Source organism: Neovison vison, chromosome 2 (genome assembly GCF_020171115.1).
Source record: "Neovison vison isolate M4711 chromosome 2, ASM_NN_V1, whole genome shotgun sequence".
NCBI classification, from domain to species: Eukaryota; Metazoa; Chordata; class Mammalia; order Carnivora; family Mustelidae; genus Neogale; species Neogale vison.
The window spans coordinates 91,611,520-92,139,092 of NC_058092.1; the positions used below are offsets into that span (position 1 = coordinate 91,611,520).

The 527,573-nt window shown below is 38.8% G+C and overlaps 2 protein-coding genes, 1 long non-coding RNA gene and 2 pseudogenes across 8 annotated transcripts; 3 read left to right on the top strand and 2 right to left on the bottom strand.

The window, feature by feature from the left end:
- Positions 1 to 52,265: 52,265 nt before the first annotated feature.
- PRMT6 (protein arginine methyltransferase 6) lies at positions 52,266 to 54,636 on the top strand. The gene has a single exon (XM_044238791.1). It carries the CDS (start codon positions 52,296 to 52,298, stop codon positions 53,421 to 53,423), a length of 1,128 nt encoding a protein of 375 aa, XP_044094726.1. The 5' UTR covers positions 52,266 to 52,295; the 3' UTR covers positions 53,424 to 54,636.
- A 79,314-nt stretch (positions 54,637 to 133,950) lies between these two features.
- Positions 133,951 to 480,642, top strand: NTNG1 (netrin G1). 6 transcript variants are annotated; one of them, XM_044238798.1, is made up of 10 exons: positions 135,586 to 135,996; positions 142,986 to 143,745; positions 331,474 to 332,114; positions 395,933 to 396,105; positions 409,173 to 409,199; positions 421,285 to 421,350; positions 423,674 to 423,733; positions 431,904 to 432,071; positions 437,509 to 437,643; positions 479,368 to 480,642. In XM_044238798.1, exons 2-10 carry the CDS (start codon positions 143,500 to 143,502, stop codon positions 479,595 to 479,597), a joined length of 1,746 nt encoding a protein of 581 aa, XP_044094733.1. In that variant the 5' UTR covers positions 135,586 to 135,996; positions 142,986 to 143,499; the 3' UTR covers positions 479,598 to 480,642. The 6 variants fall into 6 exon arrangements, with proteins under 6 accessions (XP_044094728.1, XP_044094730.1, XP_044094733.1 ...); XM_044238793.1 differs by lacking the exons at positions 135,586 to 135,996; positions 421,285 to 421,350; positions 423,674 to 423,733 and adding an exon at positions 133,951 to 134,332; XM_044238795.1 differs by lacking the exons at positions 135,586 to 135,996; positions 421,285 to 421,350; positions 423,674 to 423,733 and adding an exon at positions 134,375 to 134,563.
- LOC122901455 lies at positions 164,051 to 164,226 on the top strand (annotated as a pseudogene).
- LOC122898521 lies at positions 167,836 to 168,219 on the bottom strand (annotated as a pseudogene).
- Positions 400,973 to 406,973, bottom strand: LOC122900261. The gene is made up of 4 exons (XR_006383204.1): positions 406,874 to 406,973; positions 406,558 to 406,675; positions 403,427 to 403,485; positions 400,973 to 400,990 (listed from the first exon to the last, which is right to left on the bottom strand). It is a non-coding gene; the product is annotated as an uncharacterized LOC122900261 (long non-coding RNA).
- Positions 480,643 to 527,573: the final 46,931 nt, after the last annotated feature.

Sequence of the window (527,573 nt, forward strand, 5' to 3'; positions counted from 1 at the left end):
GCCTTCGGCTCAGGTCATGATCCCAGCGTCCTGGGATCGAGTCCCACATCGGGCTCCTTGCTCAGCAGGGAGCCTGCTTCTCCCTCTGCCTCTGCCTGCCATTCTGTCTGCCTGTGCTTGCTCTCTCCCCCTCTCTCTCTCTGATAAATAAATAAAATCTTTAAAAAAAAAAAAAAAATCCTCCTCCCCAAATATAAAAGCATGCTGATTGATTTTTGTGTCTTTATAGCACAGGTTCTGAGTTAATTTTAACATACGATGAAATGTACAAGTTTGCAAACCTTCTTATTTTAATTTATACTACAGTTCAAATTACAGTTATACTTGGGATCCCACTGAATTTCAATAATGTATACCCTATGCAATCAGAATAGACATCATCCATAAAAGAAACAAACAGGTAAGATTCAGCTTAGCCATTAAAACTATTGTCATGCTTAAATGTTCTATAGCCATAGTACCCATTGCCTAAAATATTCCAGGATTGGTATGGGCACTCTTGCCCAACAAGTAATAAATTTAAATAAAATTTATTTAAATAAAGTTTAGCACTTACAACCACCTTGATAAAATGGGATTCCATGCACACCCTGGTCAAAAATAATTACTATGGGTCAATGTAAATGAAAACAGGGCATTTGAGGATTGGAATTTCTTATACAAGACCTATTTAGAAAAGAAAGAAAAAAAGCACTCATTTCACTTGTCAGAATATACAATATAGGGTTCTTGAATAAAGCATTCAATAAAAGTTTCACCTCCCTTACCAGCCTCAGGTTTCAGGCATCATAAATGCCATGCTGGATTAAATAAATTCAAATTAAATTAAATCAAATATGGCATATTTCACTTGTCAGTCAAATATCGAAGGTGAATTATAGTAAAGAGCTTGATGCTATTCTTTTATTTCTGGTTATTGACAGCTTTCAAGTCCTACTTATCCCCCACACACATACTTTCCCCTATTGTCCCATTTCTGGGCAAACACAGGTGCTCCTTCCTGCAATGCTTAAACCAGGCAAGCCCCAGCTCTTTGCAGAAGCCCTCACTCCAGCCCCACATCTAAAGCCATTTTCAGACCTGCTTGAGAGCTTGCTCTGCTCTCCTCAGAAAGACCATGTGAATAACAAATCTCTTCATACCCTCTTGACACCTTGGTGGCATTATCAGTCTCAACATTAAATCAAATTATGAGTAAGGAGTTGAGCCCATTTCCTATGGGACGACCATAACATGCACTAAGCCTTAAGATCAACAAAGAAAAAGAATCAAGCATGCTGCCTTCTCTATATCAATTGTATTCCAGAATAAAAAAATGCAGAAGAAATGAAAGGAAAATAAACATAAGATTGCAACTCTAACAGAATACTGGGCTTAGACAACAATCATCTATGAAAACCATCAGATAAAAGGTTGATGGGAAACTCTGTAATTGATAGATGGGCTGGAACCATCTGAACTGAACTGATAACCTTAATAGCCCTGAAAGAGAGAGAACCCACTATTATATGTATCCTGATAAATGTAATAGGAAGTCCACAGCAAAATCTGTTCAGTATTCTTACTAAAATTATAAGAATCTAATCAAGCTCTTAGATTTAATATTAGCTAATAGAAAATGTGGTAGGTAGAAGAATTCGTTAAATTTCACCATGAGACTAAAATTACTGAAATATAGTATATGAAAATCCCATCAGAAAAATCAGTGGGTTTCTTCCTGGGTGGCTCAGTGGGTTGAGCCGCTGCCTTCGGCTCGGGTCGTGATCTCAGAGTCCTGGGATCGAGTCCCGCATCGGGCTCTCTGCTCAGCGGGGAGCCTGCTTCCCCCTCTCTCTCTCTGCCTGCCTCTCTGCCTACTTGTGATTTCTCTCTGTCAAATAAATAAATAAAATCTTTAAAAAAAAAATAAAAAGATGGTATTAAAAATAAGAAAGGGAACAGTTATTGATAAGATATACTAACATATTACAATGTGTGGACCTTGTTTGGTCCTGATTCAAGCATATCAACTGTACACTGTTTTGAGTTCATTAAGGAAATCTGTACACAGACCAGACATTAGATGATATTGAGAAATACTTATTAAATATGGTGGATGTGCCCATGGCATGATGATTGTTTTTTTTTTTAAAGGATTATCTGTTATAATACAGCCTGTAAAAAGAGAATGTAATGTGAGGAAGGAGGAGAATGTCAGGGATACACGTTACTAAAAATTATTAATGTCTGACCTGAGACCTAATAAGTGGCTAGGAAGAGAAAGGAAGGGTATTCCACATGAATCAAATAGCACATGGGAAGCTGAATATCGGAAAGACCACAGTGTCCAAGAAACTAAAAGACACAATATGATTGTGTAGAGAGTTTGAAAGGAAAGGAGTAAGTGAGAACCCTGAAAGGTAATCGGAAGCTATGTCATGAAGGCCTTAAATATCATATGGTTTCACTTATTTGTGGAGCATAACAAATAGCATGGAGGACAAGGGGCATTAGAGAGGAGTAGGGAATTTGGGTAAATTGGAAGGGGAGGTGAACCATGAGAGACTATGGACTCTGAAAAACAATCTGAGGGGTTTGAAGTGGCGGGGGTGGTGGGAGGTTGGGGTACCAGGTGGTGGGTATTATAGAGGGCACGGCTTGCATGGAGCACTGGGTGTGGTGAAAAAATAATGAATAATGTTTTTCTGAAAATAAATAAATTGGAAAAAAATATTATGATTAGGAGCAATAAGAAACTACGGAGGATTTTAAGCAAGGAGATGTCATAATGATGTTTTTGCTTTAGCAATGTCACTTTAACTGTATTATGTAGAATGGGTAGGTAGTGTAAGATTTAAGGCAAGCGGACAATGAGTTAGAAGGCTTTTCAAGAGTACATATGTGTAGAAGGTGACTGTACAGTTGATGAGAAAAATTTTAACTATATGAAGTAGAAGGAATTGACAAGACTCAGTGATTGTATGTGAAAAGACATGAAGTTAAGGAAACAATATAGGCAAGGATAATCCCAGGTTTCTAGTTTCTGGAAATAAAGAGTAGCATTTTCTTTAAACTGAGATAGGGAACACAGAATAAAGAGTTGATTTTGGAACAAAGATCATTTTCAGCCTCACTGAATTTGAAATGTCTTCAACACACATAGAAGAGAGTTATCCATCAGTCTGTTGGACATATGAGTTGGAAGCCCAGAGATACATCTTTGACAATCATCAACACATACAATGTGCTTAAAACCATACGAGTTTGTGAGAAGGCCTGAAAGAGTGTGCTTGGAAAGAAGAAAGCTAGTAAACAAACCTCAAGAATATTATATACTAAGAACTACGTGAGAGAAAACTCACTTTTAATCATCTGGTTCTGAAGTCTTACACTTAAAAACGTCTACTGTTTTGTACAGCTAATCAAAGGTGGATATTATATCTTGTGTATTTGTGTTTGATCATTATTTTTATTATAAAATATGCAAGAGATTACATGATTATACTATTTTTATCCATTTCATTGTCAAGTATATTTTGCAATTATAAACCATGCTATTATGAACATTCTTCCACATGTCTCCTTGGGCACATACACAGTATTTTTCTTATCCAGAAGTTGGGTACAGATACAAGAATTTCCTTAGGGTATATATGTAGATGTGGAATTCATAGGTTGAAGATGTATTGGTCACTGTTCAACTGTAGGAAACAGAAACAACTTCAATTATTTTAAGAAGTATGTGATATAGAGTATTAAGTGATTGCAAAATCACTGAAGGGGCTGAAAGAGTGGGCTCTAGACAGGAATAATGCAGAATGATGCCACCAAATGAGCACATCCATAGAATTTCACCGTGGCTACAACCAGGAAAATAGGAAGTCAGTAAGCTACTACTGGAACCATTAAATTAAAAAATGAACCACTATCACTGAGATCCCAGAATCAAGAAATCACAATCTCCGAACCACAACTATTTCTTAACTGTAATGAAACTGGACATTCACTGCTGTAACAAAACAAAAGAAAACAAAACAGAACCAGAACCAATGTTTGCGTGCCTTTGCTTGCCAACTAAAGTAATACTTGAGGAATTGCCCCCATATCATTTCTACTCTCTAAATATTGCTCAACAATATCAGTTGACAAAACCAAATGTGTTTCTGGAGCTTTAACTTCATGGAAATCTGAGAAACGTTGATTTTAGCTCTCAAGCTTTAATGGAACAAAATGGCACAGTACACCAACATGGAAATGAATATTGTGGCACCTTTATTATTATATCCACCACATGGCATCTGGGCATCTTAAATATGACCACACATCGTGAAAAAAATCTCTTAGTAAATGTGAGCTATCATAAGAAAGGAAAATAGATGGTGATTTAAATGGGTGATTTAAACAATAGAAATTTACTTCTCTCAAAGTTCTAGAGGCTGGCAAGTCAGATGAAGGTGCCAGACTACTTAGTTCTTGGTGAGGGTTCTCTTCCTGTCTTGCAGATGGCCACCTTCTTGTGACCTCATACAGGCATAGAGCTTATATCTCTTCCTCTTCTTACTAGGATTCTAATCCCATGGTGTGGGAGTGGAGACAGCATTCTCAGCATCTCATCTAACCTAATTACTTCCCAAAGGGCCCACCTCCAAATCCTATCACACTGAGGGGTTGAACCCACAACATATGAATTTAGAGGAAAAGTGTCAGTCCTTAACAATCTCCTACATGGTTTGTCAATAAGTATTCCCACTATTAGTGTATGATTGTTCCTAATGTTCAACCTCCTCTCCAACACAAGGTATCTTCAAGGATTTTGTTTGTTTTTATCTATCTATTAGGTGCAAAATTGTATTCCATTCTGGTTTTAATTTGCATTTTTTGATTGCTTATTAGGCTGAACATATTTTTACATGTTTGTTAGACATTCTAATTTCTTCTTAAGTTTAGATATCTTGTCATGTTTTCCTACTGATTTGTTAATCTTTTTGTAATGATTTATAGGCAATCTTTTAAAATTCTGCTTCCTAATTCTCTTCTGATTATATGTATTGAAATCATCTCCTAGTATATAGCTTATGCCTTTACTTTTCTGTTATTATTGCCATATTTTCATGATATACTTTTAAAATTTTAATTTATGTGTAATAAATTAATAAATGTAATTTAAAACCTTAATTTTTTCTTTATAGAATCTTTTGGATTCTATTTCTTATATTCTGCTCCTAGATTTATTAGATGATATTTTCTACCAGGGAAGTTCTTCATAACTTCTAAAAGATCTAAAGATTTAATTTGTACAGTAGATTTTACTAATCTCATACTAATTCTTGGGTATGATGGGAGATATGAATTCAATATATATTTTATTCCTTATGAGTGAACCATCGATTGAGCACCATTTTTTCTAACTAAATCAACCTTTCCCTACTGATAGGAAATGTCTCCTCTGTTATATGTCAAGTTTCTGAGTCTGATTCTGAGATCTCTATTCCTTCTATTTGTCTATTCCAGCATCACACATAAATGTCTTAATAGCTTGCTAACTTTTTACCTTAAAATCAATTGTGTCTGAGTTTAACACACCATCCTCATTTTGCTTAGTATTTGTCTATTGTGCATTTTATTATTATTTCACTTTCAATTTTTCAGTGTCTGTTTAAATATGTTGTTGGGATTTTTTAATAACATATAATTTTTTCTTTCCAAATTGAGTTTGACCATTTCTTTTTTAACTGGCAGATTGATCTAGCCATATTTATTGTGCTTACAGATATATTTCCGGATAGATTTCTCATTTTGTTCTTCCTATTAGCCTTATTTTTATACTTTGGTATTTGTCATTTCCTGCCTTCTTTTGGAAGTTATTATTATTCCATTTCTCTCCCCCCACACGTTTGAGAATTATTACCTCTACTTTTATTATTTTAGTGTTTAAAAGCTCCTTTGAGCAGTTTGACATGTGTAACCAATGGTTAAAATGGGACCTTTCTCTCTTTAGAGTTTCAGCTTTAAAAACCCCAAGACCACAGCCAATAGGTGCACGTACTTCCATAATAAATTCTGTACATTTCTAAGTGCTCATCAAAATAAGAATCTTAATCTTCTTTACCCATTTCACCCATACTCCCATTCACCTCCCCACTGGCAACCATCAGTTCATTCTTTATAGTCTCTAAGAGTCTGGTTTTTTTTCTTTGTTTTGTTTTGTTTTGTCTCTTTTATCTTTTGTTCATTTGTTTTGTTTCTTAAATTCCATACATAAGTATAATCATGTTTTATTTGTCTTTCTTCAACTATTCCAATTAGTACTATGTCTTCTAGGCCCATTCATGTTGTTGCAAATGGCAAGATTTCATTCTTTTTCATGGATAAGTAATATTCCACATATACCACATCTTCTTTAACCATCCATCTATCGACAGACACTTGGGTTGCTTCCATATCTTGGTTATTGTAACTAACATTGAAATAAACATAGGGATGCATGTATCTTTCTCAATTAGTGTTTTCATTTTTCTTAGGTGAATACCCAGAAGTTGAATTACTGGATCATATATGTTAATTCTATTTTTAATTTTTTTGAGGAGGTTCCATACTGTTTTCCACAGTTGCTGCACCATTTTGCATTCCCACCAACAGTGTAAAAGTGAAATAGATGCAAGTACCTCCATATTTTAAAACAAATATGTTAGATCATTTATGAAGAATTTGCAAACCTGTTCTGTTACCTCTATAGGCTACCTCCAAGCCATAGGAGAGAAGGCTGGGAACTCATTAGCAGTAGATTATAATTAGAAATTTCATTGGAAGATTTTGTCTTTGCAGTGCTGTTCACTTTCCCTTTGCCCCATCTCCACTAAGCCAAGAGAGATGGAACTAGGGAGGGTCGCTTACAGAAATACTTGGAAAACCAAGTTGTACTATTTGGAGTTTGGGGATCATAAAGCTGCTGAAAACTGACTCCTTCTTTGAGAAGTCTGAAGGTGGGTGCTACATGGAGCTACACTGATACTAGGGCATATAGACTGGGCTATGGTGCAATAAGCCATCACTTGGCCTAATGAATCTGTGGAGAGCCAAACCCCTCTTAACCTTGAGGTCCAAGAGGGGCAAAGTAACTCAACAGAGGAAAGTCTTTGTGTAGGATGAACTAACAGAAGACAGAGCCTCATGAGAAATACACCTCTCTGGTGCTGGAGGGTGCATTTCCCATGTTAAGGCATGAGGAAAAGGAGTTCTGACATATGGAAGAGTCTCGGAAAACCCAAAGAACGGCTACATGAGAGAAATGGCCAATATTTATGTGTCTGCTAAATATATGACTAAACATTGGAACATAAAAAACACTGGAACTCAAACCTAAAATGTGATATTAAATGTCTATTACATTGAAGAGCAGCAACTCACTCTAGTCAACATGAAAAATGTGGAACATCCATTGGAATCTAATACTCCAATCATTTCTTACTTTTTCCCCTCTGTCCTAGTCACCTTCTTAGGGATGTACCTCATAAGCTACAAACATCAAATTTTACAGATGATAAACAGGATATTATCTGTTTTTAATAAGCCCTTAAATGGCCAATTTACCCTATTACAATAAAGCTGTTGTAGGGAAAGATTATTATAGTTGATGGCCAAGAGCTGAATGAATCTTTAATTATTTATGTGATTGTGAATTGCAAGATATTTGAACAAAATAAATGGAGAGCTACACAGATGCTCTTTAAAAAAAACTAAATAGCTGGTTTTTTAAAAGCCCTCAATTTCTTCTATATTTCTCAAATTGTTAATGGGGTCTTTGATTTTCAACATGAAGAACATCCAAAGAGCTCAGAACATATGATGCTCTCTAGCACTACAAACTTTCACAAAGTAAACATGTATCCTGCATCATTAGATTGACTCAATGATGGAGGAAGGATAATGCAATCTGAGTGGCCATCACTTAGCAGCTGCCATTACCAGCTAGTTACCATCATTGCCAATGCTCTGTTTCTTCTTTTAGGCTCTTTTCTGAAATCTGAAACTCAATTGACATTTGCTAAAGTGTAAAGCTTCCAATAAGTGCTGGCTCATTTTGGTGTGAAATTAAACTCTTCAAACTGTGTGTGGATCTAGGCTAGATTCCAGCTTCTTACAGTCCGTATCTCTATCCATCCTCAAGAATCCTCCTCACTACCACTGTCTCCTTATGGGGAAATCCCTTTGGCTTGACTTATTCCTTCTTGCCTAATGTACAAAAGCCAGGTGGCCTTCTTCCCAGACTTAATTCATTTGCCAACTCTTTCTGTCAACTTCTAAGGAGGACAAAATGGGGGAATCCTTTCCTCTTGTAATTTTGGATATGTTGTAAGATTTTGTTTTAAAGAACATCAAAGTGAACATATCTGGGATCGCTAAGTTTTCTGTCAATTTTCTGATTATCTCTATAATTAGTTGAAATAAAGTGCTACAATAGCAGCAAATCTTCTGAAAAAAACTTTAAAAAACTAACAGTGTAGCTTGTCTTTGAGGTTTCATGTATGTGTAAGATATAATAATAAAGTTGAAAAGAGTGAGCCCCAACCAGGTAAAAACTAACTAACCAACCAACTAAATAAATAAATAAATAAACAAACAATTTTTTTCCTGGCTATGCAATTTTTAATAACAGTGATGATTGATTTGAATTTTAAAAGAGTAAGAAAATCATTGCTTTAAGTTCCTAGCACATAGGAACAGGATCTATAACAAATAGACACAAGAGGTCATCATTGATTATGAGACTGTAATTGTTTAGGGGCTCTTCCACACAGATATGTTAACCAAAAAAATTTTTAATTAAAGAAATTTAAACAGAAGCATTAAATACCAACACAGTGAGGTTCTTCTCCCAGAAATTTGCTGGAAAAACTGATTTTCATCCAGAAACCAAAGGTTCAGACAAAATCTGTCTTTCTGCTTTCAAGGAAACAATTTTTGCCTAAAATATCTCTGTAATTCTCAGGGTGCCTGGATGGTTCAGACCATTTAGCTTGCAACTCTTGGTTTTAACTCGGGTCATGATCTCATAGGTCATGAAATCAAGCCCCCTGCAGGGCTTCACACTCAGTAGGAGTCTGCCCTCCCTCCTCAAATAAACAATTAAAAAATTAATGTTTCTGTAAATCTCAAACTGAACGAATTGCTGCTCCACTCTACATCACTTACTTGGCTTGAGGAAAAGGAGTTCTGACATATGGAAGAGTCTCAAAAAACCCAAAGAACGGCTACATGAGAGAAATGGCCAATATTTATGTCTCTGCTAAGTACTTCCTCTTTTTCATTTTCCAAACCCTTTAAGGTCGACTGATATCTTACGCTAGGCAGTTACAAATAATTTCTTACTCTGGTATAAGATCAGGATTGGCACAGTTCTCTTCTATGTGGTAACTCAGGGATCTAGGTTGCTCCCATTTTATAGCCATGTAATCCAGAACATGCAGGCTCTAAGGCCACCTCAGCAAGAAAACATAAGGATGAGGAGGCTTGCTGGCTCTTCATCCTGTGAGGGGTAGGTACACTCACCTTTCATCGGCCAGAATCATACAAGCAAGAAAGGCTGGGAAGAATAGAGGAGTGCGTGCTTACCAGTTGAAAGTTCATCATTTCCAACACAAGACTGACCTTCTGGAGATATGGCCATGCTTTCTCTCTTTACCTGAGATTTCTTAATGTACAGTTTTACTCACCATGAAAGAGCATTGTGTGTGTGTGTGGTTTTATTCCAGTCTTAGCAGCTCTTATATTGAATTTCTCAGTAACTTGGTAACACAGTTTTTAGTAAAGTTTACTCTTTCCAGATAATTTGAGTTAGGCTGAAGGCAGGTGGAGGTGAGTAGCTTGTCGACAGAAACCTAGCTATCTCTTTTTTCATGGACAAAGAAAATGAAGTGTGGGGCTTTGGCATGGAGGGGTTCTTCTATTTATCTAAAGAGTTTTTCATGTAAGTCTAGTTCTATGGATACAAGAGAGTTAAAAAAGACAAAGTCCTGATGTATCCATTTAGAATGCACCACGGTAAACCTACTGCATGTTATTACTTGCCAACATATATTTTTCATGTTTTAATAAATCACAAGACAGCATTCACAGTCTGACTCACTTGGAAAAAGTAGAAAATAGTTATCATGCTCTTTCAGAGAATGAATTCTCATCAACCAGCCTAGCAACCAGCTTAAGCAAAAATGAATATGAAATTGTCAATACGATATAGGAGGAAATGTGTGCTGGTATTTTAAAAACATCTTCATTTCATGTGGGCTACACACAGAACTGACCAATAGATGATACTCAGCCTGAGTTAAAATGGATGTCAGCCCAGAATGGAGAGAATTTGGCGAGAAAAAGAAGATACTTAAGTATCAGACTCTTGATCTCAGCTCAAACCTCGATCTCAGGATCATAAGCTTCAACCCTGCCTTGGGCTCCAAGCTGGGCACAGAGCCTACTTTAAAAAAAGAAAAAGAGACATGAGCTTTGGAGCACCTGGGTGGCTCAGTGAGTTAAGCGTCCAACTCTTGATTTCAGCTCAGGTCATAATCTCAGGGTCAGGGATTGAGCCACACACCAGGCTCCACACTCAGCACAGAGTCCGCTTGTCTCTCTCCCTCTGCTCCCCACCCCAAATAAATACATAAAATCTTTTAAAAACATAAAAATAAAAACAATAGCAGTACAACAACTAAATGACTATAGTGTGAGACCATGATGTTTCCACAGCAGGTTAGGTCAGGTTTCCCCAGCAGGTTACCTATGCAGATCATCATCCTTGCAGACTTTGCTTCACATTTAAAGATAAGCAAATTGATAAAGAATAAACCATAGTAAGGCCTTCCTGCCACCTATATAGAACAATGCATGTAATTCACCAGGCCCCAAGGGTCCTATTGAGTCATAACCCTGAAAAGTTTCAAAATATCCTATGGCGTCTAACTAGTCAGTTTAGTTTGGTTAAACATTGGAATTCCCGATGCCATCTGCACATACACATATCCATATACACAGAGCAACACAATCATACACACATAGAAAAGATGATACATCTAAACTAGCACTTCTCAACTGGGGGTGATTTTCTCCCCCAGGGGACACTTGGCAATTTTTGGAAAAATATTTGTTTTTCAAAACTATATGGATCCTCCTGAAATCGAGTGAGTAGAGGCCAGGAGTGCTGCTAAGCATCCTATAATGCACAGAACAGCCCTTTATAACAAATAATTATCCAATTCAAAATTCAGTAGTGCTGGGGCACCTGGGTGGCTCAGTGGGTTAAGCTTCTGCCTTCGGCTCAGGTCATGATCTCAGGGTGCTGGGATCGAGCCCCACATGGTGCTCTCTGTTCAGTGGGGAGACTGCTTCCCTTTCTCTCTCTCTGCCTGCCTCTCTGCCTACTTGTGATCTCTCTTTCTGCCAAATAAATAAATAAAATCTTTAAAAAAAATTTTTCACTAGTACTACCGTGGAGAAATCCTAATCTATATGTTAACAATAATGTCTCTGAGTAATAAAATTAATAGTTATTATTGTTTCTTCTTTTGGCTTTTCTGCATTCTGTATTATTTATAAAAACTAAGTGCTTGGCTTTGTTAATCAGGGTAAAGGCAATTCCATTTGGGGAAAAAAAAAATTGTTTCATTTTAATCAATTTAAACCAAAGATGTTTTACTCAGAAAACCTTGGGGATAGATAGGATGATAGATGATACAAATAGATAGATAGACAGATAGGTTTCTATTATGTGACTTTCCAATTCCAATAAATTTGTATGGCTCTCCACTATAATAGCTATTCTCCAAATTCTTGGAATTCCATTGTTATAATTCTAAAAGTAAATTTTCTATTTTCCCAACATGAGGTATCAAAGACTGCCTTTTCCCCATTGTACATTCTTGCCTCCTTTGCTGTAGATTAATTGATCATATAGGTATGGGTTTATTTCTGAACTCTCTATTCTGTTCCATTGATCTATGTTTCTATTTTTGTTCAGGTACCCTACTGTTTTGATTGTTAGGGCTTCACAGTAGATCTAAATATCTGGGATTCTGACACCTCCAGCTTTATTCTTCTTTCTCAAGATTGCTTCCACTATATGATGATGCATTTATCACAGTGAGCATTGAGTAATATACAGAGTAGCCAAATCAATGCATTTTAAACATGAAACTAATGGAATATTCTATGTTAATTATGTTTCAATAATCATTTTTTTTAAACCCTGAATTCCTATTTATCTTTCTTACAGTATGCCCACAATGTGGGAAGAATTCAAGCACCAGATGGTAACTGGCCTAATCAGAAATTGGGAAAGGCAATTCTTCATTACCTTGAAATATCCCAAACATTGTAGGATTCCTATCATCTGTTCCCCACTTACTAAATGCTGGTAGGGCCCCTTCCATTCAGTCATATTAACAATAAAAAATACTCAAATACATTTTCAGATAACTCTGTCTGAGAACCATTTGACGAGGTGGTTTCTGGTAGTTTATTCCAATATTTTGATTCTTTGATCTCCCTCATACCAAATGAAAAAACGAAAACAAGCAAACAAAAAACTTTCTGATTCTTCCATTTTACAAAGACATGTTCCTTAAGTAGAACTGTTGATATTCCCAGACTTCTCTGTTGAAAATATCATTTCATAGATGTACTTGGGTTTTTATCAATTAAACCAAATTAAATTAAAGAGAAAAACAATAGACCATAACTAAAGCTCTATGTGCAACCAGTGGAACTGAATATTTGTTAATAAATGTTGACATAGTGTAACTGGTAACAGCACTTTCATAAATTTGACATTACTCTCTACTGTATTTATCTTGAATTTCTGCCTGATTGCCACTAATTTCCAATCCTAAAGTAGTTGCTATAAATAGCCAAATTTTCCTAATCTCCATGACATATTTTCCTACATTTGGTCAGGTGCATTATTGTCTAAAAAGAGTTACTTTTAGCAATATTGCTACAGGATATCATTACATTTTTGCACTATTCTGAATAAAATACTGCATCTAAAACATTCCATATTTTAAGAATTCAAATTTTATAAAAATAGTAAAATAAAGTTTTATTCCATGAGGAGGATATATCTTTCTTAGGCAAACCATAATTACATAGATTATTCATGACCTTGAAGTTATTTTATTAAGTACAATAAAATCCTTTCAAAGCTCATCTTGTTGGTTGCCATGGAAAAAAAACAGTGAATGGCAAAAAAAAAAAAAAAAAAAGAAAAGAAAAGAAAAAATTGAGCACCAAACTGGGGTACTAGAAGTATATTAAGCTGAGATGAAGAAAAAACTATCTTAAGTTAGACTTACAAGCAGAAGAGAAAGAAAAGAAACAGACTTTTAAAAATCTTTATGGCTTTTAAAAAGGTAAACTGTAAGCAACTAAGTATCTACTTAAGTCAATAGCAGTGGCACACTAAATTAATAGGAAGTTAATTTGATCTTTTTTTTTTAAGATTTTTTATTTACTCATTTGACACAGAGAGAGAGAGATCACAAGCTGGAAGAGAGGCAAGCAGAGAGAGAGAGGAAAAGCAGGCTCCCTGCTGAGCAGAGCCAATGCAGGGCTCTATCCCAGGACCCTGAGACCATGACCTGAGCCGAAGGCAGAGGCTTTAACCCACTGAGCCACCCAGGCGCCCCGGAAGTCAATTTGATTTTAATTCAAAAAGACTTGGGATGTTTTGATTGGCACATATTTAAATTCTTTTGAATATATAACATATATGACAGGTAAAATTTAAGGAAGAAATACTTGATTCTTAGACTGAAGACTATATGATAGCCTTTCTTTAACCCTTTATTATGGGAAATTTCAAATAGATACAATAGTAAAGAGTATGTCTGGTGAACCCACATGTATGTGTTATCCAATGTCAACCATTGCCATCACAAAACCAATCCTGGTTTTTGTATATGCTTTAATTTTGTGTAATCCCTATCTGACTGGATGGATTAGGAACATCTTCCCCAGAAAGCCTGAACATAGCCTAGATAATCTCTGGACTTCCATCTTCAGTCTCTAAAGAATAGCTTCAGAAAGATTAAGATCCCAGATAAAACATCAAATTGCACACACCCATCTACTTATTATTCCTTCAAAAATTCCACCAAAACGCAGTAACTAGATTTTGCCCCCCAAATTTTTCTCATAGTAACTAGGAGTACAGGAAAGAGACAATAGCAATAAGGTTTAAAAGCTAGAAACAGATGGAAAAGTAGTATGTAACTGAATCCTAAATGGGAACTGGGCAAAGCTGAAAGCCCATTCCATTTATATCTCTGAATCTCCGAAGAATTTAGGAAAGGAAAGTTCCAAATCCTAGAATGCTAACAGTCACCTTTCACCTCCACACACATGAATAGAAGATCATTCTTTTTTTTTTTTTAAATCTGGTTTTTTTTTTTTTCAGTGTTCCAAGAGTCATTGTTTATGCACCAAAATCTGACCAATCTCAAGTAAAAGTTTTAAAGATGGAGATATTATGGTCTTCACAACTAAACCAGCCAGCCAGATAATTCCACAGCAAAACTCATAATGGTGAACTCCCTTCATAGTCTCAAAGTTCCCAGAGTTTTGAGTACCCTAATTTTGAATATGAAACAACTGGCTATAGTAGGCACCTGAGTAAAATGTCTCACATGAGAAATTGAGATCAAAATAACCAAACAGGAAAAGCAATTTGAAGGGAAAATGGACTACAGAGTAATGAGAACTTAAAAATTAAAAAAATTTAAAAAATAATAATAATAAATAAAATAATCTATTATCAATACCCTAAGAGAGACAAAAGAAGGTGTTACAACCATGAAACAAGAGTAGAATGTCATTTTTTAAAAAGGCACTCAGAGCAAAAAATGAGTCCTTTGAAATGAACATATATATATATATATATATATGTTATATATATATTCTAATATATATATATTAGAATATATGAATGAATATATATAATTATATATGAATGATAGATGATGTGCAAAACTCAATAGCTAACACTGAGTATATATGCCAAAATGGAAGTAAAGAAGGAAGGGGGATGCCTGAGTGGCTCAGTTGATTAAGCATCTGACTCTTGATTTCAGCTCAGGTCATGATCGCAGGGTCATGAGATTGAGCCCCACATTGGGCTTTGTGCTGGATGTGGAGCCTGCTTAAGATTCTCTCTCTCCCTCTCCCTGCCATCCACCCAATGCTCACTTGCATGTGCTCTCTCTCTCTCTCTCTCAAATAAATTAATAGAAGGAAGGAAAGAGAGGTGTGTGTGTGTGTGTGTGTGTGTGTGTGTGTGAGATGGGAGCAAGGGAAAACAGAACCAAACACCTGTTTACCATAGCAAGAAGTCAGTATATAATGCCTAAGACTAAAAAATCAAAAAGTAACAATATAAACATGTCATTTAGAAATGTGAGGTAAATACCTCACAAATACACATATAAACTCCCCCAAGACAGACAGGATACGTGATAGAGAAAGATAGACAGATAGATAGATATTTATAAGATGTGAAAATGATTTCTCTGAAAAGGGGGAAACAGACAAGAGAAAAAAGAAGACTAAGTCTTTCCATGTCAAATCTTATTTATTGAATTAAGTTGACTCTTAGAATGATTTCATTAGATTAACATTTGAAACACTTATAATTTTGCTTACAATTTTAAAACTTCAACATTGACTTAAAAAAAAAAAACCTTGTTTGATGTTTTTGTGTTACTTGTAAACTGATATTTGTGTTACTTTCATTTGACCCACCTCCTCATATAATCCAACCCTCCATTTTCTAACACTGCTGAGCAACCAGCAGTTCTCTGTATATATGAGAAAGTTGCTACAAGGCCGATTTGAGAATGAGCTTTGACAAAAGTTATGAAAGTGAAACAGAAAGCAGCTGACCCACATAGTGTTTAATATGTCCACTGGGCACACAACATTTAATTAGCTGAAATGTGTTGACAAAGTAAGATCTTCCTGTTGGCTCAACAATTCTACATCAAAAGATGATCCTACAAAACAATGACTGAGATAATAAATTGCTGGGTTGCTTACAACCAGGTTCTATCTACATATACTCTGTCTTGGGAGGAGCTTGAAGAGCAATATGGAGCTCTAGCTGGTATTCATGAGACGATGATTTCCAGCCACTAGAGACTTAACATGAAAGGACGAGACCCAGTTGGCTGAGTTAGCTGCAGCCCTACTCTGAGTTATGTGTTGATGAGAAGCAGATCTCTGTACCCTTTGTGGCTAAATTGTTAATTTCCTCTACCTCATTTTTTTAAACTACCGACATATTACTGATGGCCCTAACCAGCTCCATCTGCATCTTTCATTCCTTCCTACCTCCACCATCACCAGAAAATACAAAAATACAGGTACCTAAAAGAAAAGAAAAAGAAAAATATAGACATTCAGAGATCAGTAAACTGTGATTTAAGTCACAGGGAAACAATGTAGCAACATGAAGCATAGCTGTTTATACTCCTTGAATCCCATATTTTGGAATATGTCTGACAAGATGTGAGAACAGTGTGTTCTTTTAAGTAGATTAATATTTAATATGTATAGAGGGCTCATACTAAGTTATAAATATGCACACAGAAGCTTCCTTCCAAGCAGTTCAAAAGAAATGCAAAGATGTCTAACCAGATGAACTAAAAATCAGGGCACAGAAGTAACAGGAGAATACCATTACTTATGATTTCTGCGCCAGACATTCCAATCACTAATGTTATACTGGAATTAATAATCATCCTAAATTGTAGGATGTACTAATATTTAGTTATTGTAGTAACTGTACTATTATTTAAGTTAATACAATGAGAATCACTTCAAATAATTTTATAATCAGTATAGTTCTTTTACTGCTGGCTTAATTTATTTCCTTTGGTCTGTTAGGGTATAGCAAGCTCTGAGCAATCAACAAGAGAGAAATGAAATAAAGTTTCAAAATGCAGAATTTCAGAATTCCTTTTAATTCTTTTCAGGGTTGTGTTTTTAAAAGGTAAGTTATTGGGGCAGCTGAGTTCTGCTCAGGTCATGATCCTAGGGTCCTGGGATAGAGCCCCCCATCAGGCTCCCTGCACAGTGGGAAGCCTGTCTCTCCCTCTTCCTCTGCCTGAGGCTCTGTCCACTTGTGTGTGCGCTCTCTTGCTCTCTCTCTCACTGTCAAATAAATAAGTAGAAATCTTAAAATAAATAAATAAAAGATAAGTTACTTATGTCCATCTAAGTAAGACTCTTTATACCACCATTTTTCTGTGAGGTAGAAGTCATGTCTGTGGTTTAATATACATTTCTAATTTTCTCATCATTTAAAGACTGCAACAGGGTGATAATTGGTGTTACCACTGTCTGACATGGGGGTGGGAAGAGTTCTGGGTCCTTTTACTCCGTGTAGGTAAAATAGGAATTGCCAAATAAGCGACGTAGGCTCCAAATGATTATAGGTCCATTTGACACATGCTCACAGACTATTCTTTTCATGACTTTAGAGGCCTGTCCAGAGGCAGTAGGGGAAATATAGCTGATCAATATATTTACACTTATTGAAACTATAGATTATATCTATTTTTACATATTTTTCATGATTCTTCTAAGATTTCTGACAGAGTTTCAGCAATATCATCTTCAAGTTTCCTGTTTCATATATTACTTTGTCTGGATTTAGACTGCTGAAGCCCTCAGAGACTGCATGGAGGCCATTTCAGATGTACAAGGAAGCTGTGCCATTATGCACAAACTGTTGTCCATTAGTTGAAGGCTTTCCCCAAAGAAATGAATTCAAATATGTCTGGAATGCCCTTCCAGACTGAAAAGTATCTACCTCTCCAAGGAATTTGGTTTTCAACCCCTTTCATTGATATTTGTTCTACACTTTTTACTAAAAATAAAGATAATTTTTCTTAGAAGATAAAAGCAATATTAGTTATTTCTTTGACATTGGAACTTATATTTCTCAGATCTTTATCATTCTGCCTTTAGTTCCTAAGACAGCCATTTAGTTGTCTACAGCAATTTTCCTAAGCCTTAGTTTATTCTAGATTTTACAGTTTTTTGTTTTATTCATATTCATTCTTTCCTGGCTATCCCTCATTTCTTGCTTTGCCATGTTCTTTTCAAATCCGACCCAATCTTAGAACACCCATCTTAGGTCAGGTTCTGTCAGAAGACCTTAAGATTGGTCGTGAGTACAAGGTCATCCTAGGAAGCAACCATAGAACACAGAGGAAATGAGGGAGAGAAAGGATGTAATTCAATGTAAGGTATACTAAAAAGCAGGATATTACTGTGGGTGGACAACAGAGGTTCTGTTTTGCCAAGCTTGGGACACTCCATAGAGACTACCTCAGGGGCCAAGGAAGCTGGCATATTACCCACACTCTAGTCAACTATCAGTGTGGGATTCTCCAAAGAAATTAATTGTAAAAACATGTCTAGGCTGCCTCAGGCAGGCTGAGAACTCTCCAGATTCCCAAGAAAAGCCTCAAGTAAAGAGTTGCAAAAGTTTACAGTAGAAAGTTGACCCAAGGGTCAGCTCTGCAAGCACAGGAATTATATGTGTCCTGTGGATGGATGACATCATAGCAGATGATGTCATAGCAGATGACAGCATCTGCTATAACACACTAAGATGGATTAATATGTCTCTTTAGAAAAGAGCCAGTTTTTTGTTAAGATTTATTTTATTTCATTTATTTTAGAGAGAGAGGAGGAGGAGGAGCAAAGGGAGAGGGAGAGAGATTCTTTTTTTTTTTTTTTTTTTTAACCTTATTTGATGTATTGGGTCAACACATAAGATTATTATAGACTAAACTGAACTTGTTTTTTCTAACTTTGTTTTTTCAGTGTTCTAAGACTCATTGTTTATGCACCACACCCAGTGCTCCATGCAATACGTTCCCTCCTTGAGAGAGATTCTTAAGCAGACTCCATGTTCAGCCACTGCTGATCACGACCTGAGCTGAAACCAACAGTGAGCCTGCTTACCCAACTGTACCACCCAGGTTCTCCTGAAAAGAGCCATTTTTTTATTCTGATGAGATCATTTTCTATATCATTGTTAGAATGTGTTTTCTGAGACTCCAAATCCTAAGATATCTCCTGTTACAGCCTCAGGTCAGAGTCCCATTATCATTCTTTCAATTTTTTTGAGAGTTGTGTCTCTAGTGGCTAGGGTAAAGATTCAGGTGACTCAAGTGTGCTTTTCTCCCATGACTCTAGCATGGTGATGCCACCACTTCCTAGGGTCAGCTAGTGGGCAAGGATCTCAGTGTTATCATCCATAAAGTGAGGATAGTAAAAATATTTATTTACTAGGTTGCAAAGATTAAAGAGGATAATATAAGTAAAATATATATCATAGTTCTTATAAAATAGTAAATACAGTAGTGTTAGGTATTATAATATAATTACTATTATGAATTACTGCTTTCTCTAAAGACTTTTAAACTTCTACTTTTCTCTGGGGTGCCTGGGTGGCTCAGTCAGTTGAGCTTCCAACTCTGAATTTTTTTTTTAAGATTTTATTTATTTGATAGACAAGTCTGCCTACACAAGTAGGCAGAGAGGCAGGCAAAGAGAGATGGGAAGCAGACTCCCTGCTGAGTAGAGACGCCGATGTGGGGCTGGATCCCAGGACCCTGAGATCATGACCTAAGCCGAAGGCAGAGGCTTAACCCACTGAGCCACCCAGGTGCCTCCCAACTCTGGATTTTGACTCAGGTCATGATCTCAGCATCCTGGATCAGGACTGTGATGGGCTCTGCACTCAGCACGGAGTCTTCTTGGAACTCTCTCTCTCTCCCTCTTCCTCTGCCCCTCTCCCACATTACTCTCACGCACTCTCTTTCTCTCAAATAAATAAATCTTTAAAAATAAATAGATAATAATAAACTTCCATTTTTTTCCTTCTTAGTCAAAATTATGCCTGAAAAAGTCATTCCTTTTATCTCTAAAACATTCTAGGACAGGGCTTCTCAACTTGAACATTATTAACACTTGGGATTGGATCCATTTCTGTGGTGGGGAACCATTCCTATACATTGCAGGACATTTATCAATATACTTACTGTATTCCAGTAGCATCCTTTCCCCAAATTATGACAGTTAGAAAATGTCTTCAGACATAGTCAAATGTCCACTGGGGTTGGGGCTCAAAAATGTGAGAGCAGGGGCACCTGGGTGGCTCAGTGGGTTAAGCCTCTGCCTTCAGCTCAGGTCATGATCTCAGGGTCCTGGGATTGAGCCCCGCATCTTGCTCTCTGCTCAGCGGGGAGCCTGTTTCTTCTCCCCACTCTCTGCCTGCCTCTCTGCTTACTTGGGATCTCTGTCTGTCAAAGAAATAAATAAAGTCTTTTTTAAAAATGTGAGAGCAAAAATAATATATAACACAGAAATAAGTAGTCTATAAGTAATTATTGAAAGAAAAGAAATAAAGGGAAGTAAGAAAAAGGGTGAAAAATGAGGGAAGGGAGAGAAGAAGGAGAGCGAAGAGTAAAAATGGGAGAAAAGGAAGAAAGAGAGAGGCAGAAACAGAGAGATTCCTTGTGAATGGCAAGAATTTATCCTGTGTGTGCATTTAGCTAAATGTATCAGTAGATGTTCTGATGGCTATAGTCCCCCAGTGCTGCTCCCCTAAACTGCCTTTATGCCAGTTTCATGCTCAGATTTAGGGATATCCAATCTATGTTCTTGACCTGGGAATGCAGTCCTCTGTAACTTACATTCTATTTTCCTTTTAATCTTTACCCAAATATTCTCCAATCTACCTCAACATTCAGGTTCATGAGTTTTTATGGTAGCTAAATGTCATCTTAACAAATGACCATACTCAAGCTCTTTTGCTTAAAGCTCTATTATTTTGAGCAATTTGTAAATGCCTTGTCCAACATGATAGCTAGTAGACAATAGACTTAGCATTATATATATACTGATCAGTAATTTTTATTTGATTACCTATTAAAATGGTAATATTTTGGACATATTAACCTCTTTTTACTTTTTACTTAATTAGTATATACATATAATTAGCAAACTATGAAGTTGAAGGCACAATTCTCCAGCCTATCAAATCTACCCAAGACTTCTGACACCAATTCCAAGGAGTTACAGTCCAACTAAATGTTAGAGAGAAAACAGCCCTCATTTCAGGCATCAACTATAAGTTTGTAGGGATTTCCAAAACCACTCCCTGTTTTGGTAATTCACTGAAAGAGTTTGAAGAACTCACTGAAAGCTAGCATACTCACAGTTATGGTTTATTACATGGAAAAGATACAAAATAAAATCAAAGAGAAGAGACTCATAGGGCAGAATCTGGGAAGTTCCACCGGTGTCAGAATATATGACCATCTCCTGCCATCACTGTATAACAATACACACAGAATATTGCCAACCAGGAGAGCTCACCCAAGCCTTGGTATCCACAGTTTTTATTGAGACTTCATTACAAAAGCAAGATTGATTGACTGATGGCCTACATGGTTGAACTAAGCCTCCAGGTAAACTGATACCATATGATCCAAAGCCCCCACCTTAAATCATCTGGCTGGTCTTTCTGGACTGGCCAGCCCTGACTCTCAGACCACTGAGTATGGCTGGTCTCACCTATATATCTTCTGTTGCTGGCCCCCACTCTGAACAAAAACAATACCATCAGGTAAGACATAATATTAGTCTTAGAAGCAAACACAAAAGCATCTCTTGATCAAGGCCAAATTCTTTACTACACAATATGGCTACTAGAAAATGTTAAATTGGATATGTGCTTCATATTATAGTTCTATTAAATAATACTTATCTTTACCTTTTGATATCCAAAATTCTTGTAGTCAATCCTATCAACTAAATCTCAGTATCTTTGATTCATATAACCAAACTATGCCATTTTTTTTTCAATTTTTTTTTTCAGAAAAACATTGTTCATTATTTTTTCACCACACCCAGTGCTCCATGCAAGCTGTGCCCTCTATAATACCCACCACCTGGTACCCCAACCTCCCACCCCCCCCAACTTCAAACCCTTCAGATTGTTTTTCAGAGTCCATAGTCTCTCATGGTTCACCTCCCCTTCCAATCTACCCAAATTCCCTACGCCTCTCTAACGCCCCTTGTCCTCCATGCTATTTGTTATGCTCCACAAATAAGTGAAACCATATGATAATTGACTCTCTCTGCTTGACTTATTTCACTCAGCATAATCTCTTCCAGTCCCGTCCATGTTGCTACAAAAGTTTCTGTCACCGTTAAGTATTTCTTCCCCCCCCTCATTTCCAATATGACCTATGGGAAGTTTCTCCATGTTATTCCACTTTCTAGGTCAGTTTAAGGTTTAGAATCCCTGTCTGTTTTCAGCTGATCCAGCTGAAAGATCCCTTAGCAAATAAATTTTCTCCATCCTTGAAGCTCCACTTTTCTGTTATGATCTCATAATTTTGATAATCTTAAACCAGTCCCTAGGTATGACATCATCTAGCAACAAAGTTCTTAATAAAGCATATTCTCCTTTCTCTTTTATAGTCTATACCTTTTATTGGAAAAGAAGACCTCAAAGCTTCATGGACCCTAGGCAAGGTTTCTAGGTCTTTTTCAGAAGTTTTATTAATCAGAATAAACTTCTACAACTTTCACCATGTTCCCTGTGTAAATACTTCAAAGACATGGTCCTCCTCCCAGTTAGCTGGCTCAGGACTATAGACAGCCCTGTCTTGTTCAATACTTTAACTATCATTCAGTCTGATATACAGTTGTTTGGCTCAAAGATGGGATCAGGAGGGAGACAAACCATTAGAGACTCTTAATCTCAGGAAACAAACTGAGGCTTGCTGGGGGATGGAGGTTAGGAATAGGGTGGCTGGGTGATGGACACTGGGGAGGGTATGTGCTATGGTGAGTAGTGTGAATTGTGGAAGACTGATGATTCACAAACCTGTACCCCTGGGGTAAATAATACATTATATGTTAATTTTTTAAAAAAATAAAAAGGTTGTTTGTTTCATGCACCATTTCTTCAATATCTGTAGCGTATAGTAAGCAAAGGTTTTAAAAAGTTGAAATAGGACATTTCTACTTGCAGTGAATGCTCAGCCTATAGTGGAAATTTAGCCAAAAAAAGCCTTACAAGGTCAGTGCATTTTAAGATTATGAACTCTATGGGACAGGCAGTTTGAAGACAGACCAAGAGCTGACCTGTTCAGTCCACAGACCATGGACTCCTTGAGGAATTTATTTTATACTATCATTAATCTGTACCTTGTCAGAAGAATAAAAAAAATTGTTAGGTTTAATAAGACCTCAATTAAGAAATTTACATTCTTAAGGCAAGTGTGCTGCAGCAACTGGATAAAAGCAATTCAGTTAGCTGTGTCTGCAATTGGGATTCCTAAGTCCTGGATCTTATGAGGTTAAAACAGTCCATTAATTATGGTTAGTCTATGTTCATCTTCCTTTGCCACTTTCTTCTGTCATGGGGCATATACCAATTAAAATGTCTATACATTGTTTTTACACACATTAAATGGAAATGACAATCACTAATGCAAAACCAAAACCACTAAGTTGCTCTGCCGTGATTAGCTGTGGAGGTGGGCATTGTATGTGATTCTGCAGCCCCATGCAGATCTGTTGATGGCTTCCATTCCCTGGCAAAACCAGAGGAGGATTCTAATAGATACTACATCTGCACATATGCTGTTGGTTGTCCTTCCTTCACGCTTATTCTGCCCTCACTGACTTTGCACATCTGTTGTAATTTGGTGAATAATAATAAATACCCTTCTGTAATATGTGATGCTTCGAGGCACAAACAAATAAAAAAATCATTTAGGCACTGAGACGGGGGAAATAACCACATGGTATCAGGGACCATCTCATTTTAGCCATCTTGTGCCAAATTAGGACTAGCCAAGTCTTGATCCAATATGTCTCTTCCCTTACTGAAAGCTCCTGGGAAGGCTATCTCTTAACTTTTCTGTCTCAATCATTCATCTGAAGAGTGGGGGATAGTGATGTCCCCTGTCTCATAGCTTCAGAGTGGTTATAAACATTAACTGAGATTCTCTCTCTCTTTTTTTTAAGTACTTTAAAAGTCTCTCACAAGTCTGTAGGGACAACATTTCCTTTAAGGTTTTATTGAGCACAGACTTGTTTTTATATCCCTTAAATCATATGGTTTTCCATAGCACCACACAATTATTAGTGCTTTTCAAAGAACAAGTTTAAAATCCTTATTACTAGTTCATAAGCCTGAAGTTGTCTTCTGAAACAGAAATCATAATGTTTTGATCACCCATCAAAAGCTATTAAGCAGGAGCTAAGAATCTTCTGAAATATGCATGCTAGTCAGGGAAACCTCAGAGCTTTGGCTGCAAATAAAGACCACAGTTTCCGGAAACTCTTCGGATTTCTTCTTTCTTGTCAACAGGTGGCTGTAGTTTTCCTTCCCTTCATTACTAAAGCATTGCCTGACAAATAGCTGTACTACCACTGAGTGGTAAACAACCACCTTCCACCATTATTCTATGTCCATAGAAATGTCTTCTGCTGTTGACTCATTGCAAATTAACTCAATGGTGCTGAAATTAATCACCCACACTTTTTTATCTCTATTTAGGAAAAATAGGGACTCCATGGCTTTTTGTCATTGGTACACTGAGGAGCCCAACATAACTTTTGCATCATTTATAGTGCTCTGTAATTGCCTTAATAGGTCTAATTAGTATACTGGATTTTGTTTTCCAAGAGCTTGCATATTTTTAATGGGTTTACTCTCTTGTTAAATGGTCTAAATGACTTTGCATGAAGACCAGCTCCCAGCAGAGGCAGACTGCCTATCAATTAAAAAGACAACTAATCTCAGAATGTTTTTCCCCATGATTTTAAAGTTCAAATATTTAGAATAATCACCAATAACAAGCAAATAAACTATAAACATGAGATTTCAAATCTCTTAAGAACATGCTTTGCCTGATTTTAAGTTTAAATAGTTAGAAGTGAGCTTTTAGGGGCACCTGGGTGGCTCAGTGGGTTAAGCCGCTGCCTTCGACTCAGGTCATGATCTCAGGGTCCTGGGATCGAGCCCCACATCGGGCTCTCTGCTCAGCAGGGAGCCTGCTTCCTCCTCTCTCTCTGCCTGCCTCTCTGCCTGCTTGTGATCTCTGTCTGTCAAATAAATAAATAAAATCTTTAAAAAAAAAAAAAAGAAGTGAGCTTTTAGCAGTATAAGTAAAAGTGCTTTGTTAAAAATAGAGCTAAAATGCTAATATTGGTTCAAAAGATATTTTCTAAATTACTACAGTCAAAATGTTAAATCCAATAATATTTTATAACTGAAAAGAACTCCTGACTGCTTTCATAAGCATTATCCATACTAACAAGTCTCAAATGTTTCAATAAATGGTGGAATATAGATGCTTTAAAGATTCTTATTTTTTTTTTATGTTTTAAAGATTCTTATGCAGAGATAAATATTCTTTGTTTCTTTTCAATGAACATTTTTACAATTCTTTACAAATTGGGTAGAGTATAAAGACTGGTAGAAATTCTGACAATTTACTTCAGGAAATCACTTGACTCCATATGTTACTACTGAAGCACCAGCTAAGGAAGAGACGACATATGAGTACTTTGTTTCAAAGAAAGAGAAAAGAAATCAAAAGTTGATCTCCATAGATTAGATGTTTGTAACATGTAAAAGTAAAGGAAGAGAACCCACAAGTGTTCATAAATTAAAATCTTAACACAATTAACAACTGTTTTTGGGAGTGTCCATTAGGTGCCAGACACTGGCTTAGGGGCTATTGATGCATTTTGTGAACAAAAATAATCTGTGATAGAATTTAATTTATATTCAAGTGGAGAGGACATCAATAAACAAATAAATATGCAATCTACAGTCTGAGATAGTCCTATGTTCACAAAGAAGAGCAAGATCCAGGGCTGCAGAATGAAAGAGACATTCTTAGAAAGTCCAGTGAGGGGCACCAGGGTGACTCAGAAGCGTTGCCTTCAACTCAGGTCATGATACGAGAGTCCTGGGATGGAGCCCACTTTGGGCTGCCTGCTTGGCAGGGAGTCTGCTTCTCCTTCTCCCTCTGCCTGCCTCTCTGCCTGCTTGTGCTCTCTCTTTGTCAAATACATAAATAAAATCTTAAAAAACAAAAACAACAACAACAAAAAACAGTCTAGTGAAAAAGACCCCAGATAGTAAGAGATGAGAGAAATCCTGAGTAAGAGACATGGCTGTCTGGGGTCCATGCATTCTTTGACAGGGAAACTAACACAGAGGTCCTAGAGCAGGAGAGTAATCAGCATATTCAAGGAACTGATCTGAGGTACTTGTGGCTGGAACACAATGGGAAATCCATCTTTTTTATTTGACTTCTTGTACTGTGACATTAGATTGCCCCACACAGGGTTAAAAGGCCTACTGCCCAACATAGTGCAAAAAGAGAAAAACCTTTGAACAAAAATGCATAAGCATACTGAGTAAAAATCAATAACCCAGATAATATGCAGAACACATTTATGTCAAAAGGAAAAACACGATTGTGATTTATAAAACACAAACAAAGACACTGACTTTTTTTTTCTGTTTCTGATACCTTAGAAAATTAATTACATTTTCTCTGAAAAATTAAAACCCAAATTATGTTTAATGTGACAATGAAAAAAGTGCTTAAAAATCTCATTACCTGTGGGAAATCAGAATACAAACCTCACAATTTGACAAAACTGAACTTTCATTTTTAAATTATCTTAAGTGTGGGGTGCCTGGGTGGCTCAGTGGGTTAAGCCACTGCCTTCAGCTCAGGTCATGATCTCAGAGTCCTGGGATCAAGTCCCGCATCGGGCTCTCTGCTCAGCAGGGAGCCTGCTTCCTCCTCTCTCTCTCTGCCTGCCTCTCTGCCTGCTTGTGATCTCCGTCTGTCAAATAAATAAATAAACAAAATCTTTAAAAAAAAATTATCTTAAGTGTTATTAATAAAGGTGCTGTCTCTTGAGGTGTGTGTTTTATAAACACCAAGTAAAAAGCACTGGATTATATATTTTTGTCATTGGGTTTTCCATAATCCTGGATTTTATAAGGCTATAAGGTTTAAACAAAACTTTAAAAAATATTTCTTAATATATTTTACTTTAATGTTTGCCATTTTTATAATAATTTATACAAATTTATTCTATCACAGGTGATGGCTGGCTGGATGGATGGATGGATAAACAGAGAGACAGATGATAGATAAATAGACAATAGATACATTAAAGTATGTGTGCATTGATTTCATGAACACCTTAAATGGTCATGATAATTACTTATGCAAACTAAAATAAGGTGTTCTTGTGTTATTTGCTTGGAAAGATCATCTTTTATGAGATTTCCTCTATCATTTATCTAATTTAAACAATATTTAGTATTAAAATGAGAAGAGAGAAAAAATTCTTCAGAGCAGACTAGACACGATGTTGCCCTGAATCTCCCATTTACCAGCAATGTGACCTCAGCAAGTTATTGTACTTCCCTGAGCTTTCATGAACAATAATCTCTTATTGTTTTAAATATACACTATCAATATCTATGGCACAATGCCAAACATCTAATAAGGCACTCAAAATTAGACAACTTTTTAATTATTATTATTCGTATTAGTATTTTGTTTTTACTATCACCATCACTATTACCAATCAACTGTAAGTCTCATTTTATTGATGGTAGTGCAAAAAGACTCTGGTCCAGGTGAAATTGTAATACTGGACCTTGCCATCATCTACTTCAGAGAAAGACTGGCTCAACATTGCATTATTGATTTACCTTACAGCAGATGGCAATTTGTGATAAGATTCTAGGAGTTATGTTGTGTTGCTGTATCACTGTTTGATGGTGAAGGCCATGCTAGCTCAGAAGCAAACAGTGACCAACATCTGCAGGATTATAAACTCAGTGAAGGAAAACAGTGAAGAATGTTGTTCTCAAAACATTTTGGTAGGAGTTCTTTTAGAACAAAGACATTTTAATACCTTAACATGCTTCTCCAGCAAATAATAGTTGCATATTTTTATGACCTCCTTTTTGAGAAAATCACATTAAGAAAAGGGTTCTATAAATTATATAATGTTTCTTAAAGGACACTTACTTTATTAATCACAACTGTAGGTACAGCAATACATATATGCATAAAATCCAATATACATATGGGAATTTATATATTACAGTGCAGTCTCAAATCAATGAGGGAAAGATAGATTATCCAAGAAAAGCTTTTATTTTTTAATTTTCATTTTTTTTTTTTTTAAGATTTTACTTATTCATTTTAGAGAGAGAGAGGGCACAAATCGGGGAGGGGCAGAGGGAGGGAGAAGCAGACTCCCCTCTGAGCAGGGAACCTGACATGAAGTTTCCTCCCAGGATCCTAGGATCATGACCTGAGCTGAGGGCAGACTCTTAACCGAGCCACCCAGGCACCCATAAATTACTTCATTTTAAATTACAACTTATACCCACCACTTGGTATTCCAGTTCCCCTTAAAAGATACTACTTAAAATGCTTCTTAAAAGTAGCATTCATTATTTTCTGATATACTGTATAATTTACTTATTTTGTTATTGATGCTGTTGTTGTTAATCTACCTCTTTCTATTGCAATGCAAACTCTGCAAAGGCAAGGATATTTGTCTGTCTTGATCACTGATACATCCCAAGTACTTAGAATAGATCTCAGTACATGAGAGACACTCAGTACTTACTTGTTCAATGAATGTAGCAAATGATCTAACAAAAATTTAAATGTTAAAAAAAACTGAAATTATAAAATGCTAGGAGAAAACTGCATTAAGAAGGAGACTAAAGGACAGGGTTTGTATAGGAAAGAACTTTCTGGGTGGCTCAATGAGTTAAAGCCTCTGCCTTTGGCTCAGGTCTTGATCCCAGGGTCCTGGGATCCAGCCACATAGGGCTCTCTGCTCAGCGGGGAGCCTGCATTGGGCTCTCTGCTTGGTGGGGAGACTGCTTCCCTCTCTCCCTTGATACCTGCCTCTCTGCCTACTAGTGATCTCTGTCTGTCAAATAAATAAATAAAGTCTTAAAAAAAAAAAAAAAAAGGAAAGAACTTTCTATTGTATCTCAAGACCCTAAATCCATAAGAAGACAAATGCCTTGAATAAATTAAAATGTAAAAAATGAAAAAAAATAAATAAAATGTAAAAAAATGAACAAACAAAAAAACCTTTTACATAGCAAAACAACATAAACAGAGAAAAAAAATCTCAAATCACTAAAAATAATTTTACTTTTATATTACAGATAAATGTTAATTCTTGTCTCACAAAGCTGACAACCCAAAAGAAAAAATATGTAAAGACTATGAACATACAGTTCATACATAAATGGAAATAATCATGGCTTTAAACTCAGGAGGAAAAGATGTCCAACTGCTCTCCTAAAGCAAATAAACTGTTCTGGGATAACTATATTTACCCAACAGACTGATAAAATCCAAAAGCTGGATAAAGGTTTCTATAGGTGAACATTATAATAGCATTCTCACACATTGCTGCTAAAAGCATAAATTGGTACAACTCCTGTGGAAGGCAATTGACCGATACCTGACAAAATCACAAATGCATAGACATTTGGACCTAGTTATTACCACTTCTGGGAATTTATCCTATACAAATCTATTTGCATACATGTGACATGAGGTTTATAAGAGGATTTTTTGTTGTAATATGGCATGGCCTAGTAAAATACTAGAAACAAACAAATGATCTTCAGTTAAGACCTTACTTAAGTAAATGACGGCTCCTCCATCAACTGAAATACTCTTCAATTGTATAAAACAACATGGTAGTCTATATTTCAATATGACAAAAGCTCTAAGATATAATGTTAAGTGAAATGTGGAAGAAGTAGAACAATGGTATCTTGCATTTAAGAAACGGAGAAATGAGACTATTTATATTGGTATTTGTTTACATGTATACAAAGAGAACTGGAAGGATACATGAAAAATTAATAAAAGTAGTTACCCATGGAGCTGGGAGATGGGAATTGGGCAAAGTAAAGGACAAGGTGGGAGTAAAACTTTTCACTGTGTATTTTTGCATTTTTATGTTCTTTTTGAACAATGAAAATATATTATCTATCCTAAAAATCAAATGATGAAAAATAGTTGTAGAAAAATAGCTCATAAGAAAATCATATCAGTACTACATCATTGAAATGCCAACTAACTTCATTTTGTAAACACCTTGATTGAACACTTTAGAGATATCAAATATAAAACCAGAAAGGAAAAATCATTTCTCCATTTGATTCCAGGAAGACTGTGGTAAGGAAGGAACAGGAACAGGTAAAGAATTCATTATTGTTATTTATTAGCTACTGTAGGCCTGCAAACATGTCAGGACTCCAAATAAAACAAGGCAAGAAGCAGTATTAGCATCAAAAACAGCCACTGACAGTGAGCAATACCACTCGCAGAATGAATAAACAGGTGTATAGCCACTTAAAGCTTAATTTCTCCATAATAGGAACAAATAGATAAATAAAAGAGAAGCCTTCCCACTGAGAGCAAGAGAAATTGGACCACAGAGCAGTAACAGAACAGTACTGTTGAAATATCAATCAAGATAGTGGGTGATGAAAATAGAAGGAAAATGTAGAATTGGGGGGGAGCCCTCCTTATATCTAGCATCTGTTGATTCCATCATGTAAAAACAGACTTCCATGCCAATGCTCCCACCTTCGGGTCAAAAAGTTTATGGTTAAAAAGTGATAAGTATGGACAGTCAGGTTTCATCCACTATGGCTCCTAACAGAAGTTCACCAATATCTGAGAAATCAAAGGAGAATTAATTAAATAAAATAAATAAATAATTAATTAAAGAATAGAGAAATTAATGTAATGGGAATGTTTTACCTGAAGAAGAGAGAGATCAGAGAAAGAGCAAGTAGATTCAGCATCAGTAATAATACATATTATTTGATTACCAATCCTTTAAACTTTGGGAACCAGAAAATAAAAATATTACAGACATACCCTTCAACGAGTTCAGGAGATATGACATACACATTGAAACATAATTTGTAAACTTGCTGTTTGTGGGTAACTGGCATAGAAATACATTGCATTACAGAATGTGTCAATATTAAATACATTACAGAATGTTGTGTCAATATTAAAAATACTAGGGAATTTAAAAAAAAAAAAGTACCAGACAACTTCACATAAAAATCTGGATTTTCAATTTTTCTTTGAAATTTGGGACATAGAGGGTTACCAAGTATTAAAAGGAGGAATTTTTTCAGGTTCCATGGGGTGCATTTTATACTGAGAACAGAGGAGGCTTGGAACAAGACAGAAAACAATGTTGAGGGGTCTATTGGTCAGCCTAGGCTGTCCTAACAGAATACCATGGACTGAATGACTTAAATATAGTCACTTATTTTTTTCATAGTCCCAGAGGCTGAAAGTCCAAGATCAGGGTAACCAGCATGGTCAGGTTCTGGTAAGAGCTCTCTTCTTCCCTAGTAAGCCACCACCTTCTGACTGTAAACTCACATGAGGGAGAGATAGCAATCTGTCTCTGTTTCTGCCTCTCTCCCTTCTTATGAGGCCACTAAGCCCCTCATGAGACCTTCACCACCTTCATTAATTAATATAACCCTCATTACCTTTCAAAGGCCCCATCTCCGAATACCATTGGAGATACATCCTAATCAGGGGTTAGGGCTTCCACAGGTGAATTTAGGAGGAAGATGGAAACATTCTGTATATACAAGGCAAGGTAAACTGCTTGCTGGCTGAGAAATTTGCATGGAAATTATGGAAACCTTGGTAGGAAGAGATGTGATTTTTCAGTGATCTCATTTTACTCTTTTATATTTTCAGTTTGGTGTTGAGATCTTCCTCGACTTACAAAGCAGTTGCATCCTGATGAACTCCTCCTACGTTGAAAACATCATAGGTCAAAAATGCATTTAATACCCCTAGCCTACCAAACATCATGGCTTAGCCTGGCCTACCTTAAGTGTGCTCAGAACGCATCAGCCTACAGTTGGGCAAACAAGACCTATTTTATAATAAAGTAGTGAATATCTCATGTAATTTATTGAATACTGTACTGAAAGTGAAAAATACACATGGCTGTCAGTGCATCGGTTGTTTCCCCTCATGATCACGTGGCTGGCTGGGAGCTGTGGCTGCTGCTGGCTAGAGTCACATAAGTATTGTACGGCAAGCTGTTGCCTGGGAAAATATCAAAATTCAAAATCTGAAGTGCAGTTTCTACTGAGTGCCTATCACTTTCGCACCATTGTAAAGTGGAAAAATTAGGAGTCCAACCATCGTAAGTTGGAGAACATCTGGGCATAAAAATCTTTCTCTACTCCAAACTTCTACCTCTAATGTACAAATATAATATCCTCCAAAATCTCATCTTATAACACTTCATATACCTAGTCATCACTTACAGAAAAAGTAATACATATCCCATTTCATACCAGTTATATACATAAAACTATGTCACTTCACAAACTACAAAAGAAAATTGGTCTTGTTGGGATGCCTGGGTGGCTCAGTTGGTTAAACATCTGAAGCTTGATTTCATGATCTCAGGGTCATGGGATCAAGCCCACAGTAGGGCTCTCCACTCAGCAGGGAGCCTGCTTGAATTTCTCTCCATCTGCCCCTCCCTGCTCACATATGCTCTCTTTCAAATATAAATAGTTTTTTAAAAAAGAAAATTGGTCTCGTTAATTTATATTTACCTTTCATTAAAAAAAAACAGTGTTTTTAGTGAGCAGAGGCTTAGAATCTAGTCAATAATTTGACAGATAAAATTAGTTTATTAATTAATTTAGTGATGGTAATACAGTCAAATGAGGCCACAAGTTTTACTTCAAAATTAATTACCTGTGCATATTCTTTAGCAATATGGAAGCATTTCATTTATTTTGCAAAACAGCTGTTAAATTTCTAATTTTTTTAAAACATGCTGCTAAAAAATCTGCTTTTGCCCATAAAAGGCACCATATTTACATCTCTATTATTCTCCATTCCAGTGCCTTCTTTTGAAAGCAGGTGGCCTGCATTTCATAATTAGCAAAATACTAAAATAGATCATCAAAATGCAACTTTGTCAAGTTCCTAAAAGAAAGAATTTATGTCAGAAAACAGTCCGATCCACAGTATGACAGAGTTGATAAAAGTCTGCTCTCTACAGAACAAGGCTTCTCTGATGGAATTCCATGTTCAACCTTCCCTTCACCAGTCCTCACTGTCATAGTCCCCAAAGCCAGGTTTGGGTTCAGGGTGAACCCTGATAAGTGGCAGGAGAAGGAGTTTATTTGTTACAGCAGTGCTAGCCCCAAAGCCACTTTATAATCTGTGTGAACCACTCCACAGATTGAAGAGATCCTTCCTAGCCACAGCTCTACCATTTGCTAGTTCATTTGCCACTTAATCTCTCTGAAATTACTTCCCTCATCTGCAAAAGTAATACAAGAATAATGCCAGTTACTTAGAATTATTACTAATTAAATTCTAAGCACAGGATCCTATAAAAACAAGGCACTTAGTGCAGGTCAAAGGGCAGACAGAATACATGAATTCACTTTCTCCCCTTCCTGAAACCCTATCTTAATAGTGGTATTTTATTTGTTTGGTTTTAAGACATAAGGTTACAAAGACAAAGAGAACAGGAGAGTTAGAGAAAAGTAACAAACATTTTGAAGTCAGAAAGTAAATACTTGACTCCTGGTAACTGACAGCAGACCCAGGAAGACAAAGTATAAAGCAGGTAATGGGGGGGAGTGAGAACCCTATTGTACCCTAGAACCGCAACCCTGTCACCCTTGCCTGAGGTATGGGAGATAATAAAGCCAAGATGTGAAAATCGGTGAAAAATCTTTTTAAGGACCAGTTATCCCACCATCATCCAAACACATGAGCTGGACAACCGTTTCTCTCCAGTGAATATAGTGACTGCTGCGGCCCCAGCGTTCTTACCCCTGCACTTTCCAGCAGTGGCGTCCAGCAGGAGATTGCAGGATCAGAACAATCTGATCTCTACCTTTAAAGATAGGCACCAAAACAAACAATAAAAAGGCTTCTCAGAAGAAACAGAAAGTATGCAGGGAAAAGAAATATTCCAAATATTACTAAAACCCTGGAAAAACAAAGATAATGTATCTATGAAAAAGAGAGTAAAATACTACCCCAGAAGAAAGGAACATCAGAGAACAAGAAGAGCTTCTTGATCTCCACTCTAGGCAATAAATACAGTATGTAAAGATAGCTATAGGGATGGATGCCTAGGTGTTTCAGTCCATAGAGCATCTGCCTTCAGTTTGGGTCATGATCCCAGCGTCCTGGTATCAAGTCCTGCATCGCGCTCCCTACTCCATGGGCAGCCCGTTTCTCCCTTTACCTGCTATTCCCCCTGCTTGTGAGTGCTCGCTCTCTCTCTCTCTCTCTCACAAATGAATAGGTAAAATCTTAAAAAAAAAAAAAAAAAAAAAAAGACATCTATACCCCCTGATAAAGATTTCCAAAATCAGCAAATGGCTATATATAAGTGTCTTCCAGTGCTGACACCCTACTTTCATATCCCTTCTTTATATTCATCCTCCCTGATTCTCTAATTTGACCTACATATCCCCTGTCTGTGCACTAAACACATCCTGTACATACATCTCTCATAGCACATAAACAATATGCCATAGTATTTGTCTGTTTTGTTTTTCTATATCCCATACTAGAGTGTGAAGTTTCTCCAGGGAGGGATTGAATACCAACAACACCAGCATAGTGTCTGGCATGTTAATAGGTACTCAACAAATGTTTGTTGGATAGATAAATGAACAGATGAATACACTGCCATCACCAGTTTGGTATGTCCCCAGAACTGATCATTCCAAAAGTCCATGATTAGCTTTTGCTAATCTCATATATGCCAATTCCTTGAGAGAAAATAAAAGAAGAGAAGAGAAAAGAAAAGAAAAATATTTGGGTAGAGGACGAAAGGATGGAAGAGCTCTCCCTTCAGTAAAGAATACCGTTTGACAAATACCCAATACACAAGAAAAACAACTCTACTGAGTACCTTTGGATTTCTGCTTCAGTTGCAAAGGCAAATGCCCTATTACTAGAGTTAAGCAATCAATGCCTCTTTGTATGTTTTAGAATATTAACAATAGTCATATTTGAAGTTATTTTGTTCTTTTTGCTTTTGTATTTTCTTATATAGCACACAGTTATACCTGGATAATAAAAATTAATTTTATATACATACTATATAAAATAATGTAAATTCAAATCAATGTTTAAATATACTTAATTTTTAAAAAAATTCTCACCTCTTTAGAAAATGTACTTTGAACCAACAATGGTAAGGATTCTCAATCCTGTTCATCTATCATAAACTATGTATGTCCTGGTTCCTCCCAGATATATAGAATCAAAATTTATGGGAGAGAGACAAAGGCACGTGTATTTCTAACAAGCTATAGGCAGGTCTGAGAATCACCATTTATAGAACATGAAGGCTCATTAGAGATCCATGATCTTAATCCAAGAACTCTACCCAATAATTGCATTCAGTGACTTCATTCATAAACCGTAGGTGGGAAAGTAGTCATTAGTTCAATAAGAAGAGGGGAGGAAGGAAAATGTATAAAGAATAGGATTTCTCAGAGTGACTACTGAGAGCACAGTTTAATCCAGATGCAAAGTACCTATTAAGTGAAGACAATGAGTGAGATAGGATTTATCAGGCTTATTTCAAGTTTATCTTGCTTTTCTGTATTTCTAACTGCTAAGGACTAATTTCTTAGAGGATTACCTCCATTAAAACCCACACTCTTATCCTTTCTGCTAGCAATTCTTTCCAAAGTATATAAAAGCTTATTTCAGTTTGTAAGAAGCTAGTAAATCAAATGGATATTCAAGTTCATTTGCCTGGTGTCCTTGCTAAAAGTTGACATTGAAATAAGAGCTTATAGCATATGCACTTGAGCTATTAACCAGGCCTGCTAACCATTTATCTTTTTTTTTTCTATATTCAAAAACTGAAATTCTGTTAGCCTGCCACTTTATTTTTTTTCACCATATTGCATTCGAATAGCATCACTATTATATTAACGTAATAGATCATCTCTGTAATTGAGTATGAATAGTATCACTTTGCACCCTTCTAGAGTTATTAATTTCAGTGTACTCATTGTATTTTTGAATGTAGCTGCACAGTAAATAATGCAACAAAAAGGCTTTAACCTATTCCCATAGCCTACAACAAGGATATAAAGCCAGTGGTGTATTAGCTTAAAAAATAGATCAATCTTATCTTGTAAAAAGAAGATAAAAGGTAGTTCTGTCAGAAAGGACAACCATGCTTGGGGCTGTAAACCATACTTGAGACTATAAAGAGAAGCTTAGAAGCACGCATTAAATTTTGCTTCCTGTCCTTGGAAAAAGTCTTCAAGTCAATGGACATTTCAAGAATGGATTCAATCATCCAGGTATTTCCTTATGTTGACTATGCAGAGAAACAATCAGCTCAATAATAACAACAGTAACAAGTATATTGTCATTTCATAACACTTTAGAAAGGCCTTTAATATATATGAACCTGAAAATTAATTGAATTCTTAAGAATGGTCATTATACTATCCAACAGTATCCTAAGGCATATAATACTAAGCAGAGAACATAGCAATATTCATCACAAGAGTAACAAAATAGTTCCTCAAAACAGCAACAAAGTTCTGAGCAAATTAAATATTTGCAGAGCCAGGTAGGAAAGATATTTGGACAATGCAAGAATTATCCTCTCAAATTTTTGAGAACGGCACACAGCATTATTTAAAAGCCATAGATAAGCCTGGGTGAAAGGACTTCAAAATGGATTATGAGTTCTTTGTATTGTTGTTGGTTTGTACCCCTGAGAGGTTTTGGGGCGAAATCTGAAACAGGCTGTCATTTGTTGAAGGCAAGGAGAGACCGAAGAAATAGGCCAGCCATTCCAGATAGGTAGGTGGCAGGTGTAATAAGCAAGGGAACTTCCAAGGCCTGCCTTGGGCAGTGGTGAAATGAATAGATCTGCTCACCTGCCAGCCAGAATCTTGGAAGTTTATATAGAGGCCTTACCTGGGTTCCCTCATTGCCAAGGTCCAGTTCCCTGGTCAATCAGCAGTCATGTCCTCTCAATGACCTCTTCCAATACTCCACTCCTCTAGACCAGCTCTTATCATCTCATGTCCCTCGGTCCTCAGCAGCATGCCCTGAGCATTCAGCAAGGGGGTTCCTTGACATGGAGGCTATGGAGGCTATGGAGGCAGATACCACAGCAGCAATACAGTCATATGCAAGAGAAAACACATATTTAGAAAACAAAAATCCCCCAATCAGGGACAACTTTTACTACCAAGAGCTCCATGATCTGAACTACTGATTTACTAAGTCCCCTAGGCTTGGGGTTGGATCACTCAGGGTGTTCACTGTGTCCTCTTATGTTTTAAGAAAGATGACACATTAGCAGACTTATCCAGGTATGAACATACAACCTTCTTTTTGGATCATGACACAGGTGCCTCTTTGCAAGGCAGTAGTAATGTCCAAAGCTGTCCTATTTTGGAAGACAGCTTTTCTCATTCAAGACATTTCAGTGTTTGGAGCACTGGTATATCTCAGTCAGTTAAGCATCTGTCTTTCGTTCGGGTCATGATCTCATGGGTCTTGGGATTCAGCCCCAATGTTGGGCTCGCTACTCAGCAGGGAGGCTGCTTGTCCCTCTTCCTCTGGCACCCTGCTCATGCTCTCTCTCTTTCTCTCACCCACTCATTCTCTCTCTCTCTCTCTCTCTAATAAATTAATAAAATCTTAAAAAAAAAAAAGGACATTTCAGTATTCAGTAAAGACAGGCTTTGTTGGATGAATGTGTCAAGGGCTTTTGTGTATTGGTCTTCCAGGTCACTGGAGGGGACAAAGATAACAGCCAAATGATTATACTAGTGGAAAATAGAATATGCGCATCTGGCCTTGAGAAGAGGAAAGTTGGCAATTTTCACTACCAGGAGGGCAGATTCTCCCCTGTGCCCAGGAAAAACCTAGGTTGCAGTGACCCAACCAGCCAGGTGGAAACCACAGCCAAGGATTTGTGTCATACTTCCATGTGGTCACATTCAAGTCTACCAATAAATACCCAGACAGTGTGACCAATCAGTGCCAAACTTGTCACTATTCTTTAAGTGACAGGATGACTACAAAGTTCCAGTGATATCCAACCCATATTCCTGGTAAAACTGGGCTCCTTATATCTAGAGTGACTCTTCTATTTCCTACATAGAGATGGTGCTCAAATGTCCATGATCCAAGGTAACCTACATGAACCCATCCTAAATGTGACTAGCCGCCCACGGCTTTATTGGTGGTATTTTTAGGACTCTTCTGGTTAACAATTCAATGTTATAAGTGGGCCCACTGCAGAAAGTTACTTCCGGGGCGCCTGGGTGGCTCAGTGGGTTAAAGCCTCTGCCTTCAGCTCAGGTCACAATCCCAGGTTCCTGGGATCGAGCCCCACATCGGGCTCTCTGCTCCGCAGGGAGCCTGCTTCCCCTCTCTCTCTCTGCCTGCCTCTCTGACTACTTGTGACCTCTGTCTGTCAAGTAAATAAACAAAATCTTTAAAAAAAAAAAAAAAGTTACTTCCATTTGATACCCAGTCCATGACCAGACACCACAGGAGCAGCAGAAATCTAAGGTCAAAAAGACAGATATTTAGTAGGAAATTGCATGTAACATCTTCCCCTTTTTTAAGAATCGTATCTGTGGCCTGATCCTTACATGTTATTATAGCTGCAGCTTTAGGAATTTGACCTAGTTGTGCATGGGGAAGTGTTGGCTGGGGAAGGCAGCACTGTCAGGCATGAGAAAACAGACTGAGGGTGGGATCTGCCAGACCAGAACCCCTTCCCCCTTTTTCAGTGATGTGTGTCCCACCTAGCTTGCAGCCAGACAACAGGATTAGAAATTGAATAGTTTCCCTTTGCCCAGGGATGCAAAGTAAGTCACCTATCCTGGTGGGACATCCCATTGCAAATTCCAGTAGACCGTGGTTTTCCCAGGCATCATAGGGCTTGGTATTCTCAGCAGCACAGCATGTTGATCCTTGATGAAGGTATGCACAATGGATGTTTCCTGAGACTTCCATACCTTTGCGTTGTTGGGTGTCTTGGGAGGGGTTGACAGTCTGGCATATGAAGCATCAGGCCCTTTTGGTTGAGCATTAAAATGTATTATAGCTTGGGGCAGTACGTTAATCCAACCCAGTTAATGTGAGGTTTTTACCTATTAATAATTTAATCTGCTGCTCTAATATTCCATTTTTCCTTTCTACCCTCCCTGCTGCTTACAGGTTATAGGGTAAATGGAACTTCCATTCAATGTCTTTTGCTCAATTTTGCATACTATGACCTCTGAACTGTGACCCCCAATCACTGTCTGTTTGATGAGGGTATCCACATATGGGACTCAGGTTGTCTAATCCCCTAATAATAGCAGCCTGGTTGGGATACGGGGAGAGGAAAACTTGGTCTAGACATAGTATCCACACAAACCAAAGCATGTTGAGAACACTCAGTGTGAGGACTACCAGTACAAACAACTTGCCAGTCTCTCACCAGTTGGGAACTTCAGTAGATGGCCCCAGGCTCCTTTGGCAGTTGCCTTGAGCATTGTTTAGAGCACACAGGACATGCTGTTATTGCATTTATCAAGTCACTATATTTCAAGGGCAATTCAGCATCCCTAGCAATACATCATTTCTCCCAAGCACTGCAGTAGCCATTCTTTCTATGCACCCATTATGCTGTCTCCTGAAGGATCAGTTGCTAGGACTTGACTAACCTAGGTCGTCAGCTCTCTGATTGCCAGGGGAAGTCAGCACTTTAGGAGTCAGAATATAGAAGATAGTGAGGATTACCTCAGACTCTTGCAGGCAAACTCAAATGTCTTTCCACATATCCTGACTCCACAAGGGCCTAATCATGGCCTGTCACTTAGATACCCACTATCAAAGCCATAGAGTTAGAACAGCTCAACTGTCCATGCAAAAGATTAATGATCACCAGCTAAATGGCTCTGAGTTTAGCCCATTGGCTGCTGTGGTTTGTTCCTGTTTCTATCCAGATACCTGACTAGATCCATGCATTCTAGGCACCAGTGGGAATTTCCCCTAATTCTCTGCACAGGTACCAGAGGAAATTGGTGGGACATTTGGAGGACCTACATATTCTACAGGACCCAGTAGAATCTGAGTTTCTAGAGACAGTGGTGCACAAAGTGCTCCTCTTCTGCAATGTGGAACTTTGAGCCATGCTAGAGATGGGCTGATGGAACATATTCTCAACCCACCCCTTGATAGGAAGGGTAGTTCTTATTATGATATGCTGTTCCTTTGTGAAGGGGTCTACATGTAGGAACACTGAGTACATCACAAGGAGCTGGTGCTCTAAGGGATTTTATTGGTTTTCTGCCCTCTTTCAAACCTCGGACCAAATCCTAAGAGCATGCTCTCCTTCTGTTGTCTCTGCTGTGGTGCCCAACCCATGTCTTACAGAGTCACAGACATACCTAACTCAAATGGCCCTACTTGAGAGATGTTCAGAGCTTTAATCTGTTTCATTAGTTTTTTTGCTTTCCAAAGGCTGCTTGCTGCTCTGATCACCAGCTTCACATGTACTTCCTACCAAGTGGTATAAGGGATGATGATATGATGCCATGTGGAGAATAAAAGTCCTCCAAAACCCCCAAATCCCTTCAAAGGCTTGCATCTCTTTTGTGCTCTTAGGGGTTGGACAGGCCTGCATGTCATCAAACATAGCTTCTGGGAGAGCACACATCTTACCCAAACATATAACTCCTAAAAACTTCATGGTGGTATCTCAGTCTTGAACTTTTTATGATTTCATAAAAAATCTCTTTCACAGATGTTCCAGCGAAATCTGCACAATGTGCTATGGCAAAGGTAAGTCTTCACACGTGAACGTTATATCATCAATGTAATGGACCTGTTTTACTGATGTGGGGAAGGAGAACAGGGATAGGTCTCATGATATATTGTGGGGTTGTACCAGTTGACCTGAGAAAACATTTAAAAGGTCCACTGCTGGGGCTCCTGGGTGGCACAGTGGGTTAAGCATCAGACTCTTGGTTTTGGCTCAGGTGCTGATCCCAGTGCCATGGGGCTCCATGCTCAGCACAGAGTCTGCTTGTGTTTTCCTCTCTCCTTCTCCCTCTGCCCTTCCTCTTCATGCTCTCTCCCTCCCCCAAAATAAATAAATAAATAAATAAATCTTTAAGAAAAGAATAGAAACTTTGCAGCAACATAGATGGAACTAGAAGGTATTATGCTAAGTGAAATAGAGAAAGAAAATTATCATATGATTTCACTCATATGGAGAATTTAACAAACAAAACAGAAGAGTGTAGAGGAAGGGAGAGAAAAATAAAACAAGACAAAATCAGAAAAGGAGACAAACCAAAAAAGACTCTTAACCACAGGAAACAAACAGGGTTGCTGGAGGGGAAGGGGATGAAGGTATGGGGTAACTGGGTGATGCTACCTCTGAAACTAATAATATACTATATGTTAACTGAATGTAAATAAAATTTAATTAAATTTAAAAAATAGTAAGAAAGGTCCGTTGTTGTCCCTCCCATGTGAAGGCAAATTGATCTTGTGATTCATCAGCCAAGGGTATACTGAAAATAGTTTTTGCTCGGTCTGGTATAACATGGTACACTCGTAGGATCACAGCCAAGCATCTAAGATGGTGGCAATGCGGGGCACAGCTGCGTGGATGGGGCACTACCTTGTTCAGTTCTCAGCAGTTCACAGTCATCCTCCATGAGTCATCAGACTTTTCACTGGCCATATTGGGTTACTGAAAGTGCTATACACAGAGTGCAGAATAACCACTTGGGGTGCAGTTTGGGAATAGTTTTTCCTATTTCCTTAGGCCCTGAGGCAATTTATATTGTTTGTCAGTTACCATTTTTCACATGGGCAGTAGACTTACTGGTTCCCAGTTGGAGTTTTCCTTCACCACTGGCTTGATTACTCCAACCCTGAGGCAGAATTCACCCACAGACGTTTGTAAATCTTGTAGGATATTCTAGCTTGAAATGCTCTCTGGTATTGGATTAAAACCTCATATTTTTGTGGGGGAAAATGCCTGACTTACAATGTTAAAGGGAACTTCCTGACCATAACCATTAATCTTCTGTAACCACAGATGGTGAGGATCAGGCCATGAAATGTCAAAGAGTTACCAGGTATTAGCATACATTTGACCCTAGTGTCAACCAGAGCCATCACCTTTTGTTTATTTCTGGGAATCAATGAATAGTCAACTCAATATGAGTTCTCAGATCATCCCCACTGGCTCTCCCCTAGAGGCAATATTTGCCTGCATCATATACTTGGGGTTGGGATGCACCCTCCCCAAATAAGACTATATCCCTAAGGCCTCTCCTGGAGCAGATGGGGGCATGAGGGATGGGAGGGGCAGATAGGACAGGTTTGAACTATTTTTTAGGTTTTAAGGTTTTCTACAGGCTGACCAAAACAGCATTGAGTTGTCAGTCTACCTTTCCAGTTGGAGTCCGAGTAGCCGGGTCAAGCCACATTTCCTTCCAGGTTACTTTTACAGGATCTTTTACAGCTGATTAAGATAACCTTTGGTTTTTCAAGTTCCATCTCTGTCTCAGGTCTTTCCCCCAGCTGGTACTTTCCTGGGATTTGTCAGTGTCCCCCAGATCAGAAATGGATTGCCCACCATCACAAATGTTCTGTCTCATGACAAGGCTCAGCATGGATATCAGCATCCCATACCACAACCTGGGTTTAGACTGGAGAATATAGGTTTCCATTCCTGCAGTGCATGTGGCCCAATCAGGGACTTCAAAGACAGATGACCTATCTCATTCCCAATTTCTTAAAATTTTGTTGTACTTCCTTTATAGATTTCTAACATTTCATTTGCCCAGAGAGATCCTCCTGGATGGGCCAGGCCTCCTGCAGGCTAGAACAATCTGATCCATGACCGACAGAGTACCTTGAACACCAGAGCACCATGCAGGTCCTGCCAGAGGGCAGGGTGTGTGGTGTTGTTGCTCATTTTCTGTGCCTCCTACTTGATCAGAAAAATGTCATCATCACCCCCCCAAACTCCTGCCCCACATCCCATAGCCACACTAACTATGCTGGAATACTTTCCCTGGCCTTTGCAGGAACTTGGCAGCTAAATCAATAAGCTCAGTGGGAGTATATTCTTTCATCATGATTGCATCCTAAATTGGGGGCTGCCCTGCTGGCTGGGGTTGTTTGGGCTATGCTGTGCTATTGTGCTTGCATTAGGGGTCAGACCGCATGGTACATTTTGTCTGTTTTACTGTCAGTCATGTCCTCCTCTTCCTTCTCCCTACTTTCTCAGGGTTCCACCCCTTAGTGTCCCAATCAGGCTTTGTCACAAGAGCTTAGACTTAATCCACAGCAGACTATACCCTCCTAGTTCTGCAAAACAGCGCACTAACTTCTCCACCTGATTATCCTGCTCTCCCACCTGATCTGCCAGCCCTGAAGCTGAGGAATGGACACCCATATGTCCTTTTTTAACCTCAGCTTTTCTTGCATCTTTCTAAGTTGGCTTCAGTCTCTAGTTTGTCATTGCTAGCCGAACAGCCCACCATAGAGTCCAGCCCACTGCAGCAACCACTCGTTTCCCTTCTTTGCCCCAGTGCACTATCTGTGGTTCCTCAAACAAGCACCTCAAACCAGCAGGCATTTTGAAGGCATCCCTGTACTCATATGGAGGTCCACAAGTGTCTTACATGCTACTTCTCCCCACATAGAGATTAATGACCAACTTGGGCATTCTGTCCCCATACCTCTTTCCCAAAATTCATTTATCTGGTCTCCTGGCTGGCTTACCAATTGTTTGTTCACAAATTTGGAAGCTTCTTGGGTGAAATCTGAAACTGACCCCCACTCCCACAGGGCAAGGAGATTGGAGAAAAAGGCAAACTTCTCCAGACTAATAGTTGACAGCTTTGATAAGCAAGGGAACTTACATGCAAGGCTTGTGGGCAATCAAAAGGCTGGTATATCTCTGCACGCACATGCCAGGATCTTAAAAGTTTATAGAAATCTTAACTGGGTTCAGTTGCATATATTCCAGATGGTCTCAACTACACATTACATTCTCAAGACCGCATTCTTGAAGTGGCTCCAGTTACAGAGATAGTGGGAAGAATACATATTCTAAGGACAAGAGGGGTAAGGAGCCTCTGATTACCCTAATGCAGATCAAGGGTCAAACAGTGCTCATGTTCTCTCTATGACCTCCTCCAACAATTGGGAGCTCCGTAGGGTGGAAACTGAGACTACTTCCTCCTCACTTTCCCAGAGCCCAGTACAGTGCTGTATGTGGAAGAAGCTCAGTAATACTAAGTGAATAAACCAACTAAGATTCTTAAATACAGTCAGTCTACTAGAGCATAACTAATAATTCCCACATCACAACTCTTCTAAGTAAAACACATGTAGAGATTAGATGAAAACTCAATGTCTACCATGCTTTCTTCTTTTGGTGTATAGAAATAGAGTAGCTGCAGAACACAAATGGAAGAAATGAGAAACTCAGTTCCTTTTGCTATGCAAAGTCATTCATAAAAAGAGCATAGCCTATACCATAGTGGCTTTAGAGGTAACAGAGGACCAAATTCTCTACAGTAATCTAAACGAAGAAATGACAGTTAAGCAAACCCCATGGATTCATTTCAACACACATAAGGTGGAGCAAAAGAATCTAGACCCAAAACAAGTCATGTAGCCTCTTTTTTGATTTCTAAATGGGGTTAATGATAATAGCAACTGCATAGATTTTGTGAAGACTCAGTTGTCTCCGGTATACAAAGTATGAAATAAATGTTAATCATCATCAAATAATTAATATTATGATTATATGCATGCTGCTCGACAAGACACTGTGGGGATATACAGGGAACTGGTTCCTGCCTACAAGGAATTTACAATCCAGTAGAAAAGATAAACAAGAAATGAATATAGCAGCTATGTGCTTTGGTTTCCCAAATTGTGAAAGTAGGGATAATAATATACACCTCATAGATTTTTGAGAATTAGAGATTATTCCCTAAAATATAAACACTATAGAAACAGGGATTTTTATCTGTCTTATTTACCTCTACACTTTTGGTACAGAGTATCAGGTGGTCTGTAAATATTTGTTGAATGAATAAATGAATGCATGAATGAATGAATAATGCACATAAAACATTTAGGAAATGCTTAGCACATGCTAAACACAATACGTTTTAACTATTAATATGCACTTAATATAAAATGAGAAAATAAAAATAAATTGTTTATATAAAGTAGGAAATATTAAGAGTCAAGAGAACTGTACAGGAAAAAAGGACACTACAAAATTCCTGGTAGGAATGATTATCTCCTTCTCAGAGGATCTGTAAAACAGGAGAAACTTGGCTAAACAAATTATGGTATATTTGTACAATGGAATATTCTAAAGTAAAGCAGTAGAAGTAAAAAAAATAAAATACTACCACACATAGTCACATGGATGAATCTTGCAACCACAATGGTAAGCAAAAGAAATCAGACATGTGGGAACACATACTGTGTGATCAGATGTGTATGAAGCTACAAACCAGGTCACTGAACCTTTTTATGGTATTATCAGGACACATACCTTCAGGAAAGAGGAGGAGTACAGGATTGTAGGGATGCGTGGACACTTCTGGCACTGGTAGTGTTCTATGTCTTGACCTAGGTAGTAGTCCTAGAATGAGAAATCATTCTGTATGTATATTTGTACATATCAGCTTCATTTTTGCTGCATCAACAACCCCAATGTCTCAGTAGCTCACCACAGTAAAAGTTTCCTGTTCCTGGCTTCCATGACATGGGAGTTGCAATCTAGTAGTTTCTGCTGGGTTCCCTCAGACTCAGCTTGGCTTCATTGTAGGAGTATTCTCTTCTTGGAACCAGACTAGCAAAACAGCAACTATTTGGAGTGTGGGGCTTCACATAGAGGGCTCAGAAACTCAAAAGTCACAGGCAATCTGTGCAACTAGCTCCATTAAAATTTTCTGCTACAATAGGATCATAGCTGGTTCAGAACTTTATTTCTGGTCTATCAGATGCAATCATCTCCACATGCCATGAGCCACACCCATAGTTCTCTGAGACATAGACTTACTGAAGACATGTCACAGTAATTATGAAGCTTCAGCAGGAACACACCCTCTGTTTCTTTACCCTAAACCATTTTCTCCAGCTGAAAGTATTCCTTTCCAAATGTAATTGAAGTGCTCGCTTCGGCAGCACATATACCAAATGTAATTGAAGTCCCCAATTGGTTGATTTTTAGTTAGTCAAAAGGGGGTAGAGGGTGGGAACAAGAGAATGATTTGGCCTAGGGCCCTCCCCAAGGCCAGAAAGCTTCCTTGCTGGCCTGGAGGAGGAAAACTCTCAGGTTATAAGAGAGTCAGGGCCTGAAGGCAGGAATTGCCAGATGCCTCTAAAAGCCGAAAGTAACCCAATTTGTCAATCAGGAAGAGGAGGGATAATTCAGTCCTGCTTCAGAAAGAAACTGAATTCTGTCAACCACAGAATTCAACCAAAAAGGAACATGGCCAGGCTGACAGCTTGATTCCAGCTTGCAGAGTGAACACTAACTTCACCCAATGAATCAGTGCCTGAACTCCTGACCTATGGACACTAGGAGTTAACAAAATGTTTATTTTTTGAGCTGCTAAGCTGGTAGTAATTTGTTACAGAGCAATAGGAAAAAACCAACCAAACAAAGAATAATAGGTCTTCCATTCCATAAACTCCACCTGGCCTCACTGGTTCTGATATGCTTCTGATTGACTGGTGTGGTCCTTCTCAAATCTCACCATGCATCAGAATTACCTGAAGGGCTGTTAAAACAAAGAATGAAGAACCCTAACCTCAGATATTCTAATTCATTAGCTATAGAGTGGGGTTCATTATTGCATGATTCTAACATTTTCCCCAGTGTTGGTAACTCTGTTGATCTAGAAACCAAGCTTTGGGAATCACAGGCCTCCCGCAACTACACTAACTTCAATGCACTTGAAATGTCCTTAGTCACAAAATGCTACGAGATCATAAGTATCTGGTTGAAGCAACTACTTGATTTTCTTTCATATTAAAGGTTTTCATGAAAGAAACAAGAGAGAGGAAGATCTTATTAAATAATATTCATTAAGCTTAATACTTAATTTTCATTAAGCTACCTGATTCTCATTATTCCTGTGGCAGATGAGCAAATGCTAATTTCAGAAATACACTGATATGTTACTGCCCCCATATTATAGTTTACATTCCTGGGACTTTTTGTACTATTTCCATTATAATGGCATGATTTAGAGCAGAATTTGTTAAAATGTCATAACCAATATTTGTACTTGAAATTTTTAAAGCACCACATTCAATATTTTAAGAGGGCTCAATAAGTTTAAACCAAGTTGATAATTATGGATCAAGTTCATAATATCTTTGTTGTAACTATCTAAATAGCTCAATACAAACATTTTTAAAAAGAATTACAACTACCCATAATAATATCATCAGGGAGTTATGAATTTTCTATTCATCTGTTTTAGTATTAGGTTTTAATAGCTGGGCCAATACCTCATGGAAAGACACTATATACATCAAGAGAATAACGTATACATAGGCTTTTTATGTTTGATGTTCCAATTTGTCTAAATACAAAAACCACCATCTTTTGCCTTCATTTTCTACAAAGGATTTTTTTTTTAAGGTAAAAGTACCTCTTTCTATGCTGATGCCTTATAAGTAACTACAGAATGATAAGAACCACATCATTTAATGAATATTCATATCAAAGAGATATTTATAACATTTTTCATGTCATTGCTCCTTTACCCTTCCCCAACATACACTTTGAGAATTACAATGACTTCTTGAAATCCTGAAGGAACTATCTTCAATTCTAATACAAGGCTTTAAAATACATTTTTAAACAGGCCTTCATATTAAAGAGGAGAAGAATTAGAAAGAAGTATTTGTGGGAGGAAATCACATCAGCAAATTCAAGAGAAAATAATAAAGGAAGGAAAGTTGAGAATTAAAAGTGGTCTAATAATTTGCTTAAGTAAGGCAAAGTAAGAATAATAAATAACATCAGATTAACACAAAAATATAAGCTCCAGGGAGGTAGAGATTTCTGTCTTTTTGTTGGTTGATATGTTCTCTGTTTCTGGAATATTTAGTGTAGAATAGAAGCCCAAAATATTTATTGAACAAATAGATAAATACATAAATGTGCATGATGCAGAAAATCAATCATGGTTCTCCCACTTGTACAAAACATATCTATGATCCCATGTTCATCAGGACCAACAATCAGGAATGTGGGAATGGTGCAGACTCCAGGACAATGCACTAGACTCTCAATAGAAAAGTAAAAAATACAATACCCTGGTGTTCAAATATCCACCATCTGGCATGGAAAAGCCAGATATGTAAGGGGCTGTGGTACAACAGGATAAGTGAAAAAAAGAATTATATATATACAGATTGGTTGAAAAAGTTACAAATAAATGGTAACATTTGAGCATTTTCTAAAAAGATGAGTGAGGGGCGCCTGAGTGGCTCAGTGGGTTAAGCTACTGCCTTTGGCTCAGGTCATGATCTCAGGGTCCTGGGATGGAGTCCCATTAGCTGGCTCTCTGCTCAGCAGGGAGCCTGCTTCCCTCTCTCTCTCTCTCTCTGCCTGCCTCTCTACCTACTTGTGATCTCGCTCTGTCAAATAAATAAATAAAAACCTTTTAAAAAAATAATTAAAAAAATAAAAAGATGAGTGAGAGGACAAACCCAAAGCAAAGGTACAGACATGTAAAAATTCACAGTGCTTTTGTGGATTTATATATATATATATATATATATAACATAAATGAAACCAGTGAGTATTGGAATAATACTCACCTTTACTCATTTTATGTATTTGATATATTCTATTCTACTTCCTTTTTTAATGCTATTGAAAATATATTAAATCAATTTCAAGATCCATTTGTTTGAAAAACATTAGGTTTGAGCATTAAATGAAGTGGTGAGTAGACCACTGAAATGGAAACACAAAGAATGCTCTGCCAGCTGAGCTCCAACTCTTCTCCCATATAGGTGGTTTGCTAGAGCTACATTACTTAGAGGGAGACTATGATCTAGGTCCCTTTCCTATTTAAAACAACTCAGTGTGGTAGAAAACATGAGTAAAGAAATTCCTCTCTATAGCAAGCCAATATACAGGAAGGAAAAGTACCACAGGCCATTTTTACCCTATTCTGGACAGAATTTTTAGGGCTTTCTATTATTCTGGCTAGAGGGTTAAAGGTGTTTGAAAATAAATAACTCTCACATCTGGAAGCATCCTAAATTCAATTTATATCTAGATTTATCTCGGAGTTTCCGAGAGTCAAATTGTTATACTGAACTACAAAAAAACAAAACTCTTTTCCCTCTCCTATGAATAACTATTTAACTGTATCCACAACAGTCTTTGTTGAAGACTATTTACTGAGCATTCCATGTACCAGGATCTGCTGTAGTGCTAGGAACTACAATAGTGGGGAAACAAAAGTTCAAGCCTCTTGGAGTTTATATTTTACAAAACAAAAAAAAACAAAAAACAAAAAATGCAAGTAAACTAAATACATACAAATTGTAAAAGCTATGAAAGAAATAAACAGTATTAGAAAATAATATTTAAGGTAGCCAAGGAAAGCCTTTCTCAGAAGATAATATTTACATTGAGATCTAATGGGTGAGAGGGAGCCACTGAAGTCAAGTACCAAGAAGAAAAACAATGTCACAGGTCCTAGAAGAGCATTATGTGAAGACCTGAGCCAGGGAAGAGGTTGTTGTTAAAGGCAGCATAGTTTAAGCCCTATACGTTGGTAAGAGTAGCATGAGATGAGATGGGAAGTTATTTGAAGATACCGGTTTCAGCACCTAGAATGGGAAGTTACTGGAGAATGAGATGGTCTAAGTTGGGTTTTTTAAAGCTTATTCTTTTTTTTTTTTTTTTTTTTTGAGACAGAGGGAGAGAGAGCAAGTGAGCACAGGTAGAGACGCAGGCAGAGGCAGAGGGAGAAGCAGGCTCCCTGCCAAGCAAGTAGCCCGATGTGGAACTCCATCCCAGGACGCTGGGATCATGACCTGAGCCGAAGGCAGCCGCTTAACCAACTGAGCCACCCAGGCGTCCCTAAAACTCATTCTAATAGCTATACGGACAACAGGCTAGATAGCGATATGATTAGAAGCTGGGCCATCTCTTCCAAGACTGATTTCCAGGCAAGCAAAGATGGAAGATTAGACTAGGGTGTTGGCAGTGGAGGAGGAGAAAAGATGGACTGAAGAGGTATTTTGGAGGTAGAACCAACAAAACTTATAATCAGAATATACTTAAAAGAGAACAAAAGTGAGTTGAAAATTGGTTAGAGGAGTGAGTGCATCTAAAAGGGGAAGTAAAAGATTTTGAGGAAGGAAAGAATGGGAGAGGTATGCATTAACAGCCTACAAATAATGTATTAAAGTGGTCACATTTACAACTAATTCCATGGCCTGCTCTGTGCTTTTGTTTCCCCACTATTGTAGTTCCTAGCACTACAACAGATCCTGGCACGTAGAATGCTATTTTTCTAAAACAAGTTATCAAACTGGGCTGAAAGAGAAACTGCTTTGAGGACTTTTAGCCTTAAATGGTTGAGCCCAGAACACTGGAAAAACGATAATTTACCCAGTGAAAATAATGAAGCAAGATTTAACTAAGATTATTTTAGTGAGAAACAGTAGTTCTGGCTGCACAAATTCCCCAGGGAGCTTTTAAAACTACATGCCCAGGCTCCATGAAGTCGTTCTGATTTAATTAGTTTGAGGTGAGACAGAAGCATAGGTATTTTTAAAAAGCAGCTCTACTGAGCAGCAAGAATTGAGAGTCCTGAGTTAGAGGTACAGAGGATGCCAGGTCAATAAACCTATTCCATTAAATGAAGGATTAATAAAACGGGGTGAAGAAACTTTTTCCCCCAGATAAGAAACACAGGCCCAATGGCTAAATAGACACAGTTCAAAAGTCAATTTTCCTCGACGTATGTTTTTGGAGTCTGGGAGAAACTTTTATTCTCACAGTGTTAGGAACACAGACCCTCACAGAGACATCACACATATTTCAAAGTCCATTTTATTTCTATTATGAACAACACAGAGGGGGAGAAATGAACACCTGACAGTTGACTGAAAGAGAAACAGAAGAGGAAGAGCTTGTATCTACCCCGGACAAACAATCACACAGGAGAAAAAAGAGTTGCCGTGGAAAAGCTATCACAAGGGGGGAAAGATTCCGTTACTTCTGAATTTAAAAATTATAACTGGTTACCAAAATACAGCCGGCAATGAGTCTCACTGTATCACGTCACCCTTGCTTTTCACCTGTTCCTTAGTCTGAACCCTTCCAAGATTTAACTCTTGAATGAGCCACTCAATTACCACAGCAGGACTAAGACCCAAGTGTTCTCCTGAAATAGAGACCAGAAACAAAATTTGGCTGCAATGAAGATTCCTTGTTGCTGGTGCGTGAAGGCAAGAGTAGTCATCTGATGGTGGTGTCACTGAAATCAAAACCAAAGTCTCACACCAGTCAGGGGTTTTCTTTGTTGTATTTACACCTTCTTGGCACTCCACGAAAACAGACAAAGAAAACGTGCAGTGCAACTTCTAAATCTCCACCTGGAGAGCTCTGAGAGCAGTAACGGTCCAGGTGAGGTGGCACCGTGGGAAGGGGGTCGCCCAGACAGTTCGGTGTAGTAACGTCAGGGAGTGGAGCACACACGACAAGCGTGGACTTTCAGTCACGCGAGTGAGAGGACTTCAGTGAAAGCAAAAGAGAATTGAGGAGCTAAGGGTCAGAGGCGGAACGTACCAGTAAACAGAATTTGGGTGTGGTGGGTGCGAAAGGGATTCCAAAACCTTAGAGAAGCAGAGCTGTGCAGAGCTCGGAGGCTTCCGGCAGGCACCCGCCCGGCGACCTCCCAGGAAGTGGGAGGTACGAGCAGGCACTACAAGTCCCAGAAGCCCCCGCCCCCTGGAGCCCGCGCGGAGCCGCGCAAAGGCCGCTGGGAGCCGGTCGGAGCCGCCAAGATGTCGCTGCCCAAGAAAAGAAAGCTTGAGTCGGGGGGCGGCGGCGAAGGAGGGGAGGGAACTGAAGAGGAAGATGGCGGAGAGCAGGAGGCGGCTCTGCCGCGACCCCGGAGGGCTAGGAGGGAGCGGGACCAGCTGTACTATGAGTGCTATTCAGACATATCGGTCCACGAGGAGATGATTGCGGACCGTGTCCGGACTGATGCCTACCGCTTGGGCATCCTGCGGAACTGGGCAGGACTGAGGGGCAAGACTGTGCTGGACGTGGGCGCGGGCACCGGCATTCTTAGCATCTTCTGTGTACAGGCCGGGGCCCGGCGCGTGTACGCGGTGGAGGCCAGCGCCATCTGGCAACAGGCCCGGGAGGTGGTGCGGCTCAACGGGCTGGAGGACCGGGTGCACGTCCTGCCGGGGCCGGTGGAGACGGTGGAGCTGCCGGAGCAGGTGGATGCCATCGTGAGCGAATGGATGGGCTACGGACTCTTGCACGAGTCTATGCTGAGCTCTGTGCTCTACGCGCGGACCAAGTGGCTGAAGGAGGGCGGTCTTCTCCTGCCGGCTTCCGCCGAGCTCTTCGTGGCGCCCATCAGCGACCAGATGCTTGAGTTGCGCCTGGGCTTCTGGAGCCAGGTGAAGCAGCTCTACGGTGTGGACATGAGCTGCTTGGAGAGCTTCGCCACGCGCTGCCTTATGGGCCACTCGGAGATCGTGGTGCAGGGTTTGTCCGGCGAGGACGTGCTGGCCCGTCCGCAGTGCTTTGCTCAGCTGGAGCTGGCCCGCACCGGCCTGGAGCAGGAGCTGGAGGCTGGGGTGGGCGGGCGCTTCCGCTTCAGTTGCTATGGCTCAGCGCCCATGCATGGCTTTGCCATCTGGTTCCAGGTGACCTTCCCCGGAGGGGACTCGGAGAAACCCCTGGTGCTGTCCACCTCGCCTTTTCACCCGGTCACGCACTGGAAGCAGGCACTCCTCTACCTGAACGAGCCTGTGCAAGTGGAACAAGATACGGACATTTCCGGAGAGATCACGCTGCTGCCCTCCCGGGATAACCACCGTCTCCTGCGCGTGCTGCTGCGCTACAAAGTGGGAGACCAGGAGGAAAAGACCAAAGACTTTGCCATGGAGGACTGAGGGTTGCCTTTTCTCCCAGCTACCTTCCGAGGCGGCCAGACCTGCGTGGTAGAGGCGGAGGGGGTTGGAGGAGAAAGGGAGATTCCACGTGCAAGTAGGGGGCAATGTCTTCTGTCTCCCTTTTTCCTCATGGCTCCTGGAGAGGTAGAATGACTTCAGTCTCCCTTCGAGGAGATTCTCCTGGCGAAATTTATTTAGAAAGTGAATCCCGATGCCCCCAAGGATGGAAACGGCTTGTTTATTAATGGGCTTCTTTAAGTCTCAAAAGCATGTGGTACCAAGCACTTGTATTTCTATTTCTTTTATTCCCCGGGTAGAAAGCAAACACACTTTAGAAGAAAATTTCAGTTTATGAAGGCTCATGCACATCCCTGACACCTCACACCTAAATCTGAAGCCAGGGAGAGGGTAAAGGGGTTTATAGTTAGATTCCATAAATTTCCAGTAGAACTTAAGTATCTCTCCAGAGCCATATTCTATTATTCTCTAAATTCCCTCCTTCCCTAGGTGCCTCTAGACTTCAGTCTTCCTCGTTGTTTTTTAAATAAACTTCTCATCTGGTAATGAGAGGGAGAAAAGTGAGGAAGCAGTTTGAATAACCCTGTTCTTACACTTACTATCATAGGGTGCTAAAGTTGAACACGTTTCTCCACTGAATAAAATAGGCTATATATAATTGTGCAGCATACCCCCCAAATGTAAAAGGTACATTTAGGAGAAAAACATCTGAAAGTGAAGTAGTATGTTTTTTTTGTTTGTTTTTTTGTTTTTTTTTTTTTTTATTCTTGTCTTTACTATTAAGATTTAACCAAGGAACTTTTTATGTTACATAATAGTTTTGTGTGATTTTTATTAAACCAGCTGATAGAAGGTGTTCTGAACCCAACCCAAGAGTTTGTTCATCATATTGGGTAAATTGTTTAGGCACTCTAAATTAAAGTATTTTCACAGCTAGAGAAGTGCACTCATTTAAACTCATTTAGAGAGATCATGTGATCTGGCCTACTTACATCAAGTGAAATTTCCTTTTTTAGTGGTTTTTTTTTTTCTTCTTCTTCCTTTTAGCTCAGCCAAATGTGAAAGTTGTGAATTTCGGAAAATCATTTGTAATGAAGTGTGAGTCATGTTATCAAATTTATTTCATGGATGTTTCCCTCCTTATCCCTGTGGCAAATAAAACATTGGCATTCTATTTTTATAGATGAAGTAAGAAGTCTTGTGTACTGTGACTTATAATGCTTTTGCCTTTTGAATATTGCCAGTTCTTAAGAAAAGTGTTACAACCCTTCAGAATATAGGTTCAGGGTAATTTATGCTTAATGTATGTTTTCTCTTCATACTGGTAGCTTTTGTATCCTAATAGAAAACAGGTGTGAAAAATTGGTATTTGAAGTGATCCAACTTCGTTTTGTTTACTTTAATGAGTTTTCTCCTTTATTCATTGCATATTAAAAATACCAAAGTATTATAACCAATTTGCTAAAGTTTAGTGTTAACACGAGATCTTCCATTATGAAGGGAAACAAAAAATCAATGACTTTACAAGATCCAAGCAATAACAGTGACTGTTGTCACCATTTTGATAGTTAACAGTCTATATAAATGGTGCAGTCATAGCGAGGTAGCCCTGATTTAAGCTGGAGGTATAAAATAGGTCCTCTTTTTTTTTAGGGTCAACTATATAAGATGAACATTTATTTATTTAGAATTTTAGTGTATGGTTTTGGGTAGATTTCTGATATTTTTTAACTTCCTATAAGAATCCCTTTGCTGTGTGGGCAGACAAAAGCATTCCCCTCAATCACATATTTTTAAAAAATATCTTTTATAACAATGTGCGTATTACAGAGCTCTTGTTATCAGTATAAGCATGCAAAGATAGCACCAGTTAAAACTTAGAGGAACTATAGAAGCAAAAAGTATTTCATATTAGGCAAAGTGAGCTTTAATATTCTTGTTACTATTTCCCAAAAAAAAATGAGTTATAAAAATATAGCTGCTAAAGCAGTGAGTCAAGAGACAGCATAGCATATAGCTAAAAGCTGGACTTAAGCCAGACAGATCCTGATGGAATCTAGGCTCCACCACTAAAACTGTGTGACCTTGGGCAAAATACTTAATCTCTGCGTTTCTCCAGTGCTCTCATGCAAACAGTATAACAATCATACCTGCTCCATAGATATGTAATACATGTAATGCCGGAAATATAGTTAATATGTGTAGTTAATACTGTGAACACATAGTGCCTGGTACACAATAAAATCTCAGTGATTCCTAACTATGGTAATTACAGAAAACTACTATGCAAACCTGAAGCATTTGGCCACGTGTAAAATGTGCTACAGAATAAATATTCAACATTCTGATTTTCTTGCAGGTTTGTTTGGCAGTATCAGCACAGCTGCATATGACTGGACACCAGATGATCCAAACCCTTTGGAGTGACAACACTTCCAGAAGGATGAGAGCATGACATGCTCTAATAAGTGGGCACTGTCCATTATCTGTGTGAGCTGGTACTGATTGCCTGGGTCATTTGGACCACAGGATGAACTGTCAGCCCTAAGGAGGGAAAAACAAAATGAAGTACTACCTGCTTTCTTCAAACATCTTACATTTACTTAGCATTGTGAAACTTTCCAAATATTTACATTAATTCACTGGACCAGTGGACATTTTATTAAGTATACCAGAAAACAGTCATTGTGATAAGCACTTAGGATACAAACCAATAAAACATGCTTTTTGCTTCCAAGTAGGTATGTTCATAGGATAAACCAAAAAGGAAAATACATCAACAATAATGGGCTGCTTGGGATGCTTGGGATGTAGGTGTTAAGAACAGCAGGTAATTTACCTTCACTTTACATACTGGAAAGAAGACTGACACAGATATTGAAGGATTTCCCTAAGGTTATGTAACTAATTCTTGACAGCTGAACACAAGTATCTTAATTCCTATCCCCAACCTCTTAGTTTAAAAAAATTTCAAAGGAATTATATCTCATAGGTCTCAAAGAGCCACCCTTCAAGATCTCAAAATTGACATTACTAGGTACTCATAAAATACACCATGTACCCATTTCCCCAACAGGGATAATCAAGTGTGGCATTCTTTCTGAAGCCCCCAGAACACAATGCTCACTGCAGTAGCAAAGAGAAGTAGATGAACTCTGCCATTTTGGCTATAGGTAGTAGCATTAATAAAACAAGTTTTCACTCATTTAATTTAATAAACAACTATCTAACAATTAAGTCCTATGATAAGCAAATGCTACCCTCAATTGTGATACAATAGGGGAATAAAATTATCTGCATCAGTAGTTTGCATACATTCTTTAGCCTAGAAAGACATTCAACTAAATCTCACCTCTGCTGGAGCAAGGGTGAGAATCTAACCTTAAAATTCCTCCAAAGTGCGAAATTGTTAACTTATCATCACAAAGATTATGAGATCCTCAGAGAAAAATGTGATGGTAAGGAGGAAGATAATTAATGAGACTATATCTCAAAATATTCTATATGCCTGTAGGATAAGACATTTGAAACAAAAAATCTGGACTTCATTAAAAACAAAATTTTAATAAAAAGATATGTCCAGTAACACTGGAATTGTGCTTCTTTGGCAGCTTTGATGATTACTCAACATTATTTCTTAATAATAACTTGGAATAAAGACTGATGAAGATTTCAGTTGATCAAGTAGCTACCTTTTTAACTCTAAAAACAATCACTTATATGGGGTATCTGGATGACTTAGCAGGTTAAGCATCTTTCAGTTGAGGTCATGATCCCAGGGTCCTGGGGTTGAGAGCCCCATGTCAGGCTCCCTGCTCCTCCCTGCTCCGGAAGAAGTCTGCTTCTCCCTCTCTCTCTTCCCTTCCTCCTGCTTGCGCTCTTTTTCTCTTTCTCTCGGTCAAATAGAATCTTTTTAAAAATAAATAAATAAAAATAACTTATAACAGACATTTTAAAATAGAGAGCTGTGAGGAAGGAAAACATTCCTTCTTTCTCCAGGCTGTGCCCTGCATGAAAAAGAAGGTGGGATGGAAGTTAATCCTCCCCATGCTTTTTCAAGTGCTTAACAAGCATTCTTGGGATCACACGATGTACACATTTGTGAAAGTCATATCACATTCTGCAATATTGTGCACAAAAAGTAACAGAAAATTCGTTGGGTGGACAACCAAAACTTTAACCAGGAGTAGGATGAATACCAATAAAAAATAGTGGGAATTTTAAAAAAGATGTTAATTCTAATAAACACTGCAGTAAATAAGACAGCTTGACAAAAGAGCAAAAGGAAGAGTTCCTGAGACAAGGCAAAATGTACAAAAATGGAGTGGAGGTTTAATAAACATTCAAGACCTAGAGGATGTGGCCAATAGTTCCAAGACAAAGAACATAGGGTGTGATACATTTCTTTTTGACTAGTTCCATTCAAGTGGGTCAGTGTACTTTCTGTTCAGTGGCTGTTGCCTGGTAGTATGCATAAACCAACCAATATCCATGTTATGTTCTGAAATTGTTCCTTTATTTATCAATACCATTTGAATTTATTTGTTTACAGAAACATGCATGACACCAGAATGTGCTGTCCTTTTTTCAACTTCCAGAAATTAAAGGAATTCAAAGCTCCACAGCTTTGATTTACAGCTTTGATTTACAGCTTTGATTTACAGCTCTTTCTCTTTAATGCAAATTTTCTTAAAAGGAAAATGGAATGGATATGGGGAGGTTTACAGGTGGCCATAACCATCCTTCAGTATGAATCTACTTATTGTATTATTTTGGTCACCAGAAAAGATCAACAGGAAAGGAGAATAGAAATCCTGACGTGTATAGAGTGAAAGGAAAATAGTTGAGTGTTCAGAAGATGGTTAGATAGTGGAATTGGGGATGGGGGTGTTTCTCCAGAGTCCAAGGGCAACCTAAAAGATATCTTAGGGTCAGCCAAAGAGATACGAAGTTAGTGAGAGAAAACATTAAGTGAAGATTAAAATCCCCATACACACATTTTGCCCACATTTCCAAATCCTTAGGGTAAAATTTTTTCTGAAGTAATGGGCTCAGAACATAACTAAGAGTATTTTGATTGGTTACAAACTACTGCTTATTTTGATATTTGTCCTTAACCTCTCATTTCAGCTTAATTTCTAAACTGTTGTATTTCAGAACTGTTCAGACTGTTCTATTTCAGAACTCCTTAATTCTTTCAAATTTGTGAACAAAGCCTCCAAACTCCATTATCTCAAGCTATGTGCAGTTTAATAATGGGTAGCATGGAATGGGATGACAGTAGATCTTTAAAAACAAACAAACAAACAAGAAACCTCTTGCAGTTTTGCTCTGGATAAAATTATCATATTTAGGAACAAAGTGTAGAATTCTAACTTTAAATTATAAATGGTGGTGGAGAATGGATTAAGATCCACAAATGGTTAAAACATTCATTTTATGCATCCATTGGAATTACATTCTTTACCAGGAATTTCTATAAAAATAACAAACTGCTTATTGTAATGTGAACTTCTCACTCTATTATCATTTATCATCTCGTTAGTTATAAGAATAGGAAACATTTAAATTGTTAAGAATGTACAGTAAAAGACAATTAAAAAGAGAGGATTTGGAAAATCTACAGATTGCACCATCCCTGAATAACTGAGAGTTTACTTTAGTCAGAATAATTAAGGAAAAACATAAAGAGAATGACAGCAATTACAAGGGGGTTTTAATACAAAATAAAATTTGAAACTAACAGGAAATGTGTCGCTTGCAATAAATACAATTTAGTATTAGCTAGCTTTGCTTGAACCCCAGGGGGATTTTATAGAGCCCAGACATTATTATAAAATTGGTTCATATATAAAGTAATTCCATGGTACTAGGCCCAAGAAAAATTGGCTTCAGCATAGCAAGTTCTTAAATAGATAAGAGAAGAGCTGAATTATTCTAAGCAATCAGTTAAGGTTCTTAAAAGTAAAACTAGACCAATAAACGATGTGGTCATTGCACCATTCCCATAATGATGTTACTGAAGACATCAAAATGATACATTGTTCAATGCTAAAATATGTGATATAGTTGTCAGGGAGATACCATTTTTCTTTTTTTGATTCATTATCTGATTTATTTTATACCAGATAATAATGCATGCATAGAGACATACAGTGAAAACAGCATATGCTGAAACTTTATACCAAATGATAATCAAATGCACCAGCTACTACTTCTCAGCATGTAGAATGTTTTCATGCAATAATGGTATATTAATCAAACTGTGCAAAGTCTCATTAAAATCAATGATGTATTAACTTTGTTTACCTCACATCAGTTATACATAATAAAATAATGTTCTTTCATCTAAGGAAAGCTCCATATCTATTATAATTTCACTTAAAGTAAACCCCTCCTTTTGTTAGACATGCCTCAGCATACATAGAGTCCTGATACTTATGTAAAGCATTCTCGTTAATTTTTAAACCATTATTGAGTGCCTAATGTGCTATATGCATTTTAAGTACTTTATCTTACTTACTCTTTGAAATAGCTTTCTGAAGTAGTTCTGTTATCAATCCCATCATACAGATGAGGAAACAAAGGCATGGAGTTTGGTGAATTGCCTAAGACCACATGGAGAAAAAGCGACAGAGCTTGGGACTCATCTCCTAAATTCCCAACATCTAACCTAGTACACTATCCCATCTATGATGCCTGGGCTCTCAGGAGTTAAGATTTTATCTACAGTCACTTAAAATATGTAGGTCATTGTCTTAGGCCAAGATCCCCATAAGCAGACCTTGAGACAAGAATACATAGTAAAGTGTTTATCAAAAAGTGTTCCCAGAAGAAGCCAGAAGGGCAGCTGGGAAGCAGAGTTAGTAAGAGAAGGAGATGAGTCTAGAGTGTGTTATTAAACCAAATCCTAAGAAAGGGAACTTTGGCTCAGTCCTACAGAGATGCTCTGGAGACGGGGCAAATCACATCCCAGAATGTCCCCAGTGATGGAGCAAGATATCTGGGACATTCATACCTTCTCACCTCTCAGACATTGGTTAATGCCTGCCTCTAGGGACATGTAAATTTCTAGGCATGTCCCAGCTCTTCTGGGTGGGCATGGCAGTTTTCACAGCCTAAGGACAGTCCCCCAGCTCAGGATTACCAGTGAAGAAAAGTTAAAAGTACGGGGAGAACAGATATACAAGAAGGATGAAAAGTAATACACAAGGAATAATGGAGCACTAGTAGGATGTGGCTACTATCATAAATATCCTTCCGGAGATTCTTTTACATTCTAAGTAGTTAAGTAGTTACAGACACTCGCTTTTGTTTATGTCCCTTTTTCCTTAGTCTTCTAAAAGCTTCATGAGTAAAAGTATAAATATAATAAATGTGTAGAAAGAAGAAGTTAATCTCCTATTCCCCACAGTTTAGAATGTATCTTTCTATTACATCTTCTTATATACCCATTTATGTAAGTTTTTCTTAAATATGTAGACAATCTCTGTCAAATAAATAAAATCTTTAAAAAATAAAATAAAAAAATAAATATGTAGACATATTATACATGTTACTCTGAAAACTGTTTTGTGGGGGTTAAAATACATACACTAAATGTCCCCTGAAGTCAGTGTATGTATCTATAACTTATTAACAGCAATATGAAAATGTATGGTATACATAATCCATAATTAATCAAATGAATTTTCTATTGATAAACAGTGGTTTGCAATTCTTTACTACTACAAATTTTATTTACCTTTCTCTTTTTCTATTCTCTCACTAGGTAAGCTCAGCTTATCCAGTCCATTACTATAAATTGTATACCATTCATATGCTGATGATTCCTGACATCTCTCCTGCATTTCAGATTCATATGTACAACTTCTTAATTGTCATCAATACTTAGATATAACAGGCATCTCAAACCTAGCATAATCAAACTGGTTTATATAAATAATGTTATGTATATTTAATTATATGCATATTTTTACCATATATGTATATAACCCTAAACAGCATATTTTTAGGTTTTGCTTGTTTTTTCAAAACCAATATATATTTATTAAATATATTTTTTAAATAGCCAGAACTTCAATCCTCTACACAACTCTATCTGTAGTAAAGAGTTTAGATGTTTCTTGAAGACTTGACAATAGCACAAATTATTACATCAGATTCTGATCATGGGTCTATATTGATTGGTTGTTGCATGAGACTACTATGTTTGGTATTGGCATATCAAGAAACACAGGACAAAGTCCTGGGCTGACTGAGTCTTTTTTTTAATTTCTTTTCGGTGTAACAGAATTCGTTGTTTATGCACCACACCCAATGCTCCATGCAATACGTGTCCTCCATAAAACCCACCACCTGGCTCCCCGAACCTCCCACCCTTCACCCTTCAAAATCCTCACGTTGTTTTTCAGTGTCCATAGTCTCTCATGGTTCATCTCCCCTTCCAATTTCCCTCAACTCCCTTCTTCTCTCCATCTCCCCATGTCCTCCATGTTATTTGTTATGCTCCACAAATAAGTGAAACCATAGGATACTTGACTCTCTCTGCTTGACTTATTTCACTCAGCATAATCTCTTCCAGTCCCGCTCATGTTGATACAAAAGTTGGGTATTCATCCTTTCTGATGGAGGCATAACACTCCGTAGTGAATATGGACCACATCTTCCTTATCCATTCGTCCGTTGAAGGGCATCTTGGTTCTTTCCACAGTTTGGCGACTGTGGCCAATGCTGCTATAAACACTGGGGTACAGATGGTTCTTCTTTTCACGACATCTGTATCTTTGGGGTAAATACTCAGTAGTGCAATTGCAGGGTCATAGGGAAGCTCTATTTTTAATTTCTTAAGGAATCTCCACCCTGTTCTCCAAAGTGGCTGCACCAACTTGCATTCCCACTAACAGTGTAAGAGGATTCCCCTTTCTCCACATCCTCTCCAATACACGTTGTTTCCTGTCTTGCTAATTTTGGCCATTCTAACTGGTGTAAGGTTGTATCTCAATTTGGTTTTAATTTGAATCTCCATGATGGCTAGTGATGATGATCATTTTTTCATGTGTCTGATAGCCATTTGCATCATGGAGAAGTGTCTGTTCATGTCTTCTGCTCACTTTTTGACATGATTATCTGTTTTGTTTGTGTTGAGTTTGAGAAGTTCTTTATAGATCCTGGATAGCTGACTGAGTCTTAAGAGGAGAGCAAGCATCTCAATTTTTCAAAGACAAAGAGTATTGTAACACATTATAGGTTCAGTGTGGAATGAATCACACAGACAAGTATGATAATAACAGTTTGGTCATTGCAAGATTGGGAAATCAGAGCTTCTCATTGAAAATGGAGGCATGGAACTGGATCTTTCTGATTCTCATGCATGTCAAGATTCCAGCTGACGTACTCTCCATTTGGAACATCCTTTCCTTAGACTATATATTTCACTCTTTCTCCCCTTCTTTCAGTTCTCTGCTTAAATGTCACATCAGACTGACATTTCCTTGACTACCATAATGAAAATAGTCCTCTTCACCACAGGTAGCATTTTCCTTTTGTGATTTAAAATTCAGTTATTTACTTCTTTAGTGTCCTTCTCATAATGTAAGATTTGTGCATATAGGAATCTTGTCTCCATCATTCACAGCTATCTATCCATTGCCTAAAACATTATCTGGCACAAATTAGGTATTCAATATATTTGTTAAGTAAATGGGTCTTGTGAACCAAATGGAATTTCTATAATTTCCTTTGTCTAAAGGAGGTATTCTAGGCAAGGACAAAGATTTGAAAAACAAGTGCTTAGTTTTTTTCAATCAAAGTCTATAGATGGAAATTTCAGTGATACCTGACATGCTGAAAATATCACAGATGGACAGTGCAAATGACTGGGCTTGCCAACACTAGAATAATCCTAGTGAGTTTACAGCCAGTGAGCCTAGGGTGTCTACCAATATCCCTGGAGCACACAGTAAATCTTATCAAAGATGATTGAGTTAGATCTTTAGAAATAAAATTTTGAAAGGCATAAAAAAACAAAAGTGCTGATAAAATTTTCAAAATGATTGGTTTCTTTTTGGGGATTTCTATGAACAAAAGAGGAAGACCAAAAACTATAACAAAGGATAAAAATGAAACCAAGTATAATTTATTAAGGTCTATGAAATCTTTTTTTCAAAGTTATATTTTGACAACTAGTTTACTCAGATTTCTCTCCAGTTATCCTCTGACAAGTAGGTGTCTGTCCGTCTTCTCTTCCCCACGAGGCCTGAATGGATGAGATCCCACAAAATTTCTCAAAAGCCACTGAAGGAATCATAGACCTGTGTGTTCTTCATTCATTGTCAGCCACAGTGCTTAATTTATCTTTAAATGCTATGGACAAAGACATCATAGGGACTTTATTTCTGCACCAATGAGATTATAACCAAGCAAGAAATTCTCCAGACAAAATGGGACAAATAGGTTGCCTGGGTGGCTCAGTTGGTTAAATGTTTACCTCTGGCTCAGTTCATAATCACAGGGTCTTGGGATAGAGCCCCACATTGAGCTCCTTGCTCAGTGGCAAGCCTGCTTCTCCCTATCCCTACCTCTGCCCCTGCTTGTGCATACTCTCTCTCTTCTCAAAAATAAATAAATAATTTTTTTTTTAAAAGTAAGGTAAATATTTTTTATGTACTGAGTCATTTGGGTTATGTCTACAATGCCATTTAAAAAATATTATTAACATGAGGCACCTGGATGGCTTAGTTGGTTAAGCATCCTACTCTTGATTTCAGCCCAGGTATGATCTCAGGGTCCTGAGGTCAAGCCCCAAGCTGGACTCCATTATGAATGTGTTGCCTGCTTAAGATTCTGTCTCTCTCCTTCTTCCCTCTCCCTTTGCCCCTCCCCTCTCACAGGTTTGCACTCTTTCTCTTAAAAAAAAAAAAAAAATATATATATATATATATATATATATATATAGAGAGAGAGAGAGAGAGAGAGACTATATAGACCCATCTTAAATATGAGCGATTTTGCCCTAAACGATAAACTGTTTAAAAATATTAAAAAATTGTATTTTTATGGTATCAGTGTTCTTCATATTAGATTGAAATATTTCTGTCACAACAAGAAAGAATCCATGAGCAAACTTCCCCTAAAAGTGAAAGTTTCTCTCTCAGATTGAATTTGCTCGTCAAGGAACTTACTTTGTGGAGTCCATTTTGCCTTGTTCTGATTTACCCTGTTAGTTAACTATGCAAATAGACACACACATTTATGCACATACATGTACATACACACACACTTTTTAGAAATGCTTGAAACAGACCAAAAGGCAGCATCTACTGGGAAAATGTGATTCAATTCCTGAGAAACACGGTGTTATTATCCCAATAAACATCATCCAATTCTCTAGCTCCTTTCCTTCATGTGTGCGGCCACATTTGCCTGTATAGAACACGCATCTTCTCCCTTTTCCTTCCCTGTCCAGCCTTTAAGAACTGCTTAAACTCTACCCTCCTGCTATTTCCTCATCTCCCAATGGAAAGAATCTCTTCACAATCTCACATTATATTTTACTTGCTTTACTGTTTGGGGCTGGAGCGGGTCAACTCTAGATTAGTTTTATTGTCCTGTAAGGGCAGGGCACATTTCTGATTGCTCTTTACATGCTCTACCTTTCCCAGCATATAGTATTTGATAGTTTTTATTCTGTAACACTCAGTGTGTTTCTTCCTGTTCCTCAGGAAACAGAGTGTTTTGTAGTTTAAGGCAGAATTCCTGGTTTAACTGATTTTACAAAAGGTCTTAGATGAACTCGGCATCCATATATTAGAAAATTCTATTACTAAAAGAATTCTATTACTAAAAGAATATCAAAATACTGCATCCCAAACAAAAGACGGTATATTTTTAATTGAACAATAACTCTGAGACTAAGTTCTGTCTGGCAAAATAATAAAGCATCTATTTATAGAATAAAATTGAACATGTTCTTAAAAAAACTTAACCAATCTGCAAGTTTTAGTGGAAAGAAAGTCATCCAAAACACTGCATATACCAGATTCTGCTATAATTAGAAAAAATTATAATTAAATAATTATCATTAAAATTGCTTCAGTATAATGTTTACAGTTCATCTGTATCTATTCTATACATACGAAATGTGACGTCACTATAAAGTGTAATTATTTCCAGAAACTTTAAAGTGTCTTTAATTAAACATTTTTCACAATATATTCACTGTAAGTCACTTTATCTCATAAAAAATAGGCAATATTTTAACTAGATCTTGACAAAAATGCATTAAATCTGTTTTTTAAAATGTTTTATTACTTGCAAGTTTCAGCCTGATGTGATTTTAAAATAGCCAAGTTATAAACCACTGAAAATTGGAGTTTATAATGGAAATACTGACAGACCCTTAACTTTCAGAAGGAAGAAAACCCTGCTGTAATAACCTGGACCGACGTCGCTTCAGTCAGCACGGTCACGTGACCAGGCTGGGATGGGATTTCAGACGCGAAAGTGGTTGAACACTTGCCGAACGATTTTCCTGTTTCTAAAATTTTAGCAAAATCGTTTCTTGTTTTGGAAACTCCTTTCCTCTACAAAGTTATTGTAACAAACAAGTATGAAGCCCCCCCCCCTTTTCCTTTTTTTCAACGATGTCTTCTATTCTCTTCTCCCATTGCTGGTTTCCACCAAGATTTTCCATTTCCGTGTAAAGCATCTCCACCCACCAGTTAGTTATTTAAGCCACACAAATGAGAGGTCAGTTGTTACTCATGTTACTTCTTCATCACATCTGATTGGTTGCAAATATGGAGGCTTTTACTGCCAAAATATATTTTGAAACCAGTTATTCCTATCATCCCTGCCATCACCTTCGTCCAAGGCAATGAAAACGCAGGCCGAGCGCCTCACAGTAGCCTTCTTATTTGCATTTCAGGATAAACAGTCGATGATGGAAAGTTATTTACAGAATCCCAGCAAATAAAGTGGTAGGAATAATAGCACGAGAATATCACCATTTCACAACCCACAATGAAATAATGGATCTTCGGAATGATCACCCATAGTTGCTAAAACCAGGAGGGGAGTGGTGAGTGGAGAATTTCTTTTTCTTTCCTTCCTTCCTTCTTTCCTACCTTCCGTCCTTCCCCCTCTCCCCCCCTCCCTCAGGCCTCAAGATTTATGGGAAATACAGGGAATGAAGGAATAAGTAAGTTAAACAACACCACTAAGAAGCAAGTAGCCAAATCCAAAATGTGAGAATTCTACAGAAAAACAACAGCCTAATTTCTCCCACAAATCAATGGTGTATATAAGGTGGAGATGGTTTGTTATAGAATAAGAGTCTTAAGAGATGTAACAACTAAGTGCAATACGAGGACCTAATTGGGTCTGATACAAAGAAATCATTTGTAATACTCATATTTGAGGCAATGAGGGAAATTCAAATATGGACATACCAAAAATGAAGAAATTATCATTAATTCTTTAGGTATGAAAATGGTAATGAAATTTTTAAAAATGTTTGTACCAGAGATACATAATAAAAATAGTTGTGGATGAGATTATGTGATCTATGGGATTTGCTTTTAAAAGTCCAGGGGGAAAAAAAAAAAAAAAAAAAGGAGCGGTAAAGAAGGAAGAAGAACAACACATGCTGGTAACTGTTAGAGCAGACTATTACAGTAGTTCTTTAAACTATTTTCTTTATTTTACATATATGAGAAATTTGCCGAGAGAAATCATTTTTAGAAGATCATTTAAGTCCTATAGAAAAGAAATAATAATGACTTAGCAAAGGCGGTCACGGTGGAGAGGGAGAGAAATATACATAATTGAGATATATTTTAAATTAATAGGAATTGTTAACAATTGAAGAAGAAGGTGAAGGAAAAAGAGGTATCAAGGGTGATTTCTTGGTTGCTAGTTTGAGCAACTGCTTAGATAATGGTTCAATTTCCTGAATACATTAGGCTACAGAAGCATAGGTTGGGGATGGATTAGAAACCCAATTTCAGATATTGAGACCTGTTTTCTACTGATGCTGCAGGTAATAAACACATACTCAGTAGCATAAAGCAACTCACATTTATTATAATTCTGAAGGTCAGAACTCCAAAATCAGTCTCACTGAGCTAAAGTCAAAACATCAGCAGGGCTGGTTCCCTCTGGAGTCGCCAAGGAACAATCTGTCTCCTTGCCTTCTCCAGTTTCAAGAGGCTGTTCTCATTCCTTGGCTTGTGACCTCACATCCCATCCTCTTTCCCCACTCTTCTTCCCTGGTTACTTTGCCTTCTCTGACTTTGACCATCTTGATTCTCTCTTGCCCTTTTGATTACAGTGGGCCTATCAGGATACTAATCCAGGACAAGTTTCTTAATTTAGCAATACTTGCAAAGTCTCTTTTGCCATGTAAGTTAACATATTCACAGTTCTGAAGAGTAGGGCATAGACATCTTTGCGGGGCCATCATTCACCTTGCCTCAAGGTCTAATACATTTGAAGTACCTCTTAGGTATACTAGGGAGGATGTCAGATGGAGAGTTAGAATGTCGAGGTCAGAAGAGAGAGAGAACTGAGATGAAATTTGAGAGTCATCAGCATGCAGATAGGACCTAAAACCAAGCAACTGTTCCTTCTGAGGACATCCAAATTTAGAGGATGGGGCATCCCAGCTGACTTGAGAATGAAGAGTCCAGAAAGCTAGGCAAGTACTGCTCCCAGAAAGCCAAGAAGACATAAAGAATAAACTGTGGTGAATGCAGCAAAGGGGTCAAGCAAGAGAAAAAAGTATGCTTTGCATTTGGCCTAAAAAACAAAGTTAGTGAGGCACCTGGGTGTCTCAGTTGTTTAAGCTTCTGACTCGTGATTTGGGCTTGAGTCATGATCTCAGAGTCCTGGGATCAAGCTCCCTTTGGGGCTCCAGATTCAGTGGGGAATCTGCTTGAGATTCTCTCCCTCTCCTTATACCTCTGCCCCTCCCCCAGCTTGCACTTGCTCTCTGTCTCAAATAAATAAATCCTTAAAAAATATATAGTTAGTAATTCTTATTTTTAATCTTATTTATTTATTTGAGAGAGAGAAAGAGAGAGCATGGAGGGGAGGGGGAGGGGGAGAGGGAGAGAGAAACCCAAGCCAGCTCACACTGAACATGGAGCCTACCTTGGGCTTGATTTCATGACCCCGAGATCAGACCTCAGCAGAAACCAAGAGTTGTTGCTCAACTGACTTTGCCACCCAGGTACCCCAAAGTTATACAAGAGCATTTCCAACCTAACTGCAGTGGCTTGAGGAATGAAATGGATCCAGTGAAGGAAGGCAACGCATTTGTAAGACTTCGCTGTGAAGAAGAGTGAAGATGTGTGAAAACTAGAGGACACCATGGGTCAAGGAAGAGATGTTTTCCTTTTCTCAGGACAGGAGATAAGAGAATAGGCTTGATTATTGTTAGAAATGATCTGGTAGAAAGGGAAGGGTTAATAATGAAAGAGAAAGAAGGGGTAAAGAATGGAAGGATATCTTGGGCAAAATAACGGAGAGCTTCTACAGTAAAAGAGGAGGACTTTCCTGGCAGCAGAGCACTTTTCTGGGCGTAAAAAAGGGAAAGCAGGAAAGATGGGCACTACAGAGGCTGGCAGGTCAGTCTGCAGAGCTGGCGTGAAGCATATCTGCTTTGAAAGCTCTATTTCCGCAGTTCTGAGAGCTACAAGTGGAGTTAGGGACTAGGCTGGCGAGGGAAGTTTGGAGAACTGTTCCACCAAGGGAGATACTGTGAAATTCCTTTTAATTTTAACTTTTTTTATTTTTATTATTATTATTATTATTATTTTAGCAAGGGGAGGGACAGAGGAAAAGAGTCTTAAACAGGATCCACTCTGGGGAACACGAGGCTTGGTCTCACCATCCTGAGATCATGACCTGAGCCTAAACCAAGAGTCAGTTGCTTAACCAGTGAAGCCACCCAGGTATTCCAATGAGAAATTCCTTTTAAAGAACCAATGTGCCTGCTACCAAAAAATGGAGTTGGAGGTAAAAAGATCATCCCCTTGTGATGAGACTGATTGGGAGGTCAGTGCCATATATCTGATATTTATAAACACATTATTTTGGAGTGATAATTCACTTATAGTCAAACATAATAAACAAATTGATTAGAAGAAAAGGTTTCTTTTGCGGTGATGCACTGGGAGTTATGCTAGCTGCTTGAAATTCATTGTGCAGTAAGGATTTAAATGTTCAACATCTTTTAATGAGTTGTGAAGGAGTAGACTTCAAAGTATGTAAAAATGACAAACTCCTTCTGTTGCCTTAGATGAGCATTTGTCCCTAAGTAGTGACATCAGTTAACACCCCAGAGCCCCATAAAAGTAGCTGCTTTATCCCAATTAAAATAGAACAGTCATTTCAACAGTCTTGCTTTCCAGACAAAATAATATTTTGCCCATCATCTCTCAAGCCATAAGCACAGGATATAATGGCTGAAACCTCAAGACTGCTTAGATTCAAATTCTCAAACAAACATCAGAAGAGCAGAAGTATATTGTGCCTGGACTAAAATCCTCCACCCCTGTCCTGAGATTTAAGACTTAAGATTGTAAGTAGCAGCAATGAAGAGTTAGTGTGCTTGAATTTTGTTTTGAGAGGTATAAACCTTTGGAAGTATCTTTCAATGCAAAACCACAGTTTTACCATAGACGTGGATATGGGTCTCGGTCTATTCCCTTTGAAAGGAAGGAGAGGTATGAAATAGTTATCTGGTGGGGGGGGGCGGTGACTTTACTGGGAAAGCATAATAGGATTGTTTATTAAAATATTATCAATTAAGTTGCATTTTTCAAGAAACATTTTGGGGATTTTGATTGGATTCACAGAAGCAATCTAGATTTTTTTTTACTTGATCCAGAAAATAACTTGATTCAAGACTATCCCCTAAGTGATAGGGAGGATTATTTCTAGAAGTACTTAATATCAACTACATGTTGATCTTCTTTACCAATTTTCTTTTAATAACACCTGATTATATCTGAATTCTGGATGTGGTCTACCGTAGTTGCCTGTGCACCACAAACAACAACATTAATATTTTGCCTCTGAATAATGCAAAGCCCATAGATTTTTAAAAATTTATCCTTAAAATTTTCCTTTAGGAGAGACAGTTTACTATTCTCATTTTTCTGAAAAAGTAAAGCACAGATATGAAAAAGTACTATCCCCAGATCTATCAGGTTTCTTTGACTTTCAGTTTAATTCTTAGGCCACAAAATCTATATGGGTAAGCGTAAAAAAAAAAAGCTAAATGGAACATTTAGGAGATCCATCACCTTCCACTCTGTCTTCTGAATTCACTTCCAGCAAGGCTCACTACAATTGAACAAACACGAATTAAAGACCTACCATGTTTAAGGTGTCTGGAACTTTGTTAGAAGGCAGAAGTATCTATCACTGATCAACTGAAATAGAAACCTGGGCCCCAAAACCGTAAGGTTCATTCAGTAGGTCTTATTTTTAAAATAAAAAATGACAGATACTATTGAACTTAAGAGTTTTGTTCCTGTTGTTTTGCTAGTGATGATCATGAATTTCTTTTTTTTTTTAATTTTTTTATTAGCATATAATGTATTATTAGCCCCAGGTGAACAGGTCTGTGAATCGCCAGGTTTACACACTTCATAGCCCTCCCCATAGCACATACCCTCCCCAATGTCCATAACCCCACCACCCTCTCCCTACCCCCTCACCCCAGCAACCCTTTGTTTTGTAAGATTAAGAATCTCTTATGGTTTGTCTTGATCATGAATTTCTAACTCACTGATTTTTCAGTGCAACAGACAGAACTGTTCAACTTCTTTCCATCCAAGGAAAACAAAACGAAACTGTAACTACATGTTTCATACTTAACTCTAAACTGGATAATCAGCAGTCATCCCTTCCCAGTGGAAGCTTCCCTCCTATACTTCTTGATATAGCTAGTTCCATACTGATCCATGCAACTACACAGTTCCTAACTGAAGTTTGATGCTTATTCTGATTTTATTTTGGTATGTCCCTCATTAGTTAATAGTTTCTCAAATGTACTAGGTACTCAATAAATACTGATTAATTTTAAATTATCTAACATTTCTGAATTCTAGGACTATTATATAAGAGTCTATATAATGTCTGTATATTATAATGTTATATATTATGCTGTATATGAGTTTACATGTTTGAGTAGGGAATTAAGCCAGTTAAGGACCCAAGGGAGATTGGCAGTGATTTTTTGAACAAGACAGTTAAAGGGATAAAAAAGAAAAGAAAAGAAACTGGTCGTTTTAATACAAACAATTGGACTACAGATCCTCTGACTTTATCAGAGAGGGTTGTGCCTTTGGCAAAAAATAGGTTTACGGTGCTTTTCAGAAGTCCAAAATATCAAGGTCACTGACTGAGTAAACAGAAAGGTAGGGGTACTAACCCTGGAGAGGAAACTATTTGTATCTCTCTCTCTCTGTCTGACTATCTACCTACCTATCTGTCAGTCTGTCTATCTATGGAGAGATGGGGAGAGAGTGTGACTTATTTTAAGGAGTTGGGTCATTATGGAGAGTCCAAAATCTGATGAGGTAAAGCTGGCAGGTTGGAGACTCATGGAAGGGTTGGAGACTCTTGGAAGTGTTGCAGCTCAAGTCCAAACAGTCAGTTCACTGGTAGAATTCCTTCTTGCTGGTGGTAGATCAGTTTTTGTTCTAGTAAGGCCTTCATCTGATTGAATGAGGCCCACCTACATATGGAAGGTAATCTCATCAAAACAACACCTTCACCAAAAGCCCCTAAAATAATATTTAACCAAATATCAGGCCACTATGGCCCAGCCAGGTTCACACACAAAAATAACCATCAAAAAAGCTAATTTTTATAGGTGTTCATACTTATAAAAGTAGGCTATGTGATAAATTTGGGTTATTGAAAAAGAAAATCCATATTTTGGTGAGCCGTCTGTTTGTTTACTGTTAATGTGAACTGACTGGAATCATAGCTATTTTAAACCAGCATTATTACAACAAATTACAGGAACTGCATATGCTGGAAAAAAACCTGGCCAGTAAAACATATTGATGAATAGTTATTGACAACTTTTACACACACGTGCGTTTGCAGAAGCGAGTCCATATTTTTGTAACAGGCATTCTTACCACAAAACTGCAAAGACCATAGTGTGCATGTAGGCTTATCTTAGGAAAAACATGAACTGAATATGCAAGAATTGCTCCAATGTTCACAAATAACATCTGGAAAATTAAATCCATATTTTGATATAAATACGTAGTTCAGAAAGAGGGATGCACACTTTTGTGGAAAGCATTTGCTTGGGGTACTATGATGGTATTTGTTGAAATGCTTAATTTATATAACTGTTGTTTCCCCCTGCAAAGGAATAAACAATGTTTTTCTTCTAGAAATATTTAATTGCTTCATATTCCTGCTTTTATTATTAATTTTTTTGTTTTATTTTCAGTTTGGGGGTAACTCCACAGATAAAGAACATTTGCTAAGCACATAAAGCTCTGCAGTTAGCAATGCTATGACGTGTCCTAAAGTTATTTCATCTGTTGGCACTCAGGGGCATCTGAGGCCAAAATCTTATTTCCTCTCCATGTAAGATAAGTAATTCTTTTTTTTTTTTTTTAAAGATTTTATTTATCTATTTGACAGAGAGAGATCACAAGTAGGCAGAGAGGCAGGCAGAGAGAGAGAGAGAGAGGAGGAAGCAGGCTCCCTGCTGAGCAGAGAGCCCGATGCGGGGCTCCATCCCAGGACCCTGAGATCATGACCTGAGCCGAAGGCAGCGGCTTAACCCACTGAGCCACCCAGGCACCCCTAAGATAAGTAATTCTTAATTGACTGAAATAATTTTCTAGTTACTGCCAATAGAATCACTACGAGTTCTGATTTATTCACCATTTTTTGCAAAATAACCACCATTTAAAAGAAAAATCAGTATTTGTGTTCATGCCACTTTTTGTCCCAGAAGTGTTTGTTTCTGTTTCAAGTCCTGTTTAAAATATCCCTTCCAAAAAAAAAAAAAAAAAAAATCGTGACTTGACTTTGCCTTCAAGAATCCAGCTCAGGACCTGTGTCTTTGGGTTCCCAGATGTCCTCTAACGTGTGTGTGTGCAGAGGGCGGCAAGACCAGATAAATATTTGTGTCATGGGTGACCATTACTCTCGCTGGGAACTCAAAGGGAAAGTGGATGTGCCAAAAAAGATTTTCTTTAGAGCTTCAGGAGATTCAACCCACGGAGTCCTTGGGGGCGTGGGGCTATCCCCAAGATGCTCTTCTTGATTAAAGATAAGCACATGATGAACTGAAACCAAGCCCCTGTCAACATCTTGTTCAGTGGTTCTCCGTTACATCCACCCATCCAATTCTTCCCTTCTCACTCTGAAAATTTTACTGGACGTGCTTTCTAAGCTTTAGGCACCTCATCTATAAACTACTTAATTTCCAGAAACACAAACCCGTTTCTCATCTCCAAAGTTCTTCCTGTGTTCATGCCCTGTGTATTCTGCTCCCACCACCAGAATTGCCATTCAAAGAATCCTCTCCTTTAGTAACAGACATTGGTGGTCCACTAAAATATGACCTCCAGCATGATAAAATAAAACCTGAAATCATTGGAAATGTAAATACAAATTATCTGAAACAGTCCCAGGATAGCAAAGAAAGGAGGAAGAATAAAAGTGGTAATTTCCCACATTAAAACAGATTGAATGTTTTTATTCTGCTATATCTATGCAAAATCAAAAGACTCAATAAATGGCATTTTCTCTGGAACCCTCATAAATAAACATTTCTTTTCAAATAGTTTCTCAGGATGTGCCCTGCAGTACCTTTTTGTTATCTGCTTCCTCTGTGTCCTTTCTAGCAGGAGCAATTTATCTTCCCATCTCCATCTATTACAATGCGGCCAGGTTATGATATTCTGGCAAGAGTGCCTGAGCTCTGGATGGGACACTTGAGCTCTGAGAAGACTAGAGCAAGGCAAAAGGATGGCATTGTTCCCTGCAGGGTTGAAGGAGAGAGAGATGTAGTTGGCTTTCAATTCCTGCTGGACTTTTTTGCCATTATGAAAGAAAGAGAGGTATTGAAGAGAGGAAGGGGGCAGGGAGGAATGAAAAAGGAAGAAAAGAGAAGGAAAGGAAAGAAGGAAGGAAGGAAGGAAGGAAGGAAGGAAGGAAGAAGGAAAGAAGAAGGAAGGAAGGAAGGAAAGAAGAAAGGGAGGGAGGAAGGAAGAAGGAAGGGAGGGAGGAAAGGAGGGGGAAAGGATGGAGGAAAATCAGAAGGAGGCAAGAGGGAAGGTTTCTCAGGCTTGTCACTATCCACATATCCTTGGCTGGATAACTCTTTGTTGTGGGGGCTGTCCTATGTATTGTAGGGTATTTAGCATCATTTCTGGCTCTACCTTTAGGTCCCAGAAGTACACCCTCAATACAATTTTAACACACAAAATTGTCTCCACACATTACCAATGTCCTCTGGGGTCAAAAATGTCCCCAGTTTGAGACTCACTGATTAAGAGCTTCTGCTTTAGACGTTTTAGTTCTCTAAACGGAATTCAGAGTGAAGGTTATATACACATTTCTCTAAAACTGATTTTTAAGAATTACTAGAAAAAATGCAATTTCAGACAAAAAAATCATGCACTCTACTACAAATAGAATAAGATGGTCCACAAACATACACATTAATGAACACGAAATTTACTACATAGAACAAAACCAGGGAAGAGTATGAGACTCCAAAAACTGTGCCAGTGGTAAACCACCTGACCCATATTAACCATATGATGGTCTTTCTGGAGCCCATAGAAGAGATTTATACCTCCTCCCATTTTATAGAATAATCTAGCTATGTATCTAGAGTGTTGAGGCTTTTTTATTTAGAAGATCGCTTTCTTAGCTATTAAAATTCTTATGGCATTTTTATTACTGTAGTCAATGTTTGTTTATTGTAATGCTAATGAATGCTTTTGAGTTTGGTTGAGCTTTTCCAGTAGGATGGTTCAAGAATGATTTTAACAATGGAAGTTTGCAAACGGATTGTCATCACATTGACTAATATTTCTGGGTATTTTGAATAAACGTCTTTAAAATTGCTGAGATATTATGCTCTAGAAAATGACTTGAGTGGTCTGCAGTAACAGCTTTTCATTTGGGTTATGAGCCTTAATATTCACTTACAGCATCAACTCTAGTAGTTTCAGAAATGCTATTATGAGCCATTTGGAATTTTAAAAGCATTCATAAATAAAAGCATACTAGAATAGTTCCAATTGGCTGGATAAGTAATGTACATTTTAAAAATTAAAATAAAATAATATCAAAATGCATACACACGTTGGTTAAATAGAGTAAGTGTCCGAGTCATTCATATACATTCTTCCTCATATTGAGTGAGCCTTTCAAATAAGTTGCTTTTGCATTTTATAGTAAATAGTACACTAGAATTAGCAAATGCCAGGAATAGGAGTAAAGATTTCAAATAAAAAGAGAAAACTACTTGACTATTTTCATGAAGAGTAAAAATCCAACACCTATTGCCAGTTTTTAAGAAGATTTATATATGAAGGACACTGAAGTGAAAAATATACAAAGGAATCAGAGACTTTATTATTTTGTATTCAGCATAGTAGTGTTTGGAAAGAATTGAATTAGATTACATAGACTGAAACTTAATTGAGAAATTGGTATTTCTTTTAGTGTCTCATATATTTAGAAACTTAGTAATAGAAGAAATAACAAATATCCTTATTTTCTAAAATGAAAAATTCTCAATCCATATCCCCTCCCCCCATGATTCAAGAATTCTGAAGTCTGTGAGACCCACTCTGTCTATCCTTGTCCAGATCTCTGTGGTCCTTTTCACCATGAATATGTTTTACTTCTGTGCCAGGTGGGACCATGGGAATCTGTGTTAAAAGTCCTTATTTCCATTGGTACACAGCTGCCATCACTATTTGAGGTTCTCCCTGGCCCTAGTGTGTTGGTACAAATGGAAAACAAAACTCCTTTTCTGGCCCAGCAATATCTGTGTCCTCTTAGGCTCAGAATCTGGCCACCTCTATCCTTTCAAATGCTCACTTCTATCCCTCCCCTTCCTGAGCAGCCTCATCTCCTTCCCAAATGAACATTTCAAGATGGCATCAGGTAGATCTTTAAAATAGCTTTAGGGGCGCCTGGGTGGCTCAGTGGGTTAAGCCGCTGCCTTCGGCTCAGGTCATGATCTCGGGGTCCTGGGATCGAGTCCCGCATCGGGCTCTCTGCTCAGCAGGGAGCCTGCTTCCCTCTCTCTCTGCCTGCCTCTCTGTCTACTGTGATCTCTGTCTGTCAAATAAATAAATAAAAATCTTAAAAAATAAAAAATAAAATAAAATAAAATAGCTTTAAATTACCACTGGGGGAAGCAAAGCAAGGATCGAGAGGTTTAGCTTCTCTTTCATTCTTTCTATTCTCTCCTAACAGTAAGAATAAATCAATATTTTAATGGGTCTATAAATTATATATATTTCTTCAACTCATATTTCTTTATTTCTCACAAAACTCTTGCAACACACATTGCTATTCTGAAGACTCAAGAATGACACTGAGAAAGTCTAGTTGTCTTGCCCAAGGTCACAAAACTAGAAGATACAGCAGAGCTGGGATTGAAATCCAACTCTGTGACTCAAGCCTCTCTGATTTGGTAAAAAAGGTTTCAGATTGAATGGATGAGCCAATGAAGGACAAGGTGCTATTACTGAATTTAACCTTTAATGACTACAGAACAAGAATTTCAATCCCAGTATTTAGTATCTGTAGTAAGTAGAATAATGGCACTGCTAAGATACCCACATCCTAATCCCTTGAACCTGTCAATATGTCAGGTGACAAGGTAAAAATGAATTAAGGTTGCAGATGGAATTAAGGTTGCTAATCAGCTGACACTGAGGTGGGAAAACTATCCCAGGTTACCCAGGCAGGCCCACGTGATCACATGAGACCTTAAACGTGGATGAAGAGGGCAGAAAAGTATCAGTGTGACATGATATGAGAAGGACCCAGTCAGCCATTGCTGGCTGTGAAGATAGAAGGAAGTGGCAAAAAAAGGATGCAGGCAGCCTTTAGGAGCTTACAAAGGCAAGAAAATGGAGGCTCCCCTAGAGTTTCTGGAAAGACATGACCCTCTGCTGACACCTTTATTTCAGCCCAGTGAAACCTGTTCTACACTTCAGAATCCCAGAACTGTAAGATACCTTTGTGTTGTTTTTAACCCCTAAGCTGACGGTAATTTGTTATAGTAGCCATAAGAAACTACTACAGAGTCTCTATCGATTCAGTGGTTTTAAAATATTACAAGCGAAATTAGCAAATAATGCACCAAAAAAAAAAAAAATCAAAGAGGTTAGTATTCTGCTATCATTAAGAAATCCTTGGGACACCTGGGTGGCTCAGCTGGTTAAGCCGATGCCTTTGGCTCAGGTCATGATCCTAGGGTCCTGGGATCAAGTCCCACATCAGACTCCTTGATCAATGGGGAGCCTGCTTCTCTCTCTGCCTCTGCCTGAAGCTCTGCTTGCTTGTGCTCTCTCTCTCTCTCTCTGACAAATAAATAAATAAATAAATAAATAAATAAATAAATAAATAACATCTTTAAAAAACAAAACCAAATTCTCAACCTAGGGGCACCTGGGTGGCACAGTCCATAAATTAAGCATTTGCCTTTGGCTCAGGTCAGCTCAGGTCGTAGTGATCCCTGATCCTGGTGATGAGGGAGTAGGAGGCTGGCTGAGAATGGAGCAGGGGCTGGCGCCTTGCACCCCCTCTCCACCCATTCCCCTTGGTAGTATGTGTGACATTTCACAGGCACCCCTGACTGCCCTAAGGAAGAGCAAATGGTTATCTTGCAGAGATCACAGTCCTGCAAGGCAGGAGTCTCTCTTGGTTTACAAATGTCCTTGAGATTTACAACAAAGAAGTTACCTTATCAATAGCCTAATTTCCAAAGACACATAACTCAGTTCCTCAAGCCCTAATGTCACCCTCCCCTCCATAAAAAACCGAAGGAGACGGAGGTAGAAGGAAAAGTAAATAAAGTTAAATTTCTTTTAAAACCTAAATCTCACTAACAAGGACGCTTGATAGCAGGAATGTAACATTCCACCAGGAGACTCCCAATTGTCTTTATGATAGTGCCTCATTAGAGGGAAAGTGGCCTTGGTTTGATAGTAACCAGGCCTTCAATATCCTGAGTCTTCTTTATCCCAATAGCCCTTCTGAACACCCCTTTGTCCTCACCTACCCAACTGTGTATATAACCAGACACTCCTCACAGGCCCAGGGCAGCCGCATCTCTGCCTGCCCACGGGTCCTGTCGCCGTGCTCTAATAAACCACCTTTTTGCACAGAGACGTCTTAAGAATTCTTTCTTTAGCCGTTGGCTCCGAACCTCACCCCACTGAACCTCACCTAGGTTCGAGAACTTCATCACTGGAGAACTTGGATCACGCCCCATAGGGATGCCTGCTTGGTGGAGAGTCTGCTTCTTCCTTTGCCCCTCCACCCCACCGCTCTTGCTCTCTGTCTGAAATAAATAAAATCTTAAAAAAAAAAAAATTCTCAGCCCAAAGCTATACTAAAAATACACAAAATTTCCAAAGCTTTTCTTTTTTACATTATTCTGGCCATATAATTACTCAATCAGCAATTATTTATGGAACACCTATTATTAACTTAGTATTGAGGAGATTGATGGGGGGCAAAATAGACAAAGTTTCTGTTCTTCATAGATTTCTGATCAGAAAAATCTCAAAATTTATTTCATTAAGTGTTATTTTATATGAAAATTGGTCAAGTAGAATGAGAGTTCTAAAAGAAATTCAGTCCAGTGAACTCTGGATCAAATGAGGAGGTGCTGGAGAAACAGAAACGGGGTCAGCCCCGAGCCTTTCTTCTGGTTTACCCTTTCAGCTGAGGATCTCATTAATGCTTCTGTTTTCTGTTTTCCAGAATCTCTGTGCAATCTCCTCCTTGTTCCTCAAGATGAGTCCTAAAGTGGATTTGGTCTTGACAGGCTTTCCTCTTTCTTGCTGCTTCAGTATCTTTTAATATTTTCACTGCTAACCACTGAATGACAATAACTTTAACAACAAAGCCAAGAGGTAAAATTTAAAAGCCTACAATGTTCTTACAACTGTTGGCTTTGACTCCTTTTCTATAACTTAAGGCATTCCCCTGCTAACTCAGAGAGGGGTTCAGATAGTAACTGCGATATAATTAAGAACTAAGTGAAGATTCAAGGTAGAACAAAAGCTACCCCTTTGACCTGAAATGGGCAATTGTGTTTCTGAGGTTCTCCCAAAAGATGGCATTGAAATTCACTAGGGGGCTCAATAATTATGTCCTTTGGGCACTTCCTTTGTAGGACATCAATTAAAGGGCAATTCTAGGAGGCTTAAGTCAAGAAGGCCGTTTTCAAACTTATTTTGACTATAACCCAGAGGAAAAGGTAGATTTTAATTTGTGATCTATTATGCATTCATAACTGAAACAAAAGTTTCATAAACAACACTTATTCCTCATAACAAACAATGTATTTTAATTTTTAAATTCTATTTTATTGTAATGATGCTGGCTGGTCACAACCTGTAATTTTCAAAACACTGCAATGAGCTATCATAGGGACTGGTTACACAATGGGAAAACACAGTCCCCGCCATCAGTAACTTTGGGAATGAGTCCTGGCTTCAATACTTCTTAGCTGTGCAAGTTACATCAAGTTATTTAATGTTTCTGATTGTGCTTCCTGTTATCTAATTTGTGAATATTTCTATTTCAGAGGGGCAGGGCAGGGTCCGAAGATACCATAGTGTAATGTTACAATGTTAGCTCCCACATGGCACGAGTTTCATGTCTTCTGTTCACTGTTGTATTCAGTGCTATGCTGAAGTCCCCTCTCACAAGCTCACAAGACTGGATTCTGTACATCTTCTCCCAGCTCTTCATTCAGGGACATTCTGTTGATAACTTGAAATCAGCTGTCATGAGAGCATTTACACCAGAGAAAACAGCAAGTGCTACAAAGCCAGCCCCACCCCCCACATTTACTAGCACACTCCTGCCTGTATCCCAAGCACCTGTGACAGTGTTCGACCTGGTGGCTCTAATAGACAGTCACCAAATGAAGACATGGAAAAATGAATATAAAACAGTTAATAACAACAAATGATATCACCATCAGGAAATCTGCATTAATAGAAATGGCCTTTGGGACCGCTTTGTTGAAAAAGAGTGACCGAAGAAATTGCCTTAAAGGAAGTCTTTCTAATAAAATATATGGTGTCAAATGACCTCATTTCCTGTTCTGTCACTTGTAGAACCAGTGAGTTAAATGGTGATTAGGAAAAAAAAAAAAACATTATGTTTTTTTAATAGCTTCCCCCTCCATTCCTACCTTTGTCTCAGCTGCAAGGGACTGACTTCTAAAATGTCAAAAATCAACTATGTTGTGCAGCAGACAAACCCCAAATATAATTTGTACACATTTTCTTCCAATGGTGTTGAGAAGATGGGAAGTTTACAGGCTTGTACTAGGTGAGAATAATGGAGAAATAAAGACCACTTCCATTCAGCAATACACACTATCCAAATAAAAATAAATAGAATATCACATCAAAATATATTCTGATCCTTCCTTTTATCTCCTAAGACTTCTTCTCCTAAGACTTCCTTCCCATATTACCATCTTCTCCAAAAAGACTTTTTCACAGAGAAAGAATGTGTATCCCTCTCTTATGGGCTTCCATGGTTTAATATCTGTGCTTGGGTGTATCTACTATATATTTATCATATAAAGCCCAATATAATTGCCTGTAATTACCTGTCTGCCCCCATTTGGGCAAGTGAAGTTTAATGACTTTCTTTTCTTTGTAATTTGACACTCAGAGTAATGATTCTACCTTCCAGAGTACCTGGCACATAATGGGAGTTCAGTAATGTTCACTGAATTCATGATCAAATTATATATTCATCAGTTAATGAATAGTGCTTTTGTTATGGAACCTGGACTGGATCCTGATGGAAGAACCAAGTGGCACTTAGAGACTTTGGAGGATTGGAGGTTTATTTGGCACCGGTGGGCTTAGAAGAGCCTGGTCTCCAAAGGTCTGAGCCTGAGCACAAGCAGGGAGGGTACTTTATACTCTTCTACTTCTGCATATTTGGCACTTTTGGAGCGCATGAGAAATGGGGTAGAAAAGAAGAACCTGGAAGGGCTTTGAGACAGGGACTGGAATTCCCTTGCTGGTTTGGTCGGCTATCTTAGAGTATAGTTTTTCCCTTATCATTCCCCACTTTGATACCCCTTTAAATACCTAGTTTAGAGAACATCAGTCATCTACTATGGGCCAATAGCCCTGCAGGGCTGGTATCTGGGCAGTTGCTTGTTTGTAACTGTGCAGTGTTTTCTATGAACTTAAATCTATTCTAGGGTTTCTGAGCTTGCCCAACAACCAATAACAAGTTTCTAGAAGTAAGTCCAATCAGAAAGGGCAGCAGCATAAAGTCCAACTCCTGAGGTGATGGATATCACTCCAAAGATAGCCAGGGACCACAGAAAACAGATGTCTATCAGTCAGTGGGGTCTTGCTAAAGGTGGAGGTGGAATAAGTCCATAGGGTCTGATTGGGCTTTCCACAGATGTGATTTGTCCAACTGGTGAGCCTTCTTTACTCTAAAGTGGTAGACCTTTGAGTGACGCCTGAGACCTTGAGGGCAGTAGGGATGGTCAGAGCAATAGTGTAGGGCCCTGCCCACTGTGGACTGAGGGGGTCATTTTAAAGATTTTCAGGAGATGCAACTTAGAGTTTTTCCCAGGGCTTGGAGGTGTTAGAATACCTTTTGTTGTTGTTGTTGTTAGAATACTTTGAAGTTTCCGATCTGTTCAAGATCTCATCTAAGCCTGCTTATTATAGGGGGGTGGCCTGCCATAGAGCCTTTGAGATGAATTATAGCTTCGGGAATATTTTAAAACCAGTTGACTAGAATAAACAATATCAGTGACCTCTGACAGTTAATGATCTGTAGAAGTATGGTGTTCAGGTCCAGGCATAAGTGTAGATGCATTTAAAGTCCAACAGGTTTTAGGTATTATTTCAGGCATATATGTAAGTATAGCCTGGTTTTTCATAAGTCAGCCTCCATCATCCATTTATGGCCTTTGGTCTTCAAGACACTCTGGACCTGATGTGAAGTCATTATAGTCAGTGACTGTCCCACAGTGAGTTTTCAGGATTTTTTTTTTACCAGGAGCACTGTTGTATGCTTAGCTAAAGCCTTTGTTTGCAATTGTACCTCAGCAGAGGTGGCTTCTAAGATAAATATGACTGTGAGACACGAGACAAGAAAGACTTCTTTGAGGTAAAGTGTTAATATCCTTACTGCAAGGAATCACTGGCAAGTGGGGGAAAATTTATCAAGAGTTTAAGGGCATTCCCAAGTACATTATCCAATGCAATCATAAAGAAAGTGGGGTCATCCATTATCTCCACAAATCCATAGTTAACCCTATGGAGTGAGGTATGCTCTGGCTATTAGGGAATGATTTCATTATCCCAACCACAAAGAAGTGGTCAAGGGGATAAGTTACACAATTGTTGGGGAATTTATCTTATTTTCCAGTTGTTTAATCATGTGCCAGGGGGTCCTGTTATTATCATTCCTATAGAATAAATAGCAAGAAGGTTGTCTAGACCGAGTTATTGTGCAATTTCTCTGTTGTTTACCTCCAGCTGTCTAGCTTAGGTAAACAACAAACATTTAAAGACAATCAAATCTAGAATTTAACATCCACAAAGGTGGGTTATTTTTTTCTTAAATATTTTATTTATTTATTTGACAAGCAGAGATCACAAGTAGGCAGAGAAGCAGGCAGAGAGAGAGGAGGAAGCAGGGTCCCTGCTGAGCAGAGATCCTGATGCAGGGTTTGATTCCAGGACCCTGGGATCATGAACTGAGCTGAAGGCAGAGGCTTTAACACACTGAGCCACCCAGGTGCCCCCAAGGTGGGATATTTAAATGTAACTTTTCTCTCTAAAATAACCCTCATTTTCAGAGATAACCAAATCAAGACTAATTTATTTGAAAAACATGTGCAGGCTTAACAAACTTGCCCTAACTATTTATATAAGCTCAGCAAGAACAGTGCGTGATCATATAGATCTTTTAGAATTTGCTTTGCTGGAACTTTTTTTTTTATATAGATTTTTATTTATTTATTTGACAGAGAGAGATCACAAGTAGGCAGAGAGGCAGGCAGAGAGAGAGAGGAAGGGAAGCAGGCTCCCTGCTGAGCAGAGAGCCCGATGAGGGGCTCGATCCCAGGACCCCGGGATCATGACCTGAGCCAAAGGCAGAGGCTTAACCCACTGAGCCACCCAGGTGCCCTGAACTTTTTTTTTCCCTAAGATTTTATTTATTTATTTGACAAAGGGAGAGATCACAAGTAGGCAGAGAGGCAGGCAGAGAGAGAGGGGGAAGCAGGCTCATTGCTGAGCAAAAAGCCCAATGTGGGCTCAATCCCAGGACCCAAGATCATGACCTGAGCTGAAAGCAGAGGCCTAACCCACTGAGCCACCCAGGCACCCTGCTTTACTGGAACTTTATAAGGAATTACTGGGTTGAACTTTTAGTAGCCTCTCCAGGCCAGAAGTCAAGTCAAGACCTTGCCGTCAGACATGACTGCAATACCTGTAAGGTTTGGGCAAACTCCTCTTTCTGAGATCCCCAAAGTATCCTGAGGTTCCTGCATCTGCCAGGAAGCGGCATTCTTTACTCACCTGGTGAGGCTGCTGGGAACTCTGTAAGCAAGGTATCAGGCCAACAGTTCCAAGGGGCTTTATGGCTACAGATTTCATAAAGCCAACCTCCATTCCTTAAAGCTATTTGATCATATCTGAGTCTCTGCATGTTTTTCTTACATATGACATTCCAGTCACAGCCTTGGTAAAATAATCAATGTTTCCAATGGTGTCTTGTTATAAGAAAAACAGATTCTTATTGAACTTATGCAAATGACTGGGACTGCCATGGAAGAAGGTATACTTACTGAGACCTTTTGAGTTTCAGATAGAAAAGATGAATGCTTTAATTTGCCTACAAATGATTATTTTATCAAATTTCTGTAAGTCATAGAAATCTTAAGTTTCCTTAATCAGGAAGAGGGAATATCAAGGAACCAGCAATGTTTCTCAAACAAGGATCACAAGGGGTCCCTGGGTGGCTCTGTCGGTTAAAGCCTCTGCCTTCAGCTCAGGTCATGAGCCCAGGGTCCTGGGATGGAGCCACACATTGGGCTCTCTGCTCAGCGGGGAGCCTCCTTCCTCCTCTCTCTCTCTCTGCCTGCCTCTCTGCCTACTTGTGATCTCTCTGTCAAATTGAGGGGAAAAAAATTAAGGATCACAAAACTATAATTGTCTTTTTAGTTCATTTAGTCCCATGTTACTGATTCTTCAGTTTGAATGCAGCTTTTACTGAGTTCTGAAAGTTCTTACTCATTTCATTTCTTATCTTAAAGATACTGAATACCTGTATGGTCCTAAAAGGCCTTTACACAAACCTCCTTGAAGATGAAACTCATTTTGCAAGACAATAAGAACAATTATAAATGACAAAAATAACTCAAAAAAGGACATTGTTAATAATCTGATAGGAGAGTTCACTATGATACAATTGACAAGGAAACTCAGTTATTATGTGATACATAACATTTCAATAGCCCAAACCAGAATGTTACCTACTGAACAAGCAAGCTTAATTAGTCAATAAAACTTTGTTCTTGATCTAAATCTTGGGGAAGTTTGTTAAAACCTTAGTAAAGTTTTTAAAGCACAGGCCTAAATAGGATTAGGGACGTTAAAGACCTGATAAAGGCAAGATAAAGACAAACTGGTTTTTCTACACCCATGGAGAGAAAACAACTATTTTCATTTTCTATCAACAGCAGACCAATAATTGGAGAATACTTTGTCTTTTTGAAAAGATAGAAAGCAGACTTTCAATCTTATACCAATGTCCTTTAAAATCCATTCATTTCAATCTTGGTCTGTCCTGATCACAGCAAAAATTCCATTCCAAGGTTTTCCCTCCATAAACCTTCTAAAACTTTCCTTTGCATTCAGATTATCCCAAGCCATTTCTTTCCAAACAATCATCCTATTTAGGACAAAATTACCTTCTTTTAACTTCAACAAAAATGCATTCCCATTCCTTATCTTTCTTACATACTTCCTACTTTTTCCACATGTGGAGTTGTTTCCCTTATTTCTGTCAGACTTAGTTACAGTTAGCATAATTTTGCACTCTTTAAAAACTTTAATCTCCAATTAAAGACTAAGTAGTAACCAATCATAAACTGTTACACCAGAATTCTTTAGATGGCAAATTTGTGAATCAGTTAAGCACAAAATATGTTTACCAACAGATTTAAATATCCTTAGTTTCTTTGCAGTAAGAAGTCAAAAGCACAAACCTATGTCCAGTAATTAATGACTTAACACTTTATCCTCTTTGGAAAAGACCTAGATGTCAACGAATTTAATTCCATTTATCATCCAAGAAAAACTTAAAAGTTTCAGGTTACCAAAGACTTTGAAAGCTATTTTAACAATTACCCATGAAAACTTTGAGACAATTAGCCATCAGTGTAGTCATCTATTTGCTAACAAATTGGAACAGAGATAACACAAGGTTATTTGACCTTCAGTAAACCTTGACAGAATAAGTTTCACAGTTTACTGCTGATAACTTAAAGACATTTCTGTCTTTTTTTTTTTTAAAGGCTCCCTGCTGAGCAAGGAGCCCGATGTGGGACTCGATCCCAGGACCCTGGGATCATGACCTGAGCCGAAGGCAGCTGCTTAACCAACTGAGCCACCCAGGCGTTCCAAGACATGTCTGTCTTAATTAAACCAACAAACTTAGTTTAAATACTGAATTATGTTCCACCTGGATCCTCCCCATTGTCAGTTTTTACTTGAGACAAGTGTGGAAATCTGGAGTGGGTTGTGTTAGGTTCAAGGAGTATTCTTCTTGCTCCTTGACAGTAAAGGGAGGAGTCATGGTGCCTGAGGTGCAGAGGGCAGTCTAGAAGCCAGTAATGCAGGCCACACCCAAGGTGGTACAGAAAGGGGAGAAGGGGGATGGTGAAGCAGAGGAGACAAAGTGCTGCCAGAGGGCAGAGAAAGGGTTCTGGGTTCAGGAGCTCATCAGCTCCAGAGGAGCAGATACCATGTTTTCCCACCAACAAGGAGGGGTAGGCAGTCCATGTTGGGCCAGGAAAACAGGGAATCTCCCAAAACAAAGGGAGGTTCAGCAGCTGCTTGGGAATATTCTTTAACATCCCTGACCTGAAAGACAGTTGGGATTGTGACCTGAGCAGAAGGCAGACGTTTAACCAACTGAGCCACCCAGATTCCCCTCCCCTCTTAAATGTAAATATGAGAGCTCCTGTTATTTTACTACCAGTTTATGTCTGGATCAAGTTTCCTATGGGCTGTCAGAGCTACTAAATCAGGTATCTCCCCACACATGTCACTTAGAAGAAGCAGGAGCACTGTCTTCCTGCAGCTCACCTTTAGGCCCCAGGTCAGAGGAGGATTACAGTCCCTGTACTTCCTGACCAGCTCATCCTTGCCCAAAGCTCATCCCTGTTACTGCCCCTGATGCCCCTAGGCAAGGTCCCCCTGATTGGCTTTGCTTCCTTACAGCCTTTGGGCTCTTTTTCTTGGGTTACAAATATCCTACTTTCGTCCTTCCTATTAGCACAGAATCAGACTCATGGGGGCAGAGTGTGGGCTATCTGAAGCCAAGAATCAATGTATGGGAAGTGGTCAGGGTGTCTGGGAGTCCTGACCGTAATTTTGTAAATGACCTGGACAGTGGGTAGGTTTTAGGGCACCCTCATAGGGCCAGTCGACCCCAAAGGTGACCCATTCCAATTCACATAATGTGCCTAATTTTCCAGGAGATATTTTGATCCCACAGTCTCCTGAGAGTCTCTTCTTAAAATTTTTTTGCATACAGTCTAAGACAGTAGGCTTTGAAGAGCTTCCACCCATGATGAGCAGGGGCTCTCCTGGCTACCCTGTGTGTTCCCTCTCTGTATTGCTGGTGTAAAGACAAAGGGTGGGTGCCTGTCCAGGAGAGACCTTTCAGATACCTACCTCTCCACCCTCCTGGAGGAGACGTGGGTGCCTCTTGGCCATAGCGAGTCCCTATAAACCCCGGACTGGCATCCCAAGGGGGTTCGCCTTAGACCTTATGAGGCATCACGGAAACATGTTAGGTCCCACTCAGACTCTGTAAGCTTCTGGGGACCCTATGGGTGCCCGCCCGTAAAGCCACAGAATCAGTCTGCCCCACAAGCCAGGTCAAACCTCACATTCACATTCATTCATACAATCTCTCCAGAAGTTATTACAGTTCCTCACCCCTGGGAAGTCCTGAGCTGTGGAATTCCTTCTGTAAATTCCTTCCTGTCCCCTCTTTCAGGGAGTTCCTGACCTGAGGGATCTACCCTTCTGGAAGGCCCTACCTGTGAGACCCCTAAGAGGTCTCTGGGAAGTGATCAGTTTCCCCCTCCATGCTGAGGGGTGGGCCTGACTGGTCCTGGGGCCCCGGCCTTACCAGAATCCAATGTGGGAACCAGGTCCTCAACTGCCAAATATCCTTTGAGTCGGTGGTGGTGGGGGTGGAACAGAGGGACAGGGCTGGTCGGAGGTAACTGGCAGGAGACTGCCAAAAATTAGGCAGGGCATGCATTCTCTGTTAGGATCCCTCATTATGTCACCCACCACCATTGCCCCAAACCAGTGGCAACAATGGGCCAGCGCAGTTGGGTTTCTTGGTCAGGGAACCAAATGTTGTGGAACCTGGGCTGGATCCTGACAGAAGAACCAAGCAGCACTTAGAGACTTTGGAGAATTGGAGGTTTGTTTAACACTGGTGGGCTCAGAAGAGGTTGCTCTCCAAAGGTCTGAGCCCGGAGCACAAGCAGGGAGGGTAATTTATACTCTTCTACTTCTGCATATTTGGTACTTTTGGAGCACATGGGAAATAGGAAAGAAGAACCCTGAAGGGCTTTGAGACAGGGACTGGAATTCCCTTGCTGGTTTGGTTGGCTGTCTTAGAGTACAGATAAGGGTTTTCCCTTTATCCCTTTAAACCTTAAAGATAAGCTCAAGACTTAGGAAAAACTAAACAAGGAACAAAAGTAGGCAGGAAGGGACGGAGGGAGAGAGAGAGAGAAAGAGGGAGCAAGGAAGGAAGGACAGACAAGGAAAGGAGATTATCTCCTTGAGTCCAAAACATGCCCATTTCTCTTCAAACTTAATGATGAGATAGATTTATGATGGCCACAAGCTGTTTGGTGTTTTTTCCAAGGTGTGAGGGAGGACAGGATTCCATGCATAAACTAACCCTGGGGGAGAGTTCAATGACAAATGAGCAGAAATAGGTACGCCTCCAGCATTCATTGCATAGTCAAATAGTTCTACTGAACAGATACCTGGTTGAGTTTCTTTAGAATCTCTGCTGAAAAGTTTTATCTACTTACTTAAATCTCAAGGACTCAGTAATGTTCCACTAAATCTCACTGAGAAACTAGTTACATCCATTTTCATTGTTTGAATACATTCATTCAGGGATTGTTTATACTCATTTATATTTAAACACAATTAGATACAATGAATAAGAAGGCCAAACAAATGTGTTTTCACCAATATTTAGTTTAAATGATAAATGCAGAGATTAAATGGCAAAACAAGTAACTAAGCAAATCACATCATTAAATTTCACACAGCTGAACTGGTTTGCTTTCCTTTGTATTTGCGTGAGTTTATGTTAAAGAAGTATAATTTTCTGTGCCCCTTAGATTCTGCCAAATCATAGCAGCCAATAGTCACATTAAATCAATGCATATTCCTCGTCTAAGTCCCTTAGGTGCTGTTGAATTGTAATAAATGCAACTCTCTGCTTCAGTGAGCTGGGCTGTGGTCCAGGAGAAAGGAAAATCTTGAATTTAGAGTCTTGGCTTATCCACTGCTCAGTAAGAATTCCAAGTTTTAAAGAAGATGCAACTAACCAGTGCATGTAAATAATGAAACTGGAGCTTGTTTTCACTGGGCATGAGACAGCATACTCAATTTGGGAAATAATTCTTTTTTGTCTTGTTACATTTCAGGTTGTTGTGCCATTACTTGGACATGTGTTTTATCATGTACTATGCATCTTTGAATCAGTATTTTCTATTGATGCTGCTGTGATTTAAAAAAAAAAAAAACTTTAAATTTTCATTTTTGCTTTTGTTTCCTCTGTCTTTGGAGACATATCTTGAAAGAACTTGCTGTGGCCAGTGTTGAAGAGGTTATTGCCTATGTTCTCCTCTAGGATTCTGATGGATTCCTGCCTCACGTTTAGGTCTTTTCACAGCAACTTCTCTCAAGATGTGTCTCCAAGGGCAAAGGAAACAAAAGCAAAAATGAAATTTTGGGACTTCATCAAGATCAAAAGCTCCTGCACAGCAAAGGAAACAGTCAGCAAATCAAAGAGGCAACCCATGGAATGGGAGAAGATATTTGCAAATGACAGTACAGACAAAGGGCTAATATCTAAGATATATAAAGAATTCCTCAAACTTAACACCCACAAAACAGATAATCATGTCAAAAAATGGGCAGAAGACATGAACAGACACTTCTCCAATGAAGACATACAAATGGCTATCAGACACATGAAAAAATGTTCATCATGATTAGCCATCAAGGAGATTCAAATCAAACTACACTGAGATACCACCTTACACGTTAGAATGGCCAAAATTAGCAAGACAGGAAACAACGTGTGTTGGAGAGGATGTGGAGAAAGGGTACCCTCTTCCACTGTTGGTGGGAATGCAAGTTGGTGCAGCCACTTTGGAAAACAGGGTGGAAATTCCTTAAGAAATTAAAAATAGGGCGCCTGGGTGGCTCAGTGGGTTAAGCCGCTGCCTTCGGCTCAGGTCATGATCTCAGGGTCCTGGGATCGAGTCCCACGTTGGGCTCTCTGCTCAGCGGGGAGCCTGCTTCCTCCTCTCTCTCTCTGCCTGTCTCTCTGCCTGCTTGTGATCTCTCTCTGTCAAATAAATAAATAAAACCTTTAAAAAAAAAAGAAATTAAAAATAGAGCTTCTCTATGACCCTGCAATTGCACTACTGAGTATTTACCCCAAAGATATAGATTAGTGAAAAGAACGGCCATCCGTACCCCAATGTTCATAGCAGCAATAGCCACAGTCACCAAACTGTGGGAAGAACCAAGATGCCCTTCAATGGACAAATGCATAAAGAATATGTGGTCCATATATACTATGTAGTATTATGCCTCCATCAGAAAGGATGAATACCCAACTTTTGTATCAACATGGATGGGAATGGAGGAGTTATGCTGAGTGAAATAAGTCAAGAAGAGAGAGTGAATTATCATATGATTTTGCTTATTTGTAGAGCATAAGGGATAACACAGAGGACATGGGGAGATGGAGAGGAGAAGGGAGTTGGGGGGAATTAGAGGGGGAAAGGAACCATGAGAGACTGTGGACTCTGAAAAACAATCTGAGGGTTTTGGAGGGGCAGGGGTGGAAGGTTGGGTGAGCCTGATGGTAGGTATTATGGATGGCACGTATTGAATGGAGCACTGGGTGTGGTGCACAAACAATGAATTCTGGAACACTGAAAGGAAATTTTAAAAAATAAATAAAAAATTTTTAAAAAGCCTTTCAAGCAATTACTCTTTTGTATGATATCTATGGGCTTAAAAAAATAAAATATACTCTCTGGTAGTGTAATTATTAGGTGTATTCCTATCAGAGAGTTGAGCCTAAAAAAGCTCCCTTTGGGCACATGGGTAGGGGAATTCCATGAATGGACACAGAATTTTTTTGCTCTAAGCATTCTTGCTTTGCACCAAGAATTTGATCAGAGACTTCTAGATCGATGATTCTTAGTTCTCACTCATTTAAAAATATAATTTTGAACTTCTGAAACATTTTATGATACAAGTTTAATTAGCTATTATCTTAAAATTATAGTTCACATCCACAGTGATAATTAAATAGTAAATGTTTTATCATAAAATTTCCTATAATTTTCCCTGTTAAAGAAAAAGACTATCTGTTTCTGCTGAACTAGTAAGAAAACTGATATGAAAATTAATTAAATTTGAAAACATGGTAGACATGGAAGAAGAGGGTGAACAGTAGATGTTAGTCTATGAAAAAAAGTTCGGTTTCATTTCCAGTTTCAAAACATTATGCACTGAGATTTATTTTGAAGCAAAACAGAAAAAGAAGAATGAAGTCCATTTCTTCATTTTCACACAGACCCAGACCGTGATCATCTCTTCTCAGCAGCTAGGGAAGACAGAGTTAAAATACCCTAAAGAGCAAGGATTGTCTTCTACTTTTTTTTTTCTTCTCCTAAAATCTCTTATTTATTTATTCTTCAAATACTTACTGAGTGTCTGGCTCTCTGCTAACCACTGAAAATACTGTGGTGAACTGCAGCTTCCAAAAATGGCAGCAGCACTATCTTCCTCCAGCATGGTTTTCTACAATGTGACCCAGCTACTGCTCTGTCAGAAGTTGGAGTCTGATTCTTCTGCTCTTCCACTGGGCTTGTCTTAGAACTTGTTCCTAACTAAGAGAAGGCAGTAGAAAGGAAAGTGCATGCATTTTGAGGCCAGTCCTGGGTGACAGGGCATCTTCTCCCCTGGTTCTCTTAAAAACTTTTGCTCCTGGGGAAGCCAGGCAACATGTTCAGAAGTCCAGCTACCCTAAGGCTGCCTAATGTAGAGACCACATGTAGACACTCCCAGCTGACTGTTTTGCTGAGCACAGTCTTCCTGCCATCATCACCCAATCATCAGATGTTGAATGAAGCTATCTAGGTCCTGCAGATAGCTGGTCTTAGTCAATGCTACAAGGAATGGGAAGTTGTCCAGATCCTGCTTAGATTTCTGATCTACATAACCATGGCACAATAAAATGATTGTTGGTGTAAACTACTAGGATTTGCGATTGCTGTGCTCCAAGAGGTAACCCTAAAAACTGCTATTAATAATAGCTAGCCTCTATTAGCTCTTTTTATGTCTTAACCACTTACTCATTTTCAGGTAAGTACTTAACATTACCCCCATTTTCTAGAGAGGTCAAAGTAAACTTGCTTGAGATCATAGAGCCTGGAAGAAATGAAGCTAGAATTAAAATGCGAGGCTTACGTTCTGAAACTGCTATGCTCGGCACAACATGGGCTTCGTAAGATGTCATGAAAATTTGGAAGAGAGAGAACATAATTCTCTGTTAAGCGGGAAGGAGATGGGACAGAAGAGAAAAGACTCAGGAAGACTTTTAAAAGGAAGGAGAATTTGATCATGTAGAGATCAGGTGCTTGAGTGAGAAAATATTGACTTTCCTTTTTCTTTTTCTTTCTCTCTTTCTCTCTCCCCCACCCTCTCTCCCTTCCCCCTTAATGACAGATAAATATGGCTGAAGCAAGAGAGACTAACAGGATGGAAAAAAAAATGGGGGGAGGAAAATGAGGAAAGGTTAGCATGGACCATTTCATTCCATGCTAAAACTTTTGTATTTGTTTTATAAGTGCGAAGGAATTGCAGGAGAAATTTTGATAAAGGAAGTAAGGAACAAAAAGCTTGCATTTTCACAATATAATCCTGGTGGCAGTGTAGAAGATGAATTGGGCTGAATTTAGAAATAGGTACTCAAATACATATTTTATATAAAAGAATAAATGGATCAATTTAAATTGTAATTTGGTTTCTCTCTCTCTTTTCACTGCCTTGAGCAATTCGCCTTATCATTGATAGCAAAACAATACAGAATATACAAAGTAATACCCAAAGTTAGTAATAATGGTGACTAACTTATTGAATAGTTATTAAGTGTATTGTCTTTCAGTTCTAACAACAAACACAATGTAAGAATTATCTCTATCTCTATTCTATGGAGGGGGAAACTGAGGTAGAGTTTATCCAAGATAAGAGATATTTGGTAGCAGAACTGGCACTCAAGCCAAGACAGTTTGGTTCTAATAGATACTTCAGATACTGGGTCAGAGTTTAGTAGTTGCAGACCCCAAAGCAGATGTTTTCACCCTAATTTTGGAATGGTTGATATAGAGTCATGGATAGGGTTATGCTACTCTAATGGGAAGAGGCACACATGAAACCAAAAGTTAGGGAAAGCTTTCTTGAGGCGATAATACATGAGTGAATTTCAAAGGCTGCAGTTTGTCCTTCAAATATTCATTCATTAACTCATCAAGTATTTTTGAGCGCCTTTGGTTTTGGGCACCCTATCGGGAGAATAAGAGAATTAGTTTTACTTACTTGGTGTACATGGAGTTGATGAGCAAATAATTACAGGCTGAAGCATGTAATGAAGGAGAAGTGCATGTACAGTATAAGCCCCTCAAAAAGGAATCCTTGCTGATCTGAAAAGGCAAAGTTTAAACATGTGCTAAAAGGTGAGTAAGAGTTATTTGGGTAAAGTGGGAGAATGTGATATAGGAAGTCATAAGGAAAGTCATAATGGCAAGCAGAGAGATGGAAAAGTGCACAGAACTGCATTATATCAAGTCTAATGACAGCAAAGAGAGCACTGAGCAGAATTCTCTCTGACCCCCAGGACCTATTCCATGAAGAGTTTCATGATTATCAATGGACTATGGAATCATATGAAAGTATTTTAAAATTTGGTTCAGTGTTTATGAAATTCACTCTGGCCACTGTGCGGAGAGGACACAAGAACGTCGTATCACATTGACTGATTTGCGGATGTTGAACCAACCTTGCAGCCCTGGAATAAATCCCACTTGGTTGTGGTGAATAATCCTTTTAATGTACTGTTGAATCCTATTGGCTAGTATTTTGGTGAGAATTTTTGCATCTGTGTTCATCAAGGATATTGGTCTATAGCTCTCTTTTTTGATGGGATCCTTGTCTGGTTTTGGGATCAAGTGATGTTGGCCTCATAAAATGAGTTTGGAAGTTTTCCTTCCATTTCTATTTTTTGGAACAGTTTCAGGAGAATAGGAATTAGTTCTTCTTTAAATGTTTGGTAGAATTCCTCTGGGAAGCCGTCTGGCCCTGGGCTTTTGTTTGTTTGGAGATTTTTAATGACTGTTTCAATCTCCTTACTGGTTATGGGTCTGTTCAGGCTTTCTATTTCTTCCTGGTTCAGTTGTGGTAGTTTATATGTTTCTAGGAATGCATCCATTTCTTCCAGATTGTCAAATTTGTTGGCGTAGAGTTGCTCATAGTATGTTCTTATAATAGTTTGTATTTCTTTGGTGTTAGTTGTGATCTCTCCTCTTTCATTCATGATTTTATTTATTTGGGTCCTTTCTCTTTTCTTTTTGATAAGTCTGGCTAGGGGTTTATCAATTTTATTAATTCTTTCAAAGAACCAGCTCCTAGTTTCGTTGATTTGTTGTATTGTTTTTTTGGTTTCTATTTCATTGATTTCTGCTCTGATCTTTATGATTTCTCTTCTCCTGCTGGGCTTAGGGTTTCTTTCTTGTTCTTTCTCCAGCTCCTTTAGGTGTAGGGTTAGGTTATGAACCTGAGACCTTTCTTGTTTCTTGAGAAAGGCTTGTACCGCTATATATTTTCCTCTCAGGACTGCCTTTCATGTGTCCCACAGATTTTGAACTGTTGTATTTTCATTATCATTTGTTTCCATGATTTTTTTCAATTCTTCTTTAATTTCCTGGTTGACCCATTCATTCTTTAGAAGGATGCTGTTTAGTCTCCATGTATTTGGGTTCTTTCCAAACTTCCTCTTGTGGTTGAGTTCTAGCTTCAGAGCATTGTGGTCTGAAAATATGCAGGGTATGATCCCAATCTTTTGATACCGGTTGAGTCCTGATTTAGGACTGAGGATGTGATCTATTCTGGAGAATGTTCCATGTGCACTAGAGAAGAATGTATATTCTGTTGCTTTGGGATGAAATGTTCTGAATATATCTGTGATGTACATCTGGTCCAGTGTGTCATTTAAGGCCTTTATTTCCCGGTTGATCTTTTGCTTGGATGATCTGTCCATTTCAGTGAGGGGAGTGTTAAAGTCCCCTACTATTATTGTAATATTGTTGATGTGTTTCTTTGATTTTGTTGTTAACTGGTTTATATAGTTGGCTGCTCCCATGTTGGGGGCATAGACATTGAAAATTGTTAGATCTTCTTGTTGGAAAGACCCTTTGAGTATGATATAGTGTCCTTCCTCATCTCTTATTATAGTCTTTGGCTTAAACTCTAATTGATCTGATATAAGGATTGCCACTCCTGCTTTCTTCTGATGTCCATTAGCATGGTAAATTCTACTCTGAAAAACAGCATGGAGGTTCCTCAAAATGTTGAAAATAGAACTGCCCTATGACCCAGCAATTGCACTACTGGGTATTTACCCTAAAGATACAAACGTAGTGATCCAAAGGGGCATGTGCACCCGAATGTTTATAGCAGCAATGTCCACAATAGCCAAACTATGGAAAGAATCTAGATGTCCATCAAGAGATGAATGGATAAAGAAGATGTGGTATATATACACAATGGAATACTATGCATCCATCAAAAGAAATGAAATCTTGCCATTTGAGACAACATGGATGGAACTAGAGTGTATCATGCTTAGTGAAATAAGTCAAGCAGAGAAAGACAACTATCATATGATCTCCCTGATATGAGGAAGTGGTGATGCAACATGGGGACTTAAGTGGGTAGGAGAAGAATAAATGAAACAAGATGGGATTGGGAGGGAGATAAACCATAAGTGACTCTTAATCTCACAAAACAAACTGAGAGTTGCTGGGGGGAGGGGGGTTGGGAGAAGGGGGATGGGGTTATGGACATTGGGGAGGGTATGTGCTTTGGTGAGTGCTGTGAAATGTGTAAATCTGGCAATTCACAGACCTGTACCCCTGGGAATAAAAATATATGTTTATAAAAAATAAAAAAATTATTAAAAAAAAAGAATGGAAATGAGGCAACAGTGGGAAGAGGTGGGTGTATTTTAAATATATTTTGGAAATATAATTGATGAGATTTGGTGATTGATTCCATTATCAAGACTGAAAAAAGAAAGGACAGCTCATCCATTTATATAGATTGTATGACTGAAGAGATGGTTGTACCAAACAGGGAACATCAGAAAACTAGACAAGGAACAGGGAGGCTGTGGGGGAGGACTGGAGGACATGAGTGGGAGAATAGAGAGATCCTGAGTTTCAGTTTGAACAAGCTTAACTTCAGGTGCCTATGCTATGAATTACCTAAGGTAAGAGTTAACATGGACATGTGGAGTTAGGAATGATGTCTGGATTGAACATAGAGATTTGAAAATTCCTGAAAAATAGACATATGGTAAATGAGGTTATGAAATTCCCCAGTGAGGGAGAGTAGAATAACAACAGGCACTCCTTGGACAGCAAGCTGAAGAACATTTCTGAGGTGGAGGTGTAAGGAGACAAAGCAAACAGGAATTTTCTAGAGAGCAATTAAAACTGAACAAGAGGGTGTTTTAGAGAAAGTTTTGAGGTGGAAGAAGGGGTTCATAACGTCAGTTAGCTGATATGGGAAAATGGAGAGCAAAGAATCAAGTATTGAACAACCCCCTAGGGTGATATTCGTTTTAGTGGAGTGTTAAGGACGGGTAACACAAGGAAGGGAAAACAACTCTGAAGAAATCTGGCTGTGAAGAATATAAGACAGTAACAAGGGTGAGATATGTGATCAAGCAAGGTATTTTATTGTTTATTGTTTGTTTTTCTTTTTCTTTTCCTTTTTCTTTCTTTTTTCTTTTCTTTTCCTTTTTTTCCTGTGGAAAACCCTAGGCAGTGTTGGAATGCTCTAGTCAGAGTTCACCAAGCAGAGAAAGGTGAGTGCTTGTATCGAGTCCTGTTCCTTCCACCAAGAAAAAGCTGTTTCAAAGTATAAGATCAAAGACATAAGAGATCACAAAGATCAAAATTTGCTTGGAAGGTGAGAACATGACCAGAAAATATATTGCTGAAATAATTTTGAGACATCTTTCCCAGAGTCATTTTTTTTTTCTTTCATTACTTCAAATAAATTTGTGGTCCTTTCTATAGCCATTCATTCTTTCCTGGGAGGATTGTGGTTCTTAATGTGGTTAATAATGCCACTATTTATTTAGAATAGATATACATGTTAAATGTGCCCAGTGCAAGTACATTTTCAAGTCTGTATCTCCCAAATGTTCAAAACCATCCCTACATTATAAACAAGAATTTGTCTTCTAAAAATATTGATGGATTTCTGAGAAACACTAAGAATAGGCTATAGTTTCCTTTACTGAAATCCAACATTTGATATGCCACAAAAGTAAGATGAAATTTCTCACTGAAAAACTAACAACAATAAAGAATCTTTAGGTAGATCATTCTTGGCCCCTTCCTTACTGTGAAACAGGGAAAACATCTCTGGCCAGCACCAGGGATAACAATGGCAAAACAGAGTGGCATTCAAAGCCACATATGGTATAGAGGACCTGACAAGGGGTACAGACTGTCTAGGTCCTGGGGTTTTTTCTACCCATGATTCTTTCCTACCTCCACCCATCAAACCCCCCCACCCCCCACCCCCCACCCCCTGCCAGGGGTCATGGTGAATTTGGTACAAACATAAGACAACCTGATGGTCATTGCTGGAAGAATGCCTAATTAAATATGGTGGGCACATGCTATGAAATACCACACCACAGTTAGAAGAAATGAATTAAATGTGCATTCACAGACATAGATGGCTGTTAATAGATGCCTGAGTTTTCAACAACGTAAAAAACAGAAAGAGAACTCTCATCTATACTACAATACCATCTACATATTTTTTTAAAAGATTCATCTACAAGGATGGGATATACAAATGAACAATATCTTAAATAAAATAGTGTCTTTGTGTGAGGAGGGGGAAGGAAAGGAAGGAGATTAGTGGCTGCTGAAGGAAGGGATAGTTAATAAAATTTTTTTTAAAAATGAGCACTGATGATTGCGTGCCATGAACCTAGACCTGTGATTAAAAGAAGTCTCTGTACAGCCATCCAAAAAAGCTAAAAGCTATTTAACCAAAAACAAATCTAAAACACTGTATAACGAACAGGCAAGTAGGTGTATAGTTAGTATGATTTGCAGAGGGTTACAATCTGCCCAAACGTAAATGGAGAAGAGGATAGGTTTTCTGTTACTGAGCCATTTCAGGTGAAGAAGAAATCCAGCATCCATTCCTTCAGGCCCCTACTAATTCATCAAACTCTCCCTACAGTTAGAACTGGGCACATAGTGAAAAGGGTCATAGAGGGTACAAAATAAGATTTTGAATGAAGTGACTATCTGGAGAAAGAACAGGAAATGTGGGAGAAGGGTTAAAAAAAAAATCTCAGTAGGCTACTAAAAACCTCAAGAGATTGTTGAATTTTGTTAAGCTAGTTTTGAGATTGCTTTCATATATTATAAAATATTTTTGAGAGACAAAGACCTAAAGGCATTGCCAATTAATAAATACAGAAAATCTATGCACTGGAAAATTTTATTAAATTAATATTTTATACTTGTGTTGAATGTCAGTCTTGACCCAAATGATGCCATGACTTTGAGTAGAACAAAAGAAGGTTAAAAACGTCCTTCACATGAAAGTTTTATATTCTGACAGCACAAAGGAATGAAATACTTTCTCATCTGAAATCGCAGTTGTCTGGGAGGTTCTTTTATTCTTTCATTGGCACATAGTAAATTGAGTCTTTTCAACAGTAATGCAATTGGGAACTTTAAAGATAATTAAGAAACATAAAATATGTCAGTCTTCTCAAACATAGTTGGAATATGAGTTTTAATCTCTCTCCTTCAAGAACATTAGTATAAATTGAAGTCTATACTCTCATAATTTTTAAATGTATCATTTTAAATATATACCAGGAAAAAATGTCTAATAACCATGTCCAAAAAACCAAAAATGTGTTTTTATAAATATTTAATACAAGCTGTACTTGAAATATATTGTTTATACATGAACAAAACCTTTCTTAAATGTGTTGATATAATGTAGCAAAAAATACAAAAGAAGAGAAAGGAAATCTTATAATAAAAATTAGGTTTGACGACTGACTTTGATATATATGTAGGGATTCAGTTCTCTCCTTAATATCTTGGAGGGCACAGACCACATGAAAGGATAACCGTGGCTCTCTATCTCCTTCTTATAATCTCAGCAGCTCCACGGATGAAAGTACTGTGTGACTGGTGCCAAGCTTTACACCTAACCATTGTAGTATTTGTGGTCCCCATAAGGTTTCCAAGGGTCCTATGCAATTTATGGGATTTAAGAAAGAATTTTGTATTTCACAAACAACATGGGAATAGATTATGCATATCTCAATTACACTTCAAAAGAATAAATTCTTTTTTTTTAAATTTTTTATTTTTTATAAACATATATTTTTATCCCCAGGGGTACAGGTCTGTGAATCGCCAGGTTTACACATTTCACAGCACCCACCAAAGCACATACCCTCCCCAATGTCCATAACCCCACCCCCTTCTCTCAACCCCCTCCCCCCAGCAACCCTCAGTTTGTTTTGTGAGATTAAGAGTCACTTATGGTTTGTCTACCTCCCAATTCCATCTTGTTTCATTTTAAAAGAATAAATTCTTGAAGGTAGTCTGTATGTGTTATAATCTCATTTATAAACCATTCTCAGATTAGACTTTTCTTATTTCCTCTGTGATCTGCAGCCACATAGTATATTTGAGTGTGTAATCAGGGGGAACTGTGACTCCCAATTCAGGGGTGTTGATCATCATAAGTACATTTATTTCTCCTTTAAAGCTTCTTGATGCATTAAGGATATAGACTTTCAAGCAATCAACAGTTGACAATCTCCACTTGGGCTAATGTGCCGTCAACCTCTTATTATCAGATTTTCTGTTCAATGCCATAGTGTTCTCCCCAGGATCCATCATCATTACAAAAGTTGAATACCAAGATTACATGGGTCCTACACAGAACACATGGAAATGAAGAGTACACATATTGTGGGGTGTCTGACTGGCCCAGTAGGTTAAGTGTCTGACTCTTGGTTTTGGCTCAGGTCATGATCTCAGGCGGGGTCACAATATGGAGCCCCACATCTGGCTCTGCAATCAGTGGGGAGTCTGTTTGACATTCTTTCCCTCTCTTTCTGCCCCCCCAACCCCCGCTCACACTCTCTCTCAAAAAAATAAGTAAATCTTTTTTTTAAAGAGTACACTTATTGTGATAAGTATCTTATTTTTAAACATTTCCAACATAGAGAAATTTTTTTGTATGCCAATTTAAATATTTCAAACACAAAATAGAGAATATGCCACTATATGTCACATGCTCAGAATACTATTCATCCTTCAGGGTTATAAGCCAGGCAGATATTTCGCCAAACAACATATTAAGAGGGGCAATGAGTCTTATTTTGTAGAACTCTCTGGAGAATGAGGAGGTCCATGCTTCTCGGGTATTTGAGCTCTCTCTTCTCTCAAACCAGGAATGTATCCCACAAGGTTTAATTTGAGAAAACACCTCCTTGGAGCTACAGCCTGGCATAGCTGAAGGGAGAGCTGTGTTTTAATTCTAACTTTGCTAAAATTAGTAATGTGAAGTTGGAAGAAAAGCTTCAACTCTGTAGGACTCAGTTTGCAAATTTATAAACTAAAAAGTCTATATTAGGTGACTTCTAAGATTCTTCATATCTCTCATTTTATCTGTGTATCTTCATATCTCTCATTTTTATCCATATCTCATTCCTTGTCCTAAATTAAATTTTTTTCAAAGATTTTATTTACTTGACAGAGAACACAAGTAGCAGAGAGGCAGGCAGAGAGAGAGAGAGAGAGAGAGAGAAGCAGGCTCTGCACTGAGCAGAGAGCCCGATGCGGGGCTCGATCCCAGGGTCCCGGGACCATGACCTGGGCCGAAGGCAGAGGCTTTAACCCGCTGAGCCACCCAGGCGCCCCCTAAATTAAATTTAATAATTATTTTAATTTTATGTAATAAGTGTATCTTAAATATCTAGAGAATGTTAGGTATATGATAAATATTAAAATACAAAGCCAAAATCTGGCAACATACATTGTATAAATCTATCCAAATACCATATAATATGAGAGATACTAAACTGGCAGCATAGAAAAAATATTTTAAAGATAAGAGGAAGAGTGAATTCAATCTTTGTGGGAAATGGAGAAAATAATCTCAGGGAAAGTGTTGAATTAGACCTTGAAAGATGAGTTATTTTTTACAGATTTGGGTAGTCAAAGATGCTCTCTCCAAGTCCCTTCACATACTATGATTCAAAAAAAACAAATCACTGAGATCTTGACCACCAAGTATACAGAACAAAACAATATTAACCTTTCTAGAAATAATGAAACATTTTCTAGAAATAATGAAACATGTACCTCAATGTTAAAAGTTACAGATTGAAGCCCCTGGGTGGCTCAGTGGGTTAAAGCCTCTGCCTTCAGCTCAGGTTGTGGTTCCAGGGTTCTGGGATCGAACCCTGCTTCAGGCTCTCTGCTCAGCGGGGAGCCTGCTTCCGCCTCTCTGCCTACTTGTGATCTCTCTCTGTCAAATAAATAAATAAAATATTTTTTTAAAAAGTTATAAAATTGAAACTCTGAAGTTACTGCATCACCACAACTATAGTCAAAGATGAGGAATTTAACATTTAAGCTCCTTTTTTTTCCATTTGCATTTGTTCAGTACTTTTGATGGCAAGTGACAGAAACCCAACTTGAACTATATTATATAATAGTGGGAATATAGCTAGACCTCAGGGACAGTGGAAGCCCAAGGCTAGAACAACAGAATCTTCCTTCATTCTCTAAATCACTAATCTTGGTTTCATTCTTTGAGTCTGTCTTCTTCCATTTGATGGAATACATGGCTGCCAGGAGCTCTTACAACTCTCAACTACCCTCCTCCTTCTCCTTGCTCTCTTTGCCCTTCTCGTCCCCCAGCCCCACCCCGCCCATCTTAGTTCCAGTTTGGAAAAGACAAATTCCTGAGTTTGGTGATGTGCACTCCTTTTGAAGTCAGTTGAGGTTTGGGGAAAGATAATATCATGGGGCCAGTTTGGTGCTGGTAATAAGCACTACCACCAGGAAGGGATGGTGATTTAACAACATGTCTGGGCCCCACAGTTTACTAACTGTGTGATGTCCGCAAAGTTACTTAACTTCTCCACATCTCCATTTCCTCATCTGTAACATGGAAGACACGCTAGCTCCCAACTCACAGAGTTCTTGTGAGTGTTAAATGAGTTAATGTACCCAAAGCAATTAGCACAGTATCTGGGATATACCAAATGCTCAGTAAAATAGTAAATAATTTTTTAAAAAATTATCACCTCCATCATCATCATCATCATCATCATCATCACTAAAGTTCCCATTAGAATTACATCATTGGAAAGGGAAAAGTACGCTCCTCAGAAAAATAGAAAGTATTGAATGAGCCAGATACTATTTGGTATTTGCACTGAGGCTAAAACATCTCATTCTGAAAATCATTTTGGAACGAGAACATAAAAATAATTAAATGGAAAAATAAAAGTACTAACCTATGTGTAAGGAAGGAAAGAAAAGCATAGGCCATTAGAACAGGCTTACAGAGAACTAAGAAGAAAACACTTGAATCTTTTTCATACCATAGCAGTTGAAGAAACATCTATCCCTGTATTTTTTCCTTGATAATTTAAATGCATTAGAACTGTACATTTACTCACAGTACAATTCAAATGTCTTCCTCTGGGGTCACAGACTCTGATGTGGGAGAGGTGAAGGATGGAGGAAAATAAACCAAATAAACTAAATGTGCACATCAGTTTAAAGTTGTGTCCAATTATAGAATCTATATGTAATTTGTATATTATAAGTTACAAAATCTGGTATACTGTAATGTTTAGGTAGGGTCCAGCTTCTCTTGGATAAAAATAATCAGTGATCCAGAACCCTCTCCTTGCTTCTCTCCTTTAAATATCGTGTGGGTCCGTGGTTGAATTTGGAGGACAGAGGAGAGTCAATAGTCTTTATGTGCTGGTGGAATTGGCAGGGGAGGTAGGGCGTAGTGCCTGTATGCAGGTGTAGCTCCAGACCTGCCAACAAGGGATATGCGGCCTCCTGACATTTTGGGATTTGGTTTCTGACTGTCTTGTCCATAATTTAGTCTCTCTGATTTGGTCATCACCTGGGAGCCCTGCCTGACTTTTCTTTTTTTTTTTTTTTTTTTTTTTTTTTTTTTTTTTACTTTACTCTGCATGTTTTATTTTTTTTTTCCAATTTATTTATTTTCAGAAAAACAGTATTCATTATTTTTTCACCACACCCAGTGCTCCATGCAAGCTGTGCCCTCTATAATACCCACCACCTGGTACCCCAACCTCCCACCCCCCCCCGCCACTTCAAACCCCTCAGACTGTTTTTCAGAGTCCATAGTCTCTCATGGTTCACCTCCCCTTCCAATTTACCCAAATTCCCTACTACTCTCTAACGCCCCTTGTCCTCCATGCTATTGGTTATGCTCCACAAATGAGTGAAACCATATGATAATTGACTCTCTCTGCTTGACTGATTTCACTCAGCATAATCTCTTCCAGTCCCGTCCATGTTGCTACAAAAGTTGGATATTCGTCCTTTCTGATGGAGGCATAATACTCCATAGTGTATATGGACCACATCTTCCTTATCCATTCATCCGTTGAAGGGCATCTTGGTTCTTTCCATAGTTTGGCGACTGTGGCCATTGCTGCTATAAACATTGGGGTACAGATGGCCCTTCTTTTCACGACATCTGTCTGACTTTTCAATCTCAGTGTAGCTTCCACCAACTGTGGACACTTTGATATCCACCGAAACTTTTACCTAGCCGGGAGTGCTGGTTCTCCTGCAGCCCCTGATATAGTGGGTCTCATAGCAAGCCAGCCGGCTCTCAAATCAGCATTCACATCCTCCAGAATGCTCCCTTTCAGATATCCACGTGGGCGCCCTCATATCCTTTGGTTATTACTCAAATGTCCCCTTTCAAAAAGGTCTATGTAAAATCGCATCCCCACAACACTTCCTTTTCTCCTTTCTGCCTAGCCCTAGTGTCATCTCACATGGTAATATATTTTATTTTGTTAAATGTCTGTCTTCCTCCCACTAGAATATAATTTCCATGGGGGTAGAGACTTTTATCTCTGTTGAATACTCTATAGCCAGTGTCTAGAACATAGCCTAGCACAAAATCAGTGGGCAATAAAATTTGTAGAGTGAATAAATGAATAAATAGAAATTGAGAAATGCTTCAGGGTTCCAACGCTCACTCTCTCTGCAAATATACTATTTCATTCTCCTAGTTTGTTCAGCTCCTGGTATACAGCAGGTGAATGAATAGAATAGATTTACCATCCATTTGTCCCTTAATCCTCGCTATGGCTCAACCAATGCTGTTGTCAGTTAGTCCTTTGGTTCATTTCTATGGTTTGCTTTTATTCGTCATCTATTGCTAGATGATTTGTCTTCCAGGCCCTTGATTACAATTTAATTGTCTGTGATCTGATATATCATCCTTCCTTATAATATGTCCTTGAAGATTCTGTATCTTTTACCTCTGCAATCTGTCTAATCCTGTGTCTGTTCATAAGAGGAATTCCTGCCTCGACAGCTCTTCACTACCCTTACCCACCTTCAGGCTGTTAGATATCAGCTGATTAACATTAATGCTTAATTCTGGATGTCCCTATTCATCTCACTTGGACCATCAGGGAGCAATGAACTCATTTGACCCAATCTAAAGTTTCTTTATGTCGTCATATTCTATCTAAAATTGTGGGTCCTTGCTCCATTAAAAGACCAATGTATTATGGATCTACATTCTATAAGCATACCTCGTATATTGCAAGGTTATATAAGCTTGCAACTTTAAAAATAGCAAACATTTATTGAGCTTTTATTATGTGCCAGACTCTGTGCTAAGCATTTTCTGTATCTTACTGCTCTTATTTTCACATGACTTTATGAATAGAGACTATTGTTTTAGCTCCATTTTATAGACAAAGAAATGTAAGATTCAGACAGCCTAAGAAATTTGTCTAAGATTACACATTTAGTAAGTAGCAAAGTTGAAGTGCATAGCCAGTTGCATTTGTCATCAAGGCTTATGTTCTGAAGAACCACACCAAATAGCCTTTATTATTCATGGATACCAAAGAGGAATTTTACCACAATTCATTTATCAAATAAGTGAACTGTGTAAGTTCAGAACCAAGCATTCTTTTAATTTACAAGAAAGAATAGAAAAGAGCAATTTTTTTTGTCACTCAGAAATATCTTATGATTTGGTGAATTCCCAGATGAATACTGAGATCATAAACAAACAAAATGGATTTCAATGAGGCAGAAATATATTTCCCCCCCTTTATACCAATATCATCTTCCTTTTACTCATTTTTCATGCTGTATTGCATTCATAGTCCACTGATTAGAAAGACAACCCAAAACTCTTTCTCTGACACTCCTTCTCATAGCCCTTTACATAATGACTTTGGCTTTTAAGCCAGGGGGCTCTATGTGTTTTATTTGGCAATGGTTACAATTCTAATTAGTAGCTTAAATAAATGCAATGGCAACTGACACATTAGAGCCTGCAACTCACATGTTTTTTACTAGTCTTATAGTGCTCTAATTACCAATATAGTTAGGGACAAATGCCATTTAGTTGTGTTTTTCCTCCCCCTTTCTAGATGGCTCAGCATGGGTAAGCTGAGAAATGTATTAGAAAACAATGTTTCTAATGATTTTATTTCAAAATATGTTTCAGATTTTTCATGCTGAGAAAGTTTCCCTCTGAATTCTTAACTGCTGAGATGAACTGAATGCTTAGAATTCTCCTGTAATCATGTCTGAAAGCTCTAAAATGAGGAAGATCTTCAGAACAAAAATGGCTTTATGACACCAGCCCCTCCTACACTTTGTATTTACACGGGGCTTAATTTCTGTGGCCTTGTACAGAAATATTTTATTCCTAAAATACGACGAGGCAGAGAAAGCGGTCAGTAGAAGATAAAAGTTAGAGGAATAGCTTGTGGCCACCCTAGGGACCACAGCCACTGTCATTTACAGCTAAATTTCCTCCGTATCAAATCACTCAAGCATTGTTACAAAGTCTATACACACTCTTGCTTTCTCTTTCAGCAAATAGGGTCTTTCATGCCTCTTTCAGAGCAGCAACTACTTTTGTCAACAACCAAAGCAGCTCACCGCTGTGAAAATAACTTGGAGTGAAAACCAACCAACCAAATAAAAAAACATATTTGTTCCTCAAAATTGAAGTGGGACAGAAAATACCTGAGGATATTCTACTCGAAGAAATATGGTAAGGAGGCTTGCAACATAATGCTAGGGAACCTTGTTGGAAATACTGTTCTAGAGTTAGAAATTCCTACAGGATGGAGGCCATTCTGGCATCCTCTGACAATGAATACTTGGAGGAATCTTCCAGAAGCTGTTGTGCTTTGGCGATTTGGTTGATTCGAGAAGAGAGTGAGGAGAAGGGGCCAGCTACCCGTTTCCTGGTGCCCAGAGTACAACTGTTAATTCGTTACACTATTTTAATCAGAGGCTATGATTGATTGAAGCGATTAAAAGAGGCTATTGTGGAAAGGGGAGGCAAAACACGGAACACATCTGCTCCTGGTTTGAGGAGAAAGTCCTAGAAACCGTTACAAGCAGATGTCTGCTGTTTGAACATGAAAGACTTAAGTGAAAAAAATAAGTTGTTTACATAAATTCTAAGGCAGAATTAGGATATTGGTGGTGAAGCTGAGGTCACATTGGGAGGCCTCCTTTACTTACCATAATCACAGATAAAGTCCTAAAACAAGGGCCATGAGGCACGTTCAAAGCCTATTTCATCCTGAGTTCTTAGTGCCTGCACATGGCCTTTGCTGGACTAACTCAGCATGTTTCAGACTTATCGACACTGAAAAATGTAGCTGAATATTCATTATATTAGTGAAGTTTTGATCTCACTCTCTCATTATAGTAATTACATGATAGCACAAAGTAAGTCACATTTTGTTTATTGTTTACACATCTAACAATTCAGTCTTAAGTGAATTTGAAGAAAATTGTCCATCTCTTCAGGCCAAGGGAGAGTACAAAATGTGTTCTTATCAGAAAGAAGTGTTCTCAAAGAAATTCCATTTTGATTTTTTCCTTTCTATTGAATGATCAGCTTTTTTGGTTCCTTCCATCAAATGCTTAGCATAGAAAATCCCCAATATAAAATAGATTGTCCTAGAGGTCCTATTGCAGCCATTTATTAGAAACACAAAAAACATTTTCCTAAGAGTTGGTGCTGGTAGACTAATTAGATTCACCCAAGCTACAGTGACAATTTAGCAAATAAAGTAGCAGGCCTATTTAGGTTAACATACATTGTTTCAGTGAAAAACACGTACTGGATCCTACTGGGAAAATATCTTTTCTGACCTTAGTGGTAATCTGACCTTAATGGCAATTAGTCCAAAAGCTCTTTTCCAAAAGTACTTCTCTTTTCCAGTGGCTTAAGGGTATGATTCTTATTAGAAAGTAATACTTTAACTTCATTGTAATCATTTGTACTTACACTTTTATTAGGATCCAATAAAAAACAGAATTATCAAGAAACCACTGATGATAGAGATAGATATATGTGCAGATAAACAAATAGACATGGAGTTTTGTTGTAAGGATTTGACCCTATACACTGTGGAAGCTTGAGTTGGTTAAGTAGCCTCTGGAAGTCTGTTGCCTTTGCATCTGATACAAGAATGTTTTATAGTAGCCGTCTAGGTCCCCTTAAGAGTCAAGGTCACACACACCAGCTGATAGAATAACTCTCTTCTTTGCCTGTTGATTCAAAGGACTAAAGAAACCAATGACCAAGCAGCCACTAGAGTGGAATCCCTTTTGTGCCCCCAACAGATCTTGGACATGGGAAACAGGACCTTTTTGGTAATAGATCACTTCGGGTATAGTGAAAGGATCACATCAACCTCTGCCCTTTAGACTCCTGGATGCATGGATCCTGGTGATAGGAAAACAACATCATTGGATGGCAATTTAGAGCATATACCAATACCAATTCAAAAAGCCATTATACTAGTCCCTCAAGATGTTGCTACCCCACTAGCACAAGTTTTCAAATCCTGACCAATCAAAGCCAGCTACTTTGAGATAATGGGGAACAGGTTTAGACCCATGAATTCCATGAGCACAAACCCATGTCATTTTCTGTGAAATGATTTCCTGGGTCAGAAGTGGTGCTGTGTAGACTACCATTAAGGCTTTTTTCCAAAACTCTAAGGGTAGTCACTGTGATAAAGTGGATCTGCTGGGCCATTTGGCCTAAGTGGCAGAGCAGCTCTCATGGCGGTCTGGACTTATTCCAGAACGCTCTCTTGTACTGTGCTTCACCCAACACTGGCAGCTTTTTGCATCACTCAATACAGGGGTCAGAGTAGAATGCCCAAGTGGGGCTATATGTTGCTGCAAAATCCAAAGTGGCTTACTACCCACTTTCTTGGTGGCCAGATACAGCAACTTTTCCTTCACCTTGCAAGGGATAACTTAGTATGTCCCAAGACATCACACCTTTAGAAATTTCACCAAGGTAACAGTCCCCTGGATTTTTTTTTTTTTAGAAGATTTTATTTATTTATTTATTTATTTATTTAACAGAGAGAGATCACAAGCAGGCAGAGAGGCAGGCAGAGAGAGAGAGGGGAAAGCAGGCTCCCTGCTGAACAGAGAGCCCAATGCGGGGCTCGATCCCAGGACCCTGGGATCATGACCTGAACCGAAGGCAGAGGCTTTAACCCACTGAGCCACCCAGGCTCACCAATCCCCTGGATTTTTATAGGTTTCATTCCCTACCCTTTCATACAAGGATCTTAGCAACTTGTCTAGATGGTCACTACTTTCTGCTTACCAGGTCCAACAAATATAACTTTTTCAATGTAATGGACCAGCTCAAGGCCCTTTGAAGAGAACTGTGATTATGACATAGGGCTGGAGTATTGGTACACCACTTAGATAGGACAACAAAGGTATGTTGCTGGCCTTGTCAGTTGCAAGAAAACTGCTTCTTTACTATCAAGAATAGAAAAAAAAAAAAAAGGAATATTCACCTTATCAATAGTTGCATACTAGGTGCAGGGAATGTGTTGGTTTGGTCCAGATAAAAAGAAAAAAAGATCTGCAACAGCAGTTGCAATTGGAGTCATCGCTGATTAAGTTTATAGTAATCCACTGGCATTGTCCAAAATCCATCTGTCTTCTTCATTGGCCAAATAGGCAAGTTGAATGGGAAAAACCATCCCTGTGGTTCTGAAGTCCTCAACTGTGGCACTAATTTCCACAATATCTCCAGCAATGCAGTATTACTTTGGTTTTCCATTTTCATAAGTAGAGGCAATTATAATGGCTTCTATTTGGACTTTCCTATCATAATAGCTTTAACTCCATGGGTCAGGGAACCATTGTGTGTATCCTTCCTATCGTTAAATATGCATGTTCCAATTACGTATTCTAGACCAAAGAAAATAATCACAGAGTTGATTTGGAGACCCCCAAGTTTCACTGTGAGAGAGCTCCTGAGTCAAAGGACCTACTTCATTCTCTATAACGCTCAGTGCTAACTGGTATGCTATAGTAATGGTTTAAGTCTATGGGAGTTAGTATTAGTTCTAAGCCAGTTTCCATTAATATTCATAAAGTCTGATTATTTTCCCCTCACAATTTATAGTCATGCTACAAAAATGGCCTCAGATCCCCTTGGGGGAACTCTGGGAAAAAGAGTAATGGTATAAATTATTGGCAGTGTAATAGGATATTTTCTCAAAGAATTCTTATCATGCGAACTAGTTCTAGTCTGGGAATCGATGGAGGAGTTATGACTCTGTTTTGGTAATTCAGTTAGATTTCTATTCACTATAACTTTTCTAGTTATAAAGGTTAGGTAAGCCTTTATTATGCTACACATCATTTTCAGTTCTAGGGATACCATGAAAACCTGGCACACCTGCAAGTTAGTCCCTTCTAATGATTGCATTGGCTCCAGTGTCCATTACAGTAACCATGCTACCTGCTTGTTTTGGGAGATTAAGTGCTGCTACTTGGTCCTAGTGATGCCATCAACCCCATTGCACTTCGGCATTCCAATATTATGGGAGCAGTTCTAACTGTAATTTCGGACCCAAGAAGAAGAGCTACCCCAAGACTCTTCAAAGATACTAGGGTCCCCTCACAAATTTATTTCTCATAACTTCATGAAAAAGATGTTCCCTGAACCCTCCAGAGGTGAGTGTGCAGGTCTTAGATAAGAAAACCACTTTAATATTCTAATCACCCTACAGTACCTTCCTCTACAGTATTCCAAGAAAGTTATGGCATTTTAACTTATTTGGCATAGGATATTTCAGAGCCATATTTCAACCAGCCTACAAAAAAAAAAAAAAAAAAGTTGGGGCCATTTCCAGCTTCTCTGCTTAAAACATTAAATCTAGAATCTTACCTTAATGGACCTATAGCAATATTTTAGGCCTGATGCAACTTTATATTCCTTCTGCCTTGCTTCCACACCTGTAATGTGTATTCTTACACATATCCTTCAAGTTTTTGTAGCAAATCATACAATTCTCCTAGTGAATATTGTGCCTTATCACAGGTCATGATTTGTACCTTACCCTTTGGGCCTGCTGGGGCTTGAGTCTGGCTATAGATCTGGAAGGGTGGCAAGGGTAGATCAGGAGGATGATCAGCAGGGCATTGCAAGGCAACTATATTGGGGGTTAGGAGAACATTACAGGTTCCTCAGAAAAAGAAAGACTAACCTACATAGGAAGGGACAGGAAGGCTACTTCCACCGGCAAAGCAGACTCAAAAGATTTTAAGAGATTGGGTCATCAGAATCTGCCTCTATGTCCCATTCCCATTTTCAGGATCTCATTCCTTCCCAATCAGTCAATTACCTTCAGAAAACAGAGTCTTCGAGGTTAATAACTCAATTTATGTTATAGTTTAGCCACCTACAGAATTAGGTTTTGTGTTTGTTTTCAGAAATCTTAGTCCTACTGTTACAGGAAATAGGAGTTTTCCTTGGAGTAGTCATACAATGTCCTCTATGCAGACCTTGAGATGAGAATTTAAAGCACCATGAATTCATTATTTCTTGCTTCAAATTCTCCAGCAGTTAGAAGCAATCAACAAACCCCTTTATACTCTGGATTTATACTATAATATTTTAAGGTTGCAAATATTTGATCACTCAGAACATTGCCTTCTAAAGACACTTGATTACAGGTATCTAAAGATCATAAATTGAGTCACTGTGTTGCCTATGTTGTCTGTGCATGCCACAGATTACCAGTGCCCCCTTTATCATGGCATACAAGATAATTAATGTATTTAAATTTAATCACATCGGGGAATCAATTCCAGAAAATCCAGAACCAATACGAAGAATTCATCTTTAAGATTTTATTTGAAGCCATTTCATTTCCAGTACCAAATTCTGTATCAAGTCAGGATATCATCAGAGAAATAGAACTGCTAGAAGATAGATGATTGATAGATAGATGATAGATAGATGGATAGGAAGATAGAGATTTGTCACAGGGAACTGATCTCATGCAATTGTGGGAGCTGGAGTTGTTTAAGCAATCTCTCTTCACATTTGCTGGTAGAACCTTAAGTCTACAGGACAAGTAGAGTCAGGAAAGGAAGATAGATGTAAAGTGGGGAAGAAGAAGAAGAAGATGGAACACATAAACATTAGCTAAACTCATGAGGATAAGTTTTATCTTTGGTTCACATGCTTATCCCAGGAGTCTGGGAAGCAGAAGGAAGAAGATCCAGGAACAGCTGGAACAGTTGCACACCCAGTGGTACCCTTAAGCTGATATGTACATCAGCCGAACCCAGAGCGTGTGAACTACAAAATGGCTGCTCTTTCATTTATGTCCTCCAAATCTTGCAGAGGAATCTCTCTTGGGTATATTGTAACTGGAAATATGTAGGAAAAAGAATTCTGGGAAATGTAGTTCATCCTAACCAATCTGACACATTATAAAGTTTCCATATACCCTGGGGAGAAGTGTTTTATCAGAAATGTCCTGAAGCAATTTTTGACAGTTGATAGGATATAAAGAATGGAAAGCAGGGCTAAGTGACTAAGGAGTTATAATTGTAAATAGCAAATATCTTTAATGGAGAAAGAAACAGCATAAAAATCTTCTGTTTACTGTAATGGAAATTTATCCATCTTTTAATACTGTATGGGCTTCTGATTTCCTCAACTGATATTTTATGCAAAACGATGGTATTTGTTTATTTCTCATGGATTGTGGTAAAGATTTCTCTTTCTCATGAGAAGTAGATGTAGGTGGGATATGTGATTCCTATGGTTAAAAATTCAGACTTTGACTTCTGCCTTTTTCACTCTTTTGCACCAATCCTATGTAACTATTCTTCATTTGCAAAAACAATAATAGGCTTACCTATATATCATAAAATTGCTGAGTTTATTAAGCATATAATGGTTGCAAAATGTTACATCAATACTTAAAAATTGAATTAATCATTAATATAACTAAATAATAATTGAAAAGAAAATTAACAATAATTATGGCCAGATTATTATGTTCCTGCAGTATTATTTATGGTTTTCATTTCCATGGTAAATTATAAAATTGCAATGTTTTTATGTTACTAATATCTTTACTAACGGCATTAGGGTAAAAAAGTTTGTTTAAAAAGATTAAACTTTCTAAATCATTTGCATTTTTTAATTTATTTTTTATTTATTTTCAGCTTAACAGTATTCATTATTTTTGCACCACACCCAGTGCTCCATGCAATCCGTGCCCTCTATAATACCCACCACGTGGTACTCCAACCTCCCACCACCCCCGCCACTTCAAACCCCTCAGATTGTTTTCCAGAATCCATAGTCTCTCATTGTTTGCATTTTTGATAGAGAAAATAACCATGTTTTGCTTTCCTAGGAAGTCACCTGGCCATTGCTGCTACCAGGAGTGGCCAGAAAGTGTAGAGAGTAAGATGGGATATTGGAGCTTTACCACCTGCCAGTCCCCTGGCAATGAGGACCCTATTACTAATGGTAGATGGAGCTCTTGGCAAAAGGTTGCTGTGAAATTATTAAATTGCTCCCTGTTGGTGAATGTGGTTGGTATAACAGAAGTAAATGCACTAATGGGTGCAATGTTTTAAAAGTCTTAATTACTGTAATTTTAAGGATAATGGAATTACTTGGTTATTGATAGAAACAACTGATGCTTTGAAAAAGGTAATAAAATTCTGAGCAATTAAGGAGTAGCTATGAAAGTCTGATGTCCTCTCTGACATCATATAAAAAGATTCTCATCTCTTTTTACTAGCTGGTAAAAAAGAAAAAAAGAAAAGAAAAGAAAAAGTGCTACAAACTAGACCCCAAACTGAATTTAAATTGTAGCAGATCTCCAAAGAAGACTGAATTTTTAACCTAAGCAAATCTGTTATGTCAAGGTTAGGACCTTAACTAGGAAGGAATGAGATCCTGATCTATAAGATGTACTTGAAATTCTTAACTTCCTAGTTTCCAGTGAATCCTCTGGATCTGCAGAAGTTGCTGATATATCCCTCTCTGAAGATAGCACATTGCTCGGTGGCGACACAGAAGGCAATGTATTATGGAGCACCGAGACATCTTTGCTCCCTCCAGATTTATCCTGGCCTCCGGAACAATAATTAAGGTTGAAATCGCATACAGTCAAACATAACCTGGCCAGGGAAGTACTGGATTTCAGCACTAAGGGAAGAAAAGGAATATCAAAGAAGATGCAGGACCTGGTCAACATGTACCAGAAGAAACAGGAAGATTATTGCTGGAAACAGATGATAAGGACCTGGATCAAGAAAGGCAGAAAATAAAGTTAAATAAAGAAGAATGTGGTTGTTGTGAGATCATTCTCCTGGAATCCAGGCTTTAGCATCTGGCAAGAACTATCAGGACAAATGCTAACATGCTTGAAGGATGCAATGGCCTATGTTAAGGAGAAAGTTGTATTGCCATGGCAGTCAGTAAAAGAAGGAAAGAAGTGCTTGGAGAAGTGAGCGTATAGAAGTGGATATATTACATAAAGTCTAAAAATCCACAAACCACCTATATTCTGAGATACTCTATTTACCAAAGCAATAAAGAATGCACTTATTCATTAGCAGCATGGGACATTTCGTGTGGGCTCTCCTTTGTAAGCCAGGGCTGGTATAATTCTAGAACTAGGCTTTCCAATAGTAAAACAAAGACAGGAGCTTAAAATGGTAAATGCAAAGTGGTGGGTTTCCTAGGCTGCATATTCCTAGTTGATCTCACATTGAGATCTGAGCCTTCATAAACCAGGGTCTTGGTTCACAACTTCCTCTGGAGCTTCCCAGGTGAAATCTGAAACTGATCCCATACACAAGAGTCAGGGAGAGACAGAAGAAAGACACCTGCCGCTCTAGGTTGGCTCGGTGGCAGGTTTAGTAAACAAGGGACCTTACATATGAGGTTTGTCTCAGGTGACTGCAGGATGATAGATCTCTCCACCCACTCACCAGATCTTCATAAAAGTTTATATAGAGGCCTTAAAAGGGTTTGGTCATGTGTATTGTCCAATCACGTGTACTATCCAGATGGTCACAACACCATATCACTATCCCAGGGCCTGACTTGGGCAGTTTCTGTGAGCTGGGAAGGTGAGCCAAATGCAATTCCAAGGACAGGGGAGGAGACAGGAAGCCTCTGATTTCTGGGATCCAGCTCACAGGTCACTGGAGGTCATGTCCTCTTGATGTCCTCCCCCAACAAATAATGCAGCACTATAGACAATTGAGTCAGTTAAAATATTGAAATATTTCTGCGCCTCCTTGGTAAACAGCCATTATACTGAGCATTCTGCAGCTCCCAACTCCCAGTATCCTTTCCCTCCACAACTAAAGGTTTATAATTGTTGGCACAGCGTTAAATGGGAGCCCAAGTTGGCTCTGTTTAGTAAGGACCTGAGCTATCCTGGTTGTTTAGCATTTTTATAGTTCGAAGGGTCTCTGTCTATTAAGCCCCTGATGATTTGAAAAAAAAAAAACACAATGCTTAAATATTCCTTTTATTATGTCCATTATGCATGTTTATATGTACTGAGTCTTTTAAAAATCACATTGCACCTTTTTTTTTTTGTATTATGATATAGTTACAATATTTATTTGAGAAATGTGCACCCGGATGCTGTGGGGGCCATGGTGTTGGAAAAAGTGGGGCAGAGGATGGAAGGAAAAAATAGATCACATGTTCCCTGGTTACAGACCATGCTGAGAATATCAAATACATAAGCTATGTTTAATTATTCACCTCTGACATTAATTCACATCTAAGAAACAGTTTTCTGTACGCAAAACATTAGAGTGTTACTTTAGAGCATCCCTTTAAATCCAAAGTATTTTTAAACTTTCAATAAAACATGTATTTAAATCCCTTCATTTGCTGACCTATTATTGAAAATCATTGTAGGCAATGAAAACGCTTTTTAATAATCCTCCCAAATCAAACAGTCCCCAGCCAAATATTCCCCAAAGTGTGAAACAACAAAGTCAATAGATGAAAATGAATCAGCGATGTTGTCTGGAATTTTAGCTTAATTTTTTTGCAGTTGCTCAAATATTAATAACTTGAGATCTGATTTTTTTAAACCTGCAGAATCTACTTAAGCTTTTAAAAAATAAAAATCTAAACAGAGACTTAGCCCCATACAGTAGGGAGCCATCCCAATTTGGGAGAAGAACGAACTAGACAATTTTAAGATATGGAGGCTTGTTATATCCGTGCATTCCTAAAGGATATGTCCTGCATGGGGTCATTGTAAGAAATTGACTCTGCATTCTATAGGTACTGGACTGTGTGTGCACTGTTTTATTACCTAGTTAGACATGAACATAAATTGTTAAAGGAGTGGATCACAATGGTTGGTATCTTGCCCCAGGTTTGAGTAGACAGAAACAAAGTGTAAATCAACGAAAAGCAGGAACTATTTTATTGTCATAGTGATGAGAGCATTTTCAAAGGCTGAGAAACAAGCATTGAATTCTTAATTAGGAGATTATTGTAATATTATTTTTTTGCTTTTCAAATTATGACATAAAGAGCAAAAAAAAAATCTTCAGAACTATGCGTGGTTAACGAAACTTAAACTGCTGTCCCACTAATGTTAGAAGTACAAATGGGAGGCAGATGAATATGATTTTTCTTATTAAATTTATGGTGTAGTTTGCTACCTTTTGAATTTCTCTTCTTGGTTGGAATTTGCTAGATGCCTAATTTTCTTTATCTGTGTGATGGGAATTATAATGGTAACTACATTATAAATTTGGGGGGAGTTCATATATACAGAATAGGGACAATATCACCTGGTATGTTTTAAAGTACTAACTAAATATTAGTTTTCATTATTTTGTCAAATATTGTTACTTTGTCAAAGGAGAAGCTGAGGTACTTTCAGTACAATAGTTTGCTACCTTGTAGGCAAAATAGGGATCTTGGTTCTTGGAAGGTAACTAATTTTTTATAACACTGACTCTGTGGAAACTTGCACTCTCCATCCAAGATTGAGGCATATAGGCACATATTAGTTGGAGACAGTCTGAATGAGGCATTTATGATGAGTGCCCAAGGACAGTTGATTATGCCAAGCATTTTGCATAGTGGGCCTTGTCCTTGGAAAACAGTTCTGATGACAAGCTGCCCACTTTTCTTACCTTTCCTCATTTAATAAGGAGAGCAAGAGGCAACATGTTTTGAGATCAGTTTGGCTAGGCAGGCACCTGTAGGTGAATCTTTCCATACAGGTCATGTTAAGGATTTAGTTTTCATCCTAGGGAAAATGGAACATTACCAAGGGTGTAAAGCAGAACATGACATACGATTAGCTATGTTTATACCAGATTAGATATCGGATGAGATATGTTTATACCATATATAATTAGATATACTTTAACATACTGGTTGCCATGGAGAGAATGCATTGGTGGGAGGTTAGGAATTAGGGCAAATGTGAATGCCAAGCTAGGTTGTTCCTGCAGTGGTCTGGTGAAAAAAATTGTTTGAACCGGTTGTGCTTGGAGTAGTCGGGAAGAGCAGACGGCAGTACATGAGATTTTTCTTTCATAGAATCCTATTCAAACGCAGAGTATTGTACTAACATTTTTTACTCTATTGCCACATTTGCAAGGCAGGGAAATGGTAGTTACAACACCCACAGTCGTTGTGAAGATTATGAGAAACTCTGACACAGAGAGGCACTAAGGCCACACAGCTAGGGGCCAAGATGAAACTGAAGCTATATGATCCTTCAGTCTTCTCCCTGCATGGGCTGCCAGAAGAATTAAATGAAAAGATGCTCATAAAATGCTGAGAATCACACCTGGCCTGGTGTAAGGTCCCACTAAGTGTTACCTACTGTTGTGACCGTTAAAGAAAAATCCTTTTGTAAATTTTCAAGCACCATGCTGACCAAGTTACAATGGGATCCATCCAACAAATCATATGCCTGGGTGTCAGTCACACTTATTACAGGCTCGTTGAGCAGTTCAGTGGCAACTATTTGACCATGGTTTTAAAAAGAAAGGTCACAGAGACAACAGCCTGTATGGTAGAGATTTTCCTGAATTCTGCCTATATTCCCCCTTGCTGGTTGCTATGGTGGTTTTGACAGGGGTTGTCAAGAAGGATGAAATTGGGTCTCAAAGCCCTTGTCTGAACAAACAAGACGTGGAGGCCAGCAGCTCCCTTCGTGGCTGGGATCCATTCCTGGATAAGAATCCTCCATCCTCATTGATTCACTGAGACGGAAAAGGTCCCCGAAATGTGAACCCACTACTTTGCAATATTCTTGTTAAGGGATTTTCCTAAATAAAACAGCTCTTATGCCATGGAGAACTGAGCCCCGGTCCATATTGGGGCCTCTGGAGGGCCCATTTATCTGGGTCAGACCATACTTTGAGACCCAAGTGTAACCTCTCTTGACTCCATCATAGAAAACCAAACAAAGCAAATGAATTTGGAAGGCCAGCACCTGTGTGAAATCTCAGGGAGATCATTGATATTGCAGTTTGTGGTCTCTATACCACCCACCCCCAACCCTCCACCCCACCCCACCCCCCAGACATCCAACTGCCTGGAGTGAGAGCCTTCCATATGGGAAGCAGAAGTGACAGGTTAGGGGAAGAGAAGTGGTGTCTTTTCTACCCCTACCTTTTTGCTCGCATACTCTTTAAATGCAACTTCCTTTTTTAAGTACCAGGTGTTAAAGAGTGTTTAATTAGGTCAAAACGTGGGGGTAGGTGAGGGAAAATTGAAGTAGGCTGCTGGTGAATCAAATAACCCCAGAAGCCAGTCTGTAGTATTTATACCCTTGCACACGGTACACACCCAAAACGTATTTGTGGGGCTGATTAATTGCAACATTTGGAAGGGGCCCTGCAATCCCATTTCCAGGAGAGAGTTGAGTCATTTGTCCTTGCCCAAGTTTCACATTGCACATGACACCAGTGGAAACCTCATGTGCATGAAAATCGTGCATTGTGCCACGGAGGTTCCGGTGGCAATAAAACCTGGAATGCAAAATCAAAATGGTGAATTTTAAATCTGCAAAAAAATGGTCCATAAAGCGAGTCAGCTAGAGTATCTCGTAAATAGTACAGTTAAAGAAACTGCAGTGAAATGGGCCAGGTTACATCTCCATAGAGCTTCTGCCTCAAGCCGTAACCTCCGCACCTCTGTCACTTTACCTAAATGCCCATTTCATCAGGAATTTGCCTTCTACAGCTTATTGAATAATTGGGAAAATGAGCTCTGTCCCTCTTTTAAATACCTTTAATTCTGAGGAGCTTGCAATATGACTATATTATGAACTAGAGCAAAATGCAAATTCAAATATGGTTCACAAAAGTGCAGACTTGACGATAATAAAAGGAAAGAAAAGATTATCCTCCCCCTATTGTTCCAAGAGGTACACAAAGAGCAATGAATAGAAATAATAAGTCCCAACCAAACGCAACATTTCTTGGTGACCCGGGAGGAGGCTTACCGATTATGACTAAGGCAGATATATCCATTAAATATAAAACTGAATTTGCCACTCGAAGGGTATTAGAGTAGGGCTTTAGCAGAGCCCTGCAAAATCTCCCCAGAACTGGCCTTGCTATTCCAGAGAAAAGAAATAAAGTATTATGATACCAAAGAAGGTAAGTTCTTTATTTTTTCCTATAAATCAGTGTGAGACTGACATCTTCACATTTAAAATGTGTGTGACAAATGAAGGAAGCTAAGTGTTAGATATTGTTACATTGACGGCCCAGCCAACCCAAGAAGACTAAAATGGAGTTAAGCTAATAATGTAGGGGCTTTTCGACATAATCTTTTGTAGCCCAGTTCCTTCAGCTGTAACATGTTTGTAACTGCGTCTCCTGATGGGCTCAATTGTACCTATGGAAACCCCTTCTTTGAACACAGCATGGAGTCTGGATTGTTTCATTTGTGTTCTGTTGTATAATCAGAATTTTAAAAAATAAGGGCATTTAGATTTTAAATAGCAATCTGTTGAAAAATGAGGTCTACAACAAGTGATAAGTACCTAATTCTTTACTCCTTATCTCCCGTTATATGAATTTACTCATTCTTTGTGCTCTGCATTGAAAAAGGACTACCATACTGAGGCGAATATAGTGTGAACATTTATTGCATGAGACTTCTTAAGTCTTTAAAAAGCTTAGTAAGTTTCATATTCCTGCATTCAAAGTAAAGAGGATGAAGCCCTAGGATTTGAGCATATAAGGAACTTTAGAGAGCATCCAGGCCCGAGGATTTTATGGAGGAAAGAAAGACAAGACGCTCCGTTAGGTAGAAGAGGCAGCATTCAGTGGCAAAGAGGCAGGGCCTCAAGGCCAGATGGTGCTGGGTTCAGTTCAAGACTTCATCATTATGTGTAGGTTATTTAGGGTTTGGTTTCTTCACCTGGAATGGATGTAAGAGTGCCTACCAAGCACTCACTGTATATTCTTTGCCCCTCTTCTCTGGCCTTGGGACACACCCCCAGCCAGGGGCAGAATGGAAATGCAAATACACATCCGTGGCCTCCCACTTACACACATCCCATCTTCCATTAGCTGGCCCAAGCTGTGGCTGAGCTCCTCACAGACACCTTTTGTCACAGACACTCAAGCAGCTGGACAAATTTGTCTCAAATCTACTAAGAGGTAGCAAGATAGGGATGGGGAGAGCAGCAGAGCCCGTCTGCAGCAAATCTGAGAATGCAGAGCTGCTCTTTCTCCATTCCCAATGGATTTGCTTCCAATTCAGCTCCAACCAACTTTCAAAGCAGGTGAGGGTTCCAGCTACGGGAGAGGCTGCTGAACAAAGCCAGTGATATTCCTCCAAACCAGCAATAGGCAAATAAATGAGGTCCTAAGAAACAAGGGTCAAAACGATCATGCTCATGTACGGTCATTATGTCCGAACATTCTAGTAGGGGAAAAGGGTTAAGATTTACTGAACACCTCCAGGAATGAAGCCCTGTTTTCAACCGGACTGTGAAATCGGTGTTATTACCCCCATTTACAGACGTAGGCTCAAGAAGCCAAGGAAATAACCCAGGGAAATAGGGTAGTAAGTGTCCATGTCAGGATTTACAGCTGGAGCTGGTTTCATGGCATTCTCGGCCTCCCAGAGCTGTTGACTTTAACACGTATTGGCTAAGCCTGCTCAGATGAAGCTTTCAGTATGAGTAGTTGGGATATAATAATCTGATAGTAAATCAAGAAGACTGGCCACTGCATTTGAAGATGTGCTGGTCAGACTCTTTTCCATAACCCATGCAGGTACAGTACTAACCAGAATTTACCCTTAACTTCAGAAGGTCAAAATAGCAAGCTGGTAAGTGAGACTATATCATAGGAAGCATTTAGTAGTTAGTGATATTTTATAAGAAAACATGTTTTTTAAACCCACTGGTCAAACAGTCTAGAATATGTTCCCTACGGAAAGATATGCAAGTTTCCCCTTAATTCTTCAGCATATATGAAACTAAATATGTAGCTATTGAAAAAGTGAGACAGGACAGAAAAAAAAATTCTTGAGTATTTGGAAAGAAAAATAACAAATCAAATTAGTGTAGGTTAGATGATCCGAATTATGGAATAAGTATAAAATATTAAAGGAACTGTTATTTATTTTTTAAAAAGTAGTTTTGTTGTTAGAATGCTTGAAATATGATTTGGTATAGTCCAGATAAGTGGTGATTGTCCTGTTGTGAATTATACATGTTCTGTGTTGATGTCTAAGAAGCTCTATTCCTTCATACAGTTTAGCCATTGCAAGGAGACCCCACTTAATCTCATCTAGTCACTGGAGCCTAGCAGTCCGGGACTCATATGGCGGAATGTTATGTCCAGAAGCCAGGACCATTCATCTCTTGTTCTGTAGCTCTCGACACCTGGCCTCTATGTCATGCTTCGGGACAGTTGTTCCAGCTTTGACCTTCACACCTGCATTCAAAAAAGAAAAGGGAAAAGGAAGATTACTACTGCCCAGTAAGGGTATTTCCTGAAAGTTTTACATGCCATTTAAGTAAGGCTGGAAAATGTCCTCAGCTACAATTTCAGTACAAGGACAAAAAGAAAGACTATGTAATGGGGACAACTGCTACGTTGTTTCAACCTCTTATCCATAGGGACAGATCTTCATGGGGCAATTTGAAAATTACTCTGCCGGAGACCATTTCAAGTTGTGAAAATTTCGCAAATTTTATAGGACATGCTCATTGACTACTGAGCAGGACATACTCTGGATGTGCACACTGTAAGAAAAATGTGATAAGGCTAGGCAGACCTAGAGCCAACTGATGATGGCGGTGGGTCCTTTCAAGCGAGCTGTGCCAGTAGACTCAGCTTTGTTTCCCTGGAACCCGTTACAACGAATAATTTATAAGGATCAACAAAGATTTCCCAATAAATAAGATTGTTATTTACTTTTAAAAATTATTACATGATGCTTTTTAAGAAGAAAACAAATACCACAAATGACATGATAATTTATAAGTACATGCAATAATTATTTTTCAATAGTAAATATTTAAGGTTTAGTGTCTTGTTACACTAAATAAATGTTCCATCATAAGTGTAAATATTACACTTACAAATGTACCATGTCTTTAAACCACCTAAAGCAATGAAAGCTAAATAATATATTGTCTATTTGATTTGCCTCTATATTTCTGTTAAAAAACAACATTATAACCTGCATCAACCATTTCACTTACTATTTTTTGTAACAGTTATGAGTTTTGAATTATCCCCTTTTTATCCATAAAAAACAGTGTCAGAGAGGATGAAGACTCTTTTGAGGATCACACAGGTAGGTCTTCAGTAGAAGAGTTGGAGATCACAACAAAGGAGTCTGCCTCCCAAGACTAGAATGTCTCCTATAAGAAAGCACAAACGCTAGACATAATCCATAATGGCTGTCCTGGAATTTTTAAAGCCATAGGAATCCTCACATCATGCTTAGAACCAGTGAAAAAATTAAAGTGAGATGTGGCTCCAAGTGTGAAGCTGTCACCTCCACTCCCTCCCCCTCCAAATTCATTTTAATCACTTAGGATTAACACCTTCCCTCCCCCCACCTTTTAACATATTGTGGTGACAAATTAATTAAATCATAAAGCCCTGGCAAAGTGCAAAATTTGTTGCAAGATTGTTTTTCCTTTTCTTGTACACTTTATTAATCTGTGGCTAAAGAATGTGAGTTCAAGTCATGATCTGAATTGATATCTGAAAATAAACCTATTGAATATAGAACTATATCAACTGATGTTTCATTGAATGTGATTACTCTTTTATTTTCGATTTCAGATCAATACAGTTTTTGGATGCTTATGCTATTTGATAATATGCTTCTGCAAAGCAGACGCGAGGGTGAGTAAATATTTCGTTTGTTAGGTGCTCCCAGCCTAGCTTGCAGAAATATTTTCCATTTCTACTTCTTCCCCTCTGAGTCCTGTAAGAACAAACTGATTGTGAAAGGACAAATGGTCGAGTTAATTACACATTCTGTTCTGGGTTAAGATTATATTGTTTAAAGCTAGCCTATCAGAACTATTAGCATAATAAAATTAATTTGCAGTAAATACCTTTACATATAACAAAGTCAGTCTTTTATGTGTAACTTGAAATAACAATTAAGCGTCATCATTTAGTGTTACAAAACAGTTGGCTGTTGCTGCCCTTTGCTGGTTTGTAGTGGTACCACAAATCACAACTCATGGTAGTTGTCAAAGGTGTGAAGATCTCCATATGCTATGCGTTATTTCAGATAACTCATCCTTGTGAAGATCAGCCAGGGAGCCATCTGAGATAACTGACGTTCACCTTAGGGCTCACGGAAGCTGTGCATTATGTGCCGCTGTCCCCCCCACCCCCTTGAAATCAAGTTCATCAGAATTTCCCACTTGTTCGTTCTGTATCACCTCACATACCCAAGTGGTCATCTGTGTCCTTATCATGGTCAGCAAGCAGAGATTTTCACAGAAATCTAACACATGAATTATAATTAAGAGATGAGAGTGGGGCAAACATTAGAAATCATGACAAATATGTAAGTAATGTAATACCACAGACAAGATTTTCCACTGCCTCAAAACAACTTTTGAGAGCTTATCAGTGGGTAGGACATCTTAATTTGTGATTTATTTATTTATTTATTTATTTTACCTTAGGGCTGCTTTACAACAGGTCAATAGCTACTGATAATCATTTTCTGATTATTCTGAAGTGTTAATGTGTGTTCCTTCGGGGCCACACACAGAAATGGTACTTAGTATTCCCCACAACCCCAAATTTAACTCATTCGGAAAAACCGGACTGAGACAAGCAAGCTTTCCAATTTGCCCTCAGTTGTGATGTGCTTCTAGCGTCTGTGGTGCTCAGGTTCAGAAACCAGCATCAGACAAAATGTCCCGGGCTCTTATTCTTCAACATTCTTATAAAGATTGGCAAAACCCCTAGAAATCCCATCCCAGTTTCCCTGGTTTGACTTCAGGATCTTAATATGGAACAAGGGATGGCAACGTAATTTGTAGAGTTTGTAAACATGTGGTTACGTGACATCCTAAGTGAGAAAATGAGATTGTTTTTTTGCTAAAACAAGTATTATTTCATGCGCTTTCCCCACCTTTCCCAGTGGTGCTCAACATAATCAACTGAATTCTTGAATTAAACTGCCTTTCCTGTGAAACATTTTTTCCTGTCTATTCATATCTTCGGGAAGGATGTTGTTTATAATATTATTTCATCATACCTACTCTCTTTTGAGGACCTCCAAGAAAAATGCAAGACTAATCCTATTAAAAAGAAGTTGTGTTTTTCTATGGTATAATCTAGTGTTTTATTTTTTTTCTCTCATAGATAAGATCAATTAAATTATATGGCTTTTCTGACTTGTTGTTGCCTTTGTTGTTTTAAGTAGGAGCCCAAACTCAGAACACTGAGATCAAGACCCAAGCTAAAATCAATAGTCAGATGCTTAATCGACAGGGGCACCCAGGCGCCCCTAAGATTTTTCTGGTTTTTGTTGCCCACTAGACAGCTTAAGGAAAACCTCAGGTGTTACAGACATTATGCTGCACATTTTAAGCCTTATTTCTTATTCCTTTGTTTCTGCTCCTCTTTGGGGTCATGTTTTATATACTTGCGTTAAGTGGCCTAGAATCCTTTCTGAAATACAGTGGTAGCACAAATTTAGAAATGGGTAAAGGAGTTTCAAAACAACTTCTCAGAAAACTACAGAAATGAAATATCCATACAGACATCAATGATATTAATAAAAAATAATAATGGTCGCTGACATCAAGTGTGAAAAGGATTGTTCTCCATGCTTTATATATATATAATTCTCCATAAAGCCTCAAAATTGCTGTATCAAGGGCTGTGGGGCACATTAAAAACAGGACAAATATGGTTAAGTCTCAAAGAATTGCAAAAACATGCATCATCATGATTGGCTGTAAATTTGTCAAAGACTTTAAAAACAAAATCCCAGGGGCGCCTGGGTGGCTCAGTGGGTTAAAACCTCTGCCTTCGGCTTGGGTCATGATCCCAGGGTCCTGGGATCGAGCCCCACGTCGGGCTCTCTGCTCAGTGGGGAGCCTGCTTCCTCCTCTCTCTCTCTCTGCCTGCCTCTCTGCTTGCTTGTGATCTCTCTCTGTCAAATAAATAAAATTCTTAAAAACAAACAAACAAACAAAAATCCCAGATGGCTAGTCATGCTGGCCTCTTCAACAAGCCAGGGAGACCAAGGGCCTTTAAACGGGTTGCTTCCTCTTCCTGAAACATTCTCCCTCCAACTATCTGTAGCACTCATTCTCTTTCCTCCTTAAATGTTTTTGTTCAGTGCCTCCTCTGTGAGGTCTCTACTGACCACTTGATTTCACCCTGTAACTCACACTCAACATATTGCTCTCATATCCTGTTCTCCTTTTCTTGTATCCATATATGTTTCTCTTTCAAAGATGGTAGATAATCTACTTAATATGTTTGGTTTTATATCCCTTGTCCCCCAAACAAAAACATAAGGCTTATGAGTCTAATCTTTATGTGGCTCAGCGTTGAATCCCAAACTCTTAAAACAAAGCCGTGTTACCCATTCAATACGGATCTGGTTGAATGAAGGAAAGGCAGATGCATTCTGAACTTTTGAAGAAAAATGAAAACTCCGGTGTTGAAGGATTCACCAATACATCCTCCTACATTTCAGAATCATTCTGAATCAAATACACAGAAAATATATGCCTATATATAATGTATACACATATTTATATACAGTTTGACAAGTTTTTAATCTAAGATGTTTTAAATGTTCTGACCTTTATGGAAGCCTGATTGTAAAAATTCACTAGGGCATTTTGCATATATTTATTAGTTGCTGATGATAAAAAATAGTCCAATAATCACTGACTGAGGTTGAAGAAACTCAGCCATAATAAAATGTTTAAAAAAAAAAAAAAAGCTTTTAACACTTCATGACTGGATCTTCTGGTAGGTTTCAAAGAACTGGTGTTTATAAGTCGAGTAATATACTTTTAGCAGAGATTTATGGCAGCTTATATCTAATACATATGTTCCAGAAATTGGGCCTCCGTGAGCATGGTTACAGATGAACTGTATTAGGTAGCAAATGCTTGATTTCTTCCTTCCTTAAAAATATGTTTTCAAAGTCCTTGGCCTTCATTCTTTCAAATCTTTCAGGGAATCACTTAATTCTAATACATAGAAATTTATATCGAAACATAAAAATTATAGAAATCAAAGTTCTTATTCTATTATCCAAGAACATGAAGGATGCATTTATTTTTGTCTCAGCTTTCATTTAAATTAATCCCAACCTCAAAGCAAGACTCAAAAGGCAAAAACTGGAAGAAACCTTAGGCTAGCACTCTTCAAAATTTAATATGCTTAAATAAAAATCACCTTTGGAGGTGCTGATTCAGGAACCTGCTTTATAGCAAGCCCCAAGGCTATTGTAAGGCAGGAAGTCCATGAACCCCACTTTTATAACTACTCCCTCAGATTCATCTAAATCAACGTCCTCATTTTACAGGTTAGCTAGTTAAGACCCAGAGAAGTGAAGTGACTTATGCCAATTCACACAGCAAGAAAGTATCTTAACAAGGTTTTGGTCTCTTGGCTCCTAGTCCAATGCTACTCATACAATATCTCGGTGGAGTTTCTGAAAAAATTCACTTGGAGGATCCATACATGTAATAGTTTAAAGCTGAACACACATTTAGGTCATTCTCAGATTTTCAGTGGCTAAAGTCTGGGTCTCTGTTTCTCAATGACTAAATGAACTATGGGCGTTCAGCTCTCATTGTCTGTCAATCAATTCTTAATATGAGGATAATTGCAACATCTTAACAGTGACATGTATTCCATGATACACAGAAACTGACAGTCTAGCTGTCTTCCTTCATTGCAAACTCAACGTTCAGACTACCAGTAGGGACAGATATCATTTCAGGAAAGTGGCTGAGAAGAGGGGTAGTTTTCCTAAGTCTCATTTTACATAAATATCAAGAAAACTAAGACTTATAAATGCAGAAGGCAGCTGGGAATATGTGGGGTGGGCAGGTAAAAAACAAAGATAGATTGTTCATTTTTTTCCTCCTCATCAATACATCTCCTGACTTTCTAATTATAAATAGTAAAAAGCTTGATTAACTGTCCCATCTTCACCAAAAAAGAAAAAAATCTAAATTCTGCTGTGATTTAAAGAAGTACTAGTTCATGTAACAGCAGTTTGTTGCTCTTTCCTTCCATTATGCATAGAAATCACTATCCTTTTCTAGCTTGTTTTATTTTCTTCCCTTTTCTTTTTGAAAATAGTTACTCTCCCACAGGAATTTGAAACACACTGATTTAGGATTGCAAAATGTAAACTGTGGTAGAATGATTGGGGGCTGGTTCTTTCATCTAAGGCTTGAATGGTATCTATAATTCTAATTATTCAACTCTCCATTATTCATGTGTGGCTTATCCCTGGCTGAATGGTTGAACTTTGGGTTTCCTGGTCACCAGTCTTCTCTACAACCTCGTTCTCCTGCTGTCAGTGCTTAATCAGGGAAATCCAACTAATTTTATTAACCAATCTAAACACAAAACCTCATTAGGAAAGTGTATCTCTTGCCAAAAGAAGGCATATAATACACTCAAAAAGTAAATATAGGGGCGCCTGGGTGGCTCAGTGGGTTAAGCCGCTGCCTTCGGCTCAGGTCATGATCTCAGGGTCCTGGGATTGAGTCCCGCATCGGGCTCTCTGCTCAGCAGGGAGCCTGCTTCCTCCTCTCTCTCTCTGCCTGCCTCTCTGCCTACTTGTAATCTCTCTCTGTCAAATAAATAAATCTTTAAAAAAAAAAAGTAAATATTGAGGTTTTAAAAACTATTTTCTGTTTTAGATTACTCTCTTCTCTTCACTGGGATTACTGAGAACTCAGTGGGCAGTGCTTGATCCTATTAGGCTGAGACATAAAGTTGCCATTTCTGTAGTCAGTAATGGTAAATTATTGGCATGTTCATATGTCTCAACCTAAATAACATAGGATACTTCCTTTCATTTGCTTTTCTCTGTTGTTCTCAATTCTTGTTACAGATTTTCAGTGTAAAAAGCTTGTAAGCATTCACCTCAAAGGCTATCTGTATGGAGCTATGAACTTCAACCACACCAAACTACTGCCCAAATTTATGCCTTATTCGATTAGGGCTCCTGACTTTGCCCCACCCCTGCTTCCGGGTCAGAAGGCTTTCTGTTTCTTTGCTGGGTGAACACTACTCATCTTTTGAGGTGTATTGTAGGTCATTTACCACATCATCTACCCAACTTTCTCCAGGATTCTCCAAGGAGAATCATACATTGTTTCTTCTGGGGATTTACTTGCTCCCTGTTTGAATCTCAGCTCCTATAACAATATTACATTGGTTATTTACAAATTTGTTTTCTCTAATAGATTGTAAACTATGACAGAGACTGCTGCATTGATCTTATTATTTCTTTTTTAAAGAGATTTGATTTACTTATTTGACAGAAAGAGAATGAGCATGAGGGGGGAGGGGCAGAAGGGAGAAGTAGAATCCTTGCTGAGCAGGGATCCTGATATCCAGGCTCAATCCCAGGACCCCGAGATCATGACCTCAGCCAAAGGCAGATGCTTAACTGACTGAGCTACCAAGCGCCCCTCAACTTATTATTTCTAATGTAGTCCCTAGCACATGTGAGGTATTAAATTCATGTTTGAGAATAAGGAAAAGGTAGCAAGAGGGGAACAAGAAATAATTTCTGTGATATCATAGCAATCTTATAATTGTAGGATTTTCTGTGGGATTTCACAGTGTGGGAAACTGATTATTGAGTTCCTTCCTGGCTCACTGGAGTAAGAAGAGAATCCACAACACCTCTATTTCATTCTTCTACATTAAAAATTGAGACAGAATTTAAGAGAATTAGTCATTTTCTGTAGGAGCGGGAGCCTTCTTGCCAAAGGAGATAGCAGCCCACTGGGTAGTAAAGGCCACTTGGCAGGAATCCATCTTACTCACTCGAAGCCAACACCAGCTTATATCCACTGCCTCCCTTCAGCCTAGAAGCTAAAGGATGAGAGCCACAGACAGCGCTGATAGAAATAGCCATCAAGGTAATCATTTCAGAACAATAAACCTCAAACTAAACCCAGAAGGAGAGTCCAAAAAAGCAGGGAGAAACGTCTGGATAGACTATAACTCAAGCCAATGGTACTCTGGGATCTTAGATTTCTCTTCTATTTCTACTATTTTTCTATTCTTGGAATTTCTTTCATTGTGAATAGTTTCACTGCAGTGGCTCACGAAATATTGGTTCAGCCGTTGCTGCGTTCTACCCCACATCGGTAGGATAGTAGAAGAACCTCTTGCAGAGGCTACAAAAGCACAGAGTGGACACTCTATTACAGTTTGCGCCAATAGCCTGATAGAGATTGCTGAAGTCACTGGCTGAATTGCGTGCCCCTCTGTCCCATCTTGGGTACAAAAAGAATCTCCAGATTGACTATTACATTTCCCCTGAACACTCTCTAGGATAACATTAAAAATGTACATTACAGTTAGCCCAACTCTCTTTCCCAACATGATCGTGTACATTCTGACCTGAGCACTTTGCATTGCCTCCAGCTCCTAATACAGCTCCTGGCAGGTGGTGTGGGTTCCATCGATAATTATTGAATTGGAGAGAAGAACCATTGGGATGGAATTGATGGAAAGATCTCTAAATTAGGCAAAGGGTGTGACTCAATCTTCCTCCATATTTTTTCCTCTTCAATTGGAAAAGGATGCCGATTTTGTTGTTAAAGAATAACTGAAAATATGAAAATTACATTTGAAGAAATCTACACAGCTGTTGATTTTAAGATGAATTTTTCCAGCCAACACATGAGATTAACTGAAAAATCTCCTTTTTTCAAGAAATAAGTTTATGATCTTGGATAGACAAACTAAATCCAATGAAATATAGGTTCATGGACCCTGATTTTGTTCAAGACTGTAGCATTACCCAAACCTGCTAGTGGGATGCCTCTTTTTGTAGCCTCAGATAAAAAACAAACTGCTAAACAAATATTGACTATGTGTTCTGAGTTTAAAAAATACTGAAATAGTTTTTTTTAAAAAAGCTCAGGGTGTCATGATTTTGACAGATTTTACTGGTTGGATAAAAACATCTAATGTTATATGCTCTGAAAACATAAAAATTAAGAAGTGGTTTCCGCTGATTTCTTATGGGTGAGATAAAGTAAACAAAAATAAGAAAACTTTCTCCCTCAAACACAACTAGCGCCGTGAAGTTGGAATAGAAAAAAAGACAGAAAATATCGGACTAAAAAAAGGTCATTGTTTAGGTTAGAATGCTTTCTCCTAAAAAACTACCAAAATCTGCATTTTGTTTAATTTTTTATAGTATTTTAACCAAGCAGTTTGTTTTAGCATTTCCAAACTCTTTGACACAGTGCCATATATTAGAAATCACACGGATACCAAAGGTCATGTTCCCTGCATCAGTCATTAACTATCAATAGCTTATACCATCTGCTATTCTTCACATTCTAGAATCAGTAGCACAGTAAATATATACGTTTTCTTCTATTAACCGATACGTTCTTTGGTCTATCATCAGTCCTCAGAAAAACTAAATGAGATTGCTGATATACCTATGTTGGGCATGTTTGATACTGGATATTTTGGGCTTGTAAATTTAAAGTTTGAAGGTAAGTGTGCTTGGAACACCTAACAACAGCAGGAAAATGCCAATATAGTCTAGTGATAGAGCCCAGACCAGATGGTTAGGGCTTGTAAGAGGTTTAAATGTCAAAATATTTAAGCATTAAAAAATCCTGTTAGGTAAGGAACTTCAAAACCTGTCAAAACTACACGGCTAATAGCTCTGTAATAAAACATGTCCCTGAGCACAGAGTGGAGGCAAGAAAGAGCTAAAGGTTTTACAACTGCTAGGAAGGATGTTTCTACTGGGACACACGCAGCAGTTACAAAAAAATCATCTCTCATGGGGTCGTGTGGGTGGCTCAGTGGGTTCAAGCCTCTGCCTTTGGCTCAGGTCATAGTCTCAGGGTCCTGGGATGAAGCCCTGCATCAGGGTCTCTGCTCAGCAGGCAGCCTGCTTCCCCTTCTCTCTACCTGCCTCTCTGCCTACTTGTGATCTCTGTCTCTCAAATAAATAAAATAAAATCTTAAAAAAAAATCTATCACATAGTATACAGCTGGACAAACAGAACTTGTGCCTGATTTGGATATTTCAGACATGGAAATCTTAATTGAATATAGTGGGAGTTTGTTCTTGTTACCAAGGAGAGTACAACTGAACCCTGGAAGGGGACAAACATTATTCACACCTGTAATGAACACTGATCTTACAGCTACTTTATGTAAAGCATTTTACAGTATTACTTTTTGGGTTTTTTTTTTTTTTTAGGATTTCATTTATTTATTTGACAGAGAGAGAGAGAGAGACATCACAAGCAGGCAGAAAGGCAGGCAGAGAGAGAGAGGGAAGCAGGTTTCCTGCTGAGCAGAGAGCCTGACATGGGGCTCAATCCCAGGACCCTAAGATCATAACCTGAGTTGAAGGCAGAGGCTTAACCCATGGAGCCACCCAGGCACCTCGTACTTTACAGTATTTCTAAAAAGACACATAACTTTTTGGACCAGATATATTGCAAATATGCCCCCACTACCAGTTTAGCATACTGACATTACAAGTATTTGAACAGCCTGGCCAAATCTCTAAAAAGAAGGTTCCCAAGCAGCTAATAACCTAGGAAAATGAACAATAGTTAGAGACCTAACAGGATTACAAATAAATGAACATCTGAGTTGAAGAAGAATGAGGAATGCATGGAAACCTGCCAGAGATCTGAAGCTGGAGAACTGAAAGATCAAACAACTTTTTTCTGAAAGGAGAGAGAGAAAAAAGTAGAGTCGAAAGGTTAAATAAAAACAGAAAAATCATTCTTTCCAAAGGAAGTTAAATATATATATATATATGGCAAAGGAAAATAGATAAAGTAAGCATGCCCTAACTTACTTAACTCTGATGCCAAGAAAATATCTAAAATAAATTTCTGATTGCTTTGTGTTATATAAACAAATGCCCAAAGATACAATCAGGAAAGCTGATTTAATATATAAACGTAGGGCTTCTCTGTTTGAGGGAGTATATCAGATCCACCCAAAGTGCTTTTTTGGAGTTAAGTTTCTTCCCACCACAGCCCCACCAGAGGAGGGATCATGATCTGGAGAGGAAGGGATTTTAACGTTGAAAAATCTCCTCTGGTGATTCTGATTTCCTGGCCAAAGTTTAGATCCACATGTTTATTGGTGATTTACTGAGGCTGTGAAAAGATCAGAGCAGATATTTGGGGGGGAGGGTATCAACCTCTGGAAGACTCTCTCACTCCTGGAGCGGGAGAAGCTACTTAACTGAAAAGGGTCCCCTTCACCTGTCAGACTTGTTTGGTACCGGTGGCTGCCTCATAGTCAAAAGAGCGCTGGCAATGAGGAAGGGTCAGAGTAAAGGAAGAGGGGAAGGAGGTTAATTCCACAACTTTTGACAGCTGGAAGCAACATTTCTCCAGGGTGGGAGCCAATATCATAAAGATCTTGATATATCCCAGGAGGGAATTTCTTAATCTCTGCATAGATACTTTTTTCTTTACTTTTTCCCAGAAAAGGACCTAAAAAGATCAGACAAAGCTGAGAATGAAAACTCAGAAGGGGTTTTCTTGGCTTGAGCCAAAAAGAACTAGAGGAAGAGAAGGCTGAGAGCCCTTGTATTCAGCATCAGAAAGGAGGTGGGGTGCCATTGAGAAGTGAGGCTACCACCCAGGTGTGGTTTCTTAAGTCCTACAGGGTCCCCTGAAAGTTCTAGGCTCTGGGAGGCTGTGAGGGAAGATGAGGTGATGAGAGGCATCTCCATACAATCAGTATATTTCAACCCTAGAGGAGCATAGACAAACTGAATGAAAAATATCTAAGCATGACTTTAGAGAGTTTCACCCTTCAGGTAACTCTTTTTGCAAGGTCAGTGCTTAAGCAAGGAGGTGGGGGAACAGGGAGGAGATAAGCCAGGAAATCACAGATTCCTGTTCTGGAGAAAGTCAAGGGAAGGAGGATTCACGGGGGTCTCTCTCTGTGTTGTGGTGTCTAGGGACTGGATGCCTGGAATCCCTGCCTCCTTCTGGTTGCTTGGGAGCCAAAGAGGGTCTGGATATAGGCTCAGTTCAACAACCTTCTCCCCCAAATACCCTTCTGACACCACTCCCCACTCCCAGCCATTGGAGAAAAGTGACCCCTTGCTCTTACTCTGTGCCTTAATTGTGGGGTGTGCAGTTGGTGACTAAGTGATCACAATGGCCCATTTTTTACCCTCTGCTTTGCCTTGACTAAAGTTGAGTCAGGCTTCTCTCCTCCCCACCCAATTCTGAACGTCAGCTTCCCTGAAAATCCGAGCAAGTACTAAAATGCAGAACATGTTTCCTTGTCAGCTTATTCCCCAAATCCGGGACCACAGAGACGCATTTCTTGTCAAACCCCGCAGGTCAGTCATGCCTTCTGTCTACTTCCTTTCATCTGCCCAACTTTCCCTCACTGCGTATTCGCTTACCATATAAAAGCTTTTTTGTTTGGTTTGAAATGCTTACGATTTCCGAGATCAGAGCTCTCTCTGTATTGCAATAGTCTTTCTTTTTAATTAAAGTCTCTCCCTATCTAAGTCTGGATTTTTTTTTTTTTTTTTTTGACGTTAGTATGTAGTTAAGAGTGATGTCAGGTAAGTCTGAGCCCCCCACTGGTGGGGAATGAGGTCTTGGGGGTCGGGGTTTTTGTGTTTTTCTTGGGAAAAGCAAAAAGACATGACAGGCACGGCTCTCTTTTGAACTTCAACTTTCCAAAGGAGAATGGATTTATAAATGAGGAGGTTCAAGGCTTTGCGCTCTAGGGGCCGCTGGCAGGGCCAGGGAATTGTTGGCTGAAAAACACTGTTAGGATCACTGCTAGGGGCCAGAGGGTGTGCTTCGGCACCGTTTGGGGGAGGAGAACAAGGAGTGAGGGATGGGACGGGCGGGGGCACGAGTGGATGGTACGTGAAGAGTTACTGGAAACAGCGCTTCCGTGGGCGAGCTGGGGTTGGGGAGGTGAAAGGTGGTCTCAACCTCAGCGCGGGGAGGTCGTGGAGCGGCGGCGCGAGCGGCCGGAGCAGCAGCAGCAGCGAGCGGGACGGAGTTAGGACCGCTCGGAGCGCCCAGGTCTCGAGGTAGTGTAAGGTTTGCAATCCTTCCACTTGCTGGCAGTTGCAGAAGAAGATCTGCTTTTAAGTGAAACGTTCAGGCCACCCTTCCGAGGGCTGCGGCTTCCCGGGCTCGCTTCTTTCTCTCTCCCTCCTCCGGCCTCGCGCTCACTCTTTAATTTGCACGCGCCCCTAAGTTTGCCGAAAGCTCGCGGCCACTCGGAGCCGGTCCGGCCAGGCGCTGCGGGCGGGGGCGGGGAGCCCGGGAACCGCAATCCAGAAGCATCGTGGGCCATGTATATTTCATCAAATGGACTTTGGGTGCGTCGCGTCTCACAGCCATCAACGCTATGTGCAGTGACATTTCTGACTTGAGTGGAGGAATGCGCGAAGGAAGCCCGGGCGAAATCGTTACTAGAGGATCTTCTTGGCGCCAATGCTAATTGTCCTGATTTATGTCCCTTCTGACTAAGCTCAGCGTCTTCATCTGAAATAAAATGAAAGCTGTGCCAAGCGAGGTAGAACCGCCCGGCCGCTGGTTCTGATCCCCGGGAATCAGGAAATCGTCCTGCAGCTTAAAAAAAAGAAAAAAGAAAAAAAATTAAGAGAGAGAGAGAGAGAAATAGAAATAGGAAAAAAAAAAAAATCCCCAGTAAAAGTTTAAGGCGAGAAGTGGCAGAGGCAGTGGCGCGAGGAGGCGCGGAGAAGAGCCGGCAAGCGGAGGACTGGGCTGGCAAGACCTCCCGAAGGCTGCGATTTCATTATTAATATCACTATATTTTTGGAGGGAGAGGCACCTTTCTCATCCTCTCTTCCTCTCCGCCCACCCCTGTTCCCTCCCCCTCATCTACCTGTCAAAGTCACTGATCTTTTGCATTTCGGAAGAGGACGTCAACGGGAAGGAATTCCCCCTCTCGGCGAGGGCTCCGAGAGGGGGCGACGCGCAGGAGGCTCCCCCTCAGGGGCCCGCGACGAAGGTAATTAAGCGGCGGGGAGTGGCGGGCCGGCGCGGGGCTCCGGGCGCGCGGAGTCTTCTCCCACCGCGGGCCGAGCGCGAGCGGGACCCCGGGGCTGCGGCGGCGGCGGCGGCGGCGGCGGCGGCTCGGGTCCACACCCCACCCCTCCCGCTCCTCCCGCGCCCCGGAGGACGCTCGGCGGGAGCTGCCGCCGCCCGCCGGTGCGCTGCTCGCGGGCTCTGCTGCCGCGGCCGCCGCCCGAGGCGCACCCGGCTGGGCAGGGCCGCCGCCCCGCGCCGTCGGTCGGCTCCCGGCCGGCGCAAGGGCAAACGGGCCACACGGTAAGTGCAGCCGGCGTCCCCCTCCTCCCGCGACCCGCGCTTCTAGTCTTTGCCCCTCTCCCCCGGGCTCCCTCCCTCCGTCCCTCCCTCCGTCCCCCTCCCCCCCTGCGATCCACAGGCGGGAGGGAGGCTCCGGGTGGGCGAGGAACTTTGTGAAGCGCCTTGAGGAGGCAGCGCGCGGAGCCGCGGCGCGCACACAACCCGCACACTCTGACACCCACACACGAGTCTTCCTGGGTGTGCGCCCCGAGCGGGTTAGGGAGGGGTGTGTGTGTGTGTGTGTGTGTGTGTGTGTGTGTGTCTGTGTGTGTGTGTGTGGCATCCGGAGCCTGGGCGCTGGGTGGGTGCCTCGGTGGACGGACTCACAGGCATCCGGCGCGCTCCCCCTCTCGCACACACACCTGGCCACACACAAGGCACCGGAGGGTTCTTTTTTCCCTTTTTGCCAGTTGTCTCTGCTTTGGGGAAAAACTTGCCCTCTTGCTGGCCCTGCGGAGCTGGTGGCCACACTGAGAGCTTTTGAAGTCCCCTTCTTTTAATCTCCGTTATTGGTGCAAGATTAAAGCATTACTATCCCATGATGTGCAGCTGGGGAGAAGGGAGAATTGAAAGAGGACCTGACTTGGTGTAGGAATGCTTTGGAATATTTTCTCAGATTCTTTACTGGCATTACTTTAATCGGTTGATGGATTTGGCTAGAGACATTGAATTCCTATCCTCTATGGGTCTGTGGATATCTATATATAATACGAATAATCCCGAATATTATTGGGCCCAAAATAACCAATTAAGTGATTCATACCCGGGAAAAGTTAGATAAAAAAAGAAACTGCGCCCTCTGCTGTTTATTGTAGTAACCTCACCCGGGTACCTCCACCCCCCACCCCATCCATTTAGGAGGTTGTCATCTTGCAGGGCTTGCCTGAAAATTCCTAGCGGGGATTTTAAAGCAACTTTATTTGGAAAAGTCGGAGGTTGCGTTCCCATCATTGCATCAGGTATAGATTTCCAGAGAGTAGAGGCTTTTGTTACCCCACTCCTCTTCCATTCTTCTCTCTACTCGGAATGGTAATGGAGCCACTCGTTATCATAACAGTTTGTCAATCTTTGGAATGGAAAATTCTGAGTAAGATTCAGAATTCCACTAAACATATGGTGTATCTGGCAGTAGATTTGCTCTAGAAATAAGGGCCTGTTTTATGATTGAAAATACTAAAAGTTGTCTTACAGAAACGAGGGGAAATTCACCAGAAAGATCTCCAACAAAATCATTTATTCAAATTTACTTAATGGTTAAGCTCCTTAGAAAAAGTTTCCCAGAAATTCACTTTTTCAGAGAAGGAGCAAGGCTTTTGTAATTTGTCTAGCCCTTGAGAGCATCTCTAAACTGTGGGGAATTAGCAACCTCAGATTTCATTAAGTATATTGTGTCACTTTGAATGTCTTACCCACCCACCCCCCTTTCTCTTTGGCAAAGAAAAGGCAGCTCAATAACTGTTCAAGATTCTTTTGGAAGAAAAGCAGCTTTCAGTTTTTCATTAAGATAAAATTTGGGTATTTGCATGTGGATCAGGACACAAAGGAAAAAAAATGCATCAAGTGTTTTGCATTTACTGTTGTTCCAGCTTATGTATGTAGGGGATATATTTCCTTTTCTCTTCCGGATACCATGAAATGACATCTGTTTCACCACTAAAGATCAACATGAGGGCATTCAGAATTCCATCTGTGGCTATTAATGTTGTTATATTTCCTATTGTGAAATTTAAGAACGATTGTCTTAAATTTTTGTAAGACAACAGTTTATTTTATTTGCACACAAAGCTTTTTTTTTTCTTTTCTGTTGATATTTTTGTTTTGTCAGCTTTCACAAGGCATGTGTGTTGAAGTGATTCAGGTTAGCTTTTTTAGGATGACGTTAATGTATTTTGCAGTTTCCTTTTGTATATTTGCAATTGGCGTAACTACTTGTCTGCTTCTATTACTATTCCAAAAAAATAAGGTAATATGTCAAAAAAATTTAAACAATTATGCTTTTATTTGATGTTTTCTAAGTATTGTAATGATTTGGAGAGTTTTAGAGTTACAAGAGCATAAAGTTGCTTGGAAAGAAATAAGATTTCATGCAAATCAGAAAGCCAGTTATTATGTTAACAAAACAAGTGTGTGTGTGTGTGTGTGTGTGTGTAGATATTATAGGTCAGTAAGAGATATAGTGTACTTTAAAAAAGAATGTTATCTTCAGAATCCAGAGTTTTGTTTCAAAACTTCAGGTGGGTGTAGATTTTCTTAAATGTGCGTTTGAAACCTTGGATGTCTGAACTTGTCTACATAAGAAGGAAAGATTTGTTGTTCTATGGTAATGAAACACCAGATTTCTTCCAGACTTAACTGGTTCTGAAATAATTTTATGTATTATCCCATCCCCTAACATCCTGCCAAGTATATGCTATCTGATTTCTCTAATCATTCTTCTCTCATGAGAAAACCGAGATCTTTCAAATACTAAGGTGTGCTATTTGGTTTTATTAAGAATCTCATGATAGGCAGTTGCTCATAATACCCAATCAAGGATGAGTAAAATATGTCAATGATGTTTTAGTACTTGTTAAATTCCTTATATTTTGAGAGACAGCTAACAAAAGGGTAGAAGCAAATGTTTCCCATTTAAGATGACTAGAAAATGCTCTCTTCACAACAATAAATAAATGCAAAAAGCATTCAGTATATCTTAAATATCTCGTCTAGTCAATCTTACTACAACAGTGTTGGAATCTGCTAATTTTGGTAGGTGATAGCATTTGGGGATATCTTAATCTCTTTATACTTTTCATTCAATGAAATGTGATTATAGTTAGTGTTCTTTTTGTTCCTTCCCATTCAGAAACATGCCTATTTATAAAATTCTTAATGTCTATGAGGAATGAGTCAATAGCTGTCTATTTCAGGTGCCCCTGTGTTTATGGAATAAATAGCCTACTACTACCACCCCCACCTCCTAGTGAGATTATATAATAAAACGAATGAGCTAGAGTCAACGGATTTACTGTCAATATTTTCCTCTCAGTTGATGAAATTGGCAATTTTTTTTTTTTTTTTTAAAGAATGTAATTGTCTATACCATTGACCACTACTACTCCCATGTACTATTTTGGAAGGCTTCTCTTCTGATGAGAAAAGGCCTGTGAAATTCCTTCTCCAAAGTTATTTCCAGGTGGAAGGGAATTAGCTTCAGAATCCTGGAAAAAGATGTCCTGTGGATGCAAAGCCATGTTATAGCCCCTTTTAGTCCAGATCAATAACATCTGTCAACTTGAGGATATGACATAATCTTATATTTTCATATTCGCTCTGCAAATTTATATATCAGTGAGAGTCTATGGAGTTCTCATAGCATATTAATGGGTATTTTGATTAAAGAGGACTTCTCAGCGCTTTAGTGCACAGGTAGAGATGACGGCATTATTTGAAAACAGTTCGTTCCCAAGGTTTGCAAAGCAAAGAACTGGTACCTGGGGCTGCACGGAGCTCTTCTGAAGCTGCTCACATTTAGGTGATGTGGATACCTGAGGCAGTTTCAAAGCCCCCATTACTTGACAATTAGGTCAGTTATGGGCCAGAAGGGGTTGGTATGGTACACTAAATCCCCAAATATGTCATTGACTGTCCTTCTCATTATCCGTTTGCCAAACTATTTGCTGTGATGACCTAGCTTTTAAGAAGCTGTTGATGATTTTAACCTGGTTGAATGCATAGCCTGATGGGAACTGGTACTATCAGGCAATAGAGTTTGGGGGTAAATAGTATTGTATTTTCATATCATTTTATTGTCTTCGAAAACTCCATAATTATACTGAGTAGCAAATTCCCCATTTTGACAGAGGCTTCTTTTCCACTGCGTGTCCTGGAAATTCATAGTTTTAATTTTTTCTTAATTTTAAACTAAGAGGATTTTCTTTGAAGTGTAAGTGGCACTAAAAAAAAGTAAGGAGACCCGACATGAAGAATACATTCTAGATTACATGCTACAAATACAAAAATTAGAATGATATTATGCAATTATGTTAAAGAACAGTTTAGTGACCCTCTGCTCCTGATGTGTAATATGCCGTGGTCAATATCTTTTTCTGTGTCAATGGGAGCTCATTAAATGTAAATTCTGCAGACTAACTGAACCATGCCATATTAGTGCTTGCCAAAGCTTGACATTTTTAATACATTAATAATATGTCTGTAATGTAATGGAAAACTATTAATCACAACTGGTTATGTGCCAGAAATTTAAGCTATAATTGGCTGCTTCTTGTCAAGAATGTCTGTCGCACAGTCCTGCAACTGCCTAATATTCAAATATCTTGCACTCCTCTGCATTTTTCCTTGTCAGTTCTCTAAATTCGATCAATGGTATAGTCCATAATTCTGTGTAATGACCATCATTATAATTCTGCTCTTCTTTAATGAGAATTCGTTATATTGGGATTGCTGTTGTGTCAAGAAACAGTAACAGGTTCACATACACTTCCTTAGTGCCCAAATTTTCCATGTACATCTATGGGGTCATCCTTTACTCAGTGGTTGCAATAAGGCAAAATGTGGATAAAGACAGAGTTACAAAGAATAAATAAATTAGGGGGTAACATTTATTGGTTAAAAAAAAAGTGAAGGTTAATCTCAGAGCATTCCAATGTATACTTAAGGTCACATTTTAAAAACAGTATTAAAAACTAACTCATAATTTTCATTCAATTCAAACTCAGAACAGTCCATTCCCAGTCTTTCAAGATTATATTGTTCTTGATAAAGAAGTTGCTATGTATTTGAACCTAAGAATTGAAGTTAATAATTTCTAGTCTAATAAATTTTACACTCCTTCTGTTGTAATGCCCAGGCCCAGCTCCCCAACAGCCCATGAAAGTGTTTGTTCTTGTTATAATGAAGTAGTATACACAGTTGAAAAATGAATCTAGAAAATGTGCATTTGTATTATTTTAACACCTTTACAGATTATTAATTGTCAAATTGTTGGACGTTTCTGAAAATATCAACTTAAGATGACCTCTGAGTCTGAAAAAGCAGAGGGCTGCAGTAGCCAAAGCACATGCTTCTCTGTGATTTCTTTCCCTTTAGTTTAAGATATCAAAATGTGCCCAACACACCTATGTGTTATAAGGAGCAGGCAGATTCAAATCTGCAGTTTATACATGTTTAGACAAACTGCTAATTATTGCTTCATAGGACCTCAAATATTCAACACTTTTCCTAATAGAAAATACCACAAATTACAGCTGTATGATAACATTTTATGAATTGAATATAATGAAAATTGCACTTGCATCCATAAAGCAATTATTATAAATTACTTTGCTATGGAAACACTATTCAGCCATCCAGTGGCATTTCATAGTTTCTGTGGCTGAGTTCATTTCAAGATGGTGCATTATTTAAATATATTGACTTCCTTTTATAAGATTGTTTGAAGATAGCAAACTTCCCTATTTAAAGCGCCTAATGTGAATTAAAGGGTCCGTAATGATATTTTCTAAACCGCAGGCTTTTTTTTGTCCTTTTCCAGTTGTTTAAAAAACAGTTACTGGGACTCTGACAATATGAACGAACTAATTACACAAATACCTATTTTTTACACCTGGTTTCCAAATATTGTTGTTTGGTTTGACTTGGACAGTGATTTCTATAGAGCAAAGTTGCCAGTTCACATCTCTAATGACTAGGACCCGTGCTTGTGGAGGGTGCGTTATCAGCTAACCCAAAGTACTGTTAAACAGTAATTTTTATTTTCTCTTAGAATTAGTGCCATATTATTCTGCTTCATGGCCTGTTAACTCACCCTCAGCTATTTTTATGTGTGCATTTTAAATTGTGCGTTTTACTACAGAGCTTTTAGTTTTAAAGCAGCATATAATACTCGCCTTTGGGACAAATTCTCTTCTTCTGTTACAGAAAGTAAGTGCAAATGCAGATGTAATGGCTATAAAAAGATGTAAGAAAATAGAAGATTCTTGTGAAAAGAAAATTTGCTCCTTTGGTTTTATTTTTGAGTATTTTTTTTTTCTAGAGAGCCAAGTTATCTTTATCACTAACTGCAACTAAACAAAAGAGGCTGAATTCTTCCAATATAATGAGCAAATCCAAGGGGACAGCCTTGTGCCAACAATGCTGGTTTTCACTCCAGCTAACAAAAGCTAAGAAATGTACAAGGAATTTAGAGATTTTTAGGGTCTCTTTGCCAATAGACAAAAGGCATACAAGTAGTTGTCACTTTTTTGTCATTGTTATAAAAGCATTCATTTCGCCCATTGTTCTCCTGGAAGATTTTCTAGCACTGCAATTCATGAGAAATGTTTAAATCTAGCTGCTTGCTCTCAGTTTTGTCAAGGTGGAAATATAATTTTTGAAGTGAGGACGTGTAACTCACCTGGGACCTGCACATCTGTCTTTGTTATGGAAGAGTTAAATCCTTCATATCAAGATTCTCCCCACTGTGAGTGATTTCTGTGGTTTGCTCATTCTAGCAAAGCAACGGAGTAAAGGTTATCCATATTACACCAATTTGCTTTATATTGCATCAAACCTCCCAAATGTCAACATATCATACAGTTTGTAATGCATTGATTCTGGGGCAATAACTCTTACTCTTATTGTTTCTTAAAGGGTGTTGGTGCCAGAAGGAAAGAATGATTGATGAGAAACAAACACCCGGCTATAGACACTCATCCTTTTGCTTCAGATACTGATATCCTGGTGCATCTGAGCATCCCTCGTGAGCCGTGGGCACCGAGGATCACCCAGGGTTATCGGATGTACGGCAGGAGAGCCATCACTTTGCTAAATCATTCTCTGCCACTGGACATCTTTTACAAACACCAAACCAGACGCGAGTCTAATAGATATGTTCTAGGACAACAAAAAAGCGGCAAGTTATTGTCAACGCCTAACGTCCAAGTATGTTAGGCTTCCACCAAAGTCCTCAATATACCTGAATGCGCACAATATCGACCCTTCGCTTTTAGATTTGGAATCTACACTGAGGTTTCATCCTCTTTTTTTTTTTTTTTAAATATACAGACCTACCTACATATAGACATATATGTATATGTAAAATAGACACAGCTCACAGATAATCAAACCCTGCTTTATTACTGCAAAGATTGCCAAGAATTTAGAGATGTATTTGTCAAGATTCCTGTCAATTCATGCCCTTTGGGTTACAGTGTCCTCGGTGATGCAGCCCTACCCTTTGGTATGGGGACATTATGACGTGTGTAAGACTCAGATTTACACAGAAGAAGGGAAAGTTTGGGATTACATGGCGTGTCAGCCGGAATCCACGGACATGACCAAATATCTGAAAGTAAAACTAGATCCTCCGGACATTACCTGTGGAGACCCTCCTGAGACGTTCTGTGCAATGGTGAGGCAACCCTTTTGCATAACTATTTCCTATGAAGTGGGAGCGTGTCGTATATGTGTGCAAATGCGGTGAGGGTAAAGACTCGACTCATGCAATGAGCCGAATCTGCGGGGGGCAGATCTGTGCTAACAGATCCTTCCTTCTCAATGGAGGCTGGCTTGCAGGACCTGGAATCACACATTGCAGTGTGATTGATGCACTGAAATGTACCTTCTGTCTTCCTGCAAACCAAAGCTTCCACTGAGACTGGTGTACTGTATATAAATTATAAAAGAAAAAATTCAACTGAAGGTTAAATTTCAGATTGGAGTCTGGGAATATGATTAGGTCATATGCATCATGGTAAAGGATAAACTCCATTGGTAAACTGAGTTTAAAAACACAAAGGTTTCTTCGCATACCTGTATGAGGCCAGCCCCAAATTGTGTAGTTCAAGGCTAGATTAGAGTTCACCTAGAGTTATCCTCATCTGGACACTGCTGGGATGTGGAAGTCTTCATTTAGGAGATCAGTGAGAAGAGAAGCAAGGAGAGAGGAGCTAGTGCCTCCAGAAAAGTCTTATTTGTCAACTCGTGCACCCCTTAATTTCAAGGATCATAGTTTTCTATGGGTATTTTAAATATGATTGTTGGAATGTTGAAAATGCATTTGCTGAAAAGTAATGACCTGGGCATACAAATTCAGATACCGTCCTTTGATAAGCAGAATTACAGAATTCATTGTTTTTGTGGTGTACATAAGTCTTTTCCTGGGCAGAGAGTTAAATCCTAGGTGAGAAGGTAACATTGGAGTGATGCATTGGATTTTCACTTAGGATGTGGTTGAAAGTTTACCTATAAGGTAAGGAGTTTGATGATTAACATGATGTTAAGTCAAAGTGCTAAAGAATTCAGACAGTATATTCATTTGGTTTATGTCCGTGTTTTTCTTTATTATAGGTGGTCTTTATTTGACACTGGAATTGTGATCCCATTTCTCTCCACAGAACAGATATAATCATATGGCAGATTTTAATAGTATTCTTACCTGACTTTATTATCTTGAACCTGGCCTGGCATTTTCAGGATAGTGAAACTATTAATCAAAGTAGCATCTGTTCACAGTCCCCAGTGAGTTAAATTAGCATAAGATCATCTTAGACCTAGCACTGTAGGAAAGGTTTTGTAACAGGAAACAATTTTGAGCAATAAAGAGTGTTTTTACCTAAAAGCTAACGGCTTGCCATTTTTCAGAACTGCCTTTGGGGACTGGTTTGAATTATAGTCTAAACCCGATTTTGTGGAGAGTGAGAAAAAGAGCTTGGCTATTAGGTGTCACTATGCCTAAAGTGGCCTGAAAGACTAAATATTTCAAAGAGAGGACCCGTCTTTCTGGGAAACAGGTATGCGGTTTTGAAAAAAAAGGGGAAAAAAGCTACGTTTTAGAAACCAGAAACTTCCAAAAGAGGAGTTTATTCCAACACATTAGCAAAACTATCTGTAAAAGAGCAGGGACATTTGTTGGCTTTATAGAAAGGTGTTTGATAATCTCTCATAAAAGGTCAAATTTAGGGTCTCACTGCAAATCTGTGATGCAGTTGCTGGGTAGGTAATAGGTCATGTAGTCTTCCACTCCTCACAGCAAGAGAATGAGTTCTGGGCCAGCTCTTCATGTTACGAAGGTTACTGTAGCTCTGTTTATTGGCTTACATGACACTTGTAGTGATATGCCTATTCTGGAATTGTTTAATAATTTACAAATCTAAGTAATATAGAAGATCTGCTTCTTAGGGTGCCCTTTCCACTTACATCGGCCCTGTATGGTGTGTTCAACCTGTGCTTTAAAAGCACAGCTTTCCTGATCTCCATGCCTTGCAAGAGAACAGTGACTGAGCCCTGCTCCTGTCCTCACGTGGAAGGGTTTACTTGGGGTCTTCAGTGTGCCTCTGTTTCCTACCATGAGTAAAAAAGGGCACATTAAAGAACTTTGCATGGCTGCCTTTCATGGGGACACGATCTAAAGTCTTTAAACAAGTCCGTTCCCTCCCAGTTCACTAGCTGTGTGATGTTAGAAACCAAAAGAGAAAAAAGAATTAAAATGATATACCCCAGCTTTCTCAAGAGCAGTAATGTAGATACTTAATATGTTTACCCCCAAATGCACAAGGTAGTCTTTTAAAAGGCCACATCTTAGTCAGATGCAGATACTTAGAGGCCTTGGTGCATTTAAGTTTGTCAATGGGCAGAATTGCTTTCCAAGGGAGAGCACAAGATTTGCAGGATGCTACCTATCAATGCTTTATTTGAACTCCTTAATATGCATATGACTGGCATAGCAGATTTAATAACCTATCCTTTAAACACAGACTTTGGGACTATTTCTAAGCATATTATATGCCCAGTCAACAACAATGGCCTAATACAGCAACACTTCTCTGTAGCTTTGGATTTTCCATAAAACTCTTTAGCGTAAGGGTTCCTGACACAAGGCTGTAAAGCTATCTTGGGATGCTGTCGTATCAGACCTGTGTAGGTGCTCCTTAGCCCAAGGTCTAATGGGAATCCATAAAGTCACTTGTGTTATGACTTTCCCGTTCTTTCCTCCTTGACGCATGCATCCACACCTGCTCCCTCAGAGTCGTTAGTGCCCATTACATCAGGGGAGCTGCCACGGAAGCACAGTCACTACTTAGCCCTTATATGTAAATGTTTGCTTGCAAAATGGTTTCAGAAATCACCCGCTCTGTTAGTGACACCCTTATTAGCTATGAGTATAACAATTCTGAGCACCAAGGGGCCATTTGGTGAGAGAAAGACCCTGAAGTCCCCATAGCTGATTTGTTTTGTATAAAGTTGAAGTTCATTGGCAATGCGTTAATAGCCACTCTTGCTGCCTTTCCCTAATGCCCCGTCCTCATATGGCAGTGACCATTCAGGGAGGGAGCATATAGTTTATTGTAAAACTTCAGGGGAAAAGGGCCACATGATTCCATTTGAAAATAGATCTCTACTTCCTAACCTGGATGACCTATTTAATAATTCTTCAGTGTCTAGTGATTTTAAATGGTTGTCTATTAATACTACCAGCATTTGGGAATGTTAATTTTATGGGAGCACTCTGACATTTCTATTTATGCAAATAGAATAGGGGAAACAAATACCCACACGCATATGAATTGGTGTCAGACCGTACGTTTTCTTTTTAATTTAATATATTCCTTTTAAGGATCTGAGAGGTAGAAGAGGGTTAGCCTTTTTTGCTTTTTGTTGTTGTTGTTGTTGTTAGGCTGGTTTAGTATGTTCCTATAGATCATGTCCTTCTCCCAGCCACAAAAAAACCTTTCCATAGCCCAGCTTTGTCAGAAAACACAGATCATCTAGTGACTGCAATTTGTTTCAATTTGCATAAAGAGCAAATAGGATGATCTGAACCTGCATGTAAAGCTGAAGTGAAAACACAGAGCTCTGACTTGTTCTTTGTGTTTAGACAAACTTTGCTGTCATATCTCCACGCAACACCCCAGTGGCTTAAAAATGGCAAAATTATCTGCAATTATCTCCAGCCTGCAGCTAATTTTCTGGATAAGTTAAACAGAAGCTTTGAAAGGGAGCCTGCAGACGGGAGAAGTCATGTGCGTTTGTACAATGGCTGGTGCGGAAGTGCTGATGGCTATGGAAATGTGAACCCTGGAGAGCTGCTGCGGATTTCAGAGCCAATCAAAACTAAATTAGGAAACAAAGATTATTAAAAAGTCTTCTGTGCATGTAATTTTGGCATAATATTATGAGGTGGACATTAAGTGTTTCCCTTGGAGACCCCAGCATCATTAATGCAGTGTGCCTTTAATTACAAGTAGACTCATATTACTAAAAAATGGAGAAAATAAAGTACTCAGAGGGGTCGTTAGCAATACCCTCATTATGTTTACTGAAATAATTAAAAGAAAGGGTGTAATTTTTCTAAATAAAATGTCAGAATTTGAAATGAAAATGGATTTTCTTTAGGAAATTTACTAATGGCTGCCCGCACTCTTGATAGGCATTTATTCAAGCACCATAACAGGTCTATTAACGATCATTCCATATTGTGCTATTTCTAGGTAGACTCCTATTAAGAAAAAAAGAAAGACTTTAATTATTGCAAGCATTGTGGATAGAACATATTTCTTTGTGTTCAAATGGAATTTAGAAAGTAGTAGAAAGCCTTTGTGTTTTATGATATTAAAGGAACCCAGTGGGATAAGCGAGCAGTAATACATAGTCACAGGGCTATCTATAACTTAAATTTCAAATCTGACATCAGCACAGGTTGCCATCTGGTGGCTATCAGGTGGCCTCTGAGAAATTAATTTGATAAACTCAGTTACATTTTCAGTGACAGGGCATTAATATCAATTTTCCAAAAACTGGAAATGACATTGTCTTATATAATAATCAAATAATCTTAAAATATACTCTGTTCACATGAAACATAATTCAATCAATGAATGAAGTTTTAATAACAGTGACATCTTTCATTTGAACTGATTTATCCCTTAATTAGCCCAGAATGGAATTTTTAAAAAACCTTCGATTCCGTCTTTATTAACACTTCCTTGTTATTTAGTACATTATTTGGACTTATTTCTTAGAAAAGCTTAATTCATGTTTGCAATGAATTAAGTTTCACGAAGATCAATCTTTTTGATGTATCCCTGTACCAAGTATTTCCTTATTGAGGAGCCTACAAGAGCTCCTTATTATCTGTTGCATCAAGTTTTTAAATCTGGTTATATTCAATTTTATTTCTCACTATTTCCCACTGGGACCCTATGGCACATCCAGGGGACTTAGGGATAGTGATCTGATGGGCAGAGGACTGCTGCATTTGGGTTGAGTCTCACTGGCACAGCATGCACCATATATCGGTGGGGGAGTGTTGGAAGGATGCTGGGAAAGATTACTGTGGGTCTAACAGAACTTAAAACTGTATTATGTCACTAGATATTCTCAGACAGTGTTCTCTAAGGGCCGAAGTGCCTCAGTCTCTAATGGGCTGATGCTTCACAAATATTATTCCAGGCTACTGAATGCAGTGATGTGAACTGAGCGTAGAACGCATGCAAAACCAAGAGGTGATGGTGAAAATCCAAGTTAAATAGCATGTGTTCCCTGCCTCCAGAGGAAGTAGAGAAGAGTCCTAAGCAAGATGAATTATGAAGTAGTGTGTACTCAGAGGATGGGGGAGCAGATAAGCATAGCCAGCACTCAGAATTTAAAGGTGAAATATTATTTTGCTATCTATCAGAGGGCCACTTGGAGAATACTCTCTGGTAGTCAAGTGCCTAAAGTTAAACAGTGTCTGAGAAAGATACAAAAAGCCTGGGTGGGGCAGATTCAAGCACAGTGTTTAAATGACAACCTAGTAGCCTGGTTAATGGTAGAATGACCTTACATCTAGCAGTATGGAGAAGGAGCAAAAAATCATAGAACCTGATGGGTTAGATAGACCTCTATATGTGTGCATATATGTTATATATATAATGTATGTGTGTATATATATATTTTTAACTTAGTGGATGGTGGAGTATGCTGAGTAAGATTAGCATGGCTCATCTGCCTGGAGCTCCAATATTACACAAAGATTAGGGGGAGCATTTAACTGAATCTACAAATGCAAGATTTTTAAAGGTGGAACATGAGAAAATAGTAAGTGCCTTATAGTGGATCAATTTGAAGTACCTCCTCTGTCCCCTAAGAATTAATCTTGTTTACTCTCAATCTAAGGGAATATCACTTGAAAAGTGTGAGAAGCAATCTCCTAAAAATACCATAGCCCTTCCAGATTGTTTTGGAGTCTCAGGCATATTCTCCAGATTTTGTGTGTGTATGTGTGGCAGGGGGTGGGTTCTCTTCTAGCTTTGGGACTGTACATAGGATGGGTCTTGGGCTGGCATCTTGATCCTCTGACCTTAAGGACTAGGGTCATCCCATAGGAAGTCCCTCATCTCGTGAGTTTTCTCTATGAGGACAAGCAGAGGACATTTCTCTTGCTTGGAATAGTCTGTGCTTCTCTCCACTTTTCTCAAGTCCATCCATCCTTCAAGGTCTATGTCAGGTTGGCTTCTCTATACACACTTTCTGCGCATTTCAGCTCCTATCATTTTCTTCACTGTATATCTGTATTATCCCTGCCTATGTACTGCTATTACTGTATGGCACCATTTAGCACTTGTTACATCTTATTGATTAATACACCCACATGCACATGTGTTTCATGTGTTTATGCTGCCTCTTTATCTGAATCACTACTCTTTTTTTTTTTTAATGATTTTATTTATTTATTTTGAGAGAATGAGAAAGCATGGGGTAGAGCAGAGGAGGGGGGAGTAGGGAGAGGGAAGGAATCCCAAGCAGATTCCTTGCTGAGCAGGAGGTCCAGCGCTGGACTGGATCTCACAACCGTGAGATCATGACACGAGCTGAAACAAGAGTTGGATGCTCAATGGGCTGCGTCACCCCGGCACCCCTGGATCACTACTCTTCAAATGAGATGATGCATAGGCGAGAGCCTACTGTACTTTGTGATGCCCAGTAGGAACTCAACAGAGACTACACATTTTATTGCTTTTCTACCTCATAACATTTACTATTTTCCTAGGCAACAAATAAGTAATGTCTTTAATGTATTAATTGATCAATTGATTGAATATAGTACTTGATTTTCTAGATTGTTTTCTATTTCTTGAGAACTTTTTATCATGTATCTGTTTTTTTTCCTCTTCAAATTAAGAGACAACTAGAAAAATTTAACTACCGTACTTGGGAAGCTTATGAGGATGTTCTCAAGAGAGTTGGGAGAAGCAAAATCTACTCAGCGTTCCAACACTGAAAGTGATATATGAGGGATTTTCAAATTCCATTTCTAATTGAATCTTTTAAATGTATTTTTCCAAATAGAAAATTTTGAAACAATAGAAGAGCTTAACAGACAACATTGAAATCATTTTGCCATATTTCTTACAAGTCTTTTTCTCTCTCCATATGTATATTTTGTTTCACAAAATTGGAATCATATCAAGTACATTTTTTCCTCTTTTTTTCATTTACTACTACAGTTTTAGCATTTTCTTGTATCGTTATGTATTCTTAGAACCTATGATTTTGATAGCTATAGATATCCCATTATGTGGGTATATAGTATTTCATTACCCTCTCACCTCAACAACTTATTGTTCTTTGCTTTTCTTTTTCTATTGGTTACGTGCAGTGATGAACATATATAGTATAGTCTTTCTTATTGAACGTATCCTTCTCTCACATCTGAAACCTTCCACATGTTTTTAGACTGTCAAGCTCATTGTATCATATTTAGCTGATGCTAAAGTATAGGGCTGTATTCTTGTGTTCTCAAGGATGGAATCATTACTGAACTAAATAGCATTCTATACGTCAGTCATGGGGACTGAAATCAGTATGTGACTTAGGCACTTCTTTCTGGGCCTTGCTTTTGTGTGGACTTGGAGAGTGTCTAGAGATAGGAGGAAGACAGCTTCTGCTACATAATAGAGAGCAAAGTCAGGGGACCTCTTTAGGAGCAACAAGCTAAGGATGAGCAAATTACACCTTATAAACTGTACTTGTGGCTTTAAAACTTGCTTTAAATTGATCCACAGTGAGAAACACATTTTATATTACAACTCATTAAATACACACTATCCCACATACACAATGCATTCAAAAGCTTTACAAAAAAAGCATTTACCCTTCCTATGTGCTCTGCCCTCTGATACATATTTCTTCCTTTATATTTCTTTTTCATTTTAATAGGTAATTGAAAATTATATATTGATTATGATCCATAGATTGTAAGTAGGATTGTTTTTTGAAACTTTGAATAAATGGGAAAATACCATGCTCATCATTGTAGAACTTCCTTTTTTAATTCAACATTATATGTTTGAGATATACTGCTGTGTAGTATTCTACTGTATGGTTATTTCTTTCATTTATTCATTTATTTATTTATTTATTTATTTATTTATTTATTTATGGGTATTTCTTTAACCAATGTTCTGTTTCTAGACTTTTGGGTTGTTTGGTTTTCATGCTTTAAGGCTCTTAACTGGAGTCAAATTGTCCTCCAGAAAGTTGATTAGTATACTCTGTTTTTAAGCATTTTACAAAAATGTGGTAGGCATGAGAGATTCTCATCAGTACTGGAATGTATATTCTTAAAATTTCTTCTAACATAGGGCTTTAGCAGATAAGTGAAAATACATACTTTACCAAAAATAATAATGATAAACTTATATTTATTGTTACCCCCTTTTCTACTAAGATAAAGACCTCTAACATTTTGCATAGGTAAACGAGATATCAGAAGGTGAAATGACATTTAGTTTTTCAAAGATGTATTTTTTGCTTATTGACTAGGTAGGTTTTCGATATGTTTCTTGACCATTTACATTTTTGTATTCCTAGTTGTAGTAGTTTTTGCACTTTTTGCCTTTTTTCCTAATTTTTCTGTTGAAAAATTTATATAAAATATGTAAATTTGGGCCTTTTAAACAGACACCATTTTTTGGTCAGTTGATTAATTTAAAAATATGAGTATTTTTCCTCCAGAAGAACATGTCTTGTTTCAGAGACTTTTGTACACCCTTCATTTTGTGGAAATTTTATATTCTTGAACAGGGTTTTGGTGGCAGAGAGTTATCATCTCAGGGCTGAAAAAAATTTCTTGGGGCTGAGAAAAATTCATCTAAGTACCTGCTCATATCTTTGGTCTAATGTAAGAACTTGGAAAAGTTGACATTTACCCTAAGTAAAGCCCCCCTTTTCACTGACAATCAGTCCTTTGGAAACAGTTACATACTGAAACATATTAATTCTATAAAGTGGCTGGTGTGAAATCTGCTTTGGTTTTAATTCACCAGGCCAATGGGCAGACTAGTTTTTCATGTGCCATGTTTAGATTTCAGAATTTCTTTTCCCACAAAAGGGGAAAGTGATGAAAGTTGTTTCACACGCTTAATATTGGAAAAGAACTTACTGAGATTGGCAGGTTGTAAGTTCCTTCTCATCTTTCTGGGAATAGATAGATTCGCATAGTATCAGTTCCATGAAAATTAAAGATGTGAGCTAAGGAAGAAGCCAGAATTGGTTTTCCTTCTTTGACCTACTTTGAAACTGACTTCTAAAATATTAAATGAAGAATTGAGCTGGATATTGCTTCAGTACAGAGATATAGTCCTTTTTCGTTCCAGAGGGTTGGTGTCCACTGAGAGGTCTTGCGGCTCATATTATAATCAGGTCATGTCTGAACAATGATTTTTCGCTGTTCCATGTAACTTTCTGTTTCTTTCCTGTGGCTCTCTTTCCTTCCTGGAAATGACAAAATGAAGAAATCAAATATACTTCCGAGCAATTCTCTCTCAAGGGAGAGGAGAATTCAACATAGATGGTCAACACAAGTTACAGACGAGGATGTGTGCAGGATAGAGTGAGCTGGTGGGCCATCTGAAGTTGGCTGTGATGCCTGGACCACTCCATTAGAAATATGATTTCAAAGTTTAGAAGACTAAACTTGTACAGGGTGTTAAGGAGCATCAGTGTGTCTACTGTCTGACTCAGAATCACATTCTCTTTAGCTATCACTGGAGTCAGCGCTGTAATAGTGCTTAGCAGAGAGTGAAGCCTACAGTAGAACTTAATACATGCTTGTTGAACTGAACTCATGCTGTATTTTTACAAGTTATGTTTGTAGTTGATCTTTGTCAAGAACTTACATGGTGTCATGCACCGGACTAAACGCAACCTTTGTTTGTTCATGTCTGTAGTCCCGTCATTGTCCTTATTTATCAGGTGGAGTGATTGAGGCATGAGGTTAAATAACTTTTCCAACCAAGTAGTGGGATCAGGATATAAACCCAGGCAGGCTGACATGCATGTCCAACTCTTAAACCATACCATAAATCCCTCCCTAATTTTATTTGTCATATGTGGGATACAACCATCATGAAAACCTTTTTAAAAATAACATTTATGATTTGGACTATGAGCACAATACTCTGATTTTGTTATTTAAAAAGACTTTTATCTGAAATAACCTCAGAAAATTGGTTTCTGTAAACAGAGTGTGGGGAATGTTGGAAATACACATTATGTGATGAGTGTCTTCATTCAGGGATAAGAGAACCAATCAGCAGTGTTTGTTTCCATTCCTGCTTTCTTTTCCATTAACGTGTTCATATAAATGGAAATAAGCTGTTAGAAATCATACAGAGCAGAGTACATATTGTGTTCACCATCTAAAACCAGAATAATAAGTCAGCAACTGTTGGCTAGTTAACAAAATCATATTCTTGTGGGGGAGGTGTTGAGAAAAGTAGTTAGCGTGATGCTTTTGATTTTTTTTAACAGTATCAATAACAACTGTTACATGCTGTCTCCACTCAGTTGTCTAGTAGGCATTTTAAACTTAACACATTTATTATAGAACTCTTGATTTCTTCTCCCCAAATGGATTTTGCCTGTAGTCTTTCCCATATCTATAAACAGCAGCTTATATTTATCTAGTTGCTCAAGACGAAAAATCTAGGAATCCTCTTTAACTCCTTTATGTCCCTCACAACACATATCAGCAAATCCTATGGGCTAAACCTTCAGAAATCTATCCCAAATCAGATTGCTTTTTACCCTCTCTACTTCTAACAACTAGGTCCCAACCAGCTTTCTATCCAGGCTAGACCCCTACAGTATTTCCTAACTGATCTCCTTGCTTGCAAACTCTTGCCCTGTTACCAAATTCATGTTCTATAGTATCATAATATATCATATATCATAATATAACATATGATATAAATATAGTATAGAAATATACACATATAGTATAAATATAATATACAAATAAAGTATATAATATAAATATTATGTAATTAGGGAATATAATTATATAATATACATATGGATAAAATTTTAAACACCTGAATCAATCAGGTCCTGTCCTTGTTCAATTTCCTCCCTAGCTGTGTCCCATTAAGAATTAAATCTAAGGGGTGCCTGGGTGGCTCAGTGGGTTAAGCCTCTGCCTTCAGCTCAGGTCATGTTCTCAGCATCCTGGGATTGAGCCCCACATCGGGCTCTCTGCACAGCAGGGAACCTGCTTACCCCTCTCTCTCTGGCCTGCCTCTCTGCCTACTTGTGATCTCTGTCTGTCAAATAAATAAATAAAATCTTTAAAAAAAGAAAAAAAGAATTAAATCTAAACCCTTACTACTGCCTGAAAGGTCTTATGTAATCTGGTCCTTAAAAACCTCTTTGAAGTCCTCCCTGATCACTCCCTACCTTGCTCAGTCCAGTCTGCCTGCAACTTCTTGGTGTTCCACATAAAACTATGTTTATTCTTGCCTGTTGTTTGGACCTGCATTCTCAAAATCTTCCCAAAGCTCCCTCCCACCTTTTATTCAAGTCTCTGCTAAAAAACCTTTTATAAGGAAGCCTATCTGATCACCTTATTTAAATAGCATCTCTTTCCTGCTCTATCCATTCCTTGAGCCTGCTTAATATTTTCTTTATTAAATTTATTATAGAGGGTGATATTCAACTATTTAACTGGGACAGCATCAACACAGAACAATCAGAAAAGACATCTATGGATATGCCTTACTTGATACCATGTGACTGATGGTATATCAGTCAGACAGATGGAATATCAGTTCCAATGACTAGACATTTATTATGTTATATACTGCTCATATACTTATGTCCCTTTTCTCTTCCACAATATAAAATCCAGAGGACGGGAACTTTGTCTTATGTCTGTCCATGGTAGGGCTCAACAAATACTTGTTGAATGAATAAATGGGCTGCTAACACAGAAATATGTTAATTTGATGATAGCATTCATATCAGAGATTATTGCTCTAATACATACATGGTCTTTAAAGTATTTAAGCTATGTTGGAGGTCCTTAATCTTGAGGGTATCATAAACATTTTCTTCTTTTTTTTTAGTTTTTAAAATTTAAAGTATAGAACCAATATAACAAATATATGTACACCCAGCACTTAAAATTAACAATGATGAAGTTACATTGTTTTCAATAGGATTTTAAAACATACATAAACATTACCTATTGAGTCAAAGCCATCTTGTTTCCTTCCCCTGGTCTGTTCCTTGCCTCCCTTTTCCAGAGGAAACCAGTATCATAAATGTAGGGTAGTTCCCTGTAGTCCATGTTTTTGCATTTTTTAACATGAAGCTTATATGTTCATAAACAAGGTATAGTTTTGACTTTGGGTTTTTTAATATTACCATCCTGAAAAACTAGTCTAACTTTTTCATTCAATGTTATTTTCATAAATCATATTTTTTGGTCCGTATGATCTATTTCCTTCATATTAAAATGCTATCTATCTATTCCATTGGATACATATATTCTTCAATTGTGGGAATTTAGCAAGTTTTATTTGTTTGTTTGTTTTTAGTTTTTTGTAATTACAATCCACTCAACAAGAAACATCTTTATACTTAGATCTTGGTGAATGTGAGCAAGAGTTATTTTGTCTTGTTCTGTTTATCTTAAGATGGGCACATGAAACTAATCTGTGGGCTATAGCATACTGATTTTCATCAAATCTAGTTGCACCACTTTGCATTCCTACTGACAGATTATGAGGGTTCTTTTAAGTCTTGTTTTGCATTGTTTACTGATGTATTTCCTCCTATTATGTAATGAAAAATATTTAAGAAACTGTGTTTCTTTTTTTTAAGATTTATTCTTTTAAAGATTTTATTTATTTATTTGACAGAGATCACAAGTAGGCAGAGAGGCAGGCAGGGAAAAAGGAGGAAGCAGGCTCCCTGTGGAGCAGAGAGCCCTATGTGGGGCTCGATCGCAGGACTCTGGGATCATGACCTGAGCTGAAGGCAGAGGCTTTAACCCACTGAGCCACCCAGGCGCCCCAAGATTTATTTTTTTGAGAGGAAGCAGGAGCAGGGGAGTGAGGGGGTGAGTATGAGCAGAGGGGCCAATGGATAGGGAGAAAGAGAATATCAAGCAGATTCCATACCCAGCACAGAGCTCTATACAGGGCTCAGTTTCACCACCCTGATATCATGAGCTGACTGAAACCAAGAGTAGGTCACTCAACCAACTGAACCACCCGGATGCCCCCTAGAAATCGTGTTTTTTTAATTGCCTTAGTTTTCAGGAAACTCATAGTTGGATTTTATGATCTATCCTAGCAACCGTAATTAACTCAGGATTTTTGATAAAACTATATGTATCATGGCTCTTAATCTCTCATCTTTGTTTTAATTATTTAATAGTAAATTACTTGGAAGTTGTATGAACATCACGAATGAATAGTCATAATGTCAAATCGACAGGAGGAAGCATGAAATTTGCAGGACTAAATATTGAGTTAAACAATAAACAAACTTCCTTGACTAGATCTTTTTTACAGAGGGCAACAAATTTTAAGAGTAATCTTTTGCGCCTGGCTACCTGAATTGAAAGGTATACTTTGACCTGTAAAATTTACACAAAAATCACAGCTTAAAAATTATTTTGAGTATTTATATGTATGTAATCTTTTTTCCAAAATCACTTTTTCATTACTAGACTATAACGATAGCCAATAGTGCTTTTAAAGTGGAAGTCTCCTTGCTTACTTTGCAAGATGATGTATAAATATTGCCTCATCCATCACCAGAATGACTTGTCTCCTGGATGAAAACCTGAGGGTGATGTGTAACTGTAATAAATTTGGACAGTAAGGGAAGGGTTCCATTTCCAATTAAAACCACAGCCAGGAAGTTTCCATTTATACTGACAATATAGGTACACTATCAGTACATATTTTGCACATTTGCTTCTTTGTTTGGGGAAAATTGGCATTGTTTTAGGAGGAGTAGCAGTAAAGGAGTAGCTTTACATTTATTTATACCCTCCCAAGAAAGAGTCCATTGCCCCTTCCAGACAGGAAGTTTCTAGGATCCCTGGGTCTTAGACATTTAGAGCCAAGCATTCAGAAGATGAGTTGTCTACCTTGGGAGAGTGCACGCCTTTAGGGATATTTTATTGGATTCAAACAGTCTCCATTCCAGTTCCAACTTAATTAAGTTATTTCATTTTTTTTGTTGTTGTTTTTGTTTTGAGGGACAGTAAGATAATGATGCACTTAGCACAATGCCTGGCACATAGGAGATGCCCAATAAATATTAATGTCTTTGTCATTGTGATGATCATTTCTATTGATAAAAGTTTAAAGCATTCTGATTCTCATTTTCTAGTTTGAAGGGATCCTCTGAATGCTTTCCCTTTAGTTCCCCTTTCTGTGAACTATCTGGCCTTTCCTGATGTTACAAATGGCATCTAATAACTAACTGCTTATGAAGTTCTGGCTCCAAGCCAGGTATTTAAAATCAAAATAATTTCACAACTGTGGTTTTAAAATAAATGATATGTATTCTAAATAACACAGTATTAAAATAATCATTCATGGTTGCAATGGCATTTGCATTTGAGATTGTAATGGATCACTGTTTTAACAAATGCCCTAGACATGTCTAATGACAGCATAATGACTGTCTAAAAACAAAAGAAAATGTTAACAAAATAAATAACTATGTGAATATAAATTAAATTAAACTAATTTTACTTAATTTATTATTATTATTATTTTTTTTTAGAGAGAGAGGGTGTGTGTGCATGAGCAGGGGGGAAGGGCAGTGGGAGAGGAAGAGAAAGAATCTTAAAGAAGTTCCACACGCAGTACAGAGCCTGACATGGGGCTTGAGCTCATGACCCTGAGATCATGACCTGAGCTTAAACCAAAAGTCAGATGCCCTACTGACTGAGCCACTCAGGTGCCCCTAAATGCTCATTTTATTAATCAGCTATTGGAATGGCTCAATGCATTGGATGTCATGGATGCTTTGAAATTAAAGAGAGAAATTCACTATGAGAAATGGAAATGCTGAATCCCAAACCAATTTTCTTGGCTACTGTATTATCCACATTATCCCCTTCCTCAAACACATCTAGTGGATTTCCATCTCCATCACAGTCCTGATCAGCAAAATGAAACATGGTTCATTGCAGCATTATTTACAGTAGCTAAGATATGGAAGCAACCCAAATATCTAATACTGGGTAGATACAGAAAACATGAGGTATATAATGGAACATTATTTGGCAATAAAAAAAGAATGAAATCTTGTTAATTTGTGACAGCCTGGATGGCCCTTGGGGACCTTATACTAATAAAATAAGTCAAAGAGAGAAAGACAGTGCCATATCATGTTTCTTACATGCAGAATCTAAAAGAGAAAAAGAAAAGAAAAGAAAAAAAGTTTGTAGTTACAAAGAGCAAATTGGTGGTTACCAGAGGCTGAGAATGGGGGGGCGGGTGAAATAGATGGAAGTTGTCAAAGGGTACAGACTTCCTGTTACATATAAATAAGTCATGAGGATGTAATGTACAGTATGGCAACTATAATTAATAATACTGTATTGCATATATGAAAGTTGCTAAGAGAGTAGGTCTTAAAAGTTCTCACCACAAAAAAAGTTCTGTAATTGTGTATGGTGACAGATGTTAACTGGAGTTATTGTGGTGATCCTTTTGCAGTATATATAAATAGTGACTTATTATGTTATATACCTGAAACAACATAATGTTGTTTGTCAATTATACCTCTACTAGAAATAACACGGTTAAGTGAAACCTAGATCCATAATTCTTCCTTGCTCCCAATATTTTAGTACATGTTGTATTTGGATACAGTTAGGGCAACCAACAAATTATATTATCAAGACTATAGATTGTGAATTAGGAAGAGGTCCTGTTTCCAAGAAATGCATCCTTGCACCATGGCTTAGAAAGGAGAAAATAGGTCAGATCTCAGCCCCACCTACTAGCTGACATAGCTTCTTTGTGATGGGCACAACCTTCCCAACCGTGTTTGCTGGTTTTGTGCAATATGCAGATTTCACAGTTATAATTTGATCTTGTTCTGGACTCACACTACATTTGGAATGAACATCACACTTTGGGAAAAAAGCTGTTGCAAGCCATAGAGAAATTTTATTTTATGGTATTGGATGACAAAACTAACAAATGTTAGTAATTTAACCAATTCATCAAGCACTTATTGAGCACCTAGTATGTGCACGGTACTGAGCTAGCGTTGTAAAGATAGATGAGCACATTTCCCTACCTTGGAGAGCTCATGATCAAAGGGAGGGAGAAATACATGAAACAAGTATACCAATAATTCCTACTATTATAGATATTTCAAAGAAGAAATTGAAGTCCCTATGAGAGTATGTAATCATAATGCTGGTGGTGATGGGGCAGTAAAAATGGTTCTTGAAGAAAGTCTGGATGTTGTCAAATGCTAGATTTGCTCAATGACTTTATAAGTTTAACATATATATTAGAGCTAGTTAACATAGAACTTTATTATTGAAACTCCTATAGTAAAACAACTTTGTCGTCACAAGATTAGAAATCTAATTCCAACCTTATTTCCTTGTATTTTTAATACAATTTAAAGGCAAGAGTTTTTTTTTAGACTTGCAGCTGCCATGTTGTAGTAGGTAGTTATCTTTAGCAATTAATTTATCCCTTTGTTTTGTAATTATTGTTTACTTGACTGCCTTCCGCACTAGATTTAAAACTCCTTGAAGAATAGGGACAGAGCCTCATTCTCTTTTATATCCCGAGCAATTAGTTTAGTGCCTGATATATAGTGAGCCCCTGTATATAACCATGGAATGAAGTGTCTTTCTAACATTCTGCTTTCCTAAATCTCTGCTCTGTCCTTTTTTTAAGATTTTATTTATTTATTTGACAGACAGACAGAGAGATCACAAGTGGGCAGAGAGGCGGCAGAGAGAGAAGGGGGAAGAAGGCTCCCTGCCAAGCAGGGAGCCCGATGTGGAGCTCGATCCCAGGACCGTGAGATCATGACCTGAGCTGAAGGCAGAGGCTTAACCCACTGAGCCACCCAGGCGCCCCTGCTCTGTCCATTTTCATATTTTATTTTATTTTTATTGTCCCTCAATAATCTCTTCTTCCCTTGCTGTCTTTTACAAATCTGGCAGGAGATGACCCTTGGGAATATTTGGTGGGAGTCTTTAGTATTTTAAATAGTGGTGTTCCTCCTAGTTCATTCAATACCACCAGAGCCCTGTTGTGGGCAAAATGGGAGCTAATAAGGACCAGCTAGTCTCTGCCTTGAAGAAGCTTTATAAAGCAAACAGTTATTTACAAAAAAGAAGAAAATAAATGCTCTGCAAGAGCTGCATGTCAAGAGCTGTGGGCACACAGAGGGATGCAATTCCTTGCAAATTCAGAGGGCTCAGTGGTAGCGTCATAGAGGAGATGGCCTTTGAGCTGAGCTTTGAAGGAAGAGTAAACTGCTCTGAGAAGGAAGAGGAAAGAGAAGGGCATTACAATTTAAGGAGACAAGCAAAGCCTTGTCTTTAGCTTTCTTTTAAAATAATTTCCTTTGTGGCTCTATCTCAACAGTAATAAATGTTATGACTGTGTCACCCATGAATTAATCTAAATCCTGCTCAGCTGTCCTTATGTTTCTCACTACATAATACTGTAACATCATTTCTTACACTTAGCATATTCTCTCACTCTCTAAGATATCAATCATTAAACACAATTATGTAGGTGAAGGCACTTTGTAAAATACAAAGTACTATACAAAACAGGGGAACGTGCCATACAAGGCACCGCAATTCTTATAAAGCATTTGCAAGCTCAGTGATCACAAATCATAGGTCCTTAACATGATGCAGAGATTCAATTCAATAAATACTTATTGAAGCCTAACCAAGTAATTTTGGACAAGTTACCTATTTAAACTTTCAGAGTTCCTGGTTCTTTTGCATGGTTTTTATGAAGGTTGACTGAAATAATTAGCTTTGATATCTGTAAAACATGGTGTTAAGAAAAGTCACTCTTAATACACACCAGACCCTTGGTTTGACTCAAGGCCTTTGCCTACCAAAATCTTTGCTGGAGAGATGAGACTTACATAATTGAGCTATATAAAACATAGCAATAGATGATTACATATCAAAGGCATGGGTACGGTCATTCCGTATCTTGGGTTTGTGTCCTTGTTCCAAGCTGAGAATAGTAAAAGGTCAAAATGAACATAGAATTCAAATACAAGCAACGTAACCTAGTTTATGTCCATATGCTCTGATACACAGAGGGTCTTCCACAATCCTACCCCAAATCTCAGTGTTCCTTCTTCTCCCAAAATACTCATTTAGGACTATATGACATTTTCACTGGCACCCTGGGCTATTAGTTTTACCATTGTTTTCCAGTTAGAAACATTTATAAAACTGCTTGAATGCCTTTTTAAAATTTGCTTCGCAATGCTCCAGAACAAGTCTTCATAACTTCATGAGCCTGCCTACAGTCATCCTTACAGTGCCATGAATTTATGCATGATCGCCAAGAACTTTATTCTGAAGGAATCTATCCAGAAACGGCAGAATATCAGTGTTAACGTTTTTCCCAGCTTAATATTATTACATATAATTCATTATTATCAGTGTTAAATTTCTAAAGTGTCTGATGTTCAAGTCCCAGGTTTATTATACCAAAAATTAATATTTGTATGAGAAATAACTTAAAAATGGTCTCATGCATCTTGAGTAATGTTAATCCTCATATACAGGTAGAAAAGCCCCATTTTATAAAATTTGAAAAGGTTAATGACTTGCTCTAAGTCACAATAACTAATACATAATAGATGTTGAATTATAACATATTTATAAAATTAAAGTAATTAATTTTTATTGCGTATACTTTACCAGGCACTGTATCAGTATGTAATATGTGTAAATTTAATCTTTGAATGAAAGCTTGAGTAGATTTAAGAAGGATGTAAATACATTGCCCTTGAGTTTTCACAGTTTTTCAAAGCCATACTTTCTTCTTATTTATTTATTTATTTATTTGCCAGAGAGAGAGAGAGACAGTGAGAGAGGGAACAAAGGCAGGGGAGTGGAAGAGGGAGAAGCAGGTTCCCCACTGAGCAGAGAGCCCGACACGGGACTTGATCCCAGGACCCTGGAATCATGACTGGAGCCAAAGGCAGCCGCTTAATCTTAACCAACTGAGCCACCCAGGCATCCCCATACATTTTTCTTCTAGTGGAGATATCTTTTGTTAGTTAATAAGCACTTGGCAAAAGAACTTTGCAGTCATTATTGATGCTCTCCATAGGTTGGGTTGTTATAAAGCCTATGAAAGGCTTTCACAGAAATAATGCTCGAACAGATTCCTCTGGACTCCATAGAATCAGAGGCATTGGGCTACTGACAAATTGATACCAGAAAAGAACTTTGAGATCTCTGGAGAAAAGGTAGTCTGCAATTTCACAGTATAAATAAAGGGAGCTTTACTGTGAAAATAGAAGATTATTCATATAGTTGTAGTCTAAAATGAGGAAGGCAGTTCTCAAATGTTGCTTCTGATGGCTTTTCTTTCCTTCTTTTCTTGAATGCAAGTCCGCAATTATCATAGGAAATCATGGGTAAAGTTCTCATTTCCATTTTAGAATCATGTCAAGGAAAAAAAAATGACCTTAATACTAGATTCTAATATAAGTAATTTCAGGAAGCTCTAAATTCATGGCTATAATGAAGTAGTTACTAATCTATAAAAAAAAGACGCTATGTTCAGGAGATAGGCAAATCGTATTCCTTGTTAATATTCTGGACAGCTTAAAATGTTTCTCTCTCTGTGCTTTAACTTGACCATGTGCTTCTACCTTCACCTGCTCATGAGCAGCTCTTCTCCCTTGAGGAAAAATAGAAGTGGAACAACATTGAGGTGACATTTGTCAAGGTCAACAAAATAAACCCAGTAGTAAATCTATTTTAAAATTGTTCTCTTTTGAATTGCATCCTGGGTGAGCATAAGAACAAGCACATAGTATAATTATTTCCATATCTCTAGCAATATCTGTGACCTCTATACCGTTTATCATAGAAACAACCAGCAGCAAAATCTAAAAAATCGATCAAATTAACCAACTTTTTTTTTTAAAGATTTTATTTATTTATTTGACACACAGAGATTACAGGTAGGCAGAGAGGCAGGCAGAAAGGAGGAAGCAGGCTCCCCGCGGAGCAGAGAGCCGGATGTGGGGCTCGACCCCAGGACACTGGGATCATGACCTGAGCTGAAGGCAGAGGCTTTAACCCACTGAGCCACCCAGGCGCCCGAAATTAACCAACTTTAAATATGCGTCATGTTTTGCCAGTCTGAAATTTGCCAAAACATTGTGAAGTTCTCAGCTTTGCGCAGTGGCAGTATCGTAGCCAATGAGGTTTATTCGAGGTGCGATTATTGCTAATTGAAACATTGTGAAGTTCTCCATATATGCAGGCTGACCTTTTTTCCTCCCAAACCCGTACCCTCATTTATTGGTATAGCAAAAATAGAACTAGCCAGTTGAGAGAGGTTAATCTAGACATATATTCTTTGACTCAGTCATTTATGTGTCACACTCTGTTTTCTTGAGTGGGTGGATCTTATAGAGTATTTTACAGCTTTTTAAATTGAAGTATAATTAATATACAATGTTATATTAGTTTCAGGTATACAGTATGATTCAACAGTTTTATATGTTTCTCAGTACTCATCAAGATAAGTATGCTCTTAATCCCCCTTTATCTATTTCACCCATCCCCCCACTCACTCCCCTCTGGCAACCACAGTTTGTCCTCTGTATTTGAGTCTGGCTTTTGTTTGTTATTTTTCCTTTGTTCATCTGTTTCTTAAATTCCATATAGATGTTAAATCATATGGTATCTGTCTTGGTCTGACGTATCTCAATTAGCATTATACCCTCCAGCTTTGTCCATGTCGTTGCAAATGGCAAGATTTATTCTTTTTTATGGCTGAGTAATAGTCCATTATATATATATATAATTTATAGTCCATCATATATATATATATATACATATATATGTATATATATATATGTGTGTAACATCTTTATTCATAGATCAGTGGATGACCTCGTTGCTTCCCTAGCTTGGCTATTGTAAATAATGGTGCAGTAAACGTAGGAGAGCATATATCTTTTTGAATTAGTGTCTTCACTGTTGTTTTTTTTTTTTTTTTTGCTTGGGGGAGGTGGGTAAATACCCAGTGGTAGAATTACTGGATGGTACAATAATTCTATCTTTAATTTTTTTGAGGAACCCCCAAACAGCTTTTCACATTGGCTACACTAATTTGCTTTCCCACCAACAATGCATGAGGTTTCCTTTTTCTCTATATCCTCACTAACACTTGTTATTTCTTGTGTTTTTGATTTTAGCCATTCTGACAGGTATAAAGTGATATATCATTTTGGTTTTAATTTGCATTTTCCTGATGATTAGTGATGTTGAGCATCTTTTTATGTGTCTGATGGCCATCTATATATCTTGTTTGGAAAAATGTCTATTCGGGTCCTCTGCCATTTTTAATTGGATTTTTTTTTTTTTTTTTTTTTTTGGTGTTGAGTTGTGTAAGTTCTTTAGCTATTTTATATTAACCCCTTATTGGATATATCATTTGTAAATATATTCTCTGATTCAGTAGGTAGCCTTTTTGTTTTGTTGTTGGTTTCCTTTGCTGTGCAAAAGCTTTTTATTTTAGCGTAATCCCAGTCCTTCAATTTTTCTTTTGTTTCACTTGCCTGAGGAGACATACCTAGAAAAATGTTTCTGTGGACAATGTCAAAGAAACCACTACCTGTTTTCTTCTAGGATGTTATTGGTTTCAGGCCTCACATTTAGGTCTTCAGTGCATTATCAGTTTATTTTTGTGTATATAAGAAAGTATGTTTAGTTTCATTCTTTTGCATATAGCTGTCCAGTTTTCCCAGTCACATATGACACTGTCTTTTTTCCATTGTATACTCTTGCTTCCTTTTTTCTTAGATTAATTGGCTATATAAGTGTGGGTTTATTTCTGGATTATCTGTTCTGTTCCATAGATCTGTGTGTCTGTTTTTGTGCCATTACCTTAGTGTTGTGATTACTACAGATTCGTAGTGTATGTTGATATCTGGGATTGTGATATCTCTAGCTTTGTTCTTTCCCAATATTGCTTTGGCTATCATGGTCTTTTGTGGTACCATATAAATTTTAGGATTATTTGTTCTAGTTCTATGAAAAATGTTGTTATGTTGATAGGGATTGCATTAAGTCTGTAGATTGCTTTAGGTAGCATGTGCATTTTAATATTTATTCTCCCACCCATGAGTATGGAATATATTGCCATTTGTTTGTATCATCTACAGTTTATTTCATCAGTGTTTCATAGTTCTCAGAATACAGTTCTTTTTCACCTTTTTGGTTAAGTTTCTTCCTAGGATTTATTCTTTTTCGTGTAACTGCAAATGAGATTGTTTTCTTAATTTCTTTTTCTGCTTCTTCATTTAAAAATGAAACAGATTTCTCTGTATTAATTTCAATCCTGCAACTTTACTGACTTCATTTATCGGTTATAGCATTTTGGTGGAGTCTTTTGGGTTTTCTACATAGATTATCATGTCATCTGCAAATAGTGGAAGTTTTATTTCTTTCTGAACAATTTGGATGTCTTTGACTATTTTTACTTATCTGATTGCTGTGGTTAGGACTTGCAATACTGTGGTGAATAAAAGTGGTCAGAGTGGAACTGTTACTGATTTTGGAGGAAAAACTCAGCCACAGATGTTGGTTGTGGGTTTTTCATATATGGTTTTTATCATGTTGAGGTATGTTTCCTCTAAACCTAGTTCGTTGAGAGTTCTTATCATGAATGGATGTTACATTGTGTCAAATGTTTTTTCTGAATCTATTAAGGTGATCATATGGCTTTTATCCATATGATCATATGGTTTTTATCCTTCTTGTTAATGTGATGTAGCATATTGATTGATTTGGAAGTACTGAACCATACTGTATCCCTGGAATGAATCCCATTCAATTGTGGTGAATGCTTTTTTAAATGTATTGTTGGATTTGGCTTGCAAATATTTTGTTTAGGATTATTGTACCTGTGTTCATCAGCGATATTGGTCTTTATTTTTCTTTTATTTCAGTGTCTTTATCTGGTTTTGATACCAAAGTAATGACTTCATAGAATAAATTTGGAAGCTTTCCTTCCTCTTCTATTTTTTGAATAGTTGAATAAAAATAAGTATTAACTCTTAAAATGTTAGCACAATGCATCTATGAAGCCACCGGGTCTTTGTTATTTTTTTATTACCAGTTCAATTTCATTGCTAGTGCTCAATCTGTTCTATTTGTTCCTGTTTCAGTTTTGGAAGATTATATGTTTCTAGGCATTTATCCATTTCTTCTAGATTTTCTGATTTGTTGACATACAATTTTTCATAATATTTTATTATCATTTGTATTTATGTGGTGTCAGTTGTTATTTTTCCTCCATTTCTGATTTTATTTATTTGAGTTCTCTCTCTCTCTCTTTCTCCCCCCCCCCCCCCCCGTTATGAGTGTGGCTAAAGGTTTATCAATTTTTTTATCTTTTCAAAGAACCAGATTCAGGTTTCATTATTTTAGTAGTTTCTATTTCATTTATTTCTGCTCTCATCCTTATTATTTTCTTTATTCTACTAGCTCACGGCTTTTTTTGTTCTTCTTTTTCTAGCTCCTTTAGGTGTAAGGTTAGATTGTTCATTTGATCTTTTGTCTTGCTTCTTGAGAAAGGCCTGTAATGCTATAATCTTTCCTCTTAGAACAGCTTTTGCTGTGTCCCAAAGATTTTTGACCATTGTGTTTTCATTTTCATTTGTCTCCATGTATTTTTTGGGGGGGGGTGGGGGGAAAAAGTTCTGTTTAATGTCAATGAAGAAACACAGTGTGTAGGTGCTCTGTGCTAGTGGTGATGAGATGCAAAGAGGGGTGGGGTGGAGAGGAGATGAAATAATACACAGCATTATTCTCAGTGAGCTCTAGCTCTTCATTTTAGCACTTGAACCAAGGAGAGAGAGACAACCATCATTTTTCACTAAGGCTGTAGAAGAATAGAAACCCAACTCAGTTTTTCAGCTCATACAGGGCAGGCAGAGAAAGAGGCTATTTTAAACTGATGTAAGAGGCCACTTGTGGTCTATTGGCAGCCCCCAACCCCGGAGCAGAATGAATGCTGAAGGTGGTCCACAGCTGCAGTGGTGGCTGGTCCCAGCTCCCTGAAGTCTCCCTTGTTTTCTCAATGATAAGCTTGTCAGTCAAATACAGTTGGCTGAAGTAGACCTGTCAATGAATTGTTCCAATGTCTCCTTTGACTTTGTTCACTAGGGTTTGAATTTCTATAGGATCCTTTACATTCTTAACTTCTCTGAAGCCATGTCTTACTGTCCTGACAATATAAGTTCCCTAACTGTAGGTGCTGAAATGCTTGCTCTCTCTCTGCATCACCTAGTATAGAACTAACACTTGTGTACAATTGGAGGCTTCCATTTTGGGGGAAAAAAATGGGTTCTCTTTGAGGAGGTCCAGAGTTTAACCTAATCCATAAAACTTAAGTCTCTGCAAAACCATGAAAAAATAAATAAAATGCAGTGGGGCTAAGTCTTGCCAGCAGGTGGAGCCTCAGCCTCTGTGAGCACTAGCCCTCCATGAATTGTTTTATTTCCCCTTTGATTTCTTGGTTGATCCATTCATTATTTAGTAATATGTTATTTAGTCCTCATGTATATGTATACTTTCAGATTTTCTGCAGAGCTTCTTGAAACATGGTATGATTGTCCTTTTAATAATGTAATCCTATAAGGTGTACATTTCTCTAAGGTCTTGCATGCCTGGAAGAAGGCAAGTTTATAACTGAGTGGGGATATAATGAATGGAGCAATACTGGTTTTGACAGGACTGGCCCTTGGCCAAGCTATGAGGTAGCAACACTTCCATTTGCTTTGTACTCTACACCTTGTCATTACAACTGTTCTTCATGAGTTTCACCCTCTTAGTGTCTTAACTGGGAATTGGGAACCTCTAAGGAGGGAGGGGTCTTAATAGGAATAGTTTATGATGTTACCCCTCCTAGAAATATCTACATTTTTATAGGCTCACACAAGGAAGTGAATGACTTTCTACTAATAAAATTTTAAATGGTGAGGTATCCATTTTAGGTCAAGGAGTACTTTCTACTCTCTCATCTTTCTGATACAATACCTAAGCCACTTTGTAACAGCCTGCTGTATTAGAGTCCAACCAGGGAAGCAGAACTATTAGGAGATATATACTAAGAAAAGTATTACAAAGAATTGGTTTATGTGATTATGGAGGATGGGTAGGCAAGTCAGAAGTTATAAGGCATGTTGTCAGAAAGGGTAGGCTTGAACTCTCAGGCATGTTCTGAAGTTGCTCTCCTCCGTAGACACACTTTCTTCTTCTTCAGGAAATCATGGACTGTGCTCTTAGAGTTTTCCTGTTTGGATTAGGCCCACCTTGACTATCTAGGATAATCTTCTTTACTTAAAAGCCAACTGATTGGGGCGCCTGGGTGGCTCAGTGGGTTAAAGCCTCTGCCTTCAGCTCAGGTCATGATCCCAAGGTCTTGGGATTGAGCCCTACATCGGGCTCTCTGCTCAGCAGAGAGCCTGCTTCCTCCTCTCTCTGCCTGCTTCTCTGCCTACTTGTGATCTCTGTCTGTCAAATAAATAAATAAAATCTTAAAAAAAAAAAGCCAACTGATTGTGGACTTTTTTTTTTAAAGATTTTATTTATTTATTTGACAGAGAGAAATCACAAGTAGATGGAGAGGCAGGCAGAGAGAGAGAGAGAGGGAAGCAGGCTCCCTGCTGAGCAGAGAGCCTGATGCGGGACCCGATCCCAGGACCCTGAGATCATGACCCGAGCCAAAGGCAGCGGCTTAACACACTGAGCCACCCAGGCGCCCCTGATTGTGGACTTTTTAATAACATCTATAAAATACCTTCACAGCAACACCTAAATTAGTACTTGAGTAACCAGTGGCTGGTAGCTTAGTGAGTTGACACTTGAAAAAGACCATCACATCTGCTTTTTAAGAAAATTAAGAAAACTGTTTTCAAAGCGTTTAGCTATTTAGATTTCTTACATAAAAATATAATTTAAGACCTAAAGGAAGTGAAGTTAAAGGGGTATTAGAGCCTAAAGAAGATAAATAAATCATTTCTCTTTTTGAGGGGGAAGGAGACATGTCTGTGTCATCCTTCAAAATTCAAGTGAGTGACAAATTTCAGTACCCATGCAATATTTCATTTATCTTTATGATCATCTTGTAGATGATGATTTAATAGGATAATTTAGCAGTCTTAATGAATGACAAATCAACTAATTATAAGCAAAAATTATTGTTACTGATGATGCTGATAAAAAAGTAATTACTTAAATGGCAGATAGAGTATCATTAAGGTTAATAACCAGATACAAACTGAACATAATTATCGATTCTGATAATCAAAGCCAGTTGGAACTAAATTAATTGGATTTACCATTTGGTATTATTTATGTTTTGTTTTAAAAACAGAGATTATAGGTCATGTTTAGAAAACACATTATAATTTATCAAGTGACCTTGCTGAACCCAAAATAAAATAATAGGCAACTGTTTTTCACATTATAAACTATATCTAGAAAAAAAAATAAACTATATCTAGGCTCCCATTTCTTCTTTATTGGAACTTTTTAATAAGAGTAGGCAATTAATAATGGAGCCATTACTACTTTTGCACCATACAAATATTGAGTGTCCTAACCCACATTTTAAAAAGGCAAAATTTCATTATGTTGAACTGTGTAGCCCTTAGTATGTGAATAAAATCAGACTGACTGGTCTTATTTTGTCAGTTCAAAACCAGATACATTTTTTAGCATGACATTTCTGTATTTTCAAATCAATACCGTACTCTGTGCCCTTTTTAATATTTAAAAATATAAATGGCTGAGTTATTGATGTTTGAAAATGCTCAGCAAATATTTAATTTTTTTTTCTCATTAGGTACACATTTAACTACAATACTTCCTAATTTTCTCTATCCATTCTGTACCAGCTCTGAGTTTCTATTGCCTAGCAAACATCCCTTTTCCTCCCCAATGGCCTTTCACAGTCTTCTCAAAATCTTTGGCAGAAAGCACAGAAAGGAGGTTTAAGATTTGGGATTAAGGTTTTTCTTCCCTCACTCCTCTGGCTGCCTCAAAGACACTGGGTTGTTTTGGAGTCTCCTTAGCTTGCATTAGTCTACTGTTGTGTGCCCCAGGAGGGGCTCAGAGGCTCTCTGGCTGTTCTTTGCCAAGCTTCTGTGGGGCTGTGGGACTGCTGTAGTTCTCAGCATTTGTCACAACACACCTGCTGCATCGATCACATTAAACTCCATTTCCCCGCTCTTCATAGACATAAGTAACCACCTAATTTTAAACCTATTCCCTGCCAAGAGAGTTCTTGGTGACTTTGCAATAGTATATTAAAAGGTAACTTCTAATGAGTGCCTATTACATATGAGGCACTATTATAAAAACTTATAAGTGTGTTAACTCATAACAACTCCAATAATTAGGTAATGTGATTGCCCCATTTTTCAAATGAGGTGGGTGGAGCACAGAGAAGTTATGTCATTGCCAAAGCCACACAATTAGCAAAAATCTTGGCAGTTGATTTTAACTTCTTATGTTTAACTTGTATGCTATGTTATAATTCATGAAGTCAAAATTCCAGAATCCAAAACTTAAAAATTATCTTTACTGTCTCTGGAGAAGAAAAGTGACCAGTCATTTGGTTCAGCCATTCCTGGAATGTGGCAACCATTGGGAATGGAATTTTTGTGAAATGCATTTGATCAAGGGTTTGCCTTAAATTATAGACTGCTTTTTCCATATCCTCTCACTGAGGACTCTCATGAACATAAATTCATTAATAGATACTTGAAAAATACAAAAAGAAAAAAAACACCCTAGCATTTTTAAAAGCAATAGGTACTTGATAGAATGTTTATGGTATGTGAAAATAATTTTTCTTGGAAATTCTAAAGTAGAGAACTTGGTAGTATCCTTCTGCAATCTATATGAATCAACTTGACTTTTGAGAACAGCTGACTTTCTAGAGAAATCACCTCATTCAGAAGAGAAGACTTTTCAGGTTGGTATGAGATTGGTATAGGAGAGCTCAGTAATATATTAACTGGTCCACAAGAACATCATAATGGCTCTGTAGTAAGAATTGAAATTACACTTCCCTTCTAAGCCATTATATGATATTTATCAAAGAATAAAAGTAGCAGTGCTTTAAAGATTTACTGAGATATATCCAGCCAGGATGCATTTTTTTTTCAGCGCACCTTAAAAATCTCCTTATAATTCACTATTCTAGAACTCTTTTCCATTTCCTATTGTTCCTTTACCCCTTTATGCTTTTTAAATTTTTTTTTTTATTTCTAGGGTTGGATACATTATAATCTAGAATACAGAAAGACTTTAAATTCTTTAGAAATACCATTTTCAAAGCCTTAGTTGAAAGGGATTGGTGTTTCTCTTTTTCAGTAATAGATAAATTAAATACCCCATACTTCTGTTTGTCTGTGTTTGTCTGTTTGTTGTTTAGGGCAGGAAAGAAGTAAAGAGTTGGGCCAGTGTTTCTTTGACAAAGAAATATGACCTGCAACATTTTGCTTTCCCTGCAAAATTATATGCCAAACCCAGCATCTTTCAATAATGTTCCAACACACCTGTTACTTTGGGAGTAAATGTTTATAGCTCTCTGGATCTTAAGGAAGACCATGCCTATATGGTAAAAGTAGTGTGAGATGTTTTAAGAAGTCCTTATTTAAAGCAATGAAATAAAACGAGAAAATAATCATAACTCTATATTTTTGCCCCCATTCTAAGACAGATAAGCAAATATCAGGCATTAAAAGACTTCATTGTCGCATGGAGTGTTTATTCTTAGTCCTGGAAGAGAGATTTGAGTTTTAGAATTCATTTCTGTAGAATTTAAATCTCATTCTAATTCCTTCAGAGATTTCTGATCTTGATGAATCAATGCATTACATTAGTCAATACTATTATTGGGAGAAGAAAATTGAGTCCTGTTCAGGATTAATGTGTCATTAAAAAGTAGTATCTAACTGCAGAAAGATAGATTATGATTGTTTTTATTTGATCTTGAGGTTTCAGTCTTCTAAACAAACAAATTTTAATCCAATCACTACAATATAGTAATATTTGAAGAGTATCTGCATGTGAATCATCTCTATCTACTTGATGATGGCATTTAATGAGAGTTTTATGCTACATTTTCTGTTCTTTATAATGACCCTGTGATATACCTATCATTGTCCTCAATTTGTAAATGAATGAAAGGATCAGGGGTGCCTGGGTGGCTCAGTCATTAAACGTCTGCCTTTGGCTCAGGTCATGATCCCAGGGTCCTGCAGCAGGAAACCTGCCTCTCCCTCTCCCACTCCCCCTGCTTGTGTTCCCTCTCTTGCTGTCTCTCTCTCTGTCAAATAAATAAATAAAATCTTTAAGAAAAAAGGGGGGGGCTGTCAAAGAGGTTCAGTAACTTGTTCAGGGACACACTGCTGATGTTTGAGTTGAATTTCCTGAATTTCCACTGTGGAATCCAGAGGTTGGTTGGATGTTTGCCCTTTAGTTTATTGTGCTAAAATACACATCTCTTCTTGCTTATTTTCTTAATTCTTTGCTCTCTCACTCCCTCCTTCTTCTCTGACCCTTCTTAGAAGGACTTTCGTTCTTCTGTAGAAACTGTAGTAAGCTATAGTCTACTTTTATTGCTAAAGCTTTCCGTGACCAACCCCTACCCTCATGCTTAGGAGACTGATTTTTATAGCCTTCCAAAGGGCTCCCAAAACATCTTGTCTATGCCTGCGATAGTATTTACTACGCTGTACTGTGATCTCCTGTTTGTTTGTGTAGTCACCAATTAGAGTAAGGACCTCACTCTTTGCTGGGGTGTTTTTAAGAAATGCCAATGTTTGAATCGTACGGAAGTTTTTAAACTTGAAAGCTTGGGCTTTCACTGCCAATTGTTAATGGCTGACTGTGACTCAAAGTCGAATATATGATTCCAAATGCTGTTTTCTTAACCATTATACTCTATTGCTTTACAGATATTCTTGAAAATATAAATATTAAAAACCAATCATTTAAATGTACTTGCATATTCTGTTTTGTAACAAGATTCTTTTATTTTTTATTTTATATTTAATATTTCTAATAATTAAAGACTTGTATGGTGTAGGTGAAATGGAATTAATTTTTTTTTAAGATTTTATTTATTTATCAGAGAGAGAGAGAGGTGGAGAGAGCAAGCACAGGCAGACAGAATGGCAGGCAGAGGCAGAGGGAGAAGCAGGCTCCCTGCTGAGCAAGGAGCCCGATGTGGGACTCAATCCCAGGACGCTGGGATCATGACCTGAGCCGAAGGCAGCTGCTTAACCAACTGAGCCACCCAGGCGTCCCGAAATGGAAGTAAATTTGAGCTTGTTTCACTTGAAGTGACTGTGTTTCACAGGCTTAGGAAATGATGGGATGCTTTCACAAAATAAAAAGCACTTGAAAAATGTATTAAACAAATTAAAATGATATTTAAGAAAAAGAAATGCCAGTGTTTGGGTCCTATCTTTGGAGATGAAGTTCACAGATTGTTTAATTGTCCAAGTAATTTTAATGCAAATTCGGAGTCAAGAATGAAATACAAACCTATACATTTCTTCAAGTGCAAGGATAATTCAGCCATATTCATAGAATTTAGTACCATCCCTGATATATAATAGATAATAAATAATGGGTGCTTGAATGAATGAATAAATGAATGAACTTCAAAATGTTGACCTGTATTTTTGCAATGTAAATATTTTTTTTAAAGATTTTATTTATTTATTTGACAGAGAGAAATCACAAGTAGATGGAGAGGTAGGCAGAGAGAGAGAGAGAAGCAGGCTCCCTGCTGAGCAGAGAGCCCGATGCGGGACCCGATCCCAGGACCCTGAGATCATGACCTGAGCCGAAGGCAGCGGCTTAACACACTTTACTTGATTAATGTATGTTTGATGAATGCATAAGTGCTGGATATTGTTAAGTACACAAGAACACTTACAATACAAGCTTCAGATTCAGCTAGTGCTTTCTGAATTTCACAACTAAGTCGTACTTGCCCAGCAGACCTCAATATAGTAGTTCTTCTAGGATGCTTCATAAAAACTCCAAGCTCAAAAAGAAGCAGTTTATTGGGATGAATGAAGTCCAACCACACTGCAAGCAGGATATGAGGTTTATTTTCAAGTCTATCCTGGGGGTTTGAAGGACCTCTACCTACTAGTATGTTCTATCCTGCTCAGTCTGTGTTGGAAAGCAAGAGGCATTGTAAAATTCAACAACCTGTGAGGGGATCCTGGCCCTAGCACTCACCAGGCTACTGCTTTGGGCAACTTAATAGGAGAAACTGATTATTACCCTAGGTAACCATCAGGATATTACTAGATTCTTAGAGCCATAAGAACATAAGTAGGGCTTTCAGAACTGTAAAATATCCTTTAGGTCTCACTTCAGTGGCAATCAATGCTCAGAGTCCCCTTTTCAAAGCACTGGAAAACATGCTGGTATAATTAATGTCACTGAGGTATTGTTTTTCCCTTTTCTTTCTGTGTTTTTTTTTTCCCCTTAGAGAGTTAGGCAAGTTACAAGACAGATGTCTTCTATGAAAAACTATTACGTAAGTTGAAACAAAACGCCAGTCTCTAATTATAGTGAGGTATTGGGGGACAATGAGTAAATTTGCTTGAATGAGATCAATCATAGAAATTCTCTAGGGCACCATATTTCAACTTGGCATGCAAATTCCAAACTCATTTACAATATGCATGGTGAGAACCACAAGAAGTTCTAAGGCCAGTTTTGGAAAGATTCATAACTTTGTCAGTTGGTTATGTTCTGCATAGGATCATAAGTAATTTTAGTGTTGACAAGTACAGATTCTTGCTGGGGGCGGTTTGAAATTAAATTTAGCAATTCAGTACAAATCAATAGCTACTTATTGAGGACCCTCCATTTTCAAGGCCAGGCACTGAGAGGGAAAGGAAGTTGAGTAAGATGAGGTTCCTACCCTCAAAGAACTTTCTGTGGCATGGGAAAGCTGCAGCTTTTGATTATAAAGTCTTGCTGCAAAGAAAGTAATGGTCTATAGAGTAACATGATGGTAGGGGAAATTGATTTAGAGAAAGTCTAATGGTTGCCCATTTCCTATGGTTACCCTTTTTTCCCCATTCAACTGCACTCAGCAACTTACTTGTTAAGGGAGATAATGGAGTCCCTCCTTATTTGTGGAGGTTATGTTCCAAGACACGAGTGGATACCTAAAACCACAGATAGTACTGAACCCAGTGTTTTTTCCTAAACATATATACCTATGGTAAAGTTTAATTTATAAATTAGTCACAGTAAGAGATTAACAATAACTCATAATAAAATGGAACAGTTATAATAATATACCATAGTAAAAATTATATGAATGTGTTCTCTCTATCTCTCAAAATGTCTTATTATATTATCCTTCTTCTTGTGATGATGTGAGATGACAAAATGCCTATGTGATGAGCTGGAGTGAGGGGAATGATGTAGGCATTGTGACACAGTGTTAGGCAGTTATGGACCTCCTGATGATACATCAGAAGGAAGATGTCATCTGCCTCTAAACTGTGGTTGGCCAAGGATAACCAAAACCTCAGAAAGCAAAGCCACAGATAAGGGGGTCTACTGTATACATTATTTGTTTCTGAAATCAAAGTAATAATCACTAGGAGTTTCACAGACGTGAAAACTGTACCTTTACTCTAGGGACGCCTGGGTGGCTCAGTCAGTTAAGCATCTACCTTTGGCTCAGGTTATGATCCCAGGGTCATGGGATCGAGCCCTGAGTCAGGCTCCCTGCTCAGTGGGGAGTCTGCTTCTCCTCTCTCTCTCTCTCTGCTGCCCCTCCTGCTTGTGCTCTCTTCCTCTCTCTCTGTCAAATAAATAAATAAAAATCTTTAAAAAAAATCACTAGGCGTTTTCATAGACATGAAAAATTATACATTTACCCTAAATATCTGAAACCAAGATGCTTTGGAGAAAGAATTTCACTGAATTAACTCTTTTTTTTTAAAAAAGATTTTTTATTTATTTGTCAGAGAGAGAGAGGGAGAGAGAGCGAGCACAGGCAGACAGAATGGCAGGCAGAGGCAGAGGGAGAAGCAGGCTCCCTGCTGAGCAAGTAGCCGGATGTGGGACTCGATCCCAGGACGCTGGGATCATGAGCCGAAGGCAGCTGCTTAACCAACTGAGCCACCCAGGCGTCCCCACTGAATTAACTCTTATAAATAACTCAGCTCTGTTGATTCTTAGCTAAGAAATTTAAGAGTTGCCTATACTCATTTGTTAGCAAAGTGCAAATCTTAACATCACCATTAGCTGCATTAGTTGACAGGAATGAACTGCATTACTCTTACAGTAAAGATCAAGGATGGTGCTGGTGCTTATCTGAATGGGAGTATACTGAAAATTTGCAGGTTAAATACAGTACAGTACTACATTAGGGAATTCATTAAAATGGATAAACAGAATATAACTGTTCATAATCTATATTTGCAAAGGTTTCTAATTTTCATATGCCACACCCAGGTTGCCTCAAATGCCTTTTGTTCCTGTTTCTTCCATTCAGTTCTTATTGCAATTTGCCTAGTTTGGTTCCTTTTTACCTCTCATTTGAACAAGCATACATCCTCTATGGCAGAGTTTCTCAGCCTTGGAGCAATTGGCATGTGGACCTGGATAATTCCTTGTAGATGGTTGTCATATACACTGTGGGCTGTTGAGATGCATCCCTGGCCTCTAACCATCGGAAACCAGTCATACACATACCCCGTTGTGACAAACAAAATATCTCCAGGCATTGCCAAATGTCCCCCTGAGGAGCAAAATTGCCCCAGTGGAAAACCATTCATCTAAGGCAATTTTCTAAATATTCTTCCTCTGTCTCACCTCTGTTCATGATAGCTGCCATTTTAATAGTTCTAATCCTTGCTTTCATTATGTGACAGTGACTTTTTGCCCTAGTATTCAGGCCTTTATTGCTCTTAGCCCATCTTTTTAAAGTTTCATTTTCAGCAGAACACTACATGCACCTGTTAACAAGTAAGAGAGTTACAGAACCATGAAAAGCAATCTCCTGTTCCATTCCTCTCTTCTGTCATGTCTAAGGCAACTTTGAAAAGACTGTTTCTGATTCACTTGTAGCAGTTTTTCTCCATAGTTCTAGGTATAGTTATACTTCTGTTTATTTGATTTATCAATTTTAGGCAATATCTGTTGGCTCTTTGTTTTAAAGATGGGGTTATGTAGCTCAGGTATGTAATTTGCCTTTTCCCCTCTCTTTTTTCCATTTTTCATCATGTGATTGTTTGTCGTCATACATGGTAATTTTGAAAAAATAATAAATTATCGGTCAACCAACTTTCAAGGCCACAATGTTGCACCCTCAAGCTGAGTAGGAGAACGACCCAGTTGATATTTCTCAACCCACCCATTGAAAAAGTTGAGATCTTCACTGCTTTTACTTTTTCTTCCTCTTTTCTGTATCCCACCTTCTGTTAGCTATGGTTTTATTTACATTATCATTGACACTGTCGACATTTTCATTCTCTTGCAAATACAACAGTCTTCTATGCTATATTCTTAGGTTGACTCTTTAAGTTAAAAAGCCAATAAACTGAATTTACATTATTATGACTATGCATACATTTCTCACTGCTAGGTCAAGTACAGAGCTATAATTTTAATTTCTTCTCCATTGGGGCCAAAGGCATAATCCTTGAATCACTTGAAGGAGAGAGATCAGTATTAGTGTCACATAACTTCTTTCCTCAACTGTCCTCAGCTCTGAAAAATCATGGTATATTTTATGTTGATTCATAAATAGCCCATATTTTTCTTGTGAGGTTTTTATTCAGTCTAATTAACATTCATCACCATACATAGTTACAATTTTTTCTTAGGATAAATACTTTTTTTAATTTTTTAAGTTATTATTTTAATTCCAGTTAGTTAACATACACTACTATATTAGTTTCAGGTGTACAGTATAGTGATTCAACATTTCTGTATATCTCTCAGTGCTCATCACAGCAGGTACACTCCTTATCTCCATCACCTATTTTACCCATCCCCCCCGGCCACAAGCCCCCCACGCCCCAACCCTGGTAACCATCAGTTTGTTCTCTGTAATTAAGAGTCTGTTTATTTCTTGTGATTAAAGTTTAAGATCTACTTTTTTTGGCAAATTCTGAACGTATAATACAGTATTATTAACTATAGTTACCATGCTGTGCATTAGCTCTTGTGGGCTTTTATTTGCTTTGTTTCCTGCATTATTTGTCTATTTTTCTTCATCATATTTCACATTTACCATGCTGATTGATCACTTTTCCCACATGCCCAACTCCACACTTAGGGGTTCTTTTCATTATTTTCCTAAAGTGGACCCACAGTTTCCTGAATCCCATGTCTTTGTAATTTTTGCTTTATCTTCATTATGCTTGACTGTAAGTTCAGGCAACTAACAAATAAAAAGTGTATTGTGCAATTAAAAATTTCCCTCTTCTACCCTCACTGTGATTGATAGGTTGGGCATAAAATTCTAAATTAAAAGCATTCTTGTTTATAATTCTAAGGGTACAGTTAGACATAGGGCTCCTAAAAGGGATACATTTTTTCTTTTCTTGACGTATTTTTCCCCCTTATATTTGGTGGCACTAAGTTAGGCCATGGTAACACAAAATACGAAAATTTCAGTAGCTTGTCACATGTTAGCTGTGGGTATCTCTATCTGGGCCTCATTTGTCTTTTAAGTATGGGATCTAGACTAAAACAGTAGTCCATACCAGAGAATGCTCAACTCTTGACAAGTGAAAGAACTATGATTGAACCAAATGTTGACACTTAAAGCTCCTGCTTATGTTATTTCCATTCCATTCAAATCCAGTCACATATCCAAGCCTGACACCAGTGGAGCAGGAGTCATTCCTTCCAGTAGTCTTCCTCCTTTAGCATCCCACCCACATCCCATAGGAAGGAGCCTCAGGGAAGGGCCCAGAGGGATGGGCCATATAGTGAAGGACAATGAATAAGTAGGAATAATAATATAATGTACCACATTTTAGAATTTTAGAACTTTATCTTTATTCTTAGAGTTCTGAAATTTTTTGATTATGTATTGATATGGTTATTTTATTCATCTGGTATGCCGGGAACTTGGTGGATCCAAAGACTCATATCCTTCTTGTGGGAAAGTTTCCTCAATTATTTCTTTAACAAATTCTCCTTCTTGTTCTTTACTCATTCTTTCTAGAAGTTGAACCATCTGAATTGCTTATATATGGTATCTTTATATCTTTTTTATTTTTATACATTTATTCCATTATTTTGTCTTTTTGTTCTGTGACATTTTTCAAGGCATTTATTTCCCATCAATTTTTAAATTATTTGACAATAACTGTTGTTTCGATTTTTATTTTCCCAAAATATTTTCTTGTTTTACAAATATAAAATGTTCTTGACTCTCTGAGTAGATGAATCTGATAATTTTAATGTACTTTTCTATTTCCTGAATTATTTCCATTTCTCTGTGTTTACTCTCTGAATCTCTTTTCAAGAATTTCTGACTGGAAGCACTGTGAGGGAATAAGCCTAGTTTGGCTTTAGAAAATAGCATGTCTGGTGATGACTGTCTGATGCACAAGAATACCAAGACTCCAGTATGAGACTACAGTATCCACATGAGAGCCTTACCTTTGCCCAGCGATTAACTCAAGGTTTTTTCTTACTCTTACTAGCTACACTCCAGCGAGTGCCATCTATTTTCCTTTCCAAAGACATGAACATGGGTTGATAGCCACCGTTGGGAACAAGATAGAAAATGCTATAAAGTGCCTGCATCTCAATCAACCCTTTGACTCAGTAAGCATAATAAAGCTGGTCTGCTTCTCTGTGCTCTTTCCCAGTGTCAATGTGAATGCTAGTTGATTTGTTGAAGGGCCCTGGAGCACAAGCTTTCACACTTTTTTTCACCTAAAATTAATGGTAATGCATTTTATATTAAGACCTGGTAAATACATATAAGCATAAATATGCATTTAACAGAAATAAAGATTCACAAAATGCCATACTATATACAAACCAATTTTATACCTTCCTTTCTATATCAGACATTAAAATTCTGATCAAGACTTACTAAATGTGTTTTAGGAGTCACTAACAACTTTATACTATATGAAACAGTACTATAGAAATTCTATGAAGTAAATAAAAACATTCTCTGGGTTTTCAAATAAATGTCATAATTTCGCTACTCCAAAGATATTTCCTTTATTTTTTAACAGTGTTTTAAAACTCGGAGTCTTATTTTGTGTGTTTAACATGACAAGTCTCAGGAAACTTTGTTATCTGAGTATTTCCTCCAAAATCCAAACTTAGAGGAAAACTTACCAAGCTAAAACGCAGAAGTGACCCAATGATTGCGTAGTATAATAATGGATATTTGTGCTCATTGTCTTAACTGGGATATTAAGTCATCAGTATTGCCTGTTTTGGGGGACATGCATTTGCAACATAGGTCAAACAATTTTCAAGAAAAATACTTAGGCGTTGTTGCTTGATTTTTGGTGCACTTCTATATGTTGAGGTAACCTTAAACAAATAGCCCAAGGACTGTGCTGCGGGCTTCTCTCTGCCAGGTGGCTGCTTGTGCCTAAAGCTCTTCTATTTTGGTAAAAAAAAGTGTATCTCATTTGCACAAGATTAGTTGAACACTCTCTAAGATTGATTAAAATCTAGGACTAGCAGAGCAAATGATTCAACAGAAAACATGAGGCATGTGTAGTTATGTTACATAAGGAAAACAACTCTGTATTCAGGACAGCTTTCTTAGAAAACCAGAGACAATGGCAGTGAATTCTAAATCAAAAATACGGTGCAGTGAAATAACCCATGACTGAAAAGGAACTGTGAGCACACCCATGGTTAACATCAATTGATTATGTGTTGAGTAAATGAGGGTTTGTTTTCAATTGTTATCTGGAGAATTGAGTACCTGTCAAGTAGCAAGAAAGTTGCATGAAGTACAGCGTTTTAAGTGGATTCTGTCATGCTCCTAAAAAAATCGTAAGTGTTGGTTAACTTATATAAAAGAAAAAGTAAAATACTTCCAGGGTTTTTTTCCCCCTACTGGGGGGTTAGGAAGATAATGGCTTTTTAAAGTTTTCAGAACCCTTCCAAAGAAGTGTTGTTGCAGATTCTTTTAAGTAATAGCCACACAAATAATCACGGATTACAGTGTCATACAACTCCATTAACTAGGTGAAGGAAAAATAGCAACATTTTCATTTTAATGAGATGTCAGCTCCCGCCCTTGCCCTACGATGCATCTTAATGTCCTTCTTGTCTACACTGACTTGGGGCTCCAAGGCTCTGTCATTACTTGGCAATTCCTTTCTCTAATTTCTTGTGACACACGGTGCTTAAATCCACAAGAAATGTGAGGTGAGGCAGAGAGAACTCCTGCAGACTGACTTGCTATATGCAGAACGCTCATTTGCATTATTCATTAGATAAGAGCACTGATTTGCATCTCATTCTGGTTGTCTCCTTTAGGTGAAAAAATCCTGGAGAACTCTCCATATTCCCCCAATTTTTTTATATTAATAATAATTATTAGGAGAATTATGCTTGATTGCTGTCCTAGATTGTGTCCTGTACCTTTCACAGTTCCTCTTAAAAAAAAAAAAAAAATCCTAAACACCCCCAAATCCCCAAACCAATGTGATTTCCCCCTTTGTGTTTAAAATATTTAAAGCTTTAACATTTGATGAAAGATCTGAATACATAAATACATTTTATTGAAATGCAAAACGAGACATTTATTTATGATCTATATCTAACATTAGGAATGGGAAGGAGGAGGGAGTGGGAAAAAAAAATACAGGCACAAGTACAGCATTTGAGTTTCCCTAAATCTCATTTTAGAGAAATTTCCTAGCAACAGAACATGCCACAGATTAGAAGATACTGCTGGTAATAAATTCTTCCCCTCTTGTTGGTCAAATCCAAGTAATGAAATTTTGCTTCGCATTTTCACTTTGGAAGCAATGACCAGTTGGGATTCTATTTCATTGGTGCACCTGGGTGGCTCAGTTGGTTGGGCAACTGTCTTTGGCTCAGGTCATGATCCAGCATCCTGGGATCAAGCTCTGCATCGGGCTCCCTGCTCAGCTGGGAGTCCCATTCTCCCTCTTCCTGTTCTTGTGCTCTTGCTCTATCTCTCTCTCTCCCTCCCTCTCAAATAAATAAATAATATATATATATATATATATATATATATATATATTTTAAAAGATTATATTTTCATATAATCTTTGGTCCCATCATTATAAAAAAAAAATATTGATGTCTTAATGTGGGTAGAGCTCGCTGGCCTCTAGAGTTGTTGTGATAAGTACAAAGAAAACCATAAAATATCCTCCTTTCCTTGGCCTATAGTCTCCATATCCCTTGGTTGTGCTAATCTTCTAAGTGCTCACCATTTCCTTGGCACAGGGATTGTAGGGCTTTATTTATGGACTTAAGTGACTCTATGGTGTTCTGAGGTACAAGCTGCCCAGGGACTCCGATCTGCAGTCTCACCTTCAGTTGGAACTGCAAGTGCATTAATGAAGAGAAGCAGGAGATCTTGTGGACGGCAGCATTTATTCTTCTCAGGAGAGAAAGGAGCAGAGGAGCCTGAGACTCCCTCTCCCACCTGCTGATTTGTTGATGTTCAGTTGCCCCCTGAATAAATGATGGCATTCTCTTGAATGCCAAGGTTACAGTGAATCTAGTGACACGGATCAATCACAACTTCCAAAAATGAAGTGGGATGCCTATGCTATCAAGGTGACTTTGTAACCAGAAGCATGGTGTCTGGCAGGCTGGGATGGTTTGTTTCTGAGGAGAGGTTTCATACAGATTGCACATTGTTTCCTCAATGCCGGTAACAGAAGATTGAATCGATTCTTTTGCTCTACTTCTCCATGTCTCTCAAGGCCTTTAATTCACTGGTGGAAGAGGTTATCACAAACATTTATTATCCTTGTTCATGGGGCGCCCCTCACCTAACTGCTGTTTATTCTTGTCTGGTTCCTGTGATTAATGCTGTGAAGCAAAGCAGCGACTTCTGTTCTTTATGGCTGTGTCCAGCCTACTGCAGGGTTTAAGGGTTTTTTTTGGCGTCCCCGTAAGAAGCACCATTTTTGAACAGCCCTCTTTTACAAACGATTGAAACTGGAATCCTGTCCCAGACTTGATTTTTGGCCAGTAACCAGTTAGGTCAACTTCAAATTTTGTTTTTCGTGCAAGCGTGACTGTTTAAAGATCTTTTTCCACTTCAAACAAATGCTCAAAGGTTTTCAAATAATGAAGTTCTTTTCACTTATTTAATTGGGCCCGAACAGTGAACTTTCAAGTAACAAACATTAATATTAAAAATTTGGGGCAACTTATGCTTAGTTGTACTAGCATAAGTTGGGATGATTATGTCATTTGGATGACATCAATCTTTTTTTTTTTTGTTAATGTCATAATAGGCTTGTAGTGCCATGCTTCATAAAAATGTCGCTGGTGAGCTATTTCCACTATGAAAGTGTTACTGTGGTTTCAGAATCCTGAATGAACTAAAAAGATTACATTTGAATGTCTCATACACATTTCAAAAATAACATGGCCAAAAGACAACTGTGATTTACCATTCTGCCCACTTTCCTTCCCTTCACTCAAAAATGATTACTAATGGACTCTGAAAAACAGTCTGAGGGGTTTGAAGTGGCGGGGGGTGGGAGGATGGGGTACCAGGTGGTGGGTGTTATAGAGGGCACGGCTTGCATGGAGCACTGGGTGTGGTGAAAAAATAATGAATACTGTTTTTCTGAAAATAAATAAATTGGAAAAAAAATGATTACTAATTGTCTCAGTAAGTGGTATTGTCATTCCCCCATTTGGGTAAGCCAAAAACCTAGTGGGCCTCGTTGATTCCCTCTTTCTCTTATCTTTATGATCTGAGTCCTATTGCTGTGAAAGAAATCACCTCTAAACAGAGAAGGTAAAGAAGAGAGTGTGGCATGAAAGATCTTATAGCCATTTTTGGTAAATACTATTAGCCACCACCCGCCCTCTGTCCACAACTATTCACATCCTTTCCGCATGCAAAAGACATTTGACTCGTCCCTCAAAATTCTCAGAGTCTCATCTTATTACTTGAAGTCCAGGATGCAATCATCCAGATCAGTTCCAGGTGCCAGAGAGGCCCTTTGGTTGGAGTTCTTCTAGCACGGTTCTTTTCAATCCATTAAGAGCTGTGAATAAAAGACTCCAATGATCTTCTTTCTGTATACCCCCACAGGCAGTGCGGGTCAGGTGTAGGATAACCACTGTAAGTATTCTTGTTGAAAAAGGAAGGAGGAACAGGAGGCACACAATGTCACTGTCCAACAGCGGTTCTGAAATTCAGCGGGACACATCTTGCCAGTTCCTTGATGTGGCCTCAAATCGACTTCTCAGCCATTGCTTTCCCCAGCTACTGGGTTCATCTTCTTCAGCATTTGGTTTTATTCCCTGAGTTACTCTGTGTTCCGTAAGAGATGGCCTGTGTTTGTAGCTGACTAGATTTCTCATACTGCTTCCTGCCCAGAGTTGTTCATGGGTCCAAAGACCAAACCCGTTTCTTTTTATGGTGTATCCTTTTAATCCAAGCTGATATAGTTCCTTGAAAAATTTTTGTTCTCTGATATATCGGTATAGAAATCCACTGTGTTAGACAAAAGACATGCCCAGGAATCTCTTCAATTTATGCCTTTTTCTGCCATGGACTCCCAGGGAAGCTTCTCTAAGACAAACCCTTAAGAGTCTGGGTGCCTATGTTTGAAAAGGCATGCCCTTAAATCCAGAAGGCTTTCTATATATTTGAAAGGTTTATGAGGCACCATCTTATATCTTTCTGAAGTTTTAATGAAAAATTTTACAGTCACACTCTTGTCTTCATCAGAGACATTTCCCTAACAGGTCTTGATTTTGTCTTTGCACTAAGGCCCTTTCTCACTTTGAGAATCTTCTACTGGGAGATGCTGACTGAACAAGGTTTTGGGTCTTGTTTTTGTTTTTTCAAACCCAGTGAGGCTTTTTATATTTTCTTTAAAGCTTGCTTGAAAGTTGGCCAGTAATTTCTTTCCTTATATCTTTGTATCTGTGCCTCACACATGGCTAAAAGAAACAGATTGGCACTTTCAGCATCCTGCCTGAGAAATATCCTTAGACAAATTCACCAGTTTATTAGGCTCATCTTTTATTTTCCATGTCATTACAGGCAATGGGGTTGCCAAACTTTCTGCCACTATTAAGCAGAGGTCAGATTTTTCCTAGCCTCCAGTAACAGTTTCCTCCCTGTCATACCAGCTGTCACTAAAGTCTCCTTAAGGTCTTCCTAACCTCTGCTAGCTTCACTAGCTGCCACGTACTCTGACCAACTGTCTCTTTAGGGTCTTTCCAGCTTCTGCCCACTGCCCCATCCCAGATGTTTTAAGCTCTTGATATGGCAGAACTCAAGTTTGGAATGACAATTCTGTTTCAGTTGCTATTCCTGCATAAGAAATCACCACATACTTTTGTGGCACACATTCTCCTTTTATTATGCGTAAAGAATTTGTGGATCAGGAACTGGGACAGGGTACAATAAAGAAGGCTTCTCAATTCCATAATATCTAGGATTTCAGCTGGGAGACCTCCAGTGCTGGGGGCAGTTTGACAGCTGGGGCTGGAGTCATTTTGAGGCGTCTCCACTCACATGGCTGGCGTTTGATGTGGGCTATCAATAGGGACCTCAGCTTGGGCTGTTGGCTGAAGTACCTTCATGTGGTCTCTCCACATGACCCGGACTTCCTTACTGCATGGTGGGACACAGAGTAGTTGAACGTACCACATCAAAGGTTAGCCTTCAAATGTGAGTGTCATAGCCCACAAAGTGTGTACTGGTTTCCTAGGGCTGCTGTAACAAAATGCCCCAAAATGGGTGACTTAAAACAGAAATTTATTCTCCCAGTTCTAGAGGCTAGAGAGCTGAAATCGAAGCATTGGCAAGGCTGTAGTCCTTCTGAAGGCTCTAGGAAAGAATTCTCCCATGCCTCTTTTGGTTTCTGGTACTTGCTAGGAATCCTCGGTGTTCCTTAGCTTTGCAGGTGCACCACTCCATTCCCTGCTTCCCTCCCCACATGGTCGTCTTCCTTTTGTGTGTGTCTGTATCTGCTCATTTTTAAGGAGGCCAGCTATATTGGAACTAAGGTCCACCATAATCTGTGATGTCCTCATCCTGACTAATTATATCTGCAAAGACTATTTCTAAATAAGGTCACATTCTTAAGTCCCAGTTGGACATGAATTTTTGTGCAGCACTCTTCAACCCAGTGCAAGCTGGAATGATACCGTCTCTCTAACTTAGTCTTGAAAGTTACACAGCGCTGTTTGTGCTGTTCTGCAGTTGGTTGATGCAGTCACAATTGTGCCTCTTAGTCTGAAAGAGAGAAGAGTGAGACTACACTTATTATGAGAGAGTTTCAGGACCACATTGTAGAAGAATGTGGGGTATGAGGTGTTTTTCTGCTCACCTTTGAAAAATGCAATCTGCCACATCCTTATCTAGTCCATGACCAAAGTCTATTGATTCTACCCACAAAATATACCCCAAATATGTCTGCTATACCTCCTTTGCTCCCCATTCATGTAAAGCAGCATGGTCTCCCATCTGAATTATTGCATTAGATTCTTATCTAATCTTTCTGCTCCTACTGAATCTCTTCTAACCCGTTTACCACCAAGACACAAGAAGAGAGATATAAAAACTATAAATTGATTCATGTCATTCTTTTTTAAATCTCCTTGGAGGCTTCCTATTGCAGGCACAATAAAATCCTAGTGGCCTAAGAGGCTCTGCATAATCTTTCCCTAACTTGTCTTTCCATGTGTCTCAGTGAAAAGGCATGCCACCTTCTCTCCTATGTACTGTCTCCAGCAGCCCAAGACTTCTAACCATCTTTGGACCAAACCAACCACATTTACACCTCCAATACTTTCCACGTGTAGTTTTCTTCATCCTGGAAATCGCTTTCTTCGGTTCTTCATTAGGTTCACATTTTGCATACTCTAAGTTTCATATTAAATGTTACCTTTTCAGACAATAATGATAATAGTAACTATAGCTGACTTTCTTTTGAGTGATCTCAAAACATTTGCCAGACCTTGGCACTGGTTATTCTATTTGAATTATCAGTTTAAATTGTTGTAACACCCTATGAAAGAGGTTCTGTTATCATTCTTATTTTACAGATTAGAAAACCAAGGCTTAGTTTAAGATTTTAAATAATGTTCCCTGAATCATACTGCCATATGCTGTTTGTAATATACACTAGGTATTATAGAGTTTAGAATTATACCCATGGCTGTCTGACTCCAGAGACTGCCCTCTCCACCACTAGACCCCGCTGCCTTTCCAGAAAGATGTGTCCCTTACGTTATTCTTAGACATAGCACCTATTTATTTTCTTCATTTTCTTGATCACTCTCTGTAATTTTTAAGTATATATTTACTTATTTATTACATATCTTTCTCACTGATATTTTTGTTGAAGAATTTTTGTTCTTCATAGCTGTATACCAGCATCTAACACAGTGCATGGCACATAGTACATACTTGATAAGTATTTGATAAATAAACATAGGGATGTATTGGCAAATTTTTTTTAAGATTTTATTTATTTATTTGACAGAGATCACAAGTAAGCAGAGAGGCAGGCAGAGAGAGAGAGGAGGAAGCAGGCTCCCTGCCGAGCAGAGAGCCCAATGCAGGACTCGATCCCAGGATTCTGAGATCATGACCTGAGCCGAAGGCAGAGGCTTAACCCACTGAGCCACCCAGGCACCCAGTATTGGCAAATATTTAACCAGCAGTTTTGGATGGGGGTGGGGACTGATTTGTAGCTCTCTTGACTTTTCATACTTCCACCACAGGGTTGATTTTTGTTAGCAGTTTAACAACCGACTCACAAGATCCCTGAAAATTAAGCACTGAATGAATGAATGAATGAATGTTACAAAGACCATGGTAGCTTACCTATAGTAACTGGTTTTTGGGGAGACAGGGTGGGGGTTGTCCTTCTCTCCACAAGCCCTTGTGACTTTAGCTCCCAACATAACAGGCACGTTGGTGAGGTTTCCAAGCACAGCTGTTATCAAAGCAGCACAAGGGCGATGAAGAGTTAATGCTGTATCTGAGATACTAAATATCTCTACAACAATGTAGTGAGAAACACTGAGACCAGATACTGTCATTTCTTCATCTTTTTTCACTGCCTCAGGTGTTGGCGAGGACACATATGATTCAGAAGCAAGGGCAGGATGACTTTGTTTTATCCTTTATAGAGAAAGGATGGCAGGGGTTGGAGCAAGAAGGAGTGAAAAAAAAGTAGAAGGGGAAAAAAGCCATTAATATTTCACATTAGGCGTAAAAATGCTCAGTTACAGCTTTGGCTAGGAAGAAAAATCTCCTTGAGAATATTTGTTAGATTTTTATGCTGGATGATCACACAAAAGACTGATTTATGATATGTGCAGTTATTCACCTTTGTGTGTAATATGGAATGACATAGGCATTGTTTTTTAAATCACTGTATGCCACTCAGCATTGCTAACAATATTTTATTTGACAGTTCTTAATTTTAAAAAACATCAGTTGATATTTGTTTGTGTTTTGTTTTGTTTTTTTTTGATCAGCAGTCCCACACTGGTGTGAATCTGGCAATAGATCCAAATGAATTCACGGCATTTGGTAGGATTTTATTTATCATGCTGGGGATGAAAGTTCCAACATATCATGTGAGCTGATTGCAACACTAGGGTTGTAAGACAAAGGGTGGTGCTTAGATGTCTTATCTTAGTCATGGCCAAGGTGTAATGTGTCTCTTATTTAACTGACAGGTCTAACCCTTGGCCCCATATGCTGCAGTCCGTTCACACCTTGCAGGGGTAAATACCTCCTATCATGCACATTCATGCTGAGGTTTTGAATGAATATATTCTAAAATGCTCTCCTTGAGCAAGCTCAAGGATCCAGAGTTTTAAAGTGCATGAGTAATTAATTTTGTTTTAGAATCTTGCATTAATACCAAGAGAAATGCCTTCCTCTTTATTAATTTCCAGGTGTGAGTCTAAAGAAAACAGCAACCCCTTTTCTTGAAATCACATGAATAATACTGGAGCAAGACTGTCTCGGTTGGAGACAAAAACATTATATTTATGTCTCATGGTAATCTATCCGTTGGTTAATGGACCCAGAACCCTCTAGACAGTTCACAAATCCACATAACAGAGCAGATTTTTGCATTAAGATTCCTGACTTAGCTGAAAAATGTGAAAAATCAGATGCAGCCAAAGAGTTCCCTATTGATTACAAATGTGAGGATCAAGACTAAGTTATTCCATCTAAGGCAGCATTCATTTAAATTTAAAATGGTCCTTTCTGGTAATCTCATTTTGGTTAGTGGCATACAAATCAATGAAATTTTTAAGAGTATTAATTCCATCCCAAATGAGGGGCTTCCTATGACAGAATGGACATTGATGCCCAGTCATATTTTGGAGTCTCTAATAGTCTAATAGTGTGGGGTGAATTTAGAAATGTAAATGAAGCTTAAAGACAAAGTTGTAAGTAATTCTTACTTTTTTTTTTGAACAAAAGAAAATAAACAACTAGTAGTCTCTAAAGATAAAAGTGGGAGTTAAATTTCCCAACCCTGTCAAATTACTCTTTGTTGCTCAAATATCAGTTTTTTGCCTCTACCATTCGAGCATACTACTCTAATAGTATAGGTAGGTTCATAAAATGTTTTAAAATTCTATACTTCTTAAAAGAACCTTATAGCCATGTAATTCATCAATTGTTCAGCTTCATATCTGGTATAAGAATTTCCTATATATCACCCTGGGCAGATAGTTCCAGTTTGAACACATCCACAAATGGAAAAGTTCTTAATGTCCTAAGACAGTTGGAGCCAACACCTAAGACCTAGCAGGTAAATGCGCGTCAAAACTTACAAGACAGAGTACCTTAGTTGAATGGGTTCTTGTACACCAATATTCACAAGAGCTAAAAGTGGAAACACCCCAGATATCCACAGATGAGAAATTGATAAACCAAATGTGGAATATACATATAGTGGGATCTTACTCCGAAAGGAATGAAATTCTGATACTACAACATTGATGAGTTTTGAAGATACTTTGCTGAGCAACATAAGCTGGACACAAAAGGACAAATATCGTATAATTTCATTGATGTGAGGCACCTAGAATAGTTAAAATAGTTAAATTCATAGGGACAAAAAGTAGAATGGTAGTCGCTAGGAGCTGGGAGAAGGCAGGAATGGGAAGCCACTGTTGAATGGATAGAGAGCTTCCGTTTGGGAAGCTAGGAGTTTTGGAGAAGGACAGTGGTGATGGTGCCACAACAATGTACACATCCTTAATTCCATTGAATTGTACACTCAGAAATAGTTAAAATGGTAAATTTTGTATTACGTATATTTTGTCATATTAAAACCCAAAAGGTACCTTAGAAGAAAGGTGTCCCCAAGCATCTTTCTGTACTTCGTCACTCCCTACTTCATCTGTGCCCCTCATGTCTGACTCCTACTTTGTGCTATTGGCCTCTTTTTCACATATTGATCCTGGATGGATAGGCTCACTCAGTGTTTCCTAAGAGGAAAGTGGATGGACTTTGTTCAAAAGCCTTATCCCAAGGGAGGACTTCAGTTCCAGTGTGTTTTACTATGTTTTCCCCAGAAGTCCTTATAACCCCTGAGCCCCAAGTTTAGAGTCTGGGGTTTAGCCTTGCCTTCCTTCTTCCAATCTGGGAGTCCTAGAGACATATTAGCCTGCAATCTCCCTCTCTTTTCTTGTCTTTGCTGTTTTTCTGGTGCATCTTCCCCTATCTTGTTTCCTTTTTTTCCCAAACGTGTATTTAGTTTTAGAGTTTAAGATACAATTGCTGTTCCTGGATGGATGAAATGGTCTTTGTTACAATTGCTACTTCATATGTGTGAGTACATTTTGCATGCTCAGAAATTACCATGACAGGGGCGCCTGGGTGGCCCAGTGGGTTAAAGCTTCTGCCTTCTGCTCAGGTCATGATCCCAGGGTTCTGGGATCGAGCCCCGCATTGGGCTCTCTGCTCAGCAGGGAGCCTGCTTCCCTTCCTCTCTCTCTGCCTGCCTCTCTGGCTACGTGTAATCTCTGTCTGTCAAATAAATAAATAAAATCTTAAAAAAAAAGGAAAGAAAGAAAGAAAGAAAGAAAGAAAGAAAGAAAGAAAGAAAGAAAGAAATTACCACAACACCATGGGATTTGGTTCTAATGTTCACTTTAATTCAATTGGCTCACATTATACAATAAAATCTGACTAATCCAAATAATGGGAGTTAGAGTTTAGGAGTTTCCTGAAAAATGAGAACCACTGATTAATTTCAAAAGAATTAAGTTTTCTTCCTTTTAAATTCCATGTGTATCATAGACAAAGTAAGCAAAGATTGATAGGTAAAATGAGATAGGGTATAAGAAAATTATAGTTTAAAATATACTGGCATTAGAATGTAAAGAAAATGCCCTTAAACATATATTAATTATTTGTTATATTTAGAAATTAAAAGTACCTTAATAGGTGGCCAAGTTGTTTTTTCCTTTATTGGTAGGATAACTTTCCTTAAATGGTGGGATGATTTTCTCTCATAATATTCTTCTTATCTCTCTGAGAACTTCTTCAGTGTTGTTGCCTCTCAGGATTAAATTTCTTACTCTCTGTTCTTCTCTTTTCTCATTGTCTTTCTTGATAAGAGTTCAAGTTCTTCCAAGTTGCTATCATTTCTTCAATTTCAACCTTTTTGCTCTCTAAGCCTGGATTACCAGCTGTCAACTGAACATTTCCATATCTCAGAATAAATTGAAATTCTAGATGTTTTAAACCAAACTCAGTCTCTTCCTCCTTGTTGCCTACTTTTCTTGGATTCCCTATCTTTCTTTGGCTAGAAGCCCATCCTCATTCTCCTGCTAAAAGCAAGTAGTAACTAGTATTATTGAGCACTTACTGTATGTCAAGTACTTTTATACAAAGCAGCTGTTGGGAGTGTATTTCATTATATCCTCAGTTTCCAGCTGAGGAGATATACTCTGAGTGATATAAAGTAGCTTGCATAAGAGCTCCAAGTGAACACTGTGGCATTAAGAATATATGGCTCATATCTTCAATGTTGTGTTTTGCCAAGAGTCACTAAGTCCTATGACATCATAATGTCTCTTGATTTTATCTCTTTCATATTTCCTCTCTACTATCTTAGTTCAAGTCATCAAACTTTCACCTGGAATATTCCAACTCTTAATATACCTTCAGTTTCATCACTTAGATTCATTCTCTTTACTACTACCAGACCTTCCTTCCTCCCTTCCTCCCTTCTCCCTCCCCACCTTCCTACCTCCCTTCCTCCCTCTATCTCTCCTTTCCTTTCTTCTTCCTTCTTCCTTTTTGACTAATTAAAAAAAAATACTAATCGTGTCTCTCTCCTACTTAAACTTTTCAAAGGCTCTACCTCGGCTTCCCACCTTGGCTTCCTTAGCCCTTTATGGTCAGGTTCCCCCAGTCCTGCCCAGGACTGTGTCTCACTATTTTCTTACACATCACTTCCAGGGATACCAAACTCCTTGCATTTGTCAGTGGATCAGGCATTCTGGTCTTTGTGCCTTTGCACACACTTCTTCCTTTGCCCGGAATTCCTCCCTTCCAAGCTAATTCCTATCATTCTTTAGAACTCCGGCTGAATGTCACTCCTCTGGGATGACTAGTCCCCTCACCTTGTCATGTACCCCCACCCCCACCCCCACCCTCTGTTCCTGTGGTACTTGAGCCTGCTTGGGAGAATAACTGAATAGTCTTGGCTGATGATTCAGGTGGTGACCAGTGCAAGGAATACTGTGATTTGACATCTCTTCCCAGTGGCATTCACAGCAATGTCCTTGTTTCTCTTTATCATTCCTTAGCTAATGACATCTTAAAGCCTCCTTACAGAAACACAAATACATATCAGTCTCCCCTTTTCTTCTAAAACTCTTTCCAGTTAATTCAGGCACGTGAGGGAATACTTATCAGGTTTTTTTTTTTTTTTATTCTTTCCTTCTTTCTTTCTTCCCCTTGTATCTTTTCATCTGAGTCAAGGGACAGCCCCTGTTCAAGTCCATATATGCAAGTCAACATCTGTATCCAAGAAAAGAAAATCTAAAGTGTTGAAAAGTGACATTGACACATTACACCAACAGCATCCATTTGCGGTGTGTTTAAAAATTTCCAGAAGACCTTTTCAAGTCTCCATAATATTTCCTTACCTTCTTCTCTGACTCACTACTACTTACTTTACCTCCTACATCACTATTAAGAATAAATAAGAATATATTTCCTGTTAATTCACATTTATTAATTATTAATATAGCAACATACTGAGTTTCTACTGTGTTTTTAATTAAGAATATCTGCGGTGATTCAGCTAGAATATGAGTTACACAGACTTTTATGGGTTGACCTGGAAACTAATAACTATTTGGCAGAGTTTCTGCGGAAAAGATGCCTTCCAAATTCTAAATAGCTGCCTTACAGACTTTGAGCCTTAGCCCTTATACGAGCTGTGATCTTCTTACATTCGAATTTGTTGAAGTTTCTTTGCATATTTACAGATAATTTAAATTGTTTTCTATAGGTGCTTAGGGAACAATGAAAATGTACTGAAAAATGCAAGTATTAGGCAGTTAACTGCCTAACTAGGAGTTAGACAGATCTGGATTTGAATGCCGTTGCAACCGTTTATGTTTTTCTGTATTAATGGATAGTGTTCTTAAGCCTCCCTCTCCTCACCTGTAAAAGGAAGATAAGTCCTCCCAAGTCGCATGGGTCAGGTAAAATACAAAATATCTAGTTAAATTTGAATTCTGTACAAACATTGGGTATTTTAGTGTAAAGTGTTTTTTAGTATATAAAATTTTGGTATAAAATTTATCTGACACTTAAATTTACCTGGACATGCTGTATTTTCATTTGCTAACTCTGGCAAACCTGTAGGGGGCGCAAGTATATCTGTGTGACACAGATGTGTGATAAAGGAATTAACATGGGATTCCTTCTGCTGCCCTTAGCTACAGTGGTCAGCTATGCTGAAACTAAGTAGGTCTCTGCTTCCTTACTGCTACTCCCAAGTGCTACCCTCTGCCTCAGCAAATTACATAGTCATAGATTCCTCACTAGTAACCGTCCCTTGAGAAATCACAATAGTCACCACTTTGGGATTTTGTTCTTCAGAAACTGAGAGATGAAGTGACTTTTCAACATTCTGTTTAATAATGTGATGGTATCTTTGAAGTTCAGCATAATGTGTAGGAATAAGTCGATGATATTTAAAGTCATCAGTTATTATACATGGAAGAGACTTTAGAGGTCACCTTTGCTGCTCCTATCTGTAGCTGTAAGAAGCCTGACCCCCAGGGAGTTCAACTCAGATTTGCATACAACTACATTCTGGCTGAGCCCAGGCTGGAATTTCACCCCCTGATTCCAGCTTCAGTGGTTTTTCTCCTGCAGAGTTTCTCCTGCAGTGTACCCTAACTAATCCCTGCCATGACTTGTTAGAATACCCTTGCATGCAGTGACAGGATAGGATCTGTTTCATTTTCTCTGCATGGCACCTTGCCCGGGATCATTTGGATATATGGACATAATTGATAATTTGGTGCACCATAGTGCGTAAACATTGCCATCAATTTGGCCACTGCATTTTTAATCATATACTCATCTCTATTAAAATCCTCTTCTGTGCACTAAATTGGATCACTGAATGTGATTATACAAAAATAATGACCTTATTCCCAGACCCTTATAATACACGTTTTCCCCATTCTTCAAGGTGTGGTGAGACACTATGGTTATCAAAGGTAGATTTTATTCTGACTGTCATGACTACAGCTTACTCGGTGATTCTTTGTTTTCATAACTTAGTAAGATTTAAATTATTCTTGACTCGAAATAAATTCTAAGAATGACATCTATGAAACAAGTAGGAATTTGAACATTAGCCTTAAAGTGATGTTAAAGAATTATTAGAAATTCTGTAGTTACATTTAGAGACACATGCTGGTATATTTATGAATGTGCTCTTGGATTTGCCTCAAAGTTATACTGTGAGAAGAGGCAGGATTGAGTAGGAAATAGCTAAAACGAGATTGGCTATGAGATCATTTTTGAAGGTGGATGATGGGTACATGGAGCTTTCATTATGCTATTCTGTCTGTTTTTATCTATGCTTGAAACTTTCCATAATAAAGAGTTAAAACTAGATTCCTGATTCCCAAACTTTAGTCTGATTATACAGAAATTAAATAAAATTTTATTGTGAAGTGAAAGATTTCAATGCCCATATTTAGAGGACAGAAATAACATATGCCTTAACATCCAAAGTCGTTTGCTCCCCCCTCCCTTCATATTCATTAGGGAGAATCACACATAGTAGGAAGAACTTAGAACTGGGGACTCAAGAGAGTCTAATTCTGACAGATCTCTGCCTTTGGTTGCTTGTATGACCCCAGGCAAGATACTTAATTTCTTTGGGCCTCAGTTTTCTCATTATGAGAAATAAGAACATTATACTGTGGTCTCATAGGGCATTCAGATCTAAAATTGTTTGACTTGATGATACCACACACCGGCTTTCCAAGTCTACCATCATGTTGGCTCATGGTGTGTTTAACCTTTATTCCATCCTCATTAATGGAGCAATGGGCTCTATTCTGGGAGCAACCGATTTTAACTTTAAAGGTATTAGGAGTATCATATCAAAATGGTATATGCTTCCTATGGATCTCCTGGACGTGAATTTATTTTTTAAATCCTACTGAAATCAGTTGGTATTTTTTAATCACTATTATCTAATCAATGAGTTATAGAAATTGTTTTCCACTTTGAAAGGTTGAACAATACCCTTGATGGGGTGCTAAAAACTAAAGTCTTTAAAAATTCAAAGGGTGTACCCTCATTTCAGTATTCTAGGTTTTTATTAATAATTCCATACTTACTCTATATCTTTTTATTACATTCAGTTAGATCCCTAGCCTTTTTGATGAACTCTTTTATATATTCTCATGTAGCAGGACATTGTTCTCTTTACCAATTTTATTGTCTCTTTCTTGAACCAGTCCTAGTTCCATAGTTTGGCATACATTATCCATGTTGTGTGTATGTCTTTTTTTTTTTTTTTCAAACAAATGTGAGACTTTTGAATATGTGAAGTGCAACCCTAACTCACTGCAAACCTCCATGTTTGTAACTCCTATCCAAGGATTCAGTTTCATTTGCAGTCCTATAATCATTGCAAAACATCTGCTTATGAAAAATATGCACTGGGTACTACTTTATAGTAATGCTGAAAGTATTATCTCTATGTCACATCAAAATTCATCCATTCCACAAATGTTTAATGAATGTCTTCTAGGTGTGTTAATTTTGAAAAGGGATCTCACAGGAAAGAAGGCTTAGAACAAATTACCAGAGGACACAGATTTCCAATTTTAAACTGATTTATTCATCAGAAAATGTTACTAAGAGACACTTACTTATTCATACACACAGTCTTCCTCTTGCACAGATACTTCAAAATTACCATAATTAATTCAGAGTCCTAACTCTGGCCCTCGTGAAGTGAAGTGACTATTTCAGTGAAGCCGTAATGGAATATCTTTATGAAATCCATTATCGCTTTTCAAAACAAATGCTGTCTGCTTACTCAATATCTTTGTGATAATACATTTTATCAATCAATAACCTTTTGGACCAGGATTTGTGTGTTTGGTCTCTGTGCAATGACGGTACTTCTATCCAGAGTCTTTCCGAGCTAGCTTCTCTTTGATCCTGGTGGAATGATGGGGTCTTCCATCAATCTGTTAGAAGTACTTGACATGGTAAGTCATAAGATCTTTTCCTTTTCTAGTCAGATACGTACTCCAGTACCATGTTGGTTTCTCAGGCACTGTTTTTGTAACCATTTATTTCTTTCACTCCTGTCTCTGACTGACATTGTGACTCCTCTGTTAGCTAACTCATTCATTCATTCATTCATTCATTCACTCACCAGACACTTTTTTTTTCTTTAATTCACTGTGTGCCAGGTCATTGCAAAAGTGACAAAGATAACCTCAGCAACCTTCATTTTCAAAATAACATATTTCAAAATCTGGTAATCCTCGGTAGCATATCCTTTAGTCATATGCGGTGTGGTTGAATTAGAACAATATGCATGGTCTTACTGTGTCCTCAGTTTTTTTCTGAGGGTACTCTCATGAGGATTATTTTCATGATTCCTGTCAGTACATTAGGGAAGGTGTATCCAGGGTAGAGTTTTGACCACATTGTACTCCGTTCTTTCTTGCCAGCCCTTTGAACCTTTGAGGATTCTAAAGCTAAAAGATTTTAGGGCCAGTGATTGCCCTTTGTTCTAGTAGTTCTCTGCTTCTTCACATAACGTGTAGATGTGAAGAAGGGCTTGATTTCTCATTTCAAAAAATCAATTGTCTTTCCTCCATGAGCCCTTTCTATCACCATCTAAGGTGACAAATCTACTTTCTGTCTCCAATGTTTTCCGTCTTTCATGTAAATGGAATCATACAGCCTGTAATGTTTTGATTGGTTTTTTTACTTAGAATAATGCCTTTTGTGAAGGCATGTGGAGATACATCAAATGTATCTTAATGGAAAAATTACAATCTAATTTTAAAATTATTCAATATATCTACACTATTTTTAAATGAAAAAAGTCTTAGATCTGTACACTCTGACTCTCCATCTCTGTCTCTCTCTCACTCTCTCCTTTTTTTTGCTACCCTTGTCTAGAACTTTGATTGTACAGTTTAAAACATACTAAAATTTCCCTGTTTATGCAAGTAAGTAAATTTAGCAAGTTTGCCAATTCCTTTGATTACTCATATTAATTTTTGCATCATTCTATCCCACAGCATTTACTACTTTTTAAAATGCATTTCTTAGTCATTCTTTCAGTAAGCATCTTTGACTACTAATTTTCTGTGACCTATTTCTGAATAAGTCTTTTCTCTGCCTTTTTCTTTAGAAAAACCATATATCCAGAGAGAGAATTCCAGACTGACAGTTACTTTCTATCCAGCTTTAAATATGTTCTATTGTTTCCTGATACCTACTGCTACTAATATAATTTTACAGAAAATTTTATCAATTGTGAGGGGTTTTTTGGATACATAATCAAATTTTTTTTTCCTGTGGAATATATATATATATATTACATGTTTTATATAGCTTTATTTTTAGTTTTTCAGTTTTGCCTTTGCTATATACTTTCAGCCTGAGAGTATTTTTTTTATCAGTTTTAGAAATTTTTACCCATTCTATTTATTCTATGCTTTGAATTCTTTTTTGAAAATTTAATTTAATTTAATTTTTTTTCAGTGTTCCAAAATTCATTGTTTATTCACCACACCCAGTGCTCCACGCAATACATGCCCTCCACAATACCTGCCACCAGGCTCACCCAACCTCTGACCCCCCTCCCCTCCCAAACCCTCAGTTAGTTCCTCAGAGTCCACAGTGTCTCATGGTTCATCTCCCCCTCCAATTCTCCCCAACTCCCTTCTCCTCTCCATCTCCCCATGTCCTCCATGTTATTCCTTACGCTCCACGAGTAAGTGAAACCATATGATAATTCACTCTCTCTGCTTAACTTATTTCACTCGGCATAATCTCTTCCAGTCCCGTCCATGTTGATACAAAAGTTCGATATTCATTTTTTCTGATGGATGTGTAATATTCCATTGTGTATATGGACAATACCTTCTTTATTCATTCATCTGTTGAAGGGTATCTTCATTCTTTCCACAGTTTGGCAACTGTCGCCATTGCTGCTATGAACATTGGGGTACAGATGGCCTTCCTTTTCACTACATGTGTATCTTTGGGGTAAATACCCAGTAGTGCAACTGCAGGGTCATAGGGAAGCTCTATTTTTAATTTCTTAAGGAATCTCCACACTGTTTTCCAAAGTGGCTGCACCAACTTGCATTCCCACCAGCAGTGTAAGAGGGTTCCCCTTTCTCCACATCCTCTCCAACACTTGTTGACTTATTAATTTTGGCCATTCTAATTGGTAGAAGGTGGTATCTCAGTATCGTTTGATTTGAATCTCCCTGATGGCTAATGATGATGAACATTTTTTCATGTGTCTGTTAGCCATTTGTATGTCTTCTTTGGAGAAGTGTCTGCTCATGTCTTCTGCCCATTTTTTAATGTAATTATCTGTTCTGTGTGTCTTGAGTTTGAGGAATTCTTTATAGATCTTGGATATCAGCCCTTTGTCTGTAGTCATTTGTGAATATCTTCTCCCATTCCGTGGGTTGCCTCCTTGTTTTGTTGACTGTTTCCTTTGCTGTGCAGAAGATTTTGATCTTGATGAAGTCCCAAAAGTTCATTTTCGCTTTTGTTTCCTTTGCATTTGAAGACATATCTTGAAAGAAGTTGCTGTGGCTGATGTCTAAGAGGTTACTGGCCATGTTCTCCCCTAGGATTTTGATAGATTCCTGCCTCACACTGAGGTATTTTATCCATTTTGAGTGTATCTTTGTGGAGAATTTCAGACCAATATCTCTGATGAATATGGATGCCAAGATTCTCAATAAGATCCTAGCTGATAGGATCCAACAATACATTAAAAAGATTATCCACCATGAGCAGGTGGGATTTATCCATGGCAGAAAGTGTGGTTCAGCATTTGCAAATCAATCAATGTGATAGAACAAATCAATAAGAGAAGAGAGAAGAACCACATGGTCCTCTCAATTGGTGCAGAAAAAGCATTTGACAAGATACAGCATCCGTTCCTGATTAAAATGATTAAAAGTATAGGGATAGATGGAACATTCCTCAACTTCATAAACTCTATCTATGAAAAACCCACAGCAAATTCATCCTCAAGGGGTCGAAGCTGACAGCCTTCCCTTTGAGATCAGGAACAGGACAAGGATGTCCACTCTTGCCACTGTTGTTCAACATAGTACTAGAAGTCCTAGCAACAGCAATCAGACAACAAAAAGAAACAAAAGGTATTCAAATTGGCAAAGAAGTCAAACTCTCTCTCTTTTCAGATGACATGATACTTTATATGGAAAACCCAAAAGACTCCACCCCCAAACTATTAGAACTCATACAGCAATTCAGTAATGTGGCAGGATACAAAATCAATGTACAGAAATCAGTTGCACACTAGCAATGAAAATATAGAAAGGGAAATTAGAGAATCGATTCCATTTACTATAGCACCGAAAACTATAAGATACCTGGGAATAGACCTAACCAAAGAGGTAAGGGATCTGTACTCGAGGAACTACAGAACACTCATGAAAGAAATTGAAGAAGACACAAAAAGATGGAAGAGCATTCCATGCTCATGAATCAGAAGAATAAACATTGTTAAAATGTCTATACTGCCTAGAGCCATCTATATTTTCAATGACATCCAGATCAAAATTCCACCAGCATTTTCAAAGAGCTGGAACAAACAATCCTTACATTGTATGGAACCAGGAGAGACCCCAAGTTGCTAAAGAAATGTTCAAAAAGAAAAAACTGGGGGCATCATGTTGCCTGATTTCAAGCTTTACTACAAAGCTGTAATCACCAGGACAGCATGGCACTGGCACAAAAACAGACACATAGACCAGTGGAACAGAAGAGAAAGCCCAGATATGGGCCATCAACGCTATGGTTAAATAATTTTTGACAAAGCAAGAAAAAATTCACAGTGGGGAAAACAACAGTCCCTTCAAGAAATGGTGTTGGGAAAATGGGACAGCTATGTATAGAAGAATGAAACTTGACCATTCTTTTACACCAGACACAAAGATAAACTCAAAATGAATTCTTTTTTGAAGTAGACTTGAGAGTCTTGACTAATCTGTCTCTTAACTGCTTTTCCACATATTTAAGATATATTTTCATCTTTCTGTATTGCATTTTGGGTGAATTTTTCAATACCATATTTCAGTTCACTAATTCTTATCATTGACTATCTAAAGTTTATTCTTCTAAATAAGCCTTAGGGGCCTGGCTGGCTCAGTTGGTAGAGCATGTGACTTTTGGACTTGGGTAGTGACTTTGAGCCCCACATTTGGTGTAGAGATTACTTAAAAAATTTAAAAATTAAACAAGCTTTATATTTACAAAATTTAATATCTCTGTTGTTGATATTCAAGAGTTCTAATCTACTTACTCTTCTTAACTATTTTCTGTTTTGTGATATAGTTTTCTTCTTATTGATGTTATTTTCTTGTATCTTTTTGAAAATCCTAAACTGTTTTATGTTGAAGTTATTAAATATTCTTATTATTGTTTTCATTTCATCTCAAACACACTTTATATCTCACTTGTTGATTTCTTTGGTTGAAATTTTTAACATTTATTGTCATTACTTGTTTTACAGTTTTGGATTGAGGATGATGGTGAGTTAAAGATGGTGACAAATTACTTGAGACTACTTTCACCAAGTGGTGGATCTGTATCTCTTCTTTAGTTTGGTGGGATCTCTAACTATTTTGACAAATATGCAATGGGGATGATGTTGAGCCAGTTTCTGGAGACTTCCTATCTCTTAGAACAGTCCCTTTATGACTCTGAGCCTTCATGTATAAAAAGTCCAACTACCATACAAATGACTGCATGGAAATGCCCTGAGACTACTTGGTGGGAGTCAAGGGAGAAGAGTCAGGGGGTATCATGGTCTTCCATCTGTCCCTCTTAATGAATCAGGCATGTGAACAAATCTGCTTCTTACCCTCTTATTACCTTAGTCACCATTGTAATACCATCAAATGACCATAATTAACACCAGGTAGAGCAGAAAATTGCCCAGCTAAGGCCTGCTCAAATTCCTGATCCCCAAAATTATGAGAAATAGTAAAATGGCAGTTGGTTTAAGCCAGCATTTTAGAGTACTGTGTTAATAGCTATTGATAAGAAAAACATGACCTTATCTTGAATCTGTTTTCCTGCCTCCTATCCACTCTCCCAGAATCTCTGTACACACTCCTCCTGGTCTGGGGGTACTCCACTAAATTTCCCCACTTCACCAGTTGAAATGTAGGCTTTAAGGTCCCTGTCTACAGATGATACAGGAGATACTGTCAGTGGAGCCACTGGGCCAAAAGCAGCTTGACCCGGGGATTGTGCTGTGCTTGCTTCACCCTGACTCCTTAGGTCTTCTGCTTCACGGAAGCACCTGCTTTGAATCTTGAGCCACCTTTCAAGCTGGAATGAGCCATGGTGGTCAAGAGTTTCTTCTTTTGTGTGGGCACTTTTAATTCCAACTCCTGCCTAAGAATTACCTATCCACTTAACATTTGCTGGTTTCCAGACCTGAAACCCAGTAAATGTTCAGATTTGCTCCCATTTACTCTTCATGGTTCTTTCATTTCTGAGCCCATTGGTTTATCTTATTTGGGAGCTCAGCGATGTCTCTTTTTTGTGCTCACTCCCTCTTCTTCTTTTCCTTTCTGTCTATCACTGATTTTTTTTTCATTTTTTAAAGTAAACTTTTGGTTTTAGAGAATATTTATAGAATTGTATAGAATTGTATGTATAGAATTGTAAATAGGGTAGTTTCTATATATCTGTATCCAGTTTCCATTATTCCCAACATCTCAAATTAATAGAGAAGTTCCTCACCACTAATGAAGCACTACTGATATATCATTATTAACTAAAGTTAATAATTTATTCAGATTTCTTGGAAGTTTTTACCTAATATCCCTTTTTAGTTTCAGGGTCCCATCCAGGATACGACATTACATTATTTACCATTGTCTCTGTAAGCTCCTCTTGGCTGTGACAGTTCCTCAAACTTTCCTTGCGTTTGGTGACCTTGACAGTTTGAGGAATACTGCTGAGGTGTTTTGTAAACTGTTTCTCAGTTAAGACTTGCCTCATGTTTTCCTCGTTCTTAAACTGGGGTTATGTATTTTTGGTAGGAAGAGCACAGAGATAAAGTACCATTCTCATCCCATCATATCAAGACTGCATACTATCAGCATGACTTATCCCTGCTGTGGTTAACCTTGATCACCTGGCTGAAGTAGTGTTTGTCAGACTTTTGTACTGTAAAGTTGTTCTTTGATCCCTCTTCTGTGCTGTACTCTTTGGGAGAGAGTTAGTGTGCATAAATCATATTTAAGGACCAGGAGTTCTCTTTCACTTCCTTGAGGGTAAAGTATTTACATAAATTATTACAAGTTTGACCATTGGGAGCTCTTTCAGTTGGCTCCTGGGTCCCTTTGACATACACCCAACTCTGTGTGTGTGGATGTGTGTGTGCATATGTGTGTGTGTTTTAGCATTTCTTTACTTGCTGCCACTACAAGATGACCTAGGTTCATCTTGTATATTTCTTACCCCCAACTCCAGAATCAACCATTTACACTCTTAACTTGTGAATTATATCTGGTATTTCTATTTTCTTCTTAAGAGTTTACTCTCTCTACTTACATTGCCTATTTTTGCATGTTGTCTGCTTGTTCTATTAGAGCCCTTAACATATTAGTAATCATTATTTAAATTCTTTGCCTCATAATTCCTTGTCATAACTGAATCTGATTCTGATGTTTCCTTTGTCTGTTGGTAGACCTTGTGGTTTTTTGTTGTTGTTGTTGTTGTTGTTGTTGTTGAAAGCCAGATTTGGTGCACTGGGTAATAAGAACTGAGGTAAAAAGACCTTTAGTGTAAGTATTTATATTAATCCGGCTAGGACTTGAGCTGTGTTTAATGTTTGCTATAGCAGTAGGTACTAGGGACTCCAGACTTCTTTAGTATTCTTATTTTTGTTTCCCTTCTTGATTTTGGGCTTCCCTAACTACTCCTTCTTAGAAAGAAACTGAATCTTGGTGCTCTTTCAATGATGATTCACTGTTTTTATCCAGCAGTGCTGTTATGATGGTAAGGTGTCAGGAAAAGGGAGTTCTAGGATCTTCTGATTAAATCTCTTTCTGTGGACATGTCTTTTCAGGTTGTGTCCTTCAGAAGTGTTTGTCTCATGGCCTAGCTTTTTCCCACCCCCACATCTTGCTCCATGCCTTGCTTCATCCCTATTTCTCAAAGCCCTTGCACCTAAGGCCTTTGTTTTTCCCTCTATTAGGTGAGCTAGGAAGTTTAGAGGGGGCTGCAGTGGAGGGCATGCCCTTTCTTCAGCCAGAGTAATGCCCTGAGTCTTTTGAGTCTTTTCCTGAGCATTAAATCTATGGAGGAGATTCTGGGCACATGCACAAAGATTTTCTTCCCTTCCCCTACCAGAGTCAGAGAGAATCTTTGGAATAAGAACCTGGTGGGATTCCTGGAGATAAAACTTATGGAAGTATGGGAACCCCACTAAAGCTCTTGCCCCCAGAAGTGTCTCACTCTTATGTTAGTCTACAGTCAGCTTCCAGCAATCCATCAAAAATCCCTTTTCTGTGTTCCTATCAGCCAATGGTTTTAGGGGTTTCTGCCCCCATGTATGTGCAGCTAAGTAATGTCTCTCTGGATGTGACTGTCTCCTGAAATTTCAGCATGGTGATTTCCCATGCAATCACAGTTCTCTGATAGATCCAGGAAAAGCCAAATTTTTCAATTTATTTGGTTTTTCCTTTTGTATACATGGGTGTGATGATTTCTAATCTCTTTACATGTGAGAGCTAAAACCACAGGCTGGTCATTCCTTTTTTATTTAAAAATTTTATACTAATTTTTTATAACATACCTACTATTGTTCAATGTTTAGACTGGGATACTGAACCTCAAATTATGAAATTATAATATTCTCTTGACCACAAAACCTAAATACTTTCTTTAAAATTCTCTTTCAGTATATAAAGCAGGCTTCCTGCTAAACTGTTTTATCAGTCTAATATATATGCAGAAATGCACACAAATCATATACAGAACAATGAATTTTCACAGAAAGTCATCTATACAACTACCATCCAGATGAAGAAACAGAACATTATCACTCCCCAGAATACTTTTTGTGCCCTTCAATTGCCTTTTACACTTTCCTAATTGCCCCCAGTCCCAAAAGATAAGTACTGTCCTGACTTCTTATGACATAAATTAGTTTGATGAGTTTGGAACTTTATATAAATGGAACCCAACAATATGTGTACTTTCATATCTGACTTGTTTGGTTTAATATTATGTATTTTAGATTTGTCTGCCTCACTGTATATAGAGTGTTCATTCTCATTGCTCATTTTGTGATTATATGACAATTTATCTGCCCATTCTACAGCAAATGTGGAGTTGGGTAGTTTTCCAGGGTTGTTGAAACTTTCTAATACATATTTTTTTTAGTGAACACGTATATGTGTTTTTCTTAGGTGTATACCTAGAAGCGTAATTGCTGGTTCTTAGCTTATTCTTACTTCTGGCTTTCTTAGACACTGACAAGTAATTTTCTAAAGTGGCCACCCCTATCCTCCCTCATCTCTGACCACCCATCCTGCCCCAGTATATATCCGTACCAACATTCCATATCTCACATTTTTTTACTTTTGTTTTTCTAGAGTATATCTAGATTATATTCTAGAGTAAGTGTATCTAGATATTTTGCTGTAGTTCTAATTTTCCATTCCCTGATGGGTAATAAAATTGAGCATTTTGTTTTCTGACTCTTTGAAAGTACCATTTATTGTGATGAACTTTTAATCAAATCTGTCTTCCTAGTTAGACTATGAATTCTATCTAGGCAGGGCACATATCATTCACCTTTGCCTCAAAAATCTGCTGGAAGATTTTTCTTCTAATGTGCTTTTCATGAGGTGTTGCATGGATGCCTGCTTAAGGGAATGAATATGGGGCTTTCAGCTTTCTAGACCTGAAGGCTACAGGAAGTTGTACCTGGTAACCACCTCAAGCATTATTTCCTGAGAATCAATTATATTAGTTTTGGATTTTAAGCATTTTTTAAAATGTTAATAAACATTTGTTCCATGCCTACTATGTATTGGGTCCTGTGCAAGGTTGGATTGTGAAAGATCATGAGTGAATCAGAAATAATTACTTTACTCAGGGAGGTTTTAGATTATGTACCAGCCCTGCTTAAGTGCTGACTTCAGATGAGTCTTCCTTAAATAAAAGTCCTTGGCTCTGTTCTCCTACCTTTCTGGAGCAACTGGGTGGACAGAAGCCAATATATAGCACTTTAAGTATATGAATATGGAGGCCACTTTGAAATTTGATCTTAAGAGATTTCTGCCTTGTAATTTTCTAGAAAAAAAATTTTTTTTCACTGACACTTTTTCCAAAAGTGGTATGGAAGCATGTTTTAGAGATGAAAACATCCAATTATTTTGTTCCTAATTTCTCAGGTGTCCTGGCCAGTCATAAGTGTCAGTGTGGGTTTTATGAAAGAAATCCTCTTCTCTGTCCGACACAGCTTTATTATCCTCTATAATAGTGGTTCTGTGGGCTCCATCTGAAGAGACGTTCTTCCTAGCAGTAACTATGATACCAAGAGATTTCATTTTGCTTCACACGCTTTCCCATTTTCCTCCTGTATCTGTGAAAAATTCCTCTATGGAATCAGATACTTTATGCAACAGATACGCATGTTGAAGAAATGACTTTCCGATTGACAATAACCACCTTTGAAAGGAAGAATACTATAACTAGGAAGGAGATGGCCCGAAGCCAATTTTTTTATGGTACTAAGTGAGAGATCTCATCATGAACTTCTTGATGTATTTTTAAGAATCTCTTGATTCGCTTTTTCTTTTCATCAACTCCTGCTTCGGAAATTAAGGACAAAATGGACTCTTCCATGGAGAAACTGTATATATGTTTAGTATCTGGGGTGTAAACGTTAGCTATTTTAACTTTTTTCATCAGAATGGTTCAAAACTTTTTGCGTGCTGAAGATGAGGTGACAAAAGCATCGAGAATTATAATGCTGGTTCCCGTGACTGTGCAGCCATTGCCTCTGGTGTCCACAGGAGAGTGGTTTCTGCAGGGCACCCCACTGTCCACCTCCTCATCTTGACTATGGGGAGAAAGACAGAGCTGATGCTGATTTCCTGAAGAAGCCAAAGGACTGTTTGTTCTCTGGAGACCTCAAAGCATTAAGGTCAGACTCTGCCTCATGCAGAAGGGCAGAGGGGCTTCTTGGCTCACTTCAGGTTAAACTTTATGACATATGTCCCCAAGCAACACAGCGAGGGGACTCTCATTTTTCATCTGGTGGCCCTACCCACTGTTCCCAGAGCCCTGGCTCTGAGGCATGGAAGTGACTGACACTGGGGCACTCACATTTTCCCCTCCTTCCACTCAGGCTTTCCTCCCAGGTTAGCCTTGTCTGCTTTATTATGCCCCCTTCCCTTGGGCCACCCATCTCCCTCCTAGAAGGTGCTTTCGTCTCTCAGGCAAATGGTCTTGGTGGGGGCTTACCCTCCAGTTCATCTCACAGACTGCCTGCTTTCCAGGGCACTCAGCTTCTGCTGGCTTTTTCCAGGGCTCCACCACCATTAACCAGTAACCTCCTGCCCCCGCCTGCGTGCCGCAGCATTCATTTGTGAGATTCTTGTTCCAGCCAGTAAATGCAACTACTTAAGGAAAATAGAAAAAATTCCCAGTTGTTCAGGATCCAAACAAATAAAGCTAAAATTTTACATTTTGTGTTTGTAAGCCGCTTTTTGCTATCACAAACTCTTCTGTTAAAATTTTTTTTTCCTACAACCTTCTTCTTGCCTTTTATTCTTGCTGCATTCCGTTTCTCCTCACTCTGTGCAACTGCAAATACCCTCACAGCATTAGCCCCAGGTCCTCGAGCCCGTACATTGACCTGTCCCCTTTGAAACCTTACCTACTGCTTTGATTACCACTGTGTGATAATTAACCCATTCTCTTTTGATGGTCACAGATTTTGACATTTTTGGGGTCTGTTCAGTAATTGTTCTTTAAGGGACTACTATATGCCAGGCCCTGCAGTCATGTGGATGTGCCTTGGAGTATATCCTCAAGGGAGGCAGAAGAGGAAGTCCATCGTGATGTAATGGTGACTTATGGCAGAATGTAAAAGGTGGGAATGGAGCTTCTGGGGATGGGGGAGGGGGTGACTCAGCCTGGACAAGTAAGAAAGTCTGCTTGGGTTGGCTCCTGTTTCCTCTCAGCTCAGCACTCCCTCATTCATCACCTTCTCCTGGTGACAGTCTGTGACACATGACCCCACTTCCCACAGTAATAAGCCCAGGAATAGACATATGACCTAAGGTGGACCAACTGAAGACATTTCCCTGGAAGTTTCCTTAGAACTCTCTTTTCTCTCTGATCAAGAAGTGCTTACTTGCAACCATGCTGCTACCCCATGCAGAAAGCCTGTCTGTAGGAGCAAGGAATGAAGCATTATCTTGGGAGACAGGGTGGGAGTCCAGGGTCCAGAGAGGGACCTGACAAGAGGCGCATCATCAGATCGGGCAGTGCCCAAGCCCTGCTCCATAGTGGTCCCCTCTGTCAATACACCCCTCTTTTTTGTTTCAGTTGGTTGAGCTTTTGAGATGGGTAGGTTAGGATTTTAGTCAATTTCAACTAAAAGAGGTGTGATTTAAATATTTTCTAAAGGAGGTGATGCCCAAGTTTCATGTAGAAGCAGGAGGAGAGGAGAGTTTCAGGAAGGAAAAACATTTTGAACAAAGGCTGCAAGAATATGCAAATATGAACAGCGGGGACATACCTGATGGGGAACGGAAATCCTTAGAGAGGATGTGAGAGAAGTAGTCAAGCATAGGAGTTTGGAGTTCTTCTCTGAAGGCAGTAATAGAATAATGCATTTTAGAATGATGGTTTTGATGAAGTTCTAGAACCTAGGTGAGGTTCGGTGGGCTGAGGTCCGGAGCCGATGACCAAGAAAGAATTCTTGAGACATCTTTGGTGCAAAATGGTGGTTTATTAAAGCACGGGGACAGGACCCGTGGGCAGGCAGAGATGCAGCCGCCCCCGGTTGGGAGAGATGGCAGGTTTTGTACCCAGCAATTGGGGGAAGGTGAGGGGAAGGGAGGTTTCAATGGAGTTTTCATATGCTAAAGAGGGCCTACAAGGTGCCAGGATGTCAGAGGCCTACAGGAGGCCTTGCCCTTGCGGCTTGATCAATGTTGTCTTTAGACCAGCTATTAACATTAAGATAGCTGGGAGACTTTTTGGTGGGATGTCACAATCCTGCTATCAATCGCCTTTGTTAGTGAGATTTAGGACATTTGTAAGCCAAGGGAGACTCCTGTCTAGCAGGATTGTGATCTCTGCAAGTTAACTATTTGCTTATTGTTCATGGCAGTCAGGGTTGCCTGAGGGATGCTACACATATGACAGAGGGGGAGCGGATGGAGGGGGGGGTGCAAGGCACCAGCTTTTGTTTGGTCTTCAGCCAGCCCCGAGCTCCCTCATCAGTTTGATCCCCATACTTAATAATACTCTATTGAACAATAGAAACGTGCTAAGAGTGGATTTTTGGGTGCACTCATTACACAAAAAATAGCAACTGTGCGAACAGATGACCTATGAATTAGTTTGCCTAGAATGATCATCTCACTATGTGTATGCATATCAAATCATGATTTTGTACACATTCAATATGTACAGTTTACCAAAAAAATATATTTGTACAGTTTTACCAAAAAATATATTTAAACAAAAGAAACATGTCTCGGACACCCTAATCTTGTTTCACTCACAGTCGTCTGGAGAAGGATCTGGAGTGGGACAAAACCAAAGGCAAGGAGAAAAGGTAAACATCTCCCGTGGCCTTTGAGTCAGAAATGATGACCTGGATTAGGGTAGTGGCTCCAGGGACAGGTGAAAGGGGAGGCTATAAGAGGGAATAAAGAGATAAAACTTCCAGGTTGGGGTTACTGTGTAGATGTGGACAGGTAAGGAAGAGGGAGGCCTGGGGCCGCTCATGGGTGGAGGCGACCCTGGACTAAGATGGGGAATGCAGGAGGCAGACAAGGTCTGGAGGAGGGCGAGGCATTTACTTGGAGTGCCCAGGAACTTAAGCTATCCTTATGTCCCTGCCAGATGAATCTTAATAAAATACTATTTTCAGGATAGTTCTTCATCTGTGAAAAGGTTGTGCAGGGAGGATAGGTTTAGATTAGTTGATTTTTAAGATTTCTTCAAGCGATTTTTAAAAAAAAAAAATTGATTATATGTCACTGGCGAAGAATCCACACAAAAGGGTCAAATTCTAACCTCTCTTCCTGACTCTTCAGCCTTCCATTTTAATTTGGCCCCCTGTGCCTCCTTAATCTTGTTTGTAGCTGCTTCCCATGCCACACTCTGCTCTAGGGAGAGCAGTATCTTCCCTACCCTGAAGATGCTAAGTTCACCATGCTCTCTCTTCTGGAATGCCCTCTCCCATTTCTCTGTTTATCCAGTGGCTTAGCTCAGCTCATCCTCCTTCCTTTGGACTATACTCTGTTCTGCAGCCCTTCTGTATCTTTGCCAAACATCCACTTGTACACCACTGTTACTATACATTGTAGTCACTTATATGTATTCTCTAGAGTCATAATTATTTTATGTATGTTAGTTTGCATTGTCAGCTGCACCTAGTGCTCCTGAAAGATCTCTGGTGTCTGGAGCAGTGCGGGGTGAGTTGCAGAAGCTGCATAGAAACCAGCTATAGGGGCGCCTGGGTGGCTCAGTGGATTAAAGCCTCTGCCTTCGGCTCAGGTCATGATCCCAGTGTCCTGGGATCGAACCCCACATCGGGCTCTCTGCTCAGCAGGGAGCCTGCTTCCTCTTCTCTCTCTGCCTGCCTCTCTGCCTACTTGTGATCACTGTCTGTCAAATAAATAAATAAAATATTAAAAAAAAAAAAGAAACCAGCCTTAGGTGGTCTTCACCTCAGCTGGAATCCTGTCCTACTCCCACTTTATCCAAATCCATGAATACATCCTCTAAGTTTAAATTTTGTCTCATCTGAGCCCCAGACTGAACTAGTAGTCACTCCCTTATATATACATGTGTAAAATATGCAGTACATATCACAGATAAGACATATCTGAGTATGTATATGTTGATATATTTGAATATATGAACATATTTCAGTTATATTATTTCTCAAATAATCTGAACCAGTATCTCTCATAATACATGTAAGAGACAAACCAGTTCATTTTAATATTTTTAGACCACCACACCCAGTGCCATTACTACCTGACCCTTGGAAAGATTTTTGTGGACAAGAGGATCTCATATCTATCACCATGGAGTCCCACTGGCATATTGCAGCGTGAGGAGACGGCTGAGCTTGTCCAGGGAATAAGCCCATCAGCTGACAGAAGGCAGGTGATGAGATCTCTCACCAGATTAAAAAGGGAAGGGCAGCAACTCATTAGGAAACACAGAGATGTCTGCTTAATTACTTGAAAAATGTCTGAGCCAGTACATTTTATGACACCTGGAGGGTATAAACATGCCCATAAATTTAATTAATTTTCTTTCTTCTTTCATTGCACCTGTATGGCCTAAAGGAAAAGAAGTCTAATGAAAGTACAATCAAGCACTTCTACTGGACTTCCACAATTCATTTGGGCAATATTCAGAAAATGAAATACTGAATTTGCCATCAGTTTATGGGGAGAAATGTATTTGGAAAAATGCAGCCCAGCAGTGAAATTATTCCCATGTCAAATTCTGATCAATGGCTCCCTCAGCTTTATTTCCAAAAAGAGCTTAAATCTCTTTATAGATATATTAAAATATATTTAATACTCATAAATCTCTAAGGAGAAAATCAGCACTAGATATTATTGTTTTCCTGAAGGAAAGCGTTAGGTGAGAACTAGAAGGCTTAAGGGTTGGTCAAACCCTTAGATCAGGTAATTCCATTTGTTCTCTATTGTGGTGGCATAACCTACACATTTTTTGTTAAAACAAATTTTAAATCTAGGGGTGGCTGTGTGGCTTAGTTGGTTGGGGGTCCACCTTTGGCTCAGGTCATGGTCTCGTGGTCCTGGGATTGAGCCTGCCTCGGGCTCTCTGTTCTGTGGGGATCACTCTCCCTCTGTTCTGTCTCTCAAATGAATAAATAAAATCTTAAAAAAAGAAAAAACAATTAAATCTATGACATTGCTGTTTTATTAGTTATGAAGTCAGTAGTGAGTATTTTTAAATACCCATTGTGATAATGTGATGTCACTTCATGAGTGCTAACTATTTGCCAGAGACTCTACTAGTATTTTCCATTAATTTTATCTTGAATCCTCATAACAGCACAGCAAGGAAAGGATTATCCCTTTCAAAATGACTCCCAGACAGATTAAGGGACTTTTTCCAAGGTCACAGAGCTAGTAACTTGAAATCCGGATTCAAACCCAGGTCCTTTTGACTCTAAAATCTGTGCTCAATTACTTTTGTTATGTGAACAATAAGGTTAAGCCACTTTTCTCCTTGTTAATTCAATGTCACTGAACATATGGAAAGTCCATAGACATATCTTGTTTTCTTTAAAGAACATCTTGACATTACTGAGCTTTGAGGAGTGAATTATTCATTGACGCTTCTGGATTTAGCCCAAACAATCTCCTTCCCAAGAATTTACAGAAGAAAACTCCAGCTGTGCATGATTCCACTTAATCTGAAATATATTTGTTTGTGTCCAGTAGTTTCTACAGAAAGCAGAAAAAGGCTTCTTAGCTTCTGTGGTATAGGGCAAAGGAGAAAGAAAACATTGCATATTGAGTACTGGCTCTGTGCCCCTTTCATGCTCGGCATTTCGCATGTATTAACTGACTTGAAGCGAGTTATGTGGGTGATGAAGGTGACCATTCAGAGGCCATGCTCACTGGGAACACCCCAGGGCAATGCTCCCTCTTACCTTGGATTCTGCTTTGAAAAGCCCCAGTGGTGAATGTCAAGCTTCACAGCGGAACATATTCCAGGGTGACTTGAAAATTGCTGCTAGAGAAAAGTGAAATAAAATATTTTCATTTTAGCTCTTAAATTCCTTATTCTGTCATGAAATACTGTAGTTAGTGCTGTTTTCAGTTTTAATCTCTTGTAAACTCATTGACTGTTAATGTTTAGTGGGCTCATTAATTTGAATTGATCTGATTTTGCACAATCAAGCTCATTACACTTGTTTCAATTTTTTGCATCATGGCTCTAACATCTGGAAGCTATGAAAAGCACAACAGCTTGTCTAAAGAGACTGCCACAAGAAATCATGTTAAAGGACATATATTAAGACTTGGCTAACCATAGGCAATAAAGCTTCAGCCATGTTTTCTCTGTTTCTGTATTCCACATCTGAGACAGAAATACAGACTGAAGGCCAGAGCGTGTGTAGAAGGTAGTTCCTAAAGCCCTACTTGGAAATTTCCCCCAAACACATTCTTCTCTAGGTACCTGCTGAGCCCTCCCTTCCTCTCCCCCTGCCTGGTTTATCCTCCTGGGCCACTTATTAAATTAGCTACAACTAGTTCCTCAGTGACATTTTGGACCCAATTAGGTCTAGCTGACAAATTCCTGTGGCAGAGTCAGAAATAACTTCTGCGTCCAAGATTCTCAACCCTCATGCATGCCTCAGTATGACTCTGTGCCTTTATGTTTTTTCTAATCGTTTGTCTTTGAAGAAGCTAGTAAACAAGTAATTTTGCTTTGAAAGTAGAACGTTTTAAAAAGAGCCTGCCTGTGAGTTTATGCCAGCCGAAGCAAGGGGGAATTAAAGGACCAAATTCATTCACAGTTTTGCATGCATTTTAAACCTTGATTTAGATTAACAGATGTTTGTGTTTCTTGCCATTTAAAATATATCCTTTATATATGGTGTGGGTTTTTGTGCATATGCATGGCATAAAGGTGGAGAGAATGGTATTTGTGGTCACACTCCTGCTGAGTCCTACCCCCTCCACTTGGCAGTAGTATGACTTTGGGCAAAGTTCTTCACCGTCGTAGCTTCAGTGTCCTCACTTGTCAGACTATGTCTCATAGCATTGTTGTGAACATTAAAAAGATTTTATTTATTTATTTGAGAGAGAGTGATAGAGAGAAGAGCACAAGCTGCGGAGGGAAAGGGAGAAGCAGGCTCCCCGCTGAGCAGCGAGCCCAACACAGGGCTCGATCCCAGGACCCTGGGATCATGACCTGAGCCGAAGGGCAGATGTTTAACCAACAGAGCCACCCAGGAGCCCCTACATTAAATGATTTAAAGGATTTAGAGCAGTGCCTTGGCACAAGATAAGTGCCAAATAAAATAAAATAATTGTTAAAACTATACATTTTCTTTGTTTTTTAATAGTATTCTTACTCATAACCAAGAAATATCTTTCTTCTGTAAAAAAGAGAAAAAAATGGAGAATGAGTAAAAACAGCATATATTTCCCTTACTTCCGCCAGTAAGAGGCAGTTTGTATTACCATTTTGATCTGTTTTTGTTCTAATCAGTTTTTAACTTAATTAAATTCTTCCACTTATTATCCACGTAATCGTGAGCAAATCACTTACCTTCTCTAAGCCTCAGTTACTGGGTCTGTAAAATGGAGATGGTTATAGCATTGACTTCATAGGGCCATTGTGAGGATTAATTGAGAATTAATTCAGAAGAATGAGAAGAGCTCAATATATATTAGCTTTTATGCTAAGGCTGTTCAGGGCTGTGATGGTCCCTAGATGAATCCCGGATTACCCTGGTGTCCTAGCCCGCAGGAAGGCCACAATATTACATGCAAGAGAGAACATTGTTTGGAAAAACAAAAGAGCAAACAAAAACCTGGAGGACAAAACTGATACACCCCCTAAGAATGACACCTGCAAAGTGGTGGATCTTTCCAGCAGACGTGGATCACCGCTGCCTGGAAGGATCCAGGGTGTCTCTATGGTAAAGGGGACACCTGTGTTAGGCTCCGAGGTGTGCCTGATGTGTACCTACCAAAAATGCAAGGAAAGGGCTTTTGAGGTAGAGAGAACATTTGGAGCAGAGAAGGAGTGGGAGGAATGTACAGAGCATGTAATTTCTTTGGTTAGAACACAGGATGCATGAGGACTGGAGGTGGAAGGTAAAATACAAATCATGTGCCTGATACTCAGCGCAGTACCTGGCCCATGGCTGGCACCTAGAACTCTCTTGAACCCACGTGCACTTGATCTTGTGCATACTGTCAGTCAGGTTCCTGCTAAGCTCTCCAGCCTCATCTTGCACCTTCTTTCTCCTCTTCCCCTGCCTCCACCCTTCCCCCGCCACACACACACTCAGATCTAACTTTGCTAAACATATTTCAGTTCCTACTACTTGATGAGCTTTTTCTTGAGTCTCAAACCTTTATGCATGTAGTTGGATAAGCCCCGAGTGTTCTCCTCACCATTAACTCCTGCTCAATGTTCATCTTGGTTGATGCATCACCTTTTGCAAGAAGCCTTCTCTGACTGCTTATCACCCATCGAATCTCGATTGTGTCTCTCCCAGGTACTCCCATGGCAGCCCATACTTCCCACATGCTTACACATCCTGCATTTCATTTTACATTGCTGAATCTCTGCACCTGCTTCTTAAACCACTCCAGAATGAAAGCTCTGGCACAGTGAGGACTATATAACTTATTGGTTAAAAGTAGGGATTGAGAGGTACATATAAGCCTTCCTCTGAATCCTGGTACCTGCCATTTAGTACTTGAGTGATGTTGGACAAGTTACCTCATCTAGATAGCTCTCAACATCCTCATCTGTATAATGGGAATAATAACAAAGCCTACTTTAAAGTCCTTAGCACAGGGCTTGTAATGTAATGAAAATATCATAAGCGCTCAAAACTTTGCTTGGTAGTGACAGTCATACCCTTGAAGTCCTTACACCATACACTACTAAGTGCATAATAAGTGTGCCACATATTTTCAGATGATTGAAACAATGCCTGCAGAAATGAAGGTGTAGGTGTGAGTAATTGAGGATTAAAAACAAATTCTCAATTTTATCTTGAGATAAAGTATGAGAACTTTCTTGGGGTAGAAAGATTTTATCTGCCTGGATACACGCCAATGTCACATTCTCATATATAGAAAAAAATAGAACTAACATGTATTGATTGCTTACCTCATGCCATGCTCTCTGCTAATTTGCTTTCAGCCTCTAGATTAATTTCCACAGGAGGAGGAAGATAGAGTTTACGTAGGTTATATATCTGGCTCAAGGTCTATCAGCTAGTCAAGTGATTTAGCTGGGATTTAAACCCAGATCTGTTGACTTCCAAAGTCATGTTTGAACCCTTAAATCCATGTTGTCTTAACCCCACAAGAAGCTTGCACTGGTATATTTACATATTTTCACACAGAACTTATCACTGAACCCAGGTGAGATTTGTTTGTTATCTTGATAATTTGTGCTCCATTTCCATTGTCCTAAGTATAAAGGAACTTCTCACTGTGCCTTTGACCAATCATATGAATGTAAATATCTTTGTGATATCTGCTGATCCAAGAAATACCCCTGAGAACCCATTTCCAAGGTCAAGCTCTCTTATGCAGAGTCTTGGGCCACTAAAGGAAATTGCTAATTTTTCCACTTTCATCCCATCTAAATCTTCGCTTCTGGTTAAATGTCAAATTAGTATTTTTCTTGAGACAATCTTGTTTTCTTTTTTTTAGGGGCATTCTCTGGGTCTGTGGACTAAGAGCAATAGTAGCAGTGGGAGCAGTGATCACGAACATTTGTGGAACATTCACAATTTGCTAAGTACTATACTAATTGGTCAATATGCATTATTTCATTTGCTGCTCAGTATAGCCTTGTAAGGGACGTGACTGTTACACAACTAATGTGAAACTGAGCCCTAGTCTCAGAGCTCATGATTTGCAGAAGTGGGTCTCCGGCTGGACTCCGTCTGACACAAACGTCCATACTTTTAAGTGCTATAGATTTCTCCTGAGTTGTAAAATGTGAACCAAGATGCGATTTAACTTCTCATTCTTCCTGCATAATTAAATGAACACACTGCAATCCTGCAGCTTCTGTTAAATACCAGGCGGTGCCTCAGAAGAAAAAGCAGACAGCAATCCAGTAGGGAGCACTTCTATCTGCAGCATTCCAGGCAGGGAAACTGAATCAAATCCCATTTAGTAAAACCTTTTGGGACCAACAAATGTCTGACCACAGAAGCTTCCCGGAGAGCTGCTTCTCAGGGGACTTTGCGGCACGATCCTCTTGATGAGGTCTCTGTGTGGCAAGGCTGCGGGGAGGATGAAACAGTCTAAACACCGGGGAAACTGAGATTCATTACATTGGAAATGATATCCTAAATCACCAGCCTTAGAAACCAGTGGCCAGGGCACATGAGGGTCTGCATAACCATCAGTTTTCTGGGAGATAGCTTCCTTTGGTCTGGGCAAATATTTGATGGCAGTTCTTTTCAGGGAGAGCAACCCCCCCAGACCGTGAGCCTTGGTTTACAGTTTTACACCCTCAAACCCAGACTCGTCAGGGCTTTAGGGAAGGTTTGTTGCACATTAACAATAGATACTTGGCATCTTCCCACAGAACAGGCCGGTGATATTAGGGTAAATTATTTAGTCTGTATGAACAAGGAAAAGCTAATTGGCCCATGAGGGGATCAAACCCATAACTTTGTTCTCTAATAGAAGCGTCTTTTTTTAAAATTTTTTAATAAACATATAATGTGTTTCTATCCCCAGGGGTACAGGTCTGTGACTTGCCAGGTTTACACATTTCACAGCACTCACCAGAGCACATACCCTCCCCAATGTCCGTATACCCACACCCCTCTCCCGTCCCCACTCCCTCCAGCAACCCTCAGTCTGTTTTTTGAGATTGAGTCTTTTATGGTTTGTCTCTCTCCCAATCCCATCTTCTTTCATTTTTTTCTTTTCCGACCCCTCAAGTCCCCCATGTTGCATCTCCACTTCCTCATATCAGGGAGATCATATGATAGTTGTCTTTCTCTGACTGACTCACTTCACTCAGCATAATATCCTCTAGTTCCATCCACGTCATCGCAAATGGCAAGATTTCATTTCTTTTGATGTCTGCATAGTATTCTATTGTGTATATATACCACATCTTCTTTATCCATCCATCTGTTGATGGACATCTAGGTTCTTTCCATAGTTTGGCTATTGTGGACATTGCTGCCATAAACATTTGGGTGTACGTGCCCCTTCGGAGCACCACATTTGTATCTTTAGGATATATACCCAGCAGTGCAATCGCTGGGTCATAGGGTAGCTCTATTTTCAGTTTCTAATAGAAGTGTCTTAAGGGGTGCCTGGGTGACTTGTTTGGTTAAGCAACTGCCTTTGGCTCAGGTCATGATCTCAGGGTCCTGGGATGGAGCCTCGAATCAGGCTCCCTGCTCTTCAAGGAGCTTGCTCTCCCTATCCCTCTCCCTCTGCCGCTCCCCCTGCCTGTGCTCTCCTCTCTCTCTCTCTCTGTCAAATAAATAAATAAAACCTTAAAAAAAAAAGGCATCTTAAAACAACCAAACTAACCCTTTCAAAGTATGGATATAAATAATGCTTTTTTCCTGCAAGCAGTCATTAATATTTCCCTCCTCATTCCTTCACAGGATGACTCTCTTCTCCATTCCAAGGGTCACTAATTAATCTGACACAATTCCAAATTGATGCTTCCAGAATTTTATCTTTAGCTCATTCTGTCTCTGCCTTGTCTAAAAGCTACAGATACATTCTCTAATCTTAAAAAAATTTAAAAAAATGAATAAAGCCCTTCTTTTAGTCACCTTAACTCAGAGATATCAACCTTTCTCACTCATTACACTATTCAGCAGCAATGTTCATTATTTTATTTTTGTTATAAAAACCAGTGTGTTGGGGTACCTGGGTGGCTCAGTGGGTTAAGCCTCTGCCTTTGGCTCAAGTCATGGCCTCAGGATCCTGGGATTGAGCCCAGCATTGGGCTCTTTGCTCAGTGGGGAGTCTGCTTCCTCCTCTTTCTCTGCCTGCCCCTCTGCCTATTTGTGATCTCTCGCTCTGTCAAATAAATAAAAAAATAAAATCTTAAGGAAAATAAACCAAACTGTGTTAAAGCAAAAGGATGAAATTATCACCATCCTGCAACTAGTTAGATATAATCTTTATTTTATTTTAGAATATATACCTCTATCCCTTATCTGTGTATACAGAAATGTTTTTAAACAAAATATAGGGTCTGGGTGCCTGGGTGACTGAGTCGGTTAAGTGGCTGCCTTCTGCTCAGGTCTTGATTTTGGGGTCCTGGGATCCAGCCCCACATCAGCTCCCTGCTCAGCAGGGAGCCTGCTTCTTCCTTTCCTTCTGCCTGCTGCTCCCCCCTACTTGTACCATCTTTCTCTTTCTTGCTCTTTCTCTGTCAAATAAGTAAATAAAATCTTTTAAAAATAGGGTCATGGTGGTTTATACTGTATTTTACTTAAAAACATAAAATCTTTTTCCATGTTGTTAAATATTCTTATATTCTTGGAACAGTAAGGGACAATCATTAGCCTACTCCCAAACCATTCACTGTGGGCCCCACACCATTCTAAGCACCTGGCAAGTAATGTCTGAGACAAACTTCAAATATCATATGTACTTTATAGGCAAACAAAATGAGACTCAGAGACATAAAGTATCTTGCCCAAAGTTATACAGCTTGCGAGAGAAGGCAGAATTTGAACTGGAGACTTTTATCTTTAAAGCCACTTTTTATCTGATGTTAATACTGTAGGATATACAAATGTAATATATTATGACTATATTGTAGAACAACAGCAGAACCCCCATGATGTCCCGGTGAATTCTGTGAGTCTCAATTTGACTGAATTGATCCCAGATGTTAAATGCTAAATGTGATGCACTGTTTTAGGTCTTTTTCTCCCGCTGCTAGTCAAACACAATCATTAACACAGTCAGGAAGTAAAACGTTGCATCTGAGATAAATGCCATGTTCATGTTCCTTTTTTTCCCCCCGTCTCTCCTTGTGTAAGAGACGAATTTTGTCATTCATGTGATAGAAGTTTTATTTCTCAGGAATAAAACACGGGTAGATTCACATGCCTCCAGGGGGGTTGTGTGCTGATGTGCCCAGCAGGCACACAAATGGCAATTTCCTTCTCAACTATATTTCTAGTAACCTTACTTTCCTTATCACCTAAAGCGGTTTCTCCAGGCTTCAGCAGCCTAACGGTGAAGTAAGTGTTGGGACACCGGTAACAAACAGTATTTCTCCGTGTATCTGCCCATTCATTATTATGAGTCCTCTATCCCTCTGTAAAGATTCCCTCAGTCATTCCAAGGAGAGCTGCTCACAGTCTCCTCTCATACCAAAGACTGCCAACTGGTTTCCTCCTTGCATGTTCAAACTTCCTCCCATGGCTCTGTGGAGACCTGGGATGTCTCTGAGGCTGGCTCCATTCTTGGGGCCTCCAAGCAAACATATGGAGTTTTAAGAGGACTGTGGGGCCCAGCAACTGAGAAGCACCATTGGTTTCCTGTGCTCTGTGGAATTACTGAAGTCTCAAAACTACTTTCGTATGTTATGGTATTGGAGAAAACCCAGTTCTCCACCAGAAGATTTTTCTCCATAAACTGTAGTAGATCAGAGTTGGTACGGGTGTAGGGCCAGATTCCCTCCTCCCACAGGTCTGAATTTCAGCCTTTTTGTCAAGTTGTGATGTGACTGTGGGCAATGACTTAATTTCTCTCTGCCTGGGTTTCTTCATCTGGGTCTTGTTCTTCTTCACTTCATAAAGTGGGGCTAATGATAGTCCTTACCTTATGGGGTTGTACTAGTCCAAATAAGGGCTCAGTATTTTTTGGCCACTGGTACTATTATGCTCAAACTGGTTTAGGCTTCCAGAATAAAGAAGAGATTTTAATTTGCTGTTTGAGTTTGTACTGGCAGCCCCTCTCCCTAAGACTCAGCCATGGCTTGAAGATGCTATGAGTAGTAGCTTTATTCAGAAATGCCCTGCTTTCCAACTCTGAGGCACTAACCTTAAATTATGTTTGTTTGTGTGTCTTACTACTGCTTTCTTAGGATTCTCCCTTACTAGCTAGCTCCATAGTTCCTTTGAGCATATCAGTCTTATTGAGATGGTTCCAGCAGGCATCCGAATAGACCCAGATAAGTCTGTATTTTTGAATTCTTGGCTAAAGTTAACTTTAAAGTTAATTTTAAAATTAACTTTTAACATTAATTCTTGCTAAAGTTAACTTTTGGTTCAAGAGGGAAATAAGCTTTCTCTCCCTGCACTCTCATATACAAGCAAGGACTTACGTTGTTTCAGCATCAGAAACCTTCCATTATAATTTGCTTATAAAACCAACTTTGTATAGTTGACTTCTTTTAAGATTTATGTATTTATTTGAGAGGGAGAGAGAGAGAGAGAGAACTGAGAGAGTGGGTGGGGAAAGGTAGAGGCTAAGGGAGAGAGAATGTCAAGCAGACTCTGTGCTCAGCACTGAGCCCAACTCCTGGTTCTATCTCACCACCCTGAGATCATGACCCCAGCCAAAACAAGAGTTGGGCGCTCAACTGACTGAAGAACCCAGGCACCCCTTCACTTCTAAGTCTCTTACAAATATACTTTGTCACTGGAGTTTGAACAGAACATCACTGTGAAATGGTAATCTCTTACAGAAAACCTTCCAAATAATCTTTCAATGTCGTTAATTGGTTCTTCTTGAATTACCTGAGGCCAGAATTCAAGACTAATGAAAACATTTACTTCAGTAGTTTATTAAGGAACACTTATTTATGTGACTTCTAGATAGTAGATCATCTATGCATTTTTTGTTCTCACTCAAATTATTAGGCAATCCACATAAGCTAATCTTGCATCAACTTTAAAAGATTTAATTTTTAATTTTTTTCTAGATAAAACTTGATCACAAGGATTCTTTTCTAAGGGTAAAGTTGAAGTAGCACCTCCAAGACAAAAACAACATTAACCCCTTCACCAATAATTCATTTGAATCTAAGTATCAATCTCTTTCCCTTCTCTCTTTCTTACTTTCTTGATCTTTCTTAATATTGAAAAAGCACTGTTTCAGTGCTTGCTTTGTACATACTAGGAAATTTTAAATCTGAGATCAGACTCTGTTGTCATCTTGTGAACTATAAAATCTTTTTATACAATCTCTTTTGATTAACACATCAGTGAAAATTCCCATCTTAGTTATGGTAAGCTCCATGAATTTTTACAGGAAGTCAAACACTCCTGTGGAAGTATGGCTATGATTTCCATGTTAAGTTATCCCACACATTTGGAAGCAACACAATTTCTTAGAAGCTGAGACACAACAATAATAATAATAATTAGCAACTGAGTGATTACTACCTGCACCCCACCGGGCTGAGTAGCTACAATAATCTCACAGTAAACTAATGATGCAGATAGTGTTATTATTCCAGTTTTCTAGATAAGGAAACTGAGGCTTAGGGAAGTTAAATATGGCACTGGTGTGGCTTCACGTCCAGATACGAGTAGTGTCTTCTAATTCTGATGAGGCTGTGAGAGCTAGAGCAAATGAAAATGTCACTGTATTGAGACGTCCATTTAGTGTCATGGGTACATAAACATAGTGGCCAGAATACATTGTAATGAATGAGGTCATGTGCCCTGGTCAGCCCGCCAGGCACAGAAGCATTGCTTCCCCAGTGCACCTTTCTTGGGCTTATCAATCTTCTGATATGCAAGGAACCACTCTGAGTGGAGCGAAGACCTCCTTCTAAGCAGGACATTGGTGAAAACAATGTCTTGAAGATGCAATGACACCAAACCTCAGACTGGCTTTACTCTAGATGAAAGGAAGGAAAGCTGCCCCACCAGCCTTGCAAGGGACCGGACGGTTGGAACTGCTCCTGTTGAGCAAAGACTTTGGGTTGGCAGCAAGTCTAGGAAGAGGAATTGTTACAAACGAAGAAGGACTCTTTGGACAGCAGCCCCATTTTAGATGAGCAGTCCCACCGCTAATTGATCCAAAGGCAATCAGTTCTGTGCGCAACAGGAGCATGTCCTCAGTCGATCCACAGCCGGCCTTTTCAGCCACAACTGTTGACACTTGATTTCATTTTCTCATCAAGTATGCCTTCTCAGAAAATAAAAGATAGTAAGCAATACAAAAGCTGGAATGAAAGGATTCCTTTGCCGGCCCCGCAGGCTCTTAATCCTGCCTGTCCGGTGCGACTTATTTATACTGCAGGAACTTATGATGTGTTTAGTACATTGAAAAGTTGTTTTCATTTATTTTTAAACGAGACCTTCTGAAAAGGATTCTGCTCTGAAGGAAGAAACAATTGGAAAAAGGCTTAGAGGTGGAGATACTGGTGTGTGAATCTGCTCTGTGGGGAGCGGGGAAGCTGAGCCCTGTAATATCTTACCCTCCCTTCCATTTCTAAGAAGTTTGCTCTGCCATGACAGTTGGCAGAAACTTTTCAAGGTTTTTCTTTCTTTTTTTTTTTTTGGCTTAAAAATACTCTTTTTAGAATCCCAAGTGATTCCTTCACTTAAGCCATATTGTTGTGTATTTCTGCATTTACTGTGAATTCTATTGGAAATGATGATGATCCTCTGAGAGGGGGCTGGAAAAAAAAATGTGGTTTCTCTCTTAGAGGAAGGAAATGCATTTTCCTTTGGAGCTGCTCTGCTCTGCAGACCCACAGGAATATGTTAATGACCCTGAAAGGTGAATTTGTTTCTGAAGAAACACTGTTCTGTGGTCTCTGGGAATTTAGTTTATTTGTAAAAATGGCAGGACTGGTCCTAGAATTCATCACTAAGACCAAATATGGAATATAAATTAAGGAAACTGAGAATGAAATATATGTGATAATACCCGTACTAATCTCAGTATGTATAATTTCTTCTTATTATTGTTTGCTGGATTATTATACCTGTTTATTGTACTAGTTTTAAAGCCCTTATAAAATGAGTTATGAAAGTTCAAACCCTTAAGAGATAGTGAAATTACAGAACGCGTTTACTTCTGGACATCCCTAGGTCTCACGATGCTCTAAGGTGCCAGTATTACTACAGGAAAGAAGAGAAGTGTGGTGCCTTTAATTTCAGGTGCCATCAGTCCCTGAAGGACAGTCCTAGAAAGTCTGCAGTCCTTTCAGGATTTCCTTCATGTGGAAGACCAGAGGGGGCTCTAGGAGAGTGAATAGGCTGAAGAGTGGGTACAGGGCAGCTAGAGGCTGGATATTTTTAGGTGTCAGAAATGATGGAGTCAGGAGAGTAGAACTGAGTCCTGACTCTGTATGTATTAGGCAAACAAATGCTCTAAAATTCAGGGTCCTCACTTATTTTTTTCTTTTTCTCTTTGCCTTGGGATGTTTCTTTTTATTTAAAATGGAGATATTAGTACTATCTTCTTATTACATTATGTAATTATGTAATAACATTATTATTAAAATTGGATGCATTTTTGTCAAATCATACATTTTACAAGAATGTGGTTTTTAAACTATAGGAAAAATGAGTTATTATTTGTAGTCTGCCAAAAACTGAACACATATTAGTTTATGTTCAGATTCTAGAAAGGTAGAATAGTTGATATTTAACTCACTAGTTGGCCTTGGTAGATAATGCAATGCCATGAAATAATTACTAATCGATTTTAAAGATCAGTGAATTTAGCTTTCCTGTACCATATGGGATGCTTCCTAGCATGGATGGCTTCTAATGTTACCCATATTTTGACTTCTAATGGATGAAAGAGGTATTGTGGTTGAGTATGAACGTTGGAGTCACTTGACTGAACTTTGGGGTCAAATAAAGATGGGTATGAAGCCAGATTTTGATAATTATTGAATGTATAACAAAGTACTTAATCCTCAGAAGCTAAGTTTCCTCACCTGTAGAACAAAGGTACATATCTCTATCTTCAGATTTTTTAAAGAGATAATGGACATAAACTACTGGTAAAATAAAAGAAATATACAACGAGGATGATGACCATAAAAGTTGATTCTAGTTACTAAGCTCAGATGCTGGCATAAACAAGCAGAGGTACCCACCACTACAACCACAGGCAGCCTCCTTTTTCTGGGACGCCTTGGAATGCAGGAGTCAAGTGAACAGTCTTTGGCTTACACAGCTTAACTTTAGCTCGGGATTGCCATTTACTATTTGTAAATAGTGGTTATTTCAGCTATGTTATTTACGTCGAATACACATCTGTGCATGTTCACAATAGATTGCTTACTTTTTTCTCAGACTATTCATTGTATCTTGGGGCTAACTCATCTCAAATGGCTAAACATTCACTCCTTGTTATATTAGTTCACTAAGCTATTTATATTACCACATTAATTATACTTCTGAGAACTTCACCTCTTGCCTTACACAGAAGGGCAGGTGAATAAATGGATTAACCCCTGGGTGCTAGCTGGCCAGTTCAGACCCGTGATCGATACAGATTGAAGTAGGTCAAATTTCTAATATCTGTTAGTTGATCCTCAGTAACATTTTGGACATTTGGACATTCGTCACCATTTTGGATACTGCTAGGCCATGGAAGGTATACTCTTGCTAAAGAGGATGAGATGAAATTAATATAAGGCTATAGCAGAAGAAGCACATTTGGTCCATAGGTTGACCTCTCCATTAGGAAGCCTTAATAGAACTCAGTCTAAAGACTCACCAAGCATTTCCCCTATATCTGTGGGTAATTTGTACTTTGGACAGTTTTCCTATAGAAGGAAAGAATAAAGTCCTCTTGATTCAGAAACTCTGAATAACAGCCTGATATTGTGAGAACATTCAACAGACTGAATTTCAAGATTAGTCTCATCGGTCTTTATTGCCATTAAGTCAAGGTGAATGAAATAAAAGACCACCATATGTAACTTTCTTTGTTTCTTAGCTACTCAAACATTTTAAGATCAGATTCCTTTTACTATATCTTTTCAAGTGAAACCAAGTACAGATCCAGAAAAACAACACATAAACTATACTTAATGTGGAAAGGGTTTTTCATTGGTGAAAAGAATTCAATAAAATGTTGGCTATACCTTATTCTTAGAGAAACCCCTGAATGGTCTACTGAAACCAGTTCTCTGCATATCATCTTCTACTTCTGTGGAAACCAGAAGCTTCGGATCTTGTGCTTTTCCCTGGTTTCTTCCTTTTCCTTTAATAAATATTCCTTGTGTTCCCTCATCCACTAATTAGTGTCACCATGTGCCTATATTGCTAACAGTTTAAAGAGAGCAGTTCCTTTGAAAATATAATCTCCTTTTAAATGCATCATCATTTTGAAGTGGTCTCATAAATTTTGTTGCTGATTTGGGATCTTAAATGGTATATTTATTTATATTAAAGTCTGCCTGCTGTTCATCTCAAAGATATTATATTTGTATAGTTAACAGAAATGATGAGCCAAATTTAATTTTCTTTCTACTCTAGAATGCTTTGTATCTTGTAATCACCATTGATTGCCTACTTACTAGTCAGAATCAATAAAAGGAGTAGATGTAAAATTGCCCAATCTCATGTTTTATAATATAATAGTCTAGTCAAAATGGAGGGTACTAATAGCATTCAGCTGCATAGACATTATCTGATAATGACAGTGTATATAGCTCAGATTACAAGAGGAACAAATTAAGATTGGGAGCTCAAATATTGGACTTTATTTTATTTAGGATGAAGTTTATGCACAAACCCATCAGAATATGTGTTTTATGGATAATAATGTAATTTTTATTAACTTTTCATCATTTTAATTGCATTTCCTTTCGGGGACCACTAATTCTATTTTACCTTTGTCTCAAGATATTTGCCTAAAATCCATCAATATGAGATTATGAAAACATTAAAGCATATAGACCTGTGCTGAGAATAACAGCTTTCAATTTCAAGTTTGTGTAAGTCAGCTAAACCTTGGGGATAAAAGATAAGAAATATTACCAGGCTGTTGGAGACTTAGTCAACTACTTCTTAAGCATTTGCACTTCCCTATTTATTGTGCTTTATGGGTCCCAGAAAAATATTTCATTGTGCTTAAATATTTCTAAAATGATTGCTGTTTTATATGAAGTCTATTAAACTCTGGTATCCCACTGAAAGTAGCCTTTGGATCATTTAATAGCATTCAAAATTTTAGGTCCTTAAGCAAGCCTCCTTGATTATGGTTTTGAAAAAGAAATGCGATGGGTATAATTTCAAAGCCCATCCAAAAAGGAGTCATACTGAGAAAAATCAATCTTAACAATTGATAAAATACATCCTCTATTGGAAAAGAAATGTGCTTACGGCATTCTGGAAAACATTAAGCATGGTAGTCAAGTTCTTTTAGTGTGTTCCCTGACAAACATAGTCTTTTACTGTTTCCTACATATAGAAGCAAGAATTCCTCCCCAGACAGCTTTCCAATACACTGGTTAGGGAGTGTACTCATTTGTAGATTGTGATTACAGATTAATTACAGTTGTCTGTTGCCTATTCAGGACTGTTAATGCATACAAGCATCGGGTTTTTGACATTTTTCCCATTCTTTTGCTTCCTTTTATATTAAGTTAGACTCAATAAAAGCCATCAAATGAGAACCACCTTTCCATCTCACATGCTTATCTTCACTGGTGTGTAATCTGAAGTACAGGATTTTTGTTTCAGAGTTAGAGGTGCCCTGGATCAAAGGGCAAAGAAGAACCTGTGTTAATGTTTGCCTGTATTGTTCTGTCACTCTATACTCTGGAGATAGGCCTTTTAGGTAACTTATTTTTACCTTTCTATGGGGTAAAAGTTTGTAATAGAGAAGGAATAACTTTAAAATTTAATAACATAATGAAATAATAGTCCAGGGATGTTAGGAGATGATCAAGAAAACATTTTTGCTTTTTTTCCCCAGACATATATGGTCAATGAAAATCCTATTTAATGCTTATTGAGTTCTTACTAGGTTCTAAATGCTGTATGTGTTACATCTTTTGAACTGTGGTGCTATTCCATAAAGTGGGCTCCATTTCCACCCTATGGTACAGACAAGAAAACTGGTGTGCCCAAAGGTTAAGTAACACGACTAAGGTGATACAGCTGAAAACAGCAGAGGAAATACTTGAATCTCTTCTCTACCTGTACTTAACAGCACACTAATTCCCAGAGAAGCCCAGGGTCAGCTGGCCCCTCATAGACAAAACACTGATAGTCAGGAATTACTATCTTCCATTGAATAAAAGCTAATAATTAAAATGAGGATGCTGCTACTGAACCCACAGCTTCCAAATTTGTCAATACTCAAACTGCTTGTGCAGTATCAAGCCTCACCTGTGGGACAAAGAGGCAGGACACAGGAAGCTTGGATAAGGCCTCCAGCAAAGGATCGTGGATAAGCACAAAATGAAAGCCGCCCTTGGGAAATAACGGCAGCTAACTTTTATTGAGCAATTCTGTGTGCTAGGCCCAATGCAATGCAATGCCTTAGTTAATGTTACCTTCTTATAATTATTCCAATTTTATCAATGCAGCAACTAGGATTTAAAATGGTTGGGCAATTTTCCAGGTTTGCATAGCTGCTGAAAGACAATAGCAGAACTCACACTGGATTTGTCTGAATTCAAAGGGCTTTGCTCTGGAACTTCTGGTTTACCCCTGACATGTAAAGACTTTGAAGTCGTTACTTCTGTCCTTGCAACAAAAATTTGGACAAGGTGAAAATCCATGGATTTCCTTGGACTCGTAAAAGATGAAATTACAAAGCAAGTTGTTACCCCCAAATTGAGAAAGACGGGCTCATTCAGAGGGAAACACATAAGATCTTCACATCTGCAGCAGAAACCAGTGGAGCCCTGAACTGGTAGAACACTTATATGATCATTTTGATAAATTACTAGATGCTGACTGTGGAATGGCATGAATGTGAGAAATTCTGGGGACCCTCAATCTCAAAAACTCCCCCACAGATCCAATAGACTCTACTTTCAAAAATCCTGTGGGACTCTGAGAGTAAACAGTCCATCACTGCTTTGGCAGGGAGTAATTGTTGTGAAATATGCTCAGAGCTTTCTTCATAACCGTTGGTTTTATCTGTGGCTCAGCTAAGGAAAGGGCAGTCTTTCCTTTCCAGATCCTTCTAGCCTTCTGGTTTTGCCTAAGGGAGGGCAGGAGGCTGTTCACTGGGGTCAAGTGTTCAAGGAACTATGTTGTGAGCCCTGCAACCAAGACAGGATGTAGGGAAAGGGGGAGAAAATAAGCTATGCCACTAGGGTAATGCCACAGCCCAAGTGAAAAGGGCTCATTAAAGCACTGAGATGTAACTGAATATTACAGAATGCTCCCATTTCTCAAACCCTGCCACCACACCAACCAGTATAATAGCGGTGAATTATAGGTGAAAACACTGTAAGACACAGACTCCCAAAGTCAAGAGGGAAGACAAAAAGAAGGACACTCATATATATTTACCTACATGCATACACCTAAAGAAAACATTAAACACAGACCAACTTCTAGCCAGAATCCTCTCACTAAAGAATGATTTACATCAGTTCCTATTTTTGATACAACATATCCAACTTTCAGGAAAAGAAAAATAAAGGTATGCCAAAAAGCAAGAACAAACAGTCTGAAGAGACAATGTAGTCATCAGAACCAGACACAGATGTTAGAATTATTAGACAAAAAATTTATAACAACTATGACTAATATATGGAGTGCTCTAATGGAAAAAATACACAACATACAAAAACAGGTGGTAGAAGAGGCAGAATACTGCCCTCCTTTCATGCCAGAGTGTCTACGTCCTCATCCTCAGAAGCTATGAATATATTATCTTAAATGTCAAAAGGAATTTTGGAGATGTCATTAAGTCAAGGGCCCTGAAATAGATTATCCCAGATTATCCAATTAGGTGCAATATGCTCAGAAGAGTCCTTAAAAGTGGAAGAGGGAGGCAAAAGAGGAAATCAGAGTGACACAGTGTGAGAAGGACTCAACTGCCCCTGCTAATTTTAAAGATGGTGAAGGAGACCATGAACTAAGGAATGCAGGCAGCTTCTAGAACCTGGAAAAGGCAAGGAAAGGGATTATTCCCTTGACTCTTCAGAAGATAAAACAGTATTTCCTGCATCTTGATTTTAGCCCAATGAGACCTTTCAGAAGTACACAGAAATAGCTTTGTGTTCTTTTTAGTAACTAAGTTTGATATACTTAGTTAAAGCAACCATGGAATACTAATGCAGATGGGAAATATAAGCAGAGGGCTGGAAATTCTAAGAAAGAATCAAAGGAAAGACCGGAAATTAAAAAACACTGTAACCTAGGAGAAGAATGTTTTTGATGGGCTTGTATTAGACTTGAAACAGCTGAGGAATCAACAAGTTTGAAGATATATCAATAAAACCTTCCCAATCTGAAATACAAAGAACTAAAAAAAAATGGATTAAAAAAAATAATAATAACAAACCAAACCAAACAAATAAAGAACAGAACAGACCAAGAACTGTGAGACCCTCTCATAAGGTGCAAGACACTCATAATCACAATGCCAGAGGAGAAGGAAAAGTTCAAAAGAAAAACTTGAAGTTGTAATGGCTGTGCATTTTCCAAAAATTATGATACACAATTGACTCAGGAATCTGAGAACAAATCCCAAACACACACATATCAAGGCATATTTTGTTCAAACTGTAGTAAACTAAAGACAGAAAATCATGAAAAAAAAGATAGAGAGGATAAATACTTTCCCACTTCTTATGGAGGAACAAGGAGCAAGAATTACAGTGGTTTTCTAATCAGAAATCATGCAAATCAGAAAAGTATGGAGTGAAATATTTCAGGCTGAAAGAAAAAGAAAATCTACCAACCTTGAATTCTATATCCTCCAAAAATATCCTAGAAAAATAAAGGAGAAATAAACCCTTTCTCAGACAAACAAAAACTGAGAGAACTCACCACCAACTGATTTACCCTGCAGGATATATAAAAGAAGTTCTTCAGGCAGGAGGAAAATGATACAAGTCAGAAGCTTCATTCTACATTTTAAAAAGCTAGAGCATTGAAGAATGAATCAATAAAAGTAAAATAAATATTTTTAGTTCTTATTCTTAATATACAAGATAACTTTAGGGTAGTAATAGTAAGAATGTTTTAAGTGTATTAGGTGATTATAGTGTAGGGATCAGTGAAATGAAGACATCAGCGTCACCAGGGTTAAGAGGGAGGAACTGGGAAAATTGTTGTAAGGTAGGTACCATGCTATGTGTGAAGCTAGGAATACTCAGTGTTATTTGAAGATGGACTTATTGTAAGCATAAGCACAACACTGGAAAAAAAATTTAAAGCAAGTATAACTGACATGCTAGGAGGATAGAAAATAGCAAAAGATGGGATGGGGAAGTATGAGGCAAGATTAAAAGTATGTTCTGATCACGTTTGTGATGTCTCTGCTTTACCTAAAAACTCAAAATTAAAGGTAGAGATAAGATTCTGAGCTCAATCAAATAGAAACTTACTCAGAGAGGACTAGGCAAATATACTCATATCTTTTAACCATGATTAGTAAGTCAAAGTCCAAAAAGTACGTGCTTAATAAATACTTAGTGAATGAGGTCTGGCAGAGGGTTGACAAACAGATAGGCAGACAGACTAAGACATTCAAGCTATTAAAGATTTGGGCAGAGAATCAGACACCAGGGCACTGAAAGCACAGAAAACAGAGTAAAGCAAGCAGATGATTATCCAGACAGTTAGGGCTTGAAGAACCCAATCAGATTGTAATTGGAACAGAAAAGAGTTCTGGAAGCCCTGTATTGTCACTTAGGTTCAAAAGATGATTTACAATGCTCATTATGTTCCAGGCACTGTTTCATATTAGGGGTAAAAAGATGAATACGGACAGTCCATACACTTGGGAAGCTATAGCCAAGTAATGACTAACTACCATCTAAGTTCACTTATTCATTCAACACATGTTTCTGGAGTACCTACTCCATACCAAGCAATATATAATTGCCAGAATGAAGTACATAAAGTGTTATAAAATCATAAGTGAAAGAAAAAACAGTCATGTCTAGGATTGTGAAGGGAAGCTCCATGAGATTTAGGACTAGAAGGAGGAATAATAAACCATGTCAGATAAGAACATGAAGAGGCAACGTGAGTGGCAGACATGCATTAGCAATTTCTGGCTTAGCAAATTGTATGAATGTTTCAAACTCTGTCTGTCTCAAGTCAGTCCCAAGGATTATGTAGCTCGGGGCCCAAGGGCCAGATCAGACAATAAGAAACACTAGATCAGAATAGAAATGAAAGAGTAGGACAGGTCCTGACATCTCATTTTGAGTTTAAATACCATGACCTACTCATGTTGATACTACCATATTGATTTAAAAAAATTAACACCGGAGATGGAAACAATTTAACAATTTAACATTCTTGATCCTGGAATTAGAAGTCTATTTTGTGGAGGAATATTAATTTTTGTCCCTATCCTTTGGAAAACTACAGTGATGATAGAGAAACAATCCCTCAGCTGTGTAGAATGAAATTCAACCAAATGAGAGTTCATCTTCTGTTATGAGGTCCTTCAGACCAGAGACTAAATTGGGTGTGTGACCTTCAGAGCTTGGTGTTTCATGGGACAGAGAGAGAGAGAGAGAGAGAGGGTCCACTAATGAACTGGTGATCAGGTTGGGTTAGAGTTGAGATGGGACAGGCACTCTAGAGTCAGACCTGTTTACGTATTTAGACCTACTTAAGGGACAGAGGGGTAAAGGGCAAAAATTATATTTGATTTTGTGTAGGAGGAGCTCAACATGAGGGGAATCATGAGAGAAACTGAGTCCAGCTCATGTAACACTAGGCTTTCTAGAAGTGTGCTGTCCAGAAACATGGTCACTAGCTGTTTAAATTTAAATTCAAGTTAATTGACATCACATTAAATTACTGAATCACTATATTGCGCACCTGAAACTAATATAACACTGTATGTTAACTATGCTGGAATTAAAATTAAAAGCTTAATAAAATTTTTTAAATGTTATATAAAATTAAATAATCAGGTCCTCAGTTGCATTACTCACATTTTTAAGTGCTCAATAGCTTCATGTGTCTAGTAGCTACTATGTCGAACAGCACAGAAAGGTCAAACATTTCCTTCAATGCAGGAAGTTCTTTAGATAGTAGGTTCTAAAGTGTGTAGGATATAATGATACAACAGAGAAATGCGGTTTATTACCTTCCAGAAACAACTACAAAACAGCATTTAATTTTGGGGGGGGGCAGTAAGGAGTAAAGCTTAGTAAAGCTCTTACAGCACGATTATCCAACTTTGCCAACAAATACCTGTAAGGGTATTTGCCCCTTTCAAGCAGAATGAAATTTCTTGGTTTTTACAGATGAGGAAATTCAGTTTTAGTGAAGTCAAGTTACTTCAGACTAAAATGGCAGAATCAGGAATTGAGGTCAGGATGCTTAACTACAAAGATTATCCCTTGACCTTCAGATTCCAATAGAGCCCGAAGGCCATTTCCAGGGCTGAGAGGTTACTCTTGGGCATGGGGGTGCGTACCTGTGGCTGTTGAGAGCTGGCATTTTGAGCTTAGTACGGAAGGTATCCATCCTGCTTGGGCACCAGCAGTTGTTAGATATTTTGTAATATCACTTTTACCAAAAAAATATGGGCATTCATGTCACCTTCTTGATCTTTGCAAAATGTTACATGCATTTAATGCTTTTCATTAATACCCAGTGAAACATTTGGTTCTCATGAGTCTACTTTGCTTTTCATTGTTTAATTAGTGAAAAAAGGTGGGAAAACTCTCTACATACAATATAAAAACAGGTGTTTTTTTTTTCTCAGTGATGTATGTTTGACCCATTAAGATATGTTTAAAAAAAATTTACTAGAAATTCAATTTCTCACTTATTTAGAAATTATGTGAAGTGCCTTCTTTGTCACCTGCCCCTATGTTTTTAGTTTCTTCTCTGGGGAGATAAGTTCAAAATAAATATCATTAAAGTTACTTTTGTTTTGTTTTTTTTTTTATTTATGTTTAGAACTAATTACACTGCATTGTTTTTCTTCCAGTAGTCTCTTACTTTGCTCTTAATTTTCTTCAGAAGTTTTTGGGAACTACTATTGAGATTTCTTTTCTTTCTTAATTTCTCTCTTTCTTCACAGCAAATAAAGCAACTCCTTACCAAATCTCCTGGGACTAAGGAATTATAGTTAAAATTTGGTAGTTTTCAGGCTGTGAGATGGACCTTCGACTCTCATATGCTCAAATATTTTGGAAAGCCTTGGATCATTTTTGATTGACAGTTCAAAAATACAGTGATCTGTTGTGTCTAGCCCTTGTCATGCTGGAGAATACTAAATCAATAATAATGCTATCAGAACCAGAAATCAAATGCAAAGTAGTTCCATTGGCATCCTGCATAATGACATTTGCTCTTTTGATAAATTAATGGGTTCTTGGACAGGAGACCTCCTGGAACCACCGAACCTGGATATAAATGGAAAGGGTGAAGCAGTGGTGTTTATTATGCGGAAAAATTTGCCTTCTGTGAATGTTCTACACAAAGAAAGTCCAAATATAATTGAGTTTCACATTGTGATAGGATAATAAAAGAGGATAAAGAGGCAGGAACAAGCAAACCGTAAACCATGGTCATTGAGCCGTACTAAAAGTCATCTGGAGAGCCTCACACTAAACCCTGCATTCTATAGCTAGAACAGCTCCAACAGGGCAAAGCACAGCAGTGACCAAATAGTGTAGCACATTTCTCCTGGAAAAACTCTCCCTCTTTCTGCAAGGAAATTCAGTGATGGCCTCAAGAGCATCAGTAGGATACCACGCCTTATATAGATTTGACTGATTGCTTGACTCAATTTGGGGGATCATTTGACACCATGAACATGTTTTAGGGCAAAAAGGGGAAGGGGTTCATATGATTGTCTTCAAAAGTCTGAACTGGCTTAAAGAACTTTTGACCACCTGCATGATGGTGGTTGTAGATTTGTATATGCATAAATAGTGTCAAGAAAAATATTGTGAAAAATATCCAAATAACACGCAACTCAAAGGCTTTGGAAATTTGTGGCCAGAGAAAGCCCTACTAGCACATGGTTGTATTAAATGTGTGACAAATGGAGATCAGCATCTGGGTTTTACAGAATGCCAAACAAATTGCATGTAAGATAATACTGACTAAAACAACAAACTGGTCTGTGCTTCCCATGTATGTGGTCTGCAAAATGAACCTGTCTTAGGCTTTGGATTCACTCTGACCCAACCTTGCCCAGTACTGATAAGATGGTTGCTGTATTTTTTGTGTTGAAAACAAATAAAAGTAGGCCTTGCTTGCAAACAAACAACAAAAAAGATCTTTTCCTTCTGCCACTTGACCACCTCATCGACTTAATGTTGTGGCTGAATCTTACTGAGCCACTTAAGTGAACATTTGTGCTTCAAAAATACCTTTGTTTTGTTGGATTCCAAATTAAAGGGAAAAAAAATTTTAGAGTGAAGGATTAAATGCAACGAGGGAACAAAATAATGAAAAGCCTTATTTGAGAAGAAATAACTCTTTGGAATAAGAGGTTACCATATGTCAATATGTCATACACAGGGAAAGTGAGCTTTTGATTACTTAGAACTGAGGTTGCCAGAGGGTTTCTGATTTAAATTTCTAAGGCTTGATCAGAGCATCAAGGGGTTTGTTCAAAATCCTCATAACTTGTGAACTTGACTTTTATTCCTTTGAAAAATTATACAAAATATTTTTTGCTCACATTTATATTCCATGTGGTATGTTTCTCCTTGTAGCTTTGTAGCTATTCCTGTGCAGGCTTTATACTCGTTGTAACATCAGAATTGAATCTGAGCATTTCTAGAAAAAGCAGTACATTTTGGAAATGGAAAAGTGACCCCAAAACTTGGCTCTAAAAATGCTTCAGCTCAAAAAAGACTGAGAATAACCTAAATGAACATGAATTGGGACTTCTTAAGTAAATTATGGTGCATTCTTAAAATGAAATTCTATTTACCAGTTTAAAAGAGCAGAACAATCTGAGACATAATGAATGAATGAATGAATGAATGAATGAAAAATAAAACTGCCCCCACTGTTAAGTACCTTGACTTTTTCAGTCAATACTTTCATGTACATGTGCGTAGAATCTATTTGGAATAATTACATAATAAATTGGTAGCACTGCTTTTGAGCAAGAGAAAGACGCTGGGGCTCAAGTGACTGAGAGATTTCTTTCTCACTGTATGATGCTTTGTATTGAATTATCTTAATATAAAGATGGATAGAGAGATAAAAGAAAGAATTATTCAATTCCTTACACATCCTTCACTTTTTAAAAAAAGATTTATTTACTTATTTGAAAGAAAGAGAGAGACAGCACAAGTGGGAGGGACCAATGGAGAGCAAACTTGAAGCAGACGCAGGGCTTGATCTCAGGACCCTGAGATCATGACCTGAGTAGAAACCAAGGATCAGACCCTCAGCCACCCGCACCACTCAAGTGCCCCATCCCTCACTCTTTAAGTGTAATGTTTATATTCCATATTTCATCAAAACTTGGCATTTTGTCCAGTAATGTTGAAAGTGCGGATATATAACATGTTAGGAAGGTTTTGTTTTGTTTGGGTATGGAAAACAAATTGCTAACTTCTGCTTTGGGGATATATTAAAGGTAGCTTAACCATTCAGCATTTTTCAACACATGACGATAATTACTAAGGGATAAAAAATAGGTTGATACAATAAATAAATTAGAAAGATATACCTATTATTGCAGCTAGGGTATAGGTTTTTATTACTCATATATGAGCTTTTTTTTTAAAATATATGCTTTATGTAGACATAAATCTGTAAATAAGAGTGTTAGTGTTATCGACAGTTAGTTAACCTGTAGAGCCAATAGTGCTAATAAAAGAAGTAAAACTTCAAAATTTTGGACTCTTTTTTCTTTTGTGTTGCTTATAATTTCAGAAATTCACAATTCTGAAAAATTCAAAAGTGTTGACAGTTTGGTTTTGCCTCCACACCCCCATCATTTTAACTTGTTCTGAAATGGGCCACGTGAGGTATCTTGTATTATGTCCCCACATCTGCTGTTCCATATAAGCCGGTACTGCCATCTTAGAAACAATAGGCCCCGTTTATTCTCTAGTACAGACAATGCCACTATGTGTGATGATGTTAGAGTTTTAAATTTTTCACTTTGTGTCTCCCTTTTTAGCTTCCCTTATGGAATAAGTGATCCTTTATTTCAGTAAATTTGTGCATTGCTCTATCTGGGGGTCCTGTTCTCTCTTATCCCTCTCCCCTTTCTTCTTCCCTCTCTTGCTTGCAGGCTCATTCTCTTTCTCTGTGTCTCAATCAGTCAATCTCTCTTTCTCATACACACATGCCATTCATAGATCTTCTGAAGAAGGTGAAGGGTTTGGAGCAGGGAGAAGGACCTTCCGTGTGGTATGTGTCAGGCAGTGCATCTCATGCAGGAGAATTTAGCTGTCACTTTGGAGCCTGCCGGAACTAGTATGCAATTCACATACCCCAAGCACTGAAAGGGAAACTGCATCTGGTGTCAGCGCCGTTTACTGATAAGATTTTATCTTTTCTCCTGCTGATACTGATAGAGCCACAGCCAGGTGGGCAGTAAATAAAGAAGATTTATTATGGCCTGGATTTGTTAGCTAACAGTCCTTTCTCAGAACTATATCCAAAAAAGACCCAGAAGTATTCATCTTTCCATCCAGAGAGCCCAATAATGAATTGTATGGTGGAGGAGGGGCAGCTGCAGGAATTTATCTATCCAGTTTGTTTTAAACAGGGAACATTTCTTACACAATCAGCCTAATCTGAATAAATGACTAAAAATCCAGGGGTTGATAAATTATCATCATGACACCTGCATCTTATGCCTCAAGAACCTTAAGCAAACCCAGGGCTGTACTTGCGGATTAATTGAGCATGCATAATTTACCACTGCAGTTTACATAAGTGTAAGTATTTTTCTCATTCTGGTAAATAGGCATTTCCAGCTTCAGGAGAAAAATCAGAATATTGTAGCACAATGAAATGAGCCATCAGCCTATTCGACCATTATAAGGGGGAAAAAAATCTCTGCTCATACCACCACTGCTTAGTTTTTAAATTGAAATGATTTTTCAAGTTTAATTTGCTTTTCACCATTTATCTATATTTCTTTTGTTCACATTTATTGTGTTGATTTTTACCCATGCTTGTAATCAATATGGTTTTCTTGTTCTGGTTTGATGCTGCCGTGCATCAAATGATTTGAATGATTCAGAGAATGCTAATCTAGGAAAACACGTTGTTCACTGCATTTAGGTAGATACGGGCCAGGAACAAATGAGTAGGCAGTGATGATGATGGAAAGACATCAGGGTTTGAATGGCTTGTCATGGGTTATTATTTCTCATGGGCTTTTGGGTATATTAATCATTAATACTAAATTACTATTTTCTCATCTGCAGAATGGGAATAATAATACCTATCCCACAAGTGGTTGTGTTAAATATTATAATGAATGTAAAGAGTGTAATTTGGAGCTGGGCATATCTAAGTGTTCAATAAATGTTATGTATTTTTTATGTTATCTTATTAAAACAAGTTATTTTATTGACCTAACAGTAAATTCGAAATCTCTAAATTTGTAGTTTTTTTTTTTTAAAGATTTTATTTATTTATTTGACAGACAGATCACAAGCAGGCAGAGAGGCAGGCAGAGAGAGAGGAGGAAGCAGGCTCCCTGCTGAGCAGAGAGCCTGATGCAAGGCTTGATCCCACGACCCTGGGATCATGACCTGAGCCACCAGGCGCCCTAAATTTGTAGTTTAAAACATGTGTTTCTATATAGGAATTTCTTTAACTCTTAAGAAGTACACCCTAAAGTATTTAAAAATACTGGTTGAAAAAAAATAAAAAAATAAAAATACTGGTTACATATGGTTATTTATCTAATTATGGCTTTATGGCAAAGCTATGCAAATTTGTATGTAGGCAGATAACCTAGGGGCATGTTAGGTGTGTTCAACTTGTTTATGTCTTACAGTCTACATTAGAGTGTTTATTTTATTTATTTATTTATTTTTTGTTTTGTTTAAGTCAAAAAAGGCCTATTTGGGAAATGAAACTTAAATAAATGCAATTGTTCATAAAGGAGCACTATTACAAATTTATTAATCCCTGTTTTACAACAGGGAAAAGTATCAAAACCTCAATTTATAAAGTAGGTATAATCTTGAGAGGCTGAGTTTAAATTTAACTTTTCTCTTCTATTCCTATTTCCTATAATAGTATGCATTATAATTTTTAAATTATTATTTTTTTATTTATGCTAAAATTTTTACTGCAGTAACAGCTAATGCTAAAATCTTAAATTTTATGATGTCAGGGCCCCTGTTGTACAAAGCACACTTAACTATAATAGGGAAACTGGCTACATAAAGGAGCTTTAGAGTGGATCTGAAAAATCCAAGATCCCTTTTAGAAGAGGTAAATGTATTTGTATAGTAAGTTTAATGTTTCATAATACACAACACCAACACATAAATTGTAAAATCCACTGTATGCTTCTTTCTTGTTGAGAATTACAGCTTTCAGCCAGGCATTGGGTTATTCCTAGAAAGGCATGTCACATTTTCTGCCACTTCTCCATGGCTTTATTGATGTGGCTGTCACCCTAGAAACCCAGTGAATTCAGAGATGAGGCTGCCTTTCTCCTTGATTTTTCACTGAGGTACATTTCAGGAGACTACTGAAAAGGGTAATTCTCCAAAAAAAAAAAATAGTCTTATACCTCTGAGACTCTCCATCTGCACAGACTGACTGGTCCTTTCCTGAATACAAAATGGGAAGTATTGTGCCATTAGTCACATTCCCAGAAATAATCATTACTTAATTAGCTGGTCTTTTCTTTGTCTTTTTCTCTTTCTCTCTCCGTCATATGTTTCAAATGAGGTCGCAGAGCCTTGAATGGGAGAGAAACAAGCTAAAGAGATCATTAATTGGGCTTGGAGTCAGGACAGGAAAGGCATCACTGGCACTACAGAGTGTACAGCTTTGGGCAAGTACCTCAGGCTCAGTTTTTTCTATAACATGGGTCTAAGAGTAACATCCACCTAATCTGTTGGGAGGATTAAATCAGATGATACATACAGTTATAAGTGTTGTGCCTTTCTATGTGTGTTAATGACTTCTAGATAAATCTATACTTGGAAGCATGGACCTGCTCTTCTAATTTCTGCCTGGACGCTGTGGGCTTAGTGTTAGAACTTCACTTTTTCCCTTCTCTTCCCTTCAGATCAGGTGGTCAGCTTTTCCTTCTTGGCTTCCTGGATATCAAAGTTGTAATGCCAGCCATCTGATACTTAGGAGAAGCTTAATGACTTCTACCAAATGATTTCTCTCGAGAGAAAAACAATATTAGTGTCAAGTGAAGCGAGGGTCTCAGCTGTGGGCTCCATCAACCAGCCAGGCCTGGAGGAGCACTGTGGTTCTCTGCTCAGTAAATATGAATCTGGAACCCACCTTTTCAAGTGCAGCCAAACAAGGAAGTCAGTGGCTAGAGCTCCACAGGTGAGGCTGAGAGACAACTTCACCTACCAAATATTTCTTTATTTAGGTCAGTAGTATAGGTTCCTGCAGAATAATATGGTCCCTGGTCACCTTGGTGAACGTTTGTCAGTTTTCTGCCTTCCTACTGTCAATGTGCCTTTCTATTTAAAGGGGGAAATCCCACTTTGTATAGTATTATTAAAATATAGTACTCTGAGTACAGAGGTCAAGAAAGGGCAAAGTTTGAAGACTTTTGGCAGCGGATCTCAATCATGTGGCTGTGACTTGGCCAATCAGATGCTTCTGTTTGAGACCCTGCCTCCAGAGGAAGAATGGCAGGGATTCATCGCTTCAGCCGGAGTCCGTGGCAGCATCAGATACTCACCGAGACGTTCGAGTATATAACAAGGTGACTTCTTCAGTTGCCAAGAGGAGAGCAACAAGTGGTGAGGCTAGCTTTTGGTTCCGGAACGTCTGGGATTTTCAGCTGCTATTACAAATTTGGTGCTACAGCAGACAGGAGAGGTAGCAAGGAGTTAATCTTACCAGGGAGCTGAGATTATATATGCATATTCACTAACCACTTGTCCTCAAGTCTTCTGTGATTTAAGACAGGCATTTTTCATTGCTTGTGGCTATCAAATTGAATCCACGGAATCTATAATGACGATCACAATATAAGCGATTTTATTAACCTGTCAATTATTATCCAGTTTTCTTATTCTGGTCACATCCCAAGTCCAGGAGGGTGTTAAAAATGGAAGACAATGTTTCTTCATTTCTGAAGTACTGAATTTCATATTTTCCTTTCATGAATGAGAATTGGGGGTGGTTGTGCACGTATCTAGCGTCTTCTAAAATTTTAAGAATGTTCCCGTTTTACTTCATCTGAACTTTAGATATTATATTGATTGAGATTAGGAAGTTCATTTGGGGAGCTATGCATACATTTGTACTTTATCTAGTAAGACATTACTGCTTTAGTTTTCTATAAGATTTATAAGACTATATTCTACAAGGCTAAAGATTAAGGAGCTATGCATGTATTTGTACTTTATCTCGCAAGACATTACTGCTTTAATTATTCTATAAGACTTAAAAGATTTAAAAGACTATATTCTATTAGACTAAGGACTGTAAGTCTAAACTCTTTAAGCTTTATAAGATTCTATAAGACCACCCTAAAAAAACTCTGTGATCAAATTTGGATTTCTTTCCCTACCTAAAATATCTCCCTCTTGAAAAACTACACTACATATTAGCTCATGTATTAGCTGATATATATAACAAATATATATAAATATATTTTGTGCCATCTGACCTAGAGTTTTCCAAATTTTTCAGACTACCAAGACCTTTCCTGTAAAATATAATCAGGAGCTTCTTCTGGAATAGTTACACTATGTGAATATAGTGTATTAAGAGATATACTTTAGGAAATATTGTCATAATTTATGTTTCTATACTGTGTTTCTTTGCAGAACTTTGCAGAACTGTGTTTCTTTGCAGCTAACAACAGATACCTTGGGATCATTTGCCTCGTGGTTCACTTCTGCCTATTTAATGGGATTTCATGCCTGTAAAATGGGGATAATAACATCTCTGCCAGAGAATGCAACAAGGATTAAGTAGTTCATATTAAGTAAATGCTTAAAAGTGTACCTGACTTGTAGTAGTCATTCTATGAAGGTTGGCCATTATTACTAGGGCTTTTTCTTCTTTTTAAAAAAAAAAAAAAATTATTTTTTTTACTGGGGCTTTTTTTCAGACCAAATTAAGTTTCTTCCCTGACATCCCTTTTCGTGTGGAATCTGTTACTGAAGCTCTATAACACGCTGTTTTTTAAAAATCCAGCAACTGATTTGCTACTTGCTAATTGTATGCCTGGTCCCAGATTTTTCTATTTGGTGATTCGTTTCTGTTCTAATTCAAGAGATTTTATATCGAAAGTCACAGAAACCAATGCGTGTAAACATGGTGTTCACTGAATAGATCCAACAGGCAATCACACCAACATCTAAAAACAGGAAATTACAGACAGCTAGACCATATGGGGTTAGACTGAAATGAGACTTCTTCTAGTTCTGGAGCATTTCATGTGGTTTTGTTCTGTTCTTGGGCCCTTACCCTCGTTTTCTTAGCAGACCAATATTATCTATTTGTTTGATTTTGCTGTTTCCCGAGGTTCTTGCATATGGGTGGGCTCAGTTTGCTAAGGCACTGATTTATACCTAGGCACTCTTCAGCTTAGCATCAGGGAGCCCTACAACAAACAAACTCAATCTTTCAGTGTCTGAATTCCAAATTCTTAGGAAATCATACCTTAACAGTTCTGATCAGACTATGGTCTGGTTCCCTGTCTCAAGTGCCCACTCTTGTTTCAGTTGGGTAGCTATAGGTAAAGCTGTAGCTTTATCTGTTAAAAACATGACCACTTAGTAGAACAGCCCTCCTGTAGGGGTAGTGGTGGAGTGTGGGCTATCTCCAATACCAGAGATGGACACAGGTGCTATGGACACCACAAAATGGCCATATATCCTGTCACATCTTTGCTTTTACTCTGAAGATACATCTTAGTGTTTTCCTCCAAAATGCTTCCTTTCTTCACTCCCTTTCTCACCAGGAAGAATAAAGGATGCCAAGAGAAATGTTTTATAACCAAGCATTTGAAACCCACAATCCCAATTTAATGGAAATTTCTCAAAAAAGACCTAAAAATCTGAAGGTGGCTTCACTCAGCTTCCATGGGTTAAAAACACAGTCTTGAGAAAGCCCCTGTTACTCAGTAGGGTCTGACTTAGAATAAAACTGAATACCACTATGTATTATACTCCTGGGCCAACTGTCAGCTATAAATATCATCTGGTGGCTTCTTTTAACTCCTTCAGCAGCCACCCTGCAATAAAGGTTTGGTCTTCATAACATAAAGTGAAGTTCAATGATAAGAGGTAGCTGAGAACATTTGAAATGATTGAATTCAGGATCCAAAAAAAAGAAACAATTAATAAGGGATCTATGTTATGCCTTTTATTCTAAGTGATCAAAATTCGTTTGCATGCACCCCAGTTTTCATTGGAAAATCAACCAACTCTTCTTCCCAAGTTGTGTGTCACAGATTCTCAGAGAAAGGGACTCTTTGGCTATCTGTATTTTTCATTCCATCTCATTTCAGTTTTAATCTTTGGGAGATTTATAAATAAAATTTACCTGTCCTTACCCAGGAGGCAATTATTGGTGTAGATCATATTATAATTTTCTCAGTTCTTTAATGGCTTGCCTGATGTTTGGTGGTGTCTTTCCTGTTTCCCATTTTCTTTTAAAGCAGTTGTCCTTTTTGTTTTAGTCTGACAGTGATATGTGTTATTCCTCTCTGCAAACAAAGGAACGAACATCCCACACTGCATAAACATTTGTGTCACACTTTTCCTTCGGAAATTAGTATTCTTTTAAACTGGTTAACACATTTGTACTGTCTCTGACACCTTTAACTATGACAACTATGAAACAGAATAGTGTACAGTGAACAAACACATCATTTGGAGCCGATTAGATTAATTACGATTCAGGACAGTGCTTAGATTAATTATTTTGTTTGTGTAGTATGTTTGTTAAGTGGTTGCCTGATTGCTGCTCAGAAGATTGATTACTTGTTGCATTTACCTTGTGGTTTCTGTGGGGAAAACATCTTTTAGGATTCATCACTTCCAAAAGCCCAAGGGGCTTGGTTGACATGAGAATGTTCCAGTAAAGCTGCAAAATGGGGAATAGGCTGTGGAAAAATGTGTTCTTAAAATAAATACCTACAGTGCTGGCTAGAGTAGCCATCAGATTTGTTTAACATCAGGAGAAACAATCAATGATAAAATTGAGTTAATACAGACCATACAATCTGAAAACCCAGCACAGTACCTGGACTATAAAATTGAGGTGAATAAGCACTTCCCCAGATTTTCTGGGTCTCCGGTAAGCTAAAAAACAAACTCTGTGACTTTGTTATCATTTTGCCTCTTGTCTCTCATACATCTCACTTCCCAGGGGCAGCCACAGGGCGACCGCTGCTGCTATGCTGTGTGAGTCTGTCCTCCCAATAGGACTCAAGAGCCCCACGTTCCTTCTGAAGAACCCACACTGCAGCCCTTTGAGGTGCTTGCCTCTCCATAGGAAACTACATAGGGTTATGTGATGCATAAGAACACGCATTATCTGCTGTGTTCAAGGGGCGACTACAAGCACTAGGGAAGGATTTACCGTAATAGGATTTTGTTGCAATGGGGGATCATAACAAATTTCAATAGAAAAGTACTTCTGAAAGAAACAAATGAGTTAAGGATTAAAAATAGAGCATCCTTTTGTTTAGCAAAAGGCTGGGCTAATCTCTCTATTTGGGGACCAAAAAATACATTGCTGAAACGGAATTGTATATTATACCTACCTGTGACTTAGAATGCCTATGGACATAGACAATTTTAGGACACAAAGAGGTTTCATATATTTCTGCTGACTATACTATACCCTTCCCCAGATGAAAAAGTCTCAAGAATATTACTCTGTCTCCTACTCTTTTGACTTTCTTTTTTTTAATTAATTTATTTATTTTCAGCATAATAATATTCATTATTTTTTCACCACACCCAGTGCTCCATGCAATCTGTGCCCTCTATAATACCCACCACCTGGTACCCCAACTTCCCACCCCCCGCCACTTCAAACCCCTCAGATTGTTTTTCAGAGTCCATAGTCTCTCATGATTCACCTCCCCTTCCAATTTACCCCAACTCCCTTCTCCTAACACCCCTTGTCCTCCATGCTATTTGTTATGCTCCACAAATAAGTGAAACCATATGATAATTGACTCTCTCTGCTTGATTTATTTCACTCAGCATAATCTCTTCCAGTCCCGTCCATGTTGCTACAAAAGTTGGGTCTTCATCCTTTCTGATGGGGGCATAATACTCCAGAGTGTATATGAACCACATTGTCCTTATCCATTTGTCCGTTGAAGGACATCTTGGTTCTTTCCATAGTTTGGCGACCGTGGCCATTGCTTCTATAGACATTGGGGTACAGATGGCCCTTCTTTTCACGACATCTGTATCTTTGGGGTAAATACCCAGGAGTGCAATTGCAGGGTCATAGGGAAGTTCTATTTTTAATTTCTTGAGGAATCTCCTCACTGCTCTCCAAAGAGGCTGCACCAAATTGCATTCCCACCAACAGTGGAAGAGGGTTCCCCTTTCTCCACATCCCCTCCAACACTTGTTGTTTCCTGTCTTGTTAATTTTGGCCATTCTAACTGGTGTAAGGTGATATCTAAATGTGGTTTTAATTTGAATCTCCCTGAGGGCTAGCGATGATGAACATTTTTTCATGTGTCTGATAGCCATTTGTATGTCTTCATTGGAGAAGTGTCTGTTCATATCTTCTGCCCATTTTTTGATATGATTGCCTGTTTTGTGTGTGTGTTGAGTTTGAGGAGTTCATTATAGATCCTGGATATCAACCTTTTGTCTGTACTGTCATTTGCAAATATCTTCTCCCATTCCGTGGGTTGCCTCTTTGTTTTATTGACTGTTTCCTTTGCTGTGCAGAAGCTTTTGATTTTGATGAAATCCCAAAAGTTTATTTTCGCTTTTGTTTCCTTTGCCTTTGGAGACGTATCTTGAAAGAAGTTGCTGTGGCCGATATCAAAGAGATTACTGCCTATGTTCTCCTCTAGGATTCTGATAGATTCCTGTCTCACATTGAGGTCTTTTATCCATTTTGAGTTTATCTTTGTGTACAGTGTAAGAGAATGGTCGAGTTTCATTCTTCTACATATAGCTGTCCAGTTTTCCCAGCACCATGTATTGAAGAGACTGTCTTTTTTCCACTGTATATTTTTTCCTGTTTTGTCAAAGATTAATTGACCATAGAGTTGAGGGTCCATATCAGGGCTCTCTACTCTGTTCCACTGGTCTATGTGTCTGTTTTTATGCCAGTACCATGCTGTCTTGGTGATCACAGCTTTTTAGTAAAGCTTGAAATCAGGTAACATGATGCCCCCAGTTTTATTTTTGTTTTTCAACATTTCCTTAGTGATTCGTGGTCTCTTCTGATTCCATACAAATTTTGGGATTATTTGCTCCAGCTCTTTGAAGAATACCGGTGGAATTTTGATCGGAATGGCATTAAAAGTATAGATTGCTCTAGGCAGATTAGACATTTTAACAATGTTTATTCTTCTGATCCAAGAGCATGGAATGGTCTTCCATCTTTTTGTGTCTTCTTCAGTTTCTTTCATGAATGTTCTGTCGTTCCTCAAGTACAGATCCTTTACCTCTTTGGTTAGGTTTATTCCCAGGTATCTTATGGTTCTTGGTGCTATAGTAAATGGAATCAATCTCTAATTTCCCTTTCTGTATTTTCATTGTTAGTGTATAAGAAAGCCACTGATTTCTGCACATTGACTTTGTATCCTGCCACGTTGCTGAATTGCTGTATGAGTTCTAGTAGTTTGGGGGTGGAGTCTTTTGGGTTTTCCATATAAAGAATCATGTCATCTGCGAAGAGAGAGAGTTTGACTTCTTCATTGCCAATTTAGATACCTTTTATTTCTCTTTGTTGTCTGATTGCTGTTGCTAGGACTTCTAATACTATGTTGAACAAGAGTGGTGAAAGTGGACATTTTTGTCTTCTTCCTGATCTCAACGGGAAAGCTGCAAGCTTTTTCCCATTGAGGATGATATTTGCTGAGGGTCTTTCATAGATAGATTTGATGAGGTTCAGGAATGTTCCCTCTATCCCTAAACTTTGAAGCGTTTTAATCAGGAACGGATGCTGGATTTTGTCAAATGCTTTTTCTGCATCAATTGAGAGGACCATGTGGTTCTTCTCTCTTCTCATATTAATTTGTTGTATCACATTGATTGATTTGTGAATGTTGAACCATTCTTGTAGCCCAGGGATGAATCCCACCTGGTCATGGTAGATAATCTTTTTAGTGTGCTGTTGGATCCTGTTGGCTAGGATCTTGTTGAGAATCTTAGCATCCATATTCATCAGTGATATTGGTCTGAAATTCTCCTTTTTGGTAGGGTCTTTGCCTGGTTTGGGGATCAGGGTAATGCTGGCTTCATAGAAAGAGTCAGGAAGTTTTCCTTCTGCTTCAATTTTTTGAAACAGCTTCAGGGGAATAGGTGTTATTTCTTTTTGAAAGTTTGATAGAATTCCCCAGGGAATCCGTCAGGTCCTGGGCTCTTGTTTTTTGGGAGGTTTTTGATCACTGCTTCAATCTCATTACTAGATATAGGTCTATTCAGGTTGTCGATTTATTCCTGGTTCAATTTTGGGAGTTTATAGTTATCCAGGAATGCATCCATTTCATCTAGGTTGCTAAGCTTATTGGCATATAACTGTTGATAATAACTTCTGATGATTGCTTCTACTTCCTTGGTGTTAGTTGTGATCTCTCCCTTTTCATTCATAATTTTATGAATCTGGGCTTTCTCTCTTTTCTTTTGGATTAGTGTGGCCAATGGCTTATTGATCTTATTGATTCTTTCAAAGAAACAGCTTCTAGTTTCATTGATACGTTCTACTGTATCTCTGATTTCTACCTCATTGATCTCAGCTCTAATCTTGATGATTCCCCTTCTTATGTGTGGAGTTGGTTTGATTTGTTGTTGATTCTCCAGTTCTTTAAGGTGTAGAGACAGCTGGTATATTCTGGATTTTTCAATTTTTTTGAGGGAGGCTTGGATGGCTATGTATTTCCCCCTTAGGACCGCCTTTGCTGTATCCCATAGGTTTTGGACCGAAGTGTCTTCATTCTCATTGGTTTCCATGAATTGTTTCAGTTTGATCTCCTGGTTGATCCAAGCATTCTTGAGCAAGGTGGTCTTTAGCTTCCAGGTGTTTGAGTTCCTTCTGAACTTTTCTTTGTGATTGAGCTCCAGTTTCAAAGCATTGTGATCTGAGAATATGCAGGGAATAATCTCAGTCTTTTGGTATCGGTTGAGTCCTGATTTGTGACCCAGTATGTGGTCTATTCTTGAGAAGGTTCCATGTGCACTTGAGAAGAATGAGTATTCTGTTGTTTTAGGGTGGAATGTTCTGTATATATCTATGAGGTCCATCTGGTCCAATGTGTCATTCAATGCTCTTGTTTCTTTATTGATTTTCTGCTTTGATGATCTGTCTATTTCTGAGAGAGGCATGTTAAGATCTCCTACGATTTAGTGTATTCATAACAATATGACCCTTTATCTTGATTAACAGTTTTCTTAAGTAATTGGCTGCTCCCATATTGGGAGCATAGATATTTACAATTGTTAGATCATCTTGGTGGATAGTCCCTTTAAGGGTTATGTAGTGTCCTTCTGTATCTCTGACTACAGTCTTTAGTTTTTTTTTTTTTTTGATAATGAATTGTGTGATTTTTATTTTTTTTCCAATTTATTTATTTTCAGAAAAACAGTATTCATTATTTTTTCACCACACCCAGTGCTCCATGGAAGCTGTGCCCTCTATAATACCCACCACCTGGTACCCAAACCTCCCATCCCCCCGCCACTTCAAACCCCTCACATTGTTTTTCAGAGTCCATAGTCTCTCATGGTTCATCTCCCCTTCCAATTACCCAAAAGCACATACCCTCCCCAATGTCCATAACCCTACCCCCCTTCTCCCAACCCCCCTCCCCCAGCAACCCACAGTTTGTTTCGTGAGATTAAGAGTCACTTATGGTTTGTCTCCCTCCCTATCCCATCTTGTTTCATGGATTTACCCCAGCCTTCTTTTGAGGCCCATTGGCATGAAAAATGCTTCTCCATCCCTTCACTTTCAGTCTGTGTGTATCTTTAGGTTCAAAATGGGTCTCTTGTAGACAACATATGGATGGATCCTGTCGTTTTATCCAATCTGCAACCCTGTGCCATTTTATGGGCACATTTAGGCCATTCACATTGAGAGTGATTATTGATAGATACGTTTTTATTGACATCAAGTTACCTTTAAAGTCTTTATTTCTGTAGATTGTCTCTATATTTCTGTTCAATGTTATTCTTGGGATTTTTCATCCTTTATAGAACCCCCCTCTTAATATTTCCTACAGTGTCGGCCTGGTGGTTGCATAGTCTTTTAAGCCTTGCCAGTCTTGGAAACTCTTTATCTCTCCATCCATTTTGAACGTCAGTCTTGCTGGATAAAGTATTCTTGGCTGCGCGTTCTTCTCATTTAGTGCCCTGAATATATCTTGCCAGCCTTTTCTGGCTTGCCAGGTCTCTGTGGACAGGTCTGACGTTATTCTGATGGGCTTCCCTCTGTAAGGAGCCTCTTTGCCCTAGTGGCTTTCAAGAGATTATACCTACAATTATAATTCCTCAATTTGACTTTCAGGTGTCATGATTTTTTTTGGAATGTATAATCTTGGGTGGAGAACGTTCAGCCTCTAGTACATGAATGCTGGTTCCATTCGCGAGATTGGGAAAAATTTCATGAAGGATTTGTTCCACCATATCTTCTAGACTTCTTTCTTTCTCCTCCCCTTCAGGGATTCCAATAATTCTGACGTTGGAAAGCTTCATGGCATCATTTATTTCCCTGATTCTGTTTTTGTGGTTTCTAAGCTGTTTGTTCCAGGCTTTTTCCTGATCCTTTCTCTCTATCTGTTTGTCCTCCAGATCACTAATTCTATCCTCTGTCTCAGTTACCCTAGGTTTGAGAGAATTTAGATTAGATTGGAACTCATTGAGAGCATTGTGAACCTCATCCATGGTAGCTTTCAGCTCTGCCCTAACATTGTGAACATCAACTCTGGTCGCTTTCAGTTCAGCCCTAATCAATTCCGTTTGGTCATCCATGGCTTTCTCCAACCTAGCTATTGCCTGGATAATTGTTAGCCTGAATTCTCTTTCCGACATATTGTCTATGTTGATAGCTGTTAGCTCTGTTGCAGAAGGTCCATCCTCTGTATTTTTCTTCTGTTGGGCATTCCTCCTCCTAGTCATTTTGGTGGGAGATGACTGAACAGATGTAGCTGGATGTATCAACCGTGGTGCAGTCAAGGTGCACCCTGGAACACTTCTGAGCAATCAGGATTCCCCACCCAAATGAGAGACAAAAGAAAAGAAAAAGAAAAAGAAAAAAGAAAAAAAAGAGAGAGAGAGAGAGAGGAAAGAAAGGGAAGATGAAAGAGAAGGTTCAGCCCAGATGGGCCCCAAGGTAAGATTTATGACGTAGACAACAAAAAGAGATAAAAAGGCTGATACAAGTATATGACAAGAGAAAAAAAAAATATATATATATGCAAATAAAGAAAGAACCTCATCAAAAAGAACCACAAGTGTAAAATTTATATGCTATCAGGACAAACACAAAAAAACACAGAAACACTGGTAGAAGAAGATGGGAGAGTTCTTCTAAATTCTCAGTGTGTGCAAAGAAGGTTGTTTTGATTCTTCCTGGATGTATCTTGATATCTTTGTTAAAGGACTCAACTTTCTTGCCCATTGGCGTCTTCTGCTCTGGTAGAGAGCCAGACGTGTATAATTCTGATCTCAGGCTGATTTCGTGGGTGATCGGAGTTTTCTCAGCTCAGCCCAACCTCAGCCGCTGGGCCTAGAGCTCCCGCCACCACTGCCTCTTGCGCCTCTGCAGCAGCCAGTATAGGGAGACCAGCTCCTGCCTGCAAAGCCTCTGCCAAATGACTGATGTGGGGCAAGCCCTACTCTTTTGACTTTATTATTTAGACCTACTAATTATGGTCATAAATGGCTTCAACAATAGCACAAAATACCTAGAAATAAGTCTCTGAAAGTGCTTATGATTTCTGATATTATGGATTAAAACTAAGCAAGCATTTTAACTAACATATATCCCAGTAAATTAAGAAGAAAATAGTAAAATAATGAAAATGAAGTAAAACTTGCCTCATGCTTTAATCAGTATTTCCATGATGGCTTGAGATTTCTTAAGGTAAGCCATTTACAAATGAAGTGTTTTTTATCATTTAAAATTGTTTTTTGAATTTAAGATGATTAAACATCAATCATTAAGTCATTATGGCAAAGATAGTTTTCCTCCCTAAGATAAAGGAACTGCGGAAGGAGACATAGGCTGGAGTATAGGTATGGGGCCATTGAAAAATGAGAAGATGATGAGAGATGGACAGTTGTTTTGGGGTTGCTTGACTTTCTACAGTGGTGCCAAGACTAGAAATAAGAGGAAATGCATTAGCCCAGCTGAAAATATATTTAGGGCTTTTTTTTTATTAAATTCTTCTTTTCCTCTGTGACTTGAAAACTGGAACTAGACGGGAATTAATTTTTTAAAACATTTTCCTTCCTCACTGACTGCCCTATTGTTTCTTTGTGGGTACCTTCCTAAGTCCAGTAGGAAATTCTAGTAATTCAAGTTTTCAGCCCCCAAATCCCTCAGTTCTGACAGACTGCCATCTTGGGAAGTGGGGCCGAGACTATTATGGGAATAAAGTTGCTTTAAAACAAATTATCTGTGGTTTGAAAAACTCTAAGTTCAACATGTTTAGAAATAGCCTGGAATCCTGAGAAATGAACCGTGTTTTTCAAAGCATCCCCAACACCTTCCTCTATTGTCTTTTACATACATCATTATAGCTTTAACAACTCAGACCTACTCTAATAAATAAGTTGCTTATATTATTCAACTCTTAAACTCTTTGAGGAAATTAAAAATGTCTACTTGGAACCTCACTGGAGTGTTTCACCCATTGTCTTAATTGTAAAAGCAGCATATTAAATCTGTCTGTAAGAGTATGACTATAAGTTAATGGAACTAGTTTCCATGTATTGTTTATTGAAATAATTTCATTACTTTATGGTCTCACCTCAAACATTTAAAGGTCCCGGTAATTATTTGATGGCTAAATGTGGCTGTCCTTTTAAAACAAAAAATGGCATTATTGATCCATTGTGACTCTTGACCCACAATTTGGTTTGATTTCCTTCTCCCTTTATGGACAATGGCTTCTCATCCATTTCATCACATAGCGAGAGACAACTTTTGGGAGACACTGAAGAGTACTGGGATGAAGAGTACTGGGTTGTTCTCTGGGGCAGCATGTACTCATTCATTCATTCAGTCATTCAATCAATGAATAAATGTACTAAATACTTTCTAGATTCCAGAACCCATGCTTTTATTTTTTAAATGAATGAAAGTCATAATCCCTGCCTTCAAAGAACTCAGGGTTTTGTGAGAGCACCCACAAAAGAACAAGCAATTAAGATAAAGGGTGTTTGAAATGAGCCTAAAAGAGCCCAGAGAGGTTACAGAAAAGCATCCTTGGGGAGGACCTAAATAAAGCTCCTAGAGAGGAAGGGCTGAGGGAAGAGTGGTCCAGGCAGAGAGGGTTGCATGTGCTGGAACCATAGAGAGAACCCTGCTTAAGATGCTCCTTAAACCTGGAAGAGCCAGAGGACAGACAGGAAATGGGAGAGAAGGTAAGGCAAGCCTGGGAAGGTTTTATAAGCCATGCATTTGGTTTTTATGCAAAAACTGGAGCGCAAAGGAAGGATTTAATCAAGAGAATGACTTCTGTCCAATTAGTATCATATTCTAACTGAATTAATCAGCCAAATGTTATGCCTTTTCTTTACCTGTCAAAATGTCCAAACCGGTTTTGTTTTTCATTTTCTATGGTCCAAACTGAGCTGGCTTCCATTTCTGACAGATTTGACTTTGAAATGTTTTGCTTAGCTGAAAGATAGATTTTTCTTTCTGGCTTGAATTTCTAACTTCTATCTTCCTTCCTTTGCTACCAGTTTGAGTTCTTTCACCATGCAAAATTAGAAAGGTAAACCTGCTTCTAAATATAATTATTTAGGGTTTTTTAAAAGATGGTATGCTACTTATATGATATTAAGTACTTGCTTTTATAATTATTTGCATTGAGTAAACCAGTTTAGAAACTAATGTAGGTCATAATTTATTAAATTGAAAAATAGAAGATATTTTAGTTGCTAATTGAAAGTATCACTGAAATCCAGTTTTGTTAAAATTTCCTTAAGACGGGGGCAACAGTCATTAAGCGTCTGCCTTCGGCTCAGGTCGTGACCCCAGCGTCCTGGGATGGAGCCCCATATGGGACTCCCTGCTCAGTGGGGAGCCTGCTTCTCCCTCTTGAGCTCCCCCCATGCTTTTATTCCCTCTCTCACCATCCCTCTCCATCATAAGTAATTTTTTTAAAAAATTTCCCTAAGACTAGAAAACTACTACGTTTACAGAAATATTTGAGAAAAATTTTGCCTTTCATTGTATGTCCATTTCAGATATTTATTTTGTAGTTTAACTTTAGATGGAGAAATATGAATCTGCATTTGAGGAGTGCATCTCATCTGACTTTTGCCCCTATCAACTCTTTAGAAATAGAGAATTTTACTCCCTTTTTACTTTAAACAATGAAAGGACCGAAATCCATCAAGACAGTTATTTTGAACATCTTAATGAATAAATTGAGTTGCTACAGAGCTGTAGTAGCCGCTTGATTTAGAAATGATTGTGAATATACCCAAAAATCCTAGCTTGACTGTACAACCAACCAATTTGAGCCCTGCACACTGACATGCTCTAAGAATAGTGGAGAATTTCAGATGGGGAGGATTAGAGCCCTCTTAGTGTGGGCTGCCACTGATAGAACCCTTCCCACCTGTTAGTTGTGGAGACAGATTGCACGGAGGGAAACAAAGCTCTATGACCAATGCCCTGTGGAGCAGAGCAGCGAACAAAGATGTTGATGGAGCTTGCTGGGATTTCCCTGAACCAAATATCTTACTCCCTCAATGATCTCAGCAGAGGAGAGTATCTTACCCTTCCACTTCAGTGATCCAACATCCTTCCCATGTTGCTTCTGTTTCAGTAGCTTCAGGCCTATGGTAACCCAAAGAGCATTTTGCCCCAAGATATTTTATTATTTAGGACATTGTCAGTGATAATAGGACTTCCATTCGTATTTTCCAATTTTGGACACGTGGGATTAAACATTACGTGAAGGACATTGTCAGACTAATCCCTGACTCTACAATGGCATTGTTCGTGTTGCCCTATATAGATAGGATCATCCACATTTGGGTTTATAGGATGACTGTCATTAAGTTGAATGCTCTTACTGGGACTGTATACTCTTTTATTTAATGCTTTGCTCAGGGCTACTCACAGTAAGTGTTTTAATGGCTCTATGAAGTGTTTTTGTTTTTGTTTTTCACTTTAATAGTAGACTGAAGAAAAAAATCCACATGATGTTGCAGGGAAAATTGTCATTACTGGAAAATAATACAGGTTCATCTCTCTGAATTAAAACATGTTACTTCATCTACTCCCTAGACAAAATAAGTTTCAAAAATTGAATGAAAATAAAAACAAAAACACCTCCATTATAAACTTGCTATTTTATTTAAAAAAGAAAAACAATTGGAACATCAGCTTAGATTTTTTTAGGGGCATATATAAACACATACAGTTTATAACTGTGAAGACTCTCATGGCACCTTAATGTGCCAAGCACTCGTCCAAGCACTTTCTTCTTTACAGAAACCCTACTTAAAGTGGCTATGAGGACACCTGGGTGGCTCAGTTGTTAAATGTCTGCTTGAGCTCAGGTCATGATCCCAGAGTCCTGGTATTGAGCCCTGCATCAGACTCCCTGCTCAGTGGGGAGTCTGTTTCTCCCTCTGCCTCTGCCTGCTGCTCCCCCTGCTTGTGCACACTCTGTCACTCACTCTCTCTCTCTCTCTGACAAATAAATAAATTTTAAAGATCTTTAAAAATAAATAAATTCATAAAGTGGCTGTCTAGGATTCTATCCTTATTTTCCAGGTGAGGAAACAGGCACAGAAACAGCCGAGTGGCAGAATAGGATTGGAACTCTGAGCCCCACTTCCCCAGGGTACAAAAGGCCATTTCACTGAGTGCCTCTTGCCTAGATGGAGAGCTCAGGTTCTCTGCAGTGGGCATACTTTGGCAAGCCTAGTCTCTAGAGGAAAAGACTTTTAGTTTGATAGTGTGACTATCTTCAAACAAAGAAGTAAGCCATTTTGCTGTTGTTGCTGCTACTTTTATTGTTGTTGTTATTGTTTATTTGTTGTAATCCTTGGGGAAACGAACAGATTCAGGGAACACAAATGTTTCACCTGAAAAACGCAACAGAAAAATGGGAAGTAGACCAAATAAAGGAATACTTCAAAGGGGCCCTAAAACTAATCAGCTCTCTAACAGATATGACCAAAATTCAATTAGAATTAGGGACAGGAAATAGAAATCATTTAGGAAATCCTGGTCTTAAAAAATGCACTATAAAAGTGCTTGGGTTTTCAAAACCAGAAAGCCATTAAAATTGCAAGTGGTTTTTCCTAAGGAGACCAATAATTTTTATCCTCATCTTATTATTGCCATTTTCTTTCTTTCTCCCCCGCCCCATTTCTATTCAAACAAAGCTCCAAAGCAGACTGCAATTTAAAAATGCTTGGCTGTTTCCCTATGCATCAGTGGCCCTTTCATACTAAAGTTATCACTGGGAAAGGTAGCAGATCCATTCACTGGGGGAAACTCAGTGTTATTCACAACAGGAATCAATTGACAAGGGTCCTTGAAAGGATCATCAATATTAGGAATCATCCTGTATACAGCATACAGTGTATGACAGCTTTGATTTACTAACCCATATACTCATTAAAATTAGACTCAGAAAACACTTAAAGTCAATTAGTCTAAATCTGAACTTGTTGTTTTGGGTGGTTTTCATAGATATAAATCCAGAACCTGTTAGAACTCATTTCTAGGTCTTTTCCCTCAAGCTCTACTCTTTATTTTTCCTCTCTAAAATATCTTTCCACTGGTAATGAATAATTTATATTTGCTACTTCTGTGTTACCCTCATTATACATTCCTCCCCATAAGATAAAAACCTCAATCTTGCTATTTGCTTCATTCAAGTATCAATCAATGACCTCTCTCTAGTATGTGTGCTGTAGACGCCAGGGGGCTTTTTTGCAGACTGATTTCTTTTTATTAGATCTGTATTTTTTAATGATGATTAAATCTTTATAGTTCTCATATCTGAGTCAGAAATAAATTTGAAATTCTGTTATTTTAATTATAATTCTGTTGATTCAAACTCCAGAATAATGAAAATTTGTTCTTAAACTAAGCTAGGTGAGAGGGACACCACAGAACTATGATTGTGTGAATGTTCCATTCTCTTCTTTTGGATGCAAATTATAAGTTATTGAAACATAACTCTGGAATGCAGAAGACACACATTGCAATTTAAAATTTTGGCCATGTCTCCATGATAGTAGACAATAGTCAAAAAGTGAAAACACTTATTTGTTCATCTCACAATAGTCATGTTGCATGAAAACACCCTATAAAAATGAATGACTTTACTGACCTTGCCAGCTCTCTAGATAACTTGAATTGGCTCCTGACCAGAGCAATTTATGGGATGGGATCAAGATGATCCAATTGTTGTTGAATATTTTTAAGGGGCTGCTTTGAAGTATCTTTTCAAGATACTTCAGAAGCTAATTGTGGGGACCAGAAGATCCCTATTTCACTCTGCCATTCTTCAGTGGGGAGAGGATCTACCTTGCCTCCAATAGCCATTGTAGCAACAATATCCTTTACAGAAGGAAGTTCAGTTGGAACATCGGCAATAAGACAGAAGTAACTACAGCTAGTAATAGAGCCGCAGAAGCATCTGACTTTTGAACAGAATCTTCCACAGCACTGACTACCATCGTTTTTGGAACACATTACTTCTGAGAATTCCAGGGCTGACTTACCCGTTTTGACACCCACCTGTCTAGCTTCTCTAGGGTCCAAACTAAGAGCATCTTCACCACTGTCACCAGGCAATACTATTGTCACGATGCTGATCTAGGGATCCCTAGAAATCAATCAGGTGAAATTTCCCCTTCCAAACCACACACACACCTTGTTTCTTCTGTTGGAATTTCTGCTGCTTCTTCTGCCTAACAAACCTGGGAACTCAAAGTCACTGATTAAAAGCCAGTATTTTATATTGAGAAAGGAGGTCCCAGCACGCACTTCTTAACCAAGTTTACTTCATGGGGAGGGTAAGGCAAGGGATCTAGAGAACCTTGATGAAACTGTAGCTTCAGCCCAGATAATTATATCTGAAGAGCTGTAATTATGATGATCAGAGCCTAAAGAGGTAGGAGTGTTGGCAATATTAGTTATTCTTTAAGTCATTCCATTTTTTAAAGTTATCCATTCCTAATTCATTGACCCCAAACAGATTTACTGAGATCCAGCATATACCAGACACTGTCCTAATTACTGGAGATATGGAAATAAATAAGGTATACATAGTCCCTGGTTTCATGGAATGGGCAGTCTAGTAAGAAATAAAGTTATTAAATAAATATACAAAGGGCTATTTAATTACATATGTGATAAATGTCATATAAACCTCTAAGATCTTCTCCCAGCACCAGACAATTTGCAGAAGCCAATTTGATAACAGTAAATTGATTCATTAATATCATGTAAGAACTACTAGCAATTAAATTTTTTCTACTATTTGCATGTTTTGAGGGATTAGAAAAAGTCTCTTCATAAAAATTCCAATAAATATTATAATTAAAATTTTAGTTCTATGTATGTTGTAAATAGGTGGCAAGTATATTATTTAAATAAGATAAACTATTATATCATTTGTTAGGCCAACATTTATTATATAAGGGAAACACAAGATTTGTATAAAGTACTTTGAGCACTGTGAACTATAGAAAAACTGCATTCTAGGGGTAGCCCTCATGAAGGAGAAATAAGATATACAGTGAAATAATAGCACAATGAAGAATATGAAATAAAGCCCAGAAGAGTCAATGTATATAATAATTTTTATTTATATATTTTGAAGTGAAAACTGTAATGCACAGACTAATGGTTTTTCCCTGATTGATAGACTTACATAAAAAGTTTTATTAAGGTTTTTTGTTTATTTATTTGCTTTTAGAAAGGGAGGAGTGAGGAAGGGTAGAGAGAGAATATATATATATATATATATTTTAATATTTATTTATTTGACAGACAGATCACACAAGTAGGCAGAGAAGCAGGTGACAGTGGGGGGGGGTGGGAAGCAGGCTCCCTGCTGAGCAGAGAGCCCAATGCGGGGCTCGATCCCAGGACCCTGAGATCATGACTCGAGCCAAAGGCAGAGGCTTTAACCTACTGAGCCACCCAGGCGCCCCAGAGGGAGAGAGAGAATCTTAAGCAGACTCCACACCTAGTGCAGAGCTCAATGTGGGGCTTGATCTCACAACACTGAGATCATGATGTGAGCTGAAATAAAGAGTTGGATGCATAACTGACTAAGCCACCCAGGTGCCCCTTCTTAAGGTAATTTTTAAGAGCTACTACACATATAGTAATATAAAGAGTAAATCAGATGAAATTTCAGCAATTCCAGGGAGTGAGGGATGTAAGTGAAGATGGGGAGAGGTATTAGACTGTTTAGCAGAAGCCAGATGGACCATTAGTGTGAAGGATGAGATAATGAGGGTAGTTCAGGGAAGAGAAGCAATAGAAGATGTTTTATAATAAAAATTCAAGGTATGTCTGGAGACAAGCAGGAGGCCAGTTGGTGAAAATAGAGATTTATCGTATTGTTAAAAGAAAGACCACACAGATTGGGATCTAACTGTGGTGAACTTTGAATGCCCAGCTAAGGTGTTTAGATTTTATCAGATAGTTTATGACATTGAACAATGGTGTGGGGGCAGGAGAGTGTTATGATCAAAGTAGAAAAATCAGTCTGAATGCAATACACATAACGAGGGTGACATTGTATATTTTAATTACTCAAGGTAGTAGCTGGGAGTTGAGGAATAAATACATGAACTAGAAGATCTTTAAAATCACTTATGTTGACTTGAGCATGTGGTAGGCACATTTCCCAGAAGCATATTGACCTTCTGTTAAACAAAAGCAAAAAAGAAAAAGAAAAAAGAATCTCTCTTCCCCTTGAAAAGGAAGGAGGTAAAAGACGAAATAAAGGGCTATTTGTAAATCCATCTGTTGGTAGTAAACAGAGTTGAAACGCTGCTTGGGTGCACAACTTTATTCATGGCTGTGAATGTTCGTAATTGGGGGAAGTGCTGTAGAAATGACTGGATTGAGAATGAGCCCATTTAGAGGATTTGGTTGCAAAGGACTGGGAACCATTATATAGCACAAATAATGCAAAGTTGGCCATGCGCTGATGTGTGCGTTACTGTTGCAAACAGTTCTGATCGTGGAGGGGAAAAGCCATGGAAATCAATGTTGTCGTTTATTTCAAAGGAGCGTGGGAATACACATAACCCGAAGCTTTGGCAAATCGAAGTATGTTTACCCCTAGCACCTGGCTGCATGGCCAGGGCTCCTATGAGAATGGGTGTATGGATGTGAGAAGGAGGGTGGTGGTAGGGAAAGCTAATAACACCTTTAGGTTAGCTTTCTTTTTCTTTTCTTTTTCAAAAAAATGTTTCTGAAATCTTTAAGATAGACAGGCTTACACCTTTGAGGCCTGTACTAATTTTTGAGGCACAGTTTTACTCTTTCCATTTAGGCATTAATCAGGAAGTTGGTCTTTTCGAAGTGTGAATCATGAATAGTGACTATGAAACCTTTTAAGAATGTAGTAGGAAAGATATTAGCACTTTGGGGATGGCTGCTTAGTGGAGTGAGAGAGCTAATGAATACTCTAAGTTATCTAGCTCTTTTTATCTATGGTAATTAGCTTTAACAAGGCAAGTTAAAAAAATTCTTCCTAAGTCTTGCACAGTGTAACTTCCCACTTAGCATTTCTTGTCTCCTTACAAGCCTTATAACTGGAGGCAGTCCCAGATATTCCCCACGGGAAAGATGTATTTGAGAGTTATGCTTACGGCACTTGCCTTTATTAATTTTTTGAAAAAAAATAACATTTTAACATTTATTTTAATGTTTGAGAATTCAAGAATTTGCGGGTTGGATTTAAGTATTATTGTTGGAATTCTCTAAAAAAAATAGAAATAAGGTACAATGACAATAAATAATCAACCAAACACATCTTAATTAAATATAACGGAATTCCACATCTGTTTTTAAAAATATACAATTTCTCATAGGAGTCTTCTTATCATAATTTGTTAAACCATTCCAAGGCATTATAGATATAAACTATCTTGTTTGATACTTGTCAGTAGACAACAAGAGATTAATCTAGAATTCCAGTTCTGTCATTGTTATTTGACTGAACAGATCCAAAGCACCTTCTTTCCCTTTGTGTGGAAAATAAGCACACACACACATACATACCCACGCTTCCGTTTTTCAGAATTCTTAACCACCCCCCCCACCTCCAATGGCATTCTGCCACCTGGTTGCCCAGTTCTGTAGCCAGTGGCTCCTTAAGATTGAGAGAGACATCTTATTGATCATCTTACTTTCCACACAATTTATTGAAGGTTGATACCCTTCCTGCCATTTTTTTTTCCTTGCGACAGTGGAAGGGGCCATTCATTATAGAGATGGCTCCATTAAAAAAGCAACCCCAGGGACGCCTGGGTGGCTCAGTTGGTTAAGCAGCTGCCTTCGGCTCAGGTCATGATCCCAGCGTCCTGGGATCGAGTCCCACATCAGGCTCCTTGCTCGGCAGGGAGCCTGCTTCTCCCTCTGCCTCTGCCTGCCTCTCTGCCTGCCTCTCTGTCTGCCTGTGCTCACTCTCTCTCCCTCTCTCTCTGACAAATAAATAAATAAAATCTTTAAAAAAAAAAAAAAAAAAAAAGCAACCCCAAATATCTAGTAGATTAAGCCATTTAGTTGCAGAGTAAAAACCTTCGCAATTTTATGATAATTGATGCCCCCATCCTTTCCTTCTGAAGTTAAAAGACTATATTTGGATTTTCCTTTCATTTTCTTATAAATGCTCTTTGGACTTTTATATCATATCATGCTGTATTCTTTGAGCAGAATTCCTGGCTATAGTTCTTTGTTCTTCTTTACATATTGGCAGACTTAAAAATAGAAATCATTTTACATCTACTTAGCTGATTTCGACATTTTCTCTATTTATATTAGTTTAAGGCATCTTTGGGTCACTTCGGTCTCATTTTTTTTCTGTTTGATCTCTGTGTTTGGCTGCGTTTGTGATAAAGGAGGGCTGAAGCAGAAGCTGAGTCCAGACTTCAGTGCGTTCGTGCACCTGTGAATTTCCCTGGAGAAGTTCTGCCCGTTACACATGGCTTGTCTCCACTGAAATAAAGGTTTTGATCAAATATTCAGGCAGGACATTTTGTGTGTCTTGGGTACAGTGAGAATCTTGCCTCTTTGCCTCCCTCACATGATGAACACCTTGACTATGTCTGTACTCACCTTTCTCTCCATTGTCCTGCACAGCAGGCATTAACAAATATTTGCTGAATGAACGAATGTGCAAATGAATGAATGTCCCACGAAGGACTAATCCTGGGGTGCTGATTATAGTTTGTTTTCACATTATTCCAATATCCAATTTCATAGCCCTCTCTCAGGAGACTGCCTGCTTGAGTTCCCTGAGGAATTACAGAAGAGTAGAATGGATAAAAAATGTGTAACAAATCAGTAGTGGGGCAAGAAAAGGAACCCAGAATTCTCTACCTCTGTATACCTGTACCCTGTTGTAAGTTCACCCCTCTAGGCTCTATAAATTACTTTTGCAGAAATTAGAGGATTTTCCTTAATAAAAATTCAAATATAACACTTCTCTTTCACTGATTTTATTAATTTCGCAGTGGATTGGAATGGTGAGTCTGGAAGTGGGAGGATTTCCTGAAAGAGAGTCAACCAAATATTCAACTAACTGGTTAACAGAATAATCGTGGGCATTGAAAATTCTCTTTCATGAGTTAAGATTTGCAGGGCTGCAAGCCTAGACAATGAGGCGAATGTCATGTGGAGACTTCTGAGAAGCAATGAGCTCTTTCTGGGGGTGATTTGGTTGGTCAATACCCTTAGTTATTTTGGAATCATTTGTTTATAACTTACTCTAAACCAGATGGCTCTCTGTTTAATTTTCACTATTAAGAGTAAGAAAAGTGAGCCCCAAATATGTCTTATTTTATGATTTTCAATCATGTTCCTCTTTTGTTGGAAGTACAAGAAATTATTTTTTTAAGAAATATATGTAAGAAAATAAAGCAGAACACTGAAAGCATAGCAAAAAAATTGGGACATCCTCTTTGGTGTTCTGGCTGGCCTACTTACCAGTGGGTGCTTTTCTTTAATTCAGTATCTGGTAATGATCAATATATTTGAGAATGTATCTTGGAATTAATGGACAAATTGAAAACTCCTCCATTTCTCTACCCCGTGTCCCAAGCAAAATTAATCTTTCTAATCTCTCTACTTCTGTAATATTTTTTACATAATTCTAATTTTGTTTGTTACATTCAGAATGATATTCTAACCACTTATCTTTTTCCCTTTGCTGGAATGTGAGATCTGCATCTCATTAATCTCCCCAACCCCCACCATGAATGCCCAGTATGTGTTAGGTAGAATGGGGACCACTGAGAAGTAACAGTTGATGGTGATTTGGGAGATAAAATGGCTTATCAAAAAAGTATGCTGGATGTGCAATTGTTCCAAGTTTAGCTTTGTTGTCACATCACTGAACCATCTAACCTTCTAAATTTCAGTTCCCTCCCTTATAAGATGAGAATAGTTACAAAGAAGAATCCAAAGAAAGATGATGTGTGAACTGCTTTCAGATCCTTAACTATTTACTCCATTGATATAATAATCATGCTAAAATTTTAGCCAACGAGAATGCACTTTAGGTCTTCCTACTCTTCCTGAATATGTTTCAGTGAAAATTACTGATTTTACCTAAAGTTTCAAGATTTGGGATCTCATCCACAAATACCCTTCACTTCATGTTAACATTTTTTGACTTCCTGCTATGTTCGAAGTGCTATGATGAGTTAAAAGGGCATTGGTAGCACCTTCATAAACTACAGTCTGACCACAGTCACAACACATTGTAGTATAATGTAACACAGAGAGAGTAGAAGTTTGCTGCTTTTATTTTACCAAGTCAGCATGGATTTGGGAGGCAGGTAGACCTTTGTTAGCATGTCCACACTCAGCCTCCATTTTTTTCCCTCTGTAACAGGGATGACAAGACCTGCCTCATAAGGCTATAATGCACATTCAACACCAAGGGCAATGCCTGATATGCAGAAGACATTCAGCCAATAGTAGCGATTTCTATCATTATTCAAAGAAGAGAAAATGTGGGCTGGAAGAGTAAGAGGTGGGGTTTATCAGGGACTTCGAGCATGTCTTAGATGTAAAAGCAGAACCCAAATTTGCATGGATAAAAGCTCAGAGATAACTGAATTAATATCAACTAAAACCCAGGACTCAAGCTAGAAAGCTGTCTGTCAACTATAGTTCCTTTCTTCCCCTCATACTTAGCCCTAATACTCAATTCACTGCCAAGTTCTCTCAATTCTAACTTTCAAATATTTTTCAAACTTATGTAATTGTCACAATTCTTACCATACCACTCCATTCTCAGCACTTCTTTCCAGCCACGATCCCTCTAGCTATTCTCAGTCCCAGGAGTGTCCTCCACTGTCTTGCCACAAGGGTTTTGAACATGCTGTTTGTTTAACACAGAACACTTAGTCCCCAGACACTTTTCCTTCCCCACACTGAGTACATGCTAAACACACATACACTTGTGTCTAGAAGTCTTTCCTCTAATTTGTTGCCTATTCATCTTTCTCTGTCCTTTATTACAATGTAAGCAGAAAAGGCACTCTGCTAGGTGTGTCTGGGTGGCCCAATTGGTTAAGTATCTGACTCTTGATTTGGGCTCAAGTCATAATCTTAGGGTTATGAAATCAAGCCCTAGTATAGGCTCCGTGATCAGCGGGAAATCTGCTTGAGATTCCCCCTCTCCTCTCCTCTCCTCTCTTCTGTCCCTCCCCCGACTCATGCTCACATGCTTCTCCCTAAATTAAATAAATAGTCTCTTGCCCTACAATAAATAAATACATCTTAAAAAAAAAAAAGAACTCTGCTAACAATCACAGAAGCCCAATTTCCACAAGTTCCTAGTGCCATGTCTAACAACATCCCAGTATCCAACCCCCAAATTTTGCCTTTCTTTCCATTACTATGGATGAGTTGACCCCCATTCTATCTGCCATGAACTTCTCTCTGCATGTATAGATTCCAGCCCTTCTCACCAAAGGAAGGACATTGTGGCAGATGTTCTACATTTTCTCCTACGTCATCACTTTCCCTCTCTAACATTGTGTATGCAAATATGCTAAAATATATCCCTTCTTTAAAAAGATTATCTTAACTTAAGGTCTCACCCTTCTAACCACCTCTCTCTCTCTTGCTCTCGCTCTCTCTTTTTAAAACAAGGTCTCTTGAAAAAGGTGTCTGTGCTGGCTTTCTCTGCTACTTCTTACTCCATTCTCTCTCTGACCACGCTAATCAGGCTTTTGTCCCCACCATTTTTACAAATCAGTTCTTATCAATATCACCACTGACCTCCACATTGCCAGATTCAAAGACTTCATCTTTCTTGATTTTTTTTTAAAGATTTTATTTATTAATTTGACAGAGATCACAAGTAGGCAGAGAGGTAGGCAGAGAGAGAGGAGGAAGCAGGCTCTCCACAGAGCAGAGAGCCCAATGCGGGGCTCAATCCCAGGACCCTGGGATCATGACCTGAACCAAAGACAGAGGCTTTAACCCACTGAGCCACCCAGGCACCCCCATCTTTCTTGATTTTTAACACAGCAGATTCAGTAGATTACTTCCCCCTTCTTTTTTTTTTCCTTGAAGATTTTAATTATTTATTTGAGAGAGGGAGAGAGGGAGGGAGTGCACCAGCAGTGGGAGGGACAAGAGAGAGGGAAAAGCAACCTCCCTACTGATCAGGGAGCCCAACAAGGGGCCTGATCCCCAAGCCGAAGTCAGATGCCTAAACATCTAAGCCACCCAGGTACCCTACTTCCCTCTTCTTGAAATTCTTTTTCCACTTGGTTTATTGGGCACCTCTACCTTGATTCTTTCTTGTCACTCTTTCTCACTCTCCTTTGCTGGTTTCTCAACCCAGCCTCTCAAGTTGCAATCTCTTTCTTCTCTTCTAATTTCATTTGTATCTCCAGGCAAGCAAGTCTCATAGCTTTAAATGTCAACTGTGTGTTGATGAGCCCAAACAACTTAAATCTCAACCTTGCTACTGAATTCCAGGCTTACTGCCTGTTTCTGTTGCTCAGTTTCTATTAAACATTTCAGACTTTTCTTGGGCAAAACTCCGATTCCCACTTCCTGCCCAAAACCACTCCACCCATTAACGTCCCCCAGTTGAGTGCAGCTCCTTTCTGCCAGTTGCTTAGCCCCCAAATTTGAGAGTTTGTTTTTAACACTCTCCTCTTCACATCTAAAAACCTTGGAGTCTTCTCTACAACACATCCAGTTTATTAAGAAATACATCTAGAATCCAGTCATCCCAGCCACTGTCATGGCCTATGTGGATAATCACAGTAACCTCCTCTCTGGTCTCAGATGTTTCCACCCTCACTTCCTATAGTCTTTATCAAGGTGGCAATCCAGAGCAATTACTTTATTTATTTTATTTTATTTTTTATTATTATTTTTTAAAATATTTTATTCATTTATTTGGCAGAGAGATAGAGAGCACAAGTAGGCAGAGCATCAGGCAGAGGTTGGGGGGAGAGCAGGCTCTCCACTGAGTAGGGAGCCCTATGTGGGGCTCGATCCCAGAACCATAGGATCATGACCTGAGCCAAAGGCAGATGCTTAATCGACTGAGCCACTCAGTCACCTCCAGAGCAATTATTTTAAAATATAAGTCATAATGTGTCATTCCTCTATTAAAATATTTTCTAGTTTGGGTTTTTTTTTGTTTGTTTGTTTTTGTTTTTTTGTCTCTAATAAAACAGAGTCAAACTCAAGCTCTTTATGGTGGCTCTGCTCTACCTGACTTTATCTTCTACTAGTCTCTCCCTTTCTTAGTTTGCAACCCCATAGGCCTCTTTTTGGCTTTTACTACACACTCCAACATACCTCTACCTCAGGGCCTTTGTGCTTGCTATTCTTTCTGTCTGGAATTTTTTACCCCCCAAATTGTGAATCGCTCTTATTTACCTCAGTGCTTTGCTTGCTTGTCATCTTTTCAGTGAAATCTTATTTGATCATTCCCATCTTTCCTTTTGACATATCCAATTCTGTTTGCCCTGCTTCATTATTATTATTTTTCCTAGCAGTTACTGCTTCGTGATATATTTATCTGCTTGTTTATTGCCTGTAATGAACTGATGACAGGATCTTTATAGTGCCCATCCCCACCTCCATTTATCATCATTCACAACCCTAGAAAAATATCTGGTACATGGAATGTGATAAAACCAAAATATTTGTGAACAAATGAATGAATGAGGCCCTTAGTTGGCTGTGGAGACTAGCGAGTCAGCCATTCCTTCTAGCTCTACAGCACAAATGTGTTAGCATGGACATACTCTCGTGCATGTTACATGTTATGTTTTTAAATTACTTAGCAGGTTCTCTGAGTTCTTTTTAGAGATTTTTTTTGTTTCATTTCTTGTTCAGACCTTTGGCTTGAAATACCATCAATTTAACTAAGCATGTAGACATCAGCAGCCTTAAAGCTGAATTATATTAACGTTTTCACAATGGTCTAAGCAATTGTTTTGCTTTTAGGATGGCTGGCTCTGTCATTTCTATTCATGTTCCAAATGCCATTGAAAAGCCACTGAATATTACACAAAGTATGCCAATATGAAAAATATCAACTGCCATTTTATTTCAAGCTGGGCTTCTGCACAACAAACTGTTCCAAATGTGGAGAAAACCAAATCCAAGTCACCTTAAGCAGGAAGACAGATGTAAAACAGCAAATAGCTTTCCTAAAACAGAAAACAAACTTACTGTGTTCAGCCAGTTAGAGCCACATATTACTGTATTATTTTTTTAACATTTTTTGACCTGTCATTTGTATTGAGTTTTTCATGCTTTAATCAGAACCATTTTATCATTTTTGCAAAAATTTTTTAAGACATGAGAATCCCATTGTAGATTGTTATAGTTGGCTTATTTGCTAATTTGCTCTTGTGATTCAAACCTCAGGTGTTAACATCAAGCAGATCTCAGTTTGAAACTAAGCTTTTGAATTCCCATCTTAGCAAAGTTCTAAGATTATATAACATTTCTAAGATTCAGTTTCCTTATTTATGAAATGGGAAGACATGTTTATTATGATGGTGGAAATAAACAAATTATATATAGCATTTACTAGTACTTAAAATGCATTTCCCAATATTTCTGTTGTTGTTGATTATACTGTCAGGAAGATTATTTATTAAAAGCTCATAATTTGGGAAGTGCATTCATCTCCAAAAGCAAACTTTGTGCTCCCTTCATAAATGAAGCTGCTTATTCTGAATGCATGGACTTGACCCCCTAAAATGCAATGTCTACTTCTTTCTCGTTGTCAGGCCCGACATACTTCTTTGGAATTAAGAATTAAGGTTTTCAATGAGAGTGTATCTTCTGAAAAGAAGACAAGTTAGCATGGTTCTGGGTTTGCCTTACTTGCATAAATATGATCTATTTTAAGAGAAGATCCTTATACAGCTACAGCACCCTTTGTCCATAAAAAAAAAACATACAACATATAGGATGAGTCTAATAATGAGGAAGTGGACTGCACATCTAGTGAGTTCATGACAAGTGCTGAAGAACTCATTAAGCAACAAAGATACTCTTCAGATTCAACCAGAAGGATTTGAAAGGCAAATCACTTCCTGCAAAAAGTAGGCCACAATATTTAGACATAAGCCTAAAACTAAGAAAATTTAAATAGTTACAACAACTTTGTTTATATAAACAGATTATGAGTTTAGTCTCTAGGTAACACAAATCAATGCAAAATATATTTTAATTGAGAGTGTAAGCATTATTATCAGCCAAAACTGGTTAGAAATCAACAAGTCGGATCTAAACACATTTATCCTCTTCAAACATTTATTACTTTTGTTTGAAACCTCTGAATTTCCCTTTTCCATTTTATTACAGATTTAGCTTATGAATAGTGAACACCAGATACTCTGAGCTTGTGTTTCAAACAACAAAAACTGGTAACTGGCAGATACCAAAAACCTCAAGAAACCCAACCTGTGCATGAATAAGAATCCTAAATAATTATAATGTCAAACTGATATGTTTCATTGAAACAGTTATTTTGGTATGGACTGATATTTAATGAAAAGTAGGGAGTAGACATAAAGTTACCATGTACAAGGACATGACATAGAGAAGCATTATTGACCTTCGGAAATGTCTGGTTAAATAGACATTTCCCTTTCTTTGGGTCAAAAAAAGTGCTACTAATCTGAGACAAGAACATGATAAGGTCTGGAGCTTTGCAGGATAACACTCCAATCATGTTTGGCTCATGAATATATATTAGTGACTTCAGAATCTAGGGCATGCACTGTCTTTTAAATGCATTGGGGAAAAATGACATTAATGAAAAGAAGGAATTATGGGGAAGTAAGACCTTGTTCTGTCAAGTTTAGTACCTATTCTAAAAACAATGATTCAGAGTTTTAAGCTAAAACCATCTCTTCTAGTTAAAATTCCCTTCTGACCAAATAGTGATGCATAGAACTTTTCAAAGTCACATGGAAATCAGTTTTGATAAAATACCCTCGGTATTTTTTTTTTTTTAAAGATTTTATTTATTTGACAGAGGGAGATCACAGAGAAGCAGGCAGAGAGAGAGGAGGAAGCAGGCTCCCTGCTGAGCAGAGAGCCCGATGTGGGACTCGATCCCAGGACCCTGGGATCATGACCTGAGCCGAAGGCAGAGGCTTTAACCCACTGAGCCACCCAGGCGCCCCCTACCCTCGGTATTTTTAAGTGACTCTCCAACAGATACTTATTGAGCACCTCCTCCTGTCAATACCGTGGCTTTACAAATGAACTACTTATTACCATCAACAGTAGTGCTGTCCAGTATTTTGCATAATAATAGTAATATTCTTAAAGGAGCTCGAAGAAGTTACTTAGTATTTGTTTGAATAATATTTTTAATGTGGCAGAGCTTTTCCTTCTCTGTAGCTCCTCTCAGAACACTGAATAATGGGCATTGTTTCTTCCCTGAGGAGTTCATATTATAAACTAATGACTCTGCATTTGCTCCACAACTTTTTAGCTCTCTGCTGGGCTCTTCTAAGCATCAGAGTCCTCAATGGCTAATAAATGAACATTTTACAAAAAATTCCACTGGGACATGGTATTCAAATCAGCCCTCTGGGGCATTTTATTACCGTGAACTCCCAAGGAGCAAAATGACGAAGAAGTTCACCCTTGGGAAGGTCATTTATGTGCTTCAGTTTGGCTCTGTGGAATACCTGAAAACCCCCAGAGGCAGCCATCAACCCCCAGAAGGTGCCGTTTTCCCCACTGTACATATTTGAGCAAGTGAAAGTTAATATGCATTTAAGGAGAAGCTGTTGAGGTGTGATGTTGAGGTTCAATGCTGTTCACTATGTCACTCGAAAAACCAATCTTTAAAGGTGATACGTAATGTATAAATTTGGCTTTCAGTGCTGCTGTATTAAGAGAGTAGGCATTATCATCATATGACCAGTAAGTGTAACTGCTTAAGCAGTTTAAAACACTAAAGTCGGAAGCACTTAAAAGCTCTAGTGAAATAGTCTATAGTACACAGCCAATCTACAGCATCATAAATACTTAAAGATTACATAGTATATTCCTTACTATCATTGTATTTTAAGCAGTTTGCTTTTTGTATGATGATAAGGAGTAAAGAGCTATAATTTCCCATTTCTTAGTAAAGGAATAAAATGCATATCTATTTTTCCCTCTATGAAAGTTATTACTTTTTATTCTCTCATCCCCCCCCCACCCCCAACCTCCTCCAGGCACCTGGGTGGCTCAGTTGGCTAAAATATCTGCCATAGGCTCAGGTCATGGTCTCAAGGTCTTGGGATCAAGTCCCACATTGGGCTTCCTGCTCAGTGGGGAGGATGTTCACCCTCTCCCACTAATCCTGCTTGTGTTCTCTCTCTCTCTCTCTCTGTCAAATAAATAAATAAAATCTTAAAAACAAAACAAGACAGTATCAGGCCTTGATAAATGGTGGGCAGTGACCCAGAGCTGACAGATACCAAGACAAGGAAGTTCTGAAAAGTTCAGGAAGGTGTGAGCGATCTGAGGGAAGAGGACAACTGCAGGATGTAGAAGAAAATGCATAGAACTGGGAGGGAGAATTTGAACTCGGACATTTGGAGGTTGGAATCCTGGTGATAAAAATGTATTGGTTTGTGAAGGAGCCTTATATGGGACTCACTCCCAGGTCCCTGGAATCGTGACCTAAGCCAAAGGCAGGCACTTAGTGAACAGGGTCACCCAGGCATTCCTGATTTGATTTTTTAGATACAAAAAAACTGGAACTGGAACAACAGCCATCCCACCCTCTTCCGCTTGCTTCTTGCGTGAAGTCTCCATGGACCTGCGTCCTACTGTGACCAATAGATGTTAAATCAATATTTGAGAAATGAGGAGAGTTTTCTTTTTCCTCACAGTTCTCAATTTTTTTCAATTTAGAATGCAAATTATGTACCTCCTTATAATGGTTTTATGTTTACACGTGCCATCTCATCTGTTGGTTTGTGGGGCTTTTGGTGACCACATGTCACTCACAGTCACGTCATCCAGAGTGCCACAGTTAGTGCTCACTATACTGTTAACGGAATACATGAGCTATAAACCGATCAAGCTTTGGCATTTTCCTCTCAATGACTTTTTTTCCTAATGCTTTCTCCCTCTCCTCAATATTACAACAATTTTATCATTATCATCCAGTAACCGGACCAGGTGCTGGGAATTTGAGAATTCAGGCACACTCTGCATACTTGGGATTACCATTATCAGACATTTAGTGAGCTCTTGTATGCCAACCATCCTGTTAGACTTTAGGTATATTTTGCCACTTGAGTAGTACAAGAACCCATGGAGGCGGGTATTATTATTATTCAGTTTACAAATGGGAGTTGAGGGAATTGAGATTTGAGGAGTAACTTTGCAAAAGACACAGTAGGATTCTAACCCCAGCAGGCTGTCTTCAGGCCCATTCAGAGTAAACAAGTAACGCTACTAGGTATTGTATGCTAAACATTCCAAAGAATTTTTAAAGTGCCTTCAGATTTCAAAAAATTGAAATGCCTCTGTGGACATGCTATTTGGATAGACTTGGTGGCACGAGTAAAACTTGAGTTTGAATACTCGGTAAGGATCATAGTAATAATTTTAAACACTTAACACAGTATTTACCAGAGACAATTTGTTTATAATTAACTCATTTATGCCTCACAACAGCTCTGTGAGATAGGCACATAATATCCCCATTTTACAGGTGAGGAAAGTAAAGCATAGACAGTTCAATAACTTGCCCAGGTCTTCCAGCCAGTGAGAGAAGGGTTTAGAGGAACAGTAAAGAGTAGGGACAGATTGTCCTAATGAAAGCTGTGGAGGAAGTTTAGAAAGACTCAAACATACTCTGCCATATGAGGGCTTTCTCTGGGCCATGAGTAGGAAAGCACTTGAGACAAGTTATCTCTTACTACTGACAAAGTGTGGAGGGCATTGGATACATTGAATGAGGAATTTACACTAGATTCTACACAGGTATTAGAGTAACATTAAAATTATTCTGAGCATTTATTATTTAGCATTTCATTATATATAGAAGTTAACTGCCCTAAGGCTCAGCTTAGACACTTTTCTCTGGGAAGCTTTCCAACCCCCCTTCCATCACCAGCTCCTACCATCAAAAACTCCTACCCACTCCAACAGAGGAGATGGATGCCCCTCTGTTCCCTGAGGACCCAGACGTCCTCACCCTCATAGTTTTTACCATGTCTTTGTATTTCCTTTCATCATTCTGCCCACAAGCATGAGCTTTAATAACAGAGGAGACCTTCTCTCTAATTTTCCTGTGACTGAATCCCACAGTACTTGGCATGGAGCTTAGAATACAGGAGGTTTTAACTATAATCGTTTATAGTCACGTGAAATATTTTTTGGAAAAAATAAGATAATGATATCAACTATAATGTCTATGATTAATATAGATATTAATTACAGTTTTGTTTCATTATCTGGTTATCTAGAGTGTATGTATTTAATATATCCCTATGAAGTCTCATGCACATCAGGGGTAGGAATCAGACCTTTTTCTTTGTGCCCCTTCCAGTTTCTGCTATAAATGTGATTCCATACTAAAGAGACTCTAAGTACACGTTGATGACATCCTCCTTTGTGTGAGGAGGAAAACGGTACATCAAGACGTTTATTTACTGGAAAGTCAGTCTGGTAGTTAGTTATTGTGCCATCATGGTCTGAATTTCTCCTTTCTCAGTTCACTGTCCTCCCAAACACCCCTCTAAGTTCTGGCCATGCCTACTCTTCACCACTTCTTACACATACCATAAAGAACTAGCTTCGCTTTCTGCTTTTGCCTGCGCCACACCCTCTGATTGGAAACATCTCCTCTGACCCTCTTACTTGGTGAATGCCTACTCACCTATCAGGCTCAGCTTACTGAACCTCCACCCTCAACTTTTCTTTGGTTAGAAGAATGAAATTATGTCTTCATCCAAGCTCCCATAACATTAGATATCCACTTCCATTAGAGGTTCTACAGGGAGTATTGCCTTCTTTGCCAGTCAGTGAAACTGAAGGGGGCAAAAACTGGGTCCTAGTCATCTCTGCTTTCCAAGCATCTAGTATCGTACCTGCCACAGTAAGTAATCAATAATTTTGAGATGAATAAACTAATGCATATAATAAAGTTATAACAATGATATTCATTACCTAATATTCCCTGACCCTCCCAAGGTCACTTAAATTTCGTTTTTTGTCTTGTTGAAAAGATGGGAAATTGAAAAATCAAATATTCTTTTTTTATATATATATTTTAAAAAAATATTTATTTTAATATAAGGTATTATTTGCCCCAGGGATACAGGTCTGTGAATCATGAGGCTTACACATTTCACAGCACTCACTATAGCACATACCCTCCCCAATGTCCATCACCCAACACTCTATCCCTACCCCTCGTACCCCTAAACAACCCTCAGTTTGTGTCATGAGATGAAGAGTCTTTTATGGTTTGTCTCCCTCCTGATACAATCTTGTTTCATTTTTTTCCCTCCCTACCCCGCACAACCTGCCACCCTGCCTCTCAAATTCCTCATATCAGAGATATAATATAGTAATTGTCTTTCTCTGATTGACCTATTTCGCTTAGCATAATACCCTCTGGTTCCATCCACGTTGTTGCAAATGGCAAGATTTTGTGGGTCTTTTAATGGCTGCATAGTATTCCATTGTGTATATATACCACATCTTCTTTATCCTTTCATCTGTTGATGGACATCTAGGTTCTTTCCATAGTATGGCTATTGTGGACATTGCCGCTATAAACATTAGGGTGCACATGCACCTTCAGATCTCTACATTTGTTATCTTTAGGGTAAATACCCAGTAGTGTGATTGCCGAGTCATAAGGTAGCTCTATTTTCAACATTTTGAGGAACCTCCATGCTGTTTTCCAGAGGGTCTGCACCAGCATGTATTCCCACCAACAGTGTAGAAAGGTTTCCCTTTCTCCGCATCCTCTCCAACATCTATCATTTACTGACTTGTTAATTTTAGCCATAACGACTAGTGTTAGGTGGTATCTCATTGTGGTTTTGATTTGTATTTTTCTGATGCCGAGTGATGTTGAGTACATTTTCATGTGTCTTTTGACCATCTGGATGTCTTCTTTGCAGAAATGTCTGTTCATGTCATCTGCTCATTTCTTGATTGGATTATTTGTTTTTTTCAGTGATGAGTTTGGTAAGTTCTTTATAGATTTTGGATACCAGCCCTTTATATGATATGTCATTTGCAAATATCTTCTCCCATTCTGTTGGTTGTCTTTTGGTATTGTTGACTGTTTCCTTTGCCGTGCAAAAGCTTTGATCTTGATGAAGTCCCAATAGTTCACTTTTGCCCTTGCTTCCCTTGCCTTTGGCGATGTTTCTAGGAAGAAGCTGCTGTGGCTGAGGTCGAAGAGTTTCCTGCCTGTGTGCTCCTCAAGGATTTTGATGGATTCCTTTCTCACATTGAGGTCCTTCATCCATTTTGAGTCTACTTTTATGTGTGGTGTAAGGAAATGTCCAGTTTCATTTTTCTGCATGTGATTGTCCAATTTTCCCAACACCATTTGCTGAAATGACTTTGTTTTTTCCATTGAGCCTTCTTTCCTGCTTTGTGGAAGTATAGTTGGGCATAGAGAAGGTCCATTTCTTGGCTCTCCATTCTATTCCATTTATCTAGGTGTCTGTTTTTGTGCCAATACCATACTGTCTTGATGATAACAACTTTGTAATAGAGCTTGAAGTCTGGAATTGTGATGCTGCCAACTTTGGCTTTCTTTTTCAACATTTCTCTGACTATTCGAGGTCTTTACTTATTCCATATAAATTTTAGGATTATTTGTTCCATTTCTTTGAAAAAAATTGATGGTATTTTGATAGAGATTGCATTAAAAGTGTATATTGATCTAGGTAGCATAAACATTTTCACAATATTTGTTCTTCCAATCCGTGAGCATGGAACGTTTCTCCATTTCTTTGTGTCATCCTCAATTTCTTTCATGAGTACTTTATAGTTTCCTGAGTACAGATTCTTTGCCTCTTTGGTTAGGTTTATTCCTTGGTATCTTACGGTTTTGTGTGCAATTGTAAATGGGATTGACTCCTTAATTTCTCTTTCTTCTGTCTTGCTGTTGGTGTATAGAAAAGCAACTGATTTCTGTGCATCAATTTTATATCCTGACACTGTACTGAATTCCTATATGAGTTCCAGCAGTTTTGCAGTGGAGTCTTTTTGGTTTTCCACATAAAGTATCATATCATTTGCAAAGAGTGAGAGTTTGACTTTGCCAATTTGGATGCCTTTAATTTCTTTTTGTTGTCTAATTGCCGAGGCAAGGACTTCTAGTACTATGTTGAATAGCAGTGGTGATATTGTACAGTGCTGCCATGTTCCTGACCTTAGGGGGAAAATTCTCAGTTTTTCCTCAGTGAGAATGATATTCGCAGTGGGTTTTTCATAGATGGCTTTGATGATAATGACATATGTGCCCTCTGTCCCTACACTGTGAAGAGTTTTGATCAAGAAAGGATATTATACTTTCTCAAATGTTTTTTTCAGCATCTATCGAGAGTGTAATATGGTTCTTGTTCTTTCTTTTTGTAATGTATTATATCACACTGATTGACTTGCAGATGTTGAGCCCACCTTGCAGCCCAGGAATAAATCCCACTTGGTTGTGGTGAATAATCCTTTTAATGTACTGTTGGATCCTATTGGCTAGTATTTTGGTGAGAATTTTTTCATCCGTGTTCATCAAGGATATTGGTCTGTAATTCTCCTTTTTGATGAGGTCTTTCTCTGGTTTTGAAATCAAGGTAGGGCTGGCCTCATAAAATGAGTCTGGAAGTTTTCCTTCCATTTCTAATTTTTGGAACAGTTTCAAGAGTATAGGTATTAATTCTTCTTTAAATGTTTGGTAGAATTCCCCTGGGAAGCCATCTGGCCCTGGGCTCTAGTTTGTTGGGATACTTTTGATGACTGCTTCAATCTCCTTACTGGTTATGGGTCTATTCAGGTTTTCTATTTGTTCCTGGTTCAGTTGAGGTAGTTTATATGTCTCTAGGAATGCATCCATTTCTCCCAGATTGTCAGATTTGTTGGTGTATAGTTGCTCATAATGTGTTCTTATAATTGTTTCTATTTCTTTGGTGTTGGTTGTGATCTCTCCTCTTTCACTCATTATTTTGTTAATTTGGGTCCTTTCTCCTTTCTTTTTGATAAGTCTGGCCAGGGGTTTATCTATCTTATTAATTCTTTCAAGGAACAATCTCCTAGTTTTGTTGATTTGTTTTACTATTCTTCTGGTTTCTATTTCATTGATTTCTGCTCTGATCTTTTGGTTTCTCTTCTCCTGCTGGGTTTAGGCTTTCACTGCTGTTCTTCAGCTCCTTTTGGTGCAGTGTTAGGTTGTACACTTGAGACCTTTCTTGATTCTTGAGAAAGGCTTGTATTGCTATATACTTTACTCTCAGGACTATCTTTGCTGTGTCCCAAGGATTTTGGCAGTTTTGTTTTCATTTCATTTGTTTCCATGAATTTTTAAAATTTTTCTTTAACTTCCTGGTTGACCCACTCATTCTTTAGTAGGATGCTCTTTAGCCTCCATGTATTTGAGTTCTTTCCAACTTCCCTCTTGTGATGGAATTCTGTTTGCAAAGCACTGTGGCTGAAAATATGCAGAGTATGATGCCAGTCTTTTGGTTGAGACCTGATTTGTGACCCAGGATGTGATCTATTCTGGAGAATGTTCTGTGTGCACTAGAGAAGAATGTGTATTCTATTGTTTTAGGATGGAATGTTCTAAATATATCTGTGATGTCCGTTTGCTCCAGTATGACATTTAAAGCTTTTATTTCTTTGTTGCTCTTTTGCTTATATGATCTGTCCATTTCAGTGAGGTGTTAACATCCCCTATTACTGTATTATTGTTGATGTGTTTCTTTGATATTTTTATTAGTTGGTTTATATAATTGGCTGCTCCCATGTTAGGGGGATAGATATTTAAAACTGTTAGATCTTCTTGTTGGACAGACCCTTTGAGTATGATATAGTGTCCTTCCTCATCTCTTATTATAGTCTTTGGCTTAAAATCTAATTTATCTGATATAAGAATTGCCACCCCAGCTTTCTTTCTTTCTTTTTTTTTTTTTTTTGAAATCATTTTATGAATTTTAATCATAGCAAATGTGTTTTAACAGTAATCATAAAATCAACATTACCACATATACAAAGGACAAGACACCAGTTTGGCATACAAAAATACCATATATTAAAATTGGGTTCATTGGAAAATCTCAAGACTTGCTAAGACACCATCTACACCAGAGAAAGCAAGCAAGAATGCTTTTAAGACATTCAGATTTATAAACAGCAGCTTGATATCCCACTTCCAAAGTCAATTATTTGGCAGTGGAATGCATTGTCCGGGTCTGTGGTTGACTTGAGTAGGTTGATCTCTTGGGAAGACTCATCCAAGAGTATTTTGGTTTTCAATCCTGGTGGTTGTCATTATACTTTCTTTATTCCACCACCTGGTCCTGTTTGTCTCAATGGATGATTGCGAGTAGAGAGGCTGCTTGCAGCTTGGGGTGGGTCCCGACTCCCCCATCATAAGCCACGCAGCCGCTCTGCACTGTTCCCGCCGGTCTTCCAGCCCCACTGGTGGGCTCCCTGGCCCTCTCGAGAGCTAATACTCCAGTATTAGGTAGCTAGATTAATGCTGCTGAGAGGCTAACTCAAGTCCTTGACATGTTTCATTCACAATTATGCAGATTATTTATTTTAGAAGCTTTTGTTTTAAAGGGCCAAATTGCCCTACAGATAAATGAGCTGCTGGGCTGTGTAGAAAATATTGTTCAAATGTTGCCAGCTTTCTTTTCATGTCCATTAGCATGGTAAATTGTTTTCCACCCCTTCACTTTAAATCTGGAGGTGTCTTTGAGTCTTAAATGAGTTTCTTGCAGACAGCATATTGATGGGTCTTGTTTTTGTTTGTTTGTTTTAAAGATTTTATTTATTTATTTGACACAGAGAGAGATCACAAGTAGGCAGAGAGGCAGGTGGGGGTTGGGGGGGGGAAGCAGGCCCCCCGCTGAGCAGAGAGCCTGATCCCAGGACCCTGGGATCAGGACCTGAGCTGAAGGCAGAGGATCAAAAAACTGAACCACCCAGGCGCCCCGGGTCTTGTTTTTTAATTCATTCTGATACCCTGTGTCTTTTGATTGGGCCATTTAGCCCATTTACATTAAGGGTAACTATTGAAAGATATGAATTTAGGGCCATTGTTTTGCCTATAGGGTGCCTCTTACTGTATATTGTTTCGGTTCCTTTCTGGTCTACTACTTTTAGGCTCTCTCTCTTTGCTTACAGGACCCCTTTCAATATTTACTGTAGGGCTGGTTTGGTATTTGCAGATTCTTTTAGTTTTTGCTTGTCCTGGAAGTTTTTTTTAATCTCTCCTTCTATTTTCAACGACAGCCTAGCTGGATAGAGTATTCTTGGCTGCATATTTTTCTCATTTAGTGCTTTGAATAGATCATGCCAGTCCTTTCTGGTCTGCCAGGTCTCTATGGGTAAGTGCTGCCATTCTAATATTTCTACCATTGTATGTTACAGACCTCTTGTCCTGAGCTGCTTTTGGGATTTCTCTTTGTCACTGAGACATGTAAGTTTTACTATGAGATGACAGGGTGTGGACCTATTTTTATTAATTTTGAGGGGGGTTCTCAGTGCCTCCTGGATTTTGATGCTTGTTCCCTTTACCATATTAGGGAAACTCTCTACAATAATTTGTTCCAGTATACCTTCTGCCCCTCTCTGTCTTCTTCTTCTGGGATCCAAATTATTCTAATATTGTTTTGTCTTATGGTATCACTTATCTCTCAAATGCTCCCCTTGTGGTCCAGTAGTTGTTTGTCTCTCTTTTGCTCAGCTTCTTTATTCTCTGTCATTTGGTCTTCTATATCACTAATTCTTTCTTCTGCCTCATTTATCCTAGCAGTTAGAGCCTCCATTTTTTTAGTGCACCTTATTAATAGCTTTTTTGCTTTCAACCTGGTTAGATTTTAGTTCTGTTATTTCTCCAGAAAGGGATTCTCTAGTATCTTCCATGCTTTTTTTTTTTTTTTTTTAAATCCAGCTAGCACCTTGATAATCATCATTCTGAATTCTAGCTCTGACATATTACTAATGTCTGTATTGATTAGGTCCCTAGCCTTCAGTACTGCCTCTTGTTCTTTTCTTTGAGGTGAGTTTTTCCACATTGTGTTTTATCCAAATAAGAATAGATGAATGAGAGAACAAAATACTAAAAGGGTAGCAACAATCCCAGAAAAATTTACTCTAACCAAATCAGAAGAGACCCTAAACTGGGGTAGAAGAAAGGGTTGCAAAAAAAAAAAATATATATATATATATACACACACACACACACACACACACTAGACTGGTGAATAGAACAGAGCCACATACTTGATTTTGGATGTATTTTGGTCTGTTAGATTAAATTTCCTCCAAAAAGTTAAAAGAATGAAAAAACTTATATATATACAAAAATAAGGGTAAAGATGATGAAGGGATGGAATAAGACCATAAAGATGAAAATTTTAAAAATTCTAAAGAGGTAATTGATAAGAATGTGGTTAAAAAAAAGGGGGGGGATGTGATTAGGCTGGAAACTAGAACAAAGCCATGCACTAAATTTAGGGTATATTTTGATTTGTTAGAAGAAACTGTATCCCAAAATTTTTGAGGAAAAAAAAAAACCTATATGTATACAAAACATAAGGTTAAATACAATGAAGGATAAAATATAACTATAACAATGAAAATTTTAAAAAGATTTTTAAAAAGGTATTGATAAGATAAAATAATTTAAAAATGTTAAAATTGGAAGGAGAAAATTTTTTTAAAAATAGAATAAGAAAAAAATAAAATTCAAAAAATTTAACTTTGAAAGACTAAAATATCATGGGGGAAAAGCCATGAATTATATGTACTGTTTTCCCCTAGATCTGTCATTCTGCAATTCTCATTGATTGGTGAACTTGGTCACCAGCAGCTGGATGTTCTTGCTGCTATTCTGGGGGGCTGTTGCAGTGATTCTCAAATGTTTTTGCCCAAGGTGGAATTACACCACCCCTGCCAGTGGTCAGGCTAAATAATCTGCTCGAGTTTGCTCTCGGGAGCTTTTGTTTCCATATGGGAAAGTATGTTCCCATACTTTCCCCAAGAAAGTATGTATTTCTTGGTTTCTTTTTTCCATAGAGCTTTGGAGGATGGGAATGAAGATGGCGGCCTCCTAATCTCTGGTCCCATAGGAGCCGGGAACTTGGGTCCCCACTCCTCAGTGCACCCTCAGAGAAAAGCAGTCAATAAATCCCTCCTGTCTCACTGGTCTCCAGCCATGCTCCATGTTCACCCAGCCTGTGACTGAGCATTCATATTTCTAGCACATGGCCCCGTTTGGCATCTCCAAACCCAGCAGATTCCTGCTGTGTGCTCCCGCACCACTCATCCTGGAGGAGGAAGGAGAGTCTCCCCGGCTCTGCCACTTGTGGGCTCCCTGCTCTTTGAGCGGTCCCTGCTTTTTAGCAGTGGCCCAACTGTGCTGCAGATCACGGTTTAAGGTAACCCCGAGTTGAAAGCCCACTCCTCAGCTCCGTCTCTGCAGTTGGCTTCCCCTTTCCAATACCTGGGAGCTCTGCCACATTCTGACACCCCTGGTCTTTTTGTGACTCTATAGGTCTTGAGACCACGCTGTTCCTGTGAGGACTTCACCCCCTACTTAGCCTCTGGAGCAACGTCCCTCAGTGAGGCAGGCTTCTAAAAGTTCCAGTTTTGTGCTCCGCTGCATTCTCACTTTCTGGAAGCCTGCCCCTCCCCCTGTGGTCTATCTTCCTGAATGTTTCTTTGGATTCACTTCTCCGCATGTCCTGCCTTCTGGAAAGTGGTTGATTTTCTGTTCTTAGAATTGCTACTCTTCTTCTCTCTCCTATTGAGTTTGTAGTTGTAGTTCAGATGGTTTGATAACCATCTAGCTGATCTGCTGGGAACTGATGATATATTTAGGTATCTTACTCCTCTGCCATCTTGCTCCAAAAATCAGATATTCGTAAGATGTGATTTTTAATGTTTTATTAGCTCAGGTCTTCCAAGAAGCAGATACTGTGACAGGATTAGATATGTAAGAGATTTATTGGGGACAAATTGCATAAGAGAAAAAGATGAGGAAACTGGGGAAGGTTAGGAACATTGTCAGATCACCATGCAGATGCCCTATTGAGGAGGGAGGGAGAAGTGAAGGTTAGGTAGGAAAAGTTTTACACAATGGTACATTTCTAAGAAAGTGTCTACAAAGCCAGTCAGGAATCTTTAAGCCAATAGTCATCCATTAGAGGAGCCCTGTGTCTCCCAAGAACTGGCTGCCTTATGTCCCTCTGTGTTCACTGGTTTTCTGGGAGCAGGTCTTGAAAAGTGTAGACTCCCAGGTCAAACACAAAGATGGATTTTGGAGCCCTGCAACCACTAAGGCTCTTGGTCAATCAGACTTCCTATAGTTGGAGATATGAGAGGCCATGTTTTCACAGTGACCACAATGGCTTGGAACTCTTGATGCAGTAAGGAACTCTTTATTACTTCTATAGATTTGCAGCTAAACATATTTTCAGTACATGGGACGTGCTAGAAATAATGGAACAATAAAAAATGCATTGGGAATCTTAAATACATTTCAAGTTACTTAGTCTTCAGTATGCTTCAGTTATTAGCAAACTCTGACATATTACAGAAAAATAAAATTCTTAACTCAGTAAACTAAAACTATTATAGGAAATTGTTTCAGAGAAAAATCAAGAGTTCTTTTACACAAAGTTTCTAATGAACAGACGTTTGAGTAAGGTCATAGTTTGCTGGATTGTCGAGGTTAAATTCAAAAGACTTCCTCAGAAGAATCACATTTAACAAATTGTTGATGCTGCATATCTTGTGAGAAAGAACATGTAAAAGTTTGTTGTGTAGAATAGAGCATATCTAATTTATAGAGGTTTTAAATGACAAGCCTTTTCTAAATTCTAGAAGGCTTTTTAAATTTGCATTCTTATAAATAAACCAGTCTCTCTTAGAAGCAACTTCAAGTCTAATAAATAAATAAAACCCAACTGTTATTTCATAGCTTTTTTTCATGCCAGAAATAAATGATTCAAGATAATATATAGTAGAACTTATAGAAAGCCATGCTATTAAAACCTGCATGATATGGTTTCTCTGCTCAGTGTCTGCTCTACTTATCAACCCCTACATTCAACCACATGTTCACCACTTTTTCTTATCTTTGGATTTTTTTTTTTCTCCTGGGTTTCACCTGTTGAAAAATGCCTTTATATTTTCTCCCCAACTGTATGCATCCATTACTTCCTTAAAGGTACCTTGAGCTGGTGGACTACCCTTTTTCATGAAGGCTTTTCTAAGAACTGTTCTCTCAACATTCCCTTAGAAGCTACAAAAATAAGAGGAAATAATGTCACTGGGTACTTGTATCCCTTTAACTCCTACATAGGTAAATTTGGCACCATGCTAGGCACTTGCTTATAGGTTTCTTTCCCTAAAATTGTTTTATGTTTTGTCACATGTAGTAGATTGGAAACTCTTCAGGTTCATAGATTACACTTTGGTTCCTTCAGTATTCCCATTCATGCAGGAGAGCCTCAACAAATGCTTTTTTTCTGCTTGTTTTGTTTCCTATTTAAAATCTCAGTAAGTGTTTATGACAAGAAAATTGAAGTTTGAGGTTTTTTTTAATTCATGTGATCTCACTACCTATGCAGAGATAGCTTCTTTTAATTATTTCTATTTTTATTTTTATGGTAGGATTACCTCCATAACTAAAATGTATCTACCTCTCTTTCTTGATTAAAGTTTTAGACAATATCTACTGATTCCCCATTATGAAATATGAAGTTCCAATAATAACATATCATTATTTTTACTAATTGCTCTCCTTTTTCCATTATTTGATGCTGATTTTACTAATTTAAGTCTTTAGTTGATTATCTTTATAATTTTAAAGAAAGTATGTATTTCTTGGTTTCTTATTCCATCAGCTTCAGTAAGCACCTTGATTAACCCTATGTGAGAATTTTAATGCCTGAAACTTTCTTCTATTTTTCCTTCTCTCATTCCATTGGTCATCTTCTAATCATTATTTTTTATGTTCTCAGGGTTCTAAGGATTTGCATTTTGCATTGTAACCATAACCAGGGCTTTCATGCTTGACCTCTAAGTTGATTCTAAAAGTTAGAATCCAAGTAGATTGGGGTTACTATGGCAGTGTTGATGTTAGTCATGGATGAACTGAGTGCTATGATTACATTTCCTTATGTACAACACCAATGCCATGACACTTCTTTGGTCACTCGAAGAAGAGGATTTCTACTATAAAGTCAAATAGATTCTTTTTAAATTACTTCTGACTGCTTGAAATTATGCCACATTAATTTTTTTTTGCTCTTATCTGCTTTATATCCAATCTCCATCCTTTTTTCTACAACTTTTCCTTTATTCTTTGTTTTCTTATTGGCAATGGAATATGGAGTATATGTTTATTGTAGTCTGAAGATTTTCACCTACTCCATTATAAAATCTATTTATGTTGTCACCTTTTTTCCCTGTTGACCTCCCTCTTGGATTCATCTTGGAGTCAAACTGTTTTAACAACTAACATGATCACTGGCCAGTCAAGGAAGAGGTCCTTGATAATCACCAGTTGAGGCATTCTAGCTGCACAGATGAACAGCCCAGCTTACCAACTTTAGTGCAAATGATTGGTTTCCCAGGCAGCAGGACATCCATCACAGTAGGAATCCTCCTTTCTGTTCTCCTTTTTCACTTCCCTGACTTCTTCTGTTTGTATTTCACTTTTCTAGATTACATCTTTATCTTCTTCCGAAGAGAATTTGGAAATTAACTTTTTATGAATTAAACATCTTTATTTTCTCTTCATTCTGGATTGATCATTTGGCTTAGAATGGAATCCTGGGTTGAAAATAATATTTCCCTAGAATTTTGAAAACATTACTCTATCAACTTTTGACCTTACTAGTTGCTGATGAAAGGAGTCTGGTGCTTTCTGAATTCCTGTTCCTTTATAGAACTCTGTGTGTGTGTGTGTATGTATGTGTGTGTTTCCTTTTACTCAGTCTTCTGAGAAATTTTCTCAGCTTCATATCCCAACCCCTCAGTTGACTTTATTTTGACTATATACGTTTAAAACACAAGAGCTTTTTATTGTACCCCCTATTTGTTCCTTTTTCTTAATATCTGTTCTTGTGCCATGGATATAAATGCTTCTTGAATCCCTTTGGGCATATTAGTTACAGTTTTATGACTAAAGTCCCTAATCAAAAGAAAAATGCATTTGTTTGCTGTTTTTATCCTTTGTGAAACTCAATCATTATGTTCAAGTTTTCAAAATAATTCAGAAACTTGAACCACTTAACGAATGTTTTAAGCATTGTGGAATTGTGGAATTTTCATATTGTTGGCATAGGACTGAGGAAAAGGAAATAAAAATCTGTGTGCCCTGCATTTTCCTCAGTTCAGTTTGATTCATTTACTTGGCTAAATGGAATAATGTATATAAATCAAGCCTACCTAAAATGCAGTTTATGGATTACTGTATGTCTATGAGTTTTTTGTTACCAACCCATGAGAAGATAAGGAACTTGTTCCACAATGTAAATCCATTAAGTTACTAAGAATAGTCATAGTTAACTGACATTTTTTCCTAGCAACGTTTTCCAGTGGAAGAAGTAGTACATTGATTAACATTTTGGCAAAAGCTGAATATCCTAGACAGGGAATAGTCTGCAGATCAACACCAGTCTTTGGACCATATTTTGAGAATATTGGTAGAAATTAAGACAAGGCATTAAAGAAATGTTGAGTCTGACAAATATTTTCCTTAGAATTAAATTTGAAAACTACCATGATCATTCACAGATAGGATAATTAGTTATTTATCTCATTAATAAAACAATAAGGGAACTTATTGTTTCTCACAGTGCAAGTTTTGTTTTTTTTCAGTTTGGCAAAATCCCATAAACTCCTATGATTTATTCAATAGAAAACAATCATTGAAGTTGCCAATGAGACAATAGCCAAAACTGTTGTAGAGCTCTACTTGTTGCCAACACTTGCCTGTCCTAGCTCTCTTCCTGAGAGCCCCATCCTGAGATTTCATGCCAGCTGATGCTAACTAATACTCTAAAATCTACAAATCATTGTATATTTTAATAGCAAGGTGGGTAATGAATTATAAATCAGTATCTGTCTTCCATTGTAATTCCCTCCAGAGTTTGGAAATAATCTCTCCATCTCTGTTCACTAATGAAAGGCAAGACTTTTGCAATGCTACTGAGCAGATACTAGCTCCTGAAAACACACTGCAGCATAACCAGGCACTGGTCATCCCCCCTCTGTAGGGACTTAGGATTCCATGGTTCTCTTCTGGAACACTTTTTTCTCCTGAGGACAAAACCCAGCCAAACCCTAGCTCACTGTCTATTGCCAGTTCACCACTGGTTCTAGCCAGCTGCAGTTTCCAGAAGTCACATTATGGCTCTGTCCCTCAGTTTCATTCCAGGCCATCCCAGAATGACCTAATTTCTAAATGGAGCTCTTCCCATCTTCACACTGTGCTCCCAGAATAGCACTTTATCCTTCCCTGTGGAAATCATCTTCCCTCAGATCTCTATCACTCAGTTTACATAAGCCTGATTAGGCTACACCATAGTTTAATTTGGTTAAAATCCCTGTGATCTTTCTCAGTCATAACAGCTCTGTTTCCTCGTGGGACCTACTTGCTTATCTTTCCCAAGATGCCATGTTGGTGCAGGGCACTGACTGGGACAACTTTATAGAGCCTGCTCCAGCCCTGCAAATCTTCCCTCTCTAAGCTCTACCTTGCCCAATTCCTATGCTAAAGAGTGCCAAACACACATGAGATATGTTAGTCCAAATAACTCCTTAGTTTGTCACTTACTCAGTTTTTAAAAAAACTTTTTCAGTGTTCCAAGATTCATTGTTTACGCACCACACCCAGTGCTCCATGCAACACATGCCCTCCTTAATACCCATCACCAGGCTCACCTATCCCCCCACCCCTCCCCCCTCCATAACCCTCAGTTTGTTTCTCAGAGTCCACAGTCTTTCATGCTTCGTCTCCCCCTCCAATTTACCCCAATTCACTTTTCCTTTCCTTCTCCTAATGTCCTCCGTGTTATTCCTTATGCTCCACAAGTAAGTGAAACCATATGATAATTGACTTTACTGCTTGACTTATTTCATTCAACATAATCTCCTCCAGTCCCGCCCATAGTTAGGTATTCATCCTTTTTGATGGATGCATAATATTCCATTGTATGTATGGACCATATCTTCTTTATCCATTTGTGTGTTGAAGAGCATTTAATTTTCCAAATTCTTATGGTAACATTTTTCCTTTGTATTTAACAATTGTGTTAGAATGAGTAGGCCAGTTGCTTCCTTGCCATTTCTAATGAGTTCACCTTGTCAGACTTGGTCATTTCAATAGATCTGACCTAAATATCTTGTTACTTTTTCTCCGCTCCATCCAATTTACACACTACTGCCATATTAACGTTCTTAATTTGCTGCATGAATTCTCATATCTGTGATAAAGAACCTACAGTGGCTCCCTATGGCATAACAGATGGAATCCAAGAACCATTGCCTGATGATTAAGCTACATCATTAAGTCAGCCACTAATTCCTACACTCTAGGCTAATTCAGTTATTTAGTCACATGTCCTTAATTACTGTGTTTAATTTTGCTCATATTGTTATATGTCTTCTCCTTTTCTACTGATTCTATTTTTATGCACCCAGTTCAGATGTTCTCTTTATGACAACCTTACTTGATTGTATTGACTGAAAGCAGCCGTTCCCTCTTTTGAACTCCTACTTTATTTACTATAATCTCCTTTTATTTATTGTTATACTTATTTCCTCTCATTGTGGTATTATTTCTTTGAGGGCAGGGTTTGACCCTTCATGCATCAGTGTTCCCTTATAGTGGCTTACACAATATCTTTCATGTGGAAGACACTCAAAAAATAGATAGTAAATGAATTAATTATTGATTATTTTATACTAAGGAAGAACCAAGAAAGTAACTATTAAGATGGTCATTTAATGAAGTAGGTTTGTGAAAGTCTGAACTAAGGCAAGGACTGAAATGGGACTACTCTTGATGAACAGATCCTAATTCTTATGATGCTGAGCAATAGGCTTTAACATCCCCTCTTCCAATAATTTATCTTAAAATATTTATTTACAAATACCTTTCAGAAATCTTTAATGTATGTATGTAAATAATGGTGTTTAGACTGAAGAAAATTAGAAATACCTGTTTTACCCCTGAATCTTTACCAAATCCATGCTTAAGACAGTTGACCTAATAATTTATTCACATTGTAGTCCATTTTATCACCATTAAAATTTATATTCCATAGTTTGCAAAAACAAGAATATGTACATAATGCAAGTGAAAAAAGTAGGATAAAAATTGTATATATAGTTTAATTGTGATTATTTTTTCAAAATATGCATAAGAAAAGATTTGAGGGAAAGATAGAAACACCTCCAAAATGTTAATGATTAATGTGGTGGACTTAATGATGGGTGCTTTTTTCTCTGTTACAGTATTTTGCATATTCTATGTTTCCTTTAGTGGATATAGGAAACTTTACTGTATTTTAAAAAATGAATTGAAAAGGGAAGAAAAAATATCTAATAGAAATCTAATTCATTGGTAGCTGTACGTTGATTAGTCCACTGACTTGGCATGGTAGAGAGTGTTGTCCCTCAGTGAGGAGTATAATATTTTGCCTTAAATTTGGTTTTCATTAAATTAGTCATGGAGACATCTCAATAAGTAATTTGTATCTCACTGATTGTCATTCACATGTATAAAAAATATTTTGACATACGTTAGGTTTTTGTGAAACAGTTAAGAAATACTGAGTTCTCCCCAAAATTAAGTTTATAATACTGGATGCTGTAGGAAAAATATGGATTAAATTCAGAAGCAATTTTGCACAACTATCTAGAATAATTTGAAGTGGAGTGGATAAGTAAATCACTCCTGTCTAGAGAATTATGCTCTATGATTTGAGAGTATAAAAAAGCCCAACTCCAACCCATGCTAGGGAAATGTACCTTACTTTGTTGAGGTCCAGCTTTCAGATGTGCTCTTTTATAGGCTTTTGGATTACGTGGTTATTGATGATGAATCATAGGAAAAATGAACAGCTAAAGAGTCAATGCACTTTTTTAGAAAAGAGAAAGGAAATTAGATCCCACTTACGATTGTCATTTTTATTTATGTTAACTGTCTCTTTCCCTTTCAAAGGCTCCTATTCGCACAAGGGTTATTGAGAGCTAAAAAGTACATGTAAGAATGATCAAATACAGCAGAAGTGAGTGCTGAATTTTATGGCAAGAATAAGGCAGCTTTTTAATATATGAAAATAGTGTTTCTGCATACGATCAGCAATTCTAATTGTGGTGCTTGACATTCAGTGTTAATCCACCAGCTCTAAAGCTTATTAAAAATGGCAGCAGACATATTGGCAGCATAGAAGCAGGTCAGAAATTGTCGAAAACAATGAGAGCTTTATGATCAGCCATGAAATTGTGGTTATTTTAGGAATCTGACTTGTGCATGGAATCCACAGGTGTACAATCAATAGTCCATGACTAGTGCTCACAATTGCACACAATCCCAGCAGTATATTTCAGAGATCCCAAGCAAACCTTCATTTGTTGTTTTTGCCTTTGTTCTCTTTTTCATCCAGATCTGAGGAGTCTCTCCCCTGCTACCCAGTGGAATTAGCAATAGAAGTCACAATAAAGAGTAAATGTCAGATTTTCCTCCTAAAAGAAGGACACACATTGAAGAGACTATGAAGATAGAGACCTGCAATCACTTTGTCATTAGTGAAAGTGTTTTTGCAAATTCCCTTAAGGAAGGGTGTAAGGCTATGGGAGTTATTGATGTTTTCATTTCCCTGTCTAGATTCATCTAGGAGCCACCCCCAACTAATTCCTTAATTATCCAAATGCTTATGGGAAAATGAGAAATACGCAATGGTGTAGAAGTGACTGAAGGCATAAAGAGGATTATCTGATATGGTATGGCCATTTTCCTCTCCTACTCATTAAATGAATGAGACCAGAGGACCTCATTCATGTTTCCCAGTTATAACCCTAAGCTTCGTGGCATGTATGTTCTGACAAGAGAGTCATTCTTTTCCTGAGCTAACTTAGTAATGCCTGTGCCTTCTGCTGAAGAAAGAGGAACCATGCAAGGGAAAATTAGTAAACTAAAGTTGACAGTACCTTGTCACAAGTACCCATTAATGAACACCATGGAGGATTGCGTTCTTCTCATTCATTGTCTCTCTGTAATTTATATCTGATTTTCCACAGATTATGCAGCAGTATTGTATGAATATTTGTTGTAGCTACACATTTTGAGAAGCAAATAGGATTTTATAATAAATAGGTGGAAGTAAGAAGAGAGAAATGAATTGTAAATTCACTTTCTTAGTGTGAATATTTCAACAGAGTAAGTGCTTTTGTAAATATGCTGTCTTTTGTCTGCTGATAGTGGTTTTCTTTGTATAGAGAGGCTTACAGATTAATATTAATTCCTGGTTATTGATGTGATTCATTGTGACATCCATAATCTCTCTTACTCCAATTCCAGAGATTTTGCCAAGAAAAATGGAAATCTAATCATCCAAATTTATGCAAAATATTAATAGACTTTTCAGGCTAACAAAGATTTGGGGTAATCAAATAACACTAAACAATGTATCCTTCAGACACATGTAGTATGATACTTAAACATATATAAAAACTTTAAAAATCTGTACAGTTGCTTATAGCTGCATTTGTTTTTCTGTGGCATGTGGGAAATTCATTCCTCTTGCACCTGTAGAATTTGTATCGATACAAAGGAGCATGAGGTGTATTCATTTATAAAGGAAAAATAAGTTCAATCAGCCATGGAAACTGAAGCCCAAGAAAACATGCATAGTGTGTGTATTGCTTTACATAAAGTATTATAATAATTATTTACCATCTTTTAAAATGTCCCCTCAAATTAAAAAAATATAGAGGTAACATACTATTAAAAATATTTGGCTTAAAGTATAACCAGTTCATCTCTATTTCCTCAATCAGATAGGTGCAACATAGAATATTTTAGTTTCATAGTCCTTGGTTAATTACTACATTTTCTTTGGAGAATTAGCACTTCAAGGATTTTCCACTTTTTGATATCCCTGCCAGAAATATAATTCAACTCACTGAAATTGGGAAGAGTGATGGTAGAACAAAGGGATGAAGATGTATATTTGAGACACATCTTGAGGACCTTGAATGTGAAGTAGAGAATTTACTTTTACTTTATTCTCCAGGTAGCAGGGTAAGGGTTAGGAGCAGAGAATTAACCAGATGCTTTGTTTGAATTCTGGCTTTATTATTAATAGTCACTAATGAGAAGCCATAGGAGGATTCTGAGCATTGAAGTAACATGACGACACCTATAATTTAGCAAATCATTTCAGTGATCATTGGTTAAAAAATACACATATATGTCATTCTGGTGAGTGATGTTGATAGTTGAAGAGTATATAAATGTGGGGGACAGGGGGTTATGGGACATCTCTACATAACTTCTTCTCAATTTTGTTGTAAACTTAAAATTTCTCCAAAAAAAATAAAATCTTAAAAGTTAATTAGGGCATTTCAAGATAGCAGAAGAGAAGAGAGTTTCAAGGATATAAAGTTCTGAGGAAAAATGGTGTAGGATGAGCCCAAACAATTGTCACTTAAATGAGCTATATCCTTGGAAACTTCAATTGTCCTTGCAAGGGATTGAGGAATGAGTTTGGGGTGAACAAAAGGAAACAAGTATGAAATATTGTTTCAAGCTGTTTGGTAGTGAATGGAAGACAAGAAATTTTTTTTATTCTGAGGAGGTTTGGCTTATTTATTCTATGGGAACTGCATACATTCAATCTCATTGGATTAATTGTTTTGAAGTATCTTTTGAATCAAAGTTCATTTTTTTTTTTTTTTTTTTAGTTTACAGGATCACACTTTATTTTCCTGGGCATATATTTCAGCCTTGGGGGTATTTTACAAATCATAATTGGTAGTAGATGCCTGTCCTATTTTAATGGATGTTTAGTTATATTTTTTTTTCATTTATCTTCTGATTTATTTAAATTAGTCTTTTTTTCCCCCAATTTATTTATTTTCAGAAAAACAGTATTCATTATTTTTTCACCACACCCAGTGCTCCATGCAAGCTGTGCCCTCTATAATACCCACCACCTGGTACCCCAACCTCCCACCCCCCCCACCACTTCAAACCCCTCAGATTGTTTTTCAGAGTCCATAGTCTCTCATGGTTCATTTCCCCTTCCAATTTACCCAAAAGCACATACCCTCCCCAATGTTCAATGATTTTCCTTGTATTATTTTTTTCTCCTGTATTTCTCAGATGACTTCATAGATGAAAGTCAAGATAGGTTTTGTTTAATACAGGTATACATACAAAAGGCCTCACACTGTCTCTCCCATTGACCCCAATGATTATTTCAGAGTCTCTGCATTCCTCCAACTTCCTCTTCCTTCTCTTCATTCCCATGAAGAGAAAACACAGTTCTACTTCAGTGAGAAAACACAAGCCATCAGAGATGCTGACTCTTTCCACTTTCCACCATCAAACCTAAAAACGTATGTGCCTTTGAGTCTCCTGGTATTTCCATTCCCTTTTTCTCAGTGGACAGGCCAACCCCTACACCGGCTGTGCTGGATTTCTCTCCTCCCTCCTTCTCAAGAACCTATGCTATGAATCCTTTCCTTACCTCGCATATAGGCAAGTTCACATTGACCCCTTCATATCAGTGATCAAGCAAGCTCAGGTCTCAACCAAACTTTTTTGCTCTTTATATCCCTCTAGCTCGTTGTATAGAGAGATTGATGTTACTTCCATAGCTTCGTAAAGTTTGGCCAACTTTTCACAGATAATACCACACCTTGCTGTCTGCCTTTCTTAAAATGTCTATGCTTAGAATGTTCTTTGTTCCCCCCAACTTCTCTACCCCTCAAGTTTCTTTATACTCATCTTTTCAGTCTTAAATATCACTTCTTCAGAAGAGTCTTTTCTCAAACTTAGCTTCGAAGCTTGTCTTTATTATACCTACTATACTTCTGGTCACTTCTTGTTCTTTCCTAAGAGGGTATAAATTTCACCAAGGAGGGGTAATATGTTCTATTCATTCTTATATAATGAATACTGCATATGGCCTGGCGTTGAGTTAGCATTCAGAAAAATTTTGTTGAATATTCGTTGCTGATTCTATATATTATAATGTAATTTATCAAAAGAATAGATTTAGATTCAATTGATTTTTACATTAATTGATTTTTATACATTTATTTTAGGAGTAAAGCAAGGAAATTTTCATATAAAGTGATTTTTTTCACTAAACACAATTATAATTTCAAATATATTTCCACTGAAAAAGTGTTGACCTCAACATATGATATAATCATCCTTAATATTTCTATATTTACTTTAACAGACATTATCTCTTTGCCATATGTATTTAATTTTTCAGTTTGTATATTTAATTCTCCTATGCCACTAATAACTTAGTCAACCAGACACATAATGCCTATGTATACACATACTGAGATATAAAACAGAATCATTTCAAAATCCTCAAGAGTTTCTTCATGATTTGACACTCACTCATGACTTGAGAGCCACTGACTCTGCCTTCATCTCAAGATTTTTAGGAGAGCAGCTCATTTAGATGAACCAAGCAAAATGCCGGGGGTGGGGGTGGGGGGAGTGTGGTAACAGGAGGGATCCCTAAAGTGACAGCTAAAAGGTCAGGGTCTTGATCCTAACATGGTCATTGATTGGTTGTATGATCCTGGATAAGTCATTTGACCCCCTTGAATCTGCTTCATTTGCGATATTAATGTAAATGATTTACACTTAACTTTTTTTTTTCCCTCTTTAACTTTATTTTTTATTTTTTTCCTATTTATTTATTTTCAGAAAAACAGTATTCATTATTTTTTCACTTAACTTTTAATTGAGAGTTAATTTACCTCAAAAGTGTACTGTGCACTTAAGCCTATATTTCTTAATCATTGTAAGGGGTACTTAGAAGATCGGATAGTCCTTGCAAAAAACAGCTTATCTTCTTCATATGGACCCAAACCAAAACATTCTAAAATTAAATAAGACATGCTGTTGTACTTGAGATGATTAAGTGCTTAATGAACTGAAGAAACCATCAGTGCTATAAAGTTTAGAGAAAAGTAAAACTTGTCATTAAATGGTAAGACCTCTTCTCTGTCAATACAATAATAATTTGATTGAGTTTAAAGCATCTAATTATGTACTTGCATGTAGAATATGTGTTGAATAAATAAATGAAAATAAATAAATAAATAATAAATAAATGAGTGAATCAATGAATTGGAATGCTTAAAATGTTGATTACACCTGCAGAAATATTTCTAAGAGTTTTATATGTGTATGTGTGTGTGTATACACATATATACACAGCATATGTATGTGTGTGTATGGATCTTTCTCATAAATACAAAATAGAATTTTACATAAGGAGAAAATAAATTTTTGAGAAATATTGCTGACTTTATTAACTACTTGAAATATATTAGAGTTTTTATATTATACCCTCCACCAAAACATGTTCCAAATGATTTAAAGATTAAATGATGACATAAATAAAAGAAAATATATGTGAATATTTATATATAGTGCAGTGAGAATACATTTTCTTTTTTTTTAAAGGTTTTATTTATTTATTTGACAGACAGAGATCACAAGTAGGCAGAGAAACAAGCAGAGAGAGAAAGGAAGGGAAGCAGACTCCCCGCTGAGCAGAGAGCCCGATGTGGGGCTCGATCCCAGGACCCTGGGATCATGACCTGAGCTGAAGGCAGAGGCTTTAACCCACTGAACCACCCAGATGCCCAAGAATACATTTTCTAAATTGTATCTAAAACCAGAGGTAAATACCATAAAGGAAAATACTGATAGGTATGCCATATTAAAACTTAAACTGCATTATGTCAAAAACTTTCATAAGAAATATGCAAATGAAAAACTTGGGCCATTTTGCAATGGATTTGAGAGAGATAATAATCTTAATATAAGGAACTCTTTCAAATAAATAATTAATAAGAAAGAGACTTGCCACCTAAAGATTTCTTTAAGCAAAGGCAAAGGACATAAATTTTAAAATTTACAAGAAAAAAAGGAAAGAGGAAAGCAATAGGTCAATAAACATGTAAAAAGCTGTTCTACTTCATAAGTTCTTAAAAATTCAGAAAAAAAACAAAATATTTTGTGTTGACAAGGGTGTGAAGAAATGGTCACTCATATTTTCTGCTAGTGGGAGTATAATTGTGATCTTTTTGGCAAATAATTTAGCAAGACCATAAGTATTAACAGATTTTACAATGTGTCTACCCATTAATCCAGCAATTCCACCTTTAAAAATGTAGCTTAAGGAAGTAATCAGGAGTGTAGGCAAAGATAAATATACATACATAGTCACCTAGGATTTATTTATAGTTAGAAAAAAACCAGAAATGGCTACCATAAGCATTTTGTCCAGGGCAGATGAAAAAAGTATGTAGAAATTTTTACAATCTTTTGTTAAAAGCAAATTGGTAATTTTCATCAAGAATTATATTTTTTAGGGGTGCCTGGGTGGCTCAGTGGGTTAAAGCCTCTGCCTTCGGCTCAGGTCATGATCCCAGGGTTCTGGGATTGAGCTCTGCATCTGGCTCTCTGCTCAGCGGGAAGCCTGCTTCCTCCTCTCTGCCTGCCTCTCTGCCTACTTGTGATCTCTGTCTGTCAAATGAATAAATAAAATCTTAAAAAAAATAAAAAGAATTATATTTTTTAAATATTTATACTCTTTGACATATTGATTCATTTTCTAAGAATTCCTCTTAAAGAAATAATTGGAAACACAGATAAAGCTAAATTTATGAAGATATTGCAACATTCGACCAATTTATAACCCAATGCTGGTTTATAAGCATTGGGTAAGCAAATGATAGGGTCCTAAAGTAGAAATGTATGTGGCCATTATTCATGTTATTTACAGAATGTTTTCAGTATCTTGGACACGTGCATATATCAAATGCTAAAGTGAGACAAGTGACTGTGTTTCAGGGTTCAAACCGGCATTTCCCCACTGTCTACTATGACTTCCCTATGCTTCATTTTTGTAATTTATAAAAGTGGACATATTTGTGCATTCCTTACAGAGATGCCGTGAGGATTAAACGAAATACTGAGCATTAAGTACTTAGCGCAATGCACATACCACTCAATAAAAACTATTAATTTTTTTTCAGTGGGACACAAGATTCCATAAAAGGATGGTGGCAACTGTCTGAATGTACAGTGAAAGTCATTTACTGCAGCATTAATAGTAGTTATCTTGGCATGTTGCAATCGTATGATTTTTTTCTACTTTCATAATTTTTAAAGTATATTGGTTTTGTGTTTGGTTTCATTTCATTTCCAAATGGTAGAGAGCAGACAACAGATTCTAAAAAGAAAATGTAAATCAGACAGGCAGCCGCAGCCGCAGCCGCCTCCACCAGGCCGTGGGCCACTAGGACAGAGTTACTGTCAGCCAGCACCATCTGCCTCGCAGCGAGTAGTCAGAGTCCTGGCTGACGAGGGGAGCCTGGTGGCCAGAGCAGTGGTTCTGCAGTTGTGATGTGTCTGAGTCAACTGTGGAGCCTGAGGACAGCGAAATGCCAGGGCCCCACCTCCAGAGATTTTAATTTGGTAGGTCTGAGGTGGGATCCAAGTGCTTGAATTTTTAATAACTACTCCACCTGTGATTCTCACTCACACCAAAATTTGAGAACCCTTGGGCGAGAGCATGGTGTTAATAAGGCCAAAGTTCCAGACAGCATCCCTAAAGGACTTCTGTAGTTAGCCGTTCATGTGCCTGCGGGCTGCACGCCCGCTTATTGCCATATGTCTAACCAAGGCTGGGCCAGTTGGGAACAGGAATGGAAAGGAGCAGATAATCTCCCTTCTCTCTCCACTCCTTTCCACACTCTCTTAAGAAATCACCCTGAACATATGCCCTGGTATGGGTGAGTCAGTAATAGCACCTGTGCAAGACAGTCAGAGGGCATATTTTAAGAAGAAATGAGACCTTGACTGCTGTATACAGTGGTCGAGGAAGATTAGATGAAGCAGGTGATCTGAAAAAGTCCTCAGTTTAATGGGATCATGTTTCAGAGGGCAGGATACTTCTGCTTCTCCAACAGCGTTACGAAGATGAGTGAGAGTTTGAGATTGTTTTGTGTTCATTTGGAATCCCTCAGTCTTTTCCTTATGTTTTCATAGTATCATTTACTTATCCATTGTTTTATAACAGTACCTTAAAACATAATATGCTTTGGGTCTGAGTTCACCTGAAGTTCACGGTGTTCCAACATATAAAATGAAGCTGACCTCATGGGAGTCGGAAGTTTTTTCATCCAAAATAGTATCAACGTAAGTGCACCTAATAAATAAAATCTTTGCAACACTCACACGTCTGATTTTTACTTGCCCCTTTGCAAAATCCATTCATGTTTGCTTTTGAAAATAACTTTTAATTAAAATCATCCTGTGGATTCTACACTACCTTTCAGTGTCAGGAAGCAGTTGTATAATTTACATTAGAGTTCATTGGGATGTGCAGGAAGGATCAGATCATTTGAGCTCTTGCCTTTTTAAAATGGAGCCCAGTGGAGTGAGTTGTATCATTTTGATTTTCCTGTAGGTCTCACTCAACGTTGTTCCTTTTCTTCTGGTTCCCTTTAGATGTGATTATTTTAAGCTTCATTACCTGTACCTTTGGTCCATTCTTTTGGTTCATACATTGTGGATGTGGATATCTCCATCTTTGCTTCATATTAGCAGGTACTTTTGCTTCTATAATGGATTAAATAACCCAATTTCTTCCATGGGATGGAAACATCAAAAAACCTTGCTATTTATCACTAGTTTTCCTGTGCCGTAACCAAGGTGCCTCTGATGGCAATGCTGTTGAAACCTGAAGGGAACAGTGGATATGTGGTGTAAGTACAAAGAGACTAGTCCTTGATATCTACCCTACTTCACGTTCCCCCTCTTCTCTGAATAACAATTATGAGAACACTCTATACATCTTTAAAATGGAGTTGAGAATATGGATTTTGCAGGTTTGCTTGTAAATCAAGTGATAATTTTTACAAAGAACCAGAGATATAGCAGGCATTTAATGAATTGTATCTATTATTATGAATATATACATACAATGAATTGTATCTATTATTATGAATACATTTAAAGTAGATATGCATCTATAAAATGTATAGATGATGCAAAGCAGAAAAAACTAGCTAATATAAGAAATAACAGAATTGAGATTCAAACTTGTTTCAATGAGTATTACATATAACAAGTACAATACTGTATACTGAATATACAGTATTTAGTTTCAGTCCCCAAAGTGGGCTACCAGTTGCCTAATTCAGACTTTAACATTTTTGTTCTACTATACTTAACTGCAGTATTTGCCCCTATCAACCACTTTCACCCTCTCAGAACTTCCCACTCTCTTACCTCGTTCTCCTTATTTTCTTCTTATCCCTTTGGCTCATCCATCTCTGTCTCATTTATATTCTTATCTCCTTCAGTTCATCCTCTCAATGGTGCCAATACCTAGGTTTCATTTTCAACCTGCTGATCATTCCATTTTATATAATCTGTTTCCATGAATTTGACTATTAATTCAATGGTGAACACCAGATTCGCATATCCAATTGCTAAGTATCACCCAATAATCCTATACCGACATTCTAAAAGAAAACCCATTGAATTTTCATAAAACTGCTGCCTTCAGTGAATTGGCCATTTTGGTGAATGGTATCAATGTTTATTCCAACATACAAACCAGAAATCTGGAGTCTTCAAATCTGCTTACTGCTCCTACTACTCACTCAACAAACCAACTCCCGTGATTTTATTTCTTTAATATAGCATGCCTGTATCTCTTCCTTGATCATTCCCCTGCCTCTTCTGTAGTTTGTGCCTGTCACAATTCCTTCCTGGATTCTAGTGGATGCTTCACTGGACTTCCCTGGCTCCTTGCCACACTGCTCCTAAACCTGCCGTTAAAATTGCATGTAGATTGAATTTTGAGATAGAGACACCACTATTTAAATTAGATACTCCTATATTTGCCAGTTCCATCTCTTATGGGCAGATTATTCAACTCACTGTAGATGGTTATGAAATAAGTTTAACAATGTGCATACCATCAGGTCATTGACACATTACATTTAGAAATGTATGTGATAGGCAGGAACCTCAGTGAACATTATCTACTGCCATTAACTTTCCATGCAAATTTGACTGTGCCATTTTCCCTTTAAGGATGCCCAATATCTTCAAAGATAAAATTCAGTCTCATCTGCTTAGTTGACCAATTCTCCGATGGCCTGGTCCGGCTCCAGACTCCTCTTTCATCATTGCCCATCTTACACACTTCACATTGAACTACCCCATTTCTAAGCTATGTCCTAGACTCACAGCCATCTTAGGTTTCTCACCTCTCTCTTTCCATCCATCCTTATATATGCTCTTCCCGCACTTCTGCAGTGACTGAGTTCTCTCCCAACAGAGCTCGTAGATCACCTGACTTATAAATATTTCTTTGGCCTCATCTAGGTGACCATCCATTCTGGTTTATCAAGGATAGTCTTAGTTTATAGCTGTTGTCTCCCTGTGATTAATATTAGCACCATCTTTTACTCTTGGGGCATTAGATGTTACATTATATGTCACCCTACCTAAACTCCCTTTGTTCCCAGACCAAGATAAGCATGCCTTGTTTTCTGTTTCCACAGATTTCTACACTCCTTTCTGCATTCGATTTTTCACAATGTTTCATAAAGTCTCATTATTTTACAAATTTTCACTTTTTTCTCTGCCATTGAGCTGTGGGCTCCTTGAGAGAATGAATTTCATCTCCTTTGTTTTCACATTATTTATTCCTAGCACAGTGCCTGGAAAACAGTGTTGTGTCCTAAGTATGGCATTCTACCTTTCTTACTCCATTAAATTACCTATGAAACACTAAATAAGAAAAGACCCTTCAGCAGTGTATGTAAAAATTAATGAGAAATAAGTTGAGTCTCTGTTGTGCTTGAAACCAGTGGGACACCATAGAGAATGATATTCATTGACCCTGTTGCCCTCCCCATCCCTTTCTTGTTCTGTGCTATAGAACCAGTCACACACTTCTTCGTTCAGCTCCCACTCCTGCACTTACCCTTTGCCACTTGCCATTAAACTCTGTATTAAAGACATGTAAATGCTAATTAGTGTTTTTTGTTTTCAGTCACTGACCAGGCCTCCAAACTTTATTCACCATGTCCTGCTGAGTAATTATAATGACAGCTAGCATTTATTGGGAGCTTACCATATGCTAGTTCATCCTAAGCACATTTTATATACTATGTCATTTAATAGCATGAGGGCTAAATAGTGAGTATCTTTTGTGCTATATATACACATTCTGAACTGATGGTTCCTCCTCTGAGCACCCCTGGACGTTTTTTCTTTTTTACGTTTTTTTAATATTTTATTTATTTTTCTTAGAGAACGAGAGAGAAAAAGTGAGTACAAACAGAGGGATCAGCCAAGGAAGAGGGAGAAGCAGGCTGCCCCATGCAGGGCTTGATCCCAAACCCTGGGACTATTACCTCAGATGCTTAAGGCAGATGCTTAACCAACTGAGCCACCCAGGCACCCCTGGACCTTTTCCTTGACTCGCATCCTTAATTGATCCCTCTCTGTCCAGCTCCATCAGGGGTAGAAGACAGACATTGTCTTCCTGATCTTCTTGTGTTGTGAACAAAACTATTTGCCTTCTGGAAGGGATCCTATGCCAGCATCTTATCCAGACTCTAGAGGACAGGTTTTAGGAATAGGAATAGCTCCTCCAACATAAACAACATAACCAAATGCACATTGTGGGGATCTGATGCAACAAACTGACTGTGAAAGATATTTTCTTAATATCAAGAGGAAATTGGAATACAATCATGTGATGTGAGATATTAGGGAACTATTGTGAATTTCATTAGGTGAGTTAATGTCATTACAGTTATGTGTTTAAAAAAAAGTTCTAGGGGAGCCTGGGTGGCTCAGTGGGTTAAAGCCTCTGCCTTCGGCTCAGGTCATGATCCCGGGGTCCTGGGATTGACCCCCGCATCAGGCTCTCTGCTCAGCAGGGAGCCTGCTTTCTCCTCTCTCTCTGCCTTCCTCTCTGCTTACTTGTGATCTCTGTCAAATAAATAAATAAAATATTTTTTTAAAAAAGTTCTCTTCAGTTAGGGATACATACTACAGATTTAAAGATGTAATAGTGTGATGTCTGTGATATGCTCTAAAACAGTGTAACAAAATTATAAAAATTAAATAGATTAAAAAAAAAGATAAGACAAGGAGCCTGTGGTGGAAGATACAAGATGAGAAAACTACTGATAATTGCTGTTGTTGAATGATGGGAAGAGGGTGGTTCACTATACTACTTGTCTAGTGTGTGTTGAAAATTTTATATTAAACATTTAACAAGGGGCACCTGGGTGGCTCAGTTGGTTAAGCAACTGCCTTCGGCTCAGGTCATGATCCCAAGGTCCCCAGATCAAGTCCTACGTCGGGCTTCCTGCTTAGTGGGGAGTCTGTTTCTCCCTCTGAGCCATCCCCCTCTTGTGCTCTCTCTCTCTCAAATAAATAAATAAAATCTTAAAAAAAAATTAACAAATGACAGATCCTAGCGCCCCAATTATTGTGCCAAATAAAGATCACTGGGAGTAAAGCCCTGGAATCTGCATCCTGAGAAAGCTCTCCAGGTAAATCTTATGTGCTTTGAGAACCACTGGTTGAGATTTAAGATGACAAGATCGTATCTATCTCTTCCCAAAACAATTGCTACCTCAAGACGTCCAAAGAAAACTGTAACTTCCATATCAACACATCAGTCGCAAAGATGAATAACCATACCAGCAAGTCTGCTGCTCAGACAGAGCCACGTTATAAAGGTTCAAAAATAAATCTGATCTATTTCATGAAATAGGAGACATGGTTTTAGAAATTACCTACTTTTTATCCCTAATGAAATAAAAGAGGACATTGTCTCTATTGAGGAAAAGCAGGCCTGGGTAAGAAGAGCATACTACATAATGAAAATGACAATAACTGAAATAAAAATCTTATTTGAAAGTAGTAAAAAGCAGACCTGACATTGCAGATAATCAAATCAGCCATACCCAGAATACTGAGAAAATGAAATCATGGGTTTAAAAGATGAGACAGAATATAATGGGCATAGAGGTCAGTCATGAAGATAAAACCTACAGACTCAACAAATGGATCAAAATTTATCATTAAAGATGTAATAACATGTATTTTAGAATTCTGGGGGGAAAGAGAGACCCAAAAATAGCAGCTGAAAGAGTTTTTCATGGCCTAGGTAACTTACTAATCAGGGTAATAACAAAAACTCTTTCCTGTTATAATTTTTTAGATTATAGAAGATAGTGATGATGAATTCCTTGAGTTTCAGAGCAAAAAAATTAAATTTCCTCAGTAAGAGTTATCGTGACCTTTTTGTCATGGGCCTCACCTGCATTTTCACGGGCCTGAAGATGAAGGAACAACTCTAGTATTCCTGCAGAGAAATCATGAGTGGTTCATATAAAAGGACATCCTCAGATGTGCAATACAGAGGAGCATCTGTCACCCAAGAATATGTTTTGCCTAAGTTGTCAGCAATGAGTTAAAGTCACTGAAGAGAAATCAAGAAAAGGATCTTCTATCTGCTGGGTCACATTTTATGCATCAATACCAAAGTCGCACTCCTCCCCTCTCCCACTTCAACATCGCTGACGTCAGAATGCATTTTCTAATCCATGAGGTCCTACAACTGCTGCATGACAGGTGACAGCAGTGACATAGTTGTCATCTTTTACCCTTGCACAAACCTGGCTGGGATTTCTGTTGATGCGTCTGAATGAGGGCAGCCCCATGATGTTTCCCAAAACGAACCATTTCAAGGCCGTGGGAGGAAGGAATACGAGTCCCGATTCTTATCTGAAAAGCTTCTATTTGCATCTTCTAGAAAGATCAAGGAAATGGAAACATCAAAAGTTGCATAATAGCTGTTAGTGGCTTGGGAGAAAAAACTGCAGGTTGGTAGAAGCACGGGGTTAAGAGTGTTGTTGTGGGTTATGTATGTATCGGGGCTCATTATACTGTTCTTTCTGCTAACATGCATAGTGGAATTTTTTTGAAATTAAAAGTCTTTTTACAAATCAGAAGAAGGAAAAGGAGCAGGAAACAGGGGAAAGGAGATAACGCATTCCCAGTGCTCCTCATCTCCAGAAGATGATATCCGGTAAAAAAGCACTGCTATGATGATTTGCAGTTTCAAAGTGATTCACCAAAGTCAATCTAACCAATTAAATGTATATTTTTCTTCTTATATGTGCCTAAGTGTAGCATGTGATGCAAAAAAAGGCCTAGAGACCTTTTTTTCATTAAGTATAAAATAAAAATCCTAATAAGAAAACATTATGTCAGGATTTAATTTGAAGTGATTTTTTTTCTTCTTTAGTGGTACATAGAATGGCATTTCTTAGATTCTGTGAATGATAGAAATAACTATTATTTAGTAAGAATTTGCTATGTCTGGGACACGATTTGAGGAGCATGACATATCTAACTTATTCATTAAAAGTGGGGTTTTCTTATTATCCTCACATTACAGAGAGGGAAACAGAAACACAGGGACAATGAGTCACGTGATTTGTATCTCACAGCTAGTAAGTGGCAGAGCCAAGAGTCAAATCCAGGCATTCTGACTCCAGTGACCAAGGCCACAATCACTCTGTCACTGGCTCTGTATGACTTAAGGTTGAGGAGTATCAGGTACCTACTTTACATTCGTGCAGATAAGGAACTGAGGCTCGGAGGACTGAAGTATCTTAGCAAGAAGCATGTGATGAGCTAGTGATACATTATAGTCCATTCTTAGTCTACATTCTTTTTGCCTTACATGGCCTTAACAACCACAAAGAACAACATTGTGAATATTCAGATCCTTATACACACACACACACACACACGCACACACACACTTCCCATTACTGCCAATATTGGCAGGAAATAAAGCAAAAGGAGGGTAGTGGATTTTAAGGGAAATCCAGGCCCTTCATGTCACTCATCACCACAGGGCTTCATTAGCAATTTCTTATGTAACAGCCAGAGAAATGACATCTTGAAGACAATAGGTAACTTGTATCAAGTTCCAGAACTATTGTATGGCAAAGTAAGAATGCATGCTTAACTATAGCTGCATCCAAAGCCGATAGTCTTTGGTTTCCCAAAGATAATTAGATACAGTTACTAATCGCCGAAAGGAAGCATGTTTCCACAGCAGAGGTTACACCCTGGCAGCTGGCGTTTCAATTCGGCCTACGCATGTGGTTGCATTGTCACATGCAATGTTTCTTTTAAAAACTATGCCAAATGTAACTAGGAAGAGATCACCCAAAATCTGGATCTGGGGGCAGAGCCAGATCTGAATTCTTAAATGGGAACCCTCGGTGAGACCTGACTGGCAGTTGCTCCCGTTCCCCAGTTCACTGAGACCCCAACACTCAATTCCTTTCGCATCCAGTACACTCCATGGGTTAACTCTGCCTGCCTGGCCCTTATTGGCTTTGGACCTGTGACCTTGAATCTAAACGAATGTTATAATTCAGATGGCCATTTACTTGAAAATGTAACCTGTGACAGATTATAAACTCCTAAGTATTTTTTTAAGTAAAAAACAGTAGTAACATCTATTTTGTGATATTCAGAATTATATTGGCACGTTTTTTGTTTTTTAAGATTTATTTTTTTATTTCAGAGAAAGAAAGAGAGAGCATGAGTGGGAGGGGCAGAGGGAGAGAGAGAATCCCAAACAGACCCCCCCCCAACTGAGCACAGAACCTGAGACATAGGGCTTGATCTTAGGACACGGAGATCATGACCTGAGGAGAAATCAAGAGTTGCTGCTTAACTAACAGTGCTACACAGGTGCGCTGGTCGTTTTTTCTTGCTTTGTTTTTTTCTTTTTCTTTCTTTCTTTTTTTTTTTTTTTCTTTTTTAAGGGATCTGGATGAAACAAGTGCTCCTCCCTTCTTTTTAAATCGGGGGTTATATTTGTGTCTCAAAAATTAACAGATTTTTATATTCTACTTTCCCATTTTGTTGGTACCCTGAAGGTGGATCAATATTAAAATGTTAAGATTTGGTAACTAGTTACAGTTGGATATTTAATAATATTCTTCAGAATCCAGATTGTATTTTTAAAATGTATGTTATCAAATTTACTGAGGGAATTTTAAAGGCTTCGGGGAGAAAGGGATTTTTGTAAGTCCAAATAACTACAGTAACTGAACGGATTTTTTTTTTTTAAGTTTTATTTATTTATTTATTTATTTGAGAGAGAGAGACAGAGAGAGCACAGAGGGAGAGGGAGAAGCAGACACTCCACTGAGCTGAGAGCCTGGATTTTCTTTTCTTTTTCACTTTTTCTGCTGAAAGGCTGGGGGCTTTTTGAGATAAGTACTTAATTTTTTTTTTTTTTTTTGCTTATTAAAGTCCTATATTAATGGGGTGCCTGAACAGCTCAGTCGGTTAAGCGGCTGCCTTTGGCTCAGGTCATGATCCCAGGGTCCTAGAATCAAGCCCCACGTCCGACTCCCTGCTCAGCGGAGAGTCTTCTTCTCCTTCTCCCTCTGCCTGCCGCTCGGCCTACTTGTACTCTCTCTCTGTATCAAATAAATAAATAAAATATTTTAAAAAATTTAAAAAATTTACATCAGGCCCCAAATGGTTATCAATATTAGAAAAAAGAGAAGTAATGTGATTTTTCTACTCGGAAGACCTATCCTTGGTTTCTTTTTCCTTTTAAAAAGGGAAATAACAATAAAATGCCATGTAATGTTTGGATTTATTTTCTTATTTACTCTGAGGGGTCAAAAACTCTTATCTTTGAAGGTATCATTTAAGTTGTTATTGCCATTTATTATTAACAGCTTTTGGTGGCTGACAATAGTAATCTGGGAGGCTGGAATCCATCCTAGACAAACACCGAAAGAAATACAAGCAGAAGAAAAATAAAGATCAGCCTCCTAGTCTGCATGGAGGACGGTTGTGTTCTGGGTAGGGAATGTGCATCTAAAAAGTGGTCTCATTCCTCTCCTGCTTGTCTCTAAACCCATCTGATATGTACCTCATCAGTAAAAAGTAGGGAACACGTGCCCCTAATAGATGTACATTCATTTGTATAAAAGTAGAATATATGTTTTACTGCACTAATGTATTTTGTACATGATGAAACATATCAAAATAAGAAATTGTAAAGGATGGGTCAACTGTGTGGCTCAGTGGGTTAAACCGCTGCCTTCTGCTCAGGTCATGATCCCAGGGTCCTGGGATGGAGTCCCGAATTGGGGTCCTTGCTCAGCCGGGAGCCTGCTTTTCTTTCTGCCTCTGCCTGCTACTCTTCTTGCTTGTGCTCTTTCTAACAAACAAATAAAATCTTAAAAGAAAAAAAAATGTAAAGGATGAAATAACACAATTTGAAATAGATGTTATAGTATTTTCCTTAAGTGCCCTACTGGGCCACTTTGTGCCCTCTTCTAAATTGTACCCATTTCAGCATTTCCCAAAGTCTATTCAATGCAACACCAGCTCAATGTCATCTACATGAGTATGAAACATGGTTAAATTGTCAAGTAAGTTTGGGAAATGGTAGGTAAAAATTAGACAGGTTTCCTTGCCATGTGACTTGTCATCTTTAATATGGATGACTCCTTGCGAGTCCTTACAAGGGAGAGCACCTATCCTAGGGCTAATATTCCAACAAGATTCCTTTGTGAAACCCCCTTCTATTCAACTTTCTTGAAGATCATCTTTGCCTGCTGTTTGCCAGTTCTTTCAGTAGGGTTTCCACATAAACTCTAAAAGATCCTGGTCATCAATTCCCATCGTCTTTGAATTACAAATATTTTATCTCACTGACTCTCTCCTTTCCTAGGACCATGTTTTCCCCTTCACCCCCAGAAGCTAATATCCTTTTGAATAAGCCCTTCTTGGGTTTTGACCTCTGCTCCTTGCCACCTCCGTGCAACTAGTCTCTCTTGGCTTTCCACAAAACTTGCCAGCCTAGCTTCATTTCCAGTTTCCAGAATCTTGGTGTTAGTTAAAGGGATTTAAGGGTGATCTACTCCACAATTTGAAACCTCAAATTCACTTCTCTGCTTTGTCTTGATGATATGCATAGGAACACGTATTTTGATAACCTACTTATTGCTAGGACCCAGTCCCCACTTGGTACTCCATTAATGATAACCAGGTGATTCCTAACCTGACCATTTCAAGAAAAATATTTTATGTACAGGGGATATGAGTATAAGGTATTCAAAAGAGGTAAAATGTAAGTTGGGTTCCATTCTGGAACCTACTATAGAGTACCAGTATTTTGGTCATTAAAAACAAAACAAAACAAAATGACAAACGGAATGTTGCTGGAGGGGAGCTGGGTTGGGGGATAGACTTGATGGGTGACAGGTGTTAAGGAGGGCACTTGCCATGAGGAGCACTGGGTGTTGTATGTAGGGGATGAATCACTAAATTCTACCCCTGAAACCAATATTGCACTCTATGTTAACTAACAAAAATTTAAATAAAAACTAAAAATCAAACAAAAAACCACAACTTAAATTGGGTCTATCCACATTCTGCGCGACTAGCCCTGTAGGAAGGCCACTAAAGTCCCAGTTCCCTCATCAGCAAAATCAGAATAACAGTTTATTTTTCAAAGATTTGGTTTATTTCTTTTGAGAATCAAATGGCTTTTAATAAACATAGAGTACTTGGAAATAGGGTACTTAGAGTACATAGAGTATTTGAAATGGTCCTGGCACATAATAGGTCTACAATAAATATTATTTTATTACTGTTATTATCTTAAACAATTGCATTAGGTATTTTTCTGAAGAAAGGTGGACTTTTTCTGCAGTTCAATGAATATCAGAAGTTAGTGTTCCATTTGAAGGTCTAAAATTGCAAATTTTCTTTCTTTTTGCTTTCAATATTTTGTAGTATTTCTTAATAGTTATTATTATTAATATTTGTCATAATAGTGCAGTTGAAAAGTAGTGCTGACCCATTTTGGTCTTAAACTTTTGATATGCATAATTATCTTTAATAATTTTTTATTTTTTATTAACATATAATGTGTTATTAGCCCCAGAGATATAGGTCTGTGAATCATTAGGATTACACACTTCACGGCACTCACCATAGCACATACCCTCCCCAATGTCCATAACCCCACCACTCTCTCCCTACCCCCCTCCCCCCGGCAACCCTCAGTTTGTTTTGTGAGATTGAGTCTCTTATAGTTTGTCTCCCTCTCGATCGCATCTTGTTCATGTATTCCTTTACTACCCCCAACCCCCCCACGTTGCATCTCCCCTTTCTAATATCAGGGAGATCATATGATAGTTGTCTTTCTCTGATTGACTTATTTCATTAAGCATAATACCCTCTAGTTCCATCCATGTCGTTGCAAATGGCAAAATTTCATTTCTTTTGATGGCTGCATAGTATTCCATTGTATATATATACCACATCTTCTTTATCCATTCATCTGTTGATGGACATCTAGGTTCTTTCCATAGTTTGGCTATTGTGGACTTTGCTGCTATAAACATTTGGGTGTACATACCTCTTCAGATCACTACATTTGTATCTTTAGGGTAAAGACCCAGCAGTGCGTTTGCTGGGTCATGATGTAGCTCTACTTTCAACTTTTTGAGGAACCTCCATGCTGGGTTTTTGGTTTCTTTTTTAAAGATTTTATTTATTTGACAGAGAGAGAGAGAACAGAAGTAGGCAGAGAAAGAGGGGGAAGCAGGCTACCTGCTGAGCAGAGAGCCCAATGTGGGGCTTAATCCCAGGACCCTGAGACCATGACCCGAGCTAAAGGCAGAGGCTTAACCCACTGAGCTGTCCAGGTGCCCTGAAACCGCCATGCTGTTTTTCAGAGTGGTTGCACCAGCTTGCATTCCCATCAACAGTGTAGGAGTGTTCCCCTTTCTCCGCATCCTCGCCAGCATCTGTCATTTACTGACTTGCTAATTTTAGCATTCTGACTGGTGTGAGGTGATATCTCATTGTGGTTTTGATATGTATTTCCCTAATGTTGAGTGATGCAGAGCACTTTTTCATGTGTCTGTTGGCCATCTGGATTTCTTCTTTGCAAAATGTCTGTTCATGTCATCTGCCCATTTCTTGATTGGATTATTTATTCTTTGGGTGTTGAGTTTGATAAGTTCTTTATAGATTTTGGATACTAGCCCTTTACTGATATGTTGTTTGCAAATATCTTCTCCCATTCTGTCAGTTGTCTTTTGGTTTTGTTAACTGTTTCCTTTGCTGTGCAAAAGCTTTTGATCTTGATGAAATCCTAGTAGTTCATTTTTGCCCTTGCTTCCCTTGCCTTTGGTGATGTTCCTAGGAAGGAGCTTCTGTGGCTGAGGTCAAAGAGGTTGCTGCATGTTTGCTCCTCAAGGATTTTGATAGAGTCTTTCCTCACATTGAGGTCCTTCATCCATTTTGAGTCTATTTTCATGTGTGGTGTAAGGAAATGGTCCAGTTTCATTTTTCTCCATGTGGCTGTCCAATTTTCCCAATACCATTTGTTGAAGAGACTGTCTTTTTTCCATTAGACATTCTTTCCTGCTTTGTCAAAGATTAGTTGACCATAGAGTAGAGGGACTATTTCGGGGCTCTCTATTATGTTCCATTGATCTAGGTGTCTGTTTTTGTGCCAGTACCATACTGTCTTGATGAGGACAGCTTTGTAATAGAGCTTAAAGTCTGGAATTGGATGCCACAAACTCTGGCTTTCTTTTTCAACATACCTCTGGCTATTCAAGATCTTTTCTTGTTCCATATAAATTTTAGGATTATTTGTTCCATTTCTTTGAAAAAAAATGGATGGTACTTTGATAGGGATTGCATTAAAAGTGTAGATTGATCTAGGTAGCATAGACATTTTCACAATATTTGTTCTTCCAATCCATGGGCATGGAACAGTTTTCCATTTCTTTGTGTCATCCTCAATTTCTTTCATGAGTACTTTATAGTTTTCTAAGTATAGATTCTTTGCCTCTTTGATTAGGTTTATTCCTAGGTATCTAATGGTTTTTGGTGCATTTGTAAATGGAGTTAACTTCTTAATTTCTCTTTCTTCTGTCTTGTTGTTGGTATATAGAAATGCAACTCATTTCTGTGCATTGATTTTATATCCTGACACTTTACTGAATTCCCATATGAGTTCTAGCAGTTTTGCAGTGGAGTCTTTTGGGTTTTCCACATAAAGTATCATATCATCTGCAAAGAGTGGTAGTTTGACTTCTTTGTTGATTTGGATGCCTTTAATTTCTCTTTGTTGTCTGATTGCTGAGGCTAGGACTTCTAGTACTATGTTGAATAGCAGTGGTGATAATGGACATCCCTGCCGTGTTCCTGACCTTAGCAGGAAAGCTTTCAGTTTTTCTCCATTGAGAATGAAAATCGCTTTGGGTTTTTCATAGATGGCTTTGGTGATATTGAGGTATGTACTTTCTATCCCTACACTGTGAAGAGTTTTGATCAAGAAAGGATGCTGTACTTTGACAAATGCTTTTTCAGCATCTATTGAGAGTGTCATATGGTTTTGTTCTTTCTTTTATTAATGTACTGTATCACATTGTTTGATTTGCAGATGTTGAACAAACCTTGCAGTCCTGGAATAAATCCTACTAGGTTGTGGTGAATAATCCTTTTTAATATACTGTTGGATCCCATTGGCTCGCATTTTGGTGAGAATTTTCACATCTATGTTCATCAAGGATATTGGCCTATAATTGTCTTTTTTAATGGGGTCTTTGTCTGGTTTGGGGACCAAGGTGATGCTGGCCTCATAGAATGAGTTTGGAAGTTTTTCTTCCATTTCTATTTTTTGGAACAGTTTCAGGAGAATAGGAATTAATTCTTCTTTAAATGCTTGGTAGAATTCCCCCGGGAAGCCGTCTGGCCATGGGCTCTTGTTTGTTGGGAGATTTTTGATGACTGCTTCAATCTCCTTACTTTTTATGGTTTCCATACTGATTCAGGTTTTCTATTTCTTCCTGGTTGAGTTTTGGTAGTTTATAGTTCTCTAGGAATGTATCCATTTCTTCCAGATTGTCAAATTTGCTTGCATATAGTTGCTCAAAATATGTTCTTATAATTGTTTATATTTCTTTTTTGTTGGTTATGATCTCTCCTCTTTCATTCATGATTTTATTTTTTTAAGTCCTTTTTGGTAAGTCTGACCAGGAGTTTATCAACCTTATTAGTTCTTTCGAAAGATCCAGCTCCTAATTTTGTTGATTTGTTCTACTGGGTTTTTTTTTTTTTTTTTTTTTCTATTTCATTGATTTCTGCTCTGATCTCTATTATTTCTCTTCTCCTGCTAGGTTTAGGCTTTCTTTGCTGTTCTTTCTCCAGCTCCTTTAGGTTTAGTGTTAGGTTGTGTACTTGAGACTTTGTTTCTTGAGAAAGGATTGTATAGCAATATACTTTCCTCTCAGGGCTGCCTTTGCTGTGTCCCACAAATTTTGAACAGTTTTGTTTTCATTATCATTTGTTTCCATGAATTTTTTCAATTCTTCTTTAATTTCCTGGTTGACCCATTCATTCTTTAGTACGATGTTCTTTAGCCTCCATGTCTTTGAGTTCTTTCCAACCTTCCTCTTGTGATTGAGTTCTAGCTTCAGAACATTGTGGTCTGAAAATATTCAGGGAATTATCCTAATCTTTTGGTACCGGTTGACACCCAGGATGTGATCTATTCTGGAGAATGTTCCATGTGCACTAGAGAAGAATGTGTATTCTGTAGTTTTGGGTTGGAATGTTCTGAATAAATCTGTGATGTCCATCTGGTCCAGTGTGTCATTTAAGGTCTTTATTTCCTTATTGATCTCTTGCTTGGATGATCTGTCCATTTCAGTGAGGGGGCATTAAAGTCCCCTGCTATTATTGTATTATTGTTGATATGTTTCTTTGATTTTGTTATTAATTGGTTTATATAGTTGGCTGCTCCCATATTAGGGGCATAGATATTCAAAATTGTTAGCTCTTCTTGTTGGACACACCCTTTGAGTATGATATAGTGTCCTTTCTCATCTCTTATTATAGTCTTTGTCTTAAACTCTAATTGATCTGATATAAGGATTGCCACCCCAGCTATCTTTTCATGTCCATTAGCATGGTAAATTGTTTTCCACCCCCTCACTTTAAATCTGGAGGTGTCTTCAGGTCTAAAATGAATTTCTTGTAGACAGCATATTGATGGGTTTTGTTTTTTTATCCATTCTGATACCCTGTGTCTTTTGATTGGGGCATTTGGCCCATTAACATTCAGGGTAACTATTGAGAGATATGAATTTAGTGCCATTGTATTGCCTGTAGTGTGATTGTTACTGTATATTGTCTCTGTTCCTTTCTCATCTACTACTTTTAGGCTCTCTCTTTACTTAGAGGACCCCTTTCAATATTTCCTGTAGGGCTTGTTTGGTGTTTGCAAGTTCTTTCAGTTTTTGTTTGTCCTAGAAGTTTTTGGTTTTTTTTTAAAGATTTTATTTATTTATTTGACAGACAGAGATTACAAGCAGGCAGAGAGGCAGGCAGAGAGAGAGGGGAAGCAGGCTCCCTGCTGAGCAGAGAACCCAATGTGGGGCTCGATCCCAGGACCCTGAGATCATGACCTGAGTCGAAAGCAGAGGCTTAACCCACTGAGCCACCTAGGCGCCCCAAAAGTTTGTTGTTGTTGTTGTTGTTGTTGTTGTTGGGTTTTTTGTTGTTGTTGTTGTTGTTGTTTTAATCTCTCCTTCTATTTTCAATGACAGCCTAGCTGGATAGAGTATTCTTGGCTGCATATTTTTCTCATTTAGTGCTTTTAATAGATCATGCCAGTTCTTTCTGGCCTCCCAGGTCTCTGTGGATAAGTCTGGTGCCAATCTAATATTTTTACCATTCTATGTTACAGACTTCTTGTCCCAAACTGCTTTTAGGATTTTCTCTTTTTCAGTAAGACTTGTAAGTTTTACTGTAGATGATGGGGTGTGGACCTATTCTTATTGATTTTGAGGAGGTTTCTCTGTGCCTCCTGGACTTTGATGCTTGTTCCCTTTGCCATATTAGGGAAATTCTCTACCATAATTTGCTCCAATATACCTTCTGCCCCCCATCTGTCTTTCTTCTTCTTCTGAGATCCCAGTTATTCTAATATTGTTTTGTCTTATGGTATCACTTATCTCTTGAATTCTCCCCTCGTGGGCCAGTAGTTGTTTGTCTCTCTTTTGCTCAGCCTTTATATTCTCTGTCATTTGGTCTTCTATATCACTAATTCTCTCTTCTGCCTCATTTACCCTAGCAGTAAGAGTCTCCATTTTTTATTGTACCTCATTAATAGCTTTTTTGATTTCAGCTTGGTTAGATTTTAGTTCTTTTATTTCTCTAGAAAGGGCTTTTATTTCTCCAGAAAGGGATTCTCTAGTATCTTCCATGCTTTTTTTTTGAGCCCGGCTATCACCTAGAGAATCATCACTCTGAACTCTAGATCTGACATATTACCAGTGTCTGTATTGATTAGGTCCTTAGCCTTTGGTACTGCCTCTTGTTCTTTGGTTTGTGGTGAGTTTTTCCACCTTGTCATTTTATCCAGGTAAGTATATATGAATGAGAGATTTAAATACCAAAAGGGTGGCAAAGACCCCAGAAAAATGTGCATTAACCAAATCAGAGGAGACCCCCAAATTGGGGAGAGAAGAAAGGGGGTATAAAGAAGTTCAAAAAAAATTTTTTTAATTAAAAATATGTATATTAGACTGGTTAATAGAACAGAGTCACCCACTTGGTTTTGGTTGTGTTTTGGTCTTGTGGAAGAAACTACCTCCCAAAATTTTAAAGAAAAACTTATATATATACAAAAATAAGGGTAAGTATGATGAAGGGGTAGAATATGACTGTAAAGATGAAAATTTTTTAAACATTCAAGAAAAAGGCGTTGATAAGATAAGTTGGTTGGAAAAAGAAAGTGAAGAGGATTTGCTCAGGTTGGAGACTAGAAAAAAGCCCTTTGCTAGATTTAGGGTATATTTTGATCTGTTAGAAGAAGTTGTATCCCAGAATTTTTTAGGAGGAAAAAAAACCTTATATGTATACAAAAAATGAAGTTACATACAACAAAGGACAAAATATGATTATAATAATGAAGGTTTAAAACTATTTTTTTAAAGAAAGGTATTGTTAAGATAAACTAGTTAAAAAATTTTAGAGGATAGAGGTTTTCTTTTAAAGAAGAAAGAGTAAAGTTAAAAAATTAAAATAAGAAAAAAAATAAAATTAAAAAATTTAATTAACTTTGCAAGACTAAAGAATCATGGGGAGGATGCCATGAATTCTATGCTTTGCTTTCCCTCCTCTGGAATTCCGCTGTTCTCCTTGATCAGTGAGCTTGGTTTGGCTGGATGTTCTTGCTGATCTTCTGGAGGAGGGGCCTGTTGTAGTGATTCTCAAATGTCTTTGCCCAAGGTGGAATTACACCGCCCTTGCCAGGGGCCTGGCTAAGTAATCTGCTTGGATTTGCTCTCGGAAGCTTTTGTTCCCTAAATGCTTTCCGTAGAACTCTGGAGGAAGGGAATGAAAATGGCAGCCTCCCAATCTCTAGCCCAGAGGATCTGCGAACTCGGGGCCCCACTCCTCAGTGCACCCCTGTAGAAAAGCGCTCAATCAGTCCCATCTCCCTGGTCTCTGGCCGCACTCCAAGTTCATCCAGCCTGTGACCAAGCATTTCTGTCTCTGGCACACAGCCCCACTTGGAGTCTCCAAACCCAGCAGATTCCTGCCTCCAGAAGAGGAAGGTGAGTCTCCCTGGACTTGCCACTTGTGAGGTCCCTGTTCAAAGAACAGTGGTCCAACTGTGCTACAGATCACAGTTTAAGGTAACCCTGAGCTGAGAGCTCACTCCTTGGCTCTGTCTCTCTAGCCAGCTTCCCTGCTCTGCTATGTGAGAGCTCTGCTACACTCAGACACCCCTGATCCTTCTGTGACCCTGCAGGACCTGAGATCACACTGTCCCCGCGAAGTCTCCACCCTCAGTTAGCCTCTGGAGGCATGTCCCTCAGTGGAGCAGACTTCTGAACGTTCTGATTTTGTGCTCCATTGGTCCACCGCTTGCCGGGAGCCAGCCCCTCCCCCCATGGTCTATCTTCCCATGGCTTCAGATTCACTTCTCCGTTTGTCCTACCTTTCAGAAAGTGGTCAATTTTCTGATTCTAGAATTGCTACTCTTCTTCTCTTCACTCTCCTGTTGGGTTTGTAGGTGTTCTCAATGGTTTAATAACTATCTAACTGAACTCCTTCTACCTGATGTCATCTCAGCCTGCTACTCCTCCACCATTTTGACTCCTCTGATCCTCATAATTATCTTATCCATTTTTTTCTAACTCCCCTTTTTTATAGTGTCAACATACCAGATTGTAGAGATGCTTTCTCTCTTGCCAGAATATTTCTTTTTGAAGGCAACACTACAAATGACTCACAAACATTTATCATTTCTTTAGGTTAGCTTGGCATTTGTTTCATTTTGTTTGATATTTCTTTTGCTGCAATTGTAAAATATGATTTGGCTATCAGATATTAATAAATTAATGCATTTAAAGTTTGGCAACATTTATTTTAAATCTTAGACTGTCCACCATTTGCTGAGTTGTGTAAATATTTTCCCTTACCCTGTAGGCTCATGAGCCATCAAATACCGTACTAAAATAATACTGATCCTGCAGCAAGATAAAAAAGAAGGCTAGCAATAAGGATAATGTGATTTTACACTTTAATATCTAATATTAGATCCAAAGCCCAATATAAAATAATCTAATATTTAAAATTCAATATCTTCTGACTTCCCAGGTCTGAAATCACTTGAGTAGACCAGTGCAATCCATTCAGGACAAGTAAATTTTCCTCTGATATGGTCCTGAACTAATATTGAGGAAGATCTGAAATTGCTTAAAATCAATCCTCATATTGGTTCCTGTTAGTGAGAGTTAACCACAGCAGATTAATGAAATTAGAAGGTGAGAAACAAAGAAGACATTCATCCAATACTTTTAGTTGTAGAGCATCCTGGCTACTAACTGAAAAGATTTAGCCAATAAATGTGTTTTTTTGCATTGAAAATACCTCCTTTGTTTCTAAAATTACAGTTTAGATACTAGCAACTCACTTTCACACTTAACCCTTCTTTCCTGTTCCATTTCATTTCTTTGCATGCTGTCAACAAACACTGATCATTCTCAAAAGTGCATTACATAATTCTCTTCTCCATTTAAGCTATCTTATTTTGCTTGCTTTCATTTCCAGATTTCTCCAATGAGTGCTTTGAACCCCCTGCCCTCCTTTTGGTTTTTAGCATTCCACACTTTCTAGTAAAATGGCTCTGCCTCAATACTCCATCATAACAAGTATTTCCAAGGTCACTAACAGGTTTGGTTTTCAGGGCAAATCAAAAGATTTTTCTTGCTCCTCATCTTCTTGTGAGTATCTGCCATTATTGATCACACTTTTTTTTTTTTCTTTCTGGCATTTTAAAGATTTTTTTTTATTCTCTAGGATATTGAATTGCCTTTTCATTTTCTTGGAGGTCAGATAAAATTTTTATTTCTCTCCTTGTGCACACATTCAAATATCTAGAGAGCCCTGACTTATATTTATTAACTCAAATATGGGTTGTAAGCTCCCAATAAAAACAGCTCTAACTAAATGGTATTTTCACATTTATGGACAAATACGTGGACTCTTCCTTCTTCTAGCAGAGTTGATCATAGCCTATGTGGTAGGTCCAGAAGAGGTTCCTCCAGAAAACTCCATCTTATAAGCCTGAGTTCTGGAATAACTTATTGATATTGGCGTTGAAGAATTTTTGATTACCTTTATGGAGGCACACAAAGGCATTCTTGTTGCAGTTTGATTTTTTGGCATCAGATTCTTTTTCAAGTAATTTTTAAAGATCTTTTTGGTCCTTATGGCTGATCTCTCTTTGTTCTTCCCAAACATAAAAAACACAAGGTTCAGACAATTTTTCAAATTCTCCTTATTACTCTGTTTCTCATTTGAGTCTTTGTTTTCACCAGCTGGTCTGCCTGTGCTTTCCATTCCCTTTCATACTCATGCTTCATAATTATCATCATCATCATCATCATCGTTATCAAATTATTTTGGAGAGGTGCTTATTTTCCTTCCTGGGTGCCTGTCCAAAAGAGACCTCAAATGCCTATTGGCATCAATGACAAAAGTCACTTCAAATGACTTTTTGAAACGAGTTTGAATTTTTTTTTCAAATTTTTGAAATGACTTTTTGAAAAGTCATTTCAAATGACTAGGCTATGAAAGTAGGAAGTACCTGTGTGAGCACTCACTTGCAAAAGGTTTGTTTCCTTCATCACATCTGGTTGGTTATTCAAACCAGTATTGTCTGATAGATACATAATGTATCCATTACAGCTAATTTTAACCTTAATGAAGGTAAAAAGAAACAGGTAAAAGTGATCTTAATAATATGCTTTATCTAACCTAATATATTCAAAATAATTATCATTTTAACATGTATCACTATAAAATTATTAATAAAATATTTTACATCCTTTTCTTTTTGTACAATCTTTGAAATCCAGTATGTAATGTATACTTACATCACATCTCATTTTGGACTACCTACTGGCTACATTTCAAATACTTAATAAGAACATGGGGTTCATGGCTATCATATTGGAAAACATAGATGTGAACCACTAAAAAGAAGAGAGTGGGTGGAAGTGGAAGAAAATGAGTCTCTATTTCCAGCTTTATTTCAGTTTCTATGGTGTGTGTGTGTGTGTATATTTAATGTGTTGGATACTTTAATCTTTACCTGGGAGTAAGGTGTAGTCTCTAATGTATACTTGAGCAAATAGACTCAGAAAAGTTTAATAATTTCCCCAAGTTGATGCTGCTTATAAATTCAAGAGTGTGGATTCAGTCTCAGGCTTGTCCTCTTCCCATCTGGGTTTTAATTACACTAAATTCTGAGTTGGCTGTCAGGATGGGAGGATTCTGGGTTTAGTCTACATTGACCATAGCTACAACAAAAGATTTGATCCTGAGAGGAAGAGTGTTCAATAAAAGCCATCTGGGGATGTTTTATTTATTTGTTACAAAGGGCACCTTGAGACCTTGTGCAGTTACATAGTAAATAATTTCCACACTTTCAATTTACTAGCTCACTTCAAAGAACTGAGTGATAAATTATCTGGTGGCACAATGGACCCTGAAAAGGAGACTTTTACAGGATGACAAGTTGTAAGGGTCATAGATGAGAATAGCAGTGATAGTGATGGCAATGATGATGATAATAGTAATTGCTGACATGTACTGAAGTTTTACCATAGGCCAAGTACCATCTTAAACTCTTTTTACATATTAGCTTATTTAGTCCTCCAAAAAATGCTGTGAAAGTATACCCTTATTTTGTTTAAAAATTCCATTTATTTATTTGAGAGAGAGAGCATGTGCATGAGTCAGCAGACTCCCTGCAGAGCACAGAGGGGCTGAATCCCAGGACCCTGAGATCAGGACCTGCACCATAGTCACCTGCTTAATCGACTGAACCACCCAGGTGCCCCACCCTTATTATTCTTATTCATGTGCTTGTCTTCACTACAAGAGAGGCTGATGCTGCTTACCAAGAGTAATTACTTGTTCTGCTTGTCCAGGCTTGAAAATGATGATTCTTTGCCCAGCACTAATACCCTCATGCATTAGTAGTTTACAGCTAGCAAGGCTTATCTTTAAGTTATTGCTCCTATTTTTACTGGGTTCTTTCTACTTCCTAACACTTAGCCCTGTTCACTCTTCCTCTCAAGTTCCTTCCACTTGGAATTTGAACTTTACCTTCTACTCTTTTGTAGGCTACGTTAGGGAGGATAACATAGCTTGTTCATTCCTCAGGTTGCAATGTCCAGCTCTAGCATCTTGTTGAAATACAGTTGGATCCACTTAGCTCCACAGTAATATTCACAGCTTCTTGCACTGGCTCCTGAGTGTTCTATTTTGCCCTCTAGGGTCTTGGGTTTTCGTTTTATAAACCACAGTAATACCTAGGAGACTAGCTGGATGTGTAATGAAGTGGCAACAACTAAAAAAAGATAAAAAGGATAAGAAGGAGAAACAGAGAGAGATCGAGGAAGCCTATGCAGACCAGGTTTGGGGCCATGTTGATGGGAGCTTGAAGTTAGGTGGGAAAGATTTGGAGATCAGTAAGTATGCATGTGGAATATTTAGAGAGAGGTGAGGATGGAGGACTTTAAAATATTTTGTTATACACTATAAATAGCATCTCTGTGACATTTTCTTGATTTTCAGTAACATTGGAAGTCACAATAACATTTTGCAAATGGAACTTTGCAGGGATGAGGCAATAAAAGAGTCCCAATCTTATTACTAGCTTTAGTCAAAAACATTATCACCACCATTTTTACTCTGTGCAGGCATTAAAGTGGTGTCACCACTGATTCTTTCTTTTCCTTTTTTCTCCACCTCCAATCAATCTAATTCCTACTGACTCTCCCATTATCTTTCTGTTCAGTTTAATCCAACTCCTTGTTTTCACACAGACATTATTAAAGCTTCCTCCTAGCTTCCTTCCTTACCTCCAGTCTATCGCACTTTCTTTATATCCCGCACTGCAGTTGTTGTGACATTCCACTCTTTCTGAAGATGTCTCTGTCCCTATCCTAGACTTTAGTGGAAATAGACTCACCAGGCCATAAGTCAATTCTAGACCCTTTCCAGCTCCACATTGAATCTCTTGACCTGTCAGTGAGATCTGAACTAGTGTTGGAGAAATACATAAAAATATATACATAAAAAATACATACATAAAAAGAAAAATGAAAGATCGTGCTTGCTTTTAACCTGATGTCCCAGAAGTGGGTCATACAGCAGATAGTTGAATTAGAAAATACATAATTGCTTCTTTGATTTTGAGAATGTTCTTATTTTGTTAAACAGAAAAGCTAGTTACAGAAACAGCTTATAACATATAAACATTCATTTATATGCTCCTCCTATATTGACTATCTACTGCATGCCAGGAATTGTGCTGGATACAAAGAAAAGTAAGGTGTGTCTGGAATTATTTACGTACATGCTCTGAGAATTCTAACTCTTGTTTTTTTATTCTTCTTCATGACTTGATTGAGATAACTCCTAATATTGCACTCAACTTGAACCTTTTGTTTTCTCTAGAAGAGAATCTAGAAAACTAATGAAGAAAGCAAACTGTGTATGGGTCACTTGCTCTAAAGACCACCAAGGAATTTTTCTTCTCCAGTTAATCAAACACAAAATCTCCCACCCAGTTTTTAGCGCTCTCTAAAATCAACTTCACCTTGTATATTTAAATTTCTCTCCTACCACCTTGCAGCCTCCCAAACATTTGGTTTGTCTTCATCTTTATAGACAGACTTAACATGATTTATCTTGAATAGATTCCATGACATTTCTGGACTTCAGTTTCCTCATCTGTAGAATTAGAATACACCTGCCTTATAGTTAATGATGAGGATTAAATGAGAGGACAATGATAAAGCCTGTCTGACAATTCTTAACCATGAAAGTTGTTCAATGATTATTGATCCCTTCTCCATACCAAAAACAGAATGTCTCCCTCACCAATGCAAATCTGAGACATCTTTGAAAACTGAAACTCTGCCTGCTCTAATTCTTCATCGTGACTTTCTGGCTTTTGTACTTCTTTTTAACAACACATTTTTACATGTATTATCTTCATATTAGAATATTATTAGCTGCTATTTCATTCCTATATAACCTACATAAAATAGCCCTCTATAATACATTGTCTTATTTTCAAACTGATACATCCCTCTCAATTTTATCTTGCCTCTACATTATAGCTGATAAGAATCAACCTTATTGGGCGCCTGGGTGGCTCAGTGGGTTAAGCCTCTGCCTTCGGCTCAGGTCATGATCTCAGGGTCCTGGAATCGAGTCCTGCATCGGGCTCTCTGCTTGGCAGGGAGCCTGCTTCCTCCTCTCTCTCTGCCTGCCTCTCTGCCTACTTGTGATTTCTGTCTTTCAAATAAATAAATAAAATCTTTAAAAAAAAAGAATCAACCTTATTATAAACTAATCTATAAGATCTAGCATAATGCTTGGCACATGATAGCTGCTTGTTGTTTTTATCATTTAATTTACTTTGGCTCTGGGAGGCTAACAGTCACTTCCACATTACAAATAAATGAAGATTATATTTATTGTTGATAATACCCAAGAGTGTTATCAATATAATAAATATTAGTATGTTATTATACATATACACTCATACACACCCCCTCAGGTGTGAACTTGGATAAGAAAATTTAGAAAAAATTTATTTCAAGGTTGGAAATGCTGAGAAAAGAACATCTGAGGGGAGAAAAAGGAAGGAAATCAGTTGAAAAGAAGAAATAGAAAGGAAGAAAAAGAGTTGTTTTAGTTCAGTGAGCCCCAAAATAACACTGCTTATGGCCCAGACCATGGCCAAGTTTTATGAGCCTGGAGTGTATACAGTTCTGGGGGTCCTCTTTTAAAAAGAGAAATGGCAAAACTTCAAACACGAAATTAGGTAGCGGGCCTAAGAAGCACCATGTGGCTCTGAGGCATAAGCTTCATTAGCTTTCTAATGAATCAGCCTCTGGAACTAGGTAGGATTTTTTAGGACCTCTGTGAGTAGGAAAGCCACTTAAGCTGCAGCACAATAAATGGACACCACTTCCTTCTCTCCCAACAGACTTGTTCTTCACCCATTTCCACTCACCACATCTTACATTTTTCCAAGGGTTTGTACCATAAGGCACTTCTATGACCAGGCATTGTAAAAATTATAACCTTCCCATTCATGGCTTCTTCCCTCCATTTTTATTTCATTCTCCATAATTGCCCGAGAACAAATCAAACCCTTGATGTTCAGCTACAGCTATAAACTCAGAAGGATGCTGTGGGTTGGAGAAGTGAGCTAAGGTAGGATGAGGAAAAGAGATCTTCAGCCTAAAGCCATCAGCTGTGACTGATGGAGAAAAATAGGATAAAATGAACACCAGGAAAGGACTGGGACATAATTGTAGTCATGCCATTTGTCTATGTCCTCCAACCTCACCAGAAGTCCCCCCCCCCCACACAGGCAGTCTGTGTTGGGAGTTGGACTTCCTGGTTTTTGTTTGGTTTTATTTTGATTTACCCAGTATATGACATTATACCAATTCATGGATGCCAGATGGTTCTTTAAGCTTGGTGATCTGTTTGACCCCCCAATCACCAGCCTATGAGCACTTCCCTCCCATCTTACTCCATTCTGTCTAACCTACTTAATTTAACCTATTTTCTCCTGTATTCCTGCTTTCTTTATTTTTCTTATATTCATAAATTTTTGTTACATCCTTATTATGTGGTGGTTCTTCTCCTCACAGAACTCTGGTTCGGGCAAAACTAAACAATTGAAATTTAATATGATGAATTGCATGATAATGCATATGGTCCACTGTATGGTACATATAAATATGCATGGGTTGGTGTGATTGATTCATAAAGTGTGAATATGAGTGAGTAAAAAGAAAAAAATACAGAGGCCAGAACTTGAAGGACCTTACAAGCTAGGCTAAGGAATTTGAATTGTATTCCTCAAGGTGATGTGAAACCCATTAAAAAAACTTAAGAAGGGTGCATGATACAGTCAGATTTGGATTTTAGAAAGTCCACGGCAGAAGCTATAAAAAGAATACATTGCAAAGGATAGTATAAAATGGAAAGAGTTCATTTAAGAAGATGTTACAGTAATTCAGGAGAAAAATATTTTTTAAATATTTAAAACATTAAAAAACTAAAGAAAACATTGGCAGTGTGAACACAGCTGTGGTAATGGGCTGCATCTAGAGAACTTACTTGGCCAGTAAACCGGTTGAGGAAAAAGAAGAAAAAAAGATAATTTCCATGTTTCCTGCTTAGGACATGGAAGAATTTGATGTCATTCTCAGAATCAATAAATATAGAAGGAGGGGCATTTCTAGTACTAACTACTAATCACTGAGCACTGAGTGCATGCCAAGGAAATGCTAAACACTTAAAATACATTATGTGATTTTTTTCTCAAGTTAATATCATGAGGTACATATTATTATATTGAATTTAAAGAAGAAAAAAAATCAAGGCTCTAAAAAGTCAATTCACTTGTCCAAAATTACATAATAGCTAAGTGGTAGAGCTGGAATTCAAACCTAAGCAGACCTAACCCAGAGCCATGGCTCTTAGAAACGTTACAACAGTGTTTAGCAAATGTGGTCCAGAGGCTATCTACATCAGATTAATCCAGGATAATTGTCAAATTAGGCTCCTGGGTCCAGCCCAGTCTATTAAAGTGGCAATCCTGATGGGTGGAGACAGGACTCACCAGGTATTTCTCATGCACTTTAACATTTATATAACTACAACAGTACATACTATATATTACAACTTGGTAGAAGGAGGATGGCAAATTTTCTTTTTATATGGATATTTTAGTATATGGGGCACGCCACCCAGATTGCCATAGGGGTGGAGTGCAGCAAATATTTTCAGGCTGGAATTTGACGCTGGGATGGTTTAAATCACGGTTCTCAGTGCTGTTAAAGCTAGTTTTGCTGCAACCTCTCCAAGGTGGTTTGGATGAAGTATCATATTCAGAAAAGGTAGTGGAATGGGATAAATTGTCACTGAGCTGAGCTGTCCCCCAGATCCCCACTCCTTTTCTTGTTCAGCGGTTTTGACACATACCTCCAAATTTGCCCGAAGCATGAAATGTTTTTGCGTGTTTTCCTAAAAAATGCTTGCAAATAGTTTTTGCATTTTATTCCATAAATTTTTTTAATATATGATTAATTTTGTAGCAAGGGGTGAAACAGACACTCCAGGAAGTCACACTGTGTTGTTGGCGACTCTATTTATCCTCAAGAACACGCAGTGCTCGCTTTAGGAACATGTCACCAATGGGAGGATCATGTGATTGTCGCCAGATAGTCTCCATTAGCAAATTGCAAGCCTTTTCTTGTAGAATTTCCATGTTCTTCGCAATGTTTTTAACATGGTAGGCAACCGCTAAATAGCTAATGAACGTGGAAGGGAGGAGTTTGAAAGAAATAAGGTGTATGAGAAATCAGAATAGACTTAGCAGAAACCAGTCATTTTTGAAAAGTGCCACATTAGGAAGTTCTCTTCATACCTCTCACGGTTAAGTGACCACTTCAGCAGAAGATGATTTGGTCTTCCTAAACTCTCCTACAGAAAAGCTGGAGGCTTTTAGAAAATGGACTTCAAGTGGTTCTTGGACTTGTTTTCCCGTTCAAAAGAGGAAGGAACCAGTTATTGAGAATCAAGTCAGAACTTTCAGGATCCAAAATGTTCAAACCAATTCTCACAGTACACGATAATGTCAGACTCAGAACAATCCCATCTTCATGATATTTTAACTCCCCTTAAGTTACTTTAACTTAAAATGCTGACCGTCCCACTTCAGCTTTGTGTTACTAACATCTAAGTGTCTGTTTCAAGTTTATCAAAAGGCAAAACACAGCACCAAAGATTTTTAAGTAGTATTTTTTTAAGACAGAAGATTTTAAAAAGCAATTTCCCTACCTGTTATAAACGTGTCACCTCACTGTAGTGTTTTTCTGCAGACATTCTCTATCTAACTTGATGCCATTACTATTTATTTCTTTTCCAGTCCATGCAAAGTAATGATTTGGCCTGCTATATAGGAATCCGTTTTTGTGGCTCCTATGGCTTGAGGATGTATTTGATTCCTTCTTAGAAACTTGGTCATCTTGATCTGTGTAGCCTTCACCATTTTGAGAATCCTGACCATAATCCTCTGTGGGAATTCAGACAGGTGTCTATTATGGCCCATAATCTGCGATATGGCCTATAGTATTCTTGTTGCAGAAAGGTTAAGCCCTCCCGTCTTTATTCCTGAGTAAAAAAGTCCACATGGTGTTAGTATCCTCAGGGAGCAGACTGAAACAAGCACCAGCTTCAGTCAGGCCTTAAGTCTGTGTCTATGCCAGAAAGAAATCTTTGTGATGAGCAAGGGGCTCGATTAGAAAACAGAACTGTTGGTTTTTAGCTCAGGAGTTACAAAATCAAAACTCTTTATCCTCTATTATGCTTGGAGCGGCCATATTTCCCAAAGCAAAATTTGGCCCTCATGCTCTGGCAAATATAAAGGTACATTTGTCGCAAAAGTTGGGACAGTCCCATAATATTCAAGGCTATATTGTTATTGTGTGTATACCCCACACTGGGACCCAACATGCCAATTAATGGGGCGGGTTATAAGTGAGATTGCACTGCGATTGGTAGAGTTTACTGCCCTTGATGTACAAAGAGATAACGAACAACTGGAAACATGCTGCCTTGTGGATTTACCTGAGAACAGGAAGAGTTTATCCCCATAGCTGTGCGTCATCAAGGACTGTCGGTACTGGGGATGCTGACAATTACCTTTCAGATTTCTGGAGAAGGTATCCACCATCTTGAATTATACATACCTTTGGTCCTGATTTCTCTTGTTCCTTCTATTGCCAGCAACAAAGCTGTAAGACCTAGAAGGGGCACCTCAGCCTCAGTGATGAGATTCAGCTCTTAGACTCAGAATAGTCTGAGAGCTTTCAGAAGAGTCCTAAAAGGAGGGCCTTCCTGTCTTATAGCCAGGCAAGAACCCAGTTCCAAAAAGGGATTGGGAGCAGGGGTTCCTAACCACCAAAAATTAGACCAATGAAAGAGAAGAAAAGGAAACCATCTCCTCAGTCCCTCAAGATGATAACCTAGCCCAGCAGTTAAAACACAGTGCCCGTGGTTCATCTATCTGAGAGATGAACAGTAGACCATACTGCCCAATCCTTTACCCTTTTTATAGCCTTGCACTGGCAAAGACAGTGATACCTATTGCAAAGTCACAATGGAAACAGTTTGGGAGAGCTATCCCAGGATACTGTTTCTGCTCCCTTTACCTATGTGTCTTTTTTTTTTTTAAAATGTCACTTAGTGATCAAACAAGCAAGGACGCGCCAGATGCAAATGGGTGTGAGGCAGCGCCACCTCACTGTTTTTCACGATCAGTGTAAGTGTTAACGCAAATGCTTCTCACCACGACTTGTAAGTACATGCCTGCTTGACATGTAACATACAGTTCAGTGGCAGACCTCTTAGGAGAATTTCCAACTGTCATTCCCAATAGTCTGCCAATAAGGTAAAAAGCTTAAAAGGGGAAGTTCCAAATGGTAGGAACCACAAGTTTTATGTTAGTACTGCTTATGTAGGGCTTTCTTTTTTAACTCTGAAGAGTCTAGCAGATCTCAGTTGAAAGGATATGCTTGTCAAAGTATCTCTTGCCAGAAGGAAGGTAATTCTATCAATAGACACCATAAAAATACATCTCAAATTTTTATTTATCCTTTTAAGTTCTGAAAGCACATTAAGGAAGAATAACATTCCACGTTGGTTACAAAGTGCTAATTAATAACTAACTTCAGTTCTCCCAGAGGTAAAATATTAACATTGTTTTTTAATGAAATTAAGCATCACAATCTTCATCTTCTAATTGTTATAAAAACATTTAGCAGCAATATCTGTTTAATTATTTAGGCATCTCTTAATGGTGTAAATATTATCAGCGCAGTCATAAATATTTTCTGCTTTGTCCATAGACAATCAGTTAAGGATCTGTTGCTTGTAGGACTTAAATTAAGATCTATTTAAAGCTGCCTGCTGGCCACAAAATAATTACTTACACTTGCTAATGCCTGAATCTGTTAGATTTAGCTTCAAGAAGAGTTCTTTGCTTTCACAAGTAGGGGAAAGTTATTTTTCTTATAGGAATTTCATTGTTAATGGTATTAGGGAGGATTAGGGTGGGGTTGAAGTTGTTGAAAATTTAATTAATCTAATCCTTTTAACAGCAATTGTTTTCATATTGATGATTCTCTGTAACAACAGTATTACAGATCACACCCATATGAAATATTTACACAAAATATTTTAGCATGTAATCTCTCCTCCAGCTTTCTCTTTCTAGAACAGTAAGGTTTTCAGCTCAATCTTCAGCTTTCTCTTTTTTTCTCAATCTCTTACTACAAATGCAGGCTTTTTTTCTTAGCGGACCAAAATGAAATCTTTTTTTTTTTTTCCTCCCTACTAATTTTCTCTCAGTATCATCATCTCTCAGTAAGTTATGTTAATGATCATCAAATCATGACTCTTCTACAAGAAGAGGGCTATGAAATAAAAATGGTTCAATTGATTTTGGGGGCGGGGACAGGGGGATCTACAGCCATTTGGTATAGATTCTCATTAGAAATGATTTGTTTACTCATCCATTTCAATAAATTGCTATGCTGCTGAAATTGTCACTAAGAGTAGAGTCAGATGAAGGACAAAACTGTCATTCTGGTCAAACTCTGATCATCTCCGGTGTAAACTGGGAATTGTTCTTAATCTGCTCAAATGTCACATTATCCAAGAGAGACTTTCTCTGACCTCCCAATATAAAATTACAGTCAGTATCTCTCCTCCAACACCATTCTCCCCTTTAATTGGTTTTATTTTTCTCCAGAACCATTACCTCCCAGTAGCATTATGGGACACAATGTATTTGTTTCTTTAGTGCATCTCCCCCAACTAAAACGGAAGTTCTGCTGAAAGCCAGAACTGGGATTTGTTTAGGACTGCATCTTGAAAGTCAAGACAAGGGCCTTAAATATAGTAGTATAGTGGGCAATCAATAAATAATTATTGCATGCATGAAACTTTTTTCTCATTTTTCAGGTGCCTAAAGCACAAAATCAGTGCAAAGCAATAAAATTGTCTCCTTGTCCTGGCATGCATTTTGATGGCTGACAATTTGATGTAAATGGAAGCATTTATCCTGAGCTGGCTGTCCTGCTGAGCCCCAGTGGAAGGGTGTCCTTGGGGAACAAAAGCAGAGGAGTGCTTTGTATGGCCATGTCTTCATTATAGGACTAAAACTTTGAGTTGTGCAGTGCTATCTGGCATCCACACGTAATACAAAGAGTAATACAAAGCAGAGTATCTCAAAGGATGTTCTCCAGAGCACCACTTCTAGGGCATAGAAAGAGGGGTTACTAAAGCGAAAAGGAGCTCTATGGTCAGTTAAAGGTTCTGAAACTAGGTATTACATGAAGCTAAGGAAGATTCGTAACTTCAGGATATCTCAAATGTATGATAATGTTCATTTGGACTCTAAAACACTTAGACTCTTCCTTTCTACTACCAATCTGGTTTCTAAGACCGGGTTCCATCACAAGTAACACCATTGACTTGAGAACTGAAAAAGGGCAGGGCAGGGGCAGGACACATGGGTCTTGGCTCAGTCCCTTACTCACCTTTTTATGTGAACGTGGGCAACTCAGAGAACACTTCTCTATGCCTCAGTTTTCTCTTCTGTAAAGTAGCAGAAGAAAGGATTACCTGGGATAATGTATATAAATGGTCTGACCCATAAGTTCTAAATAATGATAGTTATTGTCAACACATTTTACCAAATGTAGCAACGAATGCTTTTTAGGTAGATATCCTCAAGTCTATTTCCTAAGACATAAAACCGTATATGGGTTTGCTAGGATCCACCCATACCCAGAATCAGCCTGCTATGTCTCCCTCTCGGTCTCAGTACCCTATGCCCCTTTGAGAAAATCTGCACATCGATGGTGAAGTCCAAGAAATGCCATCTTCCAACATGACTTAATACAAATGTCTAATAACTCACCCTGGTATATCCTGCAGAGCTGATTTCCTGTGTTTTGATGCCCTTGACCTCAGATGAAGATGCTTTTGTCAGGAGGAAGGTGGTAGCATCCAAGTTAATGATTGTGCAGATGGCTACATGCTGGTCGATTTTGAAGTGACCATATTTTTTCAGTAAATTTCAGCTGAAGGTGTGATTTGTGTAAATCTGACCCCTTCCAGTAAAATGTGCATTTACATATATTTAGAATTTATAAATCTTGACAGATTCCACAATATTTATAGTCCTCCATAAAAAGCCTTTGCCAGTTTTCAGAGCTTTGCATTTGGCTCTCTGGTATGTTTAAGCGAGCTTAAATAATAATAAATTTGGTGATATATTCCACCTGGAACAGAAACTTATTTCCCCCCCTTGGCTTGTTTTGAAGGGGATACTATAAATAGTGCCACAGACGCTGGGATCAGGAATAGGGAATTGAAATTCGAGAGAGAAGTACAGAAACATTTCCATTATCACTGACGCCTTGAATGTATTTTTAAAACAGTTCTGTTCCTCAAATAATGTACCTTCTCTCCTTTCTCCTACCCCATCTCAATTATACTAAGTCCCCCAAACCTGTTGCCAGCTATAGGATTCAGTTGCACTAATGGGGAAAAAAAGAGTGAAAGTATTAGCTGACACAGAAATTGCCTCTAGAGAGGCCAAAGCAATTCTCCAGTGTTCATCTCACATTTCACAGGAGTCAGCTGGTAACTGAGCGTCGAGGTCTAAAGTGTAAATTCATTATTTGAGACCCAGGTCATGCATCCTGCAGGTATGATGAAAAGCTCTCAGTTCATGAAAAAGAAAAAAAAAAAAAGTCTAATTGTAATTACAAGAGAAAGCCTAAGGACAATGTCAGAGGGTCGATTCTTTCACCCATCCATGCTTATAATTACCCAGTAGAGGATTCGGGAGAAATGCCTGAATAGTTGACTCCAAATGATACCATTTATTTTCTTAAACACAAAATAAACAAGAATCAGGGAGCCAGCTGTTTGCCGTGGAATCATCTGATGAAAACTGAAAGCAGCCATTAAGTGTAGCATAAGTGGTGTTGTAACTTGTTGTGATTCAAGATTTATTTCCAGCTTCTTGTTTGAGTGGAGGGTGAAGGAGACAGCCTTTGTCAGGGGGAAGTAATAGTAACGGCTAACATCCCTGGACAGCGGACTCTGGGCCGGCACAGAGTAACACATTAAGTGGCTGTGACGCATATTTCTCATTAAGTACTGGATTTTCCTGTCCTCATAACTTGGAGCATGCCCCTGCCCCAAGTCTTTCCTATGCAATCCCCTTGCCTCTAGCTAATAGGATGGCAGATGTTTGGACCAAGCCCCAGAGCCCATAGTATACCACATTTTAATGATTTGTGGTGAACAAAGTAAATGCTTTAAGAACAGGCTTTATGAAGCAGGGGCCTTTTTAAGTATGATGGATTTGAGGCAAACCAAGAAGAAGCTGAATGTTGTATGGGGGTATTGTTGCCCAAACAGGGCATAGGTATCTACGGTTCATTGCTAATTCTAAAGGTTTGCTTGAAAAATGACTTTTTAAAGAATTGTGCTCTTGAGGAACGTCCTTGAGGCATGGAGGGATTTCCTTGATTTTCTAAAGCATCTTTCTGAGAGGACGCAGAGGTATTGAGCTGTTAGATAGTTGCTCAGTGTCTTTGTGCTTCTGGGACCACATTATGGGTCTAACACATATGGGATAAATAAACTGTTTTCATTTCTTAAAGCCCATGGAAGGAAACCAGACAAGAAAATTACCATATTGCCTCATTTTTTTTTTCAAAGCTTTTAAAGAGGAGAATCCAGTGAGGGCAAATAAAAATGATTACTGCAAACAGGGTCCCACCCTTTCCTTCCTTCCTAGCCTTTTACTCAGCAACGGCAATGGCAAGAGTTGTGTCAAACCAGTGTTTTGATGCACCCTCTTCTGTTCTTCTTCCATAGGGCAACCCCTACATGTGCAATAATGAGTGTGATGCAAGCACCCCCGAGCTGGCGCACCCCCCTGAGCTGATGTTTGATTTTGAAGGAAGACATCCCTCCACGTTTTGGCAGTCTGCTACTTGGAAGGAATATCCCAAGCCTCTTCAGGTTAACATCACTCTGTCCTGGAGCAAAACCATTGAGCTCACAGACAACATAGTTATTACCTTTGAATCGGGGCGTCCTGACCAAATGATCCTGGAGAAATCTCTCGATTATGGACGAACATGGCAACCCTACCAGTATTACGCCACAGACTGCTTAGACGCTTTTCACATGGATCCCAAATCTGTGAAGGATTTATCACAGCGTACGGTCTTAGAAATCATTTGCACTGAAGAGTACTCTACGGGATATATGACAAATAGCAAAATAATCCACTTTGAAATCAAAGACAGGTTTGCATTTTTTGCTGGACCGTGGCTACGCAATATGGCTTCTCTCTACGGACAGCTGGATACAACCAAGAAACTCAGAGATTTCTTTACAGTCACAGACCTGAGGATAAGGCTTTTGAGACCAGCGGTTGGGGAAATATTTGTAGATGAGCTACACTTGGCACGCTACTTTTATGCGATCTCAGACATAAAGGTGCACGGAAGGTAAGAAAACATCTGTCTGACTGGAATGAGAATGGTGGTTCAAAGAAACTGCCAGTATGTTGGTCCCACAGGTTAGAGAGACACGAGCCATTTTCTACTACAACATTTCCTCAGGAACACAGTCTAGAGCTAGGTCTGGAGAAATTTGAGACCCTTCTTACTCAGCAGTAATTTGTGATCCCAGACTCACTGTCACTGAACCTGAACCTGGCAGAATTTCTTAGAATTTAAACAGAAGGGGAGGGGGAAAAAAAAAAAAAAGTAGCATCTTATTTGAGTCCAAGGAGCTCCCTAGATCAGGGGGTGGCTCAAATCTTTAAGGCAGTGAAGCCAGGGGGAACAAAGTCAGCTGCTCTTTAAAAGATACCAAAAAACAAGAATACATCTTTCCATTATTTTCAAATGCCAGACAGGATTTCCACATGGTATCTCTCTCCGTTTATATTTCATTGCATTGCACAAAGCACAGTTTCTGAACTGTGAGTTATATCCCTTTAAATTTATTAAATCGGAACCAAAAGCGCTTAGGAAGCACAATGCATTTGTTAAAAAGGAGTGAACTCTGCTTTTCGGGGTTTTCATCGTTATTGCCTTAAAAAGATATGCTGCCACTTAAATATGGACCTGAGGGAGGCTCCCTTCATTTTTGGGGTCAAATACAGATGGACCAGAGTTTAAAACCATTAGCGGTCACCGACAGGCATATCTTTGGTTTTGATAATACATCAGAGACACACTGGAGCAAGTTTCCAAGAATTTTGAAGATGCTTTAATGAAAAACTCAGGTAATAAGAACCAGGACCTCTAAGGTAGAGCTATTCAACCAGATTTCTTAACTGTGGTATGGTTGGTAACCAAATAACCAACTGACAGGAGTTGAAGCATGAAGTCATTGGTTGAGAAAACCAAAAATCAGTGAGGTATACAGCAAAATAAAAAAAGAGAAAGCAAAGCAATAATCATTCTAAAAATGCTGAGAGAGCTTCAAGTCAGAATAGATGAGGTTAAGAATATAAATGGCCCATAACTCATATAGGTCTCATTAGGCAATCCTAAAATTTAAACAAATACAGCAGGCTCCATTAAGTGAATTGGCATCCAACATGCCTTAAGATAGCCCAGTCCTCAGAAACTGGAGAAGTGTTGAGACTCCCTGGTCTTTCTGAGAGTTCACTCAACCTATCTTTTTGATAATAATATTGTATCTGTACAGTAGAAGGAAGAAGAGGCCACTGATGTTAAGGTGAAAGTCGTAACGAGCACACAGAATGGAGTGGTGGACATGACCTCAGTGTGGTAGTAGAGGTTTCAGATTCTGAACTGTGGGAAGCAGCAGGAACTGGATGTTCCTCCCGGGAGAGTCAGGAGTCTTGAGCAATGGAGCCTCTTTAGAAACCGCTAACAAAGATCTTGGTGACATATGATGAAGACTTTTTGGAAGCAGAATAGTATTTCTGCAAGGAGTAGGCACTGGTACAGCACTGAACTTGTAGGTTGCAGGGTGTAGAGGAAGGCCTACGATCAGCAGGGCACAACCAGAGGACAATCTGGAACTGGAGCCTGAAATATGAATTGGCTATTTGTAGTAAAATGTAGCCATTATACTCCTAAATATTTTTGTAAGTGATCATCAGTTTCCAGTTCTTCTTCTTGGGGACTACAATATATAAAAATAATGGATGTTGATATTGTTAACCATAGCATTCTATAACAAAGTAACAAGTATTCAGTTCATCTATAAGAATAAGTGTCAAAATTCATAAGCTGAGGTTTGAATTTGAATCCTAGTGTGATCTTCACTGTTAGATAAAATCATCTAATTCAGTTTTCCTGCAGTTTGAGACGTTTATAATCCAAGCCAAAATCCTTAAAGTCCAACTTCTGCAAACACTGTCTCATCTTCCACTGGTAAAGAAGTCAGTTGTGTGAAGCTTTTGGTTAGGAAGTAAACATTGTTGGAGTTATTTGTGTTCCTGCACATTCATTTTTTTTTAAAGATTTTATTTGACAGACAGAGATCACAAGTAGGCTAAGAGGTAGGCAGAGAGAGAGGAGGAAGCAGGCTCCCTGAGCAGGGAGCCAGATGCAATGCAATGCGGGGCTTAATCCCAGGACCCTGGGATCATGACCTGAGCCGAAGGCAGAGGCTTTAACCCACTGAGCCACCCAGGAGCCCCTGCACATTCATTTTTGTTTCCTCTGATTATTTAAAAAAGACGGTGTAAATATGCTTTAAAGTGACAGGAATTTTTATGCTTTCTCTATGGGGGTCAAAGATACTATCCCTTAAAAGTGGCATGTTAGAAAAGTAGACTCCCACCAGATTTACCACTTTTCTTTTATCTATGATCCTGCTAGTACCCTCCAACTGCATCTGATGGGCTCTGGGGAAGTTGCAGGAGACATCCTCCCTTCTCTGGGACTCACCTCTACCGTCTTTTCCTGAAGCAGCTGGGCAAGAGGGAAAGGTCCAGTAGAGGTGAGCTCCTTCCATAAGGGCCCCCTCTGTCACCTCTAAACTCTGTCCAAATTCTTCAGGGCAAAACTGATGCTGGTGTGTACCATGCTAGGCACCAGATGGCTGGGGTATTTTTATCTTAGGGGTGAGACTAAGGAAGCAAGGCCTGACGGCTCAGGCGTATCTCCAGCTTTTAAGTTATATAAGGGAAATGGAGGCAGTAAAGAGAGCGGTTGAGCAGCCCCTGGTGCATGAGCCTTTCAGTGCAGAAGCTCATCTGTACATTTTACCCTTGAAAACTTCAGTAGGATTAGTGGTCTAGGTTGTCTGTTTCATAGATAGCAAATCATCTGTAGAAAGATTGAATATTAATTGATGATACCCAAAGGAAAGTTCTAAGGGTTCCTTTTCAAAGACGTCATCAATAGAAACTTTCCAAAATATAACAGGCCTTTGTCTCCCTCAATCCTCTCTCTACCATACCTGAAATGACTGCAGCATTTAACATGCCATTATGTGACTATATCGGATCATTATAAGGATACTTTTTAACTTTTTACTCTACTACTACCCACACTGTAATGTGGGAATTGGTGTGAATTATTTGGGGAAAGTGGGCAGATATCCATAAAAGATACAATACAAGCAATACAAGATTTTTCAGCTATGAAACAAACACAGGTAGAGAATCTTTGAATTGACAATTCCAATTCTCAACTTCTCATGCACGTGTGCACACGGCCTTTGTGTTCCATACTGGTTACTATTTGGTGTAAAAGTAATGTTTTGATTGTTATTAGAATAATGTAGCATTTTATGTTCCTTTTAGCATGCCACACATCACATACCTATTTACTGGTGACAAAAACTATAATCCCATCATAAAAATTGTATGCCTCTTTGGCTGCATACTTATTTTGCTTCCATTTACTCCCCCTCATTGTGTATTTATTAAGATAATGGAGGGAAAAGAGGAAACATGGCTGTTGGCAATCTCAGCGACTCCATAGTACTTACATTGTTCAATAAACCTAATAATCTTCATGGACTAATTCTGACTTATGGTTGTCCTACTTCAGTAAATCAGGGTGATTTTCTCTAGTGAATAATAGACGAGTGCAGTGTGCCAGTACCTTAATTAAAGAGTGGCTCTCTTAGTCTTGATCTCATTTTAATTTACAGGGTAATACTACAATAATATCACTAATGGAAGGTACATTAAAGGGCATCAAGTAGCATTAACTGTATTAAATTATGGTACTTGTGTTAATTAACTGTTGAAGCAAGATGGTTCTAATGGCCAAAAAGGTCGTCTAATGCATAAATAAAATCTACCCAGATGAGAGGTGAGAGGAGAAACGAAGAGTAGATATTTGTTCTGAACATCTTTTTATACAGACAGGGAGTTCAATTCATAGGCTGTTAAATACAGATAACGTCCAAAATGTTTTCTTAGTTACACAATTAGAAATTTTGGTTTTTAAATATTCTGTTTCCTTCTATGCTTTCCATAATTAAATTAGTTGAAAAGTTGAACACTATCTTTGTCAGATGCATAGGTTTTGTAATCTATTAACTCAGCATTATTTATTGTTTCTTTGAGATGAACAGTTTCAAGAAAGCAATGTGATTTATTATAATAATTATTAAATCTGAAAGACAAACGAACATTTGACAATGTGCTCATTTATCTGTAAGATGTGCTACCAGCAATGTATTAGGCTACTGATTTCAGACATAAGATACTAGAAATCTTTTTCAACCTCAAAACTTTAGGATGGAATTGTCAGAACTTTTCTCAGTGACCTAGAAAACTCTAACCCACATCTCCATTACTTGCCTCATTACACAGTATTTCTGAACATAATTATCAATAATTTTTTTCATAATTTTTATCATAATTTTTTTCTCTGTAGTGTTTATTCATTTCTTACCCCTTGCTGTGCCAGCCCAAGCACCTCACAGGTAGTTAGCTGTTAGCCCAAGTACCTCACCGGTTGTTAGCTGTCCCTTCCTATTTATAGAATTGATTTTGTCTTCTGTGCCCCATTGTTTTTCTCCAAGATAAACAAGATAAACTGGGATGGATGCTGGCTTAGATAGTGGGTATATAGAGACGCATAAGGCATACATAGCCAATGCTCTCAAGGAGCTGAAACCAGAATGGGCACAGACATGGTGGGGGGGTGGAAAGCAACTTGGGTCCAGTGCTTTTGCCACGTAAATATGATGACAGGGAAGGCTCTACTAATATAATCTGCAAAGCCTAGGAAAAACTTTGATGAGGATGTCATACTTGCATGGCAACTTGAAATCAGTGCTGTGGAATGCCATGTAGCCAGGGTGGAATGGCTGTTTTAGGTGACCAGTTATGCTTAAGAACAGCACAGCCTGTTAAGGAAATCCAGATAGTTGAGAACTGGCCTGAGTGGACAAATCCTGGGGAAGCCCTTCCATCTTCTCTCTGTGGTTCTTCAGCGTCTCCAAGAAGCATTGAAGGATTCTGGCATCTTGGCCTCTGAGCTCCCCATGTGCTAGGAAATCTAAAATGATGTGGATTCTCATAGAGCAACGAAGTGCAGGTGAGAAACATGGAAAAGCAATGGTATTAGAGGATATTTCAGTGTGGCTGTAGTTAGTGAGGAACTGCATAAGACAAGGACAGCAGCCACGTGGCTCAGCAGGAGAGCAGCTGTAACTCCAAGTCCTGATGCCCAAATGGGGAATCCAGAAAATCTCTCTAAATCCCACAAAAGCCATCATCACATAAGGGTTTGAAAGAGCTATGTACAAAGTCAATAGGACTTGGTGACCAATCAGATTTTGAATAAAGAAGGGCTGAAGAAAATACTTTGGTAGGAATCCCAATGATGAGTCCAGTCAAGGATTTAAAAGTACTGCTCTGCTGTTGCAGGGAGACATTTGAGATAGAAGTTTAAGTTTGAAAATTACCACCTTCCTTGTGATGGTTGAAGTTCAGGGAATGGAGGACAATGATATAATAGGGTGTCTTCCCTTGTAATTATAAATGGCTATGGTCACTTATAGAACATTTACAGAACTCTGGAATACTGTCATGTAAGATGTAATTTCTGTTAGAAATTGAGAAATAATCGGGGAATTAGGAGGAAAAGAAAAGAAGGATGAAAAAAAAAAAGAAAAAGAAAAGAAGGATGAATTAAGGTCATTCAGTAGCCCCCATTAATATTTAAGTAACGACCCTCTACATTTGTTGAGCCACCCAGGCACCCCGACCCTTTACATTTGTATGGCACTCCAGTTACAAGATTCTTGGCAGGTACCTTCTTTTTTTGAATCTTCAAAAGAAATTTGTGAAGCAGGCAGGTACGTAACTCCATTTTTCAGATGAGAAAACCGAGGAACAGAGAAATTCCATTTTTTTTTTTTAACATCCACACATAATAAAGTGATAAATCATGCTGCTAATTACAAAACTCATACTGTCTACATTGTGCTCTTCCAGCCACACTAGCCTGAAGTGAGTTCAATCCATACAGAAGACCTAGAATGTTCCCAAAGGGGCCATCTTTCAATGGCAACAACGAATCAGTGAGTCTTGTGGCTCTGCCCTTCTTGGAATGTTCTGGGAGTCACTCTCTCTATGACTCCGAGCTCTGTATTTCACTCTGCCAGATTGCTGTGTGTTTATCTGAACTCTAACTTCTGAACTCACTTTTATCAATTTTATAATGCATGATTGGACTAATATATCCAATTAACACATAACTAATTTCTGTGTTAGATCTAGGTGCTTATTTGTTAGATCTAAGTGCTTCACAGCTAAAATAAAATTCTGATGTTAGTTTCTTATTTTCTGAGGGGAGCAAAAAAGTAAAGAAATGAACTGAATTTTCTAAATGTTACTTTCCCCCCATATTTTTCCACAAACTTAATACCTGCAACCACTTCTGCTTAATAGGCATCATTAAACACAAAACAAACCACAGATATTAATGGATAAACTTGGAAATGACCAGCTACCCTAACTTATTTTAAGAGAATTTACCTTTCAATTGAGAATAATGTGCTTTTCCTTTTAACTTCCATATATTAGTCCACATTATCTCTTCTGGAACTGTAGTGAATAAGTGTACTACTTCATTTCATAAATTCGCAGTCAATGATCCTATGCTCGAGTCTTTTTTTTTTTTTTTTCAAGTTAAATGAATACGTAACCATTTTACCATCCAAATTTTTAAAATTTAATTTCAGGGGCGCCTGGGTGTCTCAGTGAGTTAAGCCTCTGCCTCTGGCTCAGATCACGATTTCAGGATCCTGGGATCGAGCCCGGCATCAGGCTCTCTGCTCAGCGGGGAGCCTGCTTCCCCCTCTCTCTCTCTCTGCCTGCCTCTCTGCCTATTTGTGATCTCTCTCTCTGTCAAATAAATAAATAAAATCTTTAAAAATAATAAAAAATACAAAATAAATTTTAATTTCAAATCTCTTAAAGGAAGAATGAAGTTCAGTAAATAAGAGCACTCAGATAAAAGCTTAGTAACCTTAATTAAAAATAAAAAACAGGAAGCCTGGGTGGCTCAGTGGGTTAAAGCCTCTGCTTTCGGCTCAGGTCATGATCCCAGGGTCCTGGGATCAAGCCCTGCATCAGGCTCTCTGCTCAGCAGGGAGCCTGCTTCCCTTCCTCTCTCTCTCTGCCTGCCTCTCTGCCTACTTGTGATCTCTGTCAAATGAATAAATAAAATCTTTAAAAAATAATAAAATAAAAAAATAAAAAACAACACGAAAGAATTGCTACTTAACTCCAGTGGCAATGCTTAGAATCAAGATTTATGGTATGAACCCATTTTAAGTGGACAACTGAGTGCCATTCTGATTTGGAACATATTTCTTAAATCCTTGAGGATTTCTTGAATTATAAGGAGAATATATGCATTAGCAGCTCATTTTCCTCTGAGGTTTGTACCATTATAAGGAGAGAATGTATCTAATAATTCCTCCAATTAAATTATGAACTTCATTAGTGTGCAGAAAAACAACCCAGTTTAAGAGCTTGTCTCCTTATCCTTAATTCCCCAGTGCCATAGATTTTTTTAAACTAGTGGGTCATTAAAGGAAAGATGTCTCCTTTTTAAGAAACAAAAGGATAGTTAGGCAAAATACCACATAATTAAAGAGTGAAATAATTTCCTCCCTCACTTACTTCAGCATTCGTGTAAGAAGCTATATTCTGGCTATATCTGCATACCCCAACAATGGAAAACAGGGATGCGCTCAACTCTGGTGTCCAACTTCTGGAGCCATGCTTTTAATTCTAAGACAGTGGTTGACATCTTTGGTCTCACTGTTTTCTTTGTCCCTAGGATCAGAGTTATTTCCTGACAACTTAGGAGGTCATGGCCATTGGTTTATATTTAGTGGAAGAGTTTTTGTGCATATATGTAATCAGTTGTCCAGTAGAGACACCATTTCCATTCATTCTCCAGATATAAGAATAAATGTATTAATGTCATGTACTTTTTAATAGTAATGGGTTTTATCATATCAGTTTGATTGTGTGAATATGTTGATTTCGTTGCAATATAGGTCTGTATTTCAAGTAAGTAACTTTTAGAACTAAATATTTTAGTTTAACCAGAACTAAGTGCATTGCATATAAAATGGTTGCTATTTCTGTGTCCTTTTTATAGGTAAGAAAACTATCTGAATAAGGCCACTGAATCGGTGGCAATGGGGAAAGGAAAATTTTAAAATGCTTGTTTTGGGAAATGAATTTGCTCCTGAAATTCCCACTTGAAAATCATTGAGTCAATGGATAGACTAGGTTTTATTTTTTTATTACTTTTTTAAGATTTTATTTATTTACTTGAGAGAAAGAGAGTACAAGCACGAGCCGGGGTAAGGGCAGAGAGAGAAGCAGACTCCCCACTGAGCAGGGTGCCCAGTGTAGGATTCAATCCTGGGACTCCGTGATCATGACCTGAGCAGAAAGCAATCGCTTAACCAACTGAGCCACCGAGGCACCCCCAGAGTAGGTCTTAAATCTGTGTATAGGAGCCTCACAAATCCCAGCGGTCCACAAATCCCAATCCAGAATATTGTGTCAGCTCTTTTTTGCTTTGTGACCCATACCCAAGACAACTCATACTGTGTTAGGAATGTATTGAGAAGACAGAGAGTGAAACATTAGGACCTCAAATCATTTTTTGTCTTACTTTAGCAGGAAACATTGGCTGGGGGTCAAGAGAAGTGGGTTCTAGCTCTAGCTCTGTTATTAATTCTGTAATCTCAGAGCAAGTCCCAAGCACTCCGAGCAGAGTCTCCTCATCTACAAAATAAGAATGTTACACTGCATTTGTTTTTGAGAATTACTCTTCATATAAAGGTCATAGGGTCAAATGCATTTGGAAAATGTTTTCATTATTTCCTTCTAGGAGAATTACAATGTATATTAGCAAATTAAAGGCCCTGCGATACCCTATGATAAAGAAACATTTCCGTTTTATTTATCCAGATCCTCCCAAACTTAGCCAAAATCATCTATTAATACCATAACTAGTGTCAATAGAAATCATGCAGGGTAACAAAATCCCTTTACTTCAGTCTCTAATGCTATTGGACTTTTCATATGATTTAAGGAAATAAATGAAAACATTTTGTGTGTGTGAGTGTGTGTGTTTGAACTATTTGCAGTGCTAAGAACAGATTGATATTTTGCAGTGAGGTCTAATTTTAGCTATCATCTTCCCTATATTGTTGCTACACCGGGTAAAAAAATGAGACTATCTTAAGTATGGCCTTGATAGGAAGTACCTTTCTTTTTTTAACTGTGCTCTTATTTTTTGAACCTTGGGGTGTACTGTGTATCTTTCTTTAAGAATTATAGGAAATTAAGTACAGTATTGGAATAGATAGGGATATTTTTGTTTTGTTTCTAAGCTTAAGAAATTGTGATGGAAGATGCAAAGATGTAAAAAATGAAATGCCAAGTGGTACAATCTGGTCTGTTTCAGAGATAAATAGAGATGTTGGAAGATTTCTATTTCTCTCAAATGTAAGCTTTTTCAAACTCTAATTACAGCAATAAACTAAAATCATGTATTTAGAGGAAAATAAGATTAACTCATATTTAATTTTTTTTTCATTTGCTTTGGAAGATATTCTGGAAACCACAGGCTGATTTTAGTTAAATGCATGTTGCCTTTCTTTTGCTCCTTAGGAATGCTAATGCATAACAAATGAGAGCCCAGTAAAACCAAAAATAGTATATAGCTAAGGGATATCACCTTGTCTAGGAATTGATTGCTGCCCTGGCTGCTTTTACTCATTTGGTTTTAGTGGAATATCAAGAAAGTGAAGCTCTTACAACATATTTGTGACATCCATGTGTAATTATTAATCTTCCAGTGTTGCTGGGAACAGAGAAGTAGTAGGGGGAGGGAGAGTCAAGAGATGATGGGAGGGGAAAGTCTAAGAGGTCAGCAATTTGTCAGGTTGGACAGCATCATGAATTCCTCCTGTACTGGAATTATATAGACAGTGTGTATGCCAAATAGAATCATAGCATTGCAAAATCATTTCTTTTAGAACTGAAAGAAACCATGACATAATGTAATCTAACTCCCTCTTTTTTGGATGTGAAACAGAATGGTTAAACCAACTAACCAAGGATGATACTGTTACATAACTAGAAATTAGGCCCAGATGGAACTTGTTGTATTTTACTCATCGAACTGTCCTCTGTGCCTAGCACTGGGCGGGGCACATAGTAGGAATTCAACAAATATTTATTGATGGGTTAAGCGAATGTGTGTGGAATACCCTTTTGAGCAGCATGGAAACCAACAATTCTAAGTATCTACACACTTCTCACTTGGCATCCTGTGACCACCTGTGTGTATTCCTCACATAAGACTACAAAGGATCTAGAGCTAAGCCCAATAGTTTTGGTAATGCCACTTCATCTAAAATGCTAAAATTGCAAAGCTTCAGACTTCAACAAATTGACCAAAGATAGAGAATAAAATTTATCTACCTCAGATAACAGAGTCATATATCTATTCATGATAAATGAGTATTACTCCACTCAGACACACGCGTTTCCTTTATTATTGTCTGATTGGTGCTTTAAGACCAAAATCGTGATTCACAATTTCTTTCCTGGGTGAGAACAAGTCCATGAAAAGAACTGGACTCTTCCACCCACCCCCAAGAAGTATTTAGTGAAATCACAATAGCACTGTTTATCCCAAAGCTATCTTCAAACGACATTTGCCTCCTGGGTTCAGCAACTAAGTAGTTAAAAAATATATAACAGTCATCTTACAATTTGTAAATGAGGCCTTTAAATATTGATAGAGCCAGTGTTGGGTTTCAAAAAATTTGAGCTAAGGAGACAAGGAAACAGGCAGTGACCTTTTATGAACATATGTCTTAACTAAAATAATTCAAGTTCATTATATACTCTTAAGCAGCAAAAGAGGACTAAAAATATTAATAGTTATGAGAAGAAGAGAGAGAGAAAATGAAAGAACATATTGCATGGCTAGCTAGCTCAGAGTGGAGGAACTGTGGATAATTTGATTCATTTTTGTTTTTCTGTATTTTTCACATTTTATTCATTGAACATAGCATTGAATAAAATTAGTTTTAACAATAAAGTTAAAGTACACAAATACATAAATACATCAAATACACAAGTACACAAATATCTGTTGTGTTTCTATATAATAACAATGAACAATCCAAAAAGGAAATTATGTAAATAATACCATTTATAATAGCATCAAAAAGAATAAAATACTTAGCAATAAATTTAACCAAAAAGGCAAATGATTTGTACACTAAAAACTACAAAATATTGCTGAAAGAAATTGAAGGAGAATATAAATGAAATTTCCTGGTCATGAGTTGGAAAATCTTAAGATGTCACTACTACCCCATGTGTTCTCTAGAATCAAAGCAATCTCTGTCAAAATCCCAATGACAGTTTTGGAAGAAGTAGAAAAATCCATCATAAAATTCATATGGAATCTCAAGTAACTCTGAAAACCCAAAATAATCTTGAAAAAGAAGAATGAAGTTGGAAGTTTTACACTTTTTTTTAATTTTGAACTTATAACAAAGCCATAGTAATCAAAACAGTGTGAATCAGAAAACAAGTAGACTTAATAGAGAAATAGAATATAATATAATCCAGAAATAAGCCCTTGCACATATCATTAAATGATTTTCAAGAAGGGAGCCAGTCCCACCAAAGAGAAAAGACAATCTTTCAAACAAATGATGTTAGTAAAACTGGATATCCACATGCAAAAAAAAAGAAAAAAGAAAAAGAACTTAGATCCTTATCTTATACTTTATCAAATATTAACTCAAAATATTAACTCAAGATGGATCAAAGACCTAAATGTAAGAGCTGTAAGTATGAAACTTTGGGGAGAAAACATAGGGGGAAAACTCATGATATTGGATTTGGCAGTCATTTCAGGAATGTGACACCAAAAGCATAAGCAATGAAGGAAAAAATGGATAGGTTAAACTTCATCAAAATTAGAACCTTTTACACATTAATGGACACCATCAAGAGTGGAAGGCAACCCACAAAATGGAAGAAAATATTGGCAAATCATATATCATAAGTAATTGATATCTAGAGTATAGAAAAACTTCCAACTCAACAATAACAATTATGAATGTCCCACAACAATGAGAATATACTTCATGTCACAAAACCATACACTTCAAGATAGTTAAAATGGTAAATTCTGTTATGTATATTTAACACATAAAAAGTAAAAATAAGTAACAGAAAAAATATAATACTTCTTGTCTCAACAAAATAAAACACAGAAATTCTAAGATATTTAACATTCTTAATCCTTTGCTATTTTTAATGTTGTTCTTGGCTTTGAGATGAAGAAAGATGTTGAGCAGTGTTTTGAGTTTGGAAGGGGCTTCCATGCTAGTTGGAGGAAATAACATTTTGTCAAGCAAATAATTAATAGGCAGAGGGCATTCTCTGTGTGGAAGAAAGATGAAAAGCAATTAGAGAAGTGGGCCTAAAGGACAGGTATCATAATAGTAGTAGAGGATTTTTAAAGACATAATTCGTTTGACAGAGATCGCAAGTAGCAGAGAAGCAGACAGAGAGAGAGGGGGAAGCAGGCTCCCCGCTGAGCAGAGAGCCCAATGGGGGCTGGATGCCAAGACCCTGAGACCATGACCTGAGCCTAAGGCAGAGGCTTTATCCCACTGAGCCACCCAGGTGCCCCAGTAGTAGAGGACTTTTAATATCAGACTGTTTTGATTTCATACCAGAGATAAGCAATGAGGAACAACTGTAAATCTGTGTAGAGTGTTAGGCGTTGGGGAGGATGACAATTTTTTTTTTTAAACACTAAGAAGGTTATACTACTGTTTGTGTACAAAATGGCTTGAAAGAAGGGCCTTATTATAGTAATAACCATCATGAAAGGTGACGGCTATGAATACAGAAAGGAAGAAATAAATCTGAAAAACAGGTTTTAATAACACAAAGAAGTGCAACATCCGGGTGCCTCAGTTGGTTAAAAGTTTGATTTCAGCTCAGGTCATGATCCTAGGATCCTGGGATCAAGCCCCAGGTCAGGCTTCCTGCTTAGCATAGAGTCTGCTTGCCTGACACCTTCTCCCTCTGCCCCCCCTCTGCTCATGCTCTCTCTTTCAGATAAATAAATAAAAATAAAATCTTTAAAAATAATAATAATATTAATACAGAGAAGCAAGCCTATCCCTAATATTCGCATGGTGGGGAAAGAATGCAAAGGAAAGCCCACATGCTATATCCCTAAAAAATTATAAGTTATGCATTGAACTATACCTCTGACTGGCCTATTTCCCCACCCTGGACCCCATGGGCACTCCCTAGTGTGTGGTTAAAGGAGCCATCATCTCAACCCAGCCAGTTCCGCAGTGTGAAATATTGATAACAATCTGATACTGTTGGAGGAAGGCAGATCCTGTATCCTGGGACTAAGACTCCTAAAACTAAAACTCCTAAGTTGTGACTGATCTGCCTGAACTTGGAATGGAAACCTACCTATGCAAGCCTCTAAGAGCCCAAGGCAAGATATCTTTTCTCTCAGTACCTCACTTCCCCATTCCAAGATTTCTAGATAATTCTAAGCACCTCCCAAAACTAGAGCAAGTGTTCTTCTTCTTGTAATGGCCATGCTAACTCTCTTGCCAATAATAACTACAAACTCTGGACTAAAAGTAGAAACATTTGAAGATTCTAGAGAATGACAAGAAGCAGGCAGATACTGGAAAGGAGTCAATATTTGCAAGAAAGGAAAGGCATTGAATGATTTTTCCTTTTTTCCAGTTTTCCCATAGGAGCAGGCCTCAGTCTCTCTCATGCATGATGGGGAAGGGGGTGCAATTAAAACCCAGATGGAAAATCTTCTCTTTTATTGGCTTGAACAACCAGAGGACAGGTGGAGGCCACCATAATAACTAAAATATCTTGGGGATGTTTTATTTCCTTTGGAAAGATAAGTTTTAAAGAAAAAAAAATTAATGGTGTTTCTCAGGATATCTGAACTTGCAAAAGAAGTCTTTAACAGTGTGTTGCATTTCTCTGCACTCCTACCCAGGATGAGCAGATCAGTTGGGAAATCTCATCCACATTCCCTTCAGAAGCACTTTTTGTAGCCTACCTTCCTGGCTGCTTAGAGATCAAAGAGAACATGGGGTAGAGCACCTGCCCTTCTTGGTTCACAGGTATGTCTCCAACTCACCAAAGTCATTCAAATGCTCTTTGTTTCTCACAGCTCTGCCCACTTCCCTAGCCAGTGTGAGACTGGGAAGTTAGCAGATCACAACCAAGAAGTGAGAGCCTTTTCTGGTTCCAGAGTCACCCACTTAGAGGAAGAGAAAGCATGTTGAAGAGTCAGCACTGTTGGTATCAAAGGAGAGCATGTCAACCACCTGCTTAACCTGAGTACCGCATAGAATGGAAAATATCCAAAATCCCATAATGTGTAACAAAAACTTCAGAGAGCCCAGGAACTCTCAGAAATGTACTATAATTTAAAAGGGAAAGGAGTCTTTTTTGGACATGGCAGTAACCCTTTGGTTAAGCATGTTAATGCAAGGCAGACATTTTGCAACTTGAATTATTTATGCTTGTCTTTAAAGTGAACAGAATAACTGGTTATGTTTAGTTGAATAGAAATGAGGAGGGTTTTTTGAGAACATGATGGTATGTAAAAAAAGGGTAAAACATCGTTTAATTGAGAATCAGATCGCTTGGACTCTAATCCCAGCACTGTAACAGGAAAAATAATAAGACCTACCTTTCCTCCCTTTCAGGAACTGGAAAAAACAAAAACGCAAAATGCAATACAAACAAATCAAGCACTTAAAATATTTAGTGCTTACTAGTTCCTGGCAGTGTGCCAATTGATGGAGATACAGAAATGAAAAGCCACAGTCTCTGTCTTCCAGTTGCTACCATCTGGATGGATTGATTCACAAGGAAAGTTATAAGGCAATGTGGTCTCTGCAGTGATAGGGATACAAATAAGATTGCTATGGTAACACCAAGGAGCAGGACGATGGCGGTGTTTCTAGAGGACCTTCTGATAGTCTCTTTTTCATCAAGGTTATTTCTAAACAATCACCTCCATATGTCAGGTTGAACCATATGAAATTGTTATTAATCAATTAAAAATGATTGAATATGATCTAATGGTTGACAATGTCTTATTTTAGACCCAGTACACACTTAGAAAACACGCTTTCTCCCTAATATAGGTATATCCAGAAAATTTATTCACAGTAGAGTTACTTCTAGACACACAGAAATATTGAGTAAAATGTGGATTTGCAAGACTGCATGTTGTTTAATCAGACTGAATGACAGGCTCAATTTTCAATACAAAGTTAATCCTGTTTTCATTAAATATAAATGTTATTTATGGAAAACAAGAGTCCTGCAGAAGCAAAAAGATATCTCTCAGGGTTACACATTTTATATTTGCTTAGCATTGATGAGTTTAAACCAAGAGTCCCTCTTTGCAATTTGATTATTTGCTCCTTTCCTTGATATTGATTATTCTATTAGATTTTGCTGCTAACAACAGCATATGTAAAGATTCCAATATTATTTTACTGCCAAAATAAGATGCCAAAGGAAATTACATACCATAGTTGAGTCTTTGATACAATCTAAAATAAGAAAATATTAAGTCAAGGCATACGCTTATAACCAGCTCTGGTTTACATGGAGAGGCAGCAGAGGAAGCTTGCAGTAGGACAGCCCGAGGTTCAAATCCAGACTCCACCACTCGCTACCTGCTAGACTTCAGAAAATTTGCCTAACATAAATATCTTAGAGTTTCAGTCCCACTCATCTATAAAATGGAGCAAATGCTATCCACATAGATGAGTTATTTTAAAAGATCATGAATGTATATAAAATCCAAGTTCATGTGAAATAAATGGTGATTATTGTCATGGGCCCAGGACGGTAGCTACAATTGAATATTATGACTCTGAAAACAATTTTGCTTTGTTTTCAATTATTTTTTCTTTGTCTTACTACAACATACTGGCCCTATCAACATTCACCATTAATATTTTTTTGTCTACTAACTCTTTCCACTTTTCTTATATTGCTGGACTGTTTACACTAATATATAATTCATACTCTATCGTTCCTTCATTAATGCACTTATGTTATCTGCCTTTATTGCTTCATTTCCTTTTGAAGACTGAAGCAGGTTAAATTTATCATTCCCGTATTTCTAGGGTTCTCCCTCAGTAGAGATCATGAAAATTAAAACCGGGAATTGTAAAAAGAGCAGAGCAACTTCAGGTTTTCTAAGGTTGGCTCCTTGAGTCCGGGGTAAACGCAGTTATATTATACCCCATTTCCTCTGGGTTGCAGACAGGCATTTGTCCTCCCTGATGATGGATGGCCTACTTTGACATTTTGCATGGGTAACTCTTGAAAATGAAAACTATAGTTATAGAAGATTCATTGGTTCATCCTATAGTTCTAACACTGTCACCTTGACACACAGTAACAGGATTGCAATGTCTGTTGACCCTGTTGGTCACCAAAAAGGAGAAGAAAATGTCCCAGGATCATCTAAAACAGGGAAGGAGTTTAGAACTCCTTTTCCACAGAAAGTAATAACTAATGTAATTTGTAGTTCTGTTTTTCCTCTGGCTTCAGTGAATCTGCTTTGGAAAGGCACCAAATTCCGTCATGTGCTGGGGAAGTTCAGGGATTACTATCTTAAGAACTATATTCAGTTTAGGGGCAAGTCCATGAGTCGTGAAAGAACTGGAAAAGAGTTTTAGCAGGTGAAGGTAAAAAATTATGTGGGCTCACTAGAGTGGACAACTTAGGGGAGAAGATATGCAAAAGATATTATGTATTAATAGATGACAGTCAAATCTATTTAAAATCACTCTAAATCATATTTTTTGATTAGTAGTCTTATTTCATCTCTAGTCTATATTCTATTCTATTTTAAAGGCAAAGTGGATTTCTTAAAATAAGTGTTTTGGTGAGTTTGGGAGTAACTTATAAGCATTCTAATTCTTAATAATAAAATGTGGCTGACCAATCAATCCCAAGGGAAATTCTGACACACAAATCATAACCACCCCCTCCAAAAAAGTAGAACCAAAGCATTAATAGAAAGATTATTACGCCATTACCATAATTGAAAGATGAATGTCATAGTTCAGATTTAAGTGCTTCACACAAATAAAACACTCAACTATAAAAAATGAAAAACACAGGCAGAGGAGGGCTCTGTACATTGAGATATGTGTCTTTACACTCAACTAATTAGTCGCTACTGAATGTTTTTGCTTTGCTCAATGGCATGTGGTACATAAATCATTGCAATATGTTCGATGCAAATGGTTGTTAATAGAGGAACCATCTGCTCTGTGTTGGAGAGTTTGTTAAAAAGAATGTGGTGAACCTACTTTGGATGATGTTGAAAAACTCAAATACCAAATTTCTAAAATGAGCTGCCTCCGTTAACCCCAACATACCGAATGCTCCTCTGGCCTTTTGAATTCTACAGATTCATCACTAAAGCACTCGTAACACGGCCTATGCTGTTTTCATGCAACCCCATCGGACACCTCTAAAGGCAGACTATCCTATGGAGGCCTCCCACTGCATGGAGACCTACAGTGTCCTAAAAGTGTTTGGGGTTTTAGAGCATCCAATAAATAATCAGGCGATCCTCTCTAGCACATCTCTGCTAACACGAATCAGACAGACTCTCCATCCCTGTCCCTCCTGGAAGCCGTTCCTTTATAGCTGTAGATCACTGGCAGGTTGCAGGCTGATGATGAATTGCCATGGGTATCATCAGTGTTTGCAACCTCCACCTCCCATAATCCACAATACTGTATTTCTCCAAAAGATCATCAGTGCAAAAGGGAGCCATGATTTCTCTCCCAACATACTTTATTAGATGCTGTCACATAGCTTCCTAATAATGTCTGCCGGACTCACCAGTGACACTGTAAAACATGGAAAAATTAGTAATAGGACAGGAATCAGAGCCATCAGCTTTCCAATGTTGTGCTCCACTTTCTGGCAAAAAAAAAGGAATGCTCCTTAATCCTGCCCTTTCTAATCAGTTCCTGGTCAAGGTTGCTGTCGGTATATTTAAGAGCCAGCTGCCATGATGATCTATGACATTAATATCCATTGGAAGTGTGCTTAAATGATACAATACTCAAAATAAAACTTCGGCCATGAAAGAACAAGCTTAGAAATTAACTGTGTCGATGAAAATCTTCAAGTACACAACTTCACTAAAGCCAGATGCAAGGTATGATTATTGGCCTACAGCTAACTTGGCTTTCTCTACCCTACTTTTTTTTTTTTTTCCTTCTCCCCTACTCCTCTCTCTTTTGGCTTTTACGGTATCTGATTTAAGACTGTGCTTTTGGGGATTCGCCTGCAGGAGGAGAGGCTGCAGGAGAGCTCATTAGCCCAGCAGATGCTCTATCCCTGGATGAATTATACAATGAAAAGCTTGCTTCTGAGGGCCACCAAAAAGAGCCAGGGCTTTGTGGAGGTGGGCAGCCCTGCAGTGCAATACAAGCTTTTTATTTGTTAAAAAGGGATTTTGTACTAAAAACATTTCCCTTTGTTTGTTCTCATGAAAAGAGGCACCTCCTGAAGGCTGCACGCATTTGATGACTCCATTTTAAAATGAACACTTGTCAGTTTCCAAAGGGGGCTGGTGCACTTGAAAGTGACACAAAACCATTAGGAGATGGGGAGACTGGCAGGATAATCAGACAGGCAATGCCTTAAAGGCAAAGCGTGCTGGCTGGGAATTGGAGAAGCCCAAATGTTGAAGTGGATTCTGACAATGATCCCGAGCCTTTACAAAGCCCATTTGGATTTGGATTTGGATTTGGAGCCTAAGGAAAAACAACAGCAACAAAAAAAAAACAAAAAACAAAAAACAAACAAAAAAAAAACAACCCTAGGTTGTCTAATTACATTAGTTTATTGAGCTGTAGTACCACTTCGGTTCCCAGAACACCACTTTAATTTAATTTAAATTTTGTTACTTCTTCCCCTCCAAAAGGAAAACTTCACCATGGAGGCTTATTTATTGTTTTTAATGTTTATGTTTGGAAACATTCACTAATTCATTTTCCCACTTAATTACAGGGAACAGGAGGATTGATTCTTTAAAACCACAGATGATATTTACCAAAGTTTTTTATGTAGAAATATAAATGGAAAGTTTTTTTGATCCAAAATTATAGTCTGATTTTCTGAGGGTCCCCCCCACTTTTTTTTTTTAAAGGAGAGAAAAGGGCACCCAGGGAAATATGAAGAGCCAACAAAAGCCAGCTGTGGAGACATGGTATTCATCAACCTTGAGTCTTTTGTATAGGGAAGTGCATTTGGGTCATTGCTGCTTTCCTTCTTGGCAGGATCCTGTGGGGCCTCCCCAGTTCACTTCTGCTGATATTCAGTGACAAACACACCAGCAGGGAGGGCATTCAGACACATTCCATCTGTTGGTGGTATAATTTTTTTCAGATCTGCTGGATGAGGTGTTTGTCAGCAAACTTGTCACTCTGCTGTATTTTTGACGTTTGGGCCCTCTTCTTGGGCCCAAAGATATCTGAGCGATGCAAAGCAGAATTTCATAGCCCTCTCTTAATACTTTTTTATACTGGTGATGTCCTCATCTCCAAAACACTTTTCTCACTTCTGTTCTGAAAACTCCTCTGGGTCATGAAGTTCAAGCTGTCTAGTTAGGTGAAGGCAGGCATTTATTTATTCTCAGTAATCAGGATCATTTTTAAAACCTTGCTGTGTCCTTTACAATGTGATATTCTGCTTTAAAATAGCAGGAAAATTTCGTTAGTGAATAAAATATCTAGTTAAAATAGATCAATACATTTTGTTTTACGATCAGGAAAAGCAGTCCCAAATCGTTCAAACACAAATGTTCGTAGAGTAGTTCCAAAATGTCACTTCTAACATTTCTTTTCTAAGAAGACTCAATAATTCCAACAGAGGGGTAGGGATTGCATTCAAACATTTGGAGAGACTTTCATGATCAAATCTACAACACAATGTGATCCCTTCCTCTCTGTGTTGTAGATTCGATCATGAAAATCTCTCCAAATGTTTGACTGAGTCTCATTTATTTATCTGGTGTTCAAAAGCTATATGGAAAATCTGGATAGTATCAAGGATCTGATTTCCATTCTGCTTGATGCCAGAATTCGTTATTAAAATAGAGGGGAGCTAACGATTTAAAATAGGTTATAAGCAGGAACTACTTCTTGTTATGTAATGTTCAGAATATCAACCCTTCTTGTTCTTTTTGTGAACCCAAAGAGCCCAGAGGGTGATTTTCAAAGGTCCGTATGGTTCCTGCTGGAAGGCAGCAAGCTCAGCAGGTCACTGGACAGGTGTGAGCTGCCGCAGCATAGAAGTCAGGAAAAGTGCGCTGCCTGCCCTAGATTTGCGCTATTCTTTATTTTTCCTTTAAAAACTTTCTGAATTGAAAGCTTTTCATTTTTAGGTCGTGTGTCTGACATGGAGAGCAATACCCTATTCCCATTTCCAGACTGAGGGTATGTATGCTCTTAGAACTGAGGCTGCTCATTAGTTCACCTCATGCATTTTGTAATTTGCTCATCATTTGTTTTCTGAGAAGGGGTTTCCTGGGTCTGCTCAGCCCCCAAGATGTCAGGAAGATGTAGCAAGCAGGAACAAACAAACGAGGCACACCTGAGAAACCTGGCTTTGGTTCTGAGGTCTAGAGTTTCCCTGTGTGGCTGGTGTGACCCAGTCTCACTAGTCCATTTCCATAGGCTTCAAAAAGAAGAGAGGTCTCAGACTAAGAAATGCTGCACTACAACCAGCCTGAGGTGATGGAAGGTTTTCTCTGTCAGTCATACAGCTCTGGGAGAAGACTGCTCCCCACACACACCAGCTCTGTGAGGGAACTGCATTTCTTGAGCTCCAAGTATGAATTTAGTATAGTTGGCTGGCTGGGGGCAACACAGGGTTTGAAGAAGCCATTTTGGCACCCTTGGTGGTTGCAGGCCGAGAAAATGACCAGTCATGTGACAGCAACCCAGCTGTCAAGTGAGAGTTTACCCTGAAATTCTGTCCCAGGCAGCAGCACTGACCTACACAGCCTATGGCCCCTTCTTTGGCTAAAAGCTTGACTACATGGGTTGGATGGCTGTTCTGGATACGGAATGTATTTCCCTCAAGGTGCACTCACAAATACGTTATATATTTAGAATTTTTTTTTTTTTGGCAAGTTTTAAAAAAATCTTCAGAGATGTCAAAACAAGTGAAAAATTTATATCCAAGATAAAATGTTCAGTGCTTGGTTTAGAAAGAAGCTTTGATCAGGCTTAGGGGACCAGAATAGCATTTGGAAGTTATTGCAAGGCAATCTTTATTTAACACATTCGTTCAAAAATGCTTAACTATGTCTTTAATCTTGCCCCATAACAGCCAGGACTTTCTTAACTTGGATTTGCATCTGTAAAAAACCTACACACAGTAGGAATTCAAGAGCAGCAGTCCTATCTTAGTCCCCCCTTCCTGCCATCATCTCTTTTCTTGCCTAGAAGAGAGTTTCCTTTCTTTAGGGGTGCACTGCCCCCTGGGAAGTAGGGTATTCTGATACAGCAACTGCATCAAATGCTAGGGATGGAAGGCAGAGGGAAGTGAAAAAGAACCAGACAGAGCAAGCATGAAGAGCAGACTTCCAGAGTAAGAGCAGAACGGTCACGCCAGGGTCACACCACTTGTATTACTTAAGGTCATCTTTGTAGTTGGACAGACTGGGTTCAGATCCATTTCCCCATCATTTATTCTCCCTGTAATGTGGACAAATGCCTTGCCTCTCTGAGCTCTATTTTCCACATCAGTACAATGGGAATAATAACTGGCTTTGTGGAATTCTTGGAAGAATTCATGTATAATATTCATCCTTTCCTTTGGATATGCAATGCTACTTCTGTCTCCTATTGGATTTTTCTCTAGATAAAATTCTCATTAAATTTATTTCATGAGCATACCTTTATTTCTAAAATTATGTTTAGGTTTTTGTTTTTTTTCCCCAACCTTCCAAACACTTTCGATAGTCTCTTGTTCCCAACTTGTGTTTTCAATTTTCTCTTTATTTCTTTAAGGCTATCAAAAATACTTATTTTGTATTTGATCTGTCTATTCCATACTTTTTTTTCACACATAAGGAGTTTTATTTAGAGAATCATCCCATATCAACTCAAGTATAATTATATCAAAATAATCAATATAGTAAAAAGTTACTGGGTAGGGCTAAATGCAGCAGGAAATGAAGTAATAGGAGAAGGCAAACATTCCAAGGCCTTCTAGACCATATTTATTATGTTGTTCCTCTTCTCAAGGCCAGTAGGAGGTGATTTGGTCACATGAATAGAGTTGATTTTCTGACATGTCAGATCTTTCAATATTAGGAAGATAATAAATCTATTAATATAATTTAGCAAGTAAAGTAAAAAATATATTATATAGACATTAAATGACATTTATTAATATTAACTTCATTTTTAATTAAAAGTAAGACAAAACAAGCTGACATTATCCATTATTCCTCAAGAAATTAAAGTATGAATTAGATGAAGAAATATTACAATCTCAATATAGTTGAATGTATTTATTGTCACATCAATAGGCAATATTACTTAAGCACTTCACAAACTATGCCACAGAGCACCAAAAACTAGTATAGTAGAGTATAAAATAGTATAGAGTATATAGAGTATAAAATAGATAAATCAGCCTTTCTAGAACTGGACTCATTCCATTTTCCATCGATACTTGTAAGAATTCCTTTTAAAAGCTGACTGTTTAAATTTGGCTCAGAATCAATCTCCAATTTCTTTCTTTCTTTTTTTTTTTTTTGGAAGGATTTATTTATTTTTAGTTTTTAAAATGTATTTATTTTTTTTTATTATTGAGATATAACTGACATACATTACATTGGTTTCAGGTGTACATTATGGTTTGATGTTTGTATTTATTTCAAAATAATCACCACAATAAATCTAGTTAACATCCATTTCCAAACATAGTTACAGATTTTTTTTCTTGTGGTGAGAATTTTTAAGATCTGTTCTTTTAGCAACTTTCATATATGCAGTATTATTAACTGTATTCACTATGCTGTACAGTACACCCCACAACTTACTTATTTTATAACTGAAAATTTGTACCTTTTGACTTTATTCTCCTATTTCACCCATTTCCCATCCCTGCCTTGGACAACCATCATTGTGTTCTCTGTATCTCTGAGCTTGGCGTCTTTTGTTGGTTGGGGTTTTTGTTTTTCGTTTTTTGTTTTTTTAGATTCCACATAGTAAGAGAGATCATTATTTGTCTTTCTCTGTCTGACTTATTTCACTTAGCATAACGCCCTGTAGTTCATGCATGTTGTCACAAATGGCAAGATCTCCGCCCTTTTGATAGGTGAGTAAAATTCCATTGCATATATTTGCACACACTCGTTTACCCTTTTCTGCAAGACTCTAATCCTTCTTGGATCCCATCCTTATTTATGGTAGCCTTTGATCCACTGGATTCAAATCATGTCCGAGAGCATCTAGCCACCGCTCTCAAACTCTAAGCCGCAGAAATCTAATAATCCAGTGACTTCAGTGTTTACTTGATTCCTTGATGGTTTGGGTTTGGGTTGGGTTTGGGTTTTGGTTCATTCCTGACTTCAGTGTATTTTCTATACTCTTACATTTTATAAATATGTGTCAAAGTATTTTTAGATCTTGTGTTATAAGAAGGTTTTAGTAGGTTCTAGACTGTCCTAATAGAAGAAACAAAAGTCGTCCTAAGTATTTGAGGCTGTTTAACTAAAATACAAGTACAATTCCATGGTGTGGAATATACCTATTCCACATATGTAGGTATATATGGTACATGTAGATATACCACATTTTCCTTATCCTCTTATTTATTGGTGGATACTTGGGCTTTTTCCGTATCTTTGCTTTTGTAAGCAGGGCTTCAGTGAACATAGGAGTACATATATCTTTTCGAGTTCGTGTTTTCATTTCCTTTGGATCATACTGGAAATACTGGTTCATATGGGATATGAATTTTCTAATTTTTTATTTCTATTCCTAATTTTTTGAGGAAACTCCATACTGTTTTCCACAGTGATGGAAAATGAATCAAGATTATAGTGTGTGTTTAGGATACCTTAGTCTTAATATCTGTTTGTCAAACTCTTGGATCCCAGAATCTTCACCCAGATTTATAGAAGCTTAGCCAAGCTTAAATTTTAACTATTTCATTTCTTTCACAGATACGTCACAGTTTCTTAAAAACTTTAAATGATTTCATTCTTTACTTGACAGGTCCAATAGAAATAGTTGAGAAAAGACCAGAAATTCTGGTTCACAAAGTTAACATTGAAAGAAAGAGGATGGGCTGGTTTTAAGAGCTAAGAAAAAAGTAGAAAAACTGGGGAAAAGATGTATTTTTTGACGTAAAAAGATAAACATAATGTTTCTGTCAGTGGTATTTAACAGTTTGTTTTTCACAGTGACAACTGTAAATTATTTACAACAGGCTATCTGGTCTTAAGCTTTTCAATTATATGTGGTTATAATGGTGAGTTAATATGAAATGAAGGAAAATATTGATCAGAAACATTTGAAATATAGATGAAGTTTTTTCATTAGAGAGAATATTGAAGCTGTGCTTTATTTCATACATCTAAGGAACATTTAAAAACTAGAACTGTAGAATCTGCAGCATTATATCCTACTCAACTATGTAGGTCAAATTACTTCTTTCAAATTTTTGACTGCTCTTAAAAGAAGGATTATTTCATTGAAATATAGCATTAAGATTTTGAGATATATTGACTTTTAAATGAACTATTCTTATGAACTCCATTTTAAACACGGGGAGAACATATTTAACATCCTAAGAATGCAGTAGAGATTTTAGGTACAATAATATGCAAAATCTGAAAGCAAACATCAAAATGTGGCTTTTCTGTCTTTATGGGGGGAAAAGTAAATGGGAGAAAATATTGCTCTCTTGACCAAAGGAGCACCTCAATTTGAGTTATTTTTAAAGTTGAGTTTATCAAGCCTTCTTGATAAAGATGATCCTCCGGAACTCAGCACTGGAAAATAGATGGGTGTGAAGAGATAGTATGTAATTTGTTTTTCTTGTCATCTGTGATTCCCTCTTTGAAGAAGCTAGAATTAATCAACAGCAAGTGGCTGCTTGCACTTAGTTTTTTGGTCACTAGTGGGGGCTTTCTATTCTTTTGTTCTGGCTGAATCTGTCAACAGTCACATTTTTCTTTAATCCCAGTGCATCTGCTCTATCCCTAGTGTTACTTTAGCCCACTGAAAATTTGGCCAGCTTTTTCCAAAATAATATCCTATGGTATTATAATATCTGTTTTGAAAGTGATGAATTCTGAAGAGCACCTTGAGATGGTAGTCAAATCATCCCAGGAAAAAAGGACTGAGAGTTTCACAATATCCACAGGCTGAGGTTGCTTGAAAACACACAATTTGAACTGAAATTTGAGTATATTTCTACCCTTTAGACATTATAAACTCTCGATCATACCCTGCTGTGAGGACAGCTTTGGTGCCCCAGAAGTAAAAGAGTTTAGCTGTGATTAAAGGATTGAGGTCTGTGCCTTGAACTGACAGATTCATTTTTGCTAGGCTTTCCCTGTTAATTCTAAGCTTGACAGCCCCACCATAAATTAACCAAAATGATGGCAGACTACCACAAGGCTGATCATTGTCTTGTAAAAAAATCATAAAGTATTACTGAAAATGCAGACATCTCTATCAAAGAATACTCTTCCCCTGTGGTCGAAACCTGAACAAGGCAACTAAAACCACAGGAAATTGCGGCTCCCTCAGTGCTGGTGGGGAAATAGAGATGTGGACACACAAACAGAACTAATGGGCAGAATGTGCCTAACTTCTGTGGTCTCTGTTGTGATCCTTCGTGTCTATCTTCTAGGAGCTTATGACAATGCAATTATATCCTGCCTGCCCACTTTTTCTCATAACTGAGGTTGACAAATATAAACCACAGTTTATGATTGTGAATCACAGCCCAAAGCAACACGGCATGGACATTGATTACAGAGAAATATGAACAGCGGCTGATAACAGATTGATTGACTCAATCTGAACCCTATCACAGACCAGTTAAGACATCAGGAAATCCAAGCACCCTCTAAAATCAATCTTAGATTCCACGAATACGGAGTGGACAGGTCTGGTTGTCAGATAAAGTCTTTATAGCCTCATTAGTCTGACTCATTCTTTTCTAAGATGATCATTTCTCTGGGAATTACCCTTCTCTGCAGACCTGAAAGTAGGTACCAGAAGTTAGAGGGGACATTTTCTATTTTCCTGTCTTTGGCAAAGCCCCTCCCTTCTCATTTTTGTAACTAGTCCCTGTGTTCTTGAGTTTGGAGCTTCCTCTTTCTATGATTAGAAAATCTAGTGATATTGGGGCACCTGGGTGACTCAACTGGTCCGGTGGCCAACTCTTGGTTTCGTCTCAGGTCATGATCTCAGGGTCCTGGGATCAAGTTCTGTGTCAGGCTCAGCCTTTAGTGCAGAGGAGACAGCCTGAGGGTTCTCTCTCTCCTTCTCCCTCTGTCCCCCCTCCAGCCCCATGCACATGCTCTCTCTCTCTCTCTCCTTGTCTCTCTCAAATAAATAAATCTTTAAAAAAAAAAAAAAAGAAAAAAGAAAAACTAGAGATGTTTTCATTTGTAGCCACTGCTCATATCATTAGGTTGCTGAACAGTCAAGAATTAAACACATAAATTTACCTTCAGATCATAATGAAAAAATGCTAAGGTAGAGAAGACTAAAGAAAGGGAGGAAGAGAAATGGGAATAAATATTTATTGGAAACAATATTTTTCTCCAAAACCAACTACCTTTAAGTGATTATTCCTGTCTACAAATTCATATATTATGTAAAGTCAAAGAGATCAGGCCCAGTCTGGTCCTCAGATTTATTTTATTTGGTTAACACAGTGTTTTAGTTATTCTTTTAATCTGAATGCCCTTTTGTGGAGCCTACAACTTTCTAGGAAATTGTATCTCCCACCACACTTTGTTGTCTTATACTGGGTGTGTTTACGTGTCTGACAACTGGAAGCAGTTGAGTTGTGACCCCTTGGTCTAACACCATCCAGTAGATTACATTGACTTTTGGGGGGGAATGGTTACTGGGTACGTATATGCCAGGTACTGAACTTGTCACAAGCAAGGCAAAAGATTTTATCATTTCAGGCAGTGATACCATGAAGGGGAAAAAAAAAAAAAAATTGGTTCATGGAAGAGAATGAGAAGACAGCCATTTTAGGAATGGTCTAAGAAGGCTTCTCTGAGGGCAGGATGTCAGAGCAAGAGTTCAGTGATGTGAAGGAGCCAGCCTTGTAAAGCTTTTGGGGAAGAACTTTCCCCAAGGAGGAATAGCAAGTTTAAAGAACCTGCAGAGAAACAGGAAGGAGACCATTGTGGAGCTCTGGAGGCAGAAAATGATAAATTCTAAGGTGAAGCACTTAGGCAAGGGCCAGATTGCTTAAGTCTTAGAAGCTCCTGCAAAACAAGGGGAAGCCACTGGAAGACTTTTAGCAAGGAAATCAAGTAATTTAATTTATATGGTAATGAATAGATAATTTGTAGTCATAAATAGCCCATAAATATTTCAACCAATTTTAAATTTGTAAAATATTTGCAAAATTAAATAATGCTCCTGAAGTTTTATCTGTATTCTTAATCTGTTTAGCTAATTACCATATGTTAGGAAACATTATTGAGTGCCTACTATGTGTGAAGTCCTATGCTAAAGTTAATGCAGTGTAAAGATCACTTAATATGTGGTCCCTGGCTCAAAAAGCTTAGACACTGTTTTCTAACATCCATTCACCAGTTACTGAGTATTTTCTGCTGTCTCCAAAATATATTTGTTGCATTTTTCTTCCTACTATTATTAAAAACTACTTAAGAACCTTAGTTTTGTTTTGTTTTGTTTTTTAAGATTTTATTCATTTATTTGTCAGAGAGAGAGAGAGAGCACAAACAGAGTGAATGGCGGGCTAAGGGAGAAGCAGGCAGCCTGATGCCATACTTGATCCCAGGACCCTGAAGGCAAATGCTTAACTGACTGAGTCACCCAGGCATTCTAAGAACCTTAGTTTTGTTATGGATCTATAAATATGACACATAAGTCTGTTTCTAAAGAAACGTTTATGTTACTCCTTTAACTCTTTAATTAATTACCTTGATTTAAAGAAAAGCAGACTGCAGTGTGAAAGTTCACAGCTGCAGAAAAAAAAAAAAGACAAAGACCTTTGAAATGAATTTGAGAAAGCAAATCTTTTAATCACTGCCAGCACTCTTTATCCTGCTGAAAGCTGATAGCATTTTTTGACGCTTGGGAATTGATTTCTATATGGAAGAAATGATAAACCTGGTCTGCATCCTACTGCAGTAACCAAGGGAAAGGCAGTGTTTGCTATTTCAGTTCTGAGGATCACTTCATAATTGTGGAGTTGTATCAAATTAGCATCATGGTTTCTCTTACCCTGTTTTGTAGAATTTAGAGTGTGACCATCAGGGTTCATGGAACACAGAGCAAGAACAGGCTGGTTTAAATATGACGGGGACAAGGACAGGGGCAGGGAAAGCCCTGAAGGAAGTTGCAGAAAAAGTCATCTCACATCCAACCCTCACACATGCAGTGCGTGTGTGCAACCAGCAGGAATTTCTCGGGCACTTCACAAAGCATCCACCCTCCAAAACCCATCCATCAGAATTACTCTGACCTCTATCCACTGTCCTTTGAGCCTTCTCTCTGATAAAGGTCCCCAGTGTGCGTGCCATTTTTCCATCAAATAACGTAATTGCTTTTTAAAAGGGCTGCTTATATCTTACCCAAAAGAATAACCTGCATGGTGGAAATTCTAGATACCGTGGCAGGCAGCATGGGAGAGTTAGGGACAAGAGGCCTTCTGTTCCCCTTACAATGCCACCATCGATGTCTACTGTGTGGTTGTTGGGTACATGTGACCGCCCAACACCCTTGGCTGGATGTGGTCAGTGTCAGGTGATTCTACTTTCATTACCAAAGACTGAATATTCATTAGTTAATCCTCTTTTTTTTTTTTTTTTAGTTAATCCTCATTTTAACTACCGTGATAGTGTCGCAGGATCCAGGTAGAAAAATAAATTTGTCTGCACCTTATCCCAGCCCACATGAAGCCAAAGCCAGCAGGCGTGTGAGGTGGTGCGGTGGAGAGAACTTTGTAGTTCCGGGAGCTGGATGTGCTCTCTGTCTCTGCTGCTTGCGGAAGGAGAGGGGTGGGGCGCGTCCCTCGCGCTCTGAGACTCTTACATCATCTATAAAATCCCACAGAGTCTCTGTGAAACTTAAACACGGGATATATGTTAAAACACTTTGTAAACTGTAAGGCACCAGGCAAATGATGCTATTTTCATTTTAAGCAAAAATAGAATAAGGGCAGATGAAGATTTCAGGATCTTCATTTAGGTTTTTCTTTTTTGAGTTTCTCTACCTTTTTAAACAATCTGTGTTTATTGTGGCTGATTACTTGAGGAGGCGCTCAAGAGACCTTTCTGAATAAAGGCAGGAGTTTTATCTTAGTTCCTCACCCTCCTCCCTCCCTTCTGTGTCTTGGCATTTCTTCTGCTCTTTCTCTGGTCAGACAGGAGGTTGGCTGCAGGTATGCCTGGGCCTTCTGTGTACCTTGCCAAAATAAGTATCGCTGTTCCATCATTTTGCTTCTTCTTTTTAAAAATTACTCAAAAGGGGTGCCTGGGTGGCTCAGTAGGTTAAAGCCTCTGCCTTCGTCTCAGGTCATGATACCAGGGTCCTGGGATGGAGCCCCGCATTGGGCTCTCTGCTCAGCAGGGAGCCTGTTTCCTCCTCTCTCTGCCTGCCTCTCTGCCTACTTGTGATCTCTGTCCGTCAAATAAATAAATAAAATCTTTAAAAAAAAATTACTCAAAGAATTAAAGTTACTTTTTTTCTTTATTTTGTAAATATGAATTAGTCTACTGCTCAAAATAAAGCATATTCTCATATGAATTTCATCAGTCTTTGATGGAGTGAAATCAGAGCCTATATTTTGGGTTGTTTTCTGGAGGACACAAAGGGAAAGAGCCCCATTTCAAGTATAGATAAAACAGGGCAGCATCCGGACATAATCCTAAGAGGATAGTATAGCACTGCATAGTCTTTGAGTCAGAAATCTGCATGGGGTGTATCATCACAGAATCTCTCAATCAGGAAAGATATGGAGGGCCATTCGATCCAATTTGATCATCATTGCGAATACACAAGACACATGGTTTAATCTACAGCATAACCTACCTTCAATATCCCACCTAATTTGATGGCTCCTTATCTGATCCATAGTTTGCACTTAATAAATGTTAGCTAAGGAAAATGAGTATCCCACTATCCTTTCCCTGTCAAAAAAGAAACTTGCTAATATCATCAGTCTATTTTCTGATTAATTCCATTCACATCATGCTTTTATTCACTTTTCCCCTTTTGGAATGTGGATCCTCTTTTTCCATTTTTACAGAGATTGCCTATCCTTTAAACTTCAGAAGCTAGTCTCCATCAAGAGACGGTATCCTGCATTGATCATCATCTTCCTTCTTACCTGAATTCAATTCAATTTAGTACTTAATCATTTTTTTAAATTTTTTTATTTCTTTTCAGCATAACAGTATTCATTGTTTTTGCACCACACCCAGTGCTCCATGCAATCCGTGCCCTCTATAATACCCACCACCTGGTTCCCCCAACCTCCCCCCCCCCCCCCCCCCCCCCCATCAAAACCCTCAGATTGTTTTTCAGAGTCCATAGTCTCTCATGGTTCACCTCCCCTTCCAATTTACCCCAACTCCCTTCTCCTCACTCCCCATGTCCTCCATGCTATTTGTTATGCTCCACAAATAAGTACTTAATCATTTTATATCCATATGGATATGGATATTACAGATATCTATATCTATATCTATATATTTCCTGAGATATTATACACATGTTTTCATTATTAAATAAGCCAAGTAAGACACCATGACATGTCTATCTTACATTTTTCATTTTTGTTTTGACTATGTTATTCCATAGAGAACTGTCCTATTTATTTATTTATTTGTTTGTTTGTTTGTTTGTTTATGGATTGGCCCCCTGTGACCAGTGAAGGGAAGAACATAGAATAGATGCTAAGTAAATCTTTATGCTTGACCAAATAATAATTCATGAGTATTTATGTAATAAATAATTCATACTTCTTTCATTGAAAATGTGATATGATATTAAATAATAGTTTAAGTCACTTCACTCTAACACAATTATCTCTGTTTTAGCAAATTACCTTCTAAGCCTTTCCCACATCTCTATATATTTCATATAATCATTATCAAAATGCACTTACCATTTTGTATTCTGGATTTTCATTTGTATTTGTTATAATCACTTTTGTAATTTTATATAATCTTCATGATTATCATGCTGACTGCATAATAATATACAATATAATATTCTTCTGTAAAAGAGAACCATAGTTTTATTAAGCTATTTACTCATTATAAAACTTTTGACCTTTTCCCATTTATTTTTCATAAGTAACACTTCAGTGAAGACCTTTGTAATAAATGTTTCTCATTGTTGTTATTTCACTTGAATTATTTTGTTCGGATATATTCTTGCAATGAGATAAGTGTTATATATTGCTTCACAAGGGGCTTCTAAAACCATTTACGATGTGTCCAGTATTCTCAAATGAAACTCCAAGGGGAGTGGCCACACTAGAGCCCCAATCAAGAAAGCAATATACCATCATCTTATTCCTAGCATTTATTGAGCAGTTGTTACATGCTGGGCACTGTTCTAGGTGCTCTGAGTGCTTATTGTTTATCCAGTCTGAATCAAGTGTTATTATTTTACAGGTAAAAGTGGCTCATATTACTAAATCCCTACCTAAGGTCAATTATATAGTCAAATACAGAACCTGGTGTCCCAATCCAGATCTGTCCAGTACATACCTAATAATCTCTCTACTTTATGGCACCCACACCCCTCATTATTTAAAAAAGTATTTTCCAAAAGAGAGCACCTACACTACTGATGGGGATCAAAAAAAATTTTACACAATGTATGGTTATATATTCATTTTGATGAGTATTAGAAAAAAATATTGAAACAATCATGTTTTGAATATTATTGGATTAAATATGTAATTAAAATAGATTTTACCTGTTTCTTTTTACTTTTTTGAATGTGGCTAGTTGGAAAATTTTAAATTATGTATGTGGTTTGCATCTGCAACTCACATCACATTTTTATTACAAAGTGCTAACCTAAGAAACGGTTGAGATCCAATATATTGGCTGGGGCTATGGAGCATAGTTCTTTTCCTGAAGGACTTCATTCAGAATGGTCAGAGCCAACCCTTGGATCTCACCTTCATTCACACTATAATTCCATAACTTGAACCTATAATAGGAATTGTCTCTCCCCACATTCCAAAAAAAAAAAAAAAAAAATTGATGACCCGTACCAATAAAAGATAGCCAAAGGTCCTCCAGTGTGGTGAATGATTTACTAATGCTACACATTAATCATTCTTGGCACTCCAGAGCCTATAAGAAACAAGTGGATTTTAGTCCCATTTTTTGAAAAGTTAAACTATAACAAAAAAAATTATACACATGAATTAATATATTTACTCATTTGCATATAGGTAAACCAATAAAATTTTATATATGCATATTTTACCATCACTACCATATGTGATGTAATGATGTCTATAAATAAAAAAAATTCAAATTCAACCATAATACAGAATAGACAGAATCTTCAATGAAACATAATCATATTTTTGCATATTTTTTCTATATGCCACTTGGCATAAGATATGATTTGTAAGAACTACTTAACATAATCCCTCAGGATCTGAATTCATAAGAATTTAAAATGTATTTTAAAGGTCTAAAACTACATTGAGTTTGTTTTGCTTGGGGGAGGGCAGATTTTAAGCATACCACTGTTATGCTCAAGCATTATTTTATTTTACATTCTTTCAAAGCTATATTAAACATTATGAAATTAACCTCTCCTATTTCTCCAGCAGCAGTAAACAATTCAACGGAAACTTAATTTGCTTTCGGTTCATAAATGTACTATATTCCCCACTGTGTCGAAGTACCTTCTCTACTTTGCCTCTTCAGTAAGTTGATGACAGATCAAGATTCTGTTACCCATGTCTATTCCAGGCAACAATACCAGTTGACATAGATGTGTAACAACTCACCTGAGCACCTCTGTGAGTGTTGGGGGGCAGGGGGTTGGTAGGGAATAAAAACCTATCTGAGAGTTAAGTGAGCTTTTTGAACAGTATTATAACCATGTCCACTCATGATAATTTCATCTCTACAATTTTAGATCTCCCACACAACGCATTGTTCCCTTTCAGTGGCACCATAGGGAGAAAAGTGCAGGATACCAGCTGGCAAATGCTGTTACAGAATACTACCTACAAATATAGATCGGAAGTTGTGGGTCATCACTCACATCTCAGAAGGACTTTTATAGGATGGCTACTGAGCAGATGTAAGGGCACTTTTAATTAAATATAGACCCAAAAATCTGTCTCAAAGTTAAGTTTGTTGTGACACATTCTCTCCAGGGACCCAGAAATTCATAGCTAAAATTAACTTCAGAACAAAAAGGTTTAGAGTCAAGGATGATATTCCAGCGGGTCACAAAAACGCCAACCCAGGGGTATAGATCCGTAGGCAAAAGCTCCTACTGAGCTGTGTGTGTGTGTGTGTGTGTGTGCACGCGCGTGTGTGTATGTGTGCTTATATTTAAAGACACTCAAAATGAAAAGATAAAGTCAGACTTCAAATCTTTTCCAAGTTATTAACATATAAGCTACTGGGATAATATGAAATCTTCCACACTTTATATCTAGATTGAAATGATGCAGAATTAATTCATCTTGTCTGCTGGGGATTTAAGATGTTTTCTAATTTTTAATTTTTTCTGGGAAATTAGGGGAGATTACATGGAATGATTTTGACATATCCATTCCAAGACATTTTCAGTTCATTTTGTCCACAAAAGCTGTAGACCCTAGAATTTTAGTCATCAAGAATTCAGTCTCATAATCCAAGAAGCCTAGAATTCTCTGTCAGAGTTACTGTACAACATCTTGATCAAATATTTATAAATTTCTTAAAATGTATATTGCTTGCTTGATCTATTGAATAAGCATATATTCATTAGTCTTCTTTTTACAAAGAGCTGCTAAGCAGGAACAATGTCTTTTATCTGTGTTCTGTGTGTCTCGCACACTATGGGCGCTTAATAAATGTTTAATGACATTAAGCTATATGATAAATCACTACTGTCCTACAGATATAATTGGAAAAGGAGCTGCATCTTGAATGGGGACTAGGGCGTTTTAAACATGTTCCTGCCCAAAGCAGGAAGTGTAGATCTTAATAGTTGCCCAAAATTGATTTTTTTTTAATATACAGGACCCTAAGAAATGGAGATTAAAAATAGAAACATACAGACTTGAAATTCCTTGGAGAAGGACACTGAATCTTCTGAATACCGAACACCAGTGTGCCTGGCTCGTATCAGACACCCAGCCAATAGTTGTAGAGTGAATCATTACTGTTATGGCCTAACAAACTTCATTTGCTACCGTGATCAGATTTACCCTCAGGAAAATGTTTTCCTGTGTGGTTTTTGAACCATAGAATAGCATTGCGCGTATGGACCCCTGTTGACTCACAGTCAAGTCAGGAATGTCAGTATTATTCTGATTGAATGACATTTTTTTCTCCTGTAATACAGGCAAGTTTATAATTATAAATTTTAAATACATTATATATTTATACACTATTAATACATGTATAAATATAAATTATAAAATAATAAAAAATATATTCTTAATATATGAGCCATGTAGATATCCCCTAGTTCCTAGCCTACTGGAGTTCCTCTATCCTAAGATCTTTAAATAAAAATGGCTGAAACATTCATCCAACATAGAGGAGGAAACCCTTTACTCTATTTCCACACCCCATCGTTTCTAGGGTTCTTGGAGAATTTTTCTAACTCCTCATTACTTTTTGTTGCGTGTTCCTACTTCGATGGTGTTCACTGTGTCTCTCCTCTCTCCTCCCTTCCCGTCCCTCCCTACCACATGAACTCAGTGTGTGCAACAGTGATGAATCCACAGGGGTAAATCTCAGTCCACAATCTCAGGTGTGCCAAGTGCCACATTTCTTTATTGCCTTTACCTAAAGAAAAAAATGGGTGACAGAATTCTTTAGTACGCGGTGCTCATTTCATCTGCGTGCCTAACATTCCTGTGTGGTAAGTGTTGCTGCTATCCCCATTTTATGGAAAGGAAAGCTGGAGCTGAGAGAGGTTAACTAACTTCTCTAAAATTTCAAAGCGGGTAAATAAAGTGCTAAACGTTGGATGGAAAACTCCTGTATGTTTGGGGACGCCTGGGTGGCTCAGTCGATTAAGCATAGGCCTTCAGCTCAGGTCATGATCTCGGAGTCCTGGGATCAAGCTCCAAGTAGGGTTCCCTGCTCGGCAGGAAATCTGCGTCTCCTCTCCCTCTGTCCCTCTCTCCCCGCCACTGTTCCTGTGTGCTCTCTCTCTCTCTTTCTCCTTCTTGTTCTCTCTCAAATAAATGAGTGGCTCATTAGAGCCACTGCATAAGCGATACAATAACAGTGAGCGCTCACTGAGCACTGTCTGTGTAACAGCATTCTTCTGAGGCTTTCACATGTATTATTTTGTCTAATATTAACATACCATCCCAGCTTCCTTTTGATTAATGTTAACAGGATATATCTTTTTTCTTTCCTTTTGTAGGCAGCATGTAATTGCTCTTGCTTTTTGATCTCTATCTTAATGGGGTGTTAGGATTTAGATTAAATGTTATTATTGTTATGGTTAGGTTGAAGTCTAGCATCATGCTATTTATTTCCCATTTGTTCCATTCTTTTTTTTGTTCCCTTTCCCCTCTTTCTGCATTTGTTTGGCCATTAACCAGTGGCTCCTAGCTCATCTCGCCTAAAAAATAATAATAGTAATAGCAATGGTTAACATGTATTAAGTATTTGTATTGAGTTAGTAACTCTTCTAAGCACTTAGTTTTATTAATTCATTTATTCATCACAACATCCATATAATAAGAACATTATTATTATGCCCATTTTATAAATGGGGAGGCTGAGGCACTGAGAAGATTAGAGGAGGCACTGAGAAGATTAGAGGACTGCTCAATATCACATCACCAGTTAAAAGGGCAAAGGGCAGCACCCCAACGAGGAAACCCTGCCCCAGTGCCCATGATCCAACCCACTCTGCTAAGTGACCTTTGTTCTGCCCACACCCTCTGAACTTTGGAATTTACATCTCCCCTGAATTCTATTTTTTTCCCAAGTTTCTCGCATGCTATACTCTGAATTTCAATTTGTGTGATGAGAGGTGATTTCTAACCTGGTTGCTGAATAAATGAATTTTATTGAACAATTTTTTTTTTTTGCTTTCTTGCTGGCGACCTCCAGGCCTCTCCTGTTGCTCCCCGGCTATCAGCTCAGGCACTTGTTAGTGCCCACTCTTCACCTTCTTCCCCTACTCTTCTTATTCACAGTTCAGTTGGCTCAGAACTATTTGAGTGATACCTTTTCTTCAAGTAAATCATACCCCTTCTTTTCCCACTTATTCATTAGTTTCACAGCAGAACCTTATTTAGAGTAACAGTGAGGCAGACAGAGCAAGGAGATGCAACTTGGTCAGAGGAAGATTAAAGTCCCCCGAGCTGATATGGGTGGCTCTGGGGTCCCTCTGACCCCTCTTACCTGCTGACAAGGGGTTAATCAGGTGCTTGCTGCATACCTGTTTTCCCCAATGACAGACAACTTCTTCCTTAGAACTAGCTTGTTAAATTTAACAACACTTTCTGGAAGGTTTGGGGAACACTGAGAAGTCTCACTGCGAGTGAATGACTAGTTTTAGAGTCTCACGTTCCATCTTAAGTGGCTTCCAGCTCCCAAAAGGTGTTGCTCAGAGGCGCTATGGTGGCCTGGGCAGGGAGGCACATGTCCCTCGCCACCAGCTGAAATTGTCAGCCACCACCACACCCCACAGTCCAGGTTCCCCACGTCCTGGCTACAGAGAGGGAAGGAAACCCTCCTTTTTCCCAAAGCCCACCTAATTTCCTGCCTCGGCGGGACTGAGAACATTCAGTTCCTCCAAAGTGCATTCCCACCCCAACCCAGAGAACGCAGTCACGTCTCCTGGCTTCTGTGAATACAACGGCGCTATTCAACAGTATGTTTCTTCAGGTCTGTCTAATCCTCCCTAACATCATCTCGTGGCACCAAAATCCAGTCCACGTTGGCTGTGCCAAGCTTCATTCCATTCCTCTTTCTAGCATTTTCCCCCAAAAGAGGATAAGAGGTCAGACCACATTCTTCTTACGCCATATACTCCCCTAATTTCCTATGAGCAAGTGTTAGGGCAAAATGATGCCTGTGTCTCCCAGAGGCAAGTGAGTCTTATCAGAAATGGGGTAGCATGAGTTATGATTCAGTGGGGCATCTCCTCAGAAGCTTGGATCTGCAAACAACACACCAAACTGATATCATTAACCAGAAACCATCCTGTACCAAGCTGAAGCATCTGCGTCTGAGTTAATTTCACACGATCAGGGTTTCCTCAAGAACAGTGGGTAGGTACATGCATTACTGTGCGTGAATGAAAAGCTCACCAAGTGTGCTCTACAGATTTTGCACCCACCTAGACGTAATCTACTGCAGATGTGTCTAGCGCAAGCCCTAAGTGATAGTTTTGTAGTTTCAATAAATATTAAAATACATTTTCTACTAAATAGCTTCACTTAATGTAAATACTAATTTTTTAATGAAAAAATGAGATTTTGAATGCTTATCATGTGAAAAACTGGAGCTAAGAGAAATTAAACATCTCTAAAGCCACACATCTTCATAAGTGGTGTCCAATAAACATAGTGCTTCCCCGGGCCAAAAAATGCCAGGTCATGGGGAGCACCCAACACAAGCACACCCCCCAGCCCCTCCAGTCTCAACACATTGCCCGTGACCCTTAAGGATGCTTCTGATGAGATGAAAAACTACAGGCAGAGCTAGGGGAGAGCTCAATCCAGAGACATAGCCACGTGACTGCATTGGGAGCCAGAGCCCTTCCTAGAGAGCAAGAGTGCTGAAAGTGATCAGAATGAAACCATCGGGGTCAAACACTCCAAATCAGATCATGCAAAAATGCAGAAAACAGGATGCATGCATAGCAATCCACGGTAAATGTAGAGATTAGAATCTCAGATAAGTTAGTTCCCGTCAGGCCAGCAGGGGGTGGGGGGGTAGGGGGTTGGGGATGTGGGGGTGTTTGAAAGGGAGTCGCAACCTGGGGAGTGGGGAATGAGGCTATTATCCTGAAGGCACCAAGGCAGGAAGGCAGAGGTGGGTGCTGGGCCAATGTCAGGAGCACGAGTAGAATATTGGGGAAGGAGAAAAGCGCAGGGACAGGTTTGCAGATCGGGACAGACTAGATAGAGACAGAGAGGCTAGTCTGGCAGAGCTGAGTGTCTTGACAGCCTTTAGTCCCTAGAGCCACTGCAGAGGCACCTGGTCCTCCTGGCTCTGTCCTGCAGGTTGTGGGGGTCAGTCTGCTTGCTTCCCGGCAGGGTCCTGACACCAATCTACAGTGACCGCTCAGTCCCACACAGACACCTTCATCGAACAGAGGGCACTCTGTCGGGCAGATTCGCTGTCAGCCTCGTATCTTACTCTCTGTCATAAAGCTCTTGTGTTTACCAGTGCATTAAATATAACCTGGCAATAGAAAATCCTCATTTTCATGCTTGAAATATATTATCTAATGGCATATCTATTTGACTTTTACTACATGCCTTTCATTCCTCTAAGTGAGGTAATTGACCTTTACTTTGCTACCCTGTGGATTAAAAGGCTGCACCACACTCTGCATTTGATATTTCCAGTCTTGCAGGAGAAGCAATTTTGATTTGCTTTTGTTGCAGAGCTGCTCTTTGGGCGGGCCCTCAAATGACGAGAAACCTTAAGGCCCAAGCCTGCACTGTGGCAGTTACTGTCTCCATCATGTGACTTTTATTAGAAAAAGCACAGGTCACTTCATTTCTATGGCCATCTCTATGGAATCTTAGGACTGTGGGCCTGTAAGACTTCCAGAACCTTCCACCTCAGTTTCAGATGACATATCCTCACTCCCTGTCTCCAGTGATGTCGTTTAGGGGTCAACAGCAGTCTTCAGATTTGGTTCAAGCACCTGAAAGTTTAAAATCATGTCCAAACTACACAACTGGTGTGAAAGAGAAAAAAAAAATTAGTGTTATCAGTAAGAGCTTTGACTTCCTGTCAACCACCTGTATGCAGACATCTTTTCTGTGATAATTTAGCCTTAGTGTTATATAGAACTCTACAAGTTAGGAATTCAGAAGCCTTCACTTTCTCTGGTGCCCCTTTAGGTTTCCTTCCCATGACCAAAATGATGACAAGAAAAATGAAGTTAATGATGGTGATGGGGATGGTGATAATGACAGCCAACATTTACTATGTGCCAGACACTTTTAAATGCATTGAAGAAAATAATTTGTTATTCTTCATAATAACCTTATGAGTCAGATACTGTAATTTTCCAGTTTTACAGATGAGGAAACAGAAGCATATAAAAGTTTAGTAACCTGCCCAAGTGTCACACTGCAAGCAAGTGGTAGAACCAGAATCCAAAGTGAGGCATTTTGGATTTGAGAGACAGAAGATACCACTACAAGTTTGGATCCTCATGCATTTGGACAAGTTGAATACACAGTGAGAGTATTTTACTAATTACTGTCTTATTTCTAGAGAGTTCTCAGGCTGACTCAGTTAGCCTCTGGAGGTATAGGAGTCCTTCTACCCTGAAGGTGGAATCCCACCTTCCCACCAGGAGGGAAAGACAGTCAGTGAAACCTTGTTACTTAAGGAACAAAAATCACTCTCATGTGCTAACTAAAGAATCAACAGACATGGGCAGTGGATAAAGGGAGCTTCTTACTGAGAAGGCAGTGAGCGATGGCCGAGGTCTTTGACCTAACAATCACAGTGAGTGTTCCTTCCTAGGGTTCCTCCTGCAGTCTACTGATGATTCTCTATCTTCCTAGTTCTGGGTCCCCCAAGACAAAGTTCTGGATGGAAATGGTATGTTTGGGAAATAACACTAGAAAGCACTGTGAGAGAATAGGAAATAAATGGAGCAGAGAGGAAAAGTCAATCAGGGTGCTGTTCCCAGAAATGTTTCTCCAAAAGGCAAGGAAACTTGAATATTCATCCTCAAACATTCATCACTTCATTGGCTGGAGGTTGCTCCCAGGAAGTTATTTCACCTCTACCTATTTCAAGCCAAGCACCAATCATGCTGACACAAGAAACCAGGATCATGGGGCACCTGGGTGGCTCAGTGGGTTAAGCCTCTGCCTTTGGCTCAGGTCCCTGGGATCGAGCCCCGCTTCAGGCTCATTGCTCCACAGGGAGCCTTCTCCCCTGCCCCAACACCCCCTGCCTGCTTCTCTGCCTACTTGTGATCTCTGTATGTCAAATAAATAAATAAAATCTTGAAAGAAAGAAAGAAAGAAAGAAAGAAAGAAAGAAAGAAAGAAAGAAAGAAAGAAAGAAAGAGGGAGGGAGAAAGAAAGAAAGAAAGAAAGAAAGAAAGAAAGAACTTGCACACACACTCTCTCTCTCCAAAATGAATAAAACCTTTAGGAAAAATTAAAAAATGCATTTTGAGGACAAGCTCAAAAAATGCCAGCTAATTTATTTTATTGTTATTTTTATTTCTTTGATCTTGTGTTTCCCACATCTCCACACTGAGGGAATGGGACTGGATAATTCTTTCAGCTGATGTTGACAGAGAGCCCATTCTGTACCAGGCACCATGAAAGGTCTTGTTCGGGAACTGGGGATTCATCCTGCCCACTGCGTGACCTCAGGACATTCAGGCCTTGATCCCTTTCCTTCATACTTTGGAGCCTCACAGTGCACTGAAGTTTCTTCTTCTTTCGTTAAATATAAAACAAATGAGAAGACCTCATGATGCTAGAGTAGCTGAGTTGAGACAACAGTTCTCTTCCTTATGAGGATTATTGTTCTTAGATTGTTCAGAAATAGTAAAATCCTAACCATACAATCTTATGTATTATAAGTGTTTAACAAATATTTCATAATGATTGATGATGACAGAACTAAAACTTATCAAGTTGACCTATTTATGAACTGTTCATGGTGGCACTTGACATCCTGTCTCATTCCAAAGTTAAAGTAAAGCCTGATGAAGTCATTCACTGTCATCTCTATTTTAAACATGAGGAATGAGCCTAAAGTCAATCAAGTTAAAAGTGATCATAAAGGTACTCAAATGCAGGGTTTTTCTAACTCCAAAATACAGCATTTTTACCATAAGAAGTCAGTTCACTTTGCAAAAACAAAAACAAAACCAAAAATACCAATTTTTACAAGATCGTGTAAGCTTAGAACCAGCATACTTTGAAATCATCCAGCATATTCTAATGCCGACCTCCTAACGATAACATATGTCTATTTTCCAAAGCTAAATCCTTGGCAGAAAAACCTGGCTGACCAGATTTTTCAAGCCAGGTCATAAATTTCAGGTTGTTGAACCGTTTACATAATGACTGCTTTTGGGTGGTACGTCCAGTCTAGTTCAATCAGCTTGGGAGGTGGTAGAGTCATGGAGAAGTTAGCATGGTGTATTGTTGGAGGGTCTTCTGGTTGCTAGTAACAACAACAACAACAACACAATTCAAACTAGTTAAACAGCTTAGAGACAATTTTGGCTCACATGTCTTAGAATCTGGGACACAGTCAGATTCAGACAGGCTGGCAGCATGGACTACACAAAGTCATCAGGATGGTGTCCCTACTACTTGGCTTTGCTCTCTCTTGTCTTGGCTTTGTCTCCTTTGTCTAGGCCGAGATTCTCCATGTTGTGGATAAGATGGCCATGACCAGTTCCAGGCCACCTGCTACCAGGTTAGCAGTACCATAAGGAACAGGCTTTCTTACCCTCATAGTCTCAGCAAGGCCCCATGGGCAATTTTCACAAGGATTAGGCCTTATTCCCATCTTCAGACCAATCACTGCGTTCAAGAAGACGGGATGGATTGGTAGACACAGCACAGCCTCTCTGCTTATCCTGGGAGCTGCAGGTTGGAATCCCCCACCTCAGCCTCTCAGCCTGAGGATGAAAAGGAATTGTCCCACCGAGGTAGTTACCAAAAGAAGAAGGAATAAGGAATTTGGGAGGTACAAAAACTACAGCATGCGTGCCCTCTATAGTTTAGATCCTGCCAGAAGGTGGGGACGGTCATGTAGCCAACATAGGGCATTTTTCAAACACAGACTAAACCCTTCACATTTCAAGGATATTATCCCTGAAAGCAAGTGTAATCCACCCAAAGTGATTCAGCCGATTAGTGATTAAACCCAGGTCTCTTGATCATATATCATTTGACTCTAAAATATGACCACAGTCCGTATTAAATTATGTGACCTTTCCCTTCTCGTGATACTTCACTTCTCACACATTTGGCACAGACCCTACCTCTGAATGTTTGATCCTATAGATGGAGAGACGTTGATGATGAAAATATTGGGAAACCTCATAGCCAACTACCGTCCAGTTATTTTTCCCTGATCACATCCTGTCTGTTGGATCATTTGAGAGCTCATTGCTGTGCTTCATTTCTGTTCTCAGGGTTCTTCGTTTCTTTGCTTTAGAGCCTTTGTTTCCAATCATAAGTGACATGCAATTGAGGTCATTGGTCACAGCAAATAAGATCAGCCTCTTTTAACAGATGGTTTTTTTTCCTTTCCCTTCCCTTTCTCTCTCTCTCCCTTCTTTCTTTTCTTCTTCTTCTTTTTTTAATCTGTACACTTCAACTTTTCTGAGGCTTGCTAGCAAAAGTAGGCCACCAAATAAGGGGAAAAAAACAAAGGCTTTGCTGGGTGCACTCTTCTCTATTGGATATTATTTTATTTCTCAGAAAAGGGAGAATTAGAAGAAAGCTATTTCCCCAATTTTCCATACCACCCATGGGAATCTAATTCAATTTCCTCTCAAATTCTATAGTGAAAAGTAAAAATACGGAATAAGGTTGCTCTGTTGTCTTCTTTTGCACAGGTGTGACTTGGTTTTTTATTCCTAGTCATAAAACTGTTTATTCAGGCTGATTCATTTTTAATCAGATTCTAATATAACAATTTGAGGAAAGAAGACCTTTTTTGAGGCGATAAGTGTACATATTTAAAAGATTTCAAAACTTATCCAAGAGTCTAACCCGATAGAATCCTACACTATCAGATGGCTCTCAGCTCTTCCGCCTAAGCCTTACTGAACTCTGTGGATTTGCAGAGCACAAGAGAACTTTTAGGTTTATTCCTGCCCTATTTTTTCTTTTGTCCCAGTTTCTACTAGAAAAAAAGAGAATTATATTTTTTTAACCCAGGAAACATATTAAGAATTATCATAGTATACTTCACATCAATTGGAAGTAAAAACTAGGTGAAAGAAAGTATTTCACTTACATGGTTCTGTAAAGAGGGAAAAAAGAAATCTAACCTAGCAGTTGTTGACTGTAAACTACAAAATGGACCAGTATGTGTGAAAAGGACTTGAATACATCAGCGGTCTTCATTATTGCTTCTTAGGTCAGCAGTATATTCTGCTTCTAAAAACTGGAAAACTCTCTTAAACAGAGTGGGGCTTGTTTTCTTCAAGCAAGAGCACATGGGGAAGTTGGCAGGCTGGGATTTGGTGTCTAAGAACACCATCAGGCCTTAGTTTCCTTTTAGCTTCCAGATTGCCCATCATTGAATGGAGCTCTCCTTCTTATGACCATAAAGCCTGAAGTCCCTCTAGTATTTCTGTCTGGAAGACAGGAGAAAAAGGAAGAAAAGGCAAAGTGAGAGGGGTAAAAAAAAGGCAGAGGAATGATTCCTTATAAGCTGCCCCTTTTTAAAAAAACTTTCCAGAACACCCCACTGGCACATCCCATTGGTCAGACTATATGACATGGCCAGCTGTAGAGCCAGGGGAGCCTAGGAAATGAATATTTTAGTTTCCCCATGTGTTTTATAGAGAGAGTCAAGAGAGAAAGGGATGTAAATGTCTTACAGAGAGCCAAGCCGTGGGTTTGCCCTCTCTTTCCACAATAACAGCTAACATTTCTTGAATACTTACTATCTACCAGAATCTGCGATACATACTTTACATAGGCTATTTCATTTAATCTTTATAATAATCCTATGTATAACTCTTGTTATACTAACAAGAGTCCATATTATAGATAAGGAGACTGAGACTCAGATGCAGTTACCCGCCAGGTTCATGGTAGAGCTAGGACTTGAACTCAAGACTTCAAGTTCTTAATGTTGTCCTATCTCTCTTACAGAATCTGGTTCCTTGAACAATGATCATCTTTACTTCTGAGACTGGAGACCCCTAAATTTTCTGTTTTCTCAAAAAGAATGAGAATGTAAAGGTTTACCATGCATATCTTAAGTATCTAGGGTCATCTATTAGTTGCTAATTGGCCTTGGATTGGTTTAGTTTTAATTTAACAAGCTCTTTACCTCCCAATCTTCAGATTGATTGGTCATGCAAAGAACAGTTGTGATAATTATCACAACTCAGTTGTGGCAGTCTCAGTTGTGATAATTATCTTGTTATGTCTTTTATCCTTCTGTGCCTCTTATCTAACCAGAGTCCTCATGAGTGTAGTAAACAGGTCATAGGACACCATCATATACCTATTCCAATCTTGGACAATGCATTATCCCAAATTTATATGCTCCTTTTTTTTATTGTACTTTATAATCATAGTACTCTAGTCTCCCTGGCAAGCTTTAGAAATAGAAAAGGGCTATTTTTAATATTATCTAAAAAACCAATAGTTTAGTTGAGTCATGTGAACTTATGTTTCACTATGGGTAAGTTTAGGGTTTCCAGTAAGGTTTAAGTGGAACTTTTAGAGCGTTTCTTAAATGCTGTAAGGATGACCAAGTCAAGTGTTGCTTAAATGTATAAGAAGGACTTCTGGTCCCTGTCCCATCAATTTGGGGGAGCAAATAAATTTTGTATATTTTAAAAGATGGTAAGATCCCAGTGTCTGTGAAGATCTGACTTTATTTTATACTCCCAGAGAAAACCGTGTAACTGTATATTTCCATGTTTAAAAGAAAAATCTAGGGGGCACCTGGGTATCTCAGCTGGTTAATTATCTGCCTTCAGTTCAGGTCATGATTTCAGGGTCCTGGGATCAAGCCATGTCTGGCTCCCTGCTCAGCAGGGTGTCTGCTTCTCCTTCTCTCTCTCCCCCAACCCCCACTTGTGTTTTCTCTCTCACTCGATCACTCTCAGTCTCTTACAACTAAACAAATAAAATATATATATTTTTAAATTTAGACCAATCACTCCTCAAAAATAGTTCTTCCAAGAACAAAATTCAGGAGAGTAAATCCCCCATCAACTAGGGGCCTTATTAGCTACTCAGTATATGGGGAAAGAGTTAGAACAAAAGCTATATGGAAACCTGCCTTCTGGCTTTGCAGGGTGGATAACAGAATCCTAGTACCCCTCTTTCTTACATGCTTCTCCTATAATACAGGAATGCAAACACAAGTTACATGTCCAGCCTATTTATTGGTTTGTTAGTGTGTGGCTGCTTTCGGTATCTATTTCACATGGAACTTTGGCCATTACACAGTTTATAAAAATAAATCTTCTGAAAACAGTTTTGTTTACAAGTGGTAACTACTTTCACATTCCAGGTTTTATTCATGAAGGAAGGAGTAGGAGAATGCCTGAAAGATTTAAACCCCCTCTTTCATTTGATAGTTGAAGAATTGATCTTTTGCTTTGAAGAACTGATCTTTTGCTATAAGAAAGAAATGATAATAGCAATAGCTTATATTAAATTATTAAGTGCTTACCAGGTGCTGTGTTCAAATATAAGTTCAGCTGTGTGTAAGAGAGGCTTACATTAACAGTGTCTTAAACAAAGTAGAAGCATATTTCTGTCTCCTTTCTCTTGGAAGTTAGGGGCCCCACAGCTGGAATGGTGGCTCCCTATGGACCCACCTTCCCCTGACCGCAGTGAAGGCTGCCCGAGGGCCCGGATTCCGCTATTTGTGGTTACTGCCATGGTCCATGTAGTCCAAGGTGGCTTAACATCATGTTCATGTTCAAAGTAAAATATAAATGGAGAAAGGAGTGTGCCCAATAGGAGTATCACAGACATCACTCCCACAATTGGCCAATGGTGGAACATAGTCACGTGGCCACACCTAGCTCAAGGAGTTTCTGGGCAATGCAGTCTTTATACAGGGAGGTTATACACCCAGCTGAAACTGTAGTGATGTGGAAAAAGGAAGAATACATCAATTAACAGTCTCTGCTACCTTGTGTTGTATCATTTAAGGCTCCCAACAACCCCTCAGGTAGGTATTTTATGATCCTCATTTTACAGAGGAGAAAATTGAGCTGAAGGAACCTGACTAAGTAAGTACCTGCTAAAGCCATACTCTTTGACCTCAGAGCCCAAACTCATCCAGTGTTTTCTACCATCTGGTTTGGACAAATACCATATTTAATTTAGTTTATGTTTTCATCTACTTAATATAAAATTCAGTGGCTTTTAGTATATTCAATAAGTTATACAAACCTCACCATTATTGAACTCCTGAACACTATCATCACTCTAAAAGAAAACCCCCATCCATGAGCAGTAACTTCTCATTTGCCCTCTCCCCAGGTCTCACCTACTTTCCATCTGTGTAGATTCACCTATTCTGAGCATTTTCTATAAAGGAAAGCATACATTATGTGGCCTTTTGTGTCTGGCTTCCTTGATTTAGAAATGTGTCTTCAAGGTTTATCCGTATTGTTGCACATACCAGTACTTCATTACTTCTTCCCCAGAAATAATATTCCATTATATGGATATATGACATTTTGTTGATCCATTCATTAATTTATGGATGTTTGGGTTATTTCTACTTTTTGACTATTATGAATAATGCTGCTATGAACATTTATGTACAGCTTTTTGTGTGGGCATGTTTTCAGTTCTCTTGGGTAAAGAATTATCTTTATGCTTACCTTGTTGAAGAACTGCCACATTATTTTTCAAAGTGGCTGCACCAGTTTACATCCCTACCAACAATAGATGAGATTTGCAATTTCTCCACATCATTGTCAACATTACCTATTGTCCATTTTTTAAAATTTTTTATTTTTTATAAACATATAATGTATTTTTATCCCCAGGGGTACAGGTCTGTGAATCGCCAGGTTTACACACTTCACAGCACTCACCATAGCACATATCCTCCCCATATGTCCATAAGCCCACCCCCCTCTCCCAACCCCCCTCCCCACAGCAACCCTCAGTTTGTTTTGTGAGATTAAGAGTCACTTATGGTTTGTCTCCCTCCCAATCCCATCTTGTTTCATTTATTCTTCTCCTACCCCCTTAAACCCCCCCATGTTGCCTCCCCACTTCCTCATATCAGGGAGATCATATGATAGTTGTCTTTCTCCAATTGACTTATTTCGCTAAGCATGATACCCTCTAGTTCTATCCACGTCATTACAAATGACAAGATTTCATTTCTTTTCATGGCTGCATAGTATTCTGTTGTGTATATATACCACATCTTCTTTATTCATATGTTGTTGGACATCTAGGTTCTTTCCATAGTTTGGCTATTGTAGACATTGCTTCTATAAACATTCGGGTGCACATGCCCCTTCGGATCACTACGTTTGTATCTTTAGGGTAAATACCCAGTAGTGCAATTGCTGGGTCATAGGGTAGTTCTATTTTCAACATTTTGAGGAACCTCCATGCTGTTTTCCAGAATGGTTGCACCAGCTTGCATTCCCACCAACAGTGTAGGAGAGTTCCCCTTTCTCCGTATCCTCACCAGCATCTGTCATTTCCTGACTTGTTGATTTTAGCCATTCTGACTGGTGTGAGGTGATATCTCATTGTGGTTTTGATTTTTATTTCCCTAATGTCGAGTGATACGGAGCACTTTTTCATGTGTCTGTTGGCCATCTGGATGGCTTCATTGCAGAAATGTCTGTTCATGTCTTCTGCCCATTTCTTGATTGGATTATTTGTTCTTTGGGTGTTGAGTTTGCTAACTTCTTTATAGATTTTGGACACTAGCCCTTTATCTGATAAGTCATTTGCAAATATCTTCTCCCATTCTCTCAGTTGTCTTTTAGTTTTGTTAACTGTTTCCTTTGCTGTGCAAAAGCTTTTGATCTTGATGAAATCCTAGTAGTTCATTTTTGCCCTTGCTTCCCTTGCCTTTGGCGATGTTCCTAGGAAGATGTTGCTTTGTGTTCTCCTCGAGGATTTTGATGGATTCCTTTCTCACATTGAGGTCCTTCATCCATTTTGAGTCTATTTTCGTGTGTGGTGTAAGGAACTGGTCCAATTTCATTTTTCTGCATGTGGATGTCCAATTTTCCCAACACCATTTATTGAAGAGGCGGTCTTCTTTCCATTGGACATTCTTTCCTGCTTTGTCAAAGATTAGTTGACCATGGAGTTGAGGGTCTATTTCTGGGCTCTCTATTCTGTTCCATTGATCTATGTGTCTGTTTTTGTGCCAGTACCATGCTGTCTGATGATGACAGCCTTGTAATAGAGCTTGAAGTCCAGAATTGTGATGCCACCAACTTTTTCAATATTCCTTTCTTTTTCAATATTCTTTTTCAATATTCCTTTGGCTATTCTAGGTCTTTTCTGGTTCCATATAAATTTTAGGATTATTTGTTCCATTTCTTTGAAAAAAAATGGATGGTATTTTTCATAGGAATTGCATTAAATGTGTAGATTGCTTTAGGTAGCATAGACATTTTCACAATATTTGTTCTTCCAATCCAGGAGCATGGAACATTTTTCCATTTCTTTGTGTCTTCCTCAATTTCTTTCATGAGTACTTTATAGTTTTCTGAGTATAGATTCTTAGCCTCTTTGGTTAGATTTATTCCTAGGTATCTTATAGTTTTGGATGCAATTGTAAATGGGATTGACTCCTTAATTTCTCTTTCTTCTGTCTTGTTGTTGTTGGTGTAGAGAAATGCAACTGATTTCTGTGCATTGATTTTATATCCTGACACTTTACTGAATTCCTGTACAAGTTCTAGCAGTTTGGGAGTGGAGTCTTTTGGGTTTTCCACATATAGTATCATATCATCTGCGAAGAGTGATAGTTTGACTTATTCTTTGCCGATTTGGATGCCTTTAATTTCCTTTTGTTGTATGATTGCTGAAGCTAGGACTTCTAGTACTATGTTGAATAGCAGTGGTGATAATGGACATCCCGGCTGTGTTCCTGACCTTAGCGGAAAAGCTTTCAGTTTTTCTCCATTGAGAATGATATTTGCAATGGGTTTTTCATAGATGGCTTTGATGATATTGAGGTATGTGCCCTCTATCCCTACACTTTGAAGGGTTTTGATCAGGAAGGGATGCTGTACTTTGTCAAATGCCTTTTCAGCATCTATTGAGAGTATCATATGGTTCTTGTTTTTTTTTCTTATTAATGTGTTGTATCACCTTGGTTGATTTGCAGATGTTGAACCAACCTTGCAGTCCTGGAATAAATCCCACTTGGTCGTGGCGAATAATCCTTTCAATGTACTGTTGAATCCTATTGGCTAGTATTTTGGTGAGAATTTTCGCATCTGTGTTCATCAAGGATATTGGTCTGTAGTTCTCTTTTTTGATGGGATCCTTGTCTGATTTGGGGATCAAGGTGATGCTGGCCTCATAAAATAAGTTTGGAAGTTTTCCTTCCATTTTTATTTTTTGGGATAGTTTCAGGAGTATAGGAATTAGTTCCTCTTTAAATGTTTGATAGAATTCCCCTGAGAAGCCATCTGGCCCTGGGCTTTTGTTTGTTTGGAGATTTTTGATGACTGTTTCAATCTCCTTACTGGTTATGGGTCTGTTCAGGTTTTCTATTTCTTCCTGGTTCAGTTTTAGTAGTTTATATGTCTCTAGGAATGCATCCATTTCTTCCAAATTGTCAAATTTGTTTGCATAGAGTTGCTCATATTATGTTCGTCTGTATTTCTTTGGTGTTAGTTGTGATCTCTCCTCTTTCATTCATGATTTCATTTATTTGGGTCCTTTCTCTTTTCTTTTTGATAAGTCTGGCCAGGGGTTTATCAATCTTATTAATTCTTTCAAAGAACCAGCTCCTAGTTTCATTAATTTGCTCTATTTTTTTTTGGTTTCTATTTCATTGATTTCTGCTCTGATCTTTATGATTTCTCTTCTCCTGCTGGGTTTAGGGTTTCTTTCTTGTTTTTTCTCCAGCTCTTTTAGGTGTAGGGTTAGGTTGTGTACTTGAGACCTTTCTTGTTTCTTTTTTTTTTTTTTTTTTTTTTTTTTAAAGATTTTATTTATTTATTTGACAGAGAGAAATCACAAGTAGATGGAGAGGCAGGCAGAGAGAGAGAGAGGGAAGCAGGCTCCCTCCCAAGCAGAGAGCCCGATGCGGGACTCGATCCCAGGACCCTGAGATCATGACCTGAGCCGAAGGCAGCGGCTTAACCCACTGAGCCACCCAGGTGCCCCAAGACCTTTCTTGTTTCTTGAGAAAGGCTTGTACCATTATATATTTTCCTCTCAGGACTACCTTTGTTGTGTCTCAGATTTTTAACCATTGTGTTATCATTATCATTTGTTTCCATTAATTTTTTCAATTCTCCTTTAATTTCCTAGTTGACCCATTCATTCTTTAAAAAGATGATGTTTAGTCTCCATGTATTTCGGTTCTTTCCAAATTTCTTCTTGTTATTGAGTTCTAGCTTCAGAGCATTGTAGTCTGAAAATATGCAGGGAATGATCCCAATCTTTTGATACCGCTTGAGGCCTGATTTAGGACCAAGGATGTGATCTATTCTGGAGAATGTTCCATGTGCACTAGAGAAGAATGTGTATTCTATTGCTTTGAGATGAAATGTTCTGCCTATATCTGTGATGTTCATCTGGTCCAGTGTGTCATTTAAGGCCTTTATTTCCTTGTTGATCTTTTGCTTGGATGATCTGTCCATTTCAGTGAGGGGAGTGTTAAAGTCCCCTACTATTATTGTATTATTGTTGGTGTGTTTCTTTGATTTTGTTATCAATTGGTTTATATATTTGGCCGCTCCCATGTTAGAGGCATAGATATTTAAAATTGTTAGATCTTCTTGTTGGACATACCCTTTGAGTGTGATATAGTGTCCTTCCTCATCTCTTATTACAGTCTTTGGCTTAAAATTTAATTGATCTGATATAAGGATTGCCACCCCTGCTTTCTTCTGATGTCCATTAGCATGGTAAATTCTTTTCCACCCCCTCACTTTAAATCTGGAGGTGTCTTCTGGTCTAAAATGAGTTTCTTGTACGAAACATATAGATGGGTTTTTTTTTTTATCCATTCTGATACCCTGTGTCTTTTTATTGGAGCATTTAGCCCATTAACATTCAGGGTAACTACTGAGAGATATGAATTTAGTGCCATTGTATTGCCTGTAAGATGACTGTTATTGTATATTGTCTCTGTTCCTTTCTGATCTGCTACTTTTAGGCTCTCTCTTTGCTTAGAGGACACCTTTCAATATTTCCTGTAGAGTTGGTTTGGTGTTTGCAAATTCTTTCAGTTTTTGTTTGGCCTGGAAGCTTTTTATCTCTCCTTCTATTTTCAATGATAGCCTAGCTGGATATAGTATTCTTGGATGCATGTTTTTCTCATTTAGTGCTCTGAATATATCATGCCAGTTCTTTCTGGCCTGCCAGGTCTCTGTGGATAAGTCTGCTGCCAATCTAATATTTTTACCATTGTATGTTACAGACTTCTTTTCCCGGGCTGCTTTCAGGATTTTCTCTTTGTCACTAAGACTTGTAAATTTTACTACTAGGTGATGGGGTGTGGACCTATTCTTGTTGATTTTGAGGGGGGTTCTCTGCACCTCCTTGATTTTGATGCTTGTTCCCTTTGCCATATTAGGGAAATTCTCTCCAATAATTCTCTCCAATATACCTTCTGCTCCCCTCTCCCCTTCTTCTTCTGAAATCCCAATTATTCTAATGTTGTTTCGTCTTATGGTGTCACTTATCTTTTGAATTCTCCCCTTGTGTTCCAGTAGCTGTTTGTCTCTCTTTTGCTCAGCTTCTTTATTCTCTGTCATTTGGTCTTCTATATTGCTAATTCTTTCTTCTGCCTCATTTATCCTAGCAGTGAGAGCCTCCATTTTTTATTGCACCTCGTTAATAGCTTTTTTTATTTCAACTTGGTTAGATTTTAGTTCTTTTATTTCTCCAGAAAGGGCTTTTATATCTCCAGAGAGGGTTTCTCTAATATCTTCCATGCCTTTTTCGAGCCCGGCTAGAACCTTGAGAATCGTCATTCTGAGCTCTATATCTGACATATTACCAATGTCTGTATTGATTAGGTCCCTAGCCTTCAGTACTGCCTCTTGTTTTTTTTTTTGTGGTGAATTTTCCGCCTTGTCATTTTGTCCAGATAAGAGTATATGAAGGAGCAAGTAAAATTCCAAAAGGGTGGCAAAGACCCCAGGAAAATACGCTTTAACCAAATCAGAAGAGACCCCAAATTGTGGGGGGGGGAGAAAGGGGATAAAAAGAAGTTCAGAAAAAAAAAAAAGAAACAATTTAAAAAAGGAAACGAATAAAGAAAAAATACAAAAAAGAAAAAATATATGTACATTAGATAAACTAGTTAAGAAACGTTTAAAAAAGAGGTAAAAGTTTAAAAAAATTTAGCAGAAGAACAAAAAAAATTGAAAAAAATTTAAATTAACTGCAAGACTAAAGAATCATGTGAAGAAGGGCGCCTGGGTTGCTCAGTGGGTTAAAGCCTCTGCCTTCAGCTCAGGTCATGATCTTAGGGTCCTGGGATCAAGTCCCGCATCGGGCTCTCTGCTCAGCAGGGAGCCTGCTTCCTCCTCTCTCTCTCTGCCTGCCTCTCTGCCCACTTGTAATCCCTCTCTGTCAAATAAATAAATAAAAAATCTTAAAAAAAAAAAAAGAATCATGTGAAGAAACTTATGGGTTCCGTGCTTTGTTTTCTCCTCCTCTGGAATTCCACTGCTCTCCTTGGTATTGAACCTGCACTCCTTGGTAGGTGAACTTGGTCCTGGCTGGATTTCTTGTTGATCTTCTAGGGAAGGGGCCTGTTGTAGTGATTCTCAAGTGTCTTTGCCCCAGGCGTAATTGTACCGCCCTTACCAGGGGCCGGGTTGAGCAATCCGCTCAGGTTTGCTTTCGGGAGCTTTTGTTCCCTGAGCGCTTTCCGTAGAGTTCTGGAGGTCGGGAATGAAAATGGCAGCCTCCCAGTCTCCGGGCCAGAGGAGCCGAGAGCTTGGGGCCCCACTCCTCAGTACGCCCTCAGAGAACAGCACCCAATCACTCCCGTCTCCCTGGCCTCCAGCTATGCTCTGAGCTCACCGAGCCTGTGACCGGTTCAAGGTAACCCCAAGCTGAGAGCTCACTCCTCAGCTCTGTCTCTGTAGCCGGGTTCCCCATTCTAATACCTGCAAGCTCTGTGACACTAAGACACCCCCAATCCTTCTGTGACCCTGCGGGACTTGGGGCCATGCTGTAAAGCCTGCGTGGCCTTTACCCTGGTTTAGCCTCTGGAGCGATGTCCTTCAGTGGAGCAGACTTTTAAAAGTCCTGATTTTGAGCTCTGTTGCTCCGCTGCTTGCCGGGAGCTGGCCCCTTTCCCTGAGGTCTATCTTCCTGTCGCTTTGGATTCACTTCTCTGCCAGTCCTACCTTTCAGAAAGTGGTTGATTTTCTGTTTCTAGAATTGCTGTCCTTCTTCCCTTCGATCTCCTGTTGGATTTTTAGGTTTTTGCAATCTTTAGATAAGTTATCTACCTGATCTCCTGCTACCTGATGTAGTCTCAGCCTGCTACTTCCCTGCCATCTTGGTTCCTCTTCATTGTCCATCTTTTTAAATCATAACTATCCTAGTGGATGTGAAGTGGGACCTCATTGTGGGTTTAGTTTGCACTTCCCTAATGACTAGAGATGATAAGCATTTTTTCATGTGTTTACTGGCCATTTGTATGTATCTTCTTTTTTTTATTAACATAATGTATTAATTGCTTCAGGGGTACAGGTCTGTGAATCATCAGTCTTACACAATTCACAGCACTCACCATAGCATACCCTCCCCAATGTCCATCACCCACCCACCCAATCCTTCACTGCCAACCCCCAGCAACCCTCAGTTCATTTCCCAAGATTAAGAGTCTCTTATGGTTTGTCTCACTCCCCAGTCCAATCTTGTTTCATTTTTTTCCCTCCATATCCCTTAATAACCCTCCACACTGCCTCTCAAATTCCTTGTATCAGAGAGATCACATGATAATTGTCTTTCTCTGATTGACTTATTTCACTTAGCATAATACCCTCTAATTCCATCCACATCATTGCAAATGGCAAGATTTTGTGGGATTTTTGGTGGCTGCATAGTATTCCATTATATATATATATATATATATATATATATATATATATATATATATTCATTCTCACAACTTCTTTATCCAGTCATCTATGGATGGACATTTGGCTTTTTCCATAGTTTGACTATTGTGGACATTGTTCTATAAACAAATGGGTGCACATTCACCTTCGATCACTGTCCCAGCAAGGGCTCCATCCCCACCCCTTAGCCCATAGAGTGACATCCCTCATGGAGCAGATTTCCGGAAGTTCCAGTTTTGTTCTCCACTGCTCTACTGCTTGCTGGCAGCTGGCCTCTACCCTTCATGGTCTCTCTTCCCATATATTGCCTCAGATTCACTTCTCCTCACATCCTACCTTCCAGAAAGTGGTTGCTTTTCTCCTCCTGGAATTGCTGTTCTTCTTGTCTGTCTCCTGTTGAGTTTGTAGGTGTACAGAATGGTTTGACAACTATCTAGCTGAACTCCTGGGACCCGATGATATTTAGCTCTCCTACTCCTTCACCGTCTTGCTCCACCCCCCTGTATATATCTTCTTTAGAGAAATATCTTTTAAGATCTTTTAGTCATTTTTTAAAAGATTTTATTTATTTATTTGACAGATAGAGATCACAAGTAGGCAGAGAAGCAGGCTCCCCACTGAGAAGAAAGCCCGATGCGGGGCTCGATCCCAGGACCCTGAGACCATGACCTGAGCTGAAGGCAGAGGCTTTAAGCTATTGAGCCACCCAGGTGCCCCTTTTAGTCATTTTTTAACTAGCTTTTTTTTTTGGTCCTCTTTATTATTGTAGTTGTAACAGCTCTTTATACATTCTGATTAAATACTATTTTGACTAATAAGTATAAACAGCTTTCAATATAGTTAAATTATTTAATTATTTTATGATCTATGAATCTGAAGATCAGTTGAGTTGACAGAATTCACAAACAAATGGTCAATTTGGTTTGTTAGTATAGCTAGAACCTTAGTGCTAGTCGGGTTTAGGCCAAAGATTGCTAAAGAGAATATAGGTGGAGAGGTTTGCACAAGGATCACACCCATGATATTAGTCTTCCTGTTCATCAGGATTTTGACACACTGGTGACTCAGCAGGTCTTCTCAACCCTTCTTCTCCATATAAATCACACAGCCATCTGGTTAAAGTGCAGATCCTTCTTCAGGGAGTCTGCAGAAAGCCTAAGATTTGTAACAAGCCCTCGGGGTGATCCTGAAATGGTTGGTCCAGGGACCACAATTTAAGCAGCAAGTGTTACAGTGGAAGTGTCAAGATCACAGTTTAGAACCACAAGTCTACTTCCCCCCATGAACCAGTCTGCTTTGTATGCCTCAAATAGAGTGATGTCCTAGAATGAACCTGGCCTTTGGAATTGACTCTTGACTACCACTTACCAGAAGTGTTTCTTTGAGCAAATTGCTTTACTGCTCTTGGCCACACTTTCCACATCTGTAAATTACAGGTACTTATACCTCCTTCTCCCAGAGGTAATGAGGATGAGGTGAAATAATGTAAGGGAGGCACCTATCACAGTTCCAGGTATACAGTGGAACGTGGTGTTTTCTTCTTCTGCCTGCCTTCAGTGCTAAGGAAGGGCTGTCCCTCTGACCTTTTAGTGCAAATACAGCATTGTCAGTGGAGAGACATCTCAGTGTTACCACTGTACTTTCTTATATTGTTAGGATTAGATGGAATATTGTTACCAGAGTCTGGATCTTGGGCCCCACAATGGTAGAAATTAGGCCAGACCCCAAAGTCAAAGGCACAGGCAAGGCTCTATTGGGGCTAGAGATCTCGATGCACAGAGGTACAGTACCAATACACAGCACTTAAGCCAGCCTCTCAAAACAAACAGGAAGCCCTGCTTATACAAAGTTCTCCCAGAAAGTGTCCACTCATGTTTGTTATGCTAATAAGGGAGAGGAAAGTGCTATGTCCTGATTGGTTGGTTTTGGCAGGCAACCCAGACAGCTTATTGGTGCTTTTGGAGTGCAGGTCTTTCAGGTTTGTGGAGTCTTTTGGTTTGTCTTCCTACAGAATAGGGCCGCAGCTGTTGTTTTTAAGTTAGGCTTGTGTAATGGGCCGCATTCCGGTTCTGCGCTGGCGGAGAGGTGGGTCAGCAATAACAGCCCACACAAAGTGCCTAGGCACGTGCTGTTTCTCATGTCGGGCTTATTACTGTGGTCCCTGGTGGTCTCAGTGGCACCCTCTTCACGGTCGGTAGTCAGTCTATGTGTGTTTCATCTTATTGACTCATCAAATTCTACGTTCTTGGAGATTAGGACTCTGTGTCATCTTCTGGTTTTGAATCCCATGGGCTTTCTCACAGAGTTATGCAAAGAATATGTTATGAATTAAGGCTTACAGAATGAATCAGCCCTTTTCAGTCATGGTAGTAGCAGTAGTAACTATAGAGATAATAACTGAAACTAACATTTATTAAGAACTCTCTGTCAGATAGGATCTTCAGGGCATGTGTACATTAGCTTTTCAATACCCAGAACAGTTCTTTGAAACACATCTATTTATTGTCCCTGGTTTCCAGATGAGGCAGCTGAGGCCTAGCCATACTTAAAAAGACAGCATTCCACTTTTGTTGGTAAGAGCAGAGTTCTGGAGGCTGGCTACCCACGGTTTAAATCCTGGTTCCATCTCCTACTAGTTGGGAGAAATGGGTTTCTTAGTTCGTCAACAGGCAAAAGCATCATCTCTAATTAGTGCCAATCCCACAGTACTGTTGTAATGTTTGTACAAAATAATGTGTGAAACATGCAGAAACACTGAGCACAATGCCAGGTACTTGGAAGTATTCAGTAAACATTAGTTCTGTTTCTTTGTGTATTTGTGAAATCCCTTATCCAAGGGTCTCACGAGTCATTGGCAAAAGTGGGACTTGAACCCTGGGCTGACTGCCTTCACAATCAATAACTCATAATTTCTAAATGATGTTGCTGCAGGTCCCCATGGCAAATAATGTGTTGAGGTGGAAACCAAAAATTCATATGTCAGAGTGAAAAGAAAAAGGTCAAGGGGCTGCAGAGGCAGAAAAAGTCTGTGAAAAGCATTTTATATTTATCACCTTTTGAAAAAGACATCTTTGAAGCTCCAGTGTTTGCACTAACTCATTTTCTAGAAGCTTTTATGTAGCTGCTGCCATTCAAGGCAGAGGGTGCAACCAGAGGCTGATTCAGGTTTTGTAAGACCTGAAACTTATACCCTTTGTGACAGGAAGGGTATTCTCACAAAGGAAAAACCTTCACTGGTTTAAAAAAAAAAAAATGCAAAAATATCTCATTTGTGAGAATTATACAAAAGCACATGACCATATGGATACATGGTTAGGGTCTTCCCCAAGGACTTGAAAGGGCCCTGATGCTAAACTTCATTCACTTTATGGTGATTCCTCCTCTGGCACAAAAGTAGCCAAATCCTGGACTCACAAGGCGGCAAGCCTGGCTTCCCTTCCTGTTTTGCTTCAGAAAGGGCCAGTTCCAAACTTCTCTGTCTTGGTACCTCTATTTGAAACACTAGTAATAGATTATATATATAGACCTCTAACTCACAGGAAATTGTGGTGGATAACATGCTTCCCAGAATAAATATATTAAATTATCTTTTAAAAAACAGGCAGACTGTATGGGTTTTTCATACCTACTGGCAGGTGGCAGAGATCTAAACGTTGGAGGCTTTTTATAAGCAAGATTAAATTGACTCATGACAGCTGGTCACTAAAATACAGGAAGTGCAGACCTGGTTGAAAGCGAGAATACACAGGTTTTCATCACTTGCCTCACAGAATAGGGCTCACTCTTTTCGTAAGTGTGTCTTAGCAATGCCCTTATTTAACAGTGTGTGCACTGTGTCACTTATGCACAAGTGGATCTTCCAAGTGCATGTAAGTCAATTCTGTCTGCAGTGACTTGGTGTGAGTCCTGTGTGTGTAAACAGAATTGGTGAATAGGCTTGGCTCTCCAGAACATCAGATACTTCTCTGCAAGCAAAGCCTGTTAGGTATCCACTTGTGCAGCTCCTCCCCCGCCCATAGATACGGGAGCGGGATGACCGTGGAAGTGGATAATGAATCTGCCAGAGACAAGTGGAGGCCAGGGAAATCTGCCCTCCACCCCATCACAAGGCTGGAGGTCACAGCCCCAGGAATTGAGAGCAATCTCCCAGCATCGTGACATCCATTTTTTTTACCCCCTGCGGGAGGAAAACCCACTCTGGCAGGGACTCTAAATAAAGAATTTCAGCATCAGATTGGAATGAGGCGAACAGCCTGAGCTGGGGAGAATGAAAGAGAGCCATTTCCCAATCCCGAGCAGTGATGTGATACCTTGGTGTCCACTTTCAGGGGCTCAGCCAGGCACAACAGTTGTCACAAGAATGGAGGAAAGACAGCCCAAAGCTGGGCTGGTTCAGCACATTTACTGCTGAGGAAGCTCCAGTGTCCACCAGGGCCCAAGCAACATTGCCAAACCACTTGAACCAGGGTGGTCATCCCTGAATGAGAAGTTGAAGCCGAAGGATGCACATTCCAGGATAATTATACCACACAAATGCTCTGCTTTTTGTTTTGTTTTGTTTTGTTTTGTTTTCTCCTCTAAATTGTGTTACTTTCCTGAGTATTTCAGGGATTTTTTTCTTATGTTACGTTTCAGGCATTTGACAAATTCTCTGGAGTTTAAATTAAATAGTGTTTACAAAGTCTTAGCAATTTTATAGAGTTCCCTTTGTCCATCACAATGTCAGTTATGAAAACCAATAATAATGGTGCATGGCAATTTTCAGGATATGTCATGGAGTGTTTGATTGAGTACGGTGCCTATTAATTCTCTATTTTTAGTCCATTACCATGCTAGACATAGTAGGACAGACCCATGATGTTCCTGCTTTCAGCGAGTCTACTTGATCATTAATCATTTGTTTATCAGGCAAATATTTTTTAGGTACTTATCATGTGCCTAGCACCCTGACAAGTGCTGGAATGTTGCACTAAGTAAGGCAAACATGACTGCTACTTCCAGGCATTGACACTCCAGGAAAGGTGAGAGAAGAAGAAGCAATGACAACACGGTCTATGTCTAAGGCAGAGATCGCTTTACCACATGACTGGCCTTGCCAGGGTCACAGGAGCACATAGGAAAGGCATACTGGTGGGTCAGAGAAGCACTCAGATAGTTGACCAGTGGATGGTTTTTGAATGTCATTTAGGAGCCAAGCACTGAAATTTACAAGTTGACGCCTGAGTGGTAGGTATTTTGCAGATGTAGAGGTAGTAGAGTAGAATGTTCCAGGCAGAAGGAACAGCTTATAGGATGATCTGAAGGCAAAGTGTGACAAAATGAGTAGTGCTGCTAGTGGTACAGATGAGACTGGAATTGGGAAGAGACACCAACTTCGAAAGGGACTTGGAGTCCGTGTTACAGAGTTTGGACTCTATTTTTAGAAAAGTGACAAGTCTTTCAAAGATTCTAAGCCAGGAACCCCAATATTTTTGTGTAAAGGATTATTTTGACTCTTGTGTTGAGACTGGGCTAAAGAGTAAGCTCTGTTCAGAGGCCATTGTAATAAAGCAGGTCAAAGATGATGGAGATCTCAACTAGGATGGTGGCAATGGCTAGCACTGTATGTATTTGAGAGTTATCAAAGAGGAGGGATCTCAGAACTTGGTGAGAGATGGAGCAATGACAAGTTAGATATGATAGGAAAGAAAGAGGGAGGCATTCTCAACCAGCTGTCTAAAAGGTGATGAATTTACTAAGCAGAAACCACAGAAGGAGGAGTAGGAGAGGAAAGCCCCAGAATTCAGTTTGCCATCTGCTGAGTTTGATGTGCCCAGCAGAGAGCTCCATGATGGAAACGTAGATACAGGATTTAGCAACATGTCAATCAGAATATCTTCACCTGGTAAGAATGGAAGGAGTGGTTCTATGGATCCCTATGGTTAACAGAGAATCTCTGAATCTCCTAAAATGTTTTCAAATGTTTAAGCTTATTTTGCATATGCTTATTATTTCAGAGTGGGGAAAGATTATGGAAGTTTGCTTTAGAATGTAAGTTTGGTATAACTCAAAGGCTTTAAGGACCACAGAGGAGAAATTGAAGAGACAACCTATATTAAAAGTGTCCAAAGAGGGGCACCTGGGTGGTTCAGTCAGTTAACCACCTCCTTTGGCTCAGGTCATGATCCTAGGGTACAGGGATCGAGCCACACATCAGCTCCCTGCTCAGCAGAGAGTCTGCTTCTCCCTCTCCCTCTGCCCCACCCCCAGCTTGTGTTCTCTCCATCCCTGAAATAATAAAATAAAATAAAATGTTCTAAGAGAGTCACTTAGGCTGACGGTGCTGGGCCAGGACCCCAAGAAGAGCACATAAAGAGAACACAAAGATGAAGAGGGTTCTGAAAATGAGCTTGAGAATCCACCAAGCGCAAAGTGTCAGGGGAAAGGGAGTGGTCCACAGATTCAAATGCCATCGGGAGATCAAATAAGACAAAGAAAAGTATCCATTGGATTTTCAACAAAGAGGTCATGGATGATCTTGGCAAGAGAGGCCATGGTTGGTGAGAAAGAGAAAGTGAGTAGAAGATGAGAAAATGGAAAATGCAGGTATAGGAAACTCAAGAAAGGAGAGGAGAGTGTTAAAAGAGGTAGCTGGAAAAGAAGACCAGAAGCCAAGGTGAGTATTTCTGCCCTTAGGATGGGAGAGATTTATGCAATGAGTCCACATTTTAAAAGCTTAAACAACCAACCAAACCAAATACACAGAATCATTTAAGGAAATCAGAAGATAGAGCTCAATATGTCTACAGTGAGCAGGGTAGATAACAGGAAAGAGTGAACTGAGTTGAGTCTTAAATGATTAGCTTTGGACAGGTGAAGATGAACCATTAATTGGAAGAAATCTGAGAGAAAGAAGACAAAACAGTCACCTAATTTCCTTTCACCTTCTTTTGTTAGTCAAAGAATATTTTCTCAGCAAATACAGAGCCTTTAAAATGGAAATTGCCTGTAAGTCAGAAAGTGACTTCAAGTATGAAAGTATTAACAGTTAAAGGATATTTCATCCAATTTACAATTACTACTTGTATTCTTGGTCTTCCCATATGAAAAAAGCATATTCTTGGGGTCATGTTGTTCATTTCCTCATTTGGAATTTTTAACAGCAGATAAGGTGCTAAATCAGTGTAAGTTGGTGCTTCTGTCACCTAGGTTTCTAACATCTTCCATATACAAAAACACACCCATAAATAAAGGTGCTAATGTTGGAAGGGGAAAGATCCTTTCACAAGCAACTTAACACAAGTGACTCCTTGCATAGAGGAAAATGTTATAAGACCTAGCTCATAATTAAACGCTGTCTATTTCACTTAACTGAATTATTTTTCTCTTATCTTTTTAGAAGACTGTATGCATGTTAATATTAAAGGTTCTGTTTATTTGTTTAAATCGAATAGGTATTGTTTAAATAGTAGCCTTTCAGCTTATTACAATTTACAACTATACAGAGGGAAGAGTATAGCTACAAGTATTACAAATTGTAGCAGACCCCTGATGAAGAAGTGTGATCTTCTGCAGGAAGCTTTGGGGAGTGGGGAGTGGGAATTACAATAGGGGCTACACCTTTTAGTTAGAAGAGAGGCCAGTAGCTCTCAGTAATAGTCTTAGCCCGTCCTTCACTTCCTTGCCATAAGTTTGGGTCAGTGTTCCAAACAGATCATCCATGCACAAGACAGAAACTTGGATGTTGCTATACAGACATTATAGAAACCAACATCAGTTCTTAAAGAATCTTATTTTCCTACCAAGAAAGACTACTGCTACTTTTTTCAATTCATGATATTCCCCACAAAGAAGAGCAAATGTAAAACCCTACAACCTTTCCTTGTTTTTATGTAATTTGGCTTTCTATATTTTTGTCCTAGTTTCTAGAAGAGGCAGGACTAGTTTAAAAATGCACACACATCTACAGACAGACAGACAGACACATACACCCACGTAACATTTTCAGATTCCAACTGTGACAGGTCTTGATCCTTTATCCCCCGTCTCGGGTGTGTTAGTTCTCCCCTGTGTGTGGACACATTGCTTCCTGCATACACCATTCTGGCCTCTGGTCATGGTGATCCTGTCAACCTAGGTTTTACTTTCCCAGTGGATGTGGCCTCTGCTTGGGCTGTTACAATTTATAACTTGCTACCTCAACAAATATCCAGTTGGCCTTTGCAATTTTACAGTGCAAGACTTTGGGTAGGGGAATGTATTTTTGTGGAAATTGCATATTCCATTGTTGCCTCTCATATATCACAGCTCTCTTCACAGGCACCAAAGGCAAGACATTTGCTAATGACCTCAAACCCCTGCCACATACAGTCTTTTTTTTAATTTTCTAGGCTTCTAAGCATCTTTTATCTGAGTCATTTGGACCATTTGTGAAAGACTTGTAATTACCTTATTTGCTGTGACTAGGAAATCTAAGGACTATTCAGATTGATTAGAGGCCTTGGTGGGAAAAGCTTTTGATCTGGGGTAATATCATTTTAGAACCTGGAATGTGGGTTCTATGATTATGATCTGCGTGGGTCTATAAAATAAGCCCAAACAGCAAATTGTCTTCATGGTTATCTTTCCTTTTAAACAAATAGGAATTGTCTTTCTGGTTTAAAGAAAAGCAGAAGATAACATTGCTCTTCAAACCCAAATGAAATTGTCATAGATTACTAATACCACAAGAAAACTGCTCACTGGTGGCAATATTTTGGACACCTGTTGGGAAACCCTTGATTTTGTAGTACAATTGTCTTATGGGACCTTCAGGCTTCTACTGAACAGAATGACTAATATTGGGATTCCTTAAACGGTGGGATGAGACAGACGGTATCCTAACCCCATCTCTTCCCCCTTGTTGAAAAGATTCTAACGGTGGGGCCTGCAGATCTACATTTTGCCCAGAGCTTCTATGTAGCAATCACTGTGGGGTGTAAGAGCCGCCACTGCAGGAGATAGATGGGTAAAGCCTCTGTGATCATGATTGCTAAGACCAACTTGACTTACAGTGAACTCTTGTCTCTCTCCCGCTTAGGTGCAAATGTAATCTCCACGCCACTGTGTGTGTGTATGACAACAGCAAACTGACCTGTGAATGTGAGCACAACACCACAGGTCCAGACTGTGGGAAATGCAAGAAGAATTATCAGGGCCGACCTTGGAGTCCAGGCTCGTATCTCCCCATCCCCAAAGGCACTGCAAATACCTGTGAGTAACTTTGCTCTCTAACACCATATTCTGTGCAAGAGGAGCTGACAGTTCCTCTCAATTTCACTTGCAATTGTGCAGTTCCTCTTACAGCTATCCTGTTCCTCTTCAAAATGCGGCCAAAGCTTTAGTCTCTATTTCACCACTTGTAAGCACAATTTTCACACTTGGATCATCTGTTAAATTCAGTCTTCCAACATTCACATCAAATGTGTTGGGAAATGATGGAAATCAGGAGACATTTTTTTTCTAAGTGGATGAAACAGGAAATGTTTGCTTTCCTCCCCAAATTAATTTCCTATTAAAATAACAACAGCCTTCAAAACTCCTAGTGGGAACTTAATTTTAGCCATAGGCAACTCCAGAAATTCTCTAAATGTTTCTAATCCCTTTTCCCCTACTGGGTAACTTGAGGGATGTTTTGTCCAGAAGATGCTTCCCTGTCCAGTTTTTACTACAACCTAACTTCGCCTGATGAATTAATTGGCTTTTTCCAAATGCCAGCTGTTGAAGTCATGCCTGGCTTGGATCCTGTTAGTAGAGCCACCTTTTGATACCAAGTGTGACTGGGTAGGCCTGCAGGTACCACATTAAGAAAAGGAATGACTGGGGCACCTGGGCAGCTCAGTGGGTTAAGCCTCTGCTTTCAGCTCGGGCCAAAATCGGGCTCTCTGCTCAGCAGGGAGCCTGCTTCCCCCTCTCCCTCTGCCTGCCTCTCTGCCAACTTGTGATCTCTGTCTCTGTCAGATAAATAAATAAAATCTTTAAAAAAAAAAAAAAAGAAAGAAAGAAAGAAAAGAAAAGGAATGTCTGAGTTCATGTGAAAAGAGCGCAGGCCTTATTTGTGCTTCTAGAAACCACAAGAGATACCCCATTACCACCCCTGTGTGCCCCACCAAAATCCCTAAAGATCCAAAGGAAGACATGGTCTGACACGCTCAGGGAAAGACATGATTATTTCCAGAATAACCTCCCCAATTCCATGGATGGACCCATTAGCCACTTGTGAAAGCCCAAGGTTTGCCCTCTTTCAAAAGTAGAGAAAGGGTGAGGTTGAGAATATACCCATGAAGTGAGAAGTAACAGAAATAGCAGGATAGTGAGCAGTGGGGGAATGAGGGCTTAAAAAGCCACTGGCTCTTTGTGAGGCTGAGAATGTTATCAGGTACTTCAAAGCAGCAGCTGTGAGAAGCCAAAACCTAAAAACTAATATCACAGGAACCAGGACCTTATCAAGTTAAATGTAAGAGTAATGGAGCGAATAACAAGCCATGAAGTACGGGGGCATGAAATTATGATAAAATTTCTATGAAGCAGAAAAAAATATTCTTCAAAAGATTCAAAAAATCTCTATTTGTAAGGGGATTCCATTTCTTTCTGTGTTAAAGAAAAAAAAAACAGTCTAGCTCCTCAAATTAATACATAAAGCTCTGTTGAGCAGAAATGTTGATTTTTCAAGGCGATTTTATTAACAGAGACTCTGGGCTGTCCTCAGTTGTTCAGGGCCATAGACTCATGAATTCAGAAGGAATCATGAGGTTATTTGTGTGCGAGCCCCTGTGCCTGACTACCAAGAATCCTTATCACCACACTTGTCACATTTACTTTAAAGGTTTCCCTCAGTGGAAGTAGCTCCGATTTCATTTTCAGTGTCTGCTGCTTCTTTAGGGTGACAGGATGGAATGGAGGAAGGTTCACAAACTCTTGTTGGCATTCTGGTTTAACCTCAGGACCAATCAACTTGTCAAGGTGACCAGAAAGGCCAATGAGATGAGGCCAAACTCCAGCTGCGTTGGCTCCTATTCTCACATAACAGTCCTTCAACCCATAAATGAGCTTCAAAGACTTGCATACTTCAAGACATTTTCACAGGGGACCCCTTCTTGCACCATCCGGGCTTTTTTCACTGCAGTGGATTTTTTGTTATATTCTCCATGGGAATGATGTATCCTACATCTTTTGCATATTGGAGAAGATCACCAATTACTCCCTGGCCAAAGGAATGCAGCCTCTTGCAATTTTCTTTGTGGTCTCCACTGCCCATCTATCCCTTAGTTTTTACTGGTCTTCTCCAGACTTTTAGACTTTTTCCCATCTTTTTTAAAATATGAAGGTGACAGAGGGACACAATGCCCAAGGAGGCTCAAGTCAATGTTCCAGTCTTCTACATGGCAGAAATTAGATGAAAGATTTCAGAGATGAAAGAGTCTTGCAGTGGAAAAACCTTACAATGGCAAGAACTCCTTAAACTAAATTTCTGACACATCAGAATGTTCTTTCAGTGTCTGAGGATGAAAATAAGCAATTCAGTGGCTTAGAACACAGGTTACAGGTTCAAATACAGTTTATCTATTCACTGGCTATGTGACCTTGAAAAAGTAAACTAACCTCTCCAGCTCTCAGTTTCCCATCTGTAATGCGAAAATAATAGCAATTCTCACCTCCTAGGGATTTTAAGAGAATTGAGCAGGCTACTGTATGTAATGTGTTCAGCATAACACCTGTCACAAAATAAATGTTCAAAAATAATTTTAATTTTAAGACTTTTTTTTCATAAGGCATGCTTCTTCATTATTGGACAGTTTTAATTGTTATAAGACCCATTTTTTAGTAGTTCACTGATTTCTTGAGTATCTCATCATTTCTAGTGAGCTTTTTCTCTTTAAGTAGCAAAAGAGCTATATTGACCCCAGTTTCTTTTTTCTTCGTATTAACATCATCAAATTCCATTTCATATAATAAGATTTTCTTGTCTCTTTCTGGGTTGCTTGCCCTAGAAGTCTTCTAATTTTTTAGTGTAGTGATGTCAGCCAACACGGGATTTCTGGCACTCTTATGATTTTCATTATGATTTCTTATGATTTTCATTTCATTTCATGCTTGTGTGCCCACATACACACGCACAACTCCAGGTGGTTCATCACATGTCTGTTATTTCAGAGGCTCGCGTAGTATATGCCATATCCTAATACAAGACTACAAAACGTAAGAGGTATAAAAAGATTGGCTACAATCTCTTCACCCTCAAGACGCAAGAACGGCAATGCCTTCGGAACTGAGGCAGGGTCCCCAGGGGGCAGGGCTGCTGGGAGGAGGCCTGTGTGGGGGTTGGAGGAGGTGGAAAGCTCCAGAACCATCTGAGACCCTCCCCCTTTGCGGCCACCCAGGGTGCAGGCCACACTTGGTGAGTCACCTGACCTACTAATGCCCCGAGGGCTTCTAGTCCTGTCTGTCCTCCCAGCTGGGCTTCTGCAGAAGTCTCTCTCCATCCAGACCAGCCACAGGGACAGACTGCATCCTTACCTCAGGAATGGGCCCCATGGTGAAGCAGCCTGTGTGTCAGCAGCATCCTCTGGGTCCCCAGCTCAGGAAGAGCTGTCCCCAGCTCCGACTTTCCCACACTAATATGCACACTGAATTGGAAGCAAGCTATTACCCTAGCCTGCTGATGAGACTGGGACACAAGGCATACCTGGGGCTCTGGGTCCCAGATTGCAACAAGGACCGGCCCGAGGGGTCCTCCCAGACCCACTCCCTCCCAGACAACAGGGGCAAAGATGGATACCCCCCATCCCCTAGCCTGGTCCCCCTTCCCCACGTGCTGGCTCCACCTGGGTGGGGAAGTCTTGGAGGGGCCCCCAGCCGGCCCCCTGCTGTGTACAATGCCTGTAGACTTGTATATGACTCCTTTAATATTGTAAAGATGCCGATGTACAATTGTGTGTGTCTATGTAAACACATTACGTTCCCAGTTCATGCCATAAATGATGCTCTAAAGTGAATGACTCACACACAGGCATTGTCTCCTCTCCTCCCACCCCGCACCAACGGGAAGGACCTGCAGAGCCCCCCACTCCAATGCAGCCCTAGCTGGGTCGGGCGAGGGACAGGGTCCTTAGCTGCCGTTATTTATTGCATTTGGGTGTTTCCTCCCCGCTGTGCCTGTCCCCTCTGGGCAGCACAGATTCGGAATTCTGATTCACAGCCCCAAACAAGATGCGATGGGGTGGGGGGTGGGGGGCAAGGCAGACAGAAAATGTCCAGGAGGCTTTTGAACCCAGTCTTAAATGTTTGAGATTTTTCCCTCCCTGGCTCTGGGTTGAGGTCGGCATCCTCAGCGCCCTGCAAAGCAGTAGAAGGTGGTCATCCCTGGCTCAGGCTGGCCCAGGGGTCCTCGAAAAAAAAAAAAAATTACCTACAAATGCCATGCATCCTGGGTAATCTCTTGATTTAGCCGAATCTCAGCAGCCAGGATCATTTCTCAATAGGAAGGTCAGTTCCTGCCCACTCTTAGCAGAACTCAGAGAACTTCATTAAACCAGGGACTTAGAAGATCTCCCTTCACAGACAATTAACCCAGCACTCAGAGGTACCCTAAACTGGGACTTCGCTGTGAATGGTAGGACTTTGGAAGTCCTGAATTCTGGAGCATCTCCAAGGCCACATTTGTAAGAACTGTATAGAGCCAGGAAAGAAGAATGTAGAGCCCCAGTGTTCTAAAGTAGAGCCATCACTATAATCTGTGAGACACATCACATGTCCCTATGCTTTTCAATACAATAGACTTGTCAGAGGCAGAAGTAATAACTCTTGTGATTATATCTTTATACACCATGCTTTTTATTCAAGACCCATTGTGTTTTCTTGGTCTTTTAAAGCCATATATATATGTGTGTGTATCAAAATGTTTTCCTTATTTTTTCTACAAAGCTTGTGTTTTCTCTGTAAGAAATCTTTCTTCTCCCTGTTGATCTTCATTCTATTTCTGATAGTATTCACAGTGTCTTTGAATTTCATTTCTTTCTTCCAAGTAGACAGCAACTCTGTCCAACTTCATGCTTCCTTATGATTCACTTGATTGCTATTGTCCGGCTCCTGTATAAAACTATTAAGTAACACCTTTTTAGTGCTCGCTTCGGCAGCACATATACTAAGTAACACCTTTTTAAATGTCCAGTCCTTGTGGAATAATACACAATATTTTTCTACATAGAGATGCTGAAAACTCAACAATCAACCTTTAGGAATTATAACTCTAAGAAAGATACTATAATATTGTCTACACCTTTGCTTCCAAAGGTGTGTTCTATGACCCTTTAAAGATTCCATGCCGAAGAAGTTTGAAAAATGCTATAAACTATAATGACTCTACGACATTCATATTACCTTATTAAAAAACATTTGAGAATTCTATAGTAAAGTAAGTTATTTTACTCTGTGTTTCCCAAACATAAATGTTCACAGAATACTTAATAACTTTCTATAAAACACTCTTTCGGGGACCTTCTGCTTTAAGCAATTTCTACAGCCTAGTGATAGAAATGTCATGAAGATAGACAGAAAGCCCATCCAGTTCCACTGTATTCAATCTTTCACTTTCTTCTTACCTACACAGTCTAATATTCTTCAAAGAGAGAAAATTAAATTGGTCTGGCATTGACATTATTTGTTTGTTCAGAAATCCAACTCGAATTGTTACACAATATCTAGGGCTCCTCTGAGTAATGGAAAGTAATTTGATGATCATTCTATTATTTTCTCTCGTATTAAATTCGCATTGACCAATTTATATTTTCCCAGGTGTGCTCATGTGTATGTCATTATCCAGACAATTTCCTAAGTGCTTTACATGCATTAGTTCATTCTTAACTCACGGCACTCTTATAGATGCCATTAGCTTCATTTTATAGAAGTGGAATCTGCTGACTGCTGAGCTCAAGTACCCTGTTTAAGGTTTCCACCACTAATCAGGGTGAGAAGGAGGATTGGAACCCACGTATGTCTTGACTTCTAGGACTTCACTTTGCACTGTATTGCTTTTCAGGTTAAAGTTCAGTTACTTCTTCTGTTCTTCACTGGGGTCTGAACCTTTTGACACTTGCTTAGATAAACCAGCCTTATCTAAACCTGATTTCTCGTACTTCTCTTCCTGGATTTCTGCTTGTTATTTTTTTGCCTTCAAACACTCCCTGTCTGCCCTTGTTTCAAATTTTCAAGCTCTCCACACCGCCTCTTCTCAGTCTACAGTTTTTTTTTTTTCCTTGTCCTTTTCATCAGTTCCTGTGGTTTTAGTTCTTAGTGACATTGGCTTAATAGTAATCAGTCAATTACAGCCTGGAATCCTTTTCGTGAATCCAGACTGATTTTTCCAGCTGTCTAGGAAGATCTCAAAGTCAACGTGCTGGATACTGGATTTATTCCTTTCTCCAATTGCCTTTCTCTCACTCTTTATTATAATTCTCTCAAGATTGCTCCTCTAGTGCAGCCTACCTAGACCCTCCCTGGCAAAATCAATTGCTCTTTTCACTCTAGATTCTTGATAGTATATGTACACTTGCAATCGGTTGACTTTCTATAACCAAAATTGTAATAATAATAATAATAATAATAATAATGGTAGCTTCTATTTATTAATAGGATAACCATTGGCTCTTATACTTTGTGAAGGGCTTTAAGTGCTTTCTTACATTAAATCCTTACAACGGTCCTCATGGGGTATGTACTATTTTTATCCACATTTGACAGATCAGGAAACACAGCCACACAAAGATTAATAAGTAAGTTGTCCCAAGGTCCCACAGCGAATGCATTATAGAACAAGATTTAAACTTCAGTCTACCTGACTTCAAGAGCTAAAATGTTAGCAATTTGAGAACTGAACCATGCTGTATTCCTGGCCTTTATAAATGTCTGTGAGATCAACTGTTTGGTGAGTGAATAAGTCACCCTAAATAATGCTGTAATGTGCACATGGGTACATTGACCTCCCATCCATCTTCCCATGTTTCCTGGAACGTGTGGTCTTCATGGCTCAAGAGCTCTAACACAAGGGTCTTCAATCTCTGACAGGAAGAGTCAGTCAGCTATCTTGGCGGAAACAAAATGGGAAAAAGACTCACTTTCTTTTCATGGTTGCTCACGGCTGGCTGATGTTCACAGACCTCCCCAAATGGCATTCATGGCCTCAAGTGACTTGAGCACTGTCAGGCTCTGCCTACCATCCTTTGAGACTCAGAACCCCAATTCTATCAACACAGTAAGAGAGCACTCTCTACTCAGAGCAGTTTCCTCATGTGTAGGACCCCAGCTGCTGGCCCAATATCTAAAACCAGAATACCAAATTATTCATGTACAACCACCCATCCACAGTCTTTATCTGAAGCTCATGGAACCAGGTATAATTTGGAATTCAAAATTGTTAGGATTTCATAATACATATATTGTAGATGCATAACTTAACCATACGCACAGCACAATATGATGTAGCACCACTTAATCAAACATTTCAGTATTTCCGCAGCAAACCTGTGATTATTCGCACCTCATACCCCTTCCAGTCACGTTTTGCCACCAAATTAGTTCAGAGCATGGTATGTTGTGCTGCAGGTGAATTTTAGGAGAAAAAAAAAAAGAGAAAAACCTTTTAGTTTTCAGAGTCTTTTTGTTTGTTTGTTTTTGTGTTTTGAAGATTGGCGATAAATACAATAAACTAAGGGATAGTATAGAGTGGTGGTTATAGGCTCAAGCTCTGGAATCTGGATCTCTAGATTCAAATCTCTATTTCCTTCCCAACTGATAGAGACGATGTTGGGCAAGCTCTTTGTGTTTGAGTTTCCCCCATCTGTAAAATAAACCTGAGTGCTGACCTCGTAAGGTTGTCATAAAAATTAAATCAATTAATACACTTAAGGTCTTTAGAACAGAGGCAGGCACATAGTAAGCACACAATAAAGTGAGATGCTGTTGTCATGACAGTTTCACTGAGATCTAACACCATGGACTCAACCCAGCCTGGTGAGTAAATTCTCCCTTTAGAGACAGCAACTATCTAGGGAGATAAGTTGTGTCTAAATCCCAATTTATTCATCCAAAACATGAAATAACTGTGATGGTATTCAGAATAGTTCTTATGACCAGCGTATTCTCTCCCTTGTAATTAAGACTCTTCCCAGAGCCAGATAATAATCAGAAGTTTGCTTGGTGAGCGTGGGACAGGAAAATATGACTCGAATGCCAATAACGTGAGGCTGAAACATCCTGACACACCCATCCTGTCACACAGTAAGCCTCCCTAATGCCACAGAACACTGAAGGTCTGAGAGCTTGCAGCGTACCCCTCCCTCTTCCTGAGACAAGCGAGACCAATGCTCCTCTTTCTATGCTTCCTCCTTCTCATTGGCTGTTCTCCTGTTCTTCCCATATGTCAATAGGCTACCTCAGGCTGCTGTCACCTCTGTCAAGTCTGCCACATACATTCAGGTCCTAGACTGCTTCTGTTTTCATAAGATGACTTTAGCTGTCTTTGATTGGATCATTTATATATTAGTTCCATGGTACAATTCTATGAAGGCAACTTTATTTCCCTTCACTTTCAAGTTCCTAGTAGACAGCTCACTATACCTCCTATTAACACAGTGGTGCCAAGGACCAGGGCTGGAAGGACACTGGAAATAATTCTCCAGATTATGAATGTGTCTTCAGAATGTTTTCTTCCTCATCACCCACCCCCCCACCAACTTCAACTGGGTTTTTTGGAGTTCTAGCTCCTGATGGCTGTAGCCTGGTTTCTTCTGAAGACCTAGTCATCTACTTGATGGGCTTTTTCTCAAGCCATCTGTCACAACAGGGGCAATATTTCCTCTCAGTTTGAGGCATACCAAATCTGTGTGCCTTCTGATTTCCTCCATGAAAAGCTGCTGACTTTGCTTTGATTCTGAGAAGGAGTTATGGCTTTTAGCACAGCATCAATCTGCTTCAGAAGATTAGGATGTTTATTTTTGAGATCGCCATCACGTTGCCTAACTGGGCCCCCTTTAGCCATTTACTTGGTGGGAGAGTTAGTAAAATAGCAAGAAGTAGGAGAAAGAGAAGAAAACAATTATATAATTCTTCTAAGTTCTCATCCTCTTAATTGCAGCAGAATTCCTTCAAAACAAACATTAAAATAAATATAGGAGTCGGGGGGGCCAGTGGAGGAGGAACTAACTAGAAAGAGTGCTTATACCGAACACCTGCTCATTCTTATAGCACAGGAAGCCCTTTGGCATATTCAACATGTGTGTGTGTCTCTGATTGAAGTACCATTTCTCTTCTAGAAGAAGCAGTAGTATTAAACTTATATGCCATGTACTACAGAACCTTCTGGTGAAGTTCATGCATACCTGGGCTTGTTTCCTCTGTGCAAGTTGAGCAGTGTCTCAGCAGACAAGAACTAGGAATTACCTCTTCCAATGTTGAATAGAAAGGTGTTGACTGGGACAAGACTCTTGCTTCTGTTCGTGCCTTCAGTTTCCTCTTTTGTAAAGTGGAGGGCTTGATGAGATTATTGCTTAACTCCCTTTCTGCTCTTCATTTTTAAAGGACTCTTTCTGAATTAGCTTATCTGGTATCCTGCTTCCTTTCTGTCTATCTATATCATCTCTTTATCTTTCACGAGTATTTTTGAGGTTGTTTCAGAGAAGGATTTCACCTAAGAAGCTTAAATTTCAGATTCCTCCCTAGGATCCTTCTAAACTTAAAAAAAAAAAAATCAATGTCATATTTAATTTTATATTTTAAAGGTAATATTCTTTTTCTCAAAGAGAGCTCCCAGATTTGAATATGCTTTAGACCCCACAACATCTGTATTTGCCCCTGGGTGGCTTAGGGAAAAATACAAATACAAATAAGAATATCCAAATAGGAGTCTAAATAGAAGATGTGAGAGAAGGAATAGAAGGTAAATAAGCCAAATAGGAAGTGAGTATACCCAGATGAGCTCCAGGTTGCGTTTTTGAGTCTCTTGACTTCCTGGAAGGCAAAGTTGTGAGGGACATCTGTACATTGTATAACTGTGGTTATTGGAGTGGAGGAAATGTTCAGAGGGAACAAACATATCCACTCATACTGAACTCTGAGAAATGTTTCAGTGAAACATTTTATATGGGACAAGATCATACCATGGCCAAAAGTATTTTCACTAGGATAGAAAATTCTTGGCTACCAGTGATAAAGTTTTGCTCAAATACACTCGAGCAGCTCTTCTGTATCAGGCATTGTCCCAGGAAGATACTAGAAATACAGAAAAGAACGAGACATGGTGATTGCCCCTCAGACCTCTCAGGCAAACCCAAACAATTATACATGTAAGTTGGTAAGTTTCTCAGGGAGGCCTACCCGAGGAGGTATGTGATCACAGGGAGTGACTAATTCACATTCAGGAGATGAAGAGAAAGGGAAGAGATAACCTCCAAGCTCAGTTCTAAAGGTAAAAATATTGTTTACATAATGTTTGTCACTTCGCAGGGAATGTTAAAAAACAAAAACAAAAACAAAAACAAACCTGCCAACGTGTGTCTCGAGGTTCCCTGAGCCTAATCTGACTTTCATTACCGTGGTTTATGGGCGCTGTCTTATTGTCAGGTGGAATTACATTCATTGATGCATCCCTCCAAGACCCCCAAAGAAACCCACCTTTCATGAAATGAATTGTAGCCTTCTTGTTTTATTCCTTAGGCATCTGGCAGACATCTCATGGCTTTTTCCTAGCCTTTTTAAGGCATGCAGTGGGCTTATTAAATTCTTTAGTTGTCTGTAGGGAACAAAAAGCAAGGTGTTTGAACATTACAATAAGGACCATTTGGGGAAAAAAGTAACATTTGAAAATATACTAATGGGCATCCCTTGGTGTTCAGTTATTTGTTCTTCAGAAATCTTTATCCCAATGAAAAGTTTAAAAATCTTTTCCAAGCAATTCCCATTTTACAGCAATAGCTAGAAAGGAACTCACCTGGCAACACCTCAAAAAGTTGTGAGCCACAAAATGAGGAAGAGGATGAATTTCCAGCATCCAAAATGTTAGGGAATAGAAAACATCTTCATGAGGAAAATAAGATCTCATAATGGCCTCGCCTCGAGAGGCTTGTAGAGCTGCTGTGAACACTGTTCCCCGCGCTGGCATCCCCAAAGGAAGGAAACATTTCGGCATCTTCCTTGAGCATTCTGCGGCAGCAAGTACTGCATCAGACAGTCTTGCAGGCTGGCTCGCCTTTGCATCTGGTCAAACAGCCTGGAACTTCACCTTGCATTATGCATGGCCCTCTAACTCCGGGTAAGTTTGAAAACGCCCGGAAAGTCTCTTCCTGCCAACCTAATTCCCATTCTCCTTGACGGATTACAAAAGGCGAGCGGTTCCAATGCAGCAGGATTTGCAATCACGGGGAACTTTGGAGCTTCTGCAGTTGATACTAAAATTGTGATGCTGCCATCATACCTCACTCAATAGGGGATTTAGAAAGAAAAAAAAAAGGAAAGATTCAGTACCAAGTCACTGTCAGGCTATATCGAAGACAGTCTGCTGAAGTGTGGGGTCAGGAATTCAGCAGCCCTTTGAGGAGATTGCATTCAGCTTGAAATTCTGCTCAGAGAACAAGAGTTAAAACAGATTTCCAGTGTGGGTGGGAGAGTGATCAGTAATTAAGCTGAAAGACCCTAAACTCTGTGCATTTAAAATCAAGAGATTTCAAATGTACTTTATAACTAAAGATAAAATTTTATTCCTCTCAGGTTTTTTGTTTTTGTTTTACATCATGGTAATCTTTAATTCCTCCTTCTCCCCTCCCTAAGAAGAAATAAGAAAAGAGCTTTTGGGTTTAAAGACTACCCAGCTCGAAATTTTTGAGTGAGGTACAGTGATTAAACCCGTTATGTTAAATGTTAAATGTTAAAACAAGCAGAGGGCAGTTGTTCAAAGATAAACACAGAAATAGTAGTTTAATGATTCCTACGTTTACCACCTGTTAGGACTACACTCCAGTGATGTGGAGAAAAGGCTGCACCACTCATTAACAGCTATCACTTATTGGCTACGTACCATGTGTCAGACATTTTTATGGATTATTTCATTCAGTCCTCACAGCGGCCCTATGCAGTTGATATTATTAACCCCTTTCTGGTGGTGAGGAAACAGGCCTAGAGAGGCTGGGAACTTGCCTGAAATCACCTAGCTGATCCGTTGCCAAGCAGTACTCTCACTCGCTTCTGCCTGAGTCCCATCCTCTGCTCCCAGCCGCACCACGACCCAAATTTAGTGGAGGAGATGTAAATCTCCAAGTCTCCCTCAGCCATATCTATCATAGTTTGCTTGGTTGGTGGGCCGACTGTATCAATAAAGGTACTCCGTGGCTAGGACAGGTAGAGTACCCATTGCCCGCCAAGTAACATTTTGAGTACTTTACATACATCTATTTGTGTATCCTTGCAACAACCCTAAGAGGTAGAAAACCAGGAATAAGCAGCTTGCCCAAGGTCACATGGTCAGTGAAGGCAAGAGCAAAGCTTCAAACCCAGACAGCCTGCTTCCCGGGCCCCTGCTCTTGGTCGGGAGTTTTCAGGGGACAGACTAAATTCCTATCCACATTTGTACCCAGCCCACTGCATTCTGAAATGTTCCCACCACCTTCACACAACCTGTACATTGAAGTAGGACCTGGGAGAATGGCTGAAGTCCATGATCCATATGAACAACCCCATGTATCCTTGAATTATTCTTCTCAATTAAGTTTCTATTGCAGAGCTTAATCCACATATCTGACATGTAAAAGAGGACTAAAAATGACGGTTCTGTGAAATGAATCAAATAAAAGGCCAAATGACTTTCAGCAGCTAACATATGCATCTCATAACACATCTAAAGAGATCTGGTGCCTACGTGGGTATACCTGTACAGGTCCACATGGTGTATATTTGGCACTCTGTGCCCAGAACATAAGTCTAGCTTAAAATCTGTTTTGAACCGCGTACAAATGTTCATTAACCTTACAGGCAGGCACAAAATGTTTGATGTCATGAAGCTTGTCTTGAACCAGCTGTTGAAGCTGAGCATTAATTTTCCAACCCTGCCAAGTTCAGGAGTTCTAGAACAAAAGCAAAATGATTTGGATGGATGAATAGATATCTTGCTTTTTCGTGCATATTTCCTGATGATCTGAATGCTATTAAGTGTTAATTTTCTGAGATGCTTATATTAAGTTAACGGTGGTATGTATTAATAGCTAACAATTTTTCTTTATTGTTTTCTCTCTCTCCAGGTATCCCCAGTATTTCCAGTATCGGTAGTAAGTAAAAAAAAAAAAAAAGTCACCATCCAAGTCTAGGCTAGCTTTGTTTTCTTGTTGAGCTCCTAAGATCTATTTTCCCAGTGTCCATTTCTGATGTAAGAGGGTATTTTCTTTGTGAATTGAACTGTTGTGTGTGTTCTCTGCACAGATAGGGTGAGAGCACAGATAAAATAATTATCAGTGCATAACTTCTCTGTGGATATCACAGATACCACAGTACCATAGCTTTCCTGACTGCTTTTGACCAATGAAGGCTACCTTCACACAGGTGCAATTACTTAGGTAACCATAGCTCATTTAGCAAAAATATAAACAGTCCTATTTACTCATACTTAGTAACCAACAAAAAATTGAACTTTCTCCTTAGGACTGGATATGGATTTCTCCCATAATTTTTAAAAGCAGAGAATGAATACCAATGAACACTTTAGGCATATTCATTAGAACCCAATGAAAACGCCATGAAACCAAGGGGAGAGAATTTTAGTAATTTATTACACTCCAATCTTTGTGAAGGCCTGAAAGAGGCAGGTTGGTGATCATTAGTCTCTCTGGGGGAATGAAGAGGAAAAAAATCAGTATGTCCATTTCTTCCTCTGAAAATACAGTGATCCATCTTCTCCTGACTACTTAGGTTGAAGTGTGATCGAGAACTGGGTACAAAAAATATATGCAGAATTTAGGAATCCAGCTAGTAGAAATTCCTGTGAGAAATCTCTTAGTACAAATAGAAGCAGTTGAAAGAGAAATCCCTCTTCAAGCTTCTACGAAACATTTCTCCAGAACCATTGCAAAGAGCATTCTCCCAGCTATCAGCTATCGTGGGAGAACCAGGCTGTAGCTCCTTAATCACATGGGGTGTCACAATGACACCCCAACACCAAGCCTGAAATGCTCATTAAGGAAATGCCCCACAGCTTTGCAGAGCAGAACCTTACATGTTCTTACATTTCGCACCCGTTCTCTCTGATGCCTAAATCCTTTGCACGACTGCTGAATAACTCATTCAAAACAGAGTGCTGAGGAGACAGAGATTAGGTACTGCATGTGAAGACAAGAGTTTTCACTGTGATCTCACCTGTCACGGACTTCGTCATGGGTGATGGGCCCCCCAGGGTAATGGCAGCATGAACAGCAGTTGTTGGATACCCAACATCCATCTTCAGCTCAATATTCTGACAATTTGGATAAAACAGCTTCCCACTTCTGATAAATGCACTGTCAGGTCTTCCAATCTGCAAATCGAGCCAGTTTACTTAAGCTTGGAATTAGACCTGGATGCAGATTTGTTAAGCACTAGACACAGTGAAATGCCATGAATATCAGCGGCTGTGTAAATAGAGGTAGTGTTCCCCTCCTTTCAGATACCAGCCTAATGCTGCAGCCTGGCCTGTAGGATCTTGCTGAAATGGCATCAGTGCTGCAGACTCACAGGGGAAACCTTCAGCTCTCATAGTCTCTGTGTTCTGCTTTAGTATCTCCCCTGGGATTTGTCTAATTGTGTGAGTATATATATATATATATATATATACTCATATATATATATATGTATGTCATGTATACATACACACAGCCCTCCCACAGCGGGCTCCTTTCAGGCCTTGACAATTTCATTTACATATGCCTCTTAGAACAAAAGGGTACCGAGGGGAAGCCACCTGAGACCGATTATTGAGGCTGCCCCAGCAGCGTGACCTGTCAGATTTTCAGAAATGGATGCATGGAAAGCAGTTCTTTGGTGCTGGGGTGTGTTTCTGTTCTGCGTGTCGGTCGTGTGTCGCATGGGATCACCGACTGTATTGCTCACTCAACATCTCATCCGGCCGTCTCCACCACGTGCCCCATCTCTGAGCATCAGCAGATGTTGACCTTTTACACACTGAGTCAGGAAATTCCAGTTTTGTTTTGCTTTGTTTTATTTCAAAATCAGTGGTGACCTGAAAGGATGCTTTGTGGTGCCTTTGGAAAAATGTATCTACCTTTTTGATCAGGAGCCTAGGAAAATTTAATTCCTTAATACGGAACCAAAACCCGCTAGCAAACAAAATGATAGTTTGTAACCTGCCTTCCTTATGCCTCTGGCTGCTCTGCTTGGAGTGCAGTGGGGGTTCCCTCAGATTTCTCCAGCAAACAGGGTGTCAAAGGTGCCAGGAGTCACCCAACATCACACACAACTAGCTTGCCGATTGCTGGCTTTAAAGTCAAGAGATTGATTATAAAAGCCATCAAGCAGGATAGGATCTTCTGGGCTGCTTCTGTGGCATTCGCACCTTCCTTCTTTGTGGGCTCATAAGGCGCTCATTGGGTGCACTAGTGGATTCCTTTCCTCTCCAAAGGGCAAAAATTCACACAGAGATGACTTGCTGCCTACTCTAGAGGGCACAGGAATGGGTTTCCAAGGTATACGCCAGAGAAGAATGAGTTGCTTGAATTTTTAACTAAGTTTAGGTGGTTTCCAGGGCTTTTCCCTTTATCCCAGAGAAGGAATCAACCAGCATAATTCCAACCAGTATATAGACAATGCCATTATAACAGATGTAATACCCGTGAGACTCCCATCATCAAAGCATATCTCAAGGAAAGTGAATGATACATACCACTGATGTAAATTATTGATGTATATAACCATAAGTTCACATACATATGCTATACATACAATGACTAAAGATTTTGGGGCCGTGATAGGTTTCAGTATAGATCTCAAACTGTCAACACCAGTATTAAGATTCAAATGCATGGACAGAGTGGCCATCCTTTCCGATCATCTGCTAAAAATATTTTTTGAAACAAATTTACCATTAAGGTCATGTGTACCTGCTGTTGTCTATTTTTTTTAGGAAATAGGTTTCCCAACCATTTCTGAGTTCCTTGATTTAAAACTTGGTCATTTCGATGTGCTTTGGCCATGGCTGAAAAAGTACTGGTGGTATTGTCAGCAATTAATGAATCCCAAAATAGATCTACAGTCATTTGAGCCTTGTGATCTCTGTTTTTACTTTACCTAATGTGGCAGTAATTCATTCAGGTTTCATTTTTTTATGTATACAAAATGTAACTTATGCTTAGAAGTAAACATTCACAATTTTATCCAAGTGAACATTTGTTGATGCTGATGATGCCGATTAATAGTTGGTTTGATGTGGATGTTTTTGCTAGAGTGATAAACTAATCATTACCTTCTAGCATATATTATCTGCTCCTTAGTCCTGAAAAGCAAGTGATTTCACTAATTATGTTAAACAGTATAAAGACCATAATTAGAACAAGAACTGGCCTAATGTGCAAATAGCTTTGTGTGGGTGATTATCACTTAAGAAAGGAGATGACAGATGAGTCAGAGATTAAAGGTAGGGCAGCCATTGACATGAAAGATCATCATTTCAAACAACTTCGTATTTTTTAATAATTAAAAATGTGTCTCAGGATAGCCACAAAAGAGAAATGTAAACATTCTGGGGAACCAGGGATACATTACTTCTTTAAATTACTTTTGAGTGATTGAGCTCATGGCATATAAAGCATAGAATATTGATGGAGGAGTTTGACTGTCCCCTCCTCTCTACCCCTTTCAATTAGAAATAATGGTTTACTTTAGGGAAATATTACATTTTCCTGTTTTCTCTTATAATGAGCATTGCCTTCATCCTGGAGTTAAAACTTCATCTCTAATTTGATTTAATTGACAAGACTGTTAAACAAGGGAAGTGCTACCCGCAGGGATCCATCAGCCTGGAGAGAAAACCCAGAGATGTTTTCTTACTTGAAAATATTTGATGCCAGTTGGAGACATTGTAAAAGTTGTTTTCCAGACAGCATCCAAATATTTTTGTTCGGTAGCCGTTTACTGTAGAAACCTGGATCGTGAGGAAAATAACAAGGTTAATCATTTCCCTACCCAGGGGTAATTAATAATCATGTTCATGCTATCCAGAGAGCTGCAGTGCTTGTTTGTTTTCTTCCCTTTGCTTTAATACTTCTAAATCCCCCAAATAAAAGTTTCATTTGAATTGCCCTTTAACTAATTAGGTTTTATATAATGAGGAAGAAAATGTACAGGGTAGTGTAGCTATATGGCAAATTGCATGGTGTGCTACGTTAATTTTGAACTGTTTGCTGATGTTCTGGAAGGAAAGCTCAGGTCCCAGGTGAAGTGCCTTTGGGACTTTGTTATATCGTGTGCCCAGTATCCTCATCACAGATCCATTTCATATTTGTGTAACTAGCATTTCACATTCATGAAAACTTTGTGGTTATCCTAAAACTGAATGAACATTAGCACATAGCTGCTGCTTTAATCCTGAAGAATACATCAAATATTACAATGAAGGAGGGGCAAGTATCCTTTACCTAAAAAAAGAAAAAAGAAAAGGAGCGGTTTAGCAATGCTATCAACCATTGCCCACCTTGAGCAATTTGATGTTTTTCATGCGTTAACCTCTTCCCAGGTGAAGTTAGAATGTCAAGTCACTTTTTAAGTGTGAGCTGCTATCTGTCCTTTGCTGTTATCTCTGTGTGGGGCATCGGGACATTCCTAGCTTGACCAAAGATTTGCCAAGATCTCTGAAAGGACCCACGATGAACCTTTGAACATGTAACTGTGAACTTCTGCACTAAGGGTGTACGTATCACTGACATCTTCTTGGAGTACAAATAAGGAGCTGGCCAACTAACGGCTTCATTTCCCAGGAAGGATGAGACAGAGCTTTCACTCAGAGCTGGAGGGAGATGTTCACATATGTCTACAGAATTCCATTTTACAAATGGCGAATGAGTCCGAGGCTCAGAGTGGCCAAGTAACTTGACCAGTATAATAGGATGAGGAAGGCCTGTCTGACTCCAAAAGTTATGCTCATAACGTTATACCACATGGAAGAGGTTAGAAAGAAAAATTCTAGATTTATTTATTCTTGCCACAAACTCTTTCCAATCCACCACACAGCACCTTACACCTGTTGATTCCTGAATTGAACTATTTTTTGTGCAGGAAAATATAGTGTCGTGGAGAAAAACAGAGGTTCATTTTCTTGTACCTCACTGTGTTGTCAGCAGAAGTTACAAACATTATGCATGAGGAGAGAGGGTAGGGGACTGTGACCCTCCACCCCATTAATGTATGGCCTTCCTCTACTACTAAATATCCTAGTATTCTGAGGAAGATGGGAAATGCAGATATGTCAAGTGTAGTCTAGAACATGAGATAGCTCATGAAATCTGCCATTCAAATTGTGAAACGTGTTTGTACATATCGTATGACAATAAAAATCCAAATTTTTTTCTTTATCAAAATAGCCACTTATAGCAAAAATAAAATGCTGTGTGCTATCTCAAGGACAGAATTACCACTATCACATTAAGCTTTATCTTCCCCACCAGTTTAATGACACTGTAGTTCCGAGGGTAGGCAGCTTGCTGTGAAGATGATAAGATTACCTCCAAGGCCCCAGAGATTTCTTCTAGAGAGTTTTAGGGTTTTCTATAGATTCCTTTCTAGGCATCAGTAATGTTTTCAGATTCTCTGAGTAATAGCAGGAGTCATTATATAACCCCAAAGTGAACTTGTGACTTTGTCTCTACCTAACACACTCTCCTGGAAGAAAGATGTTCCAGGAAGGCCCACTAACATCCCCTTAGCAATGGCTTTTCATATCCATGGTGGCACCCTGTTTCCCACCATATTTTAGAACCCCCAAATTAAGTAAAATTATTAGTTTTAGGAAATGTAAAGGGCACTCATCCGACATAATCATTTTACAGATAAGACAACTAAGAATTAAATGAATTGTCCAACTTATCAGGATAATGGGCAAGGCAGGATTCCAGCTCAATGTCCAATTTCCAAATTAGGACTCTTCACATTCTACCATGTTATTAGAATTCACCTTCTCATTTGATGAAACTACTGAAGTATGAAATTCTACAGGGTACAACTTTCTAGAAAACAAAAAAAGAGATGGGATATCACGGTCACAACTTACTCTGTTTTTAGAGTGTGCCCACTTTAAAAGTTGCCTACAGTCCATGCAAAGGGAGTGCCATGGATGATAGAAGATGACTTTATATTCTAAAACAACCCTACCTCTAAAGCTTTCTTGATATAATACAGTGTCTTTAACCTTCTGCTTCAAGCTGGTCTTCTAGCTTGATAAACTATGGCATCAGCAATAGATGGTCAATTTTACCAACTGTCACATGGTTCTCTCCAATGTATAGTGCAGAGTTTTCCTTGGAGTACAGAGAAGAAAAATTTTCTTCCAAAGTTTCCCTTTCACAACTAGAATCTCAGTTTTCCTGATTCACAAATCAAGTTTGAAGCACCACAACCAAACTATCACATAACAGTTTCCTGAATTCTCTCCCTAATGAAAAACAAAATTCAGATAAGATATATATTTGATTCATAGTCAAAACTGATTGATTCTAAACTTAAAGAAACTTGGAAATTAACATTTTGTCTTTAACTATTAAATCTTTTTCACAGTATCCCCAAAATCATTTCTATTGCTTTCTGAGCAATAGTATTCATCAACGGAGACCCTAAAACTGGATTATTCCCTAAAGTAAACTGTATCTTAAGTGAGCTTTTTTTACATATCAGAATCATTCACTTTGGGAATAATTAAGATGGCAAAATAATGGAGGAACACATTATTTTTCTCTACCTCAATTCAGTAAGGACTGTTACTACTACAGTAATCTGATTTTTATTACAACAGCAACCACAAATGGGATAATAAGAGCTAACATTTATCGAATGCTCACCACAATGTCAAGCAAATATTAACCCACTGAGTCTTGAAAGCAGCCAGCAGATAATGGCATCATCCCCATATTACAGATGAGAAAGACAAAGAGAACTTAAGGAGCTTGTCCAAGCAGTAAAACTGGGATTCTAATCCAGCCCGACCTCTACTTACATGCACCAGATCTTTTAAATATCTCCCCTGGATAGATATTTTTTAAGGTTCTCATAAATGTGCTTTGCAAATTCAACAATAACTGTAGAGTAATAGAATCTGGTGGACATTGCAGATATTTTGTTTCTTTTTTAGGGGTTAGTTGTGGAGTATGTGGTTATGGTCTCCATACTCCTAGAGCCAGTCTTTGGAGTCTAGGGAAGAAGATCATCAAGATGACCCAGTCCATTTTCCCAGATGTATTGTGCCAACATCCTTAAGAAATAGAGATTTCCATAAAAGGCTAATCTTGAATGACTGGCCATTTACAACCCCACTGGGCACATGTGGGGATCCCTCCCCTCATCCCAGTAATTTCTCAAGTCCAGTGTGAATTTCACTACAACAGTCAAAATATCCACCTTCAAAACAGGGAGCAATAGTTTTCCCTTCCCATTTAGTCCTCTAGATTCTCCAAAGAGCAACAGGCTTCATCCTTCCACGAACTTGAGTGGGACCCTGCTAGATCATGAGGGAATCACTGGAGTGATGGAACTTAACAGCTGAGGGAAACCTTGGAGATCTTTTAGTCCACCACATTTATTTACAGATAAGAAACTGAAATCTAGAGAAATTAAAAACCAGACAGTTCCTCATTAGTAGAACTGGGACCAAATCCTATTTTTCTGACTCACAGTACCATTTGCCCTGTAAGAAACTGCCATTCCCAGACCTTAGAATTGAATCATAGATATACCCTAGTTAAATCATGAAAAAATGAAATTAATAAATTCTGCCACAGTTCTCCCAAAGAGACAATACATACTTTCAATGTAATATAATTTTTGTTTTCTATTTATAATTTCCCCCTACTTGAAACAAGTGGCCCACTGGCTAAAAATTCTCTGAGGCTACATGCTACAAAGATTTTCATTAGAATTGGATATGATTACATAGATTTTGTCTCAGTTGTGCTATTAATATCACCTCCAATGTGCATTTTACTCCTGGGAATTAAATATTTGTTAGTAATATTGATTAAATATTTATTTGAGCCAGGATCTTAGAATAGTAAGAGTAAACGGAGAGCAACTGCTTAATTTTAAGTTGTTTCCTTACTTGGCCTTGCAATTATAAGAAAAATAAACTTTCTTAAAAATAAGATGGCTTACTCAGTTAAGTGTCTGACTTTTGATCTCAGGATCGTGAGTTCGAGCCCTGCATTGGGCTGCACTCTGGGTGTGGAGCCTACTTAAAAAAAAAAGAAAAGAAAAAGTAGATAGATAAGATGAGATAGTAAATTAAAAATCCCATGATGGCCAAATATTGCAACATGATTGCACAGACAGTAACGTGTTGTAAGAATTTAACAAGAGACCACAAATTTCAGTATCTTTTTTTCAGGACATTTTTTCTCCCAAGGAAAAATCAGCACATAAAATTTTATCCCACCAGAGTCAAGTATAAATTAGATTAGGATTTCCATGTGGTATGACTGCTGGTGGTTCTGAGTTTTGATTGTTCAGAAAGTTAGGCATTCCACATAATGGAAACTATTTGGGGGGAAAAAATGTCTAATTCTATTTGCAGGCAAATACAAGGGTTACCTACCTCCCTTCCCACAAGAAACCATATTAAGTACAAAATTCGGAGGAAAGTTGTATTCTAGGTATGGACCAGATAGTAATTGAGGTATCTATCTTGGTAATTCCATACAGTCAGGTAGTTAACAATTCAGAGGCAGAATGACCTATGTTAACTTTTTGTACATATAGGAAGATACTTAAAGTGGAACCTTCACACCCCAGGGAAAAATTATGAAACACTAGGAAAAGACTATGCCTAAAATAGGCATAAGCAAATATTTAATGTACTGGAATATGGAATAGAGCTTAATTTATGACGCTAACTTTCAAAACTCACTTTTTAATTGATTTGGTATAAATTTCTGTCTTAGATTTCTTGGCAAAACTTATTAACAAAATAATATTACTTAATTTCATCAAGACATACAAGTCACTGAGTACTTAACATTAAGTTTACAAACAGCACCCCCACTTATGACCTGTATTTTTCTCTCCTACAAGAAAAAGATGGAGAGAACCATTTCAATAAACTGAAATATTCTTACTTTAAAGCTAATAATATAAATAATTATATATTCTATATACAACCACAACTTTTTTTCTAAATAATTTCTAAAAATCATATTAATTCCCTCAAAATACAAATGTATAGTTTTCCAAAAGTGATCGTCTCAGCTCAGGTAGACTTGTTCTGTTAATCCAGTATCTACCCAGCTCCAGGACACTCAAGTGAAAAGCAGCATTCAGTCAACAGCTTGAATACTCTGCCTACATGTTACTGAGTATCTAGGTGTTTAGTGACACTTGGCTACAAATGTGGGAAATAGAATTACATTCCTCTTGCATTCTTCAATTTTGACAGGTGTAGTAATGTCAGTATTAAGATTCCATCTACCTTTGTATATACACATGCACAAAACAACCATAGATCAACTTTTCTAACAAATACTTAAAAACCAAAGTTAGAGTGAAAGTACCATGTCTTACAAGAATATTATTTGTTATAATCTAATTATGGAGGAAACAATCTCATAATACCTGTTTACAGTAGCCTAGCCACTTGATATCAATTACTGAATTATTAGATATTTACTGAGGTCTCCTACCAGGCTTTGCCCTTCCTCAAAGAGATCCAATCTAATTACAGAGACAAGAAATACACCAAAGAAATACAAACTATTATAAGAACATACTATGAGCAACTCTACGCCAACAAATTTGACAATCTGGAAGAAATGGATGCATTCCTAGAAACATATAAACTACCAAAATTGAACCAGGAAGAAATAGAAAGCCTGAACAGACCCATAACCAGTAAGGAGATTGAAACAGTCATTAAAAATCTCCAAACAAACAAAAGCCCAGGGCCAGACGGCTTCCCGGGGGAATTCTACCAAACATTTAAAGAAGAACTAATTCCTATTCTCCTGAAACTGTTCCAAAAAATAGAAATGGAAGGAAAACTCCCAAACTCATTTTATGAGGCCAGCATCACCTTGATCCCCAAACCAGACAAGGATCCCATCAAAAAAGAGAGCTATAGACCAATATCCTTGATGAACACAGATGCGAAAATTCTCACCAAAATACTAGCCAATAGGATTCAACAGTACATTAAAAGGATTATTCACCACGACCAAGTGGGATTTATCCCAGGGCTGCAAGGTTGGTTCAACATCCGCAAATCAGTCAATGTGATACAACACATCAATAAAAGAAAGAACAAGAACCATATGATACTCTCAATAGATGCTGAAAAAGCATTTGACAAAGTACAGCATCCCTTCCTGATCAAAACCCTTCAAAGTGTAGGGATAGAGGGCACATACCTCAATATCATCAAAGCCATCTATGAAAAACCCACTGCAAATATCATTCTCAATGGAGAAAAACTGAAAGCTTTTCCACTAAGGTCAGGAACACGGCAGGGATGTCCATTATCACCACTGCTATTCAACATAGTACTAGAAGTCCTAGCCTCAGCAATCAGACAACAAAAGGAAATTAAAGGCATCCAAATCGGCAAAGAAGAAGTCAAATTATCACTCTTCGCGGATGATATGATACTCTATGTGGAAAACCCAAAAGACTCCACTCCAAAACTGCTAGAACTTATACAGGAATTCAGTAAAGTGTCAGGATATAAGATCAATGCACAGAAATCAGTTGCATTTCTCTACACCAACAACAAGACAGAAGAAAGAGAAATTAAGGAGTCAATCCCATTTACAATTGCACCCCAAACCATAAGATACCTAGGAATAAACCTAACCAAAGAGGCTAAGAATCTATACTCAGAAAACTATAAAGTACTCATGAAAGAAATTGAGGAAGACACAAAGAAATGGAAAAATGTTCCATGCTCCTGGATTGGAAGAATAAATATTGTGAAAATGTCTATGCTACCTAGAGCAATCTACACATTTAATGCAATTCCTATCAAAGTACCATCCATCTTTTTCAAAGAAATGGAACAAATAATTTTAAAATTTATATGGAACCAGAAAAGACCTCGAATAGCCAAAGGGATATTGATAGACCTATGAAATTCAAACTAACAATATTAAAACTCATCCTTTATCCACATATCAATGAGAAATCAGGAGTACAGACAGTAAGAAACATGCTATAGGAGTTTAGAGGAGAGATCCCTTTTTGTGGACTTCGGTGGTCCCAAAGGACCACACAAAAGGTGTAGTTTTGAGCTGATCTGACTGGGTTTTAAAATGACTGCTTTAATAGTTATGCACCTTCACAAAAGTAATTTTAAAGCATCCAGTCCTAAACCTGGCTATTCTCGTTTTCCACAGTACGTATATTAGTATGTGTGTGTGTGTGTATATATATATATGGATATAGATATAGATATAGATATACACTGGTGAATCTAAGAAAGAAAGAATACCAATTCTCAAATTAACAATGCTTATAATGACTTCTGGATGGAACCAAAAACTCTAGAAACATAGGTTGAGGTTAAAAAAAAAAAATCATGAAGACGTATACACATCCACACATACAAACCTTAGCTATGATCAGAAGCACCTTGCACTATTCTCCTTAAGCCAGAATCACCAGTATTCCCTTTCTTTCTCTGAGAAATTGCATAAATAAAAATAGGAAATAAATCCACTTCTTTGCAGAGATAATGGCTCACACTTAAAACACACCCCGAAGAATCTCTCATGAAAGACTAATGCAGCCAGTTCATATCTGTAAATATAAATTGCAGAGAATGGAATCCTCAAGTGAGAAATTATTTCTTTCGCCTTATCTTCTAGTTTCAGGCACCAGCTTTATATAACAGTTTGAAATGCTGAAGTCCCTATTTGGTTATTTGTAAGAACACTCTAGTTTATTGCAAAAGTAAATGTATATAGCTTTGTTAGCGAAGGGGCTATATATTTAATGTCCATTCAATGTTTTGGGAATCATCAATTGCTTGCTCTTGTTTGGTGCGGGAGTCATGTTTTGTTAAGTGCATCCACAACCAAGTTAAAGACCAGATGTGTGGTTTGTGTCTTCGTCCATATAATTTTCTGTTTAGACCAAATGACATTATAGCTGAAAATAACATACCCTGATTTTTCCTGATGCATGCAGATCCTCCAAAGTTTAATAGGATATGGCCGAATATTTCTTCCCTTGAGGTTTCTAACCCAAAACAAGGTAGGAGCATGTAAAATTCCTACTGATATAAAATCCCACATGTTTAGGGGAAAAATCCCATATACTACTTTTCTAGCACTAAATAAGAGCATTATCATGAATGCCATGCCTTTGAAAGAATCATGATCCAAATATTATTTCTAATATGAAGAGCATCCTGGAAATATTATAGTGAAGACATAGGGAAAAATTAGATGGCATAGAAGTTATAAGCTCTTTATTAAATTTAGGTTGAATGTCTGTCAGCCCCTAGAGAAGCCTGAAGTTTTGTTGCCATCACAGTTTGGAATGTAAATAATAAGTCTTAAAAACTTGTGAGTTGCTACAGACATCCTTCCACTGTCTCCCTTTTGCTCTTCTTAACTAAACTGACTGGTACATCAGTTGTATTGAAGGTCGGGGGCAAGGGGAAAATACATAAAGGAAGTATTGTAACCCCTAAAAGACCTGTTTTCTTTTACTGTTGCTCCATATTGATTGGCAGAAATTTGGATCTCTCTCTTTCTCTGTCTCTCTCTCTCTTTCTGTCTTCCACATCACAGTATATTTTTCTCTGCTGGGGCTTCCCCTTTAAATCCTCTGTGAATTAACGATTATTTCTATCGGCATTAAGGGCAGATTGCTCTCTGTCTGTTCTTAAAGCTGTAATTATTTTCTGATTTCTAACATCAAAACCAAGTAAATTAATAAAAGAGAGAGACTGAAGCAGTGTGATTACACAGGAAGAAATAGAACTTCTAAAAACTGGGCAATGAATTCATAAGATGCAGGGCAATGTTAAATTCCCATTAACGTCTAGTTTATAGATATACATAGACATATATAAATAGGAGTTTATTTCAATGGAAAATTGTTTTCTTTTGCCTTCTTTCTTCTCAAAAAAAAAAAAGGCACATTTTTGGCTTCCACCTTCCTTCCTTACATACAGGATGTTCCTTTCAAACTCTAATGAATACAGATGGAGAAGGAAATGAGCAAAAGGAGGAACCAGGAAATAGCTGCTAAGCAAAACAAAATATATTAGCAATTTGTTGGGGAGTCAAATTGGAAGGGCTGCATTTTCAGTCCTTGATCAGAGTGATGAAATCGAGACTGTCCTAGATACATATATTAGTAGCAAATAGAATTATCTTAATCATCTGCTCCAAATGAATTTTTTCAAGTTTCTGCATACATACATGGAAGAAGTACAGATCATGCTCACCCCTATTAATATAATTCTGTGAGGATTCGGGGGAGGTTTAGTGGCTTTATTCCTTGGCAAGTTCAATGAGAGCATCTTCAGTGAAATGTCACTCAGTATTTTCCATGGAATTTCATAGCTCAACAAATTATACAAGACAGGATCTAAGACTTAACACTTCTCCACAGTGAGTTTTGAGATGAACAGGATTACGCATTGTTCAAAACCTGAAACAGACCTACTTAATTATTTTGCTATGTTTTCTGTCAGTGTCACAGCACTGAAAACTTTCAGAAATTTCCAGCTAATGCCAGGTGCAGTTTTTTCAAAACTGTATAACGTGTTCAAATGAATTTATTTGAAAAGGAAAGCAGTTGAACAAAGTGCTTAAACTTGAAATTTTAGCTAAAGGTGCACTTTCTAGTAAAGGCCAGTTCTGTGCAGGTGTAATTTATCTTGTCAACATCTGCAGAGAACATCAGACTCTACCCTCCTTTTGCTATCTTCACAAACAACTCATGAATAATTGGAAAAGAAATGGCAGGCAACTTAGAGAGAAATCTCTGCCATTAGCGAACGGATACCACAAAGGTAATAAATGTTGGGAAGAAGACTATATTTGTTAAAGGTAGACAGACTCAAGGTGACTCTGAGACTGAGGGCCAGATAGTTGACTATTGTGATTCTGTTCTGTGATGTCTAATCAGCTCAACAAAAATAATCTGAACTGGCTTATACATAGGTGAGCTTTTGGTGACCCAAAGCGACTGATCATAGTGAATTGCGGCAATGAGATTGCGAATTACCTCAACATGGCTACTATTTTAAGAGAGGGACAATAGAGGATCCTAATATCCATATTGTTAGTGGAATAATCGTTACATAACTGAATTCTTAACTTAAACGGTAATTCTTTTTCCTCTAAAAATAAAACCTCTAAACTTTATTACTGACAATGTTAAGCCATTTTCAGCCAAATACAAGACTTCCTTTGTGATTGAAACCATCTCCCAGAAACAACATATACAAATAGTCTCTTCCTTTAGGGCTACTTTTCAAGTGGGTTGATGATAAGTTATTACAGTTTGAACGTTTCACTATTGTTTCTAATGTGCTGTTCATTCTTTTAAACCTATCCAGTTGCTCCCAAATTAGCTTTGTCAACAGTTTCTTCTGTTCAAGTTGCAAACCACAAGAGAGGTAGGAATTCTTGGATTCATACAGTGATTTCATGGTGTTATGTGTTGTGAAACATTGCACTGTATGAATCTGGAATATCTGTGAAGTGTACCCATCAGCTTATTGGTGAGGCATGTTGACTGACTCCAATCAATGCATCAAATAGTACTGAGAATGTCATCTGTAAGAGAAAAAAAAGCTTCACTCAAAACTTGACTGCTGTAAATTAAAAATGCTGCAACATTTGTTTTCTGAAAGATTAATGTGTGAATAACATTAACACAGTTTAGGATCCTGTTTAGAACATGAATGTCAGAGTATTAACATTGTTGCTCATTTGCATTGAAAATAAGGAAACTCATTTAGAGTGAGTTTCAAGGATGCTTTTCATGAGAACAGAATGGCAGGTTCCATGTGTTGTGCCCATTTGACTTTGTGACAAGTGAAATACCTTGTAATGTCTATTTCCATTGTTTGGAATGAATTTGAACAAATACCAGTGCAGATCTGCACTGGGTGAAGCATTGATTACGACCTGAAAATAACAGTTATATTGCTTTCTTTAAATGAAAGCAAGCAGTATCTCATCTGTGACTCATGAATAGCCCATTCCAGCTAGCATCTGTCATTCACAGAATGAAGATTTTTCAGGAAACATGAAGACTCCTGTTTTTATTTTACCATTTTCCTTTAAATGTCCTATGTGACAGGTGTGTCTTGTTTTCCACCCTTGACTGTTGGGCTTATGTCATGTTTTGATTTTTTTTTTTTCATGAAACACCTCTTACAAAGAAATATATTTATTAGCAAAATTGAATTTAGTTTGACTTGGTGAAAATGACCATAATAGCTTCTTTATTCCTTATTGAATAGAGTCAAGTCATTTTCCATATTTTAATTAATGTTGAGTCGGTCCTTCTGTGGTGTATAGAGAAAAAGATGTAACTGGTCTAAGTTGGGAAAGGGGAAACTGACAGTATTTAAACTATGTCTTAAACTTTCCTCACCATGTGCTTTTACATATCAAACACAGACGGTGCCCTTTTGAGGGAAATGTGGATGGATTTGAAATTGGGGGACTAGGTTCTTTAGGAACAGAAGAGCCACAGGTTCCTAGGGTGTCGAGCCTGTTTGGGTATGAGTGCACATCAGAAGATGGTCACTGAGACCACAGGACGGCGATCTTTCTTTCTCTCCAAAACATGAATCTACACAAAGAAACCAAGGAGGTGGAGGAGAAAAGAAAGCAATGGGGGCTCTCACAGATTCCATCTCTTTTATGTCATGTCAAGCACACTGGAAATACAAGAGGCCTCTTGACCTGGAATTCGACCTTGTCTCATTGAATCTTGCGTTTCTTGGGGTTGCAGCACTAATGAGGTTCATACACATCTCCAGAGGCAGGGAGAGGCCACCTAATGACTTATTTAAAAAATCCATACTGTCATCAAATGATGTATGTGGAAGAGTTTCAAAAGCTACATCAGTTTGCAAGAGAGGGTGGGGTGAGGTAAAGACCAGCAAAATGCTATGGCCACTTCACTGCCACCCCTGGAGAAGGCCCCTCAGAGGTAGGGTGACTCTTTGAATGTAGCAAGGGGAAAATACTAAAGAGTTCTCATTCTTTCCCTTTCTGTCTAAACTCTTTTTCCCAAATCCTTTTTTTTTTTTTTTTTGAGGGACTAAAATTAATTTTCAGCAACTTTCCTCATTTGACTAAAAAAGAAAAAACTACCTGTGCCATTCTGAGTACTTGATCTCATACTTGTGTAGGCAATGCAACCTATGATTAGAGGCAACATGGGGAACAGTAAGAAAGAAGACACCAAGGGGAAATTTAACTCCTCCTCTTCTGCTATTCTTCATCTTTTACTATCTCTCCAGCCTCTTATTTCTGGCAACACTTCCTTGCCCAGCCCTCTGCCCACCCAGTGTCAATCAGAAAGAACCTTTACCTAGAGGGCTGGGTCTTTCCTGATCTAGAAAGCCAACTCTGAACTCTTCTTCTAAAACATCTCTAGCTTTCATTGGTCTTAACTGGCCAGTTCCTAAGTACCATATTATCACAACTGCTTTATATGATGTCATACATGTCTGATGGGGATTTTGCCCCCTCCCCGGGACTTTTGGTTGTGACAGCTTAGGGGTTACTATTGCATCTAGTAGGCGGAGGCCAAGAATGTTTCTAAATATTCTCAAGTATATAGAAAAATGAAGAATTATTTGGCCCAAAATATAAATAGTGCCAAGGTTGAGAAACTGCAGTAGATTCTGCAGGAGTGGTTCATGTTGTTCCCTGACACAAGGTTGTTCTCAGTAAATAGGTGTTGCCAATGCTTGCATGCCACACCATGGAAATGGGTTCTAGAGGACCCCGCAAGCTTGTCTACACAACAGCAATTAAAACTTGTCTATAATGTAATTTGAGATTGAAAAACTATATAAAACCATGGCAATTTTTATAAATCTTTTCTCTGCCTAAAATGATCTTCATTGACATATAGACAACCCTCAGGTAAAATAATTACTAACTCAGTTATATCTTGTTGTGTGGCTGTTGTTTTTCGAGACTCTTTAATATACAGGATATAGCCAGACTCATGGAATTTATATAGGGAGGAATGAATTTAAACATAACTGTCCTCTCATATCTTCCTCTGTTTTGCAAAAGAAGGCATCTCGGGATGATCACTGATTTATTGATACATTCATTTGACAACATTTTTTTTTTTTTGAGTGCTTAGTATGCCCTGGGAGATGTTTTGAGTTTCATGGTTACATCTGTGAACAAAACAGACATGGTCTACACTCACATATTTATGCTCAGAGGATGGGGGGGGAGAAAATTTTTTGAAGTATATGTTTCAGATACTACAAATTCTAAAAAGAATAAATAAATACATAGGTTTAAGAAATTGGGGATTAGTATGTTTAGGCCGGGGGCTGTTATTTCCGATAAAGTGGTCATAGAATTTTCTTTGAACAGAAGCCTAAAAAGAAACAGAGGAAAGTCATAGGAAAGTCCAGGGGTGAAGTATTCCACACAGAGGTAACAACAAGAGCAAAGGCCTGGGGGAAGTCCCTGCAATGTTTGCAGAGCAACATGGAGCTTTGTACAGCCAATGAAGAAGAGAGTGATGCCAGTGAGACACCAGGGAGGCCAGGGGCCAAATCAATTGGGAATGAATGAATTTAAACTCTGTCTTTTATTCTGAATGACACAGGAAGCCATTAGGATTATGAGCAAAGGGGTCTCATGACCCAATTAAAGTTTTGAAAGAGTCACTCTTACTGATGTGTGGAGAGGAAACTATCACTAGGCTGGAGCCTGGAGAGTAGTTTGGGGACAAAAGCAATAATTCAGGTGCCTTTAACTAAACATGAGGTAGTAAGAGGTGGTGAGATTTAGAAAGTATTTTAAAGGATAGCCAAGATCTGCTGACTGATTGTTTGTTGGGGATGAGGGGGAAAAAAAGAGCTGTCAAGAAACTCCAGGAATTTTGAGCTAAACAATTGGAGGAACAGAATTGCCATTTACTGAGATGGGGTGGGTTGTTTGGGTGAGTTGTTGGTTTGGGAAGGTGACCTATGAGTTCTCTTACAAACATCTTGAAGTTGAGATATCCATTAAATGTCCAAGTGTAGACTAAGAATGCAGTGGAGTAGGTCAGTCTGGAGGAAATCTCTAACTGGTGGTTGTTCTAGCCTGAAATAACTACTTTGGAAAGATCAGCGTTTGGATGGTATATAAAGTCATGAGGCTAGGTAAAGAATCCAGTCTCTAGGGTGAGCCTAAAGAGCAAAGAGTTCCAAGAACTAAGCCCTGAGACATCTGAGGAGAAAGGGAAAAAAAGGAAAAGAGAAGGGAAAACAATGGTAAATGATGTGGGGAAACAAAAGCAGAAGAAAAATTATTAAATTTCCTTACTATCTACAGCCCACTGACAAGTCCTTGAAACAGGCAAAGTGACATTCTTCTAGGGACCCAGCTGCCTCAATGTTGACACTTTGGCTAAGGGCAAAAGGCAATCCTAACCTGACCCCGGGACCCTGTAAGTCTACTTTAACATATAAAAGTTCTTTTATCTTTAAACCCCCAAGATCTATGCTGGCAGTCATCCACCAAGCATATGGCTCATTGATATACATCTGAAGGATCTCAAGACAAAGGTTTCATTAGACGAAAATAAATGCAATTTCCCAACAATAGCTAGCCCCCTCAAGGTCCAGGAAACCTTGCTTCCAAAATTCCTTAGAGGCTTAAGCTATCCTTAGCCTCCTCCCAACTTGAAAGTGTGTATCAGGCCACTTCTCATGACCCCAGTGCAGCGCCTTATGCCCATGTGTCCTGTCCCAGTGCTTTACTTAAACCATCTTTTTGCAGCAAGGACGTCTCAAGAATTCTCTCTTGGCATCGGCTTCGAACCCTAACATCTCTCCTATATCAGTGAGTAGGAAAGAAAGAGAAGCAAATTAGAGTGGTGGACCAGAAGTCCCCTTTTGCAAGAAGGGTTGTCTGGCAGTCCTAAAGCTCCCTGTAAGGTTTATGGTCATGAAATTAAAATGAGATTTGTTTCAAAATAGTTGGAGAAAAACTCCAGTCACGTTTAGCTGCTGAGGTATAGGCATGAAGAATGGAGAGTTGGATTTAAGCAGGATCAAGTCTTCCCAGAAGACTATAATTGAGGTGAGCTCTTAGGGGGGGCAAGAGAGATAAGAGTGTATAAAAAGAAGTCACTGTAAGGATGAACCATGGACTCTGTACTTTGTAAGAAGAGAAGGGAGGACGTGGTAGGTCAATGAATTGGAAGATCAAAGAAATATTGAACTATTAATATCATCCCTACAGGGTCTTAATATGATAATGTAGCTCAGACCACACCATTAGTGATCATTCAAGGATTCTGTGCCTATGTGGAAAGACTAGTTATTTCCTAAAGAGTGGTAGATTAACAGAATACTGAAAAATAATACAGCAGCCTAATAATTACATTTGAGATACCTTGCATTTATCCAGTGCTCTCATGTTTTTCAAAGATCTTTTTCTCGTTTTACATTCTCAAATATATCATGGCCAGAAAAGACAGCTTTACTGAAGTCTCAGATGAGTCTTAGAAGTGTTAAAAGAATCAAATTTCTACTCTATTTCCTAGATTATAAGACATTTGTATATCCACTTATCTTCTAAAATAAATTTATTAATATTGGGGGTTTAGCTGGTACAGTTCTATACATAATTATTTGTACAACTTATATTACTTACCTCATCCTATTGAAAATAATAAATTGATTCTCAAACAAGACCCAGAAACAAATAATGTTATCACAAAATGTATACTATCCATTGAATTCAAAGAACAGTAGGTGATAGCATGACATTTGATATGTCTATGGAGATTCATGGGTTGGGTCTTAAAAGTGTTGAACTTGAATATCTAAGGATATGTTTTCTTTTTTGGATAAAACTGCCAGATGGGAGCTCAGCATGTAGCTCTGGCCATTGGGCAGATCTTACAGAACCCTTCAAACATCCATGAGGGAACTACATTCTGAAACTTCTCCAGCCTTATTCTCTGCACTTACCCAACTTCATATTTTCACATACTCTATTCCTCTTTCACCTGAAATGCTCATCCTTCCCCCTACACCCTACACACTTTTTTTTTTTTTAATAAAACCTATGCCCCCTCATGGAAGACTCAGTGTTTAAGTCCAGCGTTAAGTTAGTTTTTCCTAATTTCTCTCAAGTTAAATGAATTTCTCCCTAGATCACTCTGTATCTCTGTTTGGTTTTCTTAGCACAAGCTCCTTTGCTTTCTAGTTATTTTAAGCATGGGATTGTTTTGCCCACAAAGCAAGCTTTTTGGCAACAAGGACTTCTGTGTTGTTTCAAAAAGTCTCTAGGATCAATTTGTGCACAGAAAAGGTCCCTTTGAAAAAAGCTGAATAAATTATAGTGGGTGCACCAAGGCCAGCCTGGGGGTGGGGGGGTGGGGGTTGGTGAATGTGAAGAACCACTTCCCCCAAGGAACCTCTTTGGGAGAGGGAGAGCCAGAGGACAGGGCTTTTGGTGTCCACACCTCAGCAATGTCAGCTCTGAAGAAGTCCTGAGAAGCAATTAGGTTTGGGAATTGGATCTCCTTCCTGCAAACTCTATTCTTGGATGGCTCTAGACCAGAAAGGTTCTCCCCATTTCAATCTTCAACCAAGGAAGTTTCTAGAGGCCTTTCAGGTTTCCTAGCAAGTCAGAAATGCCAGCATAAACTAGGTGTAACTCAGATATAATATATTAGAATGAAATGTTTGTTTTCTAAGAAAATTTAATTTGGCGGTCTGTATATTACTTTTGTTGTTATAATTTTATTACTAATAATGTGGCATGCCTTAACTACTGCATTTATGCAGGTATGTTCTTACCCCATCTCCCACATCCAAGTCCCAAGGCCCCATTCTGTTCTCCTTCTTTCTCTGCTTCCTCTCAATCCCAGTCCCCACCACACTTAGACACATGACAAAACTAGTCTCCCCTAAAGAAAGTGACTTGTCTTCAGGAGCCTCCCTCTTCTTGCTTCTCTTTAAGCATCTAGAGTCCCCCAAGGTGCTGACCCTAGTCCTGGTATCTTCCACTCTTTACAATTTCCAGTGTCCCCCTTTGCTCCTATCCAAATTTGATTTTATTCTTTCAGGATCTTGACCTCCGTCCACCCTCTACTGTAACAACTGGCTCTGCACTAAATGAATCCACACCCTCTGATGAATAGCAGTATATTAAAAGGAAAATTCTAGTCACTCTTCCTTATTCCTCCATACTCATCCAATGCACTACTTCCAAAATTTGTCTAGGCCAAAAAAGAAACTCAGTCATTTGCATAGTGCCCGGCACATGGTAAATCATCCCAATTAAATATTAAATGAATGAATGAATGAATGAATGAATGAATGAATAGGCTCAAATAGTGGCTGTGTTTGGCTTCCTAGTGAGGTAAAATAAAAGCCAGACATTAATAAGAGGAGTACTTTTAGATTAGATAAAGAAGGCTTACACTACCATGGTTGACCTTTCTCATAAATGTCCAGCTCTGCCTATCCCCATATTTTGAGAGAAAAAATTAGTCTCCCCACCTACCTACTCTTCCCACCTTTTTTTCTGTCTGATTTGATAATCGTTACCACTGGTAAAGGCTTTGTCTTTACCACTTCTTTGAAAAACATTGAATTAGATCAACAACCTCTTGCTTCCCTGAGATGCAACAGAGAGAAAATCTAGTCACTCTCTACCCTTCCCCACCTGCTCTCCTCCTCTTTCCCCATCTCCTTGTCTAGTCCTCCCAACCATCACTCCTCAGCCTCAGAGACACCTCCAACAATCTGGGGAAACAAAAGAAAAGGAAATCTGAGGGTACTGCCCAATCATCAGCTGCCTAATCCTTCTTTTGTAGTAGATTTAGCTTGAGACTTGGGTGAAAAGAAAACTGCTTGGGTGAAAAAGAAACTGCTCTTAAGAGCACAGTTTTCCCATACAAATCATCGCCCTGCTTTTTATATTTTTTCTCACAGATAAACATCAGATTTGGCCTGACGAACAACTTACAAAAACTGTCTTCCCTCTTAGCATTTGGAAAAAAACAAAAAATAGAGAATTAGTTAATTGTCTAGATCCCTGTGAAATTTGCCACAATTTCTGGGAAACCCTGACCAAGTTACTATCTTGATATAAATAATAATGAGACTCTAAACAAAGAAGTCATCGATGATGGCAGGCTCAGGCCCTCGATGCTCACATAATTCCCTCCCTCTTTCTAAGAGTGCAAATATTAAGAAAAAATGGGGAAAGTGGCACAAAGACATTAAAGGTCTCAACGTGCAAAAATTAGACTTTTGCATCAATGGCAACAGAGCTTTCCCAAATTTTAAAAGGTGTACACCTGCAAATGCTTCTGTTCATACTGTATTCCAAAAATTAACACTCTCCAGTCATGTTCTGAATGTCCAACCTTTCTATCCTGCTCGAAACAGATGCTACTCCCATGCCAATCACCACCACCTGTGGACGCCGTGTGTCATGTTGCATCACATAGATGTAATGCCATCCCTCCATCTTTTCTCCACTCCTCATTTTATCCAAGCATGTAGTGTGCTGTGACTCTGCTACTGTATACACTCTGTATACATTTCTGTTCTTCCTTGCAAGATTGTGAATGCTTCGGCCACTCCAATCGATGCAGTTATATCGATCTGCTCAATACAGTCATTTGCGTGAGCTGTAAACACAACACTAGAGGGCAGCACTGTGAGTTATGCAGGCTGGGCTACTTCAGAAATGCTTCTGCACAGCTGGACGATGAGAATGTGTGCATAGGTCAGTTCCATTATAATTTCAGCTATTGTTCTGTGCCTTTCGAGCTATGGGGAGCTATTTAAGGTGAAGAGGCTGTTGAGTTGCACCACGGCTGAGCCAGAATGAACTTTCTCAATGGAGAAACGTCCTTGTGGTAGACATAAAATTCTCTTATGCTGGTTGAATTGGGGGATATATTCTGAGTCCTTTTGTTATTGTTGGTTTAAAGATGGTGAGCCAAAAATCATGTTTAGATGAAGAATTTTCTTTTTATTATTTTTTCTTTCTTTCTTTCTTTCTTTTTTTTTTTTTTTGCATGAAATCTTAAAACCTGGTAATACCAAACTTAAAGTCTTAAGTTGTACATTCAACTTTTAAAATAGAAACTCACTATATGATATTTAATTATAGTTATGAGAAATTAGGATAAACTCTTGCATATAATTGGTAACGAACAAATATCAATTGATTTAAAATATTGCCATTTGGAATTGAAAGTCATTGGCAATTGGTAATATGGAAGTTTGCCTGACTTTGCCATTCATAGTAGTGAAATTCCATTTATTTGATTTTCTTATAGCTCCCAAAAGGAGAAGCAATTTCTCAAAGCTATTCTAGGCAATTAATTCTCTTAGCTTCCAAGGTAAATTAGCTCTGGAAAACTGGGTCCACAGGCTTCTCCCAAGTACCCTCCCCTGCCCCCACCATGACTACTGCTCAGGTCAACTGTAGAGAACCTGCCCTTCCCACCCAAAAAAGTTTCTCCTACTTTTGGGGTAGTGGAACCCATCTTTAAGAAAGAGAGCTGTTGGAAAAATAAGAAAAAATAAATGGAATTTCACTTCACAACTTACTTTGAAGAAATGCATATATTTGAAATGGTCAGGGGTACGTGCATATCTGTTACCTCACCAGTAGGTAACAACATAGGCAACTAATTTAAATAGAGACTAATTTAAATAGAAAACACATGCTGGAAAATGGCAGGAGGTCTTTGGATCAAAAAAGAAATTAATTCATCTGCAATTCTGGGATCGTTGTTTTCTGATCGGATTGTTAAGGTCATATAGCAGTTTGCCCAGAATCACATAAGATAGCTGTACAACTAACTTTGAATACAGTTAGGCCAAGTTTACATAATACTGTTTATATCTACAGTATGTTCTATTTTTCAAAATGCCTCCTTATTATTTGTGAATTAGTGGAGAAATCACTGGACTTAGAGGCCGGAGAGCTGGGTTCAAGTCCCAGTTTGCTATTTAATAGCTGTATGCCTTAGGTAAGTCATTTCAGAACTCCTGGTCAAACTGGGATCATATGGGATGCACAGAAAACACTTGGTAAACTGTGAACTGGCTTCCAGATATGTTTTTTTCTACTTAATCCTCATTAACAAAACTGTGGAGGTAAGTATTCCACTGATAATTTCCTCTATTTTCTAGTTGAGAAAAGTAAGGCAAATTGACCCAAATCATACAGCTTTCACAAAGAGTTAGTTTCCTGACTTCAAAGCTTGAACACCTTCTCCCAACTATCCTGACATAATTAGCAAAACTAAGCTTGTCAGACTTCTACTTATGGTATGCTTTTTGGATGACAATAGCAATTCCACTGTGAGCTTGCAAACAGAAGTTCAATTGCCTTTATAACTATTGGGGTTACAAGGATTTGAGGTTATTAATAACCCAAAAGACATGTAGCTGTCAGAACTTTGAATGTAGAGTTACATTTCACTGAATGACATTTGTAGAAATATAAAAATGTCATACCATAAATATGGAAACAAAAAAAGGTAAAATAAATAGGAACATAGTAATAAAAATCATTTATGTAAAATACCTAAGATTAAAATATTTTACAGTGTTAAGTCATGTTATATATACAGTCATATTATTTTATATACAGTCATATTATTTTAAATGAACAAAGAAAAAGCCCTAAAAGAAAAGATTTCATTCCTTATAATATCTAGTAGGTAACAATATCCCAGTGTTTTACTCGGAATATTCTGTTCTAATGAACTCTGGCCTTTTTCTAGTCCTAAAGTAATCTTGTGGACCATGAAACCTGCACTTCCTATTAAATTTTAAGAGGTGTATTTCTTTTGTAAACCTATGTTGGATTAGCTACAGACAGGAAGATAGCCTGTTTAGCTTTTGTCTTTTAAACAACATAGAGATGAAATATGAAAAGCTTAATATACATGTTTTCCTTCTTAAATCAAAAGCAGTTGTTTTCTCCATTTCTAGAAAGTTGGTTAGTTAAAATTATAAACCTTTGGGGAATTTTATATTTTATTGAGGCAAACATGTTTCTATTCAATATTTTATACTCTTCAAACCAAGTAAATTGCTGAACCCAAAGATGAGAATTTGGGGATTAAATTTAGCTGAGAATTAAAATTAGCTACAATATTCCGTATACCAAAATTCCTTAAATTGCTGCCCTTTTCCTAAGGGGTAAAATTGTAAAGAATGAATTGAAAATTGTGGCTAGCTGGTATATGCTACTGTCTATCTTTTTTCTTGAGTTCATATATGCATACGATCAATCAGTAACAGTTTCCTAAAAGAGCTATGGATTCTGCTTTTCCCACTTGAAGAGCCAAGGGTAGAGGCATCAGGACTGCCTACCCACCAGGCTAAGGCTGGAGTTTGCTCTCTCAGGACCATTGGTAGCCTGTGGCTCCCCATTGCCAAGGTTTGCCCTTTGGAAAAGCATGAACCAGTTCACTCTTCTCCACAGTTCAGATCCCCCAAAAGATTTGAAGCAGGACTGAGAATTAAATTTAAGAGCATGCACCACAAGTAATTGAGAGTTTAATACCTTTTTGTATAGAAGGCACAAATGAAAATGAATGGATATTTACCTAATTCACTTTCACAGAATTAAGCTCCAGTCTTGGAAAATTTTAACTTCATCTAAGCCTTCTCTACTTCTGAGGATAAGAAAGGCACTTTGCCATTTCTTGAACAAATAACAGTGAAATCCATCCCCTGGTTGTAAGGGAATAGCCCCTATCTTTGACAAAATGTAGACTGCATTGAAATAGATGTCATAAACTATTTGCACCATTTTATATTATGGCAAATATAAAATGCAGACTATTCCGTGTTGCCACAATGATTGCTGTTTTGTGACTACTGGTGAACTTACCATTTTCATATAAATTCCAAGCACAGCCATGTCTCCAAAGATGCATGTAATTACCCTGTATGATGCAGCAGTTACATGCAGATGACACCCTTGCATGCTTCTGTTTCATATAAACTCAAGCATTAAGCAGGAAGCTAGAGGATATGGGGTTCATGACCTTGAGTAATCACTGCTAATAATCTCTGATCACAAGCTTGACATCAGAAGGAAACACAGGGCTCAGTAGTTACTACTAAACGTATCTCAAATGAGGCTGTATTGGTTTTTTATACCACTTGAAACCCAAGATCAGATAACCAGAGGTACCTTCTATAGACAAGACACTTCTAATACCTATAAATCAACTGTAGTGTAACTTTTTAATCAAACCTCCAAAAATAGTTCATGTTGTTTTCAGCCTAATAGTTCTGCATGTTCTTTCTAATTTCATGGAATAAAATATAGTACTCCCAGGCCATCACCAATATCCACCATTGACTGTGGTCTCACAAATGATATTTTTTAAAAAACTAAGTTATTTGTACATAAGGTGGTGTGTAGACCACACCTCTCCTTGTCACTTATTTTCATTACTGTTTGAATAACACACTTAATCACCTTTTCTTGTGACAATCACTGGGATGTCCTATGGTATAGATGTTCCACATTTAAAAAAAATTTTTTGTTTACTATCTTTGCATCTCAACCCTTATATTAATATAATTGCTATGAGCTAATTAACTAGAGTAGTACCTGAATCCATGTTGGCCAGATATAACTCTACTTTTTAGTTTATGAAGTGTTGGTGACTCACTGTCAACTTATACACTTTAAATAGTAAGGAACAAAGTAAGTGTTGAGTAAATTTAAATACATATCTATAAATTTTTAAAGCCACAAAAAAATCACTATTCTAAAAAACAACTCCCATATACACACAGATTAAAATAAAAAATGCCCACTTAAAATAAAATTCTAGTTATTAAGCATAAACCAAGTCAGGCAAGGAGGAAGAATTTTTGTTTATTTAGTTTTATTTTTCCCCACACATGTCACTGTTAGTCTTAATAATATTTGTATCACAATAATGCTGAACTCAAAAATCGACTTAAGAAACGTGAAATAAGTCATAATTCTAAGGCCCTGTACATTCTTTGAAGAAATTGTCTAATTCATCCCGACAAACTTCCAGACCTCTTTATAACATTAAATCTTGATCCCTGTTGCCAATCTAAAACACTAAATTTGATGCTAGTAACCTGAAGTTTGCAGGACTCCTCTTGGTTGGTTGGTCGGTTGGTCGGTATTTTATTTGGATTAAAAAAAAAGAAAAAACGCTTAATAGGGCATTTTAATATAAAGGAAACAGAGTGGCAGAGAGACTTGCCCAGATTATACAGTCGGATAATGAGGAAAGGAACTTTGGCCCCCAAATTCCAAAAGCTGCAAACTAGCTGTTGTTGCCTTTCAGACTAATGGAAACCTAAGAAATTCCCATTTCAGGTTCAGCCTTTTAGCGAAGTAGAGCTTCAGAAGCAAAAATATCCTGTATGAGAATGTGTGAGGAATCAAGAAAATATTCTCTTTACTTTTTACTCAACAAAGTTGTATTGTCCTTCCAGTAGACATTATAATGAAAAACATATGTCTCAAATTATGCCGATGTTGAAATCTACTTGGGATTACACACTTTATTTTTCTTTCATGATTATTAATCTAGGCTGCATTAAAACCTCACTAACGTGCCTAATATCTAAACAACATCTACAGGCTATCTATATCTATATCTATCTATCTATCTATATCTATATCGATATCGATATAGATATATATATATTCTTCCAAATCATAAAGTAAAAAATGCCTTCAAATGAACAAAGTGCATTCATACTGCACTTTAAAGATGTTCAGCAGTTCTCAAATATTGAGTGTAACAGAGAAGCCTATTTGAATAATTTAAAACAGATTTTGCACTGATGGCATATTGATTTATACTCAATACACAAACTTCTCATGGTGTTCATTAAACCATCTAAAAACGCCCTAACAAATGGAACCTCTGTTATGATCCGTTAGCCATGAAGAGCATGATGTCTTCTTTCCCTGGAAGTTTTCAGTTAATTTCCTCCCATATCATGAAAATGGCATCATGGAAGGGCGAGGAAATCAATACTCAGGGACCAAAATTGCCCTATTTGCCCAAGCATTTCATTAGTGGACATCGTCCTTTAAGTAAGCAATGCATTTAAGGGACGCTCCTGTGTTGCTAACCTGTAAGCTGTGCAGACTTGTCTCCAGCCTGTGTGTTGTCTTGTTTCTACAGAGTGTTATTGTAACCCTTTGGGCTCAGTCCATGATCGTTGTAATGGCTCAGGATTTTGTGAGTGTAAGACGGGAACGACAGGGCCTAAGTGTGATGAGTGTCTGCCGGGGAATTCCTGGCACTCCGGCTGTCAACGTAAGTAACTTCCGGGAGCTGCCCTCCTTCTGCTGCAGCATGGCTGATTCTGCTTGTCCAGGCCAGTGTGTGCAGCTTCTCAGAGCAGAAAAAGACCCAAACTGCTGACAAGCTTTAAAAGCTCCTTAAGGCCCCAGCCTATGGAGAGGAGATAGAGCAATCCATCAACTGTCCAGCTGGCTTCCTGCAAGCCCATCTTCTTCCCTTCTCTGAATGCGGGAGCAACTTATATTGAAATATCGTGCTCAGATTCAGGTACCTGGCCAGGCCATAAATTAAGTGGCACAATAGGGACCCAGCCTGGAAATTCTCACCGCAAAATGAAGGGTGATGTGTATGTGGTTAATATATTTCTTGAACTGAAAACTACCCCTGAGCTCCAGAGTTCATAAATTAAATGATATCTACATAACTTATTACTACCCCTGCTATCACACCCATCACTGAATCTTAACCAAAAAACCTGAAGGCAATAAATCTTAGGGATATTTAAATGCCAGGGTGAAGTAAATGACAAAAATCAATATTGATTTTAAGCCTCTGAGGTTAGGCACCATGCAGTGAGCCTTAGACAGATGCCATTTGGTTCAGCCTCATTTCTCTGAGGATTATCAGACCTTCTTAAAAGCTTGTCAGGCAGGTGGCATGTTGGCGTATTCAGGGAACAGAAATTTAAAAATCTGAGCAGAAGCTTCCTTCTGTCATTCATAACCTTTTCTGCCTTTTCATTATGCACTAACTTTCTAGTCTATCTGTACACATTTAGCTTACTAATACTAAAGAGCCACCAGGCAAATCCTCTGGAGCAGTGCAGTCCAATAGCAAACTGTACGAGCCACATATGGAATTTTCAGTGTTATCCACATTTAAAAAGTAAAGATAAATAGAAGAAATTGATTTTAACAACTTATTTCGTGTAAGCTTTTAATATCTCAAATAGTATCATTCAACATGCAAGCAATCTCAAAACTATTAAGGATACATTTTACATTTTTTTCATACCATATTTGAAATCAAGTGTGTTTTATTCTTACCTCAATTAGGACTGACCATATTGCAAGACCTAATAGCCAGCCACATGTGTCTACCATATTGGACAGCACAGCTCTAGACCTTCCTTTGCTTACTTTTCACTTGAAAACAAGGTCAGCATGCAGGAACTGTTCTAAAGCCAATTCCAAGGCCATACAGAATATTTCACCGACTACTTGTGGAATTTATAGTTATCTGTAAGCTATACTTTTACAGGATGTAAAGCCAAAGTGAAATTTGCTGCCATACTATTGCCGTGGGCAGCAAAGAACTGTGGTGATAGTTTGAGAAATCCAGCACTGAGGACGCCAAGGTTAGGATGGGATGCCAGAGCTGGAGGTGAGCATCTCCAGCCATGCTGGAGAGAAACTTGAAAAGACGAAGAGGCAGCACATCTGCACATAAGCTCTGCATAAGGTCATGGTTTAAAAGTCCTGCTTGCCATAGATTCCTAGAGAACACCTTAGGGGTATGGCTGATTGTTGGATCCCAAGGACCATATGACGAGCCAGTCACTGGTCCTGGAACATCTGGATGTGGAGGCCCAGGGAAAGCTCAGAGAAGAGGAGGAGGGACAGACAGAGGAAGGACCCAAACCAGCCCAACACTCCAGGCATATGTTGCAAGGAGACTTTGCAATTAAGACACTCTTCTCAAAAAGAAAGCCTCTTGGAAACTTACTGATGCAGCAGGACCTAAGAATAGGTATCATCAGGGAAAGACATTAGAGATGGAAACTAATCCAACCTTAGGGGAGGTATATTCCAAAAAGGTCCTAACTTGATTTTTCTGGATTAATTATTGGAGTATTATAAAAAGGTACAATGTCACCGAATTTTCCCTTCTGGAATGAGAAGACTGGATTGCCCGTGGCCTTACCACATAAGGGCTGTGCAATGCACCAAACCCTCTGTACCTCGGCTCCAGCACCTCACATCCTTGGTATGCAGGGATTGGTGAGACTATGGAAGTGATTGCTCTATCTTCTTGAGTATTTCTTGAGAATCCACCATGAATTAAGCATAGAGCTAACAGTAGTGGCTACAAGGATGAAGAAAGATAGATGCTGTGGACATATGGGCATGGAGTTCACAATCTGAGGTGAGAGGCTGACCTACAACTAAACAGTTTTGACAGAAGGCAATCAGAGGTAAGAAAGAGCTATGTGTGTGCTTCTAGTGAAGTCCAGATGGAAGTGAGGCTTCCCAGAGAAGCGACGTTTGGTTCAGTATTGAAGGATTAGTAGGAGACTTCCAGGATGGAACTTCTTGAGCAAAAGTACTTGAGTTAACACACTGTGTTCCAGAGATATCAAATAGTTTTGGCATGATGGGAGGATAAGGGGTGTGTGTGTGTGTGTGTGTGTGTGTGTGTGTTTTGGGAGGGGGGGAAGATGTTCAAAGGCAACCACAGACCAGATCACATGGTCTCATGAACATCAAGCTGAGAGTTTCTTCTCATCAGGGAGAAGGCAGACACAAGATCCATCATACAGTTTTAGAGAGAGGAATGAATGAAATGGTCAGAATTTGTTTTAGAAAGATTATTCTGGCTGCTCTGTAAAGGAAAGACTGGAACAGGATGAGACAAGATTTGTTATATCAATTTAAGGTACTTCAAATATACCTTTGAGTATACAATAGCCTTATCTCACTCTGAAATCTTTTTTCCTTCACTCAGTTCCACCCCTACAAGGCTGATATTCTATGCAAAAATATAGAAATTCTGCTGTCAGTTGATCAATGGCTACAGCCTGAGGATCCCTAAGTGTCTTCCCCTGGGATCTCTCAGACCACCCTAAGATCCACCAGCCAATGGGGTAACACCTGTCATTGTAGGGTGCCTCCAGCACCAGTGTTATAACAGACACTCATTCTAATTAGTTGATGATTACAGGTTGATGATTTCAGGTTGACAAATATTTTCCATATCACTCCCATGTGTGCACACATATGAATGCCCCCAATAATGCTCTTCCCAAAAAATGTCCCTGAAGTCAATCTCTCTCTTTCTGTCTTTCCTCCACCCAACCCCCATACACTTCTACTGCGATGAATGCATCCTTGGGTTAACCTCATTATCAGTGGCAGAGATTACCCTGACAACCAGAAACCAATGCCAAAAAGAAAGCAGTGGTAGATAGAGCTGGCAATGGTGCTGGCCATGAGCCATGAACTGTAGTAAGCAGACACACCTGGGCTCTGGGCTTGAATTGCACCTCCACCTCTTATTAGCTGCAAGACTTAGAGGAAATCACTTAGACTCTCTAAGCCCAGTTTGTTTTGTTTTGTTTTTATCTTAACATGGAGTAATACTAGGACACGACACATATGGTAATCATGAAGATTCAAAGAAAATAATGAATGTGGACATCATGGTACATAGTAAGCACTCAATTATTTAATTCCAAACACATGTTAATGTGTCAAAATGCTAGGCAAAATCCATGTTTGTTTATTTATTTAAATTTTGGCCATTTTAAAAAAGATTTTGGAAGATAACAGAGCATGTAGGAAATCAGGAACTTAGTACACATAGCAAGGGGAAGGCTGAGATTCAGTTGCTGGACCATGACCTACAATATCCCAATAACCCTATATGGGTTTTTGGAAGGGATCAGTACATATATTATTGATAACAGAAAAACATATTTAGAAGAAAGCTCAATAGTATGATCAAGAAAATCTTTGAATAGAATATTGTGAAAATACCCTTATAAAACTATAAAACCAGACAGTGTGGAAAACTACAGAGTATTTTGTTTTGTTTTGTTTTTGTTTTTGTTTTTTTAAAAAAAAGGACAAGAGCTAGTCTCAGGAGAATAAGGAAAGGTTTGTGGAACAAAAATCTATGGTTTAGATGTTTTCCTTCCCAGAGAATGCACAATAACTATATTCATTTTCTTTTGCTGCTATAATAAACTGCCACAAACTTAGTGGCTCAAAACAACATACATGTATTTCTTACAGTTCTGTATTTAGAAGTCCAACAAGGATCTCACAGAGCTAAGATCAAGCTGTCGGCAGAGCTGTACCCTTCTGGAGGCTCTAAGGGAAAATCTGTTTCCTTGCCTTTTCTAGCTTCTAGAAGCTACCTATATTCCTTTGCTCATGGCCCCCTTCCTCTACATTTGAAGCCAGGAACTTTCCATCTCTCTGTGCCTTTCTTCCATCGTTACATCTTTCTCTGACTACAGAAGGGAAAAGATCTCCACTTTTAAGGACTCATATGGTTAGCTTGGTCACACACAGATAATCAAGGAGGATCTCTCTACCTCAACATCCTTAATGTAATCTTTCTATAAAGTCCCTTTTGCCAAGTAAAAAACAAAAACAAAAAGAAAGGTCACAAGGATTAGGGTGTAGACGTCTTTAGAAAGACAGTTGACACTGCCCACCTCAATAATCATTGAGAATGGCAACTTCTAATGCCAAGCATAAATATATGGTATCATGGAGATGATATTTAACTCATGCTAGGAATCAAGATATGCAAGAGAAAAAAGAAATACATAGTATATCAGAAAAGAGTGCCATATGTCAAGAAGGTAAAGACTTGCGCTGTGAAGTAGAAGATAGAAACAATGAAACACCTTTCAGTCAAAACCAAAGAGCTTATAAAAAAGGTGTTGTGTAAGTATACTACAGACTACACAACCACTTGGAAGATAAACATATTTTTCAAAGCCAAATTAGAGAATCTAAATGCTCTGGAATCTTCCAAAATGAAGGAGTTCAAATATCAAGTTACTTACTGAAAGATGTGTTCTGCTAATTGTAGACTTGCATTGACAAGAATTCCTTCATCCAAAAGAGTGAAAGAAGGAGTCAGGAAAGTGGTAGCCCCACTCTGGGGTAGTACAGAGATGGTAGTATCGCATAAGAGAACAAATGTAAATAAAAACCTTTAAGGGACATTATCCCAAACCTTAAGAAAAATTGAAAATATCCTTGGGGAAAAAAATGATCTTAGATACTTTTTTGAAACACACATGCACACACACATTGATTTTTTTAGAAAGAAAAGCACAAATTATTCCCAATAGGCTACCTAGAGAAAATAGGAGACTTCCAAAATAACCAACATAGTTATACAAGGACTCCCAATGGGGTTTTGACAAACTTTTATTTAGTCGCTACTATGTGCTAGACACTGCTGCAAATTAAGGCTAAAAAATAAAAATTGCAAAAATATAAACTTGTGTTGGCAGTTGTTCAGGTGACAACTATGTGGCAATCTCAGCTCACCTTCAAGCTTAATTCTAGACAGCTGTAGGTCATGAGCAGCAAAGAAACTAACAGAGTTTCTATTCAGAGTTTCAGAATAAAGACCAAAAGAAGTTATAGTTCTTCTGACACGTGCCTGAGCAATCCACATCAAGAGTCTAGTCCTTGGAGACTGTGTTCTAATGCACAGACAGTGATATAGGAGAGTTCTGTCTTTGAAGAAGGTATTTTCATGAAGCTAGCGGGAGCAGGTTGGTGGGCATAGGACATTGCAGATGCCTACAGCATTCGGAGGGCTACTATGTAATAGATGGACGTTGCTTCAGGAAGACAGAATGGAGACCAGCAGGTAAAAGAGAAAGGTGGGTTTCAGCTTAGCATTTTCCAATGATTATTCTCTCCAGCTGTCTAAGAATATACAGTGGAGTTTCTTGGGTCATGATGAATCCCCAGACTCTGAAAAAGTTCAAAGAGAAGCTGGACAGGCTCCCATGAGTGATGCTTTTTGAAGAGTTTCTGCTTAAATAAACGTTGAGTGAAAAGACCTCTTGGGACCTTTCCAGCTTTTCTGCTCTTTCAGACCAATCACATGGGCCAAGGAAAGATATAGAGAGATTCTCCAGCTCAAGTTGTATGAAGAACCAGTTTGGCCACTCAGCTGTCCTCTGTGCTTTCACCTCTCTTTTCCAACAGGCAGACTCTCCTACTTCTCACTAACCCTGTTTTCAGTTCTCACATCCAGTTTCCAAGAATCAGCCTTCAAACTTCCATAAATCCTTTTTTTCTGAGATTAATTGGTTTTTATCATAGCTTTTCTGCTACTATAGATCAGGAGGCTTTTTTTTTTTTTTTTTTTTTGGTATGAGATTAACGTCTATCGGCCTGACAACTTGTGATCATTAAGATGATGCTTCCGATTGCTTCTGTGAGATGAAGATTATACCTCCCTGGACAAATGCCTTGAACCTAACTTGTAATTTTTCAATTGCCTCCAATTGCCTCCGGTTGCAGTCTCCCACTATTTGCTGTGTTACATTAAAATGTCCAGTTCACATTTCACCAGTTGACCTCACATTTGAATCCATTGGCAGGCGGCATGTCACTTAAACAAGGACGTCTGTGCTACTTCAGAGCATTTGCCATCCCAGACATATGATTTCACTCATTTGGCTCTTACACCTCTATCACTGAACGTGAATGGCATCACTGAATCCAAGTTTTTAATTTCCTTGCTAGCAACTTGAACAACAGTCTCATTTCCCTTGCCGAGTACCACATCCCTAACAGTGATGAAAAATAAATAGTTGGAAGGGCACTTGATGTTACTGTTGTTCCACTCCTAAGGGTGGGAAGGAAGTGCTCGTTAAACAGAACCAGTAGGAGCCTCCCCGAGGTAATTTATAAAGGAAAATATTAGGAAGACAGAAGAGAGAAAGTGGCAATTTGTAGGCATTACAAATATACCGGGCATTCCTCCTGGGGAAAAAGGCTCATTTTGTCAGCTAGGAGAGCAAACCCCAGGGTTGCTCCCAGTTGCAAAATTTCTCCTGATTCAGCAGGACGAGGCCACAGCACTCAGTCATGCTAATAGCCATCACTTTCCAGTGCTGTTTCCCTTCCATTCTTAACACCACTTTAACTTGGGATTGGTAGAAAAAGCCCACCAATCTCCAATATATCAGGGACCCGATGCCACCTGTGAGCACGAGGGTCCAGGGCTGACACTCAGGCCACGGAAAGTGCTTTAGCTCTTCACACCACTTATGGCTCCTTTTGGAGCAACCAGACGAGGCAAAGGCTGGAGCAGATTGAAAGGGGTGAGTTGTTCAGAGCGCCCTTCACGGTTGGAGCATATCCTAAGTGCATTTAAAACTTGAGGCTCTTGAATTGTTGGAGTTTGGCCTGAGGCAGATACAGATAGTGGATATACTCTCCACTGGATATAACAGCAATTCCAGACCACTTCCTGACATTGTGACGTTTCGTGCTATTCAGCTATCCTGCTTGGCTCAGAGAGGGACCTCAGTTCTGACCCCAATGAGAAACCTTCTAGTTATTTGCTCATCTGCATTATTTTTTCCTTTATTTAAAGAAAATTTTGAAACTGGCAAGGATGCACAAACTCAACCATTTCACACCACAGAGCCATACAAGTTGAACAGTGAAAGGTGTGTGAGATGCCAGGATTCACGGAGAGAGGCAGATACAATGTCACCTACTAGTAGCCCGGAATTGAAGCAATAGCCTGGTCCTATTTGATAGTAAGATGATCAGGATGCCAAGCAGAAAAACAATACATGAAGTTCTTGCCTCACCTCAGACAATACATGAATGGAGTTTCACCCGGAGCTACTCTTTATGCATAAGTGAGTGAGTGAGTGAGTGAGTGAGTGAGTGAGTTAGTCTGTGTGTGTGTGTGTGTGTGTGTGTGTGAGAGAGAGAGAGAGAGAGAGACTGAGAGAGAGAGAATCTCAAATTTTTCTGAGGCTGCGTAAAGATAATGCCTAAGTATGGATATCAGCCCAGTTGAAAGAGGACCATCCCACTTGACATTTGTGGAAGAAAAGTTTTTACTTAAGTGAAGACCCACTCCTCACCCTCCATCAGAACAGAATTAAAAGGCAGAGGAGTCACAGATAAACCAGGGTGGCAGGGTTCCTGATGACTAAATTCTAGGAGTCAATGCAATGAAATCAGGGATCCTGATTCTGGCTGTGACTTCTACCAGCTCTCCAAGGAATGTTTGCTCAACACCACAGACTTCTCTGTGCATCTCCTGTGAAATCCTGGAGAGGGCTTAGATGTTCTTAGGCTCCCTGTTGGTTTGAAGTTCTATGATCCTGAAGTCTCACAGATGGTTTGACCTACTTGCATATGGACCAAGTTCTAAGGAATAATCATTTTTAAAAATAATTTAATAATTTAAATAAGATAATATTTTATTATTTTAAAAATGTTATTTATTGCGCACTCCCTGTGCGTCAGGAACATGTGTGCATTGTCTCATTCTACAAGGAAGGTGAAGACGATTTTCCTTATTTTAAAGAGAAATACAGATTAAGTCAAGCAGAGAGAGTCAATTATCATATGGTTTCACTTATTTGTGGAGCATAACAAATAGCATGGAGGACAAGGGGCATTAGAGAGGAGTAGGGAATTTGGGTAAATTGGAAGGGGAGGTGAACCATGAGAGACTATGGACTCTGAAAAACAGTCTGAGGGGTTTGAAGTGGCGGGGGGGTGGGAGGTAGGGGTACCAGGTGGTGGGTATTATAGAGGGCACAGCTTGCATGGAGCACTGGGTGTGGTGAAAAAATAATGAATAATGTTTTTCTGAAAATAAATAAATTGGAAAAAAAAAAGAAATACAGATTAAAAGGGGGTAATTCCCCCAATTCAAATGGCTAAAAATGGCAAACCAGTTATTAGAAAATATTTAAGAATTGAGTTTGCTGCAGCATTTTACAGGATTTTTGTCATCTTTACAGATGGATACAGAGGATACAGATGGATACAGAGGCCTTGATGATTTATTATAGGGTTCAGCAGACTTTTTCTATGAAGGGTCAGACGGTAATTATTTCAGGCTTCCTGGGCATACAGTTTCTGTCGCAACCACTCAGCTCTGCTGTTGTAGCCCCAAATCAGCCCAAGATGACACTGCAATGAATGAGGGTGTTTCTGTTCCATTAAAACTTTATTTATGGCGCTAAAATTTAAATTTCACATAATTTTCATGTGCCATGAAATGCTATTCTCCCTCTGATTCTGTTTCAGGCACTTAAAAATGTAAAAACCATTCTTAGTTCATGGCCACAGTAAATACAACGCAGGCTCAGCATGCAGACCATAGTTGATTTATTTCAAACTCACACAGCAGTTAGAAATGAAGAAACAGAGGACTGGGTTAATAAAGAGGAGAGAATATGAAGCAGAAGACCGAAGAGAGCATTAAGAAAACACACACACACACACACACACACACACACACACTCTTCATTAAAGTGTCTTCTTTCCTGATGTGGGTATCGCAAGGGGATGGTCTAACCGATTCATATTTACCAGGCCATAACTGAACTTAAGAAAAATGTTAGGATTTCCAGAAACATGAGGGCTGTGACCATATAATTTCCAGGACAAGATCACAGGCACAGTCAGTGCCAGGCATTTGATGGCTTACGAGCCAGCCCAGTCAATTTAGCATCAATTTAGTACAATCAACAACTAATGAAAGAGAAGTCTGGATGGCCATAACACAATCAGGATTGCTCATGTTGGTGTGAGGAATCATTCTGTTGCATTCTGCAGGAACAACCCACCACCTTGAATATCAGCAGAAGGTTCTACCCAGAAAGAATTATAGTAATAATATCAGCTACGATACCAAGGGCACAGGAAAAGAAAATAGATACAGAACCCATTGAGAATTTATTCTTTTTTTACCATCAGCTTTGATATCAGAGGTAATTCTTTTAAATAAAGGGCATGTCAGTGCCATGAGCCCCTGCCTCTTCCATCCAATGCTCTTTTGACTGTGACTATTGAACCCAGAATGTTCTGGATCATGTGGCTCTACCTTCAGGAATAGAATCAGGTCATGAACATCTCTGCTTGAGGGCTGTGTCCTCTTCATCCCATCTTTGTCAGATTATTTTCTTTTTAAAAATTATACTCAACCTTCAGTTTCTCATTGCTGCAAGGTGGGGAGAAGAGGAATACATTAGCACATAGCAATTGACTATCTCGATGTAAGTTGCAATAAAGTTGGATTTCAACTAGAAGAGGCACACACATAGAAATTCAGGCTCACACATGCTTCATCTGCTCTGGCCCCAACTGCAGTCATCAACTCCTCCTCATAGTTCACAGTCAAGATCATCCAGACTTCGGTGGATGCGTTAAAACAGAAGTAGTTGCTAAAGTGTATTTTTAACAGAATCCCTTCCCATATTCTGCAAAAGTGTAGCATTAATATTACGCATTGCAGTTATTTCTTCTAGGCTATAACTCTTTGGGGGAATATGGGCGTATGTCTCAGAGATAAAACTACAAAAATAATGAAATATTGATGTAATCACTGTAAGAATCACATTTAGACCTCTTTCTAATTAGTACTTTGACCCTATGGACTTAGTCTTATTTAACCTGTATTTTTTATCATGAAAATCAATAATATGCAGCACTACATCGTTCACATGATTTTGAGTATAAAAAAGAAAAGTTTGGGTGTTTGTAGGAGGTCTTGTTACCAGGATAATCTGGTGGTTTATTAGTAATGTAATGTCACCATCGCTGCATTTTCAATGTTGTTGCTGACTCAGCTTTTACTAATGCCCATGCAGAAGATATTTGGATGTATTAAGAGGTCTTTACTGAGATATCACACCGCTCTTCTTTCTGATTAAAATAAAAATTAAAGTCGCTGATTTTGCACCAAGGATGCTAAACTACATATAGACATAGAGATATGGCATATGAATTCTATCTGATCATATCAGGCTATGAAATTTCTGATTTTTATTAGACTTTCAGATCATAGCATACCCTATAGGAAATCTAGACCCTCAATTTCATCTTTGGTTACGAAATGCAATTTAACCAAGGTGATAGAAGGGCTTCTTAACAGTCTTGCCAAATCTTTTGAATTCTCCTCCATGGCAAACTGGGCTGGCTAGAGGACAGATTCATTCACTTGTCCATGAAATCATTAATTTACCCATTCATTCATTCATCCATTCATACTGTCATTCGTTTTAAAATATTAAAGCTCAACCATGTTCTAGGAATTTTGCTTAATTTTAGCTCCAAAGACAACTAAAATGTGATCCTGCCCTCTAAGAACTGATGGTTTAAGAAGGATCTCAAATCCAACAGCCCCTCACTCCTGGTGGAATCCGAGAAGACCCACCCTCCAGTACTACTCTTCTAGCTCATTCTTCTGATCACAGGAATCTCTGCTCCAGCTGATAATCTTGAAATTTTATATATGAGTTGGAGTCTTAGACATATTCTAGCTTAGCACTTATTTTTTTCAAAGATTTTATTTTTATTTATTTATTTGACAGAGAGAGAGAAATCACAAGTGGCCAGAGAGGCAGGCAAAGGGAGAGTGGGAAGCAAGCTCTCTGCTGAGCAAAGAGCCTGATGCGGGACTAGATCCCAGGACCCTGGGATCATGATCAGAGCCGAAGGGAGAGGCTTAACTCATTGAGCCACCCAAGCGCCCCTAGCTTTTTTAAGTCCCAGGTGGAAACTGTTTAGTCATTAAAATTGCTTAGGGCTTTAATAAGCACTCCTTATTGCAATTAATAATGATGACAATGGCCACTATTCATTGCCCGCCATGTGCCAGGAACTATGCCAAGCCATTTACCCTGACTTATTTAATCTGTATAAAATCCGATTAGCAGTTATCCCTGCTTTACAGACAAGTGAACTGAGGCTCAAAGAGGCTAAATAACCTGCGCATGGTCATCTAGATTCTTGCAACCTGAAAGTGTATCGATCCTTCAACCAATAGCATCAGCATGACTTGGGAATTTGTTAGAAATGAGAATTTCAGGCCCTACCCCACACTTTCTGATGTGCATTTGATGAGATTTTCAGGTGATTCCTATGCATATTTGCATTAAAATTTTGAGAATTTAGAGGATTACCTGGTAAGTGTAGATTTTAACCTTGGGATAGGCTAATTCCAAAGCCGAAGTGTTTTGTTTACTTGTTTTTATCACTTAGTGTTCACAGAATGTTGATGACTGGGAAATCAAGGGCATATGTATGCCTTAGAAAAAAAATTATAGAAGGGGCAGAAAGCTCATAGAGTATCTCAGGTCATCAGTTTTTACCAGCATGTATTCTACAAATCCAAATCACATTATAATAAGGAGAATCATGAAAACTTAAACAAGTAGCCTATTTGTTTTCTTTCTTCCATATAATTTAAAAGTGGTTAATATTTGATAGGTTAATAATAAATATTTTAATATAGTATATTGCATTTGGTTATGAATATATCAAGAGGAAATACAAAGTGAGTTCCGAAAGATAAACTTTTATTGGACACATGAAGTAGAACATAAAATTTGATGGCAATTACCATTTAATCTATTCATGTTTGGAAACGTATTGAAAGAGAAACTCATAACTCAGTTAATTGTTATGAATTATTAATTGCTCATTTGAAAAGCGATGAGCAGAACTGCACTTGTTGAAAAACTTTCCTTCTCCGTGGCTTTAACCTTTGTGTCATTGGTTTTATGAGAACAAAAGGGAAAGAATGACAGCAAGATTCTAATCGTCCAGAACTAGAAAGTGACAAGACTGTGAACATCTCAGTGACTATATAAAGGTTAATTGAGATCGAAATGAAATAGTTATCGCTGGCCCCACTTAGCATACTTAAGTATGATTCTCTGAGGGCAGGTCCAAGCACCTGTATTTTACCAGATTCCCCCAGGCAATAACAACACGCAGCCAGGATCGAGGACTACATTTTCAGTAACTGCACATTGTCAGAGAGGTTTCAGCCAGCCATGAATTTGACTCAATATTCTGCACCCCAAGTGAAAGCCAGGTGGGGTCCAGTTTGCCACTCCTCATTAGAGTCTGAGGTAAGAGGGCACTCAACCAAGGCCAGGAGCACTGGAAACCATGGGCAGCTTTATAAAGATGTATTCCCCAGCTGACGAGTGATTTCTAATCCATACAGGCTAAGATCAAGAATATTTCTGGATTTAGAGATACCTAATGTAAATAGCCCCTTCTTTCTCAAAAAATCAATGTTATGAGTTTCTTCTGTTGAATTAAAAAAAAACCTTCAAAAAGTGGAAGGCTTTTTTTATTAACTAAATCCAGGGATTTATTGTTTAGTGTCAGCAGCGTAACTGCTTTATAATTGATTTTTCTGAAGAGAACTGAAAACTTAAGCTACCTTAATTTCCTTTATCTTGACACACATGATTAGCATTACTCTGAAGTATATTTTATCAGGTTTCCAATTACCATTTTTTAAAATCAACTTCTTTGTTGCATACTTGTCTCGATAAAATATTTCTAAGAGAGAAAGAAAGTATATAAAGATAAAAATATGGCTGCTTTATTCCCACTGATGGCTTTATCCTCTTTCTTCAAAAAATTATGTTTATGTTCAGTTAGGTTTTTTACAATGAGTGGGATTAGTCAAATACATTAACCCTGTTAATTTTTAAAATCTTGGGATAAAGAAGCAAGAACATTTGGGCAATGACAGAAGTTTAAAGATAACGAAACAAAATGTAATATTTGCAACTTAAGCTAATGTGCCTAAATCCTTATAGACTCAATCAAATATTTGGTGTGTGATGATTACAATCTTGTACCATTAGTAGCCTTATTCAGCATCAATTCACTCATGTAAAATGATAATAAGAATCAGATCTTCCTCACTATCCGTGAGAATTAAATAACAAAACAGTATTTAACCCAGTTTCTGTTGCACAGGAATGGCACATGGTGAGTTAATAGAACTAGAAGCGATAGTACCTGCCCTCAGAGTTTCATTGAAAATGGTGGGGATTAGATCAACAAATTTAAAAAGCAATCAAGTTACAAACAAATGACATGATAAAAATGAAAGCCATCATAGTCACAGCTACATCCTGGGGAGGGGGGAGACTAAACAATGAATGGGATTTCATACTTAATGTATCATCTTCTCGTGGTTGTTTTAAGTCATAATTGCCATCTGTAAATGCAAAATTTTAGTGAAGATTTTGTCTAAAATCAGTGCCTCTTAGTTTTGCAGTTTCCAAGTAGAGAAATAAAGCCCTCACTATAAACTTTTATCCATTAAATTCACCCTACCCTTAACAGCACTTGTCAATTTTAGGATCATCCTAAATCCCGGAAATTACCCTTTAATGCTAAAATGCCTGCCTGCTAGCCAGGTCTTGAGTTATGGTGACCCACTAAACAAACCAAAAGCAGCGGGTTCTGTACTTGGACCTAAACCAGTTTCCCAGGAGTGACAATTGGACACTTACAATCTGTTGTGTTGTCATCAGACCCACTGGATACTTGACGATTTTCAGCTTAATGACTATTGACACCCTTAGGGATTTGTATGTCAAAAATGCATTCAGAGCCTTTTTTTTTTTTTTTTTAGAACTTCTCAGGAGTTTTTTGTTTTGTTTTGTTTTGGTTTTTTGCCATTCTTAGCAAATTCCTGTTATGTGCTATTTTTCAGCAAAGTTCATATTTCTTTTCTTATACTACTAAGATGCTTAAATTGAGATTTTTACTTTGAAGGGAATAGGGTTGTTTTTTCCTGCGGAAGATTAAAAGAAATAATGTGAGTAACAATTTAACCACATGTCATAGCGCCCTTGAAGAAGGAAGGCTGAGTTTTTAAGGTGAACCAAAGGCATTAAGGAACAGAGATGTGTTAATACTTCCCAGGTATTTTGTAGTCCCAGGAACGTCACTACAAAATGTGAAAATGAGAAGGAAACAGAAACTCCAAAGAGTAAGGGAAGCATGTTGGAAGAGTTACTGTCTCTCACAACAGGGGACTTGCTGCCAGGGTCAGCCGATCTTGGTTTAGTCTGTGCCTTTAAAATGTGCCGTCCCTCTGTACACTATAATGGCATATTAGTTTATGTTTTAAATGAATGTACTGGTAGTTGAGGAAGAATTTATCGGGGCAGGCAGAAAGGGTGTAAGAATTACCAAGCTCTAAAGGAGCAGAGTAGAAGGAAAGACTCTCGGTTGAGGGACTCCTCAACACATAATCAAACATTTATTGACCTTGTACGATGAAGTCTGCATCATGGTAGATGCTGCTTAAGGAGTTAAGCAAGTTTTATACAGGCTGTGCCCTCCAGGAGGTCACCAAATTTGAGATCGGGGTAAAGCACAGAAAATCATAGGGTGAAACAAAGTCTCCTGTCCAGAGTACTTAGCACCCTCCTAATGAGTCTGGTTTTAAAGGAAACTGGAAACTTCTATAGGTCTACTCTCGTTGAGTGACTCTGTCCAGAATAGTGGTTGCAGTCCTGACCCCGCCTTGTCCTGTGTTGAGTAAACACAGGTTTGCTGTGTTTGCTCAACAGGTTATGTAACCTCTCTGACCTAAGATTTTGCCCCTCTAAAAAAGAGATGATTCCATCTCATGGAGTTGTCAGGAAACCAAATGAAATGCTTGTGAATCACAAGTTCCGGGGCGCAGTAAGTTCTAGAAATGATTGCTGTTATTGGAATTGCTCTACTGTAAATGTATTGCACTAAGTAACGAAAACTGATGAAGAGCTTGGATGGATTTGCAGCTGTCAATGAGCCATTAAACCTGAAGGAGATGCCAATCAGAAATGTTATTTTTAAGCAATATTTGACAAGACAATTAATTATGTGTATTCCGAAGTCATCAGGGGATAGTGGGAAGTGTCTGGGTAGTGGGCAGAGAAATTTACATGAATTCCCTGATGTTCTGAAATTCACTGGGGGAGAAAGGTGTGGGAAAGATAAAGAGTTGAAAGTCTGTCCTACATTCAGGAGGTATCTGACCGTAGGTTTACTCCCCTGGTCCTGGGGAAGTGACCCTGATCTAGGAAATGCTTGAATTTTCCCACCTTCCTGGAGATTCTTTAATACTCCCTCGTTGGCCCTTGAGTGAGAGGATGGAGCTTCCATTCCCTGTGGCTCACCTCTCTGGCATGAGATTAGCGTCTCAAAACAACAGTCAGCATTAGCCATTTGTGTGGTAGAAGGAAGAGTTCTTTTTGTGTCCAATTTCACTTTAGAATTTTATTGTTTTGTGGACCAGCATAGTCAACTTCACATTTGTTAATAAATCTGAAGATAAAGGTAATCTTGTAATTTTTAATCAAGAAGGCAAGGCACTACCTGTTTCTAGCTCCAAATTTAGCACTAATACAGAAAATAATGTTCCTTTAGAGCATGGATTTCTGTCTAAAAACTTCATCCAGAAACTGACAATCAAAAAGGACACTGAAAATACATTTCTTTTCAAGAAAAGACAGGAGTTCACAGGGGATCTTTTCTTTCCCTCAGCAGGTACCTAGTTTCCAGCTACAAAAGTATGCATTACTCACTGAAAAATGTGTTTGAAAACACAACTGGAGATCATGACTAAAACCCCTAGGGGGGCTCTCCTCAGGCCAGGATAAGTCCAGTTCTGCTCCTGCACTGTTGTTAATCTTTTCCTGCTGACTGTGTCCTTCTTTTCAAGCTGCTATGACTTTAATAACAGGAAAAATGAATACCATATAGGGAAATATGCTGGAGTCTTACAAATAAATACACCTGTATTATAAATACTTCATAAATTAAATTACATTCACAAATATTTCAGTAATAAACATGCCATGAGCCACAAGCATGTTTAAACATTACACACATATTACTTCAATTCTTTCTGCCTAAAACTCTGCAAAGAGGTGCTAGTATGCCTATCTTATAGATGAAGAAACTAAGGCAGAGAGTTTAATTCATTCAAACAATTGGTAGGTGATAGAGCTATTATAAAACCAAGATAAAGATCTGACTCCTTGTCCCATATGCCACACAGATTCATTGCTGTAGGTCCAAAACAGACACAGTTTTAAGCTCAATCCTCCTTTGGAACTGGGAGGGTAATAGGAGCTTGCAGTATTCTAGTCTTGGACCACAGCCCAACTACAGGGCCAGTTTGCTTTCAGTGGGATGGAAACAAGCCTCAGTACTCATTAATAGGAATGTTTATGAACACGAACACTACCACACAACAGAAAAAGAACCTTCTAGACAAAAACAAGCATCGACTGACAAAGGTTACTGACTCTCTTTCACTCTCACTTTATCATCTACTAATAGGAACAAATGTTTATTTCCTGCTCTCTATGCGCAGTGAATTTATGTCTCAGAATCTGCAGCTAGTTTACTCATGCTCGCTTGGAACAAGCAAGCTATGCTCTTCGATTCCCAGCTCTCAAGGTCAGTGCCTAGGAGCCCACAGAGGGGCCTTGCCATAACGTACAAACTATTGAGAGGTAGCATCTCATGGAGGGTAGGGTGTTAACAAATGGGATGGCCTCTCATTCTGAAGATACAAGTCATTCAACTCAAGCCAAAAATCCTGTGTCTCTTCACAGAGAAAAGTCACTTATGCTTTTTATGGTCTGACCCATTCCTCAAGCCAGTCAGAAATTCAAATAAAGACATCAAACTAGAGCTGACCCCCATGTCACTTCACAAGTTAATACCTCAAAGAAGGAAACAGCCTCCATAAACAGCTGTCAGATATTAAGTCCCTGACCTGATATGACAAAGGAAATATTCTTATTCCAACATCATCATCATGACAAGCCCTTGGCATCATCCCTGTAACAGAATATATCACTTTCTGAGTTTTACAGACTTAGAGAGATGAAACAGACTATCTAGGTCACGAAATTAGAAGAGAAAAGAAGGAGGCCAAACCCAGTTCTCTTCCTCTCCAGGCCACCAATGTGTATTCACTGTCAGGGGCCACAGGCAGAGCGCTGAGCTCTCGCAACTCAGGGGTTAGCCTCACAGGGAAGGTGAGGAGAGAAGTAAGGTGTGATGGGGAAGACCATTGATCAAGCCCTTGCGAGATGACTTTTAGAAGCAATAAAAAGTCATTACTCCCAGTGTTGTCCGTTCACCTAGTATGATGCTCCTCGGGATCAAATGAAACGAATGTTGGCTGCTAGAGATGGGAAGGTGTCCATTGTCTCTAAAGCAGCAGGCTTCTTCACCAGCTCTATGAATGCTTGTGAAAAGTAATAAATGCCTGATTCACTTTAAGACTCCAATATGCTCAGACAGGCAGGGGCCGGTAACTGCTGTTGCAATGCACCCATTCCAGTGACCTAAGGTGACAGCATTGGATAGAATGGCAGGAACAATGTGCAGACAAGCCTTGATTGTGGTAGCAACGTTCATGATGTCCTGTCAGGACTACGTGGTCAGGCTCTTTCTGTTGCTCTGGAGACAAGGAGTGGCAAGAATTCATCATCAAATCATTAGCCACTGGTGGCAGACACTGTTGCAGCTTTCTTGTCCTGTGCCTATTATCTCTTTGGAAGGATGCATGAGCAAAAATGGAGATGGCTCAATATAGTGGCTGCAAATGCTATAAACAGGATTTAGAACAACTGGATAGGTGTCAGAATCATCTCTGGTCAGGTTTGGAAGGATGCATCCATATCTCAAAGAGATCAGAATATTGCCAGGGCCTGAACACAGTGACGCATCATGATGGGAAACAGGTGATTTCACTTCAAAAACTGAAAGCCATCTCATGAAAAGGGGGATGAGATGAGCAATGAAGGCAAAGGAGATTAAATAGTGCAGGGGAAGGCATTCTAAAATCACTTGAGCCTGCAAGTGGAGTGAGTGGATCTGCTTACAGTAAGTAGTAAGGCAACAGAGTGGCCCATAGGAAGACTTGATGCCCTCCATGGGCTGATGTGCTAAGTCATAGACTCACTCGGCTGCCTGGGATTAACAAAATGAAAACCCCTTGGATTCCAAGCAGATATCCATATCCCTGTTTTCAAATTTTAGGGGAGAGAGTGGGATTTAGACACAATGGGCATAAGCAAGTCCTCTCTCACCCAGACTGGCTTTGGAATCCATCGTAAGTCCATGCCTACTCCCAAAGACCCTATTATAAAATCACTCTTGGTCAAATGAATCAGCTAAGCTTTTCAATGAGCTCCCAGCAGAAACAAGTGGACCCAGCCAGGACCCCAGACTGTTTGCTTACTGAGACTTCTCACTGGACTTTAGAATAGGCTTTGATCTATCTTCAGATACCACACTGCACTTCATCTAATCCTTATGCCCAAAGTAGATGAAGGTATCGGGTACCAACCAAAAAACCCTATAATGCAGGGTTAGAGATTCCATTTGGTTTCATATTGGTCTGAAAATACCTTTATCTGGCTACACATTGCAGTACTGTTGCCTTATCATGATACAAGACTTAAATCCCCCAGTTGGATGACATTTGTGCTTTGATGTGCCATTAGCTATCAGAGACTCTATCATGAAACTATTCTCCGTAAGATTATCCTAGAATAATAGATCTTAGGTACATGGAATTACACATTTGGAGTATCATGGGCCATATAACTCAATGTACAAATGAATTAATAAACTGTCTGCGGAAATTCTACATACAACACCGTCCACACATTTAAGAAATCTTTTCCTTTTTGTCCTATCATGAATCAAATTACTGGCATATCTATGATGTATCATTTGAAGAAAATACAAATCTCAAGCCTCAGGCTCTGTGGTTAGCACAATTCTTTCTTTGAAATTTAGATGTTTACATTTACAATTGTTCCAGTCTGTTCTCCTTCATTAGAAAAGCATTCTTAGAGGGGTGCCTGGGTGGTTCAGTGGGTTAAGCACCAAACTCTTGGTTTAGGCTCAGTCATGATCTCAGGATCATGAAATCAAGCCCAGAGTCAGGCTTTACACTCAGCATGGAGTCTGCCTGAGATTGTCTCCCTCTCCCTATGCCCCTCCCTCCACTCTCTCTCGAAAAAAAGAAAGAAAATAAAATTCTTAGAAATAAAGTCTAGTAGGCCGCATTCAGATTGAAACACCATACATTTATCTCTCAATCTATTTTCCAGTATGAGTTTCTGGTTCTTTTAGTACCAAATCCTCTATCTAATACTTTAACTATGAAACGCAGCACATATTTGGAAAAGTCTGGAAGCAATGCATTTGAATTCCATTTGCACCTTTCACATTTATCCATGCTTAGTGCTGTAGGTATACATAGATATGAGCTCTCAATCAACATGGTTACTTTGAATGTGTTGTGTTCAATTAGCAGAGAATTAGGGGATATTGTTTAATATTGTACTTAATTATGACATACATACATGTGTCTATCAGATATTCATGTAATGTTCTAAAAGGCAAATAGATTATTTTGTTTGGGGGTTTATCTAACAATAATTTTTCTTTTATTAAGTTTTTTGTAACAAGAAAACTGCAACATTCTTTTATAAATATTACAGTTTGACTCAAACATAAGCTGCTAGAATAAATTATTTATATCAATAGACTTATGAGTTTGTAGTGTGAGGATGTGTTTGCCTTCAAAAGTATTAGAAAATTATGAATCTAATACTTTGCCATAATATCTAAGGAGACAGAACATTAATTACTTAGCTTTTTGTGTTATGAGTAGTGTAAGGAAATTTTTCTGAAGACTTTTGTTTTCATTCGCAGACTCCTTAGCGATATTAGAGAATGAGCCCATCCCCAGGATGTATGTTTTTATTCATAATATTCAAGAAAAAGGCTGCTTCCTTTTAAAAGTTTATCTCACTTACTCTAATAGCCAAAGAACAGATATATTCATTTCCAACCTGTCCTCATATGAAAGTTTGAGAATGTTATTCACCATATGTCTAATGTCAAATATTAAAAAACACAGTATAATAAAAAGCTAGTTCAAAATCCCCTTACTTTCAATCTATTAGTCAGATTAATGGGGATGGCACATTGGTTCCACTGTTATACCACTCCAGTGGCAATCTTCTAAAATTAGGAACTGCCAATCTGGGGGAAGCAGAAGAACTCTATATCATTTTAAATTTAACTTTAGCCTGCTCTGAAGCCATTAGAGACGATTAAAGGAGATCTCCAGCCATTATATTCAGCCCAGTAGTCTTCAAGTTCAAAAGGTAAAAAGCACTTTTCACTATAAATAAACTGAGAGACAAAATTATTTTCAATGAAGTTTCAATTTCAGTGAAAATAAAGTAGGTAATTACGTTGGCTATTACTGAGGTCACTGCCTTCATTGACCATCTGGCTTAAAACTAAAAAATAGGTATCATTTGTGACATGGACAGAAATGAGCAAAGTGTCCACAGCTTCCTTTTTTAAAGACCTGCAAATTCAGTTAATTCACATATTAACAGTCTTCATGAAACAGTTACTGAAAAAATAGCCTGATGGCCTTTTTGAACCTGAACAACTCACAGGGAAGGAAAAAAAAAAAAAAAGAAAGAAGGAAGGAAAGAATAGAAAGCTGTGATATCTTACCATTAGCATTACTATAGTTATAGTTTCTATATGATAGGCTCTTGTGTAACATTTTTGCATGCCAAAAACTAGCAGGCCAAACTTATCTGAGTTCTGTTGTTTTCCCACATACAAGAAATCCTATTTGTTGAATGTAAATGTTATTTTCAAGTTGGAAGTGTTATTCCCTAATAAGGAATATAATTTAATTTTTACCTAATTTTGCTCTACTTTCTCTAATTTCAAAAGGCATCAAAACAGTTTAGAAAGTTGGGCACCTGCTGCATTAAAATCATTCTCAGTGCATATTGCTTATTTTTATTAATCTCCTTCACATCTAAAAAATGTCATTATTGGATTTTTATATAGCATTGACTCACATATCTATCATTGCCTGAGCTGCACGGAAGAGAAAAAAAGTTAGAGCAGATTATCCCCTTTTTTTAGACAGCTTTGCAAAGAGATAGATGTATTGTTCAAGAAGTGTGAGTTAGAAATGGGATTAATTTGGTTCAAGTCTTAAACTTAGGATAACTTTATTCCTATATCCTTTGTGAGATCCAAAACTTTGCTTAAAAAAAAAAAAAAAAGACAATACAGGCTCTGTTGTGTTCAGAGGCCACTAGCTTCAGGTTATGCTATTCATTCAGCCTCAAAATAGAATATATACTTTCTGAAGATCCCATTCTCTGCATTCATTGCTGTTGGAGAGTCTTTGCAAATACCCTTGCCAGTAGACATAGATGTCAGCCCCAGAAAAGGAAAGGGATGGTGGGGGCGGGAGCAAGGCAGGCGTGGAAAATAAGTTGCCAAGAGAAAAAAAGCTGTAGTTTCAATTGGAGGTTATTTCTATTCGTCAAGTCTTGCGAAATTATTCACAGTAGAGATTAATGATTCCTTACAAATAGGGGTAGGCCTTCGCCTCCCTAATAGTTTCTCCTGACAAAATCCATTATGCAGTAATGCTAGTTGGAAGCCAGCAGGGGACAGTTTTGTTGAAACACCTTCGGGATGGAGCGCTTTAACCTAGAATCTGACACGAAGGAGCTGTTTCAGTACACCGTTCTGGAATGTTGAAGAGAGGGGTTCACAGCAGCATGTTCACACATAGACAACCAGGTGTTCCCAGAGCAAATTATTTACGCTCGTGGATTTACCAGTGGGAAACTGAAACCCGCAAATCAGGATCCCTCCCCGCCCCCAGCTAGCCAGAAGTGCATATGCATTGAAGGTTCAAGGACAGTGGTGGCTAAACTTCTCTCATTTTGTTCTTTGTTCTTTTCTGTTTCCTTGGAATGCTGAAAGTAGAAAACAATTGACCTTGCCAGGAGAGAAAAACCTCAAAACACAGTGATGGTGCAGGTGACCACCATCCGGGCATCACAGATGGCTGGTACTGGTTCTCGGCCCGATTACTCATTGCCCAGTGCGGTGCCTCTAAGCTGTGCGCTTGCGCAGTGCCAAGCCGCTACGACGTGCGCTTGCGCAGTGCTGAGCGGGGCGCTCCCTGGGAAACAAACTCGCGGGGCTTTAGCAGCCTCTTTCATCACGACCTCGCTCCTCTGCTCTCTTCCTCAGAGGTGAGCCGACGATCATTTATCGGGGAGGACGGATTTTAGACAATTTGGAATAGCTTTGGCAATTAAGTTTCACAAAAGAAATCCAATAGTTCTATTTGGGATATGAAATGATTTCCTCTATGGCCTGTGGTTCCATATTGACTTCTTAGGAATATTTAGATTATTTATATGCCTAGCCTCTTAGCCGCACTGCCAGGGAAAAGGGCACTTCTATTGAAATAATAGCCGTAATTATTCGATAGTTTCTTTTCCTTTGAAGGCGGTACATCCTTCAGCGTTCACTTTTATACCAGACTAGAAATTCGGAGGTAGCTTCGCGGTGGGAACCGATGCTGGAAACTGTCCATCCGTCATGAGGAATGAACTCTTCTCGGAGGGGAATTTTCTCCTGGATTGCCAAGTGCATAATATTCCCCTGGAGCAGGCTGCATAAAACAGCACCACTGTGACACGTCTCATGATATTTAACTCGAAAGGGGCCTGTCAGCCCGATGCGCTGGGGTGCTAATTGTGTTCTAGAGTGATCATCGCATCTTAAAGCCCAGAAGGTCTGGAAGAGTTTATCTAATATTGGGGTAGACGAGCCGTTAAAATCCAGCCAGCCAGGAGAGCGTCCACAAAACCCATTATTCCGGCCGTATTTTTAGGCCCTTAAAAGAAGGATGCTGGGTGAGACAAGCCATAGAGAAGCCTGCCCTTTATTCAGTAAACAGATGGAACAGGAATTCTGTGCCCAGGCGCCGTTCTGGGTACTGAGGATATGGTAGTGGGAAGACCAATGCAGACCCTGCTCTCAAGAGCCCACATGCTGGTGCCAGGCAGATGGGAAATAAGGAATGAACAGTGGGAGGAAACCATTTTAGACGGGTCGTTAGCCAGGGCCTTTCAGAGAAGGAAGCCCTCCGTCTGAGACCCGAGAGTGTCAAGGGACAGCCCCCTGTGGGAAGTTCTGAGGGAAGGCTCTTCCAGGTAGAGGAAACACGTCCTGCGAAAGCTGGAAGGCAGGAAGGAGCTCGGCTGGTCCAGAAAATGTGAAGAAGAAAGTGTGGGTGGCATAGTGAATCAGAGGGAGAGGGGCTGAGGTGAGGTGGGAAAGGGAGCTATCCCTGAAGGCCAGGACAAGAAGTGTGGATTTTCTTCTAAGTGCAGTGGATGCTAAGCAGTAGAGTGCTTAATGATATGGGGGTTTTGATTTAAAAATAGTAATTCTGGCAAAGAATAATGATAATAATTCTGGCTACTGTGGGGACCATGAATGGTAGAGGGGCAAGGAAGGGAGAGCAAAATTAGAACAAACCAACCTACGGTAGTCCAGACAAAAGGTCGTAGTGGCTTGGACTTAGTTGGCAGCAAAGCAAGTGATGACGATGGATTCAGGACCTGTTGTAGGACCTGTGCCTGCCCTTGCTGAGAAACTAGTATTAAATCTCAATTTTGAGGTGGTCTGCAACCAAGATGTGTATTTTCTGTTTTCTGTTGCCCTCACCACTTGGATGCCTTATAATTGGTTTGTACCAGTTTCAGTGTGTTAGAGAAGGAAACACAGGGACAAAAGTAGTAGCAGTCACAACACTCCAGCATATGGAGGTGAAGCAGAGCAGTCAGACAAAGTAGCTAAGTCCGCAGAATTGGCTGGGATCCCAGGCTCTGCCACCCACTACCTATGTGACTTTGGACACATTATTTACCTTCCCTGGGTCTTTGTTTCTCCATCTATAATAAGACTATTAGGATAAGAATACTTACCTTATGAGATTGTTAAAAGGATTAAATAAATTCATCATGAGAAGCATTTAGAATAATGTTCTGGCACAGATGAAGTGCTCAATAAATAAATGGTAGCTTCTGTCATTACCGTGGTTTGCCTAAACCCCCTTCTTTACCCACCCACCTCTGCCCACACCCTCCGCACCAAGTGATGCATAAAATGACATATCAACATGTGTTTTTCTTTTTAGTTACCAAACAGGAAGAAGGACTATATAGAGATTTTTTTTTTTAATTTCTTAAGAGGAGGAGAGAAACTAATTTTTCAGAAGCTCTTGCCACTGGAGAGATGTTTCATAGACAATTGTATCTCATTTAGACCTCTCTATCCTCAAAATAGTTACCATTTATTGATAAGTTTTTTATATGCAGTTCCTATTTGTACCTTTGGAAGTACTCTGCTAGGAAAACATGTTGTGTCTGTTTTACAGATGTGGAAGGTTCAGGGAGGTTACTTGCCCTGACAAGTTCCCACCCCTAGTAAGGTGGAAGAGCGGAGATTTGAGCCAGCTTTGTATGATGTCACAGCCTTTCCTCTTTCTCTTAAAAAGTGGGTTAGAGACAAACTATACTAGAGGATTTGACTTTCAGTTATCTTTTGAATCTATCGGACAAATCAGGAAATTCAATTTCACCCTCACTTTCCCCCACTCCAGCCAGCTCAGGGCTTCATTTGTGCCTTGACTGGTCTCCAAGAATGTCCTGAGCTAGAGTCACAGACCAGTTAGCACAATGATCATGCATTTTGATGTCATCAGGCAAGTGCCCATCATCAACATGAATTCATTATGTACTTCTTAGGAAATAAACTGATGAAGGTTGGAAATCACTGAAAATCCTTTACTCTTTCATGTGATCATTCAGTCTTTTCCAGTTATTTTCACATTATTGCTCTTGGCAATATAATTAAGGATCTACTGATGTTTAGCATTATAAAATAAATCTATATCATATAGTTTATAACTTGGTCATACAAACTCATTTCTCTTGAAATTTTGGCATAATTCTTCTTTACTGACTGAATTTTTATCATAAACATTCATCTAATTAGTTATGTAATACTAGAAAAAATAATACACAATTTCAGTTCATGGTACCTTTGTTCTTTGTTTTTTTTTTATACTTGTTCCCACAAAATAGAATCAATGAATTAAAATAGCATGCTAATAACCCAGAATATTAATCAAGACATTTTTAGATATTTAAGCATTAGAGAAAAAGAAAACCCAAGAGTTCTTATTGGAAACTTATAAATTGTCAGAAAACCTCTGTTGTCCACTTACTACCCTTGTGAATCTTCTCTTTCTTTGCAATCTGTAAATAAACTACCCTGTTTTGTCTTGCTGAAGCCAGGCCAGCCATAGGCAAACCTTTAGATTAGAGCGTTTAAACATTGTAGGGGGATTTGACAAGCACAAAGATTTATAACCAACAGCATCATTAGCACAAAAGAATTACTTGATTGAACAGGTCGGAGACCTGCCTGAAACATCCTAATAGGCTGAAGTGATATTCAGAAGATGTGACCAGTTAAGGGCACCTGGTAAAGAAAGCAAGCAGTGCATGGAAATGAGTGACTTGGACACAGATGAAAGGTCTAATACAGCAGTGACAGGTAGCAGGAACCCAGGGAAAGGGTTGGGGGGGGGGCGTGAATGGAAGCAAAGAACTTTAGATTAACCAAGAGACCTACATGGATCAACTGGTACAAAACAATTAGCACCCTGGGAGATAAAACCAGCTGAGGTGATCCATGTAGGATCATGCAGCATGCCAAGCAGCACATCCAGTGACAAGAGACTTGTTTGTTTGAGTCAGAGTCTTAACTTTGGCCTCAGGAGAAGTCAGAAAGTTGAATTTGTAGAGTGTAAAAGCCTGTTCACTCTTCTGCACTTTCTTTATAGGGAATACATGAGATTTATTCATCCTTTTGGTCCTTGGAATAAAATAGCCATGATAGAAACTACATCTAAGATACAGTTTAAGATTCTGAAGGCTTTCAACTTTAAGTGTGATCCATGCTCAGAAACAAGCAGAGCTGAAGACCTTCCACCCTGCCCTGAGGAGGACCCGTACCTCTGGAGAGCGTTATGTTTGTAGTTCTCTCCAAATCAACCCAGCCCCCCATCTGCCTTCCTTCCTTGTCCTCCTTGCCCCTCTCTCCTTGCTGTGCTCCTTTTCTCCAAAGAATTAAAAGAAACAGAAACAAAAGGTATTAAAAACAACTAAGGTAAGGGACATTGCTAAAACTACTATTTAGGTTAGTCAGTAATGAAACTCAGATTATTTTCAGTCATAGTCTCAGGAATGATTTAACTTTCACATGATCTTAAGAACGCAGAAAATCACTTGGGAAAAAAACACCATAAAGAATCTCCTGTTATGTGCCAGGCAATAGAATAGACGCTTCCAATACAAAGTTAAAAGAGATGTCAGAGGATACAAAGATAAGATATCCACTACCCTCAAGTGATTACTATTTATAGACTGCCCACTGCAAAGCACCAGGCTGCTTAGTGTGAACAATGAAAAGAGGTGCAGAACAATACCCATCCTTCAAATTGCGTATGCTTCCGTGGAGGAGACAAGACATGCGTGTGGAGAAAGAGTATTGCAGGTTTTGAAGAGTCAAATAAACCTTGACATTCACTGAAGGGCTTTCTATGTGTCAGGCGCTGTTGTGGTTGCCTTGTATGTATTAACCCATTTAATCTACCTAAAAGTCTTATGCAGTGGATACCAGGTATTAAATTATCTGCATTTTATGAATGAAACAAAGATTAGTTGAGTGATTTCATGAGATTACCCAGCAGGTATGAGTGGAGCCCAGGTTTAAATCCAGGCTATTCAAACTGTGTCTACATTTATACTTCTGTCTAGCTCTAGATTTGTCTTCCAAGGCAGGACTAGGGTCTGAAGGCTGGAACAGCCTGAGAAACCTTCATGGTGGAAGTTGTCCTTGAGCTGGATTTTTATGGATAAATGGGGAGTTTAGGGAAGGACACACCAGGAACAGAGGTATATGTAGCCGCCAAGGGACAGGAAGGCAGAATGGACCGATGGTGCATAGGGTCAAAGGGGACCAAGTTCTAGTTCTGTCTCTACTGCTGGGTTGCTGTTAGGGCTGGGGTAAAATCCACACATCTCCCATAAAATGGAAATAATAATAATAATATTATAATACCTATCCTGCCAGGTTAGTGGAAATATTTGGCAAGATGACATGCAAAGGTATCTTAATTATAATTTATTTGTGTGTGTGCATTTAAGACCAAAAGTAGATTAGCCAAGACTGGAAAGTTTATTTTGGGGAGTAAAAGCAGACAATGATTTCTCAGCACATCATGAGGGATTCTGACTACAAAATTATCCAATGAGTAAGAGGTATTGTGTAAGCTCCGTGAGAAACTCAATCCGGCCATAGCATTCCTGTGCATTTGATTTGGGGAGAGAGAATAAACACAGTGGGAAGGTATTTTAGAAGTAGAAAGGAAGCGATGGGTATGAAATATGTGATTTTTTTTCCTATAAAATGCATGTATTCACCCACTCAAGAATCCTCAGATATTCATTGACCACAGTCTGGTACCAGGCACTGTTCTAGGCATTACACTATAGCAAGGAAAAAAAACAGTCAAAATCCTAACCTGCATGGAATGTAGATTTAGAATAACTCCTTATTAATATAAAAATATGTATGTTCATAAATAAGAATAGGAAATGTCAAAGAAAGTGAAATGTGTTAGAACAAGATATATTCAAAGCCTGTTGTGTGATTCCTCTTTAACCAGCCCACCCAAACCTTGTTCATCCCTGCTTAATCTCACCTTGGGTATGCCTTATTCTGCTTCAAAGGGGAGGGCGAACATCTTTTCACTGTGTTTTAAATAATGTTCACAGACTCCCAGTTGTATCCAAAGCAATTCCTGCTTGCTTTTTCTTTCTGCTGCTGGATCGAAAGCCCAGGAAGGCACAGCTTCCACACGTTGCTTGCTAACCATCTTGATTTGGGGCTAACTAACTCACCTCTCTCCCAAGACACAACAGCTGTGCTTTTGTTAGGAGAAACATGAAAATGCCTTTCTCTAGACCTGCAGTGACTATTTTCTGGTCATCCTCTCTGGATTTGTTCTCATTCCTACACCATTTTCTTAACCAATTAAGAAAAGTTCTTTTGGATGTCAAGAAAGAACTGAGTACCTTTCCCTCTGCCTCACATTTGAAGTTTAGTTTTAGTAAAAGCTACATCGCATAGAATTATTGAAGTCACTCATGAGCTCGTCTGGCATCCCTGTCTTACCTAAATGTTTTCCTCAGTAAGCGCTTTTGTCTGTTTTTCTCTTCATTAAAGAAAAATGAATAAATAGATCTTCTTTCTGACAGGTAAGCAGCTGTTTTTTTCTATGTAAGGAACTGTAGGTATGAAAGATGATTTTCTCCCAAATCAACCAGTATTTATTAAGCTCCAAAGAAGCTTGAAATTATTAACAATGAAAGTGAACTAGAAGACACAAGAGCACACCCCTTGTGACGTTACATTCTCTGAGGAGTTGTAAATCCATGAACCTAAACACATAAACACCATTTCCATGGCTCTCCCAGTCTGGGTTTTTATTGCAGGACTTTGAGCAGTGCCCATACCCACAAAACTCTTAATAATAATTATTGAACTGAATGCTCTCTCATCCTTACAACATCTCTGAGATGCCTCTGTTACAGATGAAAAAAGAGAGACTCAGAAATTCAGCCATGAGTGGTGATGTCAGTATTTGAACCCAGACTTATAGATAACACCAGGGTAGGCAGTGAAATACTAAAGCTTGCCATTCAAATTCTGGATGTCTCAGGAATGTATCAATGGGAAAGGACAATGTGAGTTGCAATGGGTCACCATGGACTTTTTCGAAAAGGTATGCTTGTGACTCGTCTGTAATTGTAACCCCTTGTCCCTCAACCCCGCTGATGTATGTGAGAACACTTAAATGTTTGGTACCTGGTGCAGTGGTGAATACATTTTTGAAAATTAGCAGTCATTTTTACTTGGAGCTTGGCATCCCTAAATGACTCATGCTATCATTTTGCACCTTCTCTTGATTCCATAATGTTGTTTTCCTCACCTTGAATTTATTGACACCAATTCATTTTGACTTGACACTGGCATTAACAGGGAAATGGCTTTATTTCATCCGATTATAAAATCACCTCCCAAGACTTGGTTTGACATTGTCAGGAGGTGGTTATGGTGACAGCAAGGCCACAACAGACAAGAGTGAATTGCAGTGATTCCCAGGAAAAGAAAAAATCATTAAGAAAAGTTACTGCTGTGTGATTTCAGTAAGTATTTGTCATACTTACATATCCCTGCTGTTTAAAAATCCTAAGAGGGCTTAGACCATATTTAGAACACTCCTGCCAAGTATATATAGGAAAAATTAAGTCTCTAAGGAGACATTTAGCTATAGCTTGACAAACAGGAACCTCAAATTATATTTTAGCTTTACACAGTGCTCAAAGGCATTGAAATTCTGTCTCAACAAAAAATGCATGTGAATTAATGACACAATTATCTCCTTTCAGTCACAGATACTAGGATTCTTAATGCCAAGTATCAAAGGCCTGTAGTATTGCCCTACCTCCTCCTCAGAATGTGGACTGTTTCACAGATTTGCTTTCAGCTATATGGATCACCTTTCACAATTCCCACGTCATTTCAAAGAGCTCCAAATCTTTTTACCTGCATTCTTTTCTGTGCCTCTGACAGTCTCTTGCCTCCATCTCAGTTCCATCTGGATTTTCCTTTAGCCCATGTTCTAAATTTAACGAGTTACCTTCCAATTAAAAAAAAAAAAAAAGTCATTCATTTTCTTAAGGGCCATGTCTTTTCCACCTTCATCAGGCTGGCATGCCAAGATTATAATAGTAAGAGCTAATACGTTTTGCCTAATGAAAAATGAAGGGGGTGCTTCTCCACACTTGGCTCGGCCACTCTGCCTTCTTCCCCTCCCTCCTATCCTTCCCCAGGCCTTCTCTGTATCACTGAAGGAAGAAACCCCAAACAAGTCACCATTTCCTTTCTGCTGGTGTTCTCCATCAGGAAAGCAGGTATGGAAAGGCCTGACAAATCATGGGATATGAGCTGAATTGGAGTGTCAACACTACCCAGAACTTTTTCCAGGTGTCTTGTTAGCTTCCTCTCCCGTTCCCTCCCAAATATTTCACTCCTGCCCTCAAGATCTCACCTTCCGTCCCCTTCCTTGTGCTCAGGAACTAGCCTTACCTACTACTGCCCAGAAACTGCCTTTAGGAGGCCATCAAGGGAAAGTTCCCTCCACTTCCTGCTCTCCAGCCTATACGCTCTGTATTCCTGTGTATTGATACCTATCTACCGATCTACTTGTCTATCTACAAATTTTAGATATATGCCCACCATTCAGAAAAAGGCAGAGAACAAAAGACATATTTTATTTGTGTGTTCAGTAAGTAATTTATTGGGTATCAGTTTGCTGCCAGAACAGTGTTCCATGCTTACATATAACCACAATGAGCATGTTAGACACAGTGCAGACACATACAAGGGGAACCCATAGGAATCTCCTGCAGACTCAAGTTGCATGAAGTATGTTTTCTTTCAGTGCAGTTAATCTGGACTTGGAGCCTCTATACTGGAATGGTTGTAGAAAATTCCAGCACAGTCATCACTGTGACCTGCCAATGTAAAATGTCCGTTCATCTCACATCATCTGTACCAGTTAACAATAAGCAGACCTTCAGGCTACAGATCCCTTTAGCTCCAGAGGCTCTGCTGTTTCCATCCACACCTGACACTGTGTACTCTTGACAAGCCAAGGAATCCCAGTGTTTGGGGCCTTCTTAGGAATTACAGGATTGTGTAGGAACTCTTCTGTCTTTCCTGAGATAATGTGTGTGTGTGTTTCAATTTTTATTTAAATCCCAGTTAGGGAATATACTCAGATAATTTTTGCAAATTTAAGGTAACTGGTAGTTTGATTAGAAATATGTATGAATGACACAAATACTGAACTATAGCAAAATTTGGCCACATGGATCATTTCTTATGTGAATCACTTTTATCCTATCAGTAAAATATGCTTTTTATTTTCTCAAGTAACAACAGTTCCTTTTATTAACATATTTAATATTTTCAAGGGACCACATATTTATTCTTCCCAACTTATAAAAAGTGAAGAGTCAAAAATGAAAATTAAAGTTACTAAAAGCACCTGCACTCCCACCAGCCAGAGCTAAACATTGGTCGTGTTTTGGTACAGTTTGCTCTAGTCCTTCTTCTAAGGTATTACATGAGCTGTGTGTAGGTCTAAGTCTGTACTTAGGGGGATCATGCTGGATAAATATTTGGGCTGCTACTCATCCTGACATAATGTCCTGTACTTTGAAACAGTGGTTTATACCCTGATGTGTGTTGCATCGTGTGTGACTAAGCCTCCCAACAAGCGCCATCTTTCACCTCAGGCAAAAAGAGTAGAGGCCGCACCTTTTTATTAAACTAGACGAGTGCATTTTCTGATACCAGATGAGAAACTGTGATTTCTCAGCACCGTTGTTATGAGCACCTTGCCTCTGTCTGTGTCTGAAGGTGTTGACCTAAATAGGATTTCAATACATCATTAATGATCGCTTTGGGAAAAGATGCCCAGCCCTTGGCTTTGTGGGCTTCTTAGTGAATTCATTTTTTCTCAACATCAGCAAAGGCTTTTTTTTTTTTTTTTTTTTTTGCAAGTTGCAAAGCCTGACAACTTTGGGGGGTTTTGGCCAGTGCTTCCTGCTCCTTCATTGGAGTCACCTGTTATTTCTTCCATGCTAGCTGGGTTCCTGCCTACTGCAAACACAGGCTCCTTCAAAATGAATGTGGCTTTTTTTTTTTAAGATTTTATTTATTTATTTGACAGACAGAAATCACAAGTAGGCAGAGAGGCAGGCACAGAGAGAGGGGGAGGCAGTCTCCCTGCCTAGCAGAGAGCCCGATGTGGGGCTCGATCCCAGGACCCTGGGATCATGACTTGAGCTGAAGGCAGAGGCTTTAACCCACTGAGCCACCCAGGTGCCCCAGCTTTTTTTTTTTTTTTTTTTTTTTTTAATGATGTTTTGAGCAGTGTTTCCTTTGACTGGATCAGAGCAAGCATCACTCCCATAATCAGTGCTTTGAGATTAGATGACTGTGAATAGAATGGCTTCTCTGTAGTATCAGAATGTGCTGTACTTGATTACCCACCCACATCTGACCACCCGGCTGACAGCTCCACATTGCTACCTACAGCCATTTCAGCTCTGCTCCTTGTCCTCGTAACACTGGTTAGGACCCAGTAGGCTGGATGCTGTCACACTGGAATCCTGCCCCTAGCACCACTGTCCCCAGATGCATCTAGACACAGACAGCAGTGGAAATTGAGAGCAGGAGGGCAAGGATGTTTCCAACTGATGTCCTCCAAGTTGCAGTCTAGATACTGTTCACTTCTGAACTTGTGCCCTGCCTCCCCAATGCAGAAGCTAAGGCTGGGCTTCATGCAACCCTGAAAACTTCTGTACTGTGATTGGTACAGGACAGTGCACATTGAGTGAGAGCACATAAGTCACCTTTGAGAAGACAGGCACTGCCCCTCTAAGCCGACCTCACACAACCTTGTAGAGGACACAACAGCTGAATACAAATATTCAAGAACTGCATGTTTGACCCCACACCATCTCAAGATTCATACCCACAGAGGACATATACAGATGCTGTCTTTGAGGGAGGACATTTGCTTCTGTTTTCACTTGAGTACCTTGACTTGGATAGGCAATGATGAATTCTTTATCTGGCAGGGTAGGAGCAAGCACCTCACTCTTACTCCCTGGGCTTCTAGCACTGGGGGTGGGGAGTGGATTGGGAAGATGTTGAACGTTAACAAAGTATCCTGAGGTTGTGTTTTATATTTTTAAAAATACCTTCACATGATTCACCTTGAGGCTCCCAACAACTGGGAGGTGGGTGAACAGGACAAGTGTTACTCTTCTTGCTTCAGAAGCAAGGATAGAGAGGCACAAAGAGGTAAAACAATTTCCCCAAGTTCACGCAACCCATTTACTAAAGAAACCTGGCTTGAATCACAAGTTCTCTTCACCTCATTCCCTTGACACCACCTCATGCTTCTAGTGCAAGTCAAGAGAAAAACTATGCCTGCTCCATGGGGCACCAGATAAGACCAATGGGCAAAACCAATCAATTCAAAACAGCCACCCAAGTAATCACCAGGACTCATAATATTGCGGAAGTCCAACTATCATCACATATTTGATGAAAAAGAGGAGAAATTCCTCACTCTGCCTCTTAAGATGATAAGCTCCCCATGAAAAATACCCATGCAAATCATAACGTTCAAGAGAATTTTAAAAATACGTACTTCCAACTCGTTCCCTAACTTTCTAGCTATCATTAGAACTTAAGCTTTACAGAAGTGACTGCATTGTCTGCCTGGCTCCCACCATGTGCCCATCATCTAGAACAGTGCCTGGTTGGGTGTTGGATGGAAGTTTGGGTAGATGTCACTGAGTGGCTTCATGATATGTCCAAGACCTCACAGCAAAGGGATGGCTAATCAGAACTAGAACCCAGGTTTCATGAATCTTCATTAGTATTTTCTCTGCTGTACCCCATCACCAGTCATAGCCAGATCTAAGTGGGAAAAGATAGGGGGAAGCATAGTTAGTGTGCCCAGAATTCACAAAAGGCCATTAGATACCAGCCAGCAGAGATTCTTCTATACCCCAGGAGCTAACCTGTAGTTCCAATTTTATATCCCACAGCTCACAACTTCATATCACAGCCACCAAGGCTGAATAAGTGGGTCATAATCATAGCTCTTTATCTTCCTGCCACAAAATTCTCAAATGCCTAAATCAGAACTGAATGTTGCACACATGCCTTTGTTATTAGCCTGTTTGGTAGAGGTTATTCACTCTTTGACGTTTCTTTGAAAAGGACGGGAACAATTTGGAACATCTTTCCCTCTGCAATCCTGGGCTCGTTTCAGGTAGGGAAGGTAGAGGTCACTTTATTAATACAACCATCAAGGAAGGCTGTCATGGCAATGCATTGCATCGATCCCTTGAAGTGCCTGAGACAAAACCAAAAAGAGAAACTTTCAAGTCTATAAATACAGACCCAGCATTGCTCAAGCATAGCGGCTCACTGACAGGGTGAACCCAAATGTATAGCTTTGAACAAGACCCAAACACAGAAAAGAAAACTTCCCTTTTGTAATGCAATGGATCATCATGACCATAACGGGAATAAGTGACCCTTGAGGTCACCAAAGCAAAGAAGAATAGAACAAGCAGCAACACTAAGTTCTAGCTGGTGCCCATTTTGAGCAGAGTGATCCCTCTGTGTCTGCTTTTCCATACCTTCCAGAAAGAACTAATGGAAGGAAAAGGAATCAAGATCTCATCATGGACATTTTGATGAGAGATTACAGTTTGGGAAGAGGAAATGTGTATGACAGTCAAGGAACCCACAAAAACAAGTTAAAGAATTGAGTACTTTAGCTTCATCCCTGCGGCTCTTATTGAAGCCAAAGGAAAAATAAGAAGGGAAACAGGGAGGAAGAAATGCTGCTCATTCCTATTTTTTCATTTTGAAAATTCTGAGGTTGTTGGTTTTTTTTTTTTTTAAAGAAGCTCATAGCAACTGTGGAAGCTTATTTATCTGCTATTATATATCTTGCTTACTGAAGCTGTGATCGGAACTGTTATAACACCTTGCCAACTGTAGCCTCTCCACAAGGATTCCACAGTTCATCTTTTAGCCACATAACTCTTTGGGTCTAACATTAATACTCTAACCCTATCTCTCAGTGGTCGCAGATCATTCTGGTTGCTCCACTTGAAAGCAATCTTAATACTGAAATCACAGGGGGTTATAGGTTATATGGTGTGATATTGGACACACCATAAATGAATTATTTTTTATCAATGATAAAAGTATCCTTTAGAATACAGTCAAGCCAGTACCAAAGTAGGATTAGCTTTTCTGATATCTAAGGATATTTTATTATAATAAACATGATGGTGTCTAGCAAATAACAATTTGCTGCCAATACTGAATCAAGTGTTGTATAAGGGGTTTAAAGGCAAACCTTCCCTATTTACAGAGATCACACACCCTTAGATTGTCAATAGCAATTAAGAAAGAGTCAGGACCTGTTTAACGTAAATACATCCTCAGGTAAGGTCAGGATTTTCAGCTGAGACAAATCCACACAGAAGGGCATCAAGTAAAGGAAGTGATAACTGCAAGGTGTGTGTTGGGTAGCAATCCCTGGTTGGATTTTTAATCTGCAGTGACATGCCTGATATTCTCAATCTAGACCTTTGATATTTTTTATTGCATTTTATGGATGAGCTGATTTGTACTTGGAGCTTTGCCAAAATGTGGTAGGAGAAGTCTGGAAGATATGAGATTTAATGCCAACAACATATACCCTGCTTAGTCACAGTGTGGTATGAAGGCAGAACAGCAGGTCAGTACAAGTGAGAATCCACTAGGGATTACAGAGTTTATTTTGATTGTCTTGAGGATCATAGGATGTGTGCTGCACGCCACCATCTACTGTTTCTCCTGAACATTCTTTTCTATGTAAAGAGCAGGAATCTTATAAATCAGGACCTCTGATTCTAGCTCCAGTTCTTCCGTAAATTGATTTCAGTTTCCTCATCTAGAACTTGTCTAGTTTCTGGAGTTTCCCCACACTCTAATTTTACTATTTCTAACATAGCAAGATGGAACAAATTATATAACGAAGGTGATTTTCTTTCCTCTCTCATTCTTTCATTGTGAACAGGGCTAAAGGGTCTGTCTTAAATCCCAAGTTTCTGTATTTACTCCCCTCCAAGGGTAATCCATTCTTATAGTTCAACTTCAAGTATTTATAGTCGCCTCTAATTCCTATGGCTCTGCACCTTAAAACTCACTATTATTCTGTGATCTAGAATCAGCGAGACAACTTCCTTCCCCTTTGCCCAGTATATATAAGGATAACCGCTCCTCTCCATTGCTATGGCTGACACCCTGATCCAGAACTTCATCATTTTACCATCAACCTAAATTGAAGAGGGATTCTTTGTTGGGGGTAACCTGGAGTGGAGATTGGGGGTGTGCTGCCCTGTGCATTGTGGGATATTTCGCAGCATCTCTGGCTTCTGTCCACTAGAGGCCAGTAGCCCTCCCTTGAGATGTGACAACCAAAAGTCTGCAGACATTGTCAAATGCACCGTGGGAGACAAAATCATCCACTGTTAAAAAACACCAATTTAGACTGACAACCAAAGACCTCTGTTAAATGTTAATTCCTTAAATTTCTCCGATCCTTTTTTTAATTATTCCAAAATCCCTTCTGTCAGATTCAATCAAGAGCATGTAATGCTTATTTTGCAATTTCCTCCACCCAACTCAAAGTGCCCTTCCTCTCACACTCTTCCAGTCTATTTGTTTATCCCTAGATAGAGTCACGCACAGCAGGAAGACTTCTAGGATTAATTGTATGCCCTCAAATGATCACTGTATTTTGTTGACGTCTTTTCTTCTCAGGACCCTTCATGATCTTTCATTCTCTTCCTGTGGCCTAAATGCTGATATTATTCAGTGTTCTATCTAGAGCATTCATTTGTCCTCACTCTATATTCTACCAAGATTAGATCTTCTATTCCCTTCACTTCACTCTTTGTAACAATGACCACCATCACTCCTGCTCCAAACCTGTATCTCCAGGATGACCTACCTCCTGAATGGTTAATTAGTTTTTCCAGCTAAGAATAATACCCCTGAGGAAGAGCCTTCAGACCCCTCAAAGTCAGTACATCCAAAAAAGTGCATTTTCTTCCCTGCCCAAAGCCCTCCTCTAATCTACTTTTCTTAATAAATTTTATTATGATGCATCTGAATACTGAAAACAGGAACCACAGAATCTCTCTTACCCATTTCAAATCATCTGCATCCAAATCTATCCCCTCTCCCTCCCCATTGCTATTATCAGACCAAGCCCATTCTACTAAAGCATCTGGGCCCCTCGTCTCCAGTCTAACCTTTCTCTGGCCAAGCCTCACCTGTTTCTCTTCCTTTTAAAATACCACCTTGCTCGTAGGTTTTTGACAGCTTCCCACTGCCTATTATTGAAACTATGTTGCATATTATGTAGAATGTACCCAGTCAGGCCACAGCCTACCTTTCTAGTCTCCATTTTCCCTGGGCATATCCCACATTCCAGCCACACCAGTCCAACTGCCATTCGCTAATGTGTTCCATGAGTCTCTCATTCAGGCTCCTGTCAGAAAACTGAAATGGCACTAGGTATTTCAATAGAGAGGATTCATTAAAGGAAACAGTTAAACAGGTGTTTTGGAATTTAGAAATGAGAAGAGGACACTGAAGTCCCTCAGAGATAGTAGTAACTGTGTATAAGCAGGAAATAGTACCACTCCTGGGCAGAGGGATCACAGGAAAGAGGATGGATTATTAGCAACTAAAAGGACAGAGGGGAGACCCCACAGACATGGGGGGATGTAATGCCGGGCTGCTGACTTGTACCTCTGAAACCTGGGCAGGGGCCCTTAGAGCTAAGCTCAAACCTGTAGGGAAGGAGCGCTGCTGGGTTGGTGCAGGAACCTTCTAAGGGGGAGAAGAAAGCTAATTCTGAATCAAGCTGTGCACCGGGATCAAATGCTGCTCCTGGGGTGAAGGGCCATCATGGGGCAACACTGAGGAGGAGCCATCAGATGGGAGAAAGGAAACCCCTTCACCTTCTCTGGTGCCTCTATCGGTGGAAGCTGAAGACAAAGCGCAGAAAGAAGGGTGCTTTTAGAGTTGAGAGACAATCGCTTAATAACCAGCACTCTGCACTTGCAAGTCTCCCTGTCTGTACTCATACAGTTTCCCCATCCATAACGCTCCTTCTACCAATATCTGCCTGGAGTGCACTATTGTTCAAATACAATCTCCTTTCTAGAATCTTTTCTAATCTTTCCCCAAATAATTATTTACGCCAGCATCTCAGTTCCCCTGGCGTTTTGCAAATGCTTCCTTTACAGTCTTTTTTTGTGTCATAGTTATTTCTGCATGTTCGTTTTGTTTTCTGCCAAACCGTGGGCTCCTTTAAGGCAGGTAGAGTTACAAACATACAATCGAGTGGGGTTGCCTGGCACACAACAGATGTTGGCTGAAGTGGATGGAATTGATAAAGGCATGCTAATGAAATTATTATTAGATCATGTCCTGCCTATATTTTATCTTCCCAACAAGACTTGAACTCCATAGGAGCAGGGATCACGCTCTATCCTTTTTTTTAAATCTGTTCATGGTGTTTAGTACAAGGTTTCCTATGCTGAAGAAGAGGTCAGTGATATTTGTTAGCCAACTAGTTTATTCATTAAGCACCACAAATTTGGTACAAAAAACATGAAGACGGAGGATAAATTAACGAATAGCAGGTAAGATTTATAGTTAAGTTCAGATGTGCGCCTAGCACATGATTCCAACAGAATGCTGTACATATCTGTGATAATCTGTGTTTGTTGAATAGCACCATCAGGAGACTAAATGTAAAAAGTCTTATAGGGAATTCTAAAGTAATGAAATATATTCTAGATTTGATTTCTTCTGTTTATCTCTTACAGAAAAAAATTTACTTCCCCAATCCATGATATTATGAATCCTGGGTTACATCTGGTCCTTGCATAGTTACTGAATTTCTCACACTCACCAGCATCAACTAACAGATTATTTTAAATGTAGGAAAGGTATTGAATTTTAACTTAATCACCAGCTTCTTGGGGAAAAAAAAAAAAAAGGAAAGAAAGAAGAAAGAAACCTCTGTCCAACAGCTGATTTACATTCAGGTCCAAGAAGAAAAATAGCTTTTTTTTTTTTTTCCAGGAGAGCAATATTTAATTAACTATTGATTTCTTCTCAATTATTCAAGGCAAGCAATTATCGATATTGATAGAACAGATATTTCCCCACCTCTGGTGCCAAATGAAAGGAAATATCCCATTCAGCAATCTGCTGCCTGGGACAAGAAATGCTGAGAATCTCTAACTTAAAATGGAAACACTTATTTAGATCTGTTTCTTCCATGTTACCCCAATTAAACAGATATTTCCTGAAGTGTAAGCAAAACAAAATGCTGAAAACCCATGGATGCTTCTCAGATTAACAACAACCAGTTTCAACCATGAGTGGAACCACTGTACACGTGTAGATTTTTGCATCCCTTCCACAGCTCTTGACATTTTTAACCATGGCACATAAAATACTATAATTTGGGTCTAATATTCAGGATTTCTGCCATCAATGAGAGGCAGCTTATATAATCATGAGATTATATAATGTCTGTCATATTTGTATGACATATATAATGAATGTCAAAATTTGGAGCCTAAAGGATTTAGGAAGCCTGAATGGTCACTTCTGACATTTGCAGACAGCAAGTGTGGATACTTTTGAAAATTGTACCAATACATTATGCAGCTGTCTTAGAGGTCACTGAGGAAGAAGGTAAAACAAGGCCCCCTTTAGGGCACTTTGGTATTAACTCTGTGAGCGTCCACTACCATCTTTCCTGAGCTCATTTGCGTACAAGGCATTAGCACATTTTGAAGGTGACATGACTACCGACCATGATTAATGGACAAGCAACATTCTGTAATGAATTACTACTTGGGATGGGTTTTTTTGGTGTTTTGTTGGTTTTTTTTTTTTGTTTTTGTTTTTGTTTTAGTACTTTGCACTTGATAGTAATATTGAGAGAGAGAGAGAGACTCTGTGTGTGTGTGTGTGTGTGTGTGTGAGTGAGTGTGTGTGTTTAATTCATGTGGTCCCCCTGGGGAAATTTGACCATGACATTTTTAAAAAATGAAAATGTAATAATTTATAAAAATCTACCTTTTCTGCTTTGCCCCTACCCCCCACCCTGCTCCAGAGTGGTTCTGTATATTAAATACTTAAGCAGCATATGTTGCTGGGAAGTGTTCTTGGCTCTTTTACTCTTTGTTGTTATTTTAATTTCCCTGGGTCCTATTTAACATTCTGCTAAATCAGTGAAACCTTGATTATCTAAAAGAATAGGAGACATGGAATTAATGAGGATAACCAGAACTTTGAAATAAGTAATTATTAAAGATGAAAATTACATGGCAGGGACCATGAATGAATTTTAGTGTCTGGAATTGTTTGCTTGATTTATTCGAACCGATTCTATTAATTGACGGACATCGTGAAATTTTGGTAATCAGGGTCTCATCACTGCATTTTTTATTATTGCGGGAAATCAAGGTAACCTTGGATTCTACTTCCCATATTTACAAGGCAATGAATATCCTAATAGGCTGTCAGGGGCAAATATGACTGCTTGTCCTCACTCTCCTCCCATGAAACCACTTTCTCTCTTCTGATCTGGCTGCCGCCTGCCTGGAGCATGCTGTCTGCCCCTGTCCCATACCCTCTCTCCTCACTCCCCGTTCGCTCTGTCTTCCCGCATGCAGCCGCTGGAATCACCTGCAGGGAGAATGGCCCACCCCTTTGGAGGTTCTTGGTCATTTTAGCAATACTGCTTTGCATTTTAACTACCATTCATCTGCCTTTAAAACTCTGCATTCTTGTATCGGGCACTTGCCCTTTAAAAATGCAGGAGGTCACAACAGGTACCAGTTCTATGAAGAGAAGATAACTGCCAAACCAGGAGCATTCCATTACTTTGTACTCGATAGCCTGAAATGGGCAATACTACCCAAGATCACAGCAAAAAAATCTGTACGAAAAGGATAAATATGATTTAAAACACACACACACAAAGACAGCAAACTACATTTGTTTGGAAATTGGGAGTCACATGCTTAGTTTGTCGCGGGGGCGTGGGGGGCGCACAAGATCGATAGAGTTTTGTTTTGTTTTGTTTTGTTTAAGCTGAAAACATGCTGTACTAGATGAACTGAAATTGATTCTGCTTCTTCTCCCCGCGCCCCACCCCACCCCCAACCCCCCACCCCCCGTTCTGCAGCGAATGTCTGCGACAATGAGCTCCTGCACTGTCAGAACGGAGGGACGTGCCACAACAACGTGCGCTGCCTCTGCCCAGCCGCCTACACGGGCATCCTGTGTGAGAAGCTGCGGTGCGAGGAGGCGGGCAGCTGCGGCTCCGACTCCGGCCACGGGGCGCCCCCGCCCGGCTCCCCCGCGCTGCTGCTGCTGACCGCGCTGCTGGGCACCGCCAGCCCCCTGCTGGTCTAGGCGAGCCACGGGCCACCAGCCCGGCCTGGGCCCGCCGCGGCAAGGGGGACAAGGGGGGAGGCCAAGGCGACCTGCAAGCATTCGCTACCAACAACATAGGAAACACACACTCAGACACCCCCACTCCAACACCGTGTACAAACTAAGAAGGCCTGACTGAACTAAGCCATATCTATTAGCCGCGGACAGCACACCCGAGTCAAGACTGTTAATTTCTGACTCCAGAGAAGTTGGCAGCTGTTGAGAACTCTCACCACAAATCACCCGGCCAGCTGCGGAGCTTCTCGCCGACTGGGCAGGCTGCGACAGCCCCCCACCCAAACAGGAAAGACCACAAACAAACCAAGCAACCTAAAACCATTCGCTGCTCTCCCGTGGGGTGCCCCGGCACCACTGGCCCGGTGTGTGGACCAACCAAATAGAAGCGTTCTTTGCTGGCAGTGCACTGTGGGTATAAGGAAATCTGTTCCAAGCTGCCATATTGGCCTGCTTCGGTCCCTGAACCCCTTCCAACCTGTGCTTTAGTGAACGTTGCTCTGTAACCCTTGTTGGTTGAAAGGTTTCTTTGTCTGATGTTAGTAATGCACACGTGTAACAGCCCCCCTCCAAAAGCTCCAGCCAGTCATACCCCGTCTATCTTAGCAGCACTGAAGTCACTCCCAGTGCGAGCACACATCCACTGTCCAAAAGTGGCTCTAGGAAAAAAGAAAGTGTATCTATCCTTTTGTATTCAAATGAAGTTATTTTTCTTGAAATACTGTAATATGTAGATTTTTTGTATTCTTGCCAATTTGTGTTACCAGACAATCTGTTAATGTATCTAATTCGAAGCAGCAAAGACTGACATTTTATTTTGTCCTCTTCCGTTCTGTTTTGTTTCATTGTGCAGAGACTTCTCTGTAAGGGCAACGAACGTGCTGGCATCAAAGAATATCAGTTTACATATATAACAAGTGTAATAAGATTCCACCAAAGGACATTCTAAGTGTTTTCTTGTTGCTTTAACACTGGAAGATTTAAAGAATAAAAATTCCTGCATAAATGATTTCAGGAATTTGTATTGCAGTTTCTTAAGATGAAAGGAGCAGCCACCAAGCCGTTCCACACTCACTTTACTGGTTTCTATGTGGACTGAATACATTCAGCTGACGATTTAGTACCCAGGAAGATGGATTGATGTTCACTAGCTTGGACAACTTCTGCAAAATACAAGACTATTTCCACTTGGGAAAATTATAACAGCAAAAAAAAAAAAAAAAAAAAAAAAATCTAAATGATTGCCAAGATCATGCCAAAGCCTGTTGGCAGAGTACTAAGAGACTTTGATTTTTAAGTCATGCTATTTTCACAGATTGATGTGATCATGTGACTCTAGGGATGCTGATCTCTGTATCTTCTCAAATGCAGTGTTTACATGGAGTATCATGAGAGGCAACCTGGAGAACCAGAAAGGTGGCAGGGAACTTGAGTGATTAGCTATTTGATTGAATATATTCAGACTTAGTATTTAGAGGAAACATCAACATATACAGCAGCAAGTTAGACATAACTGCTGTTCCTGAGAATAAAGTTTGTTTTAAGTACCACCCAAGGTGTACTAAATTGTTTCTGCCTTTTATCAGGCCAATGAATGTGCCAGACAGCGAGGGCAGGGGGGTGTGGGGGAACCCTTGCAAAGTCTCAAAGTGGCTCAAAGAGTATATGTTCCGTTCCCAGCACACTGTTGTCCCACGGCTTACAAATGTGTTAGCAGCAGCGGCTCCTGGAATCAAAAACAATTATCAGCCCAAGCCAGAGTCTATCGGACAATGAAGTCCTTCATGACTTGGTAGAGCAATAATCCATGATAGTGTTAGGTTGGAAGCCTGCTCCCAGGCTGAATTCTTCACCCCGCCATGGGCCGGGGAGGGAGGGGGTGTCTTCTGATAAATAACCTGGGTGAAAACTAGATGAAAGAACATCATGTCTTATTGGTTTTGTTCCCAGAAAAGCCAATTCAAAACAGGCAATAAAAGGTAAACAGGTAATGCCTCTGCTGCCTGCCACCCCACGTCTAAGTCGATTGAATGTTTGTTATTCAAACCAACAGTCTCTTTTGATGTAAGAAATAAAGAAAGAGGGAAATAAATTAGAGCTCTGGCTTAGGGCCAGGGTGGCCAACCAGAAATTGGAGATTTACATTAGAAGCATAAACAGCAAATTATATTTCAGACTCACCAAAGAAAACACATGAAAATGCTGATAACATACAGAGTTTGAGATTACTTATAATGAGGTGGATTTCTCATATTAAAATTGGAATTTAGGATGTCTTATAGTTTATTAGCACAAACCAAAGGCAGACTGTGTTATTTCTAGCAACGATGCACTTTATCATTTATCCACTCATGGCTTTGTCACAATGCTCAGGAATCAGGCTCTGCACATTGCAATACATGGGATTTCAAAAGCTAATTCTAAAATTTAATGAAGGCTTGATCTAAATCAATTCATCTGCATTTTATCTTTATGAGGCTATAAGAATCTAAATTGATGAGGAATATCTTGCGTTCCATGTATTTAGATATAGTTTTCTGAATTTCCTGAAGTGATGTGATCTGCTTTTAATAAAAATTCACTTTTAGGTATATAACAAATGGAAATGAAATGTTCTTTTTCATCTGGATTCTCAAGTTCTTCTAAAGGTTTTATTCCTTTGAAGAAACCCCAACTCCATGGATTTATTCATCTGCTGCTCTCCAGCATTCTTGCAAAGTGGGTTCCATCTACGGTATTATGACTTTGAGAACAGGACTCAGCTGAAAAGTGGGGACTAAGCTGTTCATGTACTTAAGGTCCCAGTTCTTGCTTTGTCAATTTTCCCTCAGAGTAAAAATATAATTCCATCCATCAACACCTCGAATGAGCATAAAACTGCAACAAAATTTTTATCTGAAGCCTCGGCTATATACAAAGTATCACTATTTTTAAGACAGTAATTAGAGTGCCCAGCTGTGATATGGGAGAGATTGGTTTCTGACCCAGTACCAGCTGAGAGGGAGCACATCAGCCCCAGTGAACAGGGGCCCTTGCTTAGAGGTGCCCATCCTGATCTTCTTGTCACTTGGTTTTGGTAGCTGGGAACCTAGTATTTCTACCTAGATGACCTCCAGCCACTTTAAAGGCATGTATGTCCCTCTTCTGGGGGCTCCAGTTCCTACAGGCAAGCAGCATCGTGCATCATGACTATACATTCCTGGGTGCAAGGCGTGGCCAACAGTGAGTCTGTGTGGGTAGATTAGTGTATCAGTCCTGGCGGTGTACCCTGGAGAATTCTCATATGAGTGAGAAGAAGCCCCTTGTGATGCAAACCAGAGCTCAGGGATGGAAGGAAAGGGGCTAAAGGGTGGGAGGGAGAGACTAGGGCTGCCTCAGGGCCAGGGTCCAGATGGAAGGTACTCTGAGCTGGCTAAGGACTGTACATCGATACCTGGGTTTCCAATTCTTACAAAAGCATTCACGTCGAAGTGGCAGATTGGAACGTATTTTATTCAACCCTGTGTTAGCTTGCAGTGTAACTTTTAATTGTTTAGCCACGTGGCACATGGGTTTTCATTGGTACTTTTGTCCCGGTCCCCACCTGTTGGATCTGCCTGGAAGGAAACACTGCACCAGGAGCCCTTTAATTAAATCACTAAGTTGACATAAATCACTCACCAAGGTAAGAGAAGAGTGCATGTTGGGGGACAGCATGGGCTACAGTTCAGGAGTTCCTATAGTGAATGTTCCGCCATACCCTTCCCGCCGCACCCTTTCTCAGACCTGCGCTGTGGCCTTCCTGGGTGGTAGGAAGTTTGGGATGGGCTGGAGGGGACAGCTGTGAGGAAACCCTGAAGTAAGATCTTTTGTCCCATTGCCTCCTCTCTCCCATCAATAATCCAGTATTACTAGGATGTAAAGACCCCATACTCTGAAAAGGGTGCTCTGTGCATTATGGGATATGGGTTTGTTGTATCTCACCTGTTGTTCAAAATTGAATAAGATACCTGTTCAACAGTTTCTCTGCTCACAGCCTTGCACAGAAATCTGTGGGAAGTTCGAAACACATGTTCTATATATTTGTTATATATGGGACTTTTTTTTTTTTAAGATTTTATTTTTATTTATTTGACAGAGATCACAAGTAGACAGAGAGGCAGGCAGAGAGAGAGGAGGGGAAGCAAGCTCCCTGCCGAGCAGAGAGCCCAATGCGGGGCTCGATCCCAGGATCCTGGGATCATGACCTGAGCCAAAGGCAGAGGCTTTAACCCACTGAGCCACCCAGGCGCCCCAGGACTCTCTTATGATCTGGTATAGTTTAAAAACTTCAGCTTCAGAAATCTGAATAGAGTTCCTTCCCCACTATGTTTATTCCCAGTCTTCCTTGGTAAGGATGGGGATGGTAACAAGCTCTAGTTAGAACAACATGAATAACCAGGTAAAACAATAGGATATTTTTAAAATCCAATTAGAAAGCCTTAATGGTATATAAGAATGAAAAATAAAGTTAAGGAGCATCCCAGAGTCTTGATCCAAATGTCTGGTTGTGAGCAATTCCTTCTTGGCCTCAGGAAATCAGGACTAGATTCTAATCCATTTTCTATCTAAGAAATACTGAATGTTGATCTGGCACAAATATTCCTCCAGTTCTGACCAGTCCCATATAGAAGAGTTTTTCCCTTTTAACCACATTTTCACTTTCTTACACTAAAAGTACCTTTTCCCTTTAGTTACCTAAAACAGATGCCGAGGATTTCCCACCATAAACTGCACATAAACATAATATGATGTCAGTAAAGATTAAGAATGCCAACTATCACATTTTGAATTTTCACCAGAATCTTGGGAACTTGGAGCCCTTTTACTTTCCACAACACCTGGGAAGGTGTGACTCATACTATTTTCACTTTGCATCTGAAGAATCAAATAACTAAGAGACAGATATATTCAAATAAATAAGAAACAAATAACTAAGAATCAAATAACTAAGAAACAGATATCTCACTAGAAATGAGATAGCATCTGTGAAAAACCCATATTAATATTTAAAAATGCAATTATTTGAGATCGATCATGGCAGAAAAATTCTGCTCCTAACACATTTTTCGAGTAGGTCCTGAAAAAGCCTCTCAAGAAGACTTAAATGATTTTAGGGGTGTGTTTACATCTGTACAGTTGAGCATTTAATCCTCCTCCTACCTTTTCCTGTCACCCAAGAGCTGCTTTTAATTGATGGGTGAATTAAAATAGAGTAGTAACATTTAAAATTATGTGATGTTTTTATTAACCTGAAATGATAGCTGGTGAAATGGGCCATTATTCCGTGAGACCTAATTATGTTAACACTGAAGATTTAGCGAGGCTAGCAGAAGCGAATTACAGAGAATTGGAAGGAAAAATAAGACCCATTTTCCTAAATAGTCCCAGCTTTTCAGAGGCATCACAAACTATTATTTAATTAGTGAAGTATGAATCGTATGGGAGGTGGGGCTGACTAGAAGAGAGAAAAAATAATTACTACCTCTCCTACATCTGTCTGCCTCGACTCTGAAATTCCTGCGTGGCGAGAATGTGTCAAGTTCCGTTAAAGACGTAACATGCCGCAGTGTGTCTGTTCCCGCCGCCCTGCCCTGATAGGACCGCATTCCAGCTCTGCTCTTACAAGGCGCAGTCATTCTAATCTAACAAAAGAAGGAAAATGGCAGAAAATCACACACCTGAAGTCCTGTTAAGAATAGGTGATTCTCTTTGCCCCAGGCAGGCAAGAATATAATGTCATTTCTGTGCGTTTGTATTTGCGCTCTGAAGGAGGCCCGCTCCTGTGGGGGAATGGTTTTCCCTCTGTCGGTGTGAAACACGGCGAGAAAAACATTCTCCAAGGAAATAGCATTTTGAAATTTACCAGTCCGTGCCTACCCCTGTGAAGCCCTGAGTAATTGTTTTGGCTTCCGTGGTGTGATAAACACCTAAAGGCAGAGATTAGTGTCATCACTCCCCATCTCTTTTTCTCCCCCCTGGGGGAGGGGAGTGGGAAGCGTGGGGCCAAGGATGGGATGTCAACGTTTGCGAGAATCCTTCCGTCGGCTGATGCCTAATTATGAGGACCCCAGCTAAATATTTAGTTTATTAAATTAATAGTGTGACAAGCATTGGAGTAGTTTTACAACCACTTAAACCCGTGTTTACATCCTGTGTAATTACAATTCATAATTGGGAAAGCAGTCAAATCTAAATGCATTCTGATCAATGGTTCTCATTCTGCCAAATAGACCCAGCAGCACACATTATAGCAAGGGACTCTTAAAAGTGAATTTCTTTCTACACCTAGACTTCAAACCAGATTCGGGGAGGAAAATGGAGGGATTCTAGCAGTAAAGTGCTTTAAATCACATGTAAGATTTTGTGTGTATATGATCCCCCCACCCCCACCCCGGGGTGGAGAACCTATTACAGTTCTGGTTTTTTGTTTTGTTTTGTTTCGTTTGTGTTTTGTTTTTGTTTTGTTTTTAATTTATAAAAGGCCTTAAAGTATAAGGATGACTGCTCTAAATTGAAATTTATCCTAACTATGGAAGTCCCATTAAATAATAAATTGTAGCAGGTGATGAGTGAAAATAATATCAAGGTATTTGAAAGTACATGTCCAGCAATCAGCTCTTTATTCATTTCATACTGACCTTCCTTGCCTAAGCTGCTAAGGGCATCTATACTGCCTTTTGTAGATAGCTATTTTAACATGTGCATGGTTGTTCTGGAAGCCAGGCATGAAGTAAAAGTGAAAATGGCCCGGAGCAGCCCTGTAACGTGAGTGACACATTATCCAAGTATCTTGGCAACTTGGTTTGTTTCTCATGGCAGCATGTGGACCAATGGAGATTCACATCCTCTGGAGCCCCAGGTTAACCTTTCTTCAGAGTCTGAAGGATATTGGTGGTTCAATAAGGGTTCTAAATAAAGCTCTTGGGAGAATCTCTGTTCCCGAGTAATATAAATATCTGCATTAAAATGTGTATAGTAAAAACCTTGTACTTCACAATCAGTTCCAATTAAATAACTAAACTCTGGCAGTTGGATACATGGCATTTTTCATTGGATCTGAGTATGTCCGTATTGCTATGTAAATTCTTAATGCACACAACGTATTTGCATTTGGGGCCCACATGCCTGTATTATTGATACTGAGTGAGGACTACATCGAAGTAGAGGCAGATAGTCCTGGGTTCGTTTGAGACTCGCCTATGAGAGGATGTTACCGTGTAGATTTCAGTCCCTCCCCCTTCGGTCAGATTCTGTCACCTGGAATATGATCACACTCTGAAAAAGTCTGAAACGTACATGTAGGCTCCGATTTTGTTGTTAGGGTTGTGAGCACACAACCCACTCTGATTTCTCGACTGCAGGCATTGTGCTGGAAAGGGGTCAAAATGTTTCTTTTCCATACTGCTCCTAACATTTTTTTTAAATTATTTTCATTAACATATAATGTATTATTTACCCCAGGGGTACAGGTCTGTGAATCATCAGATTTACACACTTCACAGCACTCACCATAGCACATACCCTCCCCAGTGTCCATCACCCAGTGACCCTTTCCCTATGGTCCTAACATTTTAAAAAGTAAAACACATGCGACACCGAAACACATTTGGATTGACTGGCGTGGAGTCATTTTCTTTTTGTCTGGTTTGTTTCATTGTTATGGTTTTTCTTGTTTACTAGCATTAGTTTGGGAGCAAATTTCCTTCTAAGTTTTGGCATTATTCTCACGCTTCAGGGAGCATATTTTCATTCCGCACTCTGTCCCCACCAGCACGATCTAAATCAGGAGGTCCTAGCCACCGAGGCTGCTGAGCACTTGAATGAGGTTAGTCGGAGCTGACATGTCCCGTGAATGTAAGATTACTCCCTGGATTTCAAAGTCTTTAGTATGAAACAAATGAGAAAAGAATGTGAATTCTCTAATAATTTTCATATTGATTACATGTTGGAATGATAATATTTTAGATATACTGGGTGAAATAAAATGTATTATTAGAATTGATTTTTAACTGTTTCTTTTTGCTTTTCTAATGTGGCTACCGGAGACTTTTAAATTACATATATGGCTCACATTGTATTTCTATTGGACAGTAATGCTCTAGACACCTATTATTCCCATCTATAAAATGGGGCTAAGGATACTCATTCCACAGAGTTAATGTGAAAATAAAAATGAGCTTAACGAACACAAAATTACTTGGCAAGCTGGTAAACCACAGGAAGACTCCACGCTGATGACTGCAATGATGGTATTTTCAAGCCCCAGTTCCATGTTTCCAGATTTTTCTGGAAATTTTCTGCCAGAGGTCTTACCCGATCTTCCTCTAAGAGTGCACCAGGACAATAAATGCATGGCTTTTAAAGTTTTAAATGAGACATATGGCCTGAACATGGAGCTTATGTTAGCAACAACGCCAACAAGGAGAACGATAATGGTGACCAAAAAGTTATAGTAGCAACAACCACACGGCGAATCTTAACCAAAAGCCTGGAGCTAGGTACCATGTTAAGTTTTGTGTGTGTGTATGTGTGTGTGTGTGTGTGTGTGTGTGTGTGTGTGTGTTTGGTTTGGTGTTTTTTTTTTTTTTTTTTTGCTAATTTTACTCTAAATAATACAGTACATTTCTATCACCGTAGCTTATGAGACATTGTTGATGCGTATTTTTCCTTCTGTACACTTAATTGCTTCGGATAAGCTATGTATGCATACAGTGAAGGACAGATGGCAAACTGTGGTGATCCATTGGGAAAAAGGCAAAATGTGAGTGTACAAGGAGCACATGGGCTGCCTGACTGAGATATGGCATTGTGATGGGAAAGGTATTCGGATTTCAGTAGTTAGAAGTTTATCTTTCACTGAGTTACATTTCACCTGCTTAAACAATGATTTTCATGAGCTGTTGCCTCTGGGATCCCTCCATTCGATGGTCCCTCAAAATAACGGCCCACGCCACAGCCTTGGACTCGAAACCCACCTTCTGGGTGTCCGGCACATTCTCCCCAACCCACGAGGCCTGAAAACATCCTGCACATTATCATTTTCTCAATTTTAGTTAGGTCTTTTTAAAAACCTAGAATGCCTTTCAACATTCTTCACCCTTGAAAACCCTACCCCACGTTAAGCTCGACAAGAAATCTCAGCAAATCGTCCCCACAGCTTCTACCCCTGCTTAATGGTCTGACTCCTTACTTAGTTCTCGTTATATGATTTATGCTACGTTTTACTGGTTAACTATCCTAGCAGATGCAGACGCACACACAGAAGACTTTCCGTGTAATAGGGTCCTAGACATGCATTCACAAATATTTATCGGGCGCCCATTATGTACCAGGTGTTGATCTGATGACTGGAACAACAGGGTCTAATACAAATTTGAGCATGTGCCCCTCTCACTATAGTTAAATAAGGCAATTTAAGTAAACGACTCTATTCAGTAACAGAAATAAGAACTAAAACAAACTGAATTCCCGAAGAGAAAATGTTATATACATTAAAGATCTGCAGGTCGAATCTTATTTTAAAAACACGAGGGGAGTATTCCCGATTAAAACTTGTGATGCACACTTCTTAAAAAGCAAACGGTCCTTTATGTGTGATCAGTGTATCCCAAGTTACAGCTCTAATTTCACAGTTTGACATAGAGCTCCTTGTCTTAACATAGAAACATCCGTACTTCTCAATCTTTGTCACACTTGGCCTTGGAACAAATTGTTCTCAGACTTGAACATGCATCAGCATCACCTGGAGGGCTTTAGTAAAATAGTTTGCTGGAACGGGCCCCTAGGGTTTCTGACTCCCTCGGTCTGGGGTGGAGCCTGAGGGTTTGACTGGTAACAAGGGCCCAGGTGAGGAGCTGCCTCTGGTCGAGACATCACCCTTTGAGACCCATCAGCTTAAGCTAATTAAAAACTTCAGTGCAATTTACCGAAAAGCTCGCAGGGCTTTATCTAACTCCCCTTCCCTGAGGCTCCGTTACCTAACATTAAAGTGGACATCTTGAGCCTCCCCCCACAGGGCAATGGTGAGAATTAATTGACAGCATGTCCATGAAACTGTTTAATCTGAGGTTCACATTCAGGAAATGTGAGTTGAAGCCACACATTTCCAATTTAGCCATAAAATAAGGCAAAAGAGTTTCTTTCCCCAGCTTCTCCCACTCACACAATTGTAGCTATCGAGTAGAAATTCTGCTCTCTAAATTCAACTAATTTCACTGACAAAATGATAATAGAATCTTACAGTTGACACAGACCTCGGAGATTTTCTGGAGTGAGCAGTTAAATGTTTCGGACCAGGTAAATTGTCAAACCTTTTTTGTTTACTTTCTTGATTCAATAAAGCAATCAAAACAATTGATCCGGTTGCACGTATCATTCCTCAACTTGAGTATCCGGTTTTTCCGAAATTGAATTATTTGACTGAAACAAGCCACATCCAGACTATAAGAAAAATGGAAAGCAGATTCTCATTTTTTCTTATCAGGTCATGGTGGTAGCGTCCACACAGATGCTCTGAGGCCCTGAGAGATCCCACTTAATGAAAGCCCCGTTCCTCCGAACTCCACCTTGTCCACTCCCTCCCTCTGGGCCTTGGGTCTATGATGTTTCTCTGCCCACTAGAAAGGATCACGGCGCTGTTGATGCAAGGAATCAATGATCAAAAATTAATGTTAAAGCCCCTGGTAAGAGCGCATTACCATGAGCCGTGCTGCTGGCCGAGAGAGCAGCCCAGCTGAGATCGTCCATCGGATTTGAGAACAAAATCTTGCAGATGGAATGTATCTTGAGAATAATGATGCATATCACTAATAACCTAGTGCTAAGTTATAAGCTTAAATTGGAGCCTTTGCAGAGGAATACACAGCCTCTGTGATTTCCAGTTTGGTGTAATAATATGGAAATGGCTTTTGGTGCCGGGATTGGATCGGTCTAAATGAGCTGGAATTGATAGCTACCTGTAATACTAGGGGCAGGAGAGAGTGATCACGTCTGTGTCCTTGCTGACTTATCTAGGGCTCTCCAGACGTGACAGTTTTAAGGAGTGAGCCCTTAAATATGTTATGGAAACGCACTACAATATCCTGCAGCACAGAGCGAGGTACTTCTAAAATTGCCTCAACAAGAACACAGGATGGGAAGTCTCCTTTCCAGGGAAGGAAAGGGCTTTTGTTCCCATGAAAAGTAAAAGGAGATGGTAAGTACAGGGGAAAAAATGTGATAGAGAATACAGAGAATTAAGATCTCCCCGCCCCCCACAAAGCCCCGGTCCTCTCTGTCTGCTGGAAATGATAGCTTTCCAAAAGGCAGACACCTGTGCCTTTCCTTTCTGGGGACAACATAATGGACACTCGAGGACGAGACAGTAACATTCATGGTTAAAATGTTAAAACAGCAAAATTAAAACCTCAGATCAATGACTTAGGAAATAAAGCCTTCTTCAATGGCTGTATTATAGCTAACAACTCAAGTACCATGCAACAGTTAACTTCACTAATAAGTCACTACTGCATGAGTAAATCACCAGGAATCGTGGAACAGTGGCAAATTTAGATTCAACGGAATCAAGCATGATGAGGTCCTTGCAAGACATAGGAGAGTCCCAGTTACCTAATGTCCCAGCCTCATATTCTGGCCAGCCTGTGCTCCAGCTGAGTACCAGTGGTGGCTATCCCCTGAAGACACCAGACTCGAATGTTCTATGTGTTCTTTGCGTTTGTTGACCCTTCTGCCTGGTCTGTGCTATAGCATTGTGTCCGTTGGGTGAGCTCATTCCTTAACCCGGTCCCAGCGCCTTCTTGCTGGTGCCCTGTTCCAGTTACGATTGCTGCATAACAAACTACCCAAAACTTAGTGGAGTAAAACAAGACAAGTGAAGATGGTTTGCCTCCTCTCCAAAATGTCTGGCACATTGCTTGGGGCTGACGCAGATGACGGAGGGCTGGCAGATGGAACCGTAAGATCCACTCCCGAATGGCTTCTCACTTCAGTATCCAGGATAGTTGGGGAGAGAGGGTGGTTGAAGGCTGAACCTCACCTGGGACCGCCCACCAGACTGTCTGCCCGTGGGCCCTCTGGCACACAGCTGTGAGGTGACCAGACATCCTATGGAAAGGGTTAGTATTCCGGTGGACAATGGAAGCCACATGTCTTTTATAACCTAGCTCCGGAATACACATGGCATTACCTTTGTCACTTTCTAGCACTTGACACAGTTGCAAGCTAGCCCAGATTGCAGGGGAGAGGACAGAGACTCTGTCTCTCATTGGGAGGAGTGTCAATGATTTTGGGACCTTGTTCCCTCTTTGACCCCTTCCAGATAGGGTGGCACTTTTCTCTGTTGCCCTCCCCTGTCCCTTGGGTCTCTATCAACACTGGCTTCAGGCTGTGCTGTGTGGCTGGCGTCATTGTACTGCCAGGGCCTAGCAATGCTCACATAAGAGAGTGGATAGAAAGTGCTTAATGAGGCCACCCTGAGCATGGCTCAGACAGACAGTCCGTTTTAAGTTTGGATTCCAAGAAGGAAGTCCTCCATCAAAGGTATATAACTCCGCCCACATCACGCCCCACAGTGCCCTGCGGGAGGGCACTCGGTGTGGGCAGGGCACATGGTGGCTGAGAGAACGTAGATTCGGATCTGCCAGCGAGAGAGGCCCCTGGCAGCCACAGCCACCAACCTTCCCAGGGGTGAGTCATTGAAGACAAGTGTCAGCCGTGACAAGCCAAGGGCTCCAGGCAAAGGGTCGACTTCCAAATGCAGGGATACCCAGGGACAGAAATCACACAGGACCCAAGGCAGAGGATTCAGGCTGGCCGGGCACCTAGCATTCCCCCGTTAGCCACAGTCATGCATGGCTTCAGCATGAAGGAATGGAATCCCGAGAGGAAAAGCACTGTTCTAAAAAACTCATCTCATCATCATAGAGGCCAGGGGAAGGAGTCTGTCATTTGAAACTCCATCTCTTGCAGACTGAATTGTGTTTCCTCAAAATTCATATGTTGAAGCCCTAACCTCCAAAATAACTGATTTTTGATATAAAGCTTTTAATAGTTAAATGAAGTCATGAAGGTGGGGTCCTGATCCAGTAGGATTGGTGTCCTAATTCAATAGGATTGGTGTGTCCTTATAAGAAAAGGAAACGACACAGCAGAGAAGAGGCATTGAAGACACAGCAAAAGCTGGGCCATCTGCAGGTAAGGAGCAAGACCTCAGGAGAAGCCAGCCAGGCTGGCACCTGATCTTGGACTTCTGGCCTCCAGAACCATGAGAAAGTTGATTTCTAGTGTTTAAGCCATTCAGTCCATGGTATTTTGTTCCAGCCGCCCTAGCAAAGTAATAAAGCACCTGTAGACCTGAACTTGAAAAGGTGGGGGAGAAAGGCACCACCAAGGTCAGGTCCTCATTCTCCAAGCATTTATGGAGGACTTACTATGTGCCAGAAACAATTATGATTCTAGTGCCTAGAACAAGACAACCCCGGTCCCAATGAGCTCAGGCTCTAATGGCAGGTGACTGACAAGAGCAAAAGCACAGACAAGGTATGTCCAATGGTGACAGGTGATGTGAGGACAGGGCACATAGGCAGGCAGATGGCACCTGAGATGAGCTGTCACGACAAAGCAGCATTTAAGCAGGAACCTAGAGTAAGTGAGCATATGCACATTGCCAAGATCTAAGAGGAAGAACATTGCAGACAGAGGGAACAGCCATGGCAAGTACCATGAGGCAAGAGGATGTCTGAGGAGCCTCAAGATCAACCACCTGCTGAGCAGGCTGAGCCAAAAGCAGGACGTAGATGAGGGAAAGAGAGAATCAGAGACTGTTTCATCTTCAAGTTGACATGTAGGGACACCTGGGTGGCTCAGTTAAGCATCTGCCTTCAGCTTAGTTCATGATCCCAGGGTCCTGGAATTGAGTCCCACATCGGGCTTCTTGCTCAGATGTACGCCTACTTCTTCTTCTTTCTCTGCTGTTCCCCCTGCTTGTGTTCTCTCTCTCTCTAACAAATAAATAAATAAAATCTTTTTTAAAAAACTGACATATAAATATAATACAAATACTGAGTAAGGATTTCTGGTGCCCAGAGGAAATGAAATGAGGAAAACAGTCTCCTTATAAAGGGGTTCTTCTTCCTTAGTCTTATTTATGTGTTACAAGTTACACACAAAAAGTTAAGCAAATCACTTAAGAGCTGCTCAATGCTTGTGGAATATATGAATTCATGTACCTTCACTTCACCAACTCACTTGTAACACAGCCAGCCTATCTGAACCATCTCAGTTTTGAAATACCTAATATTTATCCATGCCAGTTTTTTTTTTAAAGATTTTTGTTTATTTATTTGACAGACAGAGATCACAAGTAGGCAGAGAGGCAGGCAGAGAGACAGAAGAGGAAGCAGGCTCCCCGCTGAGCAGAGAGCCTGATGTGGGGCTCCATCCCAGGACTCTGAGATCATGACCTGAACAGAAGGCAGAGGCTTTAACACACTGAGCCACCCAGGCGCCCCTCCATGCCAGGTTTTAATCAGAAAATATGATCAATAAATTTAACAGGGTAACTTGTATCTCCTTCACAATCCAAGGCGAAACTTTGCCGGTGCTGGGAATTTTGTCCAAGGAGATGTCAGATGTCCATGAACTAAAATGACAAGGCCAGGGGTGCTTGCTGTCACTCTCCCATGTCATTGTCATCTCCCCGTTCCGGGGAGTCTGGCCTCCATGGACCTCTACTGCGGTGTCAACCAGCAGTGCTCAACCACTGTGGCTAAGAGGCCAAATCTCCTCCAGCCCCCGTCTGCTCCTCCACCACCTTCCCATCTCACGTCCCGACAACACCTCTTCCCCCATTCCTCAGACCCTGAAGCTGGGGGACTTCTCTTTGCCCGTCCATCTCGTGGGCGAGGCCTCTGGCTTCACCCTCAGGTCATCTCCCATCCCAGACACGGTACTTCTTCCACCTGGGTGACTGCAACCGGGTCCTCACCAGCTTCCCTTCATCCGGCCTCGCCCCTCTTCACAGCCCCCTTGTCGGGCAGACCGACCCCTTAATAAGGGGATGTGCCCTTGTCCCTCCTCTGCTGAGACCCGCCAGTGGCTTTTTCTTACAGGTGGACTAGGGTTCAAAGGCATTACCAAGACTCACGAGGCCCTACAGGAATAGCGCTCAGCGCCACAGCCAGCCAGACTTCCTGCCACACCACCCCTCACTGACCCCACTTCAGACAACACTGCACCTTTCCCTCAAGCACACTCTGCCTCCAGCCTCTCTACTTGCTCTTTCCTCCGCTTGGAATCTTCTTTCCTACACATTCTTCAAAATTCATTATGGATGTGGCTCAAATGTCACTTCATCAGAGAGGTCCCTCTTCCTCACCAGTCCCCTCCTCTTCCTTTAGCCTGCTTTATTTTTCTTCCCACTACCACTGATCCCCTCTGACATTCTATTATTTGTTGATTGTCTGTCTCCTTCCCCTAGAATGTCTGCTGTGTTGACTGCTGCCTTCCAAGCATCCAGAACAGCGTCTGGCATTACACGGGGCACTAAATAAATATTTGTGGCATTAATGAGTAAGTGAATGGATGCTCATGGAAGACACTGATGACAGTGCTCTCGCCTGCAGAACCCAGACGAGGCCTTAGGACCCCCTGACCCATGCTGCAAGGGACCAACCATCTAAAAGTATTTTGGATTGAGAACTGAAAACCATGTGCCATCTCTGCACTAAACTGGGGTGCTTTTGCTTTTGTTCTGTTTTATGCACAATGAGGACTGTTTTGCCTCTCCCGATTCCCAGGACCTAACAGTGTCTTGGATAATAGGCACTTAATAGATGTGTGCTGCACTCATACCCAAAAGACAAATAGAAGTACAAGTTCACACGATGGCTTTGTGACTCACCACGTATAATAACTAACTGGTGATGGGGGAGTCGCAGTTGAATTCTACAAGTATGTCATCGTCACCAAATAGGTGTTAAGCACTGTGCCCCTTGCTCCACGAACCTCCCCCATCTCCTTAGGGGCTCATCAGACAGTTTGGGAGGGCAGAGAGGGTGCTCCTCACCCCTAACCAGCTGGCTGTGGGGAAAACATTATCTGGATCCTCTTGCGCTCGTCAGCATAGCCTCCTCCCCTGGCATGGACGGGAGTGATGTGGCTGGTCCCTCCAGGCTGATATCTTGCCCTGAATTGCCGGCAGATAAGAAATGGGGCTGTCTTTATCCTGTGCTTATGTGGAACTGTTTAGGAAATTATAGTTTGATCTTGTGACAAGAGACCTTAATTTACGTCTGACATTTTCTGTCTTCGAATGTTAACACCCAGTCACTCATGTGGCTTGATGTTTCGATGAGACCCAAGAGACCACGCTTTCTGCATGACTTTTTGCCAGAGAGGCAGTCTTGTGATAGGTGCTAAATAAGGACAAAGCGAGACAGGAAATGCTGCTTTGTGTTTGCAAAATTCCTTTAAGTCAAGGCTCTCCGAGCATGGTATGAACGTTAAGAGAAATTATTATCCCCATTTTACATAAAGAGGAGAAACATTTGATTTCTTTAGTAATAGCCTCTTATAACAGTTTCCAAATGTAATTACATTAGTTGGAAATGCCAACTTGTGCAATGAAATTATCAGCACATTACATGAGACAAATAAAAGGAAACAATGCTTCACAGAACACACCAAACAAGAGAGGAGTTTCCTCTAGATCCTGACTCCCACTCTAACGGGGAGAAGACGGGAGCAGTGCCATTATGAGGACATCTGAAACATCATTCTGGGCCATGGTTGAGTGTTCTGACATTATCATGTGAACACACCCAAGCTAGGAGGCTCCCCCGGAATAGGAGGGATGGGCCACCCCCTGCCCCTCAGTTCATTGTCTGACTGAGGTAATGAACAAATCAACCTTTACCAAGTTGATTACACCTGGCATTGCACTAGGTACATTCAACCACCCAATCTCCTTCCATCCCCATGACAGTTCTTTTCACAGATAAGGGAACTGTGGCCCGAAGAAGCAGTGGGAGCTCCACCTTGGACTCCAGGCTCTGTGTGTTTTCCATCACACATTGCTGTCATGCTCTGGGGAGGGCAGGGCAGAGTTCACCACACGTCCCCCCGACCCCCAGCAGTTCCAATTGCTCACTCTTCTGGCATCCCCAGTGCGCTGAAAGCCAGCCCTCCAGGATTGCAGGGGGCGAGTCTGAGTCATGGGAGTGCTAAGCTCACGGAAGGAATATGCTGGCCCTGGGACCTGAGAGATCCCTTCTCACTGCCAACAGGCCTTCAATATCCATCCAGATTCCTCCAAGCAGCCTCCCTGCCTAACAGACTGGTGGGAAGGCTGGGCTAAGTGTCCAACTGCCTGGGTTAGAAGCCCTGCTTCTCCACGCATAAGCTATGCAATCTTGAGCATTGACTTAACCTTAGTGTGTCTGTTTCTTCACTGCTAAATGGGTTTAAAATTATATCTACCTCACATTGCTGTTGCAGGAGTTGTGTATCCCTACATATTTTAAGCTCAGAACATAATAATCCTTAAATATTTGATATTACCATTATTATTTTTATTACTATTTTATTACTGCCATAGGTCTGTGTCCTCTCAAAATTCCTGTGTTGAAGTCCTAACCCCACAGTGATGGTGTTAGGAGGTGGGAGCCTTTGGGAGATAATTCCTGAGGATGGGGCCCTCATGAATGGAATTTAAGTGACCTGATAAGAAGAAACACAAGAAAGGAGCTCTCTCTCTTCACCATGGGACAATACAGGAAGAAGGCAGTCATCTATAAACCAGAAAGAGCTGTCACCTGGAACCAAATCAGCTAGCACCTTGATCTTGGACTTCCAGCCTCCAGAACTGTGAGAAATAAATTTTTTCTGTTGTTTGAATACAAAAACACTAATTTGAAAAGCTATGCACACTCCTATGTTTATAGCAGCATTCTCTGTGGTATCCAAATTATGGAAGCAACCCAAGTGTCCATCAACCAATGAATGGATAAAGATGTAGTATGTAGAGACAATGGAATATTACTCAGCCATAAAAAAGAATGAAATTTTGCCATTTGCAACAACATGGGTAGAGCTAGAAAGTAGAATGCTAAGTGAAATAAATCAGACAGAGACAAATACTATACGATTTCACTCTTATGTGGAATTTAAGAAATGAAACAAATGGGCAAAGAAAAAAGAGAGAGAGAGACAGAGGGAGATAAAGCAAGAAGTAGACTCAACAATAGAGAACAGATGGATGGTTACCGGCAAGGGGGGGGCGTGAAGTAGGTGATGAGATTCAGAGCACACTCATCACAATGAACACCAGGCAGTGTTAAATCACTACACTGTACACCTAAAACTAATATTACACTGTATGTTAATACTGGAATCACAATAAAACTCGTTTCTGTTGTTTAAGGCTCCAAGCCTGTGCTATTTTGTTAAAGTAGCCCAAGGTAATTAAGGCAATTATTCTTACACGTCTCTAGGGGTGTTCTACCACCCGTAAGGAGTTGTGTGTCTTTGGGCAAGTGACACAAAGTCTTTGAGCCCCAGTCTGTTCCACGGAAAACTGAGACAACACTTCCTACCCCATAGAGTACTGTGAGATTCACATTTACCATGATTAGAGTGCTGTTAAATCGGGAAGACAGAACCAAACCAATGACCATGAAAGGGTTTCTGACCCTACCTTAACTTCCCAACTACAGGCAGAATTCAACATTCTAAATAAAACAGTCATAAGCAATGAGACCTAGAGTCCTTTGCTTTCCAAGCCTTCTCCTCTTTTTATCAGAGCTCTTTCTCCTTGATATAGCTGCCTACACATAACACCAACTCAATCTCTAGAAGCTTCCCTCCCTGACCCACTCCTGTCTCTCTGCGATGGGAAATTATGCTCTGAAGATAAAAGTGCACTAGGTAAGTGCAAATACACATTCTTATACCCTTTGGCAATAAAAAGGGGGCGGTGGAGTATTTTCCAAGGTGCGGTCATAAAACTATTTGGTAGGACCTTCTAATCTCAGGCCCGAGAGGAAAAAAAAAAAAATAGCACAAAAAGGGAAATTTCAAACAATGTTACAGAACCATAGCAGTAAAGAAGTTGTTTCCAGAACAACATCATCGCTAAGCCACGTGACCTTCGCTGCCATGTGAAGAGCGATAAATTCTCTAAATTAAATCAGTCAGAATGGCAAACCTGAGAGGCACCTCCTGACTGAGACCTCTGGCAGCAAGGCAGAGGGTCAGTCTGGGAAATCAAGCAGAATTGCAGTTCCCCTGAGAGAGCAGTTAAGAGCAGAATGGGTAGGTGTTTATAAGTTTTTGCCAAAGCTTGTCTTGCTGACAGACTGTGCCTTCCCGATTGAGTGTCGCACTTGTGTTTTATGTTTCTGCTTCTGTACCATGGCCTTGCAAATACTGTAATGTAATCACAGCATGTATCCGTTCTCTGAACCTCTACCCAGAAGGCAACTTCCAGCCAACTAGAGACAACACAGGCTCACAGCCTCCTGATACTCTAATGTGCTTCTTCCAAAACAGGGCATTTGGACCGAGAAGATGGTGGGCCTGAGATGTATCTAGGAACAAGGGTAGGTGATCGCTTGCTGGCCCTTTTTGCATCTGGCAGAGCGGGAGCTCAGACGCAATTCGCAAATGGTGTTAAGGGGCACATTTCTCCACTCTGCCAGGAGTGCTTGGGTGCTCAGATGCTACCAAGAAGTGGAATACAGCAAAGTTTTTGTCCCTCCCCACCTCCATGTACCTATTTGAGTCACTACTTTTTGAGAATGCTGGCTTGGAAGGGATCAAATTTAAAAAAATAACTTTGGAGTCAATACCACAGCCTGACACACAGAAGAGAGACTTAATTCCAACGTAGCCATCCTCCTGACATGTGGGGGCCCTGCAGAAATGGCTCTGAGTGCATTCAGGGGGCCAGCAGGAAATGGATGATACACTCAAAGAGGGCAATTAAGGACGATTTAATGAAGCGACAATGTTTGAGAAGGTGGGAAGGGTTAAGGAAAAAGGAATGGTAAAGTATCTGGGTTAGGAAAGCAGCTACTATCCCTAAGCCCCACAGGTGAAGGGAGTGAGCCATCACCACAGCCTGAGGCAGCTTTGGGGGAGGTGTGGACTTTAGCCCAGGAACCCAACTCTGCCAATCTGCAACCTAAAGGGGAGGATCTTCTCTTCTCTGCCCTTGAGTCTCGTGCCAGTGCTTCCCATTGGCTGAACCCAACAGGAGTCAAGAGGGCAAAGAAGCTGACTCATGTAATCCTTGAAGGCACCATGAAAGATTACCCAACAAGACACAGAGCAGAGTAGAGAAGAGTGGAGGGTGTCAGATGGGGAACATGGAGCATGATTCTTCTCTGTCCCCAAGATTCTGGCAGATTGCGGCAGTCAGAGAAGTTTCACTGAGGCCAATCCAAGTGATTTGATTAGGCATATCCCCAAGAGGCTCTCTGGGCCTTCTCTGTCTTTACTGGAAGCCCCCCATAAGATTGACAAGTTTCTGGTTCTACCATTACTAACTCAGATGTTTTGCCGAGGGGACAGTGAAAGCTATGGCATCGAGGCCACCAAGGCCAGCGGCACTGGTGACCTTGTGGAAATGGCATTTCTGTAGGATGTTTGGAAGCCCAAAGCTTCTGAGTCTACCCTCAAAGGGCACCTGCAAAATTCCAGTTCCCCACAAAGGACATCCTCAGAACAATGCCCAGGACTGATGGGTAAGCCCCCTGGGGGAACTGCGTATATTCTGGAGGCGTGGGAATGGAGCTCTGTAAATCCTCCTCTGGAGAGAGCCAAGTCATGAATATTTTAGGCTTTGTGAGCTACAGGTTTTCTGTTACAACTACTCAATTCTGTTGTTGCAGTGCAAAAACAGCCACAGACAAGTAAACAAATGGGCATGGCTGTGTTTCAATAAAATCTACACAAATAGGTGGCAGACTGGATCCGACCGATGAGTAGTACTTTGCTGACTACTGCCTCAGAACATCGAGATGTAGGGTGGTGGAACAATTCTGCCCTCGTTTGCACCCACAAGATGGTAAGGCTAGGGCCATATCTGTTACATGCGCTGATGTTCCTGATTTATACTACACTGTAAAACAGGAGCCAAGCCTTATTGTTCTAGGTATGCTTAATACCCAGAAAGACATGAAAGAATGAATGAATGGCCACAGAAGGGATACTATAATTTGTGGTCTCATTTGAAGTTCATTTTAAGATAAACCTCCAGCCTTGCTCATTGCTGATCAGAAGATATATAGAGATAGAAATTCCATATGGGTCCTCTATTTCTTATAAAACTGAAACACATTTTCATGCCCTAACTGGTGCTGATTTACCTTAATGAAGGTAGACTAGATTAGCTCAAACAAACAATTGTTTACAGTAGCAAAGTAAACAGGATCCTAATTAATGTGTTTGCTAATGAAACACCCTGGATGAGAGTTTAACCATACATGTGAATTAGGTGTTTATTCCTAATATATGTTCAACTTATAGTGTCGGGTATTCAGTGCCTTATTTATCATACATGGTCTTCAAAAACTCTAGGAAAAAAAAAAAAACCTCACAAGGCTGCTTTATGATTTTGCGTTAAGTTGCTTCCTATCTTCCCTCCCTCCCACTCCCAGAGTAATTGTGATGCATCTGCTATCATTAGCCCTCTCATAAAAGATAACTTTTTTCTTATTTATTTAGAAATTTAGGTAATTTTTTCTTATTTATGTAAGTAATGTCTACAACTAACTAATGTGGGGCTTGAACTCATGATCAAAAGTCACATGCTCTTCCAGCTGAGCCAGCCACGTGCCCCTCGTGAACGATAACTTCGGAACTGCCTGCGAGACACTAGTCTAGCTCCCAAACACTAATGCAGACCCAGAGACTCCAGGACTATATACACCCATTTGCAGTGAGGCAGAGAGAGCTGGAGAAGAGAGTACCAAACAGTTTCTGTAATACAACATCTGAGCATCACCCCCCTTTCCAAGTGAAAAGCAAAAAAGCAAGGGGAAAAGGTAGCTCTGCCCTCCAGAGAGTCTGATTTTTCTTTCTGATGAATGGAATATGGCCAACAAAGAACTGGAAAAGTGCTTCTGCTTTTTCCTTAAGGAAACAGTAGTTTGAATCATTTGACCATAAAATTCTTGAAATAAGGGAGTTCCTAGCATTCCCTATCAGAAACTTTTGGTGATAGTAGAGTTTTGGGGACACAAATACCCTAGTAGATGTGTTTCAGCTTGCGTGGCTGGGAATATCTATGAACAAGCAACAAAAAAGAGACATGACCTCCATTTCTAGGTCACTGAATTCATTCAATAAATATTTATTGAGCATTCGCCAGTACCCAGCAGACATGAATCCAAATCCGGCCGCTGCTTCTTCATCTCGTCCTTTGTTGAGCCTTCAGACAAACTATTTTGCCAGCTTTTTCGAAGGTATATATCTGATACTTGCTGTGTAAGCATCATGGCATCAGAAACAAGGGCCCTGGACACTGACACGCTTCTGTCTACATTTGTGCCCTGTTTTGCCATGCTTCACCTTGACATAACAAGCCAAGAGAATGCCAAAAAAAAAAAAAAGGAGAAAGAAAGAAAAAGTTCTGTAGTTTATTGACAAGTGATGGGTAAACTGCTGTTCTTATTTTGGTAAAGTAAAAAATTTTTGCCCAGTGTATTTCAATCCAAATGAACTGTGAATTTCATATATTTATTTTTTTAAAGGGGCAATTTTTAGTTCTTCATAAAAACCTATGCTCCAAGTGTTCCTATTTTGATAAATTATAAAAGGACTTCCTCTCCTCTGGCCTTTTCTTGCTGAGACCTGGATCTTCCCAGGTCTTGGCTTTCTGCCCTGGCAACCTCTGGTGTATGTCTATTACTCAGAGCACCAAGCGGAGGTCAACAAGTTACTGCAAAAGAGTAGGCAATGGAAGGAAATCTTTACTGCCTCTCAGTAAGCATTGGCCTAAAAAAAAGTGATTTGTTTCATATTGGGGGACAAGTTCTTGTATGTCAGCCTATATATGAGCAATCCATATAATAAAAGAATCAGATTATAGAAAAGTTAAATTGTTTGTGTGCAAATATATTTAAAATTCTACGGGAACAAAAAGATGTCATCCTCATTCTTCTATCCCAAGACATCCTGCTAAAACAAATTCTGGTGAACAGTATGAGAAGAATACAGATCATGTGAAATACTGGAATTAGAATAAATAATGATAATAACTGGCATTCATAGATTCAATCAAGCACTTTTATGCTGATTCTGAATTTCTCATTTAGACTGAAAAATTGTTTGGCTCTCCAGAAGCTATAAATTCAGAGTAGAAGACGTATTCAGCTATAGATCTTGAGCTATTATTATTGACACCACCAGCCAGTGAATTAAAAGCTGTCAGTAAAAAAAAGGGGGGGGCATATTTTCAATTCAGATTGACACTATTCAAGATACAGGCATAACTGACATCTCCTCACTAATACCGGACTAAGATATATCACAGGATCTTGGAAAGTGTCTGATACTTAGAGTAAGCATTAAGTCAAATAAATACTGGGGAAAAAAAACATGTTCCAGACTGTCACAGATGTTCTCAGCAAAAGTGTGTAGGATGTTCAGATGATGGAAAATTCGACATGAAGGGACTATTTAATGAGTTAAATCATGTTCTTAAAAAAAAAAATACAAGCTAGCCAGGTTTCTGTGTGGTGTGATTCTTTGTTTTGGATTTGCTAATAAGAAATAAGACATCAATGTCAGTCCTTATTCAGCTACTCTATCCCTGCAGGTCATCCTTAAGAGAATCGTGTGGGAGAGGAGAGATTTTTAGATACTATTTTAAACTCTCTTTGGGGAAACAAGGCAGTGGCTAAAGATACGGATTTGACAAAAGTGTTGGAGAAGTAGAGAGCTCAAAATCTGATTCTGTGATTTGCGCGAGAGCACTGGAGTCTGAGCGTGTGGTAGAAACAGAACTACTGAATAATACGGTCACCCAGCCCAGAAATTGCTTGATTTGGGTAGCAGGTGAGGACGCTAAAATACAGACCAGTGCTCAGGGGATCACTCAGAGGGCAAAGATGGCATAAGCAAACTCAGCACGTGGAATGTGACTCCTACTCACCAAAGAAAATTCCAAAACACTGAATTAGAAACAACAGCAGCCAAAAGAAAGTTGGTTAGGTATCCCCCTCCAGCCCTTATACTTTTGTTTCATTATTTTAGAGACAAAGAGACTGTTAGGTCCCCCAATAATGGGTCTGTGATCAAAGGAGCGAGACTGATACAAAGCAAAGGTCAAGCAAAGCTTTATTTCATGCCAAGCATCGAGAATCAAACCGACCGGTCGGGGTCACCTCTTTCAGAGAGGGCGACCCTTCCCTGCTTTACAGACTAACTTTTATAAAGCAAAGGCCATGTGGTTGAGCCTGGCCACACGCAGGTGCCCAATGAGATTGTAACACACAGAGAAAGCTGCACAGTCATGCTAGGTCACACACGGATGGCCAATTGAATTACAATTTACCCTATAGTAGATATTTGAACTAGCCTATTACCTTGGTCAGAATTGGTGCCCAAAAGGTGGGCCCACACTCCTTGGTAGCTAGGGAGGCAGTATGTGTGCTTTACTGATTGGATGTCTCCACCTGGCCTGACCCGTCCTTGTATTTGGGCTTTGTTACCTGGGACTGGTTTCCTGGACTTGCTTTTAAGTAAGTTCCCCGGGGTGGGGGTGGGGGTGCAGGGTCAGTTTAAGGTTTATTGCATAAACAACAAAATCACTGTTTAACTGAATAGAATTGCTCTGGATAAATAGGCCCTTACAGAGACCAAGGCCCAAAGAGGGAGATCAATTCCTCTGGTTATGGTTTTTATTCATTCATTCACTCAATAAGTGTCTAAGGAACACCTCTGATGAGCCAGGTGCCATGCTAAATAGTAGGAGGAATAGATCCAGTTTTGTGGATCCTGAAGCTAATAAAAGTTTAAGAAAAAAATATCAAGTTAGGTCAAAAAAAAAAAAAGAATACTTATGTAGAATAATGGAAAAACATAAATGAAAAAAAATATTAAAGCCAATAATCATCGCAAGTGTCACAAAATCCAGAAAAACAGTGTAACTGTAATGCCGGATGTGTTGTATGCCCACCTTAAAAGACCACCAGAGACGCAAGTCAACGCCTAACAGCAAGAGTCGTTTATTGCGAGTTCGAACCCGGACCTCCGCGCATTCGTTGCTGGTGACGCTGAGCAGTCCCGAGCAGAGTAAGTGCAGGGTTTTTATAAGCAGGTACAAACAAGTTTTTGGGTGGGGTACAAACAAGTTAAAAAATCATACCTGGTGTTGGTTGATTGGTGTTGGGAGCCTGCGCGCGCGTTAAGCAAGCATTCGAACAGAAGTGAAAGTAGCTAGTTAGCCCGCGCGTTGAGCAAGCACTTTTACAGAAGCAGAAGTAGCTGGTTGATAACACTTTCGGGCGTAAACAAGTTTCAGGCATAAACAAGTTTCGGGTGGGGTGAGGTTTGTCCAGGCCTTTCATAACATTTTTATCAACTACCTATCATACTTCTATAATGTCTTTTCCTGACACTTTTCACCACATATTCCTCTGTCCCCTTCTCAGTGACAATGATTTCATATCATTGGCTGTAGACAGAAAGGGAAGATATCTTAGTCTTTCCTTCAGTATCACTGATCAAAATCTATTTTTGATAATTGGCAATTTGAGGTGCTTTTTATTTTCAGCTTCACGACTAATTATAAGTAGTGTAGTATAAGCTTCAGAATTGCCAATAAAATTGGGAAAACGTTTATCAAGGAGAGAACTCTTGATTTGGTTCCAACAACAAGAACCAAACCCTTATGATTTTATGCAGAGGATGATTGGAAGAATTTTCCATAGACTAACTTTTGTTACCATATGGTTCAAAGCTTGTGTCTCTTCTACTAGCTCGATGCTTCCCCTGCTTGGAGCCATAGGAACACACTCATTTCAGAGCACAACCTTTAACCCTTCATCATTCTATCCCAACACCAGATGAGTTGCCACAGGAAGCAGCAGGATTCTATCTGGAAGCTGTTCTTGGATCAGCCAGCAATAACTTAGCCACATAAATATATCTTATTAAACAAAAATTAAATATATATGCAACTCAATCCTCTCTTAGCTGAATCCCAAAATCATTCCTGGCCACATCAACACGACTCACCATGGAAAGAGAGTGCGACAAAGGGGAAGTCAGTGGAGAAATACCTGTAAGTTTAATTGATTGTGGTTAAAATATTTTACGCGAATTTTTACCGAAATTAAATGGTCATGTGAAGTTTTGTTAAAGGACGACCTCTTTCTCCTCCCCCAAGTAAAGGCACAGTGCAGAGCAGGAACCAGAGGCCTGAATCACACCAGGCCTGAGAAGGGGACAGAGGAATATGTGGCGAAAAGTGTCAGGAAAAGACATTATAGAAGTATGATAGGTAGTTGATAAAAATGTTACACTATTTTTCTGGATTTTGTGAACACTTGTGATGATTGTTGGCTTTAATTTTTTTTTTTCATTTGTGTTTTTCCATTATTCTACATAGTATTCATTTTTTTGACCCAACTTGATATTCTTTTCTTAAAAATTTTTTCTTTATTTTTACTATAAAGTAAATGCACCTCAGGGGATAGGGATTCAAAAGTAAAACTCAGTAGCCATTGGAAACCCATCCAATGGCTTTCAGTCTAAATCAGTAAGCCAGTAATTACCATACAATGTGTTTGCTGACATGGAGAATCAGCACAGGGACTCCTTGTGAAAACACAAAGACCACATATACCTTTCATTCCTCTCAGGGAATAAGGAAAACTGTGTAATAATTGAAAGTAGCACTCAGTCTCAGATTACTCTAGCCAGCAGTCTAGGACAGGATAAAAAAATCCTTTCCAAAAACTCTTCTTTATACAGCTCAGAATTGTAGTTTATGACCCAGATGATGACTCCTAACAAAGAAGACAGTGAAACAAAATGGTAAAGGAGTCTTGTTTGATTTTGAAGAAGTAATAAACTAGATATAGCAGTACCCAAATTATTTCTCATCTGCCAAGCAAATTTTCCAAGTATGCTAAGTTAAAGATCAGCCTCTGGTGCCTAAGACAACTTATGTACCCATTGGAAACCTATAACCTATCTATAACCTCACCTGTCTTCCCCATTTATTGAGTGCTCACCATCAACAGGCTCCAGGGGTTGAGGACTGTGTGTGGTGTATTCCATTTCATCCATTTGACAACTTTCATGTTTGGGATCCTTAGTACCTATCCAGATATGGAAACTGATGCTCAGGGAGCTTAAATGTTTTGCCCAAAATATATAGATATGAAGTAGTGGAATGATACTTGCAGTAAAGTCTTTCTGACTCCAAATGTTCTTTTTCCAAACTCCAGACATTCTTGCTTCTGCTCTGGACTTACCATGTGACAGGCAGGGATACCATCACATGAGATACAGAGGTAGAGTGACACAGTTCCTGTCTTCATATAGGAAAGACAACAAGGAGCAAGAAACTCCCAAGCCTGTCATGTGTCCTGGGTGAGTGTGGTGAGAAACTCAGTTCATCCCCAGCTATGGCCCACCATACTCATTCTGCTCTGTCATCCAGTCTCCTTATTCGTTCCTCAAATACACAAATATTCATACCTTGGAGCTTTTGCCTTTTCTCCAAATTCTCTATAAAGTGTATTCCTCACTTCACTGAGATCCCCGCTCAGATATCTGTTGACCAAACTGAACCTCTTTCCACTCTATTCTTCCTTTGCTTTATTTCTCTTTGTATCACGCAGCACTATCTGGATGCGTGAATGCTGACATACACATACTCATTTTTCTACCATGACTCCCCAATTAACATTTCAACCTCATGAGATTGGGGCTTTTTTTTTTAATTAACATATAATGATTTATTTGCTTCAGGGGTACAGGTCTGTGAATCATCAGTCCTACACAATTCACAGCACTCAACATAGCACATACTCTCCCCCAATATCCATCACCCAGCCACCTTATTCTTCCCACCCCCCTCCAGTAACCCTCAGTTTGTTTCCTGAGATTAAGAGTCTCCTACGGTTTGTCTCCCTCCTGATCCCATCTTGTTTCATTTTTTTCCTCCCTGCCCCCCACAAAACCCTCCCCCTGCCTCTCAAATTCCTCATATCAGAAAGATCATATGATAATTGTCTTTCTTTGACTGACTTATTTAGCTTAGCATAATACCCTCTAGTTCTATCCACATTGTTGCAAATGGCAAGATATTGTGTTTTGATGATTGCATAGTATTCCATCGTATTTATACACCACATCATCTTTATCCATTCTTCTGTTGATGGACATCTAGGTTTTTTCCATAGTTTGGGTATTGTGGACACTGCTGCTCTAAACATTTGGTGCAAGTGCCTCTTCAGATCACTACATTTGTATCTTAGGGTAGATACCAAGTAGTGAAATTGCTGGGTTGTAGGGTAGCTCTATTTTCAACTTTTTGAGGAACCTCCATGCCGTTTTCCAGAGTGGTTGCACTAGCTTGCATTCCCACCTAAAAGGTAGGAAGGTTCCCCTTCTCCACATCCTCACCAACATCTGTCATTTCCTGACTTGTTAATTTTAGTCGTCTGACTGGTGTGAGGTGGCACCTCATTGTGGTTTTGATTTGTATTTTCCTGATGCCGAGTGATGTGGAGCACTTTTTCATGTGTCTGTTGGCCATCTGGATGTCTCCTTTGCAGAAATGTCTGTTCATGTCCTCTGCCCATTTCTTGATTAGTGTATTTGTTCTTTGCATGTTGAGTTTGATAAGTTCTTTATAGATTTTGGATACTAGCCCTTTATCTGATATGTCATTTGCAAATATCTTCTCCCATTCTGTTGGTTGTCTTTTGGTTTTATTGACTGTTTCCTTTGCTGTGCAAAGGTTTTGATCTTGGTAAAGTCCCAATAGTTCATTTTTGCCCTTGTTTCCCTTGCCTTTGGCAATGTTTCTAGGAAGTAGCTGCTGCAGCTGAGGTGGAAGAGGTTGCTGCCTGTGTTCTTCTCAAGGATGTTGATGGATTCCTGTCTCACACTGAAGTCTTTCATCCATTTTGAGTCTATTTTTGTGTGTGGTGTGAGGAAATGGTCCAATTTGATTTTTCTGCATGTGGCTGTCCAGTTTTCCCCACACCATTTGTTGAAGACACTGTCTTTTTTCCATTGGACATTCTTTCCTGCTTTGTCAAAGATCAGTTGAGCATAGAGTTGAGGGTCCATTTCTTGGCTCTCTATTCTGTTCCATTGATCTACAGGTCTGTTTTTGTGCCAGTACCATACTGTTTTGATTACAGTTTTGTAATAGAGTTTGAAGTCTGGAATTGTGATGCCACCAACTTTGGCTTTCTTTTTCAACATTCCTCTGGCTATTTGGGGTCTCTCCTGGTTCCATATACATTTTAGGACTGTTGGTTCCATTTCTTTGAAACAAATTGTTGGCATTTTCATAGGGATTGCATTAAATACGTAGATTGCTTTAGGTAGCATAGACATTTCCACAATATTCGTTCTTCCAGTCCATGAGCTTGGAACGTTTTTCCATTTCTTTGTGTGTTCCTCAGCTTCTTTCATGAGTACTCTATAGTTTTCTGAGTACAGATTCTTGGCCTCTTTGATTAGGTTTATTTCTAGGTATCTTATGGTTTGGGGTGCAATTATAAATGGGATCAACTCCTTTATTTCTCTTTCTTCTGTCTTTCTGTTGGTATGTAGAAATACAACGGATTTCTGCACACTGATTTTATATCCTGACACATTATTGAGTTCCTGTATGAGTTCTGGCAGTTTTGGAGTGGACTTTTTTGGGTTTTCCACCTAAAGTATCATATCATCTACAAAGAGTGAGAGTTTGACTTCTTTCCTGATTTGGATGCTGTTTATTTCTTTTTGTTGTCTGATTGCTGAGGCTAGGACTTCTAGTACTATATTGAATAGCAGTGGTGATATTGGACAGTGCTGTCATGTTCCTGACCTTAGGGGAAAAGCTCTCAGTTTTTCCCCATTGAGAATGATAGATAGATGGCTTTGATGATATTGACATATGTGCCCTCTATCCCTACACTGTAAAGAGTTTTGATCAATAAAGGATGTTGTACTTTGTCAAATGCTTTTTCAGCATCTATTGAGAGTATCATTTGGTTCTTGTTCTTCCTTTTATTAATGTATTATATCACATTGATTGATTTGCAGATGTTGAACCCACATTACAGCTCAGAAATAAATCCCACTTGGTCATGGTGAATAATCCTTTTAATGTACTGCTGGATCCTATTGGCTGGTATTTTGGTGAGAATTTTTGCATGTGTATTCATCAAGGTTATTGGTGTGTTATTCTCCTTTTTGATGGGGTCTTTGTCTAGTTTTAGAATCAAGGCAATGCTGGCCTCATAAAATGAGTTTGGAAGTTTTCCTTCCATATTTATTTTTTGGAACAGTTTCAGGAGAATAGGAAAGTATTATTTCTTCTTTAAATGTTTGGTAGAATTCTCCTGGGAAGCCATCTGGCCCTGGGCTTTTGTTTGTTGGGAGATTTTTGATGACTGCTTCAATCTCCTTACTGGTTATGGGTCTGTTCAGGTTTTCTATTCCTTCCTGGTTCAGTTGTGGTAGTTTATATGTGCTAGGAATGCATCCATTTCTTCCAGATTGTCAAATTTGCTGCTGTATGGTTGCTCATAATATGTTCTTATAATTGTTTACATTTCTTTGGTGTTGGTTGTGATCTCTCCTCTTCCATTAATGATTTTATTCATGTGGGTCCTTTCTCTTTTCTTTTTGATAAGTCTGGCCAGAGGTTTATCAGTGTTATGAATTCTTTCAAAGAACCACCTTCTAGTTTCATTGATTAGTTCTACTATTCTTTTGGTTTCTATTTCATTGATTTCTGCTCTGATCTTTATTATTTCTTTCCTTTTGCTGGGTGTAGGCTTTTGTTGTTGTTCTTTCTCCAGCTCCTTAAGGTTTAGGGTTAGGTTGATATTTGAGACCTTTCTTGTTTCTTGAGAAAGACTTGTATTGCTATATACTTTACTCTCAGGACTACCTTTGCTCTGTCCCAAAGACTTTGAACAGTTGTGTTTTAATTTTCACTTGCCTCCAATAAGTTTTTTAATGATTTTATTTATTTGACAGATAGAGACTCAGTAAGAGAGAGAACAGAAGCAGGCGGAGTGGGAGAGGGAGAAGCAGGCTTCCCGCTGAGCGGGGAGCCCGATATGGGGCTTGATCCCAGGACCTTGGGATCATGACCTCAGCCGAAGCCAGGCACTTAATGACTGAGCCACCCAGGTGCCCCTTCCATAAATTTTTAAAATTCTTCAATTTCCTTGGTGACCTATTCATTCTTTAGTAGGATGCTCTTTAGTCTCCATGTATTTGAGTTCTTTCCAACTTTCTTCTTGTGATTGAGTTCTAGCTTCAGAGCATTGTGATCTGAAAATATGCAGGGAATGATCCCAGTCTTTTCTTACCAGTTGAGACCTGATTTATGACCCAGGATGTAATCTATTCTGGAGAATGTTCCATGTGCACTAGAGAGGAATATGTATTCTGTTGTTTTGGTATGGAATGTTCTGAATATATCTGTGATATCCATCTGGTCCAGTGTGTCATTTAAAGCCTTTATTTCCTTTTTGATCTTTTGCTTGGATGATCTGTCCATTTCAGTGAGGGAGGTGTTAAAGTCCCCTAATATTATTGTATTATTGTTGATGTGCTTCTTTAACTTTGTTAATAATTGGTTTATATAATTGGCTGCTCCCATGTTAGGGGCATAGATACTTAAAATTGTTAGATCTTCTTGTTGGACAGACCCTTTGAGTGTGATATAGAGCCACACCCTTGATTTTGGGTGTATTTTGGTTTGTTAGAAGAGACTAGCTACCAACATTTTAAAGAAAGAAAACATATATATAGCAAAATAAGAGTAAACATGATGGTGATGGAATATGACTGTAAAGATGAAAATTCAAAAAGATCTAAGAAAAGAATTGATAAGAAGTTGGTTGGAAAAAAAAAAGAGGAAAGAATGTGATCAGGCTAGAGACTAAAACAAAGCCATATGCTAGATTTAGGGTATATTTTAATCTACTAGAAGAAACTGCTTCCCAAACTTTCAAAGAAAGAAAAACCTGTAAGTATATAAAAAATAAAGTTAAATACAATGAAGAAATAAGGTATGACTGTAACAATGAAAATTTTAAAAGATTTTTAAAAAGGTATTGATAAGAGGGGCACCTGGGTGGCTCAGGGGGTTAAGCCTCTGCCTTTGGCTCAGGTCATGATCTCAGGGTCCTGGGATTGAGCCCTGCATCGGTCTCTCTGCTTCCTCCTCTCTCTCTGCTAAGTAGGTGGAGCCTACTTGTGATCTCTGTCTGTCAAATACATAAATAAATAAAAATTTTTTTTAAAAAAGATATTGATAAAATTACTTTAAAAATGTTAAAATAGGAAAGAGGAAAAAATTTTAAAGAGGAAAAAATAAAACTTAAAAAATTTAACTTTGAAAGGCTAAAGAATCATTGGAAAAATTCCATGAATTCTGTGTTACTTTCCCCTAGCTCTGTAGTTCCACAGTTGTCATTGATCAATGAACTTGGTCTTTGCTGGATGTTCTTGTTGATCTTTTGGAGGAGGGGCCTGTTGCCATGATTCTCAAAGGTCTTTGCCCAAGGCAGAATTGCACCACCCTTGCCAGGGCCAGGCTAAGTAATCTGCTCAGGTTCGCTCTCAGAAGCTTTTGTTCCCTGAACACTTTCCTTTCCGTAGAGATTTGGAGGAGGAAAATGAAGATGGTGGCCTCCCAATCTCTGGCCCATATGAGCCAAGAGCTCAGGGCCTCACTCCTCAGTGCACCCTCAGAGAAAATCAGTCAATCCCTCATGGTTTTCAGCCATCCTCTGGGCTCAACTGGGCTGTGACTGAGCATTTCTATCTCTGGCACAGAGCCCCATTTGGAGTCTCCAAACCCAGCTAATTCCTGCCACATGCTCCCACACCACTCCTCCTGGTGGAGGAAGATGAGTCTCCCTGGATCTGCCACTTGTGGGGCCCCTGGCTGAAGAGCAGTGCCACAGACCACAGTTTATGGTAAGCCCGAGCTGAGAACCCACTCCTCAGCTCTATCTCTGCAGCTGGCTTTTCCACTCTGATACCTGAGAGCTCTGCTGCACTTGGACACCCCTGGTCTTTCTGTGACCCCATGGGTCCTGAGACCACACTGAACCCCGAGGGCTCCACCCCCTGCTTAGCCTCTGGAGTGCCATCCCTCAGTGGAACAGACTTCTAAAAGTCCTGATTTCATGCTTTGCTGTTCTCTCAATTGCTGGGATCCTGCCCCCAACCCCCACAGTCCATCTTCCTGAATGTTGCCTCAGATTCACTTCTCCACAAGTCCTACCTTCCAGAAAGTGAGGGCTTTTCTGTTCCTAGTATTGCTGGTCTTCTCTTTGATCTCCTGTTGAGTTTGTACGTGTTCATTATGGTTTGATAACTATCTAGCTGAACTCCTGGGACCTGATGATATTTAAGTCTCCTACACCTCTGCCATCTTGCTCCTCTCTTGGGATTGGGGCTTTGTTTTATGGTCTATTTTATGCCAGGCACATTGTAGGTGACCAAAAAATATTTGTGAATGAATGGAAGTGTCTCCTGGGTGGCCTGATGTCATGAGTGGTCAATGAGATAGGCTGTCCCTGAAAAGCCAAAGTCAAACACAAGTCCCTATACACTTGTTTTTTTCCACACAAGGTCTGGATCTATAATCTGAGTTGTTAAGTTTTCCAAAGAAGCCTCCTGTTTATAAAAGACAACAAACATCCCTTTTCTTTGTCAGATAAACTCTCTCTGCAAGAAGACCAGGTTTTAGACCAAATTTGGGATTCTGAGCAAACGTTCAGTTGTCACACAGACTTTTCATTCTCTGCCATGAGTCACATGTGTCTCTCCTTGTCAGCAAGTCTGACTCTTAAGATATATTTACTGTGTTTCTTCGGGAAGCTGTTTGTGATATTTAGGGCATCACTTTTTCTGCTTTGCTATAAAGTGATATAGACCCATGGCATGGAAAAATGGCTGACGTTATTCACATATGCCTAACAGAAGTAGGAGCATGGATTTACATGGCTAAAAAGCTGACTCTGAAGCTATTGGTTCTTGGGCCATACAATAACATCTTCATGGTACTATCTCTTTTAATGAAGAGGATGCATTGCAATGAAAGCTTAAATTCAATAATTTATCAGAGAAGTAATGACCTAGAAAGCCCCAGGGTGTGCTCCAACTTTGGCAACTAGGAAGTCGCTGCTTTTTTTTTTTTTATGTTGTATTAGTCACCATACAGTATATCATTAGTTTTTGATGTAGTGTTCCATGATTCATTGTTTGCATATAACACCCAGTGCTCCATGCAATATGTGCTCTCCTTAATATCCATCACCCCACTACCCCATCCCTCCAGCGCCCCTCTGAAACCCTCAGTTTGTTTCCTGTATTCCATAGGTTCTCATGGTTCATCTCCCTCTCTGACTAACCCCCCTTCAGTTTTCCCTTTCTTCTCCTAATGTCCTCTATGCTATTACCTATGTTCCACATATGAATGAAACCATATGATAATTGCCTTTTTCTGCTTGACTTATTTCACTTAGCATAATCCCCTCCAGTTCTATCCATGTCTATGCAAATGGTGGGTATCCATCCTCTCTGATGGCTGTGTAATATTTCATTATATACATGGACCATATCTTCTTTATCCATTTATCTGCTGAAGGGCATCTTGTCTCTTTCCACAGTTTGGTGGTTGTGGACATTGCTGCTATGAGCATTGGGGTGTATATGGCCCTTCTTTTCACTACATCTATATCTTTGGGGTAAATACCCAGTAGTGCAATTGCTGGGTCATAGGGTAGCTCTATTTTTAACATTTTGAGGAACCCCCGTGCTGTTTTCCAAAGTGGCTGCACCAGCTTGCATTAGGAAGTTGCTTCTATTTCCCCAAACTGCCTGAGAACAGAAAAGATTCACTCTTCCTCTCCTGTCCCCAAAATATGTGTTTGGGCTTCTGTTCTCAACCCTATTCTCTAGGTAGCCTTTTTTTTTTTTTTTTCCAGGTCAACTATACCCTAGAAGCACATAATTCTTAAGCACTGAACTCTGTCCTGAATTCTTTTTTTTTTAAAGATTTTATTTATTTATTTGACAGAGAGAAATTACAAGTAGAGAGGCAGGCAGAGAGAGAGAGAGGGAAGCAGGCTCCCTGCTGAGCAGAGAGCCCCATGCGGGACTCGATCCCAGGACTCTGAGATCATGACCTGAGCTGAAGGCAGCGGCTTAACCACTGAGCCACCCAGGCGCCCTGTCCTGAATTCTTTAATTGTAATTGATCGTGGACTGAATTCTTCCTACCTCTCCAATTAATTTCCTTTATTTCACTTCTTATTTCTTTTTTTTTTTTGCAATAGTTTATTCACTAATTGAGATGTAGTATTACATTTGTACTTTGGAAGTCATAATATTTCTTTTTTTTTTCCAATTTATTTATTTTCAGAAAAACAGTATTCATTATTTTTTCACCACACCCAGTGCTCCATGCAAGCCATGTCCTCTATAATACCCACCACCTGGTACCCCAACCTCCCACCCCCCCGCCACTTCAAACCCCTCAGACTGTTTTTCAGAGTCCATAGTCTCTCATGGTTCACCTCCCCTTCCAATTCACCCAAAATCCCTACACCTCTCTAACGCCCCTTGTCCTCCATGCTATTTGTTATGCTCCATAATATTTCTTTAAAAATGTCTCCACCTCTCCTTGATCTATTTTTCTAATTTAAATTCAATTACTAAATGTATAGTGTATTATTAGTTTCAGAGGTAGAGGTCAGTGATTCATCAGTCTTATATAACACTCAGTGCTCATTATATCACATGACCTCCTTACTATCACCCAGTTACTCCATCCCCTTACTCTCCTCCATCCAGCAACCCTCACTTTATTTATGATCAAAATTCTCTTACAGTTTGTCCCCCTCTCTGATTTCTGATTTTGTCTTTTTAAATTTTTCCCTCTCTTCTCCTATGATCCTCTTTTTCCTTAAATTCCACATATTAGTGAGATCATATGATAATTGTCTTTCTCTGATTGAATTATTTCACCTAGTATAATATCCTCTAGTTCCATCTACATCATTGCAAATGGCAAGATTTCATTTTTGATGGTTGAGTAGTATTCATATATATATATATATATATATATATATATATATATATATATATATACACATCTTCTTTATCCACTTGTCTGTTGATGGACATTTGGCTCTTTTCATAGCTTGGCTATTGTGAACATTGCTGGTATAAACATTCTTTTAAAGGCAACTTAATTCTTCTTGTACCTGAAGGTGGAAAACCTAGTTATCCTAGACCCTTTGCTCACCTCTCATAGCTCATTGCTCAACAAATCATGTTGATTCCATCACAACAATATTTCTCCTATGCATCATCTATTTTTGCCACCATATCCTAAATCTCTCTCATTATCTATCACCTTGATTACTGAACAAACCTTTCTGCTTTCCTATAAATTGACAGGAGAGCTCTCTTTCAAAATTTAAGCCATGAGAACATATGCCACTGACCTACTTTTAAAAAAAATTCCAACTTGTCCTCATGCCCTCATAATAAAATCTGTACTACTCTTAATTATTGTTTGTGTATCAATCAGGTAGGCTAGGATTTGCTGAAGTAGCAAACAATTGCTAATGTTTTCATATCTGAATGCTACAATTCTTTTTCTTTCCCTCTTTTATTTTTATTAAGGTAGAATTGACATATAATACCATATTAGTTTCAGGTGTGCAACAGAATGATTTTATATACATTTAAACTGTGAAATGATTACCATGAAGTCTAGTGACCAATCGTCACCATATGAAGTTACAAAAAAATATTATTTCCTTATGATGAGAAATTTTAGGATTTATTCTCTCAGAAACTTTTGAGTATGCTTTAAAATATTATTAACTATAGGCATCATGCCATGCATTACACCTTCATATTCCATTTTATAATTGGAAGTTGTACCTCTTGATCCCCTTCACCATTTCACCCATCTGCAACCCATCTCCATCATTCTGTTCCTTCTATCTATGATATTTGTTTTGCTTTGCTTTGTTTCATTTGTTTCTTTTGTTTTTTAGATTCCACATATAAGTGAAATTATACACTATTCATCTTACTCTGTTTATTTCACTTAGCATAATTCTAAAGGTCCATCCATATTGCCACAAATGGCAAAATTTTATTCTTTTTCATGGCTGAGTAGTATTTATCTACATGGATATATATGATGGAGATATATATCTATATATATCTTCATTCATCCATCGATGGACATGTAGGCTGTTTCCATATCTTAGCTATTATAAAAATGCTACAATGTACATAGGGGTACATTTACCTTTTTGAATTAATATTTTTATCTTCTGAGTACCTAGTAGCAGAATTTCTGGATCAATCATATGGCAGTTCTGTTTTTAATTTTTTGAGAAAACTCCATACTGTTTTCCATAATGACTGTACCAATTTTTATTTTCAAAACATTCCCAAAAACAGTGCATGAGGACTCCCTTTTCACACATCTGCACCAACATCTGTTATTTCTTGTCCTTTTTATAATAAACCATTCTAACAGGGGTGAGATGACACCTCATTGTGATTTGATTTATGTCTCCTTGATGATTGGTGTTATTGAACATCTTTTCATGTACGTATTGGCCATCTATGTCTTCTTTGTGAAAATGTCAATTCAGATCCTCTGTGCATATTTTAATCAGATTATCTCCTTTGCTATTGAGTTGTATGAAGTCCTTATATGTTTTGGATATTAACACTTTTATCATATGTATAATTTTCAAATATATTTTCGCATTCAGTAGATTGCTTCTTAATTTTGTTGATGGTTTCCTTTGCTGTGCAGAAACTTTTAATTTTGATGTACTCCCATTTGTTTATTTCTGATTTTGTTGTCTTCATGTTTGCTGTCAAATTCACAAAATAATCGCCAAGATCAATGTCAAGGCAGTTACCACTTATGTTTTCATCTAGAAGTTTTATGGATTTGGGTATTACATTCATTAATCCATTTTGAGTTAATTTTTTCCCTAAGATAGTGGTCTAGTTTCATTCTTTTGTATGTGGCTGTCCAGTTTTCCTTGCACACCTGGAATAAATACCACTTCATCATTTTGTATGATTCTTGTAATGTAATGTTGAACTTGGCTAGCTAATATTTTGTTGAGGATTTTAGTCAGGGATATTAGCCTGTAGTGTGTGTGTGTGTGTCCTCATCTTGTTTTGGTAGCAGGGTGATGCTAGCCTCATAAAATAAGCTAGAAAGTATTTCCCCTCCTCTTCAAGTTTTTGGAAGGATTTGAGAAGGATGGGTATTAAATCTTTGAATGTTGTAGAATTCACTAGGGAAGTTGTATGGTCCAGGACTTTTGTTTTGTTGGGAGATTTTCAATTACTGTTTCAATCTCCTTATTAGTAATTGACCTATTCAGATTCACTATCTCTTCGTAATTCACTCTTGGAAGATGTTTCTAGGATGTATGTTTCCAGGAATTTATTCATTTCTTCTAGGTAGGCCAACTTTTTGGCATACAACTGTTCTTAATTGTCTCTTATGATTCTTTGTATTTCTGTGGTATCAGTCGTTAACTTCTCTTCCATTGCTGATTTAACTTATTTGAGCCCTCTTTTTTCTTGGGGAGTCTAGCTAAAGGCCTGTTAATTTTGTTTATTTTTTCAAAGAACCAGCTCTTAATTTCAGTTATCTTCTCTATTGTCTTTTTAGTCTCTATTTCATTTATTTGCTCTCTGATCTTTGTTCTTTCTTTCCTTCTACTAATTTTGGACATTGTTCTTCTTTTGCTAGTTCCTTTAAGTATAAAGTTAGATTATTTATTTGAGTTTTTCTTTTTTCTTGATGGAGGCCTGTATCACTATGAACTTCCCTCTAAAAACTGCTTTTGCCACAGCCTATATGGTATGTTGGTATGTTGTAGTTGGTATGTTGTAGTTCCATTTTCATTTGTCTCAAGGTATTTTTTATTCCAACTTTGATTTCTTCATGGGTCCATTGGCTGTTCAAGAACATGTTGTTTAATCTCCACACATTTGTGATTTTTCTAGTTTTCCTCTTATAATTGATTTCCACTTTCAAAATATTGTGGTCAGAAAAGATGCTGAATGTGATTTCAATCTTCTTAAATTTGTTGAGATGTATTCTATGGCCTAACATGTGATCTGTCTCAGAGAATGTGTACTCTTCTGTTTTTGGATAGAATGTTCTATATATCTTTATTAAGACCATATGGTCTAGTGTGTCATTCAAGGCCAATGTTTCCTTATTTATTTTCTGTCTGTAAACTCTATCCTTTGATGCAAGTGGGGTATTAAAGTCCCTACTATTATTGTATTTCTGTCAATTTCTCCTTTTAGGTCAGTTAAAAATCATTTTATATACTTAGGTGCTCCTATGTTGGAGGCACAAATATTTATAAATATTATATTGTCTTGTTGGATTGGCCTTTTTCATTTTCTAATGCTTTTCTTTGCCTTTTATCGCCATTTCTGTTTTAAAGTCTATTTTGCCTGGTACTTGTCAAGCTTTCTTTTGGTTTCTACTTGCATGAGACATGATTTTCCATTCCTTCACTTTCAATCTGCTTGTGTCCTTACATCTGAAGTGAGTGTCTTGCAGGCAGCATATGGATGGGTCTTGTTTTTTTATCCATTCATCCATTCTATGTCTTTTGATTGGATGATATAGTCTATTTACATTTAAATTAATTATTGATTGGTATGCACAAATTGTCATTTTGTTAATTGATTTCTGATTGTTTTGTAGTTCCTCTCTGTTCCTTTTTTCCTTGTTCTCTTCCATTGTGGTCTGATGACTTTCTTTGGTGCTATGTTTAGATTACTACATTCCCCATTCCCTGAGAGCTACTCCATAGCCTCTAGATGTATGACTAACCTGAAGCCTGTCCTTCAGGTAGAAGCTCCAGGACAAGTAAATAGGCTTTTTTCCACAAGAACACCAGGGGAGGAGCATTTCAATCTGCTGCTGTGCAGTGCTCTTGGCCTGCCAAGAACCCTCTCTCTGTCTGTTACAGTACTGTGGACTCAGGAATGCAAGCCCCCATCTCCCCTGACCACTAAAACCAGGCAATCAAGAAGAGTGCCCTGTGTGGTCTGCACATGCCCACCAGCTTTTAACAGGGCTCTGAATAAGCACAGGAACCATGAGCCCCTGCTGGTGTTAGCAAGGCAGAGGAAGACTGTATTTGTTTTCATTCATACAAATTCTGATGGGTTCAAAGGAACCTGGTATGACCTTTCTAGGAAGCAGTCCTCCACATGATGGCTCAGGGTTCCACTTCCAAGTCAACACATGTTTTTATAATCTCATGACAACATAGCCAGATATAGAGTTGAATACCAGTCATTAAATCTTTCTTCCCACACACATTCCATTAGACAAAGGAAATCAGATGGCCATGCCTCATTTCACGGGGTATAGAAGTACAGTCCTCCCATGTGCCCAGAAAAAGAAGGCAACAAGACCTGAGTGAAGAATAGAAAGTCTTGCCTGTGTTTAATGCATGTCTAATTGCATGTGTTAGAATACTCTGTTCCTTGCTTCTTTAGCTAAGTTCATCTTTGGCTACTCTCATCCCCCTTTCACAATCTAAGTCCAAGATTCTTGAGGTAATTCCAGTTTTCCCAAGCACAGCATGATTTTCTTCCATATATTCTTATTTAAATTCCAGGATTCAGAGTTAAGGTCATCTATTCAATAAACCTTTCCTAACCCTCAAGAATATATTAGGTAATGTGCTCACATAGACCTTGCATTAGTTGTATTAACACAGATTTTTCATTTTACACTGAAATTGCCTTTATTCACTATGAACTTATTCCAGAAAACTGACATCTCTGAGAATAAGTAGCATATCTTATTCATAGGGCCACTCACCTAATAGGTGCTCAGTAAAAATCGGTTCAGTAATAGCACTGTCTACCCCATAAGGCCCAAGTTTTTGGCTTAACCATAAGTAAGAACCTTACTTTATCACACAATTAAGTGTGATCAGTACTTACTTTTTCTATTACATGCCCCACATTTTTCCATTCCTATGTCTTTGTTCATATTGCTTCTTTTTTCTGAAAGCTCTCCTAGCCACATTTTTGTATTTTTAGGTCCCACAGATATTTCAAAGGCCAGTTCTAAAGACAATTCTCTTTCCAGTCTAAAATAATGTCTCCCTCCTCTGAATGCCCATCAAATTTTACCCATAGCCTATAATAGTACTTTATCAAACAAAGTGTTTAATAAAGTTTTGTGGGATGAAAGCTGAATATTTTACACAGTTATAAAATCCTTTCCATACCCTCCCTACCTTGGAAACAAGAAGCGGACATCAAAAATCCATGAAATATTCAACACCCTATTCAGTCCCTATTAACAAGCTGCTGGAACAATGACCCTAGAGTGCAGAAACATCTGGGTGACTTTAAATGAATTATCAACAACATTTTGCCAAGGAAAACCAATAGGTACGTTTTATTTGTCGTTTTTTCTTATTCTTTCTTCCTTTTGGGTTTATTAATGCCCATATCATCTGAGCTATAATAAGCCTTAAAATTAATGTCCAATGTCTTTTGTAGCTTAAGATTTAATTTATTCCCCAAGCCTTAGACTCTGGCACAATTAGGTTTTGATACATGTACATTTCTGCTTACTCGGGACTTAGTAGGCAAGGACTCCACATTTTGAATGGCCTCATAAATATATATTGAATTTAATTTTCTAACATGCAAAACCCATTTTCCTGTTGTTTGAAGGTTTTTTCAGGCTGAGTGTAGAGCAAGTTTCTCTTAAGTATTTTTGTTGTGTGCCATTAATTAGTTCATAAATCAATGTGTCTCAAAATTGCACAGATTACCTTAAGCCAACACACTTAGCATTACAACATGCAACAGCATTCTTCATTCTCACCTATGTCTTGCAAAGATTTTGTCCAAGCAATTAAGATTGCTAAGGTCACTTGGACATTAATAAGTTAGTCATACTTCAACAGTTTTTATCGCATTCCTTTAAAAAAATTACTGTATTTAATTACACAATTTCACAGTTTAAAAAATATATCAATGGAGAAAAAAGAAAAAAGACAGATGAACTAAAAGATTAAAAGTCTCCCAAGATCACCCCCAGCCAGAAACAACCACAGTGAATATGCATGTTTTCATCTCATCCAATCCCTAAGCTTTATTTATTTATTTTTTAAAAACTTCTTTCTCATTTCTGATCAAAGTGCCTTGTGTGCTTTATTGCCCACATTCACAATAAGTCCTTATGAATTTTTTTTAACAAAACTGAAATTGTGAATTCTCTCAGTGGGACAAAAGAGAGAAATAGGAGCAAGAAACTCAAAAGATAAGAACTCTGTTACATTAGATACTCTCCCATTGCCAGAAGCAACAGATGGGTCTGGCCCCATTCCATCCCCTCTTGGTGCAGCCACTGTGCCCTCACCTGGCCACAGGCAAGGAGTATGCCTGGATGTTATGCACCTCTTCCGACTTTATAAAGGGTAGATCAAATGAGGAAGCAAAGCCACATGACAGAGGAAAATGGCCAAAGATTTAGATGTGACTTTGGTTGAAAGCAGAATGAAACCTAGAGACAGTTTCTTTTCTTTTTCTTCACCTCTAGCTCCCAAGCTCCTAAAGATTTAAATGGACCAAAATGACCATCCCTGATGAAGCTTCAGGGGAGGGGTCATCACACACGCATGATCCAGGTGCTGTGACTGGTCAACTACTCCAACTCCCATCCCACCCCAGGAGTATGATTATGCACAGAGAATCTTTACCTGGGACTGAAAAGCTCAACAATTCACCCCTGATTTGATTGGAACATGGAAGATTAGGCCCATTTTCATTCCAAGACATCTCAAAAATACAGTCCCAAACTTCTTGATATCTAGACCCATGTCAACCTCACTTTCTAATTATAGGGTAAACTCAAAAACAATATTTGTTCTTTTCTCTGAGATGGTAAGACTGATTGTTTTTCTCCAATCATCCACTGAAATAGGTTAATGTAGTCTCATCAAGAATTAAAATTAAAAGGAGGAAGCAAACACAAATATCTGAAAGAAAGATTCACCAAGGTATGAGCCAACAGAAACTTCTTCATGAGACATAATGGAAGGGGATAGAAGAGATAAAGCATACAAAACCACAGCAGAAGGGAGAATGGAGGAAGAACTGTAATGGAACAGAGGAAGAGACAGATGGATTCAGATACGTTAGATACATGGGAGTCTTCAGGATAAACCAAACAAGATGGCACATCATGAAATGGCAAGTGAATCTATGATTTAAAAAGATGAGAAAGAAGCTGAAGAGGCAGAGTGAAGTGAGGAGATTGAAGAGGAGGAAGTGAACATAAGAAGGAAATAAGGTTAAATTCTAGGGCCTTCTGTATACTTCTGCTCATATAGTGAGGGACTCAGACGCTGCCTCTCACACTGACCCCAGGCCTCCCAGGAGCTTCACGGAGGGCCTGTTTATTATATAGAAAAAATAATAAAATAAAAATAAATTTTAAAAAATAATAGCTAAACTTCACATAGAAAGAAAACACTGTCTATGTCTTCAGTTCAACATGAAGTTCATTTTTCAACATGGCCTACAGTGAAATAAGTAGCACAGACACTATATCTCCTCTTACCTCTTTCCATATAGTCAGCATCTTTGTTTTAATAGTTCTTACTCTCCAAGTAAAAAATAATTTCCTAAGCCAGAGAGGTCTCCTTAAGTGACAAAGCCATGTACAACAAAAATAAACAAAAAACTTTGACCCATGGAGAATCACAAGTATCAATTCATCCATCCATCCATGCAACTATTCTTTACCTGTCTGTTTGTTGTCTGTTCATTATTTCCTTGTCAATTCTTTCTCATTCACTCTATTCACTCTATTAACTATTCACTCTATTCACTCTAAAGGCAGTTATTAGTCACAAATAGAAAAATAAAATGAAGATTTTTATCTTCAAGGAGATTAGTCCCTGAGATATAATCATCATTTCCATTACGGCAGAAATACACCAGAAATTCCTTGTTTTAATCTTAATCTTGGGTTTATCTTGGGTCTTAATCTTGGGTTTCCTAGGTTTGGATTCTACTTTCCAGGACACATAAGAAAAACCATCTTCAGAGCCATAGCCTAATTATGTTTATCAATCTAAGGGGGGAAAACTTAGATTTGTGTTCCATCTCTCAGTATTGGATGGGTTTTCTTTTACTAGGAGAAAAAAAACACTGTCAAGCTCCAACTGTTGGCTAGCAAGGAATGAGTGGCTGACAGATCCTTCCCTTCCTCTTTCCCCTGGAAGAAGGTTCACATTCTCAATTCTTTCACATTCTCCCAACCTGCAAGGGAAGCCAAATGAGGTTTAATGACTCTCATTAACCTGTGAAGAAAAGCCTAAGACTAACCAAGGTGGCAGAGTTGATAGTTCCCTGACCTCTGACCCCTCATCTAGTATTCTTTATTCTTTTCACCTGATACCTGACCGCCTATTGCAAGGACAAATACAGGGAGAAGAAATTGAAATACCAAAGAAAATCCCATTTGGCTTTGAACGGTTGGAAGCTGTTATACCACAGGGATTTTTCTGCATCTGCTTGGAGACGAAAAACCCCTCTGGGCTCACACATACCCTGGTTTCTACAACACACTAGGTCCTCCTCTATGGTAGCAGCAAGAGCTTTGCTTGGCTGGCTTCTCAGAAATCCTGTCAGGTGAAAAGCGAGCAGCTTCCCCATGTCAACCAAGGCTATCCCCTCCTTACGCCATCAGAATAAAGACCAAGGTTCTCATAATGGACTTGAGGCAAGATACTATCAAGCTCTCCACCTTCTGCTGCCTAGCACCTCTTCATTCTGGCCACAGAGCCGCCCCTTGCTGACTCAGAACAAGCTAGGTCTGTTCCTACCTCAGGGCCTTTGCTCTGCTGTGTCCTTGGCCTGGAACACTCTTTTCACTGGATACCCTCAAAGTTCTTACTTATATATCATCTTTACCATAAGGCTGACCTTGTCCACCATACTTAACATGTCAATTGCCACCCTCTTACCACACCCTTACTCTATTTTTTCTGTTGTTTTTTTTTTTCCAGAGCACTTACCATCTTCTAACATATATATTTTATTTAATATATTGATTATTTATTATCTGTTCCTGCCTCCTTTGCCTATCTTATCCAGGGATATATCTCAGGCAGCATACAGAAAGTGCTTACCAGGATTTTATTGAATTAATTAATTAATTAAAGCATCCCTAGACGGAAGTCGGAAGTTGATTAAAATGGATACAGAGTAGATAGTATTCCTCTACTGAGATTCATGGGAGGAATTAAATATTTCAAACTGTTACCTTTTATAACATTAGAGTTGCTTAAATATCTTTCGTGTTGTTGTTGTTTTTCCCTCATGGAAATAATTCACAAAGGGAACTTTCGTTCCCTTGACCCTGCCTACTCTCCCTGCAGCAGTGCCTCCCCACAGGGCTAACTGCGTTAATCAATTAGGGCATTGTACTAATTGGCGCTCCTTCCTGCCCCTGCCTGAGACTTCCTTCCATGGAAAGGGAGTCTACCTGGCAGACACCCCTTCTGCCCCCAGTCAAGGCTGCTCACACCTGAGTTTGCCAACAACATGTTCAGTCCATGTTAACATTCCAGTACAGGTTCTTCTTATTGGCGTCTATTCCATCTGATAAACCTTGTCCTCCCCCCTCCTGCTTCTGTCTTCTTTTCTCTTAGAGAAACTTGATTTATTTATAATATATCATAACAGAGAACTAAACAGCCAAGAGGAAAGCATACTTCTTCCTAGCAATACCCACAGAAGATCAGAGGGGTGATTTTATTTTTCCCTCGCAAGAGACAGGCTAAGAAAGTGGCAGAGGCTTGCCAGGAGCCCGAGCTGATGGAGTGGGGATGTAGATCTGGTGAGCCACCATCAGGGTGCATTGGCTAAACCATCCCTTCCAGGAGCCTGCTCACCATGCGAGTCTCTGAAAGATCTCCCTGTGCTTTGTCCCTAGAGTGACCCTGATTTATATTTGGAAGTGGAAGCGTTGCCCTCTCTCATCTGCTTGACTGGGCCATACACAACAGAATGCGTCTTGCAAAGGGAAGGAGCAAGGAGAGCTTTTAATTTTCCTTAATTGGTCGCGGTTTTCATTTCCATTTGAATGGTGTGTGTCAGAAGACCTCTGTGCAGTGAAATGTCTTACCCTTGTCATCATTCCTCTCCACAGCCTGCCTCCTGCCCATGAACTACACCCCGGAGTCATTTCTGGCAGGAGCCCATCCCTTCCCAAACTGCCAGGATAGCACTCCTAGTCCACCTTCTTGCATTATAACAGGTGTTACCTGTGATTATTTTTAGGGTACAAGGCATATGGTTTCAGGACGGTGCTTTGCTAGGCACACAATAAATAATTATTGATCAACGGCTTAACCATCTAAGTGGGACATTTGTAATCTTGCCGTTAAGTTGCACAATGTCTGGGAGGCCACATGAGCCATGAGAGAATCCAGTCTTGCTCTTGGTCTATCACAAACACGCATAGAGCAGAGCCTGGCTCAAACAGTATCTTCACCACTCTCCTGAGGTTCAGAGGGCGGCCGGCCACTCCTCTCTCCTTTCCCCTTTAGGTCTCTCTGCCCCACAAGGTCCTGCCTCCACCTGGTTGGGGCTTCCATCCGAGGGATGCTAGGTAGATAATCACTTTATTGAGCATAAGACATCCAAAGGACAAACAGACTCTCATTAAATTAAGAGTTAAAAATTTAAGGAGCCCTGACTATGTGCTGGACACTGTGTAAGCACCTTACATATATTATCTCATTCAAAGTTCATGAAACTTATAAATTAAATACTATCACCTTCTTGATGATGTCATAGGCCAGGAAGCTAAGACGTGGAAAGCCATATAGCTGAATTGCAGAGAATTCAGAATCCAAATGCAAGCTGCCTAATTCTGAAGATTTTTTTTTTCAGACAGAGAATGAGAGATAGAGAGAGAGAGAGAGCACAAATTGGCGGAGAGGGAGAAACAGACTCCCTGCTGAGCAGGGAGCAGGATGTGGGGCTCCATCCCAGGACCCTGACATCATGACCTGAGCCAAAGGCAGACGCTCAACTGACTAAACCACCCAGGTGCCTCGCAAGCTGTCTAATTCTAGAGCAGTGTGCAGTAGGATCTGAGCAGTATGAAGAGATTAAAGGAGCTGAGACATGCAAAGCCATGCTTCCCACCAGTGATGGGCATGGGATGGAACCAAGCTGGAGGACGGAAAGAGGAGGTAAGTGCTGCTACTCACTCATTTGGAAAGTGTGAAGATTAAAAAAAAAAAAAAAAAGTTGCCTCAGGAAGCTTTCTTTCCCTTATCAAACATCTATAAAATGACTACTAAGGGCCAGACCTTATGTTAGGTGGAAAGATTTAGCGTAATTGCTGCCTCAAAACACACACACACACACACACACACACAGGAAGAGACTTATAAATGGATAAAAGTGTTATAGGCCTTACTGGAGCAAGATTTACAGAGAAAAGAGAGGAGTTGATTCCTACGGGAGTGGGGCTCAGGGTGGGAAGGATTTCCAAGGAGAGTTCTGGGCCAGAACGAGGACCTCCGATTTGTAACACAACTGCCGTAACAACGAGGGGCCTTGGAATCA

Bases quoted from the DNA above. Each gene is read 5' to 3' on its own strand.
- PRMT6 (XM_044238791.1), top strand. From the start codon at position 52,296: ATGTCGCTGCCCAAGAAAAGAAAGCTTGAGTCGGGGGGCGGCGGCGAA.
- NTNG1 (XM_044238798.1), top strand. From the start codon at position 143,500: ATGTATTTGTCAAGATTCCTGTCAATTCATGCCCTTTGGGTTACAGTG. The intron at 421,351-423,673 runs GTAGGAGCATGT...AAACCTATCCAG, and splicing joins GGTTTCTAACCCAAAACAAG to TTGCTCCCAAATTAGCTTTG. The intron at 432,072-437,508 runs GTCAGTTCCATT...TTGTTTCTACAG, and splicing joins CGATGAGAATGTGTGCATAG to AGTGTTATTGTAACCCTTTG.